This window comes from Delphinus delphis, chromosome 15 (assembly GCF_949987515.2).
Source record: "Delphinus delphis chromosome 15, mDelDel1.2, whole genome shotgun sequence".
NCBI lineage: Eukaryota > Metazoa > Chordata > Mammalia > Artiodactyla > Delphinidae > Delphinus > Delphinus delphis.
Window position 1 is genome coordinate 85,806,554 of NC_082697.1, and position 565,718 is coordinate 86,372,271.

At 52.3% G+C, this 565,718-nt stretch overlaps 10 protein-coding genes across 27 annotated transcripts; 5 read left to right on the forward strand and 5 right to left on the reverse strand.

The window, feature by feature from the left end:
• The first annotated feature begins 23,542 nt into the window (after positions 1–23,542).
• CARD11 (caspase recruitment domain family member 11) lies at positions 23,543–135,214 on the forward strand. Of its 5 annotated transcripts, XR_009522176.1 has the most exons (26): positions 23,543–23,684; positions 95,407–95,528; positions 104,077–104,289; positions 105,812–105,949; positions 107,041–107,366; positions 110,210–110,389; positions 111,320–111,472; positions 111,934–112,059; positions 112,608–112,805; positions 114,680–114,856; positions 115,766–115,817; positions 117,403–117,485; positions 118,456–118,556; positions 119,558–119,610; positions 121,865–121,997; positions 122,570–122,771; positions 123,195–123,321; positions 125,589–125,829; positions 126,474–126,570; positions 126,939–127,034; positions 128,558–128,693; positions 129,481–129,660; positions 129,962–130,086; positions 131,495–131,610; positions 133,495–134,035; positions 135,043–135,214. XR_009522176.1 is itself a non-coding variant. In XM_060032517.1 (25 exons), the coding sequence occupies exons 2-25, from the start codon at positions 95,522–95,524 to the stop codon at positions 133,697–133,699; spliced, it is 3,465 nt and encodes a 1,154-aa protein (XP_059888500.1). In that variant the 5' UTR covers positions 23,543–23,684; positions 95,407–95,521; the 3' UTR covers positions 133,700–134,169. The 5 variants fall into 5 exon arrangements, 4 of the variants coding, with proteins under 4 accessions (XP_059888500.1, XP_059888504.1, XP_059888502.1 ...); XM_060032517.1 differs by lacking the exon at positions 135,043–135,214 and having other exon boundaries at positions 133,495–134,169; XM_060032521.1 differs by lacking the exon at positions 135,043–135,214 and having other exon boundaries at positions 118,459–118,556; positions 133,495–134,169.
• On the reverse strand, positions 31,576–32,219 carry LOC132438909 (large ribosomal subunit protein uL11-like). Its single transcript, XM_060033212.2, has one exon. It carries the CDS (start codon positions 32,112–32,114, stop codon positions 31,617–31,619), a length of 498 nt encoding a protein of 165 aa, XP_059889195.1. The 5' UTR covers positions 32,115–32,219; the 3' UTR covers positions 31,576–31,616.
• Positions 135,215–172,156: 36,942 nt separating the features above from the next.
• On the forward strand, positions 172,157–289,609 carry GNA12 (G protein subunit alpha 12). Of its 2 annotated transcripts, XR_009522177.1 has the most exons (5): positions 172,157–172,563; positions 222,931–223,146; positions 280,986–281,036; positions 282,108–287,444; positions 287,618–289,609. XR_009522177.1 is itself a non-coding variant. In XM_060032526.1 (4 exons), the coding sequence occupies exons 1-4, from the start codon at positions 172,252–172,254 to the stop codon at positions 282,675–282,677; spliced, it is 1,149 nt and encodes a 382-aa protein (XP_059888509.1). In that variant the 5' UTR covers positions 172,157–172,251; the 3' UTR covers positions 282,678–289,609. The 2 variants fall into 2 exon arrangements, 1 of the variants encoding a protein (XP_059888509.1); XM_060032526.1 differs by having other exon boundaries at positions 282,108–289,609.
• Positions 289,610–295,200: 5,591 nt separating this feature from the next.
• On the reverse strand, positions 295,201–327,812 carry AMZ1 (archaelysin family metallopeptidase 1). Of its 4 annotated transcripts, none has more exons than XM_060032525.1 (7): positions 327,635–327,812; positions 312,184–312,707; positions 310,905–311,072; positions 302,486–302,614; positions 302,028–302,173; positions 301,420–301,527; positions 295,201–296,776 (listed from the first exon to the last, which is right to left on the reverse strand). In XM_060032525.1, the coding sequence occupies exons 2-7, from the start codon at positions 312,485–312,487 to the stop codon at positions 296,234–296,236; spliced, it is 1,398 nt and encodes a 465-aa protein (XP_059888508.1). In that variant the 5' UTR covers positions 312,488–312,707; positions 327,635–327,812; the 3' UTR covers positions 295,201–296,233. The 4 variants fall into 4 exon arrangements, with proteins under 4 accessions (XP_059888508.1, XP_059888505.1, XP_059888506.1 ...); XM_060032522.1 differs by having other exon boundaries at positions 301,420–301,596; XM_060032523.1 differs by lacking the exon at positions 327,635–327,812 and adding an exon at positions 319,168–319,422 and having other exon boundaries at positions 301,420–301,596.
• Positions 327,813–338,058: 10,246 nt separating this feature from the next.
• On the reverse strand, positions 338,059–354,990 carry BRAT1 (BRCA1 associated ATM activator 1). 3 transcript variants are annotated; one of them, XM_060032529.1, is made up of 15 exons: positions 354,920–354,990; positions 353,917–354,102; positions 353,692–353,834; positions 350,005–350,159; positions 347,857–348,004; positions 346,982–347,354; positions 346,350–346,463; positions 345,198–345,289; positions 344,375–344,493; positions 344,114–344,300; positions 343,813–343,886; positions 342,656–342,758; positions 342,437–342,535; positions 342,082–342,257; positions 338,059–341,758 (listed from the first exon to the last, which is right to left on the reverse strand). In XM_060032529.1, the coding sequence occupies exons 3-15, from the start codon at positions 353,816–353,818 to the stop codon at positions 341,060–341,062; spliced, it is 2,466 nt and encodes an 821-aa protein (XP_059888512.1). In that variant the 5' UTR covers positions 353,819–353,834; positions 353,917–354,102; positions 354,920–354,990; the 3' UTR covers positions 338,059–341,059. The 3 variants fall into 3 exon arrangements, with proteins under 3 accessions (XP_059888512.1, XP_059888511.1, XP_069397538.1); XM_060032528.1 differs by having other exon boundaries at positions 354,717–354,927; XM_069541437.1 differs by lacking the exons at positions 350,005–350,159; positions 353,692–353,834; positions 353,917–354,102; positions 354,920–354,990 and having other exon boundaries at positions 346,982–347,325; positions 347,857–347,953.
• Positions 354,991–357,053: 2,063 nt separating this feature from the next.
• Positions 357,054–396,532, forward strand: IQCE (IQ motif containing E). Of its 6 annotated transcripts, XM_060032531.1 has the most exons (22): positions 357,054–357,329; positions 363,927–363,974; positions 365,031–365,076; positions 367,310–367,438; positions 368,981–369,051; positions 371,721–371,834; positions 371,955–372,005; positions 373,899–373,969; positions 375,288–375,360; positions 375,560–375,609; positions 377,832–377,995; positions 379,257–379,312; positions 380,538–380,737; positions 382,422–382,526; positions 383,799–383,889; positions 386,374–386,532; positions 388,129–388,152; positions 390,373–390,480; positions 390,949–391,070; positions 391,790–391,890; positions 392,830–392,943; positions 394,190–396,532. In XM_060032531.1, the coding sequence occupies exons 1-22, from the start codon at positions 357,177–357,179 to the stop codon at positions 394,315–394,317; spliced, it is 2,178 nt and encodes a 725-aa protein (XP_059888514.1). In that variant the 5' UTR covers positions 357,054–357,176; the 3' UTR covers positions 394,318–396,532. The 6 variants fall into 6 exon arrangements, with proteins under 6 accessions (XP_059888514.1, XP_059888517.1, XP_059888515.1 ...); XM_060032534.1 differs by lacking the exon at positions 391,790–391,890; XM_060032532.1 differs by lacking the exon at positions 390,373–390,480.
• Positions 396,533–408,495: 11,963 nt separating this feature from the next.
• On the forward strand, positions 408,496–437,883 carry TTYH3 (tweety family member 3). The gene is made up of 14 exons (XM_060032536.1): positions 408,496–408,836; positions 424,259–424,428; positions 424,636–424,747; positions 424,890–425,110; positions 425,408–425,503; positions 425,662–425,734; positions 426,007–426,082; positions 427,175–427,230; positions 427,972–428,064; positions 428,753–428,845; positions 429,685–429,821; positions 431,461–431,634; positions 432,217–432,292; positions 434,664–437,883. Exons 1-14 carry the CDS (start codon positions 408,714–408,716, stop codon positions 434,736–434,738), a joined length of 1,575 nt encoding a protein of 524 aa, XP_059888519.1. The 5' UTR covers positions 408,496–408,713; the 3' UTR covers positions 434,739–437,883.
• Positions 437,884–443,395: 5,512 nt separating this feature from the next.
• LFNG (LFNG O-fucosylpeptide 3-beta-N-acetylglucosaminyltransferase) lies at positions 443,396–451,591 on the reverse strand. Its single transcript, XM_060033213.1, has 8 exons — positions 451,073–451,591; positions 446,579–446,627; positions 445,972–446,071; positions 445,707–445,860; positions 445,513–445,598; positions 444,937–445,102; positions 444,728–444,813; positions 443,396–444,546 (listed from the first exon to the last, which is right to left on the reverse strand). Exons 1-8 carry the CDS (start codon positions 451,499–451,501, stop codon positions 444,480–444,482), a joined length of 1,137 nt encoding a protein of 378 aa, XP_059889196.1. The 5' UTR covers positions 451,502–451,591; the 3' UTR covers positions 443,396–444,479.
• A 33,814-nt stretch (positions 451,592–485,405) lies between these two features.
• GRIFIN (galectin-related inter-fiber protein) lies at positions 485,406–487,127 on the forward strand. The gene is made up of 5 exons (XM_060033214.1): positions 485,406–485,591; positions 485,834–485,913; positions 486,010–486,169; positions 486,688–486,854; positions 486,982–487,127. Exons 1-5 carry the CDS (start codon positions 485,406–485,408, stop codon positions 486,995–486,997), a joined length of 609 nt encoding a protein of 202 aa, XP_059889197.1. The 3' UTR covers positions 486,998–487,127.
• Positions 487,128–516,467: 29,340 nt separating this feature from the next.
• Positions 516,468–534,630, reverse strand: CHST12 (carbohydrate sulfotransferase 12). 3 transcript variants are annotated; one of them, XM_060033216.1, is made up of 2 exons: positions 534,589–534,630; positions 516,468–518,215 (listed from the first exon to the last, which is right to left on the reverse strand). In XM_060033216.1, the coding sequence occupies exon 2, from the start codon at positions 518,139–518,141 to the stop codon at positions 516,873–516,875; it is 1,269 nt and encodes a 422-aa protein (XP_059889199.1). In that variant the 5' UTR covers positions 518,142–518,215; positions 534,589–534,630; the 3' UTR covers positions 516,468–516,872. The 3 variants fall into 3 exon arrangements, with proteins under 3 accessions (XP_059889199.1, XP_059889200.1, XP_059889201.1); XM_060033217.1 differs by having other exon boundaries at positions 534,579–534,620; XM_060033218.1 differs by lacking the exon at positions 534,589–534,630 and adding an exon at positions 518,614–518,670.
• Between the last annotated feature and the right edge of the window lie 31,088 nt (positions 534,631–565,718).

Here is a 565,718-nt window from a genome sequence, read left to right on the forward strand (position 1 = left end):
AAGTCCGAGACTGCACTGTCTGCCGGGTTGGTTTCTCCTGAAGCACCATTCCTTGGCTTATAGACAACTGTCTCCCGGCCCCACCCCCATCTTTATGTGGTCGGTCCTCCGTGTGCATCTAGGTCCTAATCTCCTCTTCCTATAAGGACACAGTCAGATTAGATTAGGGTCCATCCTTACAATCTCGTTTTACCTTAATTACCTCTTTAGAGACCCCATTCTCCAAACACAGTCATGTTCCAAGGTCCTGGGGTCAGGTCTTCAACACGTGAATTCATGGGGGACACAGTTCAGACCATAATGGAGTGTATGTGGAGCCCCAGTGACCCTCCAGCCAGCCACCAGCTTGTCTCACCAGATGCCCAAGAGCTGAACCTGCCCTCCCTGCTCCCACCCTCCCCCATTCCTAGTGCTTTCTGCACACAGTAGCCAGAGTGAGGGATGTTCTTAAAACATCTATCAGATCATGACGTTCCTCCAGGCCTTTGGTGGCTTTCCATTGTGTTTTGAATAAATACAGACTCTCCAGCAGGGTCCCAGAGCAGCCCCTGCCTCATTCTCCTGCTCTGATCTCCATTCACTGTGCTCAGGACACCTGCGCTCTGTGTCTTCCCCTTGATCCCCTGGGCCTTTTCTTCTTTGCCTCAGGGATTTGCATGGACTGTTCCTTCTGCCAGGAGACACTTGTCTCTGCTTGTCATCTAATGAGCTCACTCCTACTCACCCTTGGAGTCTCCATTTAAATATCACTTCTGCAGGAAAGCCCTCCGAACCTCCCTCCTCCTGATTGAAAGAAGCCCTTCCACTCCCTGGCATGGGACAGCCACTCCATAGAGATTGCTCAACAGAAGAGAAAATGAATAACTAACATACGACCCAGCAATTCCACTCCTAGGCATATATCCGAAAAAAACAAACACTCTAATTTGAAAAGACACATGCACCCCCAATGTTCATAGCAGCACTGTTTACAATAGCCAAGACATGGAAGCAACCTAAATGTCTATCGACAGATGAATGGATAAAGATGTGGTACATATATACAATGGAATACTACTCAGCCCTAAAAAAGAATGAAATTTTGCCATTTACAGCAACAGGGGTAGACTTGGAGGGCGTTATGCTAAGTGAAATAAGTCAGACAGAGAAAGACAAATACTGTATGATATCGCTTATATGTGGAATCTAAAAAATACAAAACTAGTGAATAAAACAAAAAAGAAGCAGATTCACAGACATAGAGAACAAAATAGGGGTTACCGGGGAAAAGGGAAAGGGGTAGGGGAAAAAAGGGTTATTATGGGATTATGTGAAATAGTGTGTGAAACTTTTGAAAACTGTGAAGCTCTATAGAAGTTAAAGAATCTTTCAATTTGAAAAAAAAAAGAATGAATGAGCAAGTAAGTGAGCAAACAAACATATCCAAACACAGTATGGTAACTCCAACCCCTCCAGTGAAAGTTGCAGTGTCGACCACGGGTTCGTGATCTCAGCCTTGGTGCCGAGGAAACACCCACACCCACGGGGAACTAGGGGTGTTCTCACCCTTGCCCACCCAGAGGGGCCTGCCAGGAAGCAGTCACCTCTCTCACTTCTTATCCCCACAGCCCACGGCAAGTGAACATCCACAGCTATGAGAGTTTGGGCTCTCTCTGGCCCATGACCCTCCCACCCAAACTTCTGTCCCACTGGAAATATCAAATTATAAATTTAAACCAAGAGAGTGAAGCTGAGAAGTGTTTCAAGTGGCAGTGAGGGTCCCTGTTAGATTCTCCCCGATTTCTTTCTCTTGGATTAATACTATCCAAAAACCTATTCAAGCCAGTCACTCCTTCCACCTTGGAATGACGGTTGTGAGTTAACAGACAACCATCAAAGAACGTTAACAACTTTGTTCAGACTCCAGCAAGTGTAATTGTTAGTGAAATGTGAGAACAACATGGGTAAATGGTTCCCTGAAAGAGTGAATCTCGTTCCCTGGTAAACGACACGGTCAGAGATGGGGTCCTCACCCTGAGATGAGGTGAGACTCGTTTCCTGGGACGCTGATTCCAGGAAGCATTGCGGAAGGGAGGTGTGGTCCACGGCCCCGACAAGACACCCAAGTCCTAACCCCTGAGACCGGTACAGCAATAGGGGACTTTGAAGATGTGGTTAAGGCTCTTGACGCAAGGAGATTGTCCTGGGTCACGTGGGTGGGCCCTTATACAGCCACGTGTCCTTATGGTACCGGACGCACAGCGAGGCCAAACACCGCCAAAACGCCAGAATTTGGAGCACAGAAAGGTTTATTGCAGGGCCGTGAAGGAGATGGGTGGCTCATGCCTTAAAAACCCCAAACTCCCTGGAAGCTTTCCCCAAAGCCCTTTTACAGGAACGGTGAGGGAGGGGCGTGGTTCGTTGGTGCAAACTTCTTGGTGTGGGACCCTCTGTTCTTGAGGTCCGGTCATGGTCAGGTCACCATGTTCCTGTAACCCTCCACCAAAATAAATGTTATTCTCTGTTCTGACAAGAAAAGGGTAGGTCCCAAGGCACAACTTTCATCCTTTGAGGTCCAGGCCTGGCTGAGAGAAGGGGGTCCCTGCGGGGGGAGGGGGGGCGTGGGGGGGAGGGTTACCCTGCCCCAGAGCGTTCGTCCAGCACCCAGTCTGGGTCCTCCCGCCAGTGCCCAGGCCTGGCTGAAGAGGCAGATCTCAGTTGGTGGCTCCCTTCAGGGCCGGGTCCCCAGACCCTGCCCAGCCGTCCTCGCTGAGGGAGCCAGGCACCCAGGACCCAGCCGGCCCTCAGGCTGCCTAAACGGTGGGGGCCGGGTCCCCCAGACTGTGTCCCACGCAAACTGACTCTGCCATTAGGTCGCAGAGGCAGGGATGGGGGAGAGGGTCACCGCTGCCTCAGGGTCTGGGCCGGGCCAGGGGGTGGTCCTGGTCAGGGCTCTGGAGCTCTGCAGGACACAACCCCAGCCTGTTCGCTGGGCCCCCAGCTCACCTGCCAGCCCGAGGCCGGGGAGCTGGAGGGCCCCGGGGAGAAGACCAGGGTCTTCCTCTTACCTCACTCTCCACCTGACGACCACCACTCTACCGACCTTTGGCTCAGTGCCCCTGGGACGGTGGCAGCTTGACAGTCGCTCACTAGGGGGCGAGGCCCACTGCAGCGCCGACCAATGGCTGAGCAGGACCTCTGACTCCCTCTAAGCGTCAGGCATTAATGGGCTCCGGGTAACCGTTGCCTGGTAACGGGGTGAGGTGGGGGCGGCGGTAAGGGCGCGCTGCAATGGCCGAGGGCTAAGGGCCGCGCACTGCAGCGCTCTATTACACTTACAGGAGGGAGGTAGAGATCTGACTACGGAAGAGAAGGCCTTGTGGAGACAGAGGCAGAGATTGGAGTGATGTGGCCATAAGTCAAGGAATGCCGAGGATGCTGACAGCCACCAGAAACTGGAAGAGGCAAGGAACTGAGTGTCTCCTAGAGACCCTGGACGGAGCATAGCCCCACCAACGCTTGGTTTCAAATCCAAGATACTGATTTCAGTCGTCTGGCCCCCAGAACTGTGAGAAAACAGTGTCTGTTGTTTTTCAGTCATCAAGTCTGTGGCCATCTGTTATGGAAACCACAGGAAACCAATATAGGAAGAAAACCAATACTGTGCATGTCACCACGCAGCTTACTGCTGTGGGCAACTGGGGCTCAGTCCTGCAGGGCCAGCGGAACCCTCTGTGGATCCCGTCCCAGCTGGGGGATGAGGAACTGGGTAATTGATTCAGTCTCATCAGTCATTGGTTAGAAGGCATTCCGGGAGGCTCCACTCTCTGTCCCAGGTGCAAACCAAGCAGGGGTCAGCAGCCAGAGAGAGCTCTCAGAAAGAACTATAGCTGCTGCAGTTACAAGCCAGTGGTGGGTCAGTGTGCATAGAAATGAGGACTGTCAAGGGCATGTGGGCAAGGCCCCGACAATGTCTACTACATGTACGAAAATAAACAAAAAACTCAAAAGGGAAAGCCCAAGCTAGGGCACAATGTTGGACATGCACTAAGACCTTTTCCAGTGACTACATTTCCACTGAATACCAACCCATAGCTCCAATGTTACCTATTAAAACAGCCTGGAATAGCAAGAAGAACTAACACTGGTTGAGTGTTTGCCTTGATCAGACACTTGTGTCCATCTTTCCACTTACTGGCCATCACTCTGTATAGAGCACTAGGTCAGTCTAAGGCTGCTGTAACAAATTGCCACAAACTGGGGGGCCTAAGACATCAGAAGAATATTGTCTCCCAGTTCTGGAGACCAGAGGTCTGAGATCAAGCCATGCCCCTCTACCACAGCTCCTGTGGTCGCCGGCGATCCTTGGTGTTCCTTAGCTTGTAGACACAGCACTCCAGTCTCTGCTTCCATCTTCACGTGGCCTTCCCCGGGGTGCCAGGGTCTGCCTCTCTGTATCCTCTCCTCTTCTTATAGGGACACTCATCCTTGGATTTAGGGTCCACCCCAAACGCAGATGATCTCATCTCCAGATCCTTAACTAACTACATCCGCAAAGACCCTATTTCCAAAGAGGGCCGCATTCTGAGGTTCCAGTGGACATGAGTTTAGGGGGGACACCATTTGACCCACTATAAGTAGTTGTAGCAGTGGCATTTTTACAAATGAGGGAATTGAGTTTGCCTCAGATCACAGAGTTTGTGTGTGGAACACGGATGATTTCAGCACAGGTGTTTAGGACATCAAGTGCTTGAAGTCTCACTGGATCTTCTATATGGAGGCTGCAGAGCTGTGGGAAGCTCTGAGAAAACGTTCCCAGCAAGATTGGCCAGAGGTGGACCAGGCACAATTCAGGCTCAATCAATATTAGTTGCACAACTGAAATGAATATTCCAAAAGGACCCCAAATTCCAGGTTCTAAACATAAATAGTGCGTTTCTCTTTCATGTCTACCAGATGGGGACTTTTGCCCTGGAAAACTGGTTGCGGGAGGGTGGGCCATGATCTGGCCGGGTTCAATGGTCCATAGTTTGTGCTTCTGTCTACTGCTGTTGTCCTTGGCATTAGAAAGACCCTCAGCCACAATCAATTTTGTACTTTATTGCCTTTTTACCTGGTTCTCAAAGAGTTTCAGGTACACTGGAGCATCTTTTATCCTTAATGATCTGTCCTCCCGAAATTTAGTTTTGGACACCAATGAGTAAACAAAAGAAGCCAAACCCAGCTTGATGCCAATAACTTTGAACCAAACAAACTGGGTCTTCTTTCTCATTTCTTTGCTGCTTACAGGGCTTTAAAGACCTTATGAGCCATTAATTTTTGGGGGCTTGTGGAAGTATTTATGCAGAGCCATTAAGTAGTGCAAACTGTGGAGGGAGGTTAGGATTCTTTAAGAATCTGGCCTCTGACCCTCACTGCCCATCTTCTCTTAAAAGGGAAACACAGTCAGGACTTCCAGCTCTGGGGCTGCCAGTTCATTATAGCCTGGTTTTCAATCCCCAGGCAATCATTTTCCACCCTTATCCTCACTGTGATCAAAAACAGAAAACAAAACAGAAGGGCAGAAGATTTTCTAAGGGGAAAAGCTGGGACCCCGAGTAATGAATTAGTCACACCCTAAAAAGTGATTTTTTCACCCAGAAATGTCAAGTTCTCATCTAAATTGTATCCTCTTAGCCACAGTACAAGGAGGAAACACATGACAATGCAATTCTGACACAAACTATGGGGAATTGGGTCAAATTTTACAGGTTAAGACAGTCCTCACTGTAGGCACTGCAAGCTCAGGAGTCCCCAGGCCACCTGCACTTCTGACCATCTGGCTACAGATTCAGGGCCCCCACTGTTCCCTCGGGTTTGGTAATTCACTAGAATGACTCCAAGAACTCAGGAAAGTGCTGTACCAACTATTACTATTTTTTTATAAAGGACACAAATTAGGACCAACCAAAAGAAGAGACCCATAGGATGATGACTGGGAAAACCCCAAAGGCAAGATTCTATGTCCTCAGACACTTCACACTCCCCAAACAGAGATGTCTGATTACCAACTAATAGGGCAATGAGCTTCAGTGTCCAGAGTTTTTACTGGAGTTTCACTACACAGGCATTATTGTTTGATTCATTGGTTACATGATTTAACTCAATTTCCAGCTGGCTCAGTGCCCCAACCCTCTAATCACATGGTTGGTTCTCCTGGTGTGGCAGGTCCCCATCCTGCATCATCTTTCTAGCATAAACTCAGGTGTGGTCTGAGGGGCCCACCATGAACAACAGACACTCCTGTCACTTGGGAGGTTCCAAAGGTTTAGAAGCCCCCTCCCAGGAACTGGAGACAACCAAACTTGTTCTTACACAACACAATACAATTGGTGGGGCCCAAATTAAGAAAGTATTCTCTCTCCTCTTGAGCTGATAAAAGTCTGTTGTCACTGGGTCCGTTTTCCATCACCTAAAGAGAAGGGATTCTTGCTTGCTGGAATCCGATCTACAGGACAGCCTGGGAAGGGGGGAAAAGGGGCCCAAGGGCCAGGGCTTGGGAAAGAGTTGTTGGGGGGAGGACGAGTGGATGGTGGGAGCAGCTGGGGACTGGGGGCAGTGGCAGGGGCTGTAAGGAGAGCTCGCGATGGTTTTAGGTTGGACTCCCTGTAATATGTTTGGAGAAACATGACGTAGGAATGAAATTCATTTGGATTTCTTTTGACTGTGGACCCGTGCTTTTAAATGTCTTCTCTCTGCAAAGATTGAGCTGCGAGGTTCATCCCCCTGGGATGAATCATGATTTTATGCACATATAGATTTTCTCCTCCTGATGGTGCACTTTTCCTCTTTCACATGCCATCCTCACAAATGGAGCCAGTTCAAATTCAGCCTGTGCTTCGACCTTCAGGTACAAGCAGGAAAGGTGTGAGCTAGGCCCAGTGGGAGCCCAAAGATGAAAAGACAAGGCCCTGGGCCTAGGGGCCAGAAGTTTGGTCATGGATGTTATCTGCGCTTTTTCCTATATGACTCGGTTCCTCCTGGTGCTGGGTACAGGGCACAGAGTGGGAGGGACAGTGGGAATGTCCGGTTCTACTACGAGTCTGTGGCCATGGGCTAACGACTGAGCCTCTTTCAGTCAGCACTGACTTCCTGATCTGCCAAATGGGGACTGACTCACTCTGAGAATCAGGTAAACACAGCCAGCATCCTCCCCTGGGACCCAACTGATTTAGTGAGCACCTACAGGCTCCCCTTAGCTATCCCTGCATCTCTGTGCCCAAGGGATGTTTTCCAGACAGTCCAAGAGCTGTTATATAAAGAACAGTGGGAATTCCCCAGCGGTCCAGTGGTTAAGACTCTGCGCTTTTATTGCCAACTGTGCGGGTTCAATCCCTGGTTGGGGAACTAAGATCCCACAAGCCATGTGGTGAAGCCAAAAATAACAAAAAATAAAAACATCAAGGACAGCTCCATCGTCCCCAGGTGAGATTATCCTGATGCCATGGAAGTCATCCCCATGGCGTCGACATCCTCTTGTTCCCAGTGGTAACTTGCTCATCAGATACCCTGTGCTCACTGCCTTCCCTTCCTGGCCTCATTTTCCCTCACCCCTACCAGTGTTTCCTGGGACCACCTCCCCAATAAACCACTTACACAGAAATCCTCATGTCAATGTCAGCTTCTGGGGAAGCCCAAACCAAGAGGCAAAGTTATCCTGAGGATTAACTGAGGTTCTATATAAAGAGCTCACACAGTGCTGACACGTAGGAAGGTGCAGTAAATATCAGGTGTAATCATAACCTTTGGGTGGGTGGGATTTGGAGGGGAGATTGGCCATGGAGAGCATTGGAGGTGGTCCAGGTGGAAAGGAGGTGGTGGACAGAGTCACCAAAGGGTGGTGCTGGGGCAGGAGAAAGAGCGCCACCTAGGGGTAGGAGAAAGAGGCGCCAGAAGAGTAGAAGGGTTGGCCAACATCACCCGCCCCGGAAGAGAGAGCTTTATACTCCTCAAGTTCTCATTCTCAGCAGGAATGAACTTAATTTCTCGGGGTCTATGCCCCTGCTGCCCAGGTTCTGTGCAGCTCTGTCCTTCTGGTGGAAAGGTGGGTCTATCATTGTTCTCACGCCCACAGTGCAGGTAGGAAAGGTGGACTCCTTCACCTAGACTGCACTTTTTTCCTTTTTTAAAATTATTATTGTTATTTATATCACTTAGGGCATAAAGCTTAATTAGCGTCAGAGCAACATGTTATATTTATAAACCGCCTTTCATCTGATACTTGTCTGACACTCACCAAAGGCTCTGAAACTTTAAAGAAGCCACACAAATGGGGGCTTGACTCCACCCTCATGTCAAAGGCCAGCACTGGGCTCAGGAGGGAAACGCATCACAGGCTTACTCACCATCCCCACCGACTTCTCACAACAGACCAGTGAGGTAGGACTTACGATCCCCTTTCCACAGATACAGAAAGAGCTTCCCAAAGCACATTTACTGGCTTCTAAAGGTAAGGACACGTGACCCAGACCACGCATTCCCAAAGGGCCTCTCACACAGACCTGTGAGATCTCCAGGTGAAGTCCACCGACGTGTTAGAAAGGAGACAACATTCTTCATTCACCTATAAAGCAACCCACACACCACCCTGCAGAACGAACCAACGTCTTTTTAAATAAATCCCCTAACCAACTTGGAGGAAGCACGCTTAGAGTTCTCATCACAAGAAAAAAATTTTTTTCTAACTATGTGAGGTGATGAATGTTAACTAAACTTATTATGGTGACCCTTTGCTATATATTCACATATCAAATCGGTACATTGCACACCTGAAACTAATACCATGTGATAGGTCAATTATATCTCAATAAAACTCGAGGGAAAAGAACTTAAGTGAGATTCTCTAAGAGTAAATATCCTATCATGAGATCATAACAAAACAAGTAAAGACAACTCTTAGCTCACAGACTTTACAAAAACAGATTGCAGGGCAGATTTGGTCCATGGGCTGGTGTTTGCTGACCCCCTACTCTGGCAGATCATGAATTATCAAGAAAAAAATGGAAGTGACGGGCTTCCCTGGTGGCGCAGTGGTTGAGAGTCTGCCTGCCGATGCGGGGGACACGGGTTCGTGCCCCGGTACGGGAAGATCCCACATGCTGCGGAGCGGCTGAGCCCGTGAGCCATGGCCGCTGAGCCTGCGCGTCCGGAGCCTGTGCTCCGCAACGGGAGAGGCCACAACAGTGAGAGGCCCACGTACCGCAAAAAAAAAGGAAGCGGCTCTGGCCTCTCCTGGTTCCCGAGAGCCCCTCAATCAGCCCTCGTCATTTTGCCTTTCATTCTGTCTTGGGTTGGGGACCCCAAAATGGGACCCTGAAACAAAGATTCGAGGGCTTGTCATTTATATGGGAGGTGGTCCCCAAACTCGCCAGTAGGGCAGTGAGGAAATGATATGGGAAAGGGAAGGCAAGGAGTACACGGTCTGCCATTGATCCGGTAAGCACGGTGGGCGGCTGGAGCTGGTCCTGCTGGGACCTCCGGAGACAGATCACACCTTGGACTTACCCTACTAGCCAGGGAGTGCCCCGGGGTAACTGTCCTCCAGCCCCACCAGTTATTAGCTGAGCGCTCTCCGGGGGCTGCTCCTGTGGGCCAGTGAGGCTCCCCAGCATTTGCAGCTGACAACAGCAGGGCCTTTGTACCTGGAGTGACGAAGTACCAGGGGACTTGAGTGGGGCCCTGCTAGCATCCTCTCCTTTACAGCATCTTCAGGAGCACGCACTTTCTTTGCAAAAGAATTCTTTTTCTCCCTAGAAATAGTGCGTTCCTGTAAGGATATGACACCCTCCTCATTTCTCCCTAATCTGTGCAAAAAAAATGAAACACGTTTTAAAATGTATTTTGACAAGCTCAAAGCTGTGAGCCCCTAGAGGGCAAGAATGATAAAAGCAGGTTGTTTCTCCCCCTTTTTATTCACAAGGCTTCATTCCTTCAAAAGGTTCAGTATCCTAGCCACACTGACAGTCTTTCCATTCCAAGGTGGGCAGCGAAAGGGGGAGGGGCCCAAGGTGGTGGCTGCAGGTCAACATTGCACTTTGATCCCCATTTCACAGAAGTAAAACCAAAAGAGCTGCAGCCGTGGGCCCAGGGTCACACGGTGAGTAACAGCAGAACCACGTCGTTCTCACATGTCCTTGCTCCCCACAAGGGGGTGCGGACACAACCCTGCAGCCCCTACAGCACTGTCATCCCGTGTCTGTGGCCTCTGCCCACAGGCCCCCGAGAGCAGTGTTGAGGGAGAACAGAGACTGCTACTCAGCCGGTCCCCAGACCATCTCAGTCGACTCAGCAGGCAAGTGTGAAGGGTCTTCTGTGCACAGGGAGGGGAGGGAGACACAAACGGATAAGACACAGCCGTGCCTCTGTGTGATCTGCTGGGCACATGGCAGACAGAACTGTGTCAAAGTCAAAGCAGAGTTCAGAGACTGCCTTAAGTGGGGTGGGCACTGGTGCGCCAGTGGTGGGGCAGTGGGAGCCGTCCGCCCTGGGTGCAGGCAGTAGGGGGCATGTTCTCCATGGAGAATTGTAAAGTAACAGAAAACCAACTGAAAGTCGGTCTGTTTCTATTATCAAGGTGCCACCAGCACAGTATAATGCCACAATTATATTGTGTGTAATTCTACACAATACCAGGGATAAACTGCTCTCCCCTGAAAAGTATCTTTGGTTGGTCTGAGTTCTAAACAATGGCTGTGGTTACTATTGGTTTTGGGTTTTTTTTTAAATTTTTTTATTGAAGTATAATTGATTTACAATATCATGTAGGTTTCAGGTGTACAGCACAGATTCTTTTCCCTTATAGGTTATTATATAATATTGAGTATCGCTCCCTGTGCTATACAGTAGGTCCTTTTTGGTTATCTATTTTATACATAGCAGTGTGTATGTTAATCCCAGCCTCCTAAGTTATCCCTCCACCCTTCTTTCCCCTTTGGTAACCATAAGTTTGTTTCCTGCATCTGTGAGTCTCTTTCTATTTTAGAAATAAGTTCATTTGTGTGTTTTTGTTTTCATTTTTTTTTAGATCCCACACATAAACAATATCATGATATTTGTCTTTCTCTATCTGACTTATTTCACTTAGTATGATAATCTCTAGGTCCAACCATGTTGCTGCAAATGGCATTATTTCATTCTTTTTTAGGGCTGAGTAGTATTTCATTGTATATATGTACCACATCTTCTTTATCCATTCATCTGTCAATAGACATTTAGGTTGCTTCCATGTCTTGGCTGTTGTAGATGGTGCTACAATGAACATTGGGGTGCACGTACTTTTTGAATTATGCGTTTCTCTGGATATATGCCCAGGAGTGGGATTGCTGGATCATACGATAGCTCTATTTTTAGTTTTTTAAGGAAACTCCTTAAATTGACTGCATCAATTTACATTCCCATGTTGGGTTTTAGTAATATATATGTGAGCTTCAGATTAGCACATTTTTATTACTTGAACTTTAACAAATATTGTACTCTCCTGGAGAGTTAAGTTAGTTCTGCAGTCTGCCCCCAATACACACCAACCCAGCTACACAACATGCTCATTTTAAAAGTAAGTTCCTGTGGAACCAGACACGGATACTTATCCTGGGTACTTCTATCATAGGGACTGGCCAAGGCAATTAGGCAAAAAGAAAAGGAAATAGAAATTAAAAAATGAAAGGCATCCAGTTTGGAAAAAAAAAGAGCAAACCTATCTCTATTCGTAGATGACGTGCTCTCGTACATAGAAAATCCCAAGGAATCCACTAAAAAAACATTAGAAGTAATAATCAAGTTCAGCAAGATTGAGAGATACAGGCTCAATATAAAACAATTGTTATTCTATGCACTAGCAATAAACAATTTGGAAACAAAATTAAGAAAACAATTCATTTACAATAGCATCAACAGGAATAAAATACTTAAGGATAAATTTAACAAAAAAGTGAAAACTTATACACTGAACACTATAAAAACATCACTGAAAGAAATTAAACAAGATCTAAATAAATGGAAAGACATCCCATGTTCGCACTTCTCAAACTGATGTATAGATTCAACACAATTCCTAACAAAATCTCCTCCTGTTTTTTGCAGAAATTGACAAGCTGACCCTAAAACTTGCATGGAAATCCAAGGGGCCCAGGGTATCCAAGAATATTTCAATATTCTTGAAAATGAAAAACAAAGTAGAAAAACTCATACCTCCCAGTTTCAAAACTTACCACAAAGCTATTATAACCAAGAAGTGGTGGTACTAGCATAAGGATAGACATATGGATAATGAAATAAAATTGAGAGTCCAAAAATAACCCCTAATTTATAGTCAATTGATTTTTGACAAAAGGAGTCAAGACAATTCAATGAGGAAAGAATTATCTTTTTAATTATGGTGTTGGGACAAAAAGATATCCAGGTGAAAGAGAATAAATTTGAACCCCTACCTCACACCATATACAAATATTACACCAAAATGTATCACAGACCTAAATGTAAGAGCTAAAAATATGACACTGTTAGAAGAAAAAATGGGAGTAAATATTTGTGATCTTGGGTTAGTTGATGATTTCTTAGATATTTCATGAAATACACAAGTAACAAAAGAAAAAAATAAATTGAACTACATCAAAATTAAAATTTTTGTGCTGCAAACAATACCATCAGGAAAGTGAAATGACCACCCAGAAATAGGAGAAAATATTTACAAATCATAAATCTGATAAAGGACTTGGATCAGAATATATAAAGAACTCTTACAAATCAATAATAAAAAGACAACCTCACTTTTTAAGTGGGTAAATGATTTGAATAGACATTTCTCCAAAGAAAGTATACAAACACATGATGACTAATGCTCAACATCATTAGTCATTAAGGAAATGCAAATCAAAACCACAATGAGATACTACGTCACACCCATTAGAATGGCTGTACTAAAAAAGACAGACAGTAACAAGTGCTGGCAAAGAAACGGAGAAATTGGAAGCCTCACACACTGTTGGTGGGAATGCAAAATGGTATAGCTGCTTTGGAAGAGAATTTGATAGTTCCTCAAAATGTTAAACATGGAACTACCATATGACCCAGAAATTCCACTCTTAGGTATCTACCCAAGATAAATGAAAACATATGTCAACACAAAAACTTGTAAATAAGTGTTCATGATAGCCAAAAAGTGGAAACAACCCAAATGTCCATCGACTGATAAACAGATAAACAAAATGTGGGGTACTTATAGAAGGGAATAATATTGGGGAATAAAAGGAATGGCATACTGATACATGCTACAACATGGTGAACCTTGAAAACAATTTGCTGAGTGAAAGAAGCCAGATATGAAAGTCTGCATGATCACAAGCTATAATTTTTTGGGGGGTAAGTACAAATTTTGGTTCATATATGAAATATTTTCCTGAATTTGAACACTATCTTTAATATTTAAATTCATTCTTTTTGTACTGATAATTGTTTTAAAACCAAAACACAAACAAATAATGATTGTTACTGATTCTAGTATAATGATTACTGAAAATAATTCTGAAATATAGAGGAGATTGTTAAAAATGATCTGCTCCATGTGTCAGATAAGCTGGTGCTCCTGGGAGCTGGACATGTCATAAATGGTTGAAAGGACACACTTTAAAGAAACTAGCTGTACCCAGAGTCATATATGCAGGCCCAATGGATCTTAATAGTTATCAATAAGATATTGATATATTTCATGTATCTAGTCATGTACTTTAACACGTACTTTAACATTATGGACCATTTCGTAATTTAATCTCAGCATCCCCAAGTACAAAAGCCAATGCTAAAAAAGAAAACAAAAAACAAAAAACAAAACGTGTATGTATGGCATACGTAACTGGCACATGTGTGTGTACGTGTGTGGTTGTTGGTTGTTCTCTTTTGGTTTGGTTTTGATTTTGGTCTGCGCGTTTCCCATCTTACAGCTCTCAGGATGGGCGGCTCACACAGTATGGAGACGAAGCCCTTCCACCTCGGCAGTGGTTAGTGTATTTATTTGGTGTGTTTAGCTCGTGGCCTCGGTCCTTTGGGCCGAATAGTTTTGAACCTTATTGGTTCTTCCCAACGTTTGCTTCTGTATGATCAACCCTAGAGTGGTTCATTCTTGATCTCACTTCCAGTCATTCTTTCCTTCCTTCAAAGAAAGAAAATTTCTTTCTTCCTCCTTGGAACATTTCCTCCCCATCCTATTTGCTCTCTCAACTAACCTTTTATTAGCAGTGGTACAGTTTCTCCATGCTCTGACACAATCAACTCAGCCATTTCTGTACAAATGTTTCCAATGGACACAATTCTTTGATTAAGAAAATCAAAGGTCAGAGAAACAAATCTTCCAAACACTCTACGCACAGTTAAGTTCCAAGTAGGTAACAATGCACTTAATTTTATAGAATGTAAACAATTCGAGGGCTTAAGCTAAAAGGATAGCTTATATGCACGGGCAGAAGCGCATATAATTCTTCTAAATAGTCGTCACACAATCGCCACACGTTGGTGTCGACATTGATAAAGGGACAGGTGCTTTTCACATCAGTCATGGACGGCTGACTGCCTCCTCATTGGCTGGAGTGGTCTTGCGAACGCCGTGCCCAGCTGGACCTTGGGGAAATATACTGAAGTGTGATATGCAGATAGATATTGAGAGATGCCTCATAAACACCCCGACTACTATAAAACATTTGGAGAACCACTGGTGTGTAGACGACTGTGTTTAAAGCGGCCAATTCCATAAGTTACAACATTCGTATTCTTAATGAGCCCTGAACTTCCTGCTCAAACGTTGTGTGCCTTGGGTGTTTCTAGATGCTCAGAGCCACTTATATTGCTTGGGTGTTTCTAGTTGCTTTCTCTAAAAGCAAGGGGAAGGGGAAAAAAGCAATTGGCAGGCATGGTGATGGACGAGCAGAGCTAAATATTTTCCATTTTCAAACAGGGGGACCTAAAGCAGATACTGGGCCGCTCTTGAGGTCCGTGCCGAGAGGAACGGCCTCCTACCTGATGCAGCACGTCTCAGGCCTCAGGTAACCCAGAGCGTTTCAAAGTTGCATGCTGGTAATACAGTCCTTGAAGACAAACAAAGCCTCCCGTATGTGCCTGATGCAATCGCTCACACACGTTTCTGGGCATTACTGAGATTATTCACTATTTATAGAGCGCCGCCAGCACGTACACCACACTGTAAAATGGATGGAACGTGCCAATTACCCTAACGCTGACTGACTGAGAAAAAAAATGGCGGTCAAGTTTCAGAGACTGTCATCCATCCCCTTGGAGAGGAAAAATGGACAGGATGCAGGAGCGCGCAGTGACTGGGATGGTTCTGCATTTTCTCGACATCGGCCTCCTGCGCAAGATGGCGCCTCCAGGGCCCATCCCGAACCCGCCCTCCTGGGCTTAGACCAAAAAGCCCCAAGCTCATTGCAACAATGGGCCCACCATCATTTTGCTCATTTCACGCAGAAATGTCTCCCCACCAGTACTGTTTTCAGAGTGAAATTCAAGGTATCTTTCCCCATGAGATATTTAGATGGCTTTCATCATAGTTCATAACTCAAGCAATTGAACACTACTGAACGTACATTACCAGCCTACAGATGGGGACGTTTTCCTCCTGGATTTAAGCCATGCTTAAAAGAAGAAAAATAAATAAATATGATCCTCAATTTAGAAAGAACTATGATCTTTGCTGTTAACCGTTATTTGTTGCTCTTTTGTTCTTAAAAAATAAAACTCACATGAAGAGGCACAACCAACAAAAAAAGAATTAAAATAAAAAACAAGTCAAGGGTCATTTAAGGTGTTCACCAAAAGGCGGACCTTTCAGTGGGTTGCCTTTCATTTGTGTGGGGTAACGGATACACTGATGCCTTTCTGGAATCAGCTCTCTGTAGGGAGATGGCATTAAAAAAATCTGAAACTAAGAGGAATGAGCTCGAAGGGGCAGCAAAAACAATAAGAACATAAAGTACAAAGTACGTAAAACATAATGAAAGGCCTGGTAGGCTCTGCTTTGCTCTCGATGCTGCTTTGCGGTAGGGGTGGGTTGCGGGGGGGGGGGTGGTATTAATACATAGAATGGCAGTAAGGGGTGGCATCAGGGAAAAAAGCAATATATTCTCAGATCGATAGTTTGTGAAATACCTTTTTGCTGTCCCAAGCGTGTGACTGTTCCCCTGATAAGGAAGGATTTTCTGGGCGGTGAAGGTAGCCTTTGCAGGAAGAGAGTGCTCTCTGGAGGGGTGGGGTGGCCGGAGGGGTAGTACCAGCAAAGGAGGGGTCATTTAAGAGAGGGGAGCACAGAACCACCTCCTGCCCTGGGTTCCTGGTCTCATTCCATTTTGCTTTCAAGGCAACACAGAAACATCTCAAAACACAACGTTATGACCGGAGCTAAGACATGGCTCCGGGTAACACCCATCTCTCATTTTTCCCGTTTCTGATCTCCTGTTGGGGCTCAGAAAACTCTGCAGCTGCGGTGTACAGCTGAAATTTTTCAGCGGGGAGGAAAACTGAAGATGGGGAGCGTTTGGCAGACTTATTGAGACCTACAGGGGACCAAGAGTGAGAAAAGGGGGCGCAGCAAACAGAGCTGACAATTCCAGGAACGGAACTAATTTCATGACCTGCCTCCACTTAGGCAGCTGTGACACGGCTCCCTGCTGTTCTGTCCTTTACGTATCTGAGAGGCTGGTTCAAGGTGACCCCCTCTTGAGAGAAGCCCTGTTACACACACCTCCCCCTGGAAGCCCTCAGGCAGTGGTTAACCAACCCCAAGCTCCAGTGCTCGCAGAGGGATCAGGCTAGACTCCAGCTGGGATCACCTTCCCCTTCAGCCCCCCCCCCCCGCCCCACGTTTGGGAAAGTGGGGTCTCCTGGAGCTGTCCCAATAGTTGCACAAAGGGGACAGAGAGAGGATACTGAAAGGACCTCTCTCAGGCGTGGCTGTGGGTCTGCCCCTTGCGAAACCTGATTGCCGCAGCCTGTCCTGCGCAGAGAGACCTGAAGCCTGGGCTTTCCCAAGCTCGTCCCAAGCTCCCCCGTGACAGGTGGCACGGATGGCGAGTGAGAGCCTGCTACAGCACTCGAGGAGACCCCAGAGCAGACGCTGCAGGGGGCCTTCGGGCTGGGTAAGGCCACAGCAGATGCTCACCCAAGTCAAGAGGGAAGCCTACCAGGACCCTCCTGGAGCTGGAGGTCAGCCCTGAATTCCCACAGGGTGAGGGGCAACCAGGCATGAAAGAGACGTCTTCCTCGTGGTCCTCAGGTCCTCCAAGCCACTTTCCTCCCTCACACTCGGGTGCATCTTGTGGGGAGCACAGAGGGAGGGGCAGCCGTAGGAGAGACTAAACATTTTTATTCCAGAAAACCTAAAAGGACTGTTAAGTTACTGGATTGGGCTATATTTTAAGGCAGATAGAGCTATAAGTTTTATTTCTCCTACTAATGTGGAGGGGGACCCAGAAGGAAGACAGGATAACTTCCAGATACAATAGAGGTTTTCTCTGAACATACATCCGGTGGTGTGAGCGACCCTGCGACCCCAGCAGGGGCTCAGATCATAACTTGAACGCAGGGAGACATGGGAACTAAACTGATCGGTTCCCTCCTGGCTTCTCCCACCCGTTTCTTGTAGACGTGATTTATTTTTATTACAAAAGAATTACACAGTATGGAAATACACCGTTTCTGGTATAGAAGGACATCCGGTGAAGACCCTTTGACCCACCTCGCTCCTTCCTAGTTCAATCCCTTAGAAATGACCATTTTTCACCAAATACACCTTTCAGATCCATCTGATGTCATACTTTGTCCAATCCAGTAACTTCACAGTGCTTTCCAGTTCTTCGGGTGGTGAGGATCTGACTGAAAGCTCAGATACATCCTGACTTTTTTTTTAGGCCTCCTGCATAGTTGCTATTCCTTTTTATTATTTTCATGGATTTATTTTACTCTTTCCTGGATCCCATGTCTTTCTCTTCCCTAGATTTCTTTTTCATTTCATTGCAGTACCTTCTCAAGTAATTGTTCTTCTCCCCTGCCCCTGCCCCTGCCACATGCACAGCCTCCCACTTTATCAACATTCCCCATCAGAGCGGTACATGAACCTGCAACCACAGATCATAGTCACCCAGAGTCCACGGTATACATTACTCTTACATTCTGTGGGTAGTATACATTCCATGGTTGTTTTTTTTTAAACCTTTTTATTTTTTTAATATTTATTTACTTTACTTTGGTCTGTTGTGGCACACGGGATCTTTGTTGTGGCATGTGGGATCTTTCATTGTGGCACGCGGGCTTCTCTCTAGTTATGGCGTTTTCTCTTCTCAGGTCGTGGCGCGGGCTCCAGAGTCCGTGGTCTCTGTAGTTCTCGGCACGCGGGCACTCTAGTTGAGGCGTGCGAGCTCAGCAGTTGTGGCACGCGGGCTTAGTTGCCCTGCGGCATGTGGGATCTTAGTTCCCTGACCAGGGATGGGACCCGCAACCCCTGCATTGTAAGGCAGATTCTTTACCACTGGACCACGAGGGAAGTCACCGTTTTGTTTTTCAAGTATCCTTTTCTTTTCATATATATGCCTATATATTTACAGATGAAATTATATGATATTTGGGACGTGACTCAAAATAATCTGGAAATGGAGGGAAGTGTGTTGGAGCAGAGACAAGATTGGTAATGAGTTGATAATTGCTGAAACTGACTTAGGGGTACATGAGGCTTCATTATGTTATGTTCTCTAGTTTTGTTTATTTTTGAAATTTCCCATAACAAACACTTTTTTAAAAGTTAAAAAAAAAGAAAAGTAATTGTATTTCTGGAGAAGTGCTTGGGGGATCAATTTCCAAAGCCCCTGCATGTCTAAGAATGTGTTTATTTTGCTCTCACACTCGATCAAAAATTTGGTTGAATACAGGGCTCTACATTTAAAGTAAGTTTTCGTGAGAACGTTGAAGCATGACTTCATTATCTCCTCGCTGCAAGACAATGCAGTGTTGCTGGTGAGAACCCTGAGCCCCATTTGAGCCTCGGCATCAGTGTTCTTCCCACGCCCGGCTACAAGGTCTCAGAATCTTCTCATTATCCGTCTTCTCCTTTTCTCTCCTGAAATTTCATGAGAATGTATCTAGAGGCAGGTCTTTTTTTATTTATCGCATTGCTTCTGGCTGGCCCCTCTCACTGCGGAGAATCATGTCAGTCTGCAGCTCTGGTAAATATTATTATCATTTCATGATTAACTCCTCCCTCTAGTTTCTCCTTTCCTGCCTGGAAGGCTTTCTAAGTGGACAAGGAACTTTTCGTGTTGATGATTTATGTCGCAACTTTTCTCTCGCACTTTTTCCGTCTTGGTGGGTTTCATTTGTTTTGGCTTCCAGCCTAGGAGACACACTCGACAGACATCTTCTTCCAGCCCTTCTATTAAATTTTATTTATTTTTCCTATTATTTTGGCAACTGTTTTTTTTGTTGTTGTTGTTGTTGGTACGCGGGCCTTTCACTGTTGCGGCCTCTCCCGTTGCGGCGCACAGGCTCCGGATGCGCAGGCTCAGCGGCCATGGCTCACGGGCCCAGCCGCTCCGCGGCATGCGGGATCCTCCCGGACCGGGGCACGAACGCGTGTCCCCCGCATCAGCAGGCGGACTCTCAACCACTGCGCCACCAGGGAAGCCCTGGCAACTGTATTTTTAATTTCCGTGAACTGTCCTTTCTTCAAGCAGCCCGTTTCATAGCAATCTGTTCCTATCTTACGGGTGTGATTTCTGCTTGCCTCTCTCCGAGGACACTCATTAGAGGGTGTTTCGGATCATTATGCTCTGTTCCCTTCCCAGTGCTACCCATTTCCTCTGCACCCTTGGGAGACAGTTGTCCTATTTGTTCATCTAGATCCCTCACTTTCAAGCTGCTGGTTTCTGCCCGTCTCTGCGAAGGCCCAGGGTGACTGGCGTTTCCCGACCTCCTCGTAGAGAGGCTGGCTGGGCTCTCAGGGCAGGGCGGATGTGGTGCCCCAGCAGGCTGCCTTCCCTCCAGGGCCGCACCACGCAAAATCTGGCCCGTGGACCCGTGTCCTCCTGCGCGCCAGTCCTCGACGAGTGCGATGAGAACAGAAATCAAGACTGAGCACCCAGAAGCCTTTACAGCGTTTTGACGTTGCCACGATAACCAAGCGCGATCAGCGGGCCTGTACCTTGAGCATCTTATTTTTAAATCGATTTTCTAAATTCATTTTTATTATATTTTACACAAGTATCAGTCTGTAACAGATCAGAATTTTTCTTAAGGCTGGGGGATGGAGGATGTCTTTCACAGAAAGACAGAAAGCACTGCCCTAGGGGGCCCGGGCAGAGAGAGGTCTAGGCAGGCTGCCCTTCTGCTAAATGTCACATGGGAAGGGGTCTCCTTGGGCCGCTGCCCTCATTCCAAGAGCCCTTGACCCTCCCTCAGAGCAGGTGTCCTTAGAAATACTTCTCTGGCTTCGCCTAGGGGAGAAGCTTAAGGAGCACGGTGGAAGGTCAGAGGCGGGGAGTGCCCAGGGAACTCTACACTGAGCAATTCCATCCATCCATCATTCAATGTCTGCCCCTCATGCCACCCTGCCCTACCCTCAAACCCAACAGATCTGTGGGGTTCCCAGTGAGAGAACCACTCCCATCTTTGCTGCTGCCTTTCCCCCTGCCCGCTCTGAGCTGCGGCCTCTGTTCATCTGCCTTCTATTCACCTGTCCACTCGCTAACTCTCCTGGCACCTGGATTAACTCATCGCCCACTGTTCTTTGCTGTCATTCCAGCAGGTTTCCAAAAGAGGAGGTGAATGTTTGCATTTAGTTTGTAGTCTCGAACTATCGTCCTTCAAAGACATTCGAATCACCTTCGCCCTGGGGTCACAGAAGAATCAGGTTTTAAAAGGGCATGCCTGGGCAGGAGGGAACTTCCTGGGTGATGGTAGTGTTCTACCTTATATCCATACTGTCCCATAAAAATATAATGTAAAATTTAAAATTTTCTAGTGGCAACATTAAAAAAGAAACATGAAATTCATTTTAATAATATATTTTATTGAATCCAACATATCCGGAATATTATTATTTCAACATGCAATCAATATCGAAACTATGAGTGAGCTGTCCTGCATTCCTTTTTACGTACCATGTCTTCAAAGCCTGGTGCAGTTTTTACACTTATAGCACTTCACCTGTATTTAGCTTTTATAAAATTTACAGTTGAAAAAGCAGATTAATATACTCAGGATGCTCCCAACATACTTAAAAGTTTTCCAGTAACAGAATTGAGTAGCAGTTTTTAGATTTTAATTAAAATTAAATGGAATTTAAAGTACGGTTCCTTATTCACACTAGCCACATGTTCAAGTGTGGGTAGTGGCTGCCGTACTGGACCACACAGTTCTACATCTTCACAGGGATTGGGGTTACACGGTGTATACATTTGTCAAAACTCATTTTATGATATCATTAAAATCTGTAGATAAATTTCACCTAAAAAAATCTCTCTAGTTAATGATATGCATGATAAAATATTTAAAGGTGAAGTATGTTGATGTCATCAACTTTGAAACGCATCAAAAAAACAAAAAAGAAGGATCGATGGCTAGAGGGGACAGATGGGTACACATGTGATAAAGCAAATAGAGCAAAATGTTCATTGTAGAAGTAGGTGGTGGGATATATGGGTATTCACCATACAAGCCTTCTAACTCTTCCGAATGCTTAAAAAGTCTAATAAGGTGTTGGGGAGGAAAAGAGACAACATGTCTTCAAGAAACCATACCTGCATGTAATCCCATGGCTAGATCTGAAAAACATACTATTGAACGAAAGAAGCTAGACCCAGAAGGTCATCTATGGATGTCTCCATTTATATAAAGTTTCTGAACTTTAGAGACAAGACATCTGGCAAAACTGACCTATGCTGCTGGAGGTCGGAAAGTGGTTTATCCTTGGTGGGGGGGAGGGGCTGACAAGTAGGGGTGCGTAAGGGGGACTTCTGGGGTGCAAAATTCTCTGTCTTGGTAACTTGGGTGTGTTCGCTTCATGAAAACTCATCAAGCATTTTTGCAGAATTTCTATCAGTTTTTGTTGTTGACTTAAGGCCTGCCTGCCCTTCGTACCCTGCATGAGGAAAACCAGAGCTCCCCTCCAAAACGACACGGGCTGATTTAAAGGTTCACCAAGTGCAAGCGAGATTCCACCCAGGTCCCCAGCGAGTCACTGGGGATGGAGGACCTGGATGCTGTGGGCCTTGGCATTTATTTTAGGAACTTTCTCTCTGTGGTTCCTGATTAAGTTTTTGAACATGCTGTGCAGAAAGCAAACTCATGTCTCCTTTAGTTCCTGGCCCATGTGCCTCCGTCACCTACACGCCTCAAAACCGCCAAGATTTTAGTCTCCTGTGCTTGGACCACAGCACCATCATTTGTGGATCTTCGTGCTTAGCTGCTTAATTTACTGAACGCCTTTCCCTACAGGAGCTCAAGGAACTTTTCTCAAAGAACTTACAACACGAAACGGGAGGGAATGTTCTCCAGCTGTAATGGGGGGAATCAAGAGGTGAGGGAGGGACAGAAGTCAAGGGTCACTGAGGCAGAGTAGAAGGAGAGGTGCAGGGGCTGGGGAAACCGGTACATGAGCAGAACCCAAAGTTCTCTGGATGTGCCTGGTTGGCCCAGATTTTTAAGTTCATAATTCAGAAAAACCCTTGGGACCTTCCCCCCCTTACAGCCCTGAGAGAGTAACACACCCAGGGGCCTGGGCCGCAGCTTTGGGGCCAAATTATTAAACCGATGACATCCAAAAGTCTCAATTTCCCCTACAGGTGCTGAGTCTGAGAGCACTGCGCGGGGGAGGGGGGGTGCGGAGGGCCAGAGGCAGCGGGGTGACAGACTGTCGCCATCACGGGTCCAGGAGGGGTGTGTGCGGCCCTCGGAGGTGTGCTGACCGCCAGGCAAGCCCCAGGAAGCTTCCGGAACAGAGGCTGAGGGAGAGAAGAGCCCTGGGGGTGCCCAAGGCTGCAGGATCCCTTGCTTCCCACTTCTCTGTGGGAAAAGCCTCCCCCGCAGATGGCAGTGACGCCTCTGGGAGGTCTTCAAAACGGGGCCAATTCCTCCGAGAGGGCAGCTGCTCCAACCTCCTTCCCACGCAGAGCCTGGAGAGCCTTCAAGGGGGTGTCCCTTCCCACGGCCGCGCCGGGCTCTTGGTGTCGGAGCCGGCTGGGGACTGCGGCCCAGGCAGGGGTCCAGCCTCACGCGACCCGGGACGGGGCCTCCCCAGGCCCGCCGGGGTCTCGCGGCCCCGGGCCCAGCCCTCCCGCCCCACCTCCTCGCCGCCCTCCCCGCGGCCGGGACCCAGGCTCCGCCCCTCCCCTCCCCCTCTTCCTTATCTCTTTTTCTAACCTTTTGCATTTTTTTTTAGTCTCATTTCCTGTCGGGTTTTGCATTCCCCTCCCCCCTTCCAGCCTGTGACACACTTTCTCTCCTTTTTTCTCTCTTTTGCCTCCTTTGGCCTCCGGACTGCTGCCCGTGTGGCGCGCGGCCCCCTACCGGCCCTGCAGCCCCTGGGTCGGCTGCGCCCCTCGGACGGTCCGGGCGGTGGGGACCGAGGGCCGCGGCCCCGGGGGGAAGACGGCGGCCTGCGCGGAGCCTGAGCGGCCCAGGTAGGCGCGGCGGACGCGGGGGTGGGGACACGGGGGACGGCGGGGGCGCGCTGGGGCGGCGCGGTCGTGCGGAGGGGGGACGCGGGGGGCCCGGGGTCCTCGGCGGGCGGCGCGGAGTCGCGGCGCCGTGCGGGGGTCAGGAGGGGCTCGCTCTTCTGGTCCAGCGCTACCAGACCGCCATCCCTCTCTCACCATCTCTTTCCCCCTTTCCCCTCTGGCTCCATCTCTATCTCCCTCTCCCCGCCTGCGTTTGGAGAACGTTATCTCCACTTTCCATCTCCCTGTATCCCGCCTCCGAGTTCCTCTCGGACCGTCTGTCTCTGGGTGGCCCCGCCTGGCAAAGTCCCCAGCCCCTCAGAGAAGAAAGGGATGAAAGGGGGGGCGGGCCCGGCAGGGCGCCCCTCGGTGCCCCTGCCCCAGAAGGAGGAAAAGAACATTTCTAAGACCTGAAAGGACAGGAAGTTTCCAGACCACAGCCGGGCCTGACGCGGAGGCTCCCGAGAAGGTGGAGCCCCTGGGAGGGGAGGGGACGAGAGGGGAGGGCAGAGGGAAGGACAGCCCCTCCCACGGGGAGAGTGTGGAACCAGGAGGGGCCCAGGTTCCCCGCAAAGCCAGGATGAGGTCCTAGTGGCCTCGTGCCTGAAGTCCCCACCCCCGTGACACTGACCCGCCCCCCCCAGCACACTGCCCAGGCTGGAAGGGCCCCCCGTGGTCTCCTGAACTTTCGGCACAGGGAAGGGAGAGGGCTTCTCTGTCCCTTCAGAGTTCAGAGCACAGTTGGAGGGGCCCCAGGGAGACAGTTATGGTGCAGGGAGCAGGGCCTGCTTGACGGGGCGTGTGTCGGAGCTCCCAGCTTCCTGGCACCTGGTCTGGAGAGTGTCTGCAGAGGACCAGCCCCACAAACCTGGTCCTGTGGACCAAACCCATCTGTGCCCAGCCTGCCCCCAAACCTTTGATTTGTGGTAGGAAAGAATTTCTCCTGACAAAGTGTAAAAGGCTGCCAGCTTCCCAAGGAAGGAAAGAAACGATGGTCCATCACTGGACGATTATTGGGTGCCTCCTCTGTGGTTATTGGGTGCCGGAAGTCCCGAGCCGTAGGTTAATGCGAGGACAGGAATTTAGCTACAGTGTTCCACTTCTGTCCTTGCCCTGAGTCTCCACCTCTCTCTAAGCCCCTGGCAGCTGTAAAGAAATGATGGTCCCCGCTGTGGGCCGGGGCTGGTCAGAGGGCAAAGGGAGCCTGGGACTGACTCAGCCTCCTCACATCCCAGCAAAATGGTTTGGATGGCTGTGCATTTCAGTAGCACCCATATCAAAAAGGAAGTCTGTTAGTCCCACCAGCCCGTACAGTCCTGACTCTGTGTACAAATGTTCCTTTGTGTGATTTTTTTTTTAAATTGTGGTAAAATACACATGACATAAAATTTACATCTTAACCACTTTTAAGTGTACAGTTCAGGGGTATTAAGTACATTCACATTGGTGTACAACCATCTCCACCATCCATCTCCAGAACTTTCCATCCTCCCGAACTGAAACTCTGTCGTCATTAAACAACTCCCCATCCCCTTCTCCAGCCCCTAGAAACCACCCTTCTACTTTCTGTCTCTATGAATTTGACTCCTCTAGGACCCCATGTAAGTGGCATCCTGCAGTATTTGTTCTTCTGTGTCTGGCTTATGTCACTGAGCATGATCTCCTCAAGGTTCACCCATGTTGTAGCAGGCGTCAGAATTTCCTTCCTTTTTAAGGCTGAATAATATTCCATTGTGTGGACGGACCACAGTTTGTTTATCCATTAATCCTTTATGTGATCTTTTATTTTTCATTTTTTTAAGATTTAATTTTATTTATTTTTGGCTGTGTTGGGTTTTCGTTGCAGTGCGCGGGCTTCTCCTTGCGGTGGCTTCTCTTGTTGCGGAGCCTGGACTCTAAGCCTGCTGGCTTCAGTAGTTGTGGCTCACGGGCTCTAGAGCGCAGGCTCAGTAGTTGTGGCTCGCAGTTCTAGAGTGCAGGCTCAGCAGTTGTGGCGTGCGGGCTTAGTTGCTCCACGACATGTGGGATCCTCCCGGACCAGGGCTCGAACCTGTGTCCCCTGCATTGGCAGGCGGATTCTTATCCACTGCACCACCAGGGAAGTCCCTATGTGATCTTTTAAAATGACTTGTAAACCTAACTCTTCTTCTAAAGGTGGTGGCCCTTGTTTGAATCACTCAGTGGGCACTGTCTGGGTGACACTGTACCAGGTACCGTCGGGGACACACAGAAGGAACGAGAGACCCAGACATCCTCCTCTAAATAGTTCAGGCCCTACAGTCGTGTTGCCACGACCAGAGGGTGGCAGAGACTCAAACTAGAGGAAAGGATTGAGGGCAGGAAGGATGGCGGGAGGCGAGTGTGGGCGATGGTGGGACTCAGAGAGTCCAGCAGTCAGTGGAAGGTTCCAGGCTGAGACTGTGCTGGTGGGGCAACATCCCAACTAACTTCTCCACTTTCCGACGTGCGTTTCTCCACCTTTCCAGTGGAAACCTTGCGGTGCCTGGTTTGCTGATGATAGCACTTCATGCGTGAAGGGCCAGATCGAGTCCCAGTGCTCAGGTGATTATGGTGAAAAGGGACACCAGATGCTGATAAACAGAGCTCCTCCCAGGAGTTTAAAACTGCCTTCCGTCCTCTCTTGCTTTGTCCCCACACTTGGCCTTGGAGACAGTGAGTGCGTCCTGGTAATCGGGACGATGGTGAAGTCCCGCGAGGGCCGGAATGCCCAGATGACCACCCCGACGCAGAGTGTGACCAGATCTGTGAAACTTGGGTTAAAAGAGGTCAGATCAAGGGGGAAAGGCCTCAGGAGGTCCACGGTCCGCCTTCTGGGTCGGAGGCTGAGGCGGGGGGTGGGAAGGAGCTTCGGGCTATGGCCCAGAACGCGGCTTCCCGTCGTGACTGCCCACCTGGGCCGGCCTGTCATCCCTTCAGCTCTCTGGGAGTCATCTCTCCCCAGTGAAATCAGGATATTAATACTGATTCTTTTCAGTCTTGTCAGTTACACGAAGCATGAAATGAGCAAACTCGAGATGTGCTATACTCTTCCCCTTGCTGTTACTCCTGAGATCCGGGGAGGATAAGAGGATGGATGCTCGGGTCCGGACCTGGGGCTGGAGTGCGGCTTTCCCCACCCCGCGCCGAGTGGACTTCCTTTCTTAGTGTCCTGCTCTGCAGTCCTGATCTTCCAGGGCAGCCGAGAGGATTGAAGGAAATCTACCCTGTAGACGTACTGCATTATCCAGGAGGTCTGGAGCATTTTGATTGATTTAAATACGGGAACAGAAAGAAAAGGAAAAGAGGACTATCAAGGAAGCCCCTTAAAACCGCTTTTCTGCTAAAGGAAAATGAGACTGGCAGATTCCCAGGTGCCAGCCTCGTCACCCGTGCCACGGCGCATGGGAAGAACACGGCTTGTGCGCTTCACACGCAAGGAACACGCCCCATACACCTTCCCCCAAAGTCTCCTTGAGCAGCTCCTGCTTGTGGGTCGATGGTTTTAATGGGGTGACTGTTTCCAGGGGGGTGACCTTTTTGGTTGTGTTTTGTTCAGGGCTCTGAGAATATAACGGTCGCTGTCAGATTGGTGCAATGGGCCAGTGCCGCGGGGTAATGAAGGGTCCCCGCTCCTGCCTCTGGCAACAACGCTCTGTCTTCGCTGGTCGAGTCCCGCAGTCAAGCTCCCCAGGCTCATGTCTTATGTCACAGTCCTCTGGTCCTCCCAGCTCCTCACAAGTGGGTGAGCCGGAGCAAGGGCTCCATCCTCCCCGGGTGGTTTCTGTGTCAGGGGTGTAACCTTCCTTCTCACCCCAAATCCAACTCTGGAATGTACGTCCTCATACTCGAGTGTGGCGGTGACAGAGCGGCGCCCCAGGCTCTGTCCACATACTTCACAAATCCTGCAGGTACCACAGCAACACCTGTCACACTCTGCTTTGTACAGTCAGCGCCATCCCCCGGTGCTGGACCCGTCCACTGAGAGGCAGGCTCCTCCAAGTGGAAAGATCTACGGACCTGGAGCCAGGCAGAAAGGGCGTCTGCCCCGGCTCTGCCGCGTACTAGCTGCGTGACCTCGGGAAAGTCACCGGTGGCTCTGAGCCTCAATGGCCACGTGTGTAAAATGAAAGCACCACCCCTACATTAACATAGACCAAAGTGTTTCCAAATGAGAGTGCTCTGCTTTTAAAGGTACTTCTGACTCGGTTATTTTGGACAGAGTTGGGGGTAGGAGGTAGAGTAGAGTGACGAATTCGATGCAAAACTGAATTTATCTGAGAGAGCTATTTCCTTAGTTTACAGAGAACTCTCAGAGGAAATCAGGGAGGTGCAGGAATCGGCACACTTCTTCTCTAGAGGTCCAGATAGTAAATACCTGAGGCTCTGAGAGCCAGAAGGTCCCTGTGGAAACGGCTCTGCTCTGTTCTTGCCATGTGGCCGGATCTGGCCAGTGGGGCAGGATGGGCAGTGCAGGGGTGGGCCCTCCACTGCAGTTGCTGACTCCAGAATTAGAGAACTCGACCCAAGAGAAAAATGCTTAAAGGATGTGAACAAGCAGAATATGAACAGACCAGTCAATTTACAATGAACGAATGCGAAGTAATACAACAGAGAGATGCCTTTTTTCCACTGTCAGACTGGCAGAGATCAAAACACTTGATAAAACGTTGTATTGGCGAGAGAAACGGGAAGCAGGTAGTCTAATACGCTGTGGATTTGACAATATGTACCAGCATAAGTGAATCAACCCAAGAATTCCACTTCTAAGAATTATCTCACAGGCAGACTTGTCCATCTTTCTGTGCACGCTGATGTTAACGGTAGCATTGTTTTTAATGGGAATAAACTTGAAACCACAAAAATGCTCCTCGAAAGCAAGATCCCTCCATCGAGTGGAATTCTGTGAGGCCTTTACTGAGACAGGGGCATAGAGGGAGTTTCTGGAAGAAAGCACTAGCATGTGTAAGAAACTGCTCTAGTCGGACGTCTGGGGAATGGTGGCTGGGTGGACGAAGGGGAAAATTCTAGTATTCTTTTTTTTTTTTAACATCTTTATTGGAGTATAATTGCTTTACAATGGTGTGTTAGTTTCTGCTTTATAACAAAGTGAATCAGTTATACATATACATATGTCCCCATATCTCTTCCCTCTTGCATCTCCCTCCCCATCCCACCCCTCTAGGTAGTCACAAAGCACGGAGCTGACCTCCCTGTGCTATGCGGCTGCTTCCCGCTAGCTATCTGTTTTACGTTTGGTAGTGTATATATGTCCATGCCACTCTCTCACTTTGTCCCAGCTTACCCTTCCCCCTCCCTGTGTCCTCAAGTCCATTCTCTCTAGGAGGTCTGCGTCTTTATTCCCGTCTTGCCCCTAGGTCCTTCATGACAATTTTTTCTTTGTTTGTTTGTTTAGATTCCATATATGTGTTAGCATACAGTATTTGTCTTTCTCTTTCTGACTTACTTCACTCTGTAAGACAGTCTCTAGGTCCATCCACCTCACTGCAAATAACTCAGTTTCGTTCCTTTTTATGGCTGAGTAATATTCCATTGTATATATGTGCCACATCTTCTTTATCCATTCATCTGTTGATGGGCACTTCGGTTGCTTCCATGTCCTGGCTATTGTAAATAGAGCTGCAATGAACATTTTGGTACATGACTCTTCTTGAATTATGGTTTTCTCAGGGTATATGCCCAGTAGTGGGATTGCTGGGTCATATGGTAGTTTTTAGTTTTTTAAGTTTTTTTAGTTTTTTAAGGAACGTCCATACTGTTCTCCATAGTGGCTGTACCAATTTACATTCCCACCAGCAATGCAAGAGTGTTCCCTTTTCTCCATACCCTCTCCAGCATTTATTGTTTCTAGATTTTTTGAGGATGGCCATTCTGACTGGTGTGACATGATATCTCATTGTAGTTTTGATTTGCATTTCTCTAATGATTAATGATGTTGAGCATTCTTTCATGTGTCTGTTGGCAGTCTGTATATCTTCTTTGGAGAAATGTCTATTTAGGTCTTCTGCCCATTTTTTGATTGGGTTGTTTGTTTTTTTAATATTGAGCTGCCTGAGCTGCTTGTAAATTTTGGAGATTAATCCTTTGTCACTTGCTTCATTTGCAAATATTTTCTCCCATTCTGAGGGTTGTCTTTTCGTCTTGTTTATGGTTTCCTTTGCTGTGCAAAAGCTTTGCAGTTTCATTAGGTCCCATTTGTTTATTTTTGTTTTTACTTCCATTTCTCTAGGAGGTGGATCAAAAAGGATCTTGCTGTGATTTATGTCATAGAGTGTTCTGCCTATGTTTTCCTCTAAGAGTTCGATGGTGTCTGGCCTTATATTTAGGTCTTTAATCCATTTTGAGTTTATTTTTGTGTATGGTGTTAGGGAGTGTTCTCATTTCATTCTGTTACATGTAGCTGTCCAGTTTTCCCAGCACCACTTATTGAAGAGGCTGTCTTTTCTCTTGTATATTCTTGCCTCTTTTATCAAAGATAAGGTGACCATATGTGCGTGGGTTTATCTCTGGGCTTTCTATCCTGTTCCATTGACCTATATTTCTGTACCATACTGTCTTGATTACTGTAGCTTGGTAGTATAGTCTGAAGTCAGGGAGCCTGATTCCTCCAGCTCCATTTTTCTTTCTCAAGATTGCTTTGGCTATTCGGGATCTTTTGTGTTTCCATATAAATTGTGAAAGTTTTTGTTCTAGTTCTGTGAAAAATGCCATTGGTAGTTTGATAGGGGTTGCATTGAATCTGTAGATTGCTTTGGGTAGTAGAGTTATTTTCACAATGTTGATTCTTCCAATCCAAGAACATGGTATATCTCTCCATCTATTTGTATCATCTTTAATTTCTTTCACCAGTGTCTTGTAATTTTCTGCATACAGGTCTTTTGTCTCCTTAGGTAGGTTTATTCCTAGATATTTTATTCTTTTTGTTGCAATGGTAAATGGGAGTGTTTTCTTAATTTCACTTTCAGATTTTTCATCATTAGTGTATAGGAATGCAAGAGATTTCTGTGCATTAATTTTGTATCCTGCAACGTTTCCAAATTCATTGATTAGCTCTAGCAGTTTTCTGGTAGCATCTTTAGGATTCTCTATGTATAGTATCATGTCATCTGCAAACAGTGACAGCTTTACTTCTTTCCCAATTTGGATTCCTTTTTTTTCTTTTTCTTCTCTGATTGCTGTGACTAAAACTTCCAAAACTATGTTGAATAATAGTGGTGAGAGTGGGCAACCTTGTCTTGTTCCTGATCTTAGTGGAAACGGTTTCAGTTTTTCACCATTGAGGACAATGTTGGCTGTGGGTTTGTCCCATGTGGCCTTTATTATGTTGAGGAAAGTTCCCTCTATGCCTACTTTCTGGAGGGTTTTTATCATAAATGGGTGTTGAATTTTGTTGAAAGCTTTCTCTGCATCTGTTGAGATGACCATATGGTTTTTCTCCTTCAGTTTGTCAATATGGTGTATCACTTGATTGATTTGCATATATTGAAGAATCCTTGCATTCCTGGAATAAACTCCACTTGATCATGGTGTATGATCCTTTTAATGTGCTGTTGGATTCTGTTTGCTAGTATTTTGTTGAGGATTTTTGCATCTATGTTCATCAGTGATATTGGCCTGTAGTTTTCTTTCTTTGTCATATCCTTGTCTGGTTTTGGTATCAGGGTGATGGTGGCCTCGTAGAACGAGTTTGGGAGTGTTCCTCCCTCTGCTATATTTTGTAAGAGTTTGAGAAGGATAGGTGTTAGCTCTTCTCTAAATGTTTGATAGAATTGGCCTGTAAAGCCATCTGGTCCTGGGCTTTTGTTTGTTGGAAGATTTTTTTTGTTTGTTTTTTTTTTTGCTTGTCAAATAACCCTTTATTATTTTTCTTTGCAGTTCTTAACTAGCTGGACATTCCACTGCACCACTGTTGATGTCATCTATGATGTCGTGAGGGTGGCGGCCATCAACATTGCAGCCCATAGACTGGGCGGTCCCCAGGATCTCTTTAATGGTTCCAGAGAGTTCTCTAGCTAAAGATCGATGCCGCATCTGTCGGGCAATGCTGACAATCTCATCAAAAGTGATGTTTCCACTGTGCTTAATGTTTTTCTGCTTCTTTCTGTCTCTTGGCGGTTCCTTGAGGGCTCTGATGATTAGGGCAGAGGCAGAAGATACCACCTCAATCTGGGCCTGTCGGTTCTGAATGGTCAGTTTCACTGTAATCCTCAGACCCTTCCAATCACCAGTTGCCTTGGCGATGTCATCACCAACTTTTTTTGGAGACGGACCCAGGGGGCCGATCTTGGGGGCCAGGGCAGACGTGGCACCGACTTCCCCACCGGTGCACCTCAGGTACACGACTTTGATTTCGTTGGGGTCGAACTTAGGCGGCATGGTGGAGGCGGCTGGTGTCGGATGAACCCGGATTCGGGACGACAGAAGAGAGTTGCACCTTAGCCTCCTCCGAGCCGAAAACCGAAAGACCGGAAGATGGGGCACTTGCGCGGGTTAGTCTGTTGGAAGATTTTTAATCACAGTTTCAATTTCAGTGCTTGTGATTGGTCTGTTTATATTTTCTATTTCTTCCTGGTTCAGTCTCGGAAAGTTGTGCATTTCTAAGAATTTGTCCATTTCTTCCAGGTTGTCCGTTTTATTGGCATATAGCTGCTTGTAGTAATCTCTCATGATCCTTTGTATTTCTGCAGTGTCAGTTGTTACTTCTCCTTTTTCATTTCTAATTCTATTGATTTGAGTCTTCTCCTCTAGCATTCATTTTGTGTCCTTTTCTTTTGTTTGTTTTTTAACCCTGAGCAACTGTTATCATTCTGATTAAGAAAACAAGAAGGGAAAGCCAGGTTCAGAAGAGAACAGCAAGGGTGGTCCCCATGAACTGCTGTCCTGATTCCCAACCTGCTGGGTTGCAGGAAGAGAGTTCCTCTTGCAGTGACTTCTGATTTCAGCTGTGTCCCAGTAAGAGAAATCACAGGGCCTCCGCGCTCCTGTGGAAAGGCAAAACTGATTGGTTAAAAAAAAAAAAAAGGATTTGTTTTAAATTAAGGCATAGCACACACACACAGTATCCGTCCCAAATCTGAAGTGCGCGATGGGGGCGGTTTCACACCCACCCACGTCGCCGATCATCCAGCTCGAGACACGGGTCCTTTCCGGGCCTCGAGGGGGGAGGGGTCTCATGCTCCTTCCCGGTTGCTAAGCCCCCCACCCCTTTTGCCTGTCCTTGAATGTCACATAAATGGCATCACAGGGAGCGCGCTCTTGTGTCTCCAGCTCGATTCATCCATGTGTGTCGCAGTCACTGGGGTTTGTTCCTTGCCGTATAGCGTTGCACTGTGAGCGTTTACCGCAGTTTGTGTATCCCTCCTACCGCCGATGAACGTGCGCGTGTGTGGAGTTTGGGACTATTGTGAGAGCTGCTGTGAACACTCTCAGAGAAGCCTTGGTTGGCGATGACCCACTTTTTTTTAATCTGAGGGCAAACAGAAACCTTGTGCCAACATTACTGGAGGTTTAGCCAATGGTTATTTCAGTGGAAGAATGCTGATACGAAGTAAAACTGCCTTTTATTGACATTACTGCTCCGTTCCCTGCCTCTGAGTAAGGATTCGGTCATTCACTGAACTTTTCTAAGAAGAAATGGCCTTTTTAAAAAGGGATTCGAGTGTAGCCGGTTCGGGGGATGTGGGGGAGTGTGCGGTTGAATAATAATGATACCTTGCACTTCTCTCCGAGTCTCCTGGCTTCAGTTCTCAGATGCTTTTCAAAATCAACTTGTGAAGCTCCGTGGCGCCTGGGGAGCTGAGGCCACAGGCATGGCCGGTTTGCGGGTGGGAGGCAGAGACGCGTGGCGATTTCCAGTTCCTTTGGGAGTTCTCCAGCCTCAAAAATCGTGTCTCCTGGACTCTTAGAGGAGGTTCTTTCACGGGGCCCTGGAGACGCAGGCGTTCTGAGTTCGGGGAGGTTTTAGGCTGTAAAGGAAAGTGGCCCTAGGAAGGAGAGGGTGGTTTCCTATAACTGCTCCGAGCAGGGGAGACCACCCGACTACAGCAGAGCAGAGAGGGCTGTCGCCAAGGAATGGGTCAATCTCCTGCCCCCTCAGTTTTGTACAGAAATTCTGTGTAATGCTGTATCTTTCTTAACTGGTTAAAACATGTGCTTTTGAAACCCAGCCATTTATGTCGGACTACCTGGGCCCAAGAGGCTCCCCTGCCCTAAACTGACGACCGTCCTTCGTCCGTCCACCCACCAGCCGCCCCCGGCCTCTCCGGGCCCCTGGCCTCCTCCTCCACCCGCCTGGTCCTGCCTCCACGCAGGCACCAGAACCACCTTGTCCATGCAGAGGTGCTTCTGTAGCGGTTGTCTCCTTCTTCTCCAGGATCATCAACTTTTTTCCTTCTCTCCAAGGATCATTCCGACCAGAGTACAAATATGCTGCAGTTCCCCCCATCTTTAAAGAAAAAGCCCAAACCTGCCTTGATTCCATATTCCCTTGTAGCTGTCACTGCCTTGCTGTGTACCCCTCTTCTGTTAGTCTGTCAGGGCTGCTGTAACAGAGTACTGCAGACCGGGGAGCGGTGGGGGGGGAAGGGGGGTTAAGCGATGGAAGTTTATTCTCCCAGTTCTGGAGGCTGGAAGTACGAGATCAAGGTGTGGGCAGGGCTGGTGTCCCCTGAGGCTTCCCTCCGTGGCTTGCAGGCGGCCGCCTTCTAGCTGTGTCCTCACGTGGTCAGCCCGCTGTCTGCATGCACCCCTGATGTCTCTCTGTGTGTCCAACCTCCTCTTCTTACAAGGACACCAGCCCCACTGGATCAGGGCTCACCCTAACGGTCTCACCTTAACTCAGTCACTCCTTAAAGGCTTTGTCTCCAACTACAGGTAGTGGGGCTAGGGCTTCAGCATGTGAATTTGGGGGGATGCAACTCAGCCGTCACACCTTTACAGATGGTCTCTTTGAAAGCGTTGTCTACACTGTCCCCATTTCCTGTCCCCGCATTCTGTCCTGGACCCACTTCAGTCAGACTTCTGCCCCCCGAGTCCCCAAGTCCAGGTCCACTCTTAGCCCTCGGGGGCATTAGCTCAGTCTATCTACCTCTCCTCCTCGGAATGTGGCGTGGGTTCCCTCTCTTGGTTTCTCCCACCTTCCCGGCCACTCCTTCCTAGTCTCTCTTTTCTGATTCTTCTGTGTCCCCTGACCTCTGAGGTCAAAGGGCCTCGGAGCCCTCTGCACTCCTTCTTGGGTGGTCTCCCTCTGCACTCCTTCTGCACTCCTCTGCACTCCTTCCTGGATGGTCTCATCTAGTCTCACAGCCTCAAAGCCGTCTCTGTACTCTTGACTCCCAAGTTTATACCTCCTGCCAGGCCTCCCCTCCTGAACTGTGCACTTCAGTAGCCAGTGGTCTTGACTGCCTAGACATGGAGTTGATCCAAAACCAAACTCCTGATTTTCCCATCCCTAAGTGCTCGCTTCCATCCTGCCAGGTGCTCAGGCTTTGAAACCTTGGGGTGGTCTGTGATTCCTCGCTTAGAAATAGGAATGTGTCCACTTGCTCAGCACAGAAAACCCAAGTGCTCTGGCTCGGTCACGAAGGATGTCACTCCCATGCCTCGTTAGTGCATCGTTCAGGGGACTTGTACCCCTAACAGATGGGGCACAGCATGACGTGCTGGAGAGAACCTGGGGAAGGCAGGGGTGAGATTCGGGTTCTGGGTCACTAACCCATTGGGCCGTCTTGGCCAAGTTCTTTCTCTGCTCTGGGCTCAGTTTCCTCGTATGTGAAGTGAGGCAGGAGCCGGGGCCGGGGATGGCAAATGGGTTTCACCTTGAGGGCCAGCTCCGCGGAAGAGAGTTCTGTGATCGATTGCCCACGTCTGCTGTGGGTGTGAAACTGACAATTGGAGCCCGGGTGCCCCCCATTAGTCACCCTTGCCCTGGCGCCTCACCACCAAGAACCCTTCAAGCTTTAAAAATCTGTGATCGCGCCCCGACCTTGAGCAAATCACTTCACTGTCCCAAGATTTTGTTTCTTCGCAAGCGAGGTGGAGATAAATCCCTGCCTTCCTACCACGCAGAATTGCTCTGAGGAGCGTGCGAGATAGTGGGTGAAAAATGCTTGGAAAATAGCAGGACGGTATATAAATGCAAGGTTTCATTGTTACTAACTGACCTCCCTGGTCATGATTTGTGTTAGTCATGCCTTCCTCTGAGCCGTCGTCTAGGGCCGGGCAAGAAGCCTTTGCTTTCGTTTTTGCCCCTGCCCCCCACCTCGGGCAAGAGAGTGCCATTTGGATTTGCTGGTGACGATGAGAAAGGGGATTAGCATGAATGTGGGGTGTGCAGGTGATCTTTCTGTGCTTGGAAGATCTCAGCATCTTTCACAGCCCCCGGGGCAGGTGAAACCAGGAAGCCTTCTCCAGAGCCTTTCAGCTACTCAGCACCATCTTACCCTCCCACCGTCACCCCGCCACCTTGTGACACTTCTGCACAACAGGTGGGGAAAAAATCTTCCCAAAGTAAATTTTTGTCTCCCTCAGGGGTTCCTCTGTATTATCCAAATGTCGGGAATTAAATTAATTCTCCGGTTGGGCAGTTGGGAGCGGTGCGTCTGCCCTGAGCGCTGCTGAGCGCAGCTCTGGCTAATTTCTGGAGCCGGCACCTGCCCTGCAGCCTGTGGGAATCCAGGGGAGATACCCAGGTAGAGCTATTTTTGTTACCTGATGAAAAAAGCATCCCTTCCCTCAATCTACAATTCTCCCCTCTTTCACCTTGAATGTTGTTAATGCCCCTCTTTTCTGCCAAAATCCCAAAGAGAGTCTGTTTGCAGCTTCCTGTGTGCATGAACTTTTCCCAGAGACCCAGGGGAGCGATCTGTCCTCACATTACTTGGCGTAAGCAAAGCTTTGGGGCATTTCTTATTGCCGGTGGTGTATTCTGAGTTGGTTTCTTTGCTCAGGCTCTTATTTATTGGCGAGTGCGTCTCGTTTCCTTCTTCCCTCCTGCAGCCTTTGTCGTGAACAGTGTTCGGCGCGGTGTGAAATGAGAAGCATTAAGAACTCTTCTAAGGCATAAAGGTTTGTTTTTCTTTTTTCTTTTTTTATTTTTAAGTGTTAGAAGAATAAAGGACTTGAGTTTCCTGTAGGACTGGAAACAGTGAATCAGATTTTTGTTTTGCTTAAAACCTGAAAATCTCAGGCAGCAGTTGAGAGTCTCTGGACAGAGCTGAGTGCTGTGTTTGGGGGTTTAGGGTGATGTCCCTTCCCCATGGGCCATTCTACGGGAGAGGCGGTGGCCACCCACGGAGACTGATTTGAGAGGGACCAGAAAGGCTACCTGAGTCACAGAGCTGCCCGAGACAGAGTGGGCACTGACACTTCCTGCCCTGCCTTTTCTGCTCCGTGAGGCGTTTCGGTGATTCAGTGCCTGGTGTTATCCACAGACTGATGGGTGCAATGAGCGTGAGCTCTCCCTCTCCCAGCAGGCGACCTTGGACAAGTCTCTGAAGTCATTGGTGAAATGGGGATAAGACAGCACCCTTCCCACAGGAAGTTAGATGAGACACCACCTCCCAAGTGCCACGAGGCAGGCAGGACATCCAGGGAGGCACGGCTGGGACAGGTGCGTGCTCGTGATACAGGATGCCCTGGAGAAAGTTCAGAAGGGCCCCTGACAAACCTGTAATCTAGCATGAGCCATTTGCTTACATCCCTTGCCTGATCCCCGTTCGTTAACATCCCTTACTACCATTATCCTTTTATTCATCCCTTAACGAGTACCCAGTACCTGCCACTCCCGGGCACTCCGCTAGGTGCCAGGGATAAAAAGATGTAAGGGCGGGGTCCTCACCCCAATAAGCCTGTACTCAGATGAGGAGATAGTCAGTTGCAAGATAAAGGAGGCAGGCGTTGAAGACGGGTGTGAGAGAGAGGGGCACCCGGGTCTGCCCAGGGAGACAGAGACCCCCAGGCCCGATAGAAGCTGAAATGAGACTCGGAAAATAACGAGGCTTTTGCCAGGCAGAGACGCGGGAAGGGCCCTCTAAGTAGAGAAACCGCACGTGCCCAGCCATGGAGGTGTGGTGAGTGTCAGTGTTGTCAAAAAGACGGGAAGATGTGGGGACGGGGGAGGAGGGGCCCCCAAGAGCCCCCGGATGACTTGCCGAGGGGGCAGGTGCTCTCCTGTGGGCGACCACCAGATACTGGCGCGACTGAGCCGTGACCGCGCGCCAGGATGGATGTGCAGGTTTGAAAGGTCACACACAGCGGTGCGGAGAACAGATGGGAGACTGGGGGCAAGAGGCACGGAGGGCCCCCTCTGATGGGACGTGGGCCAGGATGAGCTGTGTCTTTAAGTAAACTTTAAGTAACATTCATGCAGGAGGCGTGCACACATCCTACGTGTGCAGCACGACGGATTTTCGCGAAGTGAACACACGGTGTCCCCAGCACCCAGATCAGGAACCAGAATGGGACCAGCTGAAAAATAATATTTTAATGAAAAACAAGAATGGCTTTTCATAGCGTAGTAATTTTTAGTATAAGTCTGTCCCAAATACTGCACGGGACATTCACGTTCTTCAGAATGCTTGGTTATTCAAGATGCAAATCTGACCGAGCGCCCTGTATGTTATCTGATTACCCTGGATGCATCCACATTGTTGCGGGTGGCAGTAGTTCCTTCATGTTTTTATTGCCAGCGAGAATCTGTTTTATGACTGTTGCACATGTTATCGAGACTCCCGCTGATGGATAACTGAGTTGTTTCCAGTTTGAGGACATTATGAACGAGGCTGCTCTGAGCACTCTTGCACTTACCTTTCGGAGACACGGGCTTGTATTTCCACCCAAGAGTGGACCTGCTGGATCTTAGAGGATGTTTATATTCGGCTCTAATAAATACCACCAAATAGTCTTCCAAGAACGTTGTTGCAAACTACACCCCATCAGCAGTGGAAGAGCGTTCCAGTTGCTCTACAGCTTTCCTCACACGGCACTGTCTGTCTCTTCATTTAGCCATTCCAGTGGGTGTGCGGTCAAAACAAAGCGTTGTGCGGTTTTAATTTGCGTTTCACTTGTGGCTGAGCCGACTGCCTTTTCATGTATTGATCGGCCATTTTGGCCGTCCTCCTCTGTGAAGTGTCTGTCAGAGTTCTGCCCACTTTTCTGTCGTCATGTCTTTTTCTTATTCAATTGGAGTAGTTCTTCATATATGAGGAGTCCTTTGTCAGATAAATGTATTGCAGATATCTTCCTTCAGTTTAGAGCTTGCCCTTTTGCTCTCTTATTAGAGTCTGCTGATGAACAGAAGTTTTTAATTTTAATGTAGTCCAGCTCGTGTGGGTTTTTCCATCATGGTTCACTCTTTTTTGAGTCCTGTTTAAGAAAGATATGCCTTATTAGTTTATCCAGTTTCATTACTTTTTTTTTTTTCTTTTCAGTACGCGGGCCTCTCACTGTTGTGGCCTCTCCCGTTGCGGAGCACAGGCTCCAGACGTGCAGGCTCAGCGGCCATGACTCACGGGCCCAGCCGCTCCGCGGCATGTGGGATCTTCCCGGACCGGGGCACAAACCCATGTCCCCTGCATCGGCAGGCGGACTCTCAACCACTGTGCCACCAGGGAAGACCCCATTACATTTTTTAATGTGGCTCCTTAAAAATTAAAATTATATGTGTGGTTCAAAAAAACAAAAAAGAAAGAAAGATATGCCTACCCCAAAGTGTGTGTTTCCTCCTAAAAGATTAATTGTTTCATCTTTCACATTTAGATCTATAATCCATCTAGAATGGATTTTTCCTTTAATAAAGGATAACGTACGTACAGTAAAACACACCCATTTTAAGTACACAGTCCAGTGAATTTTGATAAGAGTATGTACACATGTAACCACAACCACAGGCAAGATGTAAACGATGTCCATCACCCCATAAAGTTGCTTTATGTCCTTCTGCTTCTCAGAGTGCAGTCCATGGACCAGCAGCATCGGCCTAACCTGAGAGCTGGTTAGAAATGCAGACTCTCGGGCCCCACCCCAGGCCGGCCGAATTAGAATCTGCATTTTAACAAAATTCCTAGGTACTTTGTATGCACTTTAAAGTTTGGAGACAATCTGAGTTCCTTTGAAGAAAGGTGACAAGAAAAAAATGCTTTTTCTATTGTTATTAATGACATCGCCTGAAGCAAGGCAAGGTAAATGATAGATTATTGAGTTTGGGGAAAAAATGAAAGAGAAGAGAAAGACAAAGTTGGAAAGAAATTTTGAAGTCATTCCAGGAGCACCCTCTATTCCCTGGACCACTTCCTCTCCTGGAGACCTGGCCCCGCTGATGTCCTGCAAAGCTGAAGGACAAGATTTGCCATTGGGGAGGCTTGGGCTCCTGGAGCAGTGCTTCCTGGTCTGTGCCCTGGACCAGCATGGAGAAAGCCATCCTAATGACCAAGTCCAGAAGGACCATAATTTTGGGTTTGTTGTTGTTGTTTTTTTTTTACTTTTCTTTTTTTTTTAAGTTTAATTTTTATCTTCATGTAATATATGTACTGCTTTAAAATATCAAATACTTCCACATGGCTTATAATAAAAGAGAGCAGTTCTCCAGCCCACCCCTCCCCCACTCCTCTGACATTTTAATCACCTACTTTTTGGATGACCCCTTATCCCTCACACCCGGAGTCCGGTTTTCCAGTGAGTAAACGTTCCTTCTGCCAGAGCTGGGGAGAGAATCTGGGGCGTTAACTGCCCCCTTTTACATATCTTCAGCCGATCCTCCTGGTGTTAATCCCACCCTGGTTGTCCACCTTCTGTGGTCCAAGGTACCTCTATTTTCTGGGCTTTTCTGGGATTCTGCACAGAGCAGATTGGCTTTTGTTCCTTCCAGCTCTTCTACCAGTAGAGAAGAGAAGGTTTTCTCCTTCTCTACTCACATTAGACATTTCTACATTATAAATTAAATTTCCTTTTTAAAAAATCAAACAAAAGAATATATACATATATTATAAAAAATACTAACAAAAAGGCTTCATATTTCAGTCTGTGGAAATTATTTTTGTGAGTGGTTTGAAATCCAGTTAAATGTGTTAATAAATTAAATTTATTTCCGTAAGGGCTATCCCAGCCCCATCCCTTCCCCTCTGACCTGCGGTGGCGAGTTCCTCATGCATTATATCCCTGGCTCTAAGTCTGAGCTCACAATTCTGTTCCTTAGATCTCTTTGTCTTTTGCCAAAAAAAAATACCAGGCTGTCTTTTTCCCCCTTTGTCTTCTGCCTTCTCAGGTTTCAAATGAGCATTTCATGTTCCCATTTTACCTCTCCCAGCATATCCATTGTACTTCTTGTTAAGTTGTTGTTAGTGGTTGCCCTGTAGTTAAGAAAATACATTTTTAACTAATCCACGTCCCCCTTGAAATGACACTGGATGGTTTCACATGTAGAGCAGGCGCCTTATAATCCGGTGTTCCCAGTTCCTCCCTCCCGACCCTCTGAGATTGTTGTCCATCATTTCACTCAGCATCCACTATCAGTTACGTGATACGTTGTTACTGTGATTACTTTAAAGAACAGTAATCTTGGGCTTCCTTGGTGGCGCAGTGGTTGAGGGTCCGCCTGCCGATGCAGCGGACACGGGTTCGTGCCCCGGTCCGGGAAGATCCCACGTGCCGCGGAGTGGCTGGGCCCGTGAGCCATGGCCGCTGAGCCTGCGCGTCCGGAGCCTGTGCTCCGCAACGGGAGAGGCCACGACAGTGAGACGCCTGCGTACCGCAAAAAAAAAAAAAAAAAAAAAAAAACAGTAATCTTGTAGATCAATTAAGAATAAGGAAATCCCTGGCAGTCCAGTGGTTAGGACTCGATGCTTTCACTGCCGTGGCCAGGGTTCCATCCCTGGTCAGGGAACTAAGAGCCCGCAAGCCAATGGGCGGGGCCAAAAAAAGAAAAGATCTTATTTGACTTTTATTTATTCCTGCGCCAGTGCCCTTCCTTTCTTTATGTTTTTTTTTCTTTTTTTATGTTGTTTTTCTTCTGCCCGAAGATACTCTTTTAACATGTCTTGCAGGGCAAGCCTATTGGCCATAAATTTCTTCCATTTTTGTTTATCTGAGAAAGTCTTCATTTCTCCTTCACGTTTGAGGACGATTTCGCTGGAAATTGACTTCTGAGCTGGTAGCCTTTTCTCTCTTAATACTTGTGGTATTTCACTCCACTCCCTTCTTGCTTGCGTTGTTTGTGATAAGGGGTCCACTGTGATCCTTATCCTTAACTTTTCATAGGAAAGGTGTTTTTCCCCTCTCTGGCTTCTTTCAGGATTTTCTGTTCATCTTTGCATTTCTGCAATTTGGATCTAATGTGCCCAGGTGTGTTTTTCTTGTTATTTACCCTGCTTGGTAGTCTCTGAACTTCCTGCATCTGTGTGGTTTGGTTACAGATCCAGTATTCATTCAACTATTAGTAGTGTTCTTGGCCATTAGTAATTCAGCTGTTTTGCTTTCTCTCTTTTGCTTCTCCCTCTGCTCATCACATTATACTACACTTTTGACATCATCCAATAACTCTTGCTTATTCTGCCCTGTTTTCTTTTCATTCTGTTTTCTCTTTACATTTCAGTTTGCAAGTTGTATTGACCTATAGTCCAGCTCGCTGACTTTTTTCCTTGGCCACATCCAGTCTACCGACGAGCCTGTCAAAGACACTTTATTTCTGACACTGTGTTTTTGATTCTCCCTAAGAGCTTCCTTCTCTCTGCTTACGTTCCCCTTCTGCATGGTGTCCAGTTTTTCCATTAGCGCCCTCAACCTATTAATCATAGTTATTTTAAATTCTCTGTCTAGAGTAATTCCAGTATTTGTGTCATATCTGAGTCTGGTTCTGATCATTGCTTTGTTACTTCAACATGTACATGTATTTTTTCTTGGCTGTCACTTGAAAATGCTATTTTCTCTTGCCTTTTGGCATACCTTGTGCTTTCTTACTGAGAGACATACATGCTGTGTTGGGTAAGAGGAACTGAGGCAAAGAGGGCGTTAGGGCTTTCAGTGTGAGGGTATCTGTTAATCAGGCCAGGCTTTGGGCTCCGTTCGGTATTTTTTGCAGCTGTAGGTGTCAGAAGCTTCAGCTCCTCGAGTACCCCTGCTTGTGTCTCCCTTCTTGACCCTGGGCTTCCCTCTGTTCTCCTCCTTAAAGAGAGTCTGGTTTTTTCAGCTTTTGTGGCTGTAACCACCGTGATACTGGAGCCCCGTTGCTGTGGGGGGAGGGGAATGGTCTATAATCTACAACGAAATTTCAGTCCTTTCGTGGGCTGTGTTTCGGGGCTGAGGCGTTCACAAGGGGTTCTCCTGTGACGTAGTTTTCCCCTCTGCCCCCCACTCCGTCCCCAGGCACAGCATTCCCAGTCTGTCTCCTCGAAGCCTGGTCCTGTTGACTATGGTCTCTCCTCCCACTTTGGTGAGACAGGAAGGCTGGAAGGGTCCGGAGAATGGAGGAACTTCTTCACCTGGGTGGGATAAGGCTTCTGAATTGCATCTGGCCAAGTCCTCTCCCCTGGAGAAAAGGCCTTTGTTCTGACTAAGGCTCTGGGTCTACTTCACAGTGGTTCGTCTTCCCCTCCCTCTGCCAGAGACACCAGGGGGTCTTTCTGGGATCCTCGCCGTGAAAACCTGGAGGGGTTCCTGGGGGTAAACCCAAAAGAGTGTGGTGGCCCCCTAAGCCTATGTCCCCTCCAGCTTTTCCCTTTCACGCTGGTCCTCACTCAGCCTCCAGCAATTCATCAAAATCACCATTTAAGTGTTCCTTCCTGTTTATGGCTCCAGCAAATTCTTCTCCCTATAGGTAGATCTCATTTGCTGTATCCCTCTAGATGGCCCCATCTCTCGGGCTTTCAGGGTGCCATTTGTCCTGTGACCTTTGTTCTCTGATGGGTCCAAGAAAATTGTTGGTTTTCAGTTTGTCCAGCTTTTTCTTGTAAGGATGGCAATGATAGCTTTCAAGCTCTTTACATGTTGTAGCTGAAACCAGAGGTCAATACCAAGCTGTCTTCATTACTGTAAGATATTAGTTAGGGTCAGCTACACTGCGTAACAAATAGACCCCCCCAAGTATCAGGGTCTTAAAGAGCAAGAGGTATATGTATATTTTCTTATGTAAAATCAGGGTGGCTTTCAGGTCAGCAGGATAGCTCTCCTCCATGCAGTGCTTCAGGCACCCAGGCTCTTTCCATCACGTGCCCCACCATGCCTAGGCTACAGTGCTGTTTGCATCCAGGCAGCAGAAAGAATAGGGCAGAAAGGTGCACATATGGGAGGTTTAGTATGGACCTGGCCCAGAAGCAAAACACAGTACTTTTGTTCACATTGCATTGAGAAGAACTCAGTCCATGCACCCAGAGGAAAAGAGAATGGAATTTCAGGAACAGCTACCGTCCTCGCCACTTACTGCTTTACATTAGCTCTACCAGTCTACTGACCATGTTCTTTGTCAGATGTGTCTCGACTCTTTTGGTCCTTTGCTTCTCCTTATGTACTTGAGATCCAGCTTCTCGTGTTCTATTAAACACTCTGTTGGGATTTCAATTGCATTAAATTTGTAGATCAATCTAGGGGGGACTGGCATCTTTATGATAATGAGTTTTTTCATCTGCAGACTTGGTTTGTCTTCCCATTTTTAAAGATCCTCTATAATGTCTTCCAGTAAAGCTTTAAAATTTTCTCTATAAAGGTCTTGCTTAGTTTTTGTTCAACTTATTCCTAATATCTTTTGGTTTTTACTGCTATTATAAAGAATGTGAAACTTTAAAACTTTTAAAACTTTAAAACTTTGCATTTCTGTTGTTACTAATGTAGAGAAACACAGTTGATCCTTTTTATATTTAACCTTGGATTCATAACTATACTAAACTCTTTAACATGCTGATAACTAATCACTAGACTTTTTTTCATTTTTCTATGTAGATAATATCATTTGTGAATTACGCCAGTTTTTTCTTTTTTACCGTTTCTTAGATCCTTTGTTTCTTTTTCTTTTCTTCGTTTCTTTTTTTTACTGTGCTGGTTGGCATCCCCAGTAAAGCATCGAATAATAGTGGTAATTGTGAGCCTCTATGCTCTGGCCTCAATCTTGAAGGAAAAGCTTTCAAAGCTTCACCTTTGACTATTGTGTTTGCTAGAGGATTTCTGTGGATATATTTAATTAGGTAATAACGTTTATTTCCTTTCCGTTCGTAGTTCACCAATATGTTTTATCAGGAATGCATGTCAAATTTTATCAAGTGCTTTTTCTACACTTTTGTGTTTTTTTTTTTTTTACTGAAACAACTGCACAGGCACACCTTGGAGATACTGCAGGTTCGCTTCCGGACCACCTCAGTAAAGCAAGTCATATGAGGTTTTTCGTTTCCCAGTGCATATAAAAGTAAATCCTTGTTGCTTATCTCTTTTTGGACAGTAGTTCGTATCTGTTAATGCCGTACTCCAAACTTGTCCCTGCCCTCCTTCCTCTCCCCTTTGGTAGCTGTACGTTTGTTTTCTATGTCTGTGAGTTTGTTTCTGTTCTGTGTATAGATTCATTTGTGTTATCTTTTCGATTTCACATATAAGTGATATCATATAGTATTTGTCTTCCTCTGTCTGACTTACTTCACTAAGTGTAATATTCTCTATGTTCATCCATGTTGCTGCAAATGGCAATATTTCATTTTTTTAGTGGCCGAGTAATATTTCCATATCTGTTTTTCTGTTGACTAATTCTCACCTCAGGTGTATCTATTCTACTGTTTAACCATCCTTTGAGGGCTTTAAAAACCACATGACTAAGGACAATTTCAAACATACAAAATAGAGAGATTCAAATAAGGAACCCCCTCCTTTTTCCCATTGTCCAAGTTTAGTAATTATCCACACATGGCCCTTCTTCCTGTATATCTTTTTTTTTTTAATATTTATTTATTTATTTGGTCACACCAAGTCTTAGTTGTGGCAGGCAGGCTCCTTAGTTGCAGCTCCAGGGCTCCTTGGTTGTGGCATGTGAACTCTGGCAGCATGCCTGAGGGATCTAGTTCCCCAGCCAGGGACCGAACCCAGGCCTGCTACATTGGGAGCACGGAGTCTTATGCACTGCGCCACCAGGGAAGTCCCTTCCTGTATATCTTTACACCCCACCACTTCTCCCCTCGCAGGATTGCTTTAAAATTCCACATCATTTCATCTCTAACCATTTTAGGCATAAAGTTTTTAATTTCAATGGTTATAGTTTTTCATTTCTAATTCTGTTTGGTTCTTTTAGAGGTCTGCCTGTTTATTTTGAGTGGTTATTTACTTTTTATATTTTGGTTCTTTTTTTATTTATTTAAACATACTAAATATCATAATTCTGTATTTGATCAGCTTCTAATAGCTGAACTCCTTGTGTATCTGATGCTGCATTTGCTGTCCTGCTAACTACTGGTTATTGGGCTTTGTTTCATTTTATGATTTCTTTAAAATTGTGAGCTCATGTTCTTTGAAACTTTATCTCCAGGAAAATTTTGAAGTCCGATTGAGGGTTTGCTCCACCCAAAGGTGGCGTGGGTTTGTTCTGCTGATGACTGGGTGTAGTAGGAAGGGATCACTGTTTGTTTAATGGGACCACTTTATTGAACTATAAAATACATACCAAAAAATACAAATCATTAGCGAACAGCTTTTGTGACCAAGAAACAGAAAATGATCAGAACTACAGAATTCCCTCCTACCCTTTCCAGTTACTTCTTCCCCTCCAAGGTCACCGCTGTCCTGAGCATAGTTTTGCCAGTTTTCGTGTAAGTAGAATCATCCTGTCTGTGCTCTTTTTTCGTACCTGGCCTCTTTCACTTAGCGTGTGTCTGTGAGGTTCATCCAGGGTGATGCGCGAGCGGCAGGGTTCATTTTGCTCTGTTGTATCGTATTCCATTTTGGTGATCTCTTCTATGGCTGGTGAGCACGTGAGGGGTTCCCACGTGTGGGATGATGACGGTGCTTCTGCAGACTTCTTGTGCACGTGTTGTGGGAACATACCGTGACTTCCTTTCAGATTCATAGTAGGAATGGAACTAAGGGTGGTGGGCATACTTCTGCTTTAATACTCACAGTTATCCAAAATGGTCACACTAACTTCTATTTCCTCCAGCAGCACAAGAGTATGGGGTGATTTAGTTTTTTGGTTTCTTTTGGTTTTTTTTTGCGGTACGCAGGCCTCTCACTGTTGTGGCCTCTCCCGTTGCAGAGCACAGGCTCTGGACGCGCAGGCTCATGGCCATGGCTCACGGGCCCAGCCGCTCCGCGGCATGTGGGATCTTCCCGGACCGGGGCACGAACCTGCGTCCCCTGCATCGGCAGGCGGACTCTCAACCACTGCACCACCAGGGAAGCCCAGGGTGATTTAAATTAAATCCTCAGCTTGGTGCTTTTTGGCCCATGAAGTCGAGTGAACTAAGGTCCTCAAGCCACATGAAAGCTGTGGAGAGGAGACGTTCCCCTCCACTCAGCTAAGGCTGAGGCAGATGGGTTTCCTCGCTGTCTCCCTGTCTGTGGGTTGTGTAACTCATTGCTTCTCTAGGAATGCAGCCCTTGAGGGGCCCCGTGCTGTAGGCCAGCGTCTCTGGTCTGACTCCCCATTGCAGTCTGGCCCCGACTGGTTCACCTAGGCTTGGGAGAGGCCTTCGGGGCAGCCTGAGCACCTGTTCCCTCCCTAACTTCTCTGGACTTCTGCAGCCGACTCACTTGCGGCCCCTGAGGACTTCTCTTAGTGTCTTTCCAGGTCAGTTATGCACTTTAATAGATATTTTTAAGTATTTTATCTGGCATTTTAGATATATTATGGTGGAAGTGCTTTTAGACCACATAATTTTCCCCAAAATAGTGGTCCCTTTCTGCTTTCCATTTTCCAAAATTTTGCTGACATCTCTCATCTGCTGCGGTCTTCTCCATTCTCTATGACCATGTGAACATACACACCCACACCCACACACACCTTCCTTTACTGTTGAACTGGTGCATTTTCAGGAGAGAGCAGAGAGGAATGTGTATGCATTTAACTGGAAATTCAGCTAAAAGCATTTTTCTTTTTTTTTGGCCGTGCCGTGTAACATGCAAGACCTTAGTTCCCCAGCCAGGGATGGAACCCGCTCCCCCTGCAGTGGAAGCGTGGAGTCTTACCCGCTGGACACCAGGGAAGTCCTAAAAGCATTTTAAGTAATGTTTTTCTCTGTATTTACGGATAACTCTTCTCTGATTCTCCTTTCTCTTCTCAAAAGTGTGGTCATTAGACCAGCAGCTCTGATGTCTCTTGGATTCTCGTTAGAAATCCAGGCTCCTAGACCCCACCCCAGACTTTCTGAATCATTTCAAGAGCCCCAGGTGAGGGACTTCTCTGGCGGTCCAGTGGTTAAGACCCCGTGCTTCCAGTGCAGGGGGCGCATGTTCGATCCCTGGTCGGGGAACTAAGGTCCTGCATGCTGCGTGGCACGGTCAAAAAGAAAAAAATGAAAGAAAGAAAACAATAATAGGGAAGGCAAATTAAAAAGAAACTATTATATATAGAATGGATAAACAACAAGGTCCACTGTATAGTAGAGGGAATTATATTCAATTTCCTGGGATAAACCATAATGGAAAAGAATATGAAAAAGAATGTATATATGTATAACTGAAGCACTTTGCTGTACGGTAGAAATTAACACAACATTGCACGTCAACTATACGTCAATAAAATAAATGTTTAAGAAAAGAGCCCCAGGTGATTCCTCCGCGCAGTGAACTTTGAGAGGCACTTGTTGGCGCCGAGGGTCTCACCTGGGCCCCTCTCCCCTCCTGCACCTCCTCCCATCCTGGCTCCCTGCCCCTCTCCACCTTGGGTCCCTGAGAAAGCCGGGAGCTTAGGTGCAGACGTTCTCCACCTGGAAGTTAGGAGCAGCTTCCCGAGCTGACCCCGCCTGGGCAACACCAGGGCTGATCACATCCTTATTTGGGGCTGGCTCTGAACTCAGTACTGTAACACCTTCACAGCAGATACCAAGGCATACCCAGGAGAGGCAGAGATGGTGAGAAACAGCCCTTGACCTTAAGACATTCTCAGCCTGGATCTGGGAGAACATTCTGGAGAATGAGAAACAGCCCCGGAGGGCAAGAGTAGCTTCCTGCGCATTTAACGCAAATTACACGTTGTTACACTAGCCCTTTATTGTTTTGGAGTCAGACGCCTGGACTTGTCCTAAAAGCCCCAGAACTGTGTTTTCCTGGGATCTGGGATTCAGTTGAAGCTCCCAGTGTTTTGCTGGCCAAACTCAGGCCTCAGGTGATAATGTCACCCCACTGGACTCCATCCCTTGATCCAGGAGCCGCAGGGGGACCCAGGACGGCTGGGAAGAAACACGAGACAAGGTGCCGTCGAACTCCATTCGCTCATGATCTTTCTCCCCAGACGCTCTGGCCTTGCCCTCGGTGGCCTTGTTTGATCTCAAAGGCGGAGGGGCCCACCTTTCCAGAGGTCTCAGGTGATGTGAGTTGGGTCACCCCGGCCCCTCAGGTAAAACAAGACTCTGGCCGCCTGACATTCCATATCCTTCTAACACCATCCTAGTTTTACCTGTTTCTAAGAACCAGGCCTTAACGTGCCCTAACGTTACTAAGCGGAAGGCGGGCGCTCTCAGAGTTCCGTTCTCCAGGACCATTGCTTTCTCATCTGCCAGGTGGATGAGTCACCTCAGGTTCCACCGAGATTCTGTGAGTTTTGACTAATGGTGCTGTGAGAGTGGTTTGAGATTCCTGGATGCAGCCGGCCGGTGAGTCAGTGCCTAATGTTGGTATTTTAAGTAAGAGAGTCTCGATGCCCTTAATTACTTCCCTGGGCGGGCTCTAGAATCAGAGTGTGGAACCTGCTGCCCACGCAGAGTCACCTGACTCAGCCAGGTGAGGAGGGAGCTGGCCTGGGAGCCACTCCATGCCGAAGGCCCCTGAGCGGGGGGAGTGCTGTGGGCTGAATTGTGTCCCCTCCCCAGGTTCATGTTAAAGTTCTGACGGTGAGCACCTCTGGCTGTAGGTGGAGATGGCTCTTTACAGAGGTGATTAATGTAAAATGAGGTCACTAGGGTGGGTCCTAATCCAATAGGACTGGTGTCCTTATAAAAAGAGGAGGTCAGGACACAGACACCCTCCCTGGGCGCCAGAAATCATGGTGCAACGTTAAGTACCGCAGCTGGCCGCAGTGCAGCTCCTGGGCTCAGCGGAGACCTTTCTCACCCATCTACAGCCCTCGGGTCCCCAGAGCAGAGCAGGAGGGTTGGCTGCAGGAGAAGCATTTAAGGTTCATGCCATCCCCTCATCCCCGGTATTATGGAGCGCCTCGATGGGCATCGTGCTGAGCTAATTTGTTTCAAATTGGCTCGCCCGACCCTCCGTGGGAGCTTCTGGGAGTTCATTTTAAAGTCAGAGAGAGAAGAAGCGGGAGCTGCCTAATTCCCTGGTTCAGTCGCACGCGACATCTAGTTTGGTATCGTCCCCGAGTGACACGGCTCTTTCATGACACTTGGAAGCAGATGACAGCTCTGGGTGCCCTGCCTCTCTGCACGGAGGGGTCAGGACAAAAGAGTGACCTCGTTACGAGGCCCACCGCCCTCGCTCCAGGCCTGTCTGCCTCTTATTGCAGACTTCCCATTATCCACTCAGAGGCAAAGGGGCACTGGTGACACATGCCCGAGGCCACCCCTGCTAGAGGGCCCTCAAACCACCAGTCAGGTCAGCTTTCTAGACTCAGTGGATGCACTCAGCCCAGCTAGTCACCCAGACGCAGGCCCCACCTGCTCCCACCTGCAGCTGCACCCCAGGGTGCTCCCTGCCCGTACCACCCGCTCTGCCATCAGCCGGTGCAGAGCCCACCTGCCGTGTGTCTCACTTAAGCCCCGTGAAACCTGTTCTGGCCCTTCCTCAGCACTGCTGCCTACCTCCTCTGAATTTCCATTGCATTTTGTGATTCGAAAAGAAAGCACGGTGGGAACGTAAAATGGTGCAGGCGCTGTGAAAAAGTCCGGCAGTTGGTTAAACACAGAATTACGATGTGACCCAGCAATTCCACTCCTAGGTAGGTACCCAGAAGAAACAAAAACAGGTTTTCAAACAAATCCTGCACACGGATGTTCATAGCAACACTGTTCACAAAATAGTGGAGAAGCCAAAAGGTGGAAATAACCTAAATACACGTTAGCAGATCAATGGATAAGCGAAGTGTGGTAAAGCTGTTATTCAGCCATAAAAAAGGGATGTTGCAGTGACACAAGCTACAATGAGGAGAAACGGTTACACTCAGTGAAAGAAACCAGACACAAAAGGCCCCTTCCTGTAGGATCCCACTTCATGAAATGTCTGGAATTGACAACTCCAAAGAGACAGAAAGCAGATTAGAGGCTGGCAAGGGCTGGGGGGAGGACCTGACTGCCGCGTGGGCTTGGGGTCTCCTTTAGGGGTGATGAAATGTTTGGAATTAGGTAAAGATAATGGTTGCACAGCATTGTGAATTTATGAAATGCCACTAAATTGTACCCTGAAAGTGGTTAATTTTACGTTGTGTGAATTTCACCTCCATAAGGAGGAAGACACCGTGGATTCTTAGGGCTGGAAGGAACTTTGATCCAGTCCAACCTTGTAGGGGATGCAGGAAGACACTGTCGGGGGTCCCCGACAGTCTCCCTACCTAGTGACCCGTGACGTGTGAGAGGTGACACCAAATGAGGAGAAGGGGCCCAGGCAGGGGACAAGCATTCAGGTGTGGGAAGGTGGCCCTCTCCTCCGTTCCCTCCTTCCCTCCCCTGTTCAGCAGCCGCGTGGAGCATTATGGGAAGGTGGCCCTCTCCTCCGTTCCCTCCTTCCCTCCCTGTTCAGCAGCCGTGTGGAGCATTATGGGAAGGTGGCCCTCTCCTCGTTCCCTCCTTCCCGCCCCTGTTCAGCAGCCGTGTGGAGTATTATCAGTTCTTATCTTAGCCTTTGGTTTCCCAGCAGCGGCAGGCGGAGAAGCAGCACGACTCAGTGGCTGTGTTTGTTCAACTTTGGGGCTGGACAGGTTCGGTTTAAATCCGGCCTCTGCCAATACGAGCTCTGTGACAGCGAGCAAATTCCCAACTTCTCTTAGCCCTGGTTCCTCTTCTGTGAAATGGGGGTGTCATCGGGATCTATCAGATACATTTAAGTAAGACGTCGGCTCTGTGGGGCTCAGGGCCACGCCTGGCACAAAGCACCCGAGAACAAGGTTAGTCGTCGTTGGTATCTGTGATCCCAAGTCCCTCCACTGTCCTTGTTTGGGTTTTCATATTAATCGCCAACTCCATCTTCTCCTGGGTAGTTAGGGTGACCTTATAACTTACTGTCCAAACCAGGACACTTTTCGTCTTCATTAACAGATAGAGGATTGACTCCCTTTAGTGTGTAGTTCTATGAATTGGGGCCCATATATGGATTCAAGCGACCACACCACCACAATTCAGATTCAGAACAGCTCCATCACCCCAGATAACTCCCTGAAGCTGCCCCTTGGTAATCCACCCTTCCCTCATCACAGCCCTGGCAACCACTGACGGGTTCTGACACTATAGTTTTCTCTTTTTTAAGAATCTTGTAGAAATGGAATCATTCGGTGTGTAGCCTTTGGAGACTAACTTCATTCATTCAGCGTAATGCCTTTGAGATTCATCCGTGCTATCGTGTGTATCAATAGTTTGTTCCTTTGTATTGCTGAGTAGTATCCATGGTGTGGATGTACCATGTTCGTTCACTCTTTGGCGGATCCTGGGGTAGCTTCCATTCTGGTAATTATAGAGCGCTATTATAAACATCTGTGGACAGGACTTTGTGGGAACATACGTCTTCACTTTTCTAGGGTGAATATCTAAGAGTGGGATTGCTAAACAGTTTTCCAGAGTGGCTGGTATGTGCCAGTTTTCAGTCCCATTAGCAACGTGTGAGAGTTCGATTTGCTTCAGGTCTTCACAGGTACTTGGTACTGTCAGTGATTTTTCTTTTAAGGATGCAAAGAGGGGTGTCGTGGTATCCATATCTCATCATGGTTTTAACTTGCAGTTCCCTAATGGCTAACAGTATTGATGTCTTATCATGTGTTTATTTGTCATTCATATATCCTTTGCGACAAAATGTCTAAGTCTTTTGACCATTTTAAAACTGGGTTGTTTTCTCAGTGGTAACTTCTGAGAGTTCCTTCTGTGTTCTGGATCAAATCCTTTGTCTGAAAGGTGATATGCAAAACTTTTCTCCCAATCTGTAGCTTGTATTTTCATTCTTTTAATAGTGTCTTTTGCAGAGCAAACTTTTTAATTTTCAAGAAGTCCAATTTGTCAATTTTTCCTTCCATGTACTTTGCTTTTGGCGTCTTGTCTAAGAATTCCTTGTCTAACCCATTGTCACAAATATTTTTTGTTTTCTTCTAAAAGTTGTATAGTTGGATGTTTTATAGTTAAACATGTGATCAAGTTTTGAGTTAATTTTTATATAAGGGGTATGGTATCTGTTGAAGTTAATTGTTTTGCACAGGGCTGTCGGTTATTCCATCACCATTTATTGAAAAGACTGTCTTTCCTCTATTGAGTAGCTTTTGAACTTTTGTCAAAAATCATTTGGCCATATTTCTGTGGGTTTAATTTCTGAACTCTCTTCTGTTCCTTTGATCTATGTGTCTATACTTTCACCAATACTCTGTTGATGACTATAACCTTATAGTAGCTTCAAAATCAGGTTTTCAAAACCTTTTTGATTATTCTAGTTTCTTTGCCTTTCCATGTAAGTTTTTAAAATCAGCTTGTCTTTATCTACAAAAAGTCCTGCTGTGATTTTTATTGAAATTGGGTTAAATCTGTAGATCAGTTTGGCAAGAATTTACATCTTGACCATGTCAAGTTTTTAAATCCATGAACATGGTATATCTCCCCCTTTATTAAGGCCTTCTTTGATTTCTTTCATCAGTGTTTGTTCAGTAAATAGATCCTGTTCCTGTTTTGGGAGATTTTTACTGAAGTTTTTTATTTTGGGTTTTGTTTTTTTGTTGTTGTTGTTTTGGGTTTTTTGTTTTTTGTGGGGGTTTTTTGGAGCTCCTTTAAATCAAACTTACTCTTAAGACTAAGAAGAGGCACTATTAATAATTACACCAGGGCAATAGGCATAAACCAGTGTCGTCCTGGGCAAATCAGGAATTATTCTGATAGAGCATGATGCTCAGACTGGACACAGAACTCCAGATGTTTTCTGATCTCCCAACACACAGTGAGGCTTTTCTTTCTTAGGACCTGGGCACTCTACTCCCACTATTATGAAGTAGCCAAGATTGCATTGTTGTTTGGGTTTGTTTTATATTTTATTTTTACTTCTAAAAACTCATACATGAAAATATTCTTTTAAATTTTTCAAGTAATGTAGACAAAGCCCTTAGGTTTTCCTTTACCAGCATATCATCGGTGCTGGTACGCAGCCTGAGGAGGGCTGTCAGTCTGGCGTGGCACCTTCCAGACCTCTCTCTAGGCATGTGTATGTAGCTACAGAAATACATGTTTTAGTTTTGTGGGTTTTGTTTTCCGAAGTAGCGTCATACAATACTTATTGTTCTGCAGCTTGTTTTCTTCACTTAAAAATACGTCTTGGGTTTCCCCGGCGGTGCAGTGGTTGAGAGTCCGCCTGCCGATGCAGGGGACACGGGTTCGTGCCCCGGTCTGGGAAGATCCCACGTGCCGCGGAGCAGCTGGGCCCGTGAGCCATGGCCACTGAGCCTGCGCGTCCGGAGCCTGTGCTCCGCAACGGGAGAGGCCACAACAGTGAGAGGCCCGCATAGCGCAAAAAAAAAAAAAAAAAAAAAAAAAAAATACGCCTTATAGGGGGCTTCCCTGGTGGCGCAGTGGTTGAGAATCTGTCTGCCAATGCAGGGGACGTGGGTTCGAGCCCTGGTCTGGGAGGATCCCACATGCCGCGGAGCAACTGGGCCCGTGAGCCACAACTACTGAGCCTGTGCATCTGGAGCCTGTGCTCCGCAACAAGAGAGACCATGATAGTGAGAGGCCCACGCACCGCAATGAAGAGTGGCCCCCCACTCGCCGCAACTAGGGAAAGCCCTCGCACAGAAGCGAAGACCCAACACAGCCACAAATTAATTAATTAATTAAAAAAAAAATACGTCTTACAGATCTTTCCATGCTAGTGTAAGTGTCACCTCATTCTTATTGACACCTGCAAGGTCTTCTGCAGCATAAAAGCATTATGTTTAATGTAATCAGCCCTCTGTTGATGGGCATTTAGGAATTTTTCCAGTCTTTGCTCTTCCTCGTCTGCACATGCCTCCTGTGCAGAGAGGTGAATGTTTCTCTAGCTTAGGTGCCAACACGGAATCGCCAGGTATAGGGTACATGCATTGTGTGTCTTAATGGATGTTGCCAAATTGCCCACAAAAATTGGCTGGACCAACTTATATTCTCACCAAGACAGTGTGAGAGTATTTTTTCCTCACACGCTTGCCAAAACTTTATTTTACCAAAGTTGAACGTTTTTGCTGCCCAGATTGCTGCCGTGTGCTAAAGGTAATCACAGCTAATGCCTATAGATCGTTGATTATGTCCCAGGCACTGCCCCGAGAGCTTTACTTGTCTGCATTGACTCATTTAATCCCATGACCATCTTTTGAGGTGGGGTCCTTTATTGTTCCTGTTTTATAGCTGACAAAACTCAGGTGCAGAACGAAATCTTATTGTTTGAAATTTTTCCTCGATTATTACGGAGCCAAAGTATTGCTGCTTCGTGTTTATTGATCACATAAAACTCTGTAACTTGCTGGTTCATTTTCCTAATCTCCTTTTCTACCATATTCCTTGTCTTTTTCTTATGGTCATTCTGCACATTAATCTTTATTTCACATATTACAGATACCTTCCTAGAACACAGCTCACACTTTAACTTTGTTGCACCATTTTCCATCACACAGAGGTTTTAAATTATGCTATGCTCACATTCACCCATCTTTTCCCAGATGACATTAGCATATTATGCCTTGTTTAGGAAGGCCTTTCTTATCCCAAGGTTATAAGCATATTTGAAATTTTGCTTCCTGTAAAACTTTTGGAATTCATTATTTAATTTTTAAGTCATTAATCTATCTGCAAATTACTCCTGCAAAGGGTCAAAGTAGGAATTTAATTTTCTCTAAATTGTTAGCAGATTAGCCCAGCAGTTATCGAATACTCCTTTTACCTCTGTGTTGATTTGAAACGTTACCCTAATCATGCAGTAAATTTCTCCACAGAGGTGAGTTGCTTACCAGGCTTTTGTTCATCGATCTAATTATCTGTTTCTGTACCACTATAGCCTGTTGTTTCTCAGTATGTTTTAATATCTGGAGAGATACAAGTTAATGTATTTAGCCATCTTACTGAACTCTTATATTCTAGCAGTTTATGATCTCCTTAGTGTTCCTTTAAAAATAACTTTTAATTTATGTTTTTAATGTTTCTTTGGTGTATAGATTGGAGATGGTATTCTTCTGGAATTTTTTAAAAAATTTATATTTTCATCAACAAATATACCACATGTTATTTCTGCTTTTCATTATTGCTTGAATTTTTGTGGCTAATACATGGTGAATTTTTGTAAAATTTCCACATGTATTTGAGAAGAATTTGTCTTCCCTGCTTGTTGGGTACAGAGTTCTGTAGATCCGTTAGGAGCAAACATGTTAATTATTTTGAATCCTCCATAACCGTGCTTATTGGTCCCCTTCTTAGGGGCTTTATGAATTCTCTTACTGTGACAGTGTCTTTGCCAATTTCTTCTTGTATTTCTCTCTGTTTTGCTTTATGTGCTTCAAAGCCATGTTGTGAGGCACATAAACATTCATGATAGTTGATAGTTCCTCCTAGTAACATAAAATCTCCTTTGTTGGGGCTTCCCTGGTGGCGCAGTGGTTGAGAGTCGGCCTGCCGATGCAGGGGACACGCGTTCGTGCCCCGGTCCGGGAAGATCCCACGTGCCGCGGAGCGGCTGGGCCCGTGAGCCATGGCCGCTGAGCCTGTGCGTCCGGAGCCTGTGCTCCGCAACGGGAGAGGCCACAACAGGGAGAGGCCCGCGGACCGCGAAAAAAAAAAAAATCTCCTTTGTCCCTCCTTAACTTGTGATTTTTTTTCTCAAAGGTTTTTTAAGCTCCTTGCGTTTTGCAGAATAAATCAAGTTCTCTTTGTTCTGCTTTTTCCTGTAACTGTTTGCTCATCATTGTTTCTTACTGATCATCTGTCTGGTTGTTCTGTTCATTATTAAAAGTGGGTTACTGAAGTCTCCAGCTATTACTGTTTCTCCCCTTAATTCTGTCAATTTTGGCTTCATGTATTTTGGGGGCTCTGTTGTTAGATGCGTATGTGTTTATAACGTATTTAATCGATTGATTGACCCATTTATCAATATATAAAATCCTTCTTTGTCTCTTGTAACATTTTTAACTTAGAATCTATTTAGTTTGATATTAGTATAGTCACCCCAGCTCTCTGGTTACTATTTGGATGGAATGTCTTTTGCCATCCTTATTAGGACCCCATCCTAATGGCCTCATTTTAACTTAATCACCTCTTTAAAGACCTTATCTTCAAATACACTTACATCCTGAGGTACAAGGGATTTGGCTGTCAGCATGTAAATTTGGGGGACACAATTCACATCATATTGGGCAGCTACCATTGTTTCTTATATCCTATTTTTTCCCCTTGGAATTTCTTTCCTCCTTACTAATGTGCATCATTTGGTGATTGTTTAATTAAAGGTATGTGGATGGTAAATATTTTGAGTCCTTGCATATGTGAAAAATACGTTTTTTCCCTATCTTATACTTGAGTCATTGTTTAACTGAATATAGATTCTAGTTTAAAAATCATTTTTCCTTGGAACTTTAAGGATAATGCCCCCATCATCTTCTTGTATCTGGTATTGCCAGTTAGTCGATCTTACTCTATTTCTTTGTAGGCAGTGTATCTCTTCCGGCTTTGTTGTAATTAAGGTATATGCATTTTGTAGGCATAATGCCATTGTACACCTAATAGTACATTGTAGTATAGTGTCAGCATAACTTTTTTTTTTTTTTTTTTCGGTACGTGGGCCTCTCACTGTTGCAGCCTCTCCCGTTGCGGAGCACAGGCTCCGGACGCACAGCCTCAGCGGCCATGGCTCACGGGCCCAGCCGCTCCGCGGCATGTGGGATCTTCCCGGACCGGGGCACGAACCTGTGTCCCCTGCATCGGCAGGCGGACTCAACCACTGCGCCACCAGGGAAGCCCTCTTCCAGCTTTTAGGACTTTTCCTCGTGAGCCTTGTGTTCTGAAACTTCATCAGTGTGAATAGACGTGGTCTCTCTCTTGGCATCTTCCCTGCGCTTCTGTGTGTCCTTTTAAGCTTTTTTCAATTCTGTCTTTTTTCAATTCTGTCAATTTTTTTTCTTAGAACGTCTTTGAGTTTATCTTCTCCATTCTTTTCACTTTCCCCTTCTGAATCACCTACAGGAGAAATGTTGGAACGTCTGGGATTCCATTCTCTTGACTTTTCTTTCATTCTGTCCAGCCTTTTTTTTTTTTTTTTTTTCTGCAAATTCAGTCCACCTGCTGGTTTTTGTTCGTGTTCTTTTAAATCTCCATTGGCTGAGCCCATATCGCTTGCATCTTTCTGGGGACGTTAAGTGTGCGTGGTCTAGTGGTTTGTTGTGCTGGCTCTGTGAACCACTCCCCTGGGGCAGGCTGTTTGTTGCACGTGGTGGTTCCTCTGTCGTGGTGTTGCCCTGAATGTCTGGTGTTTCTTGGTGAGGGGATTATATTTACTTTGGACACTTGTTCTCTATAAGCTGTCTGCCATGCCTGCATCTGTTCACTGCAGCCTTTGTGTGAGACATGATCCCAGGTGTGTTGTGGGGAGAGATGCTTCAAGAACCCCTTTTCTTGGCTCCGAGACCGCCTGTTCCTCCTGGGTTTTACCTGCACACCCTATCCCTTACCCCAGATACTGCCTTGCCTCTCTGACCCCCAAGCCCATAGTCACAGCTCTCACCCGCGGGAAGATGGCCCCAAGGTTCGCTGCCGGGCCATGGAAGGTGGAGGGGTTTGCAGGGGGTCAGCCAGCCCGGACGCTCCTGCCCTGGGCTTGGCTCTAACACGTCACCCTAGGGCCACTGCTGTATCTGGCACTTTCAAGCTTGGAAGTGACCTTTTCTGCTGCCATTTGGACTTCCGTTTTCTCGTTCAGTCTTCTAGTATAAGAGATTCTTCGTAATTTCTCATCCACTGGGTTAGGGATGGGAGGAAAGGGAGACATTCCATCATATACAGAATTTTCCTTTGTCATACAATCTTACATTATTTTTTAAGTACCCGTTTTACATTATTGTGTCACTTTGAACATTAAGTTAATCAAAAGAGCCCAGGAGGTTTTTTGTTTCTTTTTTTCTTTTTTTTCCACAAGTCTCTGCCATGCCAAATCTCCCTTATCCTGTCCTTGTACACTTTTTCAGGGCGAAATTCAGCACTGTACATCTATTTCTGTTGAATTCCATCTTGTGGTTTGGGCCTTATAGTCCTGCCTGTCAAATCTCTTGGAATATTGATTTATCATATTTATATAATTTATCATATTAACTATCTCTTCCAACTCTGTGTGACCTGCAGAACTGGTAAGATTCTCCTTTATGTGTCCACTCCCATCATTGCCAAAAATGTTGAACACAGTGGGCTAGAAATGAGCTCTTTGGTGTCACTGCTTGAGACCTTGCCCAAGGTTTATTTATTTATTCAACAAACATTTATAAAGACAGAGCTGTTGTCAGTACCCTTTAAGTAATGCTGTTCAACAACTCGTGAGTTCACCTATCAGGAAAAACAGTCGATCCAAATTCTATTATCTTACCCTCAAGGTTATCGTGCAAAATTAGTCAGAAGCTACCATTGGACTGTACTGGTTGTTAATCGTAGCAGATTAGCGTGTAACTGTCTTGCTCTCTCCCGGTTGCTCTGGTGTATCGGTTTGCCTTCCCAGGTGGAGAATGCGTTTCGTGGGGAAGGGTATTGATGTCGTTTCCTGCGGTGGGGGGATGTACGGTTACGCACACACACTCATTCTGACGTGGAAGCCATGGCAGCCTACGCTTTCTGAGTATTCATATTAGTATTAATTACTTATCTAATTCACCACACCGCGGTCCTGGAGATGTCATGATTTCGATTTTATAGATGGGGAAATACCTTGCGTAAGTTACCCAGCTGGGTATAGTGGAGTTTGTTTGACTGTCTGTCTCCAAGCCCTGGCCTCTGCATTGCACATGCTTCCTCACGATTTGGGAGGAGGTTCAGAAAATACCATCCTCGGAAATTCCACCTGACAAGAATTGAGGTAAAATGAATGAGGCGATCCCCAGCGGGGGTCGCCCACCTGAAAGGTCAATTGAGCTGGCTTGCTGGCGTGACTGGCTCCTTCCCCCACCTCACCAACGAGCACCAAGCCAAGTTGTAACTGAATGCAAGGTGATGCCATTCGCTGAGCCTGTCCGTTATCAGTACAGCGCCATAACAGAAGAGGGGCACGCTTGCCTAAGAGTAAGGATTGGCCACGTGCTTTGTACCTTGAGCTGCCCTGGGGAGGCCACGGCCTGAGGCTACTGACAAGTTCCCACTTCCCAAACAGACGCAGGAAGGCCTGGGGAGGACCTGAGTTCATCAGGCTTCTCCAGGTTGATCGATGCGTGTCCCGAGATGGTGTTTCTCGAGGTGTGTGCCACACCACACTGGCCCTGCGAGTCGGCTCATGAGACAGAGTTTCCGTGGTCAGACAGCTTGGGGAAGGCTGAATGCCGCGCCTCCCTTAGGGAGACTCACACGCAAAGGCTTTGAAAAGTCCTGCAGTAACCCAGGTTTCCGATCAGTTTGACCGTATCACGTACCGGACTCCTCGCCTTTTTTTTTTTTTTTTGGCTAAACACACTTTGAGGGACGTCCTCACCCTGAAACCTTCCTTTATTTACTCTCATTTGAACTTGTCCGTTGGGCAGGTACCCCCCTCCTTTATCCTCTCTCTGGCATAACATTCAGTTCACTTCCTTCTGATCTCTTATCACAGTTTCTTAAGATGGGCTTATTTCTTTCATGCTAGTGCACCACCCCTGGACCGTCAGCTCCATGAAGGCAAGAATCACACTATTTTACTCACCACTGTAAACTTAGTGCCAAGCAGAGTGCCGGCACATAGTAGGTCCTCAGAAGGATGTGTTGACAGAATAAACGTGTTGCTGAGTTGCCACGCGGCAGGACCTGAGCTAAGCTCTTCCTACACGTTATCCGTTCACTCCTTGCAGCCGTCCTGTGAAGCTTAGACACTGTCCTCACTCCCGTTTTACAGGCAGCACCTTCGAGGCTTGGGGAGTTGAAGCGCTTTTCCCCACTCACTCAGCTAACAAGCAGCAGAGCCAGGTTCAGACCCAGGCCTGCCTCACTCCAGAGTCCACTGCGTTGTGCTCCCCTAGGGGAAAATGACCACGTACAATGATAATAAAAATAAATTCGTGTTCTGGTGTATGCGTCGGCCCTGTAAGAGCCCAGATGACCCAGAACGAAGAGGAAGGTATTAAATTCCTCAAAACTGAGCCCTACACTCCAAGGGGAAGGTGACCCCACGAAAGCATCACCAGCTTCCTGGTCCCTTTCTGGAGATTCCACTTTCCTCTCTGTGGTCAAATTTTCCTGCCTAAAGAGACCTAGCATGGCACTAGGCGTGTTAAAGCACACCGTAGACAGCTGCAGAAGCAGCAGTGGAGATCAGCTGGCACGAGTCCTTATGTGGGAAGGCCTGTGGGGGCTTCGTGGCAGGCTGGGACTTGGAGGGAGCTGCTCACCTCTCTCCCAGCCCATAGTTGTGCTCTACAGTCAGTGTCTGATTTCTTTAGCTTGTTGGAGTTTGGCCGTCGGTTATCCTCAAAACGCCCAAGGATGCTGCCCTCGGCTGGCCGCGCCCCCAGCAGGTGATCTCAGCTGTTTCTCCTCTTTTGGCCTCTCTTGCACTTTCTTTCCCAGACCATTTGGAGCTTTGAAGTCTCCACTCTAGCTGGTCCCGGGTCTCGCAGCCCCTTAACCCATAACACTCATTCACCCAGCAACTCTGTGAATGTCCTGTCCCCGTGGGGACCAGACATCCCATCTCCACAGTAGCCTGCAGAAAGCTCGTGATGGCCTGGGACCTGGAGTCCTTGGACGTGGCCTCTCCCCACAGGGACCCCAGGTGGAGAAGAAGTGATTTGGGGAGTGGGGAAGAGGAGGTCCCAGTGCCTTCTGGGGCAGATTGGAGGCATCCTTTCCTGTGCCCTTCCTGACTTTGCGTTCTTACCAAAAACGCACCATGGAGCTGATGTGACACTGGATTACGGCTAGTGAGAGGCCCTTCAGGCAAAGATTCATTATTAATAGGCCAGGCTGCGATGATTAGTTAGGCAGACCGCCTGGGGAAGCTCGTGCAATCTGCTTCTGTGCATACGGCCTCCAAATGACTGGGGGCTCAGAACCAGGTAGGACTCTGCCAGCACTCGGTGACTGTTTAATGAGGTCTGGGCCAGGCACTAGGGAGACAGAGGTGAGAGAAACGGATGTGGTCTCCAGTATCAGGAAACCTCCGGGGTGGCAACAGCAGTCACATCTTGTGTGCGCACACCATCCGGTACCTTAATAAGGTCCTTCTCCTCCATGGAAACGGTCAGCCCTTCCATTTCCACTGCCAACATCCGACGTCCAAGGTAACTGTCATCCTCTGCCTCCCAGGCTGCGCCCCCTCCTCTATTCTTATCTCCCCAGAGTCTGTTCCCCACCTAAGCCTCTTCAATCTGTTTCATATGCCAACCACATCCTGTCAGTCTCAGACCCGAAACCCTCCAATAGCTTCTCCAGGTTCCTTCCCAGGACCCTCAGGGCCCCCCGACCTGGCCCTGCCGCCCGTTTTGATGACACATCACGCCTCCTCTCCGTGTGGTCCCGGCACTCCAGCCCCACTCACCCTCCGACAGGCCCTCCCTCTTCGCCATCCAGCACAGGGGCTGCTCCCCAGCGAGGCTGTTGGGCACCTGAATATGTTCTGTCCAAACCGAGATGCGCCGTACGTGTGAATACACTCCGGGTTTCAAAGTCTTAGGATGAAAAAGGAAAAGGAGGCAGAAGTTCTCCTCAATGCTTTTTACACTGATCACATGTCCAAATGATCCTATTTTGGTTACATTAGGTAAAATACAATATGTTATTTAAAATTAATTTTACCTATTTTTTTTTACTTTCTTTAACGTGGCTGATAAGAAAATTTAAGATGACACCTGTGGCTTGCCTCCCTGGCCGACGTCTCCCTATTGGACGCTGTCCTGGACCACTGCAGGCCCTTTTATTCTGTATCTTTGTGCCAGGATCTCTGGCCCCCTGATGTTTCATTTAGTTGGTTCCTCCTCACCATCTGGGTCTTGAATTAAGACGGACACGGCCTCCCTGACCTCATCTAAGTGCCTGCACCTCTGTCAGCACCTGTTTCTTTCTTGGCATTAATCACACGAACTGTCGCAATTTATCGTGTCTGTTCCCCCAAACCCACCATGTGCCAAGCAGTGTTCTGGGTCTTTCGCATGTATTCACTCACCACCACCCATTTTACAGATGAGGAAACTGAGGGATCCCCACCCAGGGGTCTGGCCTCAGAGCCTGCTGTTCTGACCCAGCGAGGGCAGGGACCCCGCCTCTCTTGAGTTCCCATCTGGTACATGTTGTGCAAAATAAGTGTTTGTTAACAATCCAAATGTCCAACAACAGATGGACGGACAGGCACACTGTGGTCCGTTCACACGATGGAATACTATTCAGCCAGAACAAGGATGCGGTGCTGATGTGTGCTGCGGTATGGATGGGCTTCGAAAACATTACACTAAGTCAAAGAAGCCAGACACCAAAGGCCACGTACTGTAGGATTGCACTGATGTGAGATGTCCACAGAGGGAGTCCGTAGAGACAGAAAGCAGATTAGCAGTTGCCAGGGGCTGGAGGAGAGAAGGAATGGGGAGCAACTACTAATGGGTATGGGGTTCCCTTTGGGGGTGGTGACAGTGTTCTGGAATCAGATGGCAGTGACGGTCGCACAGCCTTGTGAATAGATTAAAACGCACTGAATTACACACTTGAAACGGTGAATTATGACGTGTGAACTAGAGCGCAATTAAAATAAACAAATATATAAATCGTGTGTCGATTGGATGAATCCTCAGAGGCAAATGGGAAAACCCAGGGTTCATCACCTTTCTCATGGAGCCACCAGGAGGCTGCACAGATGCAAAGAAAAGTTGTACCCAAGTCACTACTCATCGGTATTTCTCCTGCATCTGCAGAGATGCCGGGCACTTTGCCAGGCATCGTGTGCCCACTTCGAATAAGACAGATGGGGTTCCTGACCTTTGGGCTCCTGCAGGGAAGACAGGTGGTTCTATGAGTGCTTACAAGGGAATGGGAGGAGTGCGACCCCTGGGGCAGGGTTTCTTAACCTGGAGCTCAAAGGCCCCCCTAGGGATCCACGGATAGAATTCAGGAGGCCCGTGAACTTGGATGGAAGAAATTACATCTTTATTTTCTCTAACGCTAACGAAAATATGCCATTTCCTTCAATTATGAATTCAGGTGACAAGCCATCGTAGTATCAGAGGCACTTTTAACTTTGTCGCCAACAGAAATCACAGACGTTTTCTTTCATATCCCATTACGGTTTCTGCAGATACCTCAGGATATTGTCTGTCTATCCCTGTTTCAAAATCGGGGCAGTTGTTAGGCCTCAGTGCTAGATATTATTTCATACATTAAGAAGAGGCACACACATTCAAAATTCACAGTTCTTAAAGTATTGGCTAACTCTGTTTCAATGTACTAATTTCTAATCCTCTGTATGTAATTTCATGTATTTAAGAACATTATTCTGGAAGTGGTTCCAAATACCAAATGGATTTCAGAAAGTTCAGAAGCGCTGCCCCTCAGGGACAGCCTCCTTGTTCTGTAATGAGCAGGCCTGAAGAGGCAGAGGACTGACACATGAGGGCCCAGGTGGCCACACCAGGGCCCAGAGGAGTGATGCTTGCATTCTACAAGTGGCTGGAGGGCAGAATGGAGCTTGTCATGTCTGGTCCTCAGTGGGCCCCAAAGAATGTGAGTTGTTGTGTGTTGACAAAGGGCAAGATGGCCGGAGAGTTCTGGGGTCCTCGGACAAAGGACAACTTCTTCAGAAGGAGATTCTTCTTCTAACCAGCCTTGGGTTGTAGGGTTTGGCCTTTGTTGCTTGAAAAGCACTTTGAGGAAGTGTAGATGGAGAAAGCCCCAAGGAGCTTCCTGAGACACACAGTCAGGGTTGGCCCTTACACTTACTCCAGTGTAAGAGGGGAGCCTCCGCTTCAGGACGGTGATGAAGTGGTCCCACGTTTCTGTTGCAGGAACGGCAAAGGCAAGGAGGGTGCATTGTGAATGGCGCGTCAGCCATAACTCTGAGTTTCTTGGTTTTATTGGTCCGCGGCATAACCTTAACGTTACTTACACGTCATTTGGGGGTGTTTTTTAGTACGGTTTCCCCTTCTTTTCCTCGCGGCCACTAACATCTCCTGTCTCGGGTCCCCACTCTCCCTTGTCACCATTATCCATTACTGCCACCGCCCTGCCAGGATGTCCTTGGAGGGGACTCTTAATGGAGCAGTCCTGGTTAAAGAAATCCAATGTGATTGAACTGCAGCGAAGAATCAAAATCCAAATATCTGACAGGGATGAATAACAACTAGGTATTAAAGCATATTGGTTATTTATTACTAGCAGAAGGCAGGAAGACATTAGCATGGAAAAAGCTGTAAATTAATCACAGCTGGGGATAGGAAACCTGAAAACGTCACCTCTATCTTTGCTAACTCTGTTTTGTTATTCTTGATGTGTCCCCACTTCTGTCCTTCCCTGATAGATTTTCATCCCAGCTGGCTAGCTGCAGGCAGGAAGAGGGGAGATTAAACCCCCCAAAATGGTTAACTCGTGTCACCTGGTGTTTAGAAGAGGGCGGCCGGGGGAATGTGCGTCTGTGAGCTGACCTAGATTCAGACCGTGGCCACACTGCTCACTAACTGTGGCCTCGGACAAGTCACCTGACCTCTCCAGACGTTGGGTCTCCAGTCTGTCAAGTGCAAATGGTTCTAGAACCTTCCTCATAGCACTGTCATAGGGATTAAATGAGATCCTGCCTTTATGTGTTTAGTCCCGTGTCTAATGACTGCTGTTGGTGACAGAGAGACAAAGGCCTTGCCAACTCAAGATGCTATCAGTGGTCCAGCGTTGCATTAAAATGCAGATTCCCAGGCCCCGCCCCTGGCCTCCTGTATTGGAGTCTGCATCCGACGAGATCCCTGGGCGAGACAGTTAGACCTTAATGTTTGAGAAGCACTGACACGAGTGTTCTTGTACATATAAGGAATTTTTTAGTGAACTGGAGAAAGGGTGTTCTGTTTTATGATAAAACCAGGAAAAAGCTTATTCACGTTCAGAGAATGCATTGACTGAGCTGAAAGGTACGCTGGAAGGCTTTGAATCCTCCTCCCTTTACCGCTGAGGACTTTGAGGTCTGGAGAAGTGAAGCATCTGTCCGAGGCCACAGCGTTGGTGTTCTGGTTAAGTGCTGTTGCATGAGAACCACTCCAAAACTGAATGACTTGAAACCACAGTGATCATCTACTTCGCTCACGAATCTGCAGCGTGGGCTGAGCTTGGCTGGAAAAGCGTGTCTGCTCCATGTGCCAAACGTTTGGAGAACCAAGATAGCGCACTCCATGGCCGTGGGCTGGGAGCTGGGTCTGAGGGCTGGGAACCTCCCTTCCTCTCCACGGGGGCCTCTCCCCGGCTGCTTCAGCCCCCTCATAGCATGGTGGCTGGGTGTGCAGAGCGGGTGTCCCAAGACACAGGCCGTGGGAGCTGCCCGTTTCCTACCGCCTGGGTCCGGGCCCTGGCTGTGCGTCACTCCACGTTTTTGTATGGGTCAAGGGGTTGCAGAACCCACATCCAAGAGAGGAGACGTAGGCCCCACCTGTTGACGGGAAGAACGGCAGAGAATTGGGGGTCACGAGTAGCCGTTAACAGAACTGGGATCCAGCACGGAGCTCTTTCTACAGTTCCAAGTTCCAACTTCCCTCCTGACCTTTCCTTGGGGAAAAGCAGACCCTGTCAGCTTGATTTTGCACGGAAATAAAAATAACTCCATCCTTTCCCTTTATAGTGTGAGCTCAGAGCCCAGGGCCTAGACCATCATCCTGTTCCTAGACAGAGCCCCCAGGAGCGGCCATGGGGGAGGTCTCCGCTCTGGGAAGCTTGTTTCTCACAGCACAGGGAGGCGGTGGCAGCTGCCTTCCCTGCCAGGGGCCTGCTGGGCTCAGGACTGACTGAGTTAACACAAGCCCCCAGTTAGGCGTGGCATCAAGCTTCGGCCAGTTCTGCCCGCCTGCACCAGCCCAGGGCCTCGCTCCTCCGTCCCACGCGGGTTGGGCTGCAGGGAGCTTCTGGGCTCCCCGACTTGGTTCTCCCTGAGAAATGGTGCGTGTCCATCTGCCTGGTTTAAGGTTTGGGGGCGGGGCTTTGTGTGTGTTGTTTGGTTTGAATCCAATGAGCCTTTGTTGGAGCTGGGATTTGAGCTCAGCTTCACCTGCCCACAGCTCTGTCTACCGTTCCAGACCATGACATCGTCTGGGATCCTTCAAAGTGGTCTGTGAGTCAGGGATTTGCTCTCTTGAACTGTGATCACAGAGCAGGGAAGTGGGACGGGGAAGGGAAGGCAGCTGATCGATGAAGGCCTTGGTTCCACTGGTGAAAAGAAGGGTCTCCTGCCTCGAGGGCAGATCCTTGAACGGAGAAGGCACGTGGGCAGAGTACAACCCAATGTGACAAACGCTGTTCTGAAAGTCGGGTTTTGGGAGACACGAGGCAGGGAGCCACACTGCTGCTGCGGGGTGGCGGGGGGGGCGGGGTTCAGGCAGTGGTGGCTCTGGGCCCTGACGGGTGTGTAGGAGTCTGCCAAGTGGACACAGCAGAGGCATGGCTAAAATACTTTGGTACAGCTGCTGTGTGGGCTCTATACCTTTTCCAGGAATGATGTCACACACACAAAATGATTGGAGTCCTCTCCTTTTGCAACTGTTTTTCAAGCTTTGGGACTATAGCTTGTAGCTCTCTGTAGCTCTCTCACTGTAGCTCTCTCACTGAGAGCGTTTCAAAGGAGTTTCCATCAAACTTGTTGAGCAGTTGCAGCGTTGTTGGAAAGACTGTCTTAAAGGACTGTGTTCATTTGGGTGTCATCAGTGAAGTCTCCTTTGTTTAAAAACGTCTATTTTGGTTCATACATCCCGTCATGTTGGGGGAAGAGGAGGGATGTTTAGTTACTGCTTAGGGACTGAATTGTGGCCCTCCCTAAATTCATACGTTCGTGCCCTAAGCTCCAACGTGACTGTATGTGGAGACGGGGCCTTTGAGGAGGCAGTTAGCGTTAAATGAGGTCATAACGGCGGGACCCTCATCCAGTAGGGCTGGCATCCTTATGAGAAGAGGAAAAGACACCAGGGGTGAATGCACCCAGAGGAAAGCCCAGGTGAGGACACAGTGGGAACAGCCATCTGCAAGAGAGGCCTCCCCAGAAAACAGCCCTGCTGGCACCTTGACCTTGGACTTCCAGCCTCCAGAACTGTAAGAAAATCAGTATCTGTTGTCTAAGCTGCCCAGTCCAGGGTGAGCTGACCAACACAGTTACCAACAGAGAACTCAGCATTTTTAAGGTGGGCATCTTGAAACATTCTTGCAGACTTCTGAGCTCTGTCTGGCATTCATGTGTGGACACCATTGCAGCTCAACCCGTTACACATAACGTTTTCTCCTGTGTACAGTGTTATGTTTTTGAGGCCCCTCCTTGTCTGGAAAAGTTCTGCCCCTCCCCCACCAACACACACACTCAGATCCCTGATGTTTGAAAACCCTCAGTCAGACATAGCTATTTTCCTGGTTCCGGAACAGGTGTTCGTAAAAGAGATGACCAGCTGCTGAGCCAGACGTACCCGAGCGGGGATGGGGCCTGGCCAGTGCCCACTATGTTACCTGGGCAGGGAATTCACGTGAATTAATGTGCACAGGAATCTGTGCATCCCGGGGCGGGGGGTGTGAGCCCGCTCCACCTGGAGAAGGCACCTGGTGGCTCTAAGTGTCCCCTCTCCATGCCTTTCCTGAGAGAGGGTCTTGATGGGACAAGATTAAAGAGACATAAGGACTCTTGAGTACTTGGTGGATAGAACGGGGGCCCTCCTGCCTGGAGAAGGAAGAGGGGTGGGGTGTTGGGGTGTGTCAGGGCAGGTCTACTGAGAACCAGCCCTGCAGGCAAACCTGCAGGAGGTTCCCCAGCTAAGGATCAATTATTCACCCTGCAAAGGTTAATTCCTCTGTGGCGAAAGCAAATGGCCTTAACGCCTTCAAAGAGAAAAGGTAAAGGCAACTCTGACCAGAGCAAAAGGCCCAGCCATTGGCTCTCTCTGTGGATGGAAGCTTCTCCCCAGCACAGCCCACTCCTCTTTCCTTCAGACTTAACATATGTATGTTTGATTTTATGAGAACTGCCAAATTATGTTCTAAAGTGGCTGTACTATTTTATTTTTTTAATTTATTTTTATTTTTATTTTTTTTGCGGTACATGGGCCTCTCACTGTTGTGGCCTCTCCCATTGCGGAGCACAGGGCTCCGCACGAGCAGGCTCAGCGGCCATGGCTCACGGGCCCAGCCGCTCCGCGGCATGTGGGATCTTCCCGGACCGGGGCACGAACCCGCGTCCCCTGCATCGGCAGGCGGACCCCCAACCACTGCGCCACCAGGGAAGCCCGGCTGTACTATTTTAAAGCCCCACCAGCTGTGTTTGAGAGTTCCGGTTGTTCCACGTCCTCACCACGTTTGATGTCATCAGTTTAAAAATTTTAGCCATTCCGCTGGTTGTTTGGGGGTATCTCATTCTAATTTGCACTTCCCTGATGACTAATGATCTTGAGCTCTTCTTCATGTGCTTATTAGCTATTTGTATTTCTTCCCTTCTGAAATGCTCATTCAAGTCTTTTGTCCTCTTTTTATTAACTTGTTGCTTTTAGTTTTTATTTATGTTCTTTATATGTTGTGGGTACAAGTCCTTTATCAAACATTTATATTGTGAATAGTTCTTCTACGACTGACCTGTTCATTTTCTTACTGGTGTTTTTGATGAGCAGTTTTTCATTTTTTTGTTTTGATGAAGTCCAATTTATTCTTTTTTTTTTTTTTTTTTCAGTTTTGTATTTAGTACTTTCTGGCTCTTGTCTAGGAAATCTTTGCCTACCTCAAGGTTGTAAAAGTAGTCTTCTTTCTTCTTCTAGAAACATTGTAATTTTGGATTTTATGTTTAAATCTGTGACCTACTTTGAATTAATGTTAGTGTCCCGTGTGACACAGGAGTTGAGGTTTATTTTTTCCCATGAAATGGATATCCAGTTGTTACAGCACCAACTATTGAAAAGACTTTCCTGGCACCTTTGAATTGTTTTGGTGACTTTGTCAAAAATTAATTGACTCTGTAGCTGTAGATGTATTTCTGGACTCACTCTTCTGTTTCATTGATTTATTACTTATCTTTACACAAAAACCACAGTGTCTTGATGATTGTAGTTTTACAGTGAACCTTGAAATTGGGTACTTATATTTATCTATAAAATATTTATAATATATAAATAATATAATATATAATATATAAATATATATAATTAATAAATATATTAATATGTATTCCTCCAATTCTTTTTTCAAAATTGTTCTAGCTATCAAAGCCCCTTTCCTTTCTATATAAATATTGGAATTAGTTTATTTATACTATACTAAAAAAGCTTGTTGATATTTGATTGGAATTTATTGAATTTCTAGGTCAATTTGGACCTATCTGGCAGTAATATTTAGGAGCCTTCCAATCCATGAACATGATATACCCCTCCATTTGATTTAGGGCTTCTTTAACTTTTTTTAGCAATTCTTTGTAGTTTTCAAGGTAGATATTTTACACCTCTTTCATTATACTTAAATCCTAAGTATTTTTTTTGATATTAGGTTTTTAAAAAGTTTTGTATATTGACCTTGTATCCTGTGTCCTTGCTAAATTATTGTATGATAATTAGTAGTTATTGATTATTACCGATTCTGATAGTAGGTTTCTTTTTTTATAGATTCCTTTGGATTACTTTTCTATACACAATCATGTTGTCTACAAACATGACAGTTTTACGTCTTGCTTTACACAATCATGTTGTCTACAAAAATGACAGTTTTACGTCTTGCTTTCCAATCTTTGTTCCCTTTAATTCTTTTTCTTGCCTTATTGCACTATCTAGAAACCCTAGGACAGTGTTGAGTATAAGTGCTTGGCGTGAATATCCTTGCTTCATTCCAAATCTTAGAGGAAAAGCATTTAGCCTTTCATCACAAAGTATGAGGATAGTTGTTAACAGGTTGAGGGCAATCTATTCCAGTTTGCTGAGAGTTTTTAAATATGAATAGATGTTGAATTTTGCCAAATGATTTCTGCATCTATTGAAATAATCATATGTTGTTTTCTCCTTTGTTCTCTTAATATGATGAATTATATTGGTTGATTTTCGAATGTTGAACCAGTCTTGCATTCCTGGAATCAGTCCCACTTGGTCATGATGTATAATCTTTTCCCTATACTTCTGAAATTTTGTGCTGAAATTATGTTAAGGATTTTTTTGCATCTATCTTTATGAGGGGTACTTGTAATACTTCTCTTTTCCTATAATGCCTTTGTTTGGCTTTGGAATCAGCATAATGTTGGCCACATAAAATGAGATGGGGAAAAAAATGAAATGGGAAGTAGTTCTTCTCCCTCTATTTTATGTAAGAGTTCATGTAAAATTGGTCTTATTTCTTCCTTAAATGTTTGATAGAATTCACCAATGAAGCCATATGAGTCTAGAGCTTTCTTTATGGAAGGGTTTCTGATAATAACTTCAAATTCTTTAACAGAAAAAGGGCTAACTCAGATTTTTCTGTTTCTTTTTAGGTCAGTTTTGAGAATTTGTGTCTTTTGAGTAATTTTTGTGCTTATCGTCAGTGTTGTAGAATTTATGGTCATAAGGTTTTTCATGATATTTCCATAATATCCTCTCAATCCCTGGTGGATCTGTAGTTATAGCTCATCTCTCATTTCTGATATTGGTGATTTTGTTTTCTCTGTTTTTTAATCAGACTAGCTAGAGGTTTATCAGTTCTGTTGATCTTTTCAAAGCTTTTGATTTCACTGGTTTTTCCACATTGCTCTTATATTTTCTATTTTATTGTTTTCCACTCTTATCTTTATTATCTCTTTTCTCTATTTACTTTGGCTTTTCAGGCCTCTTAATGTAGAAACTTAGATGATTCATTTTAAATCATTCTTCTTTTCTAAGATTAGTATTTAAAATTATAAATTTCCCTAAAAGCATTGCTTTAGCTGCATGTTAGAAAGTTTGATATTTTGTTTTTATTTGTATTCAGTTCAAACAATATTCAACGTTTCCTTTTGGTTTCTTTGATCAATGGGTTATTTAGGACTGCATCATTTAATCTCCAAATATCCAAGGATTTTCCAGATACTGACATTTAATTATGAATTTCTGATTTAACTCCCTTTTGTCAGAGAACACATTTTATACAATTTTTATCCTTTTAAAGTTACTGAAACTCATTTTATGGCCCAACCAAAAGTCTTGGTGACTGTCCCATATTCACTCGAAAAGCATGTGTATTCTGCCGGTATCCTGCAGTTGTTAGCTGGAGTGTTTTATAACTGTCAGTTAGTTCAAGTTGGTTGCTAGTGTTGTTCAAATCTTCTGTATTCTTAATTTTTATCTACCTGTCCTAACAATTACTAAGAATGATGAAATCTACAACTGTAATTATGGATTTATCTAATTCTTTCCATTTTATCCATTTTTGCCCCATGTGTTTTGAAGCTCTGTAATTAGGTGCATTCAGAATTGTTATATTTTCTTGATGAATTGACTCCATTATCATTATAAAATGTCCCTCTTTATCTCTGATAATACTCTTTTTCCTGAAGTCTGTTTTTCTGGTATTAACGTATCCATTCCAGTTTTTATGAATAGTGCTTCCTTATCTTACTTTATCTGTGTCTTTATATTTAAAGTGAGTCTCTTATAAACAGCATGCAGTTGAATAATGTTTTAATCCACTCTGATCATCTCTGCCTTTTAATTGAAGTGTTTAATCCATTTACATTTACCATCTAACTGTTTTCTTTTTGATGCGTCCATTCTTTGTTTTATTTGTTCCTCCTTTTCTGCCTTCCTTTGGATGAATCAAGGTCTTTTTTGATATTTCATTTTATCTCCTCTGTTGACTTGTTAGCCTATTTCTTTGTTTTATTTGTGTACATGTGCAGTTGTGCTACGGCTTATACAATGCACCTTTAACTTACCACCGCCTACCTTGTATTAATATTACATCACTTCGCCTATAGTGTCAAGACTTACGGCAGTATATGTTCACGTAACCCTCTCTCATCCCTTGTGTGATTATTGATTGTCATATATTTTATTTCTACATATGTTACAAACTGCACAATAGATTGTTGTTAGTTTTGCTTTAAGCCACTAACTATGTTTTTAAGAAATTGCAAATGGAAGAAATTTTATCTTTACTCACGTATTTATCATTTTGGCACTCTTCAGTCCTTTGTGCAGATCCAGGTTTCTATCTGGCTTCGTATTTCTTCAGTCTGAAAAATATCATTTAACATTCCTTATACTGCAGGTCTGCTGATGTTGGATTTCTTTCAGCTTCTGATCTGTCAAACAAAGAGCCTTTATGTCATCTTATTTTTGCAAGGTGTTTCGCTGGATAAAGAATTCCAAGTTGGCCTTTTGTTTCAGCAGTTTAAAGATGTGGTTCCATTGTCTTCTTTCTGACATTGTTCATTATGAGGAGTGACCAGTATTTTTATCCCTATTTCACTGTATGTAATGTATCCTTTTTTCTCTGTCTGCTTTTAAGATTTTCTTTTTATATTTAATTTTCACCAGTTTATGATATGCTTATGTATGATTTCATGTTTATTTTGCTTAGAGTTCATTGAATTTCTTGGATCTGTGGGTCGATAGTTTTCATTAAATTTGGGAGAAAAATCAAAGTGATTTTTCTTCCACGATTTCTCTTTTTCCTCTCCTTCTAGGACTCTAACTACGTGAATGTTAGACCACTTGATATTATTCCTCAATTCACTGATTTTCTGCTCATCCTTTTTAGTCTTTTCTTCCCCCTCCATGGCTTAGGTGTGTAGTTTCTATCGCCCTTTTTTCAATTTCACTGATTTTTTTCTTCTGCAATGTCCAAATGGTTGTTAAGCCCATCTATTGAATTTGTAATTCATATATTCTAACTTTTAGATATAGAATTTCCATTTGGTTATTTCTTGTTTCACATCTTTTTCCTTATTCCATTCATATTTCCTTTAAATCTTCGGCATACTTATAATAGCTGTTTTAAGGTCTTTGTATGCAAAGTTCAACATTTCTGTAATTTCTGGGTCCATTTCTATTGACTGGTTTTTCTCCTTGTAATTTGTTGGCTTACGCACATGTATAGCAAAAATTTTTTATTGAATTCTGGTCATTGTGGATGCCAAGTTTCTGGATTTTGTTGCCCATAAGTTGTGATGAGTTTTGATCTGGAAAATAGTTATGTGTGAATAGGCTTGATTCTTTTGGAACTTACTTTTAAACTTTGTTGGTTACCTCTAGAGTGGTCCACATTCTGGAGTTAGAGTAGCCCTGCTCGTCAGGCATGGACTTTTCTAGGTCTCTGAATTCTCAGGGGACCCAGTGAGGTCTTCCAAATCTGGCTAATTGGAACCCCAGCATTTGTCTGTCTTGTGTCATATGGAATCTCTCGGTTCCCAGCCTCTTGGTACTTGTTCTCTGTTCAGCTCATGGAGTCTTCCTTGTGCACGTGCAGTTTAGTATTTAGCCAAACACTATTTCTCCGTGTACCTCCCTCCTCTTGGTACCTCTCCTCCCAAATTGCAGACCTCAGCAGCCCTGTATTCTGGACTGTCACCTCAGTTTGGGCTCCGCCCCCCTGCCCCGTGGTATGTAGTGTATCCAGGCAAGAAGCCGGTGATCACGAGGCTTACGTCATCAGTTTACCTTCCATCAGGGTTATCCTGAGCCCCCTGCTGTTCAATGTCTACAGGCAGTTGTTTCAAGTATGTTGTTCCGTTTTATAATCGTTCAGTGTTTTCACTGTTGTTCATGACATGTTACTTTCCACAAACCTCACAACTGATCTGAATTCTCCAGGCCAGATAAGAGGCTATCATAAGAGACTGGCAATGAAGTAGGTCTCGTTGTGTGAAATATTAGATTTTTAGAAGAAATAATTGTGGGGCATAATTCTTACTTTGCAGAAGCCTTCACTTTACAGAAGGGCTAGCTGCAAGTAAACAGTGTTCTTCTTTAGCCCAGTTAAGAGATTGGAAAATGACTGTTGAAAGCAAAGCTAGGTGATGGGCAGCAGAGCCCTCAAGCCTGTCCCAGGTGGAGCTGTCAGTCAGGAGTGGAGTTAACGTACCATTGAAGTGTCAGTGTGTCCAGGGATCTGGGGCCCACTAGCAAGGCCAAAACAAAGTGAGGGGCACTGCGGGATGAAGTATGAAGACCTGGTCCAACTTGGGGCCGGTTGCCCCCAAGTGTGTAGAGCCCAAATGGGAAACACCATCAAAGACCAGGCGGGTGTGAGCCAGGAGAGGCCGCATGTGTCTAGAAGGTTCTAGGAGCTGAGAAGGGGGTGAGCATCTAAGTCAACAACCGATGTCTCTGCCAACAGTGAGGCATGAGAGCAGTGCTTCTGCGTGTGTGGTCAGCCACCGGGAGAGGTTGTTGAGTTGCACGCTCTGACTGAGAAGGTCCAAGGTGAGGCCTGGAATACTGCAGGTCCAACAGGCTCCAGGTGGTGCTGAGGCTGTGGGCCCGCAGACAACACTCCCGTGAGTGAGCACTTTGAATCTGTGAGCCAGGGCTCACCCGGGACAGCTCCTCCCTGAGGAACCAGCTGATGGCACAGGGGAGACCCCGGTGCTAAACCCAGTTAAGTGGAGAGAGGAGGGTTGGATTTACAGAAACTACTTTATCTGTAACATGTCACCCTTGAAATGGCCTGCACCTGCTGGGGCTGACAGTGATATGGGAGGAGCGTCATGCGTCCCAGAAATCTCAGCCGTGACCCCAGGAGAACTCCCCACAGAGCCACGAGGAGCCAAAACATGTGCTCTTCTTACTTGTTCAGGAGCCCCAATGCCCGCAGAACGGCAATAATCTTCCATTTTTAAAAAAAAGAAAGAAAAAAGTAAGCAAGTAAACAACCTTCAAACTCTCTTACCTTCTGCCATGAACTTTTTTCTGGAGTGTAATCTCATGTGCCTTGAGTACAGAGGAGGTCTAAGGTTTGCCGCTGCAGACTCCATCAGGAGAGGGTGTGGCCCTTTCTCACATCCAACAGGTGCTCGTGTTTGGTAGTCCGTGCACCTGCTCCCGTGTCCTGTAAAGGACACATGTCACACCATCCACACATGCTTGGATTTTAGACACTGTAATGCAGCACACACTCTTGTTGATGTTAGCATCATTTCACCGCCAACCATACGGACTGGGTTTTTTCTCCATCATGTTTAGGAAATTAACAATCACGTTTTAACCTCAGCTTCTTGGATAATGCTTGCAATAGTCCATTTCTTCTTAATAGGACGTCAGATGTTAGGAAGTTCTCGACTTTGGGTTTAACTAATGAACTCGTACACGGTTGATAATGATGAAAGCTCCCATTAATTGAGTATCTATTATATTCCAGGCAGTTGCTTTAGAAACGTGTTTAATCATCACTAAAATTCTGCCAGCTCTGGGCATTGTTATTCCCGCTTTATAGATAAACTGTTTATACGTTATTTATGGGCTCCTATTTATAGAGGAACCGAGGAGGGGCAGTTGGAGGAACGGGGTGGGTGTCGGGTCTGGCGTGTTGTGTAAAGTGTGGGCACCATGAAGTCACTCACCCACCCGTGTTCAGCGTCAAGGAGAGTCACTGAGCTCTTTCGAAGCTCTAGTGGCTTTTCCTTCAGCTTCTTGGCAAAGACTCCACTTTCTTCCCAGCCCCTTCGTTCTGCCGGGCAGACAGCCGGGCCTCTGACCGGGCCAGCGTGCCCGGGAACTTCTCACCAACCCAAAGAGGAGACATCTGAGCCCACGGCCACATCCAGTTCTCTGCCTGAGTGAGCTCCTGGCCCCCGTCCTTTCTGGCTGAGACGACCTCTCTGCTCTCCAGGCCTTGCAGGGGGTGAGGGGCAGAGGGAGAGGCGAGAGTTAACGGGAGGCCGGCTCTGTTTTTCGAGGATATGCTCTCTTCCCCTCTCTGTTTCCACGGCAACTGCTAATTAGCAAGCTGCTAATTAAAGATCATATTTATGATCGGAAAATAAAATCATTGGACCTTTCCGAAATAGGATTTTATGAGTTTGGGCTCCAGCAACTGAGTCAGCAGTGAAGGGCCTGTGCTGTTCAGGACCGCGGTTTCAAGGCGGAGATAAATAAGCAAACAGCGCGGGGAGGAGGCTGAACCCAAGTCCTTGGGCAGAACTGGGCCTCAGCGGGACCGCCGGTGGGAAAGATGGGACGAGGTTCCTACACCGAAGCCGCCAGTCCACGTCGGCTGTTTCGTCTCCGGGGTCACCGAGCTCCCATGAGGCGGTTTTCTATTGCAGAGCCAGCTGTTTTGTTCTTTTCTGTTCTCGCCATACTAGAAAAATCATCACCCACAAGCTCAGGCTCGAACCTCCCCAGGTGTGTGTGCAGGAAACTCTCAGTGCCACTTCCTTTCATGGGTCACTTGGTTACTGCTGCTTCTCTGAGGGGTCTCTGGGCACCCTGTCCACCGTGGCCTTGAGTAAGCCCTCTTCCTGGAAGAATTCAGCTCCTTGGGCCCTTGGATGTTGGCTACATCCCTTTGTGGGCCTTTGAAGAGCCCAGCGAGAATCTCCTCACCCAGTCGTGGAAAAATTCTGCCATCTACGTTTGGTCTCTCCGACGGGGCATGTTTCAGAATCCTAGAGTTGGAAGGGACTTCGAGGGCATCTGGTCCCCCCCGGGAACATGGGTGAACGTCCTTTCCCCTGAAATCTCCCCCAAGACGGGGCAGCTTCTCTCCGCTTGCCTTTGGCGACGTCATCCTTGCTGCCTGTCCTGCCCGAGCTTGGAAGGATCACCCTTTCCAAGGGGAGAAGGGGGGGCGGGGGGGGTGATGGAAGGTCAGTGGAAGACCACCGTCAGTCCCTGCTCCTCCCTTCACCCCTTTGGGGGTCCCAGGCCCGGCGTTCGATGCCTCCACCTGCGGACCGTCTTCTGCAACACGGAGGGCAGAGGGCCCTGTCCCACTGGGGTGGGCGGCAGGAGAGAACACGGACGGAGGGCCCACCAGGCACGGAGCCGTTCTCGCAGGGCTGTAACTCAGACGGTCCTTCAGCTCACCTTGGCTCCTTCGGCCCCTGGAGCGTGCGAGGCCGCGCTGGTGCCTGAAACGGCCCCCGAGAACCCTGCCAGCTCTGAAACTCCGTTAGCGTGGGCTCTGACCATGTAAGACTGAATCTTCACGCTGTGCTTACCTCCCCCTGATTGGCTCAGGGAGTCGTCACTCCGTTGACGAAGACCCAGTGATGCTCACAGCACAGCAGGTAACGAGGGGGCCCTGAGCCCACGGGAGGTACAGCGAGTCCCCCCTCGTCCCGTGCGGAGCCAAACCGGCAGCACTTCCCGCCGCTTCTCACGGGCTGTGGGCTGCACGCTGGGCCCCCGAGTTCACATGTCGAAGCCCAAACCCACAACGGGATGGTACTTGGGGGCGGGGCCTTCGGGAGGGATGAGGGTTAGATGAGGTCTGGGGGGGACTCTCGTGATGGGATTAGTGATCTTAGAAGCAGAAGAGACAGCAGAGCTCCCCTGCCCTCCACGATCTCAGGAAACGTGAGAACAGAGCGAGAAGGCGGCCGCCTGTGAACCAGGAAGGGGTCTCTCACCAGACACCCACCTGCCAGCGACCGCTGGTGGGAAGGCAGGGTGACAGGGCCACTTTTTCGGGAAACAGAGTGGGGACTTCTTACAGAGTTCAGCGTGCACCTCCCAGACGACCCGTCAGAAGACATGACAACATGTGCCCCCGCGAAGATGCAAACAGGAATGTCCCAATAGACAAATCGGGCCAACAGCCTAAATGTCCGTCAGCAGATAAATGGATAAACCGTGATCCACACATCAGTGGACAGAAAGGGACAAGCCAGACCCTAGAGAGAGCTGGCCGTGCTGATCCATTTTCCTGAGTTCCAGAAAAAGGTAAAACGGAAAGCACAGTCGTGGCTGCCTCTGGGGTGGGCGTGGGGAATAGGATGAAGGGCCGTGAAGGCACTTGATCAGGTGGTGGCCGTGCCCTGTTTCTTGATCGGGGTCTTGGTGACGGGTGTCTTCTTTGCAAAACTCATTAAATTTAAGATGCATGCAGCTTACTGGCCATATTGCAATTTTTAGGAACAGAAAAGCTACAGACTGGAAAATAAGAGGAATTAGGCAGAACTGGTAGGTCTGGGCTCTGTTGTGTAGGGCCGCGGAGAACAGGGTGAGAGGCTCCTGTCTAGCTGTGGGACCAGCGGGGCCCCGCAGGCTTCTAGGAAAGGGGGAGGGCCAACCTTTAATCACCTACTTGTGCAGGATGCTCGGACAGGCCAGGCAGGCGGGCGACTGTCACCCGTCACCGCAATCTAACTTGCACTCTCGCTGAGAGTTTGCCAACCCGTGCTCCTCCAGGCATCTATACTGCAGGGCCTGCCCGGGGTTGGCGGGGGGGTGGGGGTCCCAGCCCTGCTGTAGCCCGCGGTGGAGGTCCAGCTGGATTGGGCAGAGAGAAGACACGGTTGTCAGAGGAGCTGGGTCAGTGGCCAAGGCGGATGCGGGCAGGGGAGGACGAGATGTTGGAGGAGAAAAGAGGGTGATGGTGTATTTGGCTCTGGGAAGCCCCGCGTGAGGCCCACAGGAGCATCCTCCCTGGAATGTTCTAGGCCCCGCACTTCCCATCAGCTGGCCTTCCTCCTCGGTGCAGTTCAAAGCCAGGAGCGTGGTCTCCGGGGTGAGGGCCTGCACAGCCGCGGGGGCAGCAGGAAGGGCGGGGCTGAGCTCCTGCCCTCCCATCCTCACCTTCCCGCAGGGCAGCCACGGCTCCCGCTCTCCGCAGCACGCCCCCTGCCGGAGAGAACACAGTCTCCTCCTCTTCTCCCAGCCTCCCCCTCTGCAGAAAGTCACCCACAGCCTCTGCTCAGAACAAAAATAAAAAGGGAAGTATGGCAGCCCACCCCAGCCCACACCTCGGCCCCTGCTAAAAACAGAGGCAGCCTGTGAGTGGGGTGTTGCGCCAACTTCCGGGGGGGGGCACTGCTCCCTGCAGCATCAGCGCTTTCTGGGGGCCTGGCAGCCACTGTGCTGGAGGAGAGGGAATTTGAGAGGACCACGGAGAGACCCCCGTAGCCAGACCTGGGGCCGAGCTAGTTTGCAAGCACGTGAGTATACTTTCCAACCGGCCGGTCCTCTACTCTGACACCTGTGTGCCCAGCTGGCAAATCCACATCCTCGGTCAGGGAGCGTCTTCTGTGGCAGGTCTGGGGGCTGCCGTGGAGCCCGCCAGCCCCCTCGCCGATCGGTCGTGCTCTCCGAAGCATGAGCTCTCGTGGCTCCCGCGTGTTCTTTTTCCATCTTAATTTCCTCAACAACACGGGAGGCTCGACAGTGGGCGCTGGGGCAGTTACTTTATGCTGTAGCTTTGACTGCACAGAGCGTGGACTTGAGCCCAGAGAAGCCTTTCAGTCAATGCCTGATGACCGATTTGGACCAGAACGCTCTCATTTTTACGTGCTGGGTTTTTTTTTAACTTTCTTCTGAGGGAGGACGGTGCAGAGGGCCAAGGAGTGGGGGCGGGTGCCCGGCGTGTGTTCCTGTTGAAGGAGTGAGATGCCCGCAGCCCAGCTGGGTGGAGGGGAAGTGTGTGTGCATCTGTTCCCAGAAGCTGGGGCCCTTGCCTTTATCGGCAGCTCGCAGCCTCACAGCTTTGCCCTCGCTGGGGTTCCTGCCCTCCCCGGGGAGCACCTTTCAATCAGTTCCTCCGAGGTTTATTGAGGTTCCGTACGCAGAGAAACGAGGCTGTTGCTAAGCGTTGTCCAACAGCTAACGCAGGCCCAGGCCCTGCCCACAAGCCGAATGGCGTGAGAGAGAGACTGCAGAGCCAGGCCAGGCAGGAGACGTTTGATCCAGAATCCGGGGAGGAAGGGCGCAGTGTGGGGCGAGCGGCTTACCAAGCAGGCAGAAGGACCAGGCCCCCAGGGGGACGTCGCCCCCGCAGTACCTCTTGGAGGCGTCTGAGAAGGTTCCTCATTTCCTAACGACATGCTTCAGGAATCCAGTGAGTCCTGGGAGGCTGAAGAAGCTTTCGCAGCAGCCCCTGGGGGTCTTTTGCTTATCAGAGACCGGAGTCTAGTTTTTGGGGGTGGGGGGGGTGGGGGGGAATCAAACTGACGTCACTGGTTTGAAGAAGTCAGCTGGGTCGTGGAAGCGTCCTGTGCAGACGTGTCACCGCCTGCCGGGTGAAACCGGGGCCGGCTCACAAGCCTGGCTTCCTGCGTGGACTCGTTCAACGATCACAAGAGCAGCGGGGTCCCCCGACCCCCTTGCTACGCAGCATCTCTAACGGCCTCAAGTCAGTAACCGTCTACAGCGTCTGGGTGCCGCTTTGATGGGTGCCTTAGTTCCTGGTGATTGTGTCATTTGCCACATGCCAAAAAAAAGTCTTTCCAGTTTGCACCTTGATCCATCAGCTTTCGCTCACATGGCAAGAAGCCAGAGGTGACGTCTGAGCGTAAAGGTTCCCGCATTCCCATCACTGTTACTTTCAGAGACTGGTCAAGTTATTTGCACCCCCACTGTGTGGGAAGGATGCAACGTCAGAAAAACACGGGTTCATGTTTGCTGGTGCCTGGTGGCAGAGAAAGTGACAGAGAAACGCCCACCAGCCTCCAACCCCGACCAAGTTCAATCAAAGACACCTTGTCACAGGAGACCATTCAGAGAGAGGCGGGCGACACCAGCCCTCCTCGGAAGGAAAGTCAGCGTGTTTGGAGACGTTTTGCGACGTTGCCTTCTCTTCCTGACTCCCCTGATCGCGCACAGCTACGTGGAAAATGTGAGTCTCGGTATTTGTATGTTTCGAGCTCGCGTGTGGCTTCATAACAGGTGAGCCGATTACAGGAAATTGCTCAGGTTCACGTGCGCGGCGCCGGGCAGCTTCCAGAGGAGGGATGTGACTGACACGGATGCAGAGACGGGGGCAGTCCTTCCTGGCTCCCCCTTTCCGCAGCCCTCCCGGCGCCCGGCCCCCAACACTCCTCCGTTCACTGCGGCGTCTTGCTATGTTTCTCTGCCCTTTTCTCGGCCCCGCACCTGCGGGTACTAAATAAAGGTCTGAGTTCCGGTTCCCTTTTCTCTGGCCCCAACCTCTAAGCCTCGCCCCACCTCCCTCTGCTGCCCCCTCTTCTCTCTCGCCGTTTCCTGGACACCGAGGCCCTCAGGAGCCCCTCGCAGGATTCCCAGTCTTCCGGAACCGGAGGTTTAAAAGCCGACGGAAAAAAAAAAAAAAAAAAAAAAAAAAAAGCCGACGGAGAAAGACTCGACGAGCACGTGACTCCCCTCCCCCCCCCCCGGGGTGTCCCCTCCCCCGGCCGCGATTTCCTGACTTGTTCATCAGAACTGATGGTTTGAAGGGTTCGGGTTAGTCTTGGTTGGCGACCCATCGTAGCTGTTTTTATTGACGCGATGTGATTTGATTTGAGGTGACATTTGCATAACAAAATACACCGTTTTAAAGTGAACAGTTCCTTGGTATTTAGCACGTTCACAGTGTCGTGCAGCCGCGACTTCTGTCTAGCTCCGGACCATTCTCGTCACCCCCAAATAAAACCCCATACCCGTCAGCGGTCACCCCCTCCGTTCCTCCACCGCAGCCCCTGGCCACCGCCAGTCGGTGGAGTTGTGTCTGCGTGCGGTTCCCTGTTCGGCACATTTCATGTCGGCAGAATCCTACAGTACATGGCCTTTGGAGTCCGGCTTCTCTGGCCCAGCATAATGCTTTCGATGTTTTCGTCCGCGTTGCAGCGTGGGTCAGTACTTCGTTCCTTTTTTGCGGCCTAATAGTCTTCCACTGTGTGTGTGGAAGATGGCTTTGTGCTTAGGGTCTCTGGTGCTGGGTTCGCGGCTGGCAGGACTGGAAGCGGGGCTGGGCAGAGGTAGGTGGGAGAAGCGGGAACTTGGCCCGTGGCCCCCGCCCACCCCCAGGGCGGTTGCATCCTGTGGCCGTGACAGCTCCGAGCCACCCCTTTTGAGGGGCACGGGGCAGGAAGGTGCAGCTCTGGCCAGCCTTCCCGAGCTGCGGTTCTGCTCTGCTCCTGAGGACATGTAACGGTTAATTACAGCCAGCCCTTGATTGTCCGAAGGGGTAGCTCATTAAAATGTGGGGCCGCACGGGTGGAAGCAAGGAAGGGGGCCCCGTTCCGTGAGAGAGCCGTGTATTTCAGAGTTAATTTTGAGTAAGGAGACCCTTTCTGAGTCTCTCTTCCACCTCCTCCCTCCCCCTCCCCTGCCCCTCCCCCTCCCCCTCTCCGACGCTTTTTCCAACGCGCAAGCCTGTTTCTCTCCCAGCGTAGCGGATGCTCCAGGAATGCGTCCGAACTAGCCTACTCCCTTGCCATCTCTTTAGCAGAGCATCTCAGGACAGAAAATCTGGTTTGGATTTCACTTCCCTCGCAGGGAAACGCTTACTGTTGTAATAGCAGTGGCAGAGAGAGCGCTGTTACTCTTCTAAAAATGCCTCCAGTAAGTGAGGATGCCGCCGCAGGACGCAGAGACGAAGGGGAAATAGAAAAACTCGGGCGTCCGGAGCCGCCCCAGGCTGGCCATCGGCCCCAGAAGGATCGGGAGACGGTCGTTGTCGCTATTCGGAGCTTGCCTCTGAGTCCTTTTCCGAACCAGCGGACGTGCTGGGTAGTGAGGCGCCTCTCTTGTTTTCCTGCCCAGTTACAAACTAGAACTCGCCGCTGTGTCCTGCAGTTTTCCATCACCGGCGTCTTGATTGTCCCTTTCCTGCCGGGAAGCAGGCCCCCGCCGTCTGGAGTCGTCCTAGGTCAGGTGCCAGCGCACCCCGCGATCTCCCGGAGGGCAGGCCCGCCAGCTCTTCACCCTACAGCAGCCTCATCTTAGATCCGCCTGCTCCGTCCGCCGGGGGTTTTGTTCCTGAGCCTCTGTGCCCTCCTCAGACCTGGAGCCGGCGCCCACTGGGGGTCAGGCACCCGTGGCAGAGCAGGCCTTGTGCCTGAGGTCCAGCAGTGTTTCTTCTGAAGGTCCGCTGGGGACACAGTTTCTGTACTTCCTGTCACCTCCCACAGTGAGGGGTGACGCGTGAGGCCTACGCCCCGAAATGCCGGCTGGTGTCGGGTTATCCGTTTTCAAAGAATTAGGGTTCCACAAACGGAACCCCAGCGCCCCAGTGGCTAGAACTGGGTCTCCTTGAAAATGCGGCAGGTGCTTCAGACCCCAGGAGTGGCCCACGGAAGGAGCACGTTGCAAAAACCGGTGGTTGCCATAACGCTGACGCGACGTGTTGGGGAGAGTGAAGGCAGGTGGAGGGTTCTCCCCAACAGAATGGAGGATCCGCGCGGGCGTTTCTGCGTTTCACCCGGTGGAGATGGTTCGTGACAAGATGGCTCTGTCCCTGTAGGTCAGAAGCTGGAGGGATGGGTATTCTATTTTATTTACTTATTATTTTACTGGAGTGTAGTTGCTTTACAATGTTGTGTTAATTTCAGGCGTACAGCAGAGTGAATCAGTCATACACATACGTGTATCCACTGTTTTTTAGGTTCTTTTCCTGTACAGGCCATTATAGGGTATTGAGTAGAGTTCCCTGTGCTGTACAGTAGGTCCTTATTAGTTATCTGTTCTATGTATAGTAGTGTGTACCTGTCAATCCCAGTCTCCCAGTTTATCCCTCCCCTCCCAACCCCTGGTAACCATGAGTTTGTTTTCTACATCTGTAACTCTATTTCTGTTTTGTAAGTAAGTTCATTTGTACCCTTTTTTTTAGATTCCCCGTGTAAGCGATATCATATGGTATTTGTCTTTCTCTGTCTGAGGGATGGGTCTTCTAGACTTTCCAAGTCCACCACTGACTGACACTACAAGATACATTGGCACTTAGATCTGAATTGCAGGCACAGCAAAACCAGTTCGGTACGACTGAAGGTCATACGATCCTGTCGGCCAGCTGTCGTGTGAAAACCCTCCCCACGGCCGCCGAGAGAAAGGTCTCATCCACTGAAGAGAGGAAACTATAACAAGAGAGCCAGCACTTATCCACTGGAAATCAATCACTTTATGGATATGAAGCGCCTATTTGTGCAAGATACTTGCTAGACCACAGGGTGTACAGGGAAGCAGGAGATGGTGCTGCCCACAGTATCGCAAGCAACATGGTAGACACATGCTCACAGCACCAGGTGGGAGAGTCGCAAATCAGAAGCCCAGACAGAAGGGTTGAGGACAGACCTTTATAAAGTTTTTCTCTAAAATCTGTTTGGTGTGGAGATAATTATACAGAGACTTCTCTCCATCTTGAGTTTGCCACGGGCTTCCGAGAGGGTGGACCAAGTGATAATTGATTAAGTGCCTCCCTGTGTGCGCTGCAGCAACCCTAAGATGTAGGTGCTCCGTATCCAATTTTACAGAACGATAAGTGGGGGCTCAGAGAGGTTAAGCAACGTGCTCGAGGCCACACAGCTGAAAAAGGGCAGAGTCCAGGACCATATCCTTTCCTCTAGAACACAGGGAGGCAGAAGCTGCTGGTTTTCTCTCTTGAGGCAAAGATTTTTTGGTGTGATTCTTTTTGTTTGATTAGAGTAGAATTCCTACAGTCATTCTCCCACGGCCCCCATCTTTTTTTTTTCACGGGGAAGTGGGGAAATCCATGTCACTTCCCACCCACAAACACAATGTATTTTAACCTCTGGAGGGCAGGAGTTACATCTTGTTGGAGGGGGGGCGGGGGGTTGCTTCACTTGGAACCCCAGTCCCCCAGCTCTCTAAGCCGACAGCGGCGGGAGTCTTTCTAGAATCACTCTCCCCCAGCCTTCACCACCTCCTGCTTTCTTTTCTTCTGCTGCCTGGAAATCTGCCCCGGGGACTGTGGTCTGAGAAAGTACAGTTCTGACCTCAAGCCTTGCACACCTCGGGGTGTTCACGGAAGTCTGAGATCTACATAAAAGCCTGGTCTGCTGCTTCCTGCACTGGCGTTTTGACTGGCCCCAAAGGCCTTTCTAGAAAGAGGCCCTGGCAGCCCCCGTGCAGCCCGGGAAAGCCAGAGCCTCAGGCCTCCTCCTTGGCTTCCCTGCTGCGGCCGGGGTGACCTCCCTGATTTCAGCAGTTGGTATTGTGCCCGGATGGTGATGGGAGAATCAGAAACACCCCACCCTCCAACGACCACCCTGTGCCCATATAAGAAGACCTGGAATGTGCCTTTTTCTAGATATTAGCCTAGTTGATTGAAGTCATTGACAGCATTGTGTTCAAACACATGGAAATGTGTTTAGGAGTATTACTGCGTTTACCTGTCCTCATGACATTTCAAAAAATAGACGGCCCCACGATTAGAAATGCATTTTAAATTGATCGCCATATCGGTCCTAAGTAGATTTTCAGTGTGTCTTATAAACACAGAAGGGAGAGAGCTGTGCTTGTTCTGTGTTCAGCCTGCTCGCCCCGAGGCCTCAAAGGACGCAGCGCTGGGCCTTGGAGATAACTCCATCTGAGCTGCGGGGGGTAACTCGACTGACCTGCGTTCCCCAGCCCTCCCCCAACGCGCTGCACTGTGCCTCTCATTTGCATTCTCAGAGCTAACGCTCACCTTTAAAATAAGCGCCACGCCCGGCTGTGGTCCAGGCCCCTCATCCTTTTTTCCCTTCTCCACCAGTCACTGCTCCCACCTTTCTCTCACCTCTTCTTCCGATGAATCTGCGAGGCTCTCTTACCTTTGTTCCTTCAAGTTTCTTTCTCTGCCTCCTTTGCTCTGCTCTGAACATCCCTAAATGTGTCACTTGTGTCTTATCCTCACTTGTCCTTTTCTTTTTTTTTCTCCTGAACCTTCTCATAGTCTCTTTCTTTTTCTTACACTTCTGTCATTCTCTGCTAGTAATGCTTGTTGAATTCAGTGGATGGATGGGTGGATGCGTGGATGGGTGGATGGGTGTGTGGATGGATGGGTGGGTGGATGGATGGGTGGATGGATGGGTGGATGGATGGATGGATGGGTGGATGGATGGGTGTGTGGATGGATGGGTGGGTGGATGGGTGGATGGATGGATGTGTGGATGGATGGATGGATGGATGGGTGGGTGGGTGGGTGGATGGATGGGTGGATGGGTGGGTGGGTGGATGGATGGGTGGATGGGTGGGTGTGTGGATGGGTGGATGGGTGGATGGGTGGGTGTGTGGATGGATGGGTGGATGGATGGATGGATGGGTGGATAGATGGATGGATGGATGGGTGGATGGATGGCTGAATGAGTGAGGCTCCCACTCTCCTGCTTCAAGTTTACTCTGACGTGTCCTCGTTACCAGACTCTGCAGACATGCCCCCATAGACATCCAAAGGCCTTGGGCCCCCGCCTGGTTTCCTTTTTTAACCTTGTCCCAGGCTCCCGTGGGGTTCCTGTGCAGCCAGGCAAGACAAGCAGGAGATAAAGGGGGAGGTTTAAGTCTGCACATGGCTCCCACAGAAACTTCCAGCTCTCATTCTTGGCTGCTCTAAGAGTGGGCTTCTTATTTGATAACGCTGGTGACCTTTCCTACGAAATGCAAGGACCCAGCCTTTTCACTTAGCAGATGCTCGGGGCCGCTGGGCTCAGCCCACACTCACGTGCCAGCCCCCAGCCTCCCAGGAGCAGGACTTTGCTTGTCAGCGCTCACGTTTAGGGCTGTGCCTGCCCCGTGTCCAGTTTTGTCCCTTCCAAACCGCCTCACCCAGACCCCAACCCAGAAAGCAACTCCTGGTTTCCACGCACCTCTCCTGTGCTAGAATTTTGCTTAGATGAAGCCAACGTCTCTCTCTGAAAGCACAGAGGCTCCAGAATTGGAACCAGCTGGTGGTCTCGGTGACTCAGCCCCCGTGGCCCAGGCGGGCTTGCTGACCAGGCCTGGAAGGCACCTGCAGGAGAAAACTGTTTCATTACCATCGGGGCTGGCCCGGAGCAAGGCTGCCCTTCAGGAGTGAGAGCGGGTGACCTCACGCTGGGCTTTGGGTTTGGCCAAGGGGTGTCCAGCCACGGCTCACGGAGACCATCGGAGCTGTCGGTCTGCTGTGTGCGCAGCTCTGGAATCTAGATGGAGCGAATGCTTTAAAGAGCCAATGTGATAAATTGATACACATTTCAGGACAATTTAAGTCTGTCATTCCTAATTCTGCTTTTCACAAAAGCTGCTCTGCAGTAGTGGTAGGAAAATGAGAGCTGGAGGGGGTAGACGGCAGAGCAATAACCTTGGGTCATGCAATAGGTGTACGCCCTTCCCAACCTCTGCCCTGATGGGTGCAAGTCGGAAGCCACTACAGGAGATGTCCGGATATGCGGCAGGGCCTGGGGAGGGGGAGGGCCGGTGTTTGCCATGTCCCCCAACCACCCCCAAATCCTGACCACCCATAGATGCTTCCTCTTTTCCCAAAAGCTATCAAGTTGAGACATTTTCATGCCACAGAAGCCATTGGCCCTTTGCCCGGGTCACCTGGAAGTGGATGGGGGGAGCACCTTGAGGAGTGTCAGGTGGCTTGGTGCCCAAGGAGATGCCCCGGGGGTGGTGGGCAGTGCCCTAGGCTGAAGGGCAGGACATGCCTCGGATGACGGCTGAGAAGTTTGGCTGTAACTCGAGTTGGGGGGAGGGTTGCGTGTGGAATAAAGAGAAGTGAAGAGAAGAGATGGATTCCAGTGGATGTGATGGAGGCCGGAGACGTGACCAGAGATTGGCTGAAAAGTGAGGGGCACGGCTCCGGATTTGAGGCCGGACCCAGCGGGCGGGATGAATCATCCGGCATATGCGTTGGACAACGGCGTGGTGTTAGTTAGCACTTCCTGGGCAGCGCCCCATCTCCCTCGGGGTCATGCTGTTTGTTTCTGTCCCCTGCAGGCCTCTGTACATGGGCAGTACTTAGTCCTTATTGATTGCTTACTCTGGTTTTGTATCTAGAAAAAAAGGAACAGGAACAAATAGATAAGGAAGTTTCTCAGATTGCAGGGCTTAAGAATGTGTGGCTGGGACCAGTGTGATTTTCTCAGAAGGCTTAGATCTTGTTTGTAATGTGTATCTGCTGGGATGATTTTTGGCTGCAAGTTATAGAAACAGAATCACAGTTTTATACGCACTAGGGTTTTTATTCTTCTCATGAACCAAGAACTCAAAGGCTAGCTTGGACCCAAAGTCCGTGAAGCATCCTATGCAGCCGTTCTTAGAGTGCGGACTTTGTCTTCATGCTCACAAGAGTGCTGCTCTTCTTCCAGGCATTGCATCCACATTCCACGTAGGAAGACAGGGACAAACTAAAGGTGCTTCTCACCCGATTCCTCCTCCTCTACAGACCCTTCCTAGATGTCTCACCCAGAAACTTCCACTTACATCTCACTGGCCAGAATTGTGTCACACACCCACAATTCTAGCTGCAAGGGAGGCTAGAAATACAGTTGTTGTTGTTTTTTTTTTTAAGGTGGATATAGTAATGCTCCAAACAGAATTGGGGCTCTGTTGATAAGTAAGAGAGAAAGGATATTGGGTCGGCAGCTGGCAGTGTCTGCCACTACACTGTGAATTTAAAGTGATAATTGCTGCTTTCAAAATATGTATCAGCGAAGCTCTCCTGATTGCTATACACATGTTAATTCATGGAAAATATTATCATCTCAATATTTCAGTTGAATGAGCTGAGATAGACAGAGGTTAAAAAGTTAACTGGGATGCCAGAGAAGAATTTTGCAGGAGGAATTTTCTAGCTGCTTCTCTAAGTGCCCTTTTTGTAGGAATGAAACAGGTTGTAAGGCAGGAGACACACAGGAAGGGCTGCATCTGGTTCTTTCCCACTAAGCTTTCGTTTCAGAGCTGTAAACACAGTAAACATTGCTGGTGTTTACCGGTGTCTCCACATCCTTCTCTATTAATAATCTTTCACCCGTTTTTATGCCAGAAGTCCTTTCAATTAAGCAGAGGTTTCACTGGAATAATTAAACCCTCCATCTCAAGCCTCTCGCTCCAATCATCCAGGCAGATCAATGAACCAGAGACGCATTTATCTAACTGATGGTTGACCCCCTTCTCATTCCGGAGCTTTTGTGCTGGGGCAGCCCGCGGAGAGGAGAGATGTCTGTCCCACGGAGACAGCTCATTTCCAAAGGGCTTGGCACTCCCTGGATCTGAAGTCATTGCAGCCTCCTTGTTTATTTCATTCAGGTTCTGACTTTTTATTTATTCACCCAACAAATATATAATGAGCACCTCCCAAGAGTCAGGCCCCGTGCTGAATTTTACCGGGAAGGCGGAAGTGAAGGGGGGATGGAAGGATGAAGCAGACATGTGACAGGTAGCTGAGCCCCTCTGAACCCATTTCCTCTTCCATACGTTGGGGATTGTAGTGGTATCTACCTCATAGGGTTGTTGTGGTAAACGAGATAATCCACATGGAACATTTAGCCCAGTGTCTGCTTGTAGCAACTACCATGTCCCTTTTCCTAGACAGCTATTAGAGGATATGCTCCTGCAAAATGAGGGAATAAAGCAAAAAAAGAGAAAGCTATGGAGCCCAGGAAGCAAGGAATCTGATTAGTTAGGTTAGATGCTGTGCCTCATCAGTGTTAGCTGTGATGATGGTGAGTTTTAGACCAGGTGATGCTGAGTCCGTGAGGGTTGAGCTGGAATCTCTGCTCTGCCGCTTAGTGGCTGTGGGATCTCACCCTGTTATTTAACGCTCTGATCTGACCTCCTCGTCATAAAGTGGGAATCCCAAAACCGACCTTAGCAGGCTCCTGGGAGTGTTAAGCGAGGCGGCATCTGTGACGTGCCCAGCACACAGTCAGCGCTTCTGGTTTGGGAAGGGGTGAGCTGTCTGACAAGTTTTACAAAAAGTAGAATAGAGTATGTGTTCAGAGAATGGAGGTAACTGTTTGATTCTTTATACTGAAATGCCTTAAATCGTTCCAACTATTGACATAGGTAATTTTTTTTTTTTTTTACCATGGTAATACATACGTCATGCAGAGATAAAAAGTAAAGTAGGCTTGTCATGAAAAACGTCCATCCCCAGCCCTGATCCCCAGAGGCAGCTACTTCTCTTTTTCTCCATGTCGTTTTCTTCTGTTACCCACCTCCTTATTTCTAAATAACATGCTTATGTTGCTATTTATCGATATGTCGGTTTTAAGACATTATTTATTGACACGCCTTTAGGTGGATGATAATTTAGCTCCCTTTTCCTAGTTCCCCACTCCATGCACTCCGCCTCCCCCCACCCCCGCCATCATCTCGGTACATTTAGATCAGTTTTACGTGTTACATTATCGTGACCAGGTAAATATTGTTCGTGTTGAAGCAAGTTGTATGCTGAGACTATGTATCCTTTCCTATCTTTTTGTTTTTTCCAAAGTTAATATCGCCTCTCTTTTTTTTTTCACTTGCTGAGGTTTTTTTAATGTACCTATCCTCAATTTTTTCTTTCTGACTCTCAGACCTGTCATTTGCCTAATAATGATATTTCCTAAATTATGAAATATATCAGATCATGGTTCATTATTTTCCCCTTGGCGGTCTGCATCTAGTGGGCCCTCCATGATCCTGCCAGGATCTTGGCCAGCTGCTTTTTACTGCATCCCTCTCATCCTGCAACTTCGCTTGCTGCTCTGTTTCCTGGCCTTCATACCTTCTTCCTCTTTATCGTTTTATTCCCTCATTTTACTGGAGCATAGCCTGCAGTAGCTTCCTAAGAAAGGGTGCATGGGATAGAAATGTTTAGAGTCCTCACCTTTCTGAAAATAGCATCATTCTCTTTTCACACGTAATAGTTTGGGTAGGTATAGGATCCTAGGTTTAGAAGTATATTCCATTGGAAATGTGAAGGCATCACCCAGCTTCCAGCATTACTGTCGAAAGATCTGATGCCAAACTTACTTCTAGTCCTTTGCACATGACCTAATGCTTTCTCCCAGGAGGATTTTAGGGTCTTCTCTTATTCCCTGGTGCCCCGAAATTTCAGAATGATATTCTGAGGTTATTTTCCACTGAGTGTACTGAGCACTTAAAGGACCCTTTAAAACTGAAGACTCAGGACTTTTCCTGGTGGTGCAGTGGATAAGACTCCGCATTCCCGATGCAGGGGGCCCGGTTTCGATCCCTGGTCAGGGAACTAGATCCCACATGCATGCCACAACTAAGAGTTCACATGCCACAACTAGAGAGCCCACGTGCTGCAACTAAGGAGCCCGCCTACTGCAACTAAGACCTGGTGCAACTAAATAAATATTTTTAAAAATAATAATAATAAATAAAAAATAAATAAAACTGAAGACTCATGTTTTTACATTTGGAGAATCCTCTAATACTATTTTCTCTGATAATTTCATCCTATAATTGATATTGTATCCCCACAAGATATACAGGAAAGGAAGCATAATTTCTGCATGATTTCTATTTATTGGATATTAGACCTTCTAAATTGACTTCATTTTCCTCCTTTCTTATTTTCCTTCTCTTAACTTTTTGTTAACTTTCGGGGTGATTTCCTCAACTTTATCTTCCAAACTTTCTATCGATTATAAACTTCGGCTACTTTATTTTAATCATGAAGAACTCTTTCTTGTCCTTTGCTCCCTTGTCAAAGCACCCTACTATTGTTTTATGACTGCAGTATCTTATCTAATCTCTTAATGGATTTTAATTGTTGGATTGTGTTTTTTCCGTTTTCTCTCAACGCACTGTCTGCCTTCTGCCGGTTCCCTGTATCAGTTTGTCTGTTTCGATCTCTTCCTTCCATGTGGGGACTTTGCTTAAGCCTTAAGTGCCCCTTGCCTCTCTGTTTATCCTTATGTGGGAGGGAACAAAAACTGTGCATGCAAGTTCTGCTTGCACAATGGGCTTCCCTGGAGCGTGAATAATCACTGGCTGACTGTGCTTGAATAACACCAATGACGGGGAGCTCATACCTCACCAAGCAATTGACTCCTCTTTTGAGAAGCAGGAGTTATTCTTTTGAACCCTGAGCCAATGTCTGGCATCTTAGAACTTGGTTTTAGTTCTGTCTTAAGTTTGTGTGTTAAAGTGATATTTCAGGGAGATTCTGTACATTCACGTTCTGGTTTGAGTCATTTAAAAGGTAAACTTTTTTAAAAAAGGCAATTCTAGGGGCTGTATGGTAGTGATTAAGTCCACATCCAGCCTTCCATGCTAATCATATGACTTGGAACCTCTCCCAGGTTTGATTTTCTTGGCTATACTGTGGTGATGACGGTGATGATGGTGGTGGTGGTGATACAACCACCTGTCTCAAAGAGTTCTTGAGCAGTTAGGCTTAGCCGAGCGCCTGGCAGACTAAGTCGTCTATAAACACAGGGATGATGTTTCCAGCAGTTAAATGTCATACCTATGAGTTAATCGCTCAGGAGATGTAGACAGCTATTAGAGGATATGCTCTAATAGCTCTAAAGCCGATACATTTTCCCCGACCTCAGGACCAAGTGTTCGAGGGTGAACTCAAAATTCAAAGGGCAGAAATAGAAAGTTCAGCCTCATTACTGGGTGTCTTGTGCCTCAGTTTCCCCAAACTACATTGGCACATCATCGGATAGTACAAACCTGCTTTCCCTTTCCTGCAATTAAAACCTCTCCTGCTATGAATTTTCTTAAAGGTTTTTCTTCTGATTACAAAAGAGGAAAAAAGCAAACTTCTTTGTTTAATGCAAATACAGAGAAGTATCATTTCCCTGGGCCTCCCTGGGCCTTGGTTTGTTGGGCTGAGGACGGCCCTGCCCGTAGATCTCCTGCTCCCCCAGCCCTCGCCCGGGGCCCCCCAGCCGAGGAGACCAAGGAGACAGTGCCCTCCATAGAAGCATGTCGCCGCCACCTCCCCGGGGCTGAGGGGCTGAGACAGCAGCTGACTCCAATCCAAGCTGACACCCAACGAGAAGAGCTGCTGTCAGCCCTGGGAGAGCTTGTGTCATCTATGATTAAGCCTCAAAGCCAAAACCCAACAAGTTTCTGATTAAACGATGGCATCCCAGGGTCCCTGTCACCCCCGAGTGGAGCTGTGGGTTTGGAGCAGCCGTCTAGAGCCCCTGCCACGGGTACCCTGGCAGCTGTCAAGACAGGTGTCGGGGCTTCCCTGGTGGCACAGTGGTTAAGAATCCGCCTGCCAATGCAGGGCACATGGGTTCAAGCCCTGGTCCGGGAAGATCCCACATGCCACGGAGCAACTAAGCCCGTGCGCCACAACTACCGAGCCTGTGCTCTAGAGCCCGTGAGCTGCAACTACTGAGCCCCTGAGCCACGACTACTGAAGCCCGCGCGCCTAGAACCTGTGCTCCGCAACAAGAGAAGCCACCACGATTAGAAGCCCGCGCACTGCAACGAAGAGTAGCCCCCGCTCGCCGCAACTAGAGGAAGCCCCGCACAGCAACGAAGACCCAACACAGCCAAAAATAATAAATAAATAAATAAAATTACCATCTCTCAAACCACTAAAAAAAGTTAAAAAAAAGAAGACCGGCGTCAGCTCCTCCTGACCTTCTCAGGGTCTGCGCTTCCCCCCCCCCGCCCCCTCCTCTACCACCCTTTCTCCAGAAGGAGAGCCAGCCCTTTCCCTCAAAACCCACAGCCCCAGCTGGGCTCCTGGAGGGACTGACTGGGCATGACGGCCTTGCCAGTCACCGTAAGGAATGCCGCCCTGGGGAAGTGACGGCGTGTTCCTGCCCAAAACCACGGCGAGCAGAGCTGAGACGTCACTCACAGTGAAGGGAACGTTTCTGGACTCAGGAGTTTGGTTTGCTGCTTCTGACCTGATGAATTACTAGCTGATTAGAACCTCTACACTCTGCAAATGCTTCTGTCAAAGACTTCTAACGAGCTTCCACCCGGCCATGAGCAGCCCCACAGGTGGCCTTCTCTCCACTCCCAGAGTCTTGGGACCTGGGGCCAGTAGCCTTTCCCGGCTGTCCATCGGTGGGAACAAAAGCCCTTCTCCCCCAGCAGCTCCAGGCCACAGTCCACCGCGTCCCTGTCACCTGAAGAGATGCAGGCCCTGGGATTGTGTGGCCTTTGCTTCCAAAGCAGCGGGCCCCTTTGCTGCTTGAATGGTTCTGTCTCCAACCTGTGGCCTTGTTTCAAGTCATATTATCTTTCCTCTTACAGATCCTGCCCATCAGACCTCCACATCCGGAAGGAAACTGGCTCAGGGAAGGACCAGCCCCAGCCAGAAGGAGTAAAAGGAGTAAAAGTCACCTCCTGTCCATTGGGTGCCGACTCTATGCCAGGTACTTCACGTGTCTCCTTTATGTAAAATAAATAGAAAGCGAGGTTACCTGAGACCTGCCAGGGGAGCAGGGAGGGGAGGGTTCCAGGCCGAGGGAGGTGCAGGAAGCAGGTTCTGAGCGAGCGGGCACCTGGTGGAGAATCAGAGACCGTCAGGCGAGGTGCGACCGTGGGGGCTGGTGGGGGGCCACCCTCAGCTCGGAGGTCAAGACAGAGATGCTGAATTGTATCATAGCAGCAGCTGGGGCCACACGGTCCATGTTTCCAACGAATGGCGGAGGGACGTGAGACCAGCGGCTGCCGTGGAGTTTGTCCACCAGCAGGTAGTCTCCTCGAGCCTGTAAGAACTTGAGCAAAATAGCCCTTCCTGCAGAATGTGGCCCAGGAGGCTTGAACCTGCTTTTTCTGGCTGTGTGTAGAAAGACAGATGTGGTCTAGGGTTTGACTCAAGACCAAGCCAGACCCTGCTGAGGGTACTGTCCGAGTTGCCATCAACTCTGGCCACAGTTGAGGGGAGGGAGGACCGTCCAGCCCGATAGGCTGTTAAAGCTCAGGGCCTCGGTGTCTAAGAGTGTGTTTCCGAGCAGATGCTTCATCCAGGTTCCTCCAGGTGACGGGGCCGAGTCAGGCTGAGTTACAGGGAAGCGTTTGAGAAGAGAAATACCTTTGAAATTGTGGTCAAGGTGGGGTTTTTTTCTTTTGAGCCTAGCTACACTCTCCAAAGTTTCTGCCCATGAAATATTTCATACGTTTTTATACACACACACACGCACACATAAAAATGTGTACGTGTATCAGTGAAACAAAGAACAGTAAAATGGACACGCATGTCCCAGCTGAAGCAGTATTTCCCAGGATCAGCCGTGTCACCTATGTGTCCCACCACGTCACAGCCGTCCTGCTGCCCTCACCCTTCTGACGTTTATCAGACCCCTGCTCTTCGGTATAGTTTTGCAGTATGTCCTCAACCACATAGCTGAGTTGCGTATGTTTGGGAAATTTCTTGGGCGCTCCCCTGTCGCACGTAATCTTTCGCGACTTGCCTTTACACTCAGCGTCACCTCCCCGAGGTCCGTCCGTGTTGACGCGTAAGCCGGAGTTCTTTTCCCCTGCCCTGCTGTAGGGTATGCCGTCGTTGAATACGCACATTATTGACCCCCTCTACTTGTGTCGGGACGTCTGTGGGGTGTCCAGGTTTTTTGGATACACGATGCCTCTGTTGAATATTCATGCACGAGTCTCCAGCTGAAATTAATGGGGAGATTCCTGAAGGTCTGTAGCAAGGACCAGACATCACATGTGGCCAAGGCTTACCGGGCTGGGAAGTAGAGGTACACACCCAGAGAGAGGACTCTGGCCACTTCTCGGGGGCCCTCGGGGTCTCTCGCTGCAGCTCCACCTGGCAGACCAGCTCCCTCCGCCTCCGTAGCCTCGACCTGCCTGGGGCGCTGCTTTACTGTGGCCAAGTTCTAGCCTCCACTGTGGCCGCCCTGATGCCACCTTCTAGCTAACTCCCCACAGCACGTTCACCCGCCCCACTGTCTCTTTGGCCCATAGGAAATTCCCAGGTCAAGGGATTGGCCTAGTGCACCCAGCCTCAGGGCTGGTCCTCTTGGAGCAGGTCGGTCGGCTGTGGCTGGAGGGTTTGTCTGGTACAAACAGGATGTCAGGGCTGTGGCCACCTGAGGGCGTGGGCAGGAAGGCAGATGTTACATATCGGCGTATCTGTTTCCCTAGACTTGGCTGTCATCTTTGTTCATTTTTCTTTTTCTCCTTTTTCAAACTATACACATAATACACTGATAGGTGTGTGTGTTGTAAACGCTAAAACAGTATAGGTAACGTCCAAGTCCTCCTGGCCAGTAACCTCCAAATTCCTCCCTCTTCTTAGATAGAATCAGTATAATCAGATCCTCTCAAACTTTTCCCCTCCCTCCTTCTTCCCCTCCCCTCCCCTCTCCCTATTTCTCTCTCCCCTTCTCTTTCACACACACACACACACACACACACACACACACACACACCCCTACCTATATAATTATAGGTATTGCATTACATGAATGAGTTTCTACTGTGTTGTGATATTTTTTCTGACCCCAAATGTACAGTGTTTTCTTGACACCAAATACGTGTCATTGTTTCACATCCACCAGTTCTCTGACACCACCTGGGTGTCCAGCAATCCAGTTCAGTTCTGACACTAACTGTCCAGAGGCAGCAAAGATGCCACAGGCTAAGGGCTCAATCCCACAAGCCTGCCCCCGCCTAGGATGGTGGCCCCAAACCCAGGGCCACCTGCCCTCTGCCTGAGCAGCTCTAAATCAGGGTCTCCCACAGCCTCCTCGCCAGGTGCAATAATTTGCTGGAATGGCTCACAGAACTCAGGAAAACACTATACTTATTATAACAGTTGATTTTAAAGGATACAAATGAAAACACACATGAGGAGGTCCGGAAGGGTCCCGAGCACAGGAGCCTCTGTTCCCATGGAGCTGAGATGAGCCACTCGCCCAGCGTGTGCTTGAATTCAGAAACTTGGAAGCTCTTTGCCCCCCATCACTGAGGGATTTTCATCAAGGTGCTGTTACCTGTGTGATGGATTAAATCATTCTCTGTTGATGACTGAGTTCAATCTCTAGCCTCTCTCACCTCCCCTGAGGCAGGAATGTGGGGCTGAAAGTTACAACCTTCTAATCACTTGCCTGGTTCTTCTGGCATTCAGCTCCCATCCTAAAGCTACTAGGGGCCCCTTACCCAAGAGTTATCTTGTTACCATACAAAAAGCATTCACACTCTTGTCACTCTGTGCTGGGAACCAGGGGCAAAGACCAAATATATTTTTTAATTATACCACATGTATGTGTGTACGTATTTACTTTCATTTTTTTTAACATCTTTATTGGAGTATAATTGGTTTTCAATGTTGTGTTCGTTTCTGCTTTATAACAGAGTGAATCAGCTATGCATATACATATGTCCCCATATCTCTTCCCTCTTGCGTCTCCCTCCCTCCCTTTAGTTTTTTAAATAAACGATGTCTTGGGATCTTTTTATGTCACCACATACTTTCAAAATGTTATTCTATATGCAAGAGGGTCATGGAGTATCTGCTGAAGAATTTGGATTGTCTACGTTTTTTTCCTATTATAAATAGTGCTAAATTTTCAAGTAAAAAATGGGGGGGAAATTAAATCTCCATTATAGGAAAATGAAGAAATAAATTATGGTATATTCTTGCAATGGAATAATACATCCAACAGTTAAAAATGAATAAACCAATAAAAATTAAGGGACTGCCAGATTAGATTGAAACAACGAGATCACGTGTGTACTATCTACAGGAGAAAAACCTTGCATCCAAAGGTACAAGGAGGTTGAAAGTAAAAGGATAGAAATATAGACTATGCTAAAAAGAATCATAAAAGAGCTAGAGTGGCTTATATCAGACAAAATAGACGTTAAAACAAAAGTGTTACTAGAAATAAAGAAGGGATTTCATAATGATAAAAGTGTCAACCACCAGGAAGTTATAACAGTTATAAATATAACCTAACCCAAACAACAGAGCCTCAAAATACATGAAGCAAAAACTGACAGAATTGGGGCTTCCCTGGTGGCGCAGTGGTTGAGAGTCCACCTGCCGACGCAGGGGACACGGGTTCGTGCCCCGGTCCAGGAGGATCCCACATGCCGCGGAGCGGCTGGGCCCGTGAGCCATGGCCGCTGGGCTGCACGTCCGGAACCTATGCTCCGCAGCCGGAGAGGCCACAACAGTGAGAGGCCCGCATACTGCAAAAAAAAAAAAAAAAAAAAAAAAAAAAAACCTGACAGAATTGAAGGGAGAAATGTAAAATTCAACAATAATAGCTGGATGGAGATTTTTAATACTCTACTTTCAATAATGGATAGAACAATAGACAGAAGATCAACAAGGAAATAGGAGACTTGAACTTGGACTTGTCTATAGTACGTGCCACCTAACAGCAGAATACGTACTCTTCTCAAGCCCCCACCTGGAATGTTCTTCATATGCTGGTCCATACAACAATCTTCAGTAAGTTTAAAAGGATTGAAGTGATCCAAAGTATGTTTACCAACCACAATGGAATGAAATTAAAAATCAATAACAGAGAGTAATTTGGGAAGTTAACAAATATGGGAAATTAAACATCACACTTCTAAATAACCAATAGGTCAAGGAAATCACACAAGAAAATAGAGTATTTACTTTGAGACAAACGGAAATGAAAATGCAACATACTGAAACTTAAGTGGTGTCACTAAACCAGTGCTCAGAAGGGAATTTATAGCTATCAGTGTTAATACTTTTAGAAGATCTCAAATCGGTAACCTAACCTTCCACTTTATGAAACTAGAAAAAGAAGAGCAAACGAAAACTGAAGCAAGGATAAGAAAGGAAGTAATACTATTAGGACGAAAATAAACGAGTTAGAGGAGAGAAGAGCAATCCAGAAAATGAATGAAACCAAAAGTTGTTTCTTTGAAATTTCAACAAAATTGACAAACCCTTAGCTAGACTGACCAAGAGAAAAAGAGAGATGATCCAAATTACTAGAATCAGAAATAAAAGAAGGGGCATTACTACCAACCTTACAGAAATAAGAGGCAAAATAAAGATAAAGGAATAATATGAACAGTTGTTTCTAATAAATTCGGTTACTTACATGAAATGGACAAATTCCTAGAAAGACACAAATTACTGAAACTTACTCAAGAAAAACAGGAACCTACAACAAGTAAAGAATTAGTAATCAAAAACCTACCTACTGGGGCTTCCCTGGTGGTGCATTGGTTGAGAGTCCGCCTGCCGATGCAGGGGACACGGGTTCGTGCCCCGGTCCGGGAAGATCCCACATGCCGCGGAGCGGCTGGGCCCGTGAGTCATGGCCGCTGAGCCTGCGCGTCCGGAGCCTGTGCTCCGCAACGGGAGAGGCCACAACAGTGAGAGGCCCGCGTACCAAAAAAAAAACCTACCTACCAAGAAAAGCCTTCCTTGGTGACCTCTACCAAACAAAAGACAAAAGTATGCCAATTCTTCGTAAACTCTCCAAAAAAGTAGAAGAGGAAGAAACATTTCCCAATTTATTCTATGAGGCAAATTTTACCCTGATGTCAAAACCAGTCAGACATCACGAGGAAAGAAAACTACTGACTAACATCTCCCATAAGGTATGGATGCCAAAATGCTCAAAAATATACTAGCAAACCAAATCCAACACGTCCATAACTAGCTGGGATTCACAGCAAGAATGCAACGTTTGTTTAATACCTGAAAATCAATGTAATATATTAATAGAATCAAAACTAAAAACTATATGGTAGTTGGATGCAGAAAAGCATTTGACAAAATCAAACATCCTTTTGTGACAAAAATACTCAGGGAATTTCCTCAGCCTGATAAAGAACGTCTGAAACACACACACACTTAACCAGGTAACATCACACTTAACAGTGAAAACTGAATGCTTTTCCCCTGTGATCAAGAACAAGAAAAGGGGGCTTCCCTGGTGGCGCAGTGGTTGAGAGTCCGCCTGCCGATGCAGGGGACACGGGTTCGTGCCCCGGTCCACGAAGATCCCACGTGCCGCGGAGCGGCTGGGCCCGTGAGCCATGGCCGCTGAGCCTGCGGGTCCGGAGCCTGTGCTCCGCAACGGGAGAGGCCACAACAGTGAGAGGCCCGCGTACCGCAAAAAAAAAAAAAAAAGAACAAGAAAAGGATGTGCATTCTTGCCTCTTCTGTGTAACATTGTGTTAGAAGTTCTAGCCTGGGAAATTAGAGGGGAAAAAAAAGAGAAGAAAAGAAAAGAAAAGCCATCCAGATTGAAAAGACAGAAGTAAAACAGTGTAATTGCAGATGACATTATCTTATACATAGGAAAGTCATATAGAAAACATCCTATCATAAGGAATCCACTAACAAACTGTTAGAACTAGTAAATGATTTCAGTAAATCTGCTGGATGGAAGAGCAATATACAGAAGTCATTTATTGCATAGCCATATGTTAACAATGAATTTTATTCAACAAATAAAATTAAGAATACAGTTCACATTTACAATGCCATCAAAAAGAATTTAAATACTTAGGAATAAATTTAGCAAAAGAAGTGTACACTGAAAACTACAACACATTGCTGAAAGAAATTAAAGAAGATCTAAATTAATAGAAACACATCCCATATTCTTGGAGTATGACACTTAATTGCTAGATAGTAATACGTTCAAATTGATCTACATATGCAGCAGATTCACTATCAAAATCCCAACTACTCTTTTTTGCAAGTATTGACTAGTTGATCCCTAAAATTCATATGGAATTGCAAGGGGACCGGAATAGCCAAAACAATCTGAAATGGGAAGAGCAAGGTTGGAAGACTCATACTTCCCAATTTCAAAACTTACTGCACATTGACAGTAATGAAGACAGTGTGGTACTGGTATAAGGATAGACATATAGGTCAATGGAATAGAATTGAGAGTCCAGAAATGAACACTCACGTTTATGGTAAATTGAGTTTTGACAAAGGTGCCAAGACCGTTTAATAGGGAAAGAAGAATCTTTTCAACAAATTGTGCTGGAACAACTCAATCTCCACATGTAAAAAACAGCTGGACCCTTACCTCACACCATACACAAAAATTCATTCAAAATGCATCATAGGCCTAAATGTGAGAGTTAAAAGTATAAAACTGTTAGAAAAATAAATAGAAGTAAATTTTTATAACCTTGAATTAAGTAATGGTTTCTTAGATACACACCAAATGCACAAGTGAAAAAAGAAATTGGACTACATCAAAATTAAAAACTTTTGTGCTACAAATAATACCTTTAAGAAAGTGAAATGGTAACCAACGGAATAGGAGAAAATATGTGCCAATCATATATCTGACTTGTATCCAGAACACATAAAAATTCCATATTAAAGACAAAGGTCCAATTTAAAAATGGGCAGAGGATCTGAAGAGGCATTTCTCATGCACAGATGGCCAATGTGCACATGAAAAGATGCTCAATGTCATTAGTTCATAGGGAAATACAAATCGAAACCACAGTGAAATACCACTTCCCAGCCATTCAGATGGCTGTACTAAACACGATGGACAAGAATAATTGTTGACAATGAGAACCTCATACATTGCTAGCAGGACTAGATTAGGACCTCATACATCGCTAGCAGGAATAGATTAGGACCTCATACATCGCTAGCAGGGATAGATTAGGACCTCATACATCGCTAGCAGGGATAGATTAGAACCTCATACATCGCTAGCAGGAATAGATTAGGACCTCATACATCGCTAGCAGGGATAGATTAGAACCTCATACATCGCTAGCAGGGATAGATTAGGACCTCATACATCGCTAGCAGGGATAGATTAGGACCTCATACATCGCTAGCAGGGATAGATTAGGACCTCATACATCGCTAGCAGGGATAGATTAGGACCTCATACATCGCTAGCAGGGATAGATTAGAACCTCATACATCGCTAGCAGGAATAGATTAGGACCTCATACATCGCTAGCAGGAATAGATTAGAACCTCATACATCGCTAGCAGGAATAGATTAGGACCTCATACATTGCTAGCAGGAATGTAAAATGGTGCAGCCACTTTGGGAAACAGTTTAGCTGTTCCTCAAAATGTTAAACATAGAGTTACCTTATGGCTCATCAGTTCCATTTCTGCATATCTGCTCAAAGGAAATGAAAACATGCGTTGACAAAAAAACGTGTACATGAATCTTCATAGTAGCATAATTTGTAATAAGCAAACAACCCAAAGTCATCAATGGGTGAATAAACAAGGTGTGATGTACCCATACAATGAGGAAGTGTTCCTCAGTAAAAAGTACTGAAACATGCTGCATACAACATGGATGAACCTGGAGAGAAGCCGGGCACCGAAGACCACATGTTGTACGATCCCATTTAAGTGAAACGTCCAGAACAGGCAAGTCTACAGAGACAGAAGATAGATTAGTGGTTGCCTAAGGCTGGAGGAGCAGGTATTGGAGGGGAGTGACTACTGAAGGGTATGAAGTTTCTTTGGGGAGTGATGAAAATGTTCTAAAGTTAATTGTGCTGATGGTTGTACAACTCTGTGACTATACTAAGAAGCATTGAATTGTACACTTTTAAAAGGTGAATTGTATGGTACGTGAATTATATCTCAACAAAGCTGTTTTTAAAAATGAATGAATTAGGTCTGTATGTATCAACCTAGATAAATCTCAGTAAATGCAGAGAGAAAAAAGCAAGTTGAAAAAGGAAACAGGAAAGCATATAGTATGATGCCATGGCCGCTGAGCCTGCGCGTCCGGAGCCTGTGCTCCACAACGGGAGAGGCCACAGCAGTGAGAGGCCCGCGTACCGCAAAAAAAAAAAAAAAAAAAAAAAAAGTAGAATATATATGCTTTTCTCTACTGTTTTTTCACCTAACAGTGGATACTGGAGATCTCTCCAAAGTTTATAGAGCTATTCCAGTGAGGCTCTTTTATTAACCTTGTTGGGGTTTATGTCTAAAAGGAGGGGTGCCAGAGATGGATGACTATATGCAGACACTGAAGGATGAAGAGGATGCCCTGTGGGAGAATGTGGAGTGCAACCGGCACATGCTGAGTCGCTACATCAACCCGGCCAAGCTCACCCCCTACCTGCGCCAGTGCAAGGTCATTGATGAACAAGATGAAGATGAAGTGCTTAATGCTCCCATGCTGCCGTCCAAGATCAACCGGGCAGGTAACCTCAGGAGATAACTTACAGTTAGCTGTAGCAAAAGGACGTTTCTCTCAGTCAGGGATGTTTCACTAGAGTCCACAGACCTCTCCCCACCCCTGGTCCCCCACCAAACTGTCCATGGGTAGAGAGGGTCTATTAACTCGGCCGGGGGGAAATTACATCCTTATTTTACCCACCTACGGCTTAGCGTTCCCTTCAATTATGGACGCAGGTAGGCAACAAATCACAGTGATTAGCAACACTTGTGTCCTTGTCAACAGTAAACATTACAGATATCTTCTTATCACATTACAGCTATTATAGATTTCAAAATATCATTTATACTCATCTTTCCCTTGAAATGATAGTAGTTATTAGACCTGCCAAGAGATTGGCTTATTTGATGCATTGATAAAGAAGCCCATTTATTACTGAGTCGCAAATTTAATATTTGTTCACGTACCTTATTATGATTGATTCCCTTTGTCATCCAATGCATTTTATCTGTGTGAAAATGTTATTCTGGTAAAGGGTCCATAGGCTTTTCCAGACCGCCTAGGGGTCCATGACACTTTACCACATGCATTAAAGGTAGGTAGTAAGTGTGCTTTGTGAACTGTTTTGGTTTTATATACATCTGTGTGTGTATTCACATATATGTTTGTAGCAAAATATGTTTTGTGTGTAAGCATGCGGTCACAATGTAAAATGCATCTCTTTCTGTGGTTCACAGTTGAAGAGGGCTGAAACTCACTTGCCCACAGTATGACTGGTGATAGGTAGCTCATATGCTATGACTCTCTTTTGCATACCTGACCAACATCACTAATCCCAGCATGTTTTCCTACTGAGCCTGGATGTAACTTTAGAATTCGGGCGGCTGTGACAAACAGGCAGGTGACACAAGATGAAATTTATTTATTATGTCTACCCTAGGGGAAGGATTGAGTTTTAGGACCTCAAGGGAAGAAACAGCTGAAAACAAAATGTTTAAGGAAGGGGCGAGAAATGTAGACAATAAGTGGAACTGGTAGGATAAAAACTGAAAACTGCCAAGGAAATTACACTTAGAGTAAAAACGTTCCCAGACTATGTGTTAATCCCACTGAAGAACATGGAGCTATTCCTGCTTCCTAGGACTTTTCCTAGCTCCCCACCCAAATACTTATCTTCCTGGTCTGAATCCCAGAGAACCATGTATTATTCCGTAACCACTGCTGTACATCCGTCCTCCTTCAATCACAGACCCTGTGTGGTTAATTTTAGCCCTGGCCAGTTGGGAAGCTCTTTAAGACTGTTGGTTTCCTATGGCTGCTTCTGGTTCCACCAGTCTTTGGGAGAAAGGAAACTAACACTCACAGTCCCTGCCGAGGGCCTAGCACTTCGATTTACATTAGCTGGACTGTAAGATAAAACTCAGGAGTGACAGGATGTGGTGAGACTCTCTTCTTAAGAGTGTACTGTCTGGATGTGAGCCCAGCGTCAGACTGGATTTGGAGACATGGACGCTGCTGCCCACCGAGTGATTTGGCCTTTCCTCTAGGCCGACTGCTGGACATTCTGCATACGAAGGGGCAGAGGGGCTACGTGGCCTTCTTGGAGAGTCTGGAATTTTACTACCCAGAACTGTACAAACTGGTGACGGGAAAGGAACCCACTCGTAGATTCTCCACCATTGTGGGTAAGTGGCTTTACCAGCAGCATTCGGACTGTGATGGGAGGGGTGTGTGTGTGTGTGTGTGTGTCCAGTGGTGGGACAGCTCTAAGCTTATGGATCTGTGACGTCAGGACAGTGCCCCGGTGGCACTTAGGAACTGTCAACCACTTATTTCTGCCTGATGATGAAATGTAGGTCACGGAGGAACAAACTGAATCAAGAGAAGTGGGTGTTTACTGAACATCCCCCATGAGTGTTGGGGGGGTGGAACTCCCCCTACCCTCTTCATCTTGTCCTTTCCTTTGCCTACCCTCCTGCCAGTATCCCATGAACCAGAGCCCGTGGTCATCTTGTCATCTTAATTTTCCTTCCTAAATATTCTTAAATCTGTCTTTTCTCCATATACACCCCTATCCTAGTCAAGACCCATGCAACCCTATCAGCTCTTTATATCCATTCCTGCTCTGATCCAATGAGTTCTCCACTCCTCATGTCACCCTCCCCTACTTAAAACCTTTCAGTGGCTTTCCATTGTTGCCATCTGAAGACCCCAGTGCAGCCCACAAGGATCCTACATGGTCCAGCCCCTGATCATACTCCCAGCCTCACCTTTCTGCCTCTCCCTCTCTCTGAGCTCCAGCCACTTTGGTCTTCCTTCAGTTTCTGAAATGTGCCAGGTTCCTCTTCCCTTCCCATAGGACCTTGGCAATGTTGTTCCACCTTCCTAGAATGTGTTTTCTCTCCTCAATACCTGAGCCCATCCATCAGGAGCCTTCTCTAATGCCTCTGTCCACTCAGCTGGATCTGGTCCCCCCCACCCCGTTACACACTCTCACAGTCCCCCATACCTTTACTTTGTACAGTCCTCTCACTCTGTAGTTATATTTGCGTGTGATCACTTGCTTTTTTGATGTCTGTCTCCCTTACCAGACATAAGCTCTACCGGGACCAAGGCTGTCTTGCGCACCCTGAATCCCCGGTGCCTGATGGGTAGTAAGAGCTCAGTAAAATGTTGGTGAGTGAATGAGTGAACGAATGACACCTGCCCCACGTCTGGAACCCCCTTCTTCCCCTCCCCAGTCCTCAGGCCTGACTGGGTGCCCCCCTCTCCACAGTGGAGGAGGGCCACGAGGGCCTCACGCACTTCCTGATGAACGAGGTCATCAAGTTGCAGCAGCAGATGAAGGCCAAGGACCTGCAGCGGTGTGAGCTGCTGGCCAAGTCACGACAGCTGGAGGACGACAGGAAGCAGCTGACGCTGACACAGGTGGAGCTGCTGACCTTCCGGGACCGGTACTACAAGATGAAGGAGGAGCGGGACAGCTACAACGACGAGCTGGTCAAGGTGAAGGATGACAACTACAACTTGGCCATGCGCTACGCCCAGCTCAGCGAAGAGAAAAACATGGCGGTCATGCGGAGCCGGGACCTCCAGCTCGAGGTGAGGGGCACGTGGCGGGAGCTGCTGGGCCAAAGTGAGTGAGCGGGAAGCGAAGGCCACCGGGCAGGCAGGGGCAGGGTTTAACACCTGGCCAGGTGAGGGAGAAAGGAAGACGCGGGAGTTCCGGCAGCCTAGATCAACTGTGCGCACGCGCACGCCAACCCAGCGAGGCTCGGTGCCGCAGTTTAGCGCCCAGATCCACTGCGCATGTGTGCACATGCGCACAGACCCAGTGAGCTTGACGTCCTGCTCAGGACGTGCAGACTTGCGCACCTGGGCCCGGTGGAGCTTCCCACTTGCTCCGGAGCGAGGACCCACTAGGCACGTGAACCAGAGATGCGCACGTGGGCCCAGCTCGTGGGCACTGCACCCGTGCTGGGTGAGGGGGAAGATGGAGGATTCAGGGGCCTGCCCAGCTCTATGGCCCTCGGGAAAATCCCAAGGAGATGGGCACAGCACCTGTCCCGTGGATTCATGAGATCCTTGAGGCCAGGACTCTGCCCTTCACAGCTGTATCCACAAAGCGCAGCATGACACAGTGGAAGAGTCACTTATCAGTGAACAGTCCAGCAGCCAAATGGTAGATGTCATTAATGAGTTTACTTCCAAAAGGGAGATGGAGAAGGGAATTGCTTAACTCATTCATTCCTTTTATTGTGCACCGCCTTGCACCAGCCTCTTTTCCAGGGATATATAACTCAAAACCAAAGCCCTGCTGTCATGGAGCTCACATTCTAATCAGAAAAGAAATGCATCAATCGCTGGTAGTAATAAGTGCTATTAAGAAGAGGGAGAAAAGAGTTTAGGGATAGTGAGTGAGGGGTGCTGTTTTAAATAGGATGGTCAGGAAGCGTTCCTGACAAGGAGACACAGGAGCAGAGATCTGAGGAGAGGGAGGAGCCAGCCCTGCAAGTCTCAGGGGAAGAGCAAGGAGCAAGTGCAAAGGCCCCAGGTAGCGGCCATGCTTGGTGTTTTCGACAAACAGCAGGAGAGCCAGTGGGGCTGGAGCCAAATGAGCAAATGGGAGACGGCCAGGGTCCAGATCCTGGGGGCTTGGTAAGAACCTTGGAATTTATTCCAGTAGTGACGGAAGCCACTGAGGGATTGAGAGCTGCGAGCGACAAATGATTTATATCTAGAAAGATCACTCTGGCTGCTGGGTGGAAAATAGACCCTCAGAACATTTATGAAGCCCCTGCCATGTGGAAGGCACGGTGCTAAGCACCGCGGGGGACATAGGCATAAATAACCTGATTTGTGCCCAGGTCACTTACAATTTAGTTGAACCAGACAGATCAGTAAACAGTCCACTAGAATTCAGGTGGATTGAGTCGGTGGCATAGCAGGCAAAACGCAAGAGCTTTGAAACCCTTTGGCTTTGACTTCAAATCTGACTTCTGGCTTTACCACTTAGTGGGTTCTTGGCCTCCGTTTCCTCATTCGTAAATGCCAGTTACATGGAAATGAAAATGATACCTCAGCCCTAGGATGGCTGAGATGCTGAAATATGTCTTTGGCAAGATGGCTGACCTAGTAAGCACACACTTTGTGTCCACTTGGTTGGGACTGGGGATCTAGACCCAGAACAGGTCACTTGGGTTCATCTTCCAAGACTCTAAGGAGGACTGTGTGCGTGTGTGTGTGTGTGTGTGTGTGTGTGTGTGACCAGGAAGCAAGGTTTCTGTGCTGTCTCATCTAGGATTTGGAGGTGTTAACCTGTGGCGGAGGTTTAAAACTTTCTCTCCTAGAACTTTCTCCTGTTTTATGTTTTTCTGGCCATATAGTAACAGTGAGAAACCATATCTAGAACTTGAAAGAACATCTGGCCAGCTGAGTCCTAGGCCATTTCTCAGGCCCAGGCTGCTTCCCTGCATGCCTCTTTGTTCCTTCCCTCAGACCACGGACGTACAGCCGAGGTCCTTCCTTGCTGAAGCCGTCACCCTCCACCTGCCAGATGTCTTGAGATGTTCCCCCCATAAGCCTAGAATTGAAAAAGGACGCTCACCCATTTGGTACCCTCCTCCTTGCAGACCTTGAAAACAATCTTCCTCTTCTAGGTGTTTGGCCAAGGCAGATCAGTTTGGGGAAGCAGCCAGGCTAAGTCACAGAGGTTTAAGAAGCTTCCTCCCGGTCTCAGTTCCTCACACTCGCCTCCTGGGTGAAGCTCAGCACAGCTGGAGAAGTTGTCCCATTTCCAGGGGTAGTAACTGCCTCCTCCTCCAGGAAGCCACTCTTTCTTACACACTAGGTCTGGGCAGGTCCTTTAGGCCAGAGATCCTGTCAGTGGCAGCAATGCCATTTGTTCAACTAAAATCTTGTGTGAAACACAAGAGGCCAAAACCTGTGCATATGCAGAACTACTGTGGGGTGTGAAGTCAGGGTGGGGCCCGGATCCCCCCCCCCCCCATCTCTTTGCTCCCTGCGATAACACGAGGGTTCTTGAGGGAATCTTGACTTCTGAGGATCAGAGTTTGAAACCCATCCTAAAAGACCTTTAAAATGGATAACATACCTCAGGGAAACGCCAGGTTGGGTGCCTTTTATCCTAGTCTGTAATCTGTTCTGCTCCACAAAAGTTGCCTGAGGAAGTCTTCCAGGGGACGTAACTGCTTTAGAACTGTTCTAAATTAATGGATCAGGACCCTCTTCCTCAACAAGGAGGGGGTGGTTTGTTTCACTGGAAGAGGTTTCTTTGAGGCCTTCTCTGTCACCAACTGGAGGAAGGAGAGAGGGGGGCAGAGCACAGCTCGTGCTGGAAGTCCAGTAGGATCTGGGAGGCACTGCCTTTTCTGAATGTCTCCTGTCAACTGCGTTCTCCCCTCGGCACCCGGTGGGTGTTTCAGATCGACCAGCTCAAGCATCGATTGAATAAGATGGAGGAGGAATGCAAGCTGGAGAGGAATCAGTCGCTGAAACTAAAGAACGACATCGAGAACCGGCCCAAGAAGGAGCAAGTTCTGGAGCTGGAGCGGGAGAATGAAATGCTGAAGACCAAAATCCAGGAGCTGCAGTCCATCATCCAGGTGAGGGCCAGTGCGGGCACAGTGGGCGCAAGGGAGGAGGAGGGTCGGGGACAGACATGCCTACCTGGGTGTGAGTCCCAAAGCCACCACCTGCTGACTGCAGGACCACAGAGAGTTCATGTCATCCTCGGGCACCTTAGTCCCTCCTCTGTCAGCGGGGGTGACCACACCACCCACTTCTCAGAGGCACGACATTATGTGAGATAAAACTTGTGGCGATGTTCCCCTGGCTGAACCACTCCGTGAAAATCGCCATTCACACAAAATCACTGCCCTGGGCGCTGTGAGAAAAGTACATCCGAGAAATCTTCTTGCCTTAAAGATTCCAAGAAACTCAACTCTCAGCTCTGTGTGATTTGTTAAAACTTCAAGAGCCTCCCCCCCCTGCCATCACAGAATCATCTGTAGGTACGGAGGAATAATAGCCCCAAATACATACGCAGGGAAGAAAAAAGGCACCCGCCCCTTCCTCCGGAATGATTCCCCCCGCCCCCCAGGACTGGCTGCCTGGCGTGGAAGGCTCTCGTTCAGAGCAGAGGATGCGTCCCGGTTTAGTCGGAGAGATTAATTGGTATTTCGGGGGAGGCATCTGGAAGGCAGATCAGCCCTCTCTTTGTTGTCACCTGTGAAGTGTGTGGAGCAGCAGTGAGTGCTCCTCTGAGCTCTGATAAGAGCCGGGGCAGAACGACAGGCATCGGGATGTTTCTGCGCGGAAGTGGGCTTTATGCTGCTTTCCAGGTGATAAAATTCGTAAATGATAAGCTGCTTAGGGACCCCGAGAGACAGCGACCCTTGCCTCTCTCTGCTTCCCTGGCACAAAACCTTCTGCTTGCCCAGTGTGTCGCCGGCACTTTTGTCTGCCGCCTTCCCGGGCCCCTGCCCCCAGCCCCGTTAAACGTCCCCCCCCTTCCGCACTCCCCGCCCGCCCAGGCCGGGAAGCGCAGCCTGCCGGACTCGGACAAGGCCATCCTGGACATCCTGGAGCATGACCGCAAGGAGGCCCTGGAGGACCGGCAGGAGCTCGTCAACAAGATCTACAACCTGCAGGAGGAGGTCCGCCAGGCGGAGGAGCTGAGGGACAAGGTGGGCCCCACGGGCGGTCGGGGCAGCACCCACCCAGCTGGCACCCTCGGGCCGGGAGCCCCTGTACAGCACGGATGTGTGTTAGTGGAACCTCCAGAGCCCACACTCTCTTCCAGGGACCGGGTCTGGCCCCTGGTGTCAATTCCCTGTGCGTCAGTTGCTCGTGAATTACTGAGCGTTAGCACGGCACCTGTCTCCCCCCTGGCTGAAGGCCACGGGAGGGCGCACGTGGCGTCCACCCTGTCTCCCGCTCATTCCCTGGCACGTAGTAGGTCCACAGCAAATCTCCGTTGGTGGACTGGCCTTTTACCTTGGTCCCCTCTGGTCAGAGAGCTGCCTCTCACGAGGTCAGGCCCGTGGGGAGGGGCAGGCCGGCTCTGGGAAGACGCAGCCAGAAAACGGCTCTCGGCCCCGATTGATGACCGCTTGACGCGTGTGTTGATCTCCCCCTGTGCTCGCAGTACCTGGAGGAGAAGGAGGACCTGCAGCTGAAGTGCTCGACCCTGGGGAAGGACTGCGAGATGTACAAGCACCGCATGAACACCCTCATGCTGCAGCTGGAGGAGGTGGAGCGGGAGCGCGACCAGGTACGGGCTGCCCGGGGCGGCTGCGCAGCAGGCCTGCGGGCTCCGGGCCGTGGGGTCCAGCAGGAGGTTTTGTCCGGGGCAGTGTCATTAACTCCGCCGGAATCACTCGTGAATCCATCTTTCCTGCTTCCGTTCCCAAAATGAATTCTATCCCAGTTCGTTTGAATAGCATGGGGGCCTGAGCTGGAGCCCGGCGGCCCGGGCTTTAGAGTAAGATGGCCAGGTCCAGACCCCGTCACTCTTCAGACGCGTGGCTGCAGGCGAGCTGCCACTCCCTGGAGGCCTCGTCTGTGAAGTGGAAATAATAATAATGGTGCCGCTCGCTAGGGCGGAGGGTGGGCTCCAAGAGACACAGCTGGGGCTGGATAGACGGGGGCTGTGACGTGTTGTTCAGGATGGTATCGACTGAAATGCCCAGGGGTCAGGGTCCAGAAAAGGGCCAGAGGCCGTGGGACTGACACGTGGGCTGGGGAGCGGGCGTCTGGGTCTCACTTGGGAGCGTCGGGGCAAAGAGCCAATCAGCCTCGTCCCTCTCCTCCTCCGGGCAGGCCTTCCATTCCCGGGACGAGGCGCAGACCCAGTACTCCCAGTGCTTAATCGAAAAGGACAAGTACAGGAAACAGATCCGCGAGCTGGAGGAGAAGAACGACGAGATGAGGATTGAGATGGTCCGGCGGGAAGCCTGCATCGTGAACCTGGAGAGCAAACTCCGGCGCCTCTCCAGGGACAGTGGCGGCCTCGAGCAGGTGGGGCTGCCGGGCGCGCGCGCTCCCGCGAGGAAGCACACCCTTCCCTCCCACGCCCAGAGCAGCCGTGCCCCTGAGCCGCCGTGTGTCTGGGTCGTCATGAGTAGAAGCCGCTCATTTTGAAGCTAGAAGAGGCAGGACGAAAGCCTGGCCGGGCCGCTTGCTGGCCGGGTGATCTCGGGCAAGTCACTCCCGCGTTAGAACCGCAGCTCCTCCTCAGGGGACCTCTGTCGGCCGTTAGCCTGCCACTGGGTGTCCTTAAACCCCTCTGGATGGTCATCGGGTGTAAGACGCCCTGCTCCCGTTAAAGTCAGTAGGGCCTGTAAGGAAACCGTCGTTTATCTCGATCTGAAGTTCAGGCACGTGTCACCGCGGGGCCCCAGGCGCTCCGAAGTGAGCGATGCCGTGATGCAGGCAGGTAGATGATACTATCACTCTCGTAGCTGTGGGCTTGGGTGCCTGTGTCTGCAGGTACCGTGCTAAGTGCCCTCTGTGCCGCAGGACTGCCCGCCAGGACAGTAAGATCGCTGTCTTCCTTGGCCAAGGGTAGAATCCAGACACAAGCAGCTGAGTAACTTCCCCGAGGGCATCGCTAGTCAGTCACCCAGGGAAACCAGGATTGGACCCACCCTCCCAGCCCCTCGCCCAGAGGACTCAGATCTAGTGCTGGACGCAGATCCAGGAGCGTGACATTTCAACCAACTGTTGTAAATGACGCGTTGGAGGGGCGCTGTAGGCGCCCAGGGGAGGAGGCCTCCATTCTGTCAGGGTTCCGGGAAAGACTCCCTACAGGAGAAGCCAGCCTTGGGACCTCCATTTGGAATGCTGTCCCCGGACTTCACCTGGCCAAGTTCTGACCCCCTTCTGGGGTTGGCTGAAGTGTCAACTTCCTCAGCTAGGCCTTCACCGGTTCCTGATGGAAACCAGGAGCCTCTGTTATGCCCTCAACTTTTGCGCATTTCCCACAGTTTGTAATGACGCAGCAGCGCCGTGTAGGCCCCTCTGTTTGTCCAGCGTGTAGCATAGGGCCAGGCACAGGGTGGACCCTCGGGGAGCATCTGCTGAATTTATGAACGAAAGCTGTGACGGCGCCTGGCTAGGTGAGGAAAGATGGGGCTGTATTCCAGCCCACAGGGACACCACGAGCAAAGGCCTGGAGGCGTGACACCCATGGCATGCCGTCGGCAGGCCGCGCTTGGCAGGTCTGTCATCCATGGAGCGGGAGGCGGGGACAGGCAGGAGGTAGGCTGGAGCGGGTAGCAGGAGGGAGCCGAGTGGGCCCGTCGTCTAAGGAGCTCGGTCGTGAGTTATTCTTGGACGTGAAGGATTTTGTGCGGGAAGTAAGGCCAAAAGCTTTGGGTTTGGAGGCAACGTAGCATGAGGGTGTTACGTGGCTTTGAGGGGACCAACCAGAAGTTACGTAATATCCTTGCAGCTCAGCTTCAGATAATGGCTATAAATTACTTAGGACAGTACCTGGCACTGTTGTTATCATTATCCAGTCATTCAGCAACATTTCTTACATTTGTAGCTTAGGCCTAGGGCCTGAAATTGTGGATCTGATGGTGGTGTATCAGATAAGGGGCCAAGGCCATCTGAGAGGCAGTCCCTCTACTGTAAAGAGCACAGTGCGAGGGTCTGCGCCAGGGCCCCGGCGGGAGGGACGTGGGGGCGGGGGTCTTGTGAGGAGGAGAGTGGAGCTAGCGTGGTAGGTCTTGGCATCGGGGTGGACGCGGGGGTCAGGAAAGAGGAGGAGGCCGTCCGAGCTTCAAGCCTGGGGCCCGAGGGAGCGATAGCTCCATTAGAGCTTGTTCCTGCGCGTGGCGGCAGCTCCTCTGTGCCCCGTCACGGACACGGCCTCCCCTTGTCTCCAGAGTTTGCCCAGGAACCTGCCAGTGACCATCATCTCTCAGAACTTTGGGGACACCAGCCCCAGGACCAACGGTCAGGAGGCTGACGATTCTTCAACCTCAGAGGATTCGCCAGAGGACAGCCGCTACTTCCTGCCCTACCACCCGCCCAAGCGCAGGATGAACCTGAAGGGCATCCAGGTGCTCGCACGCAGCCCGGGAGGCACCGGGGGTGGGGACCGGGGCGCTGGGGGCCCCCTGCACGCGGGGGAGGAGGCAGCAGGGCCTCACGTGGTCCTGGGGCGGGTCTCAGACCCCGGATGCGACTTGACCGCCATCAGCCCTGTGAAGGGAAACCGTGCCAGCTTTGTGCTTCTCGCTTGTTTGTTCCGGCGAATTCTTTCATCTCCTACGAATGGAGTACAAGTTAAGAGAGAGGAGAGAGAATGATATAAGCACGATCTCCAAATTCACTTGTTTATCAGCGAATAGGTATTGAGCGCCTGTCGCGTGTTTCCCGACGTCGGTGGCTCGTGATGGAGCTGGAGTTGCAGCACTCATCCTATCTGCTTTGCTCTGTCTCTAGCGCGCTCCATCAGCCGAGGAAAGAATGAATGTGACTGAGTGAATGAGACGGGCTCACACGCGGGGCCTGGCGGGGCCTCTGCTCTCCCCGCCCTCGCACACAGGGAGCGGGAAGGCCTAGGGCAGCACCTCGGAGGCCGGCCTGGACCCGCCAGCACCTAATGCCGGGGTGGCCGGGGCAGCTGCCCCAAAGCCTCGTCTGTTCCTGAAGGCTCCCCCGTGCCGTGTAGCCAGTTCTGCTCAGCGGCACAGCACCACCCCACCTCCACTCTCGGCCCTTGTACCATCCGAGCCACGTGGCAGCGCCTCCCGTGGGGCGAGCGTGTCTGTACCAGCGGCTGCCTGCGCTGGGCCGGGGGGCCACGGCCGTGGGGTATCCTGTGCCCTCCGTGGTTCCTGCGGCCACGTGACGAGGGCGGCGTGGGCTCGCCTCAGTTTCTTTCTTGCCTTAGCGCCGGTGACGTGTGTCTCAGGCCTTGTTTGATTTGTGTCCTCTGTCTCCTTGCTTCCCCTCCCCTCTTTCAGCTGCAGAGAGCCAAATCCCCCATCAGCCTGAAGCGAACGTCAGATTTTCAAGGTTAGTGAGACGCCCGGATCCCTCTCCTGTCTGTCACTCTGACTCTCGGTCCATCTGTTTCTCCCATCATAGGCGTCGATCCTGCAAGGTTAACCCGGGAGGGGTCTCGGGGGCCCTGGGGCCCCGGGGCGGCAGGGTGTCCAGATGGTGATTACTATTCGCTGTCATCGGAGAGGGCGGGAGCCCCGACCACGGAAACGTCACATCTGAGGTCCTCTCCCCGTGGGTCCGTCCGGAGCCCCGATACTTGGCCTCCCTCCCGGACTTCCGGGCAGGCAGTCCCCGGCGTGGGAGGCCACCAGTTCACCCCTCAACCCCGGGTTCTCCGAGACACACTGTCCCCAGAATTCCTCTCACTCCTCCTCAGCGCCACTCTGGAGCGACAGCTGGCTAGCGAGGGTTTGCCTGGGTGCACCGGGCACCCACTGTGTGCCAGGTGCTGGCAGGTCCACGTAGATGCTTCCAGAGCCCAGGTACTCGGGCAGGGCCATCGGTGAGGAGGTGGAATGTGGCTCTAGACACCTAAGAGAGCAGTTGGAAGAAGGCTGGAGAAGGATCTGTCAAGAAGGGCACGTGCAGACGGGGTCTAGAAAAGGGAGGATTGAGGCCACTGGGCACGGCCTCCGGAAGGGCCCCCCGGGATGGAGCAGGAAGCAGAGACATGGATGTGCAGCCTGGGAAGCGTGTGATACAGAAAGCTGTGCTGCCTCCTAGGGTCAGAGCAGGACGGCGCCAGGAACGAGCCCGCAGAGGTTGACAGCCAGGCCCGAGTTCACGGGCTTCATCCTGCCAAGGAGAGCAGGGCAGCCAGGGGTCCAGATCTGGGCTGCACCTGGTGGGGACACCGGGGGAAGGGGAGCCCTAAGGTGGGGGCCGAGCCACTTCCCTGGTGGCCAGACCAGGTGTTTCAGGGACCTTGTACAGAAGGGAGGTGTAAAGGGCCTGCAGCCAGCAGAAGTGGAGAGGGCGTTTGTGCCCAGCAGAGGGAAAGGGGTGCAGCGGAGACGGAGCCTCGCCGGCTGCCTGACGTGGGGCGCTGGGCCAGGGACCTCAAGGGCGCCACGGACCGGGGTGCACGTGTGCGGCTGGCTGTGCACGCACGCACGCACACGCACCAGCGCGTGGGGCTGTGGATGGGGAAGCTGACCACTCCCCTGCAGCAAGACGAGGGCCGAAAGGAGTGTGCAGAAGCCCCCAGGCAGCCTCGAAGGAGCACAGGGGCGCCAGGGTCTGCGCAGGACGCAGCACACCCAGCCCATTGGCCCCGGTCCCCAGTCAGCCTGTTTAGTGGGGACGTTCCGGCCCCAGTTCCCGCTGTTACACACAGAGTGCCAGCCGGGATGCCCACCTTGGCCCTCAGGACGGAGGGCATCGTCCAGCCTTGACGAGGCCGCCCTGGGCCTGTGTGGGGGGAGGGACATGGTGGGGAAAAGACCCGGCTCTTCCTCAAGCGGAGGGGAGAGGAGGCCCCCCCCCACAGGACGGCCGCAGGGGCGCAGTGCCCCAGGGGCTCTCACTGACCCTGCCCTCCCCGTTCTCCCCCGCCCCTTCCGTCTGCGCCTCCTGCCCGATTCGCCGAGGACAGGGAGGGGACACGAAGAAGACGTGACGGACGCCAGCCCCAGCTCCTCCGGGTCGCTGCCCATCACCACCTCCTTCTCCAAGATGGTGAGCAGGGCCCTCACCGCCGCTCCCCGTTGCGGCTTGGAGCTCGGGCCGGGCCCCCCACCCCGGCCTCGCCCGCCCGCGTTCCTCGCCCAGGGCTGCAGCCCAGGCCCTGCTCGACGTCTCCTGGCCTCACGATGTGTTTACACCTTCTTGCCACCTCCTTTCCCAATTTAACCCTCGGTGGGCGGAAGAGACGGGCCTCCGCAGGGCTGCGGCGAGTTGCACAGGCGGCTGACGCTGCCGCGTCTCAGCCTCTGGCGACTCCGGCAGCTGGAGGGGGGCAGCCGGCGGGGGCCAGAGCGGCAGAGCAAGGCCTGCCCGGCACCCGCGCGCCTCCCTCCAGCCCACCTGGGCGGAGCGGTGTCACTCCCCCTAGCCAGGCAGCAGGAGGCGTGGGATTAGAAATTCTAAGCCCGAGGGGAAGCCCTGGGAAGCTGGTCAGCTGCTCCAGCGTCAGGCCCTGGAGGAGAGAGACGCGATAAGGAATGGCCCCTGTCTGAGCCCAGCTCTGGGGGGGGAAATCCCAGGCGCTCAGTGCAGGCAGCCCTTGCCAGGAGCCAGCGGGCCTTGTCTCAGAGGGCCACCCTCCAGCAGCCGAGCTGTCTGCGTGGGCATCCACCAGCCCCAAAGGTCTTCCTCTCGTGCAGAGCAGGTGCCCAAGGCTGGGCAGTTCTGGGGACAGAGAGCTCTGCCTGTGCTGGGCACAAACGAGGACCGTCTCTCGGGCTCCCAGCCGCCTCCCCGCTTCCTGTCCCCGGGGCGAGCAGACGTGCACCAGGGTTGGTGGCTTCGGCCGCCCCAGGCTGAGCACGAGCCTTCCTCGGCCAAGGTCGCCGCTGAGAACCAGCTTGCAGGCGCACACTGCCTGTGTAGCAGGCGGGGCCGCATCTGATTTAAGTTTAGTCCGTGTGTGTATGATATTTGTGCCCGCGGAGGTGCAGCTCCCCGTAACGTGTGTGTGTGTTTGAAGCAGCCCCATCGAAGCCGTTCCAGCATCATGTCAATCACGGCCGAGCCCCCAGGGAACGACTCCATCGTCAGACGCTGTAAGGAGGATGCGCCTCATCGGAGGTGGGTGACAGGGGGAGGGAGGGGGCGGGACATTTTCCTGGTGCTTGTTGTGCCGCTCGACACTTAACTAACGCGGCAGTCCTTAAGGGAAGCTTGAAATATAGGCAGGATGGTGCCCATTTTACAGATGAGCAAGCTGAGGCTCAGAGAAGGGACATGGCTTTCCCAGGGCCCCCCAGCTAGCTAGCAAATGACGAAACCGACATCGCTTTGCCCCCTGCTACCGAGAAATCAGGTTTCTCCATCCCATGGTTCCAGAGCTTGGCTTTTTCTGCCAAAGAGTGAGAGACCCTGTGAATGTCCCCCTCATTGCTACTGCCTCTCCCCTTTCCTCACCTCGTGGAGGCCATCAGTGTCCCCATTGTGGAGACCACAGTAGAGATATGCCTGGGCATCCAGATGTTTCCAGTCATCAGATATTTAGCACCGTACGTTCAGAGTCAGAGGTTGGTGGTGGTTCCTAGAAGGGCCAGACCAAGGAGTGGCCGGCGGGGCTGGATCTCCACCTTGGGTCCTGCCAGCCACCTGGCTTGGGCCTCATTACTGCATCACAGGAACCACACAGGGACAGCTTACAGCTCTTGGAACACGCGCCTCACTCCCGTCCTGTCCTGTCTGTTTGGGCCCGTCACACAATGCAGCCCGTCCGAGTATAAACGCTGTTAAGCACTCTGCGTCCGGGGAGAGGAATGAGTGGGAAGCAGCAGGTGGGGCTGTCGGGGACTCTGCTCAGCAGCTCTTCCTGTCCGTCCTCACGCCAGCTAATGCGGCCTCTGCAGGCTCTGGGGCCGCCCTGCCCTCCCAGCAAAGCACCCAGCCTCGTGCAGCCCTCCCGTGGCCCACAGCCCTCCACCCACCTGCTGACCTTCCTCTCCCACCCATCCTGCCCTCTCAGAGCCACAGCCTCTCGGACAGCCAGAACGTTCCGGAAGCCTCGCTCTCCCTTGCCCACCTGCACACACAGTCAGGAGAGCTCTCCTGTCCCCCCTTATGTCTTGCAGCACAGTTGAAGATGACAATGACAGCGGTGGCTTCGATGCCTTAGATCTTGACGGTGGGTACCCAGCAGGTCTGAGAGACATTACAGGGGTGGCAGCCACGTCGGCCCCATCCTGACTTTCCAGCAGAGCCTGCCTGGGGCAAGCCTGGCACACAGTAGGTCCTCAGGAGACGTGTGCAGAGTGGATTCCGAGAGGGCTGTCTGTGCACAAGGAAGACAGGCCTTCGCCGGTTGAGCGGCTCAGGCCGGGAAGCGCCCGAGGGGCCTGTCCTTTGTTCCGCAGACAGTAGGAACCATCCCGATGCTGAGTGTAGAATCAGTCAGGTCTGGGTTTTTAAGAAAGCATAGCTCTCGTGATGGTAGCCAAGCGCCGTGATCCAGTTCCAGTGACTCTCAGCGGCTGTTTTCAGAGATGCTGTTGTCGTCCTTGTTTTGCAGATGAAGAAACAGAGTCTTAGGGAGACTAAGGAGGAGTGTGGTGGAGGAGGGACTGGAAGCAGGGGGACCCCTTAGGAAGCCAGGTGTTAACTGAGCTGTTAACCAGCCTCGGCGAGACGAGTGGCAGGCATGGGGCTGGGGCCCTGGGATGGAGATGGGGCGGCCATTAAGGTTGGTTTTCATCCCCTGAAACTGTAGGTGTGGGGCAGGCAGGCACTGGGGAGACTGGAGGGGCTGTGGTAGCCCTGAACCCGACCCACAGGCAGAGCTGGTATGATGGAGGGGGTATTCCCTCGGCCCAGCATGTTGCCACGCAGAGCCAGAAACGAGGGCTGCGTCTCCAGGGAGTAAGCGTGCACGCAGCACCCGCCAGCCACCACCCCTTGCAGCCGCGAGGCCCAGCACACGTTGAGTTCCTGCACCTCCCAGGCCCTGTTACAGCTGCGTGGGACACAGAACCTGTGTCCCTGAGTTCTTGCTGTGGCAGAGACTGTGGTGGCATAGTTGAGGACCAGTGGGGAGACCCATGCAGGTTTGCAGACCTGAGCTGCTTTTTGTTTGTTTGGCGGTATGCGGGCCTCTCACTGTTGTGGCCTCTCCCGTTGCGGAGCACAGGCTCCGGACGCGCAGGCTCGGCGGCCATGGCTCACGGGCCCAGCCGCTCCGCGGCATGTGGGATCTTCCCAGACCGGAGAACGAACCTGTGTCCCCTGTATCGGCAGGCGGACTCTCAACCGCTGCGCCACCAGGGAAGCCCCTGTTTATTTATTTATCATGTATTTATTTTGGCCGCGCTGGGCCTTAGTTGCGGCATGCGGGATCTTTTAGTTGCAGCACGCAGACTCTTAGTTGCAGCATGTGGGATGCAGTTCCCAGACCAGGGATCAAACCTGGGCCCCCTGCATTGGGAGAGTAGGGTCATACCCACTGGTCCACCAGGGAAGTCCCCAGACCTGAGCTTCTGACTGGATGGACAGGGGGGAGAAGAACAGGAAGGGTTCCAGCTTCTCGGGAGATGGCCCGGCGCCTTGGGAGGGTGGCAGCGTCCTCGGGCCCCGAGGAGCTGGCAGCGTGGAGCCGGGCTCAGAATCCTCTGGGTGTGGCCCGCCAGCCCCCTCGGTTCCAGGGCTCCCACCAGCCTGCCTCCACCCCTCGCCGGCTCAGGCTGCCAGCAGATAAAATGAAAGATTAGTGGCTCTCCTTAATTGGTGACCACCAGCAGCTTTCAAGTGTTAAAGAGAGGTCGGCACCTAATCGAGGCTGGGTGATGGGAAGAGCTCCAGGAGTTTGGAAAGGGGAGAGCTGGGAAGAGAATTCTGGGCAGCCGTCCAGAGCGTTTTGCAGTGTCGGGACAAATTCTCTCTGCAGAGAAGCCTTTGTTATCAGCCCAGAGCAGGGCTTGCAGATCTCCCATCCCAGCGGCCTGAGCTGTGCAGGGTGGGCGTGTTTCCCTGGGGGGCTCAGGGTTCCGCCGAGTTGGGAGGAGTGGGGGCTTCCTTACTCCGTCCACACGCTGGTCCTGCAGCCCCGCCCCAGACCCACAGAGGCCGGTAGATGGTGGCTAGACCTGAGGTCCCCAGATGAAACTTTGGACCCCGATTCCAAAGCAGAGCCAGTGCCCGCTAATGGCGGCGCCTTTCCAGGTTCCCCGTGGAGGCGGGGGAGTGGCTCTGAAGGAGAGGATGCCGGGACTGGGCCCTATACCCCCAGGGCCTCCAGGACCCGCTGACTGACGCTGCTCCCTCATCCGGGGAGGGCGGGGGAGTTGCCAGGAGGCAGAAAGGGAGGAGCCGCCTCGGCCACGTCAGAAAGGCCGCGGGCTGCCCTCCCTCCTGCTCGGGGGCCTGAAGCGTCCGTTACGCCTTTGCAGATGACAGCCACGAGCGGTTCCCCTTCGGACCCCCCTCCACCCATTCCTCCTCTTCCTCGCACCAGTCTGAGGGCCTGGACGCCTACGACCTGGAGCAGGTCAACCTCATGTTTAGGAAGTTCTCTCTAGAAAGGTACCGAGGTCACGGGAGAGGGGAGGCTGGGCTGAGGGGCAGGGATGAGGTGAAGGCTGCTCTCCCCTCGATCCCCTGCAAAGGGGATCGTCCACAGCACCCGTATTCTAGAATCAGAGTCTGGGAATCATAGTGTCCCAAAGTCAGAAATCACTACCCCTGACCCCCAGCCAAGCCCACGTAGGACGGGGCCTGCCCGGGGCCACACAGCCCGGCAGAGGCAAGGAACGGGACTCTCATGTCAGACCGGCCCCGGACCCCACCTGTGACTCCCCGAAGCGCGGTGGGCTGTGTCCACGCAGCCTTCCCGGGGTGCGAGGAGGGGCCGGCAGCCCTTGCACCCGATGCAAGCAGCCGGGGCGTGTGTGACCTCCGTCTCCCGGTGGCAGTGTCTCCCGGGGCCCCTGCTTCTGGCGTGTGCTGTGACAGCAGGAGCCGGTCGCCAGCTCTCTCCTAAGGTGGCCGCTTCCGTGACTCCCCGGGGACGCTGCAGCCCAGGCCCCGCTCTCTGGGCGTCCCGGCTGGGAGTCCTAGCTACAGCTGCCTAACCCCCGTCTTATCTCCCGACGCAGACCCTTCCGGCCGTCTGTCACGTCCCTGGGGCACGTGCGGGGCCCCGGGCCCGCGGTGCAGCACACCACGCTGAGCGGCGACAGCCTCATCTCCCAGCTCACGCTGCTTGGGGGCAACGCGCGCGGGAGCTTCGTCCACGCGGTCAAGCCGGGCTCCCTGGCCGAGAAGGCCGGCCTCCGCGAGGGCCACCAGCTGCTGCTGGTGAGGGGCTGGGGGCTGGGGGAGGCAGCAGTTCTGGTTCCTCCGCACATCTGCTGCTGACGGCGCAGGGACCCCCCCCCCCAAGCCTGCATTAAGCTGCGGATTCCTGGCCAGGAGGAGGGGTTGCCAGGGGGCGGGCCTGTCAGCTCCTCTCTGGAAGCCCCTCCCCGGGCCCTCCTCTCCACGACTCTTGGCTCGTGTTCCTAGAGCCTGTGCACGCGCACACGCGCGCACACGTGCTCCAGGCGGCGGGCGGGAGGCACGTGAACCCCGTTTAAGGGCGATGCTTTCTTCCCTCAGCAGCGCTGAGCTGGTCTTTGTTGAGGAGAGGTGCTTTTGTTCCCCGGCGGGGCAGTCTCACCCCCGCAGCTCCGCTCGCCTCGCCGTGGAGCCCGAGCAGGACAATGTGTCTTTGATATCTAGCTAGAAGGCTGCGTCAAAGGCGAGAAGCAGAGCGTCCCCTTGGAGACGTGCACGAAGGAGGAGGTGCACTGGACCGTCCAGAGGTGCAGTGGGCCCGTCACACTGCACTACAAGGTCAACCAGGAAGGTGAAGACCCCAGGCGGGGCGGGCGGTCCCTCCCCTTGCTCATCTGCTCTTCAGAAGGACTGAGGGGGCAGCTGTGGGGCAGGAAGGGCAGGCGCGCTGACACACGTGGGCACACACCTGCCCTGGCGCGCCTCGGGCCTCTGCCCCACTCACGGTGGAGGCAGCACGTCCAGCCGCGAGCAGACTGCCCGGCCAGCTCCCCGCTCTCTCTGCGAGGCTGAGGTTAGTTTTTTCTCTCTCAGGCTTCCCGGCCCTGACGTAGGCAGTGAGTCTGGGGTGACCGCCCCTGCACCCGCGGGCCCACTGAGCCACACCGCGGCCAGGCCATCTGCTGCAGGACAGCCGGGCCTCACCCCCTTCTCATCTGGCCTCCCAGCAGCTTTTTCAGGGTGTCCCCTCTTTCCCGACCCAGACTCCTAGGCAGTGTCTTCCTTCTCCCCAACTCTGAGTTCTCGTTCTCACCTCTGGGTTTTTTTTGCATGATTATCTCTGCAGCTGGATCTTATTTTTAACCACCAGGGGCTCATGAATGTTTCAACACAGCATAAATAGCCGCTCTCTCTAGCGGTTCCCCGCTGCCGCCTGCTTGTCCGTGCTCCTTCCCAGCAGTGCCCGGTCAGTGCGGAAGTAAGGATGCTCTGTCCCCAGACACGGGGCCCAGCCTTCTCCTCCTGCAGGAGGGCTCCTCCCCTCTGCCAGGCTGGCATCCCAGCCCAGCAGGAAGTCTCCGGGTGCTGCCCTGCCCACCAGCCCCGGTGCCGTAGAACCCAGTACGAGCAGAGCCCCCTGGCTTTGTGTAGCAGCAGCCCTGCGTCTGGAATTCAGCGGAAGAAGGGTTCCCTCTGGCAGGATCCTGTCTGTAGGGCCTTTCCTCCCGGGTGGTGGAGCCCTCAGATGGTGATGAGTGTTAACCCCGCCCAGGTGGGTGGGAAGGGCCCAACCGGGAATCCCGTCTCTCCGTGTTCAGACAGGCCCGCTGGCTCAAGTCTCCCTGGTGTGCGAGGTGTCGCCTGTGAGACATAGCATTTGAGGAACTGTTTCTGGGCCTGGCGATGAGGACTGTTTTAGCTTCCACTGTGTTACGGCTGTCTGCACGTGGGGCTGATTTCAGGATTTATATTATGGATTTATGTCTTGGACGTTTGCTGAACGTTACTGCGTTTATTGTGTTCATAGTTTTATGCCCTGCTTCCTTCCAAAAGGAGTCATAAAATCTCACACTAAAGGGCAATGGTGTTAACTAAGGTTAAAACGTGTGCCGTGGTCCTACCACCTTGGAAAACCGTTTGGCGGTATCTCCTAAAACTGACCGTATGCACAGTGACTCAGTAATTCCACTTCTGTGAATACATCCAAGAGAAAGGAGTACGTACGTCCACAAAGGTGTAAGAGTGTTCGTAGCAGAGGTGTCCCTAGTAGCTGGAAACAGGACAAACGTGCACACCAGAGAAAGGATAAATCAGCACCACGTGGAAGGAATACTCTACAGCAAGGAAAAAGAACACGCCGGACTTTCCGGTGGTTGGGACTTCTCCTTCCCGTGTGGCGGGGTGTGGGTTCGATCCCTGGTTGGGGAGCTGGGATCCCACATGCCTCGTGGCCAAGGAGCGGAAACATGAAACAGAGGCAATATATGATGGGGACTTCGAAAACGGTCCACGCCAAAAAAAAAAAAAGAACACACGATGCTACGTTGCAGCATCGCGGTTGAAGCGCACAGGCGTGACGTGCAGTGAATGTCAGACACATTCTGGCGGAAGAGCACGTACTGTCTGCTTCCACGCATATGAAGCGAGGCAGCGCTCACCTGGGCTGCTGGCAGTCAGCACAGAGGTTACCCCTGCAGGGTTCTGACATGGGCATGAGGGAAGGTTCTGAATGGTGGTTACCCAGGTCTAGACATTTGTGAACATCCATCGTGCGTAATGCTTAAGGGTGATGGGGTTTACTGCATGTAAGTTACCTATCAATCAAAGACAGAAATGATAAAACACAAGCACCGTGTATCGGTAGGGAGGGACATGGAGATCGCAGCAGAGGTCCTAGATTTGCTGCAACTTGGCACAAAATTTCGCTCTGAGCTTCTTGGCAGCCAAGACAAAGAGAGAAAGCCATCAGTAACTCAGCTGCTCACTCATCGGGGAGGACAGACGTTTCCCTAACCACGCCCCCGTGCTGGGAGGACCGCATCACAGGGGTGTCATCCGCGGGGAGCCCAGGAGTGGGAGGCCCTTCACCGATGGGTTTTGCGTCTTCTCCTTCCACAGGGTACCGGAGGCTGCTGAAGGACATGGAGGAGGGCCTGATCACGTCGGGGGACTCCTTCTACATCCGGCTCAACCTGAACATCTCCAGCCAGCTGGACGCCTGCTCCATGTCCCTGAAGTGCGATGACGTCGTGCACGTCCGTGACACCATGTACCAGGACAAGCACGAGTGGCTGTGTGCGCGGGTCGACCCCTTCACGGACCACGACCTGGACATGGGCACCATCCCCAGCTACAGCCGGTGAGGCCGACGGGGCCGTGCAGCTCGGCAGAGGGGCTCACGGCAGGGAGCCTTTGCCTGCCGACCAGTGACCGCCCCCCATTCCCTCCTCCTCTTTGAAGCCCCCCAGGAGTGTTGCTCTCTTAAATCCCGTTGCTTCACTAAATCCCAGAGCGCCATCTTTCCATCATTACTGGACAGCTTAGAGCCTGAGTTTATGCTTCCTGCGTTCAACGGTCATCTTTTCCGTAGCCCATCTCCCCAGCGTCGTTCTGTAATTATACAGCAGTAGCCGCTGAGGCCTGAGCATCAGCCTGCCCCTGGTTAGACGCCCCGGGCATCTATAAAGCATCCACAGACTCTGGCTCTGCTGCCCAGGCCAGCCCTGCAAGGCCAGCCTCAGTAGACCCAATTTACAGATGAGGAAACCGAGGCTCAGAGAAGTTAAGCGACTTTGCCCCAGTACCAAGATGAGTCAGTGCCAGAGGCAGGATTCAAGCCCAGATGCTCAGTGCCCAGTCCCTCCCCGGTGTACCCCTGGGGCTCAGAGCTCACACCCTGCGTAGAGCCCCCTGCCCGGGCCAGGCCCCCCGCCGGCTTCCCCAGGCTCGGCGCTGGGGTCTCTCCAACCCCTGAGGCTCCGCCTTCCCCTCTCACCTCCCCAGAGCCCAGCAGCTCCTCCTGGTCAAGCTGCAGCGCCTGATGCACCGGGGCAGCCGGGAGGAGGCGGACACGGCACACCACACCCTGCGGGCCCTGCGGGTAGGCCACCCAGCACCCCGCCGGCTTCACACCACCCGAGCCCCTTTTGGAGGGGATCCCGAGTGGGAGCCATCCATCTCCGTGGGATGGTGGATTGCAGGGAACCGGGCTCCTTAGGGCCGCCCCCTCCAGAAGGAGCCCCACCTCTGCACCCTCCCCAGCTGCGGTGCACGCTCCCCTCGGCCGGCTCCGGTCGTTGTTGGAACAAGTCCCGAGGCCCGTCTCACCCCCTGAGCTTGCTCCCCTGTCAGGAGTGCTCTGATCCACGACGGGATCCCCGTGAGCACAGGGCGGGGCTGGGAGCCGTCCCCCGTGCCCAGCGGCATCAGTATGCCGGCGGGTCTGACCGGTTGATAAACTGATTTCAGAACACCCTGCAGCCCGAAGAACCACTTCCCGCTGCGGACCCCCGGGTCAGCCCCCGCCTCTCACGAGCGAGCTTCCTTTTCGGCCAGCTCCTTCAGGTAAAGCTCTCGGAGCGCCTGCTGACCTGCAGCCACGTTTTGCCGCAGGCCTGCCCTCTCCCCACCGAGAAGAGGAGGCTGTATCAGAACGGCAGTGCTCTGTGTTTGTCCCCCACTTGCAGCTTTTCACGGCACCTTACGTCTTCCGTCCCATTTTATCCTCACAGTGACAGGTCGCTAGACAGTCTGCACCTGTTGGAAGCAAACCTCACTTTCATAAAAGATTTGAGCAAACTTAGGGCTAAAAGAAACTTAAACATCTTAGTTGCTCAAATATTAATGGAAAAGTGAGGAGAGGAAAACAAACATTCCAGATATCCAGGTCCTCAGACTGAGCATTAAATTTCTCTCTGAGCATCCTAGCAGCCAGGGAAGAAAGGGAAACCCAGCAGAGTCTTTATATCTTACCTGGTGCCAAAACGTTTTAGCTCTTTGGAAGCAGGAAAAATGTTTCCCTTGTACTTGATTCTAAGAGGGTTTTTTCTTTTTCTCTTTGGCACGGATCGTTATACGAGGAACATTGAACAGCCTCGTGGGTGACGTGTTCAGAAGTGATTTCACATAAACGCAGAAGCATTCCGTGCGGCCTTTTTCTCTGTCACCAGTTCACAAAAGCTGAGAGTACTATTAAGATGTCGCCCCGCAAGGATGTTCCCGTGTTGGCTCTGTGCTAATTAGGCCCCAGCAGAGCTAGTGTGTCACTCCACTGCTCCATCCTAACGTTGGAACGTGGGAAACCCAGAGAAATGGTTCACAGTGTGGCCCTAAAACCCAGGTAGAGGCAAACAGGTAGCAGAAAGACACTTAGACGGAGGTGGAAGGGAACCCTGGTGAAGTCCGAGGCACCCCTGACCGCAGGACCACGTGAGACCACACTTTTTTGTGCCCACACGTCACGCATGAGCCCAAAACCCTGAGTTTTTGGGTGACTTACTCGAAGGCCGGTTAACAACAGAGCAGGGCTGACATCCCAGCTCCCTGCACTTTCCTCCCTGCAGAGGGAGGGCGTGGAGAGTCTCACAGTAGCCCAGGGAGTATGGTGTCCACCGCTGGGCATCCCCTTCCGCCCTCCAGGGCTCAACTCTGAATGGTAGAAGGGCGCAGGCACTCCCCCGGAAGACTCGGGCTTGCCGAGGCAGGGGGTGAAGTCACCTGCACCCCCCGCCGGGTGGGCCGTTTTGGGGGCGGCCAGGGGTCTTCCACAGCCGGAGCGCTCCAGGCCTCACAGTGCCCGTGGATCCCCTAGATGTGGGTGGGACTGCAGGGGGGCTCCGTTGAGGGCCTGCTTGGGACCAGCCCTCTGGCAGCTTACGCCCAGCCGGGGAAGAGAGTGTGAGCATTTGTTCGCTTACTCGTCTACTGACGGCGCCCTGACAGCTGAAGAACTTGCGCCACCTGCTAGGTGTCCCCTGTGTTGAGGGGGGGCGTGACTGACCCAGGCGCCCGGGGCGGAGCCCGGATCTGAACGGAGGTCTCCCGAGCCCGGGTTACGCCTTCCTCCACCCCCACCCCTCTGTCCGCAGTTCGTCAGCAGGTCGGAGAACAAGTACAAAAGGATGAACAGCCACGAGCGCGTGCGCATCGTCGCGGGGAGCCCGCGGGGGAGCCTGGCCCGGTCCTCGCTGGACGCCACGAAGCTCCTGACCGAGAAGCAGGAAGGTGTGGTGCCGACCACCCAGCCCCTCCCCCCCGCCCCACGCACGCGCGGCAGCCTCGGGTCTGGGCGGGCCGCGGGGGCCCCGAGAGTGGGGCTGGGGCGTCTGCTTCCTCCAAAGCAAGGGTAGCGCCTGGGGAGGAGCTGCCCGGCCCTGGCCGGGGAGGACCGACGGCCGCCGGGCGCATCCTGCCAAGTTCCCCCGACCGACGCCCGCCGTACTTGGTTTGAGCCCAGACGCCCGTGTTATTTGGAGCTGTTTGCTGGGAAGCGTTTACCTATTGATTCTCTCCCCGCTGGGCACCGACCGCCACTTATCGTGAAGCCAGCAAGGGGCCTCCCGGTGCGCAGTCCCCTGTGGAAGGCCCTGCCGGCGGCGAGCAAGCCCTCCCAGGGCCACGCTGGCCCCGGCGCTGATGGTGACGAGGGCCAGGGGCGCCTCTCCACTCCAGCCCCAGCCCGGGCCCTCCCTGGACAGCTTAGCACCTGGAGTGTGTTACGCGCTTCTTGCCGGCGCCTCCTGGCCTGTGAGCAGGGCCGTCTCCCTGGCCCGGCACTGTTGGCCCAGCTGCCAGAACAGAGCCCGGCCCACGGGTCACTCCGTAAACTCGCCTGGACAGCGGAAGGGCGTCCGGGCCGCCGGCTGGCGTCCATTTGTGCGGTGGGCCTTGAGAACTAGCCCCCGGTGTCCCATCCCCACTCCCAAATGGTTTTCAAGGCTCCATGGAGCCGAGAGGGCACCTGGGCTGCCCCTGCCCCAGGCGGTACCAGCCCTTCCCTGTCCCCTCCCAGAGCTGGACCCCGAGAGCGAGCTGGGCAAGAACCTCAGCCTGATCCCCTACAGCCTGGTGCGCGCCTTCTACTGCGAACGCCGCCGGCCCGTCCTCTTCACGCCCACCATGCTGGCCAAGGCGCTGGTGCAGAAGCTGCTCAACTCGGGGGGCGCGATGGAGTTCACCATGTGCAAGCCGGGTGAGCCCCCCGCTGCAGGCCGCCCTCCTTTCCCCTCCCCCGCCGCCTGCATCAGGGCCTCAGGGGCCGACGGAAGGGTGCGGATGGCTGGCTGCCGTGGGGACTGTAAAGTGGGACCCTGACCTTGCCCGCAGTTGAGAAGCCACGGGGTCTAGTGGAGGAGACGAGATTCACTTCCACGTGGCCAGAAAGGGATCAGACACGCAGCGCTGTCGAGCCCAGGAAGCAGGGCGGGGCCTGGACGGGACAGTCGGCCCGAGACCGCCTGTGCCGTCCTCAGGACTGGCCCCTCTCCCCGCAGATGTTGTCACGAGAGACGAGTTCCTCAGAAAGCAGAAGACAGAGACCATCATCTACTCCCGAGAGAAGAACCCCAACTCCTTTGAATGTGTCGTTCCCGCCCACATCGAGGCTGTGGCGGCCAAGGTGAGGCCAGCTGGAGGCGGACGGGGCTTGTGAGCCACCAGCGCCATGGGGAGGGCGATGCTCTCGCCTCGCCGCGGGTGAACCTCCTTCCTCTCTCCCTCGACCACGTGCTCACGTCTCCAAGCCCTGTCCTGCGGGTTGGAGGAACCTCCTCTGTTTCTGATGGCTTCCTGGTGGTGGTCCTCTGGTCCGCGTCGTTCAGGGATGTGTGTGCGCCTGGCGGTGATGACAGGGACCAGAGATAGCGAGCAGGAGGGCGACAGGCACCGTGTTCGCCAGGTGGGGGAGGTGGACCATCAGAAGGCTTCTTGGCGGTGACGCAGAAAAGGCATCTGCGCGCAGTTTGGAGTCTGCTGGAGCCAGGCTTTGAGACCCTGGCCGGCCCTGAGCGTGGAGTTCTTCCTCGCTCCAGGGCTGGATGAAGGTGGGGCTCTCGGCCCACGAGGATGGTCACGGCCCCGGAGTCTGGGACGGTGACCTGGGGGACGGCAAGAGCAGGAGTCCAGCCAGAGATTCCGAACCTGCCGCCCAGCCGATGGTCACTCCCGCCCCCTCCCGCATCGTCACACGGATCGAAGCACGGGCAGAGCTGTCGGCCCGCCGTGAAGCGTTTGTTGGGTGTTAAAGCTTAGGGAGTCGTGACAGCTGGAGCCGATGGACAGTGAGTGGGCAGGGCTGGAGCTGAGAACATTCCGGCTGCGAAGGGCTTCCCATCCAGGAATCCGTGCTGTTAGAAATCCAGCCGTGGCTCTGCTGGCGAGGCAGAGGAGCGGTGACCGGGGGCGCAGGGGCCTGGGCTGGCCACCTCTGCCGCTGGACCTGGGTGCTGGTTCCACCGGCACGTTCACTTTGTGAAAACCCACTGAGCCGCAGGCTTAGGAGCGTGTGCGCTTTTCTATATTCGAGTTCAGTGCAGGGGTTTAAGTGGCAAAACAGGGATCATCCTTCTTCAGAAACGACGCGTTCTCAGGCCCCGGGGAGTCGTGCTTGAGAGCCCTACGTCCTCCCCGGACCATCCGGCCGCCTCACCTTCCCTGTGTTTTCCACCCACCCCGTCCTAGTACCCAGAGCGCCTCGCAGGCAGAATAGAGGAGCAGGTGTTCTCCACACTGACTTGGGTTTTTATGAAGACTCACGCACACTGCCTGATTCACCCCGGGCTGGGTGCCGGGGCTCTGCCAGCACCCATCCCTGTGCAGGGAGAGCCAGGTGTCCGGACGGGGGGCCTTGTCTCTCAGAGGTTGGGTTCTGCCTGGCTCGTTCTCTGGTTCAGCGGGGGGCACGCGGGGCTGTCTCGCCCCCGGCTCTGTCCCGTGGAGCCCACCCTGCCCGGTAGACCCGCCCCAGGCACCCACACAGGCCGAGGAGGCAATGGGCCCCCGCCGACCGCCGGCCACTGTGTCTGCAGAACAAGCACTGTCTGCTGGAGGCCGGGATCAGCTGCGCCAGGGACCTGATCAAGTCCCGCATCTACCCCATCGTGCTCTTCATCCGGGTGTCGGAGAAGAACATCAAGAAGTTCAGGTAGGGCTCCGGGACCCCCCGCAGGGGCCCTAAAGCACCCCTGCGCTCCCCGACCTCACCAAGCCTCTGCGGCTCCCGCCAAGAACAGCTGGCTGTGTTGGGCCCACCCCTCCCCCGAGCATCCCTTTAGTGAACCCTTATCGAAGGTCAGTCCCCGGTCCAGGGGGACATGGCCCTGACCCCTCCGGCAATGGAAACGGTAACACGCACACACACACGCGCGCGCGCAAAACGCGTCCAGGAGGATGGGTGCCGGGAGGGATGGGGGCGCCCTGGGACCCAGGTGGTCCGGGAAGCCAGCATTGGAGCAGGACCCACCACGGAGAGGCCAGGCCGGGCAGGTGCAGAGGGCACAGCTGGCGCCCAGACCCCCAGGCGGGGATGGCCCAGAGGAGGCCAGTGTGCTGGGCAGAGCGGTGAGAGGTGACTGGCGCCGAAGGGGGTCCAGACCACGCCGGGCCGTGTCGGCCACGGAAGGATGTGACGTCTCCTTCTGAGTAAGACGGGAGCTACTGACGGTTTTGAGGAGTGACTTAATCTAATAAGAGATGTAAAGGCCCCACTGGCTGCTGCGTTGAGACGCAGGCGTCGTGACGACCCACACGAGGGGTAGTGGTGCCGGGACCACATCCTGTCTGGAGGGCGATGAGGAAAGGTCCGATTCTGGGTCCGTGTTCAAGGTCGGGCCTGTGTGATTGTTGAAGGGTTAGCGGTAAGGTTTGCTAGGAAGAGGAAAGCAGGGTGATGCTGAGGTGGGGGAGGGGCGTGGCCCGCCTGTCACGTGACACCATCTCTGATCCCCACCCTTCCTTGCAACACAACTGCAGCTGACACTGAGGGAGGTCAGGCCACTCCACTCTCTCCGCAAATATTTACCGAGTGCCTATTGAGGGCCAGGCCCGGGACCCCATGAGTGAGCAAAGGAGCGCAGAGTCCCCACCTCACCACCTCCCACACGTTAGGACGGCTGCTGTCCAAAACGCAGAAACTCACACCTGTTGGCCCAGATGGGGAGAAATCGGAGCTCTTGCGCACTGCTGGTTGGGAACGTAAAAGGGTGCAGCTGCTGCGGAAAACTGTAAGGAGTTTCCTCAAAAATTAAAGTAGAACTACCACGTGATCCGGAAGTCACACTTCTCAGTCTCTACTCAAAAGAATTCAAAGCAGGGTCTCCAAGAGGTGTTTGCGCAGCCATGTTCACAGCGGCATCATTCACAGTAGCCGAAAGGCAGAAGCAACCCAAGTGTCCACTGACAGATAAATGGATAAACAAAATGTGGTCCATCCCTACGAGAGAATATGATTCTGCCTTAAAAAGGAAGGAGACTGACACATGGTGAAACATGGCTGGACCTTGAGGACATGATGCTCAGTGAAACAAGCCAGACACAGAAGGACAGACACTGTGCACTTCCACTTCTACGAGGTCCCCGGGGGGGGTCAGATGCACAGAGACAGACAGTAGAGGGGTGGGTGCCAGGGGTTGAGAGGCAGGGGGAAGTGATCGTTTAATGGGTCGAGTTTCAGTTTTGCAAGACGAGAAAGTTAAGGAGATAGATGGATGCACTTCGCTGCGAATAACTTACCACTGCTGAGATGTACACTTACAAGTGGTCAGGATGGGAAATTTTATTTTACGTGTACTTTACCACAATTAAAAAGACTAAAGTCCCCACCTCTTAGGATTCCCTAAGGAACAGAATAAAAGGGGACAGTGCGTAAGGTGCTAAGTGGTAGAGGCTATGGAGAAACAAAGCGGGGAAGGCAGCGTCGGTAGGATGCCCGGGTGGGGGCGGGGGCGGCAGCACGGGGTGGCCCCACAGCACGGGTCCGCCCAGCCAAGCCACGCCCCTGTGCGTCTCCCTCGCCCTTCCTCGCCCGCAGGAAGATGCTGTCCCGGCCGGAGACGGAGGAGGAGTTCCTGCGCCTGTGCCGGCTGAAGGAGAAGGAGCTGGAGGCCCTGCCGTGCCTCTACGCCAGCGTGGAGGCGGACATGTGGGGCAGCGTGGAGGAGCTGCTCCGCGTCATCAAGGACAAGATCGGGGACGAGCAGCGCAAGACCGTCTGGGTGGACGAGGACCAGCTGTGAGGCGGGGGCACCGCTGAGTCCCAACGGGGCTCGGGAGGGGGGTCCGAATCCCGCGGGGCCACGCCGAGGGGCGAGGGGCGTCCTGCTGCCTAGACGGCCTGGGGGCTCAGTCCTCCCGTTGAGGAAGAAGGGAGACCCTCCAGGGAGCCCCCCGGGGGCAGATGCTGGTCGGGAGGGAGCAGGGAGCGGTCCACTCCACCGAGGGCTGACCTGCTGAGTCGGCCAGCCCTGCAGGCGTGAGTCGGGAGACAGGACCCCACGGAGGACATAGAGCCAGGTCGGAGGCCAGCGGTCCCTGGAAGCCGGAACAGCAGTTGAATGTCACGCGTGGAATAGGTGTGCTGCCCGTAGGGAGGGGACCTGAAAGCCAGGCATCCCGCAGCCCTCGGGACACAGGATATGCGCATTCCCAGGCAGAGGGGGAGGGGTGCCCTGCTGTTATTTCTCGTGCATTAAAATTTCTCCAATTCCTTGTTTTCAACCAATTGTTTAATAGTTTGCAGAGGCTCTCAGCTCTTGCACCCCTCCTCACCTACAAACCCCTCCCAGCGAGCTCAGTTCAGGCCCCGTGTCATACGCAGGGTGAAGGTAGGGTGACCGTGCACCCCAGTTTTCCCAGGACAGGCCTGATTTACAGCACCCGCTCTAAGATGCTTCCTGCTTTGGACGATAAATTGTATCGTCACCCTGGGAAGGGCCCCCCCCACCTTTCACAGGCTGCCGGGAAGGTCTCACTGTCCACACCCCTGCATCCCCTGGCCGCAGCCGCAGGCTAGGCCCTCCTGACCCAGCTGCCCCGCACGTGTGCTCCGGCGCTCTGTGCAGGTAGCGTCCTACGTGATGCAGCCTCGCTCCATCTTTCAGTTCCGGAAGCAGCACGTGGTCCAAGGCCCTCCGGTGGGCTTACTGCCCACGGCCCAGGAGCCACACTGCCTCCACAGCAGACAGCAAAGGCTTTATGGGCTCCAGAACCATTCTTCCTCTTGACCCTCTCAATGCAAACTTCCTGAGTACAGACCCGACAGGCACAGCCAAACCGGGCCAGCTCCAGCCTGGCACCATGGCGAGTACTCATTCAGCAGCCGGTAGGTGGCAGGCTGGGGTTCAGACCTAGGTCTGTGTGTTCATGGGAGTTGTGGGAGCAACTGCTCGTTGGTAATCCACGTCTACACTGCCTTTCTCACCAACCGAATCCTGGTTTTCTCCTGGGAAACCACGTGCACAGCTAAAGACCATAGTCCCCAGCCTCCCTGGCAGCAAGAGTGATCAAAGAAATGGAAGGCAAGGTCCAGGGTAGAGACAAAGCAAACAGCCCTTCCTCCCGTTTCCTGCCTAAAATACAGACGTGATGGCTGGATCTCCTGCAGTCATTTTGGATCTTGAGGTGCCCTTGAAGAGGGAAACCCTGCACGGAGGATGGTGGAACAGAAAGCCAGAGTCACTGATGACACTTTGCAGCCCGGGACTGGCGCTGGGGTTTCTTTTACATGAGACTGAAATAAATTTTTATCTTGTATTAAATGGTTGTTATTTTGGTTCTCAGTTACTTGCAGCCTCGAGCAATTCTTAACAGACATAGTTTTGAATTGCTTTATGGTTTCAGATACCATGGACATGAGTTGATGACCCTCTGGTAGGTTTTCTTGAAGATATGAATTATTAATAAAAGAACTCTTAACAAATACCTCATCCTAAAACAATAGTGTGTGTCCTGTAGCAGTTTCTAGCATTTCAACTCTTAGAAATTGGATCAGCACCACAGAGCCCTGGGGGGTATGAGTTGGGGGTGGGGGGTCCTAGGAGGGGGCCGGGTTCTCTCCTCCCTGTGACGATCCATCTCTACAGCACAGGGTCTGAGTCTGCCTGGGAGTATGATGCCTTAAAAAAGTAAAAAATTCCTCCAGGGCTTCCCTGGTGGCGCAGTGGTTAAGAATCCGCCTGCCAATGCAGGGGACACGGGTTCGAGCCGTGGTCCGGCGAGATCCCACATGCCGCAGAGCATCTAAGCCTGGGCTCCACAACTACTGAGCCCATGTGCCACAACTACTGAAGCCCGTGTGCCTAGAGCCCATGCTCTGCAACAAGAGAAGGCACTGCAGTGAGAAGCCCATGCGGCGCAACGTGGAGTAGCAATGAAGACCCAACGCAGCCAAAAATAGTAAAATAAATAAATTTATAAAAAAAAAATTCCTCCAAGAGCCAGTAAGCGATGATGCTTTCTCCAAAACGGCCCCCAGAAACAAGCTGGATGTGCTGGGTCTGGAGAAGCCATGATTCCAGAGGCCCAGCTGTGATTATTTAGGGCCAGATTAAACCACCACACGAGGAGACGCAGGAGCTGGAAGGTCTTCCGCTTCCATCTTGTTAGAGCTCTAAGTCAAACAGTAAATTTTCCCCAGGCCCGGGCAATCGTGTTTCCACTTAGAAACCGTGCTTCCTTGTAAGTACTTAGAGCCGAGGGGACAGACGTGACTGGAAAGGAGTCCCGGAGTAAAAGGCCTGCTGATTTATTTGTATTTATTTATTTAACTTTAGAATTCTCAGGCTTGTGCAGGATAACCAAACCCGCAACTCGCATATAACTGGGGGTGGGTGGGTGGTGGACAAGAAGGGGTGAAGACAGGCCACGCTTGGAGAAAATACCTTAAAAGAATGTGTGGTGGGGTTTTTTCCCCAAGTAATTTCAGCCAGGCTCCAGGACACAGGGCTGCAGGGTTGTATATATGTTAATCAGCTGGGGTGGGAGGAGAGAAGTGAGGGATGAGTTCCGTGCCCTGGGTCACTCCCTGCACCAAAGAAAGTCGGGAGAAGGCGGTGGGAGGCGGGGTTTGGAACCCCAGGGAGTCAGGCCACGTGAGGATTTCAAAGGAGACCCGTGACAGCATCCGCTCAAGCTCCGGGCTTCCGACCGGCCTGGGAAGGAAGGGCCGCGGGGCTGGGTGGTGAGGGCTGGCCTGGGAAGGAAGGCCCGCGGGGCTGGGTGGCGAGGGCTGGCCTGGGAAGGAGGGCCCGCGGGGCTGGGTGGCGAGGGCTGGCCTGGGAAGGAAGGGCCGCGGGGCTGGGTGGCGAGGGCTGGCCTGGGAAGGAAGGGCCGCGGGGCTGGGTGGCGAGGGCTGGCCTGGGAAGGAAGGGCCGCGGGGCTGGGTGGCGAGGGCTGGCCTGGGAAGGAAGGGCCGCGGGGCTGGGTGGCGAGGGCTGGCCTGGGAAGGAAGGGCCGTGGGGCTGGGTGGCGAGGGCTGGCCTGGGAAGGAAGGGGCCGCGGGGCTGGGTGGCGAGGGCTGGCCTGGGAAGGAGGGGCCGCGGGGCTGGGTGGCGAGGGCTGGCCTGGGAAGGAAGGGCCGCGGGGCTGGGTGGCGAGGGCTGGCCTGGGAAGGAGGGGCCGTGGGGCTGGGTGGCGAGGGCTGGCCTGGGAAGGAAGGGCCGCGGGGCTGGGTGGCGAGGGCGGCGCGGAGCTCCCTGCAAAGTCTGGCTGCAGCTGGAATTGCCACGCCAGGGCCTGCAAGCTCAGTGTTTCCTTTGGAGCCAGCCCAGGACGCCGGGAGGCTGCCCCGAGCCACACGGTGGGGCGTGCAGCCTGCACAGCAAGCCCAGGCCCCAGGGTCTGGAAACGACCCTGTGCCAGGCGGATGACACCACTGCAAACGCTTGGTCCACCTCCAAGGGCATCAGCCACGCAGCTCAGAGCCCCAGAAAGCATGTTGTACGTGTAGATCTACATTTTTCTCGGGAGAAAGTCCAGGCTTTCTCAGATTCCTAAGGGGTCCTGTAATCCCCAAAAGATTAAGGACAATTGCTCTTGGGTTGGGCAAATATTAACAAGTTTTTGAGCTCCTACTCTGTGCCAAGCACTTCCTAAATGTTCGTCTACTTACTGATCCCAAAACTCTTCTCCATGTTATATGGGAGAAAATTGAGGCTCAGAGAGGTTAAATGACTTGACCAAGGTCACACAGCTGATAGCTGGAACTCCACCCAGGCCTGGCTGATTGGCTACCTGCAGGCTCTTAACTGGATCTTCTAATTCAGAGGTGCTATTTGGGGCCCTGGTGACATCTGTGTGCCTCTCCTCTGCTCTTCCAGTGACTGGGGAAGTGGTTGGTGTCCAGGGCAGTGTCTGGTCTGGGGCCAGGTCACTAAGTGATCAGATCGAGGATGTGGATTTCCTCTCTTGGACTGAGGCAGCCTTCTCCCGCCCAGCAATACCACCTGGGCAGGCCCTGGGTTTCTACGTAATCAGGCCACAGTCTGGGGGCGAGGTGGGTGGGAATGCAGGAAAGGAATGTCTTTGAGCCCCAGTGCCATGCTGTCATGCTGCTCTCAAAAGCCATTGCATCCAAGGGCCTTGTTCTCCTGTAAGTGTGTCCATCCGGGTTGGTGTCCCCCTCCCAGCCCTGTTTTGCTCCCCCTCCGGGGTTTGTCTTTGGCAGTCCCGCCAAGGTCAACCAGGATGCTACGGCCACGTGATGGGGAGGCCCGGCTCCCAGTGCCCTGCTCCAGCCCATTTTATTATCCAGAGTGTTCTGCAGGGGTTCCAACAACTTCCAGAAAGCCTTGCCTCTGTGCTCTGAGGGGCTGGCACCAGAAGGGGAGAAATGCAAACTCCAGAAGGTGGGGGGGGGCGCTGCTCCAGCTGAGGCTGAACCTTGGCTTTTAGTTTCAATTTCAAACCCCAGGAACCCAAACCGAAAGCAGCAGGAAGTGTTCCCCACGCCCACTATTCTGGCTCCCACCCTCCCACCCACTCAGGCCAGCTTGCTGCCCCCAGAGGCCCGCATCCTTCTGGGGTCACCAGGCTGTGGGTAGCTGGGGAGGAGAAGAGAGCCCCCGGGGGGCAGCTCCATCCTCAAGGGGCTGTGACCAGCTCGAAAGCACAGCACGTGCAGCGCACCTGCCGGGCCCGTCCGCAGGCGGTCGTGGGACACGGGGACGTGAGGGCATCCACCCGTCACCTGCACGGTACCGGGAACCTCAGAGAGGGGAGAGGTTTCGAGGAAACGTGGTTCACCATCGTTTTTAATCTGGAATTTCTGTATCTATTTTTAATACAACACCCAGAGTTCAAAAGCCACACGTTCTAAAAGGCCATCCGTTTAAAATTCTCACCTCTGCCCGTCCTCGTACCCCCCATACACACAGGAAGCCACCTTTCTTAGGTCTGTGTGCCTTTCGCAGTTCTCACGCACAGACAAGCGATACCCACGCCTATTCCCCTCTGCTGCACGACCGAAAACACATTATTCACACTGTTCTCTGCCTGCCTTTACTTATTTTATTCTTTTTACTGAAGCATGTTCCTGGGGGCTCTTTCCTTATTCCTTCTCACAGCTGTCTAGTGTCCCCTGTCTGGATCCCAGCGTTTCCTCGGCCGCCCGCGTTGATGCCCCAGGGAACAGCTGTGCCTCTGCATCCCTTTGCCCGGAGGCCCTGCAGGACATGCTCCCCTGAGAGGGGGCTGCAGTGGCGTGTTCCCTCGCCTGGTCCACACTGCCCTCTGCCGGCCGCTGCGGGTCCTCACGGCCCGGGGCTTCTGCTGCTGCCGGCCTGGCGCCCCGCTCTGGGACTCTTCCATTCGGGCCCGTCGGACCCGCAGGGGCCGCTGGCTTCCGGAGGGCCGACTCGCCACCACCTTCGAGCCTCGGTTACACTTGACGGTTCCAAGACCGTGACACCTGGCGCTGCTCTTTGCTGCCAAACGGTGTGTGTGGTTTGTGGACTGTGGTCCCTTCCAGGGGCTCGGGGGCGTGGGGGGGGGAGTTTGGTGCTGGGACCCCAGTCCACCTCCACGAGATACAGGCCGGCCCCTCCCCCATCCTCTCGGAGACACTCGTCCACACAGGCCTAAAACTGAATTCACGCCTTCACCCCACCCGTCCCTGACCCGGTCACTCAGCCAAAAACCTGGTTTTCGTTCTCTCTCTGTCTTGCCTCTCTCTGTCTTCCTGTCTCTGTTTCTGTCTCCGTTTCTCTCTCTCTCTCTCTCTCTCTCTCTCTCTCTCTCTCTCACACACACACACACACACACACACACACACACACACTCTCACATCACTGCATTCTCCATCACCTCATCTCACTGATTAAACCCTTTACTGCCTACCGCATCGGCTTACCTCTCCCCTGTCCCCCGGCCACCACGCTGGTCCAGGTGGTCCTTGTCTCTCACCGGATGGCCAGGAGCCCCTCCCACACCACACTCACCACACCCAACCACATCGGCCCTGTTGCTTTTCCTCTGGACCCTGGGGCCTCACACACACTGTTCCTCTTCTCCGAAACACTGTTCCCTTCACTCTGCCTGATTAACCGCCGCTCAGCCTTCAGGTGTCAGCTGAACCATCACCTCTGGGAGGTGGAGAGGCTCCCTCCCTGGCCTGAGCTGAGGTCCACGCCCCGTCACAACCCTCATCTTCCCGTGTTGGAATGACTGTCGATTGTCTGTCTTAACTGTGAATGTCACAAAGCTGGAGAGCATGCCTGTTCCGTTCACCCCTCGCCTCCAGTGGCTGGGTGCTGGCGGCCTGCTGGGATGGACACACAATTAAGCAAGTCATTGCATTGCCATTGCAATTTCCCAGGGTCCAGCAAGGATGTTCAAGAGTGATGCGGGCCAGAATAAGGCAATAGGGACAGGTGGGGACCATGGCAAACTGGCAAACACATAATCCATCTAAAAGGGGCAGCTGGAACTCACCCCCAGTTGCTTGGTTGCGGGTAAGAAACAAGACCCTGTCTTGCCAGAGCTGATTATTCAACAGAGGCGTCCCCCAGTGTTCCTACAGAGCTTGGACCAGGCCGCGTCAGGCATCCACCCCTGGTGCGACCAGCCGTGGGCACCAGCAGGCCGGGGTTGGGGGACTTGCCATTTGCAGAAAAGGAGTCATAAGTGGAGGCCCCCGAGGCAGTCCCACAAGCCCCAAAGACATTCCCCACTCTGTGATTCTGGCTTTCCCTTGTGGCCTTAGCCTTCAGAGGAGAAAAAATCCAAGCAAGACACCAGAGGGATAATTTTCCACGTGGGCGGCTCAGAGATGCAGCTCAGAGAGAAAAAAGGCAGCACATGGCCGCACCCACCCCGTGACCCTTCCTGGGCTCACGGCTAACTTTTCTCTGGGTCCCGTTGTGTTGTTGAATTTTTATGCGTTTTTTAAAATGTAAACTGAAGGGGGAGGTCGCTTCTGTTCACGGGGCTCATGGGGGTCTCCGGGGAGCTGGGCCCGGCTGGGCTCCTCCTAACAGGCCAAGTCCGCCCCTCGCAGGCCGGGTCGGGGATGCAGTTGGCCGGCCCAGAAGCCGCCGCCCTGTGCCAGGCAGCTCCCCGGCCTCTTGTTAGCAGAGCTCTGCTGATGGATGAAGCGGCAGCCCCTGGGCGGGGACGCCATGGCCCACGCAGGCCGCCTTCCCACACTCACATCAATTCCCCATCACCTCCCATGAATTATTTGTTCGCGCCTGCCTCTGAGCACCGCTTCGGGTGAACCCTGCGGGATTGCTGCTGCTCCCTTTGGTTTGGGGGCCTTAGACCTCTGACCTCAAAAAAGACCCTCCAAACTAGCTGAAGAGCGCCGCCCCTCCAGCGGACCAGTGCACCTACTGTGTGCCAGGCACATTCACGAATGTCATTTCCAAGCCTGGCACCCATCTGTGCCGGTGGCAAATATCACCCCATTTAATAGATGGGGAAACTGAGGCTCGGAGGGGCCTCGCCGCCAGGAAGGGGCAGAGCTGAGACTTGAAGAGGGAAACCTCAGGACGCTCGTCCCAGCTGCCTGGGGCTTGCTCCAGTTTAGGGGCGGGGGTCAAGGTCAGACAAAAGTCAGGGAGGCTGGAGTGCTCAGGAGGGAGTGCTGAAGAGAGAGAGGGATGCCCCCAAGCCTGTGCTGAGGGGGCCTGTGGGAGAGGCCACAGGTACCGAGATGCAGGTGGGTTTGCCTCCTTCCGTCCTGTCCCCTCACCGGCCACTCATCCGTGCTGACCCCGCGCCCTCACTCCCTGCACTGTCCCTGCTGCCAACAAAGCCCTCTGCCCACAAGAGCACTTGGGCCTGGGTCCCTGGGCCCCTGGGCTTGCCCTCCGTGGCAGGGCCGCGGCGAGGCGGCAGGAAGTCTGGGGCTCCCGGACGTGGGCAGAGCCACAGCTGCCTGTGAAGGGGGGGCGCGTGGCGTGGAGGAGGAAGAGGAGAGGAGGTTTCTGGTTTGTTTGGTTACTAAAATTAGCAATTGGTAAATGAGGGGGCCGAGGGCTCACACCATTCTCTGAGCCCAGGCTGCTTCGAAACCCCAGGTGCGTGGCTAAAAATTGTATTGAAAGTTTCCGAGCCAGTCGGGGTGACTGGAAATGAATCTCTAATACAGGAATTTCTTTCTTTCCTATCACATGTCATGCTCGGTTCTGATCTTGTTTTGACCGATGCTGCATGTCTCCTCCAGCATTTGTGTCTCTGACTGAACGTGAATGTGGGTGTGAGGCTGTGAAATTGTGTTTGCCTCAGGGTGGAGGTGGGGAGAGATGGAGAGAAGCAGAGAAACAGAAAGAGACAGACATACAGAGGAACAGAGCTCAAGACTGAAAGACCCTCATCTCCTCCAGAGCAAGGCCCGCTCTTCCCCTTCCGTGCCCCCAGCCCAAGACCTGGCACGGGGACAGCAGGCATCTCGGTGACAGGTGTGCTCAGGTGTGGCTGCACAGTGAGGGGTCCTTAGGTATCTGTGGGCCGGAGAGAAAGCATCCCAGGGATGGCATGGAGACTTCTGAGTTCTAAGATAACTTTCTATGACCCACCCCAGCAAAGGGCATCTGTAAAGCGAGACTATAAAGCCTGGGTGATGTACCACATGGGGTCACTGTGAGGACCAAGCAAGTTCACACAGGGAACCCTCCACCTGGCATCTCTGGCTCAGCTGTTGCTAACTGCAGGTCTAGTGAGGCCAGGGCCCCTTGGCTTCTCCAGTGGCATTTGCCCAAATTAGATGCTCAAAGCCAAACAAATGTGCCATTTCCCTCCCCAACCTGTTCCTCTTCCCCCTCTGTATATGGCATCACACCCTCACCAGTCACTCAAGCTGGAAGGCTAACACTCAGCCTCAATTCATAGCTTAACCTGCTTCTCTCCAGCCCCCACCCCCGGCCAGCCCTCCTGACTGGTCAACCAGCAGCAATTCTAACCCATTTTTGTGCCATGAACGCCTGGGCATCTGAAAACCCAGAGACTCTCTCAAAATAACATTTTTAAAACTTGAAGTATAGTTGATTTACAATATTGTGTTAGTTTCAGGTGTACAGCAAAGTGATTCAGTTATATATTTTTTTCTTTCCATTATAGGTTGTTATAAGACATTGAGTAATAGAGTGCCCTGTGCTATACAGTATATCCTTATTATTTGTCTATTTATATATAGCAGTGCGTATCTGTTAATCCCAAACTCCTAATTTATCCCTCCCCCCTTTTCCCCTTTGGTAACCATCAGTTTGTTTTCTATGTCTGTGAGTCTGTTTCTGTTTGTAAATAAGTTCATTTGTATCATTTTTTAGATTCCACATATAAGTGATATGATATATTTGTCTTTGTCTGACTTCACTCAGTATGATAATCTCTAGGTCCATCCATGTTGCTACAAATAGCAATATTTTATTCTTTTTTATGGCTGAGTAATATGCCATTGTGTGTGTGTATATATATATATATATATATATATACACACACACGCATACATCTTCTTTATCCATACATCTGTTGATGGACACTTAGGTTGCTTCCATGTCTTGGCTATTATAAGTAGTGCTGCTATAAACATTGGGGTGTTTTCCGGATATATGCCCAGGAGTGGGATTGCTGGATCATATGGTAACTCTATTTTTAGTTTTTTAAGGAACCTCCACGCTGTTTTCTGTAGTGGCTGCACCAATGTACATTCCCACCAACAGTATAGGAGGGTTCCCTTTTCTCCACACCCTCTCCAGCTTCAAAATAACATTTTTAATGCATAAAATAAAATGCACAGGCTTGCAAAGGAAACTGTCTTTGTTGAAATACAGTTATCAAAATATTTAAAGAGCAAACCCGTAATCTGGTAATTTATGCCTTTGTCGGAAATGCGTTAAATAACAATATTCACCAAGAAGACCCAGTGATGGGGCGGACCGCTGGCATTACCCCAAAGCTGTGATGAGCGTGGCGGCATTTCAGGCCACCTGTGACAGTCACAGGAGACACAGAGATGCCAGGTTTCTGTCAGCGAGCAAGTACCAGAGCTGTGCCCACAACCCTGTGGTCATCGCGTCCGTTCACAGCGGAAGGAAGCACTAACTTTCAGTTAGAGGTTAGAGAAAATGAAGATGTAATTTTTCCAGTCAAAACTCACAGACCCCCCCCCCGCCCCCACCACCCGGATCGTGTGCATGGACCCAAGTGCAGAACCCCTGTCGGAGGGGTCTTTCTGGAACACGACGGGGTCACATCATTCCCCTGCTTTAGACCTTCCCCCTGGGAGATGCTGGGGTTGGATGAGAGTGACTGACCCTGGCCCAGCAGCCGGCCCCATCCAGCCCCTTCCGGAACCTTCTTCCTCCTGCTTTCCACATTCAGCCACGCTGGTCATGCTCCCTCTGGGTCCCCCAAACTCTTCCTGTCTGAGGCTTGCAGAGATGCTGCTCCCTCTGCCAGGGATGCGGCCCCTCAGCCCTCTCTAACGGTCCATGTCCCCCCAGACAGGTTGAGGAGCTAACCCCCAATACCCATGCAGATGCCCTTATTTGGAAATAGCATCTTTGCAGATGTAATCACGTTAAGATGAGGTACACAGTTTCCGTTATACAAGATGCATGAGTTCTGGGAATGTATAGCACAGTGAGAATGGGTAAAAATACTGCATCGTATGCGGGAGTTTGCTGAGAGGGTACATCTTAAATGAAGAGTTCTTACAACACACACAGACTGGCAACCATGCGAGGTGATGGGTTAGTTATTTAACTTGATGATGGTAATCTTTTCACAATGAATGCATCTATCAAAACATCAAGTGGTACCACTTTGAGGTACACACTTTTTATATGTCAAAGAACTTCTCTGAATGCAACAGAGGAAAGAGAAGGTCGTATTGGATTGAGGGTGGCCCTAATCCAATGACTGGAGTCCTCATAAGAGAAACGGGAGGGAGATTTGGATACAGGGACATAGAAGGAAGACGGCCCTGTGAGGACAGAGGTAGGGATTGGGGTGATGCAGCCACAAGCCATGGAACGCCCGGGGACCCCAGAGCGGGAAAAGGCAGGAAGGATCCTCCCCTGGAGCCTTGGAGAGAGAACAGCCCTGCAGACGCCTTGATTTCAGGCTGGTGGCATCCAGAGAATACACTTCTGCTGCTTTAAGCCCATCGTTTGTGGTAATTTGTTGCGGCGGCCACGAGAAACAGATGCAGGATGTCAACTCCAGCAGAGCCTGGGCTGACTTCTCGGTCAAGAAGTCACACGCCTGGCACACAGTCGGTGCTCACGAAGCGTTCGCAAAGGGTGAACGCGTTTCCAGAGATGTAAACCTCCGTCCCAGCAGGGGCGGTATTTTTGTCCTCAGCGACACAGGCACCGGGTCTCAGTGCTGACCACCCCCTAGACTCGGGCTGGGTTTGCAGTCGGGGTTGGCTCTGCCGCTCCCCACACCCCTGGGACCCCCTCCTGAGTCACTTTCATCCTTCTGTTCCCCAAACCTAGCAAAGCCTGGAACCACGAAGTGGTAGCAAGATGGGGGCAGGGAGCCAGTCCTGCACCCACGGTACAGGGAAGAGAGACAAGGTCTGGTGTGCGGGGAAGAGCCGAGGACGGAACCAGGGCCCATCGAGCGCACGCTCGGTCCCCAAGCCCTGGCAAGAGAGGGCCCGGGTCCCACGGCAGAGGCCCCTCCAGCCTCCTTACAAGTGGCCCTGAGGGTGTGTCTGACCTTGAGCATGGCTGGGGGCCCCTAAGCAGGAAGGAAGGCAGACCTCCAGACAGAGCTTGAGCCTGGGAGGCCTGGCCCAGAATTCACCTGGAGAAAAACCATCCTTCCCTGTCCCTGGAGCCCTGACAGCTTAAAATAAACAACTCCCCAGATACTCACCGTTGCCCTGTGCACCAGATGGGAGGGAGGAGAGTTATGCTGCAAGCCCGGGTCAAGTAAGAGCAGCTCGTTTTGGTCCTGCTTCTCCCAGAGAGACGGCAAGCTGGGGGTGGGACCTGGGCTGCATCCACCCAGGCAGGGGAATCCTGACACGGCAGCATCTGCTGGACCCATTCCTGGTCGCAAGTGGGAAGCAGGATGGCCAGCTAAGAGCCAGAGACATTGCCATCTGAAATGCTACTTCTCACCGCCCCCCAAGCTCTCCGTGGTGCAGAAAGAAGTTAGGAGGCAGGTAGGGAAGGAGGTGCCCGGATGCCCCAAACCTGGAGGAGGGGTCAAGGCAGCGGGTGTACGTGTCGGGAGAAATCTCAGAGCAGCCGACTGATCTCGGAAGGAAAGCGTTAAATATCTCTGTTAATGTGGCCCAGCCCCATTCATACTTTATTACGATCAGCCCCCAGGATTTATAGCCATCGTCAGCTTGAATTACCATCAGCTCCTATATTTTTCTAAGGATTTTCTTTTCTTTTTCTTTCTGCCCTCCCTTCTTTCTTTTTTTATCTTTTTTGACTGTGCGTGCGTGTGTGTGTGTGCGCGCGCGCGCGCGCGCGCGCGCCTACGTGTGTGCGCACGCGTCAATTTCAGCAAATCAGTTTCTAGGCTGGGAAGACGTGTAGTACCCTCTAGTGGTGAGAAGGGCTTCACTATGCTGTGTAGGTGTGTACACGTGTGTGTTTGGGAGTGTGTGTACACACGTTTATGGACATGTGTTTGGGTATGCACAGACGTGTGTGTGTGTTTGGGGTGTGCATGTGATCTCTGTGTGTTCATGTGCTCATGTACAGGCATGCACGTGTGTTTGGGTGTGTGTGCACACACGTCTGCTCATGCTGGGGTGTGGGGTGTCAGGTCTGTGGTGGTGCACACTTGGGTGCTGGGTCCCCGGTCACAGGTCACACACGTGCATGAGGACCCCAGCCCCACTGGTGGCCCGGTTCCCTCCAGGCTTGCCACTTGCGCCCCCGTGCACCCCACCCTCTTCAAATGCTCCAAAACAGGCTGCTGCCAGCTTGGCAAACCCAGCCTCCTGCAGACCCTCTCCCTCAGGCCCATGGCCCACCTTTCCATCAGAGTGACAGGGAGGGGTGGCTGGGGTCCCGTTCCCCCAACCCAGAGTTCTGCAGTCCTTGGTGACATAAATCTCCCAGGATGACGCCTTCCACGGATCTGCGGAGAAGGGGCCTCGCCTGGTCACCCCCGAGGCCGCAGACTCCCCGCGCCGGCTCCTGGAGCAGGAATCGGTGGCTCACCTGCTGGGAAACGACACGGAGCAGAAAGGGCAGGCCATCCTGCCCTCCTCTGAGACCCAGCACTGCCCAGGAGGTCCCCAGACCCTAGAAGTCATCCCGATAAACCCAGTGCCCTCCACCGCTGGCCCAGGGTGGCGTGGCTGGAGGGGAAGCTTCTCTCCGGGCCCCCCCGTGATTACTGAAGGCCCCAGGAACAGGATTTGAGCCTGGCTGGCCCCTCACAACTGTGTGAACTTGAACAGCTGTCTCCGTATTTCCGACTGTAAAATGGGCACGGATCTGTATGAAACTGGAAAGCAACACCGCATATATCATATAGGGTCACGTACAATATGCAGTAACGGTGCACATTCATGCAATGGAGAAGGAGATAACCAGTGGGGATGCGGCTCTTTCTCAGGGGAGAGAAGGGAAAGGATTGGGGTAAGGGACGCGGCGAGAGGGGCTTCAGCCACACCTGTCATCGTCCACTTCTTTCATAAAATCCCGGGAGAGCACCTGCACAGGAAACACTGGAACTCTGGAGCTGGAGGGCGGGGGGCCCACGACAGGCTCTGCTGCTGCCTTCTGCGGCCCTCTGTATGTTTGAATTATTCCATGAAAAGATGGCAAAATGAAGTGGGGATATTAAAACCCCTCCGAGAGCTGCTGGGAGGATGGATGCAAGGCACCTAGCCCAGAGGTGCTCACCCGACGCCCAGCTCACTCCGTCCCCAGCCCCTGCGGCCAGCACCCCACCTCCTGGCCAGCCCGGACCTGGGCCAGAATGCTCCTCCCCGACGCCAGCAGACCCAGCCCGGCCAGCGCATCCTCATGAGTGGGTTCGCTCGTGCTCAAGCTGTGCACGTTTTAGCAACACCCGGCATAGCGGCAAGACCTTCACCCGAAAGCACTCAGCCACCGGCTCAGAAAAGGGAGTGTTTCCAACATGCAACACACAAGTGATCTGAGAGGTGTGTGGGCTTTTTTCATAAGAAAAAATATAGTATAATGATATATATGTGATATATAGAAATAATATATATACATATATATGTGATATACATTATAATGTAATACTATAGGATGTGTTGAAGACATTTATTTTTATGTTATTGTCTATTTGGGCAAACAATGCTGGTCTCCCCTAAATCATGGCAACGTGTAGTTTTCTTTTATCATCAGTTTGTGTGTAGTGAAAAAGGTGACTTGACTTAAAGAAAGACGCAGCTGGGGTCAGGATGGCATGTCAGTGCAGACCAAGGCCTTTTGCTCCAGGGTCTGAGTGGGGCTGACTGTCTGCCTGTGCCCACTCACCAGGCCACACCGGCTGTGGCCGCCCAGAGGATGGGCATCTTTTTCTGTATCTGAAGGAACTGTCCAGGCACCAAAAATTGTAGGGGTGGAATTTGAACTCTGGACCAGATAGGGATGTCGGGACGCTCGGCCTCCTTTCTGCCTGATGACACAGGAACAGCCTGCCTTTTTGCCATCCCCCTCATTCCATGGGGCCCACAGGCCCGATGACGCCACACCCAGGTCCATGCCACGGTGGCCCAGGCTGGTCCCACTCTCCCGCTCACTTGCTGTGTGACCTCAGGCAAGCACCCGTCCCTCTCTGGGCCTGTGGGTCTCCATCTTTAAAATCAAAGGTGGGAGCTGGTTTCTAATGTTTGTTTGTTTTTTATTGGAGTAGAGTTGCTCTACAATGTTGTGTTAGTGTCTGCTGTACGACGAAGTGGATCAGCTGTATGCATACATATATCCCCTCCCTCTTGGGCCTCCCTCCCACCCCCTCCATCCCACCCATCTAGGTCATCGCAGAGCCCCGAGCTGAGCTCCCTGGGCTATACCACAGGTTCCCACTAGCTATCCAGTTTACACATGGTAGTGTATATATGTCAATCCTAATCTCCCAGTTCATCCCACCCTCCCCTTTCCCCATCATGTCCACATGTCCGTTCTCTACATGTGTGTCTCTATTCCTGCCCTGCAGATCGGTTCACCTCTACCATTTTTCTAGATTCCACATATATGCGTTAGCATACGGTATTTGTCTTTCTCTTTCTGACTTACTTCATTCTGTTGACAGACTCTAGGTCCATCCATGTCTCTGCAAATGGCACAGTTGATAACCCCTGCTCCTGGGATGCCCAAGCGCCCTCGCCGCTCTGTGAAGCCCCTTCTCACTGGGCCCAAAAGAAGACCCTCATTCAACCTTGGCCACAGTGGTGGGTGCTGGTGGCACTCACCCCGCCAGCCCCACTGTGTCATCTGCTGAGACCTGAGCAGCATCTGGGGAAGCTCCATGGAGAACGTGGCCTCCACTGTGGGCCAGGCACTTAGGAACACGACCGGCAGAACCCTCGAAACACCTGGGATGGAGAAGCTCTCCTCACCTCCAGCCGAGGAAGGGGGAGGGCGGGCAGTGCTTTCCCAGGGCAGGAAACACGCAGCTGGGATGAGCAGGCAGGCCAGTCTCACCGGCGGTGTGAGATCTGTCATGTGGCCCCGAGAGCACGTGTGTGACGTGTGCGCTCGGCAGAGAGGTCAACGCCGCCCAGGGCGCCCCACGCTTGTCAGGCTTTGGAAAATACTGCATTAATGTGGCAACCAGCAGCAGCAGGTTGGAAAGTGTCATCTTTGGACACCTGTGGACACGTGGACAGGTGAGCTGGGGACCCCCAAAGAGCCCCCCGAATCATTCACCCTCCCCTCCCCCAACATCTCATCCCCACCTGGTCCTAGCACCTCGTGGGGCTTCCAGTGCCCGCGAAGGGGCGGGATAGGGACCCTCCCTTCACTGAGCCCACGGGAGGTTTGCACCTGAGCCAGGCAGCTACGACCAGACGGGGCGATGAAGCTCAGGGAGGTCCCACAACTTGCCCAAAGCCCCCTGCTGGCAGGACTTTGAAACTTTGGGGAGCAGATGCCACCCTGGGTTGCCCATCACTCCCTCCTGTAGGGTTTGGCAGCTGGGGCCCCCACCCCGTAAAGGAGCCCCCATCCCGGGGCTGAACCCCCCTCTGCCCAGGCGCTCCCCACCGCCACCGTGGGCTGGGTATAAATTAAGATTCAATTTCATTAAGCTCGTGAGCGATCAATCCCTGGCTGTGGCTAACAAAGCCGGGCAGGGGGCCTCGCTTCCGCCGCAGCTCACTTGGCCTCCTCCGCTCTTGTTCGCAAACTGCTAGAGCTGCACTTTTGCCCAAATTTATGGCGCTGGCAGAGTCTGGGGCCTGAGTTACAGCTGCAGGCTTGATGGGGACTGCATTATTCTGCATCTAATCTTCACGCCCTGACAGCCAGGGAAGGGCCCGCTGCTCTCCTGGAGCCAGGCATTGTTCTCCCGCCGGCCAGGCGCTGGCGGAGGCCCGGATCCTGGGCCCAGGCCCGAGCCACCCACGCCCAGGCAGAGACCCGGAATCAGAGAGCTCAGCCCACGCGGGTGGTAACACCCGCTGAACCGTCACCCATTTTGTCGTGTAAAGGAGGGCGTGGAATCCCATTTCTCAGGTCAGCAAACCGAGGCACAGAGTTAAGTGACCTGCCCAGGAGATCTGGGCCTCAACCCCGGGGCTGGCTGACAGCAGAGCTCCCTGTTGAGCCGAAGCCCAGAAAGGCGGCTCAGCCTCGGCGCTGCCAGGACACTAGGCCAAGTGCACACCAGCTGCGTCCCCGGGTGCCCGGGGCAGCCTTGCCTGTAATTGCCCAAAACAGAAGAACTCAGCAGGCCACAGAGCAACAAATAACGGGACCCACAGAATTCTAGGTTCACGAAGTAAGCGAGGGAGCCCCACGTGTCCTGACGCGCAAAGATGTCCAGGAGACACTGGCAGGTGGAAGAAGCAAACTCTGAACCTGTGTGTTATATGTACCCAAAGCATGTATATGTCTAAGTGTGCAGGCTTGCGTGTGCACAGAAAGGTCTGGGGATGGAGATGCCACACGTCAACAGGGCGCACCTCCGGGTTTAGGGACTGGAGGCGGGAGGGCAGTGCCCGCTTTCCGCCTTGTCAGGATCTGAATGTTGCAATGAGCGCGTAATACTTCTGTAAAGGTGAACGCCATAAAGCACTTCTCAAGACCCTCGTTCCCACTCACAGAGCGTCTGGCCGCATCTGGAGGCTTCCACACCCCCATCTGGGCGTCAGGTGTTCAAGTGGGTCCATAGGAGGAGGGCTCAGCGGTTCATGCCCCCCACGCCCACCCCGCTGGGACCCCCTGGGCACCTCCCACAAGGACTGGGATGCCCAGCCAGCCTCCCTGTCCTATGACCTCCTCCTTGGGGGAGGGGAGTGCTGACTCAGGGGCTGCAGAGTCTCAGGGGAGACACTGGGATGGCCAGAGCTGGAAGCCCCAGGCAGGGAGGAAACCAGAAGCGTGGCCCTGACGCAACATCTCTTTCGGAGACGCTGTGGGTTCTGAGTCATCACTTCTGCTCCACTGGGCCCAGCCGGGCCTCCGCTTCTGCCCACAGCCTCTGTGAAACAGGCTGATGACTCCTACAGCGCCAGTAAGTTCCCAGAGCATCACATGCTCCACTTTGGGGGTCAGTAGAAGGTGATTCTCTCCCCATTTCACATTTTCCTGTTTCGAGAACGAGTGTTTATGAAAGTCTCTTTCGCATCCCTGAGCGCTGCAATTCCCGGACAGGATCCCTGCCCTCCAGGGATTCACGGCTCGGAAGAGCAGCAGAACGCAGTGCATGGAGAGTCAGACAGGGACCCAGGGTGAGCCCATGCCAGCCTGGGTAGCGGTGCAGCTCGAGGGCCACGGGGCAGGGGTGCCACGCACAGTCCTTCTCTCCCAATCATGGCCTCCGCCCCGAGCCCCGGCCGCCACCACCTCCCGCTGGACACAGCAAGGGTCTCCTGCCTACACCAGCTCCCTCTGCCCTCCTCTCCTCTCCAACTTCCCCCCCGGGTCCTGCGCGTCCTTCAGTGGGAGGGGCGGACTGCAGCCTCTCCGCAAGAGGGACAACTGGTGGGACCGAGATGCTCCACGCTTGTTACTGGGCTTCCTTGTGACTTGAAACGTATTTGTCCCGTTCCTAAATAACTCGCTGCCACCCTGCGTGCAGGAAAGCCTCACTTATTTCTGCCTTTCTGCACGCAGGGCACGGGCTATTTAATCTTAGCCAGCGCGGACTCCAGCACACCGTCTCAATGAAATGCAGATCCCTCATCCCGTTCACATTCCTGCCGGCTCTCTTCCATCCTCCCACTGTCCACAGGCCCAGCCGTCCCGGGCCACCACTGCTGTAGATCACAGTCTCTCTTTCCTAATAACACCCTCTGCCCTTTGGCCACATCTGTCAGTGCAACTCTGAAAGCAACGGCTGATTGCTCACGCCCGTGGGCAGATCAGGCCTCCGAGAGGCCTGGGCTGGCTAATCCCCTGAGAAGCCAGGTGTCCCCCTAGTCTGGCCCCCAAAGCCACGCCCAGATCCCCTGGAGGCACATGATTTCTGGAGCCCTCTGCCGGGGAGCGCGCGCAGCCAACTCCAGGGCAGGCCAGAGGGCTAGAGTTAGCTCAGACCCCCAACCAAGGAGGGGCGGGAGCAGTGTGGCGAGTTGGTAATCGAAGGAAAAAATAAAAGCCCTGATGGGTAAGGTTCCCCAATTTCTGTGGTGTAAATACTCCTCCCCGTGGCCAAGGTCATGCTAGCTCCATGCTGCTGATGAATGCAACGTTGAGAAGAGATGCCCACCAAGTCTTCAAGGCTGGTCTCAGCCGGCTCCATGGGGTGGGAGCGGGTGGGGGAACACCTCAGCCCCTCACCTCCGGGGGTACAGTTCTGAGGCATGTTCCACCAGCCTCGTGAAGGATCACCAGCAAGACTGAACTCCAGCAGCCCACAGCTATAACCCGCTCTGTTGTGGGTTGAATTATGTCCCCCCCAAAGAAGGTAGGTTGATGTACTAATTCTTGGAACCTGTGCATATGATCTTATTTGGAAATAAGGTGTTTGCAGATGTAACTAGTTAAGATGAGCCCTGCAGTGGGGAGGGCTCCAATCCAATGACCTGTATCTTTATAAGAAGAGGGAAACTGGGGCACACAGAAAGGAGAACGCCACGTAAAGACATATTCAATGGCTCGAGTGGGAAGGAGGAGACATTTGGGCTGGGTATGAAAGGGTGAGTAGGAGCCCGACAGACAGAAGTGGAGGGGATGGCAGGGCATCTTCCTGGGAGCGCAGGAACAAAGCCAGAAGGGCCAGTAACTTCCGTGGCAACTTTTAAATTTGTTTCAGAAACTGCCTGCAGGTCAGGACAGTCTTGACCAAAGCACGCCGCTACCACGGCGCCCAAAACGGCATCTGGCATCGCATGAACGCCCTCCTCTGACTGCAGACAGATGGATGGATTTCTCTGCCAGGAGAATGAGCCTCTGAGCTCTACTTCACGATGACAACCACCCAGGTGGGTTTTGACAAGTCGTAAGTTGGGTCCCCCAGACGAATTTTTTTCCTAAAGCATTGAACTACATTCTTCAGAGCCCAGAGGCCCGATGTGCTTTCCAGTCCCATTCAGCCACTCTCTAGAAGTGGGACCCGGACCAAGCCTCTGGATATAAGTCCCCACACCTGTGAAACGCACATGCCCTAGACCAGCCGTGTTTCTCAAACTCGAGTGGGCATAAGAATGACCAGCGAAGCTCGAACAGTGCAGATCCCTGGACCCGGTCTCCAGAATTCTGATTCTGCTGGTCTGGGGGGGGCCCGAGATTCTGCATTTCCCCTAAGCTCCCCGGTGATGCAGATGCTCTCGCACCACAGATGGCCTTGTGAGTAGCTCTGGACTCCCACCCTCCCCCCACCCCTGCCTGGATGTTCTCCAAACCCCACACAGAAGAGAAGGTTCTTAGACCTCATCCTAGAGCATCAGGCCAGCCATATGGGGCGGAGGGCTTGGAATGCCGGAGAGCACTCAGGTGGGGGTCTGGGACCAGGACCCGCACCAAGTCAGCAGGGGAGGCTTGGTCTGAGGTGGACCGGCTGTTGGAATCAAACAAATCAGAGGACAGCACCAAACCCCCAAACGTGGCCCTCAGGCTCCTCAAGACTGGCCCTTGCCGCTGTCACAGCCTCGCCTCAGACCATGATTCCAGTCCTCAGTTTGCTCCCGAGATGCTCTTTGGTCCAGTCCCTCAGAGGTGTCCTGGCCCCTGCCCTCTGACACTCCTGATCAGCTCCGTGCTTTGTGACCACCTAGAGGGGTGGGATAGGGAGGGTGGGAGGGAGACGCAAGACGGAGGAGATGTGGGGATACATGTATACGTATAGGTGATTCACTTTGTTATGCAGCAGAAACTAACACACCATTGTAAAGCAATTATACTCCAATGAAGATGTTAAAATATATATATATGTTGGCTGTCGGTCATCTCCCTGCCCTCTGCCCTCGGTCGAGAGCCTGATGCGTGAGCCTGTCCCCCTCCCCGTAGCAGTAACGCTGCAGTGCTGTGGTGGCCCCGGGCGTGCACCATTCAGCTCTCCTTCCAGGAGGCAACCGCCAAGACAGCACAGTGAGCTGACGGCCTGGAGCAGCACCTGGGGCGTGAGGGGGCCGTTCCCACCCACCCGGAACCTCGCAGAGCCCCTTGGGGCCAGGCCCAGACACTGCCAGAGCTGACTGCCGCCCGACGCTCTTTCTACCCAACCTCCTTCCTCCCCTCTGTCGTTCACAGGCATCAGACCCGCATCAAGGTCCGAAGGTGTTCCCTACCTGTCCTCACACCCTCTCCCCTTTATCTTGCACTGACATCACCTCCAATAAATCTCTTCCTCATCCACCTCTGCCTTGGCCTCTGCTTCCCAAACAACCCAAACTGACATGTGTAACCAAACAACTACAACTGTAATGAGTTCCCTGAAATCTGTCCCCCCTCGATGCACCGCAAGCTCCCTGAGGGCGGGACTGCATCTTTCTGGTGCATGACTGAACCCCCAGCATCCAGCGTAGAGTTCCACAGGCCCTATGAGCTCAAGATTACCCGCTGCATGAATGAGCGAGTTAATGAAGACGTCTGAGCACAGTGGGGCGTGGACCTCACAGGCTTCGGAGGGACCTGGGACTCCACTCCTCACAAGGCGGATGGTCTCAGGCAAGTTTTAAACACACGGAGCCTCCGTCGCTTCACCTGTAAAATGAGGGTGATCACAATATTCACCTTGCAAAGTTGTTGTAAAAATTCAATAAATGGGGCTTCCCTGGTGGCGCAGTGGTTGGGAGTCCGCCCGCCGATGCGGGGGACGCGGGTTCGAGCCCCGGTCCGGGAAGATCCCACATGTCGCAGAGCGGCTGGGCCCGTGAGCCATGGCCGCTGAGCCTGCGTGTCCGGAGCCTGTGCTCCGCAACGAGAGAGGCCACAACAGTGAGAGGCCCGCGTACCGGGAAAAAAAAAAACAAAAAAAAACCTGGTATCAATGGATGGACAACAAGGTCCTACTGCATAGCACAGGGAGCTATAGTCAATGTTCTGGGATGAATCATAATGGAAAAGAATATCAAAAAGAATGTAGATGTACGTATAACTGAGTCACTGCTGTACAGCAGAAACCAACACAACATTGTAAATCAACTATCCTTCAATTAAAAAAAAACAAAACTGATATCAGATTCAATTATTGGGAAACGTTTAAGTATGTTTGGTCACCTCGTGTACGCTAACCCACTTTTCCGACTGTTAGTTTTGTGAAATCTAAATACAGGTCAAATATTGCTGGATAAAACGTAGTGTCCGGGGCTTCCCTGGTGGCGCAGTGGTTGAGAGTCCGCCTGCCGATGCAGGGGATGCGGGTTCGTGCCCCTGTCCGGGAAGATCCCACATGCCGCGGAGCGGCTGCGCCCGTGAGCCATGGCCGCTGAGCTTGCGCGTCCGGAGCCTGTGCTCCGCAACGGGAGAGGCCACAACAGTGAGAAACCTGCATACCACAAAAAAAAAAACAAAAACGTAGCGTCCGAGTTGAGATGTGTTGTAAAACACACGCCAGATTTCAGAGACTTCATGCAAACAGAGTAACTTAAGCTATGTCACCAACAACTTTTATATTGATTCCATGTTGAAATGATGACATTTGGCACCTATCGGGTTAAACAAAATATATTCTTAAAATTCATTCCACCTGTTTCTTAATGAGACTAGGAGACAAGTTTAGGTTACCTGCATGGCTTGTGTTTGTGGCCTGCGTTCTGTTTGTAAGGTCAGATCTGCTCTAAGAGCGGGAGCAGAAGCCCAGCACGCTGGTAGCCCGCGTTCCCAGCCTGGCTCACACCTGCCCCAGCCCACGGCCCCCAGTTCTTAGGGACGAGGCCACACCCCTGTCCCGTGGAACAGGAGTGGCTCAGAGGGACCAGGTGGAAGGACCTGGAGCGCTAACACACGTGAAGCACATACACACAGGCACGCACGCACGCGCGCGCACACACTTCTTTCCGACCCTCCCTGTTGGGCGGGCAGCCATTTCCGCAGAGCAGAGAACTTAATGCAAAACCTTGACCGTTACGTTTTTTACAAAATGTGGTTCTAGAAAGACTTGGGAAGAAAATAAGATCCTGAGAACATCTGGGTTCTCCCCACTCCCAAACGGGATGGAGATCCCTCCAGTGGGGGGATGAGGAAAGGCCCAGGGGAAGCAAGCGGTTCGGATGCTACCAGGGCCTCTGAGAAGGGGTCCTGACTCTCAGGCGGTTGGGGCACAAGAATCCCCCAGAGGCCGGACACCTGCGGACAGATGGAACCCGGGGAACTGGTAAGAGGAGGCACACGCAGGGAGGCAGGGAGGACGAGGGCCCAGAGGTTAGCACGGGCCAGCGAGAACAGGCTGACACAGGGGAAACACTCTCCGTGGAGGACTGGGCACCTGGAGGACGCCTAGGGCAGGGGGATCAGATGTGACAGTGTCCCTTCAGGGGACACCAGCGCTGGGGGGCTGATGGAAAATCAGGCGTACCCCAATGCCATAAGTCCCCATAACACCCTAGAATGTAGCTGCCACTCCAGGCCAAAGGAAGGGCAAAGGGCCACCCTCAAACTGTCTGAGTTCAAATGATCATGTTTACCTGGGGTTGGCCAAGATGACTTTATCCGCCGTCAGTCTGAATAGGGGCCCGGTAGCCGTTGGGTTGAGTTACAGAAACACACAGGCCTGGTTTTGCTTCGCCTGAGTCCGTGCAGTGAGAAATGCATCCCCACTGCCTGAGTGACCACTTCCTTCTCAGGCAGCCAGGAAGCTTCCAGATCTCGGCTGTGTGGCTAAAGACAGGAATGGCCGGACCCCTGGGGCTTGAAGCACACACCCTGAGCTAAGACCCTGCAGAGGGAACAGGGCCGGCTCCCTTGGAGCTGTGTCAGGAGGCTGACCTCCCTCCTCTGGGCCGGCTGAGCGTCCAGAGAGGGCAGCCTCGCACAACCAGCCTTCCCTGAACGGCCAAGGCCAAGGCTGGTGGGCAGGAGTAGTGGTCAGTGGCAGGGCTGCTGGATGAGTGGAAGTGACGGTCACCGGCCTCCCAGTTCTGGCCCCAGTGACCCCTCCCCAAGGCCATCCTGCTTCCTCACCTACAGCTGCCCATAGCTGGGGGGGGGGGGGGCCCTCAGCCCGCAGCGCTGGTCACCCCTGTCTGGTCCTGGAGGGGGCACTCGGGCGCTAGTGAGGACCAATGGCAGCCTGGAGAGCTTGTTTGTGGCCCGCAGATGGGATTTCCCGCCCCCTCTGCGCCCTCGATTCTGGAGCCCCACGCTGGGTGTCCTGGTGTGGTGTGAGCGACACCTGGTGGTTCCAAGCGGGAACTGCAAGTCATGTTCTCCAGGACGCCAGGGACACCCCCAGGCTGGACCCCACCCTCTGCGGGCCCACCACTGAGCACTGCCCGAGGACCTCGCACAGAGGCAGCAAGGTAAAGCTACAGGGACCGCACCTCCCAGTCAGGCGGCGTTCATTCTTTCCCTCCCCCAACACTACTGCATTCAGGGCATTTGGGAGAGAGAGAGGTGCCTGGCTTCACGGAGCTCACGCCACAATGGGGGAGGCAGAGGGCAAGCATATAAGTCATGAGACAATGTCATGCTGGGTTAAGCGCCATGAGAATTTACAATATTCAGGAATAGAGTCCAGGCTTCCCTGGTGGCACAGGGGTTAGGATTCCACCTGCCAATGCAGGGGACACGGGTTCGAGCCCTGGTCCGGGAGGATCCCACATGCCGCGGAGCAACTAAGCCCTTGCACCATAACTGCTGAGCCCGTGGTCTAGAGCCCGTGAGCCACAACTACTGAGCCTGCACTCTAGAGCCCACGAGCCACAACTACTGAAGCCCGCGCACCTACAACCCGTGCTCCGCAACAAGAGAAGCCACCGCGATGAGAAGCACGCGCACCGCAATAAAGAGTAGCCCCCGCTCGCCAACTAGAGAAAGCCCACGCACAGCAACGAAGACGCAACGCAGCCAAAAGTAAATAAATAAATTTATTAAAAAAAGAGAAAGAATAGAGTCCAGAATCTTTCTCAGGGCCTCCTGTGAGCCTCATCTCAGCTTCATCTCCCAACACCAATGCTGACACAGGCCGAGCCCCACCCCCATGGAGCGCCCTGCAGGTCCTGATCTACGGTGCCGTCCAGGCCTCAGGGCCTTTGCACATGCTGTTCCCTCTAGCTGCAGAGCCCTTCCCACCTCATCCCCCGGCAAATCCCACTTGTCCTTTACAGCTAAACGCAAGGGTCACCTCTTCCATGAAGCCCACCCTGGTAGTCCACGGGCAGCATCAGCCCTCTTGCCCCCCACCATATTATTCCTGCACCTTGTGTGGACTCTTCCAGAAGGTAAGAGAGTGGGGTGACCATGAGCACTGGACTTGGAGCTGGGGAGACCTCGTGTCCAGCCCTGAATGTCACTCCCGAATTTTGTCACCTTGGGCACCTTTCTTAGCCTCAGTTTCCTTGCCAGTGAAAAGTGGGACTTATAATAGCACACATCTAGTTATGAACATTTAATGCTTTAATGTCAGTAAAGTGCTCAGCACATCTCCTGGCACCCAGAAAACACATTAGGTAAATGTTAGCTGCAGCTGGTATTGATCTTGCTATTGGTATTGGTATTGATATTGTAATTGTATCCTGAGGCCAGACAAGCAGCTGTTTGTTGTGTGGCTTCCCAGAGAGACTCTGAGAGTCTTATCCTGTCGTGTTTTGTCTCATGGAGGGGGCTTTTCCTGTTGCCTCTGAGTTGTGGTCTGGGACTCCAAGCTGGCGGCAGAGGGATATCAGGTAACCTCAACCAGCAGCAAAGCGGGTAAGAAGGCTTCTCAGGGCTGAAGAGGCTGCCAAAATGCTGCCTTGCCCTCCCCCCACCCCCCCACCCACCCCACCCACCCCACCCACCCCCCACGCCGAATCCTTCCACCCCCAGGCACATAAGCAGGAGACTGTGGAAGAGGCAGAGGGACCTTCAGGAGTCCTAGGCCAGGGCCACGGGGCAGGGTGGGGTGGGGGGGTTGCGGAGGGGGGAGGGCTGGGGAGCGAGTTAAGCAAGAGACTTGGGTTTTTCCCTCCCCCAACACCCACGGCCCAGCAGAGAGGGAGGAAGAGGAAGGAAAAGCAGGCGGTTCCCTCTCTCCCTCCTGGAGAGCAGAGCAAGGCCTGGCTGCTCTGTGGAAGGGGACAGGATGAGGGTGAACTTGGATTTGAGAAGAAGTTTTAGATTCAACCAAACCGGCGATTTTTTTTTTTTTTTTTTTTTTTTTTTTTTGGCGGTACGCGGGCCTCTCACTGTTGTGGCCTCTCCCGTTGCGGAGCACAGGCTCCGGACGCCCAGGCTCAGCGGCCATGGCTCACGGGCCCAGCCGCTCCGCGGCATGTGGGATCTTCCCGAACCGGGGCACGAACCCGTGTCCCCTGCATCGGCAGGCGGACTCCCAACCACTGCGCCACCAGGGAAGCCCTAAACCAGCGATTTTATTGCTCAAAATTCCCCGGGGAAATGACGGAGTCTGCCCGAGCCCTAGAAAAGGGACAGGAAGCAGAGATTGGAAAGAACGAATCACTAGTGGGGAAAAAATGAAATTATTTCCTTTGCGTTCCCAGCAGGCCAACAGATCAGCTTGTCTCCCAGCGCCTGGAGCAAGCTGGTGGCCGACCCAGCCTCACTGGAGGACGGGTCACTCCCTCCACCAGGGAGTTCCATGCCCCAGACGCGCTCCCATGAGGGTCTTGGCCCTGGACGCCCCCTGCCCCCCAGAGCCCATGCTCTCAGCAGACTCAGAGCCCATGCACAGAAATGCCCTGCTTGGTTTGATGCTCTGCTGTCCCCGTCTTGAAACTCTTAAGACCTTTGCGAACAAGGGACCCCACATTTTCCTTTTGCACTGGACCCTGAAAATTATTCAGTTGGTCCTGGAATGGTTACTTTCTTCCCAAGGTCACAGTCAGCGAATGGAACCCACTCCTAGGTCCCAGGGCTCCTGTGCAAACTGCTCCCCACGGCACCTTCCGGGGGTCTCTGAGCCCAGGCAGGCTCCCCACCTTCCTCCTTCCCCAGAAGGAAAGCTCTGAGCCCACCACCCACTTTGCCTCTCTTCTCTGCACAGACCACCTGAAGAGGGGCCCCAGCCAGCAGGAGCAGGTCACCATCGGACACAGCTCTTGCCCATTTTGGCGGGCAGGCGTGGGGTGGGCAGCACTATAGGTCCTCTAGGGCACAGAAACCTACAGGAAGTTACACAGAATTTCCAGAAGCTGCAATGGAATGAGAAGGCCAAGGGCAAAGTGGGAGACAGTCCCACAACAGGAATCAAGTAAGTGCAAAGACTCAGCACTTCCCGGGCGCCAGGCTCTGTGCTGAGTTCCCTACATTACTGGGGTCAGTGTGTTAACCTGCCTAATCTTCACAAGCATGCCGCCTTGACTCTTTCATCTCTATTCCACAGAATAGGAAACGAGGCACAGAGAGGTAAGTAACCGTCCAAGAGTCATCGTAGCTAGTGAGTGGCAGAGCCCCCGTGTCCCCAGGGTATACTTTGTGCCCTGGGTGTTTTCCACTTGTTATCTCTAACTGTTGCAATAACTCCACAGTGGTGATTAATGCTAACCAAAGGTTTCGGATGTCTTCATGGTATGTGGTAAGATGGTACTTTCTGGCCCCTTTGTTGGGGTGAACTCAACTAGATCTGCATTAGTTTGGGGGTTCTCCAGAGAAATAGAACCAGCAGGAGATTATATTCATATAATGTTACATATAATATATATTATATATACAACGATTATGTAATAATTAGACATAATATAGTTATATGTGTCCAAAGATTTATTTTAAGAAGGTGGCTCACACGGTTGTGGAGCTGGCAAGTCCTAAATTTGTCGGGCAGCCCAGCAGGCTGGAAGCTCAGGCAGGCGTTGATGCTGAGGGCTTGAGACAGAGTTTCATCTCTGGGAAACCTCCGTGTTTGCTCGTAAGGCCTTCCAACTGATCGGATGAGGCCCAGCCACGTTATAGAGGGTGACGTCCTTTACTTAGAGTCAACACACCTCCAGAACATTTTCACAGCAGCGTCTAGATTAGCGTTTGATCAAATCACTGGGTACCATGGCCCAGCCAAACTGACACAAAACTAACCACCACCAGTTCTGACCAGTAAGCCCAGTAAGCCCTGTGCAGAACTTGCTCGTCACTTGCAGGTTGTGCATTTAACTGTCAGTGCGAAGACCTCCAGAGCTCCTTCTTTTTCTCTGCTCAGTGACCAGCAACGTTCAAGATGGGGGCTGCCAGGTCAGCCTGGGTCCTGGACTGAGGTGACATGAAAGAGGTTTCCTAAACAACCTTGATGGGATTGGAAGGGGAGCCAGAAAAAAAACTCTCGGATTTGGGAGAGTTTTGTGAAGCTAAACCAGGTCTAAATAAACTGGGTCCCTCTGCTCCACCTTGCATTCGTGCAACCCTCATGAACTGGCTTGCTGTTTCTCGAGCATCCCCCAGAGGCATCCCCACATCCTAGCCTCCCCTCATAGGTGGTGTTATGAAAGGCTCTACGCTTGCTACCAAGGATGAAATAACACACACCAACCTGTGATGTCTGAACCTTGGTCAGCGCCAAAATAGCAAGTCACCCAGCTGTCTAGCCTGCTGACCTGGTTCCTAAAACTGCTGACTGTTTGTTCCCATAAATGTTCTCCTTCTGGGGTTTGGAGGACAAATAAGTAGATCCTAGGTTCAAACAGCACCTGAGACCTGGGTCCCACAACTAACTCTTCCTTTAGAACATGTTGACTTTGGCTGAGATAGTCATCCAGCAACACAACTAATTCTCTCTTCCAAACCATGGCTGGCAGCACCCTGGAGAATCCCCTGGTCCACTTCCAAGAGAAGCGAAGAGGCCTATATCCTAAAGAGTGAGCCCTCTGTGATGCTCTCAAGACCCTTGAAGACTACGCCTGCCTGCCGGCCATCCATCTACTCATTCGTCCATCCGTCTATTCATCCACTTATCCATCCACTCATCCACCCATCCATCCATCCATCTACTCATCCATCTGTCCACTTGTCTATCCATCTATCTACTCATCCCTCCTTCTATCCATCCATCCAACCATGCACTCATCCAACCATCCAACCAGCCATCAACTCACCCATCCATCTATCCTCCCATCTTTCCTTCCTCCCTTCCTTCCTTCCTTCCTTCCACTCGTCTACCCAACAAACAGTGATTTGAGTTTCTACTCTGTGCAAGCGCAGGGCCTCCAGCTCTACACTGATAGACACAGACCCTGCCTCACGGACGTAGTTGCGGAGACAGACACTCAACATATAATTGCAGAAATAATTTTAAATGTGATAAATGCTAAGGAATGAAAAGTATGGGACACTAGGAGGAAAGATAATGGGAACTGGGCCTGGTTTGGTGGGTGTGGTGGGGAAATTTCGGGTCAGAAAAGGCCTCCTGAGAAAGTACTGTTTGAGCTCAGCTCTAACGGAGGAAAGCCTGGGAGAGAACTGAGGGTGGGAAAGAAATACCGGGCGCCAAGGCCCTGAGGCAAGAGCAGTCTTTCCCAGAATGTGAGCCGGGGTTGCCAAACTCTTCAGAGTGGATGGGCCTGTGCGGAGGCAGGAGGAGGAAGCAGTAGAGACGCTCTTCTTAGTCACGTGGCGGGGCTGTTCTGGGGGAGAACCGTGATGCTGTCAAGGGAGCATGGGGCTCCAGGTGAGGCCAAAAGACTGGCATTCAAATGCTGGTGTTGCCACTTCCTCAGTGCATGATTTGGGGCAAGAGACTTTACATTGCTAAGGGTCAGTTTTATTGTATGTAATATGGAGTTAGTAATAGTAACAACGATTAACATTTAGTGAGATCTTACTCGGTGCCGGTCATTCTTCTTAGGACTTTACACATGTTATTCAATCAACAATGATTTCAACCTTGCACTATTGTAGTACCGTTATTATTCCCACTTTACAGATCAGGAAAAGTGATGCACAGTGAGACTGAGAAACCTTCTCAAGGTCACACAACTAGTAGAGCATGGAGATTGGAATGCAGGCCCATGGGCCCTGCTGTCCATGCTCTTAAGTATTAGACTACATTGCCACGTGCAAGTTGTATCAGTAAGGATATGTTAGGTTATGAGGCAGTAACAAACAACCCCAGAAACTTTTTTTACTGTGATGCAGTAACAAACAAATTGAACACACTGGGCCGAGTTCATTTAGAAGGTATATTTTTCATTTCTATAACTTTGGAGTTTTTAGAAGATGTATTTATGTTAGTGATATCAAATTTCATTGCACCATGAACAGAGCCTGTGGTCTACATGACACCAAGCTTTTAAAATGAGCTGAAACTTGTTTTATGGCCAATTACGTGCTCAATTTTTGAAAATTTTCCTTGTATTTGAGTATAACATTCTCTAATTACCGGGTGGATGGATAGATAGACAGATAAAGAGACATATATAGAGCTATATGTATATACAATTTTTTTTAGGTCAAACTTGTTAATTGTTGCTTCAGTGATCTCATGGTACATACAAGCCACTCCACAACTTAGAGGATGAACACATTTTCTTTGGTTGTGATTCTGCAAACTGGGCAGGGCTCAGATGGGCAGTTCTACTCGTCCTTCCAGTGGCCGTATTCACTTGCAGATTGACTGAGGGCTTGGCTCAGCTGGGACACTGGGGTGGCAGGGGGTCTTTCCGAGTAGTCTCACGGCCTTTACCTTTTCCCGTGGTCTCTCCAGCAGAGTAGCTGGACTTCTTAAATGGCAGCTCAGGACTCCAAAAGCACAAAAATGGAAGCCATCAGGCTTTCTTAAGGCTTAAGCCTGGAACTGGTGGAATGTCACCTCTGCCACATTCTACTAATATTTGTCAAAATGAGCCCCAGGTCTGATCCAGATTCAAGTGGAAGAAGAACCAGGAGAAGTGGTTCATTTAGGTTTAGTGGTTTAGTGGTTCCTAACGCGATAGACTACTACAGTTGTATTTTTCAACTACGTCAACTATTAATTACTAAAAGAGGCATATTTAACCCACACCCACATCCCAGCAATGATGGTGGATTCCTCAGTTTCTCCTTGAGATTTGGTCCATTTTTTCCCTTATATATTGGCAGCTATGTTATTAAGGGCATACAAGTTTAGAATGGTTATCAATACATCTTACCAGTGAATTAAACCTTTTATTGTACAAAGTGACTCTTTATCACTAGTAATGCTTTTGGACTTAAAATCTGTTTTGCTTTCTATGTATGTAAATATGTCCGACTTCTTTTTGTTGGTATTTGCCTGGTAAATCTCTGCATTCTTTTACTTCGCTCTTTTCTGGGTTGTTAGGTATGTCCTTTACAAGCATGTAGCTGGACCTTGTTTTTATTTTATCCAGTCTGACAATATTGTCTTTTTTTTTTTTTTTTTTGTGGTACGCGGGCCTCTCACTGTTGTGTCCTCTCCCGTTGCGGAGCAGAGGCTCCGGATGCGCAAACTCAGTGGCCATGGCTCACGGGCCCAGCCGCCCCGCGGCATGTGGGATCTTCCCAGACCGGGGCACGAACCCGTGTCCCCTGCATTGGCAGGCAGACTCTCAACCACTGCGCCACCAGGGAAGCCCTGACAATATTGTCTTTTAACTATTTTAGTCTACGTACGTTTATTCTGATGAGTCATATATTTGGATTTATTTCCACTTTCTTATTTTTCCCTATTTGTCTTGTGTTTATTCTTATGTTACTTTTTTCTTCATTTTTCACATTCTTTTGTATTGATTGATTTTTGTTTTCCCATTCCATTTTCCCCCTCCACTAGTGTGGAATTTATATACTCTATTTCTCTACTTGTTGTGTTTACCCTAAAAATTTTAACATGAATATTTAACTTGACAAAGTTTAACATTAATCAAAATATTTATTCTCCTCTCAAACAGTTCAAAGACCTTAGAACACTTTAATTATGACTGTCCCCTCCCTACATATACACCTTTAGTGTCCAGTATTTTAGTCCTATTTTTTTCTTCACTCTGCAAGTTAGAATTATTATTGCTGTTTAATACATTCTCTAATGAGGATTACCTATATGTTCACAAGACAGCCAGCATTCCCTTTTGTGTGGCACACCTTCCTTTGGTGATTATTTTTTCTTCTTCCTGAAGCACATTGCATTAGATCACCAGGGCTGCCATAATAAAGTACCACAGACTAGGGGGCTTAACAACAGAAATTTATTTTCTCAAAATTCTGGAGGCTAGAAGTCTGAAATCAAGGTGTTGGCAGGGTTGGTTTCTCCTGAGGCCTTTCTTCTTGGCTTGTAAATGGCCTTCTTCTCCCTGTGTCTTCACATGGTCTGCCTCTGTACATTTCCTTTTCTTATAAGCACATCCACTGTATTGGGTCAAGGCCCACCCAGTGACCTCACTGTAACTTAATCACTCTTTAAGCCGCTATCTCCAAATACAGCCACTTGCTGGGGTGCTGGGGGTTAGGACTTCAACATATGTATTTTGGGAAGGAGACACAATTCAGCCCATAACATACATTATTAGTATTAAATAACCTTCTATTTTTATTTGTTTGAAATGCTCTCATTGTCTCCACTTTCTTGAAAGCTATTTTACTGGGTTTACAATTCTAAGTTAATGGTTATTTTTTTCTCAATTTTTTCTCAATTTTTTTTTTTTTTTGGCTGTGTCACAAGACATGAGGGATCTTACTTCCCCGACCAGGGATTGAACCCACGCCCCCTGCAGTGGAAACATGGAGTCTTAACTACTGGGCCAACAGGGAAGCCTCTCGATGTTTTTAAGATATTATTTGTCACCTGGCTTCTACTTTTGTCGATGAGATATCAACTCTCCATTTATGCTGTTCCTTTGAAGGTTACATGAGTCAGTACATGCAAAGTGCTTAGAATGGTGTCTGGCGCCTAAGTAACTATTATATAAATAGTAGCCGTTGGGAATTCCCTGTATTCCCTGGTGGTCCAGTGACTAAGACTCAGCGCTTTCACTGCTAAGGGCCCAGTTTCAATCCCTGGTCGGGGAACTAAGATCCTGCAAAGCAGACCAGAGCAGACAAAAAAACCACACAAATAGCTATTATTATTTTCTCTCTGGATGCTTTTAAGATCTTCTCTTTGTCTTTGATGTCCTTGAATTGCATGATGGTATATCTTGGCCTGGATTTTTTTTATCAAGCTAAGCATTTCATGTCATTTGTCAATTTAAAACTCTCAGCCATTATCACTTCAAATATTTCCTCTTCCTCATTCTCTCTGTCCCCTTCTGGGACTCTGGTTAGATATATGTTCGATATGCTCCCTCTGTCTTTCCTGTTTCTTTCTTATCCTCCATATCTTTCTCTGTGTTGGATTCAAGGTTATTTTTTCAGAGCTATATTCCAGTTTATTCTCTTCATCTGTGTCTTAATCTGCAACTTACCTACTAAGTACCTATTTCAGTTATTATATTTTTTATTTTTAGATGTATTATGTGGTTCTTTTTCACATCTGCCCAGACATTTTTAATATTCTCTTATATTTATACTTTCAATACCCTCTTTTTCTTCTTTAGAGATATTAAATATATTTATTCTATGACCTGTGTTTGATAGTTCCAGCATCTCAAATCCTTGTGAGTGCAATTCTGCTGAATGTAGTTTGGGCGGACTTTTACTCATGATGCTTTATTTTCTTGTGTGTTTATTTTTATTTTTATTTTTATTTATTTGGTTGGACCGGGTCTTAGTTGCAGCAGGCAGTCTCCTTAGTTGCAGCACATGGGCTCCTTAGTTGCAGCTCACAGGCTCCCCAATTGTGGCATGCGATATCCTAGTTGTGGCATGCTTGTGGGATCCAGCACCCTGACCAGGGAATGAACCCGGGCGCCTGCATTGGTAGCTCAGAGTTCCATCCATCCACTGTGCCACCAGGGAAGTCCCAGTGATTTTGTTTTTAAATGTAAACTTACTCTCCTTGGCATTCAGTCTCTTGATAAGTGATTGGTATCCATACAACTGAGTTTACTAGTTTACCCTTTCACTGAATGTACAGTCCTTTGTGGTCCTGGGTTTATGCAGTTGTCTCCTATCAGACTCACTACCTTCAATGATCTCTAGGTTTTATCTCCTGTCCCTCACCTGTAGCCAGGAAAATAGGGCAGGTTCACAAGGGTTCAGCAGATGTCCTCAGGGCGGCTGGAGACCACCACTAGCCAGTCTAACTCTGAATTTCTGCTTCTGCTTTGAGTTTGCCCTCTGAGACTTCCTTACTCAGCTTGGTGACTCTTTCAAAAAGTTGTAATATTTTATATAGCATTTTTCATTGTTGCTGGAGGAGGATTGTAGTGTTTTGGTCTACCACACTGCCAGAAAAGGAAGTCTATTTATTATTTCTCTCCTCCATCTCTTCCCCCGCTGCTGGAACTCTTACCAATCACATGTAACTCTCTGATCCTTCCTCTCAAGATTTCCATCTCTTTATACTTTTTTTTTTTTTTTTTTGTGGTACGCGGGCGTCTCACTGTTGTGGCCTCTCCCATGGCGGAGCACAGGCTCCGGACGCGCAGGCTCAGCGGCCACGGCTCACGGGCCCAGCCGCTCTGCGGCATGTGGGATCTTCCCAGACCGGGGCACGAACCCGTGTCCCCTGCAACAGCAGGCGGACTCTCAACCACTGCGCCCCCAGGGAAGCCCTCTTTATACTTTTCCTCTGCGTTTTGAGATATTTCCTTCACTTTATCTTCCAGTTCTCTCATTTTGTTTTCAACCCCTCTCAATGGTTACCGTTCTATCTTCTATGGGAAAAAAAAATCATATGTTGTTGTTGTATAATGTCTTTTTATGCCATGAACAATTCTCCTAAGGTGGGGTGATGATGGTGACAGTGATAGTGATGACAGTGGTGATGATGGTGATGACAATGGAGATGATGGTGGTGGTGGTGATGGTGATGATGGTGTTAGCGATGGTGTTTTCATTTATTTACCACTAGTTGAGATGTTCTGTTTTGTCTTCTTCTCTCTGGCACCTGGGTCCCCTTAGGCCTATTTAAATTTTCTTTTTCTTGCTCAGAGCTCTTTGGCCTTCAGTGAAAGCTTTTAGGCTCTCTTTTGCACTGATGAAAGCCGAGGTAACCAGCCAGCTGTTGCTACCCTGACAAGCACTGAGAGGAAGCTCCCAGTTGTCAGTAGCTGCAGTGTGTTGACAAGCTCCCAGGCCCCTCACCCATGCGGCTCTCCCACATCCTCCCCAGGCCAGAGTAGCCCTACAAGCTCACAGGAGACTACAATGGGACCCAAGGGGACCCTCTTCCTTTTAGGAACCCCAGAATCTTGGGCCTTATCCTAGGCTTCTGAGATCTGATCCCCTCACTCCTACCTAGCTGGAGGGTGAAAGAGTTGGTGGCTGTTCCCTTTTCTAGAGATTCTGGAAGAGCTCTCTGTTCCACATATACGCTCCAGGCCCTGCCATCGGACACTCCCTTCTGACTGCCCCTTAGCTCAGGAGGTGGAGTTGAATACAAGCCGGGAGGAACTTTCAGGCCACCCTTCCCACCCCCTCTGCCAATTTTTAAACACACAGTGGCCATCTGTTTGCAAATTTTGGTCTTGCTTATTCTTTTTAGGAACCATATGTTATTGCATTTATATGGCTGTGCGTTCATTTATTTAACCTGAGCTTTTCCCAGATTTTGATTTTTAATATCATACAATGTACAGTCCTTATGAATCTTCATCATCACGCCATTATTATTATTCTAAATTTGCAGTACCTGATTCCCAAAGCTCCGTGACGATGATAATAAAAATGTTAGAAATTACTGAATGCTCGTGATGTGCTGGGCCGTTACATGTGTTAACTTATTTAACACTAATTTCACAGCCCTATTTTTATCCTGATTTTACAGATAAGGAAATTAAGTCTCAGAGAGGTTAAGTGACTCATTCAAGGTCACACAGCTAATAGGGAATGGAGGCAAGCTTCAAAGTTCTCATGCCTTCACTATCTCCATACCCTGCATGGAGAATACACTGGGTCAGATTTCCAGTCCAGTTTCTGCAATTTAATAACCACACTTCCCCTGACAAGTGACATTAGCTTCTTGGGACCTAGATTCTTCTGTTACCATAATCTCTGCCTTGCCTCCCTCCCAGCAGTGTGGAAGAGGTCAAAGAGATCGTGTACGTGGAAGCACTTTAAAAACTATAACGTGCCATACACATAATACAAATACAAATAATTGAGATTCTTTCTGAGTACACATTTAAGCTTCTTGATTTCAAGCGCTGTAGCCCTTTAACAAATGTGAAAGAGATGTCCAGAGATCTAGTCAGATCTCCAAAGTGGATACTATATAATGATTGCAGAAACAAGGCATAGCTGTTTTTAAAGATACAAAGTTATCTGTAAATGCCTGGAGCAGCTGCTCCAAGTGTTTTCTGAATCACCTTTTCTTAATTTCTTTTAACTGAATGACAGACTAACTCTAGTCCACTGCTGAATTCCACATTCCTCTCTTTATTTGTTCAAAATTCCTTTTTGTGTGTGTGTAAGAAACATTGCTTTCTTAGGCCTCTCCACTTCCTCTGCACTTCTGTCATACACTAGTGTTTGGCTTTCTGCGGAAGGCCATTTTCACAAAGAAACAAGACTTTATTTTTCATCATTTTGAAAGATGAGAAAGTACTAGATAATGTGTTGATTCATAAGTGGTACAAATTCACACCTCAGTAATTGACAAATGCCACACACCATGGGCATTCAAGGTCCCGAGGGAGTTTATATTTCTGAGTCAAATCCTTGAATACCGTGGTTCCATGGCAGAAACTAGGCACTCCTTTAGTCGGCTCTTTGCCTGGTAACTAGAGCAGCCTGGCTCCCTTACCAAAATGTGAACATTTCTTGATGCAAAGGCTGCATCTTCTTCATCTTCAGATTCTGCTCCAGAAGTCCCCAGTGCCTGGTGTTTTCATGATTATGCAAAACTTATTTGTAGAACTGAATGGCATCACCTTCATGAATTCTTTTTTCCACTGCACATACCCTTCTCTAGTTAGAGGCAGAGCGGGTTCTTGTTGGCCTTTGTGTGGGACGGCATGTCAGTCATTTGTAGACTGGTCTTTATTTTATCCACCTGGTGAGAGGGAGGGTTTGGACAGGATGATCTTTAGGACCTGTTTAATTAAACAAGGAGGTGTCCCTAATGCCCTGGCCGCCTACAGGAGCAGACCAAAAGTTAAGCCTGTGAATGCTTCAAGGTTATGAAAGCAAAAGACAACGCAGATAAGCCTGTTGATTTCAAGCACCTTAGCCTCTTAACAAATGTGAAAGATGTGTTCAGAGACCTTGTCAAATCCCCAAATTGGATACCATAAGCTAAAGACAACCAATCACAAACAGCTAACGAGCCTTTAAGCTGTATCCAATCAAATAATTTCCTACCTTTGCTTTGCACTTTCTCTCTCTATAAGTTTCCCCTGGCTCCCTGCTGCAAAGTGCTCCCAACTGGGTTGACACCACCCTATTCGAATTGATTTTTGCTCAAATAAACTCTTAAACTTTTAAAATATGTCTTAGTTTATCTTTTAACAGATCATGGCTCCCAAAGCCCACCAGTCTCCTGGAGATTAAGAGATACCTGAGCTCCTTCCTGGAAGTTCTGACTCCCAATAGATCTGGGATAGGTAAGAATTAGTAATAAGATCAGCTAACACTTATCAAGAACTTGCTTGGGTCTAGGCATGGTGCTAAGTGTTTTACAAGTTCATGTTCTCAGTTTACATCTTCACAACCATCTGAGGTAGTTGCTATTATGGCCCCTATTTTATAGAGGAAGAAATTTAAGCTAAAAATGGGGGGGAGGTGGGCGTAGCTGCCTAGAAGGTTATGTAACTAGTAACGGGTCGAGAGGAGATTCCATCTCAGATCCGTGCTACAGGAGCCTTTGGCGGGGTGGGTTGGGGGGGAGGGGCTCCTGGTGATTTTGATGATCAGCCAGCTGTGAGAAACGCCGCCCAGAGGCCCACGCCACCCTTAAAGGATGCATCTGTTTGCAATGTTTGGCCCATCCCCCTCCAGTGTTTCTGGAAAGAACAGCTTTCTCTCTAAACCTAAGACGAGCAGCTGGACCTCTTATCAACATTTCCCAGCTTTCGGGCAACGCCGAGTCCACTCCGGGAGCCTCTGGGTCTCACAGGTTACCCCAGTCTGGGAACCCAGAGAGACTTTCTGTACACCTGGCACTTCTGGTCCCGCCCCGTTTCGCGACACCCCCAATCCTAAGTCCGTTCTTCGCGATTGACGTGACCCCAGAACAGTTATAATTGGTTATAACGTACTGCCGCTCCGCCTCCTCGAAGACTCCGCCTCCCTTTCATTCTGAAAGAAAGAACCTCGGCCCGGGCGCCCAATGAGAAGCGCCCCCACCCCAAAGGTCCCTCCTTTTTCGGCGCCGACTCCGCCCCCAGGGCCGGAGAGATGCCCGCCTTTCGGCGTAGCATGGCCCAATAGGAGGGCGCGACCGTCCGGACGGACGGCAGCCGGCCCAATCCCTGGGCCTCGGGCTGCGTCGCCCCGCCCCTCCGCCGGGCCGAGCGGCGGGCAAGAGCGGGCCTCGGGGCGGCGGCGGCGGCGGACGCGGCCTGAGGGAGCGGCCGGCTGCCGCCTCGCCCGCCGCGGGGTCCATGGCCTGAGCGGCCATGTCCGGCGTGGTGCGGACCCTCAGCCGCTGCCTGCTGCCGGCCGAGGCCGGCGGGGCCCGCGAGCGCAGGGCGGGCGGCGGCGGGGCCCGCGACGCGGAGCGCGAGGCGCGGCGGCGCAGCCGGGACATCGACGCGGGGCTGGCCCGCGAGCGGCGCGCCGTGCGGCGCCTCGTCAAGATCCTGCTGCTGGGCGCGGGCGAGAGCGGCAAGTCCACCTTCCTCAAGCAGATGCGCATCATCCACGGCCGCGAGTTCGACCAGAAGGCGCTGCTCGAGTTCCGCGACACCATCTTCGACAACATCCTTAAGGTACGCTCTCCCCGCGTCCCCGCCCGCACACCTGCGCCCAGGTGCGCGCAGGTGCGGCCCCGCGGACTCCTGCGCCCCGGCCGGCACCGCGGCCCACGCCTTTGTCTGCCCCTGGTCTGGCCGCAGCGGCCCCGTGCCCCCAGCTTTGGGGGGGCCGGCCAAGGATGCGCACCCTGTCTCCCCGTCGGCCTGGTGGCCTTCGCCTCTGCTCTTCTCGGGGATTTGGGGGCTGAGGAAGCGGGAAAGCCGGACACCTTCTGGGGCTTCGGAGGCGCGGGGGTTTTAGCGGTGGGGAGGGCCCCTCCTGGATTCAGGGTGCCGTCCTTGCCCTGCCCTCCCAGTAGGTTCAGAAGAGCGGTGTAGACTGGGGAGGAAACCGGCCGCACGTCTCTCCTTTTAAACTGGTTATTAGGAAAATTTCCAACGTATACAGAGTAGAGAAAATAGAAGGAACAGTAAGTACCCAGGCCCCTCTCCACAACTTCAGCAGTGATGGATTCAGCGTCCGTCTTGTTTCACCTGTACCTCTGACCCTGTGATTTTGAAGCAAACCCCAGACACTGTATAGATTCACTGGAAAGTGTTTACAGAGCTCACAGATAAGCGTACGGTGGTTATGTTTTTTAAAATGATGCCTTATGAACCCTGAAAATTTAATAACTCCTTAACATGGTAAAGTACCCAGCCCTGTTCAGATTTCCTCCATTGTCACATAACTGTTTTGTTTGCGTTAGGATATAAATCTTTGCATTGCAATTTTTAACATATCTCTCAGGTGTGTTTAATCCCCAGGTGCTCCTTCTGTCCCTTGCTCCATTTTTATCATTTGCTACTTGTTTGTGGGAAAAAAAAGCGTAGAGCTGACCAAGTTTGGGTTCTAGTTTCTGTGTACTGTGTGAACCTGTAGTAGAGGGCCCCAAAGAAGGGAATTCTGGAGAAACCTGATGAGGGGAAAAGAGAGCCTCTCCTGTACCTAGAATAGGGTCATTTCCTTTTTTTTTTTTTTTTCTTATAGTTTCTTACCTCTACCGTTTCCTTTCCCCTTCACCTGCCCTTTCCATGGCCCATTTTGGGGAAACCAAATTACAGGTATGAGGAAAGTTGTCTCAAAACAGAGGTAGAGGGAAGCTTGTCAAACAGAATCCTCTCTGGAGATGAGATCTTGCGGTGCCTGAGGAACTCTAAATTTAGCCAAGGGCTGTATGACCAGCCCATGGGCACGTGTCTTTCACTTCACCCATGAGGAAGCTCTGGGCCTTGGTGATGAAGTGGCTCCCCGCTGGGACCTGGAACCCTGGGCTCCAGACTTCCAGGCCTGCATCAGGAATCTCGCACCAGTATTCTCACTTGCTGTATTTGTTAGTAAAACATTTCGTTTTGATAGAAATAGCTCTTTTAGGATCCTGCCGGGAAGAGAATAATTTGAATGATAAAACACCCGTTTCCTTTTCACCTCTTTCAAAAGCCTCTCTGTGAGTCAGAGCTCTGGCCCAATACTTCATAAACTTTAAAGGCTAGGTGCCCAGTATGATCCAAGGGATTAACTGTGTGTTTAAAATTCCCCTCATCTTCTGGGGTAAAGTTCATTTGATTGTCTTTCTCTGTCACAGAGCTCGATTTTATTTTTGCGGCTTTTCTGGACCTCTTAACCAAGCAGGTTATAAGATTTGGCTGATGGACTCGCAGTTTCTTTCAACTCGGGAGGCAGAGAAAATACTTAGAAACAGAATCTTAAATCTAAATCAGTGTATTAAGTGCATTTTTAGAAAACTCAGTCTTAGCTTTTCCCAATACATACAGACACTAACTTTTACTAACTTCCTTACCAGCAAGAAACAAGATTTGTTGTTAATCAGTATCCTATTTTCCTTGTCAACTTTTTTTCTTTTTTAATAATTGTAATTCCATATTAAGCTCACTTTGTCTGTTTTGACCATTTCAATGAGTAGTTAGCGATTCATCTTTCACTGTAAAACCAATAATTACCTCTCCCCTCATTTTTATTTGGACAGATCACTTTGGGAAGAGACTTTTTAAATAAATTGCTTTGTAGTGGCTCTAGTAGCAGATATTTGAATAATAACTCTTCAGAATAATATTTGTGTCTACAAATAGAGTTCGTGTTAACGGGCTATTTTTAAAGCACTAGCTATGTGCCAGGCCTTTTCATATATGGCCTTTAATTTTCGTAATGCTTCAAATGGTATTGTCGCAGCGTAAGGTCAGTTACCTAATTCATAGGTGGCACAGCTGGGAACCAAACCTGATCTTTTTTTTTTAAATTAAACTTTTAATGCTGAGAGAACTGTAGAGTCCCATGCAGTTTTAATAAATAATAGAGAGCTCCTATGTACCCTTTAACCAGTTCCCCACAACGGTGAGATCTTGTAAAACTAGTACAATATCACAACCAAGATACCGACGTTGAGAAAGTGAAGACACAGAACGTTCCCATCACAACAAGTATTCCTCACGTTGCCTTTTATAGCCACTGCCACCCTTCGCCCTCCCCCGACCTGGCAGTGACTGATCTATTTTCCAATTCTATAATTTCGTCATTTCATGAATATGATATAAATGGAGTCTTGCAAGATGTGACCTTTTGGAATTGGCTTTTATCACTCAGCATGATTCCCTAGAGATACACCCCAGTTACTGTGTGTGTTCACAATCAGTAGTTCCTGCCTTTTAATTGCTGAGTAGTATCCATGGTAAGAATTTACCACCGTACACCATTTAACCATTCGCCTGTTGAAGGACATCTGGGTTGTTTCCAGTTTCTGCCTATTATGAATAAATCTTCTATGAACACTTGTGTACATGTTTTTTGTAAGTACATAAATTTTCACGTCTCTGGGATAAATGCCCAAGAGTGCAGTTGCTCAGCTGTGTGGCAGGTGCATGTTTAGTTTTATAAGAACCTGCCAACCTGCTTCTGAAGTGGCTGTACTATTTTATATTCCCACCAGCCGTGTATGAGTGAGTGATCCAGTTTCTCTGCATCCTTGCTGGCATTTGGTGTCGTCACTATTTCTTATTTCAGCCGTCTCTGATAGGTGCGTAAGTGCTATGTTCCTGCCATTTTAATTTGCGTTTCCCTGTGGCTAATGATACTTTCCTGTGCTCATTTGCTGTCTCTATATTCTCTTTGATGAAATGTCTCTTCATACTTTTTAGCCGTTTTGTAATTAGCTTCCTTGTTTCTTTATTGTTGAGTTTTGAATGTTCTTTATATATTCTGGGTACCACTCCTTTGTGAAATACGTGTTTTGCAAATATTTTCTCCCAACCCGTAGCTTGTCTTTTCATCCTTTTTAAGAGGGTCTTTTGCAGAGCAAAAGTTTTTAATTTTGATGAGGTCCAATTTATCAGTTTTTCCGTTTATGGATCATGCTTTTCGTGTCAAGTCTAAGAACTCTTTACCTAACCCTAGATCCCAAAGATTTTCTCCTATTTTTAAAAAAATTTTATAGGTGTACATTTTACTTTTAAGCCCCTGATCCATTTTGGGTTAATATTTGTATAAGGTGTGAGGTTTAGGTGGAGATTTTTTTGTTTTTTCTCTATGGATGTCCAGTTGTTCCAGGATTATCTGTTGAAAAGACTATCCCTCCTCCTTTGAATTGCTTTTGCATCTTTGTCAAAAATCAAGTGGGCATATTTGTGTGGATCTATTTCTGGGTTTTCCGTTCTATTCCACTGATCTATCTCCTCTTCTGCCAATATCACACGATGTTGATTGCTATCGCTATATAGTAGGCTTAATATCAAAGTGATTTCTCCCACTTCACTTTTCAAGATTGTTTTAGCTATTCTAGGGTCTGTGCCTTTCCATTGTAAATTTTAGAATAAGCTTTCTTATGTCTGTATTAAAAAAAAAAACTTGCTGTGATTTTGATAGCATTTGCATTAAACCATAGATCAGTTTGGGGAGAATTGACATCTCTCCTATGTTGAGTCTTCCAATTCATGAACATAGTATGTCCTCATTTATTTAGGTTGTCTTTGATTTCTTTCATCAGCATTTTGCACTTATCAACATACAGATCCTGTACATGTTTTGTTACATTTATACTTAAGTATTACATTTTCTTTAGAGCAGTTGTAAGTGATACTGTGCTTTTACTTTAAGTTTCCACATACTCATTGTTACTGTATAGCAATAGGATTGATTTTTGTGTCAATCATGTGTCCTGTGACCTTGCCAAATACATTTAATGGTTCTAAGAGCTTTCCTATAGATTCTTCGGGATTTTCTATGTAGATCATCATGTTGTCTGCAAATAGGGACACTTATTTCTTCTTTCCCTAAAGTTAGGTATGCCTTTATTTCTTTTTCTTGCCTTACTGCAGTGGCTAGAACTTCCAGTATTAAGAGAGGTGAGAATAGTCATATCTTATGTTTCTTTCCTGATGTTGGTGATTTGTGTCTTCTCTTTTTATTTTTCTCAGTATTTTAGAGGCTTATCACTTTTACTGATTTTTTTTTCCCCTGAAAACTGACTTTTTATGTCATTGATTTTTCTGTTTTCAGTTTCATTTATTTCTGCTTTTTATTATTTTTTTCCTCCTACTTGCTCTGATTTTATTTTGCTCTTTTTTTTGTAATTTCCTGAGGTAGAGACTTAGATGATTTACTTGAGGCCTCTCCTCTTTTCTAATGGAAACATTTCAAGTGCTATAAATTTCCCCCTCAGCACTGCTTTAGCTGTAGTCACATATTTTGGTATGTGGCATTTTAATTTTTATTCAGTTTCGTATGTATTTTTCTTGCTTTTGAGATAGCTTCTTTGGCCCATAGATTGTTTAGAAGTGTGTTACAGTTTCCAAGAGTAGAGAGATTTTCCTGTTATCTTTCTGTTCCTGATTTCTATGACTCCATTATGGTCAGAGAACATACTTTGTATGACTTCAGTTCTTTTAAATTTTTTGAGGTTTGTTTTATGACTCAGAATATGGTCTATCTTGGTATATGCTCAGTGGGCTTACGTTGGTGACTGTTCCATGGGTACTTGAAAAAAAATGTGTATTCTGTTGTTTGGTGGCGTTTTCTGCATATGTTGATTTGATCGGTTGCTTGATGGTGGTGTTGAGTTCTGTATCCTTGCTGATTTTCTTTTTAGTAGTTCTATCAGTTGCTGAGTGGTGTTGAAGTCTCCAACTATAATTGTCCATTTCTCCTTTAGTTCTATTGGGTTTTGCTTCATGTATTTTGAGACTTTGTTGTGTGGTACGTAAACATTTAGGATTATTATGTCCTCCTGATGGGTTGGTCTTTTTGTCATTATGTAATGTCCCTTTTGGTCTCTAGTAATTGTCTTTGCTCTGAAGTCTACTTTATCAGCTATTTTAACATAGCCACCCTTTTTTTTTTAATGAATGCTTTCATGGTATATGTTTACATCCTTTTGACCTACCCACATTGTTGTTTTGAAATGAGTTTCTTATAGACAGCATATTGTTATATTTTCTTATCTACTCTGCCGATCTGTTAATTTGTATATTCAGATGATTTACGTTTAAGGTAATTATTAACATGTTAGGGCACAAGTCTCCTATTTTATTATTTTATGTTTTTGTTTTTGTTTCTTCTGTTTCTATGCTTCCTGCAGGTTATTTAAACATCTTTATTGATTGATATTTTGAGTAGCATATCAATCAAAGCTTTGTATCATTTTCTTGGTAGTTGCTCTAAGCTTACCATATACATACGCAATTTATCCCAGTCTACTGGAAGCTGTGTTTTACAGCTTTAAGTGAAGTGTGGGAACTTTATTTCCATTTAGATCCCTTTACCCTCCCCACCTTTTAAAAAATATTTATTTATTTATTTTTGGCTGCATTGGGTTTTCGTTGCTGCGCGCGGGCTTTCTCTAGTTGTGGCAAGTGGGGCCTACTCTGTGTTGTGCACGGGCTTCTCATTGTGGTGGCTTCTCTTGTTGCGGAGCACAGACTCTAGGCACGAGGGCTTCAGTAGTTGTGGCTCACAGGCTTAGTTGCTCCACAGCATGTGGGATCTTCCCGGACCAGGGCTGGAACCCACATCCCCTGCATTGGCAGGTGGATTCTTAACCACTGCGCCACCAGGGAAATCCTTACCCTCCCCACCTTTAAAATATCAGTGTCTTAAGTATTTCTTATACTTTGAGCACCACATCAGATGGTTTTACTTGAGTCATCAAATAGGATTTAAGAAATGCACGAGAAATAGGAGAATTTGTTATATTTATGCCTGTTTTTACCTATTCTGACTGTGTCCGTTCCTTGCTGAAGTTCTAGCCTTCTCCTGTTACTCTCTCCTTTCTCTTTGGAGAATTTCCCTTAGCCAGTCTTTAAGCATGGATTTGCCTGCAACAAAGTCTCTCAGCTTTCCTTGTCCAAGAATGTCTTTATTTCACCTTTAATCTTGAAGGATGTCTTAGCTAGCGATTGGACTCACAGCTGACACTTATTTTCTTTTAGTCCTTGAAAAATGTGCCACCTCCTTCTGACCTCTGGTTTCAGACGAGAAATCAAATCATTCGAATTGCTGTTCCTCTGTAAGCTTGTCATGTCTCTCTGGCTGATTTTAAGATTTTTCCTTTGTCGTTGGTTTCCTGAAGTTTAATTATGATTTGTCTGGACATAGGTTTCTTTCAGCTTATTATATTTGGGGTTTGCTCAGCTTCTTAAATCTGTATATTTATGTCTTTTGCCAAAATTGGGACATTTTCTGCCATTATTTCTTCACATACTTTTTCGGTCCTGCTCTTTTTCTCCCGTCCTTCTGGGACTCTGTTGATAGGCATCTAGCTCTTGTTCCTGACCTCTGGGTCCCTGAGACTCTGTTTCTTGTGGAAACAGAGGGGTTTGTGGGGTTCTAGCTCTGGCTCTCCCTAGGCCTGGCTGACACCAGGGAAGGCGAGGGGGCGGAAGTGACACTTGGCCCAGTCCCCCCCCACCTTCTACCCTCTGGGACTGGGTGGGGTGGAGGCTCAGCTCCCCCTCCCCCAACACTGCCCTGGTTGGGGGTTGGGAACACTTCCTGTGTGTCTAGGCAGGGATGGGCGCTGAGGTCCCTGTGTGGCCCCACTGCCAGCACGACGTGGTGGGCCACCTGGAACATGCCTGGTTCTGAGGCACAGGAAGGGGATGTGGAAGGTCAGCTTCCCTTTCAACCCCACTGAAACCTCAGAGGACGATTCTGCAGTTTTTCTGTTGGTTTTTGGCTGGAATAGGGTGGGTGTTGTCAAAAACGTTTTCTGTTGTAAGACCACCCTTTTCCTGGCCCTTTGTCTGGGGAGACAAGCTGCTCTTGGAGCTCTTTCCATCTGCCTTTTGGCTTTTCCAGCTTGGAGGCACTGGCAGCACCTTATCCTGGGCTGGTAGGGACAGTCAGGACACCTGGGGGACTCGCTGCCACGTCTTTCCTCAAGTCCTGGGTCCCAGGCAGCCTGCCACCTTCTTCCCACCCCCTTTCCTATGCGTGTTTTGTTGTGTTGTTTCTAGAGCCTTTTCACTTGTAGTGGGGAGGGCCTGGGAGGAATGGAGCTACTCTGTCTTGGCAGAACCGGACCAGACGTCTTCATCTTCCTGGTCCTTGATTCCAGGTTCAGGGCTCTTCCTTCGTGATCACAGTTGTGCCTGAGTTTGAGCACATTGTTTCTTTAACTTCATTGCCTCACTCTACCCCCTTGATGGATTATTTGAATCTACTAGTTGCTTTGACTTCCTGTAACTATTATCCATAAGACTACCTAATCTTTCTTTTTATTTTATTTTATTATTATTATTATTTTTTTTTTTTGCGGTACGCGGGCCTCTCACTGCTGTGGCCTCTCCCATTGCGGAGCACAGGCTCCGGATGCGCAGGCTCAGCAGCCATGGCTCACGGGCCCAGCCGCTCCGCGGCATGTGGGATCTTCCCGGACCAGGGCACGAACCCGTGTCCCCTGCATCGGCAGGCGAACTCTCAACCACTGCGCCACCAGGGAAGCCCTCTTTTTATTTTTATAATCATTTTTTTCTTACCATCTTTATTGGAGTATAATTGCTTTACAGTGTTGTGTTAGTTGCTGCTGTATAATAAAGTGAATCAGCTATACATATACATATATCCCCATATCCCCTCCCTCTTGCGTCTCCCTCCCACCCTCCCTATCCCACCCCTCTAGGTGGTCACAAAGCACGGAGCTGATCTTTCTGTGCTATGCGGTTGCTTCCCACTAGCTATCTATTTTACATTTGGTAGTGTATATATGTCCATGCCACTCTCCCACTTCGTCCCAGCTTACCCTTCCCCCTCCCCATGTCCTCAAGTCCATTCTCTACGTCTGCATCTTTATTCCTGTCCTGCCCCTACGTTCTTTAGAACCTTTTTTTTTTTTTAAGATTCTATATATATGTGTTAGCATACGGTATTTGTTTTTCTCTTTCTGACTTACTTCACTCTGTATGACAGTCTCTAGGTCCATCCACCTCACTACAAATAACTCAATTTCGTTTCTTTTTATGGCTGAGTTATATTCCATTGTGTATATATGTGCCACATCTTCTTTATCCATTCATCTGTCGATGGACACTTAGGTTGCTTCCATATTTTTATAACCTTAAAGATGCTAGTCTGTCACTTCCCAAGTGGGCTCTCCCAAATGTTCATGTATTTGGTGCTTCAGAAATTATTTAATAACGCCTCTGGTGCTAGCGAGTGCCTCAGTGCATGTGTGGAAGGCTTTAAACCAGCTTGGCTTTATCTCACCATGCTTTCCACTCCCTCATCTGTAATTTCAAGAACGATTTTTAATTAACCGATTTTTACATCCAGTTAGAGGTGAGTAAAATGTTAGCTGTGTGAGCTGTCCTTTGTTACGTGGACTGGAAATCAAATGCAGAATCACATGGGTGCATCATTTAACCACACAAAGGCAGACTTTCCTTGTATATATACATATTGATGATTTTAAAACCTTGTGAGTAATTAAATTATTAGAATTAGTGGTCTTTTGTTGGCACTGAAACGAATTCAATTCAACAAAATTTTTGGACCGTATATCCAAGGATTTGTGCTCTGTGCTGGTGGGGAGAGGGATATTATTTATTTATTTATGGCGGTACGCGGGCCTCTCACTGCCGTGGCTTCTCCCGCTGCGGAGCACAGGCCCAGCGGCCATGGCTCACGGGCCCAGCCGCTCTGCGGCACGCGGGATCCTCCTGGACCGGGGCACGAACCCGCGTCCCCTGCATCGGCAGGCGGGCTCTCAACCACTGCGCCACCAGGGAAGCCCAGAGACAGATATTTAATGACAAGTCCTGCCCAGTCCCTACCCTGCAGGCACTCTGACTAGCTGGGGAGACAGTTGCTCTTGTAACTAGTGTTCAGTCTGAGTGTAATCAGACTCAACGCCAGTGCAGAGGCAGGGAGGCGGCCCAGTGGTGAGCAGGGAAGGTTAACTGGCTGAGGTACCCAGGAAAGCCTGCCAAGGAGGCATGATGTGAGCTGGCTTGCGAGGGCCCTGCAGGAGTCCAGCAGGTGGAGAAGAACTCACAGCTGAGACCATCTCAGTGCCCTACGTTTGTCTATCAGTTAAGACAGAGTTCTAGTAAGTAGAGGTATTAAAGAGTGAATGTAGGAGTGAGACAGAACTTTCTAGTGCCAAGGACTTGTAATGAGACGGCTTGCTAGGCACCTGTGGTCACGATGCTCTGTGGCTGAAAACTGGACCTTCTTCCTATGAAATCTGTGTGTGTTCATACAGTTTCAAGGAGCTCCCTGGACATGCTGAATCCCAAGAGTGGGCCTACATGTGCCCTGTGGACTGCAGTTGAAGAACTTTTGTTGTAGAATACCAAGGTTATGTTAGGTTTTAAAAAATCTTTTATTATTATTTTTTTAGAATTGTTTGCTGTATTATATTTACCTTTTTGCTAAGGTGAAGAAGACTTAGAAGAAGCCTCCACTGCTGTCTGGAATTTTTAAGCACTCTGAAACTCCTGACCTGCAGAATCTTTGTTTCTTGGGTTCCGAAGCAGCACTCTGGGCTTGGTGCTACAGTGGGTTTGCGTGAGAGGGAAGCACAGATGTGCTTCTGGGGTCTGGAAGAACAGTTGGGTTTTTATTGCTTTTTTGGCAAATTGCATTTAAGTAAGCAAGTTTACTTTTACATGTGGACACAGATGGTTGGTCCTTTAGTAATGCCAAAAAACAAAAACAACAACATCTTTTTCCATTGGTTAAAAAAATCCAGAGACTGCCCTCTGGCCATTGTTGGGGATTCAGAGCACATGGACAGTTGGTTTTCCCCTCCAGCTTTCAGGTTGACATGTTGATTATTTTAACCAAATCTATTTTTCAGGGCGCAGTATTTGACCTTTAGTCATCTGTCACGTGGGATTTGGGATATAGCTGTGCTTGATGCCAGGTAGTGTTCTGTTGGCAGCTCGTAATTACTTTTTGTTGTTACATAGTTGAGAGTGGGGACGTGGATCTTACCGGTTTTAAATGGAACTGAAGATTTAAACTGAAGTCTTACCTACAGATCTTCAAACCAAAGAAGCTACTGTTGTGTAATGGACCTAATGCTTAACTTACATTACCTGAAGGGCAGTGCCGTCCCTTAAAGACAGGCTGGTTTACTTCATGTTATAACTACTATAGTTTGGAGTTAAACAGAAGCAATAGAGTCCTCTTTGCATCTTCTGTCAAGTGGGCTGGACAGAGCAGCTGCTTGGCTACAATGCATTGCCCTCTTAGAGTGAACAAGGTACGAAGAATAGTTGCTGACCATGTGATAGTCATCTTTTTGCATGATTCTTTTGCGCGTTAAGATATTTATCTCACGTTAGGATAAATGTTCAGGTAGGTCCAGGTATGTGGTTTATGGAATGGAAGGCATAGTTTGCATCCTGCGTTAGTGTGTCGGTTAGAGACGCCGTCGCTTCTGCCTTGGTACGGTGAACTGAACCATTTGGAACTTGTGCTCTGGAGGTGCAGCATCCAGAGGACAGAACAGCAACAGTTGTTACTCTTGAGAGTATTTGCAAGAGGATAGAGGTAGTGGGAGGGCAGCAGGGCCCTTGTCCTGGGTGCCGAGGGGAGGAAGCCGCTCCTGGTCCTGCTTTGTTAAGGAAGCACGGGCCAAGTATTCAATAGCTGACACTTCGCTCTGAACCTGGGCATCCAGTTTACTGTCTGGTCTACAAGCCACGCACCAGCCTCGTCAGATGGCCTGTTAGACTCAGCAGCACACCGGCCTTAGTGAGCATTCGCTGGTGTTAGCCAGCACACCCAGGCCTTAGGCAGTCAAGTGACTGTGTGAACTTGAGCAGAAACTCCAAACCAAGGGATTGCTCAGACTCAGAGAACTTGTGTCCTGTGCTGTGTTAATACTGTCGTTACCTCGGTGGGGTGTTCTGGTGATGTGCGCGGTGTGGGTTCCACCGAGGCCTTGAGTGCTTCTGGGGCAGCCACGGAGGTTCCCTGCCATATCCAGGGAAGCCCAGGGGAGAGGTTAGGGCCATGGGAAGCCTGCACCCATCATTCCGGGCCAAGCCCTTTGTGTTGTGCTGTGTGCACGATGGCGAGTCCTCCTTCCACGGTGCTTCTCTGCCTGGTTGGCTTCAGTGGGGATGGGAAACACAAGGGAGGGCAGGGCAGGAAAGGGGACTTCCCTGGTTAAGTCACTGGCAGGACCGGGGAGCCCTAGCCTAGCTGAAGGAGGCTACCACGTTGTATTCATACAGTCGAATACAGGTTGTATGATGAGATTCACCTACACTAGTGTGACAGTAAATATCCTGGGGCCACATCACTGACCTAGACTGCAGAGAAGCTTGTAGCAAGCTCCACCGTCACTGACAGCGCGCCCTGTGATGCAGATTGCATTCGTTTTCAAGGTAAATCTTTGTGCATCTCTGTAAGACAAGATACTCAGTGTTACAAGCAAAAGACTTGACATTTACCGAGAAAGGAAAGGAAGTAATTAAAGTCTCACCTTACTGCTGGTTTCCTTTACAGGTAAAAGGGAACAGCTGCTTCAGAGGTTTGTTTTTGGAATTTTTATAACACCTGTCAGCAGGATTTTTAATCTGTGTTTTCACTGACACTGAGTTCTCCATCTACAATTGTTGGCACACAGGAGATGACCCCAAAATTATTTATACTTTTTGTGGCCACTTAAAGTGTTGGGATTTTTTGTTTTTTTGTGGTTTTTTTCAAGGAAACGAAGTTCTGTCATTTTAGTTTTAGGCTGGGGAAAGGAAATGTTTTCCCCAGGAGTCTGATGACTCGATTAGGTAGATGGACGTTGAAAGCTCTGTTAGAAGCGAGCAGTGACGTGGAACACAAGGCGGGGGCAGGGGGCGGGGACTCCCGAGATGAGCCGATGAGAACACAGTAATGGGACTGTGTTTTTAAACAAACAGGCCAGAACTAGCAGAACAGACTGGTTAAAGCAGATGTCTCATTAAAAGTAATCCTCTCAGGAGGCCACGTCAACAGATACTTACGCGTGTGTTTATGTGCCCAGAAGGAGACCTTTCCTTGGTGTGGGGAACTTCTGGGTTTGTGTTTAAAGCACCTTCTCTGTTATCTCATTGGACCCGCTCAGTAGGCTCGTCGGGGTTTTTTTTACTCTGACGGGAGGGATTTTCATTTTCCAGATGCAGTTGTATTTTTGCCTCTCTCGCCATCCCTCTGCCCCCTCTGCAGGGGGCAGGGAGGAGTGGGCTCCGGCCGCCTGCCCACAGGGGCCGGTTCTCAGCCCTAAGCTGTAGGCGTGGCCCTGCCTGTGTTGGTCCAGCTGTGCCAGGGAGCAGACCTACTTGGCTGCAAATCGAAAACCAAACGCTCCCATCTGGCTTTTATTAGTAGGAAAGCCAGTATTTTGATCTCCATCTATCTATCTCTGACTCCTGTTCTGATCTCCACGTTGACTCTAGACTTGGGAGCGGAAGAGGAAGCTGGAGACTCGGGAGTACGAGCTTGCCTGGGGCGCCCACGGGGCTGGAACTCCCTTGTTGACGGATCCGTTTGGCTCTTTTTCTGCCACGAGAGGAAATAGCAAAGTGATCATTATTTTAGGCATAAATGTAGTTGTACCCGAAGGACACCATCACTTTCTATTTCCTCATAGAAAGTAGAAGAAGCTCACTGTGCTTACTGGCTTATGTGAGATGTTAGCGCCTGCAAGCCTAGGAGTTGCTGGGTTTCTAACCTCCCACTTCTCCCATGTCGGGGAGCTCACCTCACTGAAGGAGCTTCCTTGACATGGAGATGTTTTGGAGACTCTGACACACTTGGACCCATTTGACACAGTGTTCTGTGGAGCAGCACAAAATGCAGAGCCTCCTTCTACATGAATTAGTTCGCCCTCCTTGAGTGAATTAACTTGTTCAGCAGATTCCCCAGGTACTGGGATATAGCAAAGAATAAGATGGAGAATTCCTCGCTCCGGTGGGTAGAGCTGCCATCAGCCCCCTGCCGTGTCCTTACAGCCCATGCATCTCTCAGTGGGGTGTTCTGTAACTCCTGAAGGAAGAAAAGGCACAGCCCTGTAGCAAGCTGGAAAGAAGGAATTCACACAGAGGAAGCAGGAGCAAATGCCCTGAGGTAGGAAGGCCAGAAAGAAACTGGAAGGAATGAAAGAAGCTCTGTGGAAATGATGGGTGGAGAGGTGGGAGAGGGAACCTGGGTGAGACCTGGCAGGGCCTCCAGGCCCAGGTGATCCTAGTGGCAACAGGGGGCGGATTGCAGCGTTTCAAGCAGAGGGTTGCCTTGATCTCCTTTTTCAAAGCTCCGTCTGGGGGAATATGTTAGAGTGAGGCCGGATCAGAGAATCTTCTCCCATTCCCTAGTGGTATAGCTGCATACATAAACAGCCATGTGTGCATTTAAAAAATAATCTTACGTATGAATATAGAAAAATTCAGCAGAAGTAATCAAGGAACGAAAAAGAACATGATTACACATGTAGTTTACACACATGAACTGTATAAAATTCTGATATTTGACCCTTTTTGACTTACAAAAATGGCAGTATTATATGGTCCAGCCTAACATCTTAAAAACACTGCATCCAGGGACAAAAAGAGAGGATTCTAGGGCTGTGTTGTGTGCCTCTTAACCTCAGCTCCTCCTCCTGAAAGTAACATCGAGGAAGGAAGGTGAGTCAGCAGAATCCTGAACATTTGTACTGACAGCTTCCAGTTTGGAGAGCAGCAGCCCCGGGGCCTGGAGAGGTCTGCTCCAGCAGAGGGCCGGCTGCAAGGGCCAACCGTGCGCTGCCGCCAGAGCACAGAGCTGAGCCGAAGCTCGGGAGACGGGAGAGGAGGGCAGGTGGCGGGCTTGGAGTGGGGTTTCGGAAGAGAATCCGTAGTTTTCAGCTTTCTTCACCTCCATCCCCTCAGACATAAATTGAAAGCAACGTACATTGTCAAACTCTAATTCTGATCTGGGATGTCAACTAAGGTAGGAGTGGTATCAGGGAAATTGAAGTCAAAGAATAAAGGTTGGTGGAGAGTTAAGCAAGAGAAAGTTGGAAAGAAATGGCATGGCGCCTGTAGCGTGCAAAAGACAGATGAAAAACCAAGTCTGGAAAAAAAAGGTAAACTGACACAGAAGTAGATTGCCCAAGAGTGCTTTATATTGTATAAGAACAAGAAACATCTAGATGATGTAAAACCAGAGCTCAAGGGTATAATAAAACAATAAAATGAGAGAAAAAGGGAAACTGCAGAGTTAGTGATACACTGAAAACTCGGCAACACCGTTATAGATCTCATAAATAGGCCAGAAACAGGAAGGACCTGAATGGAAAATTAATTACGACATGGGGGGGGGGGGTCCAGTCTGACTCACTGTTGATCCCCCCGTGTTTGTAGACTTAGGACTTAGAGAGACACGTGCATATAAACTTATCCCTAAACTTCGGTGTCCAAAGGAGTCCTGCTGTGCCCGCAGAGGGAGATAAATAAAGGTGGTTTTGCCGACCTCATGGTCACTTGGCTCTCCTCTCATCTCTGTCTAAACTGTCCAGGGCGGGGACTGCAAGTGGACTTCTGTGCTTTCAGCCCATCGCTGTGTCACCCCTGTGAGCCCTTTGCACTCCCCTGTGGCAAACGGGCCTTTTAGATGTGGGTCTGTCCCCTAAAGAAGGACCTTTTTGAGTAGAGAGAACTTCATTTATTTAGCCACCTGCTAACCTGAGATCCTCAGCAGCAGGAATATTTTCACTGGTTTCTCTTTCCTGGTGTTTAACCTTGTGCCGACACGTCATGGGAGAAGAGAACTTGGGGCGGCACCTGCAGAGTTTCGTAAGAACTCTGTCCTTTTCCGTCTCCTCCTCAGCACCACGTAACCGAAGTGACTGCTTTCGTGTGTGTGTGTGTGTGTGTGTGTGTGTGTGTGTGGCTTCACAGTTTTCAAACCCTCTTTCACATAATTTTCTGGTTTGTTAACTGTGACAGCTTTACAGTAACCGGAGAAAGGCAAGGTGGGGTCTACGCTACTGATGAGAAAACGGAGGTGGTCCCCCCTTTGTGACATATGTGACTCCACCTGCTGGGGAGTGGGTGACTGGGGACCATGGGGATTTACGTAGCCTCACCTTTTTAAGAAATGGGAGTATTGCTCACATGGTGATAATGTTCCCAGCAAGTTTAATTTTCCTGTATTATGACATCAGTGGTAGATTTGGGAACTTTGCTAGCATAGATGATGATTGTTACAGGTGAGCCTAACCACAACTGAATCTCACGTAGGATACGGTGCAAAACTCAGGGAAACACACACACACATCCTCACACACAGACTCACACTCACTATAAAATAGTTCATGTGTTATGATACTGTCGTAAAAATATATGTAACCATACCTTAAACACTTATTTGTTATGCTTCTGATATATTTTTATTTCTATGAAACACTTATGAATTTGGTTTTTTTAAAATACACTTTCTACAGTAAATATTATTTTAAAGACTGCCTTGGTAATAGTAATCTTATAGTATGAGTCCTTGGGAGTATAATTGCACAGTCCAGGAGTGATGATTTAATGCTTTCTTTCCTTATGTACTTTACTGCAGTTACCAGGACATTCTCATTTTGAATCGTAGGTGTTCTTAAAAAAAAAAAAAAAAATTGTGGTTTCAACCTTGCTTTAGAATTTTTGTAATCTTGAATATTTTCAGAATGTGTAAATATTTGCTGAGGAGACCACGGCATCTTCAGCATTTTAAGTGGGAACTTGCTTCTTAATTCTTGGTAACTTCAGGGAAAAGAGCTGCCAGGTTGCCTGCGTGCTCCTTCCTCTGTCTAGTACAGATTAAAACTCTTCTGACAAAGTAAAATGCCCTTTTCTAGTCTTTCACAAATTTTTTTACAATAACATTCTTAAAAATAAAAGTATTGGAGAATGTATAAGGAGAATATTTTAAATGTAGGTGTTTTTGAAGTAGATTAAAAGACTTAAATCTTTTTTTTTTTTTTTTTTTTTTGCGGTATGCGGGCCTCTCACTGTTGTGGCCTCTTCCGTTGCGGAGCACAGGCTCCGGACGCGCAGGCTCAGCGGCCATGGCTCACGGGCCCAGTCGCTCCGCGGCATGTGGGATCTTCCCAGACCGGGGCACGAACCCGCGTCCGCTCCATCGGCAGGCGGACTCTCAACCACTGCGCCACCAGGGAAGCCCCTTAAATCTTTTTTTTATTTTATAGGAGGATAGTTTATTTACAATGTTGTGTTAGTTTCTGGTGCACAGCAAAGTGATTCAGATATATATATTCTTTTTCATATTTTCTATTATGGTCTATCATAGGATATTGAATATAGATTGCTGTGCTATACATTAGGAGCTTGTTGTTTTTCCATCCTGTATATGAGTTTGCATCTGCTAATCCCAAACTCGAAATCCATCCCTCCCCCATCCCACCCCTCACCTTGGCAGCCACAAGTCTTTTCTCTCTGTCTGTGAGTCTGTTTCTGTTTCATAGATAAGTTCACTTGTGTCATATTTTAGATTCTGTGTATAAGTGATATCACAAGGTTTTTGTCTTTCTCCTTCTGACTTACTTCGCTTGGTATGATAATCTCTAGGTCCATCCATGTAGCTGTAAATGCCATTATTTCATTCTTTTTTATGGCTGAGGAATATTCCATTGTGTATATATACCACATCTTTAAAGACTTAAATCTTGAATTGAACCTTCTAAAACAATTTCGTCCAATGTTTGTATAGTTAATTAGGGATATAATAAATATACCTAAATAGTTATTTTCTTTTATGTTGTTTTTATAATTAATACTCAGGCGACTGTTTCCTTGAATGTGACTTTTTTCCCCCAAATAGTTTTGACATTGATCCTGTCATCTGACCTATCTTATATAAATGACATGATCAAAGAGGAAATCATTTAGTGCTCAGTTATAGATAACAGTCACAAATACCTGGTAGTTAGAGTGCCTGAAGGTGTTTCAGGAATGAGGGAAAGTTATCCCTGCACAGAGGCGTTTTTATTTCAGACTGGAGCAAGTCAGGAATGCCAACTACTAATCTAATAATTCAGTGATGTGCTGGAGATTCTACTCAGTTAAATAAAAGGAAGAGCAGTAGGTGTATCTACTAGAAAGGAAGGAACAAAATTAACAGTATAAGTAGTAAACCCAAAGTATCGTCTAAAAGTTATTGGAATCAAAAATAGTCACAGGAGTGGCTGGATACAAAGTAAATGTTTGTGCCTGAACGTGTTTGCCTCTCTGTAATAGAAAAATCTCCCACTCATAACACCAACAAAAAGGATAAAATACCTAGGAATAAGCAAGAAGTGAATAAAATCTATTTGATGAAAGCCATAAAACTTTGCTGAAGAACATAAAAATCATGGAAAAATTGATTATTTTTTGTGAGTAGGAATTCTTGATATTGTAAAAATGCCAATTTATGAATTGAGCACACCACCAGTCAAATCCCTCTTTATTTTTCTTGGAACTTGACAGAACCATTCTAAGGTTTGTGTGATGAGTAAATGTGTGATAATAACTAATAAAATTCTGAGAATGCATTGTTTGGGGTAGTTATCATGAGAAATACTAAAGTATTATGGAGCTACCATAATTAACGTAGGGCAGTACTGGCTCAGGCATGCACAGAGGGTCAGTGAAATAGAACAGAATCCCAGACAGACCCACATGTGTTTGGGACTTAAGAATATCATGAAGGGTTTTCAAAACAGTAGAAAAAGATGGATGATTGAGTAAATTGTGCTGTGAAAATGGCTAACCATTCAGGGAAAAAGTTAGATCTGTTTCTAATGCAGTAATAAATTCCATATGGTTTAAAAATAAAAATATTAAAAAGGGGATCATGAAAAGACAGGCTAGAAAGTAGATGAACACTTTTAGGATCTCAGGATAAGGAAAGCCTTTTAAGTTATGACACCAAAGACAGAAATGATCAGGTCAGGGGGTGTATGTTTTTGACTCCATAACTTTTAGAATTCTGTTTGGCCAAAAAGAGCATGAAGTCGAGTGGGGAATAATATTTAAAACATATAGTAAAAAATTGGTGTCCTTAATCCTCTAATATTCGTCCACCTACCAGTAACTTCCGAATTTATATATGTAGCCCTGTCTGTACCCTTGCTCTTTGGACTCCTGTGTACCACATTCTCCTCGATGTCTCCACCTCTGTCCAGTGGGCATCTTGAACTCAACAAACAAAACCAAACTCCTGACCCCTCGTCCCACTCCCCTCTGACATTTCAGCTCGTGGCCCCACTGCCTGGTTGTCCAATCTGAAAACCGAATCGTCTTTAAAACCACTTTTCCCAGCATCCAGTCCATTGGTATGTCCTGATGACGCGTGTATCCTGAGTCCTCTTCTCTCCTGCTCTGTGCACAGCCTAGTCCAAGCCCCACTGGCCTCTGGCCAGTTGTGCAGTAGCCCCCCGAGTGGCCCCAGGTGGAGTCACTTTGTGGTTACTCTCACAGTTCAGATGTTTTAAATCAGGACGACAGTGTTTGAATTTCTATGGGACATCAAAAAGGTCACCTAACCAGATAGAGTTGCTCTAATATGACCTTCTTATTTTTACTCTGCTTTTTTCGTAATCAAGGTAAAATTCACATAACATAAAATTAACCACTTCAAAGTGAAGAATTCCGTGGCATTTAGTACATTCACTATGTTGTGTAACCATCACCTCCATCTAGTTCCAAAACATTTCCATCACCCCAGAAGGAAACCTTGACTTGCTAAGCTGTGACTCCCTGTTAGCCCTCCCCCAGCAACCACTGATCTCCTTTCTGTCTATGCATTTACCTATTCTGGGTATTTCATGTAAATGGAATCATATCATGTGTAATCTTTTGTGTCTGGCTTCTCTCACTTAACATTTTTTTTTATCAATAGCTTTATTTTTTTTAGAACAATTTTAGGTTTACAGAAAAACTGAGCAGAAGATAGAGTTCCCACATACCCCTCCTAAGAGTTTCCCTATTATTCACATCTTGCATTAGTTAGGTACCTTGTTATTATTGATGAACCGATATTGATACATTGACTCAAGTCCATAATTTCATTAGGGTTCAATCTTTGTGTCAAATAGCCCTTTGGGTTTTGACAAATGGATCCACCATCACAGTATCAAACAGAGTAGTTTCACTACCCTAAAAATCGTGTGTGTTCCACCTATCCATCCCTCCATCCTTCCTTCCCCCCACCCTGGGCAACCACTGACCTTTTACTGTCTCCATAGTTTTGCCTTTTTCCAGAATGTCATATAGGTGGAATCATACAGTATGTAGCCTTTTCAGATTGGATTCTGTCAGTTAGCAATATCCATTTAAGGTTCCTCCATGTCTTTTTATGGTCTGGTAGCTCATTTCTTTTTATCGCTGAATCATACACCCTTGTCTAGATGTACCACAGTTTGTTTTTCCGTTTACCAGTTGAAGGACATCTCAGTTGCTTCCAGTCATTAGCGGTTATGAATGAAGCTGCTATAAACAGTTGTGTGCAAGTTTTTGTGTAGACGTAAGTTTTCAGCTCCTATGGATAAATACCTTGGAGTGCAATTACTGGATCATATGGTAAGAGTATGTATAGTTTTTTTTTTTTTTTTTTTTTTTTTTTTGCGGTACGCGGGCCTCTCACTGTTGCGGCCTCTCCCGTTGCGAAGCACAGGCTCCGAACACGCAGGCCCAGCGGCCATGGCTCACGGGCCCAGCCGCTCCGCGGCATGTGAGATCCTCCCAGACCGGGGCACGAACATGTGTCCCCTGCATCGGCAGGCGGACTCCCAGCCACTGCGCCACCAGGGAAGCCCGAGTATGTATAGTTTTGTAAGAAACCACTACACTGTCTTCCAAAGTGGCTGTACCATTTGGCATTCTCACCAGCAGTAAATCAGAGTTCTTTTGCTTCACGTCGTCGCCAGCATTTGATGTTGTCAGTGTTTTGGATTTTAGCCACTCTAGTTCCAGTGGTATCTTGTTTTAATTTGCATTTCACTGATGCCATACGATGATGAGCTTTTTTCATCTGTTTATTTGCCATCTGTGTATCTCTGGTGAGGTTCAGATCTTTTGCCCATTATTTATTTGGGTTGTTTGTTTTCTTGTTGAATTTTAAGAGTTCTTTGTGTATTTTGGATACAAGTCCTTTATCATATATGTATTTTGCAGTTTTCTCCCAGTCTATGGCTTGTCTTTTCATTCTCTTAAGCATAATGTTTAAGAGATTCACCTACAAGATTTTTTTACAAGATTCATCTACACTGATGTTTACAAGATTCATCTACGTTGTAGCATGTATCAGTACTTCATCCCTTTGTATGGCTGGATAATGTTCCCTTGTATGGGTATGCCACATTTTGCCTATCCATTCATCAGTTGGTGGACATTTGGGTCATTTCTACTTTTTGGCTCTTATTAATTAATGCTATGAATGTTTTTGTATGGACGTTTTATGTGAACATGTTTTCATTTCTCTTGGGTATGTACCTAGGAGTGAAATTGCTGGAGTATATGGTAACTGTGTTTACATTTTGAGGAACAGCCAAACTGTTCTGCAAAGTGGCTGCGCCATTTTATGTTCCCACCAACAGTGTACGAGGGTTCCAATTTCTCCACATCCTCACCTATACTTGCTGTTGTCTTTGTGATGTTGTTGTTGTTTTTAAATAGCCACTGTGGTTTGGGTGTGCGTGTCCCGATGGCATTGAAGATCTTTTCCTATGTTTATTTGTAATTGTTGTTCTGCTTCTGATTAAGCTCTTCTTTCTGACTTCTTCTTATTTATCAAACCTGCGTGAGGATTCATCATATTTTTATAATGATCATATATATTTGGCGGCTAATGACCATTTCTGCCACTCAGATGCCAGAGAATTGGAAATAACCAGTGATTTTAAAGAGTTTTATTATTGTTTTTAAGAGAATGTCGGGAATGTGAAATTGGAATGAAAACACCTCAAAGTCTTGTTCTTTTCAGCCGTCGTCATTGCTTCGTGCCTGTGTTTCCACAGCAGGCCTTGCGCTGGTTTGTCTGCCTTTCATCCTCCAATGTAAGCTTTCTCAGACGTTTTTCAATAAGGCCATCATCCTGCTTCCAAAATTATAGTGGTCCTTAATCTCCCTTCAGATCAAGTAATTTCCAAGCCAGGAAGGACCACAACAGCTGTGTGCTGGCACAGATACCCTCCTGCCCCTGCTGAGATGGCTGCCTTCTCTCTGGTGCCTTAAGTTCTAGTTTACTTTCCTTACCACTTGGCTGCTAAATATCATCACATAAAACGAAAACACAGCCAACTGGGGCAGAGGGAAAGGCTCCCTCTGGTGCTGCGGTGGCGCTCCACTCCAGGGAGTCCCGTTTGCCCCCAGATCCTCGCTCCGCCCTTTCCGCTCTGCCCTCTGTCCTGTGGGCGGACAGTGCAGGTTTTGTGCTCTGGTCTCTGCTTGGCCAGAGGAAGGGCGGGAGGGCGAGAAGAGCATGAGATCAGGGTGTTTATGCCCCAGGCATCCTCCCTGTGCACCCACACCGTTGTGCGTAATCCCTAATTCAGGTGTGCCGTGTGTATGTTTCCCTTCTGGAACCCGGATTGACGTGGGGTGTGAATTGGTATTCTCTCTCTTTTTGGGGCAGTTTGGTGACTGAAGATGGCCACTGGTGCTTGTGCAGCCGGGGCCAGGGCGAGTGGGTGGTAGGGGGCAAGCACGGCTCCGGCGACCCGAGAGAGGAGCCTCCTCGGTCTGTGCTGGGCTTGCTCGCCGTACCCTGGTCCTGGCCCGTCCGTGTGCGCGGGAGCCCCTGGCGGCCTTGTGCGAGTGCAGGTGCCAGCTCCGTAGGCCTGGGATAGGGCCTGGGGTTCTGCACTCCTGATCAGCTCCCGGGGAGGTTTGTGGCGCTCAGACCACCCTCTGAATAGCGAGCACAGGCATTGAAGTCGCGGTGTTCACAACACCCTGACTGCCCCCGGGGTGGCGGGGGTGCGTGCTTAGTTACACTGTGGGATGGGCACCGCACAGCCAGCAGTAATCGCCCCTGAATCAGCGGAAATTTGTGATGCTTAGGAGGCCCCAGTCAGAACAAAACCAAACAAACCCCTGTGCTGCCAGAGCTGACATTCCGTGTGGGAAACAGACGGGGTAACTTCTCTAAAATGTCAGAGGGTGAGAAGTGCTGGTGGGAAAAGAAACGGAGCAGAGGGAGGGGTGGAGGGGAGGGGCCGGGGAGACGGACTGTCAGAGGTGGCATGTGAGCGGAGGAGGGGGTCGCGTGGGGACAGCACTTCCTGTGGAGGGGCCCCGGGAGGTGGGGCTTCCGGAGGGAGGTTAGAGACCAGGAACCGGCCAGAGCCGGTGCAGGTCCCAGGGGCCTTGCAGGCTGTCGGAGGGACTCCTCGGGCCCCACTTGAGGTTGGAGTGACACTGCTTGCGTGGACACTTGAGGGTTGCTGGCTGCCACTGGAGGGAGACCAGGGTGTTAGGAGTGGTCAGCGTCTGGAAAGGCTTTGAGGGTACTGATGTTGAAAGTAGTGTTTTTGAGACGTGGAAGCATGGTTGTGATGTGTTCAGTTGAAAAAGGAGTGAGGTTTTTTATGTTTTTAGGTCCAAATTTTGAGTGTAAAAAAATTAATGGGGGGACATAGTAATGATTTTCACCAAAATGTAATATGTATTTATTTTTAATTAAAGGGGATTTACTTTTATTTTTCCTACTTATGTAAGCACATATATTACTTTTATAGAAAATAAAAACAACTTTTCCCTGTTTCTCTGTGTAGTTCTACTGCATGTCCTTTATTCCATCAAGATCATTCATTTGCATTGCATTTTATAAAAAACATAGTTTGTACTTTGTCTACAAAATGCATCTTCAGTTTGCCTTTATATATATATATATTTATTTATTTATTTATTTATTTATTTATTTTTGGTCGCGCGTTGGGTCTTCGTCGCAGCGTGCAGCCTTTCTCTAGTTGTAGCGAGCGTGGGCTACTCTGTTGCAGTGCGCGGGCTTCTCATTGCCGTGGCTTCTCGTGTTGCAGAACACGGCCTCTAGGCACGCAGGCTTCAGTAGTTGTGGCACACGGGTTCAGTAGTCGTGGCTCATGGGCTTCGTAGTTGTGGCACACAGGCTTAGCTGCTCCGCGGCATGTGGGATCTTCCCAGATCACGGATCGAACCCGTGTCCCCTGCATTGGCAGGCGGATTCTTAACCACTGTGCCCCTAGGGAAGTCCTTCAATTTGCCTTTTTAGTTAATTGTATGCGTCTAGCCAACGAGAATGCAAGATCCTGTGAAGTTCAAGATTTCATTTTGATGTTCTCTCTGCTCTGCCTTGTAGCAGATTCTGAGTCTTACTGAATGAATTCTGATTCTTTTGAGCAGCGACTGGGCCTCTTCCAAAACAGTTTTTTTTTTTTTTCTCCTCAGTCTGCAGAGGTTTATTATTCGCACGATTGAAAGACCGTCTAAGTCCTTCAGGTTCTTTTGTTGTCTTCATCATGGTCTCTGTTTCAGTTACTTCCCTAGATACTCTCCCCCAGACCATCCAAAAGTTCGTAATTTGAGCTCACGGAAGCTGTAATCTCAGGACTCGCTTTTGCGTAGTGCTGTCAATACTTCAGTAGATAAGTAGCCTTGTATGTAAATAGTTCCCTCTTGTCTCTGCGTAGTTATAGGAAGGCAGGTCCCTTGGGTTTAACTGTGTATTGTACGTAGTAGGGAGGAGGACCCATCAATGCATGGGGCTGGCTCCGGACCATGTGGACCAGGGCTCGTGGGAGAGGCCCCTCCCACAAAGCCTGTCATAATACCTCAGACCTGACTTTTTGTTGTTGTTGTTACAAATGATGTATGAATAATCCATAAGAATTAAAGTTACGGACTTCCCTGGTGGCGCAGTGGTTAAGAATCCGCCTGCCAATGCAGGGGACAGGGTTCGAGTCCTGGTCCGGGAAGGTCCCACATGCCGTGGAACAACTAAGCCCGTGCACCACAACTGCCGAGCCTGTGCTCTAGAGCCCGTGAGCCACAACCACTGAGCCCTCGCGCCACAACTACTGAAGCCCATGCTCCGCAACAAGAGAAGCCACTGCAATGAGAAGCCCACACACCACAAAGACCCAATGCAACCAAAAAATGAAAAAACCCTTATTTAAAAAAAAGAAAGTTACTTTTCTCAAAGCTATAGCAGTTACTGGTAATGGCAGTGTTCCTGAAAGATGTGTTGTTTGTAATCTGTTAAACCTCATTGAATTCGGGTAAATACGAGGTCAGGAGATGGACGTTAGGAAGCCTGATGATAAATTCCTGTAGCATCTTTTAAGTCAGTGCTTTTAGGAGTAGCTTTAGCAGACCATCTTGGAGATGGGGAGGGTTGGGAATGTTCATCTTGTTCCACTCCTTTGCAAGTCACGGTCTTTGATCTTTACTAGGGGCTTCCTAAGATGTATCTTAGACTTGGGAGATAAGAGTGCACCAGGGCTAAGGCCCCGTAATTCAGAATTACTACTCTTGGTTACTGGACACTCCGCAGATGCTAGTTCAGGCAGGTAGATCGTCTTTGAATTCTGAGAATATTGTCCCAGTGAAATGTGGGAAGGGAAACAAAAAACCCACAAAGGAGAACATCTCAAAGGAAAAGTAGCTTCCGGTAGTAGCTTCAGAATTTGTAATTTAAGTAAAAAATTCTCAAAACAGAGAATAGGAAAGCTGAGTAAATACAATCTAATCTTTTTTAACTGGATTAAGAAACTTTGGTGTCATTCTGAATCTTCATGTGTGTGTTCCATTTTTACATAGTTCTACTTGGGTGCATCCTGGAATATCAGACCTGGGCGGGCTTGCAGGGACCTGGCCTCATGCCCTTGTATCTCTCAGGCCTGGCGTAGCACCAGCACACAGCAGGCATTCAGATATTTGTTGGGTGTACGAATACACACTTTACGAGGAAGAAAGTCTGAAAGAACTTGAAAACCAAATTTTAATCTTGATGATCTTGTGAAACAAAATATTTTTCATGTTTTAAGTACATGAAGGTCAGGATTCTACTGAGCAGGAAGATAATCTAACCCTGTGTTTCCTGGCAGCTAACCCTGAGCTGTAGACTTGCCAAGGGAAGAAAAAAGCTCACCTGGTATGTGTAGCCAGCTCTCGTGCCAAGATGGAGGGGAAAGCGGAACAGAGGGCTCAGAAAATAAAATAACTGGAGGAATTGCCGTTATCCACCGGGGAAGTTGTTCAGGGGTGAATTGATTTGCTCGGGGCCACCCAGTGAGTCAGGAGTTGCATCAGTCGTTCCGTTAGGTAGAGTCATTCATACAGTTTGGGAGTTTCAAGGGTAGTAGCTCTCTATTCATTATTCTATGTAACTGAAAACACGTGGCTCTGACTTCGCTCGCTGGCAGCTGGAGACTGCCATCCAGTTTCTCACGCTGAGGGCCCTACGGCTGAAGGCGGTGCTGGTTGGCTGGTTCATTCACGTGATCTTTCACGTGGGGCGGTACCAAGACTTGGGCCCCCGGCCACCGGAAGAAATGGGCTTCCCGCTGTTGAAATAAGGTTGGAGCGATCAGAGTGATTTTATTTCTCAGCCAGTCCTTGTAGAACATCCGCAATCTAAGAATCCTCACAAAATTCTCAAGCCTATAATAAGCGGAATGTTACTCAGAAAATCAGGGAGCATCTTTCACTTACCTGACATTTTTGTAGAATGTGTTTCCCGTGGGATTTTTGTCTGTGTTGATTAAAATGGGGCTACAGTTTCCTCTTCATAAAGTTGTAAGGAAGAGGCCGGGGCGGTCCCCTAACCAGGAGATCATAACTAACTGTGCGAGCAGGTCTGGAAATGAAGCAGCTGGCAGAGGCCCGCAAGGAAGTGAGCCACCCTGCGGTCTGCGGAAAGAGTGCCCCAGGCAGAGGGAACCAGGTCTGGGAAGCCCGGAGGCAGGGATGTGCCCCTGGGGGGGGGGGGGGATTGGAGAGAAGAAAGGCCAGCGCGGGTGTAGATGGGTGAGCCGTCAGAGATGGGAGTGGCTGGGATGGGGAAGTTACACAGAGTCTTGTAGGCCGTGCCAGGGATGTCACATTTAAAACTGAGTTCAGTGGGAGGCCACTGGGATGCTCTCAGTAGAGAAGCAAAACCTTCCGACTTGGGATTTTAGAAGGGTTGCTCCTGTGTGCTACTAAGTGGGGAACGTAGACGGGGCTGGGGCCGTGGGAGCGTGGGCCAGAGTGGAGGCGGGAATCCCTGGGAGGACCGCAGGCGTGCAGCTCATTCTGTTGGATGTCTGCTGAGGTGGGAGCAGTGGAAGTGGTTTTTTGTCATCTCACCAGCCTCGGTTTTTTCATCTGTGTAGCGGGGATAATTGTGCCTGTCTCACAGTAGTTCTAAGAACGGAATGAGTTGATGCTTGCTAGGTTTGTGCCTGGACGTGGTGAGGGTTCAGTTAACACTCGCTTTGTTTTTGTTACGATCGCTGCTTCTACTACCTTTCTCCCCGGAGGCAACTGCTGTCGTGAATTTTGTGTGTATTTAGTCTGTGTCTTTATACTTCTCCTACCTACATGTATATGCATAATCCACATCTATATTTATGCCTCTAAGAGTTTATGTAAGCGGTGTCATTTTGAAGGCATCATCTCAGCGGTTTGTTTGCATCCTGTCCATGCGGGCACATACTGATCTAGTTTGTTCATTTTAACCGTCGAAGTAATTACCACGGTTTGTAATCCATTCCCTAGTAGCGCACAGTTAGTTGTTTTCTGTTTTCTTTGCGACCAGCAGTGCCTCACTGGATGTCTGCAATGCCCTGTGGCCAGAGTTTCTCTGGAGTGTATGCTTGGGTGTGGACTTGCTGGGCCATTTCTATGCAACTTCACCGGGTATTGTTTATTCCAGCTTTACTGGCCTATTGTTTCTCAAATATGTCAAATATTGCTTCTTCTGGAGAGTCTTAGTGAACAAAGCTGTTAAATGAACCGGGAAATCGCAGTCCTTATTTCAGATCATGAAAAATCACTTGTGTATGTGCTTGAGTAGACAGAGTAGGGAGACTAGCTGAGTCCCTGCACTGCAGATGGGAGGAGAGGAGTGAGAGGGAACCCTCCCAGGGTTTGTTTTAAGCAGGAATCGGAAGGCTCCCAGACGTGGAAATGATGGCCTTGAAGGAGGAAGTCTACACTGACAGATGCCTAGAAACAGGAGGCCCAGCACACCATGCAGGGCCTTGCGGGGGGCACCAGGGTCAGTCTGGAGACAGAGGGGGTAGGAAGAGCCTGGCGGGAGCCTTTATGGTATTTTGTGGGAAGGAGTGGGCAAGGCAGGGGGAGCAGTTTCGTGTTGAATGGTGCGGCGGGCCCCTGGCAATGGGGGTGGTCCCTGCTTGTCCAGTACCTGGCGCTGGGCGATGAGGCCAGAGGAACCGTGCCTCCTGGAGTGTAAAGCCGGAGAGAGAGAAGGTGGTTCGGGAGGGTGGGCTCTGGACTGGTTGGTTTCCCTGTGAAAGGGAATTAGCTCACCCGGAAGGGGCAGTCTCTCCAGGATTAGCAAGTCTCCTAAGATGTTAAAGCATCATAAATACAGAAAGTAGAAGACGTGATTAACACAAGGAGAAATCATCCGAAGGTGATCACTGTGCCGTAGGCTGGGAATGCAGAGACACGGGAAGTTGCTCATTTTCTCCCCTGCGAGTGGGTTGCCCCTCCGAGTTCAGGTCGGCAGCAGTCAGGGCCGTACAGTCACCTGAGGAGCTTTCGGAAGTGCCCACCGTGGGCTCCAACCCCAGAGACCCTGAGTTCATGGGCCTAGGATGCAGCCTGGGTGTCAGGATGTTTAAAGCTCCCCAGTGATGGACCGGCAGCCGAGCCTGAGAAGCACTGATCTGAGAGAGAGGATTCTGATCACCTACTCGGGGTGGCGGCGGCGGGGTGGAAGGGTCTTAACATCAGATAAACTGCCTTGGAGGGGAGAAGCCCAAGCCGCAGAAGTCGGCCAGAGAGTGTTTTAGGCTCTGGAGGCCAGGGGTCAATATCAGGGATATTACCTAGGTACGTGTGTAACAAGAAAGAAAACAAATGTCCAGAGATTGTATTGATAACGTCAAAATGCTATAGTAATGACAACTGAGTATAATTTTTTTATAATACAGATATACTGTTGAAAAGAATGGAATCCTTTTGTGGGGATAACATTTCACTTAATTGGGGTTCAGAGTTAGTGTTCTTACCATCGAATCAAATGCAGAGATTCATCTCTGAGAACCATCCTTTGCTCACAGGCCAGACACAGTCAGGAAACAGGATGCATTCGGCCCGCAGGCTGTCATAGTCTGCCGACCTGCCCCTCCCTGGACACAGCAAGCTGAGGGCCTGCCTACTTCTGAGCCAGGGCCAGGAGTCCACACTGTGGGCAGAGCAGCGGCCCCTCCCCTGCAGTGGTTCTCAGACTAGGGGGGCATGGGGAGAAACTTTCATTTACCCTTTGCTGTTGTGATGTGCAGCCCACTTACCAAAGTTCATCTCAGAAGAACATGGGGCCTCAGGTGACCTCAGAATAAAGGTGAATGTTAGAGGTTTCAACTTGCCAGCAGATACGACCAACTTCCCGAAGTCTCTGCCTGGTTCCCCTGCTGTGCAATGAGGCACGTGTACTCGGGATCCTCCGTTTGTTTTCTTCTTGACCGTTTGTGAGAGAGCCTCGCCTTCTAACTTGGATAAACTAATAACCCAGAAACCCACCATCCCAAATCCCAGTGCCATTTCTGAGTTTACGGTGGCAAACTTTCAAAGATTGTTTGATAAAACGACACTTTGACATTAAGTTTCTCCTGGTTCTGAATTATATTTTGTAATTGAACTGTGGTCAAGGACAAATCCAGATGACCCCCAGGGAGCCCTCACTGCCTTTGTGGCCCTGCACGCACAGCTCACGACTGACTGAACGCCCTCTCCCCTCGCTCACCAAGCTCCAGGCCTCTCTGAGGTTTAGTTTTTCAAAAATGCTAAGCGCAGGGCCTTTGCTTCCTTTCCGCTAGGAAAGCCCCTTCCTGTCATCAAGGTCAGCTTACACAGCACCTAAGTGGCCTTCCCTGACCACCATGCTGACAGAAGCCTCCTTTACGCTTCTCTCTGCTGAGTATTTTATTTCCTTTAGATCCCGGATCGCAAGGGCTGGGTTGCGGTTTGTTTCACTTTCTGTGGAGTTGCACTTTGAAATGCTCCTCCACTCGCAAGGCAGCTTCATGCGGGCAGGAGCCCCTCTGTCTCCATCTCTGCTGCAGCCTCGGTGGCTGCCATAGTGCTGGCACCTGGTGTCTTTGGATGAACTGAATGGGACCGAGGCTGCAGGATAGAAATGGTTTCCTCCTGTCAGAGTGCCCACTGTCCGTTAGGCTCCAGAAGTAAAGGTCATTGTGTCGCAGGCACTGCGCTCAGAGAGCAGGTGGCCTCACGGGGCCGCACAGAGGTCATTTCAGCTGAGAGGTACAGGTGAGCGCGGGCACCTCGGGGACACAGGAAGGGTGCTTAGGGGGTAAGTCAGGAAGTCCTTTCCGGAAAGTGAGTCTGACGACCGTTTATAGCTGGAAGGCTGTTAGTTATAAGGGATTCACACCTGCAGGGGGACCTGATGCAGCCCCTTTTAGAGTTCGTTCCGGCTCTGACCTTCTGTGAAATTCTGTGCCATGAAAACAGGAAAAGGAAACGAGGAATTTTGTGGGGCTGTGGTTTTAAATAGGGTGGCCAGGTAAGGCCTCAATGAGAAGGCGACTCCTGAATATTCGAGACTTCACGTTTGCAGAGGAAATCCGCGGACAGTTTCAGGCTGTGACTCTGACCTTATTTGCGAATTTGGACAAAGTCGAGAGGGGTCTTTATTCTGCTCCACTAATTGTCTTTAACTCAGGTACTCGGGCTTCCTAAAGACGAGCATGGGCTCACATGAGTCAGGACAGCGGGTGGGAGCTGCCCTTCCGCCTGCTCTGAACACAGGCTTGCTGCCAGCCTGGGTGCCGGCGGGTCTTCCTCAGGCCCCGAGGAGTCCGCAGACGGGCAGGGACAGCCTGGGCCTCACATCCCAGAGTCTTCTAACCCATCCGGTGTGTCCCAGTTTTCCAGTCCTGCCTGGGCTCAGTCCAGTGCAGTCAGACCCTACCTGCACGCTGGTCCTCGGGCTCCGTTTCCACCCTGCGTTCCCTTCCTGCCTGGTCCTGCCCGCCTCTGCTCTCTGCCGTCGCTTCATGCAGCCTCGTCCTCTCCAGGTGCAGCAGGTCAGTCGGTCCCCGTTATCCGCATGCTTCACATGCATCGGACAGGGGGTCTCCTTGGTGTCTGTGACCCGTCAGCATGCTTTGCTGAGCAGGGCTGCCGTGTCCTCTGCGGAGGGGATGCGAGGCAGCAGGACCCGGCAGGCGGGAGACTTGTCACCAGATACCCTTTTGTACCTGATGAAGTTTGTACTGTGAGCATGGCATCATCGACTTTTTAAATAATTAGAAAAATACAGAGCATCATCCTGTTGAACGAGAGCATTCTGCTTCATCAAAGCTGGTAAATATTTGTAATTTTGAAACTTGGTTTCACCTTAGAGCTGTAACCACTTCTGACTTGGGACAAAGCAATTACACTTTAAAGGTACCAAGTTCTTTTGATTTTTATATATGTATTTATCCTTAAACCCATCTAAAAATGTTGAGTAACTACTTCATTTGTCAGCTCTATCATTAGTTGGGGTAGAGGTTTTGTGGGGGCTTTGCTTGTCTTTTCTGTACTCGCCCCACCTTATCTCCGTGGACCTTGAGGTTCATGATAAATGTCGTACATTCGTGTGGCTTTGGTGGAAGTCGTAGAAACTGGGAATGGCCGCTCGGGAGCATGAAGTCACCCGGTTTTAGCAAATTACGAAAGTCTAAAGACTGTCTGTTAATGTCTTAGCAGCTTTGAAAGAAAAAAAAGTAAGCTAAGGAAAACACTGTCTGAATGATTTATCATAATTTTGAGGAAAAGCAGATGTGGGTCTTTAAGGAAGTATTCTTCCTTACTTGAAAACTGAAAATAGTTTTTTCACAGAATTAGTAACGAAAGGATTAACTCAGTTTGCGAGTTTCTAATGAAGAATGCTCTGAAGTGCTGTTCTGTTGAGCGCTTGAAAGCCTTTTTGTCTTGTGGCATCGCATTGCTAGGGAGACTTTCCAGGAGGTTCCGTCCACGCTCTAAATAACGAATGCTTTAGGTGCTGAATACCAGATTGCCTTTGGTTTTATGTGGAAGCAAAATGTGACTTCACCTGGTTCCCGATGTGGACATTGGTGGTGTGTGTGACCTGCTGGACTGTCTTTGAACCAGCGATCAGAATCCATTCGATGGAGCGCCTGTTTCACGTGTGTGCAGCTGGAATGCGCTGTCGACTGTTAGAAACCAGCATTGCTCCCCGTCCTGCTGGCACAGCGGCCCCTCAGTGAGGGCTGGCAGAACGGAATCAAATCGAGTGTAGCTCACTGGGAGCCTGTCAATAGAAATAATTCTCATTTTACAATCTTCTTTCCTACTCTAGAGCCTGTGGAGTACGGGCAGTGCACTTTCAGGTACATCGATTGTAGCTGGAGGTCTCTTCTCAAATGAGTTTTTTAAGAAGTCTATATAGTAAACAAAAGTTTGGTAACAGTTACTCTCATGGTCATTATATAAAGTTTATCTGAGGACTGTGAAGCAGCTGACGTGTGCTGAATGGAGGTCCAGTTTGTCTTCCATGTAAGATGGCTTGATTCACCTCCAAACACGCGGGCCTGGGGCTGGGACGTGGGAAGGCCCTGCCCGGGTGGGAGCTGGGCCTTCCTTTCTGGGTCTCTTGGTGCCAGTGCTTCCGGCCTTTGGGACACACCCCCCATATGCCAAGCCCGGGGCCTTCAGGCTTGGGCTTTCAGTAAGGCTGTGCTCTCTTTCAAATTCTAATCTCTTTTGGTTGTAGAGGATGGAGTCCCATCACTTGACTACACAAGAAGTCTCTTTCTTCCGATTCTGCACCTACTGTCGACAAAGGCTGAGCTGCTGCCTCGTGTCCCTGTGAAGGAGATCTTCCCTGGGGCCCCAATTCCCCAGTTTTTTCTTCTTATCTTTCCAGCGACTGCTAGGATCTGTTGTTTGGGATCCAACTTCTTCTTCTTCTTCTTCTTAGGATCCTAAGTTCCTCCTAAAGGAAATGATATGGTTATTATTATTACTTCTGTTATTTTACCCATTGCAGCAAACCCTGGAAATTTAAGCTAGATATTTCACAAGAGATCCCTTCCGCTCCTGGGGTTGATCCCTTTCTAATGTCAGAACTTCTCCCTACAAGAAAGTGATCGTATTTATTGTATCCGTTGACTAGGAGAAGGCATCGTACTGGAAGGCTGCTTCAGATTCAGTATGCTTTTAAAGAATTACTTGTATCTTATTAACCAGAAAAGCATCAGTATGCTTTTAAAAGAAGTAAAAAAAAGGACAGTTAAAAAAAAATGTAGGGATGTTTTCCATAGTTTTCTCCTATAAATTTCATTATTTACCTCTAAAAATTAGACCAAAAATCCAATCAGAATCAATTCATGTTGTGGGTAAATATTGAAAGTTTTTTCCCAATGATGCTAGCACATTTCAAATCATTTTGAAAAGGTTGTATTAAAATGTTGTTTTCCTTTAAAAAAAAAAGTAATATACATATATGTGAAAATTGCTTCTACTTAAACTGTCACTTTGCAGATTTAATGTACTTGTTACTGTAAATTAAGCTGTCTCTTTGGTTGAACTTCTCCTTTAAACAGGCTTTTCTTTTATCTTTGACATATGAAAAGGAGATAGTTTTAAAAGGAATTTTCCAGACCTGTTATATAACTGAATTGCTTTCAAATAAAGTATGGGCCGGTATTAGTGTATTAACCTCAATAATGATTCCTCATGTGGTGAGATGTCCAGGGAGAAATAAATTGAAATGACTAATGATGTTTGGTTCGTGTACTATCTGACCAATTTTGGTACAAGGCAAATCTAATTGTTAATATACAATATCTCTTGCTTCAGATATTCCTCGCTGCAGACTGGGAGGTAGAAAGGATTGTTCCCCTTGTTTAGCGGATGAAGAACCTGAGATCTGTGTGTTTATCCTGTCCACATCTGTAGATCCGTGGGCGGGGACTGGACATAACGGGAGTGTGCAAAGCAGACACAGGAGTCTTCCTCTGGGGCCTTGCGCTCCAGTGGGGGAGAAATATTATAAACCAGATAAACGAGTAAACTGTCAGGTACACTAGCTGGCTAGCAGCAAGTGCTCGAGACAGAAGCGCGGAAGGGATGGGAAGGGTAGGTATGGGGTGGGAGCAGGTGGAGGAGAAGATGGCCAGGGAAGGCCTTGCTAAGCTGACATCTGAGTAAGACTCACAGGAGACAGCAGTGAGTTGTGTGGATATCTAGGGCAGGAGGGTTGCAGGCATCAAGAACCAGAAGTGCAAAGACCCCGAGGCTGAAGCACGGTGGCCACGTGACTGGCGTGGAGCAGGCAGGAGGGATGGGGTCAGAGAAGTGACAGCGCCAGATCAGGCCTTCTGGGCTTTTCCTCTGATGAGAGAGGGTTTGGGCAGAGAGTGCTGTGAACTGACTTATTTCGAGAACAGACTGATGGGGACAAGTGTAGACACGAGGAGACCAATTAGAAGATTCGCAGTGATCCAGGTGAGAGATGACGGTGGCTAGGCCAAAGCGATAGCCAAGGGAGTGGCAGTAAATGGTCAAGTTCTAGCCCTGTTCTGAAGGTGGCACTGGGGTACTTGCTGACAGCTGGGCAATGAGGCAGGGGTGGTGGTTGTCACCCCGTGCTGCAGGCCCCTCCTGTGGGCGTGTGGCCCGGCTCTGTCCAGCACAGGCCCTCGCGACCCCTGTGAGTGTTGGCCTCCCGGGGTGGCCGCCGTGGGTGCCAGCCTGCAGGGGGAGGCACAGGCTCCAAGGGCAAGTAGGTCTCTCGGCCCCTGCCTTGGCGACCCGCAGAGAGTCCTGAAGTCACTTTCTCAAAGGCACAGAGGTGGCAGAGCCTGTGTCCTGCCGAGTCTACTGCTGAACTGTGCTGCCGTGTGTGCGCGACGTGCCGGTGTTAGAGGCCACAGCGCGGCTTGTCCACGTTGGTACGAGTGAGAGGAAATGCACGAACACGAAATACGTATTGAAAGTTGTGGAGACCAACTCTCCGCTCTCTGTAAGTGCTAATTAAGGCATAAATTAAGATTTTCATTTTCTGCTCCTTAAACTACTACTGGTCCATCGCACAGAGAGGTTCTGAAGAGCAGGATCAAGGAAAGGGCCCAAATAGCAGTAGAGCTTTCAGGCACCTCGACCTCGTTTCACTGCACTCCTCCGCGGGGCACGAAAGCGGGCGTGTCGTTTTTTAAGTGCTCTCTTTAGTGAGCTGAATAGCTGCCCTTCTCTCTGCGATGACCCATTCTGCTCAATTCCTAAGACTTGATTTGCTTGAAATGCTGCAGTGTCGAAGCAGTTCGGTGCAAGTCTACCTAACGCTGACATGTCCAAGTGTGTTTTCGGTGCTGTTTATGTTACCGTTGAGTTTTATTGTGTGGCATAGTAATTGAATTCTGCAGTAGTCATTTTATCATCTTTTAACTTTTCTGTAGTCAGTCTTTGAGCCAGCTTCAGATGGGAGAGGTGGGGACAGTGAACAAGCCGACATGTTGTCCAGGCTATTTTTTCCCCTCTTACGCCTTCTCTTAAGGCCTCATTATTTCTAGGGATTTCTGTTTATGTAGACACAAATTGATGTTAACTCTCTCATCAAATTCAAGGCTCTCCTGATTTGGAAACTTCTCCTAAGAACTCGGGCTAAATGTTTTGAATTCTTCTTTATGCCTTGATGTAAAATGTTTGATTGGAAGTGTTGACTGATCCACATTCTCTGATTGGAAGTGAGAGACTTTAGACATCACACATGCTTGGGAAAGTCAAGCATTTTTATTAGTAATGGTTACTCTATTATTATCTTCTCCATTATTTTAGTGAACTAATTTTATTTATCATTCATTTATTTTATTAACTTATTTAGCTTATTATTAATGTTATTAGTAGGACTTAGAGGGGAAAATGAATACTTATATAAAAGCTTATGTGAAATATAGAAGGCACATGTCTATTAATTTTCTGTTTTTTTCCCCTAACTCTTTGTTGTCAGTATACACACACGCACGCATGCGTGTATGCACACCCTAAATTTGCTTCATTTTCAGTTGCTAATTATTGTGATTTCTCATGGAGCTATGGTTTGAGAGTGTGACTGGCTAAATATTACTGGAGGACAATTTTAGCAAAGCAAACAGACGAATTTAAAAAAAAAAACTTGGGGAAAATGAAGAGTTACCAAATGTAAGTGTGTAAATTAGTACAGCCTTTCTGGAGGGCAGCTTAGTGATATTTACCAGACTCCTCAGAATGTGTCCATACTCCGACCCGGCAGTTCCACTTCTAGGAATCTGTCAAGGAGGAGAGTCAGGTATGTGCAGATATGGCTGTACCAGGGAGTCCCTGACGTGTGTTCACACTTCCCATGCATTGGAAACAATTCAGGTGTTCAGCAATGGGGCATCAGTTTAATTCTAGTACATCCCAGTATTGGATTGCTATGCAACAATTACAAACCTCTGTGTTTTGAAATACTTAATGACATGGGGAAATGTTTGATATATTGCTTGAAGTGTTTTTAAAGGTTTATAAAATGCCTATACACACGAAGAGAATTTATATACAGAATGATACAGATAACATTCTAAGATGTTAACAAAATTTATTTTTAGTTAGTGATATTTTAGAGGATTTAATTATCTTTTTTATGCATTTCTATGTTTCCTCTATTTTCTACACTAAAAATATTTTCGTAATCAGAAAGAAACAAATTCCATTTTAAGAAATGTGCCCATAAGCAATGCTGTCCAACAGAGATGTAACGTGAGCCACACGTGTACTTCAGCCACAGTAAGGAAGGCAAAAGACACACAAACATAATTTTAATAATATATCTTCATAATCTAAACTACCCAAAATGTTATACTTTCAACATGTCATCAATACTAAAAGATACAATACATTTATCTTTTCATAGTCAGTCTCTGAAATCCAGTATGTATTTATAACGCATCTGAATTCAGACTGGCCACCTTCCACTGCTCACCAGACACAGGTGGCTGGGGGCCTCCCTGTTGGACAGAGCGGCCACAGGCTCTTCTATTCTGTGCCAAGATAATGTATATGAGGTTTTTTACTGTTTGGAAATCAAAGTAGAATCTGAACTTGCTGAATTTCCTCTGATTTAACCAGGCGTGCAACATATATCCCATAGTTCTAGATTTAATTACTGCTTTAAAAACAAAAATTCTGGAGAATAACAGAAACACTGCGTCCATGGAAGGTCAATGCAGATGGTTCTAGCCTCAGTGCCTGCTGTCAACTGTGTGAAAAACAGCGAATAGGGCAACTTCCACCTCCTGCCTCTTTCTTTGCTCCCTTATCTCCCCAGCCACACCCGTAGAGGAAGAGAATATAGATGAAAGAACACTAGCCTGAGCCTGAATCACCCTCAGTGGCTGGGTGATTGAGCTTCCATTTTCTACTCTGTAAAATGGGCACAATACTACATACCTCTCATGGTCACAAAGATGAAGTGAGCTAATACACACGCATACCCCCATCCATGTATATCTTTCCGTATATCAGCATATCTGTCTAAACTGAAATGGGAATTCAATGAAGCACTTACCTTTACTATTTACAGTTTATTCAGATATTTACCACTGTATTTTATTTTTTTAATTCTTGCTAAATTATTTCACAATGTGAGTCCCAACTTGAATTTTGAAAACCCTGAACTAGCACATTAAGCTGTGTTATCTGTTTGTAGCGTTTGCAGGAATCTTTTCCCCTTGGAGTGATAGTTAGTATTTACTTATTCTCAAGTTTCTTTAATATTTTCTGTACATAACAGGAAGGCTTCACTTCCCCTCGTACCACAGTTTGTCTTTATAACGTTTAGTGAATCATTTAGTCAGGCAGCTTCCAGTGCTCACGCACCTGGAAGAGTGGATGAGAGACAGGTTGGTTGGTTTGCGGCGCCAGGAGATGACTTCACAAGGCTCCAGTCAGCTGGCTCTTGAGTTCTGAAATTGAGTGTGGATTTTCACATTCCAGTTTAGGAGATCTGAGGAATTCTGAACTGATGCGGAATTCCTTTCTTTTTTTTTTTAAACTTCTAGGAGAACCAACCTTTTCTAGGCAGCAAAAAAGAGCTAATGGTGCTTCTCCGGGCACTTCCTACACCTAGAATTTTTCTTGCACTTCCATCTATTTCCTGAAAATTTTGCCTTGGATTTCCCATTGTCCCGTTAAATTTAATTTGTCATAAACTCACCCAAATCTCACCCCTCCCGAGCCATCCCGTGCTCTCCGCTTTTAGATCTCCCTGTGTGTCACCTCCGTAGGCGAGAGCCTCAGCGTGCCTGCTGAGCGCCCTCCCCACCTGCAGTTGCTCCTTCCCTGATCTCGTTCTGCTCCTTCCCAGAGCCTTGATTGCTCCCTGCTTCTTACAGAGGAAATTCCAGACTTCTTAGCTTGTCACAGTCTGGCTTTAACCTGCTCCTCTCACTGATGTGACGTTTCTGACTGTCCCAAGACCTTTCATCTACCCCAGATGGTGGTGTTTACCTCTGGCCTGTGCTTTCAGTGCTCTGCCCCACTCCTGTGATAGTATTGGAAGCTCGGAGCAGGCGCCATATCGAGCACCTCTTTGGCCTTTCCCCCGTTGCCTGGCACTTTTCTTTGCCAGACAGCCTTCAGTCTGGCTGCAGGGAGACCTCTGTAGGTGGCTTTCCTGGAGAGGGGGCGTGGTGAGGGACAGTCTGTTCTATGAGAGCAATGCATTTGTTCCCAAAGCTCACAGGAGGAAGAGGTGTAGTGGGGACAGGACCCTGGCCCGGGAGGCCGTCCAGCTCTGTGTCATAGAAATGATGGCGCTCTGGTGACTGGGTTGCTGCTTGCCACATCCCCTTCCTCGCTTTTTCTCCGACCTCTAAATTAGAAGGTAGCCTCCACTCCAGCCTCAGAGAGAAACTGAGAGGAGCCGTCTGCCCTTGCTTGCTGGACTCATTAACTTAAAGAAATGTATCCTGTTTACATTTCTGGCAGCATTTCTTTTATTTGGATGCTGGCCAAAGGCAAACAACTCAGCCTAGTGGGTTTAAAAAACAACAAAAACAGAGCTTTCCAAGTACATATGCTGTTATCTAATTGGGTGAACATGCAAAACCTTAACATTTTCTTCATGTAACTTTCATTCTGTAGAGAAAGCTCATTTGATCTACTAGCGTTTTACATCTTTCTTAGCTTTAGTATTTATTGTGGGAAGAGTTTAGTAAGGAATGACTAATCTGAAAAGATTTGGTTTGATTAGGGGCTAAACTAACAAAATCTATTTTGAAACGAGTTAACAGGATTTGCAGTTTTTGGTCTTCATCCAGTAAAACCGAACACACACACACACACACACACACACACACACAAATCTACATCCCCAGCAGACAGGGAAGCTATTCTTTGACTAAAAGTTTAAATTGCTGGATTTATAAGTTGTCTTAAAAATGTGTTCTTTGAGCAGAAGCAAGAAGAACTACAATTCTGCCACCTGTGGAAGGAAAACCACATTCACAGAAAGATAGACAAAATGAAAAGGCAGAGGACTTTGTACCAGATGAAGGAACAAGGTAAAACCCCAGAAAAACAACTAAATGAAGTGGAGATAGGCAACCTTCCAGAAAAAGAATTCATAATAATGATAGTGAAGATGATCCAGCACCTCGGAAAAAGAATGGAGGCAAAGATGGAGAAGATGCAAGAAATGATTAACAAAAACGTAGAAGAATTAAAGAACAAACAAACAGAGATGAACAGTACAATAACTGAAACGAAAAATACACTAGAAGGGGGGCTTCCCCAGTGGCCCAGTGGTTGAGAGTCCACCTGCCAATGCAGGGGACACAAGTTCATGCCCCAGTCTGGGAAGATCCCACATGCCATGGAGTGGCTAGGCCCCTGAGCCATGGCCGCTGAGCCTGCGTGTCCGGAGCCTGTGCTCCACAACGGGAGAGGACACAATAGTGAGAGGCCTGCGTACCGCAAAAAAAACACAAAAAAACACTAGAAGGAATCAGTAGCAGAATAACTGAGGCAGAAGAACAGATAAGTGACCTGGAAGACAGAATGGTGGAATTCACTGCCACGGAACACAATAAAGAAAAAGAATGAAAAAAAATGAAGACGGCTTAAGAGACCTTCGGGACAACATTAAACACAACAGCATTCGCATTATAGAAGTCCCAGAAGGAGAAGAGAGAAAGGACCTGAGAAAATATTTGAAGAGATTATAGTCGAAAACTTCCCTAACATGGGAAACGAAATAGCCACCCAAGTCCAGGAAGCGCAAAGAGTCCCAGACAGGAGAAACCCAAGGAGAAACACGCGGAGACACATAGTAATCAAATTGACAAAAATGAAAGACAAAGAAAAATTATTGAAAACGACAAGGGAAAAATGACAACATACAAGGGAACTCCCATAAGGTTAATAGCAGATTTCTCTGCAGAAACTACAAGCCAGAAGGGACTGGCACGATATATTTAAAGTGATGCAAGAGAAGAACGTACAACCAAGATTACTCTAGCCAGCAAGGATCTCATCCAGATTCGACGGAGAAATCAAAAGATTTACAGACAAGCAAAAGCTAAGAGAATTCAGCATCACCAAACCAGCTCTACAATAAATGCTAAAGGAACTTCTCTAAGTGGGAAACACAAGAGGAGAAAAGGACCTACAAAAACAAACGCATAACAATTAAGAAAATGGTAATAGGAACATAAATATTAATAATTACCTTAAACGTGAATGGATTAAATGCTCCAACCAAAAGACACAGGCTTGCTGAATGGATACAAAAACAAGACCCATATGCTGTCTACAAGAGACCCACTTCAGACCTAGGGACACATACAGACTGAAAGTGAGGGGATGGAAAAAAATACTCCATGCACACGGAAATCAAAAGGAAGCTGGAGTAGCAATACTCATATCAGATAAAATAGACTTTAAAATAAAGAATGTTACAAGAGACAAGGAAGGACACTACATAATGATCAAGGGATCAATCCAAGAAGAAGATATAACAATTATAAACATATATGCACTCAACATAGGAGCACATCAACACATAAGGCAACTGCTAACAGCTATGAAAGAGGAAATCGACAGTAACACAATAATAGTGGGGGACTTTAGCACCTCACTTACACTAATGGACAGATCATCCAGACAGAAAATTAATAAGGAAACACAAGCTTTAAATGACACAACAGACCAGATAGATTTAATTGATACTTATAGGACATTCCATCCCAAAACAGCAGATTACACTTTCATCTCAAGTGCACATGGAACATTCTCCAGGATAGATCACATCTTTGGTCACAAATCAAGCCTTGGTAAATTTAAGAAAATTGAAATCACATCAAGCATCTCTTCCAACCACAATGCTATGAGATTAGAAATCAATTACAGGGAAAAAACCGTAAAAAACACAAACACATGGAGACTAAACAATGTGTTACTAAATAACCAAGAGATCACTAAATAAATCAAAGAGGAAATCAAAAATTACCTGAGACAAATGACAATGAAAACACAACGATCCAAAACCTATGGGATGCAGCAAAAGCAGTTCTAAGAGGGAAGTTTACAGCAATACAAGCCTACCTCAACAAACAAGAAAAATCTCAAATAATCTAACCTTACACCTAAAGAAACTAGAGAAAGAAGAACAAAAAAACCCTAAAGTTAGTAGAAGAAAAGAAATAATAAAGATCAGAGCAGAAATAGATGAAAGAGAAACAAAGAAAACAATAGCAAAGATCAATAAAACTAAAAGCTGGTTCTTTGAGAAGATAAACAAAATTGATAAACATGTAGCCAGACTCATCAAGAAAAAGAGGGAGGGGCTTCCCTGGTGGTGCAGTGGTTGAGAGTCCGCCTGCCGATGCGGGGGATACGGGTTTGTGCCCCGGTACAGGAAGATCCAACATGCCGCGGAGCGGCTGGGCCCGTGACCCGTGGCTCCTGGGCCTGCGCATCCAGAGCCTGTTCTCTGCAATGGGAGAGGCCACAGCGGTGAGAGGCCCGTGTACCGCAAAAAAAAAAAAAAAGAAAAAGAGGGAGAGGACTCAAATCAATAAAATTAGAAATGAAAAGGAGAAGTTACAACGGACACCGCAGAAATACAAAGCATCATGAGAGATTACTACAAGCAACTATATGTCAATAAAATGGACAACCTGGAAGAAACGGACAAGTTCTTAGAAAGGTATAACCTTCCAAGACTGAACCACGAAGAAATAGAAAATATGAACAGACCAATCACAAATAATAAAATTGAAACGGTGATTAAAAATCTTCCAACAGGGCTTCCCTGGTGGCACAGTGGTTGAGAGTCCGCTTGCCGATGCGGGGGACGCAGGTTCGTGCCCTGGCCCAGGAAGATCCCACATGGCATGGAGCGGCTGGGCCCATGAGCCATGGCCGCTGAGCCTGCGCGTCCGGAGCCTGTGCTCCGCAACAGGAGAGGCCACGACAGTGAGAGGCCCGTGTACTGCAAAAAAAAAAAAAAAAACTTCCAACAAACAGAAGTCCAGGACCAGATGGCTTCACAGGTGAATTCTATCAAACATTTAGAGAAGAGCTAACACCCATGCTTCTCACTCTTCCAAAAAATTGCAGAGGAAGGAACACTCCCAAACTCATTCTGTGAGATCACTATTGCCCTGATACCAAAACCAGACAAAGATACTACAAAAAATGAAAAATACAGACCAATATCACTGATGAATATAGATGCAAAAATCCTCAACAAAATACTAGCAAACAGAATCCACCAACACATTAAAAAGATCATACACCATGATGAAGTGGGATTTATCCCAGGGATGCAAGGATTCTTACTATATATACGCGAATCAATCAATGTGATACACCATATTAACAAATTGAAGAATAAAAACCATATGATCATCTCAATAGATGCAGAAACAGATTTTGACAAAATTCAACACCTATTTATGATAAAAACTCTCCAGAAAGTGGGCATAGAGGGAACCTACCTCAACATAATAAAGGCCACATACGACAAACCCACAGCAAACATCATTCTCAATGGTGAAAAACTGAAAGCATTTCCTCTAAGATCAGGAACAAGACAAGGATGTCCACTCTCGCCACTATTATTCAACATAGTTTTGGAAGTCCTAGCCACAGCAATCAGAGAAGAAAAAGAAATAAAAGGAATACAAGTTGGAAAAGAAGAAGTAAAAATGTCACTGTTTGCAGATGACATGATACTATACGTAGAGAATCCTAAAGATGCCACCAGAAAACTACTAGATCTAATCAATGAATTTGGTAAAGTTGCAGGATACAAAATTAATGCACAGAAATCTCTTGCATCCTATACACTAACAACGAAAGATCAGAAAGAGAAGTTAAGGAAACAATCCCATTCACCACTGCAACAAAAAGAATAAAATACCTAGGAATAAACCTAGCTAAGGAGGTAAAAGACTTGTACTCATAAAACTATAAGACACTGATGAAAGAAATCAAAGATGACACAAACAGATGGAGAGATATACCATGTTCTTGGATTGGAATAATCAATACTGTGAAAATGTCTATACTACCCAAAGCAATCTACAGATTCAGTGCAATCCCTATCAAATTACCAGTGGCATTTTTTACAGGATTAGAACAAAAAAATCTTAAACTTTGTATGGAGACACAAAAGACCCCGAATAGCCAAAGCAGTCTTGAGGGGAGAAAAATGGAGCTGGAGGAATCAGACTCCCTGACTTCAGACTATATTACAAACCTACAGTAATCAAGACAGTATGGTACTGGCACAAAAACAGAAATATAGATCAATGGAACAGGATAGAAAGCCCAGAGATATACCCACGCACCTATGGTCAACTAATCTATGACAGAGGAGGCAAGGATATACAATGGAGAAAAGACGGTCTCTTCAATAAGTGGTGCTGGGAAAACTGAACAGCTACATGTAAAAGAATGAAATTAGAACACTCCCTAACACCATACACAAAAATAAACTCAAAATGGATTAGAGACCTAAATGTAAGACCAGACACTATAAAATCTTAGAGGAAAACATAGGAAGAACACTCTTTGACATAAACCACAGCAAGATCTTTTTTGATCCACCTCCTAGAGCAATGGAAATAAAAACAAAAATAAATGGGACCTAATGAAACTTAAAAGTTTTTGCAAAGCAAAGGAAACTACAAACAAGACAAAAGGACAACCCTCAGAATGGGAGGAAGTATTTGCAAACAAATCAATGGACAAAGGATTAATCTGCAAAATAAACAGCTCATGCAGCTCAATATTGAAAAAACAAACAACCCAATCAAAAAATGGGCAGAAGACCTAAATAGACATTTCTCCGAAGAAGACATACAGATGGCCAAGAAGCACATGAAAAGCTGCTCAACATCACTAATTATTAGAGAAATGCAAATCAAAACTACAATGAGGTATCACCTCACACCAGTTAGAATGGGCATCATCAGAAAATCTACAAACAACAAATGCTGGAGAGGGTGTGGAGATAAGGGAACCCTCTTGCGCTGTTGGTGGGAATGTAAATTGATACAGCCACCATGGAGAACAGTATGGACGTTCCTTAAAAAACTAAACATAGAATTACCATATGACCCAGCAATCCCACTACTGGGCATATACCCAGAGAAAACCGTAATTCAAAAAGACACGTGCACCCCAATGTTCATTGCAGCACTATTTACAATAGCCAGGTCATGGCAGCAGCCTAAATGCCCATCAATAGATGAATGGATTAAGAAGATGTGGTACATATATACAATGGAATATTACTCAGCCATAAAAAGGAACGAAATTGGGTCATTTGTAGAGACGTGGATGCATCTGGAGACTGTCATACAGAGTGAAGTAAGTCAGAAGGAGAAAAACAAATATCGTATATTAACGCATATATGTAGAACCTAGAAAAATAGTATAGATGAACCAGTTTGCAGGGCAGAAATAGAGACACAGATGTAGAGAACATATGTATGGACACCAAGAGGGGAAAGTGGCGGTGGGGTGGAGGTGGTGGGATGAATTGGGAGATTGGGGTTAACATATATACACTAATATGTATAAAATAGATATCTAATAAGAACCTACTGTATAAAAAAATAAACTAAAATTCAAAAAAATGTGTTCTTTCAACAGTCTAAAGTGTTACATAGTATTGAGATGAAGTCATCAATCTGCTTAATACTTTAACTGTTTATATTTGGGCAACTGAATAAAAGTGCATGGTTATTGAAAAAATTAATACTTCAGTAACACTGTTACTGAAAGAAGGGCTTTTTAAATAGCCATTACTGAGACTTCAGTAAATTGTTTTCTGCCTTAGTTTTTTCTTTTGTGAGTATATATGGATTTTAGAATTGTCCTGGCCTTTGTGTTTTAGGAAGTTGGTTTTTTATTGAAAAAGGATGGGGCAAGATGTTTTATTATTCTGTTATGCTTGCTGTATTAGTATTTTTTAAGACTTAGCAACTCTATATCATGATGGGGATATATATAACTATCATTTCTGCAAAATACAGTGAATGTAACATTTCCAAAGACCTTAAGCTCCCGCTGAAAAGGAGGAAAAAGCGGACTCAGATTTTAAGCAGATGTCCCAGAGTAGAAAAGTTCCGTAGAGCTCAGCTTTGAGATTCAGAACAAAGTTAACAGAGAGTAGTTTTTGGCTAGAATAATTTAAAATAAGGGCAAAAGAGAGATCTTTTTTTCTTGATGCCCTTTCCCTCCAAATGAAGTGAGCAAGATATAGAAAATGGACTATAGCTCACTGGTAGAATTCAAAGTTGGTCAGCAGTTTTGCCAATTTCCCTGAATTTCTAAAAAGGAGAAATAAGGAGCCTTTTCTTCGTGTTTGGGTGAAGTTAATCTGGACCAGTTCCAGCTTGCCTGGGTGGCAGTGTGCAGTGGGAACACAGGCTGCTTTTGGATACACCGGGCTTTTTTAAGCCAAACCTATGTTCACCCCAGTAATTAGGGCAGGCCTGGTCTGTGCAGCATTGAAAGCAGTCTTGGTAAACGACGGCTCAGGCTTCTAAAGGCCTGTTTGGTTCCCTGCCTTTGCCTCCAACATCAATTCCCGAGGGAGTAGAGACTCGCTTTAACCCATGAGTGAGGCTGTGTGTGCTCCTTGGGAAGTAAACTTTTTAACTCATAAACAGAGCACTGGAAAGATAGCTCTTGTGTCAAGTCGGAGGTGCTGCATTTGAGTCGTGCGGGCAGAGCCATCATGAATGGTAGGTGTGTTGGCTGCCTGACTCGGGGGCAGGTGGGGCTGAAGTCCTGACCCAGCTCCTTGTCGAGCCTGCGGGAACCTTCCTGTGATTCACACAAAGGTGCTGTGACCCTTTGCCTAGAAGCTCACCAGAGAAATCGCTTCTCCTTTCTCTGTGCTCGGATGCTTGCTGTTGCGCGTAATGTGGAGAATGTGAAGCATCTTTGTCTCCATGGTTCTGGAACATTTTAACTATTGTCCTCTGGGGCGGTGGGGGAGTCGGGGTGATGTCGCCAGAGAGAGTGCAGGAATGGGTGGAGGAGGGGACAGGGAGGAAGGAGAGCTGAGGATTGATTTGAGTCCTGTTTCCCTTCTGGGTCGGTTCTGATGCACTGTTGCCACTTGTTGAAATTATTCGGCACTTAGGGTTTTCTGAGCCTCACCTCTTCCTACCAGTCTCTCTTCCTTTGGCCTCTAGTAATCTTCCCTTTCCACACCATGTCATTGGAACATATATCGCTGTAATTGCTAGTTAACTTTTTTTTTACTTTTATTTTGAAATAATTATAGGTTCACAGGAAATTTCCCCTAGTGGTTACATTTTATGTATCCATAGTGCAATATCAAAACCAGGAGACTGACATTGGTACAATGTATGTGTGGGATTCTGAGACTAACTATCACCTGCGTAGTTTTGTGTAACCAGCGCTGCTTATCAAGATACAGAACTGCCCCGTCACCACAGAGATCCCCCTCCCCTCTCTAGTCACACTCACCCTCTTTCCTCTACCAGCCCTAATCCCTAGCAGCCACTAATTTTGTTTTCCATCCCTGTGATTTTTTCACTTCAAGAATATTATATAAATGGAATCACATAGTATGTGACCTTTGAGAGCCATCTAAGTTGTGTGCTTTAGTAGTTCGTTCCTTTTCATTGCTGAATAGTATTCCATGGTGCAGAGGTACCACAGTCGAACCATTTGTTTTATTGAAGTACATCTGGGTTGTTTCTCGTTTGTGGCCATTGTGAATAAAGCTGCTGTGAACATTCCTGCACAGGTTTTTGTGTGGACATAAATTTTCATTCCTCTGGGATAAATGCCCAGGAGTGAGGTTGCTGGGTTGTATGTTAAGCGTATGTTGAATTTTTTTAAGAAACTGAAAAACGATTTTCTAGAGTGGTTGTCCCATTTTACATGTGCACCAGCAGTGTGTTAGAGATCACAGATCTCTGCACTTGTTGTCACTGCTTTTTGTTTTCGCTGTTTTAATAGACGTGTAGTGATGTCTCATCACAGTCTTAGTGTGCTTTTCCCCGATGGCCGGTGAACTTGGACATCCTGTTTTTCACCTGCTTACTTGCTGTGTGTGTGCTCTCTGGTGAAACAACTCTTCATGCCTTTGTCCACTTTCCAACTGGATTGTTTGTTTAACTATTGAGTTTTGAGCATTCTTTGTATATTCTAAATATGAGTCCTTTGTCAGATATGTGGTTGGCAGATATTTTCTACCAGTCACTAGCTTGTTTTTTCATTTTATTAAGAGAGTCTTTTGCAAAGCAAAAGCTTTAATTTTGATGTAGTCCAGTTTATCGATATTTTCCTTTTATGAACCATGCATTTTGTGTCATGTCTAAGGACTGTTCGCCAAGTTGTAGGTCCTGAAGTTTTCCTCCTATGCTGTAGTTTTACGTTTTGAGTCAATTTTGTATAACGTGTGAGGTTTAGGCCAAGGTTTTGGTTTTTTTCGTTTCCTTTGCTTATGGATATCCAATTCCTCCAACATCATTTATTGAAAAGGCTACTCTTTATTTAATTGCTTTTGGGTCTTCAAAACAATCAATTGACCATACTTATGTGGGACCATCTCTGGGTTTTCTGTTATGTTCCATTGATCTATGTGTCTAGTCCTTCACCAATACTTCATAGTCTTGCTCACTGTAGCTATGTAATAAATCTGGAAATTGGATTCCTCCCCCTTAATTTTTCTTTTTCACAATTGTTTTAGTTAATCCAGTGCCTTTCCATATAAATTTTAGAATAGTTATATCTATATCTATATCCATAAAAGATTTTGCTGGGATTTTATAGAAATTGTTAGGCCTGTATATCAATTTGGAGGGAATTGACATCATTATTATGTTGACGCTTCCAATCCATGAACATGGTATGTCCCTCCATTTATTAGATCTTTGAATTCTTTCATCAACACATTTCTTTCATCAACACATTTTATAGTTTTCAGCATACACATCCTGTACATGTTTTGTTAGATTTATACCTAAGTGTTTCATTTTTGTGTGATTATTAATAGTATTACATTTTAAATTTCAATTTGCATATGTTAATTGCTAGTATATAGAAAGCCAGGTGACTTTTGTAGGTTGATTTTTATATCCTATATCCTTGCTGAATTAACTTGAATTCTAGGAGTTTCTTTGGTATATTCCTTTGGATTTTCTACGTAGACCATCATTTCATCTGTAAATAGGCTTAGTTTTATTTATTTTCTCTCTAATCCATGTACCTTATATTTCCTTCCTTCACCTTACCACACTGGCTAGAACCATGCAGAATAGCAGTGATAAAAGTGGGCATCCTTGTCTTGTTCTCATTCTTAGAGGGAAGCATTCAGTCTTTCACCATTGATTTTGATGTTAGCTGAGAGGTTTTGCCCGTGTTCTTTATGAAGTTAAAGAAGTTCTCTATTCCTAGTTTTCTGGGAGTTTTTATTATTAGTGGGTGTTGATTTTTTAATTTATTTATTTATTTTTTGCGGTACGCGGGCCTCTCACTGTTGTGGCCTCTCCCGTTGCGGAGCACAGGCTCCGGACGCGCAGGCTCAGCGGCCATGGCTCACGGGCACAGCCGCTCCGCGGCATGTGGGCTATTCCCGGACCGGGGCACAAAACCGTGTCCCCTGCATCTGCAGGCGGACTCTTAACCACTGCGCCACCAGGGAAGCCCAATGGGTGTTAATTTTTTTAATCCACATATCTGTCTCCCTAGCCAGATTCTGAGCGTCCAGCGCTCGGACATTGCTTCATAAGCATTTTCTTTTCCCACAGTGCCTATCTCAGGGCTTCGCCCCAGGGAAGCATTAAACAAGTTTGTGGATCAGAAGGACAGGCCATGGCCACCAGTGGCAGATGGGCATATGGACCCTGAGGAGGGAGCTCACAGGAACATCTCTAACCAGGCAGTCCAGGTCCCTGGGTCTGGAGGGGAGACTGTAGCTAGCTTCTGGTCACCGTTACCACTCACCTTGGTGGTTCAAGGCAGGTGCTACAGCAGAGGCAGGCAGCACGGACTCGTCTCCTTTGCCCTGGTTTGGGGTAAACCGTCGAGCTGCACACTGTCAGTGGGCGATTGTATGTTACGTGACTTATACTCCAAAAGGCTGTTCTTTGTTTTGAAAACAGCGAGTACCAGCTGGGCAGTGGTGTCCTGCCGCCCTCTGCGCTAGGGGACAGGGCACTGCTGTCCATCGCCCCAGGCCCCCAGCCACTCGGAGCCAGCCAAGGCCTTTCCAGGTAGGGAGGGGCCCTTTTGCTCTGGCTCATCCAGTACTGATGCTGCCAGGGAGTGTTCAGGGGCTCCAGTCTGGAGAACTTAGAAACTTCCTCAGATGCTGTGTTGCTAACTTTGAAGTACTCACCTGAGAAAGATGGAATAGACCTACTTCCTTCCTGCCCAGGGAGGCAGTTTTCACCACGACAGTATTTTCCACAATTTGGCCACTTTCCCTAATACTATTTTAGTTTAGGCTGTTTCTCTGTCCCCTTGACCCTGTCAGTGAGGTAAGGAAAAGGCAGAAAATCCTAACTTTATTTTTAACAGTGAGGAAATAAGCAAATCAATGAAAAATAGTTTCTCATCATCGCAAATCTAGAATGTGATCCCCCAGCTCCTGTTTTCAGTGGGCGGGCCTCTTGACTTGTGTCCATTTCGGTCTGTTTCCATCTCATGACTGCCTGTGTGTTTACGCTCCCCACTCCTTTGAAGTTGGGATGAGCAGCGTCTCCTCTGGTGTTGAGGAGCTGCCAGACTTCAGTGATGATGACAGCTGTAGTGCTACAGTTGTAGTTGTCTTAAAACACTGTCTCTTTCACTGACGTGGTTCACGCTTCATTTGCAAATGTCACTTTGCTGAGTTTGTTGCCGCTTCTTCCCCATTCAATTTTCTGCCTTCCGGGACCTTTTCAAACGAGTGACAGCAAAGGGCAGGCCTGTGATGTGATCTGTGTGTCCATCTGTCTTAATACAGTTACATTCCTGGGAGCAAGACATTCATGCCAGGACAAAACAAACCAAGAGACAAGTCCTGGTTGCAGCTTGTGAGTTTTCTGCTGTATGACGATTAATGCCCACATCGAGGTCCTCTGTTGTGATTTCGCCTTTGCAGCACAGTGAAATCCTTTGATTTCTTTTCTTTCCTAGGGCTCAAGGGTTCTGGTTGATGCACGAGACAAGCTTGGTATTCCTTGGCAGTATTCCGAAAATGAGAAGCACGGGATGTTCCTCATGGCCTTTGAGAACAAAGCGGGGCTGCCCGTGGAGCCTGCCACCTTTCAGCTGTACGTACCTGCTCTGAGCGCGCTCTGGAGGGATTCTGGCATCAGGGAAGCTTTCAGCCGGAGGAGCGAGTTTCAGCTGGTGAGTGAGCCCTCTGTCTGGACTACACGACTGTGTTCTTGACCTTTGGTAGAATTTCCTTTAAAAACTGTAAAAGTACGGGCAAGCTGTAAATTGCTCTAAACCCTGATATTTAAGAACAGAAACACATAACAGAGGCTAATTAAGCTATCTAAATGGTTTGAGAGGAACAAAATTAATTAACTCAGACTAGATAAATGTTTCTGTCCAAGGAATATGAAGGATTCTTAAAATAGTCAAGATTGGTGTAACTCAAGGAACTCACATTTTCTAGATCTTGTTCATAGTAGGAAATGAATGTGTCCTTAGGAGAACTTTCCAGCTGTGAAGTATGGGTCCTGCCTGGCAAATCATGAATGTTTTCAGATCTATGCCTGGGAAGCTAACCTGAACCCTTCCAAGTTGTCCCCTTAGGATTCTTTCCTTTTATTTTAAGGTCTGAAAGTTTCACACAGCCTTGTCATCTTTGTCACTTAGCTTCATTTAGGATATGAGTCTTTAAACAGAAAATTTGGGGTGTTTAGCCTATTTGCATTCTGGTTTTTTCCTAAGTATCCTTCAACATTGACTGCATATGAAGATGAGTATCATATTTCTCCTATAACTAGAATAGATGTGCCCGGCTGATATAAATACACCCCCTGGGGGGTGTCCAGAAATCACACTGACCTTCACATCCCTTTGCCCCTGAGAAACAGGTTCCCAAGTTTTAAGTCACCGGCCCCTTGCCTTTCTTTATGGTGTTGCCATACTATGTATTTATTTTTAAAAAAGTCTTGAGTTTTCCCTGTTTTCAAACTTTACATAAATGGTTTCATCCTGTATGTATTCTTCCGTGACTTGCAGTTTTCACCCAGTATTTTGAAATTTATTCATGCAGTGCATGTGGCTGTGGTCCTTTCATGTTCGCTGCTGTCTGCTACCCTGTTGTGTGGACGTACTCGCGTGCATCCGTTCTCTCGTGCGTATACTTTGGAATCGTTTTCCATGTTTTGCTATTACAGACAAATTCACTGCGCTCTCTCCCGTGCGCCCCCAGGTGCACGTGTTCAGGGGCCTCCAGGACATCTACCAAGGAGGGGAATTGGCCAGTTGTAAGGCATATATGCCTCCAAATAGACAAGATATGTCACATTATTTTCCAAAGTGATTATACCAATTGTGCTTCTGCCAGCAGCACAGAGCTCCTGTTGCTCTCATCCTTGCCAGTCTTTGGTGTTATCAGACTTCAAAAATTTTTAAGAATCTCCTTTTAGCCGAAGGAGCCAAGGTATGCTCTATTTTTATAGTATCTCCTTAGGGTTTAATTGACGTTTCCCAGACTTATTGGCTGTATGTGTTTCCTCTTCTGGGAAATGCCTATTCATGTCTTTTGCCAGTTTTTTACTAGTGAGTTATGTGTATTTTTCTCATTTATTTGTGGGGTTCTGCACAGTCTGCCTGGTAATCCTCTCAGTTCAGCTTCCATGTACTCTTCACCTGATCTCCCCTGATGCTCACATCTTACACAATCGTAGCACACTCGTCAAAAGCGGGAAACTGACGTTGGTACGGTACTGTTAATTAACCCGTAGACCTCATTCAGGTTTAACCGCTTTTCCTCCAAAAGCCCTTCTTATAAGGCAGGATCGGGCTCCGGACGCCACCCTGCATTTAGTCCTTGTTTCTCCTGAGCCTGCTGTCAGTGACAGCCCCTCGGTCTCTCCTGGGTTTTCATGACCTTGACACATTGGAAGAGCACCAGTCAGTCATTTTGTAGAATGTCCCTATTTCGGTTTGTCTGGTGTTTTCTCATCATTAGAACGAGATGATGCGTTTTTTGGCAAGGAAACCACTGAAGTGATGTGTCTGCTCAGAGCATCCTGTCAGGGGTACACGCTCTCGATATGTCCAGTTCCTGGCGATGTGAGCCTTGATTACTCGGTTAACAGGGTGTTTGCCAGGTTTCTCCACTATAAAGTTACTACTGTCTCTGTAACATAAATATTTGGGGGAGATACTTTGCAACTATGCAAATACCCTGTTTCTCTGCAAGCTTTTGCCCACTAATCTTACTGTCCATCGGTGGATCTGAAGGATGACATTTTTATAACTCTTTCATTTTCACATTCATTCTCAAGTTAAGTTTAAAAATTAAAGTGAAAGAGTCAGATGAACTAGAAGACAGAGTTGCCATAGAAAGGAAATTTTAATCTTCTAAAGGACAGGAATATCAGAAACAGGGAGGGAATGCACAATATCTAAGTGTGAAATCGTGGTTTAAGTCTCCCCTTCCCCCTCCGCCCCAATAGACTCACATGGTCTGGGGAAGAAGATTCTAGTGTCTTCAGAGCTTGGTTGGAAATTGCTGTTATCAATTGAGAATTTACCAAAGAAGGAAATATAAACGTCCTGAGCTGAATATTTGCAAGTAGTGTTTAACAGCGTGGTGGGATGGTTTTGTGAGACTTGTGCGTTCGCCGTTCTCGGTGGTGCGCAGTGTTTTGGAGCAAGAAGGGCCCTCCTGGCTGGTACACGGAGCCCTTGGCTCGCTACACATGGGGAAATAAGCCCAAAGGTCATGGCTTCCCAAGGCCCTATCTTTTTTTTTTTTTTTTTCAACCGTGGCATGCAGGAATCTTTGTTCCCTGACCAGGCATTGAACCCGTGCCCCGTACAGTGGAATCGCAGAGTCTTAACCACTGGACCACCAGAGAAGTCCCCAGGGCCCTGTCTTCTTAGCAATCACTATGAGGAACTCGGGCCTAAAAGGCCAGTCTGCTTATTTCTTTCTCTAGTCACTTACTAGTTAAGCATTTCTGGGGCACCTACTGTGTGCGAGGCACTGTGCAGTATGCTGGGGACATGGCAGGGAGTAAGGCCAAAAGTGAGCCTGTCTCCAGAGAGCCTTTGCTCTGGACCTGAAGCTGGCGAGTGATTAGGGGGCGGTTGGCTCCAGGTGGGTCCGTCATCCCATCGTTTTGATCTTACGCTTCAAACAGCCCGACTTTGTGAGGGTGTGGTTACCTGACAAGTGTTCACATGTTGTGTGCTTTTGAACTGCGATGACCGAAAGCAGACATGGAGCTGCTGATTTTGTTTATTGGAGGGTAGGTGTGTGAGTGTCTGTTATTCTGATGTTTCGTACTTTTCTATATTTTTATTTAAAAAAATTATAGAGCATCTTGTTAACTCCATGGACAGTAGGCCCTTAGTAGGCTTTATGTCAAGATAGACAGTTGCAACCTAAGCGTCTTAACATGGTGTGGTCAGTTTTCTCTTCAGATCCTTTGCTTAGTGTCAGAAACCTTTCCAGGGTGATGTTTCAGCAACTAGTTTTGTTACCTTTCTTCCCTCCCCAGGCGACGGAACTCTTAGAGCCTCTGACAGTCTCTCAGTGGAGACCCAGCCGCCGTGAGACCTGCTGTCAGCCTGGTGTTAGACGCCGCCTGTTTCCTCTGCTCCCTCGGTTTTCCTTGCCATTCCAGGCAGAGGCAGAAACAAAAAGGGGAAGAAGAAAGGCAGTGTCTGGTGACTGCCTTGTGAGGGCCTTTCCTCCTCAGAGGGGTCTCTCCCTGTCCCGAAAAGGAGAAGCCTTGCCCTTCTCACAAGTCACCTGTTCCTGCATAGTCACTGATGTTGACTGCCGTTTAGACACAGGACTCGATAGCACTTCTCTGGCGTCATAAAAAAGAAAGGAAGATAACCTTGCTATGTTAGACCTTATCTTTTAAAACACATTTGAGGAAGACAAGCACACTCAAAGAGAAGTTTTTGTCCTAAGTATAAGTCACATAAATATCATCTACTTACATGCCCTTTCTCCAGTAAGAGAATTTCGAACTTGTTAAACACATCTGGCAAATTATCATTAACTAACGTGCTTATGATACAGCACATGGATAGTAGTTCCGTGATCTGCTTTCTGTTACATACGCCTTTTAACCTGGGGTCTAGTTCTGGAATGGTGCCGCAGGGGGACCGCTGCTCTTTCGTGTGTGTGTAAGTCCTGCACTGATAGTGACTGGGAACTTGTACATCATGGTCCTCCTTGCCGGGCGGTGTGGTGGGTGCTCTTCCCGTGAGCCTTTTCTGTGTGCTGGGCACTCTGCCAAGGTCGAGTGCAGTGTCCTCACAGAGCTGGTAAGACAGATGTCCAAACAAACAGCTGGAATAAAGTGTGCCGAGAAGTATAACAGGAATATCCAGCTACATCAGGCATAAAGGGAAAAGGTAGGCAATCCCACCTGGCAGGAGGAGTGGGGAGATGTTTTTGGAGGAGATCCTCTCAAGATTAGGTAGGAACGAACCAGGGGCACGGTTGGGAGTGAGGTGGCAGGGGGAGCCTCGCCAGGGAGCTGCAGAGCTCCGCGCAGCCCGAGCAGCGGTGCTGCCCCAGGAGAGGCCGCCCAGGCCGGTCGGCAGGCTTTGGTATGCAGGGAACAGCTCTCCCACTCAAACTGCCTTAATGATAAGGGACTCGGTTGGCTAAGTGCGGGGCTGGGGGTGAGGCGGGAGCTTTACGTGTGGTTTGCGCTGCTTCTCCGCGCTTTTCGTGCCTCTGCCCCTCCTCTGCCAGGTCAGTTCTGGCCTGGCTGCCCCTGAGCAAGGCCTCGGCAGTGCCCGCCACCTCCCGGAGCAGAGGGGTCCCGTGCAGGGAGATGCTGTCCAGGGCTGCCGAGGCCTGGGTGAGTCTCCACCCCTCACCCTCCTGCCGCGGGCACGTGGTCTGCAGGCAGCACAGCGGGGGTGGGGGGTTGACCACGCGGGCCACACCGAGCAGCTGGGAGTCACCTGTAAGCAGAGGGGCCAGTGAGGGGTGTAAAGAGAGAGGAGCAGACCCGATTGCCAGTGCTTCCAGAAACCTCTGTCGGTAGCACGTACGATGGGCTGAAGGGGGGCAGACTGGAGGCGAAGGCCATGGGGGGCTCCTGTAGGAGTCCGGTTAAGGGCCTGTGAACTTGGACCTGGGCAGGAGGGGTTCCCTTAGCCTTAGGCCTTAGTCTTAGGATTTACCGCTCCTGGTTCTTTGCATAACTCTTTGCTTGTTATCTAGTTAATCGTCCTCTTCATCATCGTCGTGCCTTCCAAACATGCCGTGTGAGCAGGGAAAATCAGTAGGTACAGAGCTGCCGGGATAAACGGAACCAGTTTTTGCTTTTCACAATTGTACTCTTGAAATTGCAGCCCAGCAGCTGCATTTAACAGCTTACTGTTCCTGTGGGTTCCGTGTGTCTTTTCTTAGAGGATTGGCCAGTTACAGGGTTGTTTGGTACCTCTGCTCGAGTCCTCACCTAACTTCCTCTTGTCCGATTACGAGCTTGGCATTCGCTTGTTCAGAAGCTTGGGGGACTTGCCGCAGATGAATGCTCAGCACACATGCAGAGTACAGTTTGTTCTCTCCTCGGATGCTTTTTGCTTCACACTTGGATATTAAAAAAAAGTTCAGTGTATTGTGAATCGTTTTTTACTTCCTTCCGGTTCCTATTTCAAAGTGGCAGGGCCTTGTGCTCTCTTGAAAATGTCTCCATCCTCTTGGCTTTGGAAGATGGAGCTGGAGGCTCAGTTCAGAGGAGGGAGTTTCTGTTGATGGCACAGTGTTTCTTGATTTCTGGAAGTCAAGTGATTCTGCTAATTACAGAGGTTTCTTTTTTCTGTAGTGTTTGGAATTGAGTCTTTGTAACACTACCAGAGATGGCTAAATTGCTAGAAAAGGCTCGCTCTCAGGCTGAATTTTAGATGTAGAGGAGAGATCCATCGCGGTTGTGTGTGTGTGTGCTGCTGCGTTAGAACCAGTTGGGTGTGAGGGTTTAAGAGGAACATTACCCTGCGGCGAAGTGAGTAACGTGCTAACTACAAGAAGAATCACCAGAATTACCCGCCTAGTTCCTGACATAAAATCCACGTGTTGGGCTCAATTTTTGTAATGTCTGGGGCTTCGGAATTACTCCGGGTTTATTGCATCAGCTCACGGAGGCATGGTCCACATTGTCAGCATGGCCTGTGGTCTTTGCCCACCCCTCACCCGATGGATGTGCCTTTTAAGGGCTGGAGAACCGTGGTTTACAGGTTCTCAGGCTTGGAATGCTTCTTTGGTGAAGCTCTGGGATAAAGTAGTGCCCAGAATTCTCCTTTGCATTCGTGAAACAAACATCAGGTTGTGCTGTGTGGCGCTTACACCTTTTTAGAAAAAAAAAAGAATGAACCAGTCACTTTCCAGAAAGGCCTGACACCCCAGGTTAATGTTCCTTTGGTAACTTGCCTGTGCTTTTGATAGTATTATTTTAATTGGGTTTCAAAATTCTTTCCCTGAGCTTTCTTAGTAAGGAAGTTTCTGAGGCGCTAGAGGGCAGGGCTAGATGGAAGATGGGGTGATTTGCAGCCACAGTAACTTTTTGTAACTTTCTTTGAGTCCACATGAAACAAAGTGACATATAGTGAACAGGCAATTTGGGGCATTTTCTGTGCCCAGTCCCCTGTCCTTCTATGAAAGGAATCTACTCTATAATGGCTTGGTGGTTACTTTCAGCAACTTGAGGAACAGTGTCATGGTAGCTGGTTGACTAGGAATAAGTCCTGAAGTAGCAGCATGTTTGGCAAGTGACAGGTGACACCCGAGTGCTATTTGGGGGTAGCAGTGCCGTGAGAGTCTAGAGGTCTCTCTGCCAGTCTTGAGTGTTTCCCAGGTCCACCCCTTGTTCGTTGTAATCCTTTTGCTTCTTCCTCTTTTCTCTGCTATTAAGATATCCTATCTCTTGATTTTTTTTTTTTTTTTTTGCTGTACGCGGGCCTCTCACCATTGTGGCCTCTCCCGTTGCGGAGCACAGGCTCCGGACATGGCTCACGGGCCCAGCCGCTCCGCGGCATGTGGGATCCTCCCGGACCGGGGCACGAACCCATGTCCCCTGCATTGGCAGGCGGACTCTCAACCACTGCGCCACCAGGGAAGCCCCTCTCTTGATTTTTTTAAATACCGTAATCCACGGTTTAGATCAGAGGGAGACAAGGGAACCCCAGAAAGTGTGATAGGGACGGTGCCTTCAGCCCCAGATTTTCCTGTGGCGCAGTCTGGAACATTTCCAAGAGTCTTTCTACTTCGAACGCCAGTGGTCCCCTGCTGTTTGTGGCAGGTGGCAAGATTCCTGGGTGTCTGTACTTTTACCGTGAAGCTGGGTTTCATGTGATGGGAAACCCCAAACAGCAGTGACTCTTCCTTTTCCCTGTCACATGAACGAAGGGGTAGCCGGGTGGGTCTCTGTCCAGACCCTTCCCCGTGTCCTACTCCGTGGCGCCTGTCCTCAGACTTGGCCACCAGCCTGCGTCCCAGCCAGACAGGAGGGGGCGGAGGGGGCGGAAGGAGAGTCCACGCTCTGCCTTTTAGGGCGGCTTCATGCAGGTGCGGTCCAGCGCGCCCGCCTCGCCCCCGCCCCTGCCCTCGCCCCCTGCCGGCTGGAACTTGGTCCTGCAGCCTCTGCCAGAGCCCTTTTTGGACCTTTTGCCTCTGAGATGACGGGGGAGGGGGGCGGTGATGGGGGGCTGCTGGTACTTTGTGTGGGCCCCAGGGAGGGCAGGGCCGGGTGTGCTATTCTCGCAGCGTTACATTCGGGCTAACTGTGAAATCTCGCAACTGTGCTTACGGTCTCGTGTGTCTTTTTTAATTTCATGGAATTCATTAATTCAGCAAATTTGTGGAGCAGCCACCCCGTGTCAGGCACTGTTATAAATCCTGGGAAATAGTAGCGAACAAACAAACAAAAAATCCCGGCCCATGTGGAGCTGACTTTCTGACAAGAGGAGAGCAACAGTAAATAAATCAGTAATAGACATGTGTGTGCACACGCACATGCAGTATGTGTATTCGTGTGTGCACGCATGCACGAGCATACATGTTGTGTGATTAGAGAAAAGTGAAGCAGGGAACTGGGTAGAGAGTGTGGAGAGGAGCCTCGATGGAGGAACAGGGTGGTCACGGGGAGTTTCCGTAGCGATTCTCGGGCCTCCCCACCTTCTGTTTTCCCTTCCATCGTGGTGGCCGAGCTGGGAGTGTGGCCGCAGGGCCAGGCTGCGTGTCCTACTCTCCCTGGTTGGGTGCAGCCTTGGAACCAGGGTCTGAGACTGGCCCTGAAAATGACCGGACAGTCCGTCCCGGCCTCTCTCCTCCTTCCCGCAAGCCGCCCAGTGTCGAGAACGTGGGCAGTGGGCAGCCAGCGCAAACCTAAGAGGAAGCAACACACACCATGTGGCCGAGGCACCCCAGCCCACGTTGCTGAAGCCTCCATGTTTTGGCTCGTTGCCCTAACTGATGGAGCTCCCCTGAGTAGCGTTTGAGAACTCTCTGAAGGAGACGGAAAGGCAAGCCCTGGGGGAGGAGGGAAGTGTGTTCTAGCCCAGAAGAGTAACAAGTGCAAAGGCCCTGGGGTGGGGGCAAGTGTTGTGTCGCAGAGCAAGCAAATGGGGGGCGGGGTCTTCAGAGCAGAGGGGCTTGTGGAGGCCTTGTGAGGGGCCGCTGGAAGGACTTTGGGCAGAGGAGTGACACGGTTTGATTTACGTTTTACTCGGATCACTTTGGCAGCTGAATGGATAAAAGAAACAGGGAAGCCCTTTGGAGGCTTTTGCCGTGATCTCGGTGGCAGGTGACGGTGGCTGAACTGAGTGTGGTGGTGCCGGGGGCGATGAGGAGTGGTTGGGTCTGAGCATCTGAGACCCGGAGACGAGTGTGTAGGTTACCTAGTGTCACTGCCCGTCCAGCTTAGGGATTCTTTCGGCATCAGGCCTGATGGTCGATATTGAGCCCGGTATTTTATCTTTCAAATTTCGGACACTGGTGGAGAGTCCATTTCTCTTCTTTGCGATGGCTCCCAGGCTGCTCCACATGTCCGGCCCAGCACCCACAGCACAAAGCACGTGCAGCCACACCCGTGCCCATCCAAACGTGTCTGGCACCGTGCTCTCCGCCAGGACACACATTTCAGACTGTATGGCCCAGTCTTTCTGCGAAGATCAATCGCCCCTCGTTTCCTCAGGTCTTACCGTTAGGAATGCCAAGAGGGAAGATCTTGAGCTGAGGAAGGCAAAGTTAAAAAGCAGCTTAGAGACGCCACACCTCCCCCAGGTGGTGTCAGTCCCAGTGTGTGCTGGGTGGCGATGAGTTGTGTTCTGAAGTCTCCAGGTAGTATTTGGTTAGGGTTTAGTTAGTGAAAACTGAAGCCAGCAAATGGTACCAGTTTACACTCCTACCAGCTGTACCTTCTTGAATGGTGTATGAGAGGATTTTCCTCCAATCCCTCAGTCATACTAGTTTTATTCTTCTTCTTAAATTTTTACCAGTCTGATAAGTGAAAATTCCCATGATTTTTAGTTCTTTTCGTGTGTTTATTAGCCATTTATACTTATTCTTTTGTGCGTTGCTATTGATACCCTTTGCTTCTTTTTTTCTGTTGGGAATAAGCACCACTAGGTGCTCATTTTTTCTAACACATTTTGTTTTTAACTTTTTATTTTGAAATAAGTATAGATTCATGGGAAGTCTAAAAGATAGATTAAAGAGGTCCCTCACATCCTTCACCCAATTTCCCCTAATGGTCAGGTTACATCTTACGTGACTACAGTCTGATATGAAAACCATGAACCGGCCACCGGTACCCTGTGCGTGTGTGGGATTGGTGTGACCACCCTCCTGCAGCCCTCCTGCTGACCCTTTATAGTCACCCTGCCCTCCTCCCTCCCCCATCCCCCACCCCGGCAACCACTTATTTGTTCTCCATCTCTAACATTCTATCATTTGGGGAATATTGTGCAAATGGAATCAGATAGAATGTGACCTTACGAGGCTGACGCTTGTCACTCATAATGCCCTTGAGATAGATACGCCCAGGTTGTTGCAGTATCGATGGAATATCTTTTCTGAACCATATTCCATGGTGTGGCGGTGCCACAGTTTTTTGTCTAATTATAGTCAGATACACAGACATGCACACATACAGCTAGATATACACATACATACATATATTTGAAGAATGCATCATTTTTTTCTGACGTCAGAAATGTCAGAAGTTAGTGAATAATTTCTAGAGAAAATGGAATTATCGGCAATTACTTTCTTAGTTTGGGTTTGATACGGTGTGTGTGTGTGTGAGTTTTTAACCTTTCAAACTAAATTAACTTTGCTAATGTGGTCCATAGGGGAAAATCTCAGTCTTCCTAAAACTTACTGTTAAGGTCAGAGGGACTTGAGAAACCCTCTAACCAAATCCTATTTGATACTGAGGCAGTTTGCGGCCTGGGAGTTGAAGAAATGTGCCTGAAGTGGCAAAGCTGCTGAATGGCCCAGCCAAGATGAGGGCACAGGAACCTTGTCTAGTTGCTGGAGGCATGTCGAGGCCTTGGACCCAGCTCCGCAGAGGGCGGCACTCTTAGTTGCCTCTGGGGTGGCTCTTGCCTGAGGACACAGAAGCAGGAAGCGGAGGTATTTGCTATTCTTGGATCATGTGCTGGTGAGAAACTTATGTGTTCCTGCTTGTGATGCTGGCCTTTCCCCTCCATTTCATTAATCACAAAGAGTATTGTATACTTACAGACCTCAAAAAAGCTATTCCTTAAAAAAAAATGCAGTGTTATGCATTTTAACATAGATCTTTGTGAAAAATGTTGCTGTAAACCTTTACCTCTGGAGGGTTTGTAAGCCAGTGACTTAATGGCCCAGGGTGGAAATGTGATATATAGTAGAATCAATAATGGAATATGTTGCATGATAACAAGGCCAGAAACCCCAAAGAAAAAGAATAATGGATTTGACTAAGTAAACATTTTTAACTGTTGTATGGGAAAAGTCAGCATAAAGAAAGTTAAAAGACAGATGACAAATTAGAAAAAAAATCCGCAACCTAAAACAAAGGTGTTTTCTATATGTTAAGAGAGATTATGAAACAGCTGCAGCCTGCATGAGAGAGCTCTTGTAAGTGTATAAAAGAAGACTGAGTGAAAGAAGAAGCAGGATTACCAGCCTTGCTACTAACTATGGAAATGCACATTAAAGCAGTAATGAGGTAATCTTTGTCGGTTAGATTGGTGGTGATTAATAATGTCCTGGGCTGATTGGGGTCATACGAAATAGGTCCTGCATACCTATGTGTGGCGGGAGTATAATGTGATTCAGTTTCTCAGTTTATGTCAAAACATAAAGTGCTGTATCCTCTGGAGGTAGTTCAACTTCCAAGGAATTTATCCTAAAGCCATAATTATAAGATTTCCGGCTTCTAATTACAGTGGACTAGTTATCTAGAGACTTCTGCTGAAAGTAATTTAAAATGCTAGATAAAATGTTAAAAATAACTTTATGAAAGCAGCTAAGCGCTGACAAGATTATAAAGTATGACCAGGCCGAACCCTAAGAGAGAGTTGAACCTCGAGAGATAAGCAGACCCCGAGCAGCAGTTATTTCCTGAGAGAGCTGGTGATCTAAACCATGAACCTGAGCTATGATGTTTGACAGACTTTTCAGGGGCTCAGAAAGAGGTAGAAACTTAAGATCATCAAAGTTGAGGAATTGGTAGGAGACTCTTCCATAACAAGCTGGGACCTCAGAGGGTGAGGATGAGCCAGAAGGAAACCCACAAAACGGGGAGAGACGAGAGCTTTGCTTGGCTGCTGAGCCAGGGCAGGGAGGAGGGAGGAGGCAAAAGAAGACCCCCCTGTAGACCGGCTCCTCGGGGGACTTGCCACCCAGAGTTACAAGAGCAGTCCAAGAACCCCAGTGCTCTGAATTTAGGTTAAAGTGACACCAGACAGGTAGTGTGCCCAAGTAGCAAATGGAAACCCTCTCTGGAAAAGACACTCGAGTCCTAAACCTTGGAGATTCCCCGCAAATGATGTTTTTGAGGACAGAGGGCATCACAGAGATAGCCAAAGTCACCAGGAGACAGGGCACAATGCCTAGAATCAGAGGAAAGAACAGACGGCAGAAATGGACCCACAGTCTTCAGGTATTAGACGTATCAGACACAGGTTTTGAAACAACTATACTTTATACCCATGTAAAGTTGTACGTATAAAGTATGTGTATAAACAACTATTCTTTCTACATATATAACTTTATATGTGTATAAAGAAATAAAAGTTAGAAAATACCTTCAGGAAAAACTGGAAACTTACTAAAAGTGCTGTAACATATTTTGAAAGAACAAACCAGAACTTCTAGAATTGAAAAATACAAAAACCAAAAGTAAAAACTCGGTAGTTTGTACCCCATAAAAGAGAATATTAATAAAGTAGAAGAAATATTGGAAGAAAGTATCAAGAATGTAGAACAGAGAGACAAAAACAGGGAAAAGATGAAAGATAGGTTGAGAGGTATCAAGGATGACGTGAGAAGGTCTAATATACCTTTAAGCAGGACTTACAGAAAGAAGACCAGGGCAGGAGCAGTACTGGGACAGGCAGCGGCTGACAGAGTGTGTCAGGTCACAGGGTCAAGAATCCCAGTGAATCCCAAGCAAGATGAGTAATTTAAAAAGGCTATAACTAGATAAATCATAACGAAACTGCGGAAAACCAAAGACAGAGGAACATCTTAAAAGTAGCTACAGAAAAAGGTAGAGATTAACTCTCAGTGAGTGACGGTATGACAGTTTTCTTCCCCAAAGCTGCAACAGAAGCCAGAAAGATAAACGATACTTTGAGGTCATGCCTGTGAGAGAATGTAACTCCTAATCTAGAATTCTGTAAAATTGAGGGCACAAAAGGGACATCTTCAAACAAAGTTGATCATCAGCAAATCCTCCTAAAGGAATCATAGGGGCTACACAGGAAGCAAGAGGAAAGGGATTCCAGGTGGAGGGTTTGAAACATAAGAAAGAATGGAGACTAATTTGCCTGGTATTTTTTCTTTTGTTGGTCATGCTTTTGGTGTCGGATCCAAGATCAGGAAGGTTTACCCCTGTGTTTCCTTCTTATATTTAGGTTGCTCAACTACATTGTGGTTGTCTATCCATTCTGGGTGAATGTTTGTATATGGAATGAGGTAGGGGTCCAGTCTCCTTCTCTTGCACATGGACATCCGCTGTTCCAGCACCGTTTGTCGAACATCTGTTCTTTCCCCATCGAGTGGTCTTGGCACCCTTGATGAAAATCAATTGGTCATACATGTCTGGGTTCATTTCTGGATTCTCAGTTCTATTCCATTGGTCTATGTATCTGTCCTTATGCCAGTAACACACTATTTTGATTACCGTAGTTTTGTAGTAAGTTTTGAAATCCGGAAGCGTGAGTCCTTCAGCTTTGTTTTCTTTTTCTCATTGTGGTTTTGGTTTGCATTCCGCTGAGGATGAATGATGTCACACCACTTTGGAAGAAGAATAAAGTGGGCGGGACTTGCTCTTCATGGAGGTCAGCAAACCACTGCCTGAAGGGGAACTTTCCTTTGGCTTATTTTTGTTTGAACCCCTAGTTTAAAAAAAATTTTTTTTTTACATTTGAAGAAGAAGAATATGCAGTAAGGATGACTGTATGTGGTCACCATAACCTAAAACATTTACCATCTGGATCTTTACAGAAAAGGTTTGCTATCCCCTTCTGTAATAGATACTGAGATTTATTTTTTAAAACAATTTAATAACCAATATAGTGGAGGTATTGGAACAGAATAAGGTAAGCAAATTGGTGGAACCACATAGGGAACAATGAAAATGGATCCCTATACACACACCCAATTTCAAATGGCTTAGAGACCTAAATATGAGAAGCAAAACGATATATCTTTTAGGAGGTGATATAGAAGAATCTTCATGATCTTGGGGGTGGGGAAGAGTCGAAGTCATTAAAACTGCAAATGCAGAAGGAAAAGATTAATACTTTGACTGCCATCAAATTAAGAACTTCTGTTCATCCAGAGAACACGTTCACCATCTATAACCTGCAAAGGAAACGTGTCCAGAGTGTTTAAAGAACCTCCACAAACCTGCGAGAAATAGGCAATTCAATAGAAAAATGGATTCAAGGCTTGAAAGGCATTTCTGAGAAGAGGAAATGATATTATACACTCACCAGATTTCAGAAACTAAGACATTTGACAGTTCCAAGAATTGGCAAGGATGTGGAGTAACAGGAACTCTCATATTGAATACATCCTGGTGCTGGGGTGGGGGGTGTAGACTGGGGCCCCCAATTTAGAAAACAGATTGGTATTGTTCACTAAAGCGTAAGATATGTATTCCTTGTTGCTGAATAGTCCCACTCCTAGGAACACACAAAGGCAGGTATGCAAATGTTCATAGCAGCATTATTCATAATTGGAAACAATCCAAATGTCCCTCAAGAATAAGATGGTAAATACACTGATTTTTATTCCTGAGTACTGCAGAGAACGTGGGCAAAGGACAGCTCCCCTCAACAGATGTGTGACGTTGAGCTAAAGAAGGCAGGCACAGAAGAATACGCATTGCACGCGTGCACTTTCATGCCATGAAACGTACATACGCACAGCATGATTACCTTAAAAATGCAGCCACCGTGCTGAGGAACACATGCTAATGGGATAAAACTACAAGGGAGAAGTGACAGGTTAAGAAATAGTATCACCAGCATCAGCATAGGAGTCAGAGAGCATATCATGAGGGCATTTCTGGGGTGCAGGTCATGGTCCGCTCCCGGCCCTGGGGGGTTGCTGTTTTGTCAGTTCAATTGTGCATTTTTCTTTTATGCACTTTTCTTATATGATGCCATAATTTATAAGAATAATGATAAGAATTTGAAAGGGAAAATATAATTAGATGAATACACAGAAATTATTTGTGAACAGTGTTGATTGTATTGCTTATAAAAGGAGAAACAAAAAGGAAATAATCTAAGTACTGTCCAGTAGGGGTTGGCTGACTAAATTAGAATACTGACCACGCGACAGAATGCTATACAGCTGTTAGAAAACCTAGAAGAGAACTGTGTGTTGGCATAGAAAGAAGTCCCTGAAAAATCAAGTGGGAAAAGCAGATTAAAAATCAGTTATATATACAGCAGAGTCCTGTCTCTGTTTAGAAAGTGAAAAAATTGTGTGTGTGTGTGTGTGTGTGTGTGTGTGTATAAATGCATAGAAAATCTAAAGCTGGAGAAAACATATCCACTGAACCATCTCAGTTGTTATCTTCCTTTTTTATTTTATATATGTTTAAAAGTACAAAAATATATATTCTTAAAATTACCTAAAAATTTTAATTGAGGTAGAAATATGTATTATTTTTGTAATCAGAAAAGGCCATGGAAACATTTTTAAATGAATTAGAAAAATTAATGTCTGCAGAAAACAATTTTATAAATCTTATGCATTGTTTCTGAAAGAAATCTTAGGGTTTAAATAATTCTGGTTAGCTATAACGTACTATTAATCTGAAAGTTTCGAAGGATGGTAGCGTCAACCTCCTTCCCACCTCCTTTTACCAGATTTTAACAAATTTAGTCAACCTCGGCAAGTGCTCAGTGAGCTGGAGGAATGGGAAGAGCCCCGGCCTCACTCATCACTTTTGCTCCATATTTGTGGAGCTTCAGCTCCGCAATCAGAGGGCAGCAGTGCCTTCCTGTTAGGTCGACTCTGAGAAGTGTGGTAGCCCCGGGCACCACGCCTGGGGTGCAGTGTTTGTTTAATTATCCAGGTCACATATGCGGAGTTTCTCCTGTGCTCCCTGCAGCCATGGGCTGCAGAAGGAGCACCTCACCCCTTCCCCTCACCCAGAGCCAGGGTCCAGACGCCTGCAGAGGGAACCTGCCTCACACAGAGGGTGGAGAAATCCATGCGAGCGGGAATCATCGGTCAGGGTGTGGTGGAGGAAATCAGACCTTAACTTGGACGGGGTTCTATTGAAAGATGGAATTCTCAAAGGAAGCTGGGAGGGAGGAGGGTGTTGATGGTCGATAAAATCCATAAGTCGTAATCAGACTTTGAAACACTTAGTTAACTTGTGAAAGAAGCACCTAGAAAAATCAAGGCTTGCTCTATTCTGGCTGCCCTTAAAAAAGCTTTCCTGAGAATTTCTCATTTAAGCCAACTGAAACAGTTGATTTATTAACTGGTTAGACCTTTTTTCTTTTTTCTAAATTTTGGTAAAATATGCATTTTGCTTTTTTATGTCTCTTGTCACTAAACCTTTCTAGCAGACCAGTGTTAACAGTTGAGCAGGTGTATCCCAGTGAGTCTTGGGAAAGTTCAGGTTAAGGTGCTGCAGCTTAGTCTGTGTGTGTGAGCATTTCCTCCAAGGGATCGGTTCCCTGTGGATGTGACTGCAGCTGTGGCTTACCACTCAGTACAGAGGTGAGAAGATGGGAAGCGTTCCTCATCTTCTGAACTTGGAAGGCATCTTTGCTAGGATCACCAGGAACCCCTCAGAAGTTTTTATTAATATTCTCTGCTTGTAAGTAGTTTCAAGGTGTAGAAGTACCTCAGAGTTATTATTTAGGAGCCTTTCAGATCTGAGTGGGCGGATTCCGCAGCAGTAGTATTTGCCCCACGGTGTCTGTCTGAGTCTGCTCGGGCTACCATAACAAAATACAGCAGGCTTGGCAGTGTAAACAGCAAACATTTATTTCCCACAGTCCTGGAGGCTGGCAGTCCAAGACCAAGGTGCCAGCAGATTTGGTTCTTGGTGAGGGCCCTGCTCCTGGCTTGCAAACGGCTGCCTTCTCTGCTCACGTGGCCTCTTCTTTGTGCCCTTGGAGAGAGAGAGCTCTGGTCTGTCTTCCTCTTCTTACAAGGACACTAATTCCATCATGGGGACTCCACCTTGTGACTTCATCTAAACCCAGTTACTCCCGAAGGCCCCACCTCCCAATACTATCGCTTTGGGGTTTAGGGCTTCAACACAAGAATTTGGGGTCGGGGGGACGAACAGTCAGTTCACAGCCGTGTCCCTTCCCTTGCTCCCTCTTCCTCACTACCTTTCCCAAAGGCAGTTAATTAACCAGCCTCTTTTTCCCTCCGCTCACTCCAGTCCTCTGTGTTTATTTCTATAAGGAGACAAGTTTTATTACGTGTTCAGCTACATTACCAGATCTGTGTCATCATTTTCATATGCTGGAATAAGAATGCATTATAATTAAAATGGGATTTCCCTCATTTCCGGCCAAGAGTTTTAAACTCAGAGAATTAGATTGAATTAAATTTTTTATTTTAAAAGAGACCCCAGCCCCATGAACTTTGAGAAAATCAGAATGCAGTGAGAGAAAAGTAGGGACCAGGGTTTGAGTTTGCCCGGTTTAGAATGCTGATGTAGAAATAGTAAGGTAGCTCTGAGGCACATTCAGCCCTGATGAGCCACAGGACATCAGGCTTCTTTTTTGGCTTCTTCCTCTGCCATTTCGAGTCTGGTATAATGTTAACAAAACTCGTTACAGGAATCTCTGGGCAGTAAATGGGTTTTATTCCTTGAAACACAAGTTAATTTTTATTCACAGTCTGGCACCTGCTCCTTCCATGACAGTGTTTCATTGTAAAGTTCTTAAAGACCAAACTAATGGTGGGAATGAGATGCTTTGGTGACATGGACACACGACACTGGAATAAGCGGTTCTGGTTGGAACTTGTTTTAATAAGGCTTTGATCTCCCCCCTTAAGCGATGTTTGATATAAAAGGAATGCCGTTTGGCTGTGGTCTGTTGCACTGGGCATTCTGCATCATTCTGGGGCATTTTAGCAAATCCTCCAGAGCTTTTTTCTGAGTTTGTATTTCTCAAGCAGTATAATGGGACAAGCCTGCCTGTCTCACCAACACAGTTCATGTTTCAGACCAAATGTGACTGTCCCTGGAGTCCGGGCGTCACTCCTTGCTCTGCTGAGCCAACGGGGCAGTGACTTCTGCGGTGACCAGTGCAGCCCCCAGGTCCCCTCTTCTGCTTAATCCAGGCTCTGCTGTCAACTTGCTGATCATCGGCTGCCTGTTCTTGCATCTCTCTCCTTTTCACTCTCTCTTTCACAATTCTCACATTTCAAATATTTTATCCTTCAGCTTCTCTTCCAGGATACCTTTCTCCACCCGGCTTTTGTCCACGGGGATGCGTTCCTCCTCTTTGCTGGTGTCATGGCAACTGCAGAATTGCAGAAGTCTGCTCTAGCCAGAAAAAGACTGGCGGCCCGCCAGCGCGGCCCCAGGTGTTGTCTTGGGGAAGGATTGGGGGTGGCTGAGAGAGGGAAGAGGGCAGCAGATGAGCAGGAGCGAGCCACAGAGTGTAAGCCAGGCGTCCTGGCCTGTCCTTCTCTGACACTAACTTTAATCACTCACACTCCTCAGAGCCCTCATTTCCTTCTTCTCACTGTCTCACGGGTGTGCTGCCTGCCAAGACAGTGTCTGCGGAAGTGCTCTGAAAGCACAGGCACCAGGTAGAGGAAAGTTACAAGGCTGCTGTCCAGATGATACCTTCAGTATCCTTCAGCGGTCCTCATGTATTAACAGAGCTGGCAAAGAACTTTGGCCACAGTTCTGTTTGAGACACTGGGCAGAGTGGTCCTCCTGAGCTCTGGTGACTAAGACAGAGGGATTGCGAATCAAGGCTCTATTTTCAGATATTTTTTCTTCCTCTCTGTTACTCTTTACCTGTTCTTTATCTTCCAGAACTTCTTACTTAAATCTCAGTCTCCCAAGACTGTTCAGGATGGCTCTATCTCATTCCAGTCAATGTATATGGTGATATTTAGCCCCAAACAAGGTTTTAAAATACAGAAAAAGCAGTGTAGTAACTCCAGAAAATGGACAACTCGATCAACCCTATTAAAATAAAACCTTAAAACCCAAGAAACTAGTTGCAGTGGTTGCCTATAGAGAGGAGAGTTGGGTAGCTGGGAGACAGACTTACTTCTCCAGTGTCCCACTTCCCACCCTCCCTTTTTTTTTTTTAACTTTTAATTTTGTGCTGTGTTGTATTACCTATTCAAAAATTTCCTGGTTTCAAACCTTACTACAAAGCTATAGTAATCAAAATAGTATGGTATTTGCATAGAGACAGACATTTTGACCAATGGAATACTATAGAGAACCCAGAAATAATCCCTTGCATATATGTTCAAATGATTTTTTGACAAGGGTGCCAAGACCATTCAATGGGGAAAGGACAGTCTTTTCAACAAAAGATGCTGGTGCTGGAAAAAACTGGAACTTCACATGAATGAAGCTGGACCCTCGCCTAATACCATATACAAAAATGAACTCAAAATGGATTATAGACCTAAATATAAGACTGAACACTCTAAAACTCACAGAAGAAAACATAGGGCAAAACTTCATGACATGGGATTTGGCGATCATTTCATGAATATGACGCCAGTGGCACAGGCAACAAAATGAAAAATAGACAAATTGGATTCTACAAGAAAATTATAAGATTTTGTGCATTAAAAGACACTATCAGCAGAGTAAAAAGGCAACCCACAGAATGGGAGGAAACATTTGCAAATCATGTATGTTATAAGAGATTAATATCCAGACCATATAGAGAATTCTCCAAACTCGACAAAAAAATAAACTCTCTGACTCAAAAATGGACAAAGGACTTGAACAGACACTGCCAAAGAATATATGCAAATGTCCAGTGAGGATATGAAAAGATGCTCAACATCACTGATTATTAGAGAAATACAAATCTTCCACCTCATACCCATTAGGATGGCTACAGTGTTTTAAAAAATAAGTGTTGGTGGGGCTTCCCTGGTGGCGCAGTGGTTGGGAGTCCGCCTGCCGATGCAGGGGACACAGGTTCGTGCCCCGGTCTGGGATGGTCCCACATGCCGCGAAGCGGCTAGGCCCATGAGCCATGGCCGCTGAGCCTGCGCGTCCGGAGCCTGTGCTCCGCAACGGGAGAGGCCACAACAGTGAGAGGCCCGCGTACCGCAAAAAAAAAAAAAAAAAAAAAAGTGTTGGCGAAGATGTAGAGAAATTGGAACCCTTGTGCACTGTTGTGGGATTATAAAAAGGTGTGGCCACTGTGGGAAACAGAATGGCAACTCATAAAAAATTTAAAATAAGATTACTGTGTGATCCAGCAGCTCTACTTCTGGGTATACTCAAAAGAATTGAAAGCAGGGTCTTGAGATATTGGTACACCCATGTTCATAGCTGCATTATTCACAATAGCTAAAGCATGAAAGCAACCCAGGTATCCATCAGTGGATAAATGGGTAAGCAAAGTGTGTTGTATATACATACAATGGAATATTATTCAGCCTCGGAAAGGAAGTCCTGTCACGTACTGCAGTGCGTGAATCTTGAGGATCTATGCTAAGTAAAATAAGCCAGTCTACTAAAAGAGAAATACTATATGATTCCAGTCATATGAAATACTTAGAATATTCAAAATCATAGGCACAGAAAGTAAAATGGTGATTGCCAGGGGCTAGGAGCAGGGGAGAATGAGAAGTTATTTTTTAATGGTTCCAGAGTTTCTGCTTTACAAGATTAAAAGAGCTGTGGAGAATAGCGGCAGTGCTTGCACAACATGATGAATGTATTTAACACCACTGAACTGTTAAGCAGTTGTATATAAAAGACAAAAAGGGGGGGGAACAGAAACAACGAAGGTAACAAGTAGAAAACAGTAACAAATGTGACAGATGTTAATCCAGCTATATCAATAATCCCCAAATACTGGAGATTAAACAACATACTTCTGGAACTTCTCTGATGGCACAGTGGTTAAGAATCTGCCTGCCAATGCAGGGGACACAGATTCAGTCCCTGGTCCGGGAAGATCCCAGATGCCGTGGAGCAACTAAGCCCGTGCACCACGAGTACTGAGCCTGCACACTAGAGCCTGCGAGCCACAACTACTGAGCCCACATGCCATAACTCCTTAAGCCCATGCACCTAGAGCCCATGCTCCACGACAAGAGAAGCCACTGCAATGAGAAGCCCACGCACTGCCAAAAAGAGTGGCCCCCATTCACTGCAACTAGAGAAAGCCCGCGCACAGCAATGAAGACCCAACACAGCCAAAAATAATAAATAAATTTTAAATAAATAAACAATACACTTCTAAATAACACGTGGGTAAAAGAAGAAATCTCAGGAGAAATTTTTAAATATTTTGAACCAAGTAAAAATGAAAAGACTTATCAATTTGTGGGGTGCAGCAAAAGCAGTGCTTAGAGGGAAATTTGTAGCATTGAATGCTTATAGTAGAAAAGTATCTAAAATCAATTATCTAAGTTTTCACCTTAGAAAATTAGAAAAAGAACAGCAAATTAAGTCCAAAGTGAACAGAAGAAAGATTTAAAACAAAGAATTAAATAGATGAAATCGCAAACAGGGAATCAGTAGAGAAAATCAACAAAACAAAAAGCTGTTTTTTGAAAAGATCAATAAAATCGATCATCCTCTAATCAAGCCATCTAAGAAAAAAAGAAAACATATAAGTTACTGATACCAGAAATCAGAGAGGACATCATTACAGATCCCATGGTAATTGAAACGATATTAAAGGAATATTATGAACAACTCTGTGCCCATAAATTTGATAACCTAATGAAGTGAACCAATTCCTTGGAAGTCACAATCAGCCAAAACTCACACAAGAAGAAGTAGATGCTCTGAATAGGCCTTTATCTATAAAAGAAATTGAATCAATAATTAATTACCTTCCTAAACCAAAAGCACCAGGCCCAGGTGAGTCCACTGGTGAATTCTACCAAATATTTAAAGAAGAAGTTATACCAATTCTCTGCAGTCTCTTTCAGAGGACAGAAGCAGAGGGAATAGTTCCTAACTCATTCTATGAAGCTAGTACTACCCTAATACCAAAATCAGACAAAGACATTCCCAGAAAAGAGAACTGGAGAACAGTCTCTCTCATGAACATGATGCAAAATTCTCAACAATGTTAGCAAATCAAATTCAAAAATGTATAAAAAGAATTATACACTATGACCAGGTGGGCTTTATACCAGGTACATAAGGCTGGTTCCACATTCAAAAGTCAGTGATTTGAATTCATCAAATCATCACATCACATCAACAGAGTAAAAAAGAAAAATCACATGATTATATCAATAGATACAGAAAACTCATGTGACAAAATTCAGCACCCATTCGGGATAAAAACTCTCAAACTAGGAATAGTGGGAAACTTTCTCAACTCAGTAAAGATGATCTACAAAAAACCTACAGCTAATAACGTCATGCTTATTGGTGAGAAACTCAAAGCTTTCCCATTAAGATCATGTACAAGGTAACAGTGGCCCCTCTCACCACTTCTTTTCTACATCATATTGGAAATCCATGCTAACGCAGTAAGGCAAGAAAAGGAAGTAAAAGGTATACAGATTGAGAAGGAGGACATAAAACTGTTTGCAGAAAACGTGATCATCTATATAGAAAATCCAAAAGAATTGACAGAGAACTCACAGAACTAATAAACAATGATAGCATGGTTGCAGGATGCCAGGTTAATTTCCAAAATTCAATTGTTCTCCTATATACCGATAATGAACAAGTGGAATTTTAAATTTAAAATACAATATCATGTACATTAGTGCCCCCCAGCCAAATGAAGTACTTCGGCATAAACCTAATAACAAAATATGTACAAGGTCTACATGATGAAAGCTACAAAACTCTGATGAACAAAATCAAAGAACTAAATGGAGAGATATTCCATGTTTCATGGATAGGAAGACTTGATATTGTCAAGATGTCACTTCTTCCCAACATCTATAGATTCAGTGTAATCCCAATCAAAATCCCAGTACATTATTTCATAGATATCGACAAACTGATTCTCATGTTTATATGGAGAGGCAGGGACTCAGAATAGCCAATACAATATTGAAGGAGAAGAACAAATTTGGAAGAGTGATGCTACCTAACTTTAAGGTATGTCCCAGTGGTTGCCTGGAGACAGGAAAGGACTGCAGGAGAGAGGAAGGGACATGTGGGAACTTTTGAGGGTGATGGATTCATGTTCATTACCTTGAATGTAGTGATGATCCCCCAGGTGTATGCATATGTCAAAAGTTAATAAACTGTACACTTTGAATATGTGTAGTTCCTTGTATGTCAATTATACCTCAGTTATGCTCTTTTTTAAAAAAATAATTTTCTTAATTCACTGGATCAGGTTTTAAATGGATTCTTTTCCTGGTGCCATATGAAAGTAACTCATTGAAAGGCAGCTTCTTTGAATGTCACTGTCTTTTTTTTTTTTTTTTTTAAACATGTACTCAGTTCTCCAATACCTGGGATGTGACTTGATGATGGGGAGGGGAAGGAAAAGACTGCCTTTCTTAAAGAGTTCCCAGAACAAAGCAATCTGGGTGCTACCCTAAATCCCAACTGATAATACTTTGTAATGTATAGCCTATGTGCCATAATACTTTCCAAAATCTGAAATTTCTTTTTTTTAATTTATTTTATTGAAGTATAATTGATTTACAATGTTGTGTTAACTTCTGCTGTACAGCAAAGTGATTCAGTTATACATATATATACATTCTTTTTCATGTTATCATCCATTATGGTTTATCATGGGATATTGAATCTAGTTCCCTGTGCTCTACAGTAGGACCTTGTTGTTTATCCATTCTATGTATTATAGTTTGCATCTACTAATCCCAAACTCCCAATCCACCCTTCCCCCACACCCCTTCCCCTTGACAACCACAAGTCTGTTCTCTATGTCTGTTTTCTTTTTCGTAGATAAGTTCATTTGTGTCATATTTCAGATTCGACATATAAATGATATCATATGGTATTTGTCTTTCTCTTTCTGACTTCACTTTAGTGTGATAATCTCTAGGTCCATCCATGTTGCTGCAAATGGCATCATTTCATTCTTTTTTATGGCTTAGTAGTATTCCATTGTATATATGTACCAAATCTTCCTTATCCATTTATCTGTTGTTGGATGTTTAGGTTTTTTCCATTTCTTGGCTGTTATGAATAGTGCTTTATGAACATAGAGGTGCATGTATGTTTCTGAATTATAGTTTTGTCTAGATATATGCCTAGGAGTGGGATTGCTGGATCATATGGCAACTCTAGTTTTCTGAAGAACCTCTATATTGTTTTCCATAGTGGCTGCACCAATTTACATTCCCACCAACAGTGTAGAAGGGTTCCCTTTTCTGCACACCCTCTCCAGCATTTGTTATTTGTAGTCTTTTTAATGATGGCCATTCTGACCAGTGTGAGGTAGTACCTCGTTGTAGTTTTGATTTGCTTTTCTCTAATAATTAGCGATATTGAGCATCTTTTCATGTGTCTGTTGGCCATCTGTATGTCTTCTTTGGAGAAATGTCCAAGTCTTCTGCCCATTTTTTGATTGGGTTTTTTTTTGTTGTTGTTATTGAGTTGTATGAGCTGTTTGTATATTTTGGAAATTAAGCCCTTGTTCTCTTCATTTGCAAATATTTTCTTGTAGGTTGTCATTTTGTTTATGGTTTCCGTTGCTGTACAAAAGCTTGTAAGTTTGATTAGATCCCGTTTATTTTTGCTTTTATTTCTATTGCCTTGGGAGACTGACCTAAGAAAACATTGTACGATTTATGTCAGAGAATGTTTTGTCTATGTTCTTCTCTTCTAGGAGTTTTATGGTGTCATGTCTTATATTTAAGGCTTTAAGCCATTTTTAGTTTATTTTTGTGTATGGTGTGAGGGTGTGTTCTAACTTTATTGATTTCCACGCAGCTGTACAACTTTCCCAACACCACTTGCTGAAGAGACTGTCTTTTCTCCATTGTATATTCTTGCTTCTTTTGTTGACGATTAATTGACTGTAGGTGTGTGGGTTTACTTCTGGGAGCTCTGTTCTGTTCCATTGATCTATATGTCTGTTTTTGTGCCAATACCACACTGTTTTGATTACTGTAGCGTTGTAGTATTCTCTGAAGTCTGAGAGGGTTATGCCTCCTGCTTTGTTCTTTTACCTCAGGATTGCTTTGGCAATTCTCGGTCTTTTATGGTTCCTTATAAATTTTTGGATTATTTGTTCTACTTTTGTAAAAAAATGTCATGTGTAATTTGATAGGGATTGGATTAAATCTGTAGATTGCTTTGGGTAGCGTGGCCATTTTAACAATGTTCATTCTTCCAATCCAAGAGTGTGGGATATCTCCATTTCTTTGAATCATCTTCAGTTTCCTTTATTAATGTTTTGTAGTTCTCGGCATGTAAGTCACCTCCTTGGTCAGGTTTATCCCTAAGTATTTTATTTTTTGATGTGATTGTAAAAGGGATTGTTTCCTTGCATTCCCATTCTGATATTTCATTGTTAGTGTAAAGAAATGCAACCGATCTCTGTATGTTAATCTTGTATTCTGCTACCTTGCTGAATTCACCTATCAGTTCTAGTAGCTTTTGTGTGGAGTCTTTAGGGTTTTCTATATATAGTATCATGTCACCAGCATATAATGACAGTTTTACCTCTTCCCTTCCAATTTGGATATCTTTTATTTCTTTTTCTTGTCTGATTGCTGTGGCTAGGACTTCCAGGACTGTGTTGAATAGAAGTGATGATAGTGAGCATCCTCGTCATGTTCCAGATTTCAGCAGGAAGACTTTCATCTTTTCACCATTGAATATTATATTGTCTGTGTGTTTGTCATAAATAGCTTTTATTATGTTGAGATATGTTCTGTCTATACACACTTTGGGAAGAGTTTTTATCAATAATGGATGTTGAGTTTTATCAAATGCTTTTCTACATCTATTGATGATCATGTGGTTTTTGTCTTTTCTTTTGTTGATGTGGTGTGTCACATTGATTGAATCATCCTTGTGACCCTGGGATGAATCCAACTTGGTTGTGGTGTATGATCTTTTTTATGTGTTGTTGGATTCAGTTTGCTAATGTTTTGTTGAGAATTTTTGTATCTATATTCATCAAAGATATTGGCCTGTAATTTTCTTTTTTAGTAGTGTCTTTGTCAGGTTTTGGTATCAGGGTGATGGTGGCTTCAGAGAATGTCTTTGGAAGTGTTCCTTCCTCTTCAGTCTTTTGAAAGAGTTTGAGAAGGATCAATATAAGTTCTTCTTTGTATGTTTGGTAGAATTCGCCTGTGAAGCCACAGGACGTCCTAGGACTTTTTTGTTTGTAGGGAGTTTTTTTTTTCAATTACAGACAAAATCTGAAATTTCTGAATTCCAAAATACATTTATCTAGTCCTAAGGGTTTCAAGGAAAGGGATTGTAATACAAATGAAGTGAAGAATAAAAAATTAAAATTTGAAATAAGCCAGTCAAGAGATAACTCTAACTCCTAAAAAGACCGGGAGATACTTGTTCTCATGTGTGTGAGAAACTTACATAAAGAGTATTCATGTCATCATTGTTCACAATAGCAAAACACTGGCAATACCCTAAGTGGCTGTTGATAGGCTCAGCTAAGTTTTTGTACATGTATTCAGTGGAATGCTGTATAGCAATTTCTTTTTAATTTGGACACTTATAATACATAGGTTAACTCAAAATGGATCAAAGAACTAAACCTAAGACCTAGAACTAGAAACACTTAAAAGAAAACTGGTGGAGAAGCTTCATGACATTGGACTTGGCAATGATTTCTTGAATAGAACCCTGAAAGCACTGGCAACAAAAGCAAGAATAGACAAATGGAACTACGTCAAACTTTTGTGCATCAAAGGGACACAGTCAACAGAATGAAAAGGCAGCCTGTGGAATGGGAGAAAATACTTGCAAATCATATAGCTGATAAAAGGTTAATATCTAAAATATATATATATATATATATATATATATATATATATATATAAAACCTCTACGACTCAACAGCAAAAAAACAGCCCCTATTTTTAAATGAACAAAGGATTTGAATAGATATTTCTGCAAAGATGATAAACAGAAATGGTCAACAACATATGAAAAGATGCTCAACCTCAGTAATCATCAGTGAAATGTAAATCAAAACCACAGTGAGATATTACCTCTCACACCTGTTACGATGGCTATGATAAAAAGAAAAAACAGAAAGTAACAAGTCTTGGTGAGAATAATGATAAATTGGAACCCTTCTGCACTGTTGCAGGGATTGTAAAATGGTGCAGGTGCTGTGGAAAACAGTATGGTTTCTCCAGAAATTAAAAATAGAACCACAACATGATCCAGCAACACCACTTCTGCACATGTATACAAAAGAATCCAAAGTAGATTCTCAAAGAGATAGTTGCATACCCATGTTCATATCAGCATTACTCACAATAGCCAAGCAGTGGAAGCAACACAGGTGTCTTTTGACAAATAAACAGATGAACAAAAATGTGGTCCATCCAAACAGTGGAATATGATTCAGCCTTAAAGAGGAAGGAAATCTTGTCACATGCTACAGCAGAGATGAACCTTGAAGACATTATGTTAAGTGAAATAAGCCAGTCACAAAAAGACAAATACTGTGTGATTTCACTTACATGAGGTCCCTACAGTAGATTCATAGAAACAAAGTAGGATACCAGGGGCTGAGGGAGAGGAATGGGAAGTTGTTGTTGGATGGGTTCAGAGTTCCCGATTTTCAAGCTGAAAATATTCTGGAGACCCATTTCACAACGATGTGAGGGTACTTAACACTATGAGCCACACACTTAAACATAGTGAAGATGGGAAGTTTTATGTTACTTGTTTTTTACAATTCTTAAAAAAAAAAAAAAAGATATGTGTGTGTTAATATGCAACAGAGCATGCAAGGTACATTGTTGTGAATAAAGACAGGATACAGAACTTCCAACTTGTTACTGATTTTCTTTACCTTTTTAAAAAAATTTTTTAATAGATCTTTATTGGAGTATAAATGCTTTACAATGTTGTGTTAGTTTCTGTTGTACAACAGTCAGTCAGCCATATGCATACATATGTCCCCGTCTCCCTCCCATCCTCCCTGTCCCACCCCTCTAGGAGGTCACAAAGCACTGAGCTGATCTCCCTGTGCTGTGCTGCTGCTTCCCACTATCTGTTTTACATTCGGTAGTGTATATATGTCGGTGCCACTCTCTCACTTCGTCCCAGCTTACCCTTCCCCCTCCCCGCGTCCTCAAGTCCATTCTCTACGTCTGTGTCTTTACCTTTAATTGAATGTTTGAGCCACAAAATTCAGGAGTTCTCAGCTTTAGAGAGTACCCACTATTCCTGCTCATTCATTCACTTAACAAAATCTCGTATTGGCCTCTGCCATCGATCAGCCTGGCAAAACTGGTGTTACCTTTCCTTTAAATTTTAATGAAAGTGATAAATGTCAAGGGTTAAAATTTTGGAAAATTAGTTGGGGTTCCTTGGGATCCGAGTTCCTAGGATTATGCCTCCCGTCCCTTCAAGGAAAGGTCTTCGTTTTCCTCATGATGCAGATTATTACTTTTTCACTGCACAAAATCTAACAGCCCTACCTCAACACTTTGTGCATTCAGCCTGAACAGAAGCATTTTAAATAATTAATTCTTCCTTAAGTCTCCAAGGATTTCATGCCTTAAGAGGATCGGGCCAAAGTAAGTCCAGCTGTAATTAATCCCTGCATTCCCTTCAGGATTCGTTGGCACCTGCTGTGAGAAATGAGAGAGGAAACTTCAGGTGCCTCCCTAGAACCCAACTGTGGCTGAAACCTCCAGGGCCATTTATTCAGCTCCCCTCCAGTCCCAGAGAAACAAAGACGACTCAACTGCACGCATGTGCGGCTACAGTTGAGAGGACAGGCCGTGGCTCTGATGAAGCCAGCTGACAGGCACTGGATTAGAGATGGTTTGGGTTTCTTTCCCTCAAGGAAGAATATTAGAATTGAAGCGTTAGAAATTGTTTTGAATTCTTTTTCAAGTTATCACTTTCACAAAATACTTGAGTAAGAAGAAATTCTTTAGCATTAGGTGAAATAAAATTACGAATGTGGATCCCTAAGCTGTGGTAGAGAAAATCATTCATTTATATGTTGGAAACAAAACCTGCTCTCCAGATGCCAACGGAGAGGAGTCTGGGTTATGAAATAAAAGTGCGCTCCCCCGTGATACTAACACGTAAGCTGTTTGTTAGGAGGAATGGCTTGGAGGATTCAAATAGCTGAACAGATAAACTTCGTGCATAATCTCAACTGGAATCTAGTCAGCAAATTCCCAGGAACGTGAATGATACACCAGTGAATATAAACAGTAATGAGCCAGAGAGGCTACCAGTACAGCAGCCTTCAGGAGACTCTAGAAAATGTATGCCTTTCAGGGGGGAGCCGTGGACCTGTCCTCCCGTAACATCTTTATGGGGCAGTTCAGTGCACGACCAGGCAGACACAGTTGGTCCTGTGTGTGAGTCCCTAAAGCAGCCCTTCTGCAGAGCGGCACCATCTGACTATTACCTGTGCAAGAGGATTTCTGGAAACAGACTCTGAGTACCTATTTCACTGGCTGACTTTTTGAAGTATTGTTAACAGCCTTCCTCAGATAGCATTTGTGCCCATGTTTACAAGCATAGAGTGTCTCCGATTATCATTTTTAATTTCTTTAACTTTTTGTTTTGACATCATTTCGAACTACAGAAAAGTTTCAAGAGGAGTGCTAAGGACTCCAGTCATTGGCTTACTCTCATTTTCTCCCCACTGCCTTTCTCATTCTCTGTCGCATATAATTTTTTCTCTGAATGCTTTTTTTTTCTATCCTTGTCTTACGTCAAAATTGTAAGACACGGACGGCCTGATATACTTCCAGTCAGATGCCAAAGTGTTTTTAAAATTTTTTTTTTTTAAATATTTTTTATTTTATCTTCTTTGCGGTACGCGGGCCTCTCACTGTTGTGGCCTCTCTCGTTGCGGAGCACAGGCTCCGGACGCGCAGGCTCAGCGGCCACGTGAGCCGCGGCATGTGGGATCTTCCCGGACCGGGGCACGAACCCATGTCCCCTGCATCGGCAGGCGGACTCTCAACCACTGCGCCACCAGGGAAGCCCCAAAGTGTTTTAATAAATTAACAAGGATAGCGATTTTCTCCCTTTTTCATAAGGACACATTGTAAAGAGGGCTTTGTTTCTAATTTCTAAAAGAGGGTACACTTTTAGTCTAATGTGAAGGAAGATTTTGACAGTGAATAAATGTGAGAAAAATGGGGAAAACGCGGCTAAGCAGGCCTCTCTGGGCAGAATATGTCCAGGCCTCTCACGATGCTGCGGCTCCCAGGGAAGAGGGGCCGTTTGCTTCGGCCCAGACCTTGCTCCAAGGACGTCTCGGCAGAGGGGATGCACTTTGGGAATCCCTGGACTAGAAGGTAGATAGGCCAACACCAAAATTCGCTTTCGCCTTCCTTCCTTAGGGGGTTCTGAGAGGCCCAGACTCGCATCTGCACAGGAAGGAAGGTCAAGCTCAGACCCTCCAGGGGTCCCAGTGCCATCCTCCTCCACTCACTGTGGCAGCACCAGCCCAGGCCTGGGGGGGCCGGGGATGGGGGCTCATGCAGGAGCCTGTCGTTCCATTTAGTGACAACTTGGTGTCCGTTTAAGTGACGTTCAGGGCCTGTGTAATTCCAGCCGCTATTTTGTTAAATAGCTGTGGTTTAATAAAGATGATAACAGACTTTATAATTGGAGTTTTACCTGCCCTGAAAATTTCGAGCCCCTGAAATAGTTCTTAGACCTGAACCAATGTTCACCTACTTAGGAGTCTTTAAATGGAGATGATTAATTCTCAGTATGAGCAAAAGAGCATTTTTGAATAAATAACTTGATTTTATGGACACTTCCTTTTTTTACGCAGCTTTTTAAAGTGTACAAATCAGTGACTTTTAGTAAACTCGCCCCGTTGTGCAGCCAGCACCATAGGCAGCTTTAGAGCCTTCCCATTGTCCCAGTAAGGCCCCTCGCGCCCAGTCCACTGACGCCCAGCGCCCAGTCCCCGACAGCCCCACATCCACGTTCTGTCTCCGTAGATTTTCTGGATATTTCCTATAAATGGAGTCATACAGTGTGTGGCCTTTCGTGCCTGGCTTCTTTCCCTTAGCTTAATGTGTTCAAGGTTCCTTCATATTGGAGCATGTGTCAGTATTCCATTCATTTTTATCCCTAGATAGTATTCTGCTATGTGGGTAAACCTTTCCTTTATCTATTCACCAGTTGTGTGATGGGCATTTGGGTTGTTTTCCACTCTTTGGCCAGAAGAAGAACGCTGCTATGAACATTCTTATGCATCATTCTTAAAGGAAATATAAATATATTAATGGTGCTTACGAGAAGGAGGAAAGTTTGCTCTTTGGGGGTGGTTTTCACGATAGGTGGTATTTTATTTTTTCCCTGTCTTTCCTCTTACCCAACATTGCATGAGAATTTAGGGTCCCTTAACGATGGTGAGTTGGTGGTCGGTTCTGTTGAAAGGAAAGGGCAAGCCTGTCTCTCCAGAGAAACTCCGTGGAGCACCATAAATCAGCAGTGGTGGCCCCGAGAGGGAAGTTCCCCCCTTTCTCTCATTATTGCTCATTCCGGCCTTGGCTGAAGCTGGTCACCAGGAACAGCTTTTAGTTTATGAGGTTGGAAGTGCGTCGTATAATCTCTACTTTGGCTTCTCAGTGGATATTCTCTTTTAAAAAGGAACTTGGTCTACTAGTCTTAGTGCCGGATGTGATAGAACGTTGTGTCTTCCCTGAGCTTTAAGAAGCAAGATTTTGTGAAATAACCCTACAGTTCACCCTTTTATTTACTGAGCTTAAAAAAGTGTTTTTTGGAAATGTCAAGCAAAACTCCCCATCTGAGAAGGTGGAAAACATGTTGTTTTGAGAAGCAATTTATTGACACCTTTCAAATGTGCCCTTTGTCAGGAGGCCCCGCTGCTCGGGCTGTGGGTGGCTTACGTCTCATTTGGCTCTGCTCCTGAGCAAATCCCTGAGGTTGTTCTAAGGAGGAACCCCAAAAGTAGCCCGGATTGGGGTTTCCACACGTTCGTGGCTGCTCCACCGGGGCGCGCCCTCTGGGACGTGGCAGTTCGCTCAAGGGCCAAGGTCGAAGTTCTCTCTGGCCGGCTCTGGTTTTGAGGGAAGAAAGCCAGCTGGATGTTTATTTCACATGCCATTTTCTGCTGCGGAGAAAAGAGACAGGGATTGATCAGGAAGCCTCCTTACTGACAGAGGTTGGTTCTCCAAATGGCCTGGCAAATCAGTTTCACAAAAGTAATGTCTTAAGACTCATCTTGTGTCTTGAATTGCACGTCACCTTTATAGGTGATTTTGACAGGCTGGTCTTTGTATTGAATTGTCTCCTTTGGTGACAAACTGGAACCTAAATAAAGATCACTTTATTCAGCCTGATTTGTTTTGTAACGTAACCTTTTTTAAGGCAGAGGTTTACTGATGTGATTTTTTTTTTTAGGTTAGTTTTAAGAGTAGTTACTGGAAGTGCTGAATTTTGAAGTACCACAGCATGACCCAGTAATAAATACGACACAGGTACCAGTCAGTGCCTGCTTCCAGAATCTTCTTTACGATGCTTCTCATTGGGAAACATACATGTTTTTGTGGCAGCTCTCTCCAGGTATTGCACATCTTGAAATAATTCTTTTTTGTCTAGATCACTGGTCCATTTACAGTTGAAAAATGAGTTAGTACACGTCTGCAGAGCTTCATCCCACCCAGCAGAGCTGCGTGGTGGCTGAGGTCGAGGGAGCCCGGGTAGCTTTTCCAGACGAGCATGTGCTCAGACAGTTGGCAAGGCCAAAGGAAGACGCCCTTGGTGGGTCACCTGTGCTGGACTCCGCGTGTTCTGTGCCAGGTGAAGCAAATAAACGTGGGTGCTGAGTGCCCATTGGCCCGCCCGCAGCCATGAAGCCGTCCTGTTCTAAACCTCCCTGGTTCCTGTCACATGTCGCGGGGACTGAGTCTCTCCTGTGAACCGTAATACCTTTGGCACTTACACTAAGCCGTGTGTTCTGGTGGGGTTTTCCTTTTTGGTGGGGGGGTGTCTCATGAAATCCTGCTTAACTTCGGGTCAGCAGCAAACTGGAGGCATGGCTGAGGGTGGAGAGGCAGTGGGCTCGTGGGGAGGCCCCAGGTGCAGAGGGCCTGCGGGCGGGGGTGCCGAGTCTGGGGTCCTGGGGTCCGGACCTGCCCGCCACGGGGGTGAGCCGCCGGCCCCCGCCCACGGGAGTGTCTGGCACGGCCCCGCCCCTGGCCTCCCGTCCTCCCCGCCGGCCGCGGCTCCGGTTCCCTGAGCAGAGCTTGCCTTTTGCTGATTCCGAGCGCCAAGCGGCGAGCCCGCGGGTGAGTCAGGCTTTGGCAAACAGAGGGCTGCTTTGAGCCCTTCACTTCCCCTTTTGTTCGGCCGAGGTGGGGGAGGATGGAGCGCCCGCTGCAGGCGCCCTGGCCCGGCCCTGGCGCCCTTCCGCCGTGGGGGCGGGGCCGTCCCGACGACGTCCCCTCTCGTCCCGCTGCCTGGGCGCCGCCTCCCCGGCCTTCGTGGCAGGAATGGGATTCCCATGCTTGTTCCGATCTCTTAATTTCTGGGAAGTGCCCTCGCGCTTATCCCTGGAGGTTGGCGGGTGGTCTCTGGTCGTGGGTTACAGCCCAGCCCTGCAAGTGGAGGGGTGAGAGCCTGGCCTTGGGGTTGAGCAGCCTCTTTGACCTTGAGCAAGTTAGCTTCTAAACTTTGCGTTCTTCCCCTGGGGAGCAGGAATAATCATACTATGTTTGGATCAAAGAAGATAACATATGTCGCCAGCGTAGCACAGTACCGGGCACCGAGAGCCTATTATTGGCGTTGTTGTCCAGCAGGGTGAGTGGTTTCCGCTGATCCAGTCCCTTGCGCATCTGTGATTGTCCATAAATCAAGTACCTATGAGCATTTGTTAGCCAGGCACTGTGCTAGGCCCTTATAACTCCTCCCAGAAACGAAACCTGTGTTCACCTCCTCGACCTCAGAGTCAGAGCTTTGTGGTGTCTGGATCAATATTTTTGGCATGTCTTGATTTCACGGATTTCTCCACCGCTTTAGATTTTTCTTTAGGGGCTGGGGGCAGAGCTGGTAGTCGTGGTAGGAATGAGGGTAGAGCCCAGCATCTCTGCAGGCATGTGAGGTGGTCAGGTGACGCCGGGCTCCTGTAATGGCTAAGCTGGTGGGCAGCCGGACAGCCTGTGCTGTTCTCAAGTTCAGGCATTTTGTTGGTGTGACAGATGGGATGACGTGGGCTGGTTGGGAGCTGAATTTTAAGTGGCCATCTAAAGAGCTGGTTGGCACCAGCCACTCCCAGAAGTGTGAGTGCAGCCCTTCTAGCTGCTGTCTCTTCACATTTTTATCGCAGCTGTGCTGGTGAGTTTTTGTTTTCCAGGAGCCCATTCTGGCAAGTGTTCATGATTTTTGTTAAAGCAAATTCAAGTAAACGGGAAAGAAGAACCATTAGTTTCCAGATTGTAAATCAAGTGAAATTTTATGTGGGTTTAGGGTTGAGAGGCTTGTTTTGGAAGCATGTGTGCTGTAAAGTGGGAATTGTCTCTATCCTTAGGAATTAAAAGAGACGAGCTAGTCATGATTCTGGAGAATCTCACAGTCACTTCCATTAGCTACAGAAGAGGATGTAGGTCTTTAAGCTTTCTCTTTCTGTGTAGCCTGAACACCATCAGGTAAAAAAAAAACCTCACTGGGTTTTCTCCTTTCCTTTTACTTCTGTGGTATCTCAGAGTCTGTCACCAGGTCAGCCATCTTACAGCCCTATGTGGCAGGAGGTGTGGCCTCAGCCGAGGAACCACGCCCCTTGGAGAGCCCACACCCCAGAGAGCCGGCCCCCCGCGGTGAAGCCCCCCCGCCCCGGAGCTGGGGCTTGAACTTCACATGAACTTTTGTGCAGGTCGTCGTCTTTTTCCTTCCATAAGTTAACTCGAAAAGGATTCCCACGGCTGAGACCCAGGTGATGTAGGAAACCAGAGTGGGTTTTGTGAGGTCTGTGCTGCAGTTTGACTCTGTTTAAATTTTATTGCTTTGGGTTGAAAATAACAAGCCGTCCCAAGATGAGACAGGGACCGTGAGGGTTGACCTGGCTGACCTTGTCGAGACTGTGGAAAGGATAGGATGAGCTGGAGTGAAGAACAGTTCTCCCAGAAGATGCTCCCTCCCTACCACACCCCGCCTCCTCCCCCCTCCCCCCGCCAAAAAAAAAATGCTGTGAGGAGAGACCCCTTCCTACCAGGGATTTGACAGCCGCTCTGCTTTGATTCTTCTGGGGAAGCAAGTGCTCTGTTGCCAGGGCGGCCCCTCCAGCTAAGTCGACATCCCTCGAGGAAAGATTAGCATTTGGAGCATTTGGTAGCTAAACTTAGCTCCCTGGATAAGCTGCCAGTAGAAGGAAGTGAAGATGGATTTGGGGGGAGGGGGTTGGGAAGATTTAAAGGGGCAGCGACAGGTTTTAAAAGATGGTTCTGGGACACTTGTGGGATGTGTGTGCTTGGCTGGATCCTACCAGGCTCCCATGTGGCATCTGTGAGCATGGTCACCTACCTGCCATCGTGTCAGAGGTGTGTCTTTGGAGCAAAGAATAAATGGTGCCCAGAAGTAAGGAAAACCATAGTGTGGACTTCTGGGTGGAAAGGCATTTTTAGCTCTTAAGTGCTTCGCGTTGTGTGTGGGAAAGACCAGTAGGATTGATTACTTAGGTTTGTCAACGAGCAGTGATCAGCCCCGCTGAGGTTCTGATGAAGCGCTTGTTGACTCAGGGATGTGTAGGGAATGAGATGTGTGGACTTCACAAAAGGCAGCTACCCAGAAGTAAGCCTGAATCATTTGTCTGGGTAAAAGTGACCTCTCTCCTACTTGGAAAGCCTGAATAATTCATAATTTACTATCGTTTTAGTCATCTCTCAAATTTTCTACTTCTTCCCCAAGGCAAAAACGGACAATAGGGAAGAGCAGAGCGGAGACTCCGACTCTCCAAAAACACACACGGACCTCATCACATGGTGCTTTTTTCTTTTCTCAGCCGTGTACCCCACCTAGATATTGCTAACAGAGGACTTTCTTTCTGACTTTTAGTTCGTCAGCCTTGAAATACCAGGTGTTTTTCTATTTCAATGCTTTAAATATTGAGTATCTGTGTTGCTTTATGTGTTTATGGTCATATGACAAGGCCACTGGTGGCAGTCCGGTGGCAGGAGATCAGGTGGTAGAAAGAAAGTAGCCCCAATCGTGGGACTTGGACAAAAGTGGTGGAATGATTATATTTAATGAGATCTGCACACTTTTCGGAAAAAACACTTGGAGGGAGTGGCCAGACCTCAAGGGTTGTTTTGTAATGCCCTTCACTGTGTTTCCTTCTCTCTTGCTCTTTTTAAAAATTGTAAAATATACAAATGTTTTTCATATCCTGTACAGAAGAGGGTTTGAAAACATATTTAGTTTAAAACAGTTTAAACGTTTAAAAAATAAGCCAATCACGTCTGTACCTTCCCCTCAGATTAAGAATATCAGCGGTAACTTATAAACCCCGTGGACCCCACCGTAACCACCGTTCTGATGGTATTTTGACCGCCTGTGTATCCCTAAACAGGACCAAGGAACCATATGACTTCCCATTGGCCAGGTTACTTAAACACTGTTTCAGTTTTCTCATCTGTAAAATGGGGATAACAGTATACCTCCCTCCAGTAGTGTTGTGAGGATTCATTGAATCCATAAGTGAAGAGCACTCAGAACAGTGTCTGGCCCGTAGGAAGTGCTACATGTGCTTTAGCGACTGTGACTGTTGCATTTTGTTTAGCTCTGCCTGTTTTCAAACTTCATGTGAATAAAGGATAGTGTAAATCTCTGACTATGACTTGTCTCTCCAGCTCCCCGTTTTGTTTTGAGATGCGCGTGGTGGTGGTCCCCTCATATTCGTTCTCCTGGGTTTTCTGTTCTAAGACGATGCTGCAGTTTATGCATGAGCTGCGCATGGGCCTGGGGTCGCTTCCAGCCTTGGCTTTGGTGATTATGCTGTGCCAAAGCTCTCTAGGGCAGTGGTTCTCAAAGTGTGGGCTGCAAGGCCCTGAGACCCTTTCAAGGGCCCCACAAGGTCAGACTGCTTTCATAATAACACTAAGACATTATTTGCCTTTTTCACTTCCATTCTCCCAAGAGTGTAGAGCAGGGTTTTCCAGAGGCCGTGTGACATGTGACAATGTCATCACTGGTGGCTAACTAGGGATACGCTTGTATGTTTTTGTATTTTTAAATTCTCTCAGGTTTAATTTCTAATACGACACATACTGGTAGTTTGGGAGCTGTTGCGTTTTGGAGGCTTTTTTTCTTTGTGTTATTTGAATGTTAGTAGAAGTACAGGGGCTTTCCATAAAAAGCCTGAAGAAACCTGACTCATCCTATTTGTTTTGAGTTAGCTAATGACTAATGCCTAAGCAAGAGATTTTTCAGACATTTATTGGGTTTTTAATGCTTCTATTTTATGTTAATCGGGAAGGAGGAGGAATCATTTCTTAGTATTGCCATTCTGATGGGGGGTGGGGGGAGAGCAAGCTTTTCTAAATAGGTCCTAGACAGCAAACAGAGGTCAGGAATTCACTGTTATTAAAGGAAATAATGTTTAAGCTCACATTAAGATTCAGCTTTGAAAAAATACGCATCTTCATTCAGTAGCTACTAATGCAAGCAGATATACAAGAGAAGTGACCTTTTTCTCTGATGGTTCGTGGGGTTTTGCCCTAAGAAATGTATTAGTTTAATTGCTGTTTACAAGTTATTACAGTGTAGAAACTTCAGACAATAGCACAAATGTGTGTTTCACGGTGTGTACCAATCAGGAGTACTGCTGCCCCGGGTTGACGGTGTCCCCTGCTCTGGGTCTCGCCAGGCTGAGGTCAGGGTGTCAGTGCGGCTGCAGTCTCATCTAAGCTCCAAGGTCTTTTCCAGCTGACCTGTCTTTGGCAGAATTCATCTCCTTGCAGTTGCTTGACTGAGATCTTCCTTTTTTTGCTAGTTGTTGGCCGGGGACCACTCCCAGCTCCCAGGGGCTGCCCTCGGTTCCCTGCCATGTGGTCCCCTCCTCTCACAACATAGCTGCTTCCTTTCCTGTAGGCCAGCAGGAGAGGCCTCTTTGAAAAGCTCAACTGATTAGATCAGGCCCACCCAGGATCGTCGCCCTTTGAATGAGCTCAAGGAGCCGTCCCATACCAGTGTTCTACATTTTTCAACGAAGAGGTTTTTTACTTTTTTCTTTTTTAATTGTTTTGGCTAGTGCAATAAGGCAAGATATATAAGAAAGGAAATATAAAGCATACAAATCAGAAAAGTTCCTCTTATCAGATGACATAGAAAAATCCCAAGGAATCCACCCCAAAAGCCACAGAACTAGTAAGTCAGTCCATCCAGGTTACAGGATATAAAATCAACATAGAAAAAAAACCAGTTTTATTGCTATATACTAGCAATGAACATATTGAAACAGAATTTAAAATGCAGTACCATTAACAATTTCTCCCCCGAAAAGAGAAAAACTTTGGTGTAGATTTAGCAAAACATATATAGGACATATAAAAACTATAAAACATTCATTAAAGAAATCAGAGAAGATCTGAACTGATGGAGAGACATACCGTGTTCATGGATTAGGAGACTCAACATAGTAGAGATGTCAGTTCTCCCTAAATTTATATACAAACTTTAATACAGCTCCTACCCAAATCTCAACAAAATCTTTCGTAAATATAAGTATGATTATTCTAAAATTTATACGGAGAAGCACTAGAATAGCCAAAACAATTTTGAAATTGAAGACTAAAGTGGGAGGAGTCACCTCTACCTCACTTCAAGACATTTTGTGTAGCTACAGTAATCAAACTGTGTGGTGTTGGCAAAGATATAGACACATAGGTCAATGGAACAAACCCAAAGATAGCTCCATACAAGTATGCCCAACTGATTTTTGACAAAGGTGAAAAAGCAGTTCAATGAAGGAAGAATCGCCTTCTGATGATTATTATTAAATGGTGGGGAGCAATTGGATATCCGTAGGCAAAACAAGGAAGAAACAAAGGACCTTGACCTAAATCTCATACCTTATACAAAAGTTAACTCAAACTGGATTATAGACTTAAATGTAAAACTATAAAACTTGGAGAGAGGGCTTCCCTGGTGGCGCAGTGGTTGAGAGTCCGTCTGCCGGTGCAGGGGACGTGGGTTTGTGCCCCGGTCCGGGAAGATCCCACGTGCCGCGGAGCGGCTGGGCCTGTGAGCCATGGCCGCTGAGCCTGCGCGTCCAGAGCCTGTGCTCCACAGCGGTGAGAGGCCCATGTACCGCAAAAAAGAAAAAAAAACTTGGAGAGAATAACTTAGTAGAAATTCTTTGGGACCTGAGGCTTGGTGAAGAGTTCTTAGATATGACACCAAAAGCATGACCCATAAAAGAAAAAAATCGTTTTGGGGGGGAAAAAATCAGTTTTGTTTTCATCAAAATCCAAAACTTTTGCTCTGCAAAAGACCCTCTTAAGAGCATGAAACGACAGGCTACAGACTGAGAGAAAGTATCTGCCAACCACGTATCTAACAAAGGACTCAATATCTAGAGTATATAAAGAACACTTAACATTCAACAGTAATAAAACAATCCAAGTAGAAAATGGACAGAAGATAAGAGATTGCACCTAAGAGGACATACAGATGGCAAACTTCACTAGCTGTTGGGTCACTGCGGATTAAGGGAAATGCAGATAAAAACCTTGTGGAGACACTTCTTAGAACGTGAAAACTAGCAAACACCACCAAAGGCTGGTGAGGACGTGGAGAAACTAGATCCCTCATACATCGCTGGTGGGAATGTACAGTGATATAGCCATGCTGGAAAACAGTTTGGGAGTTTCTTTAAAAAGTAAACATACTTAGCATAAAACCCCGCAATCACATCCTGGGCATTTTTACTCCGGGGAAATGGAAACTATGTCCATACAAAAGCTGTACGGGAATGTTGATAGCAGCTTTATTTGGAATTCCCAAAATGTGGAAACAACCAAAATGTCTCCGGATCGGTGAGTGGTTAAATAAGCCGTGGCACATCCATACCAGACGTTACTACTCAGCAGTAAAGAGGACAAACTGTTGATACACACGACAACTTGTTGAATCTCAAGGCATTTTGCCGAGTGAAGGAAAAAAGCCATTTTTAAAAGGTCACTTGCTGTATGAGTCCATTTAAAGTACATTCTAGAAAAGGCAAAACTGTACAGACAGAAAACAGGTCAATGACTCTAAACTGTAGAGACGGCAATCAGATTAGTGTTTGCCAGAGACGAGGACTGGTAGAGGAAAGAGGGTGGGTGTGGCTGTAAAGGGGGCTGGACGGAGATCTTGTGGTGATGGATCAGTTCTCTACCTTGATCGGGGGAGCAGAGCCTGGGGGGGGTGGCTCATTACGTGAATCTACAGATGTGATTGAAGTGCATAGAACTATACACATATGTTGTACCAATGTCAGTTCCCTGATTTTGATATATTATAATTACATAAGGTGTAACCATTGAGAGAAATGGGGTGACAGGTACACTAGACCTCTTTCTGCTATCTTTGCAACTTCCTGTGCATCTAGTTATTTCAAAATACAAAACATAGCAAAACAAAAAAATTTTTATTCCTAAATATTTTATGTTTCTTAGTACTACGTGGAACTGTTTTTTTCAAATTTTAAATTGCAGTTGTGTGCTGCTAGCCTGTAAGAATACACTTTTATATATTTATATATATTAACCTTGTGTCTTTTATATATATATATATATATTAACCTTGTGTCTTGTGAATTTGCTGCACTCACTTCTCGGTCAAGCGTTAGCTTTTCTGTAGCTTCCTTAGGATTTTGTATGCAAACGGTGATGCGCTCTGCAGATTCAGTCTTGCTTCTTGCTTTCCAGTCCTTGTGCCTTTCATTTGTTTGCTTGCGTTTTTGCACCGGCCAGGCTCTCCAAAACCGTGGTGACCAGAAGTGGTAAGAGTGGGCATCCTTGCCTTGTAACCAGTCTTAGGGTGAACGTAGTCAGTATTTCATCATTAACTGTGATGTTAGCTGTGGGTTTTTCATAGATGCCCTTTATCAGAGTGAGAAAGTTCCTTTCCATATATACAGTTTGATGAGAGTTTTCAACTATGAATGACGTTGAATTTTATCAGATGCTTTTTCTGCATCTATTGAAATGTTCATCTTTTCTCCTCCTCGTTTTGTTGAAATGGTTTTAATTTTCTGTTTTATTGATGTATTATCCTTTTTATACAGTGTTGGTTTTGACTTGTATGGAAAAACACATTCCTGTGTGTCTCCTTTACTGTTCACAAGAACACTGCTGTGCCTAGATGTGTGGGGATTTCCCCCACACCCAGCAGTTCTCAGATTCTCCAGACACCAGTTGGGTGTCCTACAATTTAACTAATTTAACTCAATTCTGACAGTATCTACCTGGAGGTAGCATCAGATCCCAAGGTTGAAGGCTCAGTCCCACAAGACTGTCCCCCAGTCACATACTTCACATGCCAATCACAAGTCCAGATTGTTACCTGTATAATCTGAATCACGTTGCTGTTTGCCTGAAACATTGTAAGTCAACTATACTTCAATAAAAAATAAACTAAAAAATAATTTTAAAAAATATCTTATTAGCCTTTTTTTTTTTTTTTTGCGGTACGTGGGCCTCTCACTGTTGTGGCCTCTCCCGTTGCGGAGCACAGACTCCGGACGCACAGGCTCAGCGGCCATGGCTCACGGGCCCAGCCGCTCCGCAGCATGCGGGATCCTCCCGGACTGGGGCACGAACCCGCGTCCCCTGCATCGGCAGGCGGACTCCCAACCACTGCGCCACCAGGGAAGCCCTCTTATTAGCCTTTTAATGTCTATAGTATTGGTAGTGTAACTCCTCTTTCATTCCTGGTACTAGTGATTCGATTTCTACTTTTCTTACCTGATTACTCTAGCTAGGAGGTGATCAATTTTGTTGATCTTTTGAAGAACCAACTTTTTGGCCTTGTTAATTTTTTCCATTACTTGTTCATTTTCTGTTTCAGTGGTACCTGGTCTTACTTTATTATTTCCTTTTTTCTACTTACCTTGGGTTTACTTTGCTCATTTTTTAGAAGCTCTTTGAAATGGAAACTTTGGTCAACGTTTTTGGATCATTTTCTTTTCTAATTAAAAAAAAAAAAACCCTACAGATTTCTCCCCTAAGTACTACATTAACTACATCTCACAGATTTTGGTGTTTTATTTTTGTTATCTTTCCATTGAAAATACTTTGTAATTTACTTTGTGATTTCTTCTTGGTTTCTAGCATTTCCATTTGAATCTTGGAGTTTCCATCTGTCTGCTTATATTACCCAATCTATTCTTGCAGGTGTCTCCTTTTTCCATTAGTGACCTTAGTATATTAATCATAATTATTTTAATTTCCTGATCTGTTCATTCCAAAGTTTTTGCCAAATCTGAATCTGGTTCTTATGCTCGCTTTATCTCTTCAGACCGTAAGTTTTGCCTTTTAGTATGCCTTGTAATTTAATGAAAACCGGACCTGATGTGTCAGTTGCTGGCTCCAGCCATGTCTTCTGTTCCTGGTAAGCCGTAATTCTCTGTATTTGCCTGTCTCTCCAGTTGGGAGAGCAACAGTTGGCCCTGAAACATCAATTCTCTGATGGATCTAAGAAGAGTTGTTGATTTTCAGTTTGTTCAGCTTTTTCTTTGTTGTGAGGACTGGAGTGACTACTGCCAAGCTCTTTACATGTCAGACAAAAAAAGTGTGTGATGACTTCTTTCACCCGTGGATTATTTTAGAAGTGTGTTGTCTAATATCCTTGGTATGGTTTTCTTCATATTTATTGTGTTTGGAATTTGTGGAGCTTCTTGGAATCTGTAAATTTATGTCTTTGACCAAATTTGGAAAGTTTTCTGCTTTTTTTTTTTTTCTGCCTGATTCTCCCTGTTCTTTCTTGTTGGATTCCAGTTAAGGTATGTTCGACCTTTTGAAATCACCCCCAAAGATGCTGGAGTCATTATCTTCTTTTATTCATCTTTTTTTTTTCTCTCTTTTCGGGATTGGATAATTTTTATTGCTCTAATTTCAAAGTTCACTAATTCTTTCCTGTGTCATCTCCAGTCTGTTAAGTCCATCAGTTAAGTTCTTTATTTCATATATTATACATTTTAGTTCTAAAATGTCTATTTGGCTGTCTTTGTATTTTGTGTATCTGCCAAGATTTTTTTGTGTCTTTATTCATTATAAGCATTTCTTAATCTAACTGAACATAAAGCCTTCGTCTAATAATTCCAATATCTGGGTTGAGTTGGTATCTATTGATTATTTTTCCCTTGAAGATGAGTGCCATTTTCCTGGCTTTCCATACATTGAGTAATTTGGGATTATATCCTGGACATTATGAATGTTGTTTTAGGGACTCTAGACCCTGTTATGTTCACCAGTCAATGTTGAATTTTTTGCTCTAGCAGGCACTTAACTTGGTGAGACCTAGAGTCCCAGCTCTGTCATGCCTGTGTTGGTGGTGGCTCAGATATCAGTTCAGACCCCTTCCAGGGCCCTGTGCACGAGTGGTTGAGGGACAACCAGAGTCTTGGGCAGCGTTTATACACAGAATCTGAGGTTTCCCTCCTCACCCCCTGCCAGCCCTGCTTGCCCAGGCTCCTTCCCCTGGTTCCTCTGGCCAAAGAGATGGGAGCCTTTCCATCAGAGTGTTAGTTGTTGCCACATCCCACCGGACTGTGGCTGACCTCGGGCAAAGCCACGGGAATTCGCCCTGTGCTGTTCACTTCCTCCAAGTTTCTACTCCCCTCCAAAAATGGGCCTGCTTTTACTCACTCTCCAGAACCCTCAGATCTTTGTTTTTTTGTATTTGACCAGAGTTTATGGTTGTTATCTGCAGGAGACTCTCTTTGCTAAGAGTTTAATCCTTCATGCCGGAAGTGGAACCACAGGAATCGTTTTTAATGATTAAACATGGAAAGTTTTCCCTCTGAGATAGAAGCAGGCAAGCTGCAGTGACTAACCAGCTCCACTGAGCACTGTCTTAGAGCCCTCAGCCAGTGCTCTAAGGCAAGAGAGAGGAAGAAACCAAAATGTCTTCCTTTACAGACGATGTGCTTGTATACCTGGAAAATTAACAGGGAAGTACAGACACACTGTTGGGATGAATGTGAAGCTTAGCAAAGTTACTAGACACAAGTCAATGTACAAGAATCAATTGTATTTCTGTACACTAACAACAGAATTAGAAAACGAAAAATGTTTAAAGATGCTGTTTAAGAAGCACCATAAAAGGATAAATACTTAAGAAGAAATCTAAGACAAGACGTGTAGAACCTCTGTGCAGAAAAACGTATAAAGCATTACCAGGAGGAATTAAAGGCTGTTCAGGTTTGTTGTGGGGAGGGAGGGTAGAGATTGACAGCTGGTTTCAGAACTAAGAGGGAAGTGCAAAGGGCCAACACCGTCTTCAGTTCAAGCACCAAGATAATTAAGGACAGCAGCGAATTGCAAACCTTGAGAAATACAGGCATCTATAAGCCCATGTAGATAATGAAGAGAGAAACAGGAGAGAAGGGAGGACTCTTGTTTACAAGAGAATGTCAACCACAGACCAGTGGTTGTAGCATTGATTGGAAAACCATTTTGCAACTGTCATGGTGAAGATTGGAAACATCACAAAAACCCCCACCTGAGGCGGTGGGGGGGGGCAGCTGTATTCTTCAAAAAGATCAGTGTTTGAGATTAAAGGAGGCGAAAGAGACATGACAGCTAAATGCAGTACTTGGTTCTGGACTGAATTCTGTGCTGGAGGAGGAAATGCAGCCAGGATAAACGGATTACATCAACATCAAGTCTCCCGGGGTTACAGGGTCGTAGAAGCAAAGGTCCTTGTTCTTAGGACGGGTCCACTGAAGTTTTTAGGGGTAAATGGACAACTTCCTCTCAAATGGTTTTAAAAAACAAAATATATACACTGTTGACCCTTGAACAACACGGGGGTGGAAGGCGCTGACCCCCATGCAGTCAAAAATCCGAGTCTAACTTTACACTTGGCCCTCTCCATCTGCGGTTCCACATCCGCAGATTCAAGCAGCCTCAGATCGTGTAGTACATATTTATTGAAAAAAATGTGCATATGAGTGAACCCATGCCAGTCAAACCCATGTCGTTCAAGGGTCAACTGTAAATTGAAGGGAAGAGAACAAAGGTTAAAGCAAATGAATGAGGCACAATGTTCATGATGGGTGAACCCACACAAAGGGTGTACGGGTATTCTTTGTATCCTTCTTGCAACTTTTTCACGTGCGCTTCTATCCCTGCCCCGGTGAGACTTGGAACTTGGGTTCTGGATGCTACATTGCAGAGGCTGTAATCCTGGTGTGAATTTCCCCAAGATGTAGAAAGGCGATAGGCAGCCATGGTTATGACACGCCCAGTATATCATGTACTGAGTTTCTAGGGATTCTGTGGTGGAGGCTATAAAAATTGGCTAAGCCCTCATCTTCCCTACACCCCAGGTGTAGGTGCTTTCTTATCTGGAGAAAGAGAATATCTAAGAACATGCTCTGGAACTTCTTTTTAGCTCATTTTTCTATGATGGTCTGGTCCCTGAGATACAAATGTAGAATCTAAATCCATAGTTTTAAAAGCTGAATCTGTAATTTGGACTGTTAAACTTTTTATGGAACATTTAACATAATGAGCCTAACAGATACTCATATACCCACTCCCAGTAGTAACATGTATTTACACTTTGCCATCTTTGCTTCTGATGTATAAAAATCCACGACTTCATAGTGCTACAGACATAACCACCATAACACCCGGACAAGACCATGAAGAGATGCCACTTCACACCCACCAGGATGGCTACAGTTTAAAAATCAGAAAATAACAAGTATTGGTGAAGATGTGGAACCTTTGTGCCTTGCTGACGTGAATGTGAAACAGTGCAGCCACCGTGGAAAATAGTTTGGTGGCGCCTCAAAAAAATTAAACATAGAATTCCCATGTGACCCAGTAATTTCACTCCTAAGTGGACTATATACCCAGAAGAACTGAAAACAGGTGTTCAAACAAAAACTTTTACATGAGTGTTCATAGCACTATTCACAATAGTCAGAAGCTGGAGATAATCTGAATGTGCATCCGCTGACAAATGGATAAACGTAATAGGGGCCATCTGTTCAGTGGAATATTACTCAGCTGTAAAAAAGATGAAGTCCTGACAGCTGCTACAACATGGATGAACCTTGGAAACATGCTGGGTGAAATAAGCCTGATGACACAAAAGGGCGCACAGTGTGCGGTTCTGTTTGTAGGAAAGATTCAAGGCAGGCAAATCCGTAGAGACAGACCACTGAGTGGTTGCTGAGGAATAACTGCTTGTGGGCACAGGGTCCCGTTTGGGGTGACGAAATGCCTTGGAACTGGGTACGGGAGGTGGTGGCACAGCCTGGCCAATGTGCTCAATGCCTCTGTGTTGCACACTTTAAAATGGTTAGTCCTGTCATGTGGATTTTACTTCAGTTTAAGAAACAGAAGAATCCCAGGCACGAGGGGCCTGGCGCTCTGGCCTGTGGCTTCAGCCCCATTGCACAGGCCAAGGAGACCCACCCAAGCCAGGCCAGCCTCCAGGGCCTGTTTGGACCTTTTCCTGGGGTCTCACCTTGGTTGCCAAGCGGCAGCCGTTGTCAGGATCTCAGGTGGGGGGCTTGGAGCTTGGGTGCAGGGACTTAAGCACGAGCCCGGGCACAGGCCTGCACAGCAAAGCTAGAGAGCCCGTGCTCCAGGGCAGAAGGTCGAGGCCTCCAGCTTGATACACTGTTAGGGTCCTTTGTTTCAGTTTGCCTAAATTTTGAGGGGGTGATTATTTTTTAATTTAATTTTGCTTTTAATTATGTAAGATGTTTTCATGGTTCTAAAGTCAAAATACATTCAGAGAGGTCTGCTTCCACCCCGTCCCACCTTCCCTGTTCTCCCCTCCCTGTACATCATCGTTTTTACTTCTTGCTGGTTTATCCTTCAATGTTTCTTTTTTAAAATATAAGTATAGATGTTTTCATTTCCCCACCATTCCTTCTACAACAGGAATCACACTGTTTTCTATTTTGCACCTTGGTTTTTTATCTGTCTGTAAGTCACTCTGTAACTGTCCCTAGAGGCCCCTCATTCCCGTCCACAGTTGATGGTACGGGCATTTGGCTTGTCCCCCGTCTTCTAATGTTGTAATAGTGGTGCAGCGAGCAGCTTTGTGCATTTTCTACTTTGCCACTGAATCTTTTGCCTGATATATTAGGATTATAATTAGCAACAGACAGTTATAGGCACCCAAAGTAAAATGTGAGAAACTTAATTTTTCTAATACATATTAATATGATGCTTAATCTTTTTCCAATTACTTTCAGAGCTGTGATAACAATTTTAATCTCGCAAGATCCCAGTGAGATATCGTAGTTACTAATTTAGCAAAGCCTGATTTCAAAGTTTCTTTTGGGGAATTATATAATATTTTTTTAAGTATTTTTTTAACATCTTTATTGGAGTAAAATTGCTTCACAATGCTGTGTTAGTTTCTGCTGTATAACAAAGTGAGTCAGCTATGCATATACACATATCCCCATACCCCCTCCCTCTTGCGTCTCCCTCCCACCCTCCCTATCCCACCCCTCTAGGTGGTCACAAAGCACCGAGCTGATCTCCCTGTGCTCTGCGGCTGCTTCCCACTAGCTATCTATTTTATGTTTGGTAGTGTATATATATCCATGCCACTTTCTCACTTCATCTCAGTTAACCCATCCCCCTCCCCGTGTCCTCAAGTCCATTCTCTACGTCTGCGTCTTTATTCCTGTCCTGCCCCTAGGTTCTTCAGAACCAATTTCTTTTTTTTTAGATTCCATATATATGTGTTAGCATATGGTATTTGTTTTTCTCTTTCTGACTTACTTCAGTCTGTATGACAGACTCTAGGTCCATCCACCTCACTAAAAATGATTCAATTTTGTTTCTTTTTATGGCTGAGTAATATTCCATTGTATATATGTGCCACATCTTCTTTATCCATTCATCTGTCGATGGACACTTAGTTTGCTTCCATGTCCTGGCTATTGTAAATAGAGCTGCAGTGAACATTATGGTACATGACTCTTTTTGAATTATGGTTTTCTCAGGGTATATGCCCAGTACTGGGATTGCTGGGTCGTATGGTAGTTCTAGTCTTAGTTTTTTAAGGAACATCCATACTGCTCTCCATAGTGGCTGTATCAATTTACATTCCCACCAACAGTGCAAGAGGGTTCCCTTTTCTCCACATCCTCTCCAGCATTTATTGTTTGTAGATTTTTTTATTATGGCCATTCTGACTGGTGTTAGGTGATCCTCACTGTAGTTTTGATTTGCATTTCTCTAATGATTAATGATGTTGAGCATTCTTTCATGTGTTTGTTGGCAGTCTGTATATCTTCTTTGAAGAAATGTCTGTTTAGGTCTTGTGCCCATTTTTGGATTGGGTTGTTTTTTTTTTTTTTATTGAGCTGCATGAACTGCTTGTAAATTTTGGAGATTAATCCTTTGTCAGTTGCTTCATTTGCAACTATTTTCTCCCATTCTGAGGGTTGTCTTTTCGTCTTGTTTATGTTTTCCTTTGCTGTGCAAAAGCTTTGAAGTTTCATTAGGTCCCATTTGTTTATTTTTGGTTTTATTTCCATTTCTCTAGGAGGTGGGTCAAGAAGGATCTTGCTGTGATTTATGTCATAGAGTGTTCTGCCTATGTTTTCCTCTAAGAGTGTTATAGTGTCTGGCCTTACATTTAGGTCTTTAATCCATTTAGAGTTTATTTTTGTGTATGGTGTTAAGGAGTGTTCTCATTTCATTCTTTTCCATGTAGCTGTCCAATTTGCCAGCAACACTTACTGAAGAGGCTGTCTTTTCTCCACTGTATATTCTTGCCTCCATTATCAAAAATAAGGTGACCATATGGGCGTGGGTTTATCCCTGGGCTTTCTATCCTGTTCTGTTGTTCTGTAATTCTGTTCTTGTGACAGTGCCATACTGTCTTGATTACTGTAGCTTTGTAGTATAGTCTGAAGTCTTGGAGCCTGATTCCTTCAGCTCCATTTTTCTTAAGATCGCTTTGGCTATTCTGGGTCATTTGTGTTTCTATACAAATTGTGAAAATTTTTGTTCTAGTTCTGTGAAAAATGCCATTGGTAGTTTGATAGGGATTGCATTGAATCTGTAGATTGTTTTGGGTAGTATAGGGTAGTTTGATAGGGATTGCATTGAATCTGTAGATTGCTTTGGGTAGTATAGTCATTTTCACAATGTTGATTCTTCCAATCCAAGAACATGGTATATCTCTCCATCTGTCTGTATCGTCTTTAATTTCTTTCATCAGTGTCTTATAGTTTTCTGCATACAGGTCTTTTGTCTCCTTAGGTAGGTTTATTCCTAGGTATTTTATTCTTTTTGTTGCAGTGGTAAGTGGGAGTGTTTCCTTAATTTCTCTTTCAGATTTTTCATCAGTGTATAGGAATGCAAGAGATTTCTGTGCATTAATTTTGTATCCTGCTACTTTACCATATTCATTGATTAGCTCTAGTAGTTTTCTGGTAGCATCTTTAGGATTCTCTATATATAGTGTCATGTCATCTGCAAACAGTGACAGCTTTACTTCCTTTTTTCTGATTTGGATTCCTTTTATTTCTTTTTTCTTCTCTGATTGCTGTGGCTAAAACTTCCAAAACTATGTTGAATAATAGCGGTGAGAGTGGGCAACCTTGTCTTGTTCCTAATCTTAGAGGAAATGGTTTCAGTTTTTCACCATTGAGAACAATGTTGACTGTGGGTTTGTCATATATGGCCTTTATTATATTGAGGTAAGTTCCCCCTGTGCCTACTTTCTGGAGGATTTTTATCATAAGTGGGTGTTGAATTTTGTCAGAAGCTTTTTCTGCATCTATTGAGATGATCATATGGTTTTTCTCCTTCAATTTGTTAATATGGTTTATCACATTGATTGATTTGCGTGTATTGAAGAATCCTTGCATTCCTGGGATAACCCCACTTGATCATGGTGTATGATCCTTTTAATGTGCTGTTGGATTCAGTTTGCTAGTATTTTGTTGAGGATTTTTGTATCTATGTTCAGCAATGATATTGGCCTGTAGTCTTCTTTCTTTGTGACATTTTTGTCTGGTTTTGGTATCAGGGTGATGGTGGCCTCATAGAATGAGTTTGGGAGTGTTCCTCCCTCTGTTCTTTTTGGAAGAGTTTGAGAAGGATAGGTGTTAGCTCTCCTCTAAATGTTTGATAGAATTTGCCTGTGAAGCCATCTGGTCCTGGGCTTTTGTTTGTTGGAAGATTTTTAATCACAGTTTCCATTTCAGTGCTTGTGATTGGTCTGTTTATATTTTCTATTTCTTCCTGGTTTGGTCTTGGAAGGTTGTGCTTTTTCTAAGAATTTGCCCATTTCTTCCAAGTTGTGCATTTTATTGGCATATAGCTGCTTGTAGTAATCTCTCATGATCCTTTGTATTTCTGCAGTGTCAGTTGTTACTTCTCCTTTTTCATTTCTAATTCTATTGATTTGAGTCTTCTCCCTGTTTTTTCTTGACGAGCCTGGCTAATGGTTTATGAATTTTGTTTATCTTCTCAAAGAACCAGCTTGTAGTTTTATTGATCTTTGCTATTCTTTCCTTCCTTTCTTTTTCATTTATTTCTGATCTGATCTTTATGATTGCTTTCCTTCCACTAACTTCGGGGGTTTTTTATTCTTCTTTCTCTAATTGCTTTAGATGTAAGTTTAGGTTGTTTATTTGAGGTGTTTCTTGTTTCTTGAGGTAGGCTTTTATTGCTATAAACTTCCCTCTTAGAACTACTTTTGCTGCATCCCATAGGTTTTGGATCATTGTGTTTTCATTGTCATTTGTTTCCAGGTATTTTTTGATTTCCCCTTTGATTTCTTCAGTGATCTCTTAGTTATTTTGTAGTGTATTGTTTAGCCTCCATGTGTTTGTATTTTTTACAGATTTTTTTCCTGTAATTGATATCTAGTCTCATAGTGTTGTGGTCGGAAAAGATACTCGATATGATTTCAATTTTCTTAAATTTACCAAGGCTTGATTTGTGACCCAAGATATGATCTATCCTGGAGAATGTTCCATGAACACTTGAGAAGAAAGGGTATTCTGTTGTTTTTGGATGGAATGTCCTATAAATATCAATTAAGTCCATCTTGTTTAATGTATCATTTAAAGCTTGTGTTTCCTTATTTATTTTCATTTTGGATGATCTGTCTTTTGGTGAAAGTGGGGTGTCCCACTACTATGTCTCCTACTATGATTGTGTTACTGTCGATTTCCCCTTTTATGGCTGTTAGCATTTGCCTTATGTATTGAGGTGTTCCTATGTTGGGTGCATAAATATTTACAATTGTTATATCTTCTTCTTGGATCGATCCCTTGATCATTATGTAGTGTCCTTCTTTGTCTCCTGTAATAGTCTTTATTTTAAAGTCTATTTTGTCTGATATGAGAATTCCTACTCCAGCTTTCTTTTGATTTACATTTGCATGGAATGTTTTTTTCCATCCCCTCACTTTCAGTCTGTACGTGTCCCTAGGTCTGAAGTGGGTCTCTTGTAGACAGCATATATATGGGCCTTGTATTTGTATCCATTCAGCCAGCCTATGTCTTTTGGTTGGAGCATTTAATCCATTTACATTTAAGGTAGTTATTGATATGTATGTTCCTATTACCATTTCCTTAATTGTTTTGGGTTTGTTATTATAGGTCTTTTCCTTCTCTTGTGTTTCCTGCCTAGAGAAGTTCCTTTAGCATTTGTTGTAAAGCTGGTTTGGTGGTGGTGAATTCTCTTCTCTTTTGCTTGTCTGTAAAGGTTTTAATTTCTCCATCGAATCTGAATGAGATCCTTGCTGGGTAGAGTAATCTTGGCTGTAGGTTTTTCTCTTTCATCACTTTAAATATGTCCTGCCACTCCCTTCTGGCTTGCAGAGTTTCTGCTGAAAGATCAGCTGTTAACCTTATGGGGATTCCCTTGTATGTTATTTGTTGCTTTTCCCTTGCTGCTTTTAATATTTTTTCTTTATATTTAATTTTTGATAGTTTGATTAATATGTGTCTTGGCGTGTTTCTCCTTGGATTTATCCTGTATGGGACCCTCTGTGCTTCCTGGACTTGAGTACTTCCTTTCCCATATTAAGGAAGTTTTCAACTATAATCTCTTCCAATATTTTCTCAGTCCCTTTCTTTTTCTCTTCTTCTTCTGGGACCCCTATAATTCGAATGTTGGTGCGTTTAATGTTGTCCCAGAGGTCTCTTGAGACTGTCCTCAATTCTTCTCGTTCTTTTTTCTTTATTCTGCTCTGCGGTAGTTATTTCTACTATTTTATCTTCCAGGTCACTTATCCGTTCTTCTGCCTCAGTTATTCTGCTATTGCTTCCTTCTAGAGAATTTTTAATTTCACTTATTGTGTTGTTCATCATTGTTTGTTTGCTGTTTAGTTCTTCTAGTTTCTTGTTAAATGTTTCTTGTATTTTCTCCATTCTATTTCCAAGATTTTGGATCATCTTTACTCGCATTACTCTGAATTCTTTTTCAGGTAGACTATTTCCTCTTCATTTGTTAGGTCTGGTGGGTTTTCACCTTGCTCCTTCATCTGCTGTGTGTTTCTCTCTCATCTCATTTTACTTACCTTACTGTGTTTGGGGTCTCCTATACGCAGGCTGCAGGTTCATAGTTCCTGTTGTTTTTGGTGTCTGCCCCCAGTGGCTGAGGTTGGGTCAGTGGGTTGTGTAGGCTTCCTGGTGGAGGGGACTGGTGCCTGTGTTCTGGTGGATGAGGCTGGATCTGGTCTTTCTGGTGGGCAGGACCACGTCCGGTGGTGTGTTTTGGGGTGTCTGTGACCTTGTTATGATTTTAGGCCGCCTCTCTGCTAATGGGTGGGGCTGTGTTCCTGTCTTGCTAGTTGTTTTGGCATGGGGTGTCCAGCACTGTAGCTTGCTGGTCATGAGTGGAGCTGGGGCTTAGCGTTGAGATGGAGATCTCTGGGAGAGCTTTCACTGTTCGATATTACGTGGAGTCAGGAGGTCTCTGGTGGACCAATATCCTGAACTCGACTTTCCCACCTCAGAGGCACAAGCCTGACAGCCGGCTGGAGCACCAAGACCCTGTCAGCCACATGGCTCAGAAGAAAAGGGAGGAAAGAAAGAAAGAAAATAATAGTAATAAAATAAAGTTACTAAAATAAAAAATTAATTAAAAGGAAAAATTAAAAAGTAATAAAAAAAGAGAAAGAAGAGAGCAACCAAACGAAGAAACAAATCTACCAATGATAACAAGCGCTAAAAACTATACAAAAGAAAAAAGAAAAAAAAAACGGACAGAGAGAACCCTAGGACAAATGGTAAAGGCAAAGCTATATAGACAAAATCACACAAAGAAGCATACACATAGACACTCACAAAAAGAGAAAAAGGAAAAAAAAAAATATATATATATATATATATATAATATATCTTCTGGGAAGTCTGAGGTCTTCTGCCTGCATTCAGTAGGTGTTCTGTAGGAGTTGTTCCACATGTAGATGTATTTCTGATGTATCTGTGGGGAGGAAGGTGATGTCCGCGTGTTACTCCTCCACCATCTTGAAGGTCTATCCTCTAAAGTATTTGTAAAAGTTCTCTATTCAAACAGGTTGTGGGGTTAGCATCTCTATTAAATGGAAATTAAATCATAAATTCAATATTTATTAAGTGATGGAAATGAAAATCTGACATCTAGAGTAGTCTGTTGTTTCTAATATACAGCAGCTTTGAGGTTTGTCTCCTGATTTGCTGCGTCTGAGCGAGTGAACTAAATCTTCGAATCCCCGTGCTCACATTGACAAGCCCTGTGTTAGAATTCTACAGTTACTTCCGCTGAGTCCAGGAACACAGGAACCGCTCGTGTGTAGACAGATACAGGACTAGGAACTGGAAAGCTGCCTGTCCCGAAGTGGGCGTTAGTGTTCGTTTCCTCTGTAACCACTCGCTGGCCCTTGCTTGCTTCCTGCCTCCACCTTTGCATCTCGGACTAACCCACGCCCGCCTCTGTCCTTTCTCCATCCCCTGTGGGGCCTCTGCCAGTGATTCTTGACCTGGACGGGCTCTCTTTCATGCACACAGCTCCCCTGTGACACTGACAGAACGGACCAGAATTCAACCAAGTATGGGAGGCTGGATCGATTACTGTCAGAGAAAGAGATGTGACCAGAGTGGGCTTGCTCCGCGCTGCAAGAGCTGAGGCTCTGTCCTCAGGCCTAAATGGGCTGAATGGGTGCCTGAGGCCGACGTGCGACGGAGGAGTGGCTTCAGTATTGCGGGGGCTGTCACGGAGGGTGGGGTGGGTGTGCAGGAGGGTCTGTCTGATGGTGCCGGACAGAAAGAAGCCTTGAATATGGAGCCCTGAGTGTGTATGACCTCCGCTAGAGCTGTGGGTGATAGGAGCGTCCAGTGAAGATTCGGTGAAGAACAGAGTCCATTTGCCAAAAAGATGATTCTCTTCGTTGGTGCTATGAGCCTGGCCCCTGCACACGTCCCTCATGTCACGCTCGGCGTCTATGCCTAGCACAACTGCACGGGCCCCAGATAAACCTGCTGCTACTTCTTGAAACAGCCCCCTCTTCACCCGCGAGGCCCCACCTCAGCCATCCATCCGGAGCTAATAAGGGTCAGTGCTTTGCCGGGAGCGTTGGGTCGGGAGGGTGGGCTGATGTCAAGTATGTGTTTGGTGGCCTCTGAGCTAATGAATTTGTTGTGTTTTGTCTAATCCATGAATCCATGATTTTAGCAATCTTAAGTGATATAGATTTTTCAAACCAAGCAGGGTTGTAAAAAGCCCGTTTTCCATTTACTCCTTTTTGTTAGACCACGTTGCCCCAGTAGCTGTCAGGAGAAGACTGGGATCATGTCGCCTCCTTCTACCAAGGTGCTGTCTTAGTGCATTCAGGCTGCGGTAATAAAAACGCCACAGACTAAACAACAAGCGTTTGTTTCTCACAGTTCTGGAGGCTGGACGTCCGTGACACGGGCAGATTCAGTGTCGGGTGGCGGCCCGCTTCCGGGTTCATAGACAGCGTCTTCTCGCTGTGTCCTCACGTGGCAGAGGCAGGAGGGAGCCCTCCGGGGTCCCTCTGATACGGGCACTGATCCCATCGTGAGGACTCCCTCTTCATGACCTCAGCACCCCCAGAGGCCCCACCTCCTAACACCATCACACTGGGGAATAGGCTTCAGCATGTGAATGGGGGGCAGGGGGCACAGACATTCAGTCTGTAGCAAAGTCTGAGTGGTTAATCTCAGGTTAGCATCTCAGGTTCTGCCAGACACTATTCTCTGAAGACATGACCGCGTTCTCCTGGTGTTGAGGATAGATCAGAAGTGTAAACCTGGACCTTTAAATGAGCTGACGCTGTGGGGATCGTGAAGCCTATTGCTACATGTCCAGTGGAGTGACGTGCTCTCCAGTCTCTGACAATAAACCACAGTGACCTCGACCGCGGTTCCAACTCAGCCCAGCAGGATGGCGCGGCGCGCCCAGGTTATGGGCCAATTTCTGGTCTGAGCACGTTGGTTTCTCATCCCCTCCTGTCCCCTTCCCGCCAGCCCCGCGTTGGAGAGCAGAATGGTGTAGTCCTCTGCCTTACGGTTCAACAGCGGCTCTAATGTGGACCCGGTAGCTTATTGTCCAGGTGAAGCAGGATTTCTCCCCTCTCCGACGTCATACATGATTCTTCTGGAAAGAGTCAAGGCCACCAACCATGCAGAGCAGCAGAGTCACCAATAAGTCACCGCCTTTGAGGTTGTGAAACAAGCTGGTGAGATGATTAAACAGACCGTTCTGGTGGAGAAACAAACTGTAAAGGTCCGTTTATGTTAGCATTTGGTGTGTTTTAAGGTCCATTGGTCCGACCCTGATTTCAAACGCAATCGTTAGAAATAAAGTCAAACTGGGGGAAAAGGATTTCCTCCCCTTCTTAATAGTCTGTGTTTAGCTCATGCCTACTTTTGTCCTCGGGACGCTTTGCAGGTCACGTCTGCGTGTCAGGGTTCTGCACTTGCACCCATGTCGCGGTGCCTGCCACCGGGACGACTGTCATGCCGTGGTGACAGAACATGGCCGGGGTATCTGCGTTGCCGTGACTTTTTGTGCCCAGTCAGGCCAAGACCCCTGGCCGGGTGGTGGTGGGAGCGGGTGCTGGTCCCACTGTCTTTGTGCCTGGAGCCCCCGCCCGAGTCGGGCAGGAGGCTGGCTGTGGGCCGCCCCTGCTGCCCCGCCTTCCTGGAAGGATGCACGGGGGACACGGGCAGTGCCTTGATTGTTCTTGAGCTCTCGTCGTGCCTCCGAGGGCCCCGAATGAGAGGCGGTGGGGGGTAAGAGAGATGGGAGCTTTGGGGAAGGAGTAGCCGTAAATCAGGTGAGTTGGCATCCACTCCGGCAGCTCTTCGCTCACCAGCTGTTTCCTGTCCGGCCATGGGAGGAGGCAGGCTGTGCCAATCAGCAGGGCACGATCGGCAGCTGCGGGAAGGGGCACGACCTCCCGCCGCACTGAACCCAGCTTCCCCTCCACGGGGAGGAGCTGTGTGCGGGCTGGGGGCCGCAGCTGGAGGCGAGGTGTTCGTGCCGGCCCGGACCCCGGCCTCCCAGGGCAGAGTCGGCCTGTGCCCTGACAGCACGGGTGCCCAGGAGGAAGGTCATATCGCAAATCGTGGTCTGTGCTGTGACGCAGGGAAGGTGTGTTTCTGTTCCTTAAACAAAATGCTCTCTGCCGAATCACCCACAGGCCTCCATTTTAACATGGGAAGGTTGATTCTTCACTGAAGGAAGCCCACCCGTCGGCTTCTTCTTCAGGCCCGGAGGAGGCCCGTGGGGAGGGAGGAACCAGGGCTTGCCGCTCCTGTCTTTCCTCATCGTCTTTTACGAGTCTCAGCTCAAGCTGCCATCCAGGACCTTCCAGATGATCTTCCTCCCTAAAAGCCCAGAGTGCCACCTCCTTGCCACCCTCCACTGTCGTGAGAACACGGGGCTGGCGTGGCTTCCCTGGGGGACTCTCCCAGCGTCCTCGCCGGTCCCTGTCTGCAGAGTGAGGCTCAGGGTGCAACCTTGCAGGAAGCCGTGTCCTCTGGGCACACGGGGTATAATCAACGTCCCACTTTTTAAGGGGAGCTTTTGCTCGTTCACTTCCACTGCCTCTGTTCCCTCCATGTAATCGACATTGAAGGCCCTCTGAACGCTCCTTATGCCCCGTGAGTGCCGCCGCGTTGGGGGGTTCAGTCCTCCGAGAACAGGACCGTGGGTGATTTTCAAGGTCACTCTGGCTATTGAACGGCCCTGGTTTGTATCGACGTTCAGTCCGGAGAACGTCCAGTGGGTAGAGAAAGACTGGTCATCCCAGCACGGAAATCCAGACCAAAGAGTCCCCTCGTTCGAGGCTGTAAATCAGGTCGTACAAATATGTGACGTAATAATGGAATGTCAGGCCTGTTTCCAGAAACTGGTGCGTGTTTTGTCATGTGCCTCAAAGACGGTGGCTAGAGTGCCTTGGGCCAGCTGTCCAGGAGCGAAACCATTCACAGACACTTAATCTCACGCGCTAGCTCCCTGGTGGCGTGGCCTGGAGCAGGCCAGTCTCCATATCTGGGAAGGAAGGGAGTCAGTACCCTGCCCATCACCAGGATCAAGCCAGGGGCGCTTTGGAAAACACAGTCTGAATTTGAACCTTGGGATCAGAGCTAGAGAAATTGCATTTTTAAATTTTAATGGTGTTTTTAATTTAAAAAAATACATGTATGCTATTAGCCTTTTTACTTTGCCTTCCTGTTTACACAGAGGCAAAGTAGCAGTCATTTTACCAAATCAGGGTTCCTCAACCTAGACTGAGTTGTGACTCTTATTTCCTCCACGACAGGGTGAATCAGTGAAGTACTTCCTGGATAACTTGGACCGGATTGGCCAGCTGGTGAGTAAGACCCCCACCCCAGGCGTCTGTGATCCAGGATTAGAAAACATTTGTGTGGAGACCAAAGCAGCCCAAGCGGTGAGGGCTTTCGCCATCCTCATGAGCCGTGTTTGTGGTGTCAGGCGACTGCAATGCCATTATTGCTCCTAAAAAATTAGCGGTAATTCCTTAATATCAAGTCAGTTTTGAGACTTTCCCAGTTGTCTCATTAGAGTCTTCTTGTGGCTGCTGCTTTATTTCAGTAGTTTGAGTCAACATCCTATTACGGTCCATCCATTGCAACTGGTCCATGGCACTTGGACTTCTTTTATTCTTTAGGTTTCTCCTTCCATCTTTTCCTCCTTTCAGTTTATTTGTTGGAGTAAGTACATTATTTCTCCTGCAGGGTTTCTCGCGTCTCAGTTTTGCTCTTCCATCCCTGCAGTGTTGTTGAAGGTGTTTCTCTCCCCGCTCTGTGCCTCATGAATTGGTCGTTGGCGCTAGAGGCTTCAGCCCTGTTTGGATCTTTGGCAAGGATGATGCGTGAGTGCTGGTGTGCAGTAATCACTGGAGGATTGTTAATAGTGCAGGATCAAAGTGGTTTGAGTGACCACAGTTGCCCGTGTGTTGCTAAAGACTTTAAGAGTCCTCCAAGGATAACATATTAAATATATTGCAGGCTAAGTTTAAATAGCGTTGCAAAACCTAAGTTAAGTCAGTTCATAGTAAGGGTTTGGAATGCGTGTGCCCTAGAAGTTAGAAAAACAGAAAGGTAGCTATGGTGCAGGAAAAACAGATGGAAGTCTCCTGTGGAGAAGAAAGCCGATGAGGTTGCAGTGGGGCCTAACAGTGAAGATTCTGATAACCCTTCCTCAGCCTGATGAGACTTTGTTCATTTTGAAATGAGCTGTTTAGTTCCTTCACTTTTTGTTTCATGGTGAGTTTATATTTTTGTAATTGAAAGTTGCTTCTGGTATTTGGTTCAGCTTCTCTCAAAAGTCACTGTAACTCTCTTTCCTTCCACCCCATCTTTTTGTTCTTGTTTTCTCATGTTCTTCCTCTCCTGAATTTCTCCCTTATCCTATTTTACAGAATTACTTTCCTAGCAAGCAGGACATCCTGCTGGCGAGGAAGGCCACCAAGGGCATTGTGGAGCATGACTTTGTCATCAAAAAAATCCCTTTCAAGATGGTGGATGTGGGCGGCCAGCGGTCTCAGCGCCAGAAGTGGTTCCAGTGCTTTGATGGGATCACGTCGATCCTGTTCATGGTCTCGTCCAGTGAGTACGACCAGGTCCTCATGGAAGACAGGCGCACCAACCGCCTGGTGGAGTCCATGAACATCTTTGAGACCATCGTTAACAACAAGCTCTTCTTCAACGTCTCCATCATCCTGTTCCTCAACAAGATGGACCTCCTGGTGGAGAAAGTAAAGACTGTCAGCATCAAGAAGCACTTCCCAGACTTCAAGGGTGACCCCCACAGGCTGGAGGACGTCCAGCGCTACCTGGTCCAGTGTTTCGACCGGAAGAGACGGAATCGCAGTAAGCCACTCTTCCACCACTTCACCACCGCCATAGACACCGAGAACATCCGCTTCGTGTTTCACGCTGTGAAGGACACCATCCTGCAAGAGAACCTGAAGGATATTATGTTGCAGTGAAGGAGGACGCCCCTCACTCTTGTGGTCCTTCAGCAGCCTCGCCGGCCACAGGCCAGATCTCCCCGGTGCCCCGGAGCGGGTTTCCCGAATCCGTGCCCCCAACACCTGGCTCAGGGGTGCCGTGAGGCCCGCCACGCTCTAGGCCAAAGGACGCGACACTTTGATGTTAGCTACTGAATCCTGGGGACTAGTGAAACTACTGAAAATCCGAGCGATCACTTTGGTATTAACGTGTAGTGCTTAATGACACAGCTTTCTTTCTTTTTACAGCTTTCTTCCTTCTCTTTCTTTTTCCTTCTCTGACACAATGTAACCGAGGACTGCGTGTGCGTGCGCGCACACTCTGTCTTTAACGACAGAGACACGAAAACCGACATCTTTGCAGATGGCTTTTCTCTCTAACTCGAGAGTGCTTGGTGAGGAGTGTTGCCGGGGCGGGGGGGGAGGGTGGTTTGTAGGAGGTGAAGCGTGGGCTGTCGCCACCACTTCCCCAAGGGAGCGTGCTGCCTTTTAAGTCTCTTGTGCCGATGTCCCGAGAGGCCCTGGCCCGGCTGTCAGATGAGAGGGTGGCAGTGAGAGCTGGCAGTGTGGACTTAAGGCCCCACAACCTGCACTTTCTTCCCGCCCTGCCCCCTCCCCTCTGCACAGGGCAGTGCCCGCTGCCTCTGTGCCCACCCTCCCTGCCCCTCGGCAAAAACTTCAACCAGCTGGCCTTGCAGATGACTCTTCTGTCTTCTCAGTCGTCTCCGACGCTGCAGTCGGCTGCAGGGAGCCTTTCCTTCTTTGGAGGAAGTGGAGAGCTCCTTTCCTCTCAGGGGCTTCCGAGAGCTGGCGGCATTGCCAGCGGAGCCCTCGTTATTGCCCCCGGGCTCCGCGCTGCCTCCTGGTGGCCGAGAATCGAGGTTCTCATCACGGTCTCTTGCTTCTACTAACGTACACATGTAGCAGGAAAAGTGTTGGACGTGGTCTCCTCTGAGTGAAACTGCAGAGGCTGTGAATGTCGACGCGAGCTGGTCAATCTTACACTCAGTTAACTTGTCCGGTTACTCTGTCCAGGTGTCTTTCACTGTGTTTAAAAATACATTGCATTCCAAACTGGTCCCCACTGTGTATTACTCTACTCAAAAGTGTCTGGCGTGTTGAGGACCCTGCCTAGCATTTAAAAGAGAAAAAAGCTTCCTCTGTCAGTGGCACCAGAATGTTCCTGTGGTTGAGTAACCGTCCCCGGGCCCCATCCCCAGGCCACACTGTTCCCGGTCCTGTGTCCCTGGTGAGTGGCTTGCTTGCCTTCACCCAGCAGATAAACAGGGATCTTGTGGCAGATGCTGGCCCAGGAGGAAAGGGAGGAAAGAAACTGCTTCTGAGTCAGCCTTGTTATCACAGGGTTTTAATGAGGAGACGACATGAAATCCTGTCTCTCTGGGCGCTCGAGGCTTCCTGTCGATGTTCGCTGGGGTTTCGGCTTTTTTTTGGCTGGAGAAAAGTTGCTGTTTTTGTACTGCTTCCTGTGGCTCTTCATAAACTGAGAGGGCGAGCCCCGGGATCGGGGCCGATGACCGAGGCTGAAAGAAAAAAGAACATTCTCAACAGGCTGCGTCAGGGCGGCCCGAGACCCCGCCGTCGCTGCTCAGAGGACCTGTCCTGGGGCACGAGCGCTCCTCGCCCGCCGGGTTCCAGGTCTCACACGTGTGTCGGGACCCACGCGCTTCCTCACCAGCCTGGCAGCGCTCCCTGTGGTCTGGCGGAGGGGGCGGTCGGCGTAGCCGGTGCAGGTGCCCGTCCGAACGTCTTGCTGGCGAGTGGGGTCAGCACGGTCAGCAAGCGCCGTTTGTCCTTTCAACCGTCTGACGCGGCTGCTGGTTTGCTTTCGGAGGCGGAAGCGAGTTGGTATAGACAGGGAAGCTGAGCGGACTGGGAAGCAGGGGGGATGGCCCGAGGGGGGCCCCTGCCTGGCCCAGAACTGACCTGCTCTCCCCGCTGCGGCCGGGCTCCCCTCTTCACGGTAAGCTGAGTGGACGGCTTAGTCCTGGCAAGGCGCCCGGCCCTCAATGCCATGATTGGTCGGCTTCCGAGAAGAAGATCGCTCTTTGCAAGGTCAACTGAAACCATTTACAGCCTTTCTACACATAGATTATAGTCACTTTTCTCTCCAAAACCTTAGGCTTTTCTATTTTTTTATTTTAATTTCACTGTTACCCTCGATTATTGTCTTTTTTTATTGAGATAGTTGTGCCTCATCTGTTATTACAAAAATGTAACAATAAACTTCCTCAAACTAAGATATTTTCCTCATAGTTATACTGTTTACACATAAGGACACATGTACGTTTTTTACTGAAATATTTTTTTAACCCTTCAGTTTGTAGAGAAATTGTTTTAAAGATATTGCATTGTAGCTTTGTAATTTATATAGAGAGTTCTCTAGACTCTTTATTCTTGTAATTTTTTTACTTCTTTGATAAAAATGAGTCAGGTTATTTCAACTCCAAGATCAGGAAATAATCTTGAAACAAGATTATTAGTTATGACTAACTAACTTGGGCATACTGGGAACAGACACTAACTTGGTATCGTGAGTAAAGGCACCGTTAGGAGGAGAGCAGTCGGGGTGAACTGCTCACCACTTACACTTTGCACAGCATTTTAGCATTGGCAGGAGGGGCTGGTTTGATGATCTGACCACCTTCAGTCTCTGGATGTATCCTCAGTTTTCCTTTGCGTAATAGAAAATAACTCAGCATGTGCAGTCAACATTAATTTGACAGTCCCCAAAATTCAGAGCAGTTGGATAACTCCTAATGTTCCTTACTTGTCGATCATTACTTGTCGATCACAGGTTCATTACTTGTCGATCACAGTTTTTATTTCCACGTGGGACACAGGAGCGCTGTCACTGAGTGGATGCCTCTAGAACACGACTTCAGGACAAGGAACGGGGCAAATACATGTAAAGACACGTGTGTGTGTGAAGGAGGGATCCTGCTGCCCTGAGACCTGGGGGCCCGAGGAGAGGACCTGGTGATGGATGTGGATGTGGCCAGAGACAGGAGGCTGGGCCAAGCCCAAGGGAAGGCAAGGGTGGGAACTCTTTTCTCCGCAACCCCGTGGGGTGACCGTCCCCATCACAAAACGAAGAAACCTCTGATGCAAAGTGCGAATGCTTCCCAGCCGACGGAGCTCGTGGCGCTCAGGATTCTCTTGTAGAAAAGGCACGTATGTATTGTCCAGTGGCCATCACCCGGGTAGGCGTTGTGTGCGTCCACATGTGGGGAAGGCAGAACTGCCCCCCCCCCCGCCCCCAGAGAAACTTGTACTCGTCATTATCCACGTGGCTGAGGGCTAAGGTCTTTGAGTTCCAGTTTCCCCATTTGTAAAAGTTGGATCAGATCACGATGCTCGGCTCTGGCGCCGCAGTCAGGTCACCTGAGGGGCTTTGCAAAGCCCTGGGCTGAGCCACCCAGAACCTGTGCAGTACAGCATCACGTGGACGCACTCCTGGTTTCCCAGGTGGTTGCTGTGCAGCCGGGGTCACAGGCCATGAAGCAGAGGACCATGGAGGACTCCCTCCAGGCCGCTGGAATTGTGGTCCACAACGTGCTGGCCCCCGAATCCTCCCCTTGCTGTGACCTACGACCTGCCTCAGGAAGAAAGTGATGCTGGCTTTTCTGTTGTGGTTTAAGTGAAGAGCAGAAGTTCCCACTAAGCCTTCAGCAGCATGTCGGGTGGTCCTTTCAGGCCTGTTGACGCCACCTTCTCCGTAAGGTACATCAGATGCGCTCAGCAACCTCATTCCTCAGTGATGCCCGGAACTTTAGAGAGCTCTGCTTGAAGGAGAGGACGAGCCCTTTTACAGTCTGCCTGGCGGCGCTAGGGAGAGGTGGGCCTTGCGTGTGGGATCCCTGCGTTTCACGGACTCGGCATTCGGGGCGGGCGCAGGCCCTGGTGCCAAGGTTGGTGCTGGGCCTGCAGCTGGCGGGGGGCTGAGAGCTCAGCCCCCCTGAGCAAGGGCTGCTTTTACTGACTGAGTTTGTGAGGCACCTGCTGGGCCCTGAAGAGGGTGGTGGCGGGTCCCCAGAGGAAGGAGCTGCTTGGTTAAGGCGGCTCAGAGGCTGGCACTCGCTGTGTTGACAGCCCTTAACGGCAGGTGGCACGCGGTCCGTGCTGAGTTCAGGGAAGGGGAAGGCTCGCTGTGGGTGGAGGGGAGCCCCTGGGGCGTGGAAGGGCCACTCCGCTTCCTCGGTCCCACTCTTGGTGTGTGGTTCCTACCTTCTGCTGGAGGAGGACTTCACGGCACGCGAGGCCCAGCTACTCGTGTGGGCCCGCCCTCTCCTGCCAGGTCCCGCCCTCCGGAACCTGCTGGAACTAGAGGCTGGGTGTTCGCTGGCGCGCAGGAGGGCACTGAAATAGGTGGTTTCGGTTTCCACACCATGTTGGCGCCTTTTCAGGTGAAAACCTACTTCAAAGCACAACAGGTTGCTACCTGCCAGAAGCACCCCCAGTGCCCGCCTCTCGCTGGATGGCATGGGATGCGCCACACCCAGAGCGGCTCCTCGGTGTGGACCACACACCTGCAGGGGTTCTGCTGACCCTGACGGTGGTCGTGAGCCCCTAGGAGAGCGGAGCGCTGCTCAGCGTGGGAACTTGCTACGCGAGCCTCCCGCCCCAGGTCACCGCGGGAAGGAGCGGGATGTTGCCAGCCCGAGTGAGTTCTCAAGCATCCTAGCAGGATGGATGTTCCCGGGAATCGGCGTCTGAGTGCAGCAAGAGGTAGGAAATGGGGTGGAACTCAGAAACAGACCGTGAGATTCCTGCCCCAAAACGCAGAACTCTAGGGCAGCAGGCCCTCCCCGGCAGCCTGCGATTAGGGTGTGGAGTAGCTGAGAACAGGCAGGAACTGCTCTTGTGTCCCACCCGACCTATGACGCCTCCCTCCTCCTCAGATCCAGCGAGGACCTTGGCACGTCGCTGTGAGGTGCTTATTATAGGGACCTGAAGACTTGCTGTAAACGCGGCCCCGTGGCTTGCTTCACAGAGAAGCGCACACCTGGCTCCCCCTGGAAACTGGGTTCTCCACTTCCAAGCTGGTTGTGAAGGTAGTGTTTTTATTCCGGAGGTTTTCTTTGTGTGTGTGTAACACAAACCACAGTGAAACACTAGAGCAGCTACTAGGGGTTCCTGGACCAGCCCGCGTTTCCTCCCGGGCAGGCAGCCGGCACTCTGCGCGGCCGGCAGGTGTCGACGGGGCTGAGCCGCGCGGGCTCACAGTCGTCCTGATCTGTCTGTTCCAGGCTTGTCATCGGGCGCCTTTTTATTAACACAGTTTATTTTGTGCTTTCAAAAGCCGAGTGATTCCCCCAAATGAACATCACCGCAGCTGTTCACAGTCAAGGTGGAGGTGCCCTGCGGGACCGCATTTCCCGGCAGCTTGCAGAGCCAGACCGCTCTGGTGGCCCAGGCGGTGTGGGCACTGGGGAGGGGTGGACCGCGCATTCCGCCTGGTGAGGCTGACCCGGAGTCCGGCCGAGAGAAGTCCAATGTAGGGGCAGCTGAGAGCATGACCCTTGTGAGTTGGGGGAAACAGGCCCTCCGCTGTGGGTTCTGCTGCTTCCCGGTGCTGGTCCAGGGGCCCAGCTCTTCAGCCGACTTCAGAATTTCTCCAGTCGGGAAGGAACTGAGAATGGGGTTCCGGGAGGCCCCACCCTGAGTGGCAACTGGCCAGGTGTGCTGCCGCAGCAGCCTGGGCGCTTTACGGCATCTCACGGGACTGCCACGCGCCTTGCAGCTGAACCCTCTGCCCTGGGGCCTTAGCCCCTCTGCTCAGGGCCCGGCCCCCGGGGACGCCCCCCGCAGCCTTGGGGGACGCAGGAGGTCTCCTCACCACCGTCTGTCCGGCTGTCTTCTAAAGAGGTCCGTGCCCACGCCGGGCAGAGAGCACTGTCACCTAGAAGACTCTGGAACTCAGGTCACAAACGTGGAACCAGCCTTGATCTGACAGTCGGGCTAACCAAGCCGGTTCTCTGTGGCTTCCCTCTTCACCCAAGCTTTCTGGACGAGCCCGGGCACCTTTTCCAGGTTCACTGGCAAACAGGTGGCCAGAGCTCTCACTGCGGAGTCTGTGGAAGCCGGGGCCAAGGCCTGTCCCAGGAGGGCTCACGGGCACCCAGTGAAACTTTCTGACCGTCATCTTAACTGTTAGATTCTCTAACAAGCCTGTTTATCAAGAAATTTAAAAGCGATCTCTATTGAGTCTGCCCATCTCTAGGACCTTAAAGCATTACCTTTTGACCTGTTAATGCAAATGGCAAAACATTCCAAGTGTCTTTTCCTTCAGTCCATTCGAAGCAGCTAAAATTGGCAGGCATGTTATTCTATGTTGACACGAGCGCAGCCAGGAAGTTCAGTGTTGTGTGCTCGGCCCCCTCCGCTCTGCCACGTCCTCAGCTCACCTCCTCAGTGCCGTGCTGTGGCCCCTGTAGGGCGTGGGGGACCCCGTGGCGGGGCAGGGCTGTGGGGATAATCTGCTGCGGCAGCGGCTGCAGAAACAGCTCTGAGCTCTCCCGGGCTCGCTCCACTCGGAAAGGAAGTTCAAGGGCCACAGCCGAGTGCTGGGTCACGGGCGCCGCCCCTGGGGTGTCACTGCAGCTCCACACCCCTCCCCTCCCCCCCATAATGGCACCAACAGCGGGGACAGGCCTCGGTTTACAGATGCTGTGTTCCAGGTTAAGAGATACATGATGCAGTGTAAAAAGTGTATTGTATAGCTACGGGGGTTAGTTTAACATGTTTTGTATATACGACTTTTATAAATCTATTAAAACTTGCCGTAAATTACATTCTTCTGGTGTGTTGCGTCCCTGGCGCCCTGCGGCAGCCATGAGCGAGGCCCCCTGAACGGGGAGCATGTTACTGGGTCCCTGAGTGCGTGTTCATTGTTGTGTCTGCCAGCTTCCTGGGTGAAGCTCCACCCCTGGGGCGGGTGGCCAGGGCTCCAGTGGGCACCGGGCAGGAGAGGGGTGGGTGGGTGGTTAGAGCCTGGGGTCTGGGCCTCGGACTCTGCTCCCTCATCCCGTCCCCTCCCTGGCAGGGATCCCACGTACTCTCCAGTGTTTACTCAACCATAGGGTCAGGCATGTCTCAACGACGTCACAAGTACAGACTGCAGTCTGGATGAAATGCAAGAACACAGCTGAGTGGCAACGTCGAACCTCCAGGGTCACCGCAGAAGAAATGTTGTAGGTAATGTTAGTATAAGTAGAAGTAATGACACTCCCCCCAAAAAAAGAAAAAGTAGCCTTTTTGTTATGTCGCATCAAAAACATCAACCTTCACCCTGAGAAGCATGGATACAAGGAACAAGCATTTATGAAGTGAGCCAGTGCAGTGGATAAGGTTTTTTTTAAACTTTGGGCAGAGTGACTAGAGCAGAAGAGGTGTCTAGTGGATGTGTGTTGGGTGGACGTGTCGTGGATAAATAAAGACTCTCCCAGTCTGTCCACATCAACAAGGATCCGAGTCTCTGAGAGGAGGCCCTTCTAAGGAGGAGAACAGACCATTCCGTTTCTAGAAGGTGCACACACAGTGAAAGCGCTGGCCGCACTGCAAGTCGAGTCTAACGGGCACTGTGCATTCCAAGCAAGAAGGAACTACTTATTACATTCAAGTGATGAATTCTCTTGTTTTCAGTTAGACTTCTAGAATATCATCCTCTTCCCTCAGGATTCAGGTTTTGTAGCATTAATTTGGAGATTGAAAATGTAATCTGTAAGCATTAAAAAGTTGAATTACACAGAATTTATTCTGTACGTCGAAGTCATCCATAATCCCGGTATTAAGATGCCTACGTGTGCGTGTGTTTCCACTTGGCTTCTGGACTTTTAAACATAAGAACGAGGCCGATCGAGTCGTTTAATCAAGTTGTGATTGAAGCTCACGTAATCCGACGAAGGTGTTGCCACTGAGAAAGGCCTGTTTTGGGGGCCAACAATGGGGGGGACGAGGGGCCACGGTCCCCTGGACCTTCCTTCACCTTTTTCAGGCCTCGCTTCTGCTCGGAGCGTGTGACAAGCCGGGGTTGAGCTAACGGGAGCCCCACTTTTACCGGCTGCTTCAGGGAGAAGCGGGAGAGGGCCGGGGAGGCCCGAGGACAGAGGAAGAAAGAGGAGTGTCGACCTCTGCTCCCAGAAGCTCCCACAGCCTGGGTCCCGCTCACCTGAGGTGAGGTGGCAGCCCAGACGCCACTGTCCCCACCGTCCACCGAAGGGGACTCTCCCCAAACGGACGTTCAGAGGAACGGCCCTGGTCCTTCCCCAGGGGCAAGGGCGGACGATGACTCAGTGCCAGTTCAGGTAGATGGGGAGCCCCTCCCTGCACTTTCTGCTGCTGGCACAGGTGGACCTGCTCCCCTGTGCCCCTGCCTTTGACACGAGGTGCTGCTCTCAGAAGAGCTGCCATCTGTACCCTTGGGTCCCCGTGGGGCTCTCTCCTCTCCTTCCAGGAACACCTTTGCCACCAGCTCCGTCCCCCCATTGAACCAGGAGGGCGGCAGGGCTTCCCCAGGGGCGTCCCCACTGACAGTCCGAGCTGGGCAGGAGGACAGAGGCAGGCACAGCCCCCGCTCCCCGCCGCCCCCCAGCATCCCCCCAGCTTCGGCTGCAACCACCGTCCAGTGTAGACGGTCGGCCCCGCCCCCCTTTTGAAATCCCCTCTTGCTTTGGGCAGGCACTGCGAGAAACAGTGAAAATAAATCACCTTTTGTGGCTCAAAGGCTGAAGGAGGGAAAGAGGAGGAGCCGGTCGGCCTTGGCGGGTCAGCGCCACCCCGGGAGCGTCCCGCCTCGTCCCACCTTGTCCCGCCTTGTCCCCGTGGCAGGTGAGTGCAGACTGCAGGCGCCGCAGCGGCCTGGGAGTGGGTTTCCTGACTGGTTCCCCACTGATCACCGGCCAGTGAGAGGCCAACAGACATCCCCGTGGTGACCACGGGACACCATAAAGACCACACGGTAAATGTCTCAGACCATCCGGGGGACGCGAGGGAAGCCACGCGGGCCTGGCTGTAGGGCGTTTCAGCTGCGTCGTGGCCGGGAGGGACAGGAGGGCTCAGCAGAGAGGATGCTGACGGAAGCGCTGGTGGCCTCCCGGGGGACCTGGCTTCCCTTCCGGCTAGGGTGCGGAGAGCCAGGGTCGTGCGCTAGGTGGGATGCCCCACGGGTCCCCTCCAGCAGCCCAGGAGTCGCCTTTTTGACCAGCGCGTCCTCGGCCGCCCTGGCTCGCCGCTGGGATAGGGGCATTGGACTGAACACGTAGTGGCCCTGGGACGCCTCTTGGAAATTGTTTTTTAAAATAAACCCCTGACGTAGCTCGTTTTCATCCGTCTCTTTACCCAAGAAGCAGAGTTCAAAAACAAGCCTCGGTTATTTTGGGCTCTCCCAGATGGGGGCGCTGGAAGAGGCAGGCTCTTCGCACGGGTTTCAGCAGCTCCCAAGGCCGTGGTGCTGTCAGCCACGCAGTAGGCATTTCCCAGATTCTTCTCGGTGCTTAGTTTCCACAGCCTGTCGTTCTAGGGGCCGTAAATCTGCTGCTTCCTGGGGTTTCCTTGGAACCGGGCTCCTCTGTGGACAGTCGTCCCTACAGCCACCAGGATGCATCTGGCTCCACTAGAGACTCCAGCGCTGGGGCAGGCGGGGGTCGAGGGCCGGCCGGGCCTCGGGTCCCCGGCGCCAGCCACCCTCTGCAGCCTGGCCGCAGCGGGCGAAGGCGGCCTGGAAGAGGCCTCTGTCCACTCCCGGGCGCGTGGGCTCCAGCTCAGTCGGGAGCCGCCCAGCAAAGCCCTGATCCTCCCGGTCTTCAGGGTAAAAATAGTCCTGCTGGGGCCTCGCCCTCTTTCTACAAACAAATCAAAGCCCCAGCAGCTCCGGGCTCTCTTTACCTTGGCATCTTCGCCCAGAGAGCCGGCCACCCACCCACCCAGGCCATTCCTCGGCCCTCTGGGGAGTCTCTGGCCCAGAAGTGCTGCAGCCACTAGGCAGCTTCCTGGCCACCTTAGAAGCCAGGGCAGAGCCAGCAGGGCTGCGGCCCAAGTAGGGAGCCCGGGGTGCAGACCTCCCAAGCCTTGTGCTTTCCTCCTGACTCTCTGCCTGCTCAGACTTCCCCGGTGTGCTTTCCTAAGACCCGGAACACGCAGGGCTAAGTCAGAGCAGACCCGCTGGGACTCTCAGGCCCTGCTTTGCAGCCTCAGGCAGATGAGCAAACCTCTCAGCTCCCTTAACCATAAAATGGGATCAAGGTATCTACCTTGCAGGGATGTAAGAAATTCCCTGGTACTTAGAAGGACAGGTTCAAAGGGGGGCTTTATTTGCAAGGACGAGCTCCCTGTCTTTCCGCAGACGGATGAGGGTCTAGCCGCCTGGCCCTGCCTGGCGGGTCTGCAGAGTAGCTCCTGTGGCCCCGCGAATGGACCTTGTGTGTGTGTGTGTGTTTGTGTGTGTCCGTCCCTGGAATGCTACAGCCGCTCCTTTGAACTTGGTGGGATCTAAATTTGGACTCTTCGTTTTAATATTAGCTGCTCGGGTAAGCTATTGTGTGTTTATTTTTTTAAGCCCTTGCAGAGATTGCTTTCCTCCCAGAAAGGCCTGAATCAGATGTCCCACGGGACAGTATTAACAGGCCCACATCCCTCCCCCGACCCACGCTCTGGAAACAGGGGGGCCGGCGGAGGGGCTCCCGGGCTAATCCCACTTTCCTGCCCCGCAGGTGGGGAGGAAGGAGTTGAGAACAGTCCTCCTCTCCCTCCGACGATGAGTTTGGGCTTTGGGGAAGAAGAGGGGGAAGAATGAGAGGCAGGAAGAGGGTCTGTCACCTCTTGACCAGGGCCCTGCTTCCCATCGCCCCTAACCAGGACACAGTTTCCACATGTGTTGAGGCATGCGTGGATGTCCCAGCCCCATCTCACACGGGAACGGTGACACAACGCCACGACCCCAAAGTATTTTTAGCTCCATTCAAGCCCCTCCACCCAGTCCCACCAGAGAGTGAGGGGCTCCGAGAGGGTCCGCGGGAAAGCTCGGAGGCCTCTCCTTCTGACCTGCAGGGGGGCCTTTGACAGATAAGGAGATGAGATGAGATGATTCTGACTTGGTGCTTCTGCATAAGTAAAAACCAGGCCCTTGTTTCTCGGAAACCGTCATCTGAAGCTATTTCAGCTCAGCCCCGTTAAGGTGCCCAGCTGTACCACGTCTGAGCCTGAACTTGGTGAGCCGTGACTTTGCCATGGGAGATGGCGTTCGTTATCCCCTCCTCTGTCAAAAGCCGCTCCCTGGGGACTGTCCCCAACTGCTCTCCACCCCCAGCAGGGGCAGAACCTGGGCTGATACTTGAGCAGAGGAAGGAAGCTATCATCTCTGCTCCTAAACGTTTTAATTTCAAAACTTTCCTCCCAGCAGCTGTCTTTAAAAAGTGTCCTCCATCTGCAACTGGTGAAGCCCGTGGAGGAAGTGGCTTGTCCCTCCCCACTTCAGAATGCTTTTTTGGGACACTCGTCACAGTTGGGAGCCAAAGGCCACAGTTGCAGACAGACAGCACTAAGAATCTCGTAACGACCCCCTTGAGCTCCCTCCCTCAGTCTGAGCCAGGCTCTTCTCTCTTCGTCACCTGTGTGTGTGCTTACATCATTCCAGTCGTTAATCTTTTGCAGAAGAAAAACAGGTAAGATTTTGCCGCAGGTATGATGGCCAATCTGAGCAGCAGATGCTAACTGGGGCAGGTTTTTCCTGTTTTCTCACCTCCCCGAGCTCTTCCAGAAGCTCACCACACCCCTATGAGGAGGTGGGATCTCCATCCCCTCCCTGTGGGTGAGCCTGGGTGAGCCTTTCAGGCGGCCTTAACGGAGTATGGCTGGGTCCCGAGAGGCTACACGTCTTCCACGTGACTCCAGGAAACCCCTCCTTTGGTAGCCAGCCGCCATACTACACGGAAGCCCAAGCCACCCGGACAGGACCAAGGCCCTGGCCCTCGGCCATCACGCGGCAGCCCCGTGAGTGAGCCGCCCTAGAGCAGGACGCTCCAGCCCAGCCCCAGGGGTACGCTCTGTCCACACTGCAGCTGAGCTGGATAGGTTGCTGGGGTTTCAAGCCACTAAGGGGTGAGTGGTTTGTTCACAGTGACAGACACCGAGGCCTCCTTCCCTTCCTCCATCACGCGCTCTGTGGGGTCGGCCCCAGCACACTTTCTGCAGAGCCTGGCTCGTCCTCGTCTCCCCATCAGTTACCTCTGGATCCTTGTGCTGCATCTTCAACCGCATGGAACAGAGAATGCGGGTCTGAAGAGCTGCACCCTCGCTGCGTTATTTTCAGGATGGGCTCATCCCTTCCATCTTTCTGGGGCTGGAACCTACCTCACAAGGAGGCTTCAGGCGTCCTTGCTTGGGGGGCGACCCTCCTGATTCTGTATTTGTAGTTTGTACTGTTTTTCTTAGAAGGCCCCCCCCAAACTGTCTAAGCTATATGCACGAAATGTGGGAGCTGCTTCTGTTCGTGCCTCTCTCCAGATGGGAAGTAGCTGCGACTACTCATCACTCCGCGGGAGCTCTGCTGTCCGGACGAGAAGCATCTCTCCCCAGGACTCCTAAGCAGCAGCCCGGGGCATTTGATAATGAAAACGGTCAGTCGGTCAGGAAAACCTAACAGTCAAATGTGTGTGTTGCACATAAAGGAGTTTCCAAGAACCGGAAGCAAAGTTTGACGAAATTAAAGGCAGACAGACAGTTCTACTGGGGTGATGGGTATTTTAACATCTAAATCACTTGTTCTCTCAGCAACTGGTCAAACGAGACCAAAAAAACACAGACACAGGTGTTCTGAACAAATCTCATCTCCTTGCCCTCACTGGTGTTGGGGTCCAGGCCACCTTTGTCAGAAAACTGTCCTGAGGATGGAGCCGCGGTTTGCTTTCACCTCTGCAAGTCACAGCACGCAGCAGCACCTTCAGACCTGCACACGGGACACCCTCCCTTCCCGCAACGGTTGTCAGAAGAAGCGGCACATCTCTGGGCACGTGGTCTGGTAGGTGGTGGCCACCCGGAACTTTCAGGGAGACGCCCACGCCAAGTTCCAAGGGTCAGAGTGCGGTTAGCGCCGCACAAAGGGGCCCTTTCTATGGGCTTGGGGTCGGGGGAGGCGGGGGACCTTGTAGGGTGCAACAAGACCCCCTTTGCCCTCCTTCGAGCGGAGGACCCATGTTGGGGCCTTGCAATCTGAGTTCGCCGTAGCAGAGCCCCGAGCCCCAGGCCGCAGGAGAGACAGGCATCTGCCCGGCACCTGCTCTGTGAGGTCGGGTGCGGCCCGAGGACGGCCCTCGGGGTACCTGGGACCCCGCCCCCCCCCACCCGGCCGCGTCGTGAGGCTGCGGTTAGGGCTGGGGGTGCGGGGTCCACGTGCAGACGGATCGCCTTCCGCTTCCCGAGACACCGTCCCTTCCGCCCACAGCCGGGCCCGCAGCGCCCTGGGGACAGGCAGGCGCTGGACGAGACGCACCAGCCGTGCTGGACAAGACGCGGCAGCCGTGCTAATTGTCCTCCGCCTTCCAGCGCCGCGGGGACGCCTCGGCCCTGGACAGTTTGCGAGCGCTCAGCTTCCGCCTGAGGGAGGAGAACTTGTCGCCCAGGACTCGGCGCAGCCCCGCGCCGTCTCGGCCGCAGGGCGGGTCCTGCCGGGGGGCCGGGAGCCGCCCCGTGAACAGGTCCCAGCGGGCCAGGGCGTCCACGGCGCCGTCCACCCGCGCCAGCTCCTCCTCAGTCACGTCCCTCTCCAGGGCCTGGATGCAGGCCGCCAGCCAGCGCCCGTGCTCCGCCAGGGCCTCCCCCGGGCTCTCCGCGGCCGCCAGGGAGCCCAGCCCGTCCTCAGGCTCCAGCTCCGGGCCCGCGGGGAAGGCGTGGCTCCAGGCGTCCGGGGACAGGGGCTCCGACAGGCCGCTGCCAGGCTCCGAGTCGCTCTCGCCGCACAGGCCCGAGTCCGCGCTGCAGGGCAGGGTGTCCTCCGACACGGACGGCTCCCCGGCCGCCGGCCCAGGCCGCGTCCCCGCCGCCGCTAGCGTCCAGGTGTACAGTCTCTACGAGGGAGAGACGCGGGCTGAGTCGGCCTGTCCGGCCCCTTCCCTCGCCAGGGAGCCGCCAGGAGACCCAGCCCCTCTCCCGAGGGGACCCCACTGTGCCCACGACCCAGGGCGAGTGGCAGTCTGGCGCCACAAGGGCCCTCGGAATGGGGCCCTCGGAATGGGGCTTTGCAAGCCCGACCGTTATTCGTGGATAAATTGAGCTGACTTGTTACCACTCTGCTCAAAGCAAAGGGAATCATGGTTTTCCTACATCCCACTAGCACCTCTGCGCGTGGTGCATGCGGGCATCAGAGACGCCCGCGGTCAGCTACTGCCCACCTCCTCCCCACTCTCCTTCCGTGATGGCTGAGAACCGGCCGTGGTGGAGTCGTCACACGATGGAAACTGGCAGATACGCCCAGTCGAGGATTCTTCCTTAGAGGGCGCTTACCAGCACACCACCGACTGATGGGAACAGATCCAGAGCAGGCCCAGGGCGCCCCCCTCGAGGTTAGGAGTCGCGGGAAGGCACGCGTCAGGGGAGGGGGACGAAGGGCCTGAAAGTTCGGATCCGATAGGCGAGCAAGACCCCAAGAAAGGAAGTGGTGAGAAACCCCAGACCTTGTGCAGGCCGCGGCTGCCCCGCTTCACCTTACACGCACACGAGGATAATGGGCAGCTTACAGCCAAGCCCCCAGCCCTGCGCTCGGTGGGGCGGGCGCTCTGGTGACGGTGACGCCCTGGCCCGGCGCATCCTGCTGAGCGCCGTCAGCCAGTCGGCAGCAGAGGCACCTCCCTACGGGGGCACTGCCTCTGGGTCCCCTCTGCAGCGAGGCAGGCCGCCTCCTCAGCGCCCCTCGACACGCTATTTACCCCAGAGACATTCAGGGGAGACCCAGGCCGGGAGGCAGCTCTGACCTGGACATGCCCAGCCCCGTGTTCAGGGGTCCCCAGCCTGGGGTCCCTGACCAGCAGCAGCCTGGGAGCCCGTTAGAAACACAGAGCCAACCCCTCCACAAGCACCGGATCATAAACTCCTGCCTGTCCAAGAGCCTCTCCCCCGAGTCCAGCCCCCGGATCCAGTGGGCTCCAGCAGCTGACCATCTCCTAGAGGAGGACGGGCTTCCCAGAACCTCAGACACAACGGGATACACTTAAAGCGTCTGGCTTAAAACTTTGGGTCTTAAAGTTGAGCCCAAGCTGTTTTGTTGGTGGGCCTATGCCTTCATTTGAACAAAAAACTTCTTTAACTTGGTATTTTCATCCAAAGGTGGATTTAAAGAAGAAATTACCACTCTTCCAAAAGACTGAAGAGGAGGGACCACTCGCAAAGACATTCTATGAAGCCACCATCACCCTGATACCAGAAACAGAGATACCACCAAAAAAAGAAAATTACACGCCAATATCTTTGATGACTATAGATGCAAAAATTCTCAACAAAATATTAGCAAGCCAAATCCAACAGATTTAAAAATGTTCATACACCACGACCAAGTGGTATTCATCCCAAGTTCACAAGGATGGTTCAATATATGCAAATCACTCAATGTGATACACCACTTTAACAAAAGAAGACAAAAACCACATGATCATCTCAACAAATGCAGAAAAGCATTTGATGAAATTCAACATTATGATAAAAACTCTTACCAAAGTGGGTAGAGAGGGAACATATCTCCGCATAATAAAAGCCACTTATGACAAACCCACAGCCAACATAATACTCAACGGTGAAAAGCTGAAAGCCTTCCCACTAAAACCTGGAACAAGACAAGGATGCCCACTCACACCACTTCTATTCAATATAGTATTGGAAGTCCTAGCCACGGCAATCAGACAAGGAAAGAAATAAAAGGTATCCGAATTGGAAGGGAAGAGGCAAAACTGTCACTCTCTGTAGATGACATGATACTATAAATAGAAAACCCTAAAGACTCCACACAAACGCTACTAGAAGTGGTTGCATTTCTTTACACTAGCAATGAAATATCAGAAAGGGAATGTAGAAAAGAAAATACCTTTTAAAATTGCACCAAAAAATTGAAATACCAAGGAGGTGAAAGTCTTATATGCTGAGATCTACAAAACATTAATAAAGGAAACTAAAGATGATTCAAAGAAATGGAAAGATACCCCATGCATTTGGATTGGAAGAATTAATATTGTTAAAATGGCCACACCACCCAAAGCAACCTACAGATTTAATGTGAGCCCTGTCAAATTACCCATGACATTTTTCACAGAACTAGAACAAATAATCCAGAATTTTATATGGAACCACAAAAGACCCAGAATTGCCACAGCAATCCTGAGGGGGGTGGGGGGAAGCAGGAGGCATAACCCTCCCAGACTTCAGACAACACTACAAAGCTACGGTAATCAAAACAGTGTCGTATTGGCACAAAAACAGACATATGGATCAATGGAACAGAATACAGAGCCAAGAAATAAACCCACACACCTAAGGTGAATTAATCTTCAACAAAGGATACAAGAATATAAAATGGGAAGAAGATAGCCTCTTCAGCAGGTGGTGCCGGGAAAGTTGGACAGCTGCATGTAAATCAATGAAATTAGAACACACCCTCACACCATGCATAAAAAGAAACTCAAAAGGGCTTAAAGAGTTAAACATAATACATGACACCATGAAACTAGACGAGAGCATAGCCAAAACATTCTCTGCCATAAATCATACAAATGTTTTCTTAGGTCAGTCTCCCAAGGCAATAGAAATAAAAACAAAAATAAATAAATGGGACCTAATCAAACTTACAAGCTTTTGCACAGCAAAGGAAACCATAAATCAAACGAAAAGACAACCTATGAAATGGGAGAAAGTTTTTGCAAATGAGGCGACCGACAAGGGCTTAATCTCCAAAATATACAAACAGGGCTTCCCTGGTGGCGCAGTGGTTGGGAGTCCGCCTGCCGATGCAGGGGACGCGGGTTCGTGCCCCGGTCTGGGAGGATCCCGCATGCTGTGGAGCGGCTGGGCCCGTGAGCCATGGCCGCTGAGCCTGCGCGTCCGGAGCCTGTGCTCCGCAACGGGAGAGGCCACGACGGTGAGAGGCCTGCCTACCGCAAAATATACAAACAGCTCATACAACTCAATAACAAAAAAAAACAAACCACCCAATCAAAAACTGGGCAGAAGACCTAAATAGACATTTCTCCTAAGAAGACATACAGATGGCCAATAGGCACATAAAAAGATGCTCAACATCACTTATTATTAGAGAAATGCAAATCAAAACTACAAGGAGGTTTCACCATACACCGGTCAGAATGGCCATCATTAAAAAGTCTACAAGTAACAAATGCTGGAGAGGTGTGGAGAAAAAGGAACCCTCCTACACTGTTGGTGGGAAGGTAAACTGGTGTAGCTACTATGGAAAACGGTATGGAACTTCCTCAGAAAACTAAAAATAGAATTACCATATGATCCAGCAATTCCACTGCTGGGCATATATCCAGACAAAACTCTAATCCAAAAAGATACATGCACCCCCTACGTTCACAGCAGCACTATTTACAAAAGCCAAGACATACAAACAACCTGAATGTCCACTGACAGATGAACGGATAAAGAAGATATGGTACATATATACAATAGAATACTACTCAGCCATAAAGAAGAATGAAATAACGCCAATTGTAGCAACGTGGATGCAACTAGAGATTATCATACTAAGTGAAGTAAGTCGAGAAAGACAAATACCATATGATATCACTTATATGTGGAATCTAAAAAATGACACAAATGACCATATCTACAAAACAGAAACAGACTCACAGACGTAGAGAACGGACTTGTGGTTGCCAAGGGGGAGGGGGGTGGGAGAGGGATGGATGGGGAGTTTGGAACTAGTACATATAGAATGGATACACAACAAGGTCCTACTGTATAGCACAGAGAACTATATCCAATATCCTGGGATAAACCGTAATGGAAAAGAATATACAAAAGAATGTATGTATGTATATATAGATAGATAGATAGATGTATAACTGAGTCACTTTGCTGTACAGCAGAAATCAAGACAACATTGTAATTCAACTATACTTCAATTAAAAAATAATAAAAGATTTTTAAAAAGAGAAAATAACCACTACCTGCCTTTGAACTGTGAACTCAGAGTAAAGTTTCTGAGTTTGCAAACGAACTTCTCCGTTGGATAAGGTTTCTCCCTGCAGTGGAGCAGATGGACCCGGTTCCCTAGGGTCCCTCTTGGGCCCTGCTCCCCGGCAGTGCCTCGTGCGGACAGCAGAGGGCAGCATCGCCGCGCTGGCTCAGCCCCCGCGCAGGGCGGGGCCGGATTAAGAGCAGCGCCTGCCTTTCCACAGTGATTCTTGGTTAGTCTGGTTCCGCCGCCTCCTCCGGAGGGGCTGTGAGCCAATTAGGGAGAAAGTGATGCTGGGGAAGGCCCCTTGGTGATGCCAGAACCGGCCCGAGTACAGGAAGCTCTAGGACAGGGTCTAGTACACGGTCAGTGCCCGGTAAAGACGGGCTCTGATTAGGGTTGCCTGGGAAATAAAAGCCGTGCGCCCCTGTGGTGACAGCCACCGGCACTGGGCCAGGCGCCTGGCGGGGGACTCAGCCAGACCCACGAGACCCGCAGACCTGTTCACCCCTCCCCCTGCCCGCAACTCACCTTGTACCTGTCCACGAGCTTGAAGCCCAGGATGTGCTGCAGCTTCCGAAGGCAGATGGGGCAGAGGTCCGGGGGCCGCCGCAGGGCCTCGTCCAGGCTGAGGGTGCCCTGCATGAGGCAGCGGAGCCAGCGGCAGTTCCCCAGGCCCAGGAGGTGGCAGAGCTCGTGGCACGTGACCTGAGGGAGAAGGTCCCCACCGCCTTGCATCCTGGAGCCCGCCACCCGCCGATCCCCGGGACCCCTGGGTGCGGGGAGAAAGGCAAGCTGGTGTGGTCAGCTCTGGGGGCCTCAGAGCATGGAGGTTGGGTGTCAGACAGACGAGAGCTCAAATCCCAACACTGCCACTTGAGAGCTGTGTGACCTTGGACAAAGCACCTTGCGTTTCTGAGCCTAAGTGGCCGTAGTCCCTGAAGTGAAGGATGGTCCTCAGCACCGTGAGGACGGGACAGCGTAACTGCTGGACCCAGGGCTTGATGGCTGTCCACTCACGCCCTTCCGTCTGATTCCACACCCTAGCATCTTCCTGGAGCTCGCCAGAACCCCCAGCAGCCCCTCCTCTTCCTGTCCCCCGTCTCCTCCCACCACCTGGGCAGCACCCCAACACCCACCTTGCAGCACTGGACCATCCCCAGGGCGCTGAAGCACACGGTCCGGCCTCTGTCCTGCAGGGGTGCCTCGGGGGCCAGGTCAGGGGTGCTGGGCCCCCGCTGCAGGGATTCCCCCGAGAACCGCGCAAAGCTGCAGACGCCCACTTCTGGGGAGAGGCAGAGAGGCGGAGGCGCCAGGAGTGGCCTCAGCTCAGGGAGCCCACGGGCAAAGCCACCCTCCTCAGGATGCACAGGTCCTAAAGGCCCCGCCCTGCCAGCGCGTTTGCCAGGCAGACAGCCCCTGGCCCAGGAGGGGCGAGAACTGGGGCTGCAGGTTCAAGAGAGCATTTCCATATATGCCCGTTCCTCCCCCAGGAGCGGTGCTGGGAGAAGCAGCGAGGGGATGACGTCCCCACGTGTTCCAGGCCCTGTACCCAAGCCTCAGCGCTGAGGCAGGAGGCCCCCAGGTGCCGGCTCACCATGCCCTGGAAGGAACGTGCCGAAGGTGAAGGTCCAGGCCTCGCGGGGGTACAGGTCGGACAGCGTGAGGCCCAGCACGCATAACGCATCGCCCGGTTTGCTGCTCTTCAGGAAGGACAGGATGCCGTCTGCGGGGACAGGGCCAGAGCGGGCAGTGAGGAGGCGGCTGGCGCCCCTTCGGGCCCATCCCCCGCTTCCTCTGCCTGGGACCAACTCGCCCCACAGTCGGACGCAAGCTAGTGACATTCCAGGAAAAACTCAGCAGCCAAGCTGCACCGTGTGAAGCGGGGGCTCCGGGCCTGGGCCTCGGGGGGAAGAAAGAGCTCAGGTTTGGAAAGGGTAGTCCAAGGGGGGACACCAGAAAGGCCGCCGGGCCAATGAGACCGGTGTTCGTGGGAAGAGCCGTTGCAGCCTCGGGCAGCTGACTGATGGCCCCAGAGACGTGGCATCGCATCCCCGGGACCTGTGCGTGTGCTCCTCACCTGGCAGAAGCGAGCAGATGGGATTAAATTAAAGGTCTCCCAGTGGGAAGGTGATTCTGGATTACCCAGCTGGACCCCATGGAATCACCAGGGTCCTCCCGAGAGGAGGCAGGAGGGTCAGAGAGAGCTGAAGGGGCCACAGCGCCGGCTCTGGAGGAGGAGGGGCTGCAAGGTCACATTTCACCTGAAATGTGACCTTACTTGGGGACAGGGTTTGCAGATGTAATCAAGTTAAGGTGAGGTCAGTAGGGTGGGCCTAATCCAATTCGCCTGGGGTCCTAAGAGGAGAAGCCACACAAGCTACGTGATGATGGAGGCCGAGGCTGGACCAAGGACCGCCGGCCACCACCAGGGGTGGAGGAGGTGAGGAAGGGTCCCCCGGAGCGTTCACAGGGGACAGGGCCGCCAACACCTTGGTCTCAGAATTCTGGTCTCCGGACCGCGAGATAACACACTTCTGTGTTTTAAGCCACCCAGTTTGTGGTGCTCCGTTACAGCGGCCGCAGGAAACGAACACGGCCATCCGCACCACGTAATCTGACCACGGGAATCCAGCCTCTCCTAGCCTCTGCACGCCCCCTGCTGGGCGAGCCCTCCCAGGCCCCCTTCCTTCCCAGTGGCCCACGAAGCCTAGGGCGGGGGAAACAGCAGTCCTTTCGGCAGTCAGCAGAGATGGACACCCGGACCCCAGCACCACAGCCCCTGGGGCAGCTGGACAGATGCTGGGTTTCCCCCGAGTCGCGCGGAAGCAACGGCAGGCGTGGTGGCGCCGCACGGGGCAGGAGCGGCGGGGCCCAGGCCGGCCATTGCTCCTCGGGCCCCGCTCAGACCCTCGGCGGGGCGGGGGAGGGCTGTGCCCAGCGAGAGACCGAGGCTGCAGTCTGGGACAGAGGAAGGGGCACGCCACCGTTGGGACGGCACCCACCCGGCCAGTAGTCCCTGTCAGCCCCAGAAACAACGCCGGCTGTAACAGCGCACTACCTGCCGCTACAAGATAACCAGACAAGCCGAGTGAAACACAACAGCTTCTTAGGGCAGCGAAGATGGGGGACGGGTGGCTACAGGAGGGCACGGAGCAAGGCTTGGGGGGCGAGGCAAGCTGTTCTACACACCCTTATGGTGATGGCTACGTGATGTGTGTGTGCGTGTCAGGACTCAGAACGGTTACACCCAGAAGGAATAATTTCTCTATATGTAAATTATGCCTCAATAAACAGGACTTTTAAAACACCAGAGACCTACTGAGAAACTAGAAACAGGGAGAAGATTAGAATCCCAAGAGATGAAGCTGAGCTGTTTGAGACGGTGGATGGGAAGGTGACCCTGATGACACAGCCCCTGCTCCGCCTGCTACCCCAAAGGGCCGCACCCAGGGAGAGGAAGTCTGTACTCCTGGGGTCATCAGGGTGGCCCAGACCGTCAGCTCCCTTAGGTGCCTGGCCAAGGAGAAGTAAAATCCTCTCGCAGAAAAACTACATCATCCCAGGCCACAAATTCTTCTAAAAGTTAAACTAATTTTTCACATAAGATGTCCAGCTAACAATCAAAAATAAGACACACAATGAGGCAAAATAACCAAGACAGAATTAGCGGAAAGAGCAACACGGGTGCTCGAAATGCTGGACTCACAGACACAGATTATAAAGCAGCTATGCTCATAGATATAAATGCTAAATGTAATTTTAGCCGGGAATTGGGAATGATGAAAAAAGTGACACTGGGACTTCCCTGGCAGTCCAGTGGTTAAGACTCTGAGCCCCCAACACAGGGGGCCCAGGTTCCATCCCTGGCCAGGGAACTAGATCCCACATGCATGCCACAACTAAGAGTTCACATGCCATAACTAAGGAGCCCGCGTGCTGCAACTAAGGAGCCCTCGAGCCACGATTAAGGAGCCCGCCTGCTGCAACTAAGACCTGGCACAACCAAATAAATAAATAAATAAATTTTAAAAATTTTTTTAAAAAGTGACACTGCTGCGTCAAAAAGAATAAAATACCTAGGAATAAACCTACCTAAGGAGGCAGAAAACCTGTACTCGGAAAACTATAAGACACTGATGAAAGACCCTGGGACAAGATGACAGAGTAGAAGGACCTTGAGCTCACCTCTCACGAGCACACCAAGAAATCACAACTAACTGCTGAACGACCATCAGTAAAAAAGATTGGAACCTACCAAAAAAGATATTCCACATCCAAAGACATAAAGCAGAAACCCAAAGAGACAGCAGAAGGAGCACATTCACAATATAATCAAATCCCATACCCCACAGGTGGGTGACCCGCAGACTGGAGAACAATTATATCACAGAAGTTCTCCCACAGGAGTGAGAGTTCTGAGCCCCACACCAGTCTCCCCAGCCTAGGGGTCCGGCATTGGGAGGAGGAGCCCCAGAGCATCTGGCTTTGAAGGCCAGTGGGGCTTGCGTGCAGGAGCTCCACAGGACTGGGGAAACAGAGATTCCTTCCTCTCTTGGAGGATGCACACAAGGTCTTGTGTGTACCAGGACCCAGGGCAAAAGCAGTGACTTCATAGGAACCTGGGCTAGGCCAACCTGCTGGTCTTGGTGGGTTTCCTGGGGAGGCCGGGGGCAGCTATGGCTCACTGTGGGTCCAAGGACACTGGTGGTGGAGATACTGGGGGATATTCATCAGTGTGAGCCCTCCTGGAGGCTGCCATGTTAGCACCAAGACCTGGCCCCACCCATCGACATGCTCCAGAGTGGGGGCGCCTCAGGTAAAACAACCAACAGGGCGAGAACACAACCCACCCATCAGCAAACCGGCTTCCGAAGACTCGCTGAGTCCACGGCCACCTCTAGACACACCCCTTGACACGGCCCTGCTCACCAGAGGACCAGGACCCAGCTCCATCCACCAGTGGGCAGGCACCAGCCACTCCCACCAGAAGCCTGCACAAAATTGATAAACCTTCAGCCAGACTCATCAAGAAAAAAAGGGAGAGTGCCCAGATCAATAAAATTAGAAATGAAAAAGAAGTTACAACCAACACCACAGAAATACAAAGAACCATACACAAAAATCTGTTACATTCCTATACAGTAACAATGAAAGCTCAGAAAGAGAAATTAAGGAAACAATCCCATTTTCCATAGCATCAAAAAGAATAAAATACCTAGGAATAAACCTACCTAAGGAGGCGAAAGACCTATCCTCTGAAAACTATAAGATGCTGATGAAAGAAATCAAAGATGACACAGACAGAAAAACATACCATGTTCTTGGATCAGAAAAATCGATATGGTCAAAATGACCATACTACCCAAAGCAGCCTACAGATTCAATGCAATCCCTATCAAATTACCAAAGACATTTTTCACAGAACTAGAAAAGAATTTTTTAATTTTTATGGAATCACGAAAGACCCCCCGAACAGCCAAAGCAATCTTACGAAAGAAAAACAGAGCTGGAGGAATCAGGCTCCCTGACTTCAGACTATACTACAAAGCTACAGTAATCAAAACAGCATGGTTCTAACAAAAAAACAGAAATGTAAGAAAAGATACTATAGAATTCCTAGAGGAAAGCATAAATCATAGCAATATTTTTTTGGATCTGTCTCCTGAGGCAAAGAAAACAAAAGCAAAACTAAACAAACAGGGCCTAATTAAACTTAAACGTTTTGCAGAGCAAAGAAAACCATAAACAAAACGAAAAGACAACCTACAGAATGGGAGAAAATATTTGCAAATTATGCAACTGACAAGACATTAATCTCCAAATAGTTCACACAAATAGTTCATAGAGCTCAATATAAAAAAAAAGAACCCAATCGAAAAATGGGCAGAAGATCTAAATAGACATTTCTCCAAAGAAAACATACAGATGGCCAAAAGGCACATGAAAAGATGCTCAACATCACTAATTATTAGAGAAATGCAAATCAAAACTACAATGAAGTATCACCTCACCAGTCAGAATGGCCATCATCAAAAAGTCTACAAATAATAAATGCTGGAGAGGGTGTGAAGAAAAAGGAACCCTCCTACACTCTTGGTGGGAATGTAAATTGGTGCATCTCCTATGGAAAACAACATGGAGCTTCCTTAAAAAACTAAAAATAGAGCTATCATATGATCCTACATTCCCACTCCTGGGCATGTATCCAGAGAAAACCGTAATTTGAAAGGATACATGCACTTCACTGTTCATTGCAGCACTATTTACAATAGCCAAGACATGGAAGCAACATAAATGTCCATCAACAGATGAATGGATAAAGAAAGGAGATGTGGTATATTCATACATGGAATATTATTCAGCCATAAGAAAGAATGAAATAATACCATTTCAGCAACATGGATGGACCTACAGATTATCATACTAAGTGAAGTAAATCAGAGAAAGACAAATATCATATGATATTGCTTATATGTGGAATCTTAAAAAAAATGATACAAATGAACTTAAATACAAAACAGAAACATAGAAAACAAACTTACGGTTACCAAAGGGGAAGGGTGGGAGGGATAAATTAGGAGTTTGAGATTAACATATACACACTACTATATATAAAGTAAGTAACCAAAAAGGACCTGCTGTATAGCCCAGGGAACTATACTCAATATTTTGTAATAACTTATAAGGAAAAAGAATCTGAAAAAAATAGATATATATGTATGTATAAATGAATCACTTTGTTATATACCTGAAACTAACACAACATTGTAAATCAACTATACTTCAATTAAAAAAAAAAACCAGTGAGAGAATAATGAAGCCAAAAATAAAAATAAATAAATAAATGTTAAACTACCCTCACGTTCCTGGAATAAATACAAGTGAATTATAATGTATTTTACATATTTCTAGATTTGATTTGCTAATATTTTACATTAGAGTTCTTATTATATGAGAAATTGGTTTCCAATTTTCCTTACTAATAATGTCTGTAAAATTTTGGTATCAATATCTTGCTGTTCGTATTGAAAAGAATGCAAAGTGTTTCTACTTTGTCTCTCTTTCGGAAGAACGAAAAAGGCACTGACGAAAGAAATTGAAGATGACACAAACAGATGGAAAGATATAACCATGTTCTTGGATTGGAAAAATCAATATTGTTAAAATGACCATACTACCCAAAACAATCTACAGATTCAAAGCAATCCCTATCAAATTACCAATGGCATTTTTTTCACAGTACTGGAACAAATAATTTTAGAATTTGTATGGAAACAAAAAAGACCCCAAACAGCCAAAGCTATCTTGAGAAAGAAAAACAGAGCTGGAGGTATCACACTCCCTGAATTCGGGCTATATTACAAAGCTACAGTAATCAAAACAGTATGGGGGACTTCCCTGGTGGTGCAGTGGTTAAGAATCCACCTGCCAGTGCAGGGGACAAGTTCGAGCCCTGGTCTGGGAAGATCCCACATGCTGCAGAGCAACTAAGCCCATGCACCACAACTACTGAGACTGCACTCTAGAGCCTGCGAGCCACAACTACTGAGCCTGTGTGCCACAACTGCTGAAGCCCATATGCCTAAAGCCTGTGCTCAACAACAAGAGAAGCCACCACAGTGAAAAGCACACGTACCGCAGCGAAGAGTGGCCCCCATGTGCTGCAAATAGAGAAAGCCCATGCGCAGCAACAAGGACCCAACGCAGCCAAAAATAAATAAATAAAAACAGTATGGTACTGGCACAAAAACAGAAATACAGATCAATGATAGAAAAGATAGAAAGCCCAGAAATAAACCCATGTACTTATGGTCAATTAATCTATGACAAAGGAGGCAAGAATATACAATGGAGAAAAGACAGTCTCTTCAATAAGTGGTGCTGGGAAAGCTGGATGGCTACATGTAAAGAATGAAATTAGAACATTCTCTAACACCATATACAAAAATAAACTCGAAATGGATTAAAGACCTAAATGTAAGACTGGATGCTGTAAAACTCCTAGAGGAAAACACAGGCAGAACACTCTTTGACAGAAATAGTAGCAATATTTTTTGGATCTGCCTCCTGAAACAAAAAAAAGCAAAAATAAACAAACAGGGACTAATTAAACTTAAAAGCTTTTGCTCAGCAAAGGAAACCATTGACAAAATGAAAAGACAACCTACACAATGGGAGAAAATATTTGCAAATGATATGACCAATAGGGGTTAATATCCAAAACATATAAACAAGTCATACAATTCAACATCAAAAAAACAAACAATCTGATTAAAAAATAGGCAGAAGAACTGAATAGACATTTTTCCAAAGAGGAAATGGAGATGACCAACAGGCACATGAAAAGATGCTCAACATCACTAATCATCAGGGAAATGCAAATCAAAACCACAATGAGGTATCACCTCACACCTCTCAGAATGGCCATCATTAAAAAGAACACAAATAACAAGTGTTGTCTAGGATGTGGAGAAAGGGGAACCCTCGTACACTGTTGGTGAGAACGTAAACTGGTGCAGCCACTGTGGAGAACAGTATGGAGGTTTCTCAAAAAACTAAAAATAGAGCTACCCTATGATCTAGCGATCCCACTCCTGGGCATATATCCAAAAAAACCCAAAACATGAGGCCCAGTGTTTATAGCAGCATTATCTACAGTTTCCAAGATACGGAAGCAACCTAAATGTCCATCGACAGATGAAGGGATAAAGAAGATGTGGTGTGTATACATACATATACACGCACACGCACACGCACGCGCGCACACACACACACACACACACACACACAATGGACTACTACCCAGCCATAAACAAAAATTAAATATTGCCATTTGCAGCAACATGGATGGACTTGGAGAGCATTTTGCTAAGTGAAATAAGTCAGAGAAAGACAAATACTATATGATATCACTTATATGTGGAATCTAAAAAAATAACAACAAAATATAACAAAAAGAAACACACTCACTGATATCGAGAACAAAACTGGTGGTTACCAGTGGGGAGAGGGAAGGGAGGGGGGGCAATATAGGGGGAGGGGAGTAAGAAGTACAAACTATTAGGTGTAAAATAAGCTACAAGCATATACTGTACAGCACAGCAAATATAGCCAATATTTTATAACTATAAATGGAGTATAACCTTTAAAAATTATGAATCACTATATTGTGTGCCTATAACTTATATAATATTGTACAGCAATTATACTTCCATAAAATTTTTAAAAAGTGACACTGCTAATTTGAAAATCCACTAAAAACTATAGAACTGAAAAATATAACTGAAATTTGGAACTCTATCTATGGGTTTAATAGCATATTAGGTGCAGCTAGAGATAGAATTAGTTAACTGGAGGGTGACAATAAAACTGGGATGAAATACAAGGAAAGGGGAAGAGAGTGAGGAGGATGAACATGCATCCCGTTGGAGTCCTCAATGGGGGAAAGAATGAGGCAGAGGCAGTACTGGAAGAAAGATCATGGCTGAGAATTTCCCACAACTAATGGAAGACATCAGTCCACTCATCCCAGATCCAACATCAGCCAGAGACAGAGCCCCAGCCCTTTCCTGGGGACCTCCCTACACTTGAGTCTGGGTCTGCTGTACATCAGAGAGCCCCCAGTTCATCTACGCCTCTCAACCCAGCCTCATTCTCCAGCTGCCAGTGACCCCCTGGGGAATGATGGGGTCAGAGAGCTTTGTAAAGAGAAAAAGCTAGAGGGGTCTTAGAAGGCTGTGGCACCTGCTGTGTGCCCTTGAGTTTTCCGGTGGACAGAGGGCTGTGTGGTCCAGTCTCCAGACGCTTCTGAGCGGGGAAGGGAACCCTTGCCTCAGTCTTCCTTTTCTAAAGGCTGGGAAATAGATATTCCCTCCCCCAAGAAAAGCAGGGGGATTCCTTCCTTCTCCTAAGCTCCTCCCTCCCACATTTTGCCTCCAAAAAGGGCTTTTTGCCAAGCGGCGGCCGCCTGCCCTTGCGCTGGCCTGACCTGTGCCCACACCGCACGCACTCACCTGTGTGGAGCTGGAGCCTGTCAGAGTCCTGGCTGGGGCGTGATGAGCAGTGGATGGACGCAGCCGCCACCGACGGCAGGCACCTGACCTGCAGGCCCAGGAAGAAGGCCTCTGTGCAGCTCCGCAGGTGGTCCAGGAGCGCGCCGCCTGCCGGCCCCTCGCTCAGATCTGGGGACGGAGCGGTGCCGTCAGGCCCCCTGCCCGCTCCTCGGAGCCCCCACCTGCCTGTGCCCAGCACCCTGGACACGGACCAAGGCTGGAAGCCAGGAGACCTGCGAGAAAGTGGCTGCAGTGTCCCCAGGGCAGCGGCTTGCCCAGGAGGTGATTAGAAATGCAGGTGCCCAGGCCCACCCCAGATCTCTGGAACCAGAACCCGCATTTTAACAAGATGAACTGTCAGCGGGGAGACAACATGGATGGTTTGGGAGTTTGGAAGCAGAGTCTACAGACAGAGATGGCCGACTGGCCGGGGGCAGTGGAACAGGAGGGGTGCCTGCAGGCCTCTGGTCCTCAGGGGCAGGAGGGCGGGTAATGAGCCTGCGTGCGGCAAGGTCTGCCTTGGCATGCAGAGCCAATGGCCCGCCCGCTCACCCCCAGCACCTGGCCAGCAAGCCCTGGAGAGCCTGGCCGAGGCATCTCGGCCCTTGGTCCACGCACAGCCCCTCACACCTGGTGTCCCCAGTCTGAGCGCTGGAGGACCAGGCAGGAGCCCCCGAGTCCCCGCCAGGCCCTGCCAGTGTCTCCAAGTACAGCTTCGGGGTTAAGAGCAGGGCGCTGGGGTCAAATCCTGCCTCTGCCAATCACCAGCTCTGTGACTTGCCCTCCCAGCCTCAGTGTCCTAACCGATGAAGCGGGGTGACCCAGACCCCAGCACCCCGCACCACAGAGGAAGCAGCCAGTACAGTGCCTAGGACAGCGCTGGCTCCAACAGGGCAGGGCCAGGACGGCACAGGTGGACGAGGCGGCACCCGCGGGTAGAACAGGGCAGTGAGCTGCCCGAGGGGTCCCAAGGCCCTGGGCTTTCTGAACAGCGTGGAGCTGGGGTGAGGGGAGAGCTGAGCCTCACCCCCGAATCCCAAGCACACCAGCACATCCCCCTTCACATCAGGTCCTGCCTGGGGTCCGGGCACAGACATCCCTACCTCATGCTAGACCCAGGCCCTCGCCACCTGCCCCGGGGTGTCCTGATGGCCCAGGATGCCACCCTCCAGCTCATCGCCACTTGCTGCCCCACGGGCTGCGGGTGCCCATGCTGCCGGTACCCACGGGCTGCAGGTACCTATGGGCTGCAGGTAAATGTGCTTCCGAGCCAGGCTCTGCTTCCGGGGCGCCAGGGCAGCGTGGAAGGTCTCGAAGTCCTCGGGCGCCTCCGGGCGGCTGAGGAGCCAGTCGAAAGCCGAGTGGATGAGCAGCGTGCGGAAGAACGTCCTCTGGGGGTTGTAGGCCTCCGCCAGGAAGAGCCGCTCGGCTGGGGAGAAGGTGGACGCGTAGAGCTGCCGCAGGGCCGGGTCGGTGGACAGCAGCGCATCCTTCAGGGCCCGGGGGCCGAAGCTGAACTCCTGGGCCGGCCGGCACTGCAGCATGACGGGCCTGGCCACGCTGGGGAGGCCCCACGGCCGCCCATGCACCGCCCAGAGCCTGGCCACCAGCTCGTCCACGGCCTTCCCTCGGGCCGAGCGCAGCGGCCACGTGGGCTCCCGGCACGTGGACCAGAGGCCGAGGGCCTGCGAGGCCCAGCTCCGCCTGGCGTCGGACCTCCTTGGCAGCAGCAAGCGGCTCGGACGCCCTCCGGCCCGTCGGCACCTGCGGGGAGACGCCCGGCTGAGCCTCCGGCCGTTCTCAGGCCCGCGGAAGGGGCTCTGTGGGGAGGAACGCACCCTCCAGGACACGGCACCTGCACCCAGCCAGGCCAGAAACGCCATTTTCTCCTCTTCTCGGGGCCGGGTCTTTAACCAGCACCGAGTGTGGGGAAGCACCCTCCCTCCCCCGAAGCAGGGATGCGGTTTCCATGGGACCCTGGTGAGGACAGCGCTGACTCGCCCCTTCCCAGCCCTCAGGAGGGAGGGCGCGCTGGCAGTGAGACCCCCCACCCTTGTGCTGAGCACCCGCAAAGCCAGGGGCCCCTCCACCGGGAAACCAGCCACCCCTGAGCCCCCTGTGGTCACCCCACCGCCTGGGCCACCTCAGCACCTGCAGCCACCGGCTTTCCCAGCAAGGGCCCCGTGGGCCTGCGGATGAAGCCGCGCTGCCCGAGTCCGCGTGGCCAGGCCAGCCAGGGGCTGGACAGGTGTCTGTGGGGAAGGAAAGCAAGCCCCACAGTGCCGGCTGCAGAAGTTTCCTAGCACAGGCGAAGGGCAGGCACATGTGCCGACCACGGAAGCGCCACTAGGGAGACGTGGGGAAGCAACAAAGGGGGAGGCCAGGCAGGGAGGGCAGACGTGGTGGGGCGGGGGGACAGATGGGCGGGGAGAACGGTGACAATGTCACTTCACAAAGTGGGGTTTTCCTCCCGACGCAGGAGCAGGGTCTGGCTGGCGCATCGCATCCCGGGTTCATCAGAAACAACGCGCCCTCCCACCGCACACCCTGAAAAGCTACCGGGAGGGGATTGGCTGCTGTGGGCTTGACTGTGTCTCGGAGGGGGAAGCGACGGAAGGAACAAGCCAGAGAAGAGAAGAGGCACAAAGTAACAGATCGGGACCAAGGAGAACAGCGCTCCGGCGGGTCCCTGATTTAGAGAGTCACGCAGACGCGCAAACCCGTCTCTGCAGAACACAAAGTCGCGAGGCCGGGAGCGGCCGAACTGGAGAAACAGGAATGGCCTTGTTTTTGTGGGAAGAATGAAGACACGAGGCGGTACTCCCTTTAACTAACCTCAGTTCAAAACGTTCATCCAGAAAATAAAGGCATATACGTGTGTGTGTGCAAATATGTACACGTAGACATACACACACATATTCATAAAGGGGGGAGACTGGGCGCGTGTATAATTTATAAATCTTCCTCCAGAAAATTATACACACGTGATGTTTTTCCAGGGATATTAAGTACATACACACATACATACACACATGGGCGTGTCTTTTCGGTTAATTGCTGGCTTAGATGAAGGGAAAGGAGCCAGGATTGAACACCTACTGAGATTCCTGCCAGCAGAGAGCTTTAAGCATTTCTGGCTGCACATATACTTCACCGATTTACAACCAATTGTGTGTGCGATCTTACATCCTCTTGACTTGGTATATTACGAGTGCTTTCCCAAATCCTTAAACAGTCTATTAAAAAACGCCATTTTTAATGGCTGGACAAAAACGCCACAGTGAACATCTTCGCGTATGGCTCTGTGTTTCCATTTCCTCAGGAGAGATTCCCAGAAGATACTGTGTGTGGATGTTTAAAGAATCTCGATTTGAAGGGATTTCCCTGGTGTCCAATGGCTAAGACTCTGCACTGCCAATGCAGGGGGCGCAGGTTCGATCCCTGGTTGGGGAACTGAGATCCCACAGGCTACACAGCACAGCCAAAAGATTAAAAAAAAAAAAAAAAAATCTCGGTCGTATAGCCAAATTGTGATTTGTATAAATTGTGCTTTTGTGCAAAAGCGATTTGTATTTGCTTTCCAGAAAGGCCACACCAAGCGGCAACCCCACAGCGCCCCGGATTTCTAAGTAGTCAGCAGCCAATAAAAACAGTCACCAAGAGCACTGAATACCCCGCTGATTCCAGGCAGGGCTCTAACACCCAGGGAGGCGGGACAGTTATTCTCATTTTCAAGAGGGTGAAACTGAGGCAGAGAGGAAGGTTAAAACTAGCTTAATCAGAGCCACGCAGCACATGAGAATCAGAGGTGGGCTTGGAACACACCGATTGTCAAGGAGCCCCGTGTCCATCCACCTTCTCAGGACCCCTGCCCAGACCCCCGTCCCTGCCGCCAGACACTAGGGCGAAACTGACAGGCTGCAGTGGGACGAACAACCTGCTCCCGGGCTGTCGGGAAGAACGCCAGCCTCTTGGGAAGCACATCACAGGCCGAGCACGGAATGGCCGCGGCGGCGAGTTCTCCAGGAGCCCAGACCACGTGCCAGGAGGCCCCAGTGAGGACTGTGTGACCAGAAGGACATGGTCAACATTTCCAAGGGGGGCGGGTGGGCAGGGTCCCGGCGCAGGAGCCCCTGTGGCTCCCTTCCTTCCCCGCCCCGACAGTCACCGGGTCCCTGGCCTCGCGGAGCTGGAATGCTAGAGATTTGGGCGGACCATAAAAGGCGAGAAAAATACGTATTGTCTCATGTGTTAGGTGATTAATGGCACCTGAAGAGGAGAAGGCCGATCAGGGCATGGGGCTCAGGAGGGCCAGGGCTGCACGGCCTTTTTCCAGAGGGTGACCAGAGCAGCTTCACTGAGAAGCTGGGCAGACTGGCAGGAGGGAGCCGGGCAGGGGGGCTGCCGAGTGGAGGGGCATGTGCAAGGGCCCTGCTGCACACACACAGCGCACACAGGCGGGTGCAGGGGCAGCGGGGAGGCCGGCGTGGTTCTGGGGGGGGGAGGGGGGAGAGGGAGGGAGGGAGGCAGGGCCACATCGTGCAGCCTCCAAGCCGTGTGTTGCCCGAGCTCTGGCCTTCCCCACCCCCGGGGCGAGGAGAAGGGGCTGACATGAGCAGCGTGAGGCTGCAAGCCGGGCTCTAGGAGCTCCCCCCCCACCCCCGGTGGCCTGGATGTGAAGGCAGACCCTCCAGGAAGCTTCAGGCGTGCCTCGTGGGCCACAGGGACCCGGGCGCTCAGGCAACCCTGAGGAGGGAGCGCCCTGAAGGCCAGCCGGGGCTCTGACCTGCACTTGGCCCTGTGCCCTTCAATCCCCCGGGCCTCAGCCCGCTTCCACCTGTCTCCCTTGCCCTGAGCGAGGCTGGACCCAGCAGAGAGGAGGTGCTAGCTACAGTCCAAGGTCCGCCCTGAGCCCCGGGAGCGGCCTTGAGCGCCAACACCGCGTGCATCTCACCAACTTATTTTTGTTTCGAAATGCAGCCCACGGGACCCCGGTACCTGCTCTGGGCTCTCTCTCCCCAGACCCTCCGCTCACCAGCACCCTCTCACAGCGAGCTGGAGGCTTCTCGTACCGCTACAGCATTCCCTGCTGTCACAGCCAGCTCAGAATTATTCTTTCTGTAATTGGGAGTGGCCTGTAAATTGCTCCTCTGGGGCCGCGGGGGCCTTCCAGACGCCCAGGAGGTCTGTGTCACAGCTTTGCTAAGGACACCGACGTCCGAGGACATCCCTCCTCACAGGTCCACCATCTTGACCCAGCACCTCCTCTGAACCCACAACTTCCTGAAACACAGCTGTTAGCATCCGCATGTCTTATAGGCAAGGCCATGGAGGCTCAGAGAGGCGAGGCCACTTGCCCAGGGTTGCACAGCTCACCAGGATTCAGACACAGTACTCCTGACTCCCGACAGAGAAGTAAGGCAGACGATAAAAGGCAATAAAAATAAATATTGTCTAGTGTCACTCTGGGCCTCATGTGCAGGACCTTCTCCCACCCCCGAAGAGTCTTTCCTGCCAGCACCCACTGTCCCTTACCACCCACCGACCCCGCTCAGGGCCTTCACTGCCAGCAAACACCTCAAAGCCAGGCAAAGCCTTGGGAAACGAAAAATGCCTACTTTTTACCAAAAGTTCCAGGGCCCTGGCACGTCCATCCCAGGAGTGACTTGGGCCCAAACTGTAAACCTCAGATGGCCCAGAACCGGCCAGGTGCCTCTGGTCCTGTGCGCCACAGGGACCCGAGGCACAAGCGGTGTTTCCAAGGAGGCCGCAAGCATGTCCACCTTAGGGCCCGTCTGCACCGTTATGAGCCGTGTGGGATCCTAGGAGCTTTGGTTCATGCGGTTACATCGATCATATGCCACGTCTGAACTTAAAAACGAGAGCTGTGTGCAACACAAGGACACAAAGCACCGCCTCCACCAGCAGCGCCCACCTGACGCCACGGCTCGGTACTGCTGTGAGCGCTGCTGTGACCTGAGTGAGGGTCCCCGGAACACACCTGGAGAACCACCGTTTCACTCTGACGTCTCCCCCCGGGACAGCTGATTGCAGGCCCGCAGGGCCGTGTTGAGCACGCGTGTGTCTGCAGCATCCAGTGGGAAAGACGGGCCTGGTGTGAGGCAGGGACGCCCAGAGCACCTGCCCCGGTGCAGAGCCTCTGGCCTAACAGCCACGCAGAAGCCCAAAGAGCTCGGAGGAAGTGGCCACCTTGGCCCCGGACCGGCGCGGGCTGGCGGGTCAAGGGGAGGCTCCAGGTTGGGCCCCAGGGTGTGTGACAGGTGTGTCCTGTCCATCCGCATGGGTTCCACTCTCTCCGGGGTCCGGCCATCTGTCTGCCCAGATAGCATTTCCTCTCAAGACGCCCGGGCGGCCACACTCTCTTCCTGGGTCACTCAGGGAAACCCTGACCCTTCGGTCCTGCCAGGTCATTTCTGCACAAGACCACCCCTCGTGCAGAAGCAGAAGCTGGACGTGGGCAGAGACCGAGGCTGAGCCCCAGGCCAGGGGGTGCCGAGCGAGGGAGCCGCAGCCAGAGCAGGGCCTTCCCGGCCCTCTCCGCGACCCGCCAGCCCGCTAATCTTGGCAACAATGAACGCTCTCCTCTGCCCATAACGTGGGGCAGCAGCTGCGGAGCACTGGACGCTGGCCTCGCGCCTGAGCCCTGCAGGCATCATCTCATTCAAGCCACACAACCCTGTGCCGCTGCAGGTGCTATTAACAGCGCCCATGTCTCAGATGGGGAAACCGAGGCCAGGTCCAATCTCAGAGCCATGCCTCACACTGGAGCCAGAACTCTTAAAGTGCCAGTGGGCTTCCAGAAGCAGAGAAGGTCTCACCGTCAGTACACGGTGGGATGTCTCTGCCCTGCCCCTGTTAACACTGGGACCGCGGCCAAATTTTTCAGCCCGCCTCCCCTCTCCCTGAGGCGCCCACGTCCCCCTCACCTGCCCACTGTCCTGCCCAGAGGCCAGGGAAGGGCATGTTCTGGTACAGGCCGCTTCCACTCCCATGGGAGGGCCTGCTGCAGGAAGGGCAGGCGGCCGCAGACCCCTCAGCCCGGGCACCTGCTTCCCAATCCGACTGGACAGATGCCTCAGACTTTGGCAAGAAAGCACGCTCTGGTTCTTGTTATTCTGAATACGCTTCAGAAAACATCCCGGCAGCTGCCTCGAGCTATTCACTACTGTCTGCCTTCTGAACAGCCCCACGCAGGAGGGATGTAAAGGGTTTGTGGCTTCACACTTCTCGGAGGTTTCCATCTGCTCAGAGGGGAACCGAGGGCGGCGATCACAGGGAGAGGGTCTCCGCGTCAGACCCCTGCTTCCTGTTGCAGGGCCCTCACCTCCCTGCCCTGGCTGCACCCTGACAGTTTCCTTTCCCACGACAGGCAGCGGAGGACCCAGCCTTCCCCTCTGACCCTGGCAGCATTCTCAAGTTTGGCACCGCTGTGGAAGCCCACACCCTGCTTTTCTGAGCTGGAGGTGTTCCTGGGAAACAGAAAGACAGCACTGGGCCGGCTTCTCCTCCAATACCTAGGTGGTCATGTGGCCCCCTTCCCCGCATCCCCAGGCTCTCTGGGGGCGTTCCATGCCCACCTGGACCGGCCAGGAAGTGCACTCTTCCCGTGCCTGGCCCTGGGCTCTCCCACAGCCTGTTTGCTCCCATCGCCAGGACGCAAAACAGCCCGCAGGTCGCCCTCCCGTGGGGAGCAGAAGGCCAGGAGGGGTCCCCGAGCCCCTTCCCTCGCCCGGCTCCCCTCTGCGGGCCCAGGCCGGGAAGTCTCGACTCTGGCGCGGAGCACAGAGCGCGGCACTGCACCAAACACTCCTCGGCACACCGGTCCCCGACACCCCACCTCCCGCTCCAGCGCGCCCTCCGTGTCCGCGCGCACCCCGCGCCCGAGCGCGCCTGCCGCCGCCAGGGCGTCCTCGGGGCTTGCGCGGCTGGACTCGGCGCTGCGGCGCGGCCAAGGCGTCCCGACCCGGGCCCTGCGCCCCGCTCGGTTCGGGGCACCGGCGTCGTCCCACCCAGCCCGCCGGTCTCCTCTCGGTCCCCGCCCTGGGTCCCCGCGCCCCTCGGCCTCCCCGCCGCACCCCTACCTCGCAGCCCCGGTCCTCCTCGCCGCGCGCCCGGGTCCTCCCCCTCACCCTCCGTCCTGCGGGCCGCGCACTCCGGTTCCTCCCCACCGTGCGCCCCCCCGTCCTCCCCGCTGCGCCCCTACCTCGCAGTTTGCGCCCTCGGGAGCCGGCAGAGGCGGTGCCAGGCGGGGGGGCAGCGTGGGCACGCGGCGTGGGCCACGGAAATCGGGGAGGTCTCCGCGTGACGTCAGCACCGAGGGGCCGGGACCGAGGCGGGACCCGGCGGAAAGTGTAACGCGCCGCCTGGCCGTGGGCGCCACACCCCCTCCTGCTGCTATGGGTGCATCACGCGCGGGCCACCAGTGGGCAGAGTGCTGGCAGAAGTCCCCGGTCCTCAGACATGGGCTCCGACCTCTGCTGACTCCTTGTAAAGCGCGCTTGCGACGCCCCTGACCCTCCCAGAAACACCTGGGGTAGAGGCGGGGCCTGAGACGCTAAAGCCAAAGCAGGTGAGAGAGGGAAAGCGGCGCTGCCCAGGTGAGAGAGGGAAAGCGGCGCTGCCCAGGTGAGAGAAGTAGAGCGGCGCTGCCCAGCTAAGGCCCTCAGGTCATACAGGTAACGAGAGCTGCCCAGGAAAGGGGCTGGCATCAGGGTCACCTCAGCACTGTGCGGGCACGGCTCCAGCACATGACGCACAGCCCAGCCCTGTCGTCACTGGTTCCCCGGGAACTTCCCCTCCATTTGGCGGCCTCCCTATTAAGATGTAGTGATGATCTTAGAAGCGTTTATACGCCGGGCGCAATATACTAAATGCTGTACACGTGCTATCTCAAGTCTGGGAGGTAACTGTCCTTTTTGTCCCCATTTCACAGATGAATCTCTGAGGAGGCAGGGGAAGTGACAGGCCCGTGCAGACGGCAGGGCCGGGGCTGAGGACCCCCAGCGCCGGTGAGGGCGGGGGCCCAGCGCCTGGCCAGGGGAGCAGCACGGGCTCTGTGCTCGGCACGCGCTGGCAGCACGAACGCCGTGGGTCCTCAGAGAGGGTCCAGGCGGCCTTTATCCCCAGAGATGAAAGGCAGGCAGCCCTTGTCCAGGGAGCTCCTACCACACGCTGTCTCTGGGTCCCCTTGTCCCCTGAGAAGGGCCCTGTGCTCCTGCCACCACGTTGCAAGGCCATCAGCCTGTGGCCCGCCTGCCGTGTCTCCCGCCTCGAAGTCAGGATTTCGCTGTGCAGCTCCCGGGGGGCCGGCACAGCCGCGGGGACATCCCCACGTGGCAGGGCGGATGCTGACGGAGGTGGAGGCGTTTGGCCCTCTGAGCCGCACCGTGCTCCTCTAGAGCAGCGTCCATCAGCTGCTGAGATACAGAGGGACGTGCCTGGGCCCTAGGAGGCTCGGCGGCCTCTGTGCTTTTCATCGTTCTCCTCAGGCCGCCGAGCGAGGGCAGGGGCAGCTGCTCAGGGTTCCCTCCTTCCTCCTCTCCACAGCTCAGCGCGGGGACCCACAGTGCACGGGGCCCTGTCCTGTGTCCTCACTCCTGACAGAGCATGCGGTTCAGGCCACAGGCCCCGTGGCCTTTCCTGCACCCCCTGCACGGCTCCCCTTTCATCGGCACAGAGCCCAGGACCCCAGTGCAGAGGGGGAAGGTCTAGAAGGCAGGGTTGCGGGGGCTTCCTGAGAGCTGGAAGCTGCCCGAGTCTCTGTGACCCTGAGTGCCTTTCAGGGGGTTTCTGCTGTGCACCGCCCCCAGAAAACCTTGCCCGAGGACAGTCCTGTCTGGGAGGATTTTGCAAGGACTTCCCAGCAGCCCAGGGAGGTGTAAGAAGCGCCCGGGGCCACAGGGTCAGCGGTCAAACATCTGGGCTCTGGATCAGCTACTCAAGCTGCTGGACCAGGAAAAGTCACCCCCTGTCTTTGAGCTGTTTGCTCACAAGGTGTCAGTGATCCCTGTGGTGTCTGTGGAACCGGGGGGAGAGGTGGGGGCGACCATGTTGGTCCCCATCTGACTGACACTCAGCCGCTCTCAGGCCACCTGCCCTGGAAGCGTTGGTCTGGGGAGCCCCGAAAGAGCCCCAGAACGCCTCCAGGCTGCCCATCCCAGAGGGAAGTGGGCAGTGCTCCAGCCATGAGTCACCTTGTCCCCTCCCGGGCTCTGGCCTGGTCCCACAGCAGAGAAGGCCTGGCACCGCCCACCCTCCCCCCAACCCCGCCCCCCCCCCCCCCGGGTCTGCTCCCCGTTGAGCTTCCCTAAGCAAGGGAGACTAGACAGCCCGCTGCTCCCTCCCCAGCCCCAGGGTCATCAGGCCTTCCTGACAGTGCACTGATGTCCCGAGACGTGCAGGTGGGCCGGCCGTTACAGGCAGATGCACAGAGCAGAGTGAGGGTCCCATCACCCACACAAGCCGAGCCGCACACTTCACCCCTGGTTTCCTCCCATCTGTGAGACCCAGGCAGACGGCTGTTAATTCAACAGCTGCTATTCTGGGTCCCGACTCTCCACTGGGCTCCAGGTTAGGACCAAGGAGGCGCAGTGAACAGGTGAGGCGGGGGACAGGCACCCCATGTCACGCCAGGGTCCCCTGGGTAGCCGGGAAGCATCTCCCGCCTCCTGGAGAAGCTTCCCCTGCACTCTGGGAGGTGAGGAACTGCCTGCCCGGCTTCCGTGAGGTCTCTGTCCCACTAGGGTCCTGTCTTGGGGGACAGGGCAGAGGGAGAGTCAGCCAGAGGGAGGGAGGGCTCAGTCTCAGGACATGCGCCTTGAGCGAGGGCCACCATTTGTCCCATCTCTAGGTCACAGTGGCTGGTCAGCATACTCCTGTCCAGTCCCCACAGCCAGCGGGATGAGGACGGTGCTCCTCCGCCCGGTGCCCCAAGACGGGAGAGGACCCCCAGCACAGGGAGGAGCCCGGCCATGAGGGCCGGCATTATCGCTCCGGCCCCAACGGGGAGACTTCCTCCAGCTGCCCTTTGCCTCTTTGGAACCCTTTATGATAAGGGCTTCCTTTGAGCCGAATGCTACCCCAGCTCTGGGCTGCCAGCTTCCAGGCCTTCCCGGCAGGGCCGCCCACCCCTGCCTGCCCAGCCTCATTCAGGAGAAATGCCCCCACGGATGGCTGAGGGATGTGTCACCGTCATCCCTGGCACTGCAAGGGAATTCTGTTTAAGCCTTAAGAAATGATGCTACAACAATAGATGTCCATTGTAGAAGATTTGGAAAATTCTAAAAAACTTAAAAAAAAAGAAAGATCCCATAATCCAAGCATCAGGAGGTCACCTCTCTGCCTTTTTGTCAGACATCCTTCAAATAATTTTTCTCTCAACATGTAAATACAGTGTTCCGTTCTGCCGGAGGCTGTGTCACATGACACCCTTCCCGGCCAATAGCCCAGGACTGGCGTCCTCATTGTGTTGTCTGCACTGTTTTGCTTCATGGAGGATTCACCTGGCTTGTGACACTTTGGGTTTTCCCAGTTTCTCACTATTTTACATGATATATATTATAAAAAATAATATATATATTATGTAAAATAATGTATATATATAATATAAATAGTATATCTATATCTATATCACTGTGATAATCTTGTTTTCATAAATCTTCGTTACACAGGTTTCTGATTTTCCCCCCTTAGGATAAATTCCTGCAGATTGCGGGTCACAAGCCTACACTTTTTTTTTTTTTTTTGCGTTAAGCGTGCCTCTCACTGCTGTGGCCTCTCCCGTTGCGGAGCACAGGCTCCGGACGCGCAGGCTCAGCGGCCATGGCTCACGGGCCCAGCCGCTCCGCGGCATGTGGGCTATTCCCGGACCAGGGCACGAACCCGTGTCCCCTGCATCGGCAGGCGGACTCTCAACCACTGTGCCACCAGGGAAGCCCAGGCCTACACTTTTAACACGTGTAGCTACCAGGATTTTCCAATTTATTACTGTGGGGGACCGAGAACTCGGAACCTGAGAAATGCTTGGTGTTCTGTCCCAAAACTGGTTATTACACAGAAGGCGTGGGATACCCACCTCCCCACCTGCCCCATCCCTGGTGTGGCCAGGAAGAGACAGGAACTGGAAGAGTAATTACCTATCAAGCCTGGGGTGACATCTCCTTTCAGCTGCCCAGTTAGCACATGAAGTTGGAAATCCAGGCGAGCCCCCTGTTCACCCAGAAGGATCCTCGCCCTAAGTTGGGGGATGCCTAGTGCCAGGGCCCCCAGAAAGGAGAGGCGGCCTACGGACGCCCAGCCCAGGGCCAGATGAGGCTTCAGGCAGCCAGTGGCCAGGCAGTCCATCCCCTGCACACAGGACACGTGCATCTCAGTCCCCAGACCTCTCTTGTGAAGCCACCTTGCTACAGCCAGATCTAGAAATGGGCAGTGATACGGGGTCTCCTGTCCCTTCAGCCCAATGAGAAGGTGCCACACCCCATTGCACCTCAGTTTCCCCACAGTTGAACAGAGGCCCCCAAAAGATGTGCCCACCCAGGCCCCCAGAATGGGATCTTATTTGGAATAATGGTCTTTGCAGATGTAATTACGGTAAGAACCTCAAGATGAGATCATCCTGGCCTGTGGTGGGCCCTAAATCCAATGGCGGACAACACTGAGGTTCCACCTCTCACAGGTCAGAACAGCCATCATCAGAAAGTCTACAAATAATAAATGTTGAAGAGGGGGTGGGGAAAGGGGAAACCTCCTACACTGTGGGTGGGAATGTAAATTGGTACAACCATTATGGAGAATAGCGTGGAGGTTCCTCAGAAAACTAAAAATAGAGCTGCCGTATGATCCTGCAATCCCACTCCCAGGCATATATTCAGACAAATCTGTAACTCGAAAAGATACGTGCACCTCTATGTTCATAGCAGCACTATTCACGATAGTCGAGATGTGGAAACAACCTAAGTGTCCATCGACAGATGAATGGATAAAGAAGATATGTGTATATACACACACAATGGAATATTACTCAGCCATTAAAAAAACGAAATAATGCCATTTGCAGCAACATGGATGGACCTAGAGATTATCATACTAGGCGAAGTAAGTCAGAAAGAGAAAGACAAATACCATATGATATCACTTATATGTGGAATCTAAAATAAGACACAAATGAACCTATCTACAAAACAGACTCACAAATACAGAGAACAGACTTGTGGTTGCCATGGGGGAGGGAGGTGGGGGAGGGAGGTGGGGGAGGGAAGGATCGGGAGTTTGGGATTAGCAGATGCAAACTAGTACATATAGGATGAGTAAACAACAAGGTCCTACTGTACAGCTCAGGGAACTATATTCAATGTCCTGTAATAAACCATAATGGAAACGAATATGAAAAAGAATATATATGTGTATAACTGACTAGGCTATACAGCAGAAATTAACACAGCGTTGTAAATCAAGTACAATTCAATAAAATGTGTTTTAAAAGATAAAAGTTTAAAATATAAATAAATAAATAAATCCAGTCGGAGGGGCATCCTAAGAGACAGAAGAGGAGAGACACAGAGGGAGGAAAGCCAGGTGACACCAAAGGCAGACGTGGAGGATGTGGCCACAAGCCAAGAGACCCCAGAGCCACCCGAAGCTGAAAGAGGCAGGAAGGATCCTCCCTGGAACCTCTGGAAGGAGGGTGGCCCTGCCAACACCTTGATTTTGGACTTCCAGCCTCTAGAAATTTATTTAAGAAAATTAATTTCTGTTGTTTTAAGCTCCTCCCCTCCCCTGCCGCTCCGTTTACAGTCATTTGTTACGGCAGCCTCAGGAATCTAATGCAAGTTGGAAAATAAGAAAATGCTTCATATGGTTGTTATACGGGTCAGGAAAACATCCAGAATGTTGTCAGCACTCGGTAGGTCCTCAGAACACGGCAGCCACTCATCCAGCCAACACTTAGACACCCGCCGTGTGCCAGGTGCTGTGCTTGGGGGACACGGCGCTTCCCTTCTGTCCACGGGCGGCAGACAAGGGGGAGAACAGACATCGCGTGCGGGCAGAGGAGGAAGGAGGGGCTGAGAGGCTCGTGCCATGTGAGATGGGCAAGATAAGCTGAGCTGCGGTCTCCGGGCAGAGGTAGGGGTCCTGCCGGCCAGAAGGGACAGCATGGGCAGAGGCCTGGACGTCAGGGTGGGCAGGGCCTGTGGGGAGTGGAGTCGTCGGTGGTCAGGTGTCAGGAGTGCAGGGCTCCATGCAGCAGGGCTATCTGGGGGAGGTGAGAGCCGGGGAGGGGGCGGGTCAGGGAACCGGAACAAGGCCAAGGGGGCCCAGATGGCCCAAGCAGGCGTTTCCCCACCTTTCACTAGGGCACCTGGGAGCAGTGGGGGGGAGGGGTCAGGCAGGTGACGTTCAGGTGGGAGGTGATGGGGGCTGAGCCAGGGCCCAGGTGGGGGGTCATAGGGAGGACCTCGGACCTGGGGGGCTTGGGGTCTGCTTGGATGGGCAGGGATGCGAGTCGAGGCCTCCCCCAGGTCATGGCCTCCTGGGGAACCACCCAGCAGCCAATCTTAAATTGACTATTTCTTGTTATACAGCAGAAACTAACACAACATTGTAAAGCAATTATACTCCAATAACGATGTTAAATAAATAAAAATATTTTCTCTGTAATAAAGAAGGAAAAAAAAGAAAGAAAAGAAAAGAAAGGAAAGGAAGGAAAGGAAGGAAGGGAGGAAGGAAGGAAGAAAGAGACCGGTTCCTGAGTGCCAGCCCACACTGGGCGCCCTGGGACCTCACCCGCAGAGCTCAGGGCCGGCTGGGGCTCCCCTCAGGCCTGGGGGACAGAAGCCCCTGGCGTTAGAGGCCGGATGAGTGGGCTTGGCCCGCACCCCAGCAGGAGAACGGCCCTCCTGCGGGCGCGGGATCGAGGTGAGGCGGGGCCCCAGCCTGGCCCAGCCCCTCCTGGCGGCAGCACCAGTCGTCCCCACCGCCCGGGTTCCACAGGCTCAGCAAATGTTGGAGCGGGAATGGGGGTCCTCGGCATCCAGGGGACGGACCCCCCTCTTTGCATCTGCGTCTGTCGCCACCTCCTGGGCATCTTGCTCCCTCCCTCTGCCTCGTTCTCTTCCCCACTGTGGTTTGTGCGGTCAGCGGACCAGAGAGGACCCCCACGTGCCGCTTCTTGAACGGAAACAGAGAAGCGGGCCGGGGCCTCTGAGACATCTCCCGGAGCACACACGCTCTCCTCGGGATGTGCCCCACGCCTAGCGACACCCGTCCCGGCAGGTCAGCCTGCACTCTGGGCACCTGAAGACGTTCCCCTCGTACCTGCGTGCCACCCATTTGGGCTGCGGGCAGCCACAGTCCCTGCATGTGGTCCCCAACAACAACAGCAGCTCCATTCTCAGGTGCCCAGAGCAGGGCAGTCGCAGGCAGTTCCAGGACTGAGCCTGCATCCTGCTCAGCCGTGACAGCGGTGACTCCAGACAGACTGGCTGCCTCCCCTCCTGCCCCCCATTCCCTCGACCGTAGGACGTGGCCATCCCACCCCCTCCTGGGTGGTCACAGGGGCTGACGGGATCAGCCAGGACGAGGGCATCGTGGGGAGGAATGCCATCAGCGTTCTGGAAGGTTCCTGACCTCAAGGCACCCTGCCTGGCACAAGTGGCCCAGCTCGTGTGTGGTGGACACAGGGGTCTCGAAGGCTCAGGCTGTGGTGATCTGGCCAGGGGACCCACCTGAGGCCACAGCACTGGGATTTGGGATGTTCTCACTCCCAGAGATGACCTGCCCCTGCTTGCCCCACTAGAGAGACCCGGGGAGGCCCAGCATCTAGTGGGAGCAGACCCCTAGGTGGTGGGCTGTCCTGGGCAGGCCTGTGAGGAGACAGGGCCCTGGCCACACCAAACCCTGCCTGAGGGGGTCCCAGCTTTGCAGCCGGTTTGAGTCCTCAGAACCCCTGATCCAGAAGCTTCTGCAAGCAGGCACAGGAGTGGGGGGAGGGTGGTCAGGGAAGGCGATGCGGGGAGGGTCCCAGGTGGAGGCAGAGTCGGCCTGAAGAGGCCAGGCTGCATCTGGTCAGCCGCTGGAATCTCTCTCGACTGCCCACAGCCCCAGGCCAGGCACCTGGCCTCACCTGGATGACGGCTCAGGCCTCCCGTGGCCCCTTCCAAGCCACACATCCAGAGCCAGGTGAAGCCATGTGGCCACAGAAGCCTTTCAAGGACTCCCCTTGCTCTTAGGTTGAAGCCCAACCTTCCCACGGAGCCCCTGAGGGCCCTGGCCACCCACCCATCACACCACACCCTTACCAGCTGTCAGCCGCCCCGGCTCTGTCTGAGCCCCTCACCACCCTTCCTCCCTCTGGGGCTCCTCTACCTAGAAGGTACCTCGGCACCCTGCAACCCCAGCTGGGATTCCCAAATTAGGGTAAGCCCCAACCTCATGGGGGTGCCATAGGGCTCCGGCTCCCCCCACCCCCGGCTGCCCTCCCCATCTGCTCCAGCCCCTCCCCTCTCCTGCCCCGTCTCACCTCCAGGTCTCTGCCAGCCAGCCAGGCCCCCACCTGAAGCACCCGTCCCCCTCCCCTTCACAGGGAGGACTCCCTCTGCACACTTAGGTTTCAGGTCCCACGGTTGCTTCTTCCCAGAAGCCCTCCAGTCACGCGCTTCCATCGACACGATTACCTGGCCAGTGTCTGTCTTCGGCCCGCAGCTGCACGCTGGGGGTTGCGGGTGTTCCTGGTAGCACCTAGTGCAACGCCCAGCCCATAGCGAGCGCTCAGCCCAGGTGGCTGTGCTGCCACGCGTCACAGCACAGCACGCACGTCCCTGCGCACAGCCAGCATCCCTGCCTGCACGGCACTCCGAGCGCACCCACACGGACACACCTGCCCCCGGCACACACGTGCACACGCGTGCGTGCTCCCACTCCCTCCCAGCACGCGCTGCCCCGAGCACTCACCCCCCCACAGTCACACGCACAGCCAGGCGGCCTTGCTCACGCCGTCCCCCCACCCTCACTCCAACAGGCGCGGAGCTGCTGTTTGCCGCCTCTGCCTGCGGCATGTTTGCCAAGCAGTTTCCATGGCGACACATCTTGGCTCTGACAGGAGCAGTGGAGTGCAGGGAAGACGGCCTCCGTGGAAGGGACGAGACTCGAGGTCTCTGCGTCCTCAGGCTCCCAGGCAGGCAAGGGCGGGTGTTCCCATAAGTGGAGACACCACCCCCGCCCCACCCTGAACTAGGCCTGCATCTGAGAAGAGGCTCCAGGACTTCTTCTGGGCTACCTGCTCCAGGACGTAAGTCGCTCAGCCATTCAACAAACCTTGTACGCTGGCTACAAAGCTGCCTGAGGAGTAGGCCTGGCTCACAAGAGCTCATGGTCATGTCCTGAGGCTGGACTGTTGTCCCACTGCCCAGCTGAGAGCCCATCCCAGACAGGTCATTGGCTCCCTGAGCACCAAGGCCTAGCCGCCCACCTTCTGCCCACATGGGGCAAGGACGCTGGGCTCCCCCTCTGTAGATCAATTGCAAAAGCAACCCTGATTCTGCAACCCTCCCTGAACCATCATTCCCTTTGCTGCAACTCCTGTGAAGTAGGGGAGCCTCTTCCCCACCCTTGAATCTGAGCCTGCCCTGTAACTTGCTTTGGTTAATAAAAGGTGACAGAGTGACGCTACGCCAGTTCTGAACTTAGGCCTCAAGGATGACGTGCTTCCGCCTGCTCTCTCATGGGCTAGTCTGCTGGAAGGTGAGAGAACATATGGGTCATCCTAGCTGAGCCCACTCTAGACCAGCTACCCCCCAGCGAACCCACCACAGATGCAAGAGAGCAAGCCCAGAGCAACAGTCCTGCCAGGTTAGCCCGCAGACCCTTCAGAAACAATAAAATGTTGTTTTGTTACTGACCTGAGATTGTTTGTTACACAGCAATAGCTAACAGATACACCCTCCTCCAAGGGCCCTGGCCAGCAGCCACCCAACCTCATGCAATCAGCACATGCTGAGTGCCCTACAAGCTCCCCCAACATGCTGAGGGCTGGGCTGGAGCACGTGAGCTGTACACAGATCTGCTGTGTGCCAGCCTTGTGCTGGAACCTAGGGAGGGAGATGACCACCTCTGCCTTCTAGGAGTCTGCAGCACTGAGACGGCAGCTTTATGGGGCCCCCCTTACAGGTGGGAGAGGCTAGGTGACCTGCCCAAGGCCTGTCACAGGCAGGAGCAGGTGAGCATGGCCACAGAACCTGGCTGGGTCAGAGCTTTCTGCTTTTCTCCTCTTGGACACCTGTTTGGAAACACTTTACTTCCTGGGTAACTGCACCTATTAGGTCATTATTGGAGTGATTTTTCAGTCCCTATTCACTAAGGACTGTTGATCAGTGTTACTGCCCGCTGGGGCATCTGAGGGGCAGGGCCCCCTCCCTCCCTGAGCTGAGAGCCAGGGCCCCTCTTACAGGGGCCTGTATATGAGTCATCCAATTTCCCCCACTCTCTTGTCAGCACTTCAGTGTTCCTAAACTGATGGTTTTAAGTACTTTACCCAGCACTTCTCATTGTTTTCAGTGAGACGGCTGGCCCAGATAATCTAGCCTGCTTCCACTGGGAAAACATATCTGCATGGCAACAGTGCTGGCATACAGCTGCTGCACCTTGGTCAGGCACACCAACCAAAGCTCATTCTGTGACCTCACGGGGTAAAGGGACAGAAGCCAGGGCCAGTCCTGTCCAAGTGGGGAGTATCACAGAACACCCAGCAGACCTTCAACTGAAAACCTGGAGGAGGAGAGCAAGATGGCACAGGAGGGGGACACGGAGCTCACCTCCCAGCATGAACACGTCAGAAACACAGCTACATGAGGAGCAATTCCCACTGAAAGCAAACTGGAGACTGGCAGAGACTCCTGTGCTACCAAGGCTGTGAGAAAGATGCGTACGGACTCGGGAAGGAAGGGAAGAAAAGCGATCACGTCAGGGCTCGTGCCCCTGGGAGGGGACACAGAGGAGGAGGGGGATTGCATGGGCTTGGAGTTCCTCCCTGGGGAGTGAGTGGTTCAGACCACATATTGGGGCACCCCAGCCTTGAGGATCCACACCGAGACAATGAGTCACCATGGCTGGTTTGAACACCAGTGGGACTAACGGCAGGGCTGTAAGAAGCCCAGACTCCACTCGTGAGGCGTGGGCGCCGGCTTGCTTACTCCTGGAATAAGGCGGAGGAAGCAGATGAAGCCTGCCCGGGGCTCTGGCTGCTTGCCCGGGATCGCCCCAGCCCCGCCCCAGCCCCCGCCCTAGCACAAGCTGCAGCCCCTGCCCCAGCACACGGCCCAGCCCCCGTCCCAGCCGCCCCCACCCCGCCCCAGCCCCCGCCCCCCACCCGAGCTGAGCACCTGCTCCGGCCCCTCTTGCTCCAGCACTGCTTCCCCTTTGGGGGCAAAGATGCCGCTGCTGGGAGCGGGGAGAGCGCACACTTGGAACAGAACCAGCTTGGACCCGACCCTCAGGACAGCTGCTCCAGCAAACTGGGACCCGCCCTGACAGGGCAGTCATGGCCACTGAACAGACGAGAAGCTCCAGCTCACACCTGGCTCTGGCTCCAGCCCCTTGACATCTCCAGCCACACCCCCTACCAAGGCGACAGCTGCCAGCACAGCCTGGGGGAAGACATGACTCTTGCCCACTTCAGCTCCAGCTCTCCCAGCAAAGCCAACGGGCACATGCAGACCGTACAGGGACGCTCCCACATGGGGACATGCCTTAAAGACTGGGATAGGTAACTGCTTCACCTAATTTCAAAGACATAGAAAACTAAGCAAAATGAGAAGACAGAGGAATGTGTTTGAAATGAAAGAACAAGAAAAAAACTAAAATAACAACTAATCAAACAGAGACAAATAACTTACCAGATAAAGAGTTCAAAGCATTAGTGATAAGAATGTTAACTGATCTGGGGAAAAAAATAAATGAATGCAGTTAAAATTTTAACAAGAAACCAGAAAATAGAAAAAGAAAACAGTCAGAACTGAAGAATACTATAAAGAAAATGAAAAACACACACAGAAGGAATTAATAGCAGACTAGGTGATAACAGAAGAATGCATAAATGATGTGAAAGATAGAATAATGGAAATCACCCAATCAGAACAGCAAAAAGAAAAACACATTAAAAAAAAAAAGAGAACAGTTTAAGGGACCTTTGGGACATCAAACATACTAACATTTGCATTAAAGGAGTCCCAGAAGGAGACTTGAGTTGAAAATGTATTTGATGAAATTATGGCTGAAATCTTCCTGAACCTGAAAAAGGAAACAGATATCCAGGTACAGGAATCACAGAGAGTCCCAAACAAGATGAACCCAAAGAAACCCACACCAAGACATATCGTAATTAAAATGGTAAAAGTTAAAGAAAGAATTCTAAAGGCAGCAAGAGAAAAAAAAAGTCACACACAAGGGAATCCCTATAAGGCTATCAGCTGATTTTTCTGCAGAAACTTTGAAAAGCCAGAAGGGAGTGAAAGAGAAGTAAAGAACTCAGAAAAGCAAAAGCTAAGAGTTCATCAATACTAAACCAACCCCCCCAAAATGTTAAAGGGTCTTTTCTAGGTGGAAAAGAAAAGGTTACAACAAGAAGAATCTATAGGAAGAAAAAATCCTACTAGTAAAGGCAAATACATAGAAAAGGCTGTGGATCAACCAATTAAATAAGATAGTATGAAGAGGGGACTTCCCTGGTTGGGAGTCTGCCTGCCAATGCAGGGGACACAGGTTCGATCCCTGGTCCAGGAAGATCCCACATGCTGCGGAGCAACTAAGCCTGTGTGCCACAACTGCTGAGCCTGCGCTCTAGAGCCCGTGAGCCACAACTACTGAGCCCGTGTGCCACGGCTGCTGAGGCCTGTGCACCTAGGGCCCGTGCTCCTCAACAAGAGAATCCACCACAATGAGAGGCCCACGCACCGCAACGAGGAGTGGTCCCTGCTCACCGCAACTAGAGAGAGCCTGCGCACAGCAGCAAGGACCCAACGCAGCCATAAATAAATAAACAAATAAGTTTATAAAAAGGATAGTATGAAGATTAAAAACAAAAAAATTATAAAATCAACTATAACTACAGTAAACAGTTAAAGAATAAACATGAAGATGTAAAATATGACATCAAAAACATAAAACGTGGGGGAGAAGAGTGAAAAACAGATCTTTTAGAATGTGTTTGAACTTAAATGACTATCATTTTAAAACAAGTAGATAACGTTATAGGTCAACATATATGAATACCATGGTAACCACAAATCAAAACCTACAATATATACACAAAAACGACAAAGAAAGGAACACAAACATACCACCAAAGAAAATCATCAAACCACAAGGGAAGCTACTAAGAGAAGAAGAACAGAACAGAGATCAACTACAAAAACAACCAGAGAACAAGTAACAAAATAGTAATAAGTACATACCTACCAATAATCACTTTAAATGTCAATGGACTAAATGCTCCAATCAAAAGACTTAGGGTAGCTGACTGGATTTAAAAAAAGACCCTTCTATACGCTGCTCATGAGAGACTCATTTCAGAGTTAAAAATACACACAGACTGAAAGCGAGGGGATGGAAAAAGATATTTCACACAAATGGAAATGACAAGAAAATTAGGGTAGCAATACTTATATCAGACAAAATAGACTTTAAAACAAAGTCTATAACAAAAGACAAAGAAGGGCATTATATAATGTTAAAGGGATCACTACCAGAAAAGGATATAACATTTGTTAACATATATATAAGTTATATGTTAACAAATGTTATATCCTATTCTGGTAGTGATCCCTTTAACATTATATAATGTTAACTAAGTATATAATGCAACTACTAACAGACATAGAAGGAGAAATTGACAATAATATAATAACAGTAGTGGACTTTAATACCCACTGACATTAATGGACAGTCATCCATACAAAACAATCAATAAGGACACAGTGGTCTTCAATGACACATCAGTTGGACTTAATAGATATCTACAGACATTCCATCCAAAAACAGAAGAATACACATTCTTTTCAAGTGCACATGGAATGTTCTCCAGCCTAGATCACATCCTAGGCCACAAAAAAAGTCTCAACAAATTTAAGAGGATAGAAACTATATCAAGCACTTTTTTCCCAGTCACAATGGTAAGAAAACAGAAATCAGTTACAGGAAGAAAAATGGGAAAAACACAAACACGTGGAGACTAAACAATACGCTACTAAAAAATCTATGGGTCAATGAAGAAATCACAGAAAATCAGAAAATATCTCGAGACAAATGAAAATAAAAACACAAATGTAAGCAGTTCTAAGAGGGAAGTTTATAGTGGTACAGGCTATATCAAGAAATAAGAAAAATATCAAGTAAACAAGCTAACCTACCATCTAAAGAAATTTAAAAAGAAGCACAAAGCCCAAAGTCAGCAGGAGGGAAATAATAAGGATCAGAGAGAAAATAAATACAACAGAGATTTTTAAAATAAATAGAAAAGATCAATGAAACCCACAACTGTTTTTTTAAAAAGATTAACAAAATTGATAAGCCTTTAGCCAGGCTCATGAAGAAAAAAAGAGAAGACCCAAATAACAAAATAAGAAATGAAAGAGGGGAAATAACAACCGGTATCACAGAGATACAAAGATTCGTAAGAGAATACTAAGAACAGTTATATGTCAACAACTTAGACAACCTAGAAAAAAAAAGGATAAATTTCTAGAAACATACAGTCTTCCAAGACTGAATCAGGAAGAAACAGACAACATGAACAAACCAATCACTAGTAATGAAACTGAATTTGTAATTGAAAACAAAAACAAAAACAAAAAACTCTCAGCAAACAAAAGTCCAGGACTGGACAGCTTCAGAAGGGAATCCTGCCAAACATATAAAGAAGAGCTAATAACTATCCTTTTCAAACTATTCCAAAAGATTGAAGAGGAGGAAACACTCTCAAATTCATTCTATGAGGCCACCATTACCCTGATAACAAAACCAAAGACACTACCAAGAAAAGAAAGAAGGAAGGGAGGAAGGGAGGAAGGGAGGGAGGGAGGGAGCGAGGGAGGGAGAGAGGGAGAGCGAGAGGGAGGGAGGGAGGGAGGGAGGAAAAAAGAAAATCTCTGAAGAGTATAGATGCAAAAATCCTCAACAAAATATTAGCAAACCAAATTCAACAATATATATATAAAAAGGATCATACACCATGATCAAGTAGGATTTATTCCAGGGGTTCAAGGATGGTTCAATACCTGCAAATCAACCAATGTGATACACCACATTAACAAAAGGAACGATAAAATTCACATAATCATTTCAATAGATGCAGAAAAAGCACTTAACAAAATTCAACACCAATTAATCAAACTATCATAAAAGTTGGTATAGAGGGAACATATCTCAACATAATAAAGGGCATTTATGACAAAACCACAGTTAACATCATATTCAACAGAGAAAAGCTGAAAGCTTTTCCTCTAAAATCAGGAACAAGACAAGGATGCCCACTCTTGCCATTTCTATTTAACATAGTATTAGAAGTCCTAGCTGAACCAAACAGAAAAGAAATGGAAAGATATCCCATGTTCGCGGATTAGAATAATTATTATTGTTAAAATGTCCATATTACCCAAAGCAGTCTACAGATTTAATGCAATTCCTATCAAAATACACATTACATTTCTAACAGAAATAGACTAAATAATCCTAAAATTAATATGAAAGCACAAAAGACCCTGAATAGCCAACATTATCTTGAGAAAAAAGAACAAAGCTGGAGGTATCACACTCCCTGACTTCAGACTATACTACAAAGCTACAGTAATTAAAACAGTATGGTACTGACACAAAAACAGACATGTATACCAATGAAACAGAACAGAGTCCAGAAATGGTCGATTAATCTACAACAGAATAGAGAAGCCATGCATTTATAGTCAATTAATCTACAACAAAGGAGGCAAGAATGTACAATGGAAAAAGGGGTGGGATAGGGAGGGTGGGAGGGAGGGAGACGCAAGAGGGAAGAGATATGGGAACATATGTATACGTATAACTGATTCACTTTGTTATAAAGCAGAAACTAACACACCATTGTAAAGCAATTATACCCCAATAAAGATGTTAAAAAAAAAAAGAAAGAAAAAGACAATCTCTTCAATAAGCAGTGCTGGGAAAGCTGGACAGCTACATGTAAAAGAATTAAATTATTACATTTTCTCACATCATATACATAAACTGAAGATGGATTAAAAACCTAAATGTAAGACCACAAACCATAAAACTCCTTGAAGAAAACATAGGCAGAACACTCTTTGACATAAATCATAGTTTTTTGGGGGTTTTTTTTTGGATCTATCTCCTAAAGCAAAGGAAACAAAAGTAAAAATAACCAAATGGGACTTAATAAACTTACAAGCTTTTGCACAGCAAAGAAAACCACTGACAAAGCAAAAAGACAACCTACTGAACGGGAGAAAATATTTGCAAATGATATAACCGATAAGGGGTTAATATCCAAAATGTATAAGCAACTCATGCAACTCAACATCCAAAAAAACAAATAACCCAATTAAAAAATGGGTGGAAGTCCTGAAGAGACATTTTTTTCCAAAGAAGATATATAGATGGCCAACAGGCACATGAAAAGATGCTCAACATTGCTAATCAAAGAAATGCAAATCACAACCACAATGAAATACCACCTCACACCTGTCAAAATGGCTACCATCAAGAAATCTACAAATGATAAATGTTGGCAAGGATGTGGAAAAAGGGAAACCTTGTGCACTGTTGGTGGGAATATAAACTGGTGCAGCCACTATGGAGAACATTACGGAGGTTTCTTAAAAAACTAAAAATAAAACTACCCTATGGTATGGCAAGTCCACTCTTGAGTATATTATCTAGAAAAAATGAAAACATTAATTTGAAAAGATACATGCACCCCAATGTTCATAGCAGCACTATTTACAATAACTAAGATGTGACAGCAACCCAAGTGTCCATCAATAGATGAATGGATAAGTACACACACACACACACACACACACAAACACACTGGAATATGACTCGGCCATAAAAAAGAATATTTGTCCATTTGCAGCAACATGGATAGACCTGGAAGGTTTTAAGCTTAAATAAGTCAGACAAAGACAGATATTATATGTTATCACTTATATGTGGAATCTGAAAAATGTAACAAATGGATATAACAAAACACTCATAGAGAATAAACTAGTGGTTACCAGTGGGGAGAGGGAAGGAGGGAGGGGCAAAATAGGGGTAGGGCATTAAGAGGTATAAACTACTATATAAAATAAATAATCTACAAGGATATATTATACAGCACAGGGATTATAGCCAGTATTTTATAATAACTTTAAATAGAGTATAACATATAAAGATATTCAATCATTATGTTGTACATCTGAAACTAATATTATATATCAACTATACTTCAAAAAGCAAAAATAATAAACTGAAAATCTGAAGAGTTATGCTCTCAGGGTACTAATGACTCAGAATTAAACCTGCCCCCTCCATCCTGCTCCAAATCTCAGGGAACCGTAGATAAGACGGACTTGGTGCTAAGAGAAGCAAAATCAAAATGCAACCAAGTTCCTGAGAAGTCAGAGCTACAGATCTGCCCTTTCACTGATTTGAGACCCAGGGATGTGTAAGCTGGTTGGGCAGAGAACTCCAAGCAGTGAATTTGGAATGATGGGGGCCCCTTCACCCTAGGCTTCCAAGAATCCCCACATATAAGTTTTTGAAGCCAGTGATCACCACACATTTAAAGATGACCAAGAACATGTGAAAACAACAAGCCACGAGCAGACACGTGTGGCCTTTGTGTCCTGGAACTGGGCACACTGTGGCAAACCCCGGCTGGTCGGTCCCATGCACTTGGCCCTACTGCATTCCTGAGTCCTTCGTAGTCAGGCATGGCCAAATGACTGAAGTCTGGGCCAAAGAATGTAGGTGATAACAACTGTGCAACTTCTGGGCCTCACCCATAAAAACCTCTATCTGAATCTCCATAGTCTTCTCTCATTCCTGGATGCCTGGCCTGGGCCCAAACTCTACGGGAATCTTAGGAACCATGGGTTGATGATGAGAAGGCACCAGAATGAAGGGACCTGGGTCCCCACTTCACCACCTGGGGGAAAGCTGCCCAATGGAGAAACACCTACAGTGCACTACTCTGTGGTTAGTGAATAAACCTGCATTAGTTTAAGCCATGAAATTTTAAGGTTTGTTTGATAAGCAGCTAGTGTTACTGTAATACAGACATGGGTTATAAAACAACGGAGCTTCTTAGGTTTGAAGAAGTCAAAGCTTAGCTTGAAAATATCGGCACAGAACAGGAAGCTAAAGTGTTAACAAATGTTTAAAAGCACAAACACAACATACAAAAATCAAAAGACGGAAAATAGTGGAGAGATTAAAAGATGTGGAGAGAACAATGAGATCGCAGATGTATAGATTTCTATTCTAGGAGAGAAAGAGAAGGGGGTGGTGCTAGAGAGAGAACCTGGATCAGAGAAAAGCACTTTGAAAGCATAGCGGCTGAGAATTTGCCAGAACTGGTGAAAAACACCAATCCAGATTCAAGAATCCCAAGAATAAATTTAAAAATTCTCACCTATCCGTGGTAGTAAAATTACAGAAAAACCAAAGACAATGGGAAACTTCAGAACATCCACTGAAAAGATAGGCTCCCTCCAAGAACAGCAGTTAGACTGACGGTGACCTCTTGGCCGCAACAATGGAAGCCAGGGCATGGTGGAATGCACTCAGTGTATTTCAGTGTGTTGGAAGGAAACAGACACTAACTTAGAATTTATGCTCAATATATTCAAGTATGACAGTGAAGACAGTTTTAGACAAACCAAAACACATACTTTTATCACCAGGCTCTCCTGTTACGCTTGTTAAAAATGAAGGTTCAGGACTTCCCTGGTGGCACAGTGGTTAAGAATCCGCCTGCCAATGCAGGGTACACGGGTTCGATCCCTGGTCCAGGAAGATCCCACATGCTGTGGAGCAGCTAAGCCCGTACACCACAACTACTGAACCTGCACGCCACAACCACTGAGCCTATGTGCCACAACTACTGAAGCCCACGCACCTAGAACCCATGCTCCACAACAAGCCACCGCAATGAGAAGCCCACACACCACTACGAAGAGTAGCCCCCGCTCACCACAACTAGAGAAAGCCCACGTGCAGCAATGAAGACCCAATGCAGTCAAAAATAAACTTTTTTTTAAAATGCAGCTTCACGGGCCCCACTGTGGACCTCCTGCTTCAGAAACTCAGATAGAGGGCCCAGAAATCTAAGCACTGCCAAGCGATTTACACAGTCACACACTGGCGATTTTCCAGGGTAGGGACTAAGGTAGGGCTTTGCAGGAGACTGTGCTGGAGATGTCAGGTGCCCAGCCTGAAGGGTCTTGTGTGCCAGCCTGTTGACAATGGGGAGACACAGTAGGGTCTAGGCAGGGGAGTGAGAATAACCAGGTTTGGACAGATTGCTTCAGCCAGAGAGGGTAAGAGTAGAGGAAGGAAAGGCTGCTGGAAGGAGGCCCTTTGAGAAGTGACTTCAGGAATCTACTAGAGAAGCAGTGGACGCAGCTTAGTGTTGTCACACGTGCAGGGTCCTTGTCCTATCCCAGTGCAGCTGACCCACTGGCACTAGACATGCAGGTCCAGGGCTCAGAGAAGTCTGACAGGAGTCCTAACCTGTTGGTGTGAGGGTTGTGTGTGAAGCCAGGGAACTGAATTAACTCACTCAGAGGAGGTGGGCAGAGCAGGAAGAGAAAAGGCCGATCCACACAACCTTGGGAACAGCAGTTAAGGGAGGGGAAGGACTAAAGGAAGAAGCTAACACCTTCTTGTTGACTATCTTCTTTGTGAAAGTCACAATGTCAGGCATTTTATTCACCATGTCTCAGTCAGTTCTCAACAGCTTGGGGAGGTCCATCCCCATTTCATAGACAAGGCCAGGCTGAGTGGAATTAAATGACCTGCCCAAGGACAGAGCAGCCTGTAAGTGGTGAAGCCAGGGTTTGACCAGGTAGGTCCGTCTGATGGGCGTTTGCCTTAGTGAAGGAGTGAGAAGACAGACCTGCTAGGCCTGCACCAAGAATGCAAATTCTGCCCGAGACAACACCAGCTGCTTTCCACAGGGCACAGCATCTCCCAGGAACAGGTCCCCTGCTGTCCACACACACCTCTCCCTGCAAGAAGTTTCTATGACACAGCAAAGGACATGGGTCTTCCCAGAGGCTGTGGGGTCACCTCTCAGCCCAACCTAAAACCTGAGGATAGTAAGGGGTTTTGCCAAATGCCTTTCCTGCAGCTGATGCGACTGTGCTTTTCCTGCTTTACCCTGTTGATGGGATGGATCGCTCTGATTTTCAAATGCTGAACCAGCCTTGCATACATGAAGGAGACCCCACTTGATCTTGGTGTATAATTCTTTTTAGACATTGTTGGATGCAATCTGCTAATATTTTGTTAAGGACTTCCGTATCTATGATGAGAGATACTGGTTCCTAGTTTTCTTGGATATTTGTCTGGTTTTGGTATTAGGGTAATGCTGGCCTCATAGAATGAGTTAGGAAGTATTCCCTCTGCTCTATCTTCTGGAAAACTGTAGAGGACTGGTATAATTTCTTCCTTAAATGTTTTGTAGAATTCACTAGTGAAGCCACCTGGGCCTCATGCTTTCTGTTTTAGAAGGTTGTTAATTATGGATTCAATTTAACAGATACAGGCCTACTCAGATCATCTATTTCTTGTATCAGTTTGGCAGACTGTCTTTCAAAGAATTAGTCCATCTCAGGTAGGTTATCAAATTTGTGGGCACAGAGTTGCTCCGTGTTCCTTTATTATCCTTTCAATTATCATGGGATCTGCAGTGATGTCCCCTTTTATTTCTGGTACTAGTAATTTGTGTCTTCCCTTTTTTTTCTTAGCCTAGCTAGGGGCCTATTGACTTTATTGATCTGTTCAAAAACCAGTTTTTGGTTTACTTGATTTCCTCTATTGATTTCCTGTTTTCAATTTCATTGATTTCTGCTCTAGTTTTTATTATTTCTTTTCTTGTGCTTACTTTGGGTTGAATTTGCTCTTTTTCCAGTTTCCTAAGGTGGAAGCTTAGTTTATTGATTTTAGATGTTTCTTCTTTTCTCATATATGCATTCAATGCTATAAACATCCCTCTGAGCACTGCTTCTGCTGCATCCCACAAATTTTGGTAAGTTGTAATTTCATTTTCATTCAGTGAAAAATATTTTAAAGTTTCTCTTGAGATTTCTTCTTTGACTGTGCTGGGTGCTTTAGAACACTGAGATACTTACCTCTGGGAGGCAAAGAGTAAAATTCCCATTTTACAGATGGGGAACAGGTCAACCCAGGGTCACATGGCTGGGAAATGGCAGAGCTTGGGCTGGTGTACCGTCTATTTGGTCCCCTGAGGACCAGCCCAGAGCTGAACTCCCCTGATGTTACCACTGGCGACCCTACGTGCCTGGTGAGTTGAAATGGTGAGCTCTGAACCGTTACAAAGTCAAGCTGATCCTGGAGGTTCAGAGACTGAAAACCTGGCTTGGTTAGACCTGGGGTCACTACCGTTAGGGACCAGGGACCAAGGCCAGACACACTCCAGCCTGAGCTGCTTGCTCTCTGACCTTGGGTGTCCCTGGGGCACGGTGGGATCCAAGCAGAGGAACCACCCCTCCGTGCCAAGGAAGCACGTGGCCACTGTGCAGAGGGTCCCCCCCAGATGTTTCTCCAGCCCCCACCAGGCCTGGGGCCTACCCTTGGGCAGTCTTAGGACACTGTGCTGACCCAGTGGCACCATCAAATCACACTTATTTTGAGTAGAAAATAAGCCACTTCTTCAGCAATACATCAAAATGTGGGGCTCTTTGAGCTTGCTGGGCTCACCTGGTCCTGGCTTCCCCGGAGGGTCCCTTGTGCAGCCAGGCCAGACTAGAGCCCTCAGGATGGCAGGGCCCAAGGAAGGGACGTGGTGCAGCAGCAGGGTCCTGGGGAGGTTGCTACTAGGCTGGTCAGTAGCAGTCGGCCTCGTTCTCCCCAAGGACGCCCACGGCAGCCAGCATGTCCTGCAAGAGTGACTGGGGGCTCTTCTCCACATGGTCACTGCTCTCAGCCAGAGTGTCCCGAAGGCCCTCCAGGTCTACAGACCTCAGCAGAGCTACGACGGCCCCGGGCTCCAGGTACCCCAGGGGCTGACCCTGCTCACCTGCCTGCCACCTCTGCAGGGTGGCCTCCACAGAGGCCACGTTGGGACTGTCCCCCGCCTCCTGCGGGCTGCCACAGGGAGCAGCCTTGGCCCTCAGGAATAGGAGAAGATCACAGGACTTCTGGGCCACAGGTCGGTCACAGTCAAACAAGGCACGGAAGGCAAACTCAAAGAGCTGCACACGGCAGAGCACCTGCAGGGCCTGGGCCAGCACACCAGGTGGGGCTGTCTCGGGCAGGGCCACGGCATAGGGACAGTGGGAGCCGCGCTGACCCAGCAACTGCTCCAGGAACACCAGTGCCAGCTCGAGGCCCTGGGCCCGCACCTCCCAGTCCAAGTCCCTGCTCGCCGCCTGGAGCGCTCCAGCCACAAACTGCTCCGCGTCTTCAGCTACATCATCGTGGCCATCCCTCAGCCACTCAGTGAAGACCTGCATGACGGCCCTCCGGGGGAAGCCCTCCGAGTCTGTGGAGAGGATGTGCAGAAGCTCCACGAGCAGGCTCTCCTGGAGGACAGAGTGGGAAGAGGGTGGAGGGACCAGGGAAGTCGAGTTCCCGCTGACGGGCTCGGGGTGCAGCAGGGAGAACCCCCATGAGGACCCCCTGCCATGCTCGGCTTCCTTCAGGCGATGTGCCCTTCAGCCCCCCATCTGCCCACCGTCAAACAGGGGTGGCCGTGCCCAAGAGACAGGGCTTCCAGGAAGTGGAGCTGGAGATTCAGGGGACACGCCCGACCCTGAATGCCACCCCTGGACGGCAGACCCACTCCACCCTGGCATCAGGACAGCCGCCAGGTGGGCGCACGGCCACAGGACCCACTGCCTCCTACCTGCTGAGCCCCTGGGCACTCAGGGCCGGCAGGGGTGGCACACAGCCCCCAGCTAGACAACTGCCCTGTGGCGGTCACTGCGCTCGCGCGGACGTAACTCTCAGGGTCTCGCAGAAGCTGCTTGGTGAGCTCAGGCACCTCTGAAGCAAGGAGCGCTTGTCTGAAGCCGGCCTGCCCTGGGGGTCCAAGAAGCCACAACCAGCTATGACCGAAAGCTGAGTCCACAGCCTCTCCTCCCTCCCCAAAGGCAGCCTAGGTAGTCCGAGTTCCCAACTACCTGGGGACAACGGTGTGCCAAGGCCAGGCCAGCCCTCCCACAGGGACCCCAGCCCCCGGCGCCGCACCCTGCACTCACCTCCCCAGTGTCTGGTCATTTGGGTCAGGAACTCGAGGCCTGAGTCCCTTACCTCCCAGCAGGGGCTGCACAGGCGCTTCTGTAGCACAGGAAGCAGCTCTGGGGCAGGAGGAACGGTTCAGAGGGCCCGGGCCATGTCCACCCTGCCTCCCACCCAGCCCCCAGTCGCCTCCATCCCTGCTCCTCCCTCAGTTCACCCCTGGGAGGGGCTGGGATCACCTCTGAGGAACAGCTGGGTGTGGGGGTCCAGGTCGCAGCAGCCAGGGGTCTTGGGTGAGCTCAGGAGCCACCTGAGTGTGGCCTGGAAGGCCTTCTTCAGAACCTGGAGCGGGAAGAGTGGGGCTGCAGGGCCAGGAGGGGTGAGCTGGCCCGCCTGCCCCCGTCCCCGCCCTGGGGTATAAGATGGGGACGGGATACATGGGGACAGGGAACACCGGACTTCATTTTTACGAGGCAGAAGCCTCTGGAAGTGGCCGACTGGCATCCAAGACTAGAGAGAGAGGAGGAGAGGCCAGCTCTTGTCAGGAAGCCCCACTACCAGGGAAATGAAACTTCTGCACCAAAACAGCAGGAACTACCCACGGCACCTTTTCCTGAAAGCCCCGGAATCTGCCAGGCTTATCATCCAATCTCCCCACTGCCTGCTCAGTACATATGCTATTCCTGCACCCCCAGAGCATGACTCAACCCCAGGGCTACGAGAACGGGGAGATTTGCAGGAAACCTCAATGAGAGTTGGGACCCCAAGCGTAAGGCCCACCTGGTTCTAGTTTACATCTCTCATGGAGAATTCCTTGTAAGACTGGATCCTCTCCCTGCTTTCCATGGCCTGGCGACCCCTCACTCAATCTCCACCAATGCCAGGCCCTGGGCCGAACCCTGTGCAGCTGCCTGCCCCTTGAAACTCACTTTAAGAAGCAATTCTGGGGACTTCCCTGGTGGCGCAGTGGTTAAGAATCCGCCTGCCAATGCAGGGGGCACGGGTTCGGGCCCTGGTCCAGGAAGATCCCACATGCCGCGGAGCAACTAAGCCCGTGCGTCACAGCTATTGAGCCTGTGCTCTAGAGTCCGCGACCCACAACTACTGAGCCTGCGAGCCACAACTGCTGAAGCCCACTGCACCTAGAGCCCGTGCTCCACAACAAGAGAAGCCACTGCATTGAAAAGCCTGTGCACCGCAACGAAGAGTAGCCCCTGCTCGCCACAAGTACAGAAAGCCCGCGTGCAGCAACAGCCAATATTTTAAAATTAATTATTTAAAAAAAAAAAAAAAAAGAGGCAATTCTGGCCCCAGAGAGGCCTGCAGGGGTGCCCTGCCTCTGCCTCCCTCCCCCTCCCCTTCCCTCCACCCTCCACCCTGCACCCTGTGCGTGTACCATGGAGCTGGACTCAGGGCTCACGAGGTACTCCAGGAGGACGGAAAACACCTGCGTCACCAACTCTTGAGGGCCTGAGACAGACGTGGATGGCTGAAGCACCCAACCTCCTACCCTGGGGCCTCCCCAGCCCACAAGTATGGCAACCCAAGGAAAACAGGGGACAGAACCCATTGGTCAGCTGAATCCCAGCCCCTGCCCCAGAGAAAACATGCAGAGGACAGCAGTCTTGGGACATCTCTGAGCAGCTGTGGGGCTCGCCCAACACCCGAGCTGTGCAAGAGAAAACATTCTCACTTACCGGTCCCCTGAGACAGCGCCCCCAGGAAATCCAGGGCAGCTCGCTGGACCCGGCCACAGCCCACCAGGATCGCACAGAGACGGCTGCCCACATCGGAGGTGGGGGCCGCTGAGCCACTGCAGAGCCGCAGTATTGTCACCGCAGCCCCAAGCAGGGGCGCCTGCGGCCAGGGCGAGGGGCGCTGGGGCTGGGGGAGGACGGAAGGTCAATGCAGGCCACAAGTCCCACTGCCAGTGTGGACCTGGGCCGGGCCTTACCTACCAACGGCTGCAGCAGCCCCAGGTGGGCCAGAGCACAGCACAGGAGACCCACACAGGCCGACTTGGAGGAGAGGAGCGTGTCCACCGTCATCGAGTTGCCTGCGGCCCCCTCCAGCAAGCCTAGAGGGCGACCAGAAACAGCCCCTGGTTAGCGGGCACCTCCTGTGTGGCCACTGCAGGCCTTGCCGCTGGTCACTGCTTCATACCAGAGACCAGGCCTGGAGGTTCCGAGCAGGTGGCTCATCCAGGGTGGCGTCCAGCCGGCCGGAGCTGAGGTCTGGACCTGTCTGCAGGGCTCTCAAGCAGTCCCACTCTCCCTGCAGCCCATGCCTGGGCCGGTTTCCGCTGGTCAGAGGCCCATCTCTACGCTCAACATGGGGCTCCGAGGCAAAGCTGGCCCCCCTTCTCTAATCCTCACCCCATCGTGCGGCTGAAGCAAGACAAGTCGCAGCGAGGAAACTCACTCTCCCATCACAGAACTGACCTTCTGGGAGGACGAGTGCCAAGCCCGTGTGCCTGCTCTGGGTCAGGAACCATCCACGTGGCCCAGGCCCCCGGTAACCACCACCAACTGCCAGGTCAGCTACTCTGGGGGCCACTCCAGCTGATGCCCACAGGGGGCAATGCTGCCCTATGAACTCCCAGGCAGGGACGTGAGCAGCGGTCACACCTGGGACGGCAGCCTACACCGCAGCCACCTTCACTCTTAGGTGGGGTGGCAAGCCAGGTGTCCCGCTGCCCATCAGCCCGCCCTGGCCCCAAGGATTCTCAGGACCCCAGGGTCCTGCCTTCCTGCACCTGCCCACCCTTCCCAAGCAGCCTACCTGGGGGTCCAGGGGCCTGAGCAGCAGCTTCCAGGACACAGGCCAGGGGCTGGAGGAGGATGCCAAAGGCCTGGGTCCTCAGCGCCTGTGGACTGAGGACAGAGGACACGGTGAGGGCTGTCCCCGCCCTCAGGCAAGCTGGCTACCCTCCTAATATCCCCAGCAAGTCTGGGCCAAAGGGGTCAGTGCTGGGGATTTGGACACCCCCTTGAGAAACAGCCTCCCTGTAAGCACTGTGACCAGCACTCACACCACTGGCAGGGGACTCCAAGGAGCTGCGAGAGCACCACCCAGGCCCCAGGAAGAGCCTGGGGAAGGCCTGGCCACACCCACTCCGATGGGCGGTGCCTGCTCAGGGCCAAAGGGATGGGATGCCCCAGCTCCTGGAAGTACTCCCAATGCTGAGATATCCTTTCCTACTTTCCAGAACATGGTCTCGCCTCTCGCCAACGTGCTTGGGCCCAGGGTGGTTGGGAGGCCAAGCTGGTACAGAGCTCTCCCTCCAAGCCAGCTGCCCAATCCTTCCCTCTTCCTTAGGACCACTCCCTTTCTCTGAACATCTGGAGACCCTGGAGCCCAGAGCCAGGCCTGCATCGTAACCCCAGCGCCCTGTGCCCACTTTCACCCCAGACCTGGGCCACCAAGACCGGCTCTAGTCCGCCTGAAACCCTGGAATGATTTCTCTTCCTTCCCACCTCTCCAGACCCCACACCCCCTTCCTGGTAGGGCGCATATCTCTCTCCCTCTGGGAATCTGTCCTGTCACTCCTGTCTACTGGGTCCCCCTCCACCATCCCACAGCCCCTAGTACGCCCCCCCACAGTGGCACGCACACAGGGTGGCCCAGGATCCACAAGGTGAGGCCACTGGGGAGGTGGCAGAAGGCAGCTGAGCAGATCCTGAGTATGAACCCAGCCCTGCTCTGAGCAGGGCTGCTCCAAGATCTCTTTTATCTTTGGGGAGCCTGTGAATAAAGCTATTCCACCACTAAAAACTGTAGAAGCCGGAGCCTGTGCCAACACCTTGCTGATAACCACGGACGGCCCGGCCACGCCCCGGCCAGCTGCCTCTGACCGATCTCTGGTTTCAGGAGCTCCCCTGAAGCTCCCTGACCTCTCTGCCCGCCTCACACAACATGAACCCCAATCCTTACCAGTCCTGCAGTTTCAGGATCCCCAAAGCCAGAGGCCCTGCCTGTGTGGGGCTCAAGTGGCTCAGTGTCTGGGCCAAAGTCTCCCACAGGCCACGGTAAGAGCTCGGCGCAGAACTGCGGAGAGGAGCCCAGGAAGAGAACGTCATTCCCCCGTCCAGCCCACACCGTGCCCAGCGGGCCGCCGTGGCCTGGGCTGGGTGTGCCGGCTGAGACAGAAGGCCTTTCCCAGGTGTGCGGGCTTCCAGACCCCCTCTGGTGTCCCCGCTACTCGAGGCAGCGCTCTCGGGCAGCCAGGGAGATGTGGCCCAGGTGTGCGGGCTTCCAGACCCCCTCTGGTGTCCCCTCTACTCGAGGCAGCGCTCTCGGGCAGCCAGGGAGATGTGGCCCAGGTGTGCGGGCTTCCAGACCCCCTCTGGTGTCCCCTCTACTCGAGGCAGCGCTCTCGGGCAGCCAGGGAGATGTGGCCCAGGTGTGCGGGCTTCCAGACCCCCTCTGGTGTCCCCTCTACTCGAGGCAGCGTTCTCGGGCAGCCAGGGAGATGTGGCCCAGGTGTGATGGCTGCCCCAAGACTTCCCGAAGAAAACAAGCCCCACCTCCTGCCCACCCCACCAGCTGCGCCCTGGGGGCCTGACCGGGCCACGCTGAGGAGGAGATCCACGAGCGAGTGTGAGGCTGGGACAGGGTCTTTCTCGAGCAGGCGGGCCACGAGGGGGCTCAGCCGCACCCAAAGGCCTTGCGTCCAAAGGCCGTGGCAGTGCCCGAACGCAGTGGTCAGGACGCTCAGGGCCTGTGTGACCTGCGGGACGGCTGTGGAGCACAGGGAGTCTTCGATGTGACCCACGATCTTCTGGGCACATGCTGGCCAGTCACAAGCCTGCGGACTGCGGTGGCCCTCGGCTGGGCCCCGCATCGCCAAGTCCAGAATGTGCACCAGGAGCTGCCCGGCTGCCGAGGCCACAAACAGGCTGGGATCTCCCTGCAGGGAGAAGATGGTGTCAACTGCACCTGGGGGGCGGGGAGGGACAACGGGTGGGGAGAGAAACAGGGTTCAGCTGGAACAGAGTCCATGGTGACAGCAGAGACGCTGAAACCACTGAGCAGCTTCAACCACTGGACTTCAGATCCTCACGGACAGAACTCAGAAACTACCCAATGCGGAGGCACTGTCAGAGGCCCAGCCTCCCCGCTACTCAGAGGCAATGGAATCAGAATGGAGGGTTCACAGGGCGAGGGGCTTTAGAACCCTGGCCACTTGGGATTCTTCTCGTCAGTTTCAAAGCCACCCCAACTGCTGGCTCTCACCTACAAGCCACAGGACACCGTACACCCTTGAGGGGCCTCCAGCCCTTGGTTACCCCGAATGTTCCTCACAACAGCCCTACGATACCACAGCCACTTTCATGTTCAGAGGAAGAGACCCAGCAAGGTGCAGTGATTTCCCAGGAGTCGCAGAGCATCAGGCACGGTAAGGGCAGAGGCGGAAGGCAGGGCAGACGGGGGCACTCACCACAGGCGGCGAGGAAGCGCAGGGCGCTAGGATGCTGTGCCAGGGTGCGCAGGCCCTGGATCCAGCCGCTGCGCACAGCGGGGGCCGTCCAGGCCGCTCCTCCGAGGGGGCCCACCTCCCCAAAGAGCATGGGCAGCAGCTCCCCCTGCTGGGAAGCAGAGAAGGAAGTGGGGACCTGAGCAAGCTCCCAGGGGACCCCACATCAGAGACGGCTTTTCTATCCTTCACAGCTGGTCGAGGCGCTTCTTTGGGGGAATTTCTCGTGAGCGGCCGACAAAGAGCCTGTGAGAGGTGGCAGGTGGCCACCAGAGCAGGCCGATGGCAGCCACAGCACTGCCAACTGTGCCTTCCAGGGGACAGAATTTCGGAAGGGAGAACTGGGTTTTACATAAAGCCTCATCAACCCTGTCACAGTTCACTTCAGAAACCCTTCCCCCAACCAGCCCACCAACTGCAACACCAACGGTCCCCCTCTGACCGTGACATGCTGCGCTCAAGGACCCCAAAGGTCTCCACGGCCTACTGAGCTCTTGTGCTTGGCACTCGGGGCCCTCCAGGGCAGCTGCCCTCCTCCAGGTGTCCCCTACCCTGGATCCCCCAGCACACACCCCCCATACACCTGCTCAAACCCCTTACAACCCGGCTGCAAGACCACTGCCCCTACGAAGCTGACCACCCCGCCCCGTCAGCAGGCAGTGGCTAACTCCCCGCTCAATCCCCACCTGCTCGTGGACGTCCATAGGACAATAACGCATTGTCCTGATCTGCTGCCACGTGCACAAGGCTCTTGTTCACTACAGGGTGCCAATGAGTGGGAAACTCGGGGGCTGCCTCTTACCAACGGAGCCCCTCACTGGTGTAGCTACTAGCTCTGAGCCTTGTCTATCTTGACAATAAAATGCTGGTCCCCACCCTCAAGTCATCTCAGACTCCAGCGTAAGGGACCACAGGGCCTCGGAGACACACTTCCAATCGCTCAAGGATGACTCTAACTCCGCAGTGGCCTCGAGGCCTTGAGGGGTGTTGCTGGAGGCGGCGGCTCACAGGGCAGGCCCTCTGTGGGATCTCGCATCACCGAAATGCGCCCCCAGAGCTGCAGCCTCTCCCTGGGGGAGAGCCAACGGGAAGGTACAAAGGCTCAGCCCCCCACCTCAGGTAGTCTGTCCACATGTCCGCTGCCCAGGCACCGTCTACTGGTGAGCATCCGGCTGCTGAAGGGCCCTTAGGGCTACCAGACCCCCTGGGAGGCTGTGAAGGGCCAGGTGAAAAGGGAACAGGAGCCCAAGCCAGTGCCACGGGCCCAGGACAGAAAGCAACCTTCCACTGCGACTCAGAGCCCGAACCTGCCCGTGTCCCTCATCCCCACGTGCAGAGGGCCGACCACCAGACTGAAGGGCAGTCAGTGGCCTTCTAAGCCCCTAAAGCCATGGTCAACCTTGGGAAGGAAGAGGAGGCCGTGGAGAAGTAGAGACGGGAACTGGGAAGTACTCAGGAAATCAATGAAGTTGGGGAAGGCCATCTGATTGGGACTGAGGATTTACTTCCAGAGCAACAGGTGGTGTAACAGAGCATTCGAACAGTGCGACTCTTCAGGGTCTAGTGTGAGCTCTGCCAGCTCTGTGGGATTCTTATATTGAGCCTTCACTGTCTCCTAATCCAGGAGAAAGATGAAGACTCCTGACCTGCTTACTGGCCAGGGCGCCCAGGATAACATGAATGTGATTTTGTAAACTGAGGTGTTCTACCAACTGCAAAGCACCAGAGGTATGGGTGGATTATCACACATGAAGTCATTTCCTAAAACACACTTCCGTGTGGAACATCCTGGGAAGCCTGTCCCGCAGCGAGCTGGTGTGGGCTGGGTCCCTGGAGCCTGCACTGCTGAACTGAGGAACACCCATGAAGGGCAGCGCCAGGGCAGAGAGCCAGCCCCAGCTCTGCCGTATTTTAAAATGTTCACCGTTCACCCCAACATCATTCCTGGTCAGTTCTTCAAAGGAGAACTATACTCAGGAATAAAAACCTTGCGGTACACGTCAAGACGCGGGGCAAAACAAGCTTCAGAGACTCAGGGGTCATGACAGCCACCAGTGCTTTGTGTACCTGCAGGAGAAGGTGGGTCACTCAGGTGGGAGGACCCAGGCTCACCTGAAGATACTGGAAGCAGTTTTCCTGGGCTGCAAATATCCCTGCGAGGCGGAGTGAGAAGGAGAGGATTCTGGAACTTAGGTCCTGGGATTTCAGCACGTGGAACAGCAGCTCTACCAGGCAGGGATTTTCCTGTAGTAACAGGAGACTGGACCCTGGAGACAGGCCCAGCCGGGAAGCATGTTACCAGGGGCAGAGCGCATGCCTCCCTAAGGGACCATTCTTCTGGCACCCCCCAGATTCCCTTTCTCTCAGGCTATTAGACTCAGCAGTCCAACCGGGAGGAAATCGTTGCAACAACTGCCACAAAGGATCCATAACTTTAATTCAATGAGGGGGACAAAATAGAAAGCCAATACCTTAACAACAGGCAAGGGGCTGGGACAGAATATACAAGTGGCCAGCAAACCACGAAAGATATTCTGCCTTGCTGATTACGAAAAAGAAATGCAAATTAAAGCAGAGGACAATTTTCACCTCCAACAGATACTTTTCTCTTAAACTGAGAATACGAAAGCGAGAAGCACAATGGAACAGGCATTCTTTTCCAGATGTGGCATCCAAAACGTCTATAGGCAACTGCTCTGTCATTCCAAAGCACTGACGGGGTGGGGGAGGCGAAGGGGGAGGAAACCTGGGGCAACACTGGGAGGGCTTCCACTGCGAGGCCCTTGTGAAAGGACAATGAGGCACAGTAAGGAGGGAAAAACAGGGTGAAGGAGAGAGAAGCAAGAATCAAAGAAACCAAAAACATGTGGGCAAACCTAAAAAAGCACTGACTTTAAAAATTAAGTAATTTTGAAGGAGTTTAAAACAAAACAGAATCAAAATACCAGACAACAAAACACGGAAGACTGGACTCAGCTGGAGTTAAAGTGCCCGAGGCTCCGTGTGTGGTTGGCGCAGAAGACAGAGATTCTAACTGACTTTCAACTTTTACAATCCAGTTTGCACGTAAGACTAACCCCTAAAAACATAAGTGGAATGCTTCAAAACTTCACTTCAAAACCAGAAAGACTGAAAAAACAAAAGCTTTATTAATCCAATGGGGGGGCAGAAAAGGAGATAAAAGGCATAACAACAAGGCATGGAAAAAATATTTTAAATGCAAAAGAATATAATAAAAATAGGTTCAAATATAACAGTAAACTCAACAAATGAAACAAATGAAACTGTCCATTAGAATAAAGAGCTGTGCAGACTAGATCAAGAACCAAAGGCTAGCCTCACACTGTGTGTAAGAAACAATGAAGCGTGACAACACAGAAGGCCAGATTTGTAAAGGCTGAAAAGATACAGTTGGCAAATCCTAATTTTTAAAAAGCTGCTGCAGAAAGAGTAATATCAAACAAAACTGACTTTAAAGGAAAAAGCTCTGTCAGAGCTTTAGAAAGAAAGTCATTGCTCCAACAGCCAAACCCTGGAAAATATAACAGTCTAAGACTGTACATACCTAACCTAACTTCAAAATATACAAAGGGGGAAAAAAGACAGAATTTCAAACAGAAATTGTTGAATCCACCATCTTAGTTTAAGATTTTCACATATCTCTCAAAAACAATTAAGCAAACAAATTAGCAAGAACATCACAGGTTTTAACAACGTAAACTTGAACTAAGGAACAAGTATGGAGACTATATTCTTTTCATCATGTACAACACTGAGGAAAATACGTAACGGCTTGGGGAGGAGGGAAGAGGTTAACTGCTAATGGACAGCAGGTTTCTTCTAAGGGGATGAAAATGTTGCAAAATTAACCTTTGGATGGTGGCAAAACTGTGTGAATTTACTAAAAACCACTGAATTACACACTTTAAATAGATCAATTTCATGATATGTAAATCATATCTCAAATAAAGCTATTTAAAAATAATTTTTAATAGAGTTACCATATGATCCAGCAATCCCATTCCTGGGCACATATCTGGAGAAAACCATAATTCGAAAAGATACATGCACCCCGAAATTCATCGCAGCACTATTTACAACATCCAAGACATGGAAGCCACCTAAGTGTCCAGTGACAGATATGGATAAAGATGTGGTGTGTGTGTGTGTGTGTGTGTGTGTGTGTGTAGAATGGACTATCACCCAGCCATAAAAAAGGATGAAATAATGCCATTTGCAGCAACATGGATGAACCTAGAGGTTATCATACTAAGTGAAGTAAGTCAGACAGAGAAAGACAGATATCTTATTACTTATATGTGGAATCTAAAAAAAAAGATACAAATTAACTTATTTACAAAATAGAAGCAGACTCACAGACACAGAAAACAAACTTATGGTTACTAAAGGGGAAGCAGGGGTATAAATTAGGAGTTTAGGATTAGCAGATACAAACTACTATATATAAAATAAACAACAAGGTTCTACTGTAGAGCACGGAGTTAGAGCCAATATCTTGTAATAAACTATAATGGAAAAGACTCTGAAAGCGTGTGTGTATACATATACAAAAAAAAAATCGCTTTGCTGTACACCAGAAACTAACACAACACTGTAAATCAGCTATACTTCAATTAAAAAGATTTTTTTTTTAATTTAACTACTAGGCCACAATTGAGGACTCTATAAATACCAAAAAATAATATCCTATAGAGAAATCTATAGAACATGTGCAAAAATGGTCTGTGTATATGCCACGATAAAAGCCTCAACAGATATAAAAGAATCAAAATACAAATACTTTCTAACTCCAACCAAATAAATTAGAAATCAGTAATAAAAAGACTGAAAAAAACCCCATGTCATGAATCTAAAGATACCCTTTTAAATATTGATGATTTGTGGATAAAGAAACATTATAATGAAAAGTATGAAATATTTGGAAGTAAATCACAACAAAAGCACCACATAGTAAGACTTGCAGGGTGCAGCTAAAGTGATACCTGCAGAGACATGTGTAGCCTTAAATGCATCTATTAGAAAACAAGACAGACCTAGATATTCGACTCAAAAGAGGGTAAAAGAACAGGATAAACCAAAGAAACAAACAGCAGAAATTTATGACATGTAATCCACACTAAAACAATTATCAGACAAACATTTACATGAGCAGATATACGTACAAAGAAAGCCATCATGTCGTTAGTTATAATAATGACACGTTAGAAACACAGACATCTAACAACAGTGGACTAATTGTAAAATTAACGTCCATTCACAGAGCAAACTGACATACAGTCAATAAAATCAACGTGTCAGTGGCGAAACACGCACTAGGACAGTAAGAGAGAAAGAGCAAGATATGTTATATTTACGGTGTGACTCATTTTTATAAGAAAAGTACAGAATTATGACGTGTTAAGAAAAAAGGTTGGAAGGAAAAAAATGTTCGGAGTGGTTTAATCTTCCTGTTTACTCCTCTGTGCTGTTCAAGTTTTATTTAAAGAATATGTATTACTTACATAATCAGAAAGAAAACCCGATTTCTTAATACAAAAAAAACAAGGTAAGTTTGTCCCGTGGCCCCGGCAGCCACCGAGCATGGCCTGAATACCAGGCGGCCTGCAGTTCGAGCTCTCCTGATCACCCCCTTAGGTTCAGCCTGCTGCGTCCCCAAAGCCAGGGGGAATCTCTAAGGTATGAAGGAAGGACACCGGATAGACAGTCCTTCCAGAGGACAGGGGAGCCCGGCACCCTCTGGCCTCCGGGGAAAGTCAGCAGCGGCACCCTCACCCTTACCTGCTTCGGTTACCGCTGTAAACCAGTCCAGCAGCTTCTCCAAACAAGTGTCATCTGCCACAGGCTGCCCGGGGTCTGCCAGGACGGCACAGAGCGCAGGGAGGAGCCGGGAGCACTCTGGGTCCATGACGAGGCTGGGGCTCCTGCAAAGGCACTGTCAGGGCCAGACCCCGCCTGCCCTAGCCACAGGCAGTCCCATGCCCGCCCAGGCCCCAGAACTCTCACCTCAGCCCAGGTGACCACAGTCTTCAGACGGAAGCTGCAAGTCGCCGAGATGGACGTAAAGCCTCAGCTCAGGTGGGACCGGAGACTGTCAAGAGCAAGCAGAGCCCTCCATTCTGGCGGTGGAGATGGAAGGGAATCTACAGTACAGCCTGAGGCCCGAGCAGCTCAGTCAGCCGACCTGGGACTCTGGTGGGAGGGAAGAACGAAGGGAGCATGAAGCTGAGCGAGGCTGCAGGCGGGCCCGCGGGAGGGGCGTGTGCGCGCTCTGGGGCCGGCTACGTGCAGGAGGCAGAGCGGCTCAGGACGAGTTGTAAGTGGCTCAGTCCAGACTGGCGGTGTGTGTCTGTCCCTCCCAGGGTCAGTGTGAAAACCCTGCAGCAGCAGTGTGCGGGGCGCGGGGGCGGGAAGGCGCCCTGCCCACTGCCGGTTCCTCCCGCGGCGGCAACTGGACCTGCGTGTCCGGCCTGGGAAGGGTCCACGGAGCCCGTCGGTCCTGTGCTCAGGTAGGGCTCTTGCAGGGGGGTGGGGTGGCAGTGACTCTGTGTGCCGGGTCAGGAGCAGGCCTGCTGGGCTGGGGCGTCTGTCTGTCCATCCCTGGCCAGGCTAAGTCCTTGCGCAAGGCGCCCTCCCTGTGGACCCCGCTGAGGACCCCAGGCCGGCGGCCGCGGTGGTGCCGGGGCCCAGCCCGTGCCACGCACGCGGCCCCCAGGCTGCTCTCCGGCCCTGGTCCCGGGCCCCGAACCCCGACCCCGCGGGGCCCGCCACAGCGACCGCGACCCCTTCCCTGGCGCGCGCCTCACCCGCTTCACGTCCGTCACCGCTGCAGGCCCCGCCCCGTACCGTGCGACCTGCCGGGCTTGGAGGGGGCGAGGACGGGAACGGCGGGCGTGGGGCACCGTGAAATCGCCCTGGAGGTGACTCCGAGAGCCCCGAGGGCCCAGGCTCGGGGAACGAGCTCAGGCTGAAAAGGACAGGCCACCGCCGAACGAATCCACTCACCCACCCCCAGCGGGACGCTCACAGGTACGTGCTCGAGGATCCGGCAGGCTTTGCGCCCGGAAGGCAGGGCTTTCGACGGAAGGGGCGTGGTTATGTGTGAAGGGGCGTGGCCTCGCCGGCCAAAGGACCACGTGTCTGGGCGGGCAAAAGAAGCTAAGCGCCAGCCGCGTAGTAAACAGATCTTCCTCCGCTCGGAATGGGGTTTCATCCCGTTTGTAAGTCCAAAATGCATTTAATGCCCCTAAGCCGCCCAACATCATAGCTTAGCGTAACCTACCTAAAGCTTGCTCAGAACAATTCCATTAGCCTACAGTTGGGCAAAATCATCTAACTCAAAGCCTATTTTATAATAAAGCGTTGAATATGTCATGTAATTGATGGAATACTGTACTGAAAGTGAAAAACAGGATGGTTGTCTGGGTACAGAATGGCTGTAAGTGGATGGTTTTTTACCCTTGTGATTGCGTGGTTGTCTGGGAGCTGCGGCTCGCCGCCGCAGGCCAGCGTCATGAGAAAGGATCCTACCTACCGCATATCGGCAGCATGGGAGAAGATCAAAATTCCAAATTTGAAGTACGGTTTCTACTGAATATGTATTGCTTTTGCAGCATTGTAAAGTCAAAACACTGTAAGTGGAAGCATGGAAATTCTGGAACCGTCTGTAACTAAGAGAAAGTAAGTGAAACAACAGATGCAGGAAGGGCAGGGGGTTTGCGGAGCCCCAGGAGAGGAGCAAGAGATACTGGCGCATAGGTAGGTTAGATCCTGAAAGCACTTGTCTGCCACGTGAACAATACCCCGAGGAAGCAAATGGAAGTTAAGAAGGTGAGAGGCCTGGTAAGATTCACCTTTTATACACAACTCTGGTGGCAGCTCAGAGGAGAGCATGTGGTTTCTTTTAGGATCCATCAGGGAAGGTGTAAATAGGGAACCAGAACTTGGGGTACAGACTGTACCTGACACCACTCCGGAAACAGGGCTTCAACAGAGCAGAGGAGCGCCAATGAGTGAAGGGGATAATTTCAGAACAAATAAAATTTTGCCATTTAAAATACCATTCAAGTAATTGGACCAGCGGCAAAGCGTTACCTGGTAGCTTGTTTTTTTGAGGTGCTCACCATGTGCCAGGCACCATGCTGAATTTTAGCTGTTTTCTCCTTTAGTGCCCGCAAAAGCCCTGAAACTGTTTCTACTTTGCAGACAAGGAGACGATGGTGAAACTACTAAACCCGAGCTCCTGAGCACTAACCAGCTTGTGGGGAGACAGCGTCCGACCACCGTGTGGCTCACCCCCTTTGTTGTACAGATGAGGAGACTGAAGAAACGAGGGTCATGGACTCATAATAATTGGTGGTGTTAGAATTCGAACAGTCGTAACCTGCCAGGCATTCCTCCTGCTACACCACGCTACCCTGTGTGGAGACCCATTCATTTGTTCACCTCATAACAGTGTACTAACACTGTCACACTGCGCTCACTCTGGAACCGGCAACTGCACTAAGCAGTTTAGAGATACTGACTCATTTGATCCTCACCACAACGCTTTTCTCCAATTTCTACTTGAGGACACAGGCACAGAGAAGTTATGACTTGCCGGGCACCAAATACCTATTGATTGAGGACCTGCTATGTGCCAGACCCTGATCCAAAGGAGAGAGATACAGCCGTGAACAAAACACAGCCCTGCCCCAGAGAGCTTACATGCTAGACATGGGAAGTTCCTGTAGATCATAAAGGCCAGGGGGCTGGAAAAATAAAGCAGGGCAGGGGGACAGAGTAGATGCCCTTGGAGGTCTGTATGAAAAGAAAGGGCAGGTTATACTTGCTAATAATTTAAATAAACTTTGCAGCCCAACTCGCCTAAAGATCTTCATGACGCACACTGAATACAGTGAGTGCAAACTCTTATTTTTTATTGTCCTGTGGCTACATCAGAACCCTTGAGCCTGAGGTACCGAGATCAGGAAGATGGTTTTCCGAATGCCAGGCGTTCAGAGCTGGCAGACTGTGGACACCGCAGAAGCCCCTTGTCCCTTTCATCGTTAACCTAATAAATATTAATATCCGGCTCTGGTGACTAGTGCACAGGTTCACACTGCAGCCTCGGCGGCGGCTGGACCGTTCCAGCTCCGCCCCGCTCTCCGCACCACACTCTGGGCGCGCAGCCTGTCGACCCGCCGGGGCTCCCCGAGCACGCTTACTGTCGGCCCGCCTCGCGGGGCGCCGGCCACATCCGGGGCTCGGGGGCCCGCGCGGTTGCCATGGCAGCGGGGTCGCGGCGGGCGCGCGGGCAGGCCCCGAGGCTGGCGGTCGGCGGAGCCCCAGAACCGGACGGCCGTACTCGCAGCGCCCAGGGGCGATCGGGCAGCGCCGCCGCCATGTCCCTGAGCACCGGGGAGCCGGCCTCGGAGATGGTAAGCGTGGAGGGCGGGGAGGCCCCCTGGCTGCCTCCCCTCGCCGAGGCGCGGGCTGGAGGAAGGGGGCGCAGGGCCGGCGACCGCCGGTGACAGCTGCCATTGTTGTTACCGCATAAGAGCGGGCCTCCGGACCCCGGCCGCGTGCGACTGGCCGGGCGTCGCTGCCCCTCGCCCAGCCTCCAGCCACCTCTAGTTCCCCGCTTGTCCTTGCACTGGCCGTCGCTTCCGGAAAGCCCTCCCGGACACTGCGCCCTCGCTGCTCGGCGCCTGCGAAGCGGGGCCTGTGCCGAGCCAGCGACCGCGGCCCGCCGGGTGACAGAGCTTACTGCGTAAGTGTCCGCCCACCCCGTGCCTCCAGGGCGGGGGACTTGGTTTACCTAGTGTTTCTGGCGCGCCAACCATCTGCTGGAGACATTATTGTGGATGAATAAACTGCATTCCAGTGGCGTGGGGTGGGGTGGGGGAGAACAAGGTAAAAAAACAGATCATGTCCATCAAGTCAGAAAGTGGAAAGTGCCCTGCAGAAAATAAAACAGCCCATGTGACGGAGGTGGACTGGGGAGGCTGCTTTAGACTGGGTGCCAGGAACAGCCACTCTGAGAAGTTGGAGTGTCCTGATGTCACTGATGAGAAGGAGGCATTCTGGTAAAGATCAGAGACCAGTGGGGCCAGCAGGTGCAAAGGTCCTGGGGTGGGAAAGTGCAGTGGTTCCAGAGCCTTAAAGAAAGCTTGCTGGGATCTCCTCAAGGGCATGGGTGTGGATGGAAGGGAGCCACGGGCCTGACCGTGGAGAGCCTTGCAGGCCATGCATGGAGTTTGAATGTATTCGGGCCACAGTGGGAAGCCTTTGGAGGGCTCCAGACAAAGGGAACCTGGCTCACTTTGCTTCCTTCTCCCAGAGATGGCAGTACCCAGCATGGCTGTACAGAGCTGACCCCAAGCGGGGGCTCAGTGCTGCTGCCACTGGAGCTGCTGAAAGTTTCCTACTTGTCCATCAAGGCACCAAGTCCTGCCTCAACTGGAAGGCCTGCCCGTCTACAGTGGCCTCAGTTACTGCTCCTTCAACGTCTCATATTGTTATTATAAATGTTATTCATGCCCAGTAGAGAAAATCAATTACCCATAATCTAACTGCCTACAGAAAACCACAGTTAATGTTTGGTGTATTTCCTTCCGACCTTTTTTCAGCGCATCTTTTTTTTTCATGTGCTTTTTAAAACTTGAGATCATTTTTATATTGTTTTGTAACCTTTGCCGTTTTATTTCTTCCTAGCATCTTCCCATATCCACACACTTTCAAAAACATGATTTTTAAAATTCTAACTTTATATATATATACATATAACTGAATCACTTTGCTGTACACCTGAAACTAACACAACATTGTAAATCAACTCTACTTCAATTTTTTAAAAAAAGAAATACATCAAAGACAAATACTGTATCATCTCACTTATATATGGCATGTAAACAGCAGGGAGTTACCCTATTGCACAGGGAACTATATTCAATATCTTGTAATAACCTATAATGGAAAAGAATTTGAAAAAATATATGTCTGATATAACTGAATCAGTTTACTGTACACCTGAAACTAACACAATGCTGTAAATCAACTATACTTCAATTTAAAAAAAAATTTTTTTTAAACTTTAACGTGGGAATTCCCTGGCGGTCCAGTGGTTAAGACTCCGTGCTTCCACTGCAGGGGGCACGGATTTGATCCCTGGTGGGGTAACTAAGATCTCGCCTGCCGTGTGGCGTGGCCTAAATAAATAAATATTCTCGACAATTATTACTCATGCAAAAATGGAAAGATAATATTTTTAAAAAATAAAATGCTAACCTAATAGGATAGCCCTATTTTAACTCTCCATTTCCTTGCTTTTACCCTTTTTTTAAATTTATTTATTTTATTTACATTTATTTTTGGCTGCATTGGGTCTTCATTGCTGCATGCGGGCTTTCTCTAGTTGAGGCGAGCAGGGGCTACTCTTCCTTGCGGTGCGAGGGCTTGTCATTCCGGTGGCTTTTCTTGTTGCTGAGCTCAGGCTCTAGAGCACAGCCTTCGTAGTTTAGGCGCACGGGCTTCGTTGCTCCGTGGCATGTGGGATCTTCCTGGACCAGGGCTCGAACCCGTGTCCTGTGCATTGGTAGGCAGATTCTTAGCCACTGCCCCACCAGGGAAGCTCACTTTTACTCTCATGTTTTCATGTTTGTGCTGTTAGAAGCAATGCTGCTGTAAACGTTCTTGCACATAGAAGCGTTTGTTAAGCCCCTTATACATGCCGGCCTCTGAGGAGACAAAGACAAGCTGAGCCCCAGTGCCTTGGTCTCCAGGAACCCAGTCTGTGGAAGAGGCTGGGGCAGGGCTCTCCGGGCGTTTAGGAGACTCGCCGCCCTTGGCCCAGGCTAACTGGCAATTTCTCTGCTGAGCTTACGTCTGTTCTCAACCAGACAAGAACCTCCTGTGAACAGGCACTGTCCAGTCTGTCCAATCCCCCGAGTCCCTTGGAACACAGCCGCCTCTGGGCTTGCTCGTGAACCTCACAGAGCACTTACCGCGGTGCCAGGGAGCCCACTGTGCCGTGGCCGTGAGCAGGCCCCGCTGGCCAGGGCAGAGCCACAGGGGTGAAGTGGAGGCTGGGCGTGGTCCCTGGTGATTTAAGGGCCAACGCTTCTTAAAGGGCTCACAGTTTCTAGAGCAAGATGATAAGAGCATTTACAGGGCAGGGCGTTTACTACTTGGAAGATTCTCTGTTCCTTGCTCTACGGCTCTGCCTGCTCTAGAAGCCTTTGTCCACCAGGTCCAGCATCTGGGCCCTTCAAAAGTAGTTTCTATTGCCTGCTCTTTCCCCCTGTATATTGGTCACACTTTCCTGTTTCTCTGTGTGTCTCGTCGTTTTTTGTTGAAAACTAGACATTTAGATAACATATTACAGCAGCTCCTCCCCACGGGGTTGATGTGGTTTGCTCAGTCGTTCGTTTATGTGCTGAGTGACTTGGCCGAGCTAACGTGTGAAGTCGATTTCCCCGCACCGTGCAGCCTCTGTTTCCCTGCTCAGATTTTTTCTTGTTTAAATCTTTTAGCCCAACTACCTAGGGGTTACCCTTGGGTCAGCAGAAGCCACTTGTTGGTCAGAGGTTGTGTTTCACCCCCTGGGCCAGTCAGATTTTCGCCCTTGACCATTGAGTGGTGTGTGTGTGTGTGTGTGTGTGTGTGTGTGTGTGTGTGTGTGTGTGTGTGTAGGCTGCTGTCACAGTTCAGGGGTTTACATCTTTGCCCACGCACAACGGGGAACTAGCGCGTATGGGTTTTCCCTCTCCCATCTCTCCTGAGAGGGCGACCTTGGACATGCGTGTGGCTCTCTGGACTTCCGGGGGTGCCTGTCATTGTACTTTGAAGCCTGGCTTCCTGGGGTCTGCTCTTGGGTCAGGGTAGTTTATCATTCAGCCAGGGTTTGGTCAGCAGCTGCGCCAAAGCCCCAGCACCACCAGGGCTCGCGCCCTTGGGTTGACGTGGGTGCAGCGTGGGGACAAGCCTGCTCTGACAGAGCACTCCAGGGCTTGCCAGCGGCCTCCCTGAGCCTCAGGGCTGACCGCGACCTCAGGAGGGCGCTCTGGGCTCTTCACCTTCCGGTTGCTCTGCCAGTGAGCTCTCTGCTGCGTGACCGCGGAGCTGGGGGCCTCGGGATCGCTCCCCACTTTGTCTGCAACTTGGCAATGGAATCAGGGAGGCGTGCAATTCTCCACTCTCTGGTGCAAATACAGTCAGTCCCCTCGGCACAGCCGTCGTCCTGCCTCTCCCTTTGGGGAGGACCTCTGGGCCACTGCACAGCAGGGACAGTGCAGTGTTTCCCCGGAGTGACACTTCTTCTGGGCCTGCCCTCCCTGCGTGGACCCTGTGCCCTACCAGCACAGGGGAAGTCTTTGTCTGCCGCCTCTGGGGTAGAGCTTACACCCTACTTCTGGGAGCTGGGGGCAGGGGATCCACCACCACCCCTGTTGTGTTGACTGCACCCGCCTGGAGGAGAGCTCTCTGGAATCCTTTCTATCAGATGGAGACGGGGAGCTGAGGGGTGCCTCTGACTCTCGACGTTCTTCCCTGGACTTAGTAGATATTTTTGAATCAATTTTTCTCCATAGCTGGGTGCTTTTGTCAGTTTCCAGAAACTGCAAAAGATTGTTTCGTGGCTTCTTCTGTTAAAAGGGTTGTTTGTTGAGGAGAGGGCCTTCCACGCTCTGGACGATGCCTCCTGGATGAATGCAGTCCTTCCCCACTTTTACCATATACTAAGTCCCCATATGTTCCTGCATCTCTTTCTGGACACTATGTCTTTTTTCCCCAGTGTTTTAGTTAGTATATATTTAATGCTTTAAAAATCCTGGTAGGAGAACGTGTCCTCCCCGTCGACGAGGAAGCTGCGATGCAGAGGGGTGAGGGGCATGGCCACCGTCACCGCCCTGCGATTCCTGACTCACGGTGCATGAATGCGATCTCGTGTAGGAATGCGTGGCAGCTCAGATCGTACTTGGAGAAGGAAGAATGACTCGGCCGTTAACGTGCGCTTTTGTTTCTTTTTTTAATGCCGTGTATGGTCTCTTTCATGCTGCCGACTGAGGGGTGGATCTTGGGCTGTTCTATGATTTCAGATACTTATATTTTGCTTGTTTAGTTCCTTCTGACTGGCAGGATGGAGGGTGGCAGAGTTTGAGGGGGACTGACTGGGGGGGAAGCGATGGTGTGGGTGAGCCCACCTACGAACACAGAGACCACTTTGCTGTGTTCACCACACACGTAACCTCATTCCCTCGTAGAAACTGCAGGTCCTTAAAAAGTTTTCAAGACTTTGTTCAGAACAAAGAATAGTGACAAGTATTCACAAAAGAAAGTCTTGCTACTTTTCTATGCAGTTGTTGACAGCTCACCTTCACGGTTGGCGGGCTGCCCTTTGTGATGCCAGGGGACGAAGACTGAGCCTTTGACTGGCTTTCCTGATCTCCTACATCGTGTGTATACCAGTTCCCTCCCTTCCCTGCCTCAATTTTGCACATCATTTCCATATACTAGGTTCAGTGAAAACTTTACAACTATCGTTTGCTATTTATACCTTAAAATGTCATCTGTTTAATGACATCAAAAAAGTAATTCAGTGGCTGATTTTTTAAAGATTCTGTTTGTTTGGAACGCACTACCTTCCCTTCGTCCCCCGAATCCAGTCCCTCCGCACCCTTACGCTGGACTCTCCTTGTTTAAGAGGCACGCACCGGAAGGGTGCCCCCTGTGGCAGCTGCCCCCTGCCCGTGTGATTGTGCGACCCCACGTTTTTAGTAAAAGTTCAAGCGGCCAGCAGAATTGTTGCTAACGTACTGATAGTTAAGCTTGTAGACGATACACGTGCTTTCCAGAACGCAGTCCAGTCCCGCTACAGCCCTGCATGGACTCAGCTGCGCTCCAGACAGCTCGCTGAACCGTAGTTACACCGCCACCCAGATACGGCATTATTGGTTCATAACGGGCGCATTCAGTCCTAACTTCAGTATCAGCGTTTTAGGTCAACTGTACAGGACGGTGGAGGGATTTTAGAAATTGTTCTGCTTTCTCTCCTTGTAGGGTTTAAACCTGAGTAAGTGTGTTAACACAGACACATCATTCTCTTGGGAAAGTTCCCTTTTCTCCTTGACATGCCAGTGCCGATGTTAGTACAGATTTTACTTCACTCCCTGGGCCAGGGCAGATCACTAGAATCAGAAGGTAGGAACCTCCATACGCCCAAATAACTTGTGTACTGATGGATACGTGAATGACTGATTTGTTCTCACCAGGATGTAGTCACAGGTTCCTTGTGCTTTGATACAAAGATGAAATACTTTTATCAAGAACTGTTCGTTGGGGGAGGGATAAATTAGGAGTATGGGATTAACAGATACACGCTACTGTATATAAAATAGATAAACAACAAGGATTTACTGTGTAGCTCAGGAAACTATATTCAATATCTTGTAATAGCCTATAATGAAAAGAATCTGAAATATGTACATATGTGACTGAATCACTGCTGTACAGCTGAAACTAACACAGTATTGTAAACCAACTATACTTCAATTAAATTAAAAAAAAAAAAGTGTTTGTCAATTCTGTGGAGATGGTGTCGCTAGACTGACAGGCCTGGAGCAGCCCTGCCAGCAGAGTTTTGTGTTTTTTTGTTTTTTTTAAACATCTTTATTGGAGTATAATTGCTTTACAATGGTGTGTTAGTTTCTGCTTTATAACAAAGTGAATCAGTTATACATATACATACGTTCCCATATCTCTTCCCTCTTGCGTCTCCCTCCCTCCCACCCCCCCATCCCACCTCGGTGGTTTGTGACCACCTAGAGGGGTGGGGCCAGCAGAGTTTTGTTCTGTGTCCCCACCTGTTCCTTCGGATGCGACGGGACAGACTGGCTGCTCCTGCTGTGGACGGATGCTCTGAGTTGGATGGGGGCTCTGCGGCCGCAGCACGGCCTGGCCCGGCCGCTCCCACTCTGTCAGGGTGACTGTGGAGCCAAGCTGGCGCCTGAAGCTTTCTCTGTTCGCATCTCTTCCTCCAGGGAGATGACAGCCTGTCTGCAATAACCTTCGACTCTGACTCAGAGACGGTGAGTGCGGGGGGTGGGGGGGGGGGGGGCGTGGCTGCGGTGCTCACACGCGGCGTCCCCACAAGTGCTGTGTTTAGCGCCCCATCACAAATTCCACATGCTGCTCCGAGTTTGAAAAGCTCCAGGCCCTCAGGTGGATTTGAATAACTTAGATGGTAATTTTAAAACTTTTACCCGGAAGTTAGTCGTGAGCTGAGTACTTTTGAGGCTGATGACAAGTTCCTATCCTGCACCTGGTTTTGGCCTGCACTCCCCCCGCCCCCAGCTCCCCAGTCCTGACACGTAACGGCGGGGCGGGAGCAGAGCTCCGTGATGCAGTCGGAGGCTGAGGTGTGAGAAAGGAGACCTTGGCAGGTGCTCGCCTCCCAGCAGACAAATTCTAGCCTAACCACAGCACGGAGCCCTGGGGGAAGGCGGCCCCAGCACGTCCCACCGCAGCTCTGGGGACTCCAGGGGCGGCATCCTGGGCCTGTTGTCTGAGGCGCAGGACCTCCGCAGAGCTAAGAGTGTTCCCTCCACGCCACTGAGGACGTGGGCCCAAGATGCTCCCGGGAGGAGGAGGGATCGGGACCAGTCTCCTGGGGGAAAGTCAGCCTGCACGGAGCACTTCAGTGTTCCCGCTGGCGGGGAAGTAAGTGGGGTTCTGTGTCCAGCGTGAAGCAGATCGGGGAGGAAGGCATGGAAGGGGCCCCCGGCTCCAGGCGGGCCCCTCCTGCTGCACCTTCCCCTCTGCCTCACTCTCAGGTTTCATCTTGCTGAGTCCCGCCTGCGGACAGTCACACCCCCGTGCTCCAGGGGGGCGTGGGGACGGCTGGTGGTACCTTCAGGGCGGATTTGAGGCGGGACACCTCCGTCTCTGCTGGACGCGGCCGGGCTGCTGCTCCTGCGTCTGGGGGCGTCTCCCTGTGCCCTGTGCCCTCCTTTGCGTGCACTCTGCTTCGGCCAGTTAATCTGCCGCCCCCGCCCATCCTGAACACCCCGGTGCTTCCTGGTTGGGACCCTTGGGGCTGCTCGAGAAGGCTCAACCCGCTTTCTGTCGTTTCTTCTTCCTTTCAGAAAGCGAAAAGGAAAAGTTTCCACAGACCTCCCCCTACATCACCGAGTAAGTATGACCAGGCCCCTGTCCCTCAAGTTTCCACAGTTTAACTCAGAAAATGGTGGTTGGAAGCCCTCCTTCCCCAGCGTCCTGCGAGGAAGATCAGGACCGCCTTCTTCTCTGAACCCTTAGGGCCACTGAGGCAGGGCCCGCGAGGGCTGAGGTCCCGAGCTGTCACTGTCCCATTGAGCCCCCCTCCTCCCTCCCACACACACAGTGCTTCGCGGCCTTCCACGTTCTCTTTCTCAAGTCGCCATGCGCTTCCCAGCGCTGCCAAAGGGAAGACAACGCAGGATTTATTCCTCGAGACACAAAGCTGTTCATCTGGGTGCTTTGCTGAATTTTATGTTTCCCGAGGCCTTTGTGACAAACCAAGTCCTAGATTGGCTTCCTTCTGCTGCGCACAAGCCTGCGGCCTTGCCTGACTTATTATCTACGTGTGTGTACCATATGCGCAGGCTTACGTTTCTTATACACATAAGTATTTGAAACATACTGTCTTATATATGACACACTCAGAGAATACAAGTGAACTTTCATATTAGCCCAGGAACCACATAATCAGAAAGATAGATTCCTGCAAAGAGAAGAAAGTATGTTTCATATCACAAACAAATACGAGTGTTAGAAAGAAGCATCTGGCAATCTGGAGTTCGGAGGTCCCGGCTCTCCTTCCGTGGAGAAAATTGAGCATTGATATAAAGTGAAAGTATGGGTGTTTGTGTTTTAAACCTTCTCTTTTCAGCCCATTTTGTTTCAGTCCTTCTTGTCTAGAAAGTACCTAAGGTAAATGTCAGACATCTCTCATTATTCTTGCTGGAAGTCAAGCATTTCAAGTGTTGAAAATGCTAGTAACCAAATTACTCTTATCTCGATTTCTGTAAATGTCAGAATTGTGTTTCACGTAATTTAGGATGGCCAGAACCCCCGAAGCATTAAAACCCCCTGAGAGGTGTGCTGTCACTCAGTGGCCCTGCCCCTGCCCGCCCCCCAGCGTGCTCTCCCCCGGCCATGCCTGACGCCTGTCCCCGCAGCAGCGCTGATCCCAGGCACCTTGCTCATCCAACATGGACACGGCGACAGGACGCTCTGTGTCCCCTCCCTGGGACACCCCCAGCCCGCCCTCCTAACACTCCCTTAAGAGGTGTGCGCCTGTCTGATTTCCGGGCCGTGACAGAAGGAGTCATGCCTGTCCTGTTCACTTCATGAGTGGTTCTCTTCACTGCCCAGTCCGGGGCCACGTGGGTCTGCAGCTACCCGCGCTCTGAGATTTTCGGGCTTCACAGCGCTCTGAGGAGGCCGGGGCAGGCGGCCAGTTTCCGGTCCTTCCACACCGACAGGTTTCCACCGCCTGCTGCCCTTTTCCTTCTTCCTTCGCAGCTCTATCCATAGGCGTACATGTTTGGGAATCCTTACTACTTATCGATAAATCCCATACGTTTAGGAGGGAAATGTCGTTTGTGGGTTTTTTCCAATCACTAATTTACCTTCATAAATGAGCACTCCAATGTGTCTTTACTCCTTCACCCTAAACAATAATGGGAAATTTTCCATAAATTCTGAAGCCATGGAAAAATCTTAGAAATTTTAAAAATTAAATGTATTAGATTTAGAATCCCAGGACCTTCTACAAATATAAATTTCTTTGGTATTTAAGAAATATAAGCATATTTTATGAATAGCTTGGCTTTGCTAAGTTTGCATAATCTCCATAAGATTCCAGATTAAAATATAATTTTAAAACCTTTCCGTTGTTTTGATGACAAAATCAAAAATGCCCTGGAAAAATACAATTTTTTCCTCATTTCTTCTAGCCGTTTTACGTATCAAGTTCTAAATATTATTACTTGCACGCTAGGTATTGACAGCAACATGAAAAAATATTTACGGTGTTAAGTATAAAGGATACAAAATTGTGTGTTCACTATGACTGCAGCTATATAAAAATACATATGCCTCTGAAAAAATTGAATGGGAAATTAAGTACTGTAATATTGGTAGAATTTTAGATTCACATTTTAAAATAAATGTCCCGTTATTTCTCTATAATAAAAAGTAAAAAACAAATGTAAGTATACCTACAAGTCGTAACTATAGTTTTAATTCTGTCGGAGTGTGTTCATCTGGGGTTGGCACGCCCTTGGGAATATTTTGCTTTGCCACTTCTGTCTCTCGGAAGCACGTATGTTGAGCGGACATTGATACCTGGCACCTCTAAAACCACACGTTGGCCTTTCAGAGTCACCTTATCACTCTAAGCCGCGAAAAGTGGCCTCCTGGAGGTCTCTGAGGACAGCCGGCAGCGCGCCCCTCGGGAGCCAAATGTCCTTAACCCCCCAGAAGCTGTGGCTGGGAAGCTCAAAGCAAGGTATGTGGTCGCCCGGGAGAAACCCTTCCTGCTCGAAGGGAGCGTCTTAGAAATCTCGGGTGGTGACCTGGCACAGAGCGTTTAATACGACTCGTTGGAGCCGCACTGTTTTTGATCTTCTCAAAGACATCGCGCCCCACGGCTTTTACGCAGCGCGTGGTGTGGTTCCTGACGTTTGCCGCCTGGGTCCTGGCTTGTCTGGGCGCTGCGGGAAGTCGTGTGTTGGAGCTGCTCCTGCTGGCTTGAGGAGTTGTGTGAGCTGTCCCGTGTCACACCGGCAGCTTGAGATTGGGTGTGCCGGGGATACGCACACCGCGGGAGTGGGCAAACGCCACACGTCAGGGCTTTGTTTATTTTGCGGGCCGGTGGCTGGACGTTTCTCACACACCACTGGTCTCCCTAAGCTTTCTTCAACCCTGAAGACTGATTATTAGAGGCAGCGCCTTACGTTGTCTCTGCTTGTCCCTGTCATATTAAATCCATGCACGTTGAAACCGGGAAGTCTGACCCCAGCCCTGAAATCAGACCTCACCTTGGAGCGTGCATGGACCAACAGCCCCCCCCAGCAGCACCCCTGACGATTTGACTGAAGCGGAAAGAATGCAGAGGTCAAATCTCAGGCGTTCTGCCAGCCACGGTGAGCACGTTGATGGTGACACAGCCACGACTGAGGAACAGCAGAGCGGAAGGGCATGGGGATTGGTGGGTGTGCTCTGACAGTGAGATCTGGGGCTCCCTCAGTCAGTGTCCTGAGGACAGTGGCCCCTGAAAGTCCATCCTGCCCTCCTAGAAAGCGGCTTTCCCGATGTGGACAGAGACATCGTCCCGGGCTTCAGTGGTGCCTATCTCCCTAAACTTAGAGTTGTATTTAAATTTGTTGTATAAACAATCTCAGAAATGAGAACTGCAAGGATAATAAAAACCCCAGATGTCACCAGAAAGAATCAGTTGGTTTTCATGTTTCCGTCTTCCTGTCTGATCTTACCCATGTGCTTCCTCCCTCCTTTACTGCTTTGCTTGTCGGCCCTGGCCCCGTGGGAAGCACAGAGGAACCTTGTCCTGGTGCCAGGGATGGTCACCTTGCCGCACTGCTAGCTGGCAGCGCTGTTTCAGGCTGGTGTGTTTCAGAGTCCTGACCCCTTAGGGATCACATGGAAGCAGAGAGCAGTGTACACTGTACCTACTGTTAGACATCGGACTGGGTGCTGTCACCTGCGTGATGACATGACCACGTTTGTTTTTGTTTGTCTTTTTATCTGTTTGCTGTTTAAAATCTAAAGACAGCACTTCTCCTTTTGACCCCCTCCGTTAATCCTTTTACTATAATTAAGCCCCGTGTTCACATCTTTTAGTTTTCTCTTGCTTCTTCTTTCTATATCAATACCGGTTTTGGTTTCCTTACTTCTGGGGAAAGAAGTTAAAACAAGAAAAAAAAAAAAAAAAGAATAATTTCATTAACCTCCAGGTTTCCCTTAAGGTGTGGCCAAGAATTCCTTCTACTTTGCAGACAGTCTTTTCAGAGGGTTGTGTGTCTCCCTGCAGGCTATGTTCCTGGGACCCCTGTCTACAGAGAGATGGAGGGCATGTATGACGAGATCATTGAGCTGAAGAAGGTAGCGTTTCCCTCTGTTCTCTGTTGACTTTAAGCGGGAAAGCCCTCGGTAACGTGGATGGAAAGTCACACCTGTGCTGGGATGTGTCACGTGGGAAATAGGAGCTGTAGAGTGACAGCTGAGTTTAAACCCCGGCCCGGTGCCTGAGCAGCTGGGCGGCACTGGCTCACGGAGAGGGCCTCGATCCCGCTGTGAGAGAAGCCTGGACATCAGTTAGAGCCCGCCGTGCTCTGCTTCTCCGGCCCCCACAGTGGACAGCACCCGGGGAGGTCTAGATTAACTCCAGTCCCTCTGCGCCCTGAGACTTGGCCTTATGATAGGTCTTTTGGTGTTATTATTATCAATAACTTCCCGTTTGCATAATTCTTTGGTGTTAAGGGCATTTCACAGGCCTGATCTCAGTTGATGTCCACAAGGGCCCCAAGAGATATAGGTCATAGCCTTGAGATTCAGAGAGGTGAGTAGTCTCTCCAAGGTTAACCAGTAGTAGCACCAGGATTTCCATCAAGGTCACCTGCCACCCGTTCCCTAAGGCACAAACTGTACTGCAGTAAATGACATCATCCTCACCTGCTTCACCGTCACCGCTACACCAAACCGGTCTTTAACAGCCGCACATATTCTTGTGCCGCTGGAGAAACGACTGGGCTTCCTTCCCTTCCGTCACGTGAGTCTGTTCACAGACCTGACGTCCCGACCCCACCCCTGCCCCGCCAGCTGAGCTGCGTCTGTCCGGAGGGCTGTGATCAGTCTGGGCAGCGTTAAGCAGGGCGTTGGCAGCCAGCGTGCCCAGAGCACGTGAGGAGTCTAGAAGCCATCTCGCCTGAGGGGCACCGGGCCAGGGCCCGTGGACCGGACCCAGCCCTCACCCGCGGGAGCTGCACAGCAGTGCAGGGCCCGCCCGATGAGTCAGGACGTCCCTGTCCAGAGATGTGTTAAGTGAATGGGGCACCGCAGGGAGGGTTGCTACCTTGGTGAAGGGACCGTACCGCGTGAGCTCTGAGAGCCCTGAACAATCGCCGCAGCGACACTCTCAGGAGGAACCTGCCTGGGGCCAGAAATGGGTCTCTGGGTAAAATGATGCTAACTTCACTCAAACTAAATAAGCCGAGGCTTCTCTTCAGAGAGGAGAGACTTTTATCTTCAAGACTGTCGCTCTGGCAGCTGGGGCATCAGGGTAGTTTTTCTCGGGCAGGTAATGCCTCAGTTTCCTGTAGAAAAACGGGGCTAATCATAATACAATTTCACAGGGTTTTGTGAGGATTCGATAAAATGGTCCACGAAGGGGCTTTAGTACCGGGCTGGTAGCTGTGCTGAGCACGAGGAACAGGGAAAAGGGAGGGCGCTTTTCTGGAATCCATATTTCTGGAAGCAGAATTCCCGGTATTGGATTTCTTATCTTTCCCAGTGACCGTACATTAATTGACTAATTCACTAAACACTTGTGAGGGCCAGTATCTCTCCTGCCGGCTGTGGCCATGTGGCCGACTCCCCAGGCTTCCCCCAGTGGGACGCACACTTGGTTGGAATTGTCCTTCCGGTGCTGGGGGCTGGCTGTGTTCAGACACTTCGGACTCTCTTCTGAGCACTACGAGTCCCTTGAAAGGAGAAGGGCTTCTCCAGGATAACTGGCTAATTTGGGGGCAGGCTGGTGCTGGACGCTGGTTCACCACGGAACTAGCTGACCCGCGTGGGCATTTCCAGATGAGGCTTACGAGCACTGGCTTAACCTTACGCTTTTCAGGCTGTGGGGCTTCCCGGACTAGGGAAAAGCTTTTTCAAGTGAGGACGTTGAAAACAAACTTTAAAAATACCCTACCATCACCATTTTATAAAAGAACTATATATGTCCAAAATAATAGGAAGGGCATAATTTCAAAGTACAGGAGAGTGGTAAAAATTGAATAAACTTAGTTTTATGGGGCTTCCCTGGTGGCACAGTGGTTGAGAGTCCGCCTGCCGGTGCAGGGGACGCGGGTTCGTGCCCCGGTCCGGGAAGATCCCACGTGCCGCGGAGCGGCTGGGCCCGTGAGCCATGGCCGCTGAGCCTGCGCGTCCGGAGCCTGTGCTCCGCAACGGGAGAGGCCACAGCAGTGAGAGGCCCGCGTGCCGCAAAAAAAAAAAAAAAACTTAGTTTTATGAAAAACTGACAGTCTTCCCTCTAAGTTCACCCCAGACTGGTGAAAAGTTCATCCACAGGTAAACGTTTGGGAACCACTGCTCTGACCAACTGAGCCTTAGTTGAGGATAAGAATTTTAAATGGACACAAGACTGTGATAGTATGTGGTGTGTGAAGAACATGGGCTTTGTCACACGGACATGGAGGAGAGCGTCACATGGGCACCTTCCAGAAGTGCTGCTGGCAGTATCGATTGGGGGAGCAGCGTTTGTCTGTGGCAGGGGTGCTGCTGGCATTGTGTGGGGCAGAGTTCCTAGTTGCCTGGGTAGCCCTGCACCTAACGGGGCATTTACCCCCTGGCCCAGCCTTCACTGTGACGTCCAGACCTCCCTCACCCACTGCACACGCAAAGCCCTGATTGGGAACCAGGCAGCTTGTAAAACACCTCTCCAACTCAGTGTTTCACCAGGATGTGTGTGTGTGTGCACGGGGTGTGTGTGTGTGTGTGTGTGTGTGTGTGTGTGTGTGTGTGGTCCTTCTTTCCTTCAGTCATTACACGTGCACAAAAGCAACATGGATCTGATGAGAACAAAGCTTCGGCGCTTAGAAGAGGAAAACAGCAGAAAGGACCGGCAGATACAGCAGCTTTTGGATCCTTCCCGAGTAAGTTCCTGGCCCTGCACGGCGGTGCCCCGAGGCAGGCGTGGGGCGTGGCCAACGCGGGGGGCGGGGGGGCGTGGCTAGACCACGTCTTGTCTTCATTCCTCAATCTACTTCCCACAGGGCCCGGATTTTGTTCGGACTCTGGCAGAGAAAAGGCCTGATACTGGCTGGGTGAGTATAATCTCCAGCAAAACAGATAACCTGTCCACTGAAACCTTACCTTCCAAACAGCCTGTAGAGAGATGCCTTTTCTCTACAGCACTCATACCAGAGGAGGAGCAGATTCGGGGAAGGGCTCGGGACCTCCTGAAACCCTACTCCACGGAGCCATAGGGATTACAAGAAGATGCTGGGGGGCTCTTAGTGGGAGTGGGAGGGAGGCTGAGCAGGCTTAGCACGAAGGCCGGAAATACACTGTAGAAAAAGGTAGTCACAGTGGGGGACTTAGCCCGCCACACCTAAGAAACACACGTCAGGCTTAACAAGTGATACTGATTTAAGACAGAGAAACAAAGCAGAAACAGAATTAGACCTTAAAACACATACAAACCCCTCTTGTGTGTTATGTAATAATACGTAACAGATTGAATGGAACAAAATTATGGCAAATGGAGCCAGTATGATGAATGCTATGGCAATAAACGATAGCAGTTGGAGAAAAATGTATCACAATAAACCTCACATGGGTCAAGGAAGTACATTTTTTAAAAAAACCTGATATGCTAAAAGAAAACTGGAAAGGATCCAATTCTGAGATTATTGAACACAAAAATCACATTAATGATGCAATTAATAATGGGTTTGATAACATAAACTTAAAATTTATAATAAAAAGGGCTTCCCTGGTGGCGCAGTGGTTGAGAGTCCGCCTGCCGATGCGGGGGACACGGGTTCGTGCCCCGGTCCGGGAAGATCCCACATGCCGCGGAGCGGCTGGGCCCGTGAGCCATGGCCGCTGAGCCTGCGCGTCCAGAGCCTGTGCTCCGCAACGGGAGAGGCCACAACAGTGAGAGGCCCGCGTACCGCCAAAAAAAAAGAAATACTTGCCCGTGTGCACAAGGAGGACCGGCCGGGAGTTTCTGTAACAGCAAGAGTGGGTTACAAATTAAGCATCTATCAGTAGAGGAACGGGTAACTAGAATAACATCGATCTGTAGGAACTAGTGGGGACAGATCACCAAGACGGCCTATTGAGTGAAAAGAACAAGCTGCAGAATGACGGGGGGGGGGGGGCACCATTTGTGTAAACAACAGCAAAATGCCAGACTTTCAGGGGCTGTGCACACGTGTGTGCGTGTGTAATAAGGCCTAGAGAATGCACAGGAAGTTGATAACAGTATTTAGTTGACAGGGGTCAGCTCCAAGGGTATAGCGTCATCTATAATTTTTTTTCAAGAAAATGTATTCATGTATTACTAGTATAATTAAAAATTACCGTAAAATCCAGTTAAAAAGTTGTTTGACTCTTCAAAAAGAAAGAAAGGGATGTTCTTTCGGGAGTACAGGGTGTTATCTCCCAAAGTGTCCCATGAACAGAGAACAGGAGGCATGGAGACGGAAGGGCGTCTCAAGGCCTCTGTCCAGCTGCCCGGCCTCCTCCAGGCCCGCTCCCTCCCAGGGGCGTGCTGGGGACCGGGGTGTCCTGGGCGGGCTAGGCTTGGTGAGTTTTGCATCCAGGGACTGAGGTGGCTTCCTCGAAGGTAACCGTGCGGCGGCCTGTCCTTCCTCCAGAGGGTGGCTGTGGAATGGGATGGAGGGGACGGCGGCACCTTTTGAGTGGGAGCATCCCCTGTGGCCCCACTCACCGGCCCCTCTGCTCTGAGCGGGCAGGACAGCCTGGCCCTGTCTCTCCAGCTGAGTCTAGAAGAGATGCCAGCGCTGATGGGGAGGACAGCTAAGTAGGAAGGCGCTCTGGCAGGACGCTGTGCAGGTGCTGCCGGGTCAGCGGGCCGGGGACACCCAACCCCGCCCGGGGAATGGGGCCGGCTGAGCCCCTGGCGGGAGGGGGAGGGCGAGGCCATGGCCGCAGAGACGTCAGCTTGACGCGTCCTGTTGCCTTGGCAGGTGATCAGTGGGCTAAAGCAGAGGATTCTCAAGCTGGAGCAGCAGTGCAAGGAGAAGAACCACACCATCGAGTACGGAGCCTTGGGGGGCCGGCCGGGGTCGGGGGGTGGCCCAGGCTCGGGAGGGGCCCGCTGGGCGCGCACCTGGCCTGCCTCCGGCTCCGCGTCCACACTCGCTGTGCCCTCAGCTCCAGCTTCCGTTCCCACCCTGCCCCCACGTCTGTGTCCAGCATCCCGTTCACCAAAACGGGACCGTGAACAGCCGCGCCTCTTCCATCCGACCCTAAGGAGCAGTGTTCCCCTTTCCTCTTTTCTTGTTCCTGTTCCACTGAAGAAGTGCTTTCTCTCCTTAGTCTTCTGTGGTCACTTTTCATCTCCAAGATGAACTGTATAGACCTTGATACAAGCCCTTAACGCTTGGTCATCTCCCCTACCTGCTTCTCTCGCTGTCATGCACTATCCTGGTACTGTTTTTTTTTTTTTATTTTTTTATTTTGCGGTACGCGGGCCTCTCACTGTTCTGGCCTCTCCCGTTGCGGAGCACAGGCTCCGGACACGCAGGCTCAGCGGCCATGGCTCCCAGGCCCAGCCGCTCTGCACATGTGGGATCTTCCCGGACCGGGGCACGAACCCGTGTCCCCTGCATCGGCAAGCGGACTCTCAACCACTGCGCCACCAGGGAAGCCCCCCTGGTGCTGTTTTTAGGGCAGCAGCGCGGACTCCTTTCCTGCTGTTTTATCACAGAGGAGAGCCTTTCCTAGCTGTGTGTGAGTTTACTTAAGGAAACCTGAGTTTTCACTTTCTGTTGTATCCTCTTTATACAATAGAACCCCCCTCCTTTGTTTCTTGCTGGAATCGTCAACTTTAAAATTTTTATCATTTGCCGATTTCTTCTGTGTCTCAGAATCCTGAACTCTGTAACTTTACTTTCATTTCTCTGTTAGAGCCTTTTCCCTAAAGTCTGTTAAGTGTTGAGCACAAGGGGAATTATACAGGCAATACAACTTGAAAAAAATGATTCTCTTTCCTTTAAAGAACCATTCCCTCCACCTTCCCCAAAGATGACTCTTCCCATCTAACCCTGAGGTCTTTCTTCACAATTCCTGCCGTTTTTAAAGACAGGCCCTTGTTAGCAAAGAATACCTGCCGGGGGTCGGTTACCTCACCCTGGAAAGCGGCAGGTCCAACAAGGAAGGGCCCTGGAGGTGTGAGAATTCTCTCCTCGGCCTTGTGCAAGGCCACGGCCAGCTGAGGGCCGGCTCAGGCTTCGCTTCCCAGCCTGGTTCTCTTCCAAAGCCCATCCTTCTCCCATGTCCCGGGAAACAGGCTTCCTCTTGCTCTGCCCGGGAATGCTGGCACCGCCATGTCAACTCTGAACTTGGGTTTTTAGCAAACTGCAGACTGATATGAAGACCACTAACTTGGAGGAGATGAGGATCGCCATGGAGACATATTACGAGGAGGTGCGTGCCCTCCTGCCCCGGGGTGGGGGGCGGGGTCAGAGGGTGGGGGGCCAGCTGCACTGAGGGGCCCTCTTCTAGTTCATCTTAACTTGAACACAAATCAGCAACTTAGCGCTCACTTCCTGCCACTGGGTGGAAGTCAGGAATCACTGCCGTTTTTTCATTTTGTATTAAATGCATTTTAATTTGGTGTTTACAGATTCATCGTCTCCAGACTCTCCTGGCGAGTTCTGAAACGACAGGAAAGAAGTATGATCCTCTCCTTGGGAGCCATGTTTCATGTGTTGTTTTCATGTTAAACTGCTGTCAGAGCAGGGTAGGCCTTAGGTGGGGCCTGCAGACACTGCCCTGACTTGGGAGCCTGCGCCCGTGTTGCTCATGGTTAGAGCTGGCGTGCTTCCCTTTGGGACGTTACAGATGTGTTGCCCACTAACAGCACCGTCGGTGCTCTGGGCTCTCATTGTTTGTACTACTTCACAGCTTCCAGCTTAGACTTAGAAAACACTATTTTTCAAAGCAGATCTTCCTTTTCGGAAGACATTTAGTACCAAGTACAAGTTCATCTTGCCAAATAAGTTTATTAGGAGAGACATCAAAGTTTCCTTATCTCGTGGATTTTCCCTTGTCCCTTTCCCAGGTGATATCAGGCTTTCAACAAATTAGGAAAGGAGGGATCCCTTATCTTAGATTTGGTTGTGTCACCAGCCTCTGCAGTGAATTACTGACATTTATTGAGCATTTACAATGTGCCAGGCGCGGTCTTCCCTTTTTCTCCTTTCCTCCTAGTAGTTTAAAATGAGGGCTGGTCGGGACTTCCCTGGTGGCACAGTGGTTAAGAATCTGCCTGCCAGTGCAGGGGACATGGGTTCGAGCCCTGCTCCGAGAAGATCCCACGTGCCGAGGAGCAGCTAAGCCCGTGAGCCATGGCCGCTGAGCCTGCGCTCTAGAGCCCGTGCGCCACAAATACTGAGCCCACGTGCCACAACTACTGAAGCCCGCGTGCCTAGAGCCCGTGCTCTGCAACAAGAGAAGCCACCGCAGTGAGAAGCCTGCGCGCCGCAACAAAGAGTAGCCCCCTCTTGCCGCAACTAGAGAAAGCCCCGCATGGAGCAACGAAGACCCAATGCAGCCAAAAATAAATTAATTAAATAAAATAAAATAGGGGTGGCAAACTTTCTGTAAAGGGCCAGAGGAGTCGATTCCCATTATTCACAGTGTTATGTTCTGTAAAGTGTCCACGAACACTGAATTGGGAAATGCTGAACCAGTGCTTCTAGGGGAAGCACGGAGTTCTGTTCCTGAGACCCTCTGGTCACAGCTTTCCCATCACCTGACCGGCATACAACCCGCCTTCATGTGTGTTTCCGTTTAAAGGCACCTTATTTAGTGTCCGTTCTTAGCACTGAACTCTTGACCAACCGCGCCGTGACTCAGGCCTGAACGAAGCTCTGACACGTGTGGTTCCTCCCTGAGCTGAGTCACAGCCTCCTAGCAAGTAAGAACTATGCTGCAGGGGACCGCTGAGAGCGGTGAAACCAACAGAAGGCACAAAGACGAGAAAAGACCTCGAAATCCACCCTGTGGATAGGGCGAGACCTGAGACCAGATGCGGATGGCGCTTGTCCCCCCAGCCGGGAGTGAGCCCGCCTGCAACTCAGACCCACAGACTGACCGCAGAGGCACCACAGGCATCGATTTGGGGGTTACAGATACGTTTTAGTGAGTAGGCGAATTTGCAAATATGGATTCTGTGAATAAAGGGTATTGACTGTATTTTAGACTCATTTTGCGGAATAAAAGGCAAGATCAAAACTATTATCTAAGGGGCTTCCCTGGTGGCGCAGTGGTTGAGAATCTGCTGGCTAACGCAGGGGACACGGGTTCAAGCCCTGGTCTGGGAGGATCCCACATGCCGCGGAGTGACTGGGCCCGTGAGCCACAACTACTGAGCCTGCGAGTCCGGAGCCTCTGCTCCGCAACAAGAGAGGCCGTGATAGTGAGAGGCCTGCGCACCACGATGAAGAGTGGCCCCTGCTTGCCACAACTAGAGAAAGCCCTCGCACAGAAACGAAGACCCAAACAGCAAAAATCTAAAAAAATTTAAAAATTAATAAAACTCCTACCCCCAACATCTTTAAAAACAAAAAAGAAAAAAGAAAAAAAAAACTATTATCTAAGTACTTACAGAACAACAGAGAAAGTAAACGTCCACAAGTTCCTTAGTGGTCCTGTTTAATGTCCATTGCTAATGACTGAACACAGTATTTCGTTACACAGGCTCGCTGATGAGAAGAGCGGATAGCAGTCTGCTTGTCTGGGCTTCAGAGTTAGTGTTCCCTGTTCAATCGCAAACGTTCATCGGCAGAAACCGCGCTGAGTGCCCAGGCCGCCGAGCGCCCAGCCCTCACTCAGGACGCGTAGTAAACCAGTTCAGGCACCAAACCTTAGCCGCTTGGTCTCGTTCCTCCTAGGCCTCCAGTGGAGAAGAACGTCGGCCTTAAAAGGCAGAAAAGAATGAGCAGCGCCCTCCTGAGCTTGTCCCGGAGCGTCCAGGAGCTCACGGAGGAGAACCAGAGCCTGAAGGAGGACCTGGACCGCGTGCTGAGCGACTCCCCCACTGTCTCCAAGATAAAGGGTACCTGCTCCCCAGAGCCACCAAGGGGGGAGGCGGGGCTGGGGACGCCAGGAGGGGCCCCAGGATGCGGGCGGCTGCGGCCGCAGGGGAGTCATGGCCCTCCTTCCCCCGCGCACCCGGGGCAGCGCTGCTCCAAGGTGTGTTCCAAAGCGGCGGCAGCCTGCTGAGCGCCAGGCGCCGCTCTAGACACAGCTAGAGCAGTGAAGGCGCTCTTGCTAAGACGAGAAGCCAGCAGGTCAGATGCCGGCCAATGGTAAGAGCGCGGGTCAGGGGGCCGCGGGGGGCGAGGAGGAGGGGGGCCGGGGGGGGCACCAGCAGGCGCAGAGCCCCCAAGCGTCCCGGCGCGTCTGAGGCCGGGGGCCCAGCCTGCGTACGCGCTGGCCATGGACACAGAGGTGAGGGCGGGGGAGAACAGGGCCCTGCAGGCCACTCAGGGGACAGAGGGCTGGAGCAGGGGTGGGAGGGTCTGCCTCGCCTCTCGAGGACCCCCTGCTCCTGTGCTGAGTGGACGCCGTGTAGGAAAGGGCCTCGCAGGGGCCGCTGGTGGCCTGGCCCAGGTGGCACAGCAGTGGTGAGAGGTGGCCGGGCTCCGGTGCACATGGGGAGTGGGTGCAGCCTGTGAGGCACATGGGGTCCGGGCTACTGAAAGGACAGGGGGGGTGGGGGACATGGAGCGAGCGTGCCAGGGGGGTGGGTAGGTGGCCGGTGGAGGTCGGTGCGTCGGTGAGTCGGGGGTCGGGCGGGGCCCTCCGCAGGAGGACCCGTCCTGGAGGCCGTCGGGGACCAGGTGACCCGGCGAGAGTCCGGTCACCCAGCGAGTGAGTGGGGGGAGGATGGACCAGCTGAGCCGCTTGAGGGGCCTCCAGGAGCGTGTGGGTGTCGGGGAACACACTGGTGGCCCGGGGGCTGGGGCCGAGGCCGGGGCCTGGGATGTGGCGGAGTGGACTTGCTGCTGAGCTGGAGAAGGGCCGTCTTGGCAGGCTGGTGAGGCCAGAGCCCGACGGGGTGGAATCGGGAGAGAAGGCCGCACTGAGCCCTCTCCCGACCGCTTGTGTCGGTAAAGCCGCGGTGAAAGGGAACAGACGTCGCCGTGGGGCCGCCCTCGGCACCGCAGGTCTGCCGGGCGTGGGGCCGCCGGCCGTGGGGGCCAGCCTCTGGAGGGGATGCCGTCGGGCCGTGCTCCAGACGGGAGGTCCGGGCTGAAGGGGCCCGTCGGGACGGCTGTACGAAGGGCGCCCGTCACACCCCGCTGTCCCATCAGGCTCGGTGGAGTGGAGCAAGCCCCGGCTGCTTCGGCGGATCGCAGAGCTGGAAAAAGTGAGTGTGGTCCCGCCACGGCACCTTCCCTGCTCAGGACCTGCCTATGTGAGAGCAGCGGGTCTTAGAACATGGGACAGACGCAGCGCCGCTCCCGGGACTTACGCAGGGAGTCGGGTTGCGCTGAACATGTAAACGGTGGCCGTCTGTCCGCAGACGGCACGCGGACACGCTGGCAAGAGGAGACTCTTACGGGTCCGGACGAGACCTAAGGGCGTGTCACGCCTGTCCCTCGTGTCACAGACGGCAAAGCATGGTCACACGACACACCGAATCGTTTCAGGCTCTCGTGGGCACCCGTCGCTGGGTGCGTAGGATCCCAGAGCCTTTCAGACACCCAGCCTGCCGTGCACCTGGGGGCTTTTTACTACCAGTCACTTACCAGACTGTTTCTCACCACTCGTGTAGTATTTGAATTCTCAGAAAACTGTGCATCCGCACTTTGCCAACCAGGAAAGTTAGGAAGTTACCGTTTCCTCATATCCCCCATGTGAATTTGCAAATGTCGTCAACCTGGTTCTGTTGAAATGGGTCAGAAGTGTCCCTCCCTTTTGAGTACTGGTACAGTGTCAAGTTAGAACTGTCCACTGTTTGGATGCAGAGGAAACCTAGAGGGGAGCAATAAAAAAAAACAATCATTTCACGTATTTACAAAGCAGAGAACTTAAGTGTCTATAAATTGTGGGTAGTTCAAGAATGAAGCTTGTTAGGAAGGAAGGGCAGCCAGGGGTGGTCCAGAAGCCGGTGGGGCAGCGCTCTTCCGCTCGGGGAGATGCTGGTATCAGTGGGAATCTGAAGGCGCTCAGTATCTCCAGCTGGCAGAGCTGGATCGTCCTTGACGTGTGAAAGCACAGAGGCTGAAAATTCCAGACGTCCTAGGGAAATAAGAGGGTAAACAAGCACAAAGGAAAGCAGTTTACGATTTCACCTTCCGTGCTCTGCTGTCTGTCTATTACCGCACCTGCCCCATCCCGGCTGGGTCTGCGTGCTCCCTGCTCCAGAGGAAGAGAGTTCTGGGGGCGGGGGGGGGGTGCGGAATGCCCTTGCATCGCCCCCAGGACTCTGGTGGAGCAGAATTGTCCCCGGTCAGCGTCCCAGGCTTCTCAGATCACACGCAGAGCTCTTCCCATTCCCTTGCTTGGGATGAGTTTCCCCTTGGCCGTTGTCCCTTTCCTAGGAAAGTAAAGTAAGAAATAACGTCTAACAGATGCCTTGTTGCCTCCAGAAAATAAGTCTGATGGAAAGCCCCAAATCACACGCTTCAGAGGTGGTCCTGTCTACCCCGCCGGCTCACTCGGTGTCCAGCTCCACGGTGCACCAGCAGCCACGTCCCGACCGCCAGGAGGAGAGCGAGCGACTGCGGGGGGTTGTGAAGAGCCTGAAGGGCGAGCGGAATGCACTGCACACCCGGCTGCAGGAGCGAGAGTACGTTGTCCCGCACGGCTGGCGCCCGGCCACCTCCGGGAGGGGTCCTGCTCCCGTGACTTGTGTAGTTGCGGGACTTGAGCTGTTCTGGGGATTTGGGGAAGGCTCAGCTCATGGCAGTCGTCACACAGATACGTTTCTACGATACTGAAACTTGTGGTGTTTTAGTTGTGAAATGAAGGCAGCTTTAGTGGGGAAAAGGAGACACTGATTGGCCGTATGACGTCACGAAAAGTACGGGGCGGAGGGTGCCACTTAAATCTCTCTACACGGAATTCCAGACGGCTTTCCAAATTCTTTACACGGAATTCCAGACGGCTTTCCAAATTCTTTACACGGAATTCCAGACGGCTTTCCAAATTCTTTACACGGAATTCCAGACGGCTTTCCAAATTCTTTTTCAGAGAAGCATTGACTGTGATTGATGCGTGTAAGATAACAGGCCATCCATCAGGTCTCTTGCAGAAGGGGTTAAAGATTCAGTACTATGTTTACAGCACCTAATCTGTGCATCAAACAAGACAGTGCTGTGGCGTGTGGAGTATTCAGTGTGACCATAAGAGTGTGGAAGGCGAAGCCTCAAGGTTCTGCTCATTTGCCCTTTGTTCTCTAGTGTCTCGCTCTGTAGCCCCCTTAAAACGCTCCTGTCTCCTCCTGTTTACGTGTGGCTTCTCCAGTTGCAGTTCTGTCGCGAGCAGGCTAAACCCATGCATCTTCTGAGATGGTGTTTCTGAGACCTTGCTACTCAGAGTGTGGCCTAGGAAGCCAACGGCCGCAGCATCAGCTGGGGGCTGGTTAGAGATGCAGACCCTTGGGCCCTGCCCACCCGGGGCTGGCTACCTTGGCCTGGCCCAGATCTCCTGAACCTGACTCTGCATCTAATGAGACCCCCCCTGGTGATTCACGTGCACGTCGAGGTCTGAGAAGGACCCGTCTCTGCTGCCTTCTGTTCACAGCAGAAGGCAAATCCCTTCCCACTCCACCTGTTTTTTCACCTCCAGTCGAAGCCTAATAGTGCATCCATGTGCTAGGTTCTTTATAAAAATTAGGCCAGTCATTTTGCATGGTAAATAGCATCTCTGATTATCTCTTAAGCCGTCGCATGGCACGATAATAACTTCCACTCCGTGAGCCCTTACCGTGTGACACTCCTGGTGATGTTTCTCATTCACGTGAGGTCACCACCACGTGAGCAGTGGAACGTTTTAAAGCCACGTTCTCAGCGAGGCGTCACCTGTGGGGCACAGGCAAGCTCGGGTGGAGGTGCCTGGGTACCCTCTTGTCTTCGAGGCCTCAGCTCAGGCTGCATCGCCGTCTGGTCCGTGGCGGGTCCTGGGAGCTCTCATCTCAGGAGCAGATTAGGCGCCCAGCTGTGTGACCGCTGGGTTAATGCCTCTCCTCGCGGGACGGTGACGCCCGTGAGAGCGGGGCCTGCGCCTCGTCCGGCAGCCCTGCTCCGTCCGTTGCCCGCGCGCACGGAAAGTGCTCAGTAAATAACCAGGCGCCCCAGCGCTGCTCCCAGATCCCTGCAGTTACAAAGAAGGGCCTTTCTTCGTCCTCATCCATGCATAAGGAAGGAGGTTGGACCCGTTACGTTTTCTGAAAGCTCTTCGTGCTCTGGTGACCCAGGTCACTGCGAGCCTTTGTTTTAATGACGCTGAAATATCTCTGGTTCCTCGTTCAGTCTGGAGGTGAAGCAGCTACTGCAGATAAAGGCTGACTTGGAGAAGGAGCTGGAAAACATGAAGGAGGGTGAGAAGGAGGGAAGAGAAAGAGAGGAGGCTTTGAGGTGAGTGGACGAAGTCGGAAGACACGCAGCCCCAGGCCCTTCCTTGTTCCCCAGCCCCGCCCACCCCGGCGCATCCGTGCTCAGCCCGCATCGAGAGCGGGGCCCGTACAGCTCCAGCCCGATCACATCGCCCCTCTCCTGAGGTCCTCCCGTGGTTGGCTGTTTCCCTCAGAGTAAATATCCGACCTCTGGGGAAAGGCTGCTCACGGTTGGGCCAGTGTTTGCCGCTCTGGCATCACGGCCAGCTGCCCGGCCCGCACCCTCCTCCAGCACGGCCGCTGCGGGCAGCCTCAGACGCGCCCTGATTCCACACCCCGGGTCCAGACGCCACCTCCCACGCTCTGTCCTTGACCTCTGTCCACCGTAGATAAAAAGTGGACACATGGCAAATGTCCGTCAGCTGGTGAAGAGAGTAATAACGGAAGTACGTCCGTACAAAGGGATGAGGGCTGACACCTGCCACGACGTGAATGAGTCAGAAACCTGATGCTCCCTGAAGAGGCGGACAGAAAAGCCCGCGTACTGTGCAATTCGCACATATCTGGAATGGGCAGATTAATAGAGAAGACAGCGGCTTAGGGGTTGCTGGGGGTGGGGGAGGGGAGAGTAGGGAGTGGCAGGTAAGGGGCTCCTGTCTGGGGTGACAGAACTATCCCGGGATTAGATAGTGAGGATAGTTGCACAACGTCGTGACTACACTAAAAACCACTTAATCGCGTATTTTAAAATAGTGAGTTTGGGGTTATATGAATGTTATCTCGGTAAGAAATGCCCAAAAAAGTAGGTTAGAAATCTGCGCAGAAATATTTAGCACTCAGAATAATTAGTAAGACACGGATTACCGAAATGAATACCAAATTGTATCTTCAGAATAAACGTGACTAGACTTTGCCGGAAGCCTAGCATTAAAGTCAATCAGAATGGGCGGGCGTACAGTGAAGAATTATTTTTACCTTGCCTCTGAGACCTGTAGCAAGTACATGAGTTGTTCTTCCTTCCACTCGCCTTGCTTGTTAAAAACCCCAAAGGATATCCGTGCAACGTTCACGCAGTCGGTATTTTTTCCGTTCCTCCCGTGTGTCAGGAGTGGGGTCGGAGGGGTCGCCCTGGGCAGTGCCGGCTCCTGGGCAGTCAGGTGGTGGCGGGGCACCCACCTCGTTCCCGGGGGGCGTCCTTGCCAGCTCTGCAGGCCGCCACCCCTCCTGTCACGTACAGACATCTTACACGGCGTCATGGCAAGTAAGGTGTCACTTTCTTCCCTTCCCACTTTAGGGAGGAAATTCAAGCACTTACCAGGAAGTTTCAAGAACTGGAAGAAAGTAAGAAAGGAGGGGAGGAGGACCCCGAGGAAACGAGCCCGGAGGTAGGGTTGTCTGTGTTTTTGCCTCCTGTCCGGCATGGCGGGACTCTGAGCTGATGCGTTATGGTTCTGACTGTCTCCGTGCCTGGAGTTTTGCCTGAGTCCAACGTTGACAGTCCAGTTTCCTTCTACCATCACAGTCGATTTCTATAAATTGCGTGTATTGAATCCTGGAGTTCTGCACTAATTATCAGTTAATTGACTTTTCAAACTAGTATTCGCGTCTTAGATAGTTAAGCCGGTGAGTGAAGATCTTCCCCAAACTTCAAATAAAAGTTTAAATATCCAACAAGGGTTGCCGTTAGAAGGCGAGAAGGAGTTTGGGAAGGCCCCGGGGAAGGCTGGAACTCTCAGTGAAGAACCGGGAGGTTCAATGTAAGTTGCAGAGTCTGCACTGACACGGGGGCCGGCCAGGAAGGCGCTCGCCGGGGCCGGCACGGCCCCTGCCCCTGCCCCTAGGCCGGGGGTTGGGTGACTGGGGAGCCGCAGCTCCCTCCGCAGGGCGCGTGGGCAGGTAGGCAGGCGGTGAGTCTAGGCTGACCCTCCTCCCTGTCCCCTCGCTCCCTCCATTTCTATGGACACGACGGCGAGGGTCTCCCCTGGCTCCTCCCTGAGCACCTTCTTGAACCAGGGGAGCCCTCTGGCCCCTGTCGGCCCAGTGCCACCTATGCTAGAACTTCTAGTGGCGAGAGTGTGTCTCCTCGCTAATCCTTTTTTTTCCGATTAATGGATTCCCCAGATGGCAATTATAATCTTACATCTGTTAACACAAAAAACTAATAACTGAGGTATTGAAACCCTGTGGCTGCAGTTTGCCCCAAGGGGAGCCTGTCGTGTGAGTGTGTGACAGGGAAGACCAGCCTGGCCGGGGCGTCCAGCGTGGGTGCACGCTGAGATGGGCAGCCGTGCCGCCCTCTTCTGCGACCCTGGCTACAGATCTGAGTAACACGCCGAATCCACCAGGACGGCCAGGCTTTACCCGGCACGTGTTTTAGCCGAGAAGTTCTGTTGCTTCAGAAAGCGACTTGCTGTTTCGGTAGCCAGTAGCCTGACGGGGACTGGCCTCTAGGAGAGGGAGGGCATACCAGGTGCGGGGTTGACTGATCTGCTGAGAGTGGAAAAGAAAAGTGTTTGGGTTTGTTTTTTTTAAAAATCTAGACGGGCCTCCCTCTTACAAGGTTTTCTTATTTAGCTGGAGTCCTGTTTTAAGGCCCCTCCTTCTTTTAGCATCTGACGCTACATATAGTTCAACTCCAGCACAAAAGGGAAAGAGAAAAGCCCTAAAAGGGAATGTGGAGAAGCTGACGAGCATGTCTCTCTCCAATGACAAGTTGAGACAAACCCCAGGCCGCCGACTGATTCGGCAAAGGAAAGGTGGCTGTCCTGGCGCAGGCTGGCTGGAGCCCCGGGGGTTGTGCGGTGCCCTTGACCCCGCATGTCCAGCTGGCCACACGTGGGGTGGACGTGTGGGTCCATGTCGGTCCGTTCCGTTGTTCAGGAAAGTAGGCTTTCTGTGTTACCCGTGTGGGTGCATCTCCTTGGCGGATTTTCCAGTGCTTTAGAGAGTGTTCTGAGTCCTGCAGAGGCACTGTCCTCCTGTCCAGGAGATTGGCCACCCTGCCCGATGGGCCCTTTTCAGGAGACCCCCACCTACCCAAACGCCCGCGCTGTCGGCCCCAGGTGGCTGCGGCGCCGGGCCGCTGACTGCCCGGCGTGTGGCGGGCAGAGCCGCGCTGTTTGTCTCCTCGAGGCTCCTTTCCCAGTGGGATGCTCACGGTGCTGACCGGCCCGTGGCTTGTCCGCCGCAGGCAGCCCTGACCCCTGGGGGGCACCCGACACACGTGGATTGGAGAGTTCTGCTTATTCCTGGAGCTTTCCCTTAGGGAGAAAAAATATTTTCCACGTCCACCGGAACTGGCAGTAATGGCTTTGTCTGTGCAATTCATCTGGTTCTGCGCTCCCACTGCAGGGGACACAGGTTCGATCCCTGGTCCGGGCAGTTCCACGTGCCACGGGGTCCGGCCAAACAAACGAACAAAAAACCAAGCTAGGGATCTATTGCCTTTTATCTCAGAAGTCCCATTTCTGTAATCCAGTATTAGATGAAAAGGGAGCCGGTAAAGGACCTCCCGGGAAGCAGGTAACGGGTGCACCGACGTGACTGAGCTCAGACGGTGCGTGTGGTTACCTGATGACGCCACAGGTCACGTTGCTTCCCCTCCTCGCGGGAGAGCGCTACCCCCAGAGTTTACAGGGTTAACGAAAACCGACTTTCACCCTAGTTACTAGCGAATGTGTTAGCTCTCCAGAGACTTCTTCTGTCGTCTGGCATGCTGAGCGGTGTGGACACTGATTTTTTTCCTCTAAATTAAAGTCTAGTCTGAGAAGCTCTGCCTGCATCCTAATATCCTGCTTCCTGGCCTGATAGCCGGCTTCTCCGCCCCCATCCCCGACCCAGTCACCCTTCTCACCTTGGACTTCCTGCAGACCCGGGAAGCGCCCCGACCCCCCGGTCCCTCCCAGACGGACTCGGAGCTGGACACGAGCGAGGGGGGCTCCTCCCGGCCCCGCTCCGGCTGCTCCGAGGGGAGAAGAGACGCCGCCGCCCGGCTCCTGCAGCGCCGATGGAAGGGGCACCAGCACTGGGTGAGAGTTCCCTCACCCGCCGGCCCTCTGCCGCCCACATCCTCACTCGCCAGCCCTTCCTCCGTCCCTTTGCCGGGGCGGGCTCCATGCCAGACGCCCTAGGCACGTAGGAAAACGTAGGGAGGCAGAAGATAGCCTCCGGAGACCCGGGGTCTCGGGCGGCGAGGGCGAGAGGAAGGCCGCGCCTGGAGCCCGTGTGGGCGAGCTGGGGGGTGCCTGCCGCGGGCCGGGCAGTGGCTGGTCTGGAAGCCTCTGTCACCTCCCGATGGGTCCCAGGGACGCAGGCTGTGGGTGCAGCGCCCCTGCAAGCACGGGACTGAGCTTAGGGGTCTCCCTGGCGGTTCGGGCCCCATGGCAGCCCTTCGCTGGGGCTCCCGGGATGGCCATCTTGTCAGGAACAGGGAGAGCCTGCCTCGGGGCTGCTCCTCAGGGGACAGCGGTGTGGGTGACGGGACAGCAGGGCTGCGCGTGGGGTCTCAGGCCCGGGGGTGGGCTGAGTAGGGCAGCAGGGGCCGCAGGCTGCGCACGACAGACCGGGAGCCGCGATGTCCCGTGGTCTCTCTTGGGGGAGGAGTGGGGCTCCTCTCATCAGCTCCTGGGGGGGCTCGCGGAGATGGGGCTCGCGGAGACTGCAGTTGTTAAAGGACGGTGCTCTCTGATGACGAAATGCTCCAAAAAAGCCCCCTCCCCCCGTTTGATAGAACGCACATGACCCTTGTTCCCCCAGCTGGACAAACAAACAGAAACTGGAGCTCTCCACCTGCCCGAATAGTGTAAGATCTTAGCTCCGGAAATCTGCCGGTGGAGGGTTTTTTTAATCATGGCTTCTTCCCAACTTTGATGACGAAAATTTACAAAACATAGAACGTTGAAAGAACTCAGTATGTTCAGTGAGGTGCGAATTCTCGCCCCCCACCGCGGTTCAGCAACAGCGCGCGTTTAGCCACGTTTCTTTTCTGCACGTACTGTTTTTTCCAGAACTGTTTGAAAGTAAGTTTTAGACGTTATGAGACTTCAGTGCGTATCTTCTAGGAATGAGGATGTACCACTTAACCATAGTACCGTGACAGCACCGGAGAAATTCCCCCGCCACCCCGTGATTTTGATGACTGGTCAGACTTGGGAGTCAGTGACCCAGACCCTGCACGGGGGTCCCCTTTGTAACATCACCAGCGGGCAGTGTCAGCCGCTCTGTGGACCTCCAGAGAGGACACAGCATGTTATAGGACAGTTCTGGCTGGGGGAGGGACTTCCTCACATGGAGCCTAAGACAATCCCGTCTCAGTGGTCCCTGCGAGTCACTTTGCCGTGCAGCCGGCCAGGAACCGCAGACGCCCCCGTGGCGGCCTGGGCTTCGGCTGTGATTCGCCTCCCGGTCACGGTCACGGCTGCTCGCTTCCTCCTTCGCTGTTGCAGGCGGGTCTGCATCAGCTCCATCAGCCTCTCCCGGAGCCCCTTGGGTATGGGTGGCGGGCAGGGGGCTGACTCTGCTGTTGCGTCGCTGTTGGCTGTGGCAGGGGGAGGGACCAAGGGACGAATACGGTATCACAGAAAACTCATCCTCATGTTAATTCGTAACTGATCTCCTTATTTCAGAAAAAACAGGCCGTTCTGGACGAGGTAAGCCAGTTTTATTTTACTAATTTCAAAATACGTATTTTTACTTTGGTTCAAGTGACTGTGCGGAGATCTCAAGACCCGTCATTGAGCCCGTGTTTTCACGAACCCAGGCCAGGCCCCCCAGCACTGAGTTAAAATACTGAAGTGATGTTAACATCAAGTAAACACTTGGATAATTTCACACTTTCATAATTCATTCAGTCATTCATCAGTCTCTCAACACACTTTTATTGATCATCAGTTCTGTGGGCCCTCAGGACACAGACATCAAGACAGACAGGCCAGTCCAGGATGGAAGCGGGGTTTAGGGGCACGTCCACGGCACTGTGGGGTTCCTGCTCACCAGGGCCGGGAACGTCCCTGCGGGGGGGGCGGGCCTTGAGAAGGAGAGGGACTCACTGAACTGGGGAGTGAGAGGAAGGGCATCCTGGGCAGGAGAATTCGGCAAACAAAGCCCTGGGTAAGGGAAAGGGTGTGGCTTGCCCGGGAAAAGGAGAGCAGGGGTGTGACGGAATGCGGGTCAGAGCAGAGAACAGTAGGGTATGTGGTAGACAGTGCGCATCTAAGCCGCCGGGACCCTCGCCCGGCCTCCCCACCGGCCCCAGCTTCTGCTCTGCCCTCCCACGGCCTATTCCCTTTGCAGCCACCTGGATGATGTTTTTAAATGTTAAACCACATCACTCCGTAATGACTCCTCTCACACTTGGAACAAAACCCAAAGCTGTTCCCTGAAGCCCTGCGTGCGCTGCTCCCCGGTCACCCCTCCGGCCCCGCTCAGTCTGGAGGTGTCTCTGGCATCCTTGAAAATATCCAGGCTGCTCCTGCCACAGGGCCTTTGCGCCTGCTGCGCCCTCTGCCTAGAAGGCTCCTCCTCCAGACACTCGCATGTCCTGCTCCCGGCTTTACTCAGGTCTCTGCTGAAACACGGCCTTCCCTGGATGCCGCACCACCGGCACTCCCCAGCCCCGCGCCCTGCTTTAGTCTTCTTCATAGCTCCTGTGCCTACCCGATACTTCACCCTTTTTGCAACTGTTTGCCCCTCCCATTAGAATGTAAGTTTCGCGGACGCAGGGACCATCCCGTGTTTCTGCTGCTAGGTCCCTGGTTCCCAGAGGGGTGCCTGGCGTGCGGTCGGCATTCAGTAAACGTTTGTGAGCGACTGAGGGGACGAGGGTCCCTGGAAGGACCGTAGAGCACCTTTATGAAGCAGGCGGCAGCCTGTGTGCTGTCGATGGTGTTCCGCCCTTTCCCCTCCGGTGTCCCCTCCTCCCTCAGCCTCCAGGGTGATGACAGACCCGCCGTGCGGGCTGTCGTGTGGGCAGCATGGCGTGCAGGACGCCTGCTCCCCTTTCTGGCCTGCTCGGTCAGCACCCTCTCCCCTCCAGCGGGTGCGGTGGCTTTCCTGTGAACGCGTGGTGGGAACCTTCTGGGTTTGTCTAGATACTCATTTGCTTTTCGTGCGTTATTTTGTCCTTAGTAACTGATGTTCTCTCGCCTCTTTGTTGTCTCCTAACCCCTGTTTGTGGCATTTCCTTCACTTTGCGTTCAAGGAAGACAAAGATGTGTTCTTTTGGTGACTGTGATCATGGAAGCATCTGAACCTCTAAACGCAGGTTCAACGGTGGGGCTCGGCGTGTTCGAGTGTCGTTCTCCTAAACGTTATGGAGCCGTAAGCCCTGCTCAGGACTAGAGGCAGGACCCCTGAAATAAAAGTGCCGCCCCTAAACTCCGGAACGTTGATCTCAGCACTTACAGAGCATCCACGTGTATCTCTAAAGAAAATGATTTAAGATTGAGGTCGAAGGATACGTAATTCCTTTGTCATAGTCTGAGATCAGGCTCCGCCCTACTTGACTTTAGAAGTTGTACGTGGAAAGCGTATGGAGTGGAATAACTATTCCAACACGGAATAAACGATCTCAGCATGAAAACATAACTACGTGTAAAATACGGAATCACATTTGCAGCTAAATGTAATAGCGTTTCACAGGGCCTTTTCCTTCCCAGAGCAGTGGCATGTTTCTCGCTGTAGGAGGTTGTGGCGAGTGAGGGAGAGAGGCTCCTTCAGGCACTGCCGAGATTCTGCGGCAGAAAGGGAGCCCTCTTCTCGGCCGTTGGAGCTTCTCCCTCTGGGACACCCCAACCCGTGCCTGCCATCTTCCAGGGAAACTGACACCCGTCTCCGTCTCCCCCCACCCCCCACCCCGCTGCCCCCGCTAGGCTGCCGTGCTGCAGGCGGCTTTCCGGGCGCATCCGGCACGGGCGAGGCCATTGTCTAGTGGAGTGTGCAGCCCGGACCCCCCTGCCGTGCCAAGCCCTCCCACCCAGGTAACCCTCAGGGGCTGCACACGGGCCGAAGTCCTAACGTTCTCTCTCCATTTCTTCCCACGCTTTGTCGGCGGGACAAGCGTAGACGCCTTTGGGTCCTCGCGTCCTGCCTCGCCCTGGGCGTGTGCCTCGCCCTCCAACCCCTGGCACCCGTGCCCCCCCCCCAGGGTTGAGCTTCAGGAGCCGAATGGCGTTGAGGTGCTGGGCCATCGAGTACCGTGTCCATCTTGGGGTCAAGACAGAGGCTTAAACTACAGCAAAGATAGGAGTCCCTCCCCTGGGAAAACCCCCAGACACCGATTCTAAGAACCTCTAGAGTCCAAGTAACCTGCAGTCAGGAGACTGCTGATGAAATAGTAACGAGGCAGCACCCGAGTCGGAACCGCGCTCCTAACCCGGCGCCGAGGGTCCGCGCGCAGGAGGTGGCGGGGGTTCACGCGGTTCTCTTCCCCACCGTCGCTGCCCCAGGACTCGCCCGAGCCCCGCGTCCCGAGCCCCGTCGTCCAGGCCGAGGGGGACCCGTGGCAAGAGGAGGCCATCACCATCATCCAGTCTGCCTTCCGGGCACACCTGGCACGGGCCAGGCACAGGTAAGTCCACCTGGCAGGCCTACCTCTGTTCTGTATCGCGGGGCAGTGCCGGACACCTGCGGGGGCTGCCCAGCCGGAAAGGCACAGGGTGTGTCACCAGAGCGTAAGCTACACCCACCCACCGGGTGAGGTGGGCCACAGGCTCCGGTCCTCGGAAAGAAGCCTTTCTAGGACCGTTCCTCCTGCTGGGAGAAAACAGATGGGAGGGGTTAATAGCGTGGGGTTCGGGGAGCCCTCGGTTTGCAGACTGCCTGTCGGCCTGTGCCGATGCCCTGCCCCTTCCTGAAGGACACCATGGCATGACCCGTGTTCAGGAAGACGTGGGTGTCGTCAGAAGCCTTGCTGCAGCAACACATTCTTATCAGTGGCGCCGTGCCTGCCGGATCCGCCGGGGCTTGGTCAGGACTGTCCCGGCTGCAACGGCTCAGAACCCTGTATGAGTCACCTCGGGCAAAGAGTGGGACTTACAGCGGGCCAGGGGCCGAGCTCGGGTTGGGGCCCGTCCCTGGTGCAGCCAGCCACGGCCAGGGGTGCAGGGGACGCGCCCGAGGCCCCTCACAGCCCGCCTGTCTCAGGACCTGGGCCCGTCGGCCTCGCACGATGTCTCAGGACCTGGGCCCGTCGGCCTCGCACGATGTCTCAGGACCTGGGCCCGTCGGCCTCGCACGACGCTGGCCTTCCCTAAAGTCAGAATCAGCTAGTCTCTCTCTCTCTCCCAGTGCTGCTGGTCCACGAGCTGCCCCTGCAGCGTTTCCCGACAGACCTGCTTGGGCCCCACACAGTGCACCCTCCTCTCCGCCCTTCCCTGCAGCCTCTCCTGGTAATTGCATTTCATTTTGGATTTCACGCGAGGGGCAGCTGGCCTTCTGAGGTTTCAACCAAAAGAGCTGCCACCGTCCCGGAAGCTGGGACGTGTAAAGTCGTGTCAGGGGGCTCGTCCCACGGCCACCTGCGAGCTGGGTACCGCCTCGGCCACACCTTCCTGTCACAGCTCCGTCCCCTGTCCCTTGGGTCGTAGGGGAAAGAGCCGGCCCCAAGCGACTTCCCGGAGCCCGACAGGCTGGCCGGTTCCGGGGTCGGTGACCGCAACCCACGCCGCCGGAGCTTCGTGGTTTTGATTTTTATTCTCAGCTCTAACTAGAGCAACGCGGTGTCCCTCCTTTGGGCCAATGTTTTTCCTGTTTGTTGGTTTTAAGTAAAACTTTGCCTGTATTTCCTCTTCTGCTTCATTAAGATCCAGTAACAGTCAGTGGAGAAATCCCTGGACTGGCAGGGGCGCACAGCCCATGGTGAGGCCCGGTCCCGGCTCTGCCCCACTCCAGACTCGGGGTCCTCCCCGGGCCTCACTCCTCCTGTGCGAGAGCCCGAGGGCTGGGCAGGGCCCCTTGCAAGTCGCTTTCAGTCCCCAAATGTATGATTCTGCCTGTACTTCAGGTCCTCCTCCCTCAGACTGTAACCGGGACACTTGCTTGGACCATCTCTGTACGCCAGAGGGGGCACAGAGGTGGCGGCGTGAGGTTGGGGACTGTCACTAGACAGCGTACTCTTGAGTCTCGTTTGCGAGCGTGGCGCGCGGGCTGAGTTCTGAGGTCGCAGAGGCGCAGTCGGAGAAGGGCAGGTGCAGGAAGGGCGTGGTGCTTCGTAACGAGGGAGAACTGTAAAAGGAGCAGTTTTTCTGAACAGAAGTGTGCGCCTAGGGAGATGGGTGGGTGCGACGAGCCTGTGAGGATGGGAGCCTCCCACGTGCCTGTCGTTTCAGGGCAGGAAGACAGCGAGGGGAGCAGCGGGGAGACCGCGGAGGCTCCGGCTCCCAGGGACGGAGCGCCGAGGCCATGGGGGCCAGGGGCACCGGCAGCCCCGCTGCCCTGCTCTGGTGAGTGTCGGGTCGCGGGGGCCCTTCCGGGGCTTGCCTGACCTGGAAACCGCCACGTGTGAAAAATCGTACTCTGTCCTCTTCGGTAATCTTGTCTGGCTTTGTCAGAGCGAACTTTGAACTTTGAGGTTCTGTCCAAAACCTCCGTCTGTAAAGCTCCCCAAAGGCTGCATATTATTCTCCCAAAACCAGTTTCAGGCGGATTTCACCAGACCCTACGTCTGGCGACCTTTAGATTCCTCGATCAGGGCTAAAGGGCCTGTGTATACCGCCCTTTCCTCCTCTTGTTAAACGCGTGTCCTTTCAAAGCGGCAGCTCATCCTCCTGCCTGAAAAGTGCCACCGCCGGCCTCGTTCGGGCCCTTGTTGACACGAGGAAACGGTCCCTGTGAAAACTGCACATGGAGCCCTTGTTGGATCTGATTGTGAAAGTGTTTTTAAAGGGAAAGAAAAACTGAAGCTAACCTTGAAAACTGCTGTTTTTAATTTCATAAGTTTTTCCACTCTCATAGTCTTCTTGACAGTTACAGAAAAAAAGCTGACACAGTTACAGTATCCGCAGCACGCGGGGTGGTGATTTCCTTCCTTCTTTTATCTCAAGTCAGGGATTGGTTCCTTTTTTATTGGCATTTTACTCTGTGAAGCAGTCAGAGCAGAGGCCGTCTTCTGGGGCTGGGAGCACGGGCCCCAGGCCCCAGGGGAAACTGCCCCTTCCTCACATCCCATCCAGGTGGCCACTGAGGGCGCAGGGGGTCTGCAGGGTGGTCGGCAGGCGCATCCCAACCTAGGGTCGATTACGATGAAGAGTTCAGATGTGCGTGAAGAAGGGAGCGAGAGCTCGCGGGTGGTCCCTGGGTGTTGGCCTGGCCTAGCCCGCCCCCTCCTCCTGCGGGGGGCGTGTCCTCCCAAGGAAGCCGGGGGCCACCGGCTGCATCTGCCCACGAGTCACAGCCGGCCTCCCGGGCCGCAGACTCCCGGACGCACGCTACCGTGAGGGCGCCGTGCAGAGAATCCCCGCCGCCGCCTTGAGCCTCCCCCGTGCCGCCAGCCTTCACCTTTCGCGGCTGTTTTGCTTTGGGGAGACTGGCCGACGCTTGGGAGCTGAGCGCAGAGGGTGCGAGTAGGCTCTAACGAGGGTGGCCGCGTGGCGTGGCGTGGCGTCCGTCAGGCCTGCCCCGCCGTCCCTCGCGTGTCCGCCCCCGGCGGCGCTGAGCGTGGCTGTGACCGCCGGCCCTTCTCTGTTGCAGCGGAGCCCCCTCCCTCGGGGCCTCAGCGCGCCGCGACTCCGCCCGCGGAGGACGTGAACTCCGATGACTCCGACGAGATCGTCTTAGCTCCGCCTGTGCCCACGAAGAAAATCGCCTCCCCGCCCTAGGCCCCTGCGGTCGGGTCGCCCGGCACGTGGCGATGCCCTGTCCGGGCAAGGTTAGGGTCAGAGGACAGAAGCACTCAGACCGGAAAGGAACTTATCTTGTGGGGAGGAGAACAGTACCTACTGACACCTCACCTCCGTCCCCGGTTTTTCTCTTTCGTTTTGCCCGTTTGTTTGTTTGTTGAGGGAACCCCGAATGCCTCTCTTTATTTTATCTCTGGGAAGGGGTCGCCTACGTTCTGCAGCCCCGGCTGCAGGCCCGCGTCCCCCCTACCCCCGGTGGTCTTCATGCCGGACAGACACACCTGCCCGGGCTGGGGGGCAGCAGGGGGACCGGCCGAGACACGTCCTCTCGGGGCACCTCCGGCCACCTGCGGCCGTGTAGGCGCGGGCTGCTTCATCGGCGCTGACGCCACTCGGCCACCAGCTCCAGGACAGGCAACGCGCCTCGGGAGAGCTGATGCGAGAACTCTCGCTCTCAGCCCGAACGGAGGGCCCTGCGCACCAGGGAGAGCTTAGTCCCGGGCCACCCCTCCGCCTCCCCGTCGCCAGCGGGACCCCCAGCGCCCCGACGGCGCGGCAGCTCTTCCCGTGTTGCACCTCAGGGGCTCCGGCTCAGACTTTTCCTTCTTTCAGAAACTCCGGGGCCCTCCTCACAGCGGTCAGAGGCTCCCGGCTCCAGCACGGGCGAGGCGTGTGGCCAGGAGGATCTGTGTTGCCCTGTCCCGTGAGAGAGGCGGAGGGATCTCCCAGCCCCGGCCACCCGGAGTCAGGCGGGGGACCCGCCAGCCCCTTTCACCGCTCAGGTGCCGGTCATACAGTGGGTTGAAAAAAGTTCAGCCAGGGGGCCAGGCTTGTGTCATGTTTTCTTTACTCGGCCTGTGAGTTTCCAAGTCCGTTTTTTCTTCTGTTTCCCCCGCTGGACTGATGGCTAACTCGGGTGAACTCACTGCCGACCTTTGCCTTGTTTCATCCACTGGGTCCGTTCCTCCTCTGGGTGCCGGCTCAGCTAAAGGCCTGTAGGAGCCAGTCCACCAGTCAGGCACCCAGAGGGTGATGAAGGCTATGCCCGCGGCCTGCAGGTCCCCAGGGGGTCATTCTCCCCCCCACCCCATTCAAAAACGGGCATTTCTGCATTACTCCTTGCTCTCAGGAGCCCAGGGCTCTGGAGACCTATGACGGATGGGTCACTGTCGGGACGTCCTCGCCTGGTCCTGGAGGAAAAGGCCGTGTGTGCAGCGGGCTGGCCGTCGGCAGAGCTGGGATGGGCAAGCTCAGCCCCGGGACCTGAGTTTTCCAAGAAAACGCTCCTGAGAATTGCAGATACGTACGTTTGTTTGCCTGTGCTCCTTGGGCCCAGCGATGTTGATCTAGTAAAAGTAAGCAGCCTTGAAGACACCTCAGTAAATGACTTAACTCAAGGCTGTGACCCTCTGACGCTGTGTGGATCTGTTCCCTGGAGAATGCCAGGTGCCCAGCGTGCTCGCGGGGCCCACGGCTCGGGGCTGGGGTTCTAGGGCTGCCGGAGCAGCACAGTGCGGGGCGGGACGGGCCTGGGGCCTACAGGGCCTGCCTTCTGTTTGCCTGCCTCTCTGCTGCCCCTCTGGACGGGCCCGGCCGCCCTGCAGACAGACCAGAACCCTCGTCCCAGCAAAAAGACCGATGGCATTAGGAAAAGGACGGCCACCTAGCTCAGAGCAACCAGCGTGAGAGCTGCAGAGCTTTGCTTCGTTTTTAAGTAATAAATACCCTGTGCGGAAAGCCCCGTTCACCTTCAAGAGCTGAATAGAATTTAAATTCCACGAGAAGCCGTCTAAGCCAATTCAAACCCCTGCTGTGGTTTTGGAAGCAATGTTTGCTCTCGTGTGGCTCAGAAATTCTGAGCACTGGAGAGTGGACACTCAGACCTGCCCGGGGCCGGCCGGCAGCTGCTCCAGGTGAGGACCTCCCCGAGCTCCCAAGGGCCTGTTAGCAGCTGATCACGCCGGGTATGCATCCTTTGAAGCGAGAGAACCCACATCTGGGAGTTGAAATGTGAAGCCACCAGGTGGCTCCAGGAGGAAGTGGTGGACTCGCTGGTCTTTGACCTCTGTATTTAGGAACACTCTGACCTACGCGTAATTTGTACGCAAGTCTCTCGGAAGGCATAGGCTTTTCCCTCTGTGCTACTCATCGTTGGCCTTTGTAAATAAAAGCTGTTTTGCAGGGTCTGTCTTGATTGCCCTATAAACGCGTGACCTTTCATGACCTCTGGGTGGGCCACTGCCGTAGCTCACGCTGCACAAACCCCGTGCTTCTGGGCTCCTGGCTTTTGCTTTGCTCACAGCACAGCCCTGGGAGCGCAGAGCCGGCCGGAGGGAAGGGCCCCACAGCCAGCTCCCCGCCGTGCGGGAACTCGTGCATCTGTCTTTGAATTTCTCTTCCTTGTTCATCAGTGAGGACTTGAGCATCAAGAAGTGAAAATGAGGGAGTATTTCCCCCAATTCTAGTTTTTGTTTTAGGAGCAGGGAAGGAATCATTTGCTGGGGACTCAGACGGACGTGAATGAGCCCAAAATAGTTGACTTCTGGAAAAAATAATGGTTTTCCAATATTTTGTTGGAAAATCGCAGCACGAGGTGCACCTGTGGCTTCGTTTGCAGGCGGCTGCTTGCTGGGCCCTCGAATCTGTCTGACGCCCCTACAGGGACTGGTCTGTTGGCTCCAGCACCGGCCCGAGCGGGTCGCCGTGTGTCTTGTCACGGGCAAATGGGTCACTTGGAAGACTTGGCACTTTCAGAGGTGCTGGTTGGCCCTTGAAGAGGTTGTGACAGAGGAGAGCAGCGTTCATCTATCCCTTAGCCTGGCCACACGCCTGCTGCCACCTACTCTCCCGTGAGGCTGGGGCCTGGCAGCAGAGAGGCAGCCTCAAGGGGGGAGGGGTGGGGGTCTCAGCTGGAGCTGGTGAGAGGAGAATGGAGGACTGTGCCCCCTCGGGCCTTCACCCAGCGGGAGGAGAGCCGGCAGGAAGGTGTAAACGTGTGGACACGTACTTGTGCACAAACACGTGGGATCCCTCTCCCCACTCGTGCCACTGGCCTTCCTTGCTGTTGGCAGCTCTCTTCACTTCAGAGGTGGAGCCCAGCTTGGTCTGCACGTGAGCCTCCTTAAAGGCTGGTAGCCGAGAGTGACCCCCAGGCCTCCGCCAAGATGATTCTAAACAGGAGGTTCCTCAAAATTGCAGGCTAAGGGGGGAACATGTCAGAATGCAAATCCCTGGTTTCTCTTAGCTGCTGTTGGGGTCAGAGCATGAATGTTGGGAGGAGGAACGGGTCCGTATTTCTTTGCTTGGACGCCAACCAGTGGCCTTTGGCCAGCGCCTTCCGTTATCCTGGGAGCCCTGCCGGGCAGCGACAACCCAGAAGGTGGCCCCGTTAGGCAGTGCCTGCCTGGGGAATCTGGGGGACGTTTCCATGGTGCTGTGTCCTTTCTGAACAGGGAGAGGGGGTGCCCCTGAGCTATTCGTTAATGAAGCCCAGAACAGGCTGGGATTCAAAGCAGAGGGCCCCATGTGTGCCAAAGCTCCCCGGGGCAGCCATTCAGGCAGCCCCCCAGCCCTCCCCTCCGGCCCGGCTTTGAGGGAGTGAAAGCCGGGAAGCCTGGGGGTAGGTGCGCCATGGGCGCAGCTCACAGAAGCGGCGGAAAGCCGCTGTCCCTGCTAGTAGCAGCCTCATCCATTGTCAGCCGGTCTCACAGGGCGCCCCCGCACCCCACCCCACTCAGCTCTGTGACGGCCGCTCTCTCTGCAGCTGGGGACGCAGTGGCCCCTTCCCCACACCCTCCCCGTCGACATGGTTTTTCTCCTGGCCTGTACCAGCCCTTCCCCTACAGTCTCTTAGATGTGGGTGTCCCCAAGGCTCTGACCCCAACCAGACCCCACCCAGACCCGAAATCGACGTGAACGTCTGCACACGTGTGCCCCAGGTGCCTCAAACTCGGCCTAGCCCAGCTCTGAGTTACCTTTGCCCCCTAACCTGCCCCTGGCCAGCGGTCCCACCCCAGGGGATCACAGCCTCTCAGGTGTCGGAGCCGGAACCTCGAGGGCAGGATGCTCAGTGAAATAAGCCAGACACAGAAGGGCAGATACTGTGTGATTCCAGTCCTAGGAGGTCCCTGGAGGAGCCAGGTCCATAGAGACAGAAAGCAGAGGGTGGGTGCCCGGGGCTGGGGGAGGGGGAGGGGAGTGAGCGTGTAATGGGGGCAGAGCCTCCGTTGGGAAGATGGAAAAGTTCTGCAGACGATGGTGGTGATGTTTGCACAACAATGTGAATGTGCCTAACACCCCTGAACTGGACACTTTAAAATGGTTAAATGAGAATTTTTTGTTACATGTATTTTACCCCAATTAAAAAAAGGTGTTTTAAACGACACAATTCTCCCCTCCCAAGCAGGCTCACCCGCAGGCCTCCTCACCCACCCCAACATCGTGTGCACAGGCCGGACACCTGGGTGGGGAGTGTCATCCGTGACCCCCTCGCCACCACCTCCAGTCCTGCAACAAAAAATCCTATCGACGACCTCCCAAGTACGGCTCACGTCTGTCCACTCCTCTCCATGTCCATCCCTGCCCACCACAGCCCAAACCACCACCTCAGCCTCCCCTGAATAGCCACGCCCCCATGGCCAGTCGGCGCAGACTCCCTCTGGCCAGGCCCCATCTGCTGTCCACTGCTGCCTGGGGTTAGGGGGCAGGAAGGTGGTGGACGTGCCGGGGACGGTGCCTTGCCCTACGAGAGCCAGCAGCCCTTGCCCCCTGGAGATGCCCAGCCCAGATGTGGCTGGTGCATCACGAATCCCCCCAGGGCCTCCTGCGGCCCCTGGCATAATCGCTCGGCAGGGATTCACTCAGCAGAGCTCTGCTTCTCTGTGTAAAGCCAAGATTATTTGATTGTTGTCTGACTCCCCTATCAGACTCTCTAAGGTAAACTCCACACTGAGTTTGTGACGCTCATGGCTGCTCTCAAGGCCTAACACAGTGTGTGGTACACAGTAGGTGCTCGATAACTGTGCAGAATGGATAAATGAGGGGCCCAGCAGCTCTCGGGTGAGGTGCTTACCTCCCTCCATCGGTGCTCTTCCGTTGTATCCTCTGTCCCCCACGGGACCAAGAGATTCGTGAAGACAGTGGTCATGGGATCCACCGGTATACTCGCACAGCAAACACAGTACCCAGCACACAAAAAAGTGCTTAATGCATGTTGAGTGAAGGATTCTACCGGCCTCCCAAGACAGGATCTCAGAGGGAGGCTTGACTCTCCCTTCTCATTCCCCTGCCCCCCCATCAAATTAGCAGCCAAGCTCTGTGCATTCTGTCTCAGTGGATTCTTCAGAATCCGAGCCATCCTTCCATTTGTTAGACTTAGGTCGGGCTGGAGTATAACACCCCAAATGACAGTAACCCAAACACGTTAGAAGTTTCCAAAGCCCCAAGGAAAGCAGTACCGGTAAAATACGGCAGCTGCGTGATTTTCAAAGACCTGTGCTCTTGTTGTTGCTCCCCTCTCCTGAACACAAGGCCTCACGGTCCAAAGTGGCTGCTTGAGCTCCAGCCACAACACATGCATTCCAGCAAGCAGGAAGGAAGGAAGAAAGGGGCATCCCCTCACTTGAGGACATCACTCATATCCTGTTGGTCAGAACATAGTTGCACATCCAGCTACAAGGGAGCCTGGAAATGTTGTCTTTTATTCTAGATGGCAATATGCTCAATAAAAGTGAGAGGGCCTGTTCCTAGGGAAGAAGAGAAGGATAGATCCAGTGGGATGGCCAGCACTCTCCTCCCTGTTCCTCGTCTCCCTCAGCGTCAGGCCCTTGGGTCCTCCTCCCCACCTCCGTAAACACACACCTTCTCCCCTTGCTCAACAGATTCACTTAGATTCCACGGGGCATCCTGCATTCCCTCCATTACCAGCTCGGCCCCCATCCCCCGGCCTTTTAAGAAACAGGAGGCCCTTCCCCACCTCCAGCTGGCCCCTTGCACGAGCTGCTTCCCAGCCAGGAATGTCCTTTCCACCGAGCCAGCCCACACGGCCCCACTGCTGAGAAGCTCTTTGCAGTCAGCCCCTCCTTTCTCTGTGTTCTCACAACGCGAGTTCATTCCGTGTGCTTTGAGATTTCCTGCACGTCTGCCGCGTGCCGGGCACCGAGGGAGGAAGGCACTGTGCGCACAGCATCAAGGGGTATTTCATCTGCTTGCGAGTCTGTCTCTCAGCTAGGCTGAGCTCTGTGGGCCTGGAGGAAATTCCTTCCCTGCCCAATACCCACCTGCCCAGGTGCTGGGCCCCCAGTGGGCAGAAGTCTGGCCGAGCGCCCCTCACCAGGGTGGCGAGGGCCCACGCGGGAGAGGCCCAGGGGCATGGTGTGCGGGGGGCAGTGGCCACAGGGTCAGGAACAGGCTGTTCCCCCCACTCGCCCAGAAGAAGGAACGAGGGGCTGAGGCTGAGCCCGTGGGGAGGCGGCTCTTCCTGCGAGGGAACCAGCAGCCGCCACCTCCCCCCCAGAGCCGGAAACGGCACCGGGGCAGCTGGGGCCCGGGGGCCACGGAGCGCAGGAGGGAAGCGGGGGGGGGGGGGGGGGGGGCATGGCACATTCTGCTGAGGAGTTTGGCCTTCACCCCCAGAGCCGTGGGAACAGGGAAGGGCTGCTGGCAGGAGAATGACGGAGTCGGATTTGCATTTCAGAAGGTGGAAGGATGGCTGGCAGCCGGGAGGGCAGCACAATGGCCCAAGGGCTGGTGAGGAACCCTGTGAATGCCGCCTGTGCCCCCCCCACCCAGGGCCCAGCGGAGCCCAGTGAAGCCAGCCCCCTCCCCGCCACCCACCCAAAGAGGAGAGCACTCAGGCCAGCCCCGGCCCCCGGAGGGGGAGCAGGCTCGGATGGGGAGCACGTTTCCAGCCATCCCTCCTCTGGGGTCCTCAGTGGGGAGGCAGGTGGAGGCGTCCGCATAGCAGAGTGCGCCCCCAGAGCTGGGCCTCAGCCTTGGGCAGACGAGGGGGTGAGCCTGCTGGGACCTCCTGCTGCCCCCAAGCCCCACGCCCACGCTGCAGACCCAGCTGGGACGTCTGCGGAGGAAAGGGTCCCTGGGTCCACAGGCAGAAGAATCCGGGCTGAGGGTCCAAACCATCCTGGCTGGTGACCTGGGGTGAGCCTGTTAGCCATCCGTAAAAAGGGAGTGACGATGGCCGTGTCTCTGGGTGGCCTGGGTGGGCCTATGCCGGCCAGCATTGCCCTCTAAGACCACGATGGTGTCTGTTCCGGAAACACGTGTGGAGCATCTCTTAGGGCCCAGCTGTGATGGGTCGTCACCATGGCTTTGCTTCTGGAAGCCTCTGCCTTGCTTCTCACCTGACCACCGCCCACCCTGCACCTCCAGGAGAGACGGGGCAGAGTGGGGCAGCAGGGGCAGATGTGGGTGCCTTTGCACCTGGTTCTGAGGCCCTGGGAGCCAGGGAGAGGCCAGTAGGTCAGATTCCTTCCCAGAGACCCAGGTGGAGGGGAGAAGCTCAGGACCAAGGGCACAGCCCTTCCCATCCGAGCTCCTGGTGGCCTGGACGAGGGGCTTCCTTTTCAGAGTCCAGGCAGGGATCGCATCTCTCTGGGGAGGGGGAGGCCTCCGGGTTCCCCAGGAGACGCAACCCTGGCTCACCCTGACTCCCCGGACCCCACCCTGACAGTGAAACAGGCCTCCCCGCATGCGAAGAACGTCTGTCCAGGCCCGGCTTTGAATCTGGGGACCCAGTGTCCCCCACATGGGAGCCAGTGGCCGGCCTCTAGCAGGCAAGGCAAAGACTTTCCGGCTGTGGGGTGAGTGACTTGAGCTGTTCACTGGGGGACAGGTGACAGTGAAGGAAGGAAGCTGGGCTACAGCTGTGAGCACCCCCTTTCCAGCATGACCCTGGGACCGCCAGGCAGGGAGGTAGTACTGTCCTCCTTTTGCAGACGCGGAGACCGAGGCTTGGAAGGCTGCCCGGTGGAAGGGTCTCCGCTCTTGGAGGGGAAACAATGTCACCAGGCAGCCCAAACCTGGGAGCAGCTGGCGGGGGTGGGGGTGGAGGGGCTCCGGAGAGGGAAGTGTGCGTCTGTCCCTCCCACGGCCCCAGGCGTGGGGTGGGATGGGGGGACCCCAATTCCTCCTGGCTCTGCTGGGCTGCTTCCAAAGTCCCGGAAAGGCATCCCCTCTCCCCAAGCACAGGAGCAGTGCAATGCTCGGTCTACCCTTCCCAGCTAGCCTTGGTCACCGGCACGGACCCCAGCCCACGGAGGGCCAGAGACCCACTGCTCCTGGAGATGGAGTGGAGGTTCGTGAGGCTGCCAGGAGGAGCCCATACGCACCTCAGCCTCCAGGACCCTCCTCTCCCAGCTGCCCACACCCAGCCCCCTTCCCCGAGCCCACCAGGGTGGAAGGGAACTTACTGGCTGACCAGAGAACATCCCCCAGAGCACCACGGCTGGAAGAAACCTTTCCCCATTTGGGGAGTCCACTGAATCGCGACGGTCACAGCCATGGCCCCGTGTCCACACCCCGCTCTGTCCCGCCTTGTTCTGTCCTGGCTGCCCCGTGTCCACACCCCGCTCCGTCCTGCCTTGTTCTGCTCTGACTGCCCCTTATCCCTGGGCTTGGCTGTGACTGGCTTTGGCCGACGGAGCATTGTTAAAGGGGACACGAGCCTCTGGCTTGCCCTCTCTGGCCTCCCTGAGAGGCCGGCTGAAGAAGCCCGAGGTGGCTGGCTGGAGCCACGTGGTCCGTTGAGTCAGCGCCAACCCCCAGCTATGAACGAGGCTGGCTGAGACCACCCAGCCCCTCTGGAGCTGCCACATGGCTGCAGGTGCATGTGTGACTCGGGGTGACAGAATAAGAACCCCCCAGCTGGGCCCAAGCTGCTGACCCCCGGAGCTGCCAACACACACCGTGGTGGTTGCTTGAAACCACCAAGGTTTGAGGCGGTTCATTATGCAGCAGTAGCTAACCAACACATCGGCCTTTTAATAATACATCACTCCGCGGGTTGCACTGGGGAGAGAGTTAAACCAGAAATAAGAGAAGACAGGGGTGTCCATCTTGTCTCTGCACCCAATTCTCTGAGCCTCTGTTTCCTTCTCTTAAAACAGGGGCTGCGGTCGTCCACCTCGCGCAAGAATTAAGTGAGACTCTGGGCACGAAAGGTGTTTGTGCAAATGTCGGGGTGCACGCACACTCACCCTCTCCCCTCGAGTAAGACGGCTTCCTGACTCTCTTCGCGAGTCAAGGCTGTGGGTTGGAGCCTGAGCCTCCCCTGCTGTAAGATGGGGAAGCTGGGCTTGGTGAGCACTGAGGCCCCTGAGGGCGACATAGGTCCCCACAGGGCTCACGGTTGGTGGCAAAACCTGAGATGAGCCCAGGTCCCACAGCTTGGCACAATGCTCATCACAGATGCCAGGTTGGGCGGGGTGGGTGGGCAGGGACGGGGGACCCACCCGGGGAGGGTGTCTCTGCGACCCCTTTTCCTCCGGTGCCAGTCTCCCTTCATGTAACTTTGGGGCTACCTCCTCTGGGGCGCTGCTTGGGATCTGCCTTGGGCTTGGGACGCAGGGACCAGCTTTGTCAGTACTGAGTGTGAAGTAAGAGTCAGGAGGCTCTGAGAGAGACCACGGGTGCCTGCTGGTACCCGGCACAGCATCCTTGGCGGGTCAGAGGCCATCCCTACTGATTTCCTGGTTCCCGGGGTGGGGGGGCGCTCTCTGGGTAAGCGAGGCAGCTGGATAGGTGATGCCAGGGGTGTGCACACCATTCTGGCTGGGTCTGTTGGGCTGGCTCCCGTGGCCTGCTCAGGGACCACACTGGCTGGCATCTCTCCCAGCCTCCAAAGCCACGGGGCAATTCCACCACGGCCAGCTTGAAAGCAGCGCTCCTGTGGCTTTTCTGCGGCCAGGTGTCTGTGGGGACCAGGCGCTAGGCTGGCTGTGCATCTCAGCGGGAGCTGGGGAAAGCCGGCATCCGGCTCTCCCTTTTCCCTGCCGGTTCTCACGAGCTCTATCTCCATGGAAAATGTGAATCTCGCTGGCCAGGGTCCAAATGCAGGGGGTTCCATTGTTCTGCCTTCCGCCCCAGGGTCTGGCACCCATCCCTTGCCTGGCCTTTCTCCCAGCGCCTACAGGTCTTGGGACAAACCATTCAAGAGCCTCAACCCAGCCACCTTCCTGGCCTGGAGAACAGACCCTGGGGAGGTCCTGGCCTGGCTTGCCTCCTCCTTTGTTCCAGATGCTTCTACCAGATGCTTCCAAGCAGCTCAGTCCTCAGTGCTCTCTCCTTGCAGACTTTTTCATCCCTGTCCTTCACTCACAAACTCTACTTCAGAGGAGGGAAGGGAGGGGGGGGGGAAGGGAGGGAGGCGGGGTGGGAGGGAGGGAGGAAAGAAGAAGGAAGGCGGTCAGGGGGATACTGAGGGAGGCCCTTGCACATGTAGTCATTTGTACCTGTGACAAAACGTGCATAGCCATTTCAACGTGTACAATTCGGTGGCACTAACTTTGTTCACAATGTTGTGCAACCTTCACTACGTATTTCCAAAACTTTTCATCCCCCCGAGAAGAAGCCCCTCGCCCATTAAGCGGTCCCCCCCCATTCCCCTCTCCCAGCGCCTGGCAACAGCTCATCCATTTTCCGTCTCTGTGGATCTGCCTGTTCTGGATATTTCGATGGAATCGTACAGCTTGTGGGGTTCCGTGTCTGGCTTCTTTCACTGAGCGCAGTGTTTTCAAGGTTCACCCGTGTTGTACCAGGTGTCAGTGCTCCATTGCTTTCTATGGCTGAATGATATTCCTCCGAGTGACGGTGCTGCGTTCTGTCGATCCGTTCACCAGCTGATGGACGTTTGGGTTAGTGCTGCGGTGTCATGTCACTTTACATACGCTCACGTTGCTATGATCCAAGCAGGACTCTACCCATTTTAGCCGTGAAAAGGCTGGGGCTCAGAGGCCCTGTGACTTGGAGTAGGAGGTAGTTAATTTAAAAAGAAAAGAAAGGAAAAGACCTGGGCTTTGGAGCTGAGAAGACCTGGGTGAGAGCAAGAAAAGAACAGTGTCCAAAGATGGTGCACCCCGGGAGCGGGTCATACGGCCTGGCTTTCCACACACAGCCTGGGCCGCGTGACCTCCCCAGGAGGTGGGACTATTTTTAGTCCCATTTCAAATAAAGGAAACCAAGGTCCATCTGCCTGCCGCTTGAATGTGTCCATGGGGGGCAAGCTTCTTCACTTCTGAGCCTCGAAAGCCCCCTCACCACCCACTCTGGGATGTGGGAACCTGGCTGAGGCCGGAGGAGATCGTGGGTGTGGGCACTGAGGGTGGCTCAGCGGGGCCTTCCTGCCCGCGCAGGCCTGGCCCTGCTGGGCCTTCTGGGCTCCCCGACTCCGGGTCCCCGTGGTGGAGGCGATGGGAGGCTGTGGCTCCTTATCACTGCCTGGGCTGCTTCCTTAGCTGGGGGAAGATTAGCCGTTTCTCCATCGGCCGCCTCCCCGAGTCACACTGCAAGGTCATTGAAGGCACGTCCCTTGGCGTGCTGGTCAGTGGCCAGCGCCACAGACCAAGTCCTCTCCGGCATCTCCGGCCACTGGAGCCCTATTTCAGGTCATGGAGTCTGCAGGCAACAACATGAGGCTGAATCCTGGCTCCCTGACTGGGTGGCGATTCTTGTACCACCTGAGCAAGAGTGGGACCCGGGCTTCAGCTGCCCCATCCGTAGAGTGGGGCTAAAGTCAGTTTCCAGCTGCAGGGGACCCAGGACAGGCAGGAAGAACCACTGCAGCTCCAGCCCGTGAGTGCCAGGCAAGAGAAGGGTGGCGTAGGATGGCGGCAGGCCTTCCTTGTGCCCTACCCCTGCCACCTGGCATTCTCTAACCCTCGACCTCCTGGGTGCCTGGCCGCAGGAACCCCGTTTTGCAGATCAAGGACAGGAGTAGAGAGGCAGAGATCGCACCGCTGCAAGCGTCAGGCCCCAGGGCCCCTGGATCCTGTTTGCCCACAGGAAAGCACAATTCTCCAGGGGCTTTTCAGTTCCACGGAGATTTTCTCACCAACACTGGACCTCAAGCAGCAGTAGGTTTCAGGCTCAGGCTCCACCAGTAGAGGCTTTGGCGGTGCTCTTCCAAAACTGCATGTTGTGAGTCCCTCCTTTTCTCCACCCTGGATCTCCTTTATCATTTTTTCTCCATGGATCCCTGTGGGAAAATGTCTCACCCACCAAACACGTTGCAAATATTAATCAGTGACAAGCTCCTTTGCCATTTTGTGCAATCAGAGACACAGAATGCCTGCCAACCGGAAGCTCTGAACAGCCTGATGTATGAGTTTCCTGTGGCTGCTATAACAGGACCACACGCTGGGCAGCTTAATCAACAGAAGTGTCTTGTCTCTCAGTTCTGGAGGCTGAAGTCTGAGATCAAGGTGTCAGCAGTGTTGGTTCCTTCTGAGGCTGTCAGGGAGGATCTGCTCCAGGCCTCTTTCCCAGCTCCTGGTGGCAGGTCCTTGGGGTTCCTTGGCTTCTTGACACATCACCCCCATCTCTGCCTCTGCCTTCATACGGTGTTTTCTTCATGTCTCTGTATCTCTGCAACGCATGTTCAAATTCCTTTCTTATAAGGACGCCGTCATTGGATTAGGGCCCTCCATAATCTCCTATGACTTCAACGTACCTTGATCACATCTGCGATGACCCTATTTCCAAATAAGATTGCAGACAGAGGCACCAAGAGTTGGGACTCGTACATATTTTCTGTGGGGACATAATTCAACCCTGTACACCCAAGTTACCATTTCATATAATGTTTGGGTCTGGTTTTCTGGCCCTACCAGAGGAAAACGCACAATTTTGTGAAGGTTCTTGTAACGTGGAAAGGAGCTCAGGGCTCTTAGTCCCCAACCGGGTGGTGTCTGTGACTCATCAGAGAGTAGAAACCATAGCATTGCAAAGGGCTCTTTTCCCACCTGTCCCATGCTTGCCTGTCTGCAGGAGGCCCATTGGGGCTTCCCAGACTTATCACAGGAAAACGGGAAAGTCAGGGCCGTCAGGTGAGCAGACAGACGGGCCTCTTGGGAAGCCACTGCTCAGAGCTGTCCCTGCCTGCAAGAACCCAGCCCAGCCACAGAGCTGGCTGAGCCCAAGCATGGCAGACGGCAGCGCCCCAGGTGTGGAGACCTGTTTCTCAGAATGCAGGAGGGCCAGAAATGATGCCCCCAGGTGGTGACGAGCCACAGCCAAGAGGATGCACCCACTGCCCCTGGGGTACACAGAGAGGGGTGTGCTGGGCCAAGCACCTAGAGCGTTTCCAGCCTCCTCTGTCTGTTCATGGGCTCCCCATCTCAGTAACACGCATGAAGACGCCCCATTAGGAAGTGTGGCTGTGTGGCTTCCAGGTCCATACTCAGCCCTCCCTGGCAGCTGCCTGAATTTCTAGGCTCAAGGAGGCCAGGACAGGGCACTGTCTTTCTTCTACGTCTTGATATAAGACCCAACCTTCCCCAAAGGGAAGCACCGTTAGGAACTGAGTTTACGCCCACCCCTCACCCCGGCCACTTACTGGGACTGGGTCACACTCTGATTCTCTGAGCGTTTTAATGTCATTGTATTCCCTATTTACAGACGAGGACATTGATGCACAGAGAGGTTAAGTGACTTGCCCAAGATCACACAGCTCTAGGTCACCAAGCCAGGCTTTGCCTCCAAATCATCCGTATTTTACAGACAGGCCACTGGGTCCCTCACCCGGCGCCGCAGTCTGCGTGTGAGCCACGGCTGCTTGCTGAGGAGCCAGCCCAGCCCCTCCAGGCAGTCCCTGCAGAAGCTCAGTGAACGTGCAATGGTCCAACCAACGAGCGAGCGCCCGGGTGAAGCGCAGCTCCACGTGCAGCGGACGAAGAGCCCGCTGCCGGGATTGCGGGTCGTCAGCGACTTCCCCGCCAGGCGCCCCTCGGCCTGGGGAAGGGGCCCTAGTGGGCGGAGCCTCGTCCAGCGTGCCAATGGCAGGGCGGGAGCAGGGAGGGGCGGGGCGCCCGGGCGGGGGGTGCGGGAGGCGGGGCCGGCGGGCGACCGGCCAATGGCGGCGCGGGGGCCGGGCGGCGGGCGGTGGGCGGGGGCGCGCGGAGGCGGCGGCGGCGGCGGTGGCAGCGGCGGCGAACAAAGAGGCGGCGGGCGCGGGCGGCCGACCGGAGCCGAGCGCAGCCGAGCCGGGCCGAGCCGGGCCGAGCCGGGCCGAGCCGGGCCGGGCCGGACCCAGGAGCGCGTGGGCGATGCGGGAGGCCAGGCCGGGGTCGGCGGGCCCCTGATCCCTGCGCCCCAGGCCAGCCAGGGAGCCCCGCGGCGCCGCGCGCTCTAGCCGCCGGCCCGCCATGGCCGGGGTCAGCTACGCGGCGCCCTGGTGGGTGAGCCTCCTGCACCGGCTGCCCCACTTCAACCTGCGCTGGGAGACCACCAGCAGCCAGTTCCGGCCCGAGGACACCGACTACCAGCAGGTGACGCGGGCCCCCTGGGTCGGGGATCAGATCTCGGGTCACGGCCCCCCTCCCTGCGGGTCACGATCCCCCTTCCCAGGGTCACGGCCCCCTCTTTCTGCAAGGTCTGAAGACTCCCTATCCCCCACCGACGGTCACGGCCTCCTCCTCCTCCGTGGGTCCTGAGCCCCACTCCCCGAGGGTCATGGTCCCCTCCTCCTGGAGGGTCTAAAGGCTCCCCACCCTCCGTGGAGGATTATGGCCCACTCCTTCTCGTGGGTCATAGCACCGGTTCTTCTGGAGAGCCTCCTCCTGGGTCACAGGTCTCCCCTGCTTGAGAGTCTAAGGACCCCCCCCCCAATTCCCCACGGAGGGTCCACAGCCCTGCAGATTCTAGCCTTCTCTTCTCGAGCCACTGAGAGCCTCCTTTCTGGGGTTGGGAGGAGCTGCCTCCTTGCCCTCCACGGAGACCCCTCTGCCAGCTGTCAGTGCCTGCTAAGGCTCCTGCCCAGGGGCGGCCTGGGGGTGTTGCCAGGCAGAACTCCCTACCCAGAGGACCCAGGGCCCTGAGACCACGGCCGATGCCCGAGAACACTGGGTGAAGCCAGGTGGGGATTCCTCACCCCTCACCCCCAGCTGGGGAATCCCACTCACTGCCAGGCTTTTGGTGGGTGAGTGGTCTGGGTAGATGCCAGCCCTCCCTGGCTGGTAACGACCCCGTGCTGGGCGGCCAAGCTGTGGGATGTACACACAGTGCCTGCCCAGAGACCCGGCTGCCTGTAGCCCTGAGGGAGGGAGGCCTGGCCACGGGGACGCCAGATTGGCCTCAGTCTGGAAGGCTGGAAAAGGGGCTGCGCCTGGGCAGAGCTGGGGAGTGGCACGGACCCTTCGCAGCCCACTCCCCGAGTAACCAGGCTGTACCAGTGGAGCCCCAGGTCTGGGGTCATGCCAAGCCCAGCACCACCCCTGCCACTGAGCCACTGCTCTTTGAGTGCCGGGCAGGGGACCTGGCTGTGGACATTTCCTTCCTGCCTGGGGATCCGGATTCCACACACCCAGTGACTGGGGTGCCTGGTCACCCAGAACACCTCTGAGTTCCTCTTTGGTGATGAATGCAGAGCCCCAGGGTGGGGTGGGAACGACTTTGCTCATAAGATGGCCTGGGAGTCCGATATCCGTGGACCGTGTCACCCCTCTCCAGTTCAAAGCTCTTTCCTCTTTGGTCTCCCTTGTACAGAGGTGGAGAACCAGAAGCACCCCAGCTCTGCAGGGGAGCCTGCCGCCCCAGCCTCAGTGCTCACGTGGTGCCCGGTCCCCCAGCCCTGCTGATCTGTCTCTAAGCAGACTAGAAAGGGGGCTAGGGATTGGCCCATGCACACCCAGGGACAGCAGGATTCTTATAAAACCGGACACCCGTGTTCTAGAAGCCCAGCCCTGGGGGGCTGACCCGTGTGAGGGCAACACCACTCCTCTGTGCACTCCACGAACTTCACCTGGGGTGGCTCTGCCACACCTGTTCCCGGGGCTCTGCTTCCACAGAACAGGACAATGTACCTTACTTTAGCAAGGTCTCTGCCACTTGTCAGTTCTGAAGCTCCAGGGGTACCCGGGGTGTCTGTGACCCACGTGGGGCTTTCCTGCTGGCCCGTGGGCTGCCACCTGCCCGTGCTGCCCACCACGGTTGAACTGGCTGCCATCCCTCCTGCCCTCCGAGGCGCCCGGACCTGCGGTGGGAAGTGAGCGAGGGGCCGACGACGCCTGCAGCCCCTGGAGGCGTCGGGAGTGGTGGCCAGGCCCCTCTCCGCTCAGCCCAGCCTCCCGCAGGGCCCTTTGCTCCTGAGCGGGCCCTGGTTTCTGCCGCGGGGGAGGTTCTGACTCACTCTCTCCTCCTCTCCCCGTGGAGCAGAATTAGCTGTTGAATAATTCACGGTGTGGAAAGCAGCCTGGCTCCGTCCCCCGCCACCTCGCTGCTGGCTCGGGGCTGTGGAGCTAGCTGGACCTGGGAGGACCTGGGAGTCGTCCTGCCCCTACCCTCCTGTGCTGGTGCTTTCGGGCAAGCACTTGACCTCTGAGCCTTCACTGCGTCGTTCCTGAAACTGGGCCGGTGCGCCGTCTGTGCAGGGCGGGTAGGGGAGTGAGGGCCCGTGCTCCTGCTCTGTGCTGGGTGTGCAGCCTAAACAGCTCCCTCTCTGGGTGGGTGGGCGAGGGCTTGGCGTGGGCCCTGGCCTGGGGCCTCTTCCTGCCTCCCCTGGGGGAGCATTCCTAGCCGTGGGGGCATGGCCACCCTCATCCCGCTGCTGGGTGGTGGACCCCGTATCCTCCTGACTTGGGGCACCCCTCTTGGCCTGGGAGCCTGTCTGTGTCTGGCACGCACCTGGGCTGCAGGGGCCTGGCAGTCTTCTCCCCACATGTGGGCTGGGCCCAGCCGGGGAGGGGCTTCTGCTTCCCAGGCCGCCCAGAGGAAGCGGGGGCCCTGATGCAGGAGTAGAGGGGTGGTATGGCCTGGGGAGACCAGCTGTTACCCTTCGCTCTTTCCTGCCCACACCATCCACTGCTGGGAGCCCGGTGAAACCCACTGGAAACCCCATGGGCCAGACCCTGTTTGGGGGTGCTGTTTGGGGCTATCGCTAGCCTTTTCTCACACAAATCTGGAAGATGAGGACAGTCGTCTCCATTGTACAGATTAGCAAACTGAGGCTTAAAGAGGCGATTGGCTGAGAATCACATAGCGAGTGGGTGGTAGGGCCGGAATCCTGCTTCAGGCCCCTTGCCCCTGCCCCCCTAGGAGCCAGAGTCAGCCTTGGGGGACAGGGGCTTCCTGAGTCCCCGAGGGCTGGCCCCCTGCAGGGGATGTGACTGAGGGATAAGGTGCTGAGGGAGGCTGTTCTGCGGGCTCTCAGCGCCCTGGCTGGCCCGTGCTAGGGGCTTGGCGCCTCTGCAAGACCAGGGGTCGGGTTTTGCATCCTAAAGGCTTGTGATTTCTCTTGGCCCCGTATTCCTGGGGCCTCCACCCTGGAGAGGAGGGGCTCCCTGGCCGCGACTCCTGTCTCTTGGGGGCTCATGCTGTTGCGCAGGACGGTGCTGCTGCGCGTTCTGTGGGGCCTGAGGGGTTGTGCGGGCTGGCAGGTGCTGGATGGGGCAGAAGGCTTCTGGGGTCTGCTGTGTGCCGCCCCACCCCCGCACCTGCCTGCTTGGCTGCCGGTCTGGCTCCCCTGGGACTGGGCTCTTCCCAGCATGCCAGGGGCTCCCCAAACCTGGGGCAGCTGACGGGCGGGATGCTCGTTTTACAGGGGAGGGGTAGCAGGCCCAGAGGAGGGAGGAGACTCCCTGGTGGTTGCGTAGCCTGTGACCTGATGTGGCTTGAGGCCAGTCTGTCCTCCGTGGTGAAGGTCAGGGCTGTCGTGGCTGCAGGCGGGGGCTGGGGGGAGAGTCTCAGAGCCCTCTCTGCAGACCGGCGTGCGGGTGCCTGGCTGCGGGGTGCCCAGCCTGGGCTCGAGTTCTGTAGCTTCCCACCTGTGTGACCTTGGGTGGGTCCATCCACCTCTCTGGGCTTCACCTTGGGGATCTGCCCCCTTAACTCCTACCAGCCCTTCCCGACTCCCCACTCCCAAGCCTCCCACACCCCTGGTGTCCTGAGGTCGAGGTCACACTCACTCTCTGCCCTCAGTCCCTCTCGTTGTCACTCACTGTCTCCCCCAGTTAAGGGGAGACTGGAAGCTGTGAGCTGGAGGACAGTACAGGCTGGTGTGATGGTGCTGCGATCAGGTCAGGACTAGGCCTGCGGAAGTCCAACAGTCAGGGAAGGCTTCCTGTAGGAGGCGCTACCTTGCCTGCCATGGAGGCGGTGAGCCAGGCTCTGAATGACCAGAAGGCGAGGATCTGCCTGGAGCTTGGCGTGCAGTGGGCATAGCAGCTCACCTTCCACGTCGGCCCAGTGTGTGGGGCCCTGAGTGCTTTGGATGTTCCCATCGAGACCCTAAAGATAAGACCGAGGTGGCCGTGCAGAGACCTTGGGGAAGAGAGTTCTAGGCGTTGGGAACTGCCCGTGCAAAGGCCCTGAGGCAGAGAGAAGCCTGGGCCTCAGCCCAAGATAAGGGAGTCTCTCTGATCTGAACGTGCTGCCTCAGAGCTGGTGAGTGCTCTGTGCCCGGGGCTGTGTGAGGCCAGCCTGGAAGGCCACTTAGGCAGGACCCACAGGAGCCAGTAGTCTCCTAGCAGAGACCACAGCACCCTGGTTCAATGCTGTGACTCAAGCAGGGTCAGCGTGTGCCTGTGAATGAGACTGGCTCCGTTGGCACCATCTCCACGATCAGGAGGAAATTCACTCTGGTTAAAAACAGCATTTATCGCCTCTCTTCTTGTTTATGAAAGTAAGACACATTCATGGAACACTTGGAAAATAGGAAAGAGTGTGGAGACAGGAAAAAACGTCCCTCTAGCTGGAGTCTGTCCACGCGCTTATACCTGGGGAGGGGTGCCGCCTAAGACTAGAACTCGTCACCGGCGTTTAAACATCACGTCTTTTGGACCATGTCCTTGGTCCATGGTTCTTGGCGCTTGCCCAGCGTCCCACGACACCAGGATTCTGAGGCTGCGAGTGACAGAAACGTGCCACACGTAACAGAGCACACCGAGGGGCTGCGTGGAAGCGTCTAGAGCACGCCCTGCGCGGACAGCAGCTGCGAGGGTGCAGGGCCTATGCATTGGGGGGGGGCAGGGAAGCTAGGCGAAATCAACTTTGTCTGTTTCGCTCTTAGCCAGTGCCCCGGCGCTGGGGAGAACCGGCTGTCACGTGGCCCTCTGGCTGGGAGGTGAGGCTGCTGGCTGCCTCTGCCACCAGGTCTACACCCGCTGAGGGGTAGGTGTTGGGGCCACCAGGCTCTGCGCCGCCGGGCCCCATCTTTGGGCCTTTCTGGGGCTCCTGGTTTTCTCGGGTCTGAAGATGCGGTGACCAGCTCTGTCCCCAGCACTGCACTGCCCTGCCTGGGGGACAGAACAGCTGGGAGGGCGCCTGTTTCGGCTCTGACCAGGGGCTCTTGGTCAGGCTCTGGGCTGGGTGCTCTGTGTCTCTGACCCCCAAGCTACAGCTGCTCTACCGAGAGGCTCGTGACATTTGTCTAGTAAGCTGTTTGTTTCTGGGAAGCCAAACAGTAACACTACAGAAGTGAAACTGAGGCCCCTGGCCAGCCGGCATCAGTGGGCTGGGAGACACGGACAGGCCCAGCTCCAGCCCAGCGCTGCCCTGCCTGCGGCCACAGCACCTGTTGCGCTTTCCGAGTCTGGTCCCCCCAGCAGGAGCTAGTCCACGAAGGCTCAGAGGGTGTTGGGACCAGACCCCCACTGGCCAAGGCAGCTCTGCTGAGTCCTTGGCTGGAGAGGAAGAGCCGAATCTGCAGCCCAGGGACTGGATCACAGAGAGGGAAAGTGCCCCACGTGGCCCCCGAGGAACTGGGGCGCGTGACAGAGGGCGGGTGCGGCAGGACCCAGGAGCGCCTGGCTGTGCCCATTGCTGCCTCCTCGGATCTGCCGGGAGCCCACCCAGAGCCCTGTGCTGGGCCGGGACACACACACGGCCCCCAGGCGGCTCTCAGGGGCTTCCCAGGATCTTGGGGAGGGTGAGGACCCAGACCCACGGTCGGGTTGCTGCAGCTCAGCGTGACGAGCTTGGCACACACCAGGCACTGTCGCCCAGAGCAGGGAGCCACACGCTGCCAGAGGTGGGAGGTGCTTTGCAGAGGACACCCGTGGCTGAGGTCCCAGGCCTGCCCGGGCGTCCCCGCTGCAGAGTCCCCTCATGCCCCAGAATTGGGTCTGCGCCTGCCCTGCTGGACTCCCGAGGGGCCCACGCACCGCTGACATCTGAGGCAGCGGGTGCCCTTCGTGCCATGGACGGGGCTGTTGGAGGCTGCAGTGGGCCTCCAGGCCTCCAGTCCAGTGGCAGGGGCAGGACAGGGCCTGCGCCTGGTGCCAGCTGGCCCTGAGGCTGCTCGGGTTCTTGTCCAAAGTCGGGGCAGGCGCCCGGTGTGCCCTCAGGGAGCAGGGCCAGGGGAGGGTTGAGTGACCTCCTGGGCTGGGCCTGGCGGATTTGAGGGGTGCCAGGGTCTGCACGTGGGCTGGGCAGGCTGCCGGGGGGGCGCTGCCTCCCTTCACACTGCCCCCCACTCGGGGCCTGGGCTCTTCATGTGCCGCTGGGCTCGTGCACACACGCAGGCTGCAGCGCCCGCTTGGTGCGCCCCTCCCCCTCTTGGGAGGTGGCCAGCTGAGGCTGGGTCCCCTCAGAGCGGCAGGTGGGCTCTGAACGGTAGGTGTGCCAAGGGTGCTTGGTTTTGTCCGCAGCACCCTCTAGGGCCAGGCGTGTGCTGTGTTGGCCGAGGGCATGGGGTGAGGCCGGGCTGCCCAAAGCCTGAGTGGCCCCTTGCTTCTGCCTCTGAGAAGAGCGCCAGGCACGGTGCCACTCTGCCCGGCTCCCCCGCTCCCCTGGGCTGGGTTCCTGACCGTTGTGAGGGGCCCTCCAGACAGCTGACCCCCGAGTCGGGTTGGGCTGTGCCCCGGGGTGGAGACGAGCCCTGGGCTGGGCTCTGGTCTGGATGACGATGTGACCGCCCGTCTGGTAGCTCCTGGCTACATCTGAGGCCTGTTGCGTGCGCCCCCAGGGGTGGCGGGTGGAGAGGCGCTTGCAGACAGGCTGGTGAAGAGCAGAGGAGTTTTCTGGGTGTCATGCTGGGAGACGTGTTAGGGCACTGGACCGAAATAGACACGCTTGCGGCTTCGAGGGCCGCGCCGGCGCCATGTTCTCTGGTGTCTGTTCCCTCCGCCAGCAGGCGGGGCGTGGGCAGTGGGAGAGCGGGGCCTCGGTGTCCTTCCACGTGGCCCACAGGCCTGGAGGGCAGCAGAGAGTGCCGAGCCTGGGGGATGACCGACCAGAGCTTCTCTCTGGGGCTTCACCCAAGTCCCGCCTCGCTGGGCCTGTGTCCCGGTGATTCCTGGCGGGGCAGGGCGGTGTGTGCCCGTGAGGATGGAGGTGCAGCTGGAGTGTGTCTGTGCAGCCTGGTGGCCTGGACCTAGGACCTCAGGGTGAGGGGACTTGGCCAGAGAGCTGGACCCCTCCCGGGCTGCTGCATGCTGGCCACTGGCTGTGCTTTCTCCAGGCATGGCCACGAGCTCACCATCATGGAATTTGTGAAACCCAAGCCTGGCTCGGTGGAAAATCTGTTTTTAATTTCTGGCCGGCATCTGGGAGCCCCAGCCAAGTGTGTTCGGGCTGGGGAGCAGCGGCTGCACACCCAGCTCGGCTCCACGGCCCTCAGCACCCAGCCAGCCTGGCCCGGGGGGTGAGGGGGTCTCTTCTGGAACTTTCCTCAGGAGGCCTGTGCTGGCCCACACCCTGTTACTCCATTACTCGAGTGTGGGGGCCCTGGGCGTCCCTGCTGGCCCCAGCCCCTGGCTTGGAGGACGGTGCCACCCCTGGCCTGGGGGACGGTGCCACCCCTGGCCTGGAGGACGGTGCCACCCCTGGCCTGGGGGACGGTGCCACCCCTGCCCTGGGGGACGGTGCCACCCCTGGCCTGGGGGACGGTGCCACCCCTGGCCTGGAGGACGGTGCCACCCCTGGCCTGGGGGATGCGTGTCACCCCTGCCCTGGGGGATGGGTTCACCCCTGCCCTGGGGGATGGGTTCACCCCTGGCCTGGGGGATGGGTGTCACCCCTGGCCTGGGGGAATGGGTGTCACCCCTGCCCTGGGGGTGGGTGTCACCCCTGGCCTGGGGAATGGGTGTCACCCCTGCCCTGGAGGATGGGTGTCACCCCTGGCCTGGGGGATGGGTGTCACCCCTGGCCTGGGGGATGGGTGTCACCCCTGCCCTGGGTGGTCTGGGCACCAACAAGGCCGTGTGTGTAGCTTGGCTACAGTGGGTGCCGAGGCAGAGGGCCAGCACTAGGGGCGGAGGCAGTGCCATGTGGGGTGCGTCCTTCCCAGTGGGAGACCGCAGACGTAGGAGCTGTGGCAGCAGCTCAGCCTGGTGCCCCTCCCCTTTCCTCTCCCAGGCCCAGGGCTCCAGCCAGGACATCTCTGGGTTCCTAGAGGGTGCCTTGGGGTGTGGGACGCTGCCAGCCTCCTGGACGCCCTGACCTGGTCTCTTCCTCTGGAGAAGGGCCTTTGGCAGCCCCAGGGCTGAGGTGGACAAGCCCCAGAGGCACTGGAGGGGTCCCTGGCTCCCCCTTCCCACTCCATCCCTATCTACTGGAGCCGCCGCCCCGCTGCCTTGGTCACAGCTGCCAGGGCCTCCCAGGACGCAGGTCTGCAGCCTGGACCTGGTGCTGGGCCCTCACTCGCACTGTCCCTCTCTGGGAGTGCTCACCCCACACCTCACCGTGCCCTGCGGGCACCTGCTGACCCTGTAATGGCAGTTTAGGGCACCCCCGGAAGCTCCTGCACCCCTCCCCCGATCTCCCTGGTTCCCACAGTCTGTGCTTCCAGGCCTGCACTGCTGGGGTCTTGGGAGATGCCAGCCCACCAGGAGCTGTGTCTGCGGGTCCCATGTCCCCGTCCCCAGGGCCAGGCCTGGCGCTGAGTATGGACACCCTGTGTGTAGTGGTCCTCAGTCGGGCCAGCTCCGGAGGCCCTGTGCGTGGTGAGGCCGGTGTGGCCGACGTGAGGACACGGCAGTGCGGGCCGGTGAGCTCCCGGGTCCCGGGTGGAATTTGGACTTGCCTCCTCTTTGGAGCTCGCTGTTTACCAGCTGGCCAGGCCACCTCCCCGGAGAGTTGGTACAGGGGGAGGGGGGCAGCCCTTCTCCGGGGGCTCCCGCTCTGGCAGGCACACAGCCCTCCCAGCGGTGGGACCTCAGGCTGCGGTCACGCCCCCGGGCTGGGATCCCGGCCCCACCCCACTAGCACATGACCTGAAGGAAGAGCCCGATATCCCGGAGCCTACCCAAGTCACCCCTGGACTGCTGGTCCCAAGTCTCCCTGCCAGCGCCGGCGCCTGGGTGCACGTGATTTCCCACAAGGAGGCCCCGCCACTGGGACGGCAGGGTGGTGGGGAAGCGGCCTCTGGCGTTGTGCTTGGGGCAGCCATGGGCCCACACTTCCCATCAGAACCTCCGTGGGGGTCTCCCAGTGGGGCGGTGTCTCCCCATCCTAGCCGCGGGACAGGCCAGCTCTCGGGGTCAGTTGCTGGTGGCACGGCAGCGGCTCTGCCGGCAGGGCTGCGTGTTCAGCAGGCAGTGTGTCTGTGCTTCTGATGTGCTCCCCGCGTGTGGCGTGCTCCCTCGCAGGCTTCCGTGCCACGTGCTGCCAGGACGCCTAGCTGAGCTGCCTGTGCAGGTGACACGTGGAGGTGCTGCCGCAGGGTCACGCGTGGCCCTGCCGGCCTGGTGGCCTGGGGCCTCCTGGTGCAGCCTGAGCCGGCGCTGTGTGGTGCGCATACCCGTGCGCTGACAGCCCACATCTGGGCTGTGCCGAAGGAGCAGAGGGCGGCGGGGGGGGGGGGCACAGCAGGTCGTGGCGGGGACAGGCCTCCAGCCTTGTGCGCTCTCACGCTGTGGCCTTCCGGCTGCGATGGGGCTCAGCCTCTGCTGCACGGGCTTTTATTAGTAAGATCTGGTGACACACCATGGCCCTCCCCTTGCAGGGCCGGCTGGATAGCCCCCTTGTAGCCGGACTGAGCTGGGGATCCGCCCCCCCTGTTGGGACCACCCACCTGCACAGGGAGCCCGCTGAGGCTCACACAGAGGCCACCTCTGCCCTCGGGCCCCTGTCCCTTGTCCCCTCGCCGGGGCTGGGAGGACCCGCTGGAGGCCAGGGACTTGTCGGGTCCCCAGATAGGCCTCAGATGTGGGCCTGGGCCTGAAATGGGACGGAGTGAGGCTTCAGACCCTGAGCTCTGGCTCATCAGGTGTTTCCAGAGCCGGTGGGGACTTTGGGGGCCTTAGGGCCTGGGGGGAGCGCCTGGGCACAGGGCCGGGCAGGGGCCTCCCTGATGGATACATTCCACGGCCGGGGCTGCAGGGCCTTGGGGCCGGTGGGGTGGGCTAGGGCTGAGAAACAGCAGCTGTAGGGCTGGGAGGGGTGGGTGGACAGGGCCCCCCCAGCCCCGTGCACGTGTGCCCACGCCAAGTCCTCACAGCACAGTGCTTGAGGCGCGCTCAGGTGGCGGACGGCCAGCGCTGTGGCGCGCGGTCAGGATACGGGCCCCAGCGCCTTGTCTCGCCTGACTGAGTGCTGACATCACTGCCATCACAGACGGAAAATTCCATTTGGTCAGAGCCCAGATGCTGATCAAACATTTCCCATTCAGAGGGGACGCCAGGCTGTTGAAAGGGAAGGCGGGGCCGCCACGGGAACGCCAGGGGAAGGCTGTTCTCTGGACGAGGGCAGAGGTCAGGCCAGGCCCGCCGGCCCCTGGGCAGGAGGAAGCAGCCGCCCGCTGCCGTGTGCCCCAGGCCTGGCCCCGGCACCCACGTGGGCTCTGCTGGTCTGCAGCAGTGGGCTGGGACCCTGTGTCATCCAGGAAGAGGGTGCTGACACCTCTCCACAGGGCTGAGTGAGGCTGTCCTGGTGGAGGCCCCGCAGCCTGCCTCCCGGGGCTGTGCCAGGGGCCCACGAGCAGCCCAGTGGGGTCCAGGTTTAAGGCTGGCCTCGTCCAGGAGGAAGCCGTCCTGCCAGAGAGGGAGCTGGCCCAGGCTGTCAGAGCTTGGGGTGGGGGGCAGGGGCCCCGTGTTTCCGAGTGTCCACTGTGGGCCAGGCCTCAGGGCCAGAGGGGGCACCACCTCAGCTAAATCGATGAGCTGAGCGAGGCCTTTCCAGCGCCCCCTAGGGGAGGTGTGGGCAGACAGACCCGGCGCTTAAAGGGTGGAAATAGGGCCCTGTCATCACGGTCAGGAAGGGCTTTCTGGAGCTGGGCAGACAGCACAGGAGGGGAGGGGGCGGAACCCCAGCTGCCCGGATGCCTGGCTTCCTGTGTGTTGGGCTAAAGGGGTGACATATAGCACCTGGGTCTCTGCCTGTCCTTGCCTTCAGGGAAGCCTCTGGAAGTCACTCTCCTGCCCTCAGGTACCCCTCCCGGAGCCCCGGGACACACTCTCACCCTCAAGGCCCTGGACCCGGGGCTCCCCGGCGCTGGGCCTGCCTTGCCCCTGCCTGTCACTTGTTCAGCCCGTGAGGCAGGGGTGGGACAGGAGGCTCCTCCCCCAGGGCTGTGACTCTTAGGGCCCCCAGGCAGGTGGCTGTGGCTGTGCCTGTGCGTGAGGCTGCCCTCGGCTGGCTGACGCCTCTCTCCGCTCCCCGTCGCTGGCAGGGGTCCGATGCCCAGGTGCTTGGGAACCCCTCCCCGCCTGCCCCCCCAAGACCACAGAGCTTCCAGCCACAGGCTGCTGTTGGCACTGCTGCTGGGAGCTCAGGGGCGGCAGCTTCACGTGCGTGTGTGTGAGTGTACGTGTGTGGGTGTGAGTGAGCATGTGAACACGTGTGGGCATGAATACGCGGGGGTGGGCGTGAACGTGCACACGCCCACTTTGTCCGTGAGCGGCCTGGACTCCCCCCCAGCAGCTGGGACAGCGGCTCCCTTTCCCCAGCCCACCTGGCTGCGTGGGTAGAGCTGGCCTGGGAGCAGTACCCCGAGGGCTCCCCACGGAGGCACTGTTCTAGGTCTTTATGGGTGTTAGCTCGTTTCATCTCACAGCAGCCCTGCTAGGTAAGGGAGTGACGCCACTGTCCCTGTTCTATACGTGGGGAAACTGAGGCACAGGGACACTGACCCACGGTCACATTCTAGAAGCAGGCAAAGCAGCGTTCGAACCCCAGCCCTCTGGTTCCCCTCAAGACTAGCCGCCCCCCTGGGCTGGGCAGGAGCCACTCCCTCACACCTCTGTCCAGCAGCAGGCGGTTCTGCCTCCTGGTGGGGACACCCGGGGTGTCCCTCCCCTCGACCTCTGCTCCTGGGGGACTGGGCACCAGCAGGGACTGCAGCATCGCCATAAGCCGGCCCTTCTCCCACGTGACAGCTGGGAGGGACTGGGAAATGTCACATTCCCAGAAGAGGAAGCCGGGCCTGCGGGAGCCGCACTGGCTCTCACGTGGCAGAGCTGGGAGCAGGCCAGGGGCCTCCCACGGCTGGCTGAAAAGAGCTACTGGCAGGTTTCTGGGTTCGTGTTTTAATTATAAAGGTAGTATGGTTCGCGGTTTAGGGAAAAAAAAAAAAAGATAACCAAAAAGGAAAAAAGAAAAAAAAAAGAACCCAACAACAAAAAACAAACGAAATCAAAGCTGTAGGAGATCCAAGTGCGCCTCCCGGGTGCCCAGGCCTGGCACGGCGCCTTCTGGGCAGTGTCAGCTGTGGTGGCCTCTGCCCAGAGGGCTCTCCCCCGACCTGCTGGATGACGATGCGCCCTTGCAGACTCGCCCTGCTACTCCTGCCTGTTCTGATTGTTCTGTTCTTCATGGCCCGGCTCCCATCCAGCAGGCCCCAGCCCCGGCCTCCTGCAGCAGCCGGGCAGCCCCGAGGACGGGGGGTCTGCCTGTCGGGCGCCTGCCAGGCCCTGGCACCTGACACGTTTCCCAGACAAGCGGTGAGCCCAGCTGTGCCCCACCCCGGCCTTGCCCCAGGCGCTAGGATCCTGCTTGGCCAGTGACGCTTATCTTACCTTAGTTTTCTCATCTGGCGAACGGGAGTGGTGGTCCTGGCGCCACCCAGGCGGTGGTCTAGGCCCGCGAGCTCTTTGGCAAGCCCCGATGACCGTGTGAACCCTGGCCTCGTGCGCTGCCAGGCTGGGTGGACTCAGGGCCCCAGCGGGGGTGCCGCCTGCCCTGGGCCCGATTCCCCAGCTTCCTCACCCCAAGAGGGGTTTCCTTGAGGGGGTGCGTGTAGATGTACTGATTTCAGCATCAGCTCCACGCACGCTGTGTTCTGCACGTGGGGGCGGGTGAGGGGATCCGGCAGGAGAGGTGGCGCGAGGTGGGGGGTGGTAGGCGGGCTCCGGCTGCGGCAGGAGGGGCAGCGGTCACTGCCAGCGCTCGGCCGAGCTGGGGCTGGCGGGGGCCAGGCTGGTGAATGGGGCTCGTCGCTGGTGGAGACGTCTAGGCAGGCGTGTGGCGTGGTCTGACTGAGGATTTAGGGGAGCAGCCCGCAGGCGGGGGCGGCAGGGCCTGCGGCCGCTGTGCTTGGTCTCCAGCTCGTGCTTGGTCTCCAGCTCGTGCGTGTGAAGGCGGAGCCCACGAGGCGGTGCTGTTCTCGCACCCTGCTGTGTGCTGTGGGCTGGGGCGGGGCTTGTGGCTGACACTAGGCCCCTAAGGTGAGTCCCTTCCCCCATGACTGGCGCCTGTCCCTGTGACGGCCCTTGATTTCCACCGGAGACCCCCTGCTATGGCCTGGCTGGTGTCCCTATGTGACCTTGGACAACCTCTCTCCCCCCGCCACTGGCCTCGGGGTCCCCTCTGTGACGCGAGCACCCTGGGCCCGCTCCCTTCCCCCACCCAGCTGGTGGGCCAGGGTGGCCAGGTCCTGTCAGACCCTCCTGCCTGTGCTGCAGCCCCATGGCGGTGCCCCGGCCTTTCCCAAGAGGGTGCCCCCTGCTGGACCTCACGCGGGAGGGCAGAGGCCCAGCCTCCAAACAGCACATCGGCCCCAGGGCACCCACGTGGCTTTGGATCATGGCTGGAGGTGCAGGCCCCAGTCAGGGGGAAGGTGGGAGAGCCCTGCCTCGCGTGTGGGGGTCATCAGGGATGGAGGGCTGGGCAGGCTGGCTGCTGGGAGGGCAGGGGGTGCCGTCCTGCATCTGCCGCCTGGCAGCTGTCTCCTGGGAGACAGCCGCTGGGCACCAGCGCTGTGATCCAGCGGTCCCAGTGCCTCTGTGGCTGAGCCTCTGGTCCCGAGGGGGCCCCGCAGGGGGCAGGCGGGCCTGGGGCGTTCCACCCCCCGGTGGCTCCCTAGGCTCACGGCCACGTCGCTGAGTGTCAGGATGCGGAGAGGGTGTTTCCAGGTCCCCCTGAGGTCTGCTTCTCTGTAGTAGTGCCGGCAGGGGCAGCTAAGGGGTGTCCATGGTCGCACCACCGTGGGGTGGGCACCTCTCTGTGGTACTTACTTGGACCCCCCACGAGGTGTGCACGGTCAGGGCTAGCCTGCTGCCCTGCAGCCCTGTGTCAGCTGCCACTCAACCCAGCAAAGCACGTGTGGGCAGAAAGGCTGTGATGTGGGCGCATGGGTTCTTCCTCCTTACCTCCTCTGAGGCTGTTGTTTGTTTGTTTGTTTGTTTGGGGTTTTTTTTTGCGGTACGCGGGCCTCTCATTGTTGTGGCCTCTCCCGTTGCGGAGCACAGGCTCCGGACGCGCAGGCTCAGCGGCCATGGCTCACGGGCCCAGCCGCTCCGCGGCATGTGGGATCTTCCCGGACCGGGGCACGAACCCGTGTCCCCTGCATCGGCAGGCGGACTCTCAACCACTGCGCCACCAGGGAAGCCCTGAGGCTGTTTTTTTAACTGGTGAAATGGTGGTGAAGCACTGGGCCAGGCAAACTGAAGAGCGTGGTGCCCAGACCAGGCCGGGCTGGTGCCTGTTGTGGCAGATGAAGGCTCTGGGCTGTGTCCCTGCTACCCTGTCCACCTGAGGCCCCAGCCCAGGACTGAGCCTGCAGCGCGTGTCACCGCTGGATCCAGTCAGCTGCTTTCCGTGGGGGGTGCTGGCCTCAGTGACAGAAGGGTGCTGGGGGGCAGTTCCTCGTCCCCCGGTGCCTCCTGGGATGTGGTCGGAGCGTGCTGGCCCTTCCGGCTGCCCGGGGCTCAGGGGCTCACAGAGGCGGTCAGATCCAGAGTAGTCTCCGCACTCAGGGTGAGGATGGTGACAGTGCTGACGGCCCCACACCCAGGGCCCTGCAGCAGGTGTGGGTGGCTTTCCCTGAGACTCTGTGCCTACCTCTTGTGGGGAGGCAGCATCACCCCCTGTTTACAAAAGAGAAACTGAGGCTCAGGGAGAGTAAGGGCCTTCCCTGGCCACGTGGCCAGTCAGCAACTGTGCTGGCCCTGCCCAGGGTCCCCCACCAGCACCTCCTCACAGCGCCTGGGCCGGAATCCCTGTTCAAAGATATGTGCCTTGGGCTCTGGGGCCCAGGATGTGGTGGGCTCCCGTGGGGAGCACACAGGGCCTGGGCAGGGTTAGGAGAAGGGATCCCATGGTCTTGCCCACCTGGGCCCTCCCAGTGGGGCTTAGAGTCTTGGTGTCTAGGAATGAAGACATGAGTCAGGGGTCCCGAGTCTGGGGTCCTGAGTCTGGGTGACCACAGGCACATCACCCAGGTGCTGGGAGCCTCTATCCCCAGGGCTGGGGGAGGGTTCGGTGGGAGAGCGTGCCGGTCCCGTGGCCCAGGCGCAGGTGGAATTCGCTGGTACTGCAGTTGGGTGCAGAGCCAGGGCGGGGGTCCACACCTCCAGCACCACTTCCCAACCTCCCTCAGGCGCTGCTGCTGCTGGGGGCGGCCGCGCTGGCCTGCCTCGCCCTGGACCTCCTCTTCCTGCTCGTCTACTCCTTCTGGCTGTGCTGCCGGCGGCGCAAGAGCGAGGAGCACCTGGACGCCGACTGCTGCTGCACCGCGTGGTGCGTCATCATCGCCACTCTGGTCTGCAGGTGAGCGCGCGGGGCGGGCCGGGTGGGGGCGTGGCCAGCGAGGGGCGTGGCCAGACTGGGAGGGGCGGGCAGGATAGAGGGGTGACTGGGCCGAGAGGAGAGGGGCCGGGTGGACCGGCCGGGGGCGGGGCGGGGCGGGGCAAACTGGGGGCGGAGCGGGCCGGGGCTCCCGGGCCTGTGCCCTCATGCGGCCCCGCCCTGTCCCAGCGCCGGTATCGCCGTGGGGTTCTACGGCAATGGGGAGACCAGTGACGGCATACATCGGGCCACCTACTCGCTCCGCCACGCCAACCGCACGGTGGCGGGGGTCCAGGACCGCGTGAGTGGCCGCATGGGAGGGGCCTCTTTTCCTGCTCCTAAACTGCGTGTGTGCGCGTGTGCCCCAGTGTGTGGGAGCGAGGCGTGGGCGTGTGTGGGAGCGGGCCCGTGCCCCGGCTCACGCCACCCCGAACCTGGCGCAGGTGTGGGACACCGCAGCTGCCCTGAACCGCTCGGCGGAGCCCAGCCTGCAGAGCCTGGAGCGGCAGCTGGCCGCCCGGCCAGAGCCCCTGCGGGCTGTCCAGCGGCTGCAGAGCCTGCTCGAAACGCTGCTGGGCTACACGGCCGCCATCCCATTTTGGAGGAACCCAGCCGTGTCTCTGGAGGCGCTGGCCGAGCAGGTGGACCTCTATGACTGGTACAGGTGCGGCCCTCTTTCCTTCCTGCCCCGCTCGGTTCCCACTAGTCTCTACGGGCCAGTCGGCGCCCAGCTCCCAGTGCCTGAGGTCTTTTGGGGCGAGGGGCTGGGGCCACTGGTGGTCACTGTGGCAGGAGTCCCCCATGGGGACATACGTTACAAGAGTGAGGGCAGTCTCCATATCCCAGAACTGCCTGTGGAAGCTCCTCTGGGCTGTTTGCCCGGCTCTGCCCCAGCAGCCCCTTTCTGCCGCCCTGGGATTGGGCCCCCTGGGCCCGGCCCATGTGTACGCTGTGCCCCCAGGTGGCTGGGCTACTTGGGCCTGCTGCTGTTCGACGTGGCCATCTGCCTCCTGGTACTGGTCGGCCTCATCCGCAGCTCCAAGGGGATCCTGGTCGGGTGAGTCTGTGGGCCCTCAGGGCAGGGGGAGGGGGTGGGGCACCTGCAGCGCCCCCGAGTCAGCCCTGTCCCACCCTCCTGTCTGTGGGTCCAGCCTGGCACGGGGTGCAGGCCTCATCCCGGCCTGGAGGGTGCTGACTGACTCTCTTTGCCCCAAGGGTCTGCCTGCTGGGGGTCCTGGCCCTAATCATCAGCTGGGGCGCACTGGGCTTGGAGCTGGCCGTGTCTGTGGTAGGTGATGGAGAGCACAGGTGGTCCCCGTCTGCTGGCCAAGCACGGGGGGTGGGGTGGGGGATGCCACACTCATCACCCCTCCCCTCTTCCCCTGGGGGCCTGTCGCGGGCACACGGCCCGTCAGTCCCCGCCGCCCGCAGACTCACGCCACCTTCCTGAGCCAAATGCAGACCCTGGGGGACCAGGCTCCACCCCTGAGAGCTGAGGGGTCTGGGGCGGGGGGACGCCCAGCTCAGTCATCCCATCCTCCTTGCCTGCACCCATCCCAGGGCTCCAGCGACTTCTGCGTGGACCCCGACACCTACGTGACCAGGATGGTGGAGGAGCACTCGGTGCTGAGCGGGGGTGAGTCTGCAGTTGTGTCCCAGCAGTCCCAGCCACACGTGAGTGCCAGCTGCTGCCTGCAGGGCCACAGGCCATCTGGGTCAGGCCTTGCGCTGGCTCCGTTGACAGGTGGCGAAAGTCAAGCGTGGGGCTTCCTTATGTTTCCGACATAAGTTCCGCAGGAACCCAGATCCTGGCGGCCAAGTATGGGTGCGGCGTGGAGAGGCTGCCCTGGGCCGTGATGGACCTCACTCCTGGCCCACGTCGTGCACTGGATCCCAGAGAGCCGCCAAGAAGGGACCAGAGAGCACAGGGCGGGGGTGGGGGGGCAGGTGTTAGGCAGTTGGGGTCCAAGGCTTCTTCCCCAGCTCTGGCTGGGCTTGAAAAATCTTAGGTTTTCAAAATCAGAATTATAAGTGAATCGCCATCTCTGAACGTTGGACACTGAATCAACACCTGTTTTAATGGGGATGAGCAGGCCACCTGCACGCTCCGGCTTCGTGCCCCCCTTTTTGGGGTGACATTCTGGCCTAAGAACTGTTCTGCCCAACTGGCCTGGGAGCAGATGCCCGCCCAGGTGACCTCTGACTCCTTGCCCACCCCCAGTGCCCTGTCTGCTGCTCCCCAGGGAGGGGAGATACGAGGCCGCCCCCCAGGAGAGAGCTGTGCACATTTCAGGAACATGGCTCAGAGGAGGAGGGCCTGGGCCCTGGCCCCAGGCCCCCTGGAGACCATGTGCCCCCTCACACCTGCACGCTCACAGATACAGACAGGTGCACACGTGTAAATGTGCACACATGTGCAGACGTGCGCATAGACACCCACGTGTGCAGGCATACGCGTGTCCACAGATACACCTACACACACGACACGCAGACACAGCCGCACACATGCAGATAGGTGCGCGCACACGTGTCCGTGCACACGTGCAGATACTGGCACACACATAAAATATACAAGCAAGCACACGTGTGTCTAGCATACATGCAGGCGTGGAGACACCCATATGCACGTATACACAGACACGCACATGTAGACATACATCACATGCAGACGCACATAGGCACACGCGGACGGCTGGAGTGGCTCAGCCGCCCTGACCTCTCTCCACAGACATCCTTCAGTACTACCTGGCCTGCTCACCCCGTGCCGCCAACCCCTTCCAGCAGGTGAGAGCTCGGCTGCTCCGGCCCCGCAGAGCATTGGTCCCCTGGCCCCTGCCCCCAGGTGCCCGCAGACCACGAGACCCACTCTCACACCTCGTCGGGCCCCTGGGGCCCCAGGAGCTGTCGGGGGGCAGTTGGGCGAACGCCACGCTGACATTGCTAACTGCCCCGGGGTTACCACCCTGACAACCTCAGCGCAAGCCTTTTGGGGCGGCCTGCTTAATGCCCTCGTATCCCTGGGACTGCTTTCATTTCTCAGGCTGCCCCAGCCATCCCTGTAGGGCAAAGCCGATTGTCTGGCGGGTGTGGGAGGAGCCCAGGGAAGCCCCATGGAAGCAGGGGTCCTGTACCTGCTGTGTGGAATACCTGGATGGATGTTGGCACGATGGAATTTGAAGGAAAGCCATGTAGCCCACTGCCTGTCATTCCACGTAGCTGTGTGGCCCTCTGGGGTCCTCAGCACTGTTTATCTGCTCTAAAGAGCTGTATGTTCACTGTGTTGCCTCTGGGGTGTGTGGTCATCTGGGGGGCCAAGAAGAGGTGTCCCACAGGCCCACAGAGCAGACTGCCGGGCACAGCCATCCCACCCCATGAGCTCGTGGCCTCACAGGCTGGACGCCCCTTGGGCCGGCAGAAGCCAAGGGCACTGGAGCTGGCCTGCGCCGCGTGTGGGTGGGGACCTCGGGGAGGGAGAGACGGCTGCCCCCACCCCCGCTGGAATCAGCCGGCCTCTCTGTGGAGCAGAAGCTGTCGGGCAGCCACAAGGCTCTGGTGGAGATGCAGGACGTGGTGGCTGAGCTCCTGAAGACCGTCCCGCGGGAGCACCCGGCCGCCAAGGTGAGGGATTGTGGGTGTGGTCAGTGGAGCCAGTGGGATCCCTCTTCGCATCACGAAAGGGAGGTGGGGTGCAGACACTGCTCAGGCTGCCTCCCGCGGGACCCTGCTGGGGGGTCTGGCCTTCTCTCCCACCTGCCATCCTTCCCCCCACGTCCCCGAGGATTTTTGGTAGGTTTTACAATGCAGACACACTCACACACACTCACACACGTGCACGCACACACACATTCACACACATGCACACACACACATACACTGTAGGACCAGTCTCACTCTGCACAGAGTATCTTGGACAGTGTTTTGTCCCTTAAGATATTCTGAAAATTTCCATTGTCTTAAACTGTTCCTTAAAACGTGATTTTTAAAAGAACCAGGCCCGTGTCAGGGGACACGCGGGCGTTTGCTGTTTCTCCCGTTACAACGAAGGCCCAGCCCTGGTGGCCACGTGGGCAGGTGCTGTGCGTCCGTCTCCTCGCTGTCCCCCTCACGTCTTCAGCAGCCCCCTGAGACCAGGGCACAGACTTGGGGGGTCCCCCTTTCTCAAAGCCAAGGGTCCTCAGGGCCTGTGCCAGGACTGTGGGGGTCAAGGGGGTCTTGACGGCAGGGTGTGGGGTGGAGGGAGGCCTGTGGCAGGCTCAGGACCCTTTCCGGAACGTTGTGCTGACCTCGTGTGGTCCACGCCCTCCAGGACCCCCTGCTCCGTGTCCAGGAGGTGCTGAACGGCACGGAGGTGAACCTGCAGCACCTCACCGCCTTGGTGGACTGCCGCAGCCTGCACCTGGTGAGAGCCGTCTCCTAGAGCCGGCCCACGGCTGGGCAGGCACGGGGGGCGGCAGGGAGCAGTGGGGAACAGCTAGGGGCAGAGTAAGGGGAGGGGGAGTGGCTAGGGGAGGGGTGGGGGAGGGCAGGGGGAGGGGAGCGGCTAGGGGAGGGCAGGGGAGCAGCTAGGCAAGGGCAGGGGGAGGGGAGCAGCTAGGTGGTGGAGGGGAGCGGCTAGGTGAGGGAGGGGGAGCAGCTAGGCAAGGGCAGGGGGAGGGGAGCAGCTAGGTGGGGGAGAGGAGCAGCTAGGAGGGGTGGGGGCAGGGGAGGGGAGCGGCTGGGTGGGGGAGGGGAGCGGCTAGGAGGGGTGGGGGGCAGGGGAGGGGAGCGGCTAGGTGGGGGAGAGGAGCAGCTAGGAGGGGTGGGGGGGCAGGGGAGGGGAGCGGCTAGGTGGGGGAGGGGAGCGGCTAGGGGGAGCGTGGGGGAGGAGGAGGGGAGCAGTCACAGGGCCTCTGCCCAGCCTCGAGTGGGGGCGGTGCAGGCTGCTGGGGGCTCCCTGTGCACAGTTCATCTCACCCTGTGCTTCCCCGTCTCTCGCTCTCTCGCTCTCTCGCTCTCTCTCTCTCTCTCCCCCTCTCTGTCTCTCTCTCTCTCTGTCTCTCTCTCTCTCTGTCTCTCTCTCTCTCTCTCTGTCTCTCCCCCTCTCTCTGTCTCTCTTTCTCCACCTCTCTCTCTCTCTCTCTCCCCCTCTCTCTCTCTTTCTCCACTTCTCTCTCTCTCTCTCTCTCTCTCTCTCTCTCTCTCTCCCCCTCTCTGTCTCTGTCTCTCTCTCTCTCTGTCTGTGTCCCCGCCTGCCCTCAGGACTACGTGCAGGCCCTCACAGGCTTCTGCTACGATGGCGTCGAGGGCCTCATCTACCTGGCCCTCTTCTCCTTTGTCACAGCCCTCATGTTCAGCTCCATCGTCTGCAGTGTCCCACACACCTGGCAGCAGAAGAGGTGAGGGGCTCAGGGAGGTCCTGGAACCTGCCCCAGGTCACACAGCAGCTGGGGCCGTGTCTTCTGGACACCCCATGTCATAGCCAGGAGACAGGCAGGAAGGCCTCCTCACCTCTTGACACTCCCGGGGCCTCTGTAGCAACAGCCCAGAGGCGGTCCCGGTCCAGGCGACACTCGAGTCCGGAGCAGGCAGGCGGAACCGGGGTGCCCTGCCTGCTGCTGCTGGCTCTGTGTCCACAGCCCTCCCCACTTCTGACTGGCTGGGCTCAGGATGTCTCATCCGTCCCCCCACCCCTGGGTGCAGGTGTGCAGTGCTGTTGATGGGGGAGACCAGCTGACTGGGGGACTCAGAGCTTCTGCAGGGAGTGCCCCACATGGCCCTGGCCTCCGGGGCCCCCTCAGCTGGGTGACCAGGGGGACAGCTACCTCCCATGGGCCACTGTGTCTTTATCTTTGAAGTAGTGGTCCTGGTGGCCCCTGCCTCAGGCTCCGCAGTCAGTGCTGGATTGAGTGGTGCACGGGTGTGCCAGGCCCGCCGTCCTCGAGCCCCTGTGCTGTGTCTCCCACTTGGGCTGTGGCTGTCTCTTGGTGGCCCACCTTGTCTGGCAAGTAGCCCAGCTCAGATCGCTTCCTTTCGTCTGCATTTCTACTCTACTGTTTTCTGTTGGGATGGTGTTGCTGCTAGCGGTGGCAGTAATGGTGACGATGGTGCTAGTCACGGTGGTGCTGGAGGTGGTGTGGTGATTGTGATGCTGAGGATGGGGAGAATGGTGATGACAGTGGTACTCATGGGAGTGGTGATGGGGGCGGTCGTAAATATGGCAGCTGTAGGGGAGTGGCTGAGAGCACATCCCTGGAACCTCATGGCTTGGATTCAGGTCCTAGCTGTATCCTTGCTCATTGGGTGACCATAGGCAAGTCACTTAACCACTCTGGGCCTCAGTCTCCCTGCCTGTAGGATGGGGGTTAGAAGAGTACAAGCTCTTAGCGTGACGTGAGCCCTAGATGAACCACCGCACGCAAGCGCTCGGCCCTGGGCTTGGCTGGGAATTGGCACTTGGTCAGTTGCTGCTGCGACCCCACTTGTCTCACTACGAGGGGCACGGCGGAGGGACCCTCTGCTCAAGGCCACCCAGCCGGTGGTGGGGAGGTGGGATGTGAGCCCAGGCCTGGCTGGCCTGTACCCTCACCACCAGGCAGCCCAGTCCCAAGTCCCGTCCAAACCAGGCAGCGTGTGAGGCACCACACACCGGAGCACCAGAGGCCTGGCCCACGGCTCCCTGGGCTCGCCCTGCAGCGGCCTGGCTGGAGTGGCGGGCAGGGAGCCAGAGGGCGGCGGAGTCTGGAGGACTGGGCTCAGGCCTCCCGGGGCGGGCTGGGACGGCAGGCACCTGGCCGTCTGTGCTCCCCCAGGAGGGGCCCTGTCCCTTTTTTTTAATAGACAGTTGGTGTCCGTGTGCACAGGCTGAGGTGCGGGTTCCTTGGTGTCCCCGGGCGACTTACCCACAGTCCCGTTGTGGGTAGGTGACAGAACCAGGATTGGAAGCAGCTGTGTCTGCACAAGAGCTGAGCCCCTGTGGGTCTTGTGGCTGGCTGCCTCACGCCAGGGCCTGAAGCTCCGCTGGGTCCCTCCCTGCAGGGGCCCCGATGAGGATGGGGGGGAGGAGGCCGCCCCAGGGCCGAGGCCGGCGCACGACAGCCTCTACCGCGTCCACATGCCCAGCTTGTACAGCTGCGGCAGCAGCTACGGCAGCGAGACCAGCATCCCGGCCGCAGCACACACTGTCAGCAACGCCCCGGTCACCGAGTACATGTGAGTGAGGCGTGCTGGGAGCGGGCGGGGCAGCCCGGGCTGGGACGGCAGACCCGAGCCCTGGGATGGGCTGCCTGGGACTCTGTGGCCGGCATGCACGGCTGCCGTGGCTTGGAGTGGGGACGCAGCCCCACCGCAGGGAGCAGGGACTTGAGCTGCTGCAGTGGGGAGGGGTGGGGCCTCGGAGGGCGGAGGGGCCTTCCCGGGGCCGTCCGGGCTCTGGGTGGGCTTCCCTGCTGCTCCCACATGCCTGGGTCGAGGCCACGGGGAGGCCACTCTGTCAGATGGAGCGTCTGCGTTTCATGCAGGGAATGACGTTGCCAAGGGCCCTGGGCCTGGCCACGTGGTGGGCAGGCAGCCGGCGGGGCCGGGCTGAGGCTGGCAGGTGGCCAGCATGGGCCTGCTCGGAGCCCTTCACTGTGTGCCGGGTTCCCGGGACCCCAGGCCCTTGCTGGTGGGCAGTATGCAGAGTGGTGGGGAAGATGCGTGGAGTCCTGCTAGCTCCAGGACGGGCCCCGTTGGCCCAGGGCTGGGACTGCCGTGGCCAGTGGGCACTCACAGCCCCCCTTCCTCTCACCTCAGGAGTCAGAATGCCAATTTCCAGAATCCCCGCTGTGAGAACACCCCTCTCATCGGGCGCGAGTCCCCGCCGCCTTCAGTAAGTCTTGGGGCCGGAGGGTGGGTAGGGGCCCCGCCCCGCCGCCTCGTGTCTGCTGTGGTCTTCACAGGCAGTGCAGGCCCTGAGTGTGGGTCCCAGCCAGGGCTCTCAGGCAGGCATCTGGCCTGTGTAGACGGGGCTGGGTGAGCTCACAAGCTCCGGCGAGGGCCCTTGCATCTCTTCCCACCCCAGCCCTTCTTCCTCTTCTTTTCCTTCCTCAACTTCCTGGACTCAAGCCAGGTCTTGTCTCCTGGCTCTTCCATCTGTGCCTGGTGTCCCCTCTGGTCTTGGGAATGAGACATAGAAAGGGGACAGGGTGGGAAAGGAGCTTGTAGAGAGGCCGGGGCCCCTGGAGGGCTTCCTGGAGGTGGTGGGCCTCAGGGAACAGGGCTAGAGAGGCTGAGGGCCACCTTGCTTCAGAAATACCCGCCTGCGCGTGGGGCGGCCCCGTCATGCCCTGCAGCACAGAGCAGGCCTGGGGTGCCCTGGCCCAGGCTGTGCGGGTTCTCAGGCCGTGTCATGCTCGGGCCACCCTCCTGTCGGCACTCTGGTCTGCACCCCAGGCCTGCTGTGGGCCGGCCCTCACCCTGGCGTTGAGGCCCCCCTCTCTCTCTCTTTTTCCTGCACTCCCACCCCGGGCCCTCCTAGCGCTATCTGGCTGCCCTGGACTCTGGCGGCCACACGGGTTGGCAGTTTAAGCCCATGAACAGTGCCTGAACGCTGTGGTGGCTGTGTCCTCAGAGTGACAGGTACTGACCCACCTGGGTCCCCTGCCCTGCACCGCCTGCGCACCCACACCTCCGTGCCTCACACCCTTTGCTCACCGCTAGCCCATCGCCAGCGCTGGCTCATCAGACAGGGCCCAGCGCTGTCTTGGCTCAGCGCCCACGGGGCCAGCTTGCGGCAGTGCAGGTGGGCGGGCTTTGTGGCCCCTAGCCCAGCCACAGAGACCCTGGCCCTGGGCTGTCACCCTCGTATCAGGGGCAGTGAGCCCCTGCACAGAGCCCCCTCCTCACCCCTGGCCCAGCTGCAGCTGGCCCCTGCCCATCCGTCACCTCCCAGCGAGTCGGCCACCCAAACCCGTGTGCGCGTGCACACCTGTGCCTGGCGCCCTGGGGTGCGGCCAGCAGGCCCAGCCCTCGAAGGGCCGCCCCACGTGTCTGGAAGTGCACACAGCCGCGTGCAGAGGGGCACAAAGCCGCTGCGGCCGTCACACCGCGCCGCGCACCTGCTCGGGCTCGTCAGCGGTTTGGGCTGCTGCCCACCGCCCCCCAGCCCGTGCTGCACGTCCCTGGAATGACATGGCTCCCAGTGCCCGCCCATCCTCCTCCCAGCTCGCCTTCGTGGCCGCTGACGGGCGCTCACAACCTTCCCCCTTCCAGGAATCCTGGGAGGGCTCTCGGGGCCCAGGGAGATCGTCTGTCCTGATCTGCACACTGCGGTGTGTGGCCTCGGGTTCGGAGCCCCCAGGGATTGCTGGGGGGCATGTGGCTGCGGGGTCAGCCTGCCAGGCTCCTTCCCGCTGGCAACCTTGGCACGTGCCTCGGCTTCTGGCCCCCGGATGGGCGTGTGGCCCCTTGCACACTGCTTGGTTTTAGCACACGTCTCTTCCACGTGTGTTCGTTGTGAGCACACGTGCACATGCATGTGTATCAAGTGAGGCCTCCATGCTTCAGGCTGGACGAGAGTGGCCGAGATGTGCTGGCTGTCCCCGTCCCCAGCTGCCTCTGTCCCTGCGTCCGTGACCCACAAGGAGCCCCCAGTTCGGTTCCCATCTGAGTGGGTGGCAGCATCACCCCAGCCTGAGGGGCCTTGGTGGCTTCGGGGTCCTCCCCAGGGGTGACGGGGCAGAGCCGCTGTGGAGGCTTCTCCCTCCTGTGACCTGTGGTGTCCGCCACTCTGGGCCCTTGGGCACAGCCTGAGCCCACACACTCCTCCTGGCCGCCCAGCCAGGATCCCGCAGGGGGAGGAGGACCCGTGCCGGGTGCAGTGGGGAGCCTCCAAGCTCTGGTTCTTGCCGGGGCAGAGTGCTGCCTGGCCTGATGCCACACGCCCAAGTCGGGAGCAGGGGCTGCTGTGCTCATCTCACTGGGAGAGGATGCTGGTCCCCGTCCGGAGCCTGGGGAGTGGGCGGCCAGACCTCTGCCCCCCGGGGCTGTCACTGCCCCCAGCCCCGGCCAGGGCTCAGGAGTCCAGGCCCTGGACCAGCTGGCCCCTCCCAGAGCCCCTTCTCCCAGGGCTCTGTCAGCTGTGCCGCCACGTGGTCCTGCCCCATCCCACCCCGGGGTGCTCCGGCACACCCCATGGAGGCCCTGCCCTGCTGTGCCCAGTGCCCGCTGACCCCCTGCCCCCTCCCCTTGTCTCCCTGCAGTACACTTCCAGCATGAGAGCGAAGTACCTCGCCACGAGCCAGCCTCGCCCCAACTCCAGCAGCAGCGGGCACTAGACCGCCCGACAGCCACCCGCCCCACGTGCCAATCGCCCCACTCCTCCCCGGGCCGGCCTTGCTGCTTACACCCGCGGCTGCCTGCCGCACCCTCCGCACCCACCCCGGGCCTGCTGCCGGCGCGCTGTGGCCACTCGCCCCCCTCCTCCCCTTCCTGCAGGGGCGTGGAGATGCCCGGCAGGCTCCTGCTGGTGGCGACGCAGGGGCTCTGGGCCCGCACCCTCTCCTTGGCTCACACGCCTGGACACCTGGGGGTGCTGCCAGCGACGCCCGGGCCCTCCTGGCCCCCAGCCCCGTGCCCCTCTGCCTCCGAGGATTCGGGGATTTGCAGAGCCCTGCGCTGGGCCAGATGTGTCGTGCTGGTGCTGTCCCTGCGGACCCCTGCCGTCTCCTCGCCTGGCAGCTGCCCCGCCCCACCCCTCCCACAGCTCTGATGCCTCTCTGCTCCTTCGATGCTTCTGTGCCTCACCTCTTAGTTCGTAGGCAGCGCGGTGCTCCCTGTGTGCTGGGCGTCTGGAGGGACGGCCGTGTGGACCCACCCGCCTGCTTGTCTCCCGCGCGTGGAGACCCTCTTGTGGCGCCTTCACATGCCTCTGCAGCAGCTATAACTCCTTTCTTCCCTCGCCCCCCACCCCACCCCACCCCACCCCAGGCTCTCTGCATCGGGTCCCCACTTTCTCTGCTTCCCTCCCAGCAGCGCTCTCTCCCTCAGCACCCACCCCGCCTGTGGCACCCAGCCCTCCCCGGCGGCAGGAGACAGCGGGTGCCACGCGGAGCCCAGGCTGCTCATCGAGTGCTGGCCGCCCTCTTGGTGCCAAGACCCCTCCCCCACCCCAGAGGCTTGACAGCTTCATCCGGTTCATTCCTTGCACTAACCACATTTGTCATCTCTAGGGCAGGCGGGGTGGCGGGCCGAGCGGCACCCCCTTTTCCGTTCCCTTTCCATCCAGGACAGGCACAGTGTCCCAGAGCCGGCTGGGGGGCTGGACCCGAGCCGGCTGTGAATGTGCCCTTGACCCCTGCCGCCCCTCTTGGGACTAACCACTGACCTCACTCCAGCCTCCGAGAGAAAGCACCCCTGGCCAACCCAAAGCCCGCGAGTGTGACGCCGAGTCCAGGCCGGAGCTGAGTCCCAGGATAGCCAGCTGGGAGTCGGACTGGAGGAGGTGTTTCTTCTCGTGGTGCTGCTGGGGGGTGTCGAAGATCGAGAGGCAGCCCAAGGGCCTGGAGACCCTCCCTGGGCAGGCGCTGCGCCAGGGGACCGTGTCCTCAGGAATGAATGTCCCTTGGGCTGTAGGACTGAGGTCCCTGTGGCCTCAGTCTCCCTACCTGTGAAGCGGGAACAAGGCTTCCCTAAGGTGCTTTTGGCGTAGTGTACAATGTTTGCTGTGTTTCCTGCCGCAGATGGGGGTGTTACCCCCAGATCAAGTTGGAAAGTCCCCTGCCGGTCCCAGCCCTGCCCAGCCAGCCTGAAGCAAGAGAGGCCAGGTGCAGCCTCTGCCCTGTGTCAGTCCAGGTGCAGCAGAGAGCCACTTGGCAGCCACACGAGGCCCCAGGCCGGGGCAGACAGCAGCCGGCCCGGCAGTTTACAGACATGGGGGGCTCTTTCTCCCAGAGCGGCAGGGCACCCCTTCCCCAGGGTGGCCTGGAAGAGGCCACCTTCCTCTGTGATCCCTTCTTTGTGCTGGTATCTGGGACCAAAAGCATGGGTGGGCCTGGGACTAGGTCACATCTCCCCCGTTCCTGGGGCAGCCTCTGCCCTGGACGGGGTTGGGGGAGTGAGTAGGCAAACACGGGGGTGCTCCAGGTGGGCCTAAGGGCCCGCAGCCTCGCATCTGAGCCTTCGCACACGGCCAAACCTCACTGAAAGGCACCTTGTGCTCCAGGCCCCCCACTGTACACACACACACACACCACACACACACATACATACATACAGATACATGGCGGCACCACAGCCCAACCGACAAGTTTTTCTGGGCTCCGCCGCCTGGGCGGAGCATTCCCGCGCGGCCTCGGATCAGAGGGGTGGCGTCGGGCTGTGCTGCCTGGGGCGCCGCTCGGAAGCACAAACGGCCGCCCGGCCCGCGAGGCCGAAATGTGAATGTACATAGCGTGAGAGCCGGGCGCCGGGAACCTGCGCCGCTCGGAGCCCCTCCGTGCGTGCATCGTGTGCGTGTCTGCCCGCCCATCTGACTCCGCCCAGTTCCTTCTACTCACTGAGGCGGAAGAAAGGAAAACGGGGGAGGTTAAAAGGGGTGCAAGACCAAGCCTCGGTCCTGGAGGGGGAGCGCATCTCGCCCTTGGTTTTCTTTTTGCTGTTTAATTTCAGGCCGTTTCCTAACCCGTCCCGTCCCGGTGACTTACCCTCGTCCGCTCCCACCCCTGCACCTGTGGTTCTTGCCCCTCGCAGGCCCTGCAGCATCTTGGGCAGTGGTCCTCTACCACGTGGATGGGAGGGAGACGCCCCGAGGCCCCTGACGGGCTAGGCGGGCAGGAGGGGTTCCAGTCCGGTCGCTCGCCCATGGGGCTCCTTGTGCAGGCGCACGCTTCCCCCAGCTTCCCTGGCCTGGTGTAGGGCCTGATCGGAAGCCCTGATCCTATATGCCCCTCCACGCCCACCCCATCTCACTATGCAATCCCAGTCCAAGCTCCATTCCCTCCCTACCCCAGGACCCCCGCCCCGGCCGGGAGGGGTGCGTGGGTGACAGCCCTAAATGGGACGAGCGGGGACCAGGGCCTCTTGGGCGGGTTTTGTTTTTGTTTTTTTTTTAACCATAATGGTTGTGTGCCGCACCACTTTATATTTGTTACATATATCTCTCGAAGTAATTTTGTTAAAACTCCCCCTCCCAGGCTTCTCTCCTGGCCCTTGCATCCCACCCACAAGGTGATTTCGCGTCCTGAGCGGGGAACAGAGGCCTGAACCGCTTGGCATTCTCCAACTTCCGTAGGGCCATGGCTGTATGTTGCTGTCGCTGTGTTTCTGGGTTTTTTTGTTTGTTTTTGTTTTTTTAACTGGGTTTGGGGTTTGATTTTTATTTCTCTGGGGGCTTTATTTTTCTTGGCAAATACTAAAAATCTCGTCAATGTAATTTCTGTGGTTTCTATTCAGCTTGGGTTTCATGTTTTAAAATAAACAAATTTTAAAAAACAGGCCTCTTTCCCTGAGTTGTTTTGGCTCCCGCCCAAGTCTGTGGGCAGGGCGGCCACGTGCCGGGAGCCACTAGAGCCTGGGCGACCCTGATGGGCGGGGTCTCGCGGGAGAGGGGGCCTGATGGGGCGGGGCCTGGTGGGCGGGGCGGGGCGTCAGGTGTGCAGAGCGGCTGGCGCTGGGAGCGGTGGTCTCGACGGCTTGAAAGCCTCATTTGCAATCTGGGCTTGCGCTGGAGGGGCCTGAGGAGACGCGGATCCCTGTGAGGAGGGCCCCGTCTCTAGCCAGCAGGAGAGGTGACAGACCTGGCCCTGGGCAGGGCTGTTGGAGCGGGTCAGAGAGGCCAAATGGGAGGATGGTGTGTCTCCAGGAGGAGCATCTCCTGAGTCCCCACTGTAACCCGAGGCGGGGTTCCCAGTGCTTCCCCGGGCGCCTCGCTGCCCACTGGCCTCGCTGGAGTCCTTACCAGCGGTCTGAGCAGCAACTCAACCGCCGCCCGCCGAGGTAGGAAGGATCATTAGTGTTCTCATTTGAGAAGTGCGCTGGGGAAGGCGCCGTGTCGTCGGAGGCCACACAACCCAGCACGTCACCCTGGGTGGCAGGAGACATACCGCCCACCTCGCAGGGGGACCCTTAGGACCCGTGAGATGGGGGGAGGCACGTTAGCCCGGGAGAGTGTTGGTCTTGCATGCCAGGTGCACAGGTGGGCGAGGGAGCTGCGAGGCCCGGTGGAAGACACCAGGCTCCCGTGGCATTGCTGGCGCCGAGGTTCCTGGCTCTCGGCGCTGAGTGCCTGGGTTGGCGGGGGCACAGGGCGGAGCTTCTGCCTCCAGCACACACCAGCAGCCTGGTCCAGTGGTTTCCGTTTTGACTTGGCTTCTGGGGGAGGGGGCCCAGGATACATAAGCTCTGATGGGGGGCTGCTAAGCACCCAGGAGTGGAGGCATCTGGGGCTCCGTGCTTCTGCGGTGCCATGTGGGGACAGCGTGAATTGTCTCTCGTCTTAGGTTTAGCTGCCAAGCAGAAGAATCGTGCTAGAGCTGGAGGGGGCGTGGCCCAGAGAAGTGCGCGCGCGCGTGTGGGGAAATAACAGCATGCTGTGAAAGCTGATGGTAATGGTCCCGTAAGCAGCGGAAATGGCTGCAGCAGGGAAGACGAACAGTTCGTTGGGGGAGTGATGGTCCTGAATCACCTGGAGGGGCTGGGACCTAGGTCACAGCGGAGGGGCCGGCCATAAACAGGACTGCGGTCCCTCCTGCTGGCCCGGTGATGAGAGCATATGTGCGGCTTGGGGCTGGGGTGGCAGAAGGTCTTATGAAGTAGAGAGGAGGCTGGAGAGGAAGCGGGGTGCCATGGGAGAGCCAGGGGCAGGGGCAGTGGGCCTCCCCAAGGGCCCCTGAGGCGCTTGGTCTGGAACTCAGGTGAGACTCACCAGGTGGGAAGGCAGTCCCTCCAGCCACCCAGGTGTGGGTAGTGAGCGGGCAGAGGGCCGGATGCAACAGGTCAGAGACTACGGGCTTGGCCAAGAGAAGATGTGGAAGCAAGAGAGGCCAAGGGAGGTGAAGGCGACTTCAAGGGCATGACTGGACCCTGGGATTTCAGCCAGGGGAGGACAAGCCCTTGAGAGGTGAGGGATCTGGGATCCAGTGGGGGTCAGGAAATAGGAGGGAGTGAGCTGGAAAGATATGAGGTGGAGACAGAGTGGGATGCCATGGGGTAGGCAAAGTGTGAGGAGTGACTGTGGAGGGGCGACCAAGGCGGGGGCGGGGCAGGTTGTTGGGGGGCAGGTTGAGGGGATGCCAAGGGTGTGGGAAGGGTCACTGACACCAAGTCACCAGGAGCAGTGTGGGAGAAAGTGGCCCCCAGGACGAGGGGGCCTGTGGATACCCACATGGAGGAAGGGGCAGCAGATGTTGTGATCCTGTTGGGGGAGGGGGCAGGGGGCCGGGGAGAAGGGTCTGCAGGTGGCCGCAGGAGCATCTCCAGGAGTGAGGTGTGAGGAGGGCATATGCCCGGCAGGGGGCGCTGAGTCCGCAGAGGACGAGAAGCTACGGGCAGGGCCAGACGGACCCTGTTGGAAGACCCACCTGGAGTCCTAGATGGGCTGGGGCGGCCCAGGAATCTGCATTCCCAGCAAGTTCCCAGTGACCGCCGGCTGCTGATCTGGGGCTCAGCTGTGACTACCACGTTCAAACAGGAAGTGAGCGATCACTTGGCAAGGATCTGGGGATTTCACTGGGATGAGCCAGGAGGAGATGTGGCCAGCCCTGCATCAGAGCCAGGGGACAGGACAGTGACATGGGTGGCCTGCGGTGGCCTGCAGCATCCGGCTCAAGCCTGCCTCTTGACATCACACATACCGCACCAACAAAATATTGGTAATAACCAATAGATTCCAAATATTGGTAATATACCAACTATTGGTAATAAAGATTCATGATGTGAACTTTTAAGAGCAAGCAAGGGGCTGCAGAGACGGTCTCCCCTCCCTGTCACTCGGGGGCTGCACCCCTAGATCCGTGTGGGGTCCCGGGAAAGGTGGATTCGGGCTGGGAGAGGAACCACCAGCTCTGGCCACCAGGCGGTGCCCAAAGACTATGGTGGGTTATACACGGGGGGGGGGGGGGGGCCCTGAGGCCTGGGCAGGGGCAGTAGGGGGCATATGCGGAGGGAAGCAGCCACAGTTCTGAGCCCCCAAATTCAGCAACCTCCAGGGGCCAAGACGAGGAGCCCCCTGGACCCTGGGCCCCTCCTAGCGCTGGACCACTTAAGTGCCTTCTGTGTGCCCAGCCCTAGGCTCAGAAAGGACTTGGGGAAGGGGTCACCTCCAAGAACATTTGGCAAAGTTGGGCCTGAGGTGGCAGCAGGACCGGCCAGTTGGTCTGGCAGACGAAAAGATGAGGCTGGCACTGGTTTCCCCCCGCGCCACTTCCGCTCTGACCCCAGACCCAGAGAGGGCAGGACTGGCTGAAGCCTCCAGCAGGTCAGGCCTCTCGAACCATGGATGGAGCCTATGGAAAGCTCCACAGTGGTTGCAACAGGTGGAGGAGAGTCGTGGAGACCCAAGTCTGTAGGCCGTCCTGTCTCCCAGCCCCCCAGGCGTGCTGACAAGTCCCACCTCTGCACCTCTGCCCAGGTTGTGCCAAGACCTGGAACACCTTCCTCTCCCCACTCTGCTTCCCACTCCAGCTCAGATGTGCCTCTTTGGGGGAAGTTGGCTGTGATGGCCCAGCTGAAGGGAAGTTCGTTTAAACTGAGCAGGGAGGGGCCCCACCCTGGCACCCTTCTCAGCCCCTCCAAGACCTGGCTCAGCCTCTGCTCTGGCCAGCTACCCCGGCACTCACCCACGGGCAGCAGGGTAGCTGGGGGGCGGGGGGCGGGGGGAGCGCCCAGCAGCCCCAGTGGTTGCGCTTTTGCTTTTTATTTTTGAAAGCCCACAAGTGACGGGCAGTTTGGGAGGGCCAGCCAGGACCCTCCCCAACCAGCCACTAGCCCAGCGTGTGGTTGAGGGGCGCTGACGCCACCAGAGAATGGGGCATGGCTGCCCCCAGTCGTGCCTGCAGAAGGGAGGTCACCTCTTCTGCTCCGTGACTCATCTTGGGGGTGGGGGGGAAAGCACCCCCTGCACACCCCTGAGGGCGGCGGATGGAAGACATCAGGCTGCCCGGTTCCTATAAGGCCTCCTGGACCTGCTTCCCCTTCTGAGGAGGGAGAACTTCCCTCCTCCCTCAGCTTCTTGTGTAAGGGGAAAGGGCCGAGGTGCCGCTAGTCTGTGGCCCTCTGTGACCCCTGCAGGCCCAGAGCACCGGGGGCTCAGCGCCGCTTACATTTATCCCCCTTTCTCAGGTGGAGGTCGAGGCTCCAGGAGGGGTGGGGCTTGCCCCCCAACCCTGGGCTCCTCTGCTCTGCTGTCCCCCTGCTCGGTGCCCCCAACCCATGTGGGGACAGCTTGGACCAACTGTGACCTACCGATGGCCCCAACTCTGATGCAGACTCCACGTGCCCCGGCCACACCTCTGCCCCGGGGTCCCGCCAGCTCTGTGCAGAGGCGATGCCAGCTGCTGGAGGAGGGGCACTGGGGCCCGGGCTCCACACTCTGCCAGGGCAAAGGCTCCTGTGACTCACACTGGCAGGAAGGAGGCCCATGGCCTCTGCCCACAGGTGGCAGCAGTGCTGCTGTGAGCCCCTCTCCCCTGCCATGCCCCCACCCAGCCTGGCACACAGTCGGTGCTGAGTGGAGTCTGGGGGTGTGATGGTGAGGGGCCCTCTCTCCCTCCTGCTGTCCCAGTCACTGCCACACCCCCAGGGCAGCTGCTCTGGGAACTGTGCTGCTGACTCAGGGCCATGCAAGGTCCCGCTGGGGTCAGGCCCTGGCCAGCTGCTCCCCAGGACGGGCAGGCACCAGCAAGGGCTGTGAGGAAGGGGTCCTCTCCAGCCTGTTGGGGGCGCTGAGTATGTGACTGGACCGGGAGGGGCTGGCATTCTGCCCCCAGCTCAGGGGTGCGAAGTGAGGCGCTCTTCAAACCACTCTGTCTGCTTTCTGATGTGTGGACAGGGCTAAGCGTGGAGCAGTGGGGAGCGAGGAGGTCATAGGGAACAAGGAGCCCCAGGTCCTAGCAAGTACCCACGGGGGTGGGGCTGGGGCAGCTGGAGGCGGGGAGGGGCGGAGGGAGAGGGGGAGGGGGAGGGGAGGGCAGGGGAGGGGGAGGTGCAGGGGGAGGGTGTGTGTGTCCAGGCTCAGTTTGAGGAAGAGGAACTGAGGGCCGCCCCAGGCTGCCTGGGAGGGTGGGAGGAGGGGATTCCCCAGCTGAGGGCAGAGCAGCCCCTCCCCGCTCCTGCCATCACAAAGCCTTGATTTGAGGAAGGGCCAGAGGAGCTGCTTTCTGTAGAAAACAGGGCAGAGACCCGTCCAGGGTCAACAGGCTCCTGGGACCCGTCCAGGGTCAACAGCATGGTGGGGGGGCGGTGAGGCCAGGATCCAAGGTCAGCCTGAACTCGGAGTTTGACCTCTTCACCAGCCCGGCTGCCTGACCTTGGACATCACATCACCTGCTCCGAGCCTCAGTTTCCCCATCTGCAAAATGGGGCAAGAATGTGGCCTCTGTGGGCTTGTGACAGAGATGAAGCTGGGTAAGGAGGTCCCAGGTCAAGCCACAGCCAGCCCCTGTCCTCCTGAAGGGAGGGCTGGACCCTCTGGCAGCTGTCCAGGGGCAGGCCAGCACAGACCAGGGCTACAGAGTCTTAGAGCTGCTTGTCGGAGTGAGACCTGTACATCCAGAGGTCTCCCCTATGTCCGGGGGTGCCCTGGGCTGGTCATGCCGCTCAGGTACCTGGAAGTTGCTATTTAAATCCCAAGTTCCCTTCCCACAATAGCTGGCTTGGAGGTCTCTACACACCTCCCCCACACGAGTGCAAACAAGCCCTCAGCCCCCCCCCCCCCCGGTTCAGCTTCCATGAACCTGCAGCTCAGGCCCAACTTCCAGCTGAGACCAGGATGCCCACGTTGCCCCAAAGAGCATCTTTATTCGCAGCAAAGGACGTCACCATAGCAACACACTTCAATTCCCTGAGAACTTTTCCCTTATCATTCACTTTCCTAGCTATGTCTTTGCAGAAGGAAAAACAGAAGACAGAACACACCTCACTGGTCAGGTGCACCGAGCTGGGCTGGTAGGAGACAGGTTCTATGCAGGAGGTGGGCAGGGAGAGGCCAGATACCACGACATATAAATACATAGAGTGTTAGACATTTCCATCAGCTTTAACAACAAAGATTATCCCAAGTTCGGCTGCTGCTTTTTCTGATCCACAGAAAAGATAAAATAGCGCCCTCCCCAACCCCCCGAAAACACAGACAAAAACTCCCTACTTTGTACCCACCCCCTTTCGAAAAAGAAGCACAGTAAAAAATACTGTCACAATATTTACAGACACACCCACTATGGGTGACTTTCTCTCTACTTTGGAGAGGAGATAAGATCCTCAGCTGACTCCCCGTCACAAAGGGAAGATGGCTAAGAGAGCGGGAAGACCCCTGCCCGGGATGGTGCCGCACTCCACCCAGCGGCAAGGCCACTGGGGCTGCTATTCCCCAGGTACCCAGGCCAAAGCTCAGTGGGAGGAGGGGACTCGGGCCACACCCCCCAAACCCAGCTTTCTCGCAGCACTGAGCAGGGTGAGTTGTCCTGGGGGCTCTAAGGAGCCAGGATCCCAGGGGGCAGGCGCCTGCAGCGCTGGGCCTGCGCTCAGCAGGAGGGAAAGGCACCTGCACCTCGCTGCAGAGCAGCCCCTGGTCCCCATGCTGCCCAAAGACCCCAGAATGATAATGAACCTGCCCTCAGAGTGACCTCTGACTCACAAATCCTTCTGGGGTGGAGCATGGAAAGACAGGCGGTGCCTCGCCTGTTCCTCGGCACAGCAGAGCTGCCCAGCAGCCTGCTACACGGATGGGCACGCAGCACACACACACACACACGCTCGCACAGCCCTGGGGGAGCCTCGAATGCCAAGGCCAGGGCGGCACAACAGGGGTCCCCGGGCCCTTTGGATACCAGGGGTGCCCGGGGACAGGGTTTCAGCCGTAGCTGCTAGAAGATGGCAGTGTGGGGACACCAGGGTGTGTCCGGATACAGGTGGCAGTGGATGGAGCGGAACCTGTGGGGACAGAGTTGGGGGCTGGTCCGTGTGGGGTGCGGATACCGAGCTCACAGCACCGGGGGCCCTCTTCCACCCAAGCAGGCTCAGGGTCGTACTCTTTCATCACGCTGCTTAGCTGCAGCAGACCCCAAGGGACCCGAGGGGAGCCCCGCCCCCATCTGGGCCTCAGTTTCCTCACCTGGATGGGTCGGCCTCCACTGAGAAGGGCCCCTTAATGTGGACAGCATTCCGCTTGTTTTCAAACATGCCGTAGCTCAAGGTCACCTGCAGGGGGAGGGACAGAGTGACGCTGGGAGGGGTGCCGATGCCACCCCACCCTGCCCCTTCCCTCCTCTCCCAGCCGCTCTCCTCCATCCCCATCCCTTCCTGGCCTGCTAGGCAGCGCACCTGCTCATGGAGCTCGGAGGCGGGGACCTGCTGCAGGTTCTCCAGGTGGGAGTGGAAGAGCCCGCTGCGGATCAGGGGCACGCCCAGCAGAGCCTCCACGATGTAGCCGATGGTGCAGTCGTCCGGCAGCCGGATCCGCTCGGCCGTGCTCATGAAGTGGCCTCCGCTGTGGGAGGGCCGGAGGGCCGGAGTGAGCCGAGGCGGGAGCTGGGCAGGAGCCCACCAGGCAGTGTCACCCTGGCCGGGCCCAAGAAGGAGGTGCACGTGCCCGGCCTGTGTCCCTAACGGGCTCTCACGCTGGCAGCTCCCCACCTCCCTGAGCCCCAGGACAGCCCCCTCCTCCGTACCAGCCAGATGATTCTCTGTGAGTTGGGGGTTACCGGACGCAGGAAGGGGTCCTGCCCAACCTGGGTGCTGACCACCCTGGTGGCTGTGGGCAGTGGTGGGACGACTCACCCTGCCAGTACACGTGAGGTTGGGGACACTGGTGCTGGGAAGATGAGTCAAGCCAGGCCCCCAGTGGGGGGACCTTGCGGTCTGGGGCAGCCTCGCCTGTGCCCCAAGGCACCCACTCACCTGGCCCACGGGCTCATCTTCAGGGCCAGCCCCCGGCTGATGCAGAAGCCAGCCCCGCCGGTGGCAAACCAGAAGTGGACGGGCCGCTGCGGGAGGGGGCACGTGGTGAGGCTCCCAGACCCTTCCCCCCGGGCTGCAGGGACACCTCCAGCCCCTCCCCGCTCGGCGTAGGCCTGTGTGGGCGGAACACTCACCACCTTGCTCTCGCTGACCCTCTCTGTGGCCTGGATGGGCCTGTCCAGGCTGGGCTTGCCGAGGTAGATGTCCTGCGTGTGCGGGTAGCTGGCCAGCAGCTTCAGCAAGGCCCGCGCGTTCACGTAGTTATCGTCATCCACGTGGCAGAACCACCTGCGGCGAGGCACTGCCGTCAGGGGGGCGCGCGGGGGGCGGGGACTGCCAGGGCGGGAGCCAGCCCGAGGAGGGGACGCTCCCGGGCCCCAGCCGAAGGCCAGCACTCACTTCCTCCCCGATTCGACGAAGCGGTCATACTCCACGGCCATCTTGCAGGACAGCGCCTGGCGGCTGTGGGCAGCCGAGCAGTTAGTATTGACCACGTTGCCTGCGGACGAGGGGAGGGGCTGTGAGTGGGTCCAAGATGGTTCAGCGAGGGCGGCCTGGCCCAGGGTCACACAGCAAGCCCCGTGAGAGCAGAGCAAGAGAGGGTGCGTGGCAGTCTGCCTCGGGGCGCCCTGGGTTCAAGCCGTGCCTACGGTGGCCTCCCCCTCAACCCCTCCCTCGAGCAGGACCCAGGCCCGGCGATCTCACCCCCCCAGCCCAACCCCCTCCTAGGCGCCCCGCCCCGCCCCGCCCCGCCCCTGCCCATTCAGGCGGCTTTTTCCCAGCACCGGCCACCTGTTGCCGCCACACCAGCTCAAAGGGCCCCGGGCGCTGAAAGGGCCTCATTTGCATGAGAATTGGGCGGGGGGGGGGCGAGTGGTGGGGCGGAGCGTTGAGCAAAACCCTTGAGTAAACTGCCCTCCCAGGCCCGTGGCCTCGGTGACCTCTCCAGAGGGGAGGGTTTCCTCTGGGCGGGAGCCCCCCCAGCCTCCCCACGTCCAGGGCTCACCCGTGCGCCTTGCCAGGGCTTCATCTTCCCCGTCCGTGAAAATGTACGTCTGCAGGGAGAAATACGGCCTTGAACAGGCAGCTCTGTGCCCCGGCCACCGTGGGGTCCAGGGCTGGGCACCCTGCGGCTTCACAGGGATCCTTCAGTCACACCCATGCCCCACCTTTGAGCCTCAATTTCCCCACATGCAGAGTGGGGCTCAAGTGCCTACCCTGAGTGGAAGTGGGCTGGGGGCCCAGGAAGACCCCACCCCCTACCACCCCACCCCCTACCTCGACAGCTGGGCCCAAGGTCAGCCGGCAGCTGCGCCGGCACGAGCCAGGTGCGGTGCCCCGCCCACCCGCCAGGTAACCGGCTCCGGCTGTCCTGCACACCTGGTGGGGCACACACCCTTACTGACACAGTGCCCAGCCTGTGGGAGGGGCGGAGGGTGGGGGGGGCAGGCGGAGGAGGTCCGCTTTGGGAAGCCAAGTCTCAATCAGTCGGGGACAAAGGCCTCTGCTGGGCGGCCGCCAAGCGCTGGCGGACAAAGGGCCCAGAGGGAGGATGAATCACCAGGCGTTGTCCGCCAGCTTTGTCCTGGGCCGCGCTGCGAGGGGAACTCGGCCGCATTAAGCGGGAGTGGCCGCACAGCCCATTACCATACAGCTGGCCTGGTTAACTGGGCCGGGCTGGGCACAAGGTCCGGCGGGCTGGGGTGTGGCCACAGCCCTGCAGTCCTCCGGGCTGGGCCCTCAACACCGGGGCCTCCCTCGCACCCCTGGCTGCGTGACCAGCCAGTGCAGCCGGTCACCTCTGAGCCAAAGCAGCCTCCAGGGTTCTAAGGAGACGCGGTCCGCAGGGCTGAGGCGGGAAACCTCACGTGCCCCAGCGCAGGAATCAGTGGCCCCAGCACCCATGCGGCCTAGCAGCCCCGCCTGCTGCGTGCCCTGCTCAAGGCCACATCAGGGCTCCACCTGTGCCAGCACGGGGCCACCGCTGCCGGGATCGCTCCGCGGAAGGGGGGGGCGGCCAGGAGCTGCCAGCGCCCGCCTGGGCCCGTCGGCACACGGGAAGGAATGTTCCTTTTCCTCTGCCCGGCCCGCCCAGCGCGTGCCACCCAGCACACCCGGGCGTGGCTGAGTGCAAAGCCCAGGCCCGGTGGAGGGTGCTGGGAGCACGGGCAGTGGGAGAGCCCCCACCTCCGTGCCCACCAAGCCTCGGTTTCCTTCTGTGTACAAACGGGTGCAAGGGAGGGGCCGGTGTGTGCAGGCCTGGCATACAGCACGAACCCAGCGACCTGGCGCACTCACCTGCGGTGCCCACCCTCAACTGGCAGCTCCAGCTCCTTGCCCAGCCTGAGCCCAGACCCGGGCACACTCTCAGTGAGGTCACAAGCTGGCTGGGCCTAGAGAGAGCTAAGGGAGGTGGCAGGCTCCTTCTACACCCTCTCCACGCACGCACCCCCTCCTTCCAGAGCAGACACCCCAGGGCAGCCCGCACGCACAGACTCGCATCCAGCGCCCCCGCCCCCCAGCATCTCAGCCCAGGAATGCCGTGGGAGGACGAGGCCGGCCCGTGCAGACGCGCCGTTGCCGCCACTGGATTAAAAGGAAAATGCTTTCTTAATGAGATCAAGGGAGGCCTGTTCTCCTGAGCGCTTGGTGGTGCCCTAAAAACCCAGCCCAAGGCTACGGAGATTAAAGTCACCTTTGTTCAGCGGGGAGTGCTTGGAGGCGTGAGGTGTGGGGTGTGCGGGCGCCGGGCCTCCGGTCTCCCCACATCAGAGCAATCAGGAGGGGAGGGGATGGGCTGCCCGGCCGCGGGCCTCACCCACTGCTCAGAGCCTCATTTTCCGCCCTCCGTGCAATGGGCGGAACCAGAGCTCACGGGTGCCCAGAGCAGAGTGCTCCGACGCGTTCTCTTCTTTCATCTCCCTAATGGCCCTGGGAGGAGGGCACCATTACGACCCGAGTGTACAAGTGGGGAAACTGAGGCCCAGAGAGGGGCAGCCCCCAGTCTGCGGTCACACCCCGGGGCAGAGGCTGTGCTGGTCCACCCCAGCCACGCCTTCCAGGGACCAAGACACACACCCCTCCCCCTCCCCCCCCACCCAGACCCCTCCCCACTTCCCCAGAAACGACAGGGCTGGAGGAGGAAGAGTTGGGCAGCGAGGGCCGCAGGGCTGGCTGTGGGTGGGCGGGGGGACACCCACAGGAAGCGGCATTGTTCCTGGAGCTGCGATTCAAAGAAACACAGGATGCCAAGCTCTCCCCCCAACAATTGTGGCTGCCGCGGTGGCAGCCGCTGCAGCCTGGCCCACTCCGGGAGGGATGGGGGGGAGGAAAGTGTGGGCCAAAGGCCCAGCCCCTCATCCTGGACTTGAAGGCCCGTCACAGTGTGGTCTCTATTGACCACCCCCACCCAAGTCACTCCAACTGCTGGAAGTTTCTTGCACACCCCCCATGCTTGTGCTCAAGATGCCCAGTTGCCCTTTCAGGGCATTTTCTCCTCTCAGTCTAGCTCAAATGGCGCCTCCTCCAGGAAGTCCCTCCCTCCCCAACACGGGTCAGATGCCCACTTTCAGCTCACACAGCCTCTCTGGGTTTCCCCCGCTGCGGCCCTGACTTCCTTGAGTCTCCCCCATCAGACTGGGTCTGAATCACCCCTCACAGGGCTGGGAAAGGAGGTCTCTCTGTTGAAACAGTTTCAAGGACCCCTCCCCCACAGGACACCATAAGAGGGGTTCCTGCTTGCTGTGACACATGAACCGATTGTTGGGGACAGATTCGGCCTCTCCTGGGTGGGGGGCCTAGTGTGAGAAGGAAACCCAAGTGGCCCCTCAACGGGGAGCAAAGGGTCCAGGGGAGGGACGGCCTCCACCCCGACTCTGAGTACTCCCTGGGCTCATTCCCTACATCTCTAGGCTTTGCCTCTTTTACGACACCCTACTGGAAGGGCAATGCTTTCCCTGTTTCAGAGATGAGGAAACTGAGGGTCAGAGAGGCCCTTGGTCTTGCCCAAGGTCACCTAGCTTGGCTGGGACTGGTACCTGAGACCCCCCTGACCATATTCCCTCCGCTGGAGAAAGCCCCCAGAGTCCAAGACGAGGGGTGCTCAGAGCTGGTGGCAGCCCAGAGGGGGCTGAACACTGCCAAAGGTCACACAGCAGGGAGGCAGAGTCCTGGGGGATGGTGCCCCACAGGGCTGTCACTCAGGGATGTGGGGGACCCACAGGCCCTCATCGCCAGGCAACCTGAGCGGCCAGCGCGCCGGCAGCGTTCCCATGGAGCACATGGCTGCACACAGAGGCCGGACGCCTTTCTCCACTGGAGAAAGGGGCTTTGTTACCTTGCCCAAGCGGCCGGCGTGAGAGCCGCCCGGCGCTGGGAATCCTAACGGCCCAGCAGCCGAACAAAACCCGCAGCCCCCGCCGCCCCCCCCGCCGGGCTGCTGAGCCCCTGCGAAAGGGACGCTGTGTTCCCAGGGCCCCCTCCCCACGCTTGGACCACAGAGGACCCTGCACCCCCAGGCCCCATCGGGACCCCATCACGGCCCTGCCCCAAAACAGGGCTCAGCCAGGCCAGAAGGCCCCCAGACCTCGAGGGCTGACACAGGGAGGAAGCGGTGTGGGCTCTTCTCTGAGCCCCCAGCCCGGTCAAGGTCCTTCACCCTCATCCCAGATACCCAGTCTGTCCCTTGAGTTTCCCAGCTCAGGGATATCCCCCCACCCCCCACCCCCACAGGGCTCACATTCTGCCCTCGTCCTGCCCCAGCCCAGCCGTCATGCTGCAGCCTGGAGGGAGATTTTCAAAGTGGGGTGTGTCTTTATTATGTGTGTGGAGGAAGTCGATGCTCAGCTAGGATGTACTGAGCACAAGGTTCCAGGCTCCAGAGACTTCTGCACTGTGGAGAGAGGACCGCCGAACAGACTCTGAAACCCAGCGCTCTCTTTCTTTTGAGATGGGCTCCCCAGGGCCCACTAACGCCCACCCCCAACTTCAGAATATTTTCTACAGTGACTTGTCCCATTGCAAAGACTGGGATGGGGATGCGCCTGGCCCTGAGCCCAGGGGTCCTAACCCCCCACTCCGCCTCTAAGGAAAGAGTCTTCTTCCCAGGGAAGGGCATGAGCCCAGGGTGACGCCCATGCAGAATCTGCCTTGGGGAGGTTTGGGGACAGTAATGCCCCGTTAATGAGTTCCAGTGTCTGAGGGGCAAGAAGCATCGCAGGGCACCAACCCCAGGCGCTGGTGGCTGGTGTGGGGTCAGTGCAGGCCACCCAGGGCCCTGGAAGTTGGCTGGGGATGGGTCCCCAGCACGCAGTTCCACAACCGTATGGGGAGAGTGGCCCCACCAGGAACACTGGGCTGGAAGGGGGCAGACCGGCATCACTCCCCCTGATACTCCCAGTGGCTGTACAGAGGTGCAGCCTGGCGCCCATCGGATGCTGCCACCAGCTGGACAAGAGGGCACCTTCTCCCCTGCCCACTTGCCCAAGCTGCGGGGGCTCACCATCTCCTTGTGGCGCGAGATCCACGTCTCCAGCAGCAAGTCGAGGCGCGCGCGGTGAAACTTTTTGGTGGTCTTGACCGCGATGAAGACGTCGTGCGGCGTGAGTGGCTCGGCCGGGGGCCGCGGATGGCCGTCTGCGGGGCGGGGGACGCTGCCGGGCGGTGGGCCCGCGTCTCTACGAGAGCGGGTCAGCAGGCTGAAGTACTCGGACAGACTGTGCACCTCGCGGACTAGCACCCCGGGTGCCGCCGCCGCCTCCAGCCCAGGAGCTGGGGCCGCCCCCGAGGGGCCCGCCAGGCTGCGCAGCGCGCGCCGACCGCGCTCAGCGGGCACCGGGGGCGGCGGAGGGTCGGCCGTGAGCACCAACAGGCAGGCGAGCAGCGCGCCCGCCAGCGCCAGCAGCAGGCGACGGCCGCAGCGCTTGAGCATGGTGGGGTGGCGGCCGCACGGTGCGCCCAGCCCCGCGCGCCCTGCCCGGTGCGCCCTGCCCCTCACTCCGACGCCGACGATCTGGGGTCCCGCGGCAGGTCCAGCAATGCACCGCCCGCGCCCCGCGCTCTTAAACCGCCCGAGCCTGGCCCCGCCCCCGGGGGCGGGGCCCTCTGCGAGGCCCCGCCTTCAGCACGAGCTCACTGGCTCCCGGGCCCTGGGGCGGGGCCTCTCCAGGTTGCCCCAGATGCTCTGCAGAGCCCACGTGGGGCCGCGGCGGGGGTCTGGGAACTGCCGAGCGGGCGTCTTGGGCTCCCGCCCCCGGTCCGCACGTGCACGCCCCGCCCCGCCCCGCCCGGATCGCCCCGGCGGGCAGCGGGGCGGCGTGGGGATGTAGGTCCGCCCCGCCCCAGTGGCCCTGAAGGGGAAACCCAGGCTGGCCAGCGCCGGCTGGAGATATACCCGGCGTCTGACATGCGGAGGGGCGCGCCCTCGGCGCTGTGACGGGGATTCTGGGACAGGGACTTCGGGCTCAATCGTCCCGCGGGGGACGTCCTTCCTTCCTCGCTCCACACTTCCCCTCCCCGAGCCCGGCTTCCTGCCCTAGGGACGGCGCAGGCCTTGTAACAGGGCTGGTGCCTGGGTGGACCTGCCCGCTCGGTCCAGAGTACCCTTTATTAATATCGAGGAGGTGCTTAGCCACCTGAGCCACAGGTAGGAACACGAGGTTCCAGCGAGAAAGCACCTTACCAAATTCCATCCCTAGCCCGCGAGCTAATTTCCTCGTCTCTGCCCAACGTCGGAGGGCAGAGGATTGGTTCCCCGAAATCCTCGGGCGCCCCGTGGCGCCCCGAGAAGAAACCGAGATCGCCCCTCCCCGCGCGGGATGAAAGGCCGCCTTCTGTCCCATTTGGTCCCTCTGCTCTCGGGCCAGATGTGGCCCAGCTGTGCCCCCGCCCCGCCTCCCCGGCACACGGCGGCTTCCACCCCCGGCCCTTCCCACGGGCTGGGCCAGCCCACCGCACGAGCAGGGGCGGCAGGAATGTGCGCCGACAGCCTGGGTTGAGGGTTAGGGACGAGGGGCGAGGAAGTGGCCAAGGGCTCCCCGTGGCGAAATCAAAGTCTGAGTCGCCCGCCCGCAGCATCTTCCGGAAGCGCGGCTAGGGGCGGCTCTCCGCTTGGCTGCCTCCTTCCCCTCCCTCCTCAGTTCCTCCGCATCCCCTCCTAAGGAGGTCCTAGGCGACCACCGCGGCTAAACTGGTCCCCCCCTTAGCGCTCACTCTGCCCGCTGGTACCCCTTCATGGTCCCTTTCCCTCCACTTGAATGTCAACTGCGGAGAACAGGGCCTGGAACGTAGCAGGTGCTCTATAAAGATCTGCTGTGTAAATGTCTGGCCCGGGTTCCAGACTCTCGCCTGGCGCGTTTGTTCTCAGGGCCCTGGGGCCCTACCCCTTGCCCCTCTGGGATGGGGTGCGGTGGAGGATGGGAGTTCCCAGGCCTCTTCCTGTACCCACCCCCAAGGTAATTAGCAGGCGCCACCTCAGGCAGGCAGATGCCTGAGCAGATGGTGCTGGCTGTGCCCAAGTGACGAGACTCCCATGGAGTCACCTCCTGCCATAAACCCCTCCCCCATCGGCCAGAGCCCCGCCTGGGAGCCTCTAGTCGGCTGGGGGGAAATGGACCCGATGGCGGGGTGGGCCACCCCCAAACGGTCAGCTGAGCCCCAGCACAGCTCCAGCCTCCTGTCTGAAGGGTCTCTGTGCCCCATTTCCCTCGCCCCACCACCGATGCTTATCTATCCCATTTCTGGGCTATTTTGAGAGGCAGCCTCCTCCACGACCTTCCTCTCCACCCTGGTCTCCCTGCCCCCAGTCTACCTGCTCTGTTGATTCTCCACTCAGAAACCACACAGCTTAATCAGACCCCCACGCCCCTGACACACACACACACACACACACACACACACACACACTCTCATAGGTCAAAATCTTTGATGGTTTCCCATGGTCCCTGTGTTCAAGTCCTACCCTCGTGTCCACGTACCTCCCAAATGGGTCCCAGCTCCATTTCTTGCTACTCCCTGCACTGCCTCCCTATTCTCTAACAGCCCCCAAACCGTCAAGCCCCCAAATCTTTGCATGAACTGTGCGCGTACCTGGGATTCCGTCAGTGGCGCCCATATTAAGTGGCACCCACTAGGTGCTGGGCATTCTGCAAGAGGTAGGAGGGACAGCAGCGTGAAGCCGTGCCACCCCACACTCCCACCTGAGGAGGTTCTGTGAGCCAACCCCTCCATGGCCCCTCCCCAAGGGGCGGGACCCCCTGCTCCGCACCCCAGAGCATCCCTGCTTTCTCCCCGGTTCGTGCTACATGGTCCTGGCTGTTGTGCCTTTGACACGCCAGACAGCAGACGTGATGTGCCCATTGTACAGAAAGCAAGTTGAGGCTGCATTGTACTCGGGGAGCAAGGAGGAGGAACAACTGTAGAGAGGGGCAGTGGCCCAGCCTGGCAGGGGCACGGTGTAGAGGCCAGCAGGAGGTTTTCTGCACCTCTCTGCAGCCAGGCTTGGTGGGAGTGCGGGGACCTGGGTGTGAGTTCCTGTCTGGGAACAGCAGGACAAAGCTTTGCAGCATTCTTGTGGGGGCCATGGGCTTTGGCAAGAGTGATTCAATTTCTTTGCTGTCAGGAGAATGGAATTTCGTGGTGACTCCTTGAGGTCTGAAAACTGTAGGGGGGTGGTGGCCTAGCCACCCCCGCCCCCTTCCCTAGGCTCAGCTCCAGCCTGAGGCACTCCCCTCCCCTGCCCTCACCCTAGACCCAAAGGCTCCCTCCAGGGACCCATTGGGCCAAACAGCTCTGAGGAGGGGGGGTGGTGAGAGGAGGAGGTGCTGGGCCCAGGACAGGAAATGGGGACCCAGGGAAGGGATGGGGAGGGCTGAGCAGGTTGGCAGGAAACCCCCCGAGGCCTTAGGGTCCTTTGGAAGGGGGGTGGGGGAGAGGCTGTGTCGGGGTCCTCCCCAGGTGTGGGACACAGCCCCGGGGCTTATCACCTTGGACCTGGAACATTCCTCCTCTGAGCCTCAGTTTCACCACCCATAACACGAGGACGCCATTGTCGTTCATCTTAGAAGGTGCCAACGGTAAGTCAGCCGAGCAGGCGGTCTGGCCCTCTGGCTCGGGGACATGGGTGTGTGCGCCTCTTAGGCGGCCGACCTCCGCTCAGCATGGCACGGCCCCTCCACCAGCCCCCGAGTGGGGCTCCTGGGCAGCCGGGTGGCAGAATGGCTTGAGAACTGCCGAACGAGGCTGGGTGGAGAGGTGGCCGAGGACAGGAGGCCCACATGACCAGCGAGGACCCAGGGGACTCTCCTTGCCTCCCTGTCAGCTCAGAGGAGGTGTTGTGTGCCCGTCCGAGCTCAGGCCCCCTTTCCCGGATGGGGCTCATCCTGGGGCCTCCCGCAAATGGAATCAGCCCCAGCAGGTTCTAGAAGCCCCTTCCCCACCGGCTCCTGGAGCCTTGGGGCTGGCCTCCCCTGAGTGTCTCTTTGCCGGGAAGATCCAAGAGACATAATGGGTGACCCATTAACTCGAAGCGGGTCATCCAAGGCAGTCCTGCTCGGTGTCCCGGGAACAGCCTTTCCCAACCCAGCAGCAGAGCCCAGAGAGGGAAGGAAGGCACAGTCCCCAGCCCCACGAGGTGGTGGCCGGCAGGTGGAGCCGGGCAGGGGCCTCACGCTGCCCCACCTGACACAGACATGAGAAGCCTGTCCTCAAGGCTGCCGTCAGGGCGTCCGAGGAAAAGTGACAGCGTGAGAGCCCCAGGTGCCAGGGTGCCCGCGGGCTTCCTAAGGGGCAGTGAGTGGCATGCCCGCGGTGGCCCAGAAGCTTCTGGACGCAGAGTCGGTGCTGGCAGAAGGGGAGGCAATGGGGAGGGTTTGGCTTAGAAGCTCAGCGCAGAAGGGAGGGGGCACAGCAGGCGACGGCAGCTGATGGTCTGGGTGGCAGCGCACCCGTGAGAACAGACAGCCTACAGCTGCAAGTGAGCACCCGGCCCAGTTCCCCCTGCCTGCCGGCTCACTCTGCCTGCAGCCCCTCACCCCCGGCCCACGCTCTGTGTGGTCTTGGGCCAGTTCCCTTCTCTCTGTAGGTCTCAGGATTTTACAATCCTGAGATATCTGTAATAAGCATATAGCTGGTACCTGCCCCGCCCTGCCAACCCTGGGCTGGCTAGGGGCTGGTACTCTGCAGACGGATAGCACCAATGAGCACTGGTGGCCTCTGGCCCTTTGGCCTGAACCTTGGGGCCTGGTGTGGTCAGAGCAGCCAGGCCGACTTGGCCTGGATGGCTGAACAAGTCTTCGGGGAGTGTGGACGGACGGATGCATGGGTGAGGACATACAGAGACTCAAGAGAGCGCTTCTTCCCCCCCAGCCCCCTCCCGCTCAGGGGAACATGGGTCTCAGAGTGAAAGGAGGTCTGGCAGGGCTGCCCACTGAACTCTGAGCTGGCAGTGGGGATGGGGCCTCAGGGCAGAGCTGACCCCCATGAAAATGACCGCATGCTACGTGTCTGCCCTGCACTGGGAAATGGGCATTTCCCACTGTGCCGCCTCAGGAAGGCCTCAAAAGTTCCCACTCAAACCATTGGTCTCACACGTGGGACACAGGGGTCCAGAGAGGGGAAAAAGGATGCCCTTGACCCCACGGGAAGGTCAGGGTGTCTCAGCCCCGGGACCAGGGTTTGCGCACACAGTGAGGGCGGCAGGCCTAGAGCTGGCAGCTGTGTTTCTTCCTGGTGGCTACGCTGGGGCCATCTGGGCCGCGGGGCTGGACGGAGCTAATCTGATTTGCAGGCCCCAGTGGCAGAGCCCCACCGCCAGAACCCATTACTGACGTCCTGCGGGGGCCAGACTCCCACCAGGGAGACACCAGAGCCCCTGTGCCCCAGCTGGCCCTCGTCTTCCCAAGAATGGCTAGCTTGTGCTGGGCAGGGCTGAGCCGTGGCTGTGCTGGTGCCTGCCAGGCTCCAGGCTCCATCCCCTGCCCCAGTCATGACCCTGTGCCCAAGTGGATGGGACCAGACCCCAGGAGCAGTGGGAGGAGGGGCTCCGGGCCGGATGGGGTAGCGGGGGTCAGAGTCTTGGCTCCCAGGGAGCCCCGCTTCCTGCGTGAGCCTGAACTTGCCTCTGTCTCCCTGACCTCAGGTCCCTCCTCCATCTGGAACACGGGATGGCGTTGTCCTCCCTGTTGCTCACCGGCATGGGGGAGGACGTGGCATCCCTTGATATTCTGGGCTGCCCTGGAAGCTTGGGGGGAGGTACACGCCCAGGAGCGGCAGTCACAGCCCCAGAGAGATAAGCCACCACCGTGGACCCATCCACCCATCTGTCTGTCTGTCCATCCAGCTGTCCGTTCACCCACCCATCCAGTAGCATCCCTGGGCGTTCTCCATTCCCAGCTCTGGCTCCAGGGGAGTGTAGGAGGTGACTCAAACACAGCCCCTGGTTCCAGGGGGCTCACAGCCTCCTGGGGAGGATTCTTCCAGCACCCAGATGTTCCCCAAACAGGCAGAGGGTGGTAGGGGCTGGAAGATGGGTCAAGTCCAAGTGTGCCAGGGGCCTGGGCAAGGGAGAATCCACCTTGTGCCACGGCTGGGGGTACAAGGCTTCAGGAGAGGCTTCCAGGAAAGGATGGTGACTGTCACCCTGTAGCTTGAAGGTTTGGGCAGGCGGAGGTGGATGGGAAGGCAGTCGCGGGTGACTGGAGAGGTTGTGTGTTTCGATGGGGGTGTGGGGAGAGCAGTAGTGGGAGTTGAGGCTGGAGAGGGGTGAACAGGAGCCTCAGGACCCAGGCTCAGGAGGTCAGGCTGGTGAGGGGCTGGGGAGGGGCTGGGGAGGGGCTGGGGAGGCACTGGGGAGCCTCAGAAGTTTTGTGAGCGAGAGGGGCGTGGTCTAGGTTGCTTTATCAAAGGAGGAGAAGCAACCCGCCATTCAGCTCAATCACCAGGAGTCAACCCTGAGCCTCCCTATCTGTCTGTCTGTCCCTCTGGACCTTGTGTCCTTGCAGCCAGAGAACGAGGAAGCTGGGAGGGGTCTGGGGGCAACGTCGGCCTTCGTGCTCCCTCCTCCCTTCCTTGGGAGCCTGTGCCAACAGTAAAGCGGAGTCTGGGGAGGATTTTCGGAAGAGGGCGGGGCCAGGTTGCTTGGAGGTGGGTGGACCCTGGTGGGAAGGGAGGCGGGAGGCCAGGGGGACCAGACAAAGACTGGGCTGAGGCCAGCATCAGAGGGAGGCCCAGGCCTCTGCGGCTCTGCCCTCCCTCTGCAGCCCCAGTTTAGCTGTCTGTACCCTGTCTGCAGGGCTTGCCCCTGGGTTCTCAGCTGGGGGTGGTTTTGGCCCCGGGGGTAGTTGGCAATGCCTGGAGACAGTTTTGGTTGTCACACCTCTGGGGTCAGGCAGCACTAGTGGAGCTCGTCAGTAGACGCTAGGGATGATACTAAACGTCCTACTACATGCCAGACAGGCCCTAAACAAAGAATTTTCCAGCCCACAGTGCCAAGAGGCTGAGGGGGAGCAATCGCCAGTGAAATGACAGGTCTCTCTCCAGGCTCGGGCCCCCGCGGGGCGCTCGGGCGGGCTCTCCCGCCAGGCCCGGGGTCCGCCCCGGGTGGCATGTGCCTGGCAGTGAGGCTTCAAGGAGCAACTTGCTCCCCCTTTGCCTGCGGGAGGTTATGTGAGGGCAGAGGGTGCGGCAGTCCGGCCGCTGGGACAGTGCGCCCGCCCCGGAGCGGAAGGATTACACAGGGGGCTTCCGGTGGAGGCCTGGGCAGGGGTCAGCGGGGCGGGGGGGGGTTGGGGGCGGCCTGGGCTGTGGTGCAGGGCCTGGCGCAGGGAAGGGGGCTCCCTCCCAGCCTTGCCACCCCTCACAGCCTCCAGGTGGCCCCAGCCTCCGGACAGGCCGGGGATGGGGAGCTGGCCGGGAGGGGCCTCCTTGCAAGCTGTTTGCTCAGCCGAGGTTTAATCTCCAAAACAGGAAGGCTCGTATTGACAGAAGCAGCAGGCGGAACTGCCGATGTGTCTGCCAGGTTAAGCTCCTGGGGCCCCCGGCTCCTGCGCCCAGGCCGCGGGGGGCTTCTCGCCGACCCTGCCGTCAAGTGCAAATGCTCCCACCCCCGCCCACAGCCCCTCGGCCGTGCCGCCTGCTGCCAACCAGGCCCTGAGGAGAGGGCACCTTGGTCCACCCTGCCAGCTGCGGGGGGGGTGGGAGCCGGCGGAGGGGGGCAGGCAGGAAAGTGGAGGGGCTGCGGGGTCACAGGCTGCGTAGGGCGTGTCTCCCGGTCTCATTTTGCAAATGAGGAAGCTGAGGCTCAGAAAGGGAAGTGAGCTGACCTGCGTCACACAGTGCTGGGGTGCGGTGGTCTGCCCGGGGCCCCCACCCCAGTTCTAGAGCACGCTCGGGTGTGGCGCTGTGGACCACCGCCATCCGACAAGCAGGAAAGGAGGGCCCGATCAGTGCCCGGAGCGCCCTCCTGTCCGACACCCCCTCCCTGGTGCACCCGGAGAGGAGGGTCTGGCTCCCGGCTTGGCACGGCTGCAGTGACCATGAATGCTTGCCAAGCAACCGCTGCGGACGCCAGGGATCTCCCCACTGCAGCCGCGGGAAGGAGCGAGCCCGTAGGTGGCCCACGGGCAACCTCTGGGGTCGGCTGGAGGGCCACTCAGCTTGACAGTGATGTCAGCCCTGCAAAGGCCCCGTGGCCCCTTTCTCCTCTCAAGCACCTGACTCGGTTGGACCGAAGTTCGGGGGCAGGGCTGAAGCCAGCCCACCCTGTGGACCACGTGGCAGAGCCCACGCACCTCTCTGGCCCAGCTTCCCTGGCCACCTGGGGTGGGAGGTGGATCTAATTCCAGGCCAGTCCCAAGCCCCAGATGCTCCACTCCGCTGGAGCAGAGTGCGGAGCTGGCAGTGTGGCCTTGGGTGGCCCCTGAACCCTAGAAATGGCGCTCTGGCCCGACACCCTCCTTGGTTCCCCATTCACTACCCTCTCGGGAGGGCTGGGCTGCCCACATCCCAGCATCTCTGCCTGCCCCCTACACACCCCGGGGCTCAGCCAACCCACGTTCCTCCCGCTTTCCCAGCCGGCACATTTGCCTGTGTCCCACCCCACCTCCAGCTCAGCCTCCCTGCTCAGCTGCCCCCTCCTTGGGGAAGCCTTCCAGGTTTACTCCCTTCTTGTCGATCCTGGGTCCCCTCCAGCCCCAGCACACATCCTGGCACCCAGAGTACGTGACAGTGGCAAGGCGACACAGCTGGGTTTGCTGGGTGTACCAAGAGCTAGAAGAGCCTGAAAGAGCTAAGTCTCATTCCACAGGTGGGGAGACGGAGGCCCTGAGCGTCACAGAGCAGTCAGCTCGCACCTGCAGCCACCCTTAGGGTGAGCATCTGTGGGCTTCACTTCCTGTGTGTCTCCTGCACCCCAGGAAATCCTGCAGTCCTGGGGGGCTGAGGCTCCAGGGCCCCCCTCCCCTGCACAGGTCTACAGGAGGCCCCAGTACTCAGAGCACAGACAGGGTGGCAGTGGTGAACGGAACTTGGTCAGAGACGGTTTGAGACGCTGCTCCCAGAAGGAGCTCCTGGCCAGGCCTGACTCTCCCTGGCTGCCCCTGGGTAGTCCTGTCCCGCCAGGAGACCGAATAGGAGGTGGACATACCCAGGCCCGCGCTGCTGGCTGGCCTGGCCCAGGAGGTGCGGGGGGCAGGTGGCCTGAGCTATGCCCAGACCCAGACCCCAGACCCCCGGCCTGCAGCATAGCCCAGGGGCACCCCTCTAGGTGGGAGAAGGGAGGGTCCCCAGCCTTGGCTCTGTCCCCAACCCAGTGTGGGGTCTTAGGCAGGTGGCTTCTCTCTCTTCTCAGCTGGCTGCCGAACTAGAGCCCCTCCTTGGTGATCTGAGGCCAGTCCCCTGCCCCGGCAGGGCTGGGTGCCCTGGGGCAGATCTTCTTCAGGCCTAGAGCATCCTCAGGGACTGGCTGCGCCTGGGGGGGGCCCCACCCCCCACCCCCCACCCCTGCCCTGTCCCTGCCTGCCATTGCTGTCACTCTATCCCAGCGACCCAGTTTTTCTCCCCGTCTATGCCGGAGGGGCGGGGGACCCTGGGGGGGCAGTGTCCCCCTTTGAGGCGAGGGCAGCGGTGGATCAGGTGTCCCGGGCGGGGCCGTCTGCTGGCTCAGGGCAGGGGCCACGGCTTTCAGGTCTTCAATAGGCTGAGATTAGGTTCCGTCCCCTGGGGGCGGGGGACCCGGTTGTGTGGCCATTGTGACAGCGTGGGAACCGCAGCATCCTGGACCAGACAGGGATGTGCCGCCCTGCCCACAGGAGCCTGGCCTGGGGGCTGACTGGGCATCCTCCCGGTAGGAGCACACGCCGGCACATATACACATGTCCACACAGCCCTGCGTCAACACGGGGGCTTGTGGAAACACGGCCCCAGCCATGCAGGCTGAGATGTGTACACACTGGGTCCTTAGAACCTTAGGGCCACTGCACGGGAAAAGGTGCTTCTTCTCTGCAGCTTGGGGAGCAGAGCAGTCGTTTATCCTTGCTCAGTGCACGACCGCACACACGTGCACAGCCGCCGTGGCACGGTCCCCAGGCCCTCCCTACCTCTCCCAAGGCTTTCTTCAGCCTCTTCTCGCCCGATGTCCTCCCCCAGCCCCCCGCTCAGATTGCAAGGCTCATCCTTGGCTGACACAGTCACAGGTCAGTCCCTGCTGGCGGTGAGGAGGAAGCAGGAGACCACAGGCTGACAAATTCCGGTCCTAACTGCAAGGTCTCGTGTTTCCTCCTTGAAGAATCAAGTGTGGGAATGAGGAGGGCCGAAATGAGTGGGATGCCTCAGCCGCCGGGCCCAAACACGCCGCATCTCCGTCCCCATCACCCTTCCCCAGCTGTGGTCCTGAGGACCTGCTTTTCAGGGCCACGGCGCACAGTTTGGCAGAGAGAGGCCCAGCTGTACTCCTCTGAGTGCCCCAGACACACGTGTGCCGATGTGCGCGTGCCTTCACACGTGCGGTGGGTCTGTGTGCGCTGGCTGGGGGTGGGGGCCGTGGAGGCTCCAGGTTTGCACGTGCCAGCTGGCCAGCATATGGCCGGGCACGGGGGACACGTGTGTCTGCGTGTACACGCGCCCAGAGCTGGCCCCAGCGGCCTGCGTGGCCTCCTTCCTCCGGCGCAGCTGCAGACTCGGGAAGGAGGAGACGGGCTGGGCCGGCCTCAGCCGTGTTCCCCAGAGAGGTGGCCGGGGCAAGGTGGGAGGCCGAGGCCAGGCCAGAGTGCCGGGCAGGGGCCGGGGCTGGGGTGTGGCCTGCGCCACGTGCTTCCTGTCCTGCTGGTGGCGACGGCTTTGGACGGAAGGTTGGCCCCCATCAGGAAGGCGCTGCCTGGAGAAGTGGGGCTTCAGGAGGCTGAGTCAGCTTCCCCCAGAGTTCATCCGAATCCTCTACCATTTCTTCCTGCAGGCTGTCACCCAGCTGCCTTGTCCCAGGGCGAGTGGGGAGACTCCTTCATCTGCCCTGGGGGCCTGAGTGCGGTACCTCAGGGCAGGCGGACACTCGGCCCTCTCGACGTCCCCCCAGCACCTCCTGGGCTGAACCGCTGCTTCCCTGAGAGCCCGGGGACCCCAGGAGACATACTCCCCGAAGTCTTGCCCTAAGGAGTGGTCGGGGACCCCAAGACAGGCAGAATTTGCTTATGGGCACAAGCAGCTCTGGAAGGATGCAGCTGGACCCTGGGGAGCCCACCTCCCAGCTCAGGACCCTTGGGACGGTGGCAGTCACACTTGTACCTGGACGGCTGATCCCAGATCACCCTACAGCCCACGTGAGCTGAAAACCCAAGCCAGGGTTCAGGGGTCTGTGGAGCAGCCCTTCATGTCCATGGAAGGTGTCAGGGAGGGCTTGCCCAAGCGGTCCCCCGGCCGGGCCTTCTCCCAGGCCCTTACCACTGTCCACGCCCACCCAGGTTCTGGGAGATAAGCCTTTTCAGAACCCCCTTTCTCCTGTGTTAGTGTCCTAGGGCTGCTGTAATAAATGACCATGAACTTGGCTTAAAACAACAAGTACTTATTGTCTCCCAGCTCTGGAGGCCAGAAGCCGGAGGTCAAGGTGTGGCAGGGTTGGTTCCCTCTGGAGGCTCCGCGGGGGCTCTGCTCAGGCCTCTCTCCAGCTGCGGGGAATGTCCACGGTCTTGGCGCTTCCGGCTTGCGGCTGCACCGCTCCATGCTTGTCATTGGATTCAGGACCCACTAAATCCAGGATGACCTCGTCCCAGTGTCCTTCACTTCATTACATCTGCAAAGACCCTTTCTCCAAATAAGGTCGCCTTCACAGGTTCCGCGGGTTAGGAGTTGGACCTATGTTTTTGAGGGGCTACCATTCAACCCAGTACACCCTTAAATGCCAAGGATCTGGGAGGCTGCATCTTCCCTCACGGCCACGCCAGCGCCCCTGCACTTCTTCACGGCAGCCTCGGGGCCATGGAGGGCACCCTTGGACATGTGTGCGTCAGCAGGGATAGAGAGCCTAGCTGATGGAAGCGGGGATGGTGGCTTGGAGAACGGGCAGTGCCAGGCCTGCCCACCGGGAATGTGGCCTGCGGTCCCCACCTCCACACAGGATGGGTGGACAGACAGGCGCCTCCTTGCCCCTGTGCCCCCGGCTGGTTCTGGGGGCCCCAGGCACCTGCCCCACATAAGGACAGAGGGGCACATGCAGATGGGCCGACAACCCCTTAACGGCTGGCGCTCTGCTGGGCCTCGCCCTAGCAGGACGTTTCTCTCTCAGCCTCAGGTCTGGGCATGAGCGCTGGGTGAGTGGCCACCAGGCCCTGGGCCAGCGAGGCCCAGAGCTTGCCGCCTGCGATTGCCCCACCGGCGGAAGGTGGCTTCCACCTGTAATCACCGTGCCGAGACACAGGCTCAGCTGATCTTCCAATGTGCCTTTTACAACAAGTGGACGCTTGGCTCTGAGCTCGCCCAGCCGGGACTGAAGCTGGGTCTGTGGGCACCCATGCCGAGCGTGGCTTCCTTGGCCCTGGGCGCTGGCCCTGCAGCAGCAGAGCTGGGAGCTCCACGGGGCCCCCCTGGAGACACCCTGCTCCGGTCTCAGCCTCCCAAGTGTAACACGGGGTAAGGATCCTGCACATCTGTATTGCTCCCAGGGACCTGGGAGGGGCAGGACAATGTCCCTGGTCACAGATACAGAAACTGAGGCCAGGAGGGGCCTGGCCTGGTCTCCCCTGACCAGTAGAAGTGGGTCGAGGCAGGCCTAGGTCCCAGCTGGCCCACCACCTGCTGACCTGCTTCCTCCCAGGCCCTCTGGGGGCAGGCGGTGGGAACGGGCCACGTCTCAGCCTCCCAGCCCCCCGGCGGCCGCCCCCTGGGAGGCCTGGTCAACGGGCTCAGGTGTCCCGCACAGCCGGTTCCTCTGCCTCGTCCCATCCTCGCCTCTGTGGAGCCAGGGGGAGGGTCACTCCCCAGGGGCGCCAGCAAGGACGGCGGGCGGGGGGGCCGTCTGGCTTCGGGGGGGCCAGGCCGGCTCTGATGCCATCTTCCACGTCCCCCCGGAGGCTGGGCCGCCCAGGTGTGTCCACAGGGACCTCCCTCGCCGCCCCTTCCCACGACCTCTGTGCCGTCCCCCAGGGCATGGTCCACGCCCGCTGCTGGCTCTGCAGCCCTAGCCTGCTCTGGCTGGGGGTGCAGGGCCCGTCTGGGGTTCAGCGGCTCAGGGGAGTGGGGTGGGCTGCCAGCTACAGGTGGCCAGATGGAGAGCCGGAAACCTCCCCTGATGAGGGCCTTGCGCTCCTCAGCCGCCCGGTCCTTCCCGGGGGGTCAGGGTCACGATCTCATCTGACAGGTACTGAAAGGGAGGCTCGGGGCGGAGGGGGTCCCACAGCCTGAGAGCCATCCGAGCCTGCATCCAGGACGCCCTGCCGGCCACTTCCTACTTCTGCCTGGGCCAGACCTGCCCTGGGTGTGATGGGTGGGACCTCACCTCAAGCCAGGGAGTTTGGGGAAACTGAGGCTGCGAGGGGGCCTAAGTGCTTTGCTCAGGTCACCCAGCTCACCTGTCTCTTGGAGTCACGCTGCTGGGCTCTGAGTCTTCGCTCTGCTAATTACTAGCTGGGAGGCCTCAGGCGAGCCCCTCAACGTCTCCGTGCCCCAGTTTCTTCAGCTTGTAAAGCGGGAGCAATGAGGAAGCCTGCTTCAAAGGGTGTTGTGAGGATCCCGTGAGCTGACCACAAGGCCTGGCACACGGGGAGGGCAGTAACAGGCCCATGTTGCTATTGCCACCGTCACCATGGTCATCGTCAGGCCGGCCCTGCCGCACTGCGAACTTCAGAGCCTGATCTTCTCTTGGTCACTGCGGAATCGCTGGGCCCAGGCCAGAGGTTACGCTCAGGGAATGTTTTTAAGTTGTGAGCAGCAGTGTGACCCCAAATCCGCTTCACCCCAGAGACTGTGGCCTCCCCTGTTCCGCCTGGCTCTCCAAGGAGACCCCCTCTGCCCGAGCCCTCGTGGGGTTCCTCTGGGCCCCGCACAGTGGCTGCCTTTACGTACGTGCTGCAAGTCAGGAGACTGAGGCCAGAGAAGGCGGACCCTCTCAACCAGGGCACCACAGTTTTGGTTGGTGTCGAGGAGCCGCTGGGTGGCCTGGGCTGGGGGCTTGGCCCGGGGTTGGGGGGATGGAGGAAAGCAGAGCTGGCGGGTGGGGGTCTCGGGCCCCTGCCGGCGCAAAGCTGGGCGGGTTCCCAGGCGGCCGGGCCCGCTCTGGCTCGCCGACCAGCACTGCTCCAGGCTGCGGGCGCCCACACGGCAGAAGACCCATGTGCCCCCGTGCCCCCCACCGGGGCCTGGGACATCCTCTGTGAGCGCCAGCGTCCAGGGGCGCTGCGGTGAGGGCTGCTGGCTCTGCCACCTCCACCCCAAGGCTGCACTTGGCAGGGGGTGGGAGAGGCTACTGAAGCTGGAGTTTGCCCCCAGGTGCAGCCCATGCCCGCGCCCCGCGCCTCCTCCAGGGCTGTCCCTCTGCCCTGCACCACGCTGGGACCTTCGTTCACTCATGCGTCCCCCGGACGGTCCGGGTTTTCGCCTGCAAGCCTCTGGTCCTCTCCGGGCTGAGACGGCTCCCGGACGGCAAGAGGTGCTGACCCCCACGACCTGTCCGCCGAGGGCCTCCGGGAGGAGTGCGGGGCAGGAAGTGCAGGGTGGGGACGGCCCCGCCCCCGGCAGCACAGCCAATGGCAGCCGAGCTGGAGCTTCCTCAGTCTCCCTGGGGAGTTCCGGAATCCGGCTCCCGCCTACACGCTGCAGACAGAGGCTCCCCAGCCCGTGCTCCCCCCTCCTCCTCTCGGGCCCCGACACCCGCTCCCACCTTTGGGGGACGGGGGGGGGGAGTTTTCCCCTCCGCAGTCCCTACGACAGGTGAGGAAACTGAGGCGGACGGGGCATCTCCCACGTGGGCCACAGGCTCTCAAGGCCCCCAAGCCGTCCCGCAGCTGCCTTTCCTCACTGAACCCCTAACTACACGCTCCGAGCTTCGGCCTCCATCGCTAGTGCCCGTCTTCCTGGGGGCCCTGCCCAGCTGACACCCTCACCCCCGCCTTTGCACAGCGGTCCGCTCAGCCCCAGCGCCGCCTGGGCCTCCTACGGACGGCTTCCACCTTTGCGGCTGCCCCCCGCCAGGCTGGTGCGGGGCAGGAATCTGGGTAGGCGGCCCCCTAGTCAGCCCTGTGGCCCCTGGGAGCCGAGAGCCCTGCGGGGGTGGGGGTGGGAGTAGGGCCCGGGCCTGGGTCGCACGCGTCTCACACTCAGTAAGTACGCGGGGGCTCGGGAAGCTGCCTCATCCCGTGAGGTCCCTCAGCGAGAGACGCTGAGACTGGGCTGTCGCCCCCTTTGGCCACAGGACCTAGGGAGAGGCCCTGGGGTCAGAAGGCAGGCTCTGCCTCCCCACAGGAGGCTCCAGACCTTTCCTCCTAAGACTCAGTTTTCTCAGCTGTCAAATGGAGCCATTTCCAGTCCTTCCTGCCTCACGTGATTGTCGTGAGGTTCAGAGAGCGACGGAGGCCCAGGGCCCGGCTGTGGAAGGAAGGGTGACGAGAGATGGGCCAATTTCAGGGGATGCTCAGGACCTATCAGGCCTGAATCCTTGCTGATAGCCACTCATCCTCGGCCCAGCCGGGGAGCGGCCACCCAGGTACCACAAGACAGGAGCCCCTGGCAAGGTCCATCCAAGATGAGCTTCCCTGCCATCTGAGCTGGAACCCACAACTGGGAGCATACCTGTGCAAAGAGGCACCTTCTCCGCAGCTGCACCGCCCAGGTGGTGAGCTTCCCATTGCTGGATGCATGCAAGCAGAAGCTAGGCAGGAGAGGGGCCGTGGGGAGACAAGCAAGGGGCTAGCAGCCGGGCTAATTGAATCCTGGAATTGCAGGACTCCAGGATTCTGTCTGCTGGGGAGAGAGGATGCTGCAGGGAGGCCTCTGTGGAGAGATTCTGCTTCCAGGAGGTAGATGGGACAGTGAAGCCCTCCAGCGTGCCGTCGGAACGGCCCAGACTTGGGACCTTGCCCACCTCCTGAGCTGTGCATCCCTGGGGCTCAGACTGCCCCTCTCTGAGCTGGGAGTTCCCCATCCTTTCCTGCAGAGCATCCACTCCCTGCCATGAGCCAGGCCCGTCCGTGGTGCTGGGTCGCTGCCCTCACGGGGCTGGCGTTCTGGAGCGGGGAGGACCCGATGCTGCTCAAGGCCTGTTGGAAGGGACGAGGCTCCAGGAAAAACAGAGCTGGTGCAGGAATCGGGAGGGGCAGGGCTGTGGCCTCACGGAGAAAGTGAGTGGGCAGAGGGAGCACCGCAGACATCTAGGGAAGGACATTCCAGACAAGAAAACAGACAGCTGGAGCAAAGGGCCTGGGGCAGGAGCAGGCCTGGCACATCCCGGGAACAGCACGGAGGCCAGGCTGAAGGTGGGGGAGCCCAGGGGAAGGGAACACAGAGATGAGGATGCAGCTGAGAGGCTGGACAAGCAGAGGACAGGGCCAAGGATGGGCCTGGGGACCCTCCACTCCCCCGGACAGGAGCTGACCACTTGGCACACGCTCCCTTCCCGCCACTGGAGTTCCCAGAGGGGGAGGGCTGGGGACTTAGAGACAATGCCAGGGACACAGGGACGGGGCCAGGCGGCTGGGGGACAGGGGGCTGGATTTATGGCCTCCTCTGACCCCGGCAGAGAAACCAGCCTTGTTGGGCATGGCCGAGTCACCAGCGACCAGCCTGGGGGTGGGACGGCCAGGATGAAAGGCCCAGGGAAAGGATTAGCCGTGGCCCAAAAGGCCACGCAGGGCACCATGGCAACCACAGGGCCACGGAGCCCCGGAGAATGGAGCTTGTGTTAACACCTCCCCACAGACTCCTCAATGGGACTGGGGGCTTGTTAACCAGCTTACCAGGCGGCCCATTGACATGGAAATCCAGACCTGCCATCAGTCAGCCCTGAAAAGGCCTGTCGGACCCTTAAAGGAGGCAGCCAGGGAGGAGGGGGGCCCCTTGAGCTGGTGGGGTGGGTAAGCGGGGGGCAGGTGCTGGGCCAGCGCGAGGATGAGCTCCCACCTTCCTGCCCTGCTTCCTCCACAGCTGAGCCCTGCTGTGTGCACAGTCCTGGCAGGAACGCCCGGGCCTGGGCGGGCTAAGAGTTCCCTGGCCAGACACCCACTGGACAGGGTCTGCTGGGCCTTGGCTGACGGGAGTCAGAGAGGACCACGTGGTCTGAGGTGCTGGCCTGAGCCGCAGACTTCAGGGCTGGAGGGGACACCAGACGGAGCAGTGGGGACAGGTGTGGGCCGTGGCCGCCTGCCCTCGTCTCAGCTCTGTCTCCAGCTCAGAAGTGACCTGTCCCCTCACTGGGAGGCCGTCTCAGGGCTGGCCTTGGCCACTGGGAGCACTGTGCCCTCCCGTCACCCTGGCCCTTTCCCCTGGGGCACCCCCTGCCCTGGCCCCTCGGCAGGGCTCTGTCCTCTATCTCCCAGCCTCTCCCACACCCTACCCCAGGCTGCCGGCTCTGAACACCGGGGCATCTCCAGCCCTGAGCCAGTCCCGAAAATGCACTCGAGTGACCTGCCACGGCACCCAGCCCGTTCCCAGGACGGCCCTCAGCAGCGCGGAGACCGTCTGTGAGGTCAGACTGGAGGAAATCTGGCGGGAACCATGTCGGGGGCGGTGGTGGTGGTGGTGGTGGTGGTGGTGGTGGAGAAACCGCCCTCCCCCCACTCACTGAGCGGGGAAAGCCCCTTGCACGTGGAGATGTGCAGAAATGCTGGGGCGGCCCCCGCGGAGCGGGGTGGGGGGCTGGACAGGTGTCTAAGCCCCTGTCGACGGGGGGAGTACAGGCATGTGGCAGCCCCTCTCCTCTCGGCCCCCTCCCTCCAAGCTCTGGGCAGGACCCAGGGCGCTGGGGCAGGGTGGCTCTGGGCAGCGGGCGCCTTGAGGCCTCAGTCTCCCTGTCTGCAAAGTGGGCTGGTGGTGGGCAAGGGCACTGGGGGTGTGGGGAGCCTGAGGGCGGGGCTCAGGAGAAGGCCGGCTCTCTGCATTGGCCCCTGCAGGCAAAGCTCGCTTCCCGGCACTGGGTGTGTCCCAAGCCTCGCCCCGCATCCCAGCATGGGGAGAGGGTCGAGGGCTTTGCCCTGTCTCCTCAGGAGGTGGTGAGGTGCCCTCGGGGGGGAAAGGAGCTGGAGGTACAATCGCGGGGAAACTGAGGCTCAGGGCCTTGCTCCGCTGTACGCAAGCCTCAGCCCTGCCTAGCCCTGGGCTTGGCTCACAGGTCACCCCTTTTGCTGATGACAGACACAGTAGGTCACAAATGGCCCGAGGCCCTGGTGGGGAAGCCCGTGTGCAGCCCTGGGTCCCCCGCCCCCCCACCGGCGTTGGCTTTCTCTGGGCGAGGCCCCAGCTGCACACAGCTGGCAAAGGGTGGGGGGCCGGGAACTTGAGAAGGCTGCGTCCCCCATAGATCCCAAGGAGGGGCCGTAGGCGCCCATCAGAGACTCAGGCCGGGCTGGCCGGGCCTCCCCCTCCTTTCTCAGGCCCCCAGCTGCCATCTGCCTCTGTCCCTCCTCAGGGGAACCAGGAGGGGCCAGCCCACATTCCTCCACACGGGCCCCTCCCCACATCTGCCTTCCCAAACCTCCCTTGTTCCCTAGCAGGCCCTGGGGCCCGCACCCCACCGTGGACCTGCGGCAGGGACCCCTCCCCTGGCAGTACTAGGGGTCCCCACGAGGAAGTGCTCAGAGGGGCAGCGCTCCCTCCCCCCACCCGGTCCCCCAGCAGCTCCACGTCATGCCTACCCGCTGTGCTCCCGGCTCAGGTGGGCACCTCTCCACCCCCCACGCAGGGCTCAGGGAGGCCCTGGCACTGAGTGGGGAGCAGGAGGGAGGCAGGAGGGAGAAGTCCAGCTGGACAGTGGGGCCAGGGGTGCCAGGTTGAGGGGCCACCCCGCCCCCATCGTGCACTCTGGTGACATTGGAGGCCTGCCATGAAGGGCTACCTGGGTGGGTAAAGGGAGACCATGGGCCAGAGACAAGGAATAGTGGGTCCCAGGCTGAGGGCTAAGATGCGATGCTCCTTCTTGTTGGTCCTCAGAGCGCTCTGGACATCCTGGAGGAGGGGGTCCTGGAAGCCAGGCCATAGCAGGATGCATAGGAGTTCGCCAGCAGAGATGGGTGTGTCTGCTGCAGGACTCACTGTTTTTTAAACTCCTGCGTGGGCCTGGTACTTCATTCACTCAGCCGATGTTACTTGAGCACCTGCTGTGTGCCAGGCCCCATGCTGAGCACCAGGACAGAGAAAGATCCAAACAGGTCTGCTCCCCACTCCCTCGCAGAGGGAGACTTTTGGCTGCTTGCCGTGAAGCCAGGGATTATGGGAGAGTGAAAAGGACTGACCCACACTGGGGCAAGCTTCTTGCAGGGGAGGCTTGCCAGGCATGGGAGGATGGTATGTGCAAAGGCCCTGTGGTTAGGAGGCTAGAGCATCCGAGGACAGGACAAGAGGTCAGTGTGGAGACGAAAGTGGGGGCACACCACACACTGTGAGCGGGAGGTGAGCAGGATGCAGTTTGCGGGGGGCGGGGGACCTCTTACCCTTCTGTGTGCACCGCTCCCCAGGCCTCCTCCCTCAAGAACCCGGAGCCTGGAGTGGACACAGGGCGGGGGTGTGCAGTCATGGCTGAGGTGGGGGGCACACGTCGGGGTGCCGAGGTCTGTGAAGGCTGTGTTTGCGCAGGGAGCAGACGTGGGCACGCTGGGACCCAGGGACCCATGATCACACAGAGAGTCGCACTTAGAGACACACAGAACAGAGGCTCAGCAGAAACACCTAAGCGGGCTGTTTGCCGCCCATGTCCCCCCTCCCCCATGCCCCTGACACACACACCAGCCGCCGGGGATCCGCTTTCTCTCCTGCCCCTTTTCTCTGGTTCTTCAGCAAAGCAGTTGCTCGAAACTAATTGAATTTTCCGCCTGGGAAGGGCCTGGGGAGCTAAGGCGGGTGGGGGCTGGGAAGAAGCTTGTTAACAGGTCTGGCCCTCCTTCCCCCTCCCCCCACCAGCCCGGCTCCTCCTCTCTGCAGTGGGGGTGGGATGGCCAGGCCCTGGTGGCCTAGGAGCATGGACAGACTGACAGGACGCAGCCTGCACCCTGTGCAGAGCCTGAGCGGGTGAGAGGAGGCCTGGCCTGCGGCACAGCCCCGCCTCCGGCCAGGAGCCCCCAGGGCTGCTGAAGTAGCCCCCGCACCTCCACTTCCCCTCCTCCTGCCACAGGGAGAATGGGACTGGGGTGCGGTGGGCAGGGGCATAAACCAGACGCTCCCGACGGGGGGACGCGAGGCTGCCCTTCGAAACGCGGGAGCCCAGCCCGCCCCCCAGAGGAGGAGACTGAGGCCCAGGCAGGCCCACGGTACACTGTGGGCCGTGGGCAGGAGAGCCGGGGGCAGAGCGGGGCTGGTGCCTGGGGGAGGAAAGGGGGGCAGAGGGCCCCCCACCAGCCTGGGTTTACCCCCCCACCCCCGCCCAGAACCAGTATTTTCAGTGCGCGGTGTGCTGCAGGGCTGTGTGTGGGCAGCGGGCTGTGCAGGGAGCAGCCTGGGGACAGAGAAGGGGCCTGCACCCTCCCTGCCAGACCCCGCCCTGCCCCCCAGCCTGGTTCCTTTTCTGGACGCCAGCCCCGGGGCCCCACCAGCCTCACAGGTGCAGCAGCAGGAGGGGGACCTCGCAGCTCCGCCGGGAGCTGCAGGGATGCTGGGGCCACGGCCCTAGGGCTGGCCTCAGACTCAGGACAGCCGTGTTGCTCTGTTTCCTCGTTAAACCACTGCTTCTCTGGCCTCACCAGGGCTGCTAGCCTGGGGGCCCTGCTGAGGGGCCTCAGGGGACTGTGCTTCTCCCGAGGGGTGAGTAGAGGTGACAATGATGGGACTTCAGGTCTTGTACTGTTGGGGGCTGGAACTCTCAGGCCCCATCAGTATGAGCCTGGACCCCTGGGGGGCGGGGGGGAGCAAGAGACCTGCCTGCCTTGAAGGGAGGGCGGCCACAGGCCCCTGCTACAGATTAGGACACTGAAGCCCTGCTTCGTTGTCTGACTCAGGGTCACACAGACGGCTCAGAGTCAGGGCTCAGATCCTGACACTGTGTATCCCCGAGTCCAGCTCCTTCCCCCACTGCGTCTGTGACGCTGCTGGAGGTCCCCCTGGAGAAGGGCAGCTCAGGGATGTGACCGGCGTAGACCTGGCTGGGTCCCGGACAGCAGGGTGGGTGGCCCTGGGGGAGGCCGCTGGGAGGACCGGGGGCCCAGGCACGGCTGGAGGCGGTCTGGGGTGACCGAGAGGTCTCGAGCTGCTGTTGGCCCTGCCCAGCCCTGCCTCCCGGTTGGCCTCTGGGATGCCCGCCGGCACAGCCCGCCTCCCTTCCTGCCCCCCTCCTCGGGGCCCTGGCCCACGAGGCAGGCACACCCGTTCCTGCCTGCTTCTCCGGAGGGCACGTGCCAGGAACCGGCGGCAGCCTCTCTGGCCTGCGCCACTGGAGGTCACGCGGGGAGCTTGGGGCACTGAGCCGGCCGGCGGGAGCAGACCGGCTCTGGGCATAGATGACCGCCATTGCCGGGCTGCGGGATGAGCTGTCTGTCCATCACCCGTTCTGTCTGAGCCCAGCCAACTACTCATACATCCACCCACCCACCTACTACACACCCGCCCACGTACCCTCCATCCACCCACCCACCCACTCAGCGCTCCTACCTGAGCGCCTGCTGCAGACCCCGGGAGAGGCTGACCACACACGGTGTCCTGTTCCAGGACCCCAGGCTGGCCACACCTCAGCATCCGGGCAGGCAGACCGGGGCGGGGGCGGGGGGATGCAGGTCCTGGGGGAGCATGCGTGGGGGTCACTGCCCAGACCAAGGTCAGCCGTAGAAGCCACTAGGAGGCCATCCTGGGGAGGAGGTCTCCAAGGCCAGGGTTGGGGGAGCCACAAGGGCAGAACCCTGGGCTGTGAGACTCCAGGGCTGTGTTGCAGAGTGAAGCCCCCAGAGGAAGGATGTGGTTGGAGACAGAGGGAGTCAGAGATAAAGATACAGAGACAGAGACAGTGAGACACGGAGACAACGAGATTCAGAGAAAGCGGGGTGAGGTTGACCAGGGTCCCACCCTCTGGGTCGGAGTCCTGGACAAGGGCCCAGCGAGCCCGGAGCCCCCTCCCTTGTCGCAGCAGGGAGATAAGGAGGACGAGGCTGTGATAAGTACGGTTGTCTTGGCAGTCAAAGCCTGATACTCCTCTTGGGGGCATTTTTTCCCCATCAAGTCATCCTGGGCTTGGTCCAGGGCCCTCTCCCCAAGCCCTGGGGTGACCAACACTCCCCCGCAAGACACCCTGAGGCCAGAGAAGGGTCTGCAAGGGGTCTTTCCCACAGCCTCTCCCGGAACCCAGGGCTCAGCCCGCGCTGAGCTCAGGAGGGGAAACGGGGCCTGGAGGCAGTGAGGACCGGCTCATCCCTGCATCTGGCTGTCCATTCAGGCAGGGGGTCCCCTCTGTGGCCCCCGGGGCTGTGCCTGAAGATGGGGGGGGTGGCGCCCACCCTGCTGATAACAATGGGTCCAAATCCACTCAGCAAACACCTACCGGCTCCCTGGGGCCTGGGTCAGAGACCGGGAGGGTCAGCTGTGGCCTCGAGAGGCCCCACTCTGGGCAGGTGGGAGTGGCAGAGGAAGCCATTCATCTGGGGGGGCGGGTGGTGACAACTGGTGGTTCCAGGAAGGAGCTGAGCTGTGAGGAAGAGGAAAACCGAGCCAGGCAGAGTCTGGGAGGGTTGGGGCCCCACCCTTTGTCCCCACCACATCCTCCGTGATTCTCTGACCCTCCTTTGGCATCCTGCCCCATCTGGACAGACAGATGGACAGATGTGCATGTGAGTGGATGGATGGATGGACGGACACAGGATGGAAAGGAAAGACCAAAGTTAGGACTGAGGGATGGAGAGATGGATGGTGGACGAATGATCAGATGAATGGATGGGGGCGGCAGATAGACAAAAGGATAGATAGGTGGATAGAAAGAAGGAAAGAAGGACAGGTGGATAAATGCCGGGCTGGCTGGCTGGCTGGACCAATGGATAGATAGTGCATAGGTGGGTAGATGGCAGGAGGATGAATGGGTGAATGAACAGATGCTCAGATACATGGAAGGATGAGATGGCAGGTAGAATAGCGCCTCCCCCACGAAAGACTCCCACGTCCTAACCCCTGAAACCGGTGAATACGTTGCCTTACGCGGCAAAAGAGACTTTGATGATGTGATAAGTGAAGAATCTTGAGGCGGAGAGATTATCCTGGGCCACGCAGATGGACCCAGTGTAGTCACCAGGGTTTTATAAATGAAAAGGGGAGGCGGAGGTGCTGTGAAGATTGAAGTAGAGGCTGAGTGACATCACTGCTGGCTCTGAAGACGGGGGCCATGGCCTCCAGCCAAGGAATGCAGGCCGCCTCTGGAAACTGGAAAAGGCCAGAAAACTGATTCTCTCCTAGAGCCTCCAGAAGGGACGCAGCCCTGTCCACATCTTGATTTTAACCCGCAAGACCCATCTCTGACCCACAGAACAGTAAGATGATAAATTGTGTTGTTTTAAGCCACTAAGTTTGCTGTAATTTATTACAACATCAACAGGAAGCTAATACAGATGGACAGAAGGACATAAGATAAATGGATGGGCAGGTGGGTGTGTGGAAGAATGGCCCCCAGGGCTCATTCCTTAGAGTTACACTTAAATGAACCCTGGTGCTGAGGGCTGGGTGGTGAGACCCCTGGCCGAATGGCTAAGCAAAGGTTAGGGTTTAGACGCCCCAAACTTCCAAGATAACCAGAGCCCTAGTACCTGTAAGACATAACCCAGAACGTGAGCATCAGAGCTTACGGAGAGGAACGTAGCAACACCCAGAGGCAGTCCATAGTGGGCCCTGGTCTAGGTCCTAGGGGAACCCAGATGGCCCTTGTTTGGAGGGTGCTCAGGGTTGAACGTCAGGGGCACGGAAAAGCAGCCCCCATCTCCTTCCTCCTGTGGCCCTAGTCCAGCACCTCTGCACCTGGAAAGGGGGCCTGGGGCCATGAGGAAGTGGGGCCCGCAGAGGCCCAGCTCCAGCTAAGCCAGCACTGCAGACCTGCAGGCTTTCCTCAGCCCACCTCAATGAGGCACGCCCCGGCTCACCTTCCTGTCCACATGCACAGGCACACGGACACGCGTATGCACACGCCTACCGGCACTCTCACATGGACGCCACGTGGTGGCAGGGGGAGGGGGCTCTGACCTGCTCTGCCTTGAACCTGTGACCCTGGCCACGCCCCTGGGCCTCTCTGGGTCTCCGTCTCCCCATCTGTGCGCTGAGGGGGGAGGGGGGCCAGGGGCCAGCAGGGTAGTGGGGAAGGGGGCCTGAGGCCACGCGTGGGTGGGGCGTCAGAGCCGCCAACCTGGCCCTTACTTGTGTTTCTGACCACCAGGCTTCCTTCCCCGCGCCCCTCTGGGGAGGGGCTGTAATTAACTTCTTCCTGTTCTGATCAGGAGTTCATTTCCAAAAACATATTTCGAAGGATTATTTTGCAAAGGAAATGTTTTTGAAAGAATCTCGTGTCCCGTCCCAGCCTGGGGAAGTGGGAGCAGCAGTCAGAGAGGGGACGGGGTGGAGGGGCCCTGGTGGCCGGGTGGCGGGGGTGAGCTGGCGTGCTGCACCCAGGCCCCGAGCCTGTGTCTCCGCGGGGAGGGGCGGGGGAGGGGAGAGGCCAAGGAAGTGAAAGGAGGCAAGGGGAGTGCAAGGGTCTCCACTTCCTCCCCGCCCACTCGGCCTTGCCCTCTGCCTCCCCCAGGCCTCCTGTGGCTAAGCCCAAGCTGGGGCCCCTCTCAGGGGCCTCTCCCACCATTTCAATGGGGAGATCAGCCGACCATGCCCTCCGCTCTGCACCATTCCCCCGCGCCCTCTCCCGTCCCCTGAGGGTGGCCTGGCCTCTGTCCTGGGCCCCGGAGTCCCGCCCACCCTGGCCTCCTCCAGAGCATCGTGCTGTGGCCCGAGGGACAGGTGGGCACCTGCCTTGGGTCGATCTGCCCCTCCCCTGGTCCGCTGCCCCCTCAGGGACCTGCTAGGCACTCCCTTCTTGAACTTGACCCTTGCTGGGCTTCCCCGTCGCACAGAAGGCCCTCCAGCACCACTGGAGTTAGACACACAAGTGGTTATTCTTTTCTAGTCCAAGAAACACGTTGCAAAATTCCCACCATCACAAAACAAGCAGGACCTTGATGGCGTGGGGTGGAGGTGGGGTCATTTAATGGACAGTCTTGGTTTTGGGTAGAAAACACCACGACCCCTCTCCAGGATGTGTGGGCTGGGGGCACCCCAGACCCTGCAGAGTCCCGACCCTGACCTTACCTTGCAGACCCCAGAGCAGCCCACGGCTGCCCACTTCCCCGTGCACCCACACGGGCCCCCACTGCGTCCAGGTGGCCTCAGGGTCCACCTGCTCTGGCCTCAGTCTTCCACCGAGACTGTTCCCCTCACCCACTGCGGCCGCCCGGCTCCCCCCACACAATGAGCATGTACTAAATGTTTGTTGAATGAATGATGGATGGATGGATGGATGGACCGTGCGGACCAGGCTAGGGGTCTTGCAGTAAAGACCCTTTAATGTCAAGAAACCACCCCGCAGTTCCCACTTCCCAGAATTCCAGGCTGCGCCCTGGGTCGGGGAGGGCCGGGCTCCCTGGGCAGCCCCCTCCGCCACAGTCTCTCCCCCACCCCCAGGTGCCGGCCCACCGGGGCTCTCGCCCGCCCTGCTGCTCCTCGAGCTGGGGAATTCCACAAGTTCAGCTAGTTCTGGCCACACTGCTCAGGGGACAGTCCCCAACCCCGAGTGACCCAGGGCAGGGGAAGCTTGCCAGCTGGGGGAGTGGGGAGCAAGTACGTGAAGGACACAGAGGGGAAAGAGTCCTCGCCTGCCTCTCGCGTGCTGTGGTCCTCAGACAAGATACTCAGCCTCTCTGAGCCTCAGTTTCCCCCTGGGAAAATAGAGAGCCTAAGAGAGGATTCCTTCGGAGCCTCTGAGGCCCTGTGGGGCCCAACCTGTCAGACGGGGCTGCTGGGCTGTGAGGGCCCCGCTCCCGGCACCGCTCATCCACCCAACATCCACCTTCTGCTCAGCTGCCCCCCAGCCAGCCCTCATCTCAGGGGTGCAGCCACTCCCTCCTCTGGAGGCCCACATGGCCCGCCCTTCTAAAGGGGCTGGGGGCTGCCCAGCCTGAGACGAGTGCTGGCCGGTGCCCCACGCTCCACGCACCGCCTCTGCCCCCTTCCCTGGCCCCGTTCCTCCATGCGCCTCTACTGGTCTCTGTCCATCTCCTCTTCTCTCCCTGTCCCTCTCTCTCCCTCCCTGGCCCCCACCCGTGTCCCCATTCCCAGCCTCCACCCTGCACGGGGCTCTCAGCTTGGGGTTCTGGGACTCCGCCCCCCACAGATGTCCTGGAACTGGTGGGAGGTTATTTTGGGAGCTGGCGGTTCCCCTGGGCCTTTCCCAATGATCTTGGCGAGAGCGTTCGAGGAGGTCAGCCTGAGCGGGTGGGGGGCATGTGGCGGCTGGCCCGGGGGGGCCTGCAGGGAGCATGGTGTGGGGACACAGTGACCACACTGACCTCCCGGTGTCCTGGGCGGGGGCATTGGCTGGGGCTCCCTGGCTGTGCTGGGCCAGAGCTGCCCCAGGAGGATTCTAGGGAGGGGGCAGACCCAGACCAGCTCATTCCCCACGCTGCTGCCCCCAGCATTTAGGGGGACGCCAGAGGTTCCTCACGTGGTCCAGCCCCAGCCTGTCCCTCTCACAGGTGTAGCCTCAGCTCATCTCCACAATGTCACCTCACACCGCCCCAGCCCCCGACACCCCGGCCACGCCAGCCCCCTTGCTGCTCTGACCTCAGGGCCTTTGCACCTACAGTTCCCTCTGCCTGGGGCATTCTTTCCGGGTCTCCCAGGCTGGGTCTTTCTCAGCATGAGGTCTCAAGGCAGTGGTCACCTCCCCTGAGAGCTTCCTTCCTGCTCCAGCTGAAATAGCCCCCACCCCTCCCCTCCCACCATCTCAGCTTGCGCCATCCCAGAGAAGCAGAATGCAGGCACAGATGCAACTTAAAATTTTTCTAGGGCTTCCCTGGTGGCGTAGTGGTTGGGAGTCCGCCTGCCGATGCAGGGGACACGGGTTCGTACCCCGGTCCGGGAGGATCCCACATGCCGCGGAGCGGCTGGGCCCGTGAGCCATGGCTGCTGAGCCTGCACGTCCGGAGCCTGTGCTCCGCAACGTGGAGAGGCCACAACAGTGAGAGGCCCTCATACAGCCAAAAAAAAAAAAAAAAAAATTTTCTAGTGGCCACGTTAAAAAAGTTTTTAAAACAGGCAGAATTAATTTTAATAATATCTTGTACATTTAACCCAGTATACCCAAGATAGTATCATTTAACAAGTGATCAGTATGAGATTATTAATGAGATACTTTACATCATTTCTCTGCACTAAGTCTTGTAAGTCTAGTGGGGTTTTTTGTTTTCTGGATGTTTTTGGCCGTGCTGCACGGCTTGCCGGATCTCTGTTCCCCAACCAGGGACTGAACCCAGGCCATGGCAGTGAAAGCCCGGAATCCTAACCACTAGACCACCAGGGAACTCCCAATCTAGTGTTTTTTTTACACTCACATCTCAAGTGCTCAACATCGAAGTGCAGTCAGGGGCTATTGAACTGGATGGTACAGTTTTTTTTTTAATGCTACTGTCCTATTTTACTTTCTTCCTAGCACAACTCACCATCTAGAATATTCCACGTGTAATATTTGTTGAGCTGTTTATCATCTGTCTCTCCCACCGCAATGCATGTTCTGTCGTTCTCCCCACAACTCCACGCAGCAGGCGCTCTGTAAATGTTTGGGAGCAAGTGATGGAGGGCTGCCTGGGTCAGGTTCCCCTCCCCTTACCTCACCCCTCACCGGGGAGGGGTCGTGGCCCCAGGTCACAGAGCAGCACATGGAGGTCCACTCTCTACAGAGTGGGGCCTGAACCCACGCCTGCTGTCCTGTGTCCCCACGTCTGGCCCGGTGCTGGGGGCGGGGCTCTCTGGGTCCTCGAGGCTCTGGCAGCCCCATCTTCAGGCCAGCTCTAGGATCCCCCAGCCACCGTCTCATCTAATAGGATTCCCAGCCCCTCCATCCTCAGATCCAGGCTGCTGCTGCATGTGTTTATAAACCTGGGGCAGGATGCTTCCCTGGAGGCTGCCGGAGCACAGAGCCCGTCTGGAGGAAGCCTTACAGTCTCCCCTCCAGGCCAGATGTCAGTCGGGCTGCTCCACCCTGCCCTGACGAGCCCGGCTGGCCCCCAGCCCCTCTCATTGGCTGTTGTGCCCGGCCAGTGGCCCCCTTTCTGATAGGTGTGTCTGGGCTAGTTGAGCTTCCTCCATGATGGCTGCCACCATGGGATAACTCATGGCTGGTACTGGCCCAAGGCCCAAGAAGTCCCACAGTCCACCCAGGTCCCAACCCACCAGGGCCATTAGGGAGCCCTCTCCCCCATCCCCCCCAGAGCAGCACCACCAAGGGCTTTTGGAGTCTCTCAAGCACATCCTTTTGAAGGGCTCCGAGTGACCCCTCGAGGGTCGTTCACAGCAACGCCTCACCAGGGAAACTGGTGGTCACGCTGCCCACAGTGGCCTCGGTCTCTCCATCTGTAAAGTGGGAAGGGAAGCCCTCACCCAGCAGGGCTATGAGCAGACGTGAACTCACTTGGAGGACTGCAAAGGGAGGGGCTCTTGCTAACACATGCTGAGGCAAGGAGCGTAGCTGTGGGAGCTGGGAAATGACAGAGGGAAGCTGGGGGGCCTCTATCCTATCCCCTAAACCCTGGCCCCACTTCTGCAGGGTTGTGACTAAGAACGGCAGCTCCACCAGCGACTGGCTGCGTGGACCTGGGCCAGCTCGAACTCCCCATGAGCCTTGGTTGCCGCCCTATAAAATGCCTGGTAAAGTGGAATGGGGGTGGAGCACTCCCCCTGCCCAGCCGGAGCTAAGGCCTGGCCCCGGGGTGCGTTCTGCACTCCCTCGGGGCTCCTGCCTCTGTCTGGAGAAACACCAGCCTTACCCCCACCTGCGTGGCGGCTCCGTGGCCCGGCCCACCCAGAGCCCCATCTCCACGTCCCTCCTTTGGGCCAAGTCCGGCTTTGCTTCTGTCCCCAGCTGAGCTCACAGTCTGTGCTCATTGCCCCACTTGGCGACCTCAGATGGAGAAACTGCAGCCCAGGGAGGGGCAAGGGCGCTCCGCCTGTCAGGGGCAGGTGGGCCTGCTCTGCTTTGCGGGGCGTGGAGGGAAAGGTGTAGGGCACGAGGGGCAGCCCCAAGAGGTGGGCCCTGCGGGGTCCGCGCGGGAGGAAGGCCAGGCCGACGCCAAGGGTCCTTCGGGCCGCCACCGGCCCCCCCTGCCCGGGAGAGGGGCAGCGTCAGATCTCGCAGCACCTGCTTAGCACTGTCTCCAGTGAAACCTTATCAGCCCCCGTGTGTCCCCAAGTGAGCAGATTCTCTGGATGATAAGAGATGTGGGGGCAGAAAGAATGAGACGAGGACAATGGCCAGGGACAATGCCGGGCCAAATTAGGGAGGGGACGGTGGTGCCTGGCAGGGAAGGCCAGGAAGGGCTGGACTTCAGCCAGGCCTCAGAGGTCAGCTGGGGAGTTGTCTTCCCCATCCTGGCCTCTCCCTCCCCAGGGCCTTAGCACATGCTGTTGCCTTTGCCAGCAACACTCTTCCCCCCACCCCTTCTTCTGGCTAGTTCCTTCTCTTCTGGGCTCAGCTCCAATGTCACCTCCTCCAGGAAGTCTCCCCTGACCAGCTCATATCATATACAAGTGCCCCCTGTACACGATCATCACTCCCCATATTTTCCCTTCAGAGCTTTTATCGTAATAATAACTCAATAACGTGATGTTGGATTTGTCATTTAATGTTCGCTCCCTTCCTCAGACACTGGAAGCTCCATGAGGGCAAAGACTGTTTGTCTGTCTGTCTGTCTTGTGACCCATAGCACAGGGCCTGGCAGAGAGCAGGATTCAGCTAACATTAGCTCAGTAACTGAACGGGCAGCTGGTTGTGATGTGCAGATGGTAACCCACCCAGCAGACGGATTCACGACAAACACCTGGCACAGCACTGAGCACATAGTAGGGGCTCAGCTGATAAGTGATAGCAATCGTGGCCAGGATGAGCTGAGTTCCCTTGGTCTTTCTCATATCTCCCTTCCCTGAGCCTGGGGCCTCTGTCTGCCCCAAGTCGCATGGTCATGGCATTTTCTTGAGCACCTACTGTGTGCCAGGACCTGCGTGGGCACCGGCAGGCAGGGAGGAGGTGGGAGAGGAGGTGCCCGCGTGGATCAGGCTCAGACCTGCCTCCTTCCCTATAGATCTCTGAGGGTCCGAGGCAGCTCCTGGCACGCAGTAGGGCCTCAGTGAATGGCTTGGATTGAAAATGACTTCTGTCCTGAGTGAGCGAGTGCAATTCAGAGGAGGGAGAGACCCAGGAAGCTTTTATGAGCGACTCGACTAAGCTTTGAGAGAACGGGACTGGGGACAGGTGGTGGCTGGGAAGCTGTTAGAGGATTCAGAGGGGACAGGGGAGGGAGCAACAGGAGTGCGGGACCTTGCTGCCCTCTCCCAGAAGCAGCCCTGGCAGCTCCAGCCTTTAACAGGCCTTACAGCTAAGGTCCTACGAGGGGCCTCAAAGGGGCAGCAGAGGCCAGAGCTTAGGGCCCTGCTGCCGCCTAGGCTGCCTCTCAGCGAGCCCTCGCCTCCTGGGCCTCGGTTTCCCCACCTGTGTGGGACGGTGTTTTCAAACTGCCCTCACTCTCCATTGACCCAGAGGGCATGCTCACGCCGTGGCCCCAGCAGGGGGGAGAAGAGGGGAGCCACTAAGCTCAAAGGCCACCAAGCGCCCATCCAGGGGGAGAGCTGGCCCGAAGCTGCGTGTCCCGGGCCAGGTGTGGCCCCTGCCTGGAAGCCGCTACGCCTCTCTGCCAAGTGGGGGCTGGGAATCTCCATGCTGACCTGTCAGCAAGTGGTTCCAGACCTGGGCTGGGGACGGGGCGGGGGTCGGCCCTGGGAGGGTCTTGGAATCTGAAGAGGGCTCCTAGGGCAGCCTGGCCCGGCCTGAGACCCCCCCAGACCCGGAATCGGTCATTGGTGGGCCAGGCTGGTTGCTCACGACAAGAGAGGATGGGGGCTGGAAAGAGCATGGGGCTGGGAGTCCGGAGGCAGCCCTCGCGTCCTGATGCTGCCACCCTTTGCCATGGGGCTCTGGGGAGGTGTCCCCTGTCTGTTTCCTCATTGCTCAAGTTGGCGCAATGACGCCTGACTCCACGAAGCCCATGAAAGCTGTGCTGGCCTCCCCAAAAGATGAGGCAGTCCTCGTCAGTGTCCCGGGGGACTTGTGCCCGAGGTCTGTGGGGCACCGAGGTGTGTCAGACCCTACCTGGCGTTGACAGGACTCCTACACAGCCCTGCCTCCCGGTGCTCTGCTCTCACTCTTCCCTACCACCTTCTAATTCTTATTCCCTAAGACCCGCTTTAGCTGCCTCCTCCTCCAGGAAGCCGACCCTGATAACCTCCCATCCTGGTCTGGTGAAGGGCTTCACATCCAGGGGCAGACTGCTGGGTTCAAAATCTGGCGTTGTCACTCCCTAGCTGTGTGACCTTGGGCAAGTTGCTTAACTTCTCTGTGCCCTTATATCCGGTGCAGGACATGTGATGCTGCCCGTAAAGAGCTTAGCTGAGTGCCTAGCAGCGTGAGCTCCGGGTAGACGGTGGTTATCACTATGCCATGGGGCAGGATTTCTCTTCTGGGTATCTCTGAGCACCAGCCCCATGCCTGCCGCCACCTGGCGATGGTGGCCCCAGGGCTGAGGGCGGGCCTCTGAGCCCAGGCCACCATGCTGGTGAAGATCCTCTGTGGAGCTGGGTGGAGACCCTGCTACCTCCTCTGGAGCCTATGGAAACCAACAGTCCAGGGCAAAATCGCACATCCGGGAGGAAGAGGGGCATCGTCTGGCTGGGCAGGTCTGTTTGCTCCCAGGCCCCAAGCCATAGCATAGCATAGCCCTGGCTGGCCAGCAATTCCAGGCTGGGGCACTGCCCACTGCCCCCGCCTCAGGGGCCCCTGAGGACTGGCTGGGGCGTGCCTGCAGGGCTGGGCCAGCCACGTGCGGCCTAGGTGTCCCTCTCTCCATCCCCCCAGCCCCGCTGAGGGCTTCTGGGCCCTTGGCCGTCCCCACTGCTGAGAGCTTCGGGGGCTCCTGGCTCCCACCCCACGTAGGAGAGGTTCCAAAGCCACAGCCAGGGGGTGGTGAGACCACAGCCCTGGCCAGGCGTGGGCTCATGCCAGGCACAGGTGTCACGGGGTGGGCGGAGGCCCAGAGCTGCATCATCCCAGTTGGGCTTTCTGAGGTCTCCAGGCTGGAGTGAACAGGCAGGCTCGGCCCAGGGGCTACCTCAACACAGCCCCCATTGTCCCCCGTTGATTGGGAGGCTGAGGCTTAGAGCGGGACAGGCCTGCCCGAATCAGGGGTCCTCAGGCTCCTCCCCCCAGGCCAGGGCCCGCCCCCGATGCCCAGCTAGGGCTGCAGGCCACTGACTCCCAAGGAGTCTCCGCCAGAACCCCTGCTGACCTCAAAGCCAGGAGACCACAGCCCAGGTTGCTGCGTCCAGCCAGGGCCGTGGCCACCCCAGGCCACCCTCCCCTGCCCAGGAGACAGGCACGGGGAACAGAACTGTCGCGTGCAGCTGGGACGACTGCGGCCCAGAGGCTACTAGCTCCAGGTCGCCCAGCCAGCTGGCAGCCCGTTCTGCTCCCCTGACCGTGTGCTCTGCCCCTCACTGGGCCCTGGGCACCGGCCAGTGCTGTACCCAGAGTCCAGGATCCACGTCTCCACCTGGCAGCTGGACAGGAGACGGTACAGGGATGTGCAGAGGCAGCAAGGGGCCTCACCCTCCTGCTGGGCCACTGTGGCAGGGGCTCCCCTCTCTGTGATCACTGGGGGGAGGCACGGGGGAGGGGTCTGCAGACTTCAGTCCCCAGGACGGCCACGCTGGGTTGGGACAGGGATGTGCATACAGGCAGGCTGGTGTCGGAGGCAGGAAGCCATAGCAGGCAGCCTCGCCTCCGCTGCCCAGGGCTGCCCCCTGCAGGCCCGGCCAGCCCTGTCCCATGCCTGTCGGGGAGGCCGAAACTGCCCTTCCCGGCCTTGGCCTTCGCATCACCCCCCTCATCAAAAATGACAGGCGCACGCCTGTCACCAGCACAGGTGGGAGGCCAGGCGGGACGCACCAGGGGCTGGAGGGAAGAATGGCCCAAGGGGAGTGGTGGGGTTACGCAGGGCTGGCAATCCTGGCCGAGCACCCCTCAGGCCCCGGGGGGCCAGATGCATGCCCACCCCACCGAGGCGCGCTGGGCAGGGAAAGAGCAGTGGCACCTGCAGCGCACGCGCTTACCTCGGACGTGACACCTCCCACCGCCGTGGGCGCACTGTCACACACGCTGCGTTTCCCCAGCCGCCCGGTCCCACGCTCACCACCCCCGTCACCTGCACCCTTACACACTCACCCACCTGCTCACCGTACACGCTCGCCGCGCACAGCAGCCCCGGTGCTCCCTGAGCCTGCCCTGGCTCCTCTCTGGGTCGGCCCCCCGGACTGTCCAGCCAAGAGGCCCCCATGGCTGTCCCCAAAGCCTGGGGAGACTCTGCCTGTCTCGGCTACACGCTCCCCGAGGGCCCCAGCCTGGCCCCCTCCCCCGCGCCGGGGCCCAGGAGCCAGGCCAGGAGAGGAGAGGGGCTGTGGGAAAGGCCCTCCCCCATCTTGTCCACCCGCCAGCGTCCTGGAATGTGCTGACCGCAGCGGCCCAGCCTAATCCCAGCTCTGCCCCGTGGGGCCAGCTGAGCCTCTGGAGCAGGGCAGCAGGGGAGGCGGGGCTGCGCTGGGCCGGGGGCACAGGCCGGAGGCACCAGGTGGTCTGAGGGCCCGAAGGCCGGGCAGGCCTGGTAGGCGTCCCCCCGGCCCCTCCTCGCTTGACCACAGGGGAGGGTGTGGGTCCCTGAGATCCTGGAGGCGGGGTGGGGGGCTGCCTCAACCACGCCCTTCCCACAAAAATAGGGGAGAAGCTGCTTTCCCAGGTGCCTGAAGGATCCTAAGAAGCGAGGTGAACTTCGAGAGGCAGACAGGCCCCGAGGCAATGGGGGTGCGGAGGGGCCGCCCGCCCTGTCCCTGGAGCTTGAATGGAGGACCTGCTGGTGGGGGAGGGCGAGAGGCTGAGGACAGAGGGAGAGGTGGGGGCAGGGAAAGGCACAGTGACCTCATCAGCCGCCCCTGGGGTGCGGCTCCCGAGCCCCCGCCCAGCCCGGCCCGCCTATATCCCCAGGCTTGTGCTGCTCCCAGCAGAAGCTGGAGAGATGACACTGCAGGTGGGTGAGACCTGGACCTGGGGAGAAGGGAGCAGGGCCAGCGGGGAGGGTCCCCCCGTCAGCTGTGCTCCTCTCCCACAGAGCTGCCCTCCCACGAGACCCCCAGGCTGAGAGGGAATGCTGCTCAGAGGGCCAGGGTCCGGGCAAAGTGCATGCACTTTGGGGGACGCCTGGACAAGTGGAGTACCCGAGGGGGAGGATGCCACAGACACAGGGCCCTCTGTCCCCTCTTCTGCCTGCAGTTTGAAGCCTTCTATGCAGGGGGCCTGGCCCCGGGCTGGAACCTGCTAGTCCAGGGACACTCTGACTCTGGAGAGGACAAGTAAGGGACATCGCCCTCCCCAGGGTCCCCTCTTTGGCCTTGGGTGGGTGACTACCCAGCCGTTCGCTGCTCTCACGAACCTCATGATGCCCCCAGGTTTGAGATCAACTTCCTGTCTGAGACAGGGGACATCGTCTTCCACATCAAGCCCCGGTTCTCCAGTGCCACCATCGTGGCCAACACCTTCCAGGGCGGCCACTGGGGCCAGGAGGAGGTGTCCAATGTCTTCCCGCTGGTGCTCGGGGAGCCCTTTGAGGTGACGGGAGTGGGGCAAGGCCCTTGGGAGGCAGGGGAACCCATGGGGTGGGGTGGGTGAGGCCCTAGGGGGAGGGGCAGGGAGGCGGGGGTTGGGGTGCCTGTGGACACATCAGGGCCACCTGCTGCTTTGTGGGAAGGATGCTGTGTAGCATCTAGGGCTCCCTGTATCCCTGGCTTCCAGCAGCACTGCTGTCCCCACTGGGAGCCCCTGGGGGAGGGGGCTTATTAGAGATGCTTACGGGTAAAAGGGCCAGTGCGGGAGTCTCACTGCTGGGTCTGGGGGTGCAACAGGGTGCCCACCCCCTGGCCGCCAGCTACCTCTCTGAGGAGAGAGGGAGGGACTCCTAGCTGGGGGTTCAGAACTCCCATGGGGCGGGCCTGCATGACGGCGGTTCCACGTGCTCAGGGAACCCTGGGCCCCCCGGCTATGCCTCCTGGACTCAGAGCTCTTGGAGCTCAGTGCAGGAGCAGGTCGCAGGCCCAGTGGGCCGTGGGTCACTGGCCTCCCACCCACAGATGGAGGTCAGCTCGGATGCGGAACACTTCCATGTCCACGCCCAGGAGCACAAGGTGCTGCAGTTCTCCCACCGCCACAGGCCACTGGCCGCCATCACCCGGGTGCAGGTGCTGAGTGACCACCGCCTGGCCCAGGTGGAGCTGGCCAGGAGAGGCCTGAGCTGGGGGTAATGTTCCCGCCCCGCCCCAGAGCACCTTTATCCCGGGGCCCCACTTGCCTGGGGGGGGCTGTGGGCTTGCCCTGTCCCCATCTGGTGGGGCTGGAGCTGAGGCGGGTGTCCTGGATGCTTGCAGGGACGTGGGCTACTGAGCTGTGTCTGAAGTCCCAGGATCGAGCCTTGGCCATCGGCCGTCCCTCGCCCAGTGAAACCCACGCTGGGGAAGCTGTGGGGAGAGCCCTGTGGTTCTGGCCCCCCACTCCAGCTCCACCTTCAATAAAATTTAAGCAGGCTGCAGGAGCTTGGCTACTTGGAGAGGGTGATGGGCTGGGGTGGGGTGGGGCCATTCGAAGCAGCCCTGGACATCCTCCCCAGGGCTAGGGGTCAGGGGTCCCTGAGACCTACGTCCTGGTGGTGGTCCAGCCCCTTACCTCACCCCCAGGACACTGAGGGTCTGGGGGATGCTGGGACAGGCTTGTGGGGAGGCCCCTATCTGGAGGTGGGGAGTGGTGATGAGATCCAAGGAGGGGAGGGCTCCTGGCCATAGGCCAGAAGGTCCCAGCCGGTGTTCACCCAGGACACTCATACCCTCCAGCTCCGCCCTCAGCCCCCAGCCCAGGGCAGTCTACTGAGAGGTCCCAAAGATTCCTCTTTGCCCTACTTCCCCTAGGGTACACGGAAGGGTCCCTCCTGCAATTCCTGTCCCTGCCCACTTCTGTACGTGTGGTGGGGGAGGAGGGAGCCCTGGCCAGTGAGCACAGCTGCGCGTCCCCCGGCCCCTGGCTTCCGAGCCCAGCTCACCCAACCATCTCTCTGTCCATCCCAATTAAAATGGTGATGTCACAGTTTAGGGTGAGGCTTAGCCGGTGTTCACCGTTTACAAGTGAATTATTTAAAGAAAAGTCGCAGGTCAGTGGTATCACAGACAGAAGGGTGGGGTGTAGAACCGGCTGCCTCGGTCTGAGTTGCAGCTCTGCTGCCCTGATGTGCGACCTTGGCCAAGTTCCTGAACTTCTGGGCACGAAGAGAGCCCTCAAGTCATCGGGAACGGTGAGGCTCCAGGAGCTGATTCAGGAGAAGCGCTAGAGAAGTGGCTGGCACTCGTCATCACATCACCTGCCGTGGGATTCCTGGCAGGACACACATCTGCCCCAAGCATCTTGCCCTCTAAGCTTTACAGCTGGGGAAACTGAGGCTGGGTCGGGGAAGAAGTCAGCAGCAGGGTGGGGCCCACGGAGGGGAGGGCCCAGCGACCCAGTGCCCTCTGGAGCTGAGGAACCATCCAGGGTGGGCGGCAGCTGAGCAGGGCAGAGGGGAGACGGCGGTGCCCCCGCCCCCAGGTGAGACAATGGCGGCCCCAGGCTCCAGCAGTGCAGCTTCCTTCCTGTCTCCGCTCACTTCCCCGTCTGTGTCCGTGGCCCAGCTGGCCCAGGAGCCCCTTCCCGCCCCCTCCTGCAGGAGGCCTGGCCTTTTGTGTCAACCGGGAGGGGCTGGGGGCCGGTGGGCTGGTGGATGGGTAGCCAACCAGGCCCTGGGAAGGACTGGGTTGGCAGGGAAGGGGCGAGGCTTCTCCTGCCCCTGGGGACGCCGAGCCCACCGATGGGGCTTCCCCGCTCGTGGTGCAGGTCCCCTGCTTTGCGACCTGAGCTGGCTACTCACCCTCTCTGGGCCCGGTCTCCCTGCAGACAAAAGGCTCCCCTCCTGGTGAAACTCTGCCTCCCCAGTAGCAATGCAAGGTGGGAGGGGGGGAAGGACGGAACACGCCAGGTTTTATCTTCTTCAGTTTGGGGCGGCTGCTGCTGAGCCTGCGGACAGCCTGGGCTCAGAGGCAGACACACTGACTCCGAATTTTGCTGGGCTCCACCCGAGGGCCAGGTCAGCACCATCTCCCAAGCACTTGGCCGGGTATGGAGAGCCACGCTCCTTTTACAGATGTGAAGCAGGCTTAGAGAGGGTAAGTGACTTGCCTAGGGTTGCTCAGCAGATGAGGAATGGAGCTCAAATATCTGACAGGCTTCAAGCGCGCGCGCGCGCACACACACACACACACACACACACACGCCGTCCCTCGACGTTGGCCCTGAGCTGAGTCAGCTTCGCATCAGTCCTTCTGGGGGCAAATCAGACCTCAGGGGCCGCAGGCCCACTGCGTCCTTGAGCCTCAGTCTCCCCAGCTACGAAATGGGGTGCAGGCAGCTACGGTCTCAGAAGGTCCTGCTGCAGGGGCTACGCGCCATGTGGTAACCCTTCCGTGACCTCACTGCTCTCAGCACACAGTGGAGGTGCCCATCTGTAACTGTGCCCCGTCTCAGCACCACAGCCCCTTCAACAGAACCATCGGCTCCTCCCTCGGCTCAGAGGACACCTCCTCTGGGAAGCCCTCCTTGACCTCTGCTTCCCTCTACCTCCTGCCCTAATCACACTGCCTCTTCTGGAAGTCGGGGACCAGGTCTCACTCCAGACCCCCGGCCCCAGCTGCTCCAGAGCACATCTAGCTCTAGAAATGTTTGCTGAACAAGTAAGTGAATAAATGAATGATTGACGTGGACAAAACCACTTCGAGCCTTGAACAAGTTAGCGATGGCCCTCCCAACAGGGGCTGTGGACCGACAAGGCCTCTACTGCAGGCTCCCGCCTTGTTTAAGGTGGTCCCCACACTTGGGAGATGAGAACAAACCCAACCCCTCCCCTCCACGCCCGAAGGCCTCGCACCTCCGGCTCCAGCTCTCCCCGTTTGTCCGCCTCCTTCCAATCCTGGAACACACTGAGCCGTCTCTGCCCCAGGGCCTTTGCACTGGCACCTCCCCCAGACGCTCTTCCCCAGCGCTCAGCCTGGCCGGCTCCTTCTCATTACACAGGCCTCTCTTCTAGATGCTGCCTCCGCAGAGGGACCTCTAGCATCTGGCTGAATTTATTCTCCATCGCTGTTGCATTTGTTCCCAAGCAGCAAATTATGGTTCACAGATCTACCTGCTCACAGGTTTGCCAGCCGGACAGTCAGCTCCTGGACATGGGCTGGCCGGCCTATGTGCTCACCATTGGATTTCTCATGCCTGGAACAGAGCCTGGCACACTGGAGGCACCAATAAATATCTATTAAATTAATGGAACCACACCCTGCTCGAACGCTTCTAGGGACAGGCAGCTCACTACCTACCATAGTAGCCCATTTCCCTGCTGACTGGAAGCAAATTCTCCTCCTCCCCCCATGCATTCCCGTCCCTCCCCTGTGCCATGGCAGAAGCCCCTCGGAAGGAGCCCACACATTCCTTGACACCCTACAGAGATCCAAGGACATCATCAGGGTGCTGTGTTCCAGCAAAAGGACCTGTAAGAGGTGAACCCAGGCAGCCCCTGCTCCTGGCAAGCCAAATAAAATCTCTCAGAGGACCTGTCCTCCCCTCAGTTCTCTGGGTAGTGTGTATGAGGGGCAGATCCACTGGGCTGGGCCTGTCTGAGGAGTCACAGCTGCCTTGGTGAGAAGGCTTGGGCCTTGGAGAGTTAGGTCTACAGGCTTCCAACACCACCGACTGGCCAAAGGAGCCAGGCTCTCTGATGGTCAAGGAGAGAGTTCAAATGCGCATGGGGCCACGTGACTAAATGAGGCAGATAGGGCAATAGGGACTGGTGGGGCCTGTGGCTAATGGGAAAGGACTTACCCCATTGTGTTCAGCTCCTTCCAATTACGCACAGGAAAACGTGGGTCCGGAGTGGGCAGATATTCTGATTTAAAAAAAACCTGAAGTTAAGTTGCTGTCCGATAACCTGTTTCTAAATACTGGCCACTATGTATACTAAACAAGGTATCAACCTCCGAGCTGCCCTGGGGGTGACTAGTTCAACACTTTTGCCCTGTGTCGTCCCTTCAGGACGGGGTTACAGGTCACCTGGGGCGGGGAGCCGCCTTCCTGCCCTCCCTCCGCACATTCTTAAGGCCTCTCCACCCCGTGAGGAACACACAGACCAGCAGAGGGCGCCAGGCATGGGTTTGCCTCAACCCCAGCTGCAGGTTGCAGAGACCCACTTCCAGGGCCGGGACAGGGTGGGGTCTGCATTCCTGGGCTCAAGGTTTGAGTTCCTGCAGAATGAGAGCCTGGGCCCGAGGCCAGATGCTGAGACACGGAGTATCAGGTCTGGCCAGGCCCACCCTGTCCTACTGACTGCAGAACCCAGGCCCTGGTCCTGGGCTGAATGATGGACTTGAGCAAATTACAATTTCTCTGAGCCTCAGTTTCCAATTCTGCATAGTGGGTGGGGCCTGCCAAGTGCGGCAGGATGCGGTCAGCGTGACCCCTCGCCCTCCCATGGAGGAGAACAGGGTCGGGCCGGAGCTGCTCCCTGCCAGGGTCCGTGGACGTCTCCAGCCTGGCCTGGCACAGCTGAGGGCTCCTCCCACACCACACCCCAGAATTCCTGTACCTCGGCTCACCTGACTCCTGCCTCTGGCTGAGGAATGGCTGCCACGGCTCCTTTACGGCCACAGCGAGCGCGGGGGCTGCCGGGAGAGGCTGACTCTGAGCTCCAAGTGTGTCTCAGCCTGACCCAGGAGGGCTGGGGGCCACCAGGGCAATACGCTTAGGGCGCTACAGTGACACCCTTAGTGCGGTTCCTCTCTGCTTAGGGCAGAAGCCGAGCTTGAGTGGCAAACCTTGGACCCCCAGGGCAGCTCCCAGGAGGAGGGAAGTGACTCGTAGGTCCCAGTGGTGTGGGTGCTGCCTGTCACTGGGGGCCCTGCAGGCCTCTGTGGCCAGAGGTCCCACGCAGGGACTCGCCTACAGTGTGAGGGTCCCACAGGGCTGCTGGCTGCAGCAGTGAGGGGAGCAGCCCCTATGCGGCAAGGTCTGCTACATCAGTGAAACGAAAAGTATAGCTATGCAGATGCTCAACATGACTGACCGTCTCTGGAGGGACTTGGGAAACCTGGCTGCAGGTGACCGGGACCTGCTGGGCTGGAGCAGGCTGGAGCACCCATCTTAAATATTCATTTTTAATTCCCCCCAACATCTCGTCGTGAAAATTTTCAAACACGTGGAAAAGTTGAACTAATTTTCGGCAAACACCCAAGTACGCACTATCCGGAATCGACAGTTAACGTTTTGTTCCACGGCTCTGTCGCATATGGGTCCGTCCTGGACTCGCATACATCTCAAGGTAACGGGTGACACCAGCCCTTCACCCCGATACTTCAGCACGGACATCCTTCACTAAAGTTCACTACTTGTTTAGGGCTCTTCTCTCTTGAAGCCTCAGTTTTGCCTTCTGCAAAATGGGGTAACCACCCATCCCTGTATGCCTGTGGGGGCCCCAGGGCTGCCGGGCGGAGGACACTTGGCCCGTGGAGAGCGGCGAAGCAGGGCAAGGTATTAACACTAGTGGGAGGCTGTGGTCAGACCTGTTGCTTGTCCCAGCTCCCCTCCCCCCGCTGGCTGGGGCCCCTGACCCCCCCAGTCCCCGTGTATCACAGCCTTGGGTAAGAGGCGTGTCCCTCCCGAGCTTACCGCCTCCCCACCCCGTGGGCTGGAGCTGTCTTTTCAGCACCAAGAGGCCCTCGGCTCCAGCCCCCTGGGTGAGGGTCCCAGGCAAGGTCAAGCCCCCACCCCAGCCCCATGAGCAGCAGCCCTTCCTTGAAGGGCGTCTCATGGACGTCAGCTGACTCGTAGGAGGTGGGGCTCCTCAAGTGGGCACTGAGCCCACAGCCCTGTCTTCCGGGTCCACTGGTTCTCCTGTGGGAGGTTGAGCAGGTGCTGGTGGGGGTGCCTGACCCTGGGAGAGTCCACTCTGGCAGGTAGCCCGGCAAGTCCTGGGGGCGTGGCTTGTCCCCATGGGAGGCCCATGGCGGTGGGGTCCTACGGAGAAGGGGGTCAGCCTCCCGTCTGGGTCGTGGCCCAGGTTTTGGGTGAGGGTCACTGCCTCTGTGTTGCAGATGGGGGTCCTGCTGGCATCACTGCGCTGCAGCCCTCACCCCCCAGCCCCATTTTTGGTGCCCGTGGGTAGGGAGACCAGATGGGAGGAAAGTCCCCTCCCCAGACCTCCCTGGCCCTCCGGCAGGGCCTGGGTCCCAGCACTCCTCCCCAGGACAGGCAAAGCAGCCCAGAGCACCTGGGTGGGGGGCTGAGGAGGCTCCAAGTAGAGGCGAGAACAGCAGGGAGCAGATAAACTGGGACAGACAAGGGCCACCCCCCCAGCCCTCCCCCTGAGGCCCTCCCTCCCCCCTCCTCTGAGGCCCCTCCAGTGGGGCAGGGTCCCATTCCCAGCTTGGGGGGGGGGGTAGCACCTCTGACAGTTACATCCTGTTCCCTGGGGGAGGGGCAGCTTTCCTCCAGAGTCTGGGCCACACTCCCAACCCCCCACACTCTTTCCCTCTCTGTTTACTGTCCCTCCCCACTTGGGGTCTTAGCGATGATTTCAGGGGTTAAAGGAAGCCCAGCTCCGGGGGCTCACCTTGCTGAGAGGGGGCTCGCTCATGAAAAGTATGAGAACTGTGCAGGTTGGGTCATGGGGCCAGGCCTCCAGGGACTCAGCAGAGCAGATGTTCTTTCTAAACGCTTAGAGGTTGACCCCTCTTATCTTATTGGTCCCGTTGTTGATTTTTATAGATGAGGGATCTCAGACACAGAGAGGGGAAGACATCGGCCTAAGGTCACACAGCATGTCCTTGGCAGAGCTGGGATTTGAACCCAGGCAATCTGGTCCCCGAGTCTTTTAGATATTTGTGTGGGCGTGGTTGGGGAAAAAAATATATATATATATATATTCAGTGCTATTTGTATTGCTTTTCTCCTTACTCCTTTTTTAAAAATGAGGCCTCGAGTTTGCAAATGTGGGTTTTGTAAACACAGTTTGGGGAGGGTGACTCTGACCACACGCTCATGCCCAGTTCCTGCCAGGCGGAGAGGGGAGCCACTGGGACAGGCAGGTAGTGGGAAGCGGGCAGAGCCAGTGGCCGTGACGCATCCAGGCTGTGAAGGCGCCCAGGGGAAGGCTGGAGGGGACCCTGCGTACCCTGGCCAGCTGCCCAGCACATCCCGGAATTTGGAGAAGGGGGCAGCCTCCTTCCGGGGGCACCAGGCTCTGCGCCTGTGGAGGGGGCAGCGCAGAGGGTGGCGGCGGGGGAGGGGTGGAGGTGTTCCTGGGGCCTGTGGGAAGGCACTGCCCGTAGCACGGTGACCCGGCCGTGCTCCCCCCTGAACCTGGCTGTGGTCTCAGGACCCTGGAGGCAGCTCAGCTACCCTCACCTCAAGCCCAGCCCTCTCTCCAGCCAAGAGCTTCGTTCCTTGCAGTGAGCATTGCCCTCCCTGACAGCCAGCCATTCAGAGCCTGCTAGCCGGGACCAGTTCCAGCCTGCGGGACAAAGCGGTAACCAGGGCCCAGGCCCGGCTGACCCTGGATGGGCAGTTGGCTCTGCTGCCTGGCAGGGCCCTCGCCATGGTTACGGCCCACCCATGGCTCTGCTCAGAGGCTGGCATTGTTTGGGAGTCAGAGTGTGGCGAGCACGCAAGGGCCAGGGCTGGCACGCTGACAAGTGCTTTCCCACGCTGCCGCCTCTCAGCAGCCCTGCGGCGGTGAGCGGGCCCTGGCTTTGGTAGGTGGGGAGGCCTGGAGAAGAAGGGCACTGCGGAGTCAGGGCCGGCCTTGGCCGAGGCTCTGAGTCAGGGCTTGAGGCAGTCAGACAAGGAGCGGTGTCCCGGCTTTGCAAGGGAGCGTCAGCAAAGGGACAGTATTACTGTGACTTGGACCACGAACACATCCAAGCCAACGCTGGCGGCTTCACCAGTTCCTGTTCCCCGGCGGACAGAGTCCGCGCTGCTCGCACATCCTCAAGTCTCCAAGCTTTTGCTCCCACTGACCACTCTGCCTAAATGTCCTTCTACCAATTCTATCCCTGGGCACAAATCTTCCCTATAAGTTGTCACCTTCCTTAACTCCTGCCCGTGCAGCGAGAAGGGACAAAGCTTCACTTGTCCCTTTCCAAACACACAGCAACTTCTCTTTGGAGACTTGTCCCTCCCCTGCGCAGTGTGGTCTCGGGGTGCAGAAGATCCCACCTCAGAGGCTGAAGGTATCTGGAGGGTCTTCTGGCTGGACCCCTCTTCACCCCTTGGAACGGCCAAGGATGGGCCATTTGGCGACGTCCGCCAGGACTTGGGTCTGGAACGAAGGATGCGAGGACGGGTCTGCTGCTTGCACCGGCCATAATGTGGTGGCCACAAGGTTAAATCAAACACAAAGAGAGAAATAGGAAAGCAGGGAGTTCCCTGGCGGTCCAGTGGTTAAGACCCTGAGCTACTGCAGGGGGCACGGGTTGGGTCCCTGGTCAGGGGACTAAGATGCCACAAAATAAAATAAAATAAAAATAAAATCCAATGTCTAATTGTTTTTTAAAAATCTTTAAAAAAGATACGAAAGCAGCAAGAGAAAAACAACTCTTGCATATACAGGAGCAACAGCGGGATGATGGCTCACTGCTTAACAGAACCAAGGGAAGCCAGTGGAAGGACGTGTTCAAAGTGGTGAAAGGAAAAGCAATCAACCCAGAATCCTATATCCAGCAAAACAATCAAAAATGAAGGCACAATAAAAATATTTCTAGGTTTAAAAAGCCTTAGGAAAAGCATTGCTAGCAGACCTGTCTTACAATAAATACTAAAAGAAGTCCTTCAGGGTGAGAAGAAATGACAAAAGATGGTAACTCGAATCTATAGAAATAAATGAAAAGCACTGGGACGGTAAACATGTGTATTAAGGTAAAAGACCATGTAAATATATTTTGATTTCTTAACTTCTTTAAAAGACATAAGATTGTATAACTAAATAAGTATAACACTATTTTTAATATAATAATTTTACCACTGTACTTATGATGTATATAGATGTAACACATATGACAATAGTAACACAAAAAAATGGGGCAAGATGGAGTTATAAGTTTTATGGAATTAAGTCCGTATTAATCAGAAGGAGATGCTGATAAGATGCATATGCAATCCCCAGGGCAACCACTAAGAAAATAACTAAACATCTAGTTTAAAAAAATCAACAGAGAAATTAAAGTGGTGCACTAAAAGAATAGTTATTTAACATAAAAGAAGTTAATAAGGGAGGAACTGAAGAAGAAAAACGTCAGGAAAATATAGAAAATAAATAGCAAAATTAAAAATGTAAACCTAATTGTAGAATACTAAAACACAAACTTGTTTTGTGTCCCTGGTTCCTGGCGCAGAGCTCCTAAAACCCTCGGAATTTCCTGAGTGTTAAGAGTGCCTTTTGTTATTCATAATAAGCTCTCCGGGGCCAGATCTGAGGTTATGCTAATGAGGTGGACCTTGATGGGGCGGTGCCCTGGACAGCTCCAGGATGGGGGCTGGGCGCCCAAGGAACCAACCGCATGACCAGAGGGTTGGAACTTTCAGCCGCCTCCCCACAACCTCCAGGGAGGGGAAAAGGGCCGCAGAGTGAGTTCAACCACTGATGGCCAATGATTTAATCAACCATGCCTAGGTAATGGAACACCGTCTAAAAAGCCCAAACAGCAGGGTTTGGGAGCTTCCAGGCTGGTGAGCACATCGATGTGCCTGGAGGACGGTGCACCCAGAGAAGGCACGAAGCTCCGCACCCCCATCCCCACTCTCTTTGTATGTTGCCCTGTGCATCCTTCCATCTGGCTGTTCCTGAGTTGCAGCCTCTGGAGTATAACCGTAATCCTCAGTGTTGTGCTTTTTTGAGTACTGTGAGTCATTCTCGTGAATTACTGAACCTGAGACAGGGGTTGTGGGAACCTCTGAACGTGTAGCTAAGTCAGACAGAAGTGAGGGCAGCCTGGGGACCCAGAGCTTGCAACTGGTGTCTGAAGTGGGGGCAGCCTCACGGGATGGAGTCCACTTCACCTGTGGGTCTGTGACTCCAGGTGGTTCATGTCAGGATCGAACCAAATTTGGTACACCCAACTGGAGTAGGAGAATCAGAGAATTAGGTTGATAGATACTAAATATGTCAATAATTACATTAAATGTGAATTTGGGTCTAAACACCCCAATCAAAAGGCAGATGCTTTCAGGGACTTCCCTGGTAGTCCAGTGGCTAAGACTCTGCACTCCCAATGCAGGGGGCCTGGGTTCGATCCCTGGTCAGGGAACTAGATCCTACATGCCACAACTAAAGGTCCCACATGCTGCAACTAAAGGTCCCACATGCTGCAACTAAGACCTGGCTCAGCCAAATAAATAAATAAATAAATTTTTAAAAAGGCAGATGTTTTCAGACTGTATTACAAAAAAAATTTTTTAAATCAAGATTCAACGCTATACTGTCTAAACCTTAGATTCACAGACACAAATAGATGAAAGAAAATGGACAGAAAAAGGTACACATGCAAACATCTGTCCATAAAAGAGCTGGGGTGGCTGTATTAATATCAGACAAAATAGACATTAAGATAAGACATACTACTAGAGACATTTCATAATAATATAGCAATTGGTAAAAAAAAAAAAATAATATAGCAATTAAAAGTGCATGCATCTCTAACGTAACAGCCTCAAAATTCATGAAGCAAAAACTGACAGAACGAGAAGGAAAAAATTAAACAATGCAGTTGGAGATTTCAATACCCTACACTTGATAACCAATAGAACAACTAGTCAGAAAATCAGGAAGGGCAGAGAAGACTTGAACAACACGGCAGCCAACTAGACCTGACACGTACAGACACTCCACCCAGCAATGGCAGAAGCACATCTCTCCCAAGCGCACCTGAAACAGTCTCAGGATAGACTATGTGCTTGGCCACAAATCAAGTCTCAATATACTTAAGAGGACTGAAAACACACAAAGCATATTCTCCAGCCACAGCAGAATTAAGTTAGAAAAAAACAACAGAAAACAATCTGGGAAATCCTCAAATATTTGGAAAATAAACAACATGTTTCAAGAAAACATAGTCAAAGAAGAAATCGCTAGAGAAAACAGGGAATATTTTAAACCAAATGAAAATTAAAACACAGCATATCCAGCATTGCAACTAAAGCAATGCTTAGAGGGAAATTATAGCTCTGAACACCTAGATCAGAAAACACCTTAAAAGCTGGAGAGAGAAGAGTAAATTAAACCCAAAGCAAAAGCAGAAGAAAGGAAATAATAAACACTAATGCAGAAATCAATGATAGAAAGCAGAAAAACAGAAGAGAAAATCAATGAAGGGACTTCCCTGGTGGTCCATTGGTTGAGAATCCACCTTCCAATGCAGGGGACACAGGTTCGATCCCTGGTTAAGGAACTAAGATCCCACATGCCGTGGGGCAACTAAGCCTGCACCCCGCAACTACTGAGCCCGCACGCCACAGCTAGAGAGAAGCCCATGTGCCACAACTGGAGAGCCTGCACACCACAACTAGAGAGAAGCCCACACACCACAACGAAAGATCCCGCGTGCCACAACTAAGACCTGACACAGCCATAAATAAATAAATAAATATTTTTTTAAAAAATTAAAAAAAAAAAAAGAAAAGCAGTGAAGCCAAAATTGATTCTTTGAAAATATCAATTAAAAAAATAAACCTCCAGGGCTTCCCCGGTGGCGCAGTGGTTGAGAGTCCGCCTGCCGATGCAGGGGACGCAGGTTCGTGCCCCAGTCCGGGAAGATCCCACATGCCGTGGAGCGGCTGGGCCCGGGAACCATGGCCGCTGAGCCTGCGCGTCCGGAGCCTGTGCTCCGCAACGGAAGAGGCCACAACGGTGAGAGGTCCGCGTACCGCAAAAAAAAAAAAAAAAATAATAATAATAATAATAATAAACCTCCAGCTGGACTGACCAAAAAAAAGGACAGAAGACATAAACTATCAAATTCAGGAATAAAAGAGGAGATACCACCAATCCTACAGAAATACAGGCTTATCAGAGAATATTATGAACAACTTTATGACAACAAAATAAACAACTTAGATGAAATGGACAAATTCTCATAAAGACTAAAAATTTTAAAACTGACAAGAATAAATTGAAAATTGGAAAAGACCTGTAGCAAGGAAATTGAATTAGTAACTTAAAATCTTCCCACAAATAAAAGTCCATCCCAGATGGCCTTACTGATAAATTCTACCAAACAGTTAAAGAAGAAATAAAACCAAATCTTTCACAATATAAAGAAGGAGGAAACATTTTCCAGCTCATTCTCTGAGGACAGCATTACCCTACACCAAAGCAAAGGCATCACAAGAAAACTACAGACCGACATCCTCATGGACACGATGCAAAAATCCTTAACAGAATATTGCAAACTGAATGCAGTGCCACGTAAAAAGGCTCATACCCCACGACCAAGTGGGATGTATTCCAGGAATGCAAAGTTGGTTTAACAGTCACAAATCAATTCATGTAATATACCACATTAACAGAATAAAAGACAAAACCCACAGGATCGCCTCAATAGATACAGGAAAAGCATTTGACAGAGTCTAACATCTAACACCTAACACAAAAACTCACAACAGACTAGAAATAGAAGGGACTTTCCTCAAACTGAAAGGCATCTATGAAAAGCTACAGCTAACACCATGCTTAATGATGAAACACTACATTTCCCCTCTAACGCCGAGAACAAAAGAAGGATATCTGCTCTTACCACCGTTATTCAACATTATACTGAAGGCTCCAGCCAGTGGAATAAGCAAAACTAAAATGAGATAAAACAAAAGAAATAAATGAAAGGCATTCAGGCTGCAAAGGAAGAAGTAAAACTATCATTGTTCACAGATGACATACTCCTGTATGTATAAAATCCTAAGGAATCTCCCCCCAAAGCTATTAGAACTAATAACTGAGTTTAGCAAGGTAGCAGGATTTAAGACACAAAAATCAGTTGTATTTCTATATACTAGCAATGAACATACTGAAAATGAAATTAAGAAAACAATTCCATTCACAGTAGCATAAAGAATAACAAAATGCTTAAGAACATATGTAGCAAAAGAAGTGCAAGGCTTGTATATTGAAAATGACAAAACATGGTTGAGACAAATTAAAGAAGATTTAAGTAAATGGAGAGACAGTCCACGTTCAACTCTACCCAAATTGAACTGTATATTCAATACAATCTCTATCAAAATCCCGGTAGGCTCTTTTGGGTAGAGATTGACAGTCCCAAATTTATATGGAAAGTCAAAGGACCTAGAATAGCCAAAACAGTTTTGAAAGAGAACAAAAGAACATATACGACCCAATTTCAAACTTACACACCCAATTTCAAAATTACTGTAAAGCCACAGTAATTAAGACAGTGGCATATAGGAATAGAGATCAACAGAACAGAACTGAGAATCCAGAAATCAGCATTGTGTTTATGGTCGAATGATTTTCAATGAAAGTACAAAGACAGTTCAATGGTGAAGGGACAGTCTTCAACAAATGGTGCTAGGACAACTGGATTTTGCAAACACGAACCAACAGTAAAACCTCACAACATGTATGGCGTTGGCCAAAAAGCTCGTTTGGTTTTAAGCAAAAATAAAAGACATTTTTCGTTTTCACCAAGAACTGTATTGAACAAGGTATTCACTAACTGAACGAACTTTTTGACCAATCCAATACAAAAATTAACTCAAAATGCATCAGAGGACTCTCTGTAACAGCTAAAACTACAAGAAAACATAGGAGAAAATCCCTGTGATGTTGGGTTAGATATGACACCAAAAGCACAATCCACAACAGAAAAATTGAAAACTGGACTTCATCATAAATAAACACTTCTCTTCAAAAGACACCATTAAGAAAACGAGGGCTTCCCTGGTGGCGCAGTGGTTGAGAGTCCGCCTACCGATGCAGGGGACGCGGGTTCGTGCCCCGGTCCGGGAAGATCCCACATGTGGCGGAGCGGCTGGGCCCGTGAGCCATGGCCGCTGAGCCTGTGCGTCCGGAGCCTGTGCTCCGCAACAGGAGAGGCCCCGACAGTGAGAGGCCCGCGTACCGCAAAAAAAAAAAAAAAAAAGACAACGAGAAGACAAGGCATAGACTGGGAAAAACCTATTTGCAGAGAGTATATCTGATAAGGGTCTAGTACCTAGAATACATAACAAACACAATTCAATAAGAAGACAACCTAATTTTTAAATGGCCAAAAGATCTGCATAGACAGTGCATCAAAGATATGTGAATTGATAATAGGTACATAAAAGGTTGCTCAACATCATTAGTCATTAGGAAAACGCAAATTAAAGCCACACTGAGATACCATTTCATACCTACTAGGCTGGCTAGAATCAGAAAGACGCTAACAAGCGTAGGTGAGGATGCGGGGAAATTGAAGCCCGCATGCGTAGCCGCAGACAATGCAAAACAGTGCAACCACTCTGTAAAACAGTCTGGCAGTTTCTTTAAAAAGGTTAAACATAAACTTCCATACGACCCAGAATTTCCACTCTCAGGAATCTACCCAAGAGAAATGAAAACGTATGTCCACACACAGAGGTACATGGATGTTCATAGCGGTATCTCCATAATAGTCTCCAACTGGAAACCATCTGAATGCCCAGCAGCTGGGGAATGGCTAAGCAAGACGAGGTCCATCCAGACAATGGAATAAAAGAATGAATCTCAGAAACATGATGCTACGTGGAGCCGGACACACAGGACTACATACTGCATGATTCCATCTCTGTAAGTGCTCAGAAAAGGTAGATTAATAGAGAGAGAAGGTGGGCCAGTAGTTAGTTGCCTGGGGCTCCAGTGGAAGCAGGGATTGGCTAAATGGGCTCGAGGGAACTTTTGGCATGACGGAAATGTTCCAAAATTTGATTGAGGTGATGGTTGCATAACCCTGTAAATTTATTAGAAATCACTTATAAAGGGTAAATTTTTCTGCGATGTTAATTTTACTTCATCAACAAAGCTGTTTTTAAAGAAACAAACATTTATTATTTTTGTGGTATTATTGTATCTGTGTTTGTTGTATTATTTTATTGTGTTAAAAACACAATACCAGGGCTTCCCTGGTGGCGCAGTGGTTGAGAGTCCGCCTGCTGATGCAGGGGACACGGGTTCGTGCCCCGGTCCGGGAAGATCCCACATGCCACGGAGCGGCTAGGCCCGTGAGCCATGGCCACTGAGCCTGCACGTCCGGAGCCTGTGCTCCGCAACGGAAGAGGCCACAACAGTGAGAGGCCCGCGTACCGCAAAAAACCCCCCAAAACCCACAATACCATTTATAATCACTAAAAACAAAAACAAAAAAATCTAGGTGCAAATTAAGAAAACATGTATGGGACTTTTATACTGCAAACTACAAAACGCCCAAGAAAGAAATCAAAGACTTAAATAATGGAGAGACAGACCTTGTTCGTGTATTACAAAGCTCAGCATAGTAAAGATGTCATTTCTCCCCAAACTGATACACAAACTTCATCCAGTTCCTGTAAAAATCCCAGCAGTATTTTTTGTAGAAATAGACAAGATTATGCTAAAATTTATGTGGAAAGACAAACTCAAATTTTAAAGAATTACTCACTAAGTTTAAAGAAGAATAAAAAACAATTTTAAAGAAGAATAAAGTGAGAAGAATTACTCTGCTCAGTTTCAAGCCTTATTAGACAGCAACAGTGATCAGTGCTGTATGGTGTGGGCGGAGGGTAGACACACAGATTGAGGGAATAACAGAGAACTCAGAAAAAGCCCTGCCTAAGAACCGCCAGCTTTGACAGGAGTGCAAACGCGATTCAGTGGAAGAAAGATTGCCTTTTCAATAAGCAACGTTGGAACGACTGAGTATCCACAAGCAAAAAAGTCAACTTCAATCTAAACGTCACAACTTATTTTTTAAAATCAACTCAAAATGAACCACGGATTTAAATGTAAAATACAAAACTTTTAGAAGATAGTTTAGGAGAAAATCTCCGGGACCCAGGGCTTGGTGAAGAGTTCTTAGGCTAGACACCAAAGTCATGGTCTCTAAAAGAAAAAAATCAGTTGAATCTCATCAAAATAAAGAAACTTCTGCCTGTAAGAGACCCTCCTAAAGGACAAAACGACAGCTGCAGAAGAGGAGCAAATATTTGCAAAAAGCCACACATCTACAAAGGACCCACGTCTAGAGTGTGCAAGGACCCTCAAAGCTCTACGTGAAAAAAATCTACCTAGTAGCTGGGCAAAAGACACAAAGAGACGCTTCTCTCGAGGCCCCACGAGTGGACAAGTGTGTGCTGGAGGGTGGCCCCAGTCCCCCAACCCAGGGTGGGATGGAGCCCCGTCCTGCCCCATCCCGGCAGCATCGCGTACGTGTGCGCACGTCTGTATTCTGGGTCACCTCTAGAATAGAGGAGGCCCGAGGACAGGCTGGGGCCTGGTGGTCCTGGGGACATGTCAGGCCAAGCCACACATCTCCAGGATCCCCCAGGAGGGGCCCAGGGTGGGGAGTGACCTTCCTCAGAGAGACAAGTAATGGAGCTGAACGTGAACTTGGACCTGGTGAGGGCCACCCCACCCTCCAGACAGCCTGGGGGAGGCCACCTCCTGCCAGCTTCTGCTCTGGGTGTGGGGGACCCCGGAGCATCCACCGTGAAGATGGGGGATGTATGGGCATCAGAGGCCTGGGCGACTAGCCCCCTAACCCTCAATGGGGTCACTGGGTCCCTGCGGGCTTTCGTGGCAAAGCCAGCCAGGGCTCTGAGCTTCCTGTGCTCACTACCGGCCAGTTCCTTACCTGGCTTCTGGGCAGGGCACATCCCACCCACCCCTGATAGAGACTTGCCACCACCTGTGATAGAGACTCGGCCAATCAGAGGACTTCAAGATCGTCTGCTCATCCCAGGCGGCCTAAGGCCTGGGCCCATCACTGCAGGAAGATTGACCAGGCCGTGGAATTGCCCATGCCCTTTGACCAGTGAGTCCTGGGCACAGACACGCTCGTGGAAAGGCCCTAGGATTCCCGAGCAAAGGCCCCGCCTGTAGGCGGTATTCCTGACCCGAGGCTGCCCCCTGGTGGGAGGCGCGGAGAACCAGGCAAGCCCAGCCCTGTGCTGACCCTCTGGGAACCCCAGCTGCCTTGGCTGCAGCCCCGATTTAGAACTGGACCCCTCCCCAGAGGCAGCGGGACAGGGGGCACCAGCCCGGTCCCCACCCCAGGGGCAGGGAAAGCACTGGGGGCCACTCCCAGGGCTGCAGGGTAGGCTCAGCGCCTGGCCCCAAATCAAAGGGGCCAGGACAGTGCCCCTGGCAAGGCCCCTGCCTGGGACAGAGCCACGATCCTGGAGTAGGTGCTGGGCAGAGTCCTCCAGGACATGCGACCTTGGTCAAACCTCTCTCTAGCCTCAGTTTCCTTATCTGAAGAAGTAAAATTGGAATAGCTACGGAACCCACTCCTCAAAGTCATGTGGTCCAGTATGGCAGCCACTGGCCAATTGTGGCCATCTGAGCACTGGAAAGGTGGCTAGTCGGAACTGGGATGTGCTGTAAGTGTAAAATATACACTGGATTTTGAAGCCGCAGTACAAAAAAGAAAAAACCCCAAAAAACAAACACCCAGTCACTCAGACTGTAAAGTATTTTACAAGTAATTTTTATATGATTCACAAGTTGAAATGATAATATTTTGGATATATTGAGTCAAACATATTACTAAAATTAATTTCACTTCTTGTTTGTTTAGTTTTTAGGGAGGTTACCAGAAAATTTTAAACTAACATGAGGCCCAAAGGGTTGTTGGGAAGATTCAACGAGATGGTACCTGGTGACCAGTAAACCTTGATAAAAGGTGGCCAAGCCTGTTCCTATTAGCACAGAGTGGCCGCTAAAAGGAGGAATTTCTTCAAAATCTTGTGTTTTACCTGAAAAACTCAGAGTAACTCTGAATTCTATTCTTGTGCTTCTTTTCATGAAAACATTTTTTTAACAAAACTTGAATCAAAGTCACCAGTTGAGGAACATGTGCCTCCTTTTGTCCTATGAGTCAGCGGGGCTCTGTGCCCCCAGGCCCAGCGGCAAGGATTGTGCCCAAGGGAAGCAGGGAGGGCTGGGCACACCTCACGGCCACACCGCCTCCGAGATCAGGAGGCCCAGCCCCACTGCTCTCACAGCCCACCTGTCCAGCCCCATCCTGCTGGCCCCGTGCTCTGGGTAACACAAAAAGAGAAGGAACTGTATGCTGCTTTCATTCCTCAGAAGGGGCTGGAGGAGACTGAGCCACACATCTGGAATCACCCAAGAGGGGCCAGAGCAGGGAGTGACCTTCCTCCCAGGCAGAAAGTAAGTGATGGAGCCCCATGAGAACTTGGGCCTGGGTGAGTTCTGGAACTGTCCAACATGGGGGCAGGCAAGCCACAGGTGGAAGTTGAAGTCGGGGAGGAGTGGAGGTCAAGTGTGGGGAGATTCGAGGAAAGGTGAGGTCCCAGCTGTCAGGGGAATAGGGAGAGAAACCAGGGGAGGCTTCTAGGAGGAGGTAGTGCCATCTTGAAGGCCAGGATCTAGAGAAGGCCAGGGCAGCTCCCAGACCCCTTCCTCGCAGCAGGTTTCAGCAGCGGTCTCCCATATCCCAGCTCTGTCACTCAAACTCTTGGGAGCTGATGCCAGTTGGGGGGAGAGCTTGGCTGCCCCAGGGGGTGGGGGGGGCAGAGTCGCTCCAGGTAGACACAACCTTGCACTAGAGGTGTCCCCTCCCAGAAGGCGTTAGAGCCACAGTTCCCCTCGTGCCAGCAGAGCCCTTCCCCTCCTCCCTCCCACTAGGGATTTGGGCCGTGCTGTGATGGCCAGCCCGCGAGTGAAGAAGCTGGGGCTTGAGGGTCTCCTCACGTGAGACCACAGAGTCCGCCGGAGGCCGAGCCAGTGCTAGAGAGGAAGCCTGCGTTCCGTGGCAGCGCTCACCCTACCCCCGGGCACACTCTTGGCCTCGTTGCACACGGCAGTGCGAGTACAGCCAGCCTGGTGACAACGTCCCGGAGAGTGTGGGCGGCACTGGGCCCCCAGCTTGAGTTACTGGAGGCAGGCGTGGGGACGAAGCCCCCCTCGGGCCCCCCCGCCGGCTCCCTGCCGGCCTCCACAGACACTCCAGAGCGGGGCTGGGCACAGGCGAAGCCAGAGACAAACCTCCTGCCCGACCGCTGAGGGCTGAGCTGTGCGGGGCAGGAAGCCCACCCCTCTTGAGCCCTGGATGCCAGGCTGCTGGGCTCAGCACGCGTGGATCCACCAGCTCCGTCTTACGTTCCCACTGACTGCTGACAACGGGTCCGACTTCGCCACCTCCTCGCCGACACTGGGTGTGCGATGGCCCCTCACCGTGGTCTCGGTTGGCATGTCCCTGAGGCTTAGTGATGCCAAGCAGCTTTCCTGCGCTTACTGGCCGTTCCTGTGTCTTCTCTGGAGAAATGGCAGTTCAAGTCATTTGCCCACTTCTGAATGAGATCTCCTTTTTGGTGTTGAATTGTAGTTCTCTATATATTCTCTATATTATTCCCTTATCAGATACACGATTTGCAATATTTTCTCGCATTCCGTGGGCTGCCTTCACTCAGCTGACAGTGTCTCTTGATGCTCCGCACTCACCTTTGCATGTGGACTCCCCAAGCCTCTGTCCACATACCCGAGGAAAGGATCTGCTTGTTCTCCCTGCTTCCCTGATCACAACCAGTGCAAGGCGCCGGCTGCCGTCTGGAGTTGCTCTGCCGAGTCCTAGGAACCCTGGGGAGGCAGCCCAGTGCCGAGCCCCAGACCCACAGCACGTGGGGCCGCGGCAGGGAGGCCCTGTGGGGACCCTCTTGACCCCGTGCCCGAAGCCTTGAGGAACTTGGGAAGTCCATGTCTCTGGGCCATCTTAGCAGCACGACTCAAGGCTTGCATCTCACCTCTACCTGGCACCTGGGCCCGTCTCCAGGCCAGGCCAGGTAACTACCATGCTACGTGGGTCCATCAGCCAGGCTGGAAGAAGTTCAGCTCGGAGAGGGGAGGGCTGGGGATGGAGAGTCTGGGCGGCCTGGTTTCCCATCGGCTGTGGGCACAGGGTCCCACTTCCCAGGAGGATGTAAGGGTGTAGCGGACATGGCGGGGCACCCACTGTTCCCTTGGTTGGCACTGCCCAAAGATCTTTGTACCGGACTGCCTTCCTTTTGACTATGCCCTTGAGGTCTGTCCCTCAAGGGGCATCAGAACTGGCTCTGGGGGGAGCTCACGGCCACAGGTAGAGCCGGAGGCCTCAGACATCCCCGTCATCTCGGCAAATAAGGAACCAGCAACACTGAGCACGGCGCGCCTGGCTCTCCCTGGCTGCCACCCAAGTGGCGTGAGCTCTGCTGGCGGGGAAGGGGCCCCAAAATTAATTAACACATTTCAAGCAAGACTTTCTGGGGCTTCCCTGGTGGCGCAGTGGTTGAGAGTCCGCCTGCCGATGCAGGGGACATGGGTTCGTGCCCCGGTCCGGGAAGATCCCACATGCGGCGGAGCGGCTGGGCCCGTGAGCCATGGCCACTGGGCCTGCGCGTCCGGAGCCTGTGCTCCGCAACGGGAGAGGCCACAACAGTGAGAGGCCCACGTACCGCAAAAAAAAAAAAAAAAAAAAAGACTTTCTGGGCTCCCCAGACAGGCGCTGCTGCCCAGGGTGGGACCGCTCCACTGGATTTTTCCTCTCCTCCCCTCTGCTCTGGGCCTCTCTGCCAACCCTCAGTTGCCCACATCACTCCACCACCAGGACCTGCGGCTGGCTGTCAGCTATGTGCCCTTCCCACCCACTCCCCACTCTTCCATCGTCACCAGTCTGAGGGCCAAGGCACCCCAAGGCCCTGCCTGTCACCTTCCTTCCAGCCATTGTCTCATCCTAGGTTGGCTTTCTCTGAAAGGCTGGGCCTGACACCAAAGCCCCCAAGGCCTGCTGGACTGACACATGGCTGATGCGGACAGGGCAGGTGGGGGAGGGCCTGGGCCAAGCGCCTCAATGGCAGGCAGCGCTCCTGAGCAGTGCGCATAAGGGCTGGGCTCAGCAGGGCCTTAGGGGCACAACACCTGGGCTCTTGAGAACTGTGGGGCCTGAACAGGTCATCACAGCCTCGCTGGGTCCCCATTTCCCCATCTGGAAAGCAGTACCAATAATGCATATGATTATGGATTCTGGTTCAGCCCACGACTTTTCAAGACCCTCGCACGAAGCCCCAGCACCTCCAGCAATATGGCTTTTCCCAAATTAGTCCTCCTTCCTTGGAAAGTCTAGTCTCACGGCAACTTTCTCCTTGGAGTGTGATGGCCATGGACCACCTGAGGTCAGGATGAAAGAGGGCCCCTCACAAAGAGACAAGCACTCATTAGCAGAGTGCCCTGCAGGGGACAGCTGGAGGAGAAATGACACACAGGGGCGGATTTCTGAGCCAGACATGAGACCAGGGGTGCCCAGCCCCTTCCACCACCTGACTGAGGGCTGAGCAACAGAACTTCCCGAGGCCGGGATGGCCCTGCTCACCCAGGTCCACCCACCATGATGCCTCACTACAGTCCCCATTCCACACCCCTGCCCCCTCCCAAAGCGCTGTGAGAGCTCTGTGCTCTGGGAAACATTTTTGGAAGATTTTAGAACCAAAACATTTTTCAACCAAACCTTTTAGAAACCCAGACCACTTTCAAAGCCGACCTACTTTGAAACCCGACACTTTAAATCCACTTTTCGAATTTGTGCCCCAAAGTTTTGAAACCAAAATATTCTGGAAACCTCCTGGAAGCAAGATACTCTGGAAGAAAACCAATTGAAAATGGCAAGAACGGTTTCATCTGGCTTGTTTTTAAGCCCCCAGTTTCTGTAAACTGCTTTGAAGTAAAAGCGGTTTTGTCAAAGCCAGAGTTTCCGCTAGACCTTTCCTGGGAAGGAGCTCAGACGTTTGAACTGAGTTCACAGCAGTGCTTGCTTGTTCCTTAAGGACACACATCAAGGTGTAAACAGGGGCTGTGTCGGCTCCTGGGAGGAGTCTTGGCCCTTCTGCTTTACCCACTTCTCTCTCAAACTCTCCACCCAGCAATCTTCTGCCCAATACTGTTTTCCTCTAGTGACTGGGGCGGAAAAACCCATCCCAGAAGCAGGCATCAGAATCTGTCTCGACGAGCCCGTGGCTCGTCCTTTCTGGCGTCCCAGTGGGCTGTTCAGCCTCGGTGCCAGAGGAAGGGGCACAAAGTACCAGAACTCAGTGACCATGGGTCCCAGGTGGGCAAGGCGGGGACCGTGCAGAGATGAGTAGTAGAAATCCTATCTCCCCACACTTGAAACTGTCACTTGATTTCTCATCTTCACCGTTTTCATTTCTCCGACAGGCCCAGTAAACACCACTGTGTCCTGGGTCTGGGGGGACTGCATTTTCCGCTCTTTGCTGCCACCACTCCCCCAGCTCGTGGTACCGAGGCAGATGTAGAGTGAGGAGCAGTGAAGGACACACAGAAGTACGGGGGGCCGCGTGGGAGCCCTGGTTAGCGAGGGGAGAGGTCTGCGGTCCGAGGGTAGTCGCCATCCTGGGTTTTAAATTACCCCACTTTCCTTATGTTTTTCATTGGGCTGGAGTTGACCGTCAGTGTTCCTACAGCGCCTGTTTTCTCTCAGGGTGGAGAGACTTCCCGGTTCTGCCAGGAGACCACCGGTGTGCCAGGCACTCCCAGCCTGGTGGCAGCATCACCCAGGTCGGGTCTCCCAAGCCATCTGTGTGTCAGGAGTGGCCTCTCCCCCATGAGGCAGCAAAGATGCCATCTTCAGAGGAGACATACAGCCTGCAGTTCGATGGGTAAGAGACGAGACCTCTGCACGAACGACCAGAAGCCACCCTGGTTTGGGCCATGAGACCGGTGTTCCGCTCACAGCACCACACCTGCCCTCCCGCCAGGCAGTGAACGGCGGGGCCGCCCCATCGGAGCTAACGCAAGGCCGGCGGCAGCGGCTCTGCCTTAATTACTGTAATTTTACGTGGACTTAAGGAAGCCAACCCAACTGTGGAGTACCTACTATGTGCTACGCTCATGTATTATCATCTGTAAGCATTTCTGGCAATAAAAAGAATTGAAATGCAGTTCTATAAGAAATTAAATACAGATTTACCATTTCTGGATCTATACTCCAAAGAGTTAAAAGCAGGACTCAAACAGCTATTTGCACAACTACATTCATGGCTGCATTACTCATAGTAGCCAAAAGGTAGAAGCAACTCAAGTTTCCATGGACAAATGATGGACAAAATGCGGTCCAGCCATACAATGAAATATGATTCAGCCTTGTGAAGGAAGGGAATTCTGCCGTGGATGAACCTGGAGGACACGCTGCTCAGTGAAATAAACCAGACACAGAAGGACAGACACTGTAGGATTCTGCTCATATGGGGTCCCTGGAGAAGCCAGATTCATAGAGACAGAAAGTAGAAGGGTGGGTGCCCGGGGCTGTGGAGGGGGAGGGGGGTAGCGTTTAATGGGGACAGAGTCTCAGTTTGGGAAGATGAAATGTGCTCTGGAGATGATGGTGGTGATGGCTGCACAACAATAGGAACGAACTTAATGCCCCTGAACCGGACACTTAAAGTGGTTTTAAAAAGGTAAATACTGGAGGCTTCCCTGGTGACGCAGTGGTTGAGAGTCCGCCTGCCGATGCAGGGGACACGGGTTCGTGCCCCGGTCCGGGAAGATCCCACATGCCGTGGAGCGGCTGGGCCCGTGAGCCATGGCCGCTGAGCCTGCGCGTCCGGAGCCTGTGCTCCGCAACGGGCGAGGCCACAACAGTGAGAGGCCCGCGTACCGCAAAAAAAAAAAAAAAAAAAAAAAAGGTAAATACTATGTTATGTGTATTTTACCACAATTTTTAAAAGATTTTAACACCAGTTGAAACCATCACATCAACACCCCAATTCATCCAAGAAAATGTATTCACAAGGTCAACTTTCTCTTTTCTTTTGAGAAACCCATTTTCCTAAATAGGATGGCCGGCCATCTAATGATAAAATAAACAGCTTTATTACCACCATTATTATTTTACTGGGTGAAAAAAGCATTTTAAAGGTTCCTACTCCAAACTTGCTTAAAAGATGTACTCTGGCCCAGGGCAGAAGCCCTAAGACTGAAGGTCCCTGCCAGCCCCCTCGCTTGCCCCCTGGACATGGCTTTGGGTCCTGCAGGGCTGGGACTTGAGCTCGGCCGCGGGTGAGCATGCTACCCGCGGCAGCTATCCTGCCTCTCGCATCTGGGAAGGTCTGGATGCTGACCCGGCCATCACACGCTCTTCCCCTCCGGCTCTGGTCTTCCCTCTGGGCCTGTGGGAATTCTTGAGACGAGCACGGCCAGCGGCCTCTGCTGACCCAGCCCAGGGCACTCGCTGAGCACAGGCCCTCGCACTTGGAAGCTCTTGAGACACAAGCAGAATATTGCCCCAGAATCCAGGAAGGGCAGCCACGTCTCTGCTAACCAACCTCATGCTTTGGATGGTGCTTAGAGAGGGAAAGAGGTGGAGCCTCACCTTTCATGCAAGGATTCAGAGCAGTTTAGACTCACTACCGCTTCAGAGGTGGTAGTTTCACACGATAGTAGCCATGAAAGCGCAAAATGTATTGTCAGCTCCCCCGGCCCAACACAAAGCCACAAAGAGACACAGAACTGCAGCACAGTCTCCAGGCCTCTGTCAAATGGTGTATTCTATCAGATCTACCTGAGCGGCAGTGGCCTTCTTTTGCATTTTGATTATACAAAAACCTTCCATTTGTGTGTCGATATATCACCACACACAAGAAAAGGACTATAAGAAGTCCGCTCGCAGACCAGTTTGCAGCTCCCTTTGCTCCAGGCACCCCCGCTGACCATCAGGGCCAGCACGTCCCCTTCCCCCTCCGAGGAAGCTTTCTTCCCCTCAAAGGTCAGCGCCATCCCGCTCAAACCTGCACCCAGCCGAAGTGTGCTCAGTCCCCGAAGTAGCAGGAAAGTTCTGGATGCCTGGGCTCTGAGTTGGGTCAAGCACTCCCCAAAGATCTGAGCTATACATTTCAGACCCGGCACACACGCTCACGGTCCTGCCAGCCTCCAACCAGGACTGCAAGCTCGCACACTCAAAATCTGTCAGGTGCAGACGCAGTACGACAGGGCGTGTTCATTCATCACCGACAAAGTCACCCAACAGACCCCTGCCCGCCAGCGTGATGGTGCCGTCACCGTGAGCACACCCCCTCCAGATGGTGCCCAGGACAGCCAAGTTGAATCGTTTCGGGCAGGCCTGACGGACGACATTTGGTTTGCATCTGAAGCACCCAAGGGCAAAGGCAGAGATGAGTTCAAAGCAGGTGTCTTCCTCATTAGCTTCCGTCCAGATGATGCATGATGAAATAATTCCCCAAAGAAAAAATATCCCGCGGTCCCTTCATCTCTCTGCTGTTTGAACTGGCATCCCAGGGGGGCCCTTTGCCAGCCACTGGGTCTTGGTAGAGTAAGGGAGCGTCTAGAAAGTTTCGTGATGCTGATAAACTGTTCACACCTACATGAACAACAGCCAGTAGGTGCTCAGAAGGTCAATGGTTTCTCTTCACTAACGGGCCCTCTTTAACCCTCGTTTGTCGGATCCAGGGTAGAGATTAAATAGCGAGTCAGGATCCTGTACGTTAAATGCCAGAAATCCGGCTCAAATGAGCTTAAGCGAGTGGAAACGACTCCCCCCCCCAACACCTGCAAAGCGCAGGTGGACCAGCTTCAGGGCACGTCCCCCAGGCCGTCCGCACTCCTCCCAGCCCTGTGCCCTCACCCTGCGGTCTGAGTCTCGGTGCAGCTCTTCTAGGAGTGGCTTCTGTCCCTCCAGTCTGGTAAAGCCCCCACCCAGAGGTTTCCAGCAGAGGGCACTGGGACTGATGGGTTCAGAATGCATTGGCAGCCTAGCCAGCGCTAAGGCATGGGTGGGGATGGCCTTGCTCAAGTCTCCTGGGCTAAGAGTGAGGGAGACAGTGATGGGCTCTTTGACCAGGAGGAGGAACCTGTGTCGGCAAAAAACAACAGACGTTGACCAGAAAGAGTCCTTCCAAACTTCCCTTTGGGAGAAGCACTTCACATTTTTAGATGAATTATGTCTGTGTTATCCAAGTATTACCTGTTCATATTTTTAGGTTTTGGAGTGTGGGGTGGGCAGAAAAGGAAGTGTAGTTGATCAATAAATAGGCAATAATTACCCCCAGATAATGTGCTCGGGTGAGTTGACCCCCTCGGGTCTGCATGATATCTGGGAGCCTGTTACTTTGCAGGATGGGGCCGTTGAGGAGAACAGACCATCCTGGACCTTCTGTCAAGAGCATCACGCCACCCCTCTGAGACGCTCTGCCGTCCACGTGGGGACAGCACAGGCTGAGGAGCAAATCCCACCAGAAACCGAACTTCTTCCCGAGAAACTTAAGGCGGCGGCTCTGGGGATGTCGGCGCATCCCCTGAAATCCTGCTGCTGGGACCCCATCTGGTGCCATGTTTAATAGACAGGGCCGGCACAGCTGGTCCAGAGCTAGGTCCCCCCCACAAAGGCGCAGCCAAGGCGGCAGATGTCTGGGCACACGTGCCTGTTGGGGAACGACACAGCATGCTCACAGGCTGCACGCTTCACCTGCGGGGGCTTGGAACCACACGAGGGAGACATCCACGAGCTCCCAGCCAGCGCCAGGGGCGGACCAGCCTGCTTCTCTCCTCCACTCTGGTCTCCAGCCCACGAAGGCTCTCGAGGTGACAAGAGGGTAGGGGGTGAGGGGCAGGGAAGGGACGGGGCAGCCTGGCCGACTCCTGACGGACACAGGCCTCCCTCAGCAGAGGGCCATGGGAGCCAAGCGTGGAATACAGCAATCCTCGTTCTCTCTGAGAGGAAAAGGCAAGCGACAGCACCCTCCAAAGGGAAGAGAGAATACAGGAAGGGAATACAGACACGTTATTATTCTCTGAACCAGAGGTGAACACTTAGTTCCCCAGAAATAGTGCCAGCTGTCCTCATGAGCCCCACAGACAACACGGCGCTCAGAAAGTGCTAGAAGTCACAGGGAGTGAGCTCTAAGCCCACTCAGGGTCCGTCACCGAACCGCCACCAGCCCTGGCCACCTTATTATTAAACACGTGGGGAGAAGGATGGCAGCCGTCCTGGCTCGCGGCCCGGAACGAGGCTCACGCAGCATCATTCATCTCCTCACTCACTCAGTAAACAGTTACCGTGTGCCCACAGAGTGCAGGCCCTGCTCTAGGCACGGGATGAATGGGAAGGAGACTCAAGCTGCGATAGGGGTTAGCAGTGTCCACGTCTTAGTGCAGAGATTCGCCTCTAATAAAACCCAGGGAAGCGCAGTCCTGGAAGCCTCAGGTGGGCTCCACGTGCTTCAGAAGGGAGCTTCCCAGGGCAGGCGGGCCAGACAGGCATGCTTCCCACAGCTGCTGCTTTGCTCTGTCCCCAAAACGCCCGGCCTCCTTCCCTTAGGCTCCTGCCCCATCCCAAGGATGGGAATGCCTGCCCTGCCCCTTCCAGCCCTGTGCTCCCTGCTCACCAGCCCAAGGGCAGCCCCTGCACTGGGGAGGCCAGGGCAGCCCCTCTCACTGCCCATTAGCGGCAGAGTCGGGTTAAAGTCCCTCCTTCGCCAAAGTATGGATGCAGGTGACACTAACTGCACCGGGGAGAGAAGTGAGATCCCAGCCCTTGCTGAGAAACAAGCCTAAAATTCTCCAAATAGTAGAAATTCCTTAAAAATAGACGGTAAAAGCAATACGGCAGAACACTGCCTAAATATTCACTAGAAGCCATAGGTGGATATGCCGTATCGGTGCGTGAAAACGCGTACCAGACACTTTTAGAGGAAAGAGGACCGACAGTACCCCTCTCACAGACCCGCCCCGCCCCGCCCCCAACAAGTGTGCTGAACACCTGCGTGAGGTGGAAAACGCACAGCACCAGGGGCAGGAGGCCCAAGTCCAGGGCAGGCTCGCACGCCCACAGCCTTGCGTGTTGGGCGAGTCTCCTGCGCCCTCTCCCTGACTGCAAACAGGCACAGCGCCCTGGAGGTTCAGAGATGACACGAGAGAGGATTTTGTACCACAAAACCACGGTATTATTAGGACTGTGGGTAAATGTGTTGATGAGGGCCGGAAGACGGAGGCAGAATAAAGAATTTTAAGTTTATGGAACTGTTTGGTTAAATTGTCTAATTGCACAGCATCCATTTAAAAGCTTTTATAGTATCTTAGCCGGAAAAACATGGAGCCCAATTCCTCTACAAGACACTACTGTGTGGGTCAGGGAAATGGCACAGAACAGAAGGAGTGAGTTCTCAGGCTCACGCCCCAGAAAGAGGCGAGGTGCGGGCTTCCCCTCTCCTCCTGGAGCCTGTCTCACCCCCCCGCACACACCCCCAGACCAGGAGGACCTTCTCTGCCATCACATCCTGAGTCGTCCCCCCGGCGCAGACAGCAGCTGGGGCCCTGGCACAGGAATCTGGGTGGCTGTGTGGATGCAGCTGGCACCCACTCCAACAGTCCCTGGGCCTCAACATCCCTGCAAACATGCCTCCGACACCCAGAGAAACCGACCTGCTGGGTAACTATGCAAAGAACCAGGAATATAGAAAGAAGGAGATGTGGCCCTGCCCTTAAAAAGCTCACAACCCAATGAGTTTTGACATGTGTCTGAATATTCTCGAAACGAACGCACTTCAGTGAAACACTCCCCACAGAGGCAGGTGCCTCTTCAGACAAGCACTCTGAAACTGGACTCCTCAAGTCTGTGCACCGGCTGCCGACTGTCTTACGGAGACAAGGGAAGCTTCCAAAGGAAGTGGTGGTTTCTAATACTGTGGAGCTCCAAGCTGCAAGGTGAGCACCGGAGGCCCGGGCTCCAGCCACACACAGCACCACCTCGCAGCTGGGAAAAGCAGGGCCACCACCCGCCAAGGACACCCGGGGGGAGGCCTTCCACGTGTTCTGCCAGCTCTTCAGGAACTGGGCGTCTAGGACCAAATGCTACAGATCAAGAAGACACGGTCGAATGTGACGCCCAAATGCCACAAAATGACCGCACGCTTCTCACCAATTACGGGTTCAGAGCAAAACCTGCAAAGGAATTTGAACGAGATGTTCAAAAAGAGCCTTCCTGGACTAGCAGACACCTTCACCAAGGCAGGGCCATCGAACATGAAGATCCCTGTGTCAGTCATGTCCTCGAGAAAACGTCCCTGAAGCTGAATCGAACCAGCCAGCTTGGCAATGAGACTCCCACCTGCGCCTCGCCCTGCTGATGCTGGGGACGCATTTTAGGGATAAACTCAGTCCCTGCTACTGCAAATCCTTACGTCCGTGACTGACAAATTAAAGGAGGCAGCTGGAGTTAAAATCCAGCCTCTGTGACTGTGACCTGGATGTACGATTTACCTTCGATATGATCTCAAGTATGAAACCCTTATTTATCAATAGCCTTCCCTTTTCACATGTATCACCTAATAACAGAGCTTTCACTTTTGAAGGATTTGTCTGCCACCCTTGCACAAACACACAGTAACGCCTGATCTCAAATTCAAGTTCCTCCTTTTTGCTGAAGACGACCATGAACCCTCCCTTCCTGAAATTGAGATTCTGAGGCCTAAGCGTCAGCCATTATGCCGCTTGGAGCCCCTGAATGAGCATCTGTCGCTCCAACGAAATAACCACAAGCGCAGGCAGAAGGAGCAGATGTAACCTTTTACTCCACCATTTCCTTCTCCACTTTTCATATTAAATATCTGAAATATATTAATCTTAAAAAACAATATTAACACAGTACTCAATGAATACAGGGAGGGAGTAAACAGCAAGTCTAGACTGCAAAATCGCAGGGTATTTTACAAACGAGAGTGTGGGTGTGGTCAATTCCAGGTGTTTCCAGCTGACTCGCCAACAGGAGCACTGTGGAATTCTGCGATGTGTCACACCAGGAGAGAAACAAAGCCATATAAAAATATATGCGGCAACGCATTGCTCCATCCTCCGGGAGATGGTCGCGGTACCACAGGCCCTTCGTTCAGGTTTAAAGTAACAACACAAGCACTTTTTTTTTTTTTTTTTGGTGTTCAGGATTTTCCCCTAACGCCTTCAGTCTCTAAGTAGATTTTCAGGCTTCGGGTAGCCAAAGAGGACGAAATCTGCTTCGTAGAGTTTGTAAAGCTGCCGCCTCCAGGCCAGGGGAATTTTGGCAAACCAGCCTTCCTCCCAGCTGCTGGCAGTTCTGTTCCGGTAACTCGGGGGGAACTGGAGCAGCCTGTCCACCTTGAGAAGCCGGAGCAGCTGGGTGGCATCCTGGTCCAGGGTCTCCAGTTTCCCCACAAAGTCGTAGTCTATCTGGCAGGGGTGGCAGAGGCGGTGCACCTGCCTCCAGTGCTCGTTGAAGGGCGCCAGCTTTTCGGTGTGAGGGTCCAGCAGGTACTGGATGAAGTTGGCGAAGGACACCCTGAGGCCTGCACTGAAGGCCTCGCTGACCGACTTGGGCAGGCTGGTGTGGTTGGAGTACCTCTTCAGCATGGGGACGGCGAACTTCTGGTAGAACTCTTCGTTCTCCAGCTCGAACTTGCTGCGGAAGGCCGAGATGAGGCGGACGAAGGGGTCCCGCACGAACAGGAACTTAGTGTACTTTTTCAGTTTAACTTTCATGAGGTGGCGGGAGAACTTCCCATAGCGGCGCCAAAACTTGTTGAAAGTCAGGTGGGTGCTGGAGTTGTGGACGTACTCCCGGGGGATGTCCAGGGGGTCACGGTAGGGCGTGCCCTGGTCCGAGAGGCTCTGGCTCAGGACGATCATCACGCGCTTCCAGTTGGTGCAGGCCACCTTGGGCACGTAGCAGTAGATGACCCCGTGGCGGTCGTCCACGATGAGGTGGTTCAGCTCATAGTTGGGAATGTCATCGAAAGAGCGCTCCTTGGCGGGAAACACAAAGCTGGCATTGGCGCAGAACCCCCTCAGCACGCTCCTCCGTTCGGCCTGCCGCCCGTCCGGGTCCGGGCTCTGCTGGGCGTCGTGGCTGGACCAGTCGTAGCCCCTCACACTCTCTTCCATGTTGCTGAGCACAGGCTTGCTGGAGGCCAGCAGGGAGGGCTGCTCCACCTTTCTACCCAGAAGGATGTTCTGCTTCGCATGAGCACTGAGGAGCTTCTCCAAAATCTCCTCAATGCTGGCGGTGAAATACTTGCCGTCCCCTGGCTTGGGGCTGGGGAAGGGCTGCAGGATGTGAGGCCTGGAGAGGGAAGTGTGCAGGTACAAGTGGGCGGTGCCCATGTTGTCCCAGTACACGATGATCAGGAGGATCATGAAGACGGACCCCAAGACCAGCCACAGGCGGAAGAACCGGCTTTTGGTCATTGTGTCCATGGATGCGGGGGCCTCTTCCCCGGATCCTTTCACTTCAGCTTCCTGTAGAGACCAGACGCTGCCCTCCGAGGAAGCTGGAAGGCAACAGAAACCAAGTTAAAGGCTAAGGTCCTCTCGCAGCCTGCGGTCCTGAGAGGATGGTGCCTGCTGCCGTCTCAGACCCAGTGGCCCTGCTTTTCCCTCCCTCCTCCACCCTCTGTGAGGTGGACTTTGGGGGCTGCCTGATGGGGAGCTTCAGCTTCTCCAGGTGATGTGACCCATGAGGCTTAGGAAGGCCCAGAGGGTGAGTGTGACTGGAGAGGTGACTGGAGGCCCCTTACCACCGCACTGAAAGGGGGAGGCCGGACCCAGACCAGCCCCCGGGCGGGAACGCAGACCCTCGTGAAGAGTGGGTGTGAGAATGAAAGGAGAGGCGCAGCGAAACAAAACACGGTAACAAGAAAGTTAAAGCTCAGTGCAATGCTGAACTCACCCCTTCTCCCGCCCAAACCCCTTCTTCTGTGCACACGTCATCCACACAAACACTTGAGACGGGCCCCCGTGTGAGGCCGACAGCGTGCTGTGTGCTGTGAGCGGTGCAGGCTGCTGCCGGCTCTCAGCCTCCTGGTCCACAGCACCTGTACGAGGAGGGGCTGTGCAGGCTGGAAGTGACATTCGTGTCGGGGCTTCAGCTATCTGGAGGGCTGTCACGTGGGAGAGAGAGCAGCTTCAGAAGATACAACTCAGAAACTGAGTCGAGCCTAAGGAAAGAACACTAATAATTATAAGTGGGCCAAAACCACTTAAGAACGGGCTGTTTTTGAAGCCGTACTAGGACTTCTATCACTGCAGGCATCGGGGCACAGACAGATGGAGCACGTCTTGGGGTGTTCTAGGGGAGGGTCCGCATTGTGCACCCTCTGGGACATCTCCCAGTGTACACTTCTGAGTCTATATTCCTCGTATGCATTCGACTATGTACCTAGTATCTAATGCATTTTCATAAAATGAACCTAAAAGTTCATTAGGCGGAAATTTGGGTGCAATCTCTATCCACCTCTGCAGCTGTTGTTTACTCTTGTTTGTTGTTGTTTACTCTTAATTCACTTTTTTTAATGGAAAAATTAATACATACTTATGGCAAACAGTTCAGCAGACAAAGGGTGGGGTGGGCTTTTACACAAAAGGAGCTGCAACGACCATCTGACAGAGAAGAGTACATTCTCTGGTCATCGTCACCTTCATGTAGTGTTTCCTGAGCCCTAAGAGCTCGTCACGTGCTCCCACAGAAAAAGGAAGAGCAGAAAAATCTGGTGACCCCTACCCTGAGGGGTGGCGATCACACCTCCTCTCACCCCCTCAGGGCTGTCGGCCATGTGCTAGAGTCACACAGCTAGATATTTATTATATGTTATATATTTATTATATAATTATTACACATTATAAAGGTAATGAGCACACTATGGACATTATGAAACAGGATTACAGGTGAAATACCCTGCTGTGTCTTGCACAACTGCTGCTGGTACTTTCGCTCATTTCCTTCGAGTGGGTCGCGGGTGTGAGTGGAATAAGAACAAGCAATGCTGCAACAGGTTTTAATACGCTTTTAATGGTAACGGTTAGGATCACAAAATGTTACAGCCTATTTTTAAAACTAGATCATAAGCACCCATGTCATTAAAGTTTTCAAGACCATCCCTTCTCAAGGATGTGCAAGGGCAAACAGTTTATAAAGATGAAGGTGAAACCATATTAAAAAAAAAAGTTTGCCAAAGGCTGAGAAAGCAGCAAAGGGAAAAAGTAACTTAAAATGTTGAGTGATTTAAGAGATCAGTTTTCAATTTTAAGATCAAGACTAATAAACAGAGTAGAGGTGACGCAGCATCACAGTTACATCTTGTGGACACAGGCATAGCCACAGATCAAGGATCGTGCTATCGGCCACATACTTATAATGCTAAGTACCAGAACTACCTGGCCTGATAGCCTAAATACCTTGACTTACTTTTCAGCCAAGCAGTAGTATATGCACATTAATAAATGCCAGTGCCTACAACATTCTGTAAAAACTCTGACTCTCTTTACTAATAATTTAGTAAGAATTCAATTTAATTGCAAGGAAAAGACATGGTCAAATATTTTTTGGAGAATTACTACATATTGATAACATCTTGATAGCAGCAGCCATTTATCGACCTCTTCCTGTGTGTCAGGCACTAAGATGCGCGTTTTACACACGTATGTTACTGCAGGCCCTCTGCACACCATCTGGGGTGGGGGTGCAGCATAATCCTCTTACAGCTGAGAAACTGAGGCCAATCAGCACATGAAAAGATGCTCAATGTCACTAATCATTAGAAAAATGCAAATCAAGGCCACAGGAGACACCACCTCACACCCACCAAGATGGCTACTGAAAACAAAAGCAAAAAAAACGCAAACCAGAAAACAACAAGTACTGGTGAGGATGAGAAGGTGGTGAAACCCTTGTATACTGTTAATGGGAATGTAAAATGCTGCAGTCACTGCATAAATAGTATAGAGGTTCCTCAAAAAATCAGAAATAGAATTGCCGTATAAAGTTAACATGTGATCCAGCAATTCCACTTCTGGGTCTATACCCACAAGAATTGAAAGCAGGGTCTTGAAGAGATATTTATACACCCATGTTCACAGCAGCATTACTCACAGTAGCCAAAAGGTGGAAGCAACCCATGTCCATCAATGGGTGAATGGATAAACAAAATGTGGTCCATCCATACAACAGATTATTATTCAGCCTTAAAAGGGAAGGAAATTCTGACGCCTGCTACAACATAGATGAACCTTGAAGACATGATGCTCAGTGAAATAACTCAGTCACAGAAAAGGACAAATACTGTGTGATTCCACTTATACGAGGTCCCTGGAGGAGTCAAATTCATAGAGACAGAAAGTAGAAGGTGGGGGCCAGGGGCTGTGGAGGGGGATGGGGAGTTAGTGTTTAATGGGGACAGAGCTCAGTTTGGGAAGATAAAAGGAGTTCTGGAGATGGACGGTGGTGATGGTTGCACAACAGTATGAATGTGCTCGATGTCACTGAACTGTACCCTTAAAAATGGTTAAGGTTGGGCTTCCCTGGTGGCGCAGTGGTTGAGAGTCCGTCTGCCGATGCAGGGGACATGGGTTCGTGCCCCGGTCCAGGAAGATCCCACGTGCCGCGGAGCGGCTGGGCCCGTGAGCCATGGCCACTGAGCCTGCGCGTCCGGAGCCTGTGCTCCGCAACGGGAGAGGCTACGACAGTGAGAGGTCCGCGTACCGCCAAAAAAAAAAGGTTAAGGTGGTAATTTTTTTTTTTTTTAAGGTGGTAAATTTTATGTTACGTGTATTTTACCACAATAAAAACAAACTGGAGGGAAAAAAATGAATTAGAGCTGTAACAGTGGACTTGGAGGAATTTCCAAGAGGTATTGTCGAATGAATAAGGCAAATGTAGGACAGTGTGTAAAAAATAAACAAAGCTAAATATGGTCGAGAGCTGTACAGAGGCTAAATTTGGAGCCAGCTGCCGAAGCCACAAGCTACCCTTACAACCTTGTGCAAAAGCTCCACAAGCCAACTTCACCTGCAATTTGCTTATTAAGCAAAGTTTTAAAAATTTATAATTGGGGGGCTGTTGCACAGAAGCAAGACAGGTCTTCCCCTGGGACAGCCAAAAACCTGTCTGGCTATTCAGTGGGGAGACTGGTCCCAAGAGCCTTGTCTTGCCCTGGAGTTCTGCCACGTCACAGCCCCTTCCAGGCCTTTCTAAATCAAGGGGATGAGCGCCTACACACCAAGCTGAGGCAGCGTTTACCGATGAAGCTGAGGCCATGGTTCATTTTTAACATCAAGGAACAGGGCAGTCCTTTGTGTTGTCATTTCTAACCTCAAACATGCCACAAAAACAGCATGGAAACAAGACTGTCTGAGTGTATGAAACGGCCTGTGAGAGTAGAGTCCTTTGAGAAGAAAGGGCTGTGGCTCCTTTAAAATATTCATGGAGCACAAGTTCCCAGCTTCTCGGAAGAGTGGAGAGTAGAGCCAAGACTACCACATAGCATCGCCAGCAACAAGTTTTACTTTTTAAAAGGGAGTAAGACATCTAGGGATTTCTGGTCCAGGTGCCGGGGCAGCTCAAGCTGGACAGTCTGGGTAACACTTCCTTGTCTTCTGGGGGTGAGAGCAGCACAGTGGGGAAAGCCAGCTGAGAACCGAAGACTGCTTCAGAAACGTGTCAGGGAATAACGATGACCTCATAAAGTAATTTTTCATTCAAAAATAAGGGCATTGTTTCCGAACATAAATCTCCCACTATTTCAAAACGCAGTCAACAAAAAGCCCCCCAAGTTTTGAAGAAGCAGAGCAAGAAGAACCTTCACAGAGGAAGTGATCTACGACTGGCGCTGCGTATCAGTCTCAGGCTTCTGCCCGCAGCAATAGAACTGACAGCAAAGTCTATCCAGAAGTTTCATCTTTGGGGGGCTGGTTTTCTACAAGGGTTTTGTCAAAGGCCCTTGTAAACACTACTGATGAAAGAATTAGGTTGGGTTTAAACCAAAACACTGTGGCTAGGCAGAGCTGTTTCTTAGCTCAAGGTGGAGTTAAACATTTCTTCTGACACATGGCAGGGTAGGATGCCAAGGGCAGCTTGGCAGCCCCAGGAAGCAAGCACCCAGTGCTGGCCGCCCACATAAGGCTGCTGGTCTCAAGGAGCCTTCACACCAATAGTAGGCAAGAATCCGGGAAGATGGGGTGGTGTGCAGCTGAGGGCTGACCTCCCTCACACTCAGATGTGTGTCATCCTGACATATCTAGAATAGAGGGCCACAAGGCCAGACCCATACTAAGACCCGTATAAGGGCACGTCCCAAAATTTGATAGCAGAACTGACAACAACAGTAGAAAAAGGTCAGGTGGTATATGCTGGGTAGTTTTACGTGTCAACTTGACTGAGCTATGGCTGCCCAGGTAGTTTGGTCACACATTCTGGGTATGTCTGTGATGGTGTTTCTGGAGGAGATTAATGTTTGAATCGGTAGGCTGAGTAAAGCAGATGGCCCTCCCCAGTGTGGGATAGCCTCATCCAATTTGTTGAAAGCCTAAATAGAACAAAAAGGCAGAGGAAGAGAGAATTCCCTCTCTCCACCTGACTGTCCTTGAGCCGGGACACGGGTCTCATGCCTTCAGACCTGGACGAGTACTAGAACTCTCACCAGCAGTCTTCCTGGTCCTCAGGCCTTCAGACTCAGACTGGAGCACACCGTCAGCTCTCCGGGGCCTGAACTACTCAGCTTCCATAACCCTGTGAGCCAATTCCTCATGATAAATCCCTTTACACATACACACATACCTAATTGGCTCTGTTTCCTTGGAGAACCCTCACTAATATATCAATATTTATTTTGTCATATGGACTGGGGTGTTTGTGTTTGTGTGTGTGTGTGTGTGTGTGTGTGTGGTGTGTGTGTGTGTGTGTATTTACTACATATTATAGATACAAGTGATCAAACCAGTGAGAATTAAACAGTGGGTAGTAATAAATGGAAATTAGTGTATCTGCCATGGTGGAAAGGAATGTTAAATGCAGAGAATTTCAGCCACTATCCAATACAAGTATTCCAGAGGGAGAGGTTGAGATTCATTTTTTTCCCATAGAGATATCCTGTTATTCCAGCACCATTTGTTTAAAAGACGGTTCTTTCCTGATTAAATCACTTTAGCACCTCGCTTTTTTTCCTTTTTAAGTCAGGTTTATTGAGGTATGATTTATACACAATAAAACGCACTCTTTTTAACTGTACAGTCTGATGAGTTTGGGCAAATGTACACTATAATTAAGATATAGAACATCTTCATCATCCCCCAAAGTTCCCTTATCCTCCCCCAACACCCAGCTCCAGGCAGTATATAGTTCTATAGTTCTGCCCTTTCTAGAATGTCACATAAATGGAATTATACAGGAAGTCGCCTCTTGTATTTGGCTTCCTTCACTTAGGAAGATGCTTTTGAGATCTGTCCAAGTTGTTGCTTGTGTCATTGCTGGGCAGTACCCCACTATATGGATATACCACTATCTGTTTATCCATTTACCAACTGATGAACTTTGGAGTTAGCTCCCTTTTTTGGCTATTATGAAAAAAATGAATGTCAACTTTTTTTGCATACAGACTAGTTTTTTTTTATGCTGAGACTTTCAAAAAGTCAAAAAGATTGTATTAAAAAATATCAAGCGGATTTTTAACCTCCTGGAAGGTTCTGTAAGATCCATAACAGTAGATGTTCTGTAATAAAGCTTAGGGACTCTATTTAAAGACCCAACTGACCATCAAAATATGATGTATAAATCTTAGATTATCAATACTTTTCCAATTATAAAATTTTACGGGCTCAAGTGATTATAGCAAGTTTGCAGGACACAAGGTTAATAAACAAAAGTCAACCACTTTCCTACATATCAGCAATGAACAAGTGGAATTTGAAATTAAAAACAGAATTCCATTTATGAGCAGCCCCCAAAAGAAAAACACTTAGTATAAATCTAACAAAATATGTACAAGATCTATATGAGGAAAACTACAAAATTCTGATGAATGAAATCATCAGAAGAACTAAGGAAATGAAGAGATATTCCATGTTCAAAGTGCTAAAGGATAGGAAGACTCAATATTGTCAAGATATCCATTCTTCCCAACTTATAGATTAATCCCAACCAAAATCATAGCAAGTTATTTTGTGGATATCAACAAACTGTTTCTAAAGTTTATATGTAGGAGCCAAAGACCCAGAATAGCCAATACAATATTGAAGGAGAAGAACAAAGCTGGAAGATTGATGCTGCCCGACTTCAAGATTTACCATAAAGCTACAGTAATCAAAATGATGTGGTATTGGCAAAAGCATGGAGAAGCAGATCACTGGAACCGAACAGATAGCTCAGAAACAGACCCCCATATGGTCAACTTATTTTTAACAAAGGAGCAAAGGCAATACAAGGGAGCAAAGACAGTCTGTTTCTGCAACAAATGGTACTGGAACAACTGGATATCACGTTAAAAAAAAAAATTAAAAGAAAGAATCTAGACACAGACCTTCAAAAAAACTAACTCAAGGGCTTCCCTGGTGGCGCAGTGGTTGGGAGTCCGCCTGCCACTGTGGGGGACGTGGGTTCGTGCCCCGGTCCGGGAGGATCCTGCGTGCCACAGAGCGGCTGGGCCCGTGGGCCGTGGCCGCTGGGCTTGCGCGTCCAGAGCCTGTGCTCTGCGGCGGGGGGGGGCCGCAGCAGTGAGGGGCCCACGTACCGCAAAAAAAAAAAAAAAAAAAAAAAAAAACTAACTCAAGATGGATAATAGACCTAAATGTAAAATGCAAAACTATAAAACTCCTAGAAGGTAACACAGGAGATAACCTAAATGACCTTGTGTATTGTGATGCCTTTTAGACACAACATCAAAGACGATATCCATGAATGAAATAACTGTCCACAAAAAGATGTGTACAAGAATATTCATTGTGGCTTTACTCAAAATAGCTACAAACTGAAAAGAACCCAGAGGTCCATCAACAAGTGAATGAATAAACAAGCTGTGGTGTACTCATTCAGTGGAAAACTACTCAACAATAAAAAAGAGTGAACCACGGACTCACACATCAATACATGCAACAACATGGATGAATCCTGCAGATATTACACTAAACAAAAGTACCCAGACACAAAAGAGTACATACCACATGATTTCATTTATACAAAGGTTATAAAAGGCAAAAATAGTGACAGAAATCATAGACTGCAAAGGGACAGGGGAAATCTGGGTGATGGAAATGTTCTATTATATTGTTTGTAGTGGCAGTTACACAGGTAGATATATCTGTCCACATTCACAGAACTTTACACTTAAAATGTGTGCATTTTATTGCATTGCATGTAAATTATACCTCGATACATTTGATTTCAAGGGGAAGAATATGTGAGCAGTCTTATTAAGTCAATCACCAGAAGCTAAAACTTTTCTCTTCAGCACAAACACTACGAACTAACCAGCTGTCACTGATTTCTACAACACAGGATAAAAACACCAGCACTGAAGTCCTACACAGACATCTGGAGATTGGGAAGAAAAGGAAAGGAATTCTGAGGCCAAGTCCAGTCTCTGCTGAGTGGCCTAGGATATCCCTTTAAGTGTGAGTTTCAATTCTTCACCTATAAAACAAGAACAATCAAGGTCTTTCTGCTAACCAGAGCTACTGAGAGGATGAAAATGAGAACATATCAGCTAAGTGTTTTGTAAAATAGTAAAGCATGTTCTTTAGACTATACCATTGGCCTTAGTTATCGTTCTGTTTCATCTGGCCCTCAAATATTTGTATCATATAAATATAACATTATTTTTATTATTACTCATGCTTTCTACCAATAGCCAGTTATCAGCAAAGAAGAATGTTATGATTTCAATTAATTTTATAATAATAACAATAGCTAATATGTTTTCCAAAGCGCTGTTATAGGCCTTGCACATCTTAACTTATTTAATCCTCACAGTAATTGTGATAAAGTTGGGGCAAAACAGCCAGGCAGGGGCTCCCCTGGTGGCAGTGGTTGAGAGTCCGCCTGCCGATGCAGGGGACACGGGTTCGTGCCCCAGTCTGGGAAGGTCCCACATACCGCGGAGCGGCTGGCCATGGCTGCCGAGCCTGCGCATCCGGAGCCTGTGCTCCGCAATGGGAGAGGCCACAACAGTGAGAGGCCCACGTACCACAAAAACAAAAACAAAAACAAAAACAGCCAAGCAACTTACCCAAGTGTACACAGCTACAACTGTTCAGAGCTGGCATTCGAACAACTGATTTGAGAGCCTACCTTCCCAAACACTACAGTCTACCAGCCTCTACAGTAAATATTTAATGCAGAATTGGTTGGTTTTTCTAGACACTCAAATTTTTATTACCTTTATTTCTGAGAAAATTTGCTTTTCCTTGTCCAAATAACCAACTTCTGAGCATTAAATCAAGTGGCATGACCTTCATTAAGAAGTCCAAGAATGTTTCAAGTTTTATTCATTTATGCTACTGGCAAAGAGACCAGAAACTACCTACTTCTTTTCCAGCTTTGCAAAGGCAAATAATTCACTGAGGGTCTCATCACTGTAGTCAACAGAAATTTGGAAAGTTTGTTAGTGGTCTCAACATTTACTCTCTGCACCCTGTATGGCCCAGCCCTGCAACTGATGCTTTGGTGTTGGATTAAAACCCCCACTGTAAGGTATATTTTCACTTCCGTGCCACCAGCACTGGGGGTTTATTTGCTTATAAAATTACTTCACTTGTATTTGGTTAACCCTGAGAACTAAATCTGACAGTGTATCCAAATAAAAATAAGTAATAAATGGGCACATTGATGAGAATGAAAGGTTGATGTACGTCCCAGAAGACCTGAATGAAAACTGAGCCCAAACTTGGCCTTTGAAATAAAGTAACTTCCCACAGAGGTGGCCCACAGCACACCTGGCTATCTGCTCACATTGGTGTCTTCGTCCCTGGTCTCTAAGCCCCGTCGGTACTTCACAAGTAGGCAGGGTATTAGTGTAGGCACACGAGTCCCATATTCCCAAACTAGATTTCAAGTTCTTCGGTGACAGGGATCACGTCTACTATATCTTCTATATTCCTCACAACACTCAAACACTTGTTGCATGGTATTTGACTCTGGAATCCAAATAACTCATTTCCCAGAGTTAAGTCAATTCAAAGAAATTATTTCAAGGGAAAATAGATAATAAATTTCACTATGATTAGCTTAAGAACCTGATTAGGGCTTTACCTTCAAATATATGCAGACCCTAACCCCTCTACTTCCCTACCTCCTGTGTGCACCCTGCCCCCCAGGCCACCACCAGCTCTCACCTGCGTTACTGCAACAGCGTCCAACTTGTTCTCCCGCCTCCGCTCTCCTGCCCATACTATCCTCTTTAAACCCAGTAGCCATGGCTCTTCTGCTAAAAGTCAGATCATGTCATGGCTCTGCTCAAAACCCTCCAATCTTTGGAGTCCAACAGCTTCCCATTTCCAGTCCTTACAATGGCCCATGACAAGCCCTATATGACTGGGATCCCACACTCTCATCCCCTTTACTCCCCGTCACTGGCCCCACTCTAGCCACAATGGCCTCCTTGTTGTTCATCATCTACACCAACCAGGCTCCCACCCCCTGGCCCGCACACACCCAGGGAATCCTGTGGCTCAACCTGGCACCTCCTGATCTGCACCTGAAGCTCACCTCATCAGTGAGGGCTTCCCTGATCACTCCCCACCCTGCATGCCCCATCCTCCGTGGCTGTTTTTTCTCCATGTCATTTGTCATTACCTCCAACATTATATATTCACTGGCTTATTTGCTTATGGTCTATCTGCACTAGAATATAAACTTTAGAAGGGAGGTACTTGACCCTTCAAAGTTTGTCATAGTTGTAGCCTCAAGGCTATGAATAGTGCTTGGCATACAGTAGGTACTCAATAAAGAGTTGTTATGCTAACAAAAACAGATAAACATGACTGACCCTGATTTCATAATTTCTGAAACTGGGTGACAGGTAAAGAAGAGTGCATAAAACTATTATCTCTACTTTTTAAAATATATTATTTATTTATTTATTTTTGGCTGCGTTGGGTCTTTGTTGCCGCGCGCAGGTTTTCTCTAGTTGCGTCAAGCTGGGGCTACTCTTTGTCGTGGTGCGCGGGCTTCTCATTGCGGTGGCTTCTCTTGTTGTGGAGCACGGGCTCTAGGCGCGCAGGCTTCGGTAGCTGTGCTTCTCGGGCTCTAGAGCGCAGACTCAGCAGCTGTGGCGCACGGGCTTAGTTGCTCCGTGGCATGTGGGATCTTCCCGGGCCAGGGCTCAAACCCGTGTCCCCTGCGTTGGCAGGCAGGTTCTTAACCACTGCGCCACCAGAGAAGTCCCTATTATCTCTACTTTTGGATATGTTTTACAATTCCTTTATAACAAGTTAAAAGAAAAGAAAAAGCTAAAGAAAGCACCAAATCTCCAATATGTGACCACAGGCAAGAGACAGGATACAGAGAACAATGGCAATAATGGAGAGGAAATAAGAACAAGTAAACTCTGCCTGATAAGAAAGACAGCCTGGTGAGTGGCCCAGCTGCACACACAACAGGCAAGAGTCTGGCCTCTTCCTTCATCAGAGTTGGAAGCTTACTGATTTTTCTTTATTTTGATCAACATTATGCATGTATGCTAAAGGATTAAATTGTCCCAGGAGTTTACTACGCACACAGTCCCCAGTCCCTTTCTTTCTCATTACCCACCTCCATCTTTCTCGCTCATTCTTATTAGCTGAATCTTTCGGTGTCACCACCTACCTCTAAGCAATAGCCCTGGGCGATAACCGATGGTTCAGCTTGAGCGTCATCTACTGACTTCCTCAAACAGTGGCAGGCAGCTGGCAGAAAGGTAGTCTCTCTTTCTTCCCCTGGGCCCTCCAAACAACCATGCCCTTCTCATCTCCACGCCTCCTCCAGACAGGCACATCAGCATTTTAATTAGAGCAATATTCGATGTTTACATAAATTATTATCATTGCACAAAGGCTATTCACAGCTGAGCCTTGCAGTACACCGTAATTATCTTTCTTTCCTGCACAACGGCTTATTTTCCCTGGAACTAGTTAACAGTCTTGTGTTTTCGCTTGCTTTGCTTTCTATGTACTTAATCACTAATACAGCCCCAACTCTGCCAACTGTCTAAATCTCCTCTCCAGATGTTCCAGAGCATCAGGTGCCCCATCAATTTCACATTCCCCAAAAAATCTCTTGGAGGAAACTTCGAGGCTCAGGTCCCAAGATACCTGCTCTCATACCTGGTACCTGGCCTGGCTGGCATCCCAGCCTCTCCATCTCATCCAGCAGATTCTTCTCACCTCTCCTCTGAGGCTAACCCTGTCTCCTCTAGCCTGTCTTTCCAGATTCACCACCTCATTTTGGGAGAGTATGCCTGCCAGTCACTTCTTTAAAATACATGAGACAAATCTTTGGAGGATCTGTGCACATATCTTTATTATATCCTCCTTTGTCTGAGTTTAGAATTCAAGGTGGAAAATATTTTCCTTCAGAATTTTGAAAGTAATGCTCTCTTGTCTCCCAGCTTCCAATGTTCCTAAAGATGGGTTCGGAGCCATTCTGCTTCATCCCGTGATGACCTGTTGGTGGCCTGTCTTTATTCTTTCCGAGAAGCTAGCATGATCTTCTTTGTCCAGAGTTCTGAAATTTCACAACAACGTGTCTTGGAGCGAGTGTGCACGTCTCTCTCTCCATGCGAACTCTCACTATGCAAATTCTGAAACAGCTTCAGATGCACTTCCAAATAAACCTGCTTCCCAAACTCTTACTAGCCACTATCAGAAACTCGGTATCCCTCCCTATACAAACTTGCCCCCCACACTCTGAATATCCAAACTGGGAGCTGAATAGACAGGTGAGTGAAGGATACCTGCATTTTCATCCATGGTGCCGGTCACTCAGTGGGCCCCTTCAAAAAGGCAGAAAGTTTTGGTTCTAGGATTTCCCTTATCATTTTGTGGATGATTTTATCCCATTTTATTTCTTGCTGAAACTGTTATTATTCAGCTGTCAATCGCCTAATCGGATGCTTTTTCTTCTCTCATTTTCCATCTCTTTGTTTTTCTGTTCTATTTCCTGAGTTCTCAACCTTTTCATCTACTGAGTTTTTTATTTCTTCCACTGTATTTTTTATATCCATGTGTTATCTTTTTGGATTTCTGAATGCTTCTTTAAAAAAACGAGCATCCTGTTCTTGTCTCTTGCATGCGATATTTTCTATCTCCATGTGCGTATCAGTGACAGTATGCTTTTTAAGTGTGCTTCCTGCACGCTCTCTATTGCTTCCAAGTGTGTGTTATGATCTCTATCTTCCAAATCAGAGTCTTTGGTTATCTATTCCTATTTAAGGGGTAGGGGATTAAAAGAACTTGGAAGCTCTGGACCCTAGTAAGGGGTTATTAATTATGAGCTTCATTAGTGAGTGATCCAACTGGGCCTCCTTACTGTGGACCCCCTGATGTCACTATTTTTAGGTCCTTTCTCAGACTACTCACTTTCCCCAAAGACTCTTCCATTGTCCTGTCTGGAAGGAAAAGTACCAACTGACAGTGTTCTGGGAGCCAAGCAGGCTCCATTCGCTTCATCCTCTTGGGTTTAGTACAGCAGTCCAGCCCCTCTGCCCCGCTCAGCTGCACCTGGTGCTTCCTATTCCTCTCTGAAATACTTTTAAAGTTCTCTAAACAGTTACAGAAACCACCACCTTGGTTAACTACAGGAAGTATTGAGTTACTGAGTCAGTTATCATTAAGCACATGTGTTGGCAAATGACTGGAGAACCATCAGCCCTGGCTGCAGCCACAGACTCACTAAGTAAGCGTGAAACTAACCACTACTTTCTGAAGAAAAAGATAAAGAAACAATCTCAAAATTGAAACTAAAGATGTAAGTTTAAAACAAATTATAAACTAGCAGCATTTGTTTCAGTACATTATCAGTAACAGTTTCTCATCCAGGAATGGCACCTCAGCCTGGAGACCCTTCCAGAAGAGAATCACCCACTAGCCTTGGTGACTGTATGGTAATGACAGTAAACTGCATTCCCACCATCAGCCATCCAACATGCTCTTCTTCTGCCATCTATCGCTTTCCCGCTGGACTCCCCAGGATTCCATCCCCGGACACATTCTCTCTCTGCACGAGCACATCTCATCCAGGATGGCCCACAAATACTGCAAATTCTACAAGTCTAAAAATCAAACGCATTTTAGCCCCTTCCTTCTCCAAACCTGCTCCAGTATTCCTTATCTCAGGTACCAGCCCCGTCCTCAGCACCCAAGTGAGAACCTTGGTTACTTTTGCCGTTTTCCTTTCCCTTTCACCACATCCCACAGAGCGCCATCGCACTGTGGATTCTCCTGCTTGTTTCAAGCTGACGCCCTTCTCAACTCTCAGCCACTGTCCTGACCCACACCCTCTTCAAACGTACCCAGCTCAGTCTCCATCTCCTGATACCCTGGATCTTGTTCTCACTAGTGTTACTCTTCTAAAACGCATCTCTCACATCCCACCCAAAACCCTGACTACTCCTCACCAGAAGGATAAAAGTCCAAACTCCCCGGCACGGCATGCAAGGCCCTTTGGTCAGAAACCTCTTTCTGGTCTTAGCCTCCATTTCAATCCTCAAACCCCAACCCACAATGAACACAGGGACTCACTGCTCCCTCCCCCCAAACGTCCCATTCACTTCCACGCCTCCACATACCCTGCTGCCTCTACTTGGAATGTTCTCCCCAAACTTCACTTGTCTCTCAAGGTCCAATTCATATGTCATCTCCACTATGGGAAACTTCTACAACACCAAGAAACAAGTTTAGCTGCTCCCTCTTTCTTCACACTTTGTAAACACCTAGATGACAGCACTAATCACATGGTATTATAGTCAGGTTAATCATACTACCAGCGTCTAGCCCAACGTGGCATCTTACAAATGATGAGAGGCTCAACGTTTGCTCAGGTAATGAAGTAGGCGCACACTGACTAACAGTGAACAGTACTGCTGGCCTGAAAATAAGAGCCCAAACTCTTACAAACCATCTGGCAAGAAAAATAAACATCCACGTGTGTCCATGCAGGCACTCTCTAAGTTCTCAGTAGCGCTACCTTCAGGTAACACTTGCCTTGGCGTCAGCTGACACTTTGGAGGTAATCATGTTGCAATATATGTGTATCAAATCAACACTTTGCACATCTTAAACTTATACAACGCTAATCAATTATACTTCAATTTTTTAAAGTTTTCCCGGACTTCCCTGGTGGTGCAGTGGTTAAGAATCCCCCTGCTGATGCAGGGGGCACAGGTTCGAGCCCTGGTCGGGGAAGATCCCACATGCCGTGGAGCAACTAAGCCCGTGCACCACAACTACTAAGCCTGTGCTCTAGAGTAGAGCCGCGAGCCACAACTACTGAGCCCACGTGCCACAACTACTGAAGCCCATGCACCACAACTACTGAAGCCCATGCACCACAACTACAGAAGCCCACGTGCCACAACTACTGAAGCCTGCACGCCTAGAGCCCGTGCTCCACAACTGGAGAAGCCACCGCAATGAGAAGCCCGCACACCGCAATGAAGAGTGCTCGCTGCAACTAGAGTAAGCCCGCACGCAGTAACGAAGGCCCAAGGCAGACAAATAAATAAATAAAATTGCCGCCTCTCAAACCACTAAAAAAAAAAAAAAGTTTTCCTAATAGCTCCTTTTTCACACTGACACCAGCCCTGAGTCACCTTCCCAAAGCCAGGTGTTCACAGAGAAGGGCTGAACTGTGCCCTGGTTTGGGGGCAGGTGAGGACCAGCCGAGCTGTTTCCCAGCTGCCCCCTGCTCGGACGCACACGTGTGGGGACAGCACCCTTAAAGATGCGCTTGCATCCGCTCTGCCCCCAGCCCACATTGTCATTCATCCCGGGTCTCCTGAGTCTCTCCGGCGTCGAATTATAACATAAATAATTCAATAATCGCGGGAACACTACGGCTTGTTGTGCTCCGCGCCAGACGGAACCTCGGCTCCAGCCAACGGCTTGCGGGACATGTCTTGGTGGCTAGGAGCCCAAATGGAAGATATAAGTCCTACTGTTAGCGACTAATACATGGCTTCCTTTCGCTGCTTCTGGCGCAAAGCGTCATCTGAGTGGTACTCTTCCAGGATGCGCCCGCATCCGCCGGGTCCGCAGTCACAGGTCCGCGGTCAGCGGGACGAGGAAGTGCCCACGGCCTCGGGCGAGCCAGGGCACCGGGGCGGGGGTTCCCCCTGCACGAGGCTGGTGGAGGACCCGTGCGCCCCGGCGTCCACTCGCGGTCCCCGCGCTCGGAGACCCCCCAAGGGCTCCCCGGAACCCCGCGCGCCTGCTCCTCCCTCCACATTCCCGAACAGCCCAAGGGGGAAGCTGACAAGCGTGCAAGGAGGATCCCCGCCCCGCCGCCGCCCCCCCTGCAGGGCAGATGCCGGGCGGCCAGAAACGGGCGGGGACCAGCCCCGACGGCGGCAGCTGACCACAGCCGCGAGCCCCACCGCGGATGGGCGGCGCGCCGGGCGCCCCACGCCCCGTCCAGGTCTCCCTCATCCCCACAGGACCGGGGCTCAGAGACGGTGCGAGCCCGGCCAAGGTCACACAGCGACGGCGCGGGGACTCGGCCCGGAGCCGCGCCGGACCCGCCCAGGCGGCTGAGGGGGCAGGACCCGCCGCGCCGCCGGGACCCCCGCCCCGCGCCCCTCGCCTCACCTCACCTCACCGCGCGCCCCTCATCTCGCCCCGCGTCCCTCGCCTCACCTCGCGCGCCCCTCGCCTCACCTCGCGCGCCCCTCGCCTCACCTTCCCTCACCTCGCACCGCAGCTCGCGCCTCCACCACCTCACGAACGGCGGACCGTCTCGAGGCCGCCCCTCCACCGGCCCCGCCCCCCGCCCCTCTTCTCGCGAGAAATCGTGGCCCACGGAGAGGCCACGGAGGCCGAGGATCACCCCCTCAGTGCGCCTGCGCCCTCCGCACCGCCCCGGGCCTCCCCAACCAGTGCCATGTGGCGCCGTATTTACGGCCGGGAACGGCCCCGCCCCCGGCCGCGGGGAGCCCCGCCCCCTCCCAGCGGCCAATCCTGTGCTGCCCGGCGCCCGAGACCAGCGAGGCGTTGCAGCCTTTCGGGTCCGGCGGGCCAGCACTTAGGCAGCACCTGCTGTCTACACGACCCGTTCGCGAGCACCGACTGCCTGCTGAGGATCCTGCTGCCGGGCCCTGTGTGGCCTTGGGCAAGTGGCTGAACCTCTCTGAGGTTGTGTCCAAGTCCATCAGTAGGGTCGTGACTTCAGCCTGCAGGGAGCTATAGTGACACCAGGTGAGAGGGTGCGTGTGAAGCGTGTGAAGCCTGATGCATCGTCAGCACTCCCATCGGGGTTCTTACTGGTTTTTTAACTTGTGGTAAAACGCCCATAACATATTGCCATCTTAACCATTTTTAAGTGTGCCGAGCGGCATTAAGCACATTCAGATTTTGTGCAGCCGTTTCCACTGTTTGTCCACAGAACTTTTTCTGTCAGTGAAGTTGTTCATGGTTCCTCCCAGTGGGGGTGGGCTGCCTTCTGAGGGAAAGCTAACAAGGGCCATGAGGAAATTTCAGTTGTGACTGAACTGTTCTGTTATCTTGATTGTGGTGTTGGTGGTGGTTACATGACTGTATATGTTTGTCAAAACTCCCAAAACTCTACACTCAAAAGGATGCATTTTGCTTATATATACATTACACCTCCATTAAAAAAAAAACTTTTAAAATGTAATTTCCTCCAGCCAAGATTTTGCTAATTATGAAGAAGTGGTGCATAATGAAGATGAACTCATTTACCCAGAGGACGGCATTCAGAGGCGCTCAATTAACGTTTCCACTAGGCCAGCAATTCCCAACATATACCCTGAAATGGGGGCCTGCAGAGAAGGTTCTGGGTGCCCCCTTCATAAGATGAAAGGGTTCTCTGGTCAAATAAGAGCAGGGCACAGGAAATAAAGTTTTAAATGTTTAATTGCAGCCAGACTTCTCAGACCCTTTGCCAGGATAAAGCATGTTGTGAATTGTAATGAATTTCCCCGTGAATTCCCCAGGCCCAACCCCTGGGGGTGTTGGTAAAGGCTTCTTTGAATTAAGTAGATGTTCAGGTGCCCAGGAGCCAGAACCTCACACTGCAGAAGCCTTCTTGGGAATGTGAACAGAGCACCAAGGTTGTTTGGGTGCGTGCCAGGACTCAGGGTCAGGAAGCCGGGTGAGGGTCTCAGCTGACTGGACCTGGAGCTGAGATAAATACCACCCTTCCCTGGGAGTGGGGAGAAGGAAGGTGGAGCAAGTTCACAATGGGGCCAGGCCCCCTTTTGGGGTGATGAAATGTTTTAGAACCAGATAGAGTTGGTGGTTGCACGACACTGCGAACGTCCTGAATGCCACTGATGTGTTCACTTTAAAAGGGTTGGTTTTATCTTAAGTCAATTTCACCTCCCTTAAAAGAAAAACCAGTTCTTACATTAGCAACCTACATTTTTACTTACCCTCTCTGAAACAGCTACATATTACCTCCTCATTTACCTAGAGGGTAGCAGAGGCTCAGTGAAGTTAACCAACTAGCAGAAGACGCACAGCTGCGTAAGTGACAGAGTTGGGACTGGAAGTCAGATTTGGGGCTCCAGAGCCAGAGCTCCACTGCACCCCAGTGACCTCCTTGATGAAAGGGCACCTGCTGTGAGGGGTTTGTGAGCAGACCAGCTCCCGTCCACTGTGACTTTCGTCTCCCCTCTTCCAGTCCCCGAGCTGCTTCAAGCTGGTGGACCCCAGCTGGCCATCTTTCCCCACAGCAACGTCGTTGACTGCGGCCCACCTTCAGGACCCCTGGGCCTCTTTGCAAAGGCCACAGCCTCCCAAGGGCTGACCACAGCCTGGCCCAGTCTCCATGATTTAGTTTATCATGATGTCCTGTACCGACTACAGCTATTTCTGCTTTCATAAGCAGTGTTGCAGTGGAAGAAGATAGACGTAACTGTGGCTCGGGCCGGGAAATGTCAGCTGCTCCCGTTAGAGGCAGCTAGGGAAAGAAGAAGAAGAAGTAGTAGAAGAAGAGGTATGAGAAGTGCAAATTCCCCTCACCTCCTTTGCAGGTGATAAGATAATCCAGGAGAATGGACAGGTGAACCTTCCTGATGAATCTGAACTCACGCACCCTCAGCCCTATCCCAGCCTCACTGCCGTGTTTCTGTTTCAGACGTCTCGTGGGTGGTGTGGAGTAATGCAGAAGTGGTCGGAACCCACCCCGGATGCTAAGGCGATTACAACGCAGCAGTGTGAACGTGGCAGGTCTCCCAGCCTCTCACGAGCTGCAGTTCCCTTATCTGTATAAGGCGTGAAATAATGCCGCCCGTTTCCCACAGCGTTTACACATGATGAGAGAAAGGGTGTGTGCAGAGTGCTGGCCGCTAACGGCATTTCTGCTGGGAGACCGGCTGGGAAGCACTGCGGCGGTCCCGGCGTCGATGATGGTGCCTTAGGCTCAGATGGTGGTAGGAAAGGAGGTGGGGGCAAAAGGATGATCAAGAGAGATTTGGGAAAGGGCGGACAGAACGGAGAGGGTAGGCTGATGGAGGGAGAAGGGGAGGGAGGGGTCGAGTGTGATGCCCGATTTCTAGGTGGGCATTTGAGTGGGTGGTGGTGCCACTATGCCCAGAGGAGAACAGCTTGGGGAGCGAATCTTGTGAACCTGGTATTCTGCGTGCAGAGTGACAGCACACACATCAGGGAAACAGTTGGATGTTTGCATCTTGGACTCAGGAAAAGGGGTGCAGGCTGGAGGTGGGAGCGTCAGAGGTGCTGTAAGTGGGTGCCCTCACCCCAGGGGTCCACCACGCCAAGTCCCTGCACCTCCCCCACCCCCCAATCCTGGCAAACCCTCTCTGCCACCTCCTGCTTTACCCTCCTGGCCGCTGGAATGGCCAGTAGGGCCCAGATGCCACAGAGGCTACATTTCATTCTGGGGGCAGCAAGAGCCCCCAGAGGGAAGGGAGAGTGGACCCTGGTCTGGCTTGAGAAGCTGGAAGAGCAAAACCCAGCCCCCCAAATCGACGTGCTCAAGGCTATCCTGGGGGTACGGACAGGAAGCCTGGGGACCCCTGGAGAGGAAGCCACTGGCTGAGTCCGGGTGATCTATGCAAAACCAGAAAGGACCAGCCTCCTCGCAGAGTTAGAATGAGCTGTTCTCAGGAAGGAGCCTGGGAGATGTTAAACCTCCTGCCACCTGGTGGCATCTGTCACCAACAAGATGCTCTTAACGAGGGGGCTCATCTTGCTTGCACACCTCCAAGTTGGGGAGCTCACTCCCTACACTTGGGCCACCCAGACCTTCTGCCTCTCCTCCCTGGGAAAACTCGCCCATAGTCCTCTCCACCATTTGCCAAAGGGCTCTGCTTCCTTGCCCATCTCTCTCCTCTTGCAACGAAGCCTCAGAACAACCACCGTGATAATCACAGGACATTCCCAGTGGAGTCACCTCGTTTGCACGTTCAGCCTCTACCCTGTACAAGATGCCAGGACCTGGGTGAGGTCCCAGGATAGGGTCCACGCCACAGGCGTGAGGGGCAGTTCAGGGGTCATCACACATCCTCCGTCAAAGCACCAGTGCCCGATAGCACCTGCTAGTTCTCTCTCTTTTTTATTTATTTATTTTTTTGTGGTATGCGGGCCTCTCACTGTTGCGGCCTCTCCCGTTGTGGAGCACAGGCTCCGGACGCGCAGGCTCAGCGGCCATGGCTCACGGGCCCAGCCGCTCCGCGGCATGTGGGATCTTCCCGGACCAGGGCACGAACCCGCGTCCCCTGCATCGGCAGGCAGACTCTCAACCACCGCGCCACCAGGGAAGCCCTGCTAATTCTCTTAAAGTTGCCGGAACACCCACACGTCCTCTGCTGCCTTCCTGAGTCACGTTTGCTGCATTACCTTAAAGGGCCGGCCTTTCAAGCAAAATGAGTGCGGCGCCATGTAGGTGATGTGAGAGGTTTTCAAGGGTAATGTCGAGCCCCCCTGACTTTGTCCTACGTGTAATGCAAGCATGGGATGCAGCTCTGCCACGCTGCAGGGCTCAGTCTCAACCGCGTCCCCATTGTACAGCTGAAGAAAACTGAAACTCAGAGAGCAGTGCGAGGGGCTCCAGAGCTGCAGCCGCGGACACAGCCCCCAGCGCAGAGCGGGGCGGCCACGCCAAGGAGGCTGCCCATCCAGGCACCCACCGTGCGCTGGACGAGGGAGGAGGAGGCTCTGGGTGGGGCCACTGAAGGCAATTTGATGCCACAAATTTGGTCAAGAGAACTAACAGCTCCAAAATGCGTGCATGGCATGGTGGGCCCAGGTTTGCAAGCGTTGGTAACTGGGGAAAGACAAGTTTGCAACTTCTAATGCATGGGCCACTCCACAGCTTCACAGTGAAGACCCTGCCCCCGAGATCCACCAGCTCTCTTTCTTGGCCAACTTTCTCACCTGACTCAAGACAGAGTGTAGAAAGACCAGCCTTGCGCCACCACGCTGCCATCTCTAATCGCCCGCGGTCACTCCACAAAAGCACCAGGATCTTCTCCAGCCATGACTTGCCAACTGCCTGAGCTTCCCCTTATGTGTCACTTGGGATCAGCGGCACCAACCACAGTGGCTTTGGATGGATGTTTATTTCTCTCTCAGGTTAAAGTCTGGTGGTGGGATGTAATAACAATGCTGAGAGACATCTCTGCTCCCTGAGGACCCAGTCTCCTTCCAACTTCCCACTCCATCCTCTGTAGAGTGTGGCCTCTGCCCTCATGGCCCCAAGATGGTGGCTAGAGTTCCAACCATCACATTCAAATTCCAGGCAGCAGGATTGAGGAAGTGAAGAAGAAAAGAGGTAAGAGGAACATGCTTATTATCCTTTATGATAAAGAGTCCTGGAAGCAGCCACTTCTGGTTTATACCCCGTTGATCAGAACTTAGTCAGGGGGCCATACACAGCTGCAAAGGAAGCTGGGAGACAGAGTATTTTGGGAGCTGTGGCCAGCTAAAAGTTGGGGTTCTATTATCACGGAAGAAAGAGAGCAGATAAAAGGGAGCAATCGGCAATTTCTGCTCTTCCCAGGCTCTGGGGCCAGGACGGGAAAGCAGAAGGCGTCCCTCCCCGCGGTGGCCTCGGCACTTCCCTCCAGGTGAGGGGAGTGGGCAGTGGACGGTGCCCACACAGCAGATCTGCAGAAAGCAGCCGGCAGAGGCCCTGAAGATAAATGGGACCCACGTTTCCACCTACACACACTCCTCCAGAGAGGAAAACATGGCTTCAAGGAAGCCCCTAACACGTCTTCCTTGACAGCAGGCATTACGAGGAGGTGGCCAGGCCGCGGCCTTCTAGGTGCAGGTCACACGCTCGTGGGGTGCCTGCCACGTGCCAGGCGCACACAAGGGCAAAGACGCCCCACCTCCCACTAGCGCCAGGAGACATGAAGGCCGCCACCTCCCTTCCGTGACGTGCTCTGCCCAGGGTGGCTCCTGCCACCAGGGGGCGTGGCTCCTGCCACCAGGGGGCGTGGCTCCTGCCACCAGGGGGTGTGGCTCCCGCCACCAGGGGGTGTGGCTGACCCCACGACCGCCAAACAAGGCGGCTCCTGAAAGTGAGGGATGAGGCCGCCAGTTTGAAAACTGCCTCGAGCGCCAGAAGCACAACGAAGGAAGGTGACGAGGCAGCTCACACGGGGCGGCGCTCAGAGCTTTTCTGGTTTTGTGTTTTGATTTTTTCTTTTCTGTCTTGAAAGAGTGACTGAAGCTTATTCAATCCTAATGCAAATGGAACCTCTACTTTTGGGTTCCCCATTTACGTGGCTGGTTTCATGTACCCTGACAATTCTATCTTGCTCCCGACAATTAGCGACGTTTTCCTCTCTGCATTACTGGGGTGTCGAGAGGGACCTGAGATCGCAGTGGGGGATGGGAGAGTTTCCCTAGGAGCTCCTGTGTGCAGTGGCCAGTGTCCCTCTTCAGGCTGGCCAGGGCTTGTGAAGCAAGAGCGTTAACTGTGCGCATCAACCTGGCCAGGCCCACGGTATCCAGCTGTTTGGTCAGATGCCAGTCTAGATGTTGCTGGGAAGGTATTTTGTAGATGAGATAACTTTTTTTTTTTTTTTTTTTTTTTTGCGGTACGCGGGCCTCTCACTGTTGTGGCCTCTCCCGTTGCAGAGCACAGGCTCCGGACGCGCAGACTCAGCGGCCATGGCTCACGGGCCCAGCCGCTCCGCAGCATGTGGGATCCTTCCAGACCGGGGCACGAACCCGTTTCCCCTGCATCGGCAGGCGGACTCCCAACCACTGCGCCACCAGGGAAGCCCGAGATCAACTTGTAAATCAGTAGACTTGGAGGGCAGCAGATGACCCCCCATGATGTGCGTGGGCCTCATGCAAGCAGCTGAATGTGGAAAGAGGAAGAAGCCCGAGGTCCCCTGGGGGAGCCCCTGAAGAGGCAACTCTGCTGCGGCTGGCCTTCGTACTCCAGGCTGCGGCGTCAGCTCTCCCCTGGGTCTCCCGCCAGCCCTGCAGATTTCAGACCTGCCTCCTCCTACAGCCACGTGAGCCGGTTTCCTCAGGTGCATCTCAGTCTCTGTCTCTCTCTTTCCCTCCCTGTTTTGTGTCCACACACACACACACACACACCACACCCCTTTGGTTCTCTTTCTCTGGAGAACCTCAGCTATTACCTGGGGGTTGGGACAGTCTTCCCTGCCTCTCACCAGCAGCCATTCCGGTAACCCCAGTGGCTTCCGCAGCCTGAGCCTGACCTGCGGGGCGATACCCTCGTGTCCCAGCCCGAAGAGAATGTGCTCCCAGAGCAGAAACCATGGCGTGGGGTGATCCTGGGAAGAGCGCCCATGATCGGAATGGCCCCAAGAAAGGCCTGAGGCCTTTGGGAGGGGCTCCCTCTGCTGAAGGTGGCTGGCGAGACAGTCACGAGGCAGCTGCGGGACCTGGTGCAGAGGGCCGCGGGAGGCTGGGCGTGGGGCGGGCTGCCCCCGACGCGTCCCTGCCAGAGCCCCTGTCTCTCAAGTCCCAACTTCGGGGCAGAGAGACCCCGGTACCCAAGTTTATCCTCTGCAGCCTGCCCGCCCCCGTCTGTACACTGGTCTTCTTGGCCTCGTGGCGCTGCCGCCCCGGTGCTTGCGGGGGTGGCTGGGGGACAGTGGGCTGTGACGTCGGCCTCTGCTGTCTGTAGACCCTGGGGGGGATGGGAAGACCTCAGAGCAAAGCCAGAGTCCCAGCTAGGGTGGCTGGCAGGTCCCTGCCTGGGGTGGACGCCCGGGCCTCGGCCTCAGTCTCCTGCCAGACTCAGTTCAAGACCGGTGTGGACTCCTGACCCTTCCAGCCCTGCCCACGCCGCGGCCACCTTCTGGGCCTGTGGGACTTCACCTCCCCAGCCTGGGGCCTTGCTTCTGAGTCTGTCCTGGCCTTTGTTCCTCTCATAACACCAGGCCTGTCCCCCAGGACCCCTTCAGCCAAGGTCTCCACTATGGTGAACACATGCCGTTAGGACCAGGGAATCCTTGTGGAATATTTCCCATCGCTCATGTTTAAAGAAACATTGTTTAAATCAACTATGCACAATTGGCTGTTACTCACCCTACTCTGGTCTGGGAGCTTCTGGCCACAACCTTTGTAAACACCTTTGACACCGTTTCCCCAAGAACCCTTAAAAAGAAGGGCATAAAATGGGAGACTCTTAACCTTTTCTGAAACAGTAACATAAAGGAATGGCTTAAAGGTACAGCAAGAGGGACCAGGGTTAGACATAAGGAAGAACTTCCCGCACAGGCCCAGCAATTCCTGGTGGTCTTTAAGCTGAATGTTGATTTATACACATCCTTACAGACAGCTTGGTTGTATGCTGGGTCAGTAGTGAGAAAATGGTGCCACGATGTCAGAGGGAGTTTCCTATTCCCAGAAAGGATTCAGGCGACACGGGCCTCCTAAGCTGGGGCGAGGATGACATGAACGTGGGTGCTGATGTGACTTAAGCCATCACTGGGATTGATCAGATACCCAGACACCTGGGTGTTCTTGCTTCAAGATACAAAAACAAGACAATAAAAGAAGGGGGAAGAGGGAGAAATGGAGGGCCATTGGCACAGTGACAAACATGTGTCTCGTGTTTTAAGGTTAACACGCAGGACACCCAATATTGTGGTAAACTCGTAATTTCATGATAGGGCTAGCAAATTTGGAAAATTACAAATCTGCTAGGAAGAGGTTTGGCTAGAAGTTAAATAAACCAAGCAAACCTGCTTTTGAGTGAAAGAACAAGGGTGCACGATTTTCATCAGGTTCTAGACCTGTGCTGTCCACTTAAGTAGTCAGTGGCCAGAAAGGCTGCTGAGGCAAGCTAAGTCATGTGGGAGGTACACGCACTGCTGCCCTTCCCGTGACAGACGAGGGGATGTGCGACGAGCGCTCGTGTCTGAGAAGCACGGGGACTGCTGTCTCAGCCTCCTCGGCAGAAGGGGCGTGCGGTGTCGCTCGACTCTGAGTTACAGGCGCATATGCTGTACACCACCTCAGGTGAGGCGACGTGTGGTGAACTGTCACGTCTGAAGTACGTGTGCACTGCTGTCACAGCTCCACCGTTGACAGGAGTGTGGTGAGCAGTTGCCTGTGAGGTCCACGGGCACACTGTGCAGCCTCCACAAGTGAGGAGACACGCGGTGACTGGTCGTGACGAAGGGACACGTACACTGATATCACAGACTCGCAGTTTAAGGGGAGTGTGGTATCAGACAATTCTGAGATAAATACGCATGCTGTCACAGCCTCCTCAGGTGAAGAAACCTTTTATATTCATCAGGTCTGAGGTAAATGTGCATGCTGTTCACAGCCTCCTTAGGTGAGGGAAATTGTGGTATCGGTCCGACTAAGGTGGATGTGCAAGTTCTCTTAGCCTCCTCAACCACACATGGTGACTGGTCACGTGTGAAGAACGTGTGCAATTCTCTCACAGCCTCCTCAGGTGAGAACACATGTGGTGACTGGTCAGGTCTGAGGTAAATAAATGTAGATAATGCAACCGACTCCTTGGATGAAGAAGCCTTTTATATCCATCATTTCTGAGGTAAATATGCACACTGTCACAGCCTCCTTAAGTAAGGAAACAGGTAGTGACTCATCGTGTGTGAGCTACGTGCAATGCTGTAACAGCCTCAGCAGGTGAGGAATCTTTTTTTTTTTTTTTTGCGGTACCCGGGCCTCTCACTGCTGAGGCCCCTCCCACTGCGGAACACAGGCTCCGGACGCGCAGGCTCAGCGGCCATGGCTCACGGGCCCAGCCGCTCCGCGGCATGTGGGATCCTCCCGGACCGGGGCACGAACCCGTGTCCCCTGCATCGGCAGGCGGACTCTCATATACTGCGCCACCAGGGAAGCCCGTGAGGAATCTTTTGATATGGGTCACGTCTGAGGTAAATGTCACTTAGTGACTGGTCCCGTTTGAGGAACACATCCCCCTTCATTAATAGGTGAGTGGACCTGTGGTATAGTGCCTATCTGAGGTAAATGTGCATTCTGTCACAGACTCCTCAGATGAGGAGACACCTGGTGACGGGGCACACTTGAGGGATGTGTGCACTGCTCTCACAGCCTCCTCAGGTGAAAAGCTTTCTATATCGGTCAGGTCTGAGGTAAACGTGCATGCTGCCACAGCCTCGTTCAGTGAGGAGACACTGGTGACTCGTCACGTGTTATCTGCACAGGCGATGCTGTAACAGCCTCCTCAGGTGAGGAGACTTATGTTCACTGGTCATGTCTGAGAATCATGTGCAATGATGTAACAGTCTCATCAGGTGAGGAAGCTTTTGATATCTGTCACTTCTGAGGTAAATGTGCATGTTGTTCACAGCCTCCTCAGGTGAGGGAACCTGTGGTATCGGTCCGTCTGAGGTAAATGTACGAGCTCTCTCAGTCTCCTCAAGTGATGAGACGCGAGGTGACTGACTACGTGTGAGGACTCACCTGTGGTGAGTGGGCACATTTGAGGGATGTGTGCACTGCTCTGACTGCCTCCTTGGGTGAAAAGCCTTTCACATGGGTCAGATCTGAGGTATAGGTGCACGCTGCCACAGCCTCCTTAAGGGAGGAGACATCTGGTGATTTGCTAGGTCTGAGGTAGACGTGCATGCCCTCTCAGCTTGCTCAGGTGAGGACACACGTGGTGATTGGTCACGTGTGAGGAACACGTGCAATTCAGTTATAGCCTCCTCAGGTGAGCAGAGCTGTGGTATCGGTCATATCTGAGGTAAAGGTGCCTGCAGTGACAGACTCCTCAGGTGAAGAAGCCGTTTATGAGGTCTGGGGTAAACGTGCACACTGTCACAGCCTCCTCAGGTGAGGAGACCTGTGGTAACTGGTCACGTTTTTTCAGAACACTTGCTATTCAGTAATAGCCTTCTCAGGTGAGGGGACCTGTAGTAACAGTAATGTTTGAGGTAAATGTGCATGCTGTCTCAGAATCCAGAGGTGAGGAGAAGTGTGGTGATTGGTCAGTTCTGAGGTAAATGTGCATATGCTGTCACAGACTTCTCAGGTGAGGAGTCATGTTCTGAATGGTCACACTTGAGGGATGTGTGCACTGTTCTCACAGCCTCCTCAGGTGAAAAGCCTTTTATATTGGTCAGGTCTGAGGTAAATGTGCATGCTGCCACAGCCTCCTTAAGGGAGGAGACAAGTGGTGCCTCGTTATATGTGTCCGTGCTGTGACAATCTCTTGTAGGAGACACAATGTGACTCATCGAGTGTGAGCTACTCCTGCAGTACCGTAACAGCCTGCTCAGGTGAGGAGGCGTATGGAGACTGGTCATGTCTGAGAGTCACGTGCGATGCTGTAACAGCCTCTTCAAGTGAGGAGGCTTTTCGTAAAGGTCAGGTCTGAGGTAAATGCCTGCTGTCCACAGCCTCCTCAGGTGAGGGGTCTTTGGTATGGGTGCCTCTGAGATAAATGTACACACTCTCTCAGGTTCCTCAAGTGAGGACCAACGTGGTGACTGGTCATGTTTGAGGAACATGCGCGACTCTGTCACAGCCTCCTTAGGTGAGGAGAACGTGGTGACTAGTCACGTTTCAGGAACACGTCCAATTCAGTAACAGCCTCCTCAAGTTATGGGACCTGTGCTGTTGGTAAAGTGCAGGCTCCCTCAGCTTGTTGAAGTGAGGAGACACCTGGTGACCGGTCACATTTGAGGAACACGTGCATTTCAGTAGTGGCCTCAGGTGAGGGGAACTGTGGTAACGGTCACATCTGAGGTAAATGTGCATGCTGTCTCAGGTCCTCCTGTGAGGAGACACGAGGGGACTGGGCACACTTGAGGGGTGTGTGCACTGATCTCACAGCCTCCTCAGGTGAAAAGCCTTCTATATCGGTCAGGTCTGAGGTAAACGTGCATGCTGCCACGGCCTCCTCAAGTGAGGAGACACTGGTGACTCGTCACATGTTATCTGCACAGGCGATGCTGTAACAGCCCCCTCAGGTGAGGAGACTTATGTTCACTGGTCATGTGTGAGAATCATGTGCAATGATGTAACAGTCTCATCAGGTGAGGAAGCTTTTTTTTTTCTTTTTTTTTTTTTTTTTTGCGGTACCCGGGCCTCTCACTGCTGAGGCCCCTCCCACTGCGGAACACAGGCTCCGGACGCGCAGGCTCAGCGGCCATGGCTCACGGGCCCAGCCGCTCCGCGGCATGTGGGATCCTCCCGGACCGGGGCATGAACCCGTGTCCCCTGCATCGGCAGGCGGACTCTCATATACTGCGCCACCAGGGAAGCCCGTGAGGAATCTTTTGATATGGGTCACGTCTGAGGTAAATGTCACTTAGTGACTGGTCCCGTTTGAGGAACACATCCCCCTTCATTAATAGGTGAGTGGACCTGTGGTATAGTGCCTATCTGAGGTAAATGTGCATTCTGTCACAGACTCCTCAGATGAGGAGACACCTGGTGACGGGGCACACTTGAGGGATGTGTGCACTGCTCTCACAGCCTCCTCAGGTGAAAAGCTTTCTATATCGGTCAGGTCTGAGGTAAACGTGCATGCTGCCACAGCCTCGTTCAGTGAGGAGACACTGGTGACTCGTCACGTGTTATCTGCACAGGCGATGCTGTAACAGCCTCCTCAGGTGAGGAGACTTATGTTCACTGGTCATGTCTGAGAATCATGTGCAATGATGTAACAGTCTCATCAGGTGAGGAAGCTTTTGATATCTGTCACTTCTGAGGTAAATGTGCATGTTGTTCACAGCCTCCTCAGGTGAGGGAACCTGTGGTATCGGTCCGTCTGAGGTAAATGTACGAGCTCTCTCAGTCTCCTCAAGTGATGAGACGCGAGGTGACTGACTACGTGTGAGGACTCACCTGTGGTGAGTGGGCACATTTGAGGGATGTGTGCACTGCTCTGACTGCCTCCTTGGGTGAAAAGCCTTTCACATGGGTCAGATCTGAGGTATAGGTGCACGCTGCCACAGCCTCCTTAAGGGAGGAGACATCTGGTGATTTGCTAGGTCTGAGGTAGACGTGCACGCCCTCTCAGCTTGCTCAGGTGAGGACACACGTGGTGATTGGTCACGTGTGAGGAACACGTGCAATTCAGTTATAGCCTCCTCAGGTGAGCAGAGCTGTGGTATCGGTCATATCTGAGGTAAAGGTGCCTGCAGTGACAGACTCCTCAGGTGAAGAAGCCGTTTATGAGGTCTGGGGTAAACGTGCACACTGTCACAGCCTCCTCAGGTGAGGAGACCTGTGGTAACTGGTCACGTTTTTTCAGAACACTTGCTATTCAGTAATAGCCTTCTCAGGTGAGGGGACCTGTAGTAACAGTAATGTTTGAGGTAAATGTGCATGCTGTCTCAGAATCCAGAGGTGAGGAGAAGTGTGGTGATTGGTCAGTTCTGAGGTAAATGTGCATATGCTGTCACAGACTTCTCAGGTGAGGAGTCATGTTCTGAATGGTCACACTTGAGGGATGTGTGCACTGTTCTCACAGCCTCCTCAGGTGAAAAGCCTTTTATATTGGTCAGGTCTGAGGTAAATGTGCATGCTGCCACAGCCTCCTTAAGGGAGGAGACAAGTGGTGCCTCGTTATATGTGTCCGTGCTGTGACAATCTCTTGTAGGAGACACAATGTGACTCATCGAGTGTGAGCTACTCCTGCAGTACCGTAACAGCCTGCTCAGGTGAGGAGGCGTATGGAGACTGGTCATGTCTGAGAGTCACGTGCGATGCTGTAACAGCCTCTTCAAGTGAGGAGGCTTTTCGTAAAGGTCAGGTCTGAGGTAAATGCCTGCTGTCCACAGCCTCCTCAGGTGAGGGGTCTTTGGTATGGGTGCCTCTGAGATAAATGTACACACTCTCTCAGGTTCCTCAAGTGAGGACCAACGTGGTGACTGGTCATGTTTGAGGAACATGCGCGACTCTGTCACAGCCTCCTTAGGTGAGGAGAACGTGGTGACTAGTCACGTTTCAGGAACACGTCCAATTCAGTAACAGCCTCCTCAAGTTATGGGACCTGTGCTGTTGGTAAAGTGCAGGCTCCCTCAGCTTGTTGAAGTGAGGAGACACCTGGTGACCGGTCACATTTGAGGAACACGTGCATTTCAGTAGTGGCCTCAGGTGAGGGGAACTGTGGTAACGGTCACATCTGAGGTAAATGTGCATGCTGTCTCAGGTCCTCCTGTGAGGAGACACGAGGGGACTGGGCACACTTGAGGGGTGTGTGCACTGATCTCACAGCCTCCTCAGGTGAAAAGCCTTCTATATCGGTCAGGTCTGAGGTAAACGTGCATGCTGCCACGGCCTCCTCAAGTGAGGAGACACTGGTGACTCGTCACATGTTATCTGCACAGGCGATGCTGTAACAGCCCCCTCAGGTGAGGAGACTTATGTTCACTGGTCATGTGTGAGAATCATGTGCAATGATGTAACAGTCTCATCAGGTGAGGAAGCTTTTTTTTTTCTTTTTTTTTTTTTTTTTTTGCGGTACCCGGGCCTCTCACTGCTGAGGCCCCTCCCACTGCGGAACACAGGCTCCGGACGCGCAGGCTCAGCGGCCATGGCTCACGGGCCCAGCCGCTCCGCGGCATGTGGGATCCTCCCGGACCGGGGCATGAACCCGTGTCCCCTGCATCGGCAGGCGGACTCTCATATACTGCGCCACCAGGGAAGCCCGTGAGGAATCTTTTGATATGGGTCACGTCTGAGGTAAATGTCACTTAGTGACTGGTCCCGTTTGAGGAACACATCCCCCTTCATTAATAGGTGAGTGGACCTGTGGTATAGTGCCTATCTGAGGTAAATGTGCATTCTGTCACAGACTCCTCAGATGAGGAGACACCTGGTGACGGGGCACACTTGAGGGATGTGTGCACTGCTCTCACAGCCTCCTCAGGTGAAAAGCTTTCTATATCGGTCAGGTCTGAGGTAAACGTGCATGCTGCCACAGCCTCGTTCAGTGAGGAGACACTGGTGACTCGTCACGTGTTATCTGCACAGGCGATGCTGTAACAGCCTCCTCAGGTGAGGAGACTTATGTTCACTGGTCATGTCTGAGAATCATGTGCAATGATGTAACAGTCTCATCAGGTGAGGAAGCTTTTGATATCTGTCACTTCTGAGGTAAATGTGCATGTTGTTCACAGCCTCCTCAGGTGAGGGAACCTGTGGTATCAGTCCGTCTGAGGTAAATGTACGAGCTCTCTCAGTCTCCTCAAGTGATGAGACGCGAGGTGACTGACTACGTGTGAGGACTCACCTGTGGTGAGTGGGCACATTTGAGGGATGTGTGCACTGCTCTGACTGCCTCCTTGGGTGAAAAGCCTTTCACATGGGTCAGATCTGAGGTATAGGTGCACGCTGCCACAGCCTCCTTAAGGGAGGAGACATCTGGTGATTTGCTAGGTCTGAGGTAGACGTGCATGCCCTCTCAGCTTGCTCAGGTGAGGACACACGTGGTGATTGGTCACGTGTGAGGAACACGTGCAATTCAGTTATAGCCTCCTCAGGTGAGCAGAGCTGTGGTATCGGTCATATCTGAGGTAAAGGTGCCTGCAGTGACAGACTCCTCAGGTGAAGAAGCCGTTTATGAGGTCTGGGGTAAACGTGCACACTGTCACAGCCTCCTCAGGTGAGGAGACCTGTGGTAACTGGTCACGTTTTTTCAGAACACTTGCTATTCAGTAATAGCCTTCTCAGGTGAGGGGACCTGTAGTAACAGTAATGTTTGAGGTAAATGTGCATGCTGTCTCAGAATCCAGAGGTGAGGAGAAGTGTGGTGATTGGTCAGTTCTGAGGTAAATGTGCATATGCTGTCACAGACTTCTCAGGTGAGGAGTCATGTTCTGAATGGTCACACTTGAGGGATGTGTGCACTGTTCTCACAGCCTCCTCAGGTGAAAAGCCTTTTATATTGGTCAGGTCTGAGGTAAATGTGCATGCTGCCACAGCCTCCTTAAGGGAGGAGACAAGTGGTGCCTCGTTATATGTGTCCGTGCTGTGACAATCTCTTGTAGGAGACACAATGTGACTCATCGAGTGTGAGCTACTCCTGCAGTACCGTAACAGCCTGCTCAGGTGAGGAGGCGTATGGAGACTGGTCATGTCTGAGAGTCACGTGCGATGCTGTAACAGCCTCTTCAAGTGAGGAGGCTTTTCGTAAAGGTCAGGTCTGAGGTAAATGCCTGCTGTCCACAGCCTCCTCAGGTGAGGGGTCTTTGGTATGGGTGCCTCTGAGATAAATGTACACACTCTCTCAGGTTCCTCAAGTGAGGACCAACGTGGTGACTGGTCATGTTTGAGGAACATGCGCGACTCTGTCACAGCCTCCTTAGGTGAGGAGAACGTGGTGACTAGTCACGTTTCAGGAACACGTCCAATTCAGTAACAGCCTCCTCAAGTTATGGGACCTGTGCTGTTGGTAAAGTGCAGGCTCCCTCAGCTTGTTGAAGTGAGGAGACACCTGGTGACCGGTCACATTTGAGGAACACGTGCATTTCAGTAGTGGCCTCAGGTGAGGGGAACTGTGGTAACGGTCACATCTGAGGTAAATGTGCATGCTGTCTCAGGTCCTCCTGTGAGGAGACACGAGGGGACTGGGCACACTTGAGGGGTGTGTGCACTGATCTCACAGCCTCCTCAGGTGAAAAGCCTTCTATATCGGTCAGGTCTGAGGTAAACGTGCATGCTGCCACGGCCTCCTCAAGTGAGGAGACACTGGTGACTCGTCACATGTTATCTGCACAGGCGATGCTGTAACAGCCCCCTCAGGTGAGGAGACTTATGTTCACTGGTCATGTGTGAGAATCATGTGCAATGATGTAACAGTCTCATCAGGTGAGGAAGCTTTTTTTTTTCTTTTTTTTTTTTTTTTTTTGCGGTACCCGGGCCTCTCACTGCTGAGGCCCCTCCCACTGCGGAACACAGGCTCCGGACGCGCAGGCTCAGCGGCCATGGCTCACGGGCCCAGCCGCTCCGCGGCATGTGGGATCCTCCCGGACCGGGGCATGAACCCGTGTCCCCTGCATCGGCAGGCGGACTCTCATATACTGCGCCACCAGGGAAGCCCGTGAGGAATCTTTTGATATGGGTCACGTCTGAGGTAAATGTCACTTAGTGACTGGTCCCGTTTGAGGAACACATCCCCCTTCATTAATAGGTGAGTGGACCTGTGGTATAGTGCCTATCTGAGGTAAATGTGCATTCTGTCACAGACTCCTCAGATGAGGAGACACCTGGTGACGGGGCACACTTGAGGGATGTGTGCACTGCTCTCACAGCCTCCTCAGGTGAAAAGCTTTCTATATCGGTCAGGTCTGAGGTAAACGTGCATGCTGCCACAGCCTCGTTCAGTGAGGAGACACTGGTGACTCGTCACGTGTTATCTGCACAGGCGATGCTGTAACAGCCTCCTCAGGTGAGGAGACTTATGTTCACTGGTCATGTCTGAGAATCATGTGCAATGATGTAACAGTCTCATCAGGTGAGGAAGCTTTTGATATCTGTCACTTCTGAGGTAAATGTGCATGTTGTTCACAGCCTCCTCAGGTGAGGGAACCTGTGGTATCGGTCCGTCTGAGGTAAATGTACGAGCTCTCTCAGTCTCCTCAAGTGATGAGACGCGAGGTGACTGACTACGTGTGAGGACTCACCTGTGGTGAGTGGGCACATTTGAGGGATGTGTGCACTGCTCTGACTGCCTCCTTGGGTGAAAAGCCTTTCACATGGGTCAGATCTGAGGTATAGGTGCACGCTGCCACAGCCTCCTTAAGGGAGGAGACATCTGGTGATTTGCTAGGTCTGAGGTAGACGTGCATGCCCTCTCAGCTTGCTCAGGTGAGGACACACGTGGTGATTGGTCACGTGTGAGGAACACGTGCAATTCAGTTATAGCCTCCTCAGGTGAGCAGAGCTGTGGTATCGGTCATATCTGAGGTAAAGGTGCCTGCAGTGACAGACTCCTCAGGTGAAGAAGCCGTTTATGAGGTCTGGGGTAAACGTGCACACTGTCACAGCCTCCTCAGGTGAGGAGACCTGTGGTAACTGGTCACGTTTTTTCAGAACACTTGCTATTCAGTAATAGCCTTCTCAGGTGAGGGGACCTGTAGTAACAGTAATGTTTGAGGTAAATGTGCATGCTGTCTCAGAATCCAGAGGTGAGGAGAAGTGTGGTGATTGGTCAGTTCTGAGGTAAATGTGCATATGCTGTCACAGACTTCTCAGGTGAGGAGTCATGTTCTGAATGGTCACACTTGAGGGATGTGTGCACTGTTCTCACAGCCTCCTCAGGTGAAAAGCCTTTTATATTGGTCAGGTCTGAGGTAAATGTGCATGCTGCCACAGCCTCCTTAAGGGAGGAGACAAGTGGTGCCTCGTTATATGTGTCCGTGCTGTGACAATCTCTTGTAGGAGACACAATGTGACTCATCGAGTGTGAGCTACTCCTGCAGTACCGTAACAGCCTGCTCAGGTGAGGAGGCGTATGGAGACTGGTCATGTCTGAGAGTCACGTGCGATGCTGTAACAGCCTCTTCAAGTGAGGAGGCTTTTCGTAAAGGTCAGGTCTGAGGTAAATGCCTGCTGTCCACAGCCTCCTCAGGTGAGGGGTCTTTGGTATGGGTGCCTCTGAGATAAATGTACACACTCTCTCAGGTTCCTCAAGTGAGGACCAACGTGGTGACTGGTCATGTTTGAGGAACATGCGCGACTCTGTCACAGCCTCCTTAGGTGAGGAGAACGTGGTGACTAGTCACGTTTCAGGAACACGTCCAATTCAGTAACAGCCTCCTCAAGTTATGGGACCTGTGCTGTTGGTAAAGTGCAGGCTCCCTCAGCTTGTTGAAGTGAGGAGACACCTGGTGACCGGTCACATTTGAGGAACACGTGCATTTCAGTAGTGGCCTCAGGTGAGGGGAACTGTGGTAACGGTCACATCTGAGGTAAATGTGCATGCTGTCTCAGGTCCTCCTGTGAGGAGACACGAGGGGACTGGGCACACTTGAGGGGTGTGTGCACTGATCTCACAGCCTCCTCAGGTGAAAAGCCTTCTATATCGGTCAGGTCTGAGGTAAACGTGCATGCTGCCACGGCCTCCTCAAGTGAGGAGACACTGGTGACTCGTCACATGTTATCTGCACAGGCGATGCTGTAACAGCCCCCTCAGGTGAGGAGACTTATGTTCACTGGTCATGTGTGAGAATCATGTGCAATGATGTAACAGTCTCATCAGGTGAGGAAGCTTTTTTTTTTCTTTTTTTTTTTTTTTTTTTTGCGGTACCCGGGCCTCTCACTGCTGAGGCCCCTCCCACTGCGGAACACAGGCTCCGGACGCGCAGGCTCAGCGGCCATGGCTCACGGGCCCAGCCGCTCCGCGGCATGTGGGATCCTCCCGGACCGGGGCATGAACCCGTGTCCCCTGCATCGGCAGGCGGACTCTCATATACTGCGCCACCAGGGAAGCCCGTGAGGAATCTTTTGATATGGGTCACGTCTGAGGTAAATGTCACTTAGTGACTGGTCCCGTTTGAGGAACACATCCCCCTTCATTAATAGGTGAGTGGACCTGTGGTATAGTGCCTATCTGAGGTAAATGTGCATTCTGTCACAGACTCCTCAGATGAGGAGACACCTGGTGACGGGGCACACTTGAGGGATGTGTGCACTGCTCTCACAGCCTCCTCAGGTGAAAAGCTTTCTATATCGGTCAGGTCTGAGGTAAACGTGCATGCTGCCACAGCCTCGTTCAGTGAGGAGACACTGGTGACTCGTCACGTGTTATCTGCACAGGCGATGCTGTAACAGCCTCCTCAGGTGAGGAGACTTATGTTCACTGGTCATGTCTGAGAATCATGTGCAATGATGTAACAGTCTCATCAGGTGAGGAAGCTTTTGATATCTGTCACTTCTGAGGTAAATGTGCATGTTGTTCACAGCCTCCTCAGGTGAGGGAACCTGTGGTATCGGTCCGTCTGAGGTAAATGTACGAGCTCTCTCAGTCTCCTCAAGTGATGAGACGCGAGGTGACTGACTACGTGTGAGGACTCACCTGTGGTGAGTGGGCACATTTGAGGGATGTGTGCACTGCTCTGACTGCCTCCTTGGGTGAAAAGCCTTTCACATGGGTCAGATCTGAGGTATAGGTGCACGCTGCCACAGCCTCCTTAAGGGAGGAGACATCTGGTGATTTGCTAGGTCTGAGGTAGACGTGCATGCCCTCTCAGCTTGCTCAGGTGAGGACACACGTGGTGATTGGTCACGTGTGAGGAACACGTGCAATTCAGTTATAGCCTCCTCAGGTGAGCAGAGCTGTGGTATCGGTCATATCTGAGGTAAAGGTGCCTGCAGTGACAGACTCCTCAGGTGAAGAAGCCGTTTATGAGGTCTGGGGTAAACGTGCACACTGTCACAGCCTCTTCAGGTGAGGAGACCTGTGGTAACTGGTCACGTTTTTTCAGAACACTTGCTATTCAGTAATAGCCTTCTCAGGTGAGGGGACCTGTAGTAACAGTAATGTTTGAGGTAAATGTGCATGCTGTCTCAGAATCCAGAGGTGAGGAGAAGTGTGGTGATTGGTCAGTTCTGAGGTAAATGTGCATATGCTGTCACAGACTTCTCAGGTGAGGAGTCATGTTCTGAATGGTCACACTTGAGGGATGTGTGCACTGTTCTCACAGCCTCCTCAGGTGAAAAGCCTTTTATATTGGTCAGGTCTGAGGTAAATGTGCATGCTGCCACAGCCTCCTTAAGGGAGGAGACAAGTGGTGCCTCGTTATATGTGTCCGTGCTGTGACAATCTCTTGTAGGAGACACAATGTGACTCATCGAGTGTGAGCTACTCCTGCAGTACCGTAACAGCCTGCTCAGGTGAGGAGGCGTATGGAGACTGGTCATGTCTGAGAGTCACGTGCGATGCTGTAACAGCCTCTTCAAGTGAGGAGGCTTTTCGTAAAGGTCAGGTCTGAGGTAAATGCCTGCTGTCCACAGCCTCCTCAGGTGAGGGGTCTTTGGTATGGGTGCCTCTGAGATAAATGTACACACTCTCTCAGGTTCCTCAAGTGAGGACCAACGTGGTGACTGGTCATGTTTGAGGAACATGCGCGACTCTGTCACAGCCTCCTTAGGTGAGGAGAACGTGGTGACTAGTCACGTTTCAGGAACACGTCCAATTCAGTAACAGCCTCCTCAAGTTATGGGACCTGTGCTGTTGGTAAAGTGCAGGCTCCCTCAGCTTGTTGAAGTGAGGAGACACCTGGTGACCGGTCACATTTGAGGAACACGTGCATTTCAGTAGTGGCCTCAGGTGAGGGGAACTGTGGTAACGGTCACATCTGAGGTAAATGTGCATGCTGTCTCAGGTCCTCCTGTGAGGAGACACGAGGGGACTGGGCACACTTGAGGGGTGTGTGCACTGATCTCACAGCCTCCTCAGGTGAAAAGCCTTCTATATCGGTCAGGTCTGAGGTAAACGTGCATGCTGCCACGGCCTCCTCAAGTGAGGAGACACTGGTGACTCGTCACATGTTATCTGCACAGGCGATGCTGTAACAGCCCCCTCAGGTGAGGAGACTTATGTTCACTGGTCATGTGTGAGAATCATGTGCAATGATGTAACAGTCTCATCAGGTGAGGAAGCTTTTTTTTTTCTTTTTTTTTTTTTTTTTTGCGGTACCCGGGCCTCTCACTGCTGAGGCCCCTCCCACTGCGGAACACAGGCTCCGGACGCGCAGGCTCAGCGGCCATGGCTCACGGGCCCAGCCGCTCCGCGGCATGTGGGATCCTCCCGGACCGGGGCATGAACCCGTGTCCCCTGCATCGGCAGGCGGACTCTCATATACTGCGCCACCAGGGAAGCCCGTGAGGAATCTTTTGATATGGGTCACGTCTGAGGTAAATGTCACTTAGTGACTGGTCCCGTTTGAGGAACACATCCCCCTTCATTAATAGGTGAGTGGACCTGTGGTATAGTGCCTATCTGAGGTAAATGTGCATTCTGTCACAGACTCCTCAGATGAGGAGACACCTGGTGACGGGGCACACTTGAGGGATGTGTGCACTGCTCTCACAGCCTCCTCAGGTGAAAAGCTTTCTATATCGGTCAGGTCTGAGGTAAACGTGCATGCTGCCACAGCCTCGTTCAGTGAGGAGACACTGGTGACTCGTCACGTGTTATCTGCACAGGCGATGCTGTAACAGCCTCCTCAGGTGAGGAGACTTATGTTCACTGGTCATGTCTGAGAATCATGTGCAATGATGTAACAGTCTCATCAGGTGAGGAAGCTTTTGATATCTGTCACTTCTGAGGTAAATGTGCATGTTGTTCACAGCCTCCTCAGGTGAGGGAACCTGTGGTATCGGTCCGTCTGAGGTAAATGTACGAGCTCTCTCAGTCTCCTCAAGTGATGAGACGCGAGGTGACTGACTACGTGTGAGGACTCACCTGTGGTGAGTGGGCACATTTGAGGGATGTGTGCACTGCTCTGACTGCCTCCTTGGGTGAAAAGCCTTTCACATGGGTCAGATCTGAGGTATAGGTGCACGCTGCCACAGCCTCCTTAAGGGAGGAGACATCTGGTGATTTGCTAGGTCTGAGGTAGACGTGCATGCCCTCTCAGCTTGCTCAGGTGAGGACACACGTGGTGATTGGTCACGTGTGAGGAACACGTGCAATTCAGTTATAGCCTCCTCAGGTGAGCAGAGCTGTGGTATCGGTCATATCTGAGGTAAAGGTGCCTGCAGTGACAGACTCCTCAGGTGAAGAAGCCGTTTATGAGGTCTGGGGTAAACGTGCACACTGTCACAGCCTCCTCAGGTGAGGAGACCTGTGGTAACTGGTCACGTTTTTTCAGAACACTTGCTATTCAGTAATAGCCTTCTCAGGTGAGGGGACCTGTAGTAACAGTAATGTTTGAGGTAAATGTGCATGCTGTCTCAGAATCCAGAGGTGAGGAGAAGTGTGGTGATTGGTCAGTTCTGAGGTAAATGTGCATATGCTGTCACAGACTTCTCAGGTGAGGAGTCATGTTCTGAATGGTCACACTTGAGGGATGTGTGCACTGTTCTCACAGCCTCCTCAGGTGAAAAGCCTTTTATATTGGTCAGGTCTGAGGTAAATGTGCATGCTGCCACAGCCTCCTTAAGGGAGGAGACAAGTGGTGCCTCGTTATATGTGTCCGTGCTGTGACAATCTCTTGTAGGAGACACAATGTGACTCATCGAGTGTGAGCTACTCCTGCAGTACCGTAACAGCCTGCTCAGGTGAGGAGGCGTATGGAGACTGGTCATGTCTGAGAGTCACGTGCGATGCTGTAACAGCCTCTTCAAGTGAGGAGGCTTTTCGTAAAGGTCAGGTCTGAGGTAAATGCCTGCTGTCCACAGCCTCCTCAGGTGAGGGGTCTTTGGTATGGGTGCCTCTGAGATAAATGTACACACTCTCTCAGGTTCCTCAAGTGAGGACCAACGTGGTGACTGGTCATGTTTGAGGAACATGCGCGACTCTGTCACAGCCTCCTTAGGTGAGGAGAACGTGGTGACTAGTCACGTTTCAGGAACACGTCCAATTCAGTAACAGCCTCCTCAAGTTATGGGACCTGTGCTGTTGGTAAAGTGCAGGCTCCCTCAGCTTGTTGAAGTGAGGAGACACCTGGTGACCGGTCACATTTGAGGAACACGTGCATTTCAGTAGTGGCCTCAGGTGAGGGGAACTGTGGTAACGGTCACATCTGAGGTAAATGTGCATGCTGTCTCAGGTCCTCCTGTGAGGAGACACGAGGGGACTGGGCACACTTGAGGGGTGTGTGCACTGATCTCACAGCCTCCTCAGGTGAAAAGCCTTCTATATCGGTCAGGTCTGAGGTAAACGTGCATGCTGCCACGGCCTCCTCAAGTGAGGAGACACTGGTGACTCGTCACATGTTATCTGCACAGGCGATGCTGTAACAGCCCCCTCAGGTGAGGAGACTTATGTTCACTGGTCATGTGTGAGAATCATGTGCAATGATGTAACAGTCTCATCAGGTGAGGAAGCTTTTTTTTTTCTTTTTTTTTTTTTTTTTGGCGGTACCCGGGCCTCTCACTGCTGAGGCCCCTCCCACTGCGGAACACAGGCTCCGGACGCGCAGGCTCAGCGGCCATGGCTCACGGGCCCAGCCGCTCCGCGGCATGTGGGATCCTCCCGGACCGGGGCATGAACCCGTGTCCCCTGCATCGGCAGGCGGACTCTCATATACTGCGCCACCAGGGAAGCCCGTGAGGAATCTTTTGATATGGGTCACGTCTGAGGTAAATGTCACTTAGTGACTGGTCCCGTTTGAGGAACACATCCCCCTTCATTAATAGGTGAGTGGACCTGTGGTATAGTGCCTATCTGAGGTAAATGTGCATTCTGTCACAGACTCCTCAGATGAGGAGACACCTGGTGACGGGGCACACTTGAGGGATGTGTGCACTGCTCTCACAGCCTCCTCAGGTGAAAAGCTTTCTATATCGGTCAGGTCTGAGGTAAACGTGCATGCTGCCACAGCCTCGTTCAGTGAGGAGACACTGGTGACTCGTCACGTGTTATCTGCACAGGCGATGCTGTAACAGCCTCCTCAGGTGAGGAGACTTATGTTCACTGGTCATGTCTGAGAATCATGTGCAATGATGTAACAGTCTCATCAGGTGAGGAAGCTTTTGATATCTGTCACTTCTGAGGTAAATGTGCATGTTGTTCACAGCCTCCTCAGGTGAGGGAACCTGTGGTATCGGTCCGTCTGAGGTAAATGTACGAGCTCTCTCAGTCTCCTCAAGTGATGAGACGCGAGGTGACTGACTACGTGTGAGGACTCACCTGTGGTGAGTGGGCACATTTGAGGGATGTGTGCACTGCTCTGACTGCCTCCTTGGGTGAAAAGCCTTTCACATGGGTCAGATCTGAGGTATAGGTGCACGCTGCCACAGCCTCCTTAAGGGAGGAGACATCTGGTGATTTGCTAGGTCTGAGGTAGACGTGCATGCCCTCTCAGCTTGCTCAGGTGAGGACACACGTGGTGATTGGTCACGTGTGAGGAACACGTGCAATTCAGTTATAGCCTCCTCAGGTGAGCAGAGCTGTGGTATCGGTCATATCTGAGGTAAAGGTGCCTGCAGTGACAGACTCCTCAGGTGAAGAAGCCGTTTATGAGGTCTGGGGTAAACGTGCACACTGTCACAGCCTCCTCAGGTGAGGAGACCTGTGGTAACTGGTCACGTTTTTTCAGAACACTTGCTATTCAGTAATAGCCTTCTCAGGTGAGGGGACCTGTAGTAACAGTAATGTTTGAGGTAAATGTGCATGCTGTCTCAGAATCCAGAGGTGAGGAGAAGTGTGGTGATTGGTCAGTTCTGAGGTAAATGTGCATATGCTGTCACAGACTTCTCAGGTGAGGAGTCATGTTCTGAATGGTCACACTTGAGGGATGTGTGCACTGTTCTCACAGCCTCCTCAGGTGAAAAGCCTTTTATATTGGTCAGGTCTGAGGTAAATGTGCATGCTGCCACAGCCTCCTTAAGGGAGGAGACAAGTGGTGCCTCGTTATATGTGTCCGTGCTGTGACAATCTCTTGTAGGAGACACAATGTGACTCATCGAGTGTGAGCTACTCCTGCAGTACCGTAACAGCCTGCTCAGGTGAGGAGGCGTATGGAGACTGGTCATGTCTGAGAGTCACGTGCGATGCTGTAACAGCCTCTTCAAGTGAGGAGGCTTTTCGTAAAGGTCAGGTCTGAGGTAAATGCCTGCTGTCCACAGCCTCCTCAGGTGAGGGGTCTTTGGTATGGGTGCCTCTGAGATAAATGTACACACTCTCTCAGGTTCCTCAAGTGAGGACCAACGTGGTGACTGGTCATGTTTGAGGAACATGCGCGACTCTGTCACAGCCTCCTTAGGTGAGGAGAACGTGGTGACTAGTCACGTTTCAGGAACACGTCCAATTCAGTAACAGCCTCCTCAAGTTATGGGACCTGTGCTGTTGGTAAAGTGCAGGCTCCCTCAGCTTGTTGAAGTGAGGAGACACCTGGTGACCGGTCACATTTGAGGAACACGTGCATTTCAGTAGTGGCCTCAGGTGAGGGGAACTGTGGTAACGGTCACATCTGAGGTAAATGTGCATGCTGTCTCAGGTCCTCCTGTGAGGAGACACGAGGGGACTGGGCACACTTGAGGGGTGTGTGCACTGATCTCACAGCCTCCTCAGGTGAAAAGCCTTCTATATCGGTCAGGTCTGAGGTAAACGTGCATGCTGCCACGGCCTCCTCAAGTGAGGAGACACTGGTGACTCGTCACATGTTATCTGCACAGGCGATGCTGTAACAGCCCCCTCAGGTGAGGAGACTTATGTTCACTGGTCATGTGTGAGAATCATGTGCAATGATGTAACAGTCTCATCAGGTGAGGAAGCTTTTTTTTTTCTTTTTTTTTTTTTTTTTTTTGCGGTACCCGGGCCTCTCACTGCTGAGGCCCCTCCCACTGCGGAACACAGGCTCCGGACGCGCAGGCTCAGCGGCCATGGCTCACGGGCCCAGCCGCTCCGCGGCATGTGGGATCCTCCCGGACCGGGGCATGAACCCGTGTCCCCTGCATCGGCAGGCGGACTCTCATATACTGCGCCACCAGGGAAGCCCGTGAGGAATCTTTTGATATGGGTCACGTCTGAGGTAAATGTCACTTAGTGACTGGTCCCGTTTGAGGAACACATCCCCCTTCATTAATAGGTGAGTGGACCTGTGGTATAGTGCCTATCTGAGGTAAATGTGCATTCTGTCACAGACTCCTCAGATGAGGAGACACCTGGTGACGGGGCACACTTGAGGGATGTGTGCACTGCTCTCACAGCCTCCTCAGGTGAAAAGCTTTCTATATCGGTCAGGTCTGAGGTAAACGTGCATGCTGCCACAGCCTCGTTCAGTGAGGAGACACTGGTGACTCGTCACGTGTTATCTGCACAGGCGATGCTGTAACAGCCTCCTCAGGTGAGGAGACTTATGTTCACTGGTCATGTCTGAGAATCATGTGCAATGATGTAACAGTCTCATCAGGTGAGGAAGCTTTTGATATCTGTCACTTCTGAGGTAAATGTGCATGTTGTTCACAGCCTCCTCAGGTGAGGGAACCTGTGGTATCGGTCCGTCTGAGGTAAATGTACGAGCTCTCTCAGTCTCCTCAAGTGATGAGACGCGAGGTGACTGACTACGTGTGAGGACTCACCTGTGGTGAGTGGGCACATTTGAGGGATGTGTGCACTGCTCTGACTGCCTCCTTGGGTGAAAAGCCTTTCACATGGGTCAGATCTGAGGTATAGGTGCACGCTGCCACAGCCTCCTTAAGGGAGGAGACATCTGGTGATTTGCTAGGTCTGAGGTAGACGTGCATGCCCTCTCAGCTTGCTCAGGTGAGGACACACGTGGTGATTGGTCACGTGTGAGGAACACGTGCAATTCAGTTATAGCCTCCTCAGGTGAGCAGAGCTGTGGTATCGGTCATATCTGAGGTAAAGGTGCCTGCAGTGACAGACTCCTCAGGTGAAGAAGCCGTTTATGAGGTCTGGGGTAAACGTGCACACTGTCACAGCCTCCTCAGGTGAGGAGACCTGTGGTAACTGGTCACGTTTTTTCAGAACACTTGCTATTCAGTAATAGCCTTCTCAGGTGAGGGGACCTGTAGTAACAGTAATGTTTGAGGTAAATGTGCATGCTGTCTCAGAATCCAGAGGTGAGGAGAAGTGTGGTGATTGGTCAGTTCTGAGGTAAATGTGCATATGCTGTCACAGACTTCTCAGGTGAGGAGTCATGTTCTGAATGGTCACACTTGAGGGATGTGTGCACTGTTCTCACAGCCTCCTCAGGTGAAAAGCCTTTTATATTGGTCAGGTCTGAGGTAAATGTGCATGCTGCCACAGCCTCCTTAAGGGAGGAGACAAGTGGTGCCTCGTTATATGTGTCCGTGCTGTGACAATCTCTTGTAGGAGACACAATGTGACTCATCGAGTGTGAGCTACTCCTGCAGTACCGTAACAGCCTGCTCAGGTGAGGAGGCGTATGGAGACTGGTCATGTCTGAGAGTCACGTGCGATGCTGTAACAGCCTCTTCAAGTGAGGAGGCTTTTCGTAAAGGTCAGGTCTGAGGTAAATGCCTGCTGTCCACAGCCTCCTCAGGTGAGGGGTCTTTGGTATGGGTGCCTCTGAGATAAATGTACACACTCTCTCAGGTTCCTCAAGTGAGGACCAACGTGGTGACTGGTCATGTTTGAGGAACATGCGCGACTCTGTCACAGCCTCCTTAGGTGAGGAGAACGTGGTGACTAGTCACGTTTCAGGAACACGTCCAATTCAGTAACAGCCTCCTCAAGTTATGGGACCTGTGCTGTTGGTAAAGTGCAGGCTCCCTCAGCTTGTTGAAGTGAGGAGACACCTGGTGACCGGTCACATTTGAGGAACACGTGCATTTCAGTAGTGGCCTCAGGTGAGGGGAACTGTGGTAACGGTCACATCTGAGGTAAATGTGCATGCTGTCTCAGGTCCTCCTGTGAGGAGACACGAGGGGACTGGGCACACTTGAGGGGTGTGTGCACTGATCTCACAGCCTCCTCAGGTGAAAAGCCTTCTATATCGGTCAGGTCTGAGGTAAACGTGCATGCTGCCACGGCCTCCTCAAGTGAGGAGACACTGGTGACTCGTCACATGTTATCTGCACAGGCGATGCTGTAACAGCCCCCTCAGGTGAGGAGACTTATGTTCACTGGTCATGTGTGAGAATCATGTGCAATGATGTAACAGTCTCATCAGGTGAGGAAGCTTTTTTTTTTCTTTTTTTTTTTTTTTTTGGCGGTACCCGGGCCTCTCACTGCTGAGGCCCCTCCCACTGCGGAACACAGGCTCCGGACGCGCAGGCTCAGCGGCCATGGCTCACGGGCCCAGCCGCTCCGCGGCATGTGGGATCCTCCCGGACCGGGGCACGAACCCGTGTCCCCTGCATCGGCAGGCGGACTCTCATATACTGCGCCACCAGGGAAGCCCGTGAGGAATCTTTTGATATGGGTCACGTCTGAGGTAAATGTCACTTAGTGACTGGTCCCGTTTGAGGAACACATCCCCCTTCATTAATAGGTGAGTGGACCTGTGGTATAGTGCCTATCTGAGGTAAATGTGCATTCTGTCACAGACTCCTCAGATGAGGAGACACCTGGTGACGGGGCACACTTGAGGGATGTGTGCACTGCTCTCACAGCCTCCTCAGGTGAAAAGCCTTCTATATCGGTCAGGTCTGAGGTAAACGTGCATGCTGCCACAGCCTCGTTCAGTGAGGAGACACTGGTGACTCGTCACGTGTTATCTGCACAGGCGATGCTGTAACAGCCTCCTCAGGTGAGGAGACTTATGTTCACTGGTCATGTCTGAGAATCATGTGCAATGATGTAACAGTCTCATCAGGTGAGGAAGCTTTTGATATCTGTCACTTCTGAGGTAAATGTGCATGTTGTTCACAGCCTCCTCAGGTGAGGGAACCTGTGGTATCGGTCCGTCTGAGGTAAATGTACGAGCTCTCTCAGTCTCCTCAAGTGATGAGACGCGAGGTGACTGACTACGTGTGAGGACTCACCTGTGGTGAGTGGGCACATTTGAGGGATGTGTGCACTGCTCTGACTGCCTCCTTGGGTGAAAAGCCTTTCACATGGGTCAGATCTGAGGTATAGGTGCACGCTGCCACAGCCTCCTTAAGGGAGGAGACATCTGGTGATTTGCTAGGTCTGAGGTAGACGTGCATGCCCTCTCAGCTTGCTCAGGTGAGGACACACGTGGTGATTGGTCACGTGTGAGGAACACGTGCAATTCAGTTATAGCCTCCTCAGGTGAGCAGAGCTGTGGTATCGGTCATATCTGAGGTAAAGGTGCCTGCAGTGACAGACTCCTCAGGTGAAGAAGCCGTTTATGAGGTCTGGGGTAAACGTGCACACTGTCACAGCCTCCTCAGGTGAGGAGACCTGTGGTAACTGGTCACGTTTTTTCAGAACACTTGCTATTCAGTAATAGCCTTCTCAGGTGAGGGGACCTGTAGTAACAGTAATGTTTGAGGTAAATGTGCATGCTGTCTCAGAATCCAGAGGTGAGGAGAAGTGTGGTGATTGGTCAGTTCTGAGGTAAATGTGCATATGCTGTCACAGACTTCTCAGGTGAGGAGTCATGTTCTGAATGGTCACACTTGAGGGATGTGTGCACTGTTCTCACAGCCTCCTCAGGTGAAAAGCCTTTTATATTGGTCAGGTCTGAGGTAAATGTGCATGCTGCCACAGCCTCCTTAAGGGAGGAGACAAGTGGTGCCTCGTTATATGTGTCCGTGCTGTGACAATCTCTTGTAGGAGACACAATGTGACTCATCGAGTGTGAGCTACTCCTGCAGTACCGTAACAGCCTGCTCAGGTGAGGAGGCGTATGGAGACTGGTCATGTCTGAGAGTCACGTGCGATGCTGTAACAGCCTCTTCAAGTGAGGAGGCTTTTCGTAAAGGTCAGGTCTGAGGTAAATGCCTGCTGTCCACAGCCTCCTCAGGTGAGGGGTCTTTGGTATGGGTGCCTCTGAGATAAATGTACACACTCTCTCAGGTTCCTCAAGTGAGGACCAACGTGGTGACTGGTCATGTTTGAGGAACATGCGCGACTCTGTCACAGCCTCCTTAGGTGAGGAGAACGTGGTGACTAGTCACGTTTCAGGAACACGTCCAATTCAGTAACAGCCTCCTCAAGTTATGGGACCTGTGCTGTTGGTAAAGTGCAGGCTCCCTCAGCTTGTTGAAGTGAGGAGACACCTGGTGACCGGTCACATTTGAGGAACACGTGCATTTCAGTAGTGGCCTCAGGTGAGGGGAACTGTGGTAACGGTCACATCTGAGGTAAATGTGCATGCTGTCTCAGGTCCTCCTGTGAGGAGACACGAGGGGACTGGGCACACTTGAGGGGTGTGTGCACTGATCTCACAGCCTCCTCAGGTGAAAAGCCTTCTATATCGGTCAGGTCTGAGGTAAACGTGCATGCTGCCACGGCCTCCTCAAGTGAGGAGACACAGCTGACTCGTCACGTGTGAGCTACTCCTGCAACACCGTAACAGCCTCGTCAGGTGAGGAGACATACGGTGACTGGTCACGTCTGAGAGTCACGTGCGATGCTGTAACAGCTTCGTCAGGGGAAGAAGCGTTTGATAGCGGCCCCGTCTGAGGTACCCGTGGCTGCTGTCATGCCCTCCTCGAGTGAGGAGACACGTGGTGACTGGTCACTTCGGAAGGACATGTGCGTGCTGTCACAGCCTCCTCAGGTGATGGGCCCTGTGGTGTCGGTCACATCTGAGCCGCAACTGCACTCTGTCCCAGCCTTGGCAGGTGAGAAGACTTTTGTGAAGGGGTCACGTCTGT

What these genes read in the sequence shown, in the direction of transcription:
- LOC132438909 (XM_060033212.2), bottom strand. Translation starts at nt 32,114, where the DNA reads ATGCCGCCTAAGTTCGACCCCAACGAAATCAAAGTCGTGTACCTGAGG.
- CARD11 (XM_060032517.1), top strand. An exon ending in GCCGGGACCTCCAGCTCGAG is followed by an intron (nt 107,367 to 110,209) that starts GTGAGGGGCACG and finishes TGGGTGTTTCAG; the next exon opens with ATCGACCAGCTCAAGCATCG. An exon ending in TTTTCGGCCAGCTCCTTCAG is followed by an intron (nt 127,035 to 128,557) that starts GTAAAGCTCTCG and finishes CTCTGTCCGCAG; the next exon opens with TTCGTCAGCAGGTCGGAGAA.
- GNA12 (XM_060032526.1), top strand. Translation starts at nt 172,252, where the DNA reads ATGTCCGGCGTGGTGCGGACCCTCAGCCGCTGCCTGCTGCCGGCCGAG. An exon ending in TCTTCGACAACATCCTTAAG is followed by an intron (nt 172,564 to 222,930) that starts GTACGCTCTCCC and finishes TTTCTTTCCTAG; the next exon opens with GGCTCAAGGGTTCTGGTTGA. An exon ending in GGAGGAGCGAGTTTCAGCTG is followed by an intron (nt 223,147 to 280,985) that starts GTGAGTGAGCCC and finishes CCTCCACGACAG; the next exon opens with GGTGAATCAGTGAAGTACTT.
- AMZ1 (XM_060032522.1), bottom strand. Translation starts at nt 312,487, where the DNA reads ATGCTGCAGTGCCGGCCGGCCCAGGAGTTCAGCTTCGGCCCCCGGGCC. An exon ending in CAGGCTCCAGCTCCACACAG is followed by an intron (nt 302,615 to 310,904) that starts GTGAGTGCGTGC and finishes CTGTCCCCGCAG; the next exon opens with ACGGCATCCTGTCCTTCCTG. An exon ending in AGCTCGTGGACAGGTACAAG is followed by an intron (nt 296,777 to 301,419) that starts GTGAGTTGCGGG and finishes TCTCCCTCGTAG; the next exon opens with AGACTGTACACCTGGACGCT.
- BRAT1 (XM_060032529.1), bottom strand. Translation starts at nt 353,818, where the DNA reads ATGGACCCAGAGTGCTCCCGGCTCCTCCCTGCGCTCTGTGCCGTCCTG. An exon ending in GGCGCTGTCTCAGGGGACCG is followed by an intron (nt 343,887 to 344,113) that starts GTAAGTGAGAAT and finishes CGTCTGTCTCAG; the next exon opens with GCCCTCAAGAGTTGGTGACG. An exon ending in CACCCAGCTGTTCCTCAGAG is followed by an intron (nt 342,536 to 342,655) that starts GTGATCCCAGCC and finishes CTCCTGCCCCAG; the next exon opens with AGCTGCTTCCTGTGCTACAG.
- IQCE (XM_060032530.1), top strand. Translation starts at nt 357,177, where the DNA reads ATGGCAGCGGGGTCGCGGCGGGCGCGCGGGCAGGCCCCGAGGCTGGCG. An exon ending in GGGAGCCGGCCTCGGAGATG is followed by an intron (nt 357,330 to 363,926) that starts GTAAGCGTGGAG and finishes CTCTTCCTCCAG; the next exon opens with GGAGATGACAGCCTGTCTGC. An exon ending in AAAGGCCTGATACTGGCTGG is followed by an intron (nt 372,006 to 373,898) that starts GTGAGTATAATC and finishes TTGCCTTGGCAG; the next exon opens with GTGATCAGTGGGCTAAAGCA.
- TTYH3 (XM_060032536.1), top strand. Translation starts at nt 408,714, where the DNA reads ATGGCCGGGGTCAGCTACGCGGCGCCCTGGTGGGTGAGCCTCCTGCAC. An exon ending in GACCTCTATGACTGGTACAG is followed by an intron (nt 425,111 to 425,407) that starts GTGCGGCCCTCT and finishes CTGTGCCCCCAG; the next exon opens with GTGGCTGGGCTACTTGGGCC. An exon ending in CACACCTGGCAGCAGAAGAG is followed by an intron (nt 429,822 to 431,460) that starts GTGAGGGGCTCA and finishes CCCTCCCTGCAG; the next exon opens with GGGCCCCGATGAGGATGGGG.
- LFNG (XM_060033213.1), bottom strand. Translation starts at nt 451,501, where the DNA reads ATGCTCAAGCGCTGCGGCCGTCGCCTGCTGCTGGCGCTGGCGGGCGCG. An exon ending in AGCCCTGGCAAGGCGCACGG is followed by an intron (nt 446,072 to 446,578) that starts GTGAGCCCTGGA and finishes CCTCGTCCGCAG; the next exon opens with GCAACGTGGTCAATACTAAC. An exon ending in GGGTCAGCGAGAGCAAGGTG is followed by an intron (nt 445,599 to 445,706) that starts GTGAGTGTTCCG and finishes CCCCTCCCGCAG; the next exon opens with CGGCCCGTCCACTTCTGGTT.
- GRIFIN (XM_060033214.1), top strand. Translation starts at nt 485,406, where the DNA reads ATGGAGGACCTGCTGGTGGGGGAGGGCGAGAGGCTGAGGACAGAGGGA. An exon ending in CTGGAGAGATGACACTGCAG is followed by an intron (nt 485,592 to 485,833) that starts GTGGGTGAGACC and finishes TTCTGCCTGCAG; the next exon opens with TTTGAAGCCTTCTATGCAGG. An exon ending in TCTGACTCTGGAGAGGACAA is followed by an intron (nt 485,914 to 486,009) that starts GTAAGGGACATC and finishes TGATGCCCCCAG; the next exon opens with GTTTGAGATCAACTTCCTGT.
- CHST12 (XM_060033216.1), bottom strand. Translation starts at nt 518,141, where the DNA reads ATGGACACAATGACCAAAAGCCGGTTCTTCCGCCTGTGGCTGGTCTTG.